Source organism: Ranitomeya imitator, chromosome 2 (assembly GCF_032444005.1).
Source record: "Ranitomeya imitator isolate aRanImi1 chromosome 2, aRanImi1.pri, whole genome shotgun sequence".
NCBI lineage: Eukaryota > Metazoa > Chordata > Amphibia > Anura > Dendrobatidae > Ranitomeya > Ranitomeya imitator.
In genome coordinates this window covers 419376302-419926089 of record NC_091283.1, presented here as the reverse complement: position 1 = coordinate 419926089, position 549788 = coordinate 419376302, and the positions used below count along the sequence as shown (strand labels likewise).

The window sequence follows — 549788 nt, the reverse complement described above, 5'->3', positions numbered from 1 at the left end:
GGTGAAGGTTCCGTGCATAGATTCTATCTACTGCAGGCGGGCAGGCAGCAGCAGCGCACCCAGTTGGTCAAAAGCATTAGAATACTACTCACACAGTACAAGACAAAATAGACAAGACTAGCACATTCAAGATCATCACAGACACCATTTTTCCTTCTTTATTGAAATACATATCATACACCACATAATTAAAAGTCAGTGGTCCACAAGAGGGAGCCAATGTTTTACAAAGGAATTTGTGCATGCGGTCACAAATGTAGTATGTATGGCCGAACTACTCGTAGGATACTTCAATTTAAACACTTCATGCTGACAGACAGCAGGCAGGCAGGCAGGCAGGCAGGCAGGCAGGCAGGCAGGCAGGCAGGCAGGCAGGGGCCTAATTTTGTAGATGGCACAATATATTAGCAACACTGTTACAAAGGCCTCATTCGGGCCTACATCTTAACACACCTGTTGCAACCAGCAAAGATTGCTTGATTGCTTGATTGATTGATTGCATATTGGATGCAATCCAATGCTGAACATGCACAGGTGAAAGCAAGGCACAGGAAATGTTGCAAACGGTCCAGTGAAACTGAGCAAATTGCTACATTTGCCACCTGAAACGTGCTTCTTTGACCCTGAAAAGAATTCTCAGAAAGTGTTAAATGACAACTTGCTGGGCTGATTTCAATTCAATCTGTTTTTGGAAACCGGATCAGAGAAGGGGTGCACTGTTCCCGGAGATACTGCAATAACGGGTCAATGCGTGGAGTGGACAGAGCAAGCTCCATTTCCAGCTCCCTGTTCTAAAAATCCATTTAATATATGGTCCCCAAATAGGGGACGTATCAGATATTAAACTGATAAGAACAGATACTACACTTGATCTTAGCCAAAAGGCCGAGAAGCGATAGCCTGAAATGGTTTGCCACTCCAGACGCCCCATGGCCCACAACCAGGACTCACTGTGGAGAGAGCCCAAAAGATGATTGCCCAGGGGAAGACATTTTTTTTCTAAACTCTGGATGCCTTCTCAAATGGCAGTTCTGGTGTGTGTGGGGGCGTGTGGGGGGTGTGTGGGGGTGTGTGGGGGTGTGTTCAATTTGGGCCCAACGCGTTTTTAAAAAATCTGCCTAACTCCGCCTAATCTGCATAACGCCGCCTGATCTGCATAACTCCGCCCATCTGAACACACCCTCCATCCCTTTGGCGCTCCAGAGTGCAACTATTAGTGCAAGTCTGCAAATTGCCCCTTTAAAAAAAAAAAAGACAATCCCCCTACCATGTGGTCTGCTGCTGTTCCAGCAGCAGACTGAAGACGGCGCCATTTTTCTCTGCCTTAGATAAGTCCAGAGCCCATTGTGACACGTGAGAGTTCCGGAGTCAATGGCTGAAGGCCCCATTGTGACAGCAGCAGCAGGTGAAGGTTCCGTGCATAGATTCTATCTACTGCAGGCGGGCAGGCAGCAGCAGCGCACCCAGTTGGTCAAAAGCATTAGAATACTACTCACACAGTACAAGACAAAATAGACAAGACTAGCACATTCAAGATCATCACAGACACCATTTTTCCTTCTTTATTGAAATACATATCATACACCACATAATTAAAAGTCAGTGGTCCACAAGAGGGAGCCAATGTTTTACAAAGGAATTTGTGCATGCGGTCACAAATGTAGTATGTATGGCCGAACTACTCGTAGGATACTTCAATTTAAACACTTCATGCTGACAGACAGCAGGCAGGCAGGCAGGCAGGCAGGCAGGCAGGCAGGCAGGCAGGCAGGCAGGCAGGGGCCTAATTTTGTAGATGGCACAATATATTAGCAACACTGTTACAAAGGCCTCATTCGGGCCTACATCTTAACACACCTGTTGCAACCAGCAAAGATTGCTTGATTGCTTGATTGATTGATTGCATATTGGATGCAATCCAATGCTGAACATGCACAGGTGAAAGCAAGGCACAGGAAATGTTGCAAACGGTCCAGTGAAACTGAGCAAATTGCTACATTTGCCACCTGAAACGTGCTTCTTTGACCCTGAAAAGAATTCTCAGAAAGTGTTAAATGACAACTTGCTGGGCTGATTTCAATTCAATCTGTTTTTGGAAACCGGATCAGAGAAGGGGTGCACTGTTCCCGGAGATACTGCAATAACGGGTCAATGCGTGGAGTGGACAGAGCAAGCTCCATTTCCAGCTCCCTGTTCTAAAAATCCATTTAATATATGGTCCCCAAATAGGGGACGTATCAGATATTAAACTGATAAGAACAGATACTACACTTGATCTTAGCCAAAAGGCCGAGAAGCGATAGCCTGAAATGGTTTGCCACTCCAGACGCCCCATGGCCCACAACCAGGACTCACTGTGGAGAGAGCCCAAAAGATGATTGCCCAGGGGAAGACATTTTTTTTCTAAACTCTGGATGCCTTCTCAAATGGCAGTTCTGGTGTGTGTGGGGGCGTGTGGGGGGTGTGTGGGGGTGTGTGGGGGTGTGTTCAATTTGGGCCCAACGCGTTTTTAAAAAATCTGCCTAACTCCGCCTAATCTGCATAACGCCGCCTGATCTGCATAACTCCGCCCATCTGAACACACCCTCCATCCCTTTGGCGCTCCAGAGTGCAACTATTAGTGCAAGTCTGCAAATTGCCCCTTTAAAAAAAAAAAAGACAATCCCCCTACCATGTGGTCTGCTGCTGTTCCAGCAGCAGACTGAAGACGGCGCCATTTTTCTCTGCCTTAGATAAGTCCAGAGCCCATTGTGACACGTGAGAGTTCCGGAGTCAATGGCTGAAGGCCCCATTGTGACAGCAGCAGCAGGTGAAGGTTCCGTGCATAGATTCTATCTACTGCAGGCGGGCAGGCAGCAGCAGCGCACCCAGTTGGTCAAAAGCATTAGAATACTACTCACACAGTACAAGACAAAATAGACAAGACTAGCACATTCAAGATCATCACAGACACCATTTTTCCTTCTTTATTGAAATACATATCATACACCACATAATTAAAAGTCAGTGGTCCACAAGAGGGAGCCAATGTTTTACAAAGGAATTTGTGCATGCGGTCACAAATGTAGTATGTATGGCCGAACTACTCGTAGGATACTTCAATTTAAACACTTCATGCTGACAGACAGCAGGCAGGCAGGCAGGCAGGCAGGCAGGCAGGCAGGCAGGCAGGCAGGCAGGCAGGGGCCTAATTTTGTAGATGGCACAATATATTAGCAACACTGTTACAAAGGCCTCATTCGGGCCTACATCTTAACACACCTGTTGCAACCAGCAAAGATTGCTTGATTGCTTGATTGATTGATTGCATATTGGATGCAATCCAATGCTGAACATGCACAGGTGAAAGCAAGGCACAGGAAATGTTGCAAACGGTCCAGTGAAACTGAGCAAATTGCTACATTTGCCACCTGAAACGTGCTTCTTTGACCCTGAAAAGAATTCTCAGAAAGTGTTAAATGACAACTTGCTGGGCTGATTTCAATTCAATCTGTTTTTGGAAACCGGATCAGAGAAGGGGTGCACTGTTCCCGGAGATACTGCAATAACGGGTCAATGCGTGGAGTGGACAGAGCAAGCTCCATTTCCAGCTCCCTGTTCTAAAAATCCATTTAATATATGGTCCCCAAATAGGGGACGTATCAGATATTAAACTGATAAGAACAGATACTACACTTGATCTTAGCCAAAAGGCCGAGAAGCGATAGCCTGAAATGGTTTGCCACTCCAGACGCCCCATGGCCCACAACCAGGACTCACTGTGGAGAGAGCCCAAAAGATGATTGCCCAGGGGAAGACATTTTTTTTCTAAACTCTGGATGCCTTCTCAAATGGCAGTTCTGGTGTGTGTGGGGGCGTGTGGGGGGTGTGTGGGGGTGTGTGGGGGTGTGTTCAATTTGGGCCCAACGCGTTTTTAAAAAATCTGCCTAACTCCGCCTAATCTGCATAACGCCGCCTGATCTGCATAACTCCGCCCATCTGAACACACCCTCCATCCCTTTGGCGCTCCAGAGTGCAACTATTAGTGCAAGTCTGCAAATTGCCCCTTTAAAAAAAAAAAAGACAATCCCCCTACCATGTGGTCTGCTGCTGTTCCAGCAGCAGACTGAAGACGGCGCCATTTTTCTCTGCCTTAGATAAGTCCAGAGCCCATTGTGACACGTGAGAGTTCCGGAGTCAATGGCTGAAGGCCCCATTGTGACAGCAGCAGCAGGTGAAGGTTCCGTGCATAGATTCTATCTACTGCAGGCGGGCAGGCAGCAGCAGCGCACCCAGTTGGTCAAAAGCATTAGAATACTACTCACACAGTACAAGACAAAATAGACAAGACTAGCACATTCAAGATCATCACAGACACCATTTTTCCTTCTTTATTGAAATACATATCATACACCACATAATTAAAAGTCAGTGGTCCACAAGAGGGAGCCAATGTTTTACAAAGGAATTTGTGCATGCGGTCACAAATGTAGTATGTATGGCCGAACTACTCGTAGGATACTTCAATTTAAACACTTCATGCTGACAGACAGCAGGCAGGCAGGCAGGCAGGCAGGCAGGCAGGCAGGCAGGCAGGCAGGCAGGCAGGGGCCTAATTTTGTAGATGGCACAATATATTAGCAACACTGTTACAAAGGCCTCATTCGGGCCTACATCTTAACACACCTGTTGCAACCAGCAAAGATTGCTTGATTGCTTGATTGATTGATTGCATATTGGATGCAATCCAATGCTGAACATGCACAGGTGAAAGCAAGGCACAGGAAATGTTGCAAACGGTCCAGTGAAACTGAGCAAATTGCTACATTTGCCACCTGAAACGTGCTTCTTTGACCCTGAAAAGAATTCTCAGAAAGTGTTAAATGACAACTTGCTGGGCTGATTTCAATTCAATCTGTTTTTGGAAACCGGATCAGAGAAGGGGTGCACTGTTCCCGGAGATACTGCAATAACGGGTCAATGCGTGGAGTGGACAGAGCAAGCTCCATTTCCAGCTCCCTGTTCTAAAAATCCATTTAATATATGGTCCCCAAATAGGGGACGTATCAGATATTAAACTGATAAGAACAGATACTACACTTGATCTTAGCCAAAAGGCCGAGAAGCGATAGCCTGAAATGGTTTGCCACTCCAGACGCCCCATGGCCCACAACCAGGACTCACTGTGGAGAGAGCCCAAAAGATGATTGCCCAGGGGAAGACATTTTTTTTCTAAACTCTGGATGCCTTCTCAAATGGCAGTTCTGGTGTGTGTGGGGGCGTGTGGGGGGTGTGTGGGGGTGTGTGGGGGTGTGTTCAATTTGGGCCCAACGCGTTTTTAAAAAATCTGCCTAACTCCGCCTAATCTGCATAACGCCGCCTGATCTGCATAACTCCGCCCATCTGAACACACCCTCCATCCCTTTGGCGCTCCAGAGTGCAACTATTAGTGCAAGTCTGCAAATTGCCCCTTTAAAAAAAAAAAAGACAATCCCCCTACCATGTGGTCTGCTGCTGTTCCAGCAGCAGACTGAAGACGGCGCCATTTTTCTCTGCCTTAGATAAGTCCAGAGCCCATTGTGACACGTGAGAGTTCCGGAGTCAATGGCTGAAGGCCCCATTGTGACAGCAGCAGCAGGTGAAGGTTCCGTGCATAGATTCTATCTACTGCAGGCGGGCAGGCAGCAGCAGCGCACCCAGTTGGTCAAAAGCATTAGAATACTACTCACACAGTACAAGACAAAATAGACAAGACTAGCACATTCAAGATCATCACAGACACCATTTTTCCTTCTTTATTGAAATACATATCATACACCACATAATTAAAAGTCAGTGGTCCACAAGAGGGAGCCAATGTTTTACAAAGGAATTTGTGCATGCGGTCACAAATGTAGTATGTATGGCCGAACTACTCGTAGGATACTTCAATTTAAACACTTCATGCTGACAGACAGCAGGCAGGCAGGCAGGCAGGCAGGCAGGCAGGCAGGCAGGCAGGCAGGCAGGCAGGGGCCTAATTTTGTAGATGGCACAATATATTAGCAACACTGTTACAAAGGCCTCATTCGGGCCTACATCTTAACACACCTGTTGCAACCAGCAAAGATTGCTTGATTGCTTGATTGATTGATTGCATATTGGATGCAATCCAATGCTGAACATGCACAGGTGAAAGCAAGGCACAGGAAATGTTGCAAACGGTCCAGTGAAACTGAGCAAATTGCTACATTTGCCACCTGAAACGTGCTTCTTTGACCCTGAAAAGAATTCTCAGAAAGTGTTAAATGACAACTTGCTGGGCTGATTTCAATTCAATCTGTTTTTGGAAACCGGATCAGAGAAGGGGTGCACTGTTCCCGGAGATACTGCAATAACGGGTCAATGCGTGGAGTGGACAGAGCAAGCTCCATTTCCAGCTCCCTGTTCTAAAAATCCATTTAATATATGGTCCCCAAATAGGGGACGTATCAGATATTAAACTGATAAGAACAGATACTACACTTGATCTTAGCCAAAAGGCCGAGAAGCGATAGCCTGAAATGGTTTGCCACTCCAGACGCCCCATGGCCCACAACCAGGACTCACTGTGGAGAGAGCCCAAAAGATGATTGCCCAGGGGAAGACATTTTTTTTCTAAACTCTGGATGCCTTCTCAAATGGCAGTTCTGGTGTGTGTGGGGGCGTGTGGGGGGTGTGTGGGGGTGTGTGGGGGTGTGTTCAATTTGGGCCCAACGCGTTTTTAAAAAATCTGCCTAACTCCGCCTAATCTGCATAACGCCGCCTGATCTGCATAACTCCGCCCATCTGAACACACCCTCCATCCCTTTGGCGCTCCAGAGTGCAACTATTAGTGCAAGTCTGCAAATTGCCCCTTTAAAAAAAAAAAAGACAATCCCCCTACCATGTGGTCTGCTGCTGTTCCAGCAGCAGACTGAAGACGGCGCCATTTTTCTCTGCCTTAGATAAGTCCAGAGCCCATTGTGACACGTGAGAGTTCCGGAGTCAATGGCTGAAGGCCCCATTGTGACAGCAGCAGCAGGTGAAGGTTCCGTGCATAGATTCTATCTACTGCAGGCGGGCAGGCAGCAGCAGCGCACCCAGTTGGTCAAAAGCATTAGAATACTACTCACACAGTACAAGACAAAATAGACAAGACTAGCACATTCAAGATCATCACAGACACCATTTTTCCTTCTTTATTGAAATACATATCATACACCACATAATTAAAAGTCAGTGGTCCACAAGAGGGAGCCAATGTTTTACAAAGGAATTTGTGCATGCGGTCACAAATGTAGTATGTATGGCCGAACTACTCGTAGGATACTTCAATTTAAACACTTCATGCTGACAGACAGCAGGCAGGCAGGCAGGCAGGCAGGCAGGCAGGCAGGCAGGCAGGCAGGCAGGCAGGGGCCTAATTTTGTAGATGGCACAATATATTAGCAACACTGTTACAAAGGCCTCATTCGGGCCTACATCTTAACACACCTGTTGCAACCAGCAAAGATTGCTTGATTGCTTGATTGATTGATTGCATATTGGATGCAATCCAATGCTGAACATGCACAGGTGAAAGCAAGGCACAGGAAATGTTGCAAACGGTCCAGTGAAACTGAGCAAATTGCTACATTTGCCACCTGAAACGTGCTTCTTTGACCCTGAAAAGAATTCTCAGAAAGTGTTAAATGACAACTTGCTGGGCTGATTTCAATTCAATCTGTTTTTGGAAACCGGATCAGAGAAGGGGTGCACTGTTCCCGGAGATACTGCAATAACGGGTCAATGCGTGGAGTGGACAGAGCAAGCTCCATTTCCAGCTCCCTGTTCTAAAAATCCATTTAATATATGGTCCCCAAATAGGGGACGTATCAGATATTAAACTGATAAGAACAGATACTACACTTGATCTTAGCCAAAAGGCCGAGAAGCGATAGCCTGAAATGGTTTGCCACTCCAGACGCCCCATGGCCCACAACCAGGACTCACTGTGGAGAGAGCCCAAAAGATGATTGCCCAGGGGAAGACATTTTTTTTCTAAACTCTGGATGCCTTCTCAAATGGCAGTTCTGGTGTGTGTGGGGGCGTGTGGGGGGTGTGTGGGGGTGTGTGGGGGTGTGTTCAATTTGGGCCCAACGCGTTTTTAAAAAATCTGCCTAACTCCGCCTAATCTGCATAACGCCGCCTGATCTGCATAACTCCGCCCATCTGAACACACCCTCCATCCCTTTGGCGCTCCAGAGTGCAACTATTAGTGCAAGTCTGCAAATTGCCCCTTTAAAAAAAAAAAAGACAATCCCCCTACCATGTGGTCTGCTGCTGTTCCAGCAGCAGACTGAAGACGGCGCCATTTTTCTCTGCCTTAGATAAGTCCAGAGCCCATTGTGACACGTGAGAGTTCCGGAGTCAATGGCTGAAGGCCCCATTGTGACAGCAGCAGCAGGTGAAGGTTCCGTGCATAGATTCTATCTACTGCAGGCGGGCAGGCAGCAGCAGCGCACCCAGTTGGTCAAAAGCATTAGAATACTACTCACACAGTACAAGACAAAATAGACAAGACTAGCACATTCAAGATCATCACAGACACCATTTTTCCTTCTTTATTGAAATACATATCATACACCACATAATTAAAAGTCAGTGGTCCACAAGAGGGAGCCAATGTTTTACAAAGGAATTTGTGCATGCGGTCACAAATGTAGTATGTATGGCCGAACTACTCGTAGGATACTTCAATTTAAACACTTCATGCTGACAGACAGCAGGCAGGCAGGCAGGCAGGCAGGCAGGCAGGCAGGCAGGCAGGCAGGCAGGCAGGGGCCTAATTTTGTAGATGGCACAATATATTAGCAACACTGTTACAAAGGCCTCATTCGGGCCTACATCTTAACACACCTGTTGCAACCAGCAAAGATTGCTTGATTGCTTGATTGATTGATTGCATATTGGATGCAATCCAATGCTGAACATGCACAGGTGAAAGCAAGGCACAGGAAATGTTGCAAACGGTCCAGTGAAACTGAGCAAATTGCTACATTTGCCACCTGAAACGTGCTTCTTTGACCCTGAAAAGAATTCTCAGAAAGTGTTAAATGACAACTTGCTGGGCTGATTTCAATTCAATCTGTTTTTGGAAACCGGATCAGAGAAGGGGTGCACTGTTCCCGGAGATACTGCAATAACGGGTCAATGCGTGGAGTGGACAGAGCAAGCTCCATTTCCAGCTCCCTGTTCTAAAAATCCATTTAATATATGGTCCCCAAATAGGGGACGTATCAGATATTAAACTGATAAGAACAGATACTACACTTGATCTTAGCCAAAAGGCCGAGAAGCGATAGCCTGAAATGGTTTGCCACTCCAGACGCCCCATGGCCCACAACCAGGACTCACTGTGGAGAGAGCCCAAAAGATGATTGCCCAGGGGAAGACATTTTTTTTCTAAACTCTGGATGCCTTCTCAAATGGCAGTTCTGGTGTGTGTGGGGGCGTGTGGGGGGTGTGTGGGGGTGTGTGGGGGTGTGTTCAATTTGGGCCCAACGCGTTTTTAAAAAATCTGCCTAACTCCGCCTAATCTGCATAACGCCGCCTGATCTGCATAACTCCGCCCATCTGAACACACCCTCCATCCCTTTGGCGCTCCAGAGTGCAACTATTAGTGCAAGTCTGCAAATTGCCCCTTTAAAAAAAAAAAAGACAATCCCCCTACCATGTGGTCTGCTGCTGTTCCAGCAGCAGACTGAAGACGGCGCCATTTTTCTCTGCCTTAGATAAGTCCAGAGCCCATTGTGACACGTGAGAGTTCCGGAGTCAATGGCTGAAGGCCCCATTGTGACAGCAGCAGCAGGTGAAGGTTCCGTGCATAGATTCTATCTACTGCAGGCGGGCAGGCAGCAGCAGCGCACCCAGTTGGTCAAAAGCATTAGAATACTACTCACACAGTACAAGACAAAATAGACAAGACTAGCACATTCAAGATCATCACAGACACCATTTTTCCTTCTTTATTGAAATACATATCATACACCACATAATTAAAAGTCAGTGGTCCACAAGAGGGAGCCAATGTTTTACAAAGGAATTTGTGCATGCGGTCACAAATGTAGTATGTATGGCCGAACTACTCGTAGGATACTTCAATTTAAACACTTCATGCTGACAGACAGCAGGCAGGCAGGCAGGCAGGCAGGCAGGCAGGCAGGCAGGCAGGCAGGCAGGGGCCTAATTTTGTAGATGGCACAATATATTAGCAACACTGTTACAAAGGCCTCATTCGGGCCTACATCTTAACACACCTGTTGCAACCAGCAAAGATTGCTTGATTGCTTGATTGATTGATTGCATATTGGATGCAATCCAATGCTGAACATGCACAGGTGAAAGCAAGGCACAGGAAATGTTGCAAACGGTCCAGTGAAACTGAGCAAATTGCTACATTTGCCACCTGAAACGTGCTTCTTTGACCCTGAAAAGAATTCTCAGAAAGTGTTAAATGACAACTTGCTGGGCTGATTTCAATTCAATCTGTTTTTGGAAACCGGATCAGAGAAGGGGTGCACTGTTCCCGGAGATACTGCAATAACGGGTCAATGCGTGGAGTGGACAGAGCAAGCTCCATTTCCAGCTCCCTGTTCTAAAAATCCATTTAATATATGGTCCCCAAATAGGGGACGTATCAGATATTAAACTGATAAGAACAGATACTACACTTGATCTTAGCCAAAAGGCCGAGAAGCGATAGCCTGAAATGGTTTGCCACTCCAGACGCCCCATGGCCCACAACCAGGACTCACTGTGGAGAGAGCCCAAAAGATGATTGCCCAGGGGAAGACATTTTTTTTCTAAACTCTGGATGCCTTCTCAAATGGCAGTTCTGGTGTGTGTGGGGGCGTGTGGGGGGTGTGTGGGGGTGTGTGGGGGTGTGTTCAATTTGGGCCCAACGCGTTTTTAAAAAATCTGCCTAACTCCGCCTAATCTGCATAACGCCGCCTGATCTGCATAACTCCGCCCATCTGAACACACCCTCCATCCCTTTGGCGCTCCAGAGTGCAACTATTAGTGCAAGTCTGCAAATTGCCCCTTTAAAAAAAAAAAAGACAATCCCCCTACCATGTGGTCTGCTGCTGTTCCAGCAGCAGACTGAAGACGGCGCCATTTTTCTCTGCCTTAGATAAGTCCAGAGCCCATTGTGACACGTGAGAGTTCCGGAGTCAATGGCTGAAGGCCCCATTGTGACAGCAGCAGCAGGTGAAGGTTCCGTGCATAGATTCTATCTACTGCAGGCGGGCAGGCAGCAGCAGCGCACCCAGTTGGTCAAAAGCATTAGAATACTACTCACACAGTACAAGACAAAATAGACAAGACTAGCACATTCAAGATCATCACAGACACCATTTTTCCTTCTTTATTGAAATACATATCATACACCACATAATTAAAAGTCAGTGGTCCACAAGAGGGAGCCAATGTTTTACAAAGGAATTTGTGCATGCGGTCACAAATGTAGTATGTATGGCCGAACTACTCGTAGGATACTTCAATTTAAACACTTCATGCTGACAGACAGCAGGCAGGCAGGCAGGCAGGCAGGCAGGCAGGCAGGCAGGCAGGCAGGCAGGCAGGGGCCTAATTTTGTAGATGGCACAATATATTAGCAACACTGTTACAAAGGCCTCATTCGGGCCTACATCTTAACACACCTGTTGCAACCAGCAAAGATTGCTTGATTGCTTGATTGATTGATTGCATATTGGATGCAATCCAATGCTGAACATGCACAGGTGAAAGCAAGGCACAGGAAATGTTGCAAACGGTCCAGTGAAACTGAGCAAATTGCTACATTTGCCACCTGAAACGTGCTTCTTTGACCCTGAAAAGAATTCTCAGAAAGTGTTAAATGACAACTTGCTGGGCTGATTTCAATTCAATCTGTTTTTGGAAACCGGATCAGAGAAGGGGTGCACTGTTCCCGGAGATACTGCAATAACGGGTCAATGCGTGGAGTGGACAGAGCAAGCTCCATTTCCAGCTCCCTGTTCTAAAAATCCATTTAATATATGGTCCCCAAATAGGGGACGTATCAGATATTAAACTGATAAGAACAGATACTACACTTGATCTTAGCCAAAAGGCCGAGAAGCGATAGCCTGAAATGGTTTGCCACTCCAGACGCCCCATGGCCCACAACCAGGACTCACTGTGGAGAGAGCCCAAAAGATGATTGCCCAGGGGAAGACATTTTTTTTCTAAACTCTGGATGCCTTCTCAAATGGCAGTTCTGGTGTGTGTGGGGGCGTGTGGGGGGTGTGTGGGGGTGTGTGGGGGTGTGTTCAATTTGGGCCCAACGCGTTTTTAAAAAATCTGCCTAACTCCGCCTAATCTGCATAACGCCGCCTGATCTGCATAACTCCGCCCATCTGAACACACCCTCCATCCCTTTGGCGCTCCAGAGTGCAACTATTAGTGCAAGTCTGCAAATTGCCCCTTTAAAAAAAAAAAAGACAATCCCCCTACCATGTGGTCTGCTGCTGTTCCAGCAGCAGACTGAAGACGGCGCCATTTTTCTCTGCCTTAGATAAGTCCAGAGCCCATTGTGACACGTGAGAGTTCCGGAGTCAATGGCTGAAGGCCCCATTGTGACAGCAGCAGCAGGTGAAGGTTCCGTGCATAGATTCTATCTACTGCAGGCGGGCAGGCAGCAGCAGCGCACCCAGTTGGTCAAAAGCATTAGAATACTACTCACACAGTACAAGACAAAATAGACAAGACTAGCACATTCAAGATCATCACAGACACCATTTTTCCTTCTTTATTGAAATACATATCATACACCACATAATTAAAAGTCAGTGGTCCACAAGAGGGAGCCAATGTTTTACAAAGGAATTTGTGCATGCGGTCACAAATGTAGTATGTATGGCCGAACTACTCGTAGGATACTTCAATTTAAACACTTCATGCTGACAGACAGCAGGCAGGCAGGCAGGCAGGCAGGCAGGCAGGCAGGCAGGCAGGCAGGCAGGCAGGGGCCTAATTTTGTAGATGGCACAATATATTAGCAACACTGTTACAAAGGCCTCATTCGGGCCTACATCTTAACACACCTGTTGCAACCAGCAAAGATTGCTTGATTGCTTGATTGATTGATTGCATATTGGATGCAATCCAATGCTGAACATGCACAGGTGAAAGCAAGGCACAGGAAATGTTGCAAACGGTCCAGTGAAACTGAGCAAATTGCTACATTTGCCACCTGAAACGTGCTTCTTTGACCCTGAAAAGAATTCTCAGAAAGTGTTAAATGACAACTTGCTGGGCTGATTTCAATTCAATCTGTTTTTGGAAACCGGATCAGAGAAGGGGTGCACTGTTCCCGGAGATACTGCAATAACGGGTCAATGCGTGGAGTGGACAGAGCAAGCTCCATTTCCAGCTCCCTGTTCTAAAAATCCATTTAATATATGGTCCCCAAATAGGGGACGTATCAGATATTAAACTGATAAGAACAGATACTACACTTGATCTTAGCCAAAAGGCCGAGAAGCGATAGCCTGAAATGGTTTGCCACTCCAGACGCCCCATGGCCCACAACCAGGACTCACTGTGGAGAGAGCCCAAAAGATGATTGCCCAGGGGAAGACATTTTTTTTCTAAACTCTGGATGCCTTCTCAAATGGCAGTTCTGGTGTGTGTGGGGGCGTGTGGGGGGTGTGTGGGGGTGTGTGGGGGTGTGTTCAATTTGGGCCCAACGCGTTTTTAAAAAATCTGCCTAACTCCGCCTAATCTGCATAACGCCGCCTGATCTGCATAACTCCGCCCATCTGAACACACCCTCCATCCCTTTGGCGCTCCAGAGTGCAACTATTAGTGCAAGTCTGCAAATTGCCCCTTTAAAAAAAAAAAAGACAATCCCCCTACCATGTGGTCTGCTGCTGTTCCAGCAGCAGACTGAAGACGGCGCCATTTTTCTCTGCCTTAGATAAGTCCAGAGCCCATTGTGACACGTGAGAGTTCCGGAGTCAATGGCTGAAGGCCCCATTGTGACAGCAGCAGCAGGTGAAGGTTCCGTGCATAGATTCTATCTACTGCAGGCGGGCAGGCAGCAGCAGCGCACCCAGTTGGTCAAAAGCATTAGAATACTACTCACACAGTACAAGACAAAATAGACAAGACTAGCACATTCAAGATCATCACAGACACCATTTTTCCTTCTTTATTGAAATACATATCATACACCACATAATTAAAAGTCAGTGGTCCACAAGAGGGAGCCAATGTTTTACAAAGGAATTTGTGCATGCGGTCACAAATGTAGTATGTATGGCCGAACTACTCGTAGGATACTTCAATTTAAACACTTCATGCTGACAGACAGCAGGCAGGCAGGCAGGCAGGCAGGCAGGCAGGCAGGCAGGCAGGCAGGCAGGCAGGGGCCTAATTTTGTAGATGGCACAATATATTAGCAACACTGTTACAAAGGCCTCATTCGGGCCTACATCTTAACACACCTGTTGCAACCAGCAAAGATTGCTTGATTGCTTGATTGATTGATTGCATATTGGATGCAATCCAATGCTGAACATGCACAGGTGAAAGCAAGGCACAGGAAATGTTGCAAACGGTCCAGTGAAACTGAGCAAATTGCTACATTTGCCACCTGAAACGTGCTTCTTTGACCCTGAAAAGAATTCTCAGAAAGTGTTAAATGACAACTTGCTGGGCTGATTTCAATTCAATCTGTTTTTGGAAACCGGATCAGAGAAGGGGTGCACTGTTCCCGGAGATACTGCAATAACGGGTCAATGCGTGGAGTGGACAGAGCAAGCTCCATTTCCAGCTCCCTGTTCTAAAAATCCATTTAATATATGGTCCCCAAATAGGGGACGTATCAGATATTAAACTGATAAGAACAGATACTACACTTGATCTTAAGCGGCGGCGGCGACGACGACGACGGATGCAAAAGCAAGCGTCTATCTGTTCTAAACATATTTCTAAACGTTGACTTCCAGGCCTTCTCTAATGCCAACTTACATTACGGAGACTTCAGTAGCATGCTAATTATTTGAATAATTATTCTAATATTTGTTAATTTATTCAGAAAAGGTAGTCATGTCTAAAACGTCACCCATTGCTACTCTGCTGCTTCAAATGAAAATCTCTCTAACTAAAATAGAATGTGCTGAGAAAGTAATCCACATGTAAGGTCTTCATCTGTGTTGTCAGGCAGTGTGACTCTCTTTTCTGATGTTGCACTATGCCATTTTTAGATCCTTCAGTTTACTAGTTACAGTACACATTGAGTCTCCACTTTTCATGTTGGGTTTAACACTGAGCCCACATCAAAGTCACGACATGTCAACTGTTTTACATGACATGTGTGCAATAGTGACAGGTGAGATTGTGATCCACCTACTACTATTAATTTGTTAACTGCCACTGTAAAGAATCTGACTATGGCATTTAACTACTGCTTCTGGCCATTTGGCCAGAAATGTGCGCATTGCCGACACGGACACATGATTAATGCTGTGTGCACACGTTGCTGTTTTTTGATGTTTTTTTTGCGGTTTTTGCCAATAAAAACGCTATAAAACCACAAAAAAAAGCACATACAATAAGCATCCCATCATTTAGAATGAATTCCGCATGTTTTGTACACAGGATGTGCTTTTTCCACGAAAAAACGCATCGCGGCAAAAAATGCAGCATGTTCATTAATTTTCCATTTTTTTAATTCGGCGGATTTCCCACTCCAAAATGCATTGGGAAGTGTACGGGAAAAAACGCGGCAAAACCGCGGCAAAATCGCGGAAAAAACGCATGAGGTTTTCTTGTGGATTTCTTGAGGAATATGTCGGGAATTCTCAGGAATTTTCGGCAAGAAATCCTGAACGTGTGCACATAGCCTAAAGGTACCGTCACACTTAGCGACACTGCAGCGATAACAACAACAATCCGGATCGCTGCAGCGTCGCTGTTTGGTCGCTGGAGAGCTGTCACACAGACCGCTCTCCAGCGACCAACAATGCCGGTAACCAGGGTAAACATCGGATAACTAAGCGCAGGGCCGCGCTTAGTAACCCGATGTTTACCCTGGTTACCATCCTAAAAGTAAAAAAAACAAACAGTACATACTTACCTACAGCCGTCTATCCTCAAGCGCTGTGCTCTGCGCCCCATTAAAAATCAATCAATAAAAAAATTAAACCTACACAGATTTTGTATCGCCGCTTTCAGAATCGCACAATCTATCAATAAAAAAACGATTAACCTGATCGCTAGACAGTGTAGGTGTACCAAGAAAAAAATTCAAAACGACAGAATTAGGTTTTTTGGGTCGCCACAACATTGCATTGAAATGCAACAACGAGCGATCAAAAGAACATATCTGCGCAAAACTGGTATCAGTAAAAATGTCAGTTCGCCACACTTAAAATAAGCCCTCAGCAAGCCCTCAAGCAACCCCATATGGATGAAAAATAGAGACGCTACAGGTATCGGAAAATTGAGCAATTTTTTTTTTAAAGGTTGACATTTTTGTCAGAACAAATAACCTAGACATGTTTGGTGTCCATAAACTCATAATGACGTGGAGAATCACAATAGCAGGTCTGTTTTAGCATTTAGTGAACCTAGCAAAAATACAAAACAAAAAACAAGGATGGGATTCCACTTTTTTTGCAAATTCACCACACTTGGATTTTTTTTTCATGTTTTAGAGTACAAGACATACTGAAACCAATGGTGTTGGTCAAAACTACCGTACTACTCTTCCCACTACAAATAAGCCTCACATGGCCATATTGACGGAATAATAAGAAAGTTATGGCTCTGGAAAAGACAGAAAAAATAAAATGCAAACATTACAAAGGGCTGATTCTTGAACGGGTCTATCTATTACATTTATATTTAATCACTGTAATTACAGTAAAACAAGTAATTTAAAGAGTGACCAAACTTTGGTTTAGACAAGCAGAGTCACTATTTTTATTCACTATTTTTATGCCCAGTGACAACTGGTCTGAAATGTTTGTGTCACTCGCTTAGGGTGACGGATAACATCGTATGCAGGACAGAGCCACTTCTTTGTCGTGACTCAATCACAAATAACCCATCACTACTTATCATCACATTCTTTGTTATTTCGTCTAATAATCATTTCTCTTTACTTTAGATTATTATGTGATATTTTTGTCCGGTTGCAAAGATGCTATGCGAGGAGGACCTTCGTGACATCATGGTCATGTGATCACGACGTCATCGCAGGCAAACCTGAGACCGGACGGCCGCGTGCAGCACTGAGAGGTGAGTATATCATTAGTTTTTTTTTTTTTTTTTTTAAAACACAAATATGGTTCCCAGGGCCGGAGAGTCTCCTCTCCTCCACCCCAGGTAGCAACCGCACATTATCCGCTTACTTCCCACAGGGTGGGCATAGTCCCATGCGGAAAGTAAGCGGATCAATGCATTTATATGTGTGTGCAGAATCGCTGCGATTCTGCACAAAAGAAGTGACATGCTGCGGATTGTAAACCAACCGCTGCGTTTCTGCGCGATTTTTCACACAGCATGTGCACAGCGGATTGCAGTTTCCATAGGTTTACATGTTTACACGGTAAACGCAATGGAAACGCAGGTTTACATGGTAAACGCAATGGAAACTGCTGCGAAACCCGCAGCGTCAAAATTGCTGCGGTTCCGCGGTATAAAACACAACGTGTGCACATAGCCTACAGTTTTTGCATTTAAATTTTTCGCTACCCTTCTTTCCAGAGCCAAAACCTATTTACAATTTTTTTCAGTATGCCATTGTGAGAGATTGTTTTTCGCAGGACAACGTGCACTTTTGAGTGTGATATATATAGACGCCGGCATATAGACGCCACAAACTGCCCAGAGCGACAGCGCCCAGGGTGCCGCTGTGATGATCCGGAGGCATATGCCAGGGTGTAACAGCGGGATTTCAGGTACAAACCCGGAAGTCAAGGACAGCAGGGAGTATCTACTGCTGAATGACTGGCAGTACTAAATTACAAGCAGTAGATACTCCCTCCCTGCTGTCCTTGACTTCCGGGTTTGTACCTGAAATCCCGCTGTTACAGCCTGGCATATGCCTCCGGATCATCACAGCGGCAACCCCGCACGCATGCGCGCTGGGCGCTGTCGCTACGGGCGCTTTGCGGCGTCTATATGCCTGGGCGGTTGCCATGGCTATGGCGGCGCCCCTGCATGACGACGACGTCGTCGTCGTCATCGTCGTCGTCGTCGTCGTCGTCGTCGACGCCGCCGCCGGGAGTGCCAGACTGTCCCGGCGTTGCCTGCGTTACTTCCAGTGTACGCTGGAGATTGATCTTCTGGTGGGATATTTAAGGAGCAGCATATGACCATTATGGCACGCCCCCTGACGAAGGAGTTCCCCTCCGAAACACGCGTCGGACGAACGTGCAGATTCGGGTCATGTCAGAACATCAGCAGCCGTACCTACAGGTAGCATACTATGTAGCAGCAGTGTCTGCTCTGTAACATGTGATCTACTAGTGTAACTGTGGGTTGCATAGTATAGAGAGTGTTAGTTGCCTACTGAGTCTATGTTTTACTTTCATGTATGGGCATTACCCTACCCCTGTTATTGGCATTATATGCCAGCCCTTTAGTGTGCACTTGATAATTGGGTAATTACCGTGTGGGCCTAACTTGAGCTCCATACACCGACGGGTTGGGGGTTTTGCCCTATGATACAGCGATACATAGATACCACACATTAGCTAACTCTCCAGCTGGTTTGCTCTTACTTTCACTACTTACCGAGTACTACTTGTTTAAATGACCAGTTCCCTTGCTGTATGTCCTTCTTGCACAGGCAGCGGGTCTTTTTCCCTGTGATCTGTGCTTTCTTGCCACTGTGTCCTATGTTATGGTCCACTTTTTATCGAGTATGGTATTCTGTATTAATAAAGGTGTATTTGTTACTTTACTTTTGTTCCTAGTGTCGTTTCTTCTGTGGTATCCACAGTCCCCCTTGGTTTGCACGTAAGCCAGTCTGCACGTAAGCCAGATATTTCTTCTAAGAGTGGTTGCATACTCTGTGCTAGTAACTTTTTCATGAAGGCTCTAGCCTCTAGAGATTGGGGCTGAATCTTCTAAGGTGAATTCGCAGTCCGAGCCTTCTCCACTAGAGTCGGAGTCCTCCAAGATGTCCGGAGAGATGTGTCTTTTAGATAATTTATTTGAAGGAGTATGAGACTTTCGGGTCCTTTTTTGAGATATTTTTTCCAAATTTCCATGTGTTTTACGAATCTGATTATCAGCAAGAGGTTTAGCTGAGTGTTTATCATGCTCTTTGTTTGTTTTACCCATATTAAAGCTTCTGATGGCGTGCGTGAGACGCAATGGTCACCACTTGAACATTCAAACGGGAGGTGTTTGTAAAGCGATTATCTACTGTTCGAACATAAGTTGGCGCTCTGTGTCAATCCGGCTTCTTTCCAGTTTTAACGGAGATAGAAGGAGGAAAAAAAACTAAATATAACTGTGAAAGAAAAAATAAAAATGGAAAAAAAATCAAATAAAATTGAGTTGAAGCAGCATTTCCTATATATCACCAGTAGATGTCAGTGGAGTACTGCATATTAAACCCACTAGTTTCTTTGGATGCAGTTGTAAGTGGATTGCAGTGTAAGTGGATTGCAGGAGATTGTCCTTTGTAAGTGGTGTACTGCAGAGAAATTTCTTTAGGGATTTTGGGTTTTTTGTGACCCTGTTGATATGGCTGCAGAAGAATCCAGAAAAAGAGGAAAACCGGGCCAAACCTTAGTACAGCAATCACAGAAGGTCAAAATGTCTTTTCCTCCTTCTCCTTCCACTCCCTCCCTCCCTTCCTCCCTTCCTTCCTTATATTCTCCCTCTCCTCCCTTCTTTCCCCCAGGTGGCGTCTAGTAGCTCAGTTTAACCCTTCACCAGGGGGTTGCCCAGTATGTTAGTGCAGGTTACCGGGGGGGTTAGAGGGGATGCACGGCTGCATCGGTTCAAACCGATGCTGCTGCAGGGGTTCAAACCGATGCACCACAAGTCCCAGGTGTGAGCACTGGAGCGCGGCTGCTCCCTTTCACCTCAGGCGACAGGAAGGCGATTTCGCCCGGTGACCAGTCCCTCTATGGTGCCCGCAGCGGTGGTTCAGGTGGCCGCAACTCGGCTACAGGTGTAGCGCGACAGCTCCGATTCACCCCACAGGTGAGTGAGCGTTTGGTGGAATGCGGTAAAGCGCGACTTCAGTGGTGAATGCGAACGGCAGCCGGAGGGGTTGGCGGGGAGCGCTGCTGCCGGCGAGGCCGCAGGATGTGCGTCTCCCTCAGGTCTTCTTACCTCCTCCCGGCGCCGCCGAACGCTCTAGACGATCAGTCAGGACCCCAGGTGTAAAGGGTGGTGGGGGGGAGATTCCCACTGCACTGCAGGGTAGTCTGACAAGGTCTCCACACTGGGCGCAGCACGCAGCTCACAACTGGCGGGAAGGGTAATCCTCCAGTAGGCTCCAGGCCCACGTGTAGGCCTCGGGAGGGATCTAAGTGTAATTAAACACCAATTTGTGGGTCAGATGAGGCGAAAAAGTCATCTGGGCCAGCAGGGAGATGAGTAAAGTCCTCCAATCTGGTAGATGGGTTATCAAAGCTGTAGATTTAGTTGGATAGTTGGATAATTGCAGCTACAGTTAGGGCCAGAAATATTTGGACAGTGACACAAGTTTTGTTATTTTAGCTGTTTACAAAAACATGTTCAGAAATACAATTATATATATAATATGGGCTGAAAGTGCACACTCCCAGCTGCAATATGATAGTTTTCACATCCAAATCGGAGAAAAGGTTTAGGAATCATAGCTCTGTAATACATAGCGTCCTCTTTTTCAAGGGACCAAAAGTAATTGGACAATGGACTCTAAGGGCTGCAATTAACTCTGAAGGCGTCTCGCTCGTTAACCTGTAATCAATGAAGTAGTTAAAAGCTCAGGGGTGGATTCCAGGTGTGTGGTTTTGCATTTGGAAGCTGTTGCTGTGAGCAGACAACATGCGGTCAAAGGAACTCTCAATTGAGGTGAAGCAGAACATCCTGAGGCTGAAAAAAAAAAAAAAAATCCATCAGAGAGATAGCAGACATGCTTGGAGTAGCAAAATCAACAGTTGGGTACATTCTGAGAAAAAAGGAATTGACTGGTGAGCTTGGGAACTCAAAAAGGCCTGGGCGTCCACGGATGACAACAGTGGTGGATGATCGCCCGCCGCATACTTAATTTGGTGAAGAAGAACCCGTTCACAACATCAACTGAAGTCCAGAACACTCTCAGTGAAGTAGGTGTATCTGTCTCTAAGTCAACAGTAAAGAGAAGACTCCATGACAGTAAATACAAAGGGTTCACATCTAGATGCAAACCATTCATCAATACCAAAAATAGACAGGCCAGAGTTAAATTTGCAGAAAAACACCTCAAGAAGCCAGCTCAGTTCTGGAAAAGTATTCTATGGACAGATGAGACAAAGATCAACCTGTACCAGAATGATGGGAAGAAAAAAGTTTGGAGAAGAAAGGGAACGGCACATGATCCAAGGCACACCACATCCTCTGTAAAACATGGTGGAGGCAACGTGATGGCATGGGCATGCATGGCTTTCAATGGCACTGGGTCACTTGTGTTTATTGATGACATAAGAGCAGACAAGAGTAGCCGGATGAATTCTGAAGTGTACCGGGATATACTTTCAGCCCAGATTCAGCCAAATGCTGCAAAGTTGATTGGACGGCGCTTCATAGTACAGATGGACAATGACCCCAAGCATACAGCCAAAGCTACCCAGGAGTTCATGAGTGCCAAAAAGTGGAACATTCTGCAATGGCCAAGTCAATCTCCAGATCTAAACCCAATTGAGCATGCATTTCACTTGCTCAAATCCAGACTTAAGACGGAAAGACCCACAAACAAGCAAGACCTGAAGGCTGCGGCTGTAAAGGCCTGACAAAGCATTAAGAAGGAGGAAACCCAGCGTTTGGTGACAAAATATTGAAAATAAAAATATTTTGTTTGGGTTATGTTTATTTGTCCAATTACTTTTGACCTCCTAAAATGTGGACTGTTTGTAAAGAAATGAATGTGTACAATTCCTACATTTTCTATCAGATATTTTTGTTCAACCCTTCAAATTAAACGTTACAATCTGCACTTGAATTCTGTTGTAGAGGTTTCATTTCAAATCCAATGTGGTGGCATGCATGCAGAGCCCAACTCGCGAAAATTGTGTCACTGTCCAAATATTTCTGGCCCTAACTGTAGCAGAGGACTTGTGGAGACACATCCTGCTCCTTCAGCTGCTAGCCACGCCATTACCCCCCCCCAGCCCCCCCCTAGCGACTTTTACTTTTTTAGAATCGTTTTGGGTTTCGCGATTATTGCGAAAAGTCAAGGGGTCGGCCGAAATACGAAACCCAATGCAAGTCAATAGGGAATCAAATTCGGCAGTGAGTGGAGGACAGGAAAACACCTACAGTGCCCATTTTAATACCAAAAACATCAATTCGTATTACTGAAGCTTGTCAATCTTAATTTACTTTATAATAATAGTTAGGCATTGAAAACAGGGGCTCATTTGGCTAAAGTTTCTGGCTGTGTACAGTGCAAGGGGAATGTAGTGGTCTGGGTCAATGTACCAGCAGACTCATCTAGCAGTGGCTGGCCAATGGGCAGGATGAGGAGGTGTAAGGAGGTTGCTTTCCCTGCTCCTTGCCTGGAACCACTTAGTCAGACAGCTGGGTTGTTGGGGAAAGACTTTCTGCCCTGGACAGAGGGGGGACCAGGTGACTGCTGGGAGGAGAGAGGAAGAGAGAGGGGTGGGTGTGGTCAGAAAAGAGCGGGAGAGCAGAGAGAGGGCAGTGCACCAAAGAGAGGGAAGGCTGCAGCGCCGTGCTCCCCTAAAAGTAGTGCTCCCCGTGAGGGCACTGAGGCTGAGATACCCACCATAGTGAAGGCAGTATGTGAGGGTGTAGACTCGGAAGCCTCTTGAATCAGAGAAGACTCTTCCCCTGACAGCGCAGAGACAGTGACTGGTGACTGCAGTGACAAGCAAAGATCCCTGAGTGTGATAAGTAAATGCCCATTATGTGTGTGACATCGTTACTATAGAGAAACTGCCGGGCTAACATACAGAGTCTCCTGCAGCAGTGACCGAGACTGTGCTGCTTCCTGATTTCAGTTTCACTTTGAGAAGTCTGCAAAGGTTTAACCCCAGAGTATCCAGTTCTCAGAAGACAGGAAAGACTTCAGAATCTTCAAGCACTGCTGGTGACTGTACCCACATTGGAATAAGGAACCTCCAGTCAGTTTCTCCCTGGACTGATGTTACAAGAACACTCGTTTTTTTCATTTCTATTCTGCTTATCTATTCTGCTTAACTGTTTCATAGCTTCAGTTAACTTGTTGTGTACTGTTATACTGTTTGCTTTAACTTTACTAATCCCCTGTTTACTCCCTGCAAGGATAATATTACTCCTGTTAATAAATCCCCTTCAACAGTTGGTTGGTCTGTCTGTTTCGTGGTGACATACTCCACCCTGCACGCTATTACAGAGGAAACACAGATATAGGAAACACAGATATAGGCCAAATTTGAAAGTAGGCTCAAAATTGGTAACAGGACTAAACAGGCGGCATTTCTTTGTTCAGCGGAGGACAACTGTAATGAGAGGCTGACACAGTTAGTAGACCCCAAAAAGTAAGTAGGCTAAATGCAGTTCAAAATTGCTAACAGGACTAAACTGGCGGCATTGCTTTGTTCAGTGGAGGACAACTGTAATGAGGGGCAGACACAGTTAGTAGGCCCACCCAAAAAAAGAAAGTAGGCTAAATGCAGTTCAAAATTGCTAACAGGACTAAACTGGCAGCATTGCTTTGTTCAGCGGAGGACAACTGTACGGAGTGGCTGACACAGTTACTAGGCTTAAAGTAAAAAAGTAGGCTAAATGCAGTTCAAAATTGGTAACAGGAGTACACAAGCGGCATAGCTTTGTTCAGCGGAGGAGGACAACTGTTATGAGAGGCTCACACAGTTACTAGGCCCAAGTAAGTAATTAGGCTAAATGCAGTTCAAAATTGGTAACAGGAGTACACAGGTGGCATAGCTTTGTTCAGCGGAGGACAACTGTTATGAGAGGCTCACACAGACTTAGTAGGCCGAAAATAAAAAAAGTAGCCTACATACATGCAGTTCAAAATTGGTAACAGGAGTACACAGGAGGCATAGCTTTGTTCAGCGGAGGAGGACAACTGTTATGAGAGGCTCACACAGACTTAGTAGGCCTAAAATAAAAAAAGTTGGCTAAATTCAGTTCAAAATTGGTAACAGGAGTACACAGGTGGCATAGCTTTGTTCAGCGGAGGAGGACAACTGTTATGAGAGGCTCACTCACACAGTTACTAGGCCCAAGTAAGTAAGTAGGCTAAATGCAGTTAGCCAGTGGAGGGAGGACAACTGTAATAAGTGGCTCAGACAGACTTAGTGTTAGGGCTGGCGGAATGCACCGAGTTAATTTGAGAGATGTTATTTGGTGCGTTCGCAGCCCGGGGTCCACCGTGCAGGAGAGGACCTGCTGCTGGCAAATGGCATACCTATATGGCGGTAGAAGGCTATGTTCAGACTAGCGTTGTGCGCCGCTGCGTCGGCGACGCAACGCACGACGCACGCAAAAACGCGGCCAAACGCACGCAAAAACACTGCGTTTTGCGACGCGTGCGTCGTTTTTTGCCAAAAATCGGACGCAAGAAAAATGCAACTTGTTGCGTTTTCTTGGTCCGACGCTTGCGGCAAAAAAGACGCATGCGTCGCGCAACGCAACAAACAAAAACGCATGCGTCCCCCATGTTAAACATAGGGGCGCATGACGCGTGCGTCGCCGCTGCGTCGCCCGACGCTAACCCGACGCACACTAGCACAACGCTAGTCTGAACGTAGCCGAACCGCACTCTGTTACTTCACAGAGACGCTGTGCCAGATCTCACTGTGGCTTTTAAGCCCGCACCAGAGGACGCCCCGAGTCAGCAGCTGAGACCTTGGCAACTAAGAAATGCGGAACCCTGTTGACTTCACAGGAGTATCCAGCAACTGCCGAGCTGAAGGCAGTGTGTGGCAAAACAAACATACAATCTCCTCACCGGAGGAGCCGGTATTCTAGGGTCTTATATCAGCTGAGTCCCTGAACACACATGAATGTGACCACACTGGTGCATGCGCATAACTGATTCATGAGAGCGGTCATGAGAGCCTTAAATAGCTGCAGCAACTACAGGACCTTCCAAGAAGGACCAATGAGAGGCTGCTACAGAGCCTGAGCACCTACAGGACCTTCCTAGAAGGACCAATGGATTTAGATGCAGTATCTCAACATGTGACCCTCGATCTCAGAACGAGAAAAGCAGGATTTAGTCCTAGAAGCGTCTGCTCACCGCTGCCCTGCTCACTGCTGCCCAACATTGACTTCAATGGCAGAAGCAGGAAAAGCAGCAGTAACCCTTTGTACAGAGTCAGACTGAGCGAGATGCTGGGACTGACGTCTCTGCTGAGCAGGCTCCAATGCGGCAGGCAGGAGAAGAATGGGAGACCGCAGCGGAGATGGCCCGAGATTCCCCCTGTGCAGAGGCGGGAACTCGATCCCTAACATTACCCCCCCTCCCTGGGCCTCGCTACGCTCAAAGGCAGCAATGAGCTGCGGAGCCTGAATGTGCTCAGCAGGCTCCCAGGACCTGTACTATATAACCACGATAACAAATGGAGTACTCAGTCCAAAAACTTTTTTTTAAAACTTGTACAGTACTTTATTAAATAATTTATTAATACAATAATAACAAAGAATTTTTCACAAAGACAGGGTAAGGGTAGTCACGGATAACCCGGCAAGTAACATCTAGCCATAAAGTGCATAGTGCCCATAGTTTTACTGGGAAGCTTACCCCCCCAGCACATATATCAGAGGTTCTCACAAAGTTGCGGCATACCAGTATATAACAGAGTCAAAGTACTCATTTGGGGAGCTTACCCATAATGTGGCAAGGAGCCAGGCCCGTGTCACGCCGCCACCGACGCGCGTTTCGCTGCTCTTTCTCTGCTGCTCTTTCTCAAGGTACAGGACCTGTACTCAGGACCATAACCCTCTTAGTCCACCAAATAAAATTTTTGGCCACGTACCACCTTGTACCCCAAAATAGCGTTCACCTCGTAATCGTCCGTAGACGAACCCGATGTCCCGTCAGATGACTCAGAAAACCGGGACATGTATACGGGCTTAAGGAGGGACACATGAAAGGTGTCGGTGATACCTAGGCGTAGAGGAAGGGCCAGACAGTAGACCACAGGGTTAACCTGTTCGAGGACCTTGAAGTGACCCAAGTAGCGAGGTGCAAACATAGTGGACTCAACATGAAGCCTGATGTTACGGGCAGAGAGCCACACTAAGTTGCCAGGAGCAAAGGTCGGAGCAGGGCACCGATGTGCATCGGCGGAGGACCTCATTCTCTCCTTGGAGGCCCAGATGGCATCCTGAGTGCGGTCCCAAATGTCCCGTGCCTCCACTGCCCAGTCTGCCACCCTAGAGTCAGCAGAAGACACAGGCATAGGCACAGGAACTCGCGGATGCTGGCTGTAATAAAGAAGGAAAGGAGTCTGACCGGTGGAGTCGGCTACAGCGTTGTTAGGCGCAAACTCTGCCCACGGTAGCAAGGATGCCCAGTCATCCTGCCTGGCAGAAACAAAATGTCATAAATATGTGACCAGAGTCTGATTGGCCCTCTCAACCAACCCATTCATCTCAGGATGATATGCCGAGGAGAGATTCAACTCAATACTGAGTAGACAACAAAGCTCTCTCTAAAACCGAGACGCAAACTGGGGGCCCCGGTCACTGACAATTTTGTCCGGCATACCGTGTAGGCGAAAGATATGCTTGATGAACAACGCTGCCAGAACCTGTGCAGAAGGTAGTCGTGGAAGAGGCACTAAGTGAACCATTTTGGAAAAATGGTTGGTGATCACCCAGATAATGATGCAGCTACGAGACTTGGGTAAGCCCACCACAAAGTCCATCCCGACCATCTCCCAGGGCCTGTCCGCCACCGGCAGATGGTAAAGCAACCCAGCTGGCCATTGCCAAGGAGACTTGTTCTTGGTGCAAGAGACACACGCCCGAACATAGTCCGCGACGTCACGAGCCATATGCGGCCACCAGTATGTCCTCGTCAGTAACGCAGATGTCCTTTTGGAGGAACCAAAATGTCCACCCACATACCCTGGACGAGTGAGCCCAAGAGAGAACCTCCGGACGCTAACTGGATGGTACAAGAGTCTTGCCCAGAAACACAGAGTCAAGCGAAATTGGGGCCACAGTTCTCAGGCTCTCGGTGGGGACAATAAGCCCAGGCTCCTCTTCCTCCTCCTCAGATGATACAACGGAGCGAGAGTGAGCATCGGCACAAAAGTTCTTCTCTCCAGAAAGAAAATGGAGGGTGAAACGAAACCGGGAGAAGAACAAGGACCATCTGGCCTGGCGAGAATTTAACCGCTGGGCTGCAGGTACACCAAATTTTTGTGATCTATGAAGACTTGGAAGGGAAAACGAGCTCCCTCCAAGAGATGTCTCCACTCCGAGAAAGCCAACTTCATGGCTAGCAACTCCCTGTCCCCGATGGAATAATTCCTCTCTGCTGGTGAGAAGGTCTTAGAAAAGAAGAAGGAAGGATGCTTACGACCTTGAGCATCCTTTTGGAAATGGACTGCTCCAGCACCAACAGATGAGGCATCCACCTCCAATATAAATGGCTTATCTACATCGGGGCGATGTAGGATGGGAACGCTAGCGAAGTGTGACTTAATGAAGTTAAAGGCCTTGGAGACATCCTCAGACCACAATTTGGGATTTGCTCCCTTCTTGGTGAGGGCAACCAAGGGAGCTACCAAAGGTGAGAAGTGTGGAATGAACTGGCGATAGTAATTAATGAACCCCATAAAGCGCTGCACCGCTTTAAGAGAATGGGGTTCCTGCCAGTCCATCACAGCCTGTAGTTTGGCAGGATCCATAGCCAATCCCTGGGCGGAGATGATATAGTCTAGGAAAGGTAAGGACTCCTGCTCGAACATACACTTCTCCAACTTGGCATAGAGGGAGTTTGCCCATAGGAGGTCGAAGACTTTGCAAACATCTCTCTGGTGGGAGTCAATATCTAGAGAGTAGATGAGAATATCATCCAGATAGACTATGACCGTGGTGGAGAGCATATCCCGGAAGATGTCATTCACAAAGTCTTGGAAAATGGCTGGGGCATTACAGAGCCCGAAGGGCATCACCAGATATTCATAGTGCCCATCCCTGGTGTTAAAAGCCGTCTTCCATTCGTCCCCATCACGGATGCGAATCAGGTTGTAAGCACCACCCAGATCTAATTTAGTAAATACCCTTGCTCCCCGAAGCCTATCAAAGAGCTCAGATATCAGGGGCAAAGGATACTTATTCTTAACGGTAATGGCGTTAAAACCCCTGTAATCTATGCATGGACCTAGTTCCCCACTCTTCTTCTGCACGAAGAAGAACCCAGCCCCAGCAGGTGACACTGACTTCCTGATGAACCCTCTTGCCAGATTCTCTTGAATGTACTGAGACATTGCCTCCGTCTCTGGGAGAGATAACGGATAGACTCGACCCCGGGGAGGTTCATCACCAGGCAAGAGATCAATAGGACAGTCATAGAGGCGGTGAGGTGGAAGGGTCTCTGCCGCCTTTTTGGACAACAGGTCCGCATAGGGCCAATATTGCTTGGGGAGAGAGGATAGATCTGTGGGTACCTCATTATAGCAACATGAACGCATTCCCTCTGACACCTACCCCCACAAGATTCACCCTATCACAGAATTCTGCCTGAGGACCACTCGATATGAGTAGAGTGGTACCATAGCCAAGGTATCCCCAACAGGACCTCATCAATTTCCTCAGTAATGACGAGCAGAGATATTATCTCCTGATGGGATGGCGACATGGACAGAGTAAAAGAGATGAGTAAAAGAGATGGTCTGGTGTGTTATCTGTGAGGGTAGTGTCGACCCATTCACCACTCGTACCGTTACTGGTTGAGCTAGCATTACCAGGGGTATTGCGTGACGTTGAGTGAAAGCAGAAGACATAAAATTGCCCTCCGCCCCAGAATCCACGCAGAGCTCTACCGAGTGGGTGAATGAGCCTATAGCAATTGTCCCCTTAATGGACAATTTGTAGGCAAACGTCGCCGTGTTTAATCCTACAGAAAAACTATGGAGTATCAATAAACCCAAAAGGCGTAACAGGCTAAAAAGCGTAACAAATTTTATTAGATATCAGCACATAAAATAACAGACATGACATACAAGGGACACGTATAGTACATGTACGGCAGACAACAAACACTGCAAGTAACACCTAGAGAGGACAAGAGCAACAATGGTTTATGGGGGCATATCAGTCCATCATAGATACGTTAGTAAAGTGCATAGTGCTCTTAAGGGACATGCAAATCCCTAATACCGCCATATATGTTGATACTAATCAGACCTAAAATAGGTAATGGTAATAAAGCTTTGCCAATCTTACCCGAAAACTAGTGGTGCCAGTGTGTGTCCGGCGGCCCCGACGCACGATTCGAGTAATCTTCCTCGGGGGGTCATCGCTGTGTCTAGTGTACCTCCACCTACTACCACTAGATGCTGACGTTTCCTCGACCGCTGGGAACATCTGGTGGCAAGATGTCCTGACTGCTGGCAAACATGACAGACCTTGAGTGCACAAGCGGTCCGGGACTTAGATTCCGCTCATGACACTTCCATGGCCTCATGTGACTCAGGGACCAGGACCGGAGATTCCAGAGGTTTGGCAAAGGTGGGTGCCAGCCGAAACTTCTGCCTACACTGGGCTCTCTCTAACCTCCGCTCGTTAAGATGGAGGTCAATACGAGTAGAGACAGCTATTAACTCCTCCAGTGTGGCGGGAATCTCCCTAGTGGCCAGAGCGTCCTTCACGTGGTCAGCCAGCCCCCTCCAAAATATGAGGATAAGGGCTTTATCTGACCACTCCAGCTCAGATGCTAGGATAAGGAAGTGGACGGCAAAATGGCTGACCAAGGACAAACCCTGAGTCAATAGCAGCAGTTGGAGCGCCGTGTCATGGGTGACTCGAGGTCCTAAAAAGACCTTTTTCAGAGTGCTCAGGAACAGCGGAGCACTCTGCACCACATGATCACCACGCTCCCACAGCGGCGTAGCCCATTCCAGCGCCCTGTCCAACAAGACAGACACAATAAATCCCACCTTTGCCCGCTCTGGAGGAAAACGTGCAGCAAGGAGCTCGAGGTATATAGAGCACTGACTTATGAAACCCCTACAAGATTTACTTTCTCCAGAAAATTTTTCTGGCAGTGGGAGGCGAAATAATGTCGGAACAGGAGTGGCAGTGGACAAGGTTGCAGCCTAAACAGCAACTGCGGTTACATCCACAGCTGAGGTTGTGCATTCGAGAGCCGCCAACCTACCCTTCAGCTGCTGGATGTACCACAAGGACTGCTGTATGTCCGCCATTTACTAGCCAGACCCTGGCACTAGTATTATGTTAGGGCTGGCGGAATGCACCGAGTTAATTTGAGAGATGTTATTTGGTGCATTCGCAGCCCGGGGTCCACTGTGCAGAAGAGGACCTGCTGCTGGCAAATGTCGGACCTATATGGTGGTAGAAACTGTTGTGAGTTCTGTTTTTGGGCTCCCTCTGGTGGTTACTGATGGTACTGGGTGACTTGTCTTTCCTGGGTTTCTGGGTTCCACCTGTTCCATCAGCATATGGGAGTTTCCTATTTAACCTGGCTTTGCTGGCATTTCCTCGCCGGTTATCAATGTATCCAGTGTGTCTTGTTACCTCTGCTCCCTGCTACTAGAACCTTTTGGACAAGCTAAGTTTGGATTTTCCTGTTTTGTGTTTTGCTTAATTTGGTTTTTAGTCCAGCCTGCAGATATGTGATTCTCTGCTGCTGGTTGCTCTAGTGGGCTGAAATTGCTTTTCATGTACCATGAGTTGGCACATGAGTTCAAGTAATTTCAGGATGGTTTTTTGAAGGGTTTTTCGCTGACCGCGCAGTTCACTTTTGTATCCTCTGCTATCTAGCTTTAGCGGGCCTCATTTTGCTGAAACTGTTTTCATACTACGTATGTGCTTTCCTCTCATTTCACCGTCATTATATGTGGGGGGCTGCTATTTGCTGTGGGGTATTTCTCTGGAGGCAAGAGAGGTCTGTGTTTCTTCTGATAGGGGAAGTGAGATCTTCGGCTGGAGCGAGACGTCTAGGATCATCGTAGGCACGTTCCCCGGCTACTTTTATTTGTGTGTTAGGTTCAGGGTCGCGGTCAGCTCAGGTTCCATCGCCCTAGAGCTTGTTTGTATCTGTGCTTGTCCTTTTTGTGATCCCCTGCCATTGGGATCATGACAGTATAACCGGCCCACAAAGTGTTAATTGTATTGGCTGAAGTAGGAGGATAAGTAGTCTGAGGAAGTTTTTTTTTTTTTTTTCCCCTCAGAGTTTGCTGCCTAGCCTTATTGCAGCTTGGCTACTTCCTCCTCCTCTTAATCTTTGAATGGCTCTGATCTCAGCTGTTTATCATGGACGTCCAGAGTTTGGCTTCCAGCTTGAATAATCTTGCCACTAAGGTTCAAAATATACAGGATTTTGTTGTACATGCTCCTATGTCTGAACCTAGAATTCCTGTCCCAGAGTTTTTTTCTGGAGATAGATCTCGTTTTCTGAATTTTAGGAACAATTGCAAGTTGTTTCTTTCTTTGAAATCTCGCTCCTCTTGAGACCCTGCTCAGCAAGTCAAGATAATTATATCTTTCCTGCGGGGTGACCCTCAGGATTGGGCATTTGCATTGGCACCAGGGGACCCTGCGTTGCTTAATGCAGATGCGTTTTTTCTGGCATTGGGTTTGCTCTATGAGGAACCTAACCAAGAGATTCAGGCTGAAAAAGCTTTGTTGGTCCTCTCTCAGGGGCAAGATGAAGCAGAAATTTATTGTCAAAAATTTCGGAAGTGGTCGGTACTTACTCAGTGGAATGAGTGCACTCTGGCTGCAAAGTTTAGAGATGGCCTTTCTGAGGCCATTAAAGATGTTATGGTGGGGTTCCCTGCGCCTGCTGGTCTGAATGAGTCTATGACTATGGCTGTTCAGATTGATCGGCGTTTACGGGAGCGCAAACCTGTGCATCATTTGGCGGTGTCGTCTGAACCGTCACCTGAGATAATGCAATGTGATAGAATTCAGTCCAGAAGTGAACGGCAAAAGTATAGGCGGAAAAAAGGGTTGCGCTTTTATTGTGGTGATTCAGCTCATGTTATATCAGCATGCTCTAAACGCACAAAAAAGGTTGATAAGTCTGTTGCCATTAGTACTTTACAGTCTAAGTTCATTCTGTCTGTGACTCTGATTTGTTCATTATCATCCATTTCCGTCGATGCCTATGTGGATTCAGGCGCTGCCCTGAGTCTTATGGATTGGTCATTTGCCAATCGCTGTGGGTTTAGTCTGGAGCCTCTGGAAGTCCCTATTCCTTTGAAGGGAATTGACTCTACACCTTTGGCTATGAATAAACCTCAGTACTGGACACAAGTGACCATGCGTATGACTCCCGTTCATCAGGAGGTGATTCGCTTCCTGGTACTGTATAATTTGCATGATGTTCTAGTACTTGGTCTGCCATGGTTACAAACTCATAATCCAGTCCTTGACTGGAAATCAGTGTCTGTGTTAAGCTGGGGTTGTCAGGGGGTTCATGATAATGCACCTCCGATTTCTATCGCTTCATCTACTCCTTCTGAGATTCCTGTGTTTTTGTCTGACTATCGGGATGTTTTTGAGGAGCCTAAGCTCAGTTCGCTTCCTCCTCACAGGGATTGCGATTGTGCTATAAATTTAATTCCAGGCAGTAAATTTCCTAAAGGTCGTTTGTTCAATCTGTCAGTGCCAGAGCATACTGCTATGCGGGATTATGTTAAGGAGTCCTTGGAAAAGGGACATATCCGTCCATCTTTGTCCCCATTGGGAGCAGGTTTTTTTTCGTGGCCAAGAAAGATGGTTCCTTGAGGCCTTGTACAGATTATCGTCTTTTGAATAAGATTACCGTAAAATATCAGTATCCTTTGCCATTGTTGACTGATTTGTTTGCTCGCATTAAGGGGGCTAAATGGTTCACTAAGATTGATCTTCGGGGTGCGTATAATCTTATACGAATAAAGCAAGGTGATGAGTGGAAAACCGCATTTAATACGCCTGAGGGCCATTTTGAGTATTTGGTAATGCCTTTTGGACTTTCTAATGCTCCTTCAGTCTTCCAGTCCTTTATGCACGATATTTTCCGTGAATATCTGGATAAATTTATGATTGTGTATTTGGATGATATTTTGGTTTTTTCTGATGACTGGGAGTCTCATGTTCAGCAGGTCAGGAAGGTGTTTCAGGTCCTGCGGGCCAATTCCTTGTTTGTAAAAGGCTCAAAGTGTCTCTTTGGAGTCCAGAAGATTTCTTTCTTGGGGTATATTTTTTCCCCTTCTACTATTGAGATGGATCCCGTCAAGGTTCAGGCTATTTGTGACTGGACGCAGCCTACATCTCTTAAGAGTCTACAGAAGTTCTTGGGCTTTGCTAATTTCTATCGTCGTTTTATAACTAATTTTTCTAGTGTTGTTAAGCCTTTGACGGATTTGACTAAGAAGGGTGCTGATGTTGCTAATTGGTCTCCTGCGGCTGTGGAGGCCTTTCAGGAACTTAAGCGCCGGCTTTCTTCTGCTCCTGTGTTGCGTCAGCCAGATGTTTCGCTCCCTTTTCAGGTTGAGGTTGATGCTTCCGAGATTGGAGCGGGGGCGGTTTTGTCACAGAGAAGCTCCGATGGCTCAGTGATGAAGCCATGCGCGTTTTTTTCTAGAAAGTTTTCGCCGGCTGAGCGGAATTATGATGTTGGTAATCGGGAACTTTTGGCCATGAAGTGGGCATTTGAGGAGTGGCGTCATTGGCTAGAGGGTGCTAGACATTGTGTGGTGGTCTTGACTGATCACAAAAATTTGATTTACCTTGAGTCTGCCAGGCGTCTGAATCCTAGACAGGCTCGTTGGTCACTGTTTTTCTCTCGTTTCAATTTTGTGGTTTCATACCTGCCAGGTTTAAAGAATGTGAAGGCGGATGCTCTTTCTAGGAGTTTTGTGCCTGACTCCCTTGGAAATTCTGAGCCCTCTGGTATCCTTAGGGATGGGGTGATTTTGTCTGCTGTCTCCCCAGACTTGCGACGTGCTTTGCAGGAGTTTCAGGTGGCTAAACCTGATCGTTGTCCGCCTGAGAGACTGTTTGTTCCGGATAATTGGACCAGTAGAGTCATCTCCGAGGTCCATTCTTCTGCGTTGGCAGGTCATCCTGGAATATTTGGTACTAGAGACTTGGTGGCCAGGTCTTTTTGGTGGCCTTCCTTGTCGAGGGATGTGCGTTCTTTTGTGCAGTCTTGTGAGGTTTGTGCTCGGGCTAAGCCTTGCTGTTCTCGGGCCAGTGGATTGTTGTCACCTTTGCCTATCCCGAAGAGGCCTTGGACGCACATTTCCATGGACTTTATTTCGGATCTCCCTGTCTCTCAAAAAATGTCCGTCATCTGGGTTGTGTGTGATCGCTTTTCTAAAATGGTTCATCTGGTACCCTTGCCTAAGTTGCCTTCCTCCTCTGAGTTGGTCCCTCTGTTTTTTCAGAATGTGGTTCGTTTGCATGGGATTCCTGAGAACATCGTTTCTGACAGGGGATCTCAGTTTGTGTCTAGATTTTGGCGGACTTTCTGTGCTAAGATGGGCATTGATTTGTCCTTTTCGTCTGCATTCCATCCTCAGACGAATGGCCAGACTGAACGAACTAATCAGACCTTGGAAACTTATTTAAGGTGTTTTGTTTCTGCTGATCAGGATGACTGGGTTACCTTTTTGCCGCTGGCCGAGTTTGCGGTTAATAATCGGGCTAGTTCTGCTACCTTGGTTTCTCCTTTCTTTTGTAATTCGGGGTTTCATCCTCGTTTTTCCTCTGGTCAGGTGGAACCTTCTGATTGTCCTGGAGTGGACATGGTGGTGGATAGGTTGCATCGGATTTGGAGTCATGTGGTGGACAATTTGAAGTTGTCCCAGGAGAAGGCTCAGCAGTTTGCTAATCGCCGTCGCCGCGTGGGTCCTCGACTTCTTGTTGGTGACTTGGTGTGGTTGTCTTCTCGTTTTGTTCCTATGAAGGTCTCTTCTCCTAAGTTCAAGCCTCGGTTCATCAGTCCCTATAGGATCTTGGAAATTCTTAACCCTGTGTCGTTTCGTTTGGATCTCCCGGCATCGTTTGCTATTCATAATGTGTTTCATCGGTCGTTGTTGCGGAAGTATGAGGTACCTGTTGTTCCTTCTCTTGAGCCTCCTGCTCCAGTGCTGGTGGAGGGAGAATTGGAGTATGTTGTGGAGAAGATCTTGGATTCTCGTGTTTCCAGACGGAAACTCCAGTATTTGGTCAAGTGGAAGGGTTATGGTCAGGAGGATAATTCTTGGGTGGTTGCCTCGGATGTTCATGCTGATGATTTGGTTCGCGCTTTTCATAGGGCTCATCCTGGTCGCCCTGGTGGTTCTCGTGAGGGTTCGGTGACCCCTCCTCAAGGGGGGGGGGTACTGTTGTGAGTTCTGTTTTTGGGCTCCCTCTGGTGGTTACTGATGGTACTGGGTGACTTGTCTTTCCTGGGTTTCTGGGTTCCACCTGTTCCATCAGCATATGGGAGTTTCCTATTTAACCTGGCTTTGCTGGCATTTCCTCGCCGGTTATCAATGTATCCAGTGTGTCTTGTTACCTCTGCTCCCTGCTACTAGAACCTTTTGGACAAGCTAAGTTTGGATTTTCCTGTTTTGTGTTTTGCTTAATTTGGTTTTTAGTCCAGCCTGCAGATATGTGATTCTCTGCTGCTGGTTGCTCTAGTGGGCTGAAATTGCTTTTCATGTACCATGAGTTGGCACATGAGTTCAAGTAATTTCAGGATGGTTTTTTGAAGGGTTTTTCGCTGACCACGCAGTTCACTTTTGTATCCTCTGCTATCTAGCTTTAGCGGGCCTCATTTTGCTGAAACTGTTTTCATACTACGTATGTGCTTTCCTCTCATTTCACCGTCATTATATGTGGGGGGCTGCTATTTGCTGTGGGGTATTTCTCTGGAGGCAAGAGAGGTCTGTGTTTCTTCTGATAGGGGAAGTGAGATCTTCGGCTGGAGCGAGACGTCTAGGATCATCGTAGGCACGTTCCCCGGCTACTTTTATTTGTGTGTTAGGTTCAGGGTCGCGGTCAGCTCAGGTTCCATCGCCCTAGAGCTTGTTTGTATCTGTGCTTGTCCTTTTTGTGATCCCCTGCCATTGGGATCATGACAAGAAACGCACTCTGTTACTTCACAGAGATGCTGTGCCAGATGTCACTCTGAATCTCGGTGGCTTTTAAGCCCACGCCAGAGGATGCCCCGAGTCAGCAGCTGAGACCTTGGCAACTAAGAAATGCGGAACCCTGTTGACTTCACAGGAGTATCCAGCAACTGCCGAGCTGAAGGCAGTGTGTGGCAAATCAAACATACAATCTCCTCACCGGAGGAGCCGGTATTCTAGGGGCTTATTTCAGCCAGGGCCCTAAATCCATGCACACAATCTCCTCGCTGGAGGTGCCGGCATTCTAGGGGCTTATTTCAGCCGAGTCCCTGAACACACATGAATGTGACCACACTGGCGCATGCACATAACTAATTCTATAGTAGCGCATGACCGTGCGGGTCATGAGAGCCTTAAATAGCTGCAGCAAGTACAGGACCTTCCAAGAAGGACCAATGAGAGGCTGCTACAGAGCCTGAGCACCTACAGGACCTTCCTAGAAGGACCAATGGATTTAGATGCAATATCTCAACATGTGACCCTCGATCTCCACTGAGAGATCTTACTCTGGGCATGCTCAGAATGAGAAAAGCAGGACTTAGTCCTAGAAGCATCTGCTCGCCGCTGCCCAACACTGACTTCAATGGCAGAAGCAGGAAAAGCAGCAATAACCCTTTGTACAGAGTCAGACTAATCGAGACGCTGGGACTGACGTCTATGCTTAGCAGGCTCCACTGCGGCTGGAGAAGAATGGGAGACCGCAGTGGAAATGGCCTGAGATTCCCCCTGTGCAGAGGCGGGAACTCGTCCCCTAACACTTAGTACACCTAAAATAAAAAAGTAGGCTAAATGCAGTTCAAAATAGGTAAGAGGAGTACAGACGGCATTGCTTTTTTCAGTGGAGGACAACCATAATAAGTGGCTGACACAGTTAGTAGGCCAAAGTAATAAAGTGGGCTAAATGTCAGCCCAAAAAATGTTCATAAATAAACTGGTGGCATAGCTAGGTACAGGGGTGGGCTCCTCTGCTAAGTAGTAGACAGTGGTAGTTGGCGCAAAGTATTAACTGGTCTAAATGGAGGCCAGGGCCCGCCCCTGTATATTTTTACTATCATCTATCGTTTTAACAAATTTGCATTGGCAGTGCCATTGAAGAATTTAACAGCACAGACTACACAGTGGTGGAGCAGGGAAAGGTAAGTTTTGCAAGTGGTAGAGCACTGTTCGTGCTGGGGGGGGGGAACACTCTCTCGTGGGTGGCGGTACTGACACAGGGCCCCTCATAGTACGATGGTGTGTCTGACGTTGGTTGTGCACCACCACCATCAGAGACACTTCATTGTACTATGAGGGACCCTGTGCCACTGCCATTGCCCAAGAGTGTTCACACCCACCTGTCCAGGCAAACGGCACTCGCATGGGTGCTTGCGCCAAGTGGTGACCACGGCCCTGTGGGGGGAGTCAGACCATTTAGGGAGGTAGAAAAATGGCCTATGGTGGACATTCAGCTGCTGCAAATGGAGGAATTGGAGCAGTCAGTAAGAGGAGGCCAAAAGCAAGACATTTTTCAGGCAAGCTACGTGTCAGCAGGGAAAGGTGGGGCAAAATAATTTGAAATCCATGATTGGTTCATTTTAATGAAGGTTAGATCATCAACATTTCGGGTAGCCAGACGTGTCTTTTTTCGGTCAGTATTGAACCAGCAGCACTGAAGACTCTTTCTGATAGCACACTAGCAGCTGGGCAAGAGAGTTCCTGTAATGCATATTCTGCCAATTCAGGCCAGGTGTCTATTTTAGATGCCCAGTAATCAAAGGGGAATGACCTGTAAGGGAGAACATCGATAAGGGAGGAAAAATAGTTGGTAACCATACTGGACAAATGCTGTCTCCTGTCACTTTGAATTGATGCAGCAGTACCTGTCGTGTCTACGGTCATTGCGAAATCACTCCACAACCTGGTCATAAAACCCCTCTGTCCAACGCCACTTCGGATTTGTGCACCTCTAACACCTCTGCCATGTTGCCCCCTACAGCTTGTGTGAGAACCATCACCGCCTCTGTGTGCTGGGAATGCGTGAGCCAAACGGTCTACAAGAGTTGCTTGTTTGGTAGCCAATATTTGCTCAAGGTTCTCATGTGGCATGATATTTTGTAATTTTCAGTTGTATCGTGCATCCAGGAGGTAGGCCAACCAGTAATCGTCATCAATCATCATTTTGATAATGCGGGTCCCTTTTAGGATACGCAAGGCATGCTCTGCCATGTGGGCCAATGTTCCAGGTGTCATTTCACTGCTTGTGCTGGGTTGAGGAGCACTTTCTTGCAAATCAACATCACTTGTGGCCGGCAAAAACCCTGTACCTGACCTTGCAACGCCAACAGTTTCTATTGCCCCCTGAGAAGCATCCTCCTCCCATAAATATTCATCATCATCATCCTCCTCCTCCTCCTCCTCCTCCTCTTCGTCCGCCACCTCGTCCAAGAGACTTCCCTGACCAGACAATGGCTGACTGTCATCAAGGCTTCCCTCCTCCTCGGCTGCAGACGCCTGCTCTTTGATGTGCGTCAAACTTTGCATCAGCAGACGCATTAGTGGGATGCTCATGCTTATGATGGCGTCATCCGCACTGACCAGCAGTGTGCATTCCTCAAAACACTGAAGGACTTGACAGAGGTCTTGGAGCTTCGACCACTGCATACCAGACAACTCCATGTCTGCCATCCAACTGCTTGACCGTGTATGTGTATCCTCCCACAAATAAATGACAGCACACCTCTGTTCGCACAGCCTCTGAAGCATGTGCAGTGTGGAGTTCCACTTTATTGCAACGTCGATTATTAGTCGGTGCTGGGGAAGATTCAGCGATCGCTGATGGTTCTGCATACGACTGGAGTGTACGGGCGACCGGCGGATGTGCGAACAAAGTCTTCACACCTTCAGGAGCAGGGCTGGTAACTCCGGAAAATTTTTCTGGAAGCACTGCACCACCAGGTTCAAGGTGTGAGCTAGGCAAGGAATGTGTTTCAGTTCTGGAAGGGCTATGGCAGCCATAAAATTCCTTCCGTTATCACTGACTACCTTGCCTGCCTCAAGATGTACACTGCCCAGCCATGACTGAGTTTCTTGCTGCAAGTACTGGGCTAGTACTTCCGCGGTGTGTCTGTTATCACCCAAACACTTCATTTGTAGCACAATGCTGACGCTTACCACTAGCTGTTCCATAATGGGACAACACTGGCAGCTGCGGATGGAGTAGTCGTGCGACTGCGCTCTGTGGATGAGCTTTCACTTCTGGAGGAGGAGGAGGGGTGGGAAACGTCTACAGCAAACTGTTTCCTACACCGTGGGCTAGGCAGGACTGTCCCACTATGGCTGTCCCCTGTGGACCCTGCGTCCACCACATTAACCTAGTGCGACGTGATGGACACGTAACGACCCTGGCCATGCCTACTGGTCCATGCATCTGTTGTGAGGAGCACCTTTCTACTGACTGATTGCCTCAGTGCATGGACAATGCGGTCTTTGACATGCTGGTAGAGGGCTGGGATGGCTTTTCTCGCAAAGAAGTGTCCACTGGGTAGGTCATAGCGTGGTACTGCCTACGCCATCAGGGCTTTGAAACCTTTGCTTTCAACCAACCGGTAGGGCATCATCTCTAACGAGATTAATCTAGCAATGTGGGCGTTCAAACCCTGTGTACGCGGATGACAGGATGAGTACTTTCTTTTCCTAACGAGAGTCTCTTGTAGGGTGCATATGGTGGAACTAGCGGGGGTGGTGGTGGACATGGCAGATTGAGAGAGGGTTGGTGATGGTATTCTTGATGTTGGCCTATCTACAGTGTTTCCTACCAAGAACCTTGTGATTCCCTGACTGCTTTGGCCTTGCGACGATACCTCCCCATTTGCTGCTGGTGGTGTCCTAACCGGTGGGCTTACTGTGAGGGAAGCAATGTAGAGTTGCTGACTACCTTCATTCTGAGAAGGTGCACTAATGGTACGGGACGTTTGGCAGTTAGTCCAGGCTTGCAAGTGCATGCTGATTAAATGTCTACGCATGCACGTTGTATTTAAATTTAGGAGATACTTCTCTCTGCTAAAGGTCTTTGAGCACTTCTTACAGATAACTTTGCACTGATCATTTGGATCTTGGATAAAAAATGCCCACACTGCACTCTTCCTACTATGGATTACCTTTTCAGGCATTGCACGCTGTGCTACTTTCACCGGATGGCCACACTGTCCTAAAACTGTTTTTGGTTTTGACAAACATTTTTGGCCAGATACAGGCCTGCCAGATGAAAGCTGTTGCGATGTAGATGGCTGCTGCGGATCATCCTCCTCCGCTTCTGAGCAACTGGCAGTGGCATCCTCTTCCCCCAATGGCTGCCAATCTGGGTCAACAACTGGGTCATCTATCACCTCCTCTTCAATTTCATGTGCACCTTCCTCTGTGTCACCGTGTAAGGTGCTATAGCGTTCGGGATTGGGCACCATAGTCTCATCAGGGTCAGATCCTGGCTCAATACACTGCGAGGGCAATGTACTGATCTGAGTCAATGGAACAGCATAATAATCTAGCTGTGGCTGTGCATCTGTGCACTCCATGTCCGATTCATCTTGAAATGTGCTTTTAACAATTTCCCTCTCTAACCTAGGCACGGTATGCGTAAAGAGCTCCATGGAGTAAACTGTAGTTTCGGCTGCCGCATCCTTCACTTTTGGTTTGGGTGAAGGACACAAGGAAGCGACTTGTTCCTGACCGGGAGCATCCACTGACAACTCGCTGCTTTAAGATTTCGAACCTTCTGAAGAGGAGACAAAAGAGCTAGAGGCTGAGTCAGCAAGGAAAGCCAAAACTTTTTCCTGCTGCTCCGGCTTTAAAACCTGTTTTCCTACTCCCAAATAAGAGAGCCTTCAAGGCCTTGTGTAGCCAGACGATGACGCTGGCTCAACACCTCGAGCCTTTGGTGCTATTTTGCTTTTCCCACTACCACCAGATGCTCCACCACCACCACCACCATCAGTACCAGCTGGCAACGCCCGCAAACGGCCTCTTCCACCAGACTTTCTCATTTTAGGAAAAATCTAACCAAAATAACAACTGTTATATGGTACTGCGAAACAAGGTAGAAGGTGTATATAAACTTGTGGAGAATTTAAATCTCCATTTTTTTTTTGGGGGGGGAGACTTCAGCAAAACTCAGGTGTAGTGTATTACACTACAGAATGTAAGTGGCAGAATGTGGCTGGAAGATGTACGACAAACTAATAGAATTGTGACGTAGATCTACATAGTGCCAATTTAAATCTCCCTTTTATTGGGGGGAGACTGCAACAAAACTCAGGCCCAGTGTATTACACTACACAAGAACGTGGCTGGAAAAAGTACAACAAACTAACAGAACTGTGACGCAGATCCACTTAGTGCCAATTTAAATCTCCCTTTTATTGGGGGGAGACTGCAGCAAAACTCAGGCCCAGTATATTGCACTACACAATGTAAGTGGCAGAACGTGGCTGGAAGATGTACGACAAACTAACAGAACTGTGACGTAAATCCACTTAGTGCCAATTTAAATCTCCATTTTGGGGGGGAAGACTGCAACAAAACTCAGGCCAGTGTATTACACTACACAATGTAAGTGGCAGAACGTGGCTGGAAGATGTACGACAAACTAACAGACCTGTGACGTAGATCCACTTAGTGCCAATTTAAATCTCCCTTTTATTTGGAGGAGACTGCAACAAAACTCGGGCCCAGTGTATTACACTACACAATGTAAGTGGCAGAACGTGGCTGGAAGATGTACAACAAAGTAACAGAACTGTGACGTAGATCCACTTAGTGCCAATTTAAATCCCCCTTTTATTGGGGGGAGACTGCAACAAAACTCAGGCCCAGTGTATTTCACTACGCAATGTAAGTGGCAGAACATGGCTGGAAGATGTACAACAAACTAACAGAACTGTGACGCAGATCCACTTAGTGCCAATTTAAATCTCCCTTTTATTGGGGGGAGACTGCAACAAAACTCAGGCCCAGTGTATTACACTACACAATGTAAGTGGCAGAACGTGGCTGGAAGATGTAAAACAAACTAACAGAACTGTGACGCAGATCCACTTAGTGCCAATTTAAATCTCCCTTTTATTGGGGGGGACTGCAACAAAACTCAGGCCCAGTGTATTACACTACACAATGTAAGTGGCAGAACGTGGCTGGAAGATGTACAACAAAGTAACAGAACTATGACGTAGATCCACTAAGTGCCCATTTAAATCCCCCTTTTATTGGGGGGAGACTGCAACAAAACTCAGGCCCAGTGTATTACACTACACAATGTAAGTGGCAGAACGTGGCTGGAAGATGTACAACAAACTAACAGAACTGTGACGCAGATCCACTTAGTGCCAATTTAAATCTCCCTTTTATTGGGGGGGACTGCAACAAAACTCAGGCCCAGTGTATTACACTACACAATGTAAGTGGCAGAACGTGGCTGGAAGATGTACGACAAACTAACAGAACTGTGACATAGATCCACTTAGTGCCAATTTAAATCTCCCTTTTATTGGAGGGAGACTGCAATAAAACTCAGACCCAGTGTATTAAACTACACAATGTAAGTGGCAGAACGTGGCTGGAAGATGTACGACAAACTAACAGAACTGTGACGTAGATCCACTTAGTGCCAATTTAAATCTCCCTTTTATTGGGGGAGACAGCAACAAAACTCAGGCCCAGTGTATTACACTACACAATGTAAGTGGCAGAACGTGGCTGGAAGATGTACGACAAACTAACAGAACTGTGACGCAGATCCACTTAGTGCCAATTTAAATCTCCCTTTTATTTGGGGGAGACTGCAACAAAACTCAGGCCCAGTGTATTACACTACACAATGTAAGTGGCAGAACGTGGCTGGAAAATGTACGACAAACTAACAGAACACTGCCGTAGTTTCACTTAGTGCCAATTTCAATCTCCCTTTTACTTGGGAGAGACTGCAACAAAACTCAGGCCCAGTGTATTACACTACACAATGTAAGTGGCAGAGCGTGGCTGGAAGATGTAAAACAAACTAACAGAACTGTGACGCAGATCCACTTAGTGCCAATTTAAATCTCCCTTTTATTTGGGGGAGACTGCAACAAAACTCAGGCCCAGTGTATTACACTACACAATGTAAGTGGCAGAACGTGGCTGGAAGATGTACGACAAACTAACAGAACTGTGACGCAGATCCACTTAGTGCCAATTTAAATCTCCCTTTTATTTGGGGGGAGACTGCAACAAAACTCAGGCCCAGTGTATTACACTACACAATGTAAGTGGCAGAACGTGGCTGGAAAATGTACGACAAACTAACAGAACACTGCCGTAGTTTCACTTAGTGCCAATTTAAATCTCCCTTTTACTTGGGAGAGACTGCAACAAAACTCAGGCCCAGTGTACTACACTACACAATGTAAGTGGTAGAACGTGGCTGGAAGATGTACGACAAACTAACAGAACTGTGACGCAGATCCACTTAGTGCCAATTTAAATCTCTCTTTTTTGGGGGGGAGACTGCAACAAAACTCAGGCCCTGTGTATTACACTACACAATGTAAGTGGCAGAATGTGGCTGGAAGATGTACGACAAACTAACAGAACTGTGACGTAGATCCACTTAGTGCCAATTTAAATCTCCCTTTTATTTGGGGGAGACTGCAACAAAACTCAGGCCCAGTACATTACACTACACAATGTAAGTGGCAGAACGTGGCTGGAAGATGTACGACAAACTAACAGAACTGTGACGTAAATCCACTTAGTGCCAATTTAAATCTCCCTTTTATTTGGAGGAGACTGCAACAAAACTCGGGCCCAGTGTATTACACTACACAATGTAAGTGGCAGAACGTGGCTGGAAGATGTACAACAAAGTAACAGAACTGTGACGTAGATCCACTTAGTGCCAATTTAAATCCCCCTTTTATTGGGGGGAGACTGCAACAAAACTCAGGCCCAGTGTATTACACTACACAATGTAAGTGGCAGAACGTGGCTGGAAAATGTACGACAAACTAACAGAACTGTGACGTAGTTCCACTTAGTGCCAATTTAAATCCCCCTTTTATTGGGGGAAGACTGCAACAAAACTCAGGCCCAGTGTATTACACTACACAATGTAAGTGGCAGAACGTGGCTGGAAGATGTACAACAAACTCAGAGAACTGTGACGCAGATCCACTTAGTGCCAATTTAAATCTCCCTTTTATTGGGGGGAGACTGCAGCAAAACTCAGGCCCAGTATATTACACTACACAATGTAAGTGGCAGAACGTGGCTGGAAGATGTACGACAAACTAACAGAACTGTGACGTAAATCCACTTAGTGCCAATTTAAATCTCCATTTTTTGAGGGGGAGACTGCAACAAAACTCAGGCCAGTGTATTACACTACACAATGTAAGTGGCAGAACGTGGCTGGAAGATGTACGACAAACTAACAGACCTGTGAAGTAGATCCACTTAGTGCCAATTTAAATCTCCCTTTTATTTGGGGGAGACTGCAACAAAACTCAGGCCAGTGTATTACACTACACAATGTAAGTGGCAGAACGTGGCTGGAAGATGTACGACAAACTAACAGAACTGTGACGTAGATCCACTTAGTGCCAATTTAAATCTCCATTTTTGGGGGTGAGACTGCAACAAAACTCAGGCCCAGTGTATTACACTACACAATGAAAGTGGCAGAACGTGGCTGGAAGATGTACGACAAACTAACAGACCTGTGACGTAGATCCACTTAGTGCCAATTTAAATCTCCCTTTTATTTGGAGGAGACTGCAACAAAACTCGGGCCCAGTGTATTACACTACACAATGTAAGTGGCAGAACGTGGCTGGAAGATGTACGACAAACTAACAGAACTGTGACGTAAATCCACTTAGTGCCAATTTAAATCTCCATTTTTGGGGGGGGAGACTGCAACAAAACTCAGGCCAGTGTATTACACTACACAATGTAAGTGGCAGAACGTGGCTGGAAGATGTACGACAAACTAACAGACCTGTGACGTAGATCCACTTAGTGCCAATTTAAATCTCCCTTTTATTTGGAGGAGACTGCAACAAAACTCGGGCCCAGTGTATTACACTACACAATGTAAGTGGCAGAACGTGGCTGGAAGATGTACAACAAAGTAACAGAACTGTGACGTAGATCCACTTAGTGCCAATTTAAATCCCCCTTTTATTGGGGGGAGACTGCAACAAAACTCAGGCCCAGTGTATTACACTACACAATGTAAGTGGCAGAACGTGGCTGGAAGATGTACGACAAACTAACAGACCTGTGACGTAGTTCCACTTAGTGCCAATTTAAATCTCCCTTTTATTTGGGGGAGACTGCAACAAAACTCAGGCCCAGTGTATTACACTACACAATGTAAGTGGCAGAGCGTGGCTGGAAGATGTACGACAAACTAACAGAACTGTGACGCAGATCCACTTAGTGCCAATTTAAATCTCCCTTTTATTTGGGGGAGACTGCAACAAAACTCAGGCCCAGTGTATTACACTACACAATGTAAGTGGCAGAGCGTGGCTGGAAGATGTACGACAAACTAACAGAACTGTGACGCAGATCCACTTAGTGCCAATTTAAATCTCCCTTTTATTTGGGGGAGACTGCAACAAAACTCAGGCCCAGTATATTACACTACCCAATGTAAGTGGCAGAACGTGGCTGGAAGATGTACGACAAACTAACAGAACTGTGACGTAAATCCACTTAGTGCCAATTTAAATCTCCATTTTTGGGGGGGGGAGACTGCAACAAAACTCAGGCCAGTGTATTACACTACACAATGTAAGTGGCAGAACGTGGCTGGAAGATGTACGACAAATTAACAGACCTGTGAAGTAGATCCACTTAGTGCCAATTTAAATCTCCCTTTTATTTGGGGGAGACTGCAACAAAACTCAGGCCCAGTGTATTAAACTACACAATGTAAGTGGCAGAGCGTGGCTGGAAGATGTACGACAAACTAACAGAACTGTGACGCAGATCCACTTAGTGCCAATTTAAATCTCCCTTTTATTGGGGGGAGACTGCAACAAAACTCAGGCCCAGTGTGTTACACTACACAATGTAAGTGGCAGAACGTGGCTGGAAGATGTAAAACAAACTAACAGAACTGTGACGCAGATCCACTTAGTGCCAATTTAAATCTCCCTTTTATTGGGGGGGACTGCAACAAAACTCAGGCCCAGTGTATTACACTACACAATGTAAGTGGCAGAACGTGGCTGGAAGATGTACAACAAAGTAACAGAACTGTGACGTAGATCCACTAAGTGCCCATTTAAATCCCCCTTTTATTGGGGGGAGACTGCAACAAAACTCAGGCCCAGTGTATTACACTACACAATGTAAGTGGCAGAACGTGGCTGGAAGATGTACAACAAAGTAACAGAACTGTGACGTAGATCCACTTAGTGCCAATTTAAATCCCCCTTTTATTGGGGGGAGACTGCAACAAAACTCAGGCCCAGTGTATTACACTACACAATGTAAGTGGCAGAACATGGCTGGAAGATGTACAACAAACTAACAGAACTGTGACGCAGATCCACTTAGTGCCAATTTAAATCTCCCTTTTATTGGGGGGAGACTGCAACAAAACTCAGGCCCAGTGTGTTACACTACACAATGTAAGTGGCAGAACGTGGCTGGAAGATGTAAAACAAACTAACAGAACTGTGACGCAGATCCACTTAGTGCCAATTTAAATCTCCCTTTTATTGGGGGGGACTGCAACAAAACTCAGGCCCAGTGTATTACACTACACAATGTAAGTGGCAGAACGTGGCTGGAAGATGTACAACAAAGTAACAGAACTGTGACGTAGATCCACTAAGTGCCCATTTAAATCCCCCTTTTATTGGGGGGAGACTGCAACAAAACTCAGGCCCAGTGTATTACACTACACAATGTAAGTGGCAGAACGTGGCTGGAAGATGTACAACAAACTAACAGAACTGTGACGCAGATCCACTTAGTGCCAATTTAAATCTCCCTTTTATTTGGGGGAGACTGCAACAAAACTCAGGCCCAGTGTATTACACTACACAATGTAAGTGGCAGAACGTGGCTGGAAGATGTACGACAAACTAACAGAAATGTGACGCAGATCCACTTAGTGCCAATTTAAATCTCTCTTTTTTTTGGGGGGAGACTGCAACAAAACTCAGGCCCTGTGTATTACACTACACAATGTAAGTGGCAGAACGTGGCTGGAAGATGTACGACAAACTAACAGAACTGTGACGTAGATCCACTTAGTGCCAATTTTAATCTCCCTTTTATTTGGGGGAGACGGCAACAAAACTCAGGCCCAGTATATTACACTACACAATGTAAGTGGCAGAACGTGGCTGGAAGATGTACAACAAACTAACAGACCTGTGACGTAGATCCACTTAGTGCCAATTTAAATCTCCCTTTTATTTGGGGGAGACTGCAACAAAACTCAGGCCCAGTATATTACACTACACAATGTAAGTGGCAGAACGTGGCTGGAAGATGTACGACAAACTAACAGACCTGTGACATAGATCCACTTAGTGCCAATTTAAATCTCCCTTTTATTTGGAGGAGACTGCAACAAAACTCGGGCCCAGTGTATTATACTACACAATGTAAGTGGCAGAACGTGGCTGGAAGATGTACAACAAAGTAACAGAACTGTGACGTAGATCCACTTAGTGCCAATTTAAATCTCCCTTTTATTTGGGGGAGACTGCAACAAAACTCGGGCCCAGTGTATTACACTACACAATGTAAGTGGCAGAACGTGGCTGGAAGATGTACAACAAAGTAACAGAACTGTGACGTAGATCCACTTAGTGCCAATTTAAATCCCCCTTTTATTGGGGGGAGACTGCAACAAAACTCAGGCCCAGTGTATTACACTACACAATGTAAGTGGCAGAACATGGCTGGAAGATGTACAACAAACTAACAGAACTGTGACGCAGATCCACTTAGTGCCAATTTAAATCTCCCTTTTATTGGGGGGAGACTGCAACAAAACTCAGGCCCAGTGTATTACACTACACAATGTAAGTGGCAGAACGTGGCTGGAAGATGTAAAACAAACTAACAGAACTGTGACGCAGATCCACTTAGTGCCAATTTAAATCTCCCTTTTATTGGGGGGGACTGCAACAAAACTCAGGCCCAGTGTATTACACTACACAATGTAAGTGGCAGAACGTGGCTGGAAGATGTACAACAAAGTAACAGAACTGTGACGTAGATCCACTAAGTGCCCATTTAAATCCCCCTTTTATTGGGGGGAGACTGCAACAAAACTCAGGCCCAGTGTATTACACTACACAATGTAAGTGGCAGAACGTGGCTGGAAGATGTACAACAAACTAACAGAACTGTGACGCAGATCCACTTAGTGCCAATTTAAATCTCCCTTTTATTGGGGGGGACTGCAACAAAACTCAGGCCCAGTGTATTACACTACACAATGTAAGTGGCAGAACGTGGCTGGAAGATGTACGACAAACTAACAGAACTGTGACATAGATCCACTTAGTGCCAATTTAAATCTCCCTTTTATTGGAGGGAGACTGCAATAAAACTCAGACCCAGTGTATTAAACTACACAATGTAAGTGGCAGAACGTGGCTGGAAGATGTACGACAAACTAACAGAACTGTGACGTAGATCCACTTAGTGCCAATTTAAATCTCCCTTTTATTGGGGGAGACAGCAACAAAACTCAGGCCCAGTGTATTACACTACACAATGTAAGTGGCAGAACGTGGCTGGAAGATGTACGACAAACTAACAGAACTGTGACGCAGATCCACTTAGTGCCAATTTAAATCTCCCTTTTATTTGGGGGAGACTGCAACAAAACTCAGGCCCAGTGTATTACACTACACAATGTAAGTGGCAGAACGTGGCTGGAAAATGTACGACAAACTAACAGAACACTGCCGTAGTTTCACTTAGTGCCAATTTCAATCTCCCTTTTACTTGGGAGAGACTGCAACAAAACTCAGGCCCAGTGTATTACACTACACAATGTAAGTGGCAGAGCGTGGCTGGAAGATGTAAAACAAACTAACAGAACTGTGACGCAGATCCACTTAGTGCCAATTTAAATCTCCCTTTTATTTGGGGGAGACTGCAACAAAACTCAGGCCCAGTGTATTACACTACACAATGTAAGTGGCAGAACGTGGCTGGAAGATGTACGACAAACTAACAGAACTGTGACGCAGATCCACTTAGTGCCAATTTAAATCTCCCTTTTATTTGGGGGGAGACTGCAACAAAACTCAGGCCCAGTGTATTACACTACACAATGTAAGTGGCAGAACGTGGCTGGAAAATGTACGACAAACTAACAGAACACTGCCGTAGTTTCACTTAGTGCCAATTTAAATCTCCCTTTTACTTGGGAGAGACTGCAACAAAACTCAGGCCCAGTGTACTACACTACACAATGTAAGTGGTAGAACGTGGCTGGAAGATGTACGACAAACTAACAGAACTGTGACGCAGATCCACTTAGTGCCAATTTAAATCTCTCTTTTTTGGGGGGGAGACTGCAACAAAACTCAGGCCCTGTGTATTACACTACACAATGTAAGTGGCAGAATGTGGCTGGAAGATGTACGACAAACTAACAGAACTGTGACGTAGATCCACTTAGTGCCAATTTAAATCTCCCTTTTATTTGGGGGAGACTGCAACAAAACTCAGGCCCAGTACATTACACTACACAATGTAAGTGGCAGAACGTGGCTGGAAGATGTACGACAAACTAACAGAACTGTGACGTAAATCCACTTAGTGCCAATTTAAATCTCCCTTTTATTTGGAGGAGACTGCAACAAAACTCGGGCCCAGTGTATTACACTACACAATGTAAGTGGCAGAACGTGGCTGGAAGATGTACAACAAAGTAACAGAACTGTGACGTAGATCCACTTAGTGCCAATTTAAATCCCCCTTTTATTGGGGGGAGACTGCAACAAAACTCAGGCCCAGTGTATTACACTACACAATGTAAGTGGCAGAACGTGGCTGGAAGATGTACAACAAACTAACAGAACTGTGACGCAGATCCACTTAGTGCCAATTTAAATCTCCCTTTTATTGGGGGGAGACTGCAACAAAACTCAGGCCCAGTATATTACACTACACAATGTAAGTGGCAGAACGTGGCTGGAAGATGTACGACAAACTAACAGAACTGTGACGTAAATCCACTTAGTGCCAATTTAAATCTCCATTTTTGGGGGGGAGACTGCAACAAAACTCAGGCCAGTGTATTACACTACACAATGTAAGTGGCAGAACGTGGCTGGAAGATGTACGACAAACTAACAGACCTGTGACGTAGATCCACTTAGTGCCAATTTAAATCTCCCTTTTATTTGGAGGAGACTGCAACAAAACTCGGGCCCAGTGTATTACACTACACAATGTAAGTGGCAGAACGTGGCTGGAAGATGTACGACAAACTAACAGAACTGTGACGTAGATTCACTTATTGCCAATTTAAATCCCCCTTTTATTGGGGGGAGACTGCAACAAAACTCAGGCCCAGTGTATTACACTACACAATGTAAGTGGCAGAATGTGGCTGGAAGATGTACAACAAACTAAGAGAACTGTGACGCAGATCCACTTAGTGCCAATTTAAATCTCCCTTTTATTGGGGGGAGACTGCAACAAAACTCAGGCCCAGTATATTACACTACACAATGTAAGTGGCAGAACGTGGCTGGAAGATGTACGACAAACTAACAGACCTGTGACGTAAATCCACTTAGTGCCAATTTAAATCTCCATTTTTGGGGGGGGAGACTGCAACAAAACTCAGGCCAGTGTATTACACTACACAATGTAAGTGGCAGAACGTGGCTGGAAGATGTACGACAAACTAACAGACCTGTGAAGTAGATCCACTTAGTGCCAATTTAAATCTCCCTTTTATTTGGGGGAGACTGCAACAAAACTCAGGCCCAGTGTATTACACTACACAATGTAAGTGGTAGAATGTGGCTGGAAAATGTACGACAAACTAACAGAACTGTGACGTAGTTCCACTTAGTGCCAATTTAAATCCCCCTTTTATTGGGGGAAGACTGCAACAAAACTCAGGCCCAGTGTATTACACTACACAATGTAAGTGGCAGAACGTGGCTGGAAGATGTACAACAAACTCAGAGAACTGTGACGCAGATCCACTTAGTGCCAATTTAAATCTCCCTTTTATTGGGGGGAGACTGCAGCAAAACTCAGGCCCAGTATATTACACTACACAATGTAAGTGGCAGAACGTGGCTGGAAGATGTACGACAAACTAACAGAACTGTGACGTAAATCCACTTAGTGCCAATTTAAATCTCCATTTTTTGAGGGGGAGACTGCAACAAAACTCAGGCCAGTGTATTACACTACACAATGTAAGTGGCAGAACGTGGCTGGAAGATGTACGACAAACTAACAGACCTGTGAAGTAGATCCACTTAGTGCCAATTTAAATCTCCCTTTTATTTGGGGGAGACTGCAACAAAACTCAGGCCAGTGTATTACACTACACAATGTAAGTGGCAGAACGTGGCTGGAAGATGTACGACAAACTAACAGAACTGTGACGTAGATCCACTTAGTGCCAATTTAAATCTCCATTTTTGGGGGTGAGACTGCAACAAAACTCAGGCCCAGTGTATTACACTACACAATGAAAGTGGCAGAACGTGGCTGGAAGATGTACGACAAACTAACAGACATGTGACGTAGATCCACTTAGTGCCAATTTAAATCTCCCTTTTATTTGGAGGAGACTGCAACAAAACTCGGGCCCAGTGTATTACACTACACAATGTAAGTGGCAGAACGTGGCTGGAAGATGTACGACAAACTAACAGAACTGTGACGTAAATCCACTTAGTGCCAATTTAAATCTCCATTTTTGGGGGGGGAGACTGCAACAAAACTCAGGCCAGTGTATTACACTACACAATGTAAGTGGCAGAACGTGGCTGGAAGATGTACGACAAACTAACAGACCTGTGACGTAGATCCACTTAGTGCCAATTTAAATCTCCCTTTTATTTGGAGGAGACTGCAACAAAACTCGGGCCCAGTGTATTACACTACACAATGTAAGTGGCAGAACGTGGCTGGAAGATGTACAACAAAGTAACAGAACTGTGACGTAGATCCACTTAGTGCCAATTTAAATCCCCCTTTTATTGGGGGGAGACTGCAACAAAACTCAGGCCCAGTGTATTACACTACACAATGTAAGTGGCAGAACGTGGCTGGAAGATGTACGACAAACTAACAGACCTGTGACGTAGTTCCACTTAGTGCCAATTTAAATCTCCCTTTTATTGGGGGGAGACTGCAACAAAACTCAGGCCCAGTGTATTACACTACACAATGTAAGTGGCAGAGCGTGGCTGGAAGATGTACGACAAACTAACAGAACTGTGACGCAGATCCACTTAGTGCCAATTTAAATCTCCCTTTTATTTGGGGGAGACTGCAACAAAACTCAGGCCCAGTGTATTACACTACACAATGTAAGTGGCAGAGCGTGGCTGGAAGATGTACGACAAACTAACAGAACTGTGACGCAGATCCACTTAGTGCCAATTTAAATCTCCCTTTTATTTGGGGGAGACTGCAACAAAACTCAGGCCCAGTATATTACACTACCCAATGTAAGTGGCAGAACGTGGCTGGAAGATGTACGACAAACTAACAGAACTGTGACGTAAATCCACTTAGTGCCAATTTAAATCTCCATTTTTGGGGGGGGGAGACTGCAACAAAACTCAGGCCAGTGTATTACACTACACAATGTAAGTGGCAGAACGTGGCTGGAAGATGTACGACAAATTAACAGACCTGTGAAGTAGATCCACTTAGTGCCAATTTAAATCTCCCTTTTATTTGGGGGAGACTGCAACAAAACTCAGGCCCAGTGTATTAAACTACACAATGTAAGTGGCAGAGCGTGGCTGGAAGATGTACGACAAACTAACAGAACTGTGACGCAGATCCACTTAGTGCCAATTTAAATCTCCCTTTTATTTGGGGGAGACTGCAACAAAACTCAGGCCCAGTGTATTACACTACACAATGTAAGTGGCAGAACGTGGCTGGAAGATGTACGACAAACTAACAGAAATGTGACGCAGATCCACTTAGTGCCAATTTAAATCTCTCTTTTTTTTGGGGGGAGACTGCAACAAAACTCAGGCCCTGTGTATTACACTACACAATGTAAGTGGCAGAACGTGGCTGGAAGATGTACGACAAACTAACAGAACTGTGACGTAGATCCACTTAGTGCCAATTTTAATCTCCCTTTTATTTGGGGGAGACGGCAACAAAACTCAGGCCCATTATATTACACTACACAATGTAAGTGGCAGAACGTGGCTGGAAGATGTACAACAAACTAACAGACCTGTGACGTAGATCCACTTAGTGCCAATTTAAATCTCCCTTTTATTTGGGGGAGACTGCAACAAAACTCAGGCCCAGTATATTACACTACACAATGTAAGTGGCAGAACGTGGCTGGAAGATGTACGACAAACTAACAGACCTGTGACATAGATCCACTTAGTGCCAATTTAAATCTCCCTTTTATTTGGAGGAGACTGCAACAAAACTCGGGCCCAGTGTATTATACTACACAATGTAAGTGGCAGAACGTGGCTGGAAGATGTACAACAAAGTAACAGAACTGTGACGTAGATCCACTTAGTGCCAATTTAAATCTCCCTTTTATTTGGGGGAGACTGCAACAAAACTCAGGCCCAGTGTATTACACTACACAATGTAAGTGGCAGAACGTGGCTAGAAGATGTACAACAAAGTAACAGAACTGTGACGTAGATCCACTTAGTGCCAATTTAAATCCCCCTTTTATTGGGGGGAGACTGCAACAAAACTCAGGCCCAGTGTATTACACTACACAATGTAAGTGGCAGAACATGGCTGGAAGATGTACAACAAACTAACAGAACTGTGACGCAGATCCACTTAGTGCCAATTTAAATCTCCCTTTTATTGGGGGGAGACTGCAACAAAACTCAGGCCCAGTGTATTACACTACACAATGTAAGTGGCAGAACGTGGCTGGAAGATGTAAAACAAACTAACAGAACTGTGACGCAGATCCACTTAGTGCCAATTTAAATCTCCCTTTTATTGGGGGGGACTGCAACAAAACTCAGGCCCAGTGTATTACACTACACAATGTAAGTGGCAGAACGTGGCTGGAAGATGTACGACAAACTAACAGAACTGTGACATAGATCCACTTAGTGCCAATTTAAATCTCCCTTTTATTGGAGGGAGACTGCAATAAAACTCAGACCCAGTGTATTAAACTACACAATGTAAGTGGCAGAACGTGGCTGGAAGATGTACGACAAACTAACAGAACTGTGACGTAGATCCACTTTGTGCCAATTTAAATCTCCCTTTTATTGGGGGAGACAGCAACAAAACTCAGGCCCAGTGTATTACACTACACAATGTAAGTGGCAGAACGTGGCTGGAAGATGTACGACAAACTAACAGAACTGTGACGCAGATCCACTTAGTGCCAATTTAAATCTCCCTTTTATTTGGGGGAGACTGCAACAAAACTCAGGCCCAGTGTATTACACTACACAATGTAAGTGGCAGAACGTGGCTGGAAAATGTACGACAAACTAACAGAACACTGCCGTAGTTTCACTTAGTGCCAATTTAAATCTCCCTTTTACTTGGGAGAGACTGCAACAAAACTCAGGCCCAGTGTATTACACTACACAATGTAAGTGGCAGAGCGTGGCTGGAAGATGTAAAACAAACTAACAGAACTGTGACGCAGATCCACTTAGTGCCAATTTAAATCTCCCTTTTATTTGGGGGAGACTGCAACAAAACTCAGGCCCAGTGTATTACACTACACAATGTAAGTGGCAGAACGTGGCTGGAAGATGTACGACAAACTAACAGAACTGTGACGCAGATCCACTTAGTGCCAATTTAAATCTCCCTTTTATTTGGGGGGAGACTGCAACAAAACTCAGGCCCAGTGTATTACACTACACAATGTAAGTGGCAGAACGTGGCTGGAAAATGTACGACAAACTAACAGAACACTGCCGTAGTTTCACTTAGTGCCAATTTAAATCTCCCTTTTACTTGGGAGAGACTGCAACAAAACTCAGGCCCAGTGTACTACACTACACAATGTAAGTGGTAGAACGTGGCTGGAAGATGTACGACAAACTAACAGAACTGTGACGCAGATCCACTTAGTGCCAATTTAAATCTCTCTTTTTTGGGGGGGAGACTGCAACAAAACTCAGGCCCTGTGTATTACACTACACAATGTAAGTGGCAGAATGTGGCTGGAAGATGTACGACAAACTAACAGAACTGTGACGTAGATCCACTTAGTGCCAATTTAAATCTCCCTTTTATTTGGGGGAGACTGCAACAAAACTCAGGCCCAGTACATTACACTACACAATGTAAGTGGCAGAACGTGGCTGGAAGATGTACGACAAACTAACAGAACTGTGACGTAAATCCACTTAGTGCCAATTTAAATCTCCCTTTTATTTGGAGGAGACTGCAACAAAACTCGGGCCCAGTGTATTACACTACACAATGTAAGTGGCAGAACGTGGCTGGAAGATGTACAACAAAGTAACAGAACTGTGACGTAGATCCACTTAGTGCCAATTTAAATCCCCCTTTTATTGGGGGGAGACTGCAACAAAACTCAGGCCCAGTGTATTACACTACACAATGTAAGTGGCAGAACGTGGCTGGAAGATGTACAACAAACTAACAGAACTGTGACGCAGATCCACTTAGTGCCAATTTAAATCTCCCTTTTATTGGGGGGAGACTGCAACAAAACTCAGGCCCAGTATATTACACTACACAATGTAAGTGGCAGAACGTGGCTGGAAGATGTACGACAAACTAACAGAACTGTGACGTAAATCCACTTAGTGCCAATTTAAATCTCCATTTTTGGGGGGGAGACTGCAACAAAACTCAGGCCAGTGTATTACACTACACAATGTAAGTGGCAGAACGTGGCTGGAAGATGTACGACAAACTAACAGACCTGTGACGTAGATCCACTTAGTGCCAATTTAAATCTCCCTTTTATTTGGAGGAGACTGCAACAAAACTCGGGCCCAGTGTATTACACTACACAATGTAAGTGGCAGAACGTGGCTGGAAGATGTACGACAAACTAACAGAACTGTGACGTAGATTCACTTATTGCCAATTTAAATCCCCCTTTTATTGGGGGGAGACTGCAACAAAACTCAGGCCCAGTGTATTACACTACACAATGTAAGTGGCAGAACGTGGCTGGAAGATGTACGACAAACTAACAGAACTGTGACGCAGATCCACTTAGTGCCAATTTAAATCTCCCTTTTATTGGGGGGAGACTGCAACAAAACTCGGGCCCAGTGTATTACACTACACAATGTAAGTGGCAGAACGTGGCTGGAAGATGTACGACAAACTAACAGAACTGTGACGTAGATTCACTTATTGCCAATTTAAATCCCCCTTTTATTGGGGGGAGACTGCAACAAAACTCAGGCCCAGTGTATTACACTACACAATGTAAGTGGCAGAATGTGGCTGGAAGATGTACAACAAACTAAGAGAACTGTGACGCAGATCCACTTAGTGCCAATTTAAATCTCCCTTTTATTGGGGGGAGACTGCAACAAAACTCAGGCCCAGTATATTACACTACACAATGTAAGTGGCAGAACGTGGCTGGAAGATGTACGACAAACTAACAGAACTGTGACGTAAATCCACTTAGTGCCAATTTAAATCTCCATTTTTGGGGGGGGAGACTGCAACAAAACTCAGGCCAGTGTATTACACTACACAATGTAAGTGGCAGAACGTGGCTGGAAGATGTACGACAAACTAACAGACCTGTGAAGTAGATCCACTTAGTGCCAATTTAAATCTCCCTTTTATTTGGGGGAGACTGCAACAAAACTCAGGCCCAGTGTGTTACACTACACAATGTAAGTGGTAGAATGTGGCTGGAAAATGTACGACAAACTAACAGAACTGTGACTTAGTTCCACTTAGTGCCAATTTAAATCCCCCTTTTATTGGGGGAAGACTGCAACAAAACTCAGGCCCAGTGTATTACACTACACAATGTAAGTGGCAGAACGTGGCTGGAAGATGTACAACAAACTCAGAGAACTGTGACGCAGATCCACTTAGTGCCAATTTAAATCTCCCTTTTATTGGGGGGAGACTGCAGCAAAACTCAGGCCCAGTATATTACACTACACAATGTAAGTGGCAGAACGTGGCTGTAAGATGTACGACAAACTAACAGAACTGTGACGTAAATCCACTTAGTGCCAATTTAAATCTCCATTTTTTGAGGGGGAGACTGCAACAAAACTCAGGCCAGTGTATTACACTACACAATGTAAGTGGCAGAACGTGGCTGGAAGATGTACGACAAACTAACAGACCTGTGAAGTAGATCCACTTAGTGCCAATTTAAATCTCCCTTTTATTTGGGGGAGACTGCAACAAAACTCAGGCCAGTGTATTACACTACACAATGTAAGTGGCAGAACGTGGCTGGAAGATGTACGACAAACTAACAGAACTGTGACGTAGATCCACTTAGTGCCAATTTAAATCTCCATTTTTGGGGGTGAGACTGCAACAAAACTCAGGCCCAGTGTATTGCACTACACAATGAAAGTGGCAGAACGTGGCTGGAAGATGTACGACAAACTAACAGACCTGTGACGTAGATCCACTTAGTGCCAATTTAAATCTCCCTTTTATTTGGAGGAGACTGCAACAAAACTCAGGCCCAGTATATTACACTACCCAATGTAAGTGGCAGAACGTGGCTGGAAGATGTACGACAAACTAACAGAACTGTGACGTAAATCCACTTAGTGCCAATTTAAATCTCCATTTTTTTGGGGGGGAGACTGCAACAAAACTCAGGCCAGTGTATTACACTACACAATGTAAGTGGCAGAACGTGGCTGGAAGATGTACGACAAATTAACAGACCTGTGAAGTAGATCCACTTAGTGCCAATTTAAATCTCCCTTTTATTTGGGGGAGACTGCAACAAAACTCAGGCCCAGTGTATTAAACTACACAATGTAAGTGGCAGAGCGTGGCTGGAAGATGTACGACAAACTAACAGAACTGTGACGCAGATCCACTTAGTGCCAATTTAAATCTCCCTTTTATTTGGGGGAGACTGCAACAAAACTCAGGCCCAGTGTATTACACTACACAATGTAAGTGGCAGAACGTGGCTGGAAGATGTACGACAAACTAACAGAAATGTGACGCAGATCCACTTAGTGCCAATTTAAATCTCTCTTTTTTTTGGGGGGAGACTGCAACAAAACTCAGGCCCTGTGTATTACACTACACAATGTAAGTGGCAGAACGTGGCTGGAAGATGTACGACAAACTAACAGAACTGTGACGTAGATCCACTTAGTGCCAATTTTAATCTCCCTTTTATTTGGGGGAGACTGCAACAAAACTCAGGCCCAGTATATTACACTACACAATGTAAGTGGCAGAACGTGGCTGGAAGATGTACAACAAACTAACAGACCTGTGACGTAGATCCACTTAGTGCCAATTTAAATCTCCCTTTTATTTGGGGGAGACTGCAACAAAACTCAGGCCCAGTATATTACACTACCCAATGTAAGTGGCAGAGCGTGGCTGGAAGATGTACGACAAACTAACAGAACTGTGACATAGATCCACTTAGTGCCAATTTAAATCTCCCTTTTATTTGGAGGAGACTGCAACAAAACTCGGGCCCAGTGTATTATACTACACAATGTAAGTGGCAGAACGTGGCTGGAAGATGTACGACAAACTAACAGACCTGTGACATAGATCCACTTAGTGCCAATTTAAATCTCCCTTTTATTTGGAGGAGACTGCAACAAAACTCGGGCCCAGTGTATTATACTACACAATGTAAGTGGCAGAACGTGGCTGGAAGATGTACAACAAAGTAACAGAACTGTGACGTAGATCCACTTAGTGCCAATTTAAATCTCCCTTTTATTTGGGGGAGACTGCAACAAAACTCGGGCCCAGTGTATTACACTACACAATGTAAGTGGCAGAACGTGGCTGGAAGATGTACGACAAACTAACAGAACTGTGACGTAAATCCACTTAGTGCCAATTTAATTCTCCATTTTTTTGGGGGGAGACTGCAACAAAACTCAGGCCCAGTGTATTACACTACACAATGTAAGTGGCAGAACGTGGCTGGAAGATGTACGACAAACTAACAGACCTGTGACGTAGATCCACTTAGTGCCAATTTAAATCTCCCTTTTATTTGGAGGAGACTGCAACAAAACTCGGGCCCAGTGTATTACACTACACAATGTAAGTGGCAGAACGTGGCTGGAAGATATATATATTGTTTGCTAAATGATAAGACGATATATATTAGGCTGCCTTCAGATCCCACAGTTTCTTTTAAAAATGAATTGTTCAGTTTAGTGGATGATGGTGTAGCATTGGGCATACTAACTAAAACGCATAGTGAGTATTTGAAAGTGGGTCATCTGGTTATACCAACGATGTACGGTTTGCCTAAAGTGCATAAAGGTACTACACCTCCTCCAATGCGCCCGATTATATCTGGGATAGGTTCCCTTATGGAACATTTGAGTCAATGGGTAGATTCCTTGTTGCAGCCTCTGGTCATGAGAGTTCCAGGTTTTCTTAGAGACTCAAAGGATGTATTGTACCAACTATCTCACACTATATAGAGGGACAATTTTCATTGGATAGGTTGTGATGTCATCTCTCTTTATACCTGTATTCCGCAAAACATCATTATTCAAGCGCTTGAGTTTCATTTGCAAAAGTATAGTAATTATACTAATGATTTGTGCAATCATATTATGGAAGCTGTTTATTTTTTGATGACTCACAATTATTTTTCCTTTGACCAACAGTTTTTTCTCCAATGCAAGGGAGTCTCTATGGGAGGCAAACACTCACCATCCATAGCCAATTTGGTCATGTCGTATTGGGAAGAATTGGTTTTGTATTCAGATCGCAATCCATTCTTGCTGGATATATTCTGGTATGGCAGATACATCGACGATATGCTCCTTATTTGGAGTGGCGATGTATCTGCCATACCGGAACTTTTGAGTTATTTCAACTCTAATGAGTTTAATCTTCGCTTTACCTTCAGCACTAATTCTCATTTGACTTCTTTTTTGGATCTGACCCTACGTGGTATTGTGGGTGATGTTATCACTACTTCCACATACTGCAAACCATTGTCTGGTAACAGTATCTTGCATGCCTCTAGTAGCCATCCCACACATACTATGAAGTCAATACCGGTTGGTGAACTAACTAGGATTACTAGAAACTGCAATGATGCTGGCATCCTTAACCCCTTACCGGCATCGGACGTACTATACCGTCCGATGCCGGCTCCCCTGCTTTGATGCAGGGCTCCGCGGTGAGCCCGCACCAAAGCCGGGACATGTCAGCTGTTTTGAACAGCTGACATGTGCCCGTAATAGGCGCGGGCAGAATCGCGATCTGCCCGCACCTATTAACTAGTTAAATGCCGCTGTCAAACGCAGACAGCGGCATTTAACTACCGCTTACGGCCGGGCGGCCGGAAATGACGTCATCGCCGACCCCCGTCACATGATCGGGGGTCGGCGATGCTTGTGAATGGTAACCATAGAGGTCCTTGAGACCTCTATGGTTACTGATTGCCCGTCGCTGTGAGCGCCACCCTGTGGTCGGCGCTCACAGCACACGTGCAATTCTGCTACATAGCAGCGATCAGCAGATCGCTGCTATGTAGCAGAGCCGATCGTGCTATGCCTGCTTCTAGCCTCTCATGGAGGCTAATGAAGCATGGCAAAAGTTAAAAAAAAAAGTTTAAAAAAATGTGAAAAAAATAAAAAAACATAAAAGTTTAAATCACCCCCCTTTCGCCCCAATCAAAATAAATCAATAAAAAAAATATCAAATCTACGCATATTTCGTATCGCCGCGCTCAGAATCGCCCGATCTATCAATTAAAAAAAAGTATTAACCTGATCGCTAAACAGCGTAGCGGGAAAAAAATTTGAAACGCCAGAATTACGTTTTTTTTAGTCGCCGCGACATTGCATTAAAATGCAATAACGGGCGATCAAAAGAACGTATCTGCACCAAAATGCTATCATTAAAAACGTCATCTCGGCATGCAAAAAATAAGCCCTCAACCGACCCCAGATGATGAAAAATGGAGACGCTACGAGTATCGGAAAATGGCACAATTTATTTTATTTTTTTTTTAGCAAAGTTTGGAATTTTTTTTCATCACTTAGATAAAAAATAACCTAGTCATGTTTGGTGTCTATGAACTCGTAATGACCTGGAGAATCATAATGGCAGGTCAGTTTTAGCATTTAGTGAACCTAGCAAAAAAGCCAAACAAAAAACCAATGTGGGATTGCACTTTTTTTGAAATTTCACCGCACTTGGAATTTTTTTCCCGTTTTCTAGTACACGACATGCTAAAACCAATGATGTCGTTCAAAAGTACAACTCATCCCGCAAAAAATAAGCCCTCACATGGCCAAATTGACAGAAAAATAAAAAAGTTATGGCTCTGGGAAGGAGGGGAGCGAAAAACGAACACGGAAAAACGAAAAATCCCCCGGTCATGAAGGGGTTAAGCAAGAAATTGATTCATGTTGTGAGAAATTGAAGAAGAGGGGTTATTCGAATTGGTCTCTGGACAGAGCAAAAAATATAGTTAAAAAGAAAAGGCGGAGTGATATGCTTATGCCAAGAGATGGGGTGAAGAGTGACAGTCAGAATATTAAAACATTTTGTTCCATCAAATATAGTCCCCAATACAATATGATTAAGTCTCTCATTTTAAAAAACATTCCTATTTTGTATGAGGATGAAATTCTGTCCACTATTCTATCTTTAGGGTGTCAAGTGGTTGCAAAAAAAGCCACCACTTTATCTGACATTCTTTCTCCAAGTTTTTTTGATTCTGGTAATACCTCGCGTACCTGGCTGCATCATATTGGCTTTTATCGCTGTGGTGCTCCTAGATGCCGCACATGTGCTCACTCTGTTGTTGCACATTCTTTTTATGATAGTGACAATAGACAAGAATTCAAAATACAGCGATTTATTAATTGTAACAGCAGAAATGTAGTATATATGATCACATGTACAAAATGTAAATTGAGTTATATAGGTTGTACTACTCATCTGCTTAAGATCCGTATTTCTGAGCATATCACTGATATTCTTGTCTCCACTAATAGTAATCGCTCCATGTCTCATGCCTCAAAGCATTTTGTTACCTGTCACCAGAGGAGCACAGCATTTCTTCGTGTTGTCTGCATTGAGAAGCTTGTGATGTCAGCCAAAGGAGGAGACTTCAAGAGACGCTTAATAATGACGCGAGAGGCTTATTGGATGTTTTGCCTTAACACTTGCCATCCTGCGGGCTTAAACGCTCGCAAAGAAATTATGTTCCATTATTAAGATATTACTTATGTATATAGTTTCTATGTTATTTTCTGTGTTTTTGCATGTTAGTTTTTTTTATTTTTTTTAAGTTGTTTGGTTTTTTCTGATGTTTTTATTGCACAAATATACTTATCCAAAGCAGAAAAAATATGCGGCACTCACCCCAATCTGGCAGTGGAAATCGTGAATTTTATTGGAGAAACTGAAAGAAAAGCATCCGTCAGGACATCAGGTACACAGGAGGGTGCGGTATTGGAGTGTGGACGACGGCCGTTTCACACACAGAGGTGCTTCGACGGGACCCGATGACGGGACACACCTCTGTGTGCGAAACGGCCGTCGTCCACACTCCTATACCGCACCCTCCTGTGTACCTGATGTCCTGACGGATGCTTTTCTTTCAGTTTCTCCAATAAAATTCACGATTTCCACTGCCAGATTGGGGTGAGTGCCGCATATTTTTTCTGCTTTGGCTATTTTGGACTATCTGTTCTACTTTAGTATGCAGAGCACCGCAGCCCACAAGCATTCGTGAATACCTGATTTTCATTTGTCCGCCATCAGTCCTGCCTGTCGGATTTCGTATTCGCTCTAGTGCAGTCCTTTCTGTTCTTGTTGGTTATAACAAATATACTTATGTGTCAGGTAATAGTGCAGTGCCCCAGAGATCTGGTCATTGCAGTAACGTCGCTCTGCCACTAAGGGGAGTAATGGTACGTCTGATGGCACTAAAGGAGTTCTACTGACCAGGTATCACCCACACACATTACACTTCACACTCCGGCCACTAGGGGGAGAAAAAGGCTTTATTTATGGGGCCACTCCTCACACTGGTAAAACTAGGGGATGGATAGGAAGTTAGAACAGAAGCTGACTGGGTTGGATTCAGGCAACATCCCGTGGCAGGGGGTGTTGCAAGGAAAAGACACAGGGGGTCCCTGTCAGGCGTGGGAACCTGGCAAGTACCTAGCGAACAGAACAGAACGTTACGGAACTGCGCCTGCACTACCTTGCGGCGGTATCCTAAGAAAGAGACACGAAGCGAAGGATATTGTGGAACAGTGAGAAACGAGATCAAAACAAGGAGAACCAGTAGGAGTCGTGCCCCGAGAACGGCAACATCCTACTGAGGCGCGTAGCCGGTGGCCGGAACACCGAGGAAGTAAGTGACTCTATGCCTTACTTCAAACTCCGCAGGACAGTTAATTATAGGTTGGCTGTCTACCTTACATCACCTACGCAGACATAGGGGGCAATGCGTGGAGAGGGGCACCTCTAGGGTCCTGGAAGAGCTCCGAGCCTACCCGTCAAACGGGTGCGTCCTAGCCATAACATACCTGGGGGACGAGAAACTAGAAACATCTGGAACGAATTAGAAAGAACTAGAACAAACGAACGAGAACAGAAGTTGTGAGGACTATTCCGAATGCTCAGCAGGGTAGCACTACAACACACAGGCGCTATTGGTAGGCAACGATTTCCACCTGCAAAGGGAACTCTGGATGTGCCATCGGACCGGCCGGTCTCAGACAGCCCTGTTAACTGTGCTCTGGATTGAGGATCCTGAAGTCACCAGTAAAGAGGTAAATAGCCTGCAACCCTGTGTCCTCGTTATTGTCTGCACCTCGCACCATCACCATCCACCTTACTTGGAAGCCCTGGGGACATACTTCACCTGTGGGAAGTTTCACCATCTAGCTGCCATTACATCACCCCAGTGGACCCCAAGCAGCGTCGGTCGCCCTGACCCAACATCACAGGTGGCGTCACGAAACCTTGACAGACTCGCATCACCTTTCATTGGACGCCCCTTGGCAGGGTCACGGACCGGGTCCAGCCACTGTGACATCCCCAGAACTGAGTCAGCAGAGGACCGGTACCGAGTAACCAGCGGCCCTGCATCTGGGGGCGCTCCAATAGACTCATCCATTGTGATTGGTTGCATCTGGTATTTAACCATGCTGTGATGTATAGTGAGCAGCTTTGAAAAAGAACACACTGTTCGAAACGCGTAGCCTGCTGCTACTCATTCTCCTGTGAACCATGTTTTTGGACTTTGGATTTTATTCTTAATAAAATTTGGATATTTTTGGAAGCTGGATTTTCTCTTTTCCTGTTTGCCTTACCGTTCCACATGATGACTGCACAGTATCCGGGCTTCCCCACAATACATGCCTAGTAGGTGTGCTGGTTTTTTACACCTTTTTTTTTCTCTTGAATAATGTAGAGGGGCAGTTAGAGAGTGAGCTGTAGTGTACAGAAGCTACTCACAATGCAGGATTACTTAAAGGGAAGGACACTCTCTCGACTGGGTCACTACCTAATGACTGCTCCACTTCCATAGTGCACCCATGTCACTATGTTCCCTTTAAACAAATGCTAGGTTAGTTTACTTTCAGACTAGCAATCGGGCCAAAGGTTTGGTACATGATGTGCTTTTAAATTAGTTAAAATGTAACATGCTGAACAAGATCTTTAGGATGTTAATAATTGTTAGATTGCAAGAGCTCAAAGTAAATTCACTTATAGTTTACACATTTCGTTAAAGATCATGGAGGTGTCTACATTGTTTCTGAGTCTTTTCATTCTCTTCTCTTTTCTACTATTTTCTTGGAGGTTACACAGGAGACGTCTTTATTTTCCTCCTGGACCGATTCCTTTGCCGTTCTTCGGAAACCTTTTCCAAGGAAGTTTTGTGCTGTACGAGTCTTACCTCAAGGTAAACAAATAGGGTTGTGTATATTTTCCCTTGCTAGAGCAATTTCAAATGGAGAAAACTTATAAAGGTTAATGGTGGTCCATTGGACATGCCAGATTTGAGATTTCCTTCCATTTAGATAGATAACTTGAAGTTCAAGCACTAGCAGAATCATGGTATAATCTACATATTAGAAAAGAATGGTTAGCAAATGCCCTAATATGTTAGAAGGGTGGATATTAGAATGGAGAAATACAAAAGGTTGAATAGTAGAGTGTGACCCTCTCCATGGCCTTCATTCCAAATATAGTGTCACAATAGATATTAGTGTTTCCATACATCGTGGGACAACCTCTTGACCACCTATACTTGCCAAATACATGACTGGGCTACCATTGGTGACTGATTCTAGTGTCAACTTTTGTGTTTTACTTGATGCATCAAAGTGGAGCTTTGTTTTTACATTTATTGCCATCAAGGAAGTGAAAGCATATTATTGTGTAACAGATTTTTAGGTGTTTCTTGTCTTTTCATTTTTAAAAGCCATTGAAAAGTGATGTTTTAGTTTTTTTCTTTCCAGTTATGTAAGCAGTACGGTCCAGTCTTCACAGTTTGGAATGGTAATTCACCAGTGGTTGTGCTCTGTGGATATGCAGTGGTTAAAGACGCCTTGATAAATTATTCACATAGATTCGGTGATCGTGGGCCTATGCCAATAACATCCAGATTGTCCAATGGACAAGGTAAGAAGTTCAACTTTTAATTTCCATCAATTTTAGCAAAAGCAAGAATCATTATGAAGTATTACAGAAGTGCATATGGTATGTTAGAAGTAGATGAGACTTTGTCTTATAGCCAAACAACATACGGTGCCAAACCAACTTTAATTCTCATTGTAAAAAAGAAGAACCACTGTCAGTAGCCACCCTTGTTTGCAGATTCCCTCTGTTAGAGGTCAAGTTTCCGCTTCTGCACAGGGGGAATCTCAGGCCGTTTCTGCTGCGGTCTCCCATTCTTCTCCTGCCACAATGAAACCTGCTCAGCAGAGACGTCGGTCCTTGCGTCTGACTCAGTCTCACCCTGTGCTTAAGCTTGCTGTTGCTTCTCCAGCTTTTGCCATTAAAGCCAGTGCTGGGCAGCAGCGAGTGGACATTTTTGAGACTAAGTCCTGCTTCTTCCCTTCTGAGCATGCCCAGGGTGAGATCTCCCATTGGAGATCGAGGGCCACATGCTCAGATGCTGCAGCGGTTTCCATTGGGCCTCCTGGAGGGTCCTGAAAGGGCTAACTTCTGTGGCAGCTGCCTATTGGTCCTTTATTGGAAGGTCCTGAACGTACTGCAGCTATATAAGCTTTGCATGACTGCACGGCCATGTGCTAGTGTACAATCACAAGCTGCGACGTCATCGAAGGTCCTTAACGCGCTCATTCTTAGAAAGGGAAGCATGGTGGTTGCAGCGGTGACAACCAGGGCACGCCTGAGGGTAAGTATATCAATATTTTTTATTTTTATTCTTTATTTTACACATGAATATGGATCCCAGGGCCTGAAGGAGAGTTTCCTCTCCTTCAGACCCTGGGAACCATAGAGGATACCTTCCGATATTTGTGTCCCATTGACTTGTATTGGTATCGGATATCGGTATCGGCGATATCCGATACCATCCGATACCGATACTTTCAAATATCGGACGGTATCGCTCAACACTAATGATGAGCGAAAAATAATTATTGCATTTGTGCCCTTTTGTTGCTGACTTTTCTGTGTTCAACACCTTTATTTTGTTTGTGCCACATTCCCCTTTCTATTTGCACATTTCTTAAAGCTTGCACATGGTAGGGGGGTCTCCGAAACGTGTAGGAATTGGTCCTTACGACGCATCTTACCCCCGCTGGTCACGTGACAATCTACATCACGCAAGGTCCTGTTGGTCTACCCTAGTGCTGTGGACTTCAACAACGAGCTCCAACACGCTCGCACGCTGTTGGGAAGCAGGCTCAAGGAGCGCGTCACCGGCCTGGACCACGCTCCCAAAAGTACTTTTTATTGCTGCAATCATCTTCAGAGAAGAATCCCGCACTGTGGACTCAAGTATCCTGGTTATAGAAGTAACCTTATCGCATACAGTGTTATCGTCAAGTCATTTATTGTAGGGGACTCTGTGCATCAATTGTTTAAACATCATACGCTTTGGAGTTAATCAATCTGACTCTTGGGACTTCAGTTGGACTTATTTTATTCGGTTTCTAAACAGCCGATTGGCTGAATTTAGTTTTTATGGATCTTTTAATAAATATGTCATTATTTTCTACAAGGTATTTTTGCGCAAATTATGTAATATATACAGTAGAGACCAAAAGTTTGGACACACCTTCTCACTTAAAGATTTTTCTGTATATTCATGACTATGAAAATTGTACATTCACACTGAAGGCATCAAAACTATGAATTAACACATGTGGAATTATGTACTTAACAAAAAAGTGCGAAACAACTGAAATTATGCCTTATATTCTAGGTTCTTAAAAGTAGCCACCTTTTGGGGGGCGTGGTTTGCCAGGGGAAGGGAGCAGACGTGTTCCACAGGAGCTCCTGCTAATTCCCCTTAAAAAAGCTACTAACATTGAACCGGACATTGCCCTCCAACAGGATTCTGGGTCTCTTAAGGTGACCCCGGACCGGACAGGTTTTCATGTTTTACTGAGCGCTACAGATTTCAGTTTTGTATTTCAGATTGAATAATTATTTTTACGTGAGAAGCGTTGTTGAACTCAATAACTTCACAAGCACATTTTCATGTATTCATATTCATATAAGAAATCTATTTTATGCTATTTTATGCTAGTTTTCAGGTTTTATAAAGCTACAACACACAATCTTATATTTCAGTTACATAGTTTAAGCTTTTTCAATAACACTTTAGGCTACATCATAAGCTAATGTACTCATGTAGGAACTCTGTTTCAGGTTTTATGAAGCTACAACACATAATTTTATATCTCAGTTACACTGTTTAAGATTTTACAATAATACGTTAATCTACACCACAAGCTAATGTACACGTAGGAACTCTATTTCAGGATGTATCGTAAAAATATGACTCCTATACATTTGTAAACCTGTCATTTTCCCCCTATTTTCATAGGGGTTTCCTTTCCTAATTTCATATCCCTTCCCTTCCCTTCCTCCCCCTCCTGGTTTACCCTACCAAGTTAAAAATTGTTAAAATCCTAATAAAAATTATTGGAAAAAAAAAAGTAGCCACCTTTTGCTTTGATGACTGCTTCGCACACTCTTGGCATTCTCTTGATGAGCTTTAAGAGGTAGTCACCGGGAATGGTTTTCAATTCACAGGTGTGCCCTGTCAGGTTTAATTTCTTGCCTTATAAATGGGGTTGGAGCCATCAGTTGTGTTGTGCAGAAGTCTGGTGGATACATAGCTGATAGTCCTACTGAATAGACTGTTAGAATTTGTATTATGGCAAGAAAAAAGCAGCTAAGTAAAGAAAAAGAGTGGCCATCATTACTTTAAGAAGTGAAGGTCAGTCAGTCTGAAAAATAGGTAAAACTTTGAAAGTGTCCCCAAGTGCAGTGACAAAAACCATCAAGCGCTGCGCAGAAACTGGCTCACATGAGGACTGCACCAGGAAAGGAAGACCAAGAGTCACCTCTGCTTCTGAGGATAAGTTTATCCGAGTCACCAGCCTCAGAAATTGCAGGTTAACAGCAGCTCAGATTAGAGACCAGGCCAATGTCACACAGAGTTCTAGCAGCAGACACATCTCTACAACTACTGTGAAGAGGAGACTTTGTGCAGCAGGCCTTCATGGTAAAATAGCTGCTAGGAAACCAGTCCTAAGGACAGGCAACAAGCAGAAGAAACTTGTTTGGGCTAAAGAACACAAGGAATGGACATTAGACCAGTGGAAATCTGTGCTTTGGTCTGATGTGTCCAAATATGAGATATTTGGTTCCAATTACTGTGTCTTTGTGCGGCTCAGAAAAGGTGAACGGATGGACTCTACATGCTTGGTTCCCACCGTGAAGCATGGAGGAGGAGGTGTGATGGTGTGGGATTGCTTTGCTGGTGACATTGTTAAGGATTTATTCAAAATTGAAGGCATACTGAACCAGCATGGCTACCACAGCATCTTGCAGCTGCATGCTATTCCATGCGGTTTGCGTTTAGTTGGACCATCATTTATTTTTCAACAGGACAATGACCCCAAACACACCTTCACGCTGTGTAAGGACTATTTGACCAAGAAGGAGAGTGATGGGGTACTACGCCAGATGACCTGGCCTCCACAGTCACCAGACCGGAACCCAATCAAGATGGTTTTGGGTGAGCTGGACGGCAGAGTGAAGGCAAAAGGGCCAACAAGTGCTAAGCATCTCTGGGAACTCCTTCAAGATTGTTGGAAGACCTTTCCCGGTGACTACCTTTTGAAGCTCATTAAGAGAATTCCAAGAGCGTGCAAAGCAGTAATCAAAGCAAATGTGGCTACTTTGAAGAACCTAGAATATAAGACATAATTTCAGTTGTTTCACACTTTTTTGTTAAGTATATAATTTCATATGTGTTAATTCATAGTTTTGATGCCTTCAGTGTGAATGTACAATTTTCATAGTCATGAAAATACAGAAAAATCTTTAAATGAGAAGGTGTGTCCAATCTTTTGGTCTGTACTGTATATAAAGATTAACTACACACAGTATACTTACATCATCACCAAGAGGCTTTTAAACATCATCCGTCTGGAATATCAGAGAAGCAGCAACAAGACAGAGAACCCTAGGGAGATTCACCAAACTGCATAGGCATCCACAATTATGCAGGTATCAGCCCATTGTACATGTACAGGTAGCCCAGTTTTGCATCTGTCTTAGTCATGTTTCTCTGGTCTTATACAGTGATTTACACTATGCTGTAACTCTAGTTTCACCCAGACCTTCAAGTGACCAGCTTTCAAGGTCGGATGAAACTGAGATATCATGGAGTCATCTGACGAGGAGCCATAAACCCTTAGAATATAAAAGCCACAAGGATTTAGATAAAACCACCACAGGCAGAGGTTCAGTAAACCTTAATGTTTTACAATGACAAACAACAAACATATAGAAGCTTAGAACTCTTTGTGAAGTGAATAAACAAACATTTCTCAAGATTGTGTCATTATGAGCATTGCCTGTCACATCTGTAAATGTTTTACAAGAAATGCAGCTATATAATTGTCTGAATGCATTCAGTATATTTCAATCTGGATTCGAAATCGCCATTTGTATATTCGCCATTTGTATATTTTATGCAGCCAAAGTTATGGCTCTCAAGGAGATAAACTAATATAGTGGACAAAGAAGTATTTGTAATGAACTACTGAGCCAAACTAACAGCATTGCTTTATCAAATTTATATGAAGTGTATTGTGTCCAATGTGAGCAACCAGGCGACACAAAAATGAGCTTTTCAAGTGAGCTCTTTAAGGTACACAAATGTTACAAAGTTTTTGCCAACAAGAATGTGGTTTCACCAATAGAGGGTACCTTTTTTAAAAATATACTATTCCCATCCCAGCCCCTTTTGCCCAAAATTCAGTGGCCTATAACAGTACAGACCACGTTCACCCAGGTCATGTAGTCGGGGATAAGGCAGAGACATTGCAGGAAACCAAGTTAAGAAGTAGGCCCAATGTAGGGGTGTGGGTCTCTGAAACTTGTAATGGAGTACATGAGCTGACAAACAATTCCCCAATGGTGGTACATTTTTTAAAATATTGCCAAAAAATTGACTGTATGTCTGTTGCAGCACGGAACACGTGAACCCTGGTGATCTAGTGGTGGAAAATGATTAGAGGTGGAGGAAGGCCTCATTAAAAAGCAGGCCCAATGTAAAGGAGCGGGTCTCCTAGACTTGTAATGCCCATACACTAAGTGCATGGGCTGTCAAACATTTCCCCATGGGGGGGCTAATTTTTTTTTTTAAATTGTTTACGGGCATCATAAACACCTTGCAAAACTGTAAAGTGGTTTCCTACATAACTGCTGCTGAGAAGGTGCATTTAAAAAAAAAAGGCGGACGAATCGTTGTATGAAGTGATCAGGAAAAGGGGCATGGTGATGACAGGAATGGGAAAGTACATGGTTAATAACAGCGGTGGCTATGGGAGGTATGAGATCCAGGATACAGCCTACAATGATTAGTCATTTAGCCACCACCAATTACCAGAATGCGTTTAATATCCATCAGAAGATCGGTGTAACAGATGCGCGTTAGATTCGGCCTAAAAAATGCCTGTCGAAATATGTGGCCAAAGACGCACGTGTCTGTCTAAAGGGCAAAGTGCAACATGTTCGTGAGATGCTGAATTAGAGAAAGCAGACAGTGTTGGCTGAAAACCAAACAAACTGATGGACGCTTGTGAAAAACTAAGTTTAAAGAGGAGTGCACCATCCGTAACTATAAACACACCCGTGACACAAGCTTCTTCATCTTCACCCAGACATATTAGCAATAATATCCAAATGTCACAGTTGAAAACTATTGATTGTAGTGTAACAAACACTGTTAAAGTAATGCCACTAAACGAAGATAACCACGACCCTGGGAAACACCAGATTCCCTCTTTACAAGATATGGACGATGATGGTATTGATGACGACTTTGAAATTTACCACATCCACACCAAGAAGATGAAGATCACAGCTGCAAAAAATGTGCAAAAAAGGCCATGAATGTCTGTAAAATCATTTTCTCTTGGGCAAACTTTCCCTCTTACTAAAGTGCTACCGAATGATGCATACACAGCTCTCATGTCTATTTAGCGTGAGATGGTTGAAAGATGATGTATTCTGTTTTACAATGTCAACTTTTTGAAAGCGAGCAGAAAAGGATGAAATAGCAGGAAGACGTGTGATTTTGGTCAGTAAGGAGGTGATGTCAGGTACAGATGGGTAGATCTGCATGTCATCGGCATACTGATGATATTGCAAACCGTGCCATTACATCAGCTGTTCCAGGCCGAAGGTGTAGATGGAGAAGAGTAGGGGTCCTAGAACTGAGCCTTGGGGAACACCGTAAGACCGGGGTCGAGGTGAGGAGGTGGCGTGGAAGAGGGAGACACTGAATGTCCCCGTAACAGCCTGGTTGTTTTTTAAAGACTGTGCCAATAAACCCAAAAAGGCCATTTGCACCACTGGCCATGCCCCCATAAGCAGGGGTAACAAAACTCCCATCCTAACCACCACAAGCATGATCAGGCACATGGCAGTAAAGCACCCGACTTTGTTAGTTGAACACAAGGCTCCATGAACAGTGTCTGCGGGTAATACCACTGCATCTTCCGATGTTGTGCGTGCAAGCCAATCCCCTGTCCATGGTGCATGCAAAGATGCCTCATGCTCTGCATCTGCAGTTGCACACAAACTCAACTAGCACCATCAAAAAGCACATCCACTTCCTTGTATCAGTGCAGCATTCAGTTGTCCATACCCCAGTCCTTGGAACGCAAGCGAAAATATGCAGGCAAACCCAACGGTACTAAATTCACACATTTGTCATCTGCTTGCGCCCGAAAGGTTGCATTTTAGGCCCATGGGAGATGTAAGCTTTTCGCTACTTGATGACGGTGACCATCACATGGTGCTCCTTACCCAGCCACCACAATTTTTCCTGGTCTCCCGTCACGACATTACACAAACAAGCACGTGTCCCACAACATTACCCGTGCCCTCCACAATGCTGTTATTGGGACAGTCCACCTAACCACAGACACGTGGACAAGTGCTTGTGGTCAGGGACGGTACATCTCACTAACGACACACTGGGTTTACATAGTGGAAGCCGGGACCCAGTCCAACCTTGGGATGGTGCACATCCTCCCAACCCTGAGTATTGCGGGCCCTATGTCAATCTGGGTTGCATCCACAGTCTACAGCTCCTGCACTTCCTCCTCTTTTGCATCCTCTTCAGCCTCCATCTCTGAAGGTAAAACATCAGTCAGAAGCTGGAAGTACTGCAGCACTCTCTCAGCCAAGCGGCAACAGGCTGTGGTGAAGCTAATATGCTTAGGTGACAAGCCGCACAATGATGACGAGTTGTGGACAGCTCTGAAAGAGCAGGAAGATCTGTGGCTGATACCTCTGAACCTACAGCCAGGCATGGTCATGTGTTATGACCTGGTGGTAAGGAAAATAATGGACCTGGTGGTTAAGAGCACACGGAACGACCTGATAGCTACTAATCATATAGGACGAGCTCTGAGACGTGGGAACTCTGCTGACCGCAATCCCTAATCCTATCACACACACTAGAAATAGCCGTGGATTGCTCCTAACGCTCCCTATGCAACTCGACACATCCTAAGAAACTAGCTAGCCCTAGAGATAGAAAAATAAAGCCTACCTTGCCTCAGAGAAATTCCCCAAAGGAAAAGGCAGCCCCCCACATATAATGACTGTGAGTAAAGATGAAAATTACAAACACAGAGATGAAATAGATTTAGCAAAGTGAGGCCCGACTTACTGAACAGACAGAGGATAGGAAAGGTAACTTTGCGGTCCTCACAAAAAACTACAAAAAGACCATGCAGAGGGCGCAAAAAGACCCTCCGCACGGACTTATGGTGCGGAGGCGCTCCCTCTGCGTCCCAAGGCTTCCAGCAAGCAAGACAAAATCAAAATAGCAAGCTGGACAGAAAAATAGCAAACCAGAGAAAAACAAGCAGGAACTTAGCTTCTGCTGGGAAGACAGGTCACAAGAACGATCCAGGAGAGAATTAGACCAATACTGGAACATTGACAGGTGGCATAGAGCAATGATCTAAGTGGAGTTAAATAGAGCAGCCAGCTAACGAATTAACCTCGTCACCTGTGGAAGGAAACTCAGAAGCCGCAGCTCCACTCACAACCACCAGAGGAAGCTCATGGACAGAACCAGCCGAAGTACCACTCATGACCACAGGATGGAGCTTGCCAACAGAATTCACAACAGTACCCCCCCCTTGAGGAGGGGTCACCGAACCCTCACCAGAGCCCCCAGGCCGACCAGGACGAGCCAAATGAAAGGCACGAACCAGATCGGCAGCATGAACATCGGAGGCAAAGACCCAGGAATTATCTTCCTGACCATAACCCTTCCACTTGACCAGGTACTGGAGTTTCCGTCTCGAAATACGAGAATCCAAAATCTTCTCCACCACATACTCCAACTACCCCTCAACCAACACCGGAGCAGGAGGATCAACGGATGGAACCACAGGCGCCACGTATCTCCGCAACAATGACCTATGGAATACATTATGGATGGCAAAAGAAGCTGGAAGGGTCAAACGAAACGACACAGGATTGAGAACATCAGAAATCTTATACGGACCAATGAAACAAGGCTTAAACTTAGGAGAGGAAACCTTCATAGGAACATAACGAGACGACAACCAAACCAAATCCCCAACACGAAGTCGGGGACCCACACAGCGCCGGCGGTTAGCGAAACGTTGAGCCTTCTCCTGGGACAATGTCAAATTGTCCACCACATGAGTCCAAATCTGCTGCAACCTATCCACCACAGTATCTACACCAGGACAGTCCGAAGACTCAACCTGCCCTGAAGAGAAACGAGGATGGAAACCTGAATTGCAGAAAAACGGCGAAACCAAAGTAGCCGAGCTGGCCCGATTATTAAGGGCGAACTCAGCCAAAGGCAAAAAGGACACCCAATCATCCTGATCAGCAGAAACAAAGCATCTCAGATATGTTTCCAAAGTCTGATTAGTTCGTTCGGTTTGATCATTTGTCTGAGGATGGAAAGCCGAGGAAAAAGACAAATCAATGCCCATCCTAGCACAAAAGGTTCGCCAAAACCTCGAAACAAACTGGGAACCTCTGTCCGAAACGATGTTCTCTGGAATGCCATGTAAACGAACCACATGCTGGAAAAACAATGGCACCAAATCAGAGGAGGAAGGCAATTTAGACAAGGGTACCAAATGGACCATCTTAGAGAAGCGATCACAGACCACCCAAATGACTGACATCTTTTGAGAGACGGGAAGATCCCAGCAACCCACTGGCACGAGAACAGCAGGGCTTAGCCCGAGCACAAGTCCCACAGGACTGCACAAAAGAACGCACATCCCGCGACAAAGACGGCCACCAAAAGGATCTAGCCATCAAATCTCTGGTACCAAAGATTCCAGGGTGACCAGCCAACACCGAACAATGAACCTCAGAGATAACTCTACTAGTCCATTTATCAAGGACAAACAGTTTCTCCGCTGGGCAACGGTCAGGTCTATCAGCCTGAAATTTTTGCAGCACCCGCCGCAAATCAGGGGAGATGGCAGACAAAATTACCCCCTCTTTGAGAATACCCGCCGGCTCAGGAACACCCGGAGAGTCAGGCACAAAACTCCTTGACAGGGCATCAGCCTTCACATTCTTAGAGCCTGGAAGGTACGAAACCACAAAATCAAAACGGGAGAAAAATAGCAACCAACGAGCCTGTCTAGGATTCAACCGTTTGGCAGACTCGAGATAAGTCAAATTCTTGTGATCCATCAAGACCACCACGCGATGCTTGGCTCCTTCAAGCCAATGACGCCACTCCTCGAATGCCCACTTCATGGCCAACAACTCTCGATTGCCAACATCATAATTGCGCTCAGCAGGCGAAAACTTTCTAGAAAAGAAGGCACATGGTTTCATCACCGAGCCATCAGAACTTCTTTGCGACAAAACAGCCCCTGCTCCAATCTCAGAAGCATCAACCTCGACCTGAAACGAAAGCGAAACATCTGGCTTGCACAACACAGGGGCAGAAGCAAAACGACGCTTCAACTCTTGAAAAGCTTCCACAGCCGCAGAAGACCAATTGACCACATCAGCACCCTTCTTGGTCAAATCAGTCAACGGTTTAGCAACACTAGAAAAATTACTGATGAAGCGATGATAAAAATTAGCAAAGCCCAGGAACTTTTGCAGACTCTTCACAGATGTCGGCTGAGTCCAATCATAAATGGCCTGGACTTTAACAGGGTCCATCTCGATAGTAGAAGGGGAAAAAATGAAACCCAAAAATGAAACCTTCTGAACTCCAAAGAGACACTTTGACCCCTTCACAAACAAGGAATTCGCACGAAGGACCTGGAACACCATTCTGACCTGCTTCACGTGAGACTCCCAATCATCCGAGAAGACCAAAATATCATCCAAATATACAATCAGTAATTTATCCAGGTACTCTCGGAAGATGTCATGCATAAAGGACTGAAATACTGATGGAGCATTGGAAAGCCCAAATGGCATAACCAGGTACTCAAAATGGCCCTCGGGCGTATTAAATGCTGTTTTCCATTCATCACCCTGCTTAATACGCACAAGATTATACGCACCACGAAGATCTATCTTGGTGAACCAACTAGCCCCCTTAATCCGAGCAAATAAATCCGACAGCAGCGGCAAAGGGTACTGAAATTTGACTGTGATCTTATTAAGAAGGCGGTAATCAATACAAGGTCTCAAAGAACCATCCTTCTTGGCCACAAAAAAGAACCCTGCTCCCAATGGTGACGACAACGGGCGAATATGACCCTTCTCCAAGGATTCCTTTACATAACTCTGCATAGCGGTGTGCTCTGGCACAGATAAATTGAACAGTCGGCCCTTAGGAAACTTACTACCAGGAATCAAATTGATAGCACAATCACAATCCCTATGAGGAGGTAGGGCACTGGATTTACTGATTTACTGAAATACATCCCGGTAATCCGACAAAAACTCCGGGACTTCAGAAGGGGTGGATGACGAAATAGACAGAAATGGAACATCACCATGTACTCCCTGAAAACCCCAGCTGGACACAGACATAGATTTCCAGTCCAATACTGGATTATGAACCTGTAGCCATGGCAACCCCAATACGACCACATCATGCAGATTATGCAACACCAGAAAGCAGATATCCTCCTGATGTGCAGGAGCCATACACATGGTCAATTGGGTCCAGTACTGAGGCTTATTCTTGGCCAAAGGCGTAGCATCAATTCCTCTCAATGGAATAGGATACTGCAAGGGCTCCAAGAAAAAACCACAGCGCCTAGCAAACTCCAAGTCCATCAAATTCAGGGCAGCGCCTGAATCCACAAATGCCATAAAAGAATAGGATGACAAAGAGCAAATCAGAGTAACGGACAAAAGAAATTTCGACTGTACCGTATCAATGGTAGCAGACCTAGCGAAACGCTTAGTGCGCTTAGGACAATCGGAGATAGCATGAGTGGAATCACCACAGTAAAAACACAGCCCATTCCGACGTCTGTGTTCTTGCCGTTCAGCTCTGGTCAAAGTCCTATCACATTGCATAGGCTCAGGTCTATGCTCAGATAATACCGCCAAATGGTGCACAGCTTTACGCTCATGCAAGCGTCGATCGATCTGAATGGCCAAAGACATAGACTCATTCAGACCAGCAGGCGTGGGAAATCCCACCATGACATCATTAAGGGCTTCAGAGAGACCCTTTCTGAAAATTGCTGCCAGGGCACATTCATTCCACTGAGTGAGTACAGACCACTTCCTAAACTTCTGACAATATATTTCTACCTCATCCTAACCCTGACACAGAGCCAGCAAAATTTTCTCTGCCTGATCCACTGAGTTAGGTTCATCATAAAGCAATCCGAGCGCCAGAAAAAACGCATCAACATCACGCAATGCCGGATCTCCTGGCGCAAGGGAAAATGTCCAGTCTTGAGGGTCGCCACGTAACAAAGAAATAATGATTTTCACTTGTTGAACAGGGTCCCCTGAGGAGCGAGGTTTCAAAGCAAGAAACAATTTACAATAATTTTTGAAATTCAGAAACCTAGATCTATCCCCCCCAAAAAAATAAGGAATTGGAATCCTAGGCTCTAACATCGGATTCTGAACCACAAAATCTTGAATGTTTTGTACCCTTGCAGTGAGATTATTCATACAAGAGGACAGATGTTATGACCTGGTGGTCAGGACAATAATGGACCTGGTAGTTAAGAGCACACGGAATGACCTGATAGTTACTGATAATAAAGGACGAGCTCTGGGACGTGGGAACTCCGCTGACCGCAATCCCTAATCCTATCAAACACGCTAGAAATAGCCGTGGATAGCGCCTAACACTCCCTATGCAACTCGGCACAGCCTAAGAAACTAGCTAGCCCTGAAGATAGAAAAATAAAGCCTACCTTGCCTCAGAGAAATTCCCCAAAGGAAAAGGCAGCCCCCCACATATAATGACTGTGAGTAAGATGAAAATACAAACACAGAGATGAAATAGATTTAGCAAAGTGAGGCCCGACTTACTGAACAGACCGAGGATAGGAAAGGTTACTTTGCGATCAGCACAAAAACCTACAAAAAGACCACGCAGAGGGCGCAAAAAGACCCTCCGCACCGACTCATGGTGCGGAGGCGCTCCCTCTGCGTCCCAGAGCTTCCAGCAAGCAAGACAACAAATTAAATAGCAAGCTGGACAGAAAAATAGCAAACCAAAGAAATACAAGCTGAACTTAGCTTCTGATGGGAAGACAGGTCACAAGAATGACCCAGGAGTGAACTAGACCAATACTGGAACATTGACAGGTGGCCTGGAACAAAGATCTAAGTGGAGTTAAATAGAGCAGCAGCTAACGAATTAACCACGTCACCTGTGGAAGGAAACTCAGAAACACCCACCAGAGGAAGTCCATGGACAGAACCAGCCGAAGTACCATTCATGACCACAGGAGGGAGCCTGTTATGAACAGGTGATTCAGAACCACAATGGATCTAGTGGTTAAGAGCACACAAAGTGACCTGATAGTTACTAACATAGGACGAGCTCTGAGACGTGGGAACTCTGCTGACCGCAATCCCTAATCCTATCATACCACACTAGAGGTAGCCGTGCATTGCGCCTAACGCTCCCTATGCAACTCGGCACAGCCTGAGAAACTAACTAGCCCTGAAGATAGAAAAATAAGCCTACCTTGCCTCAGAGAAATTCCCCAAAGGAAAAGGCAGCCCCCCACATATAATGACTGTGAGTTAAGATGAAAATACAAACACAGAGATGAAATAGACTTTAGCAAAGCGAGGCCCGACTTACTGAATAGACCGAGCATAGGAAAGATAGCTTTGCGGTCAGCACAAAAACCTACAAACAACCACGCAGAGGGGCAAAAAGACCCTCCGCACCGACTAACGGTACGGAGGTGCTCTCTCTGCGTCTCAGAGCTTCCAGCAAGCAAGAAAAACCAATATAGCAAGCTGGACAGAAAATATAGCAAACAAAAGTAACACAAGCAAAACTTAGCTTATGCAGGGCAGACAGGCCATAAGAACGATCCAGGAGAAAGCAAGACCAATACTGGAACACTGACTGGAGGCCAGGAACAAAGAACTAGGTGGAGTTAAATACAGCAGCACCTAACGACTTAACCTCGTCACCTGAGGAAGGAAACTCAGAAGCCGCAGCCCCACTCACATCCACCAGAGGAAGCTCGTAGACAGAACCAGCCAAAGTACCACTCATGACCACAGGAGGGAGCTTGACCACAGAATTCACAACAGTACCCCCCCTTGAGGAGGGGTCACCGAACCCTCACCAGAGCCCCCAGGCCGACCAGGATGAGCCAAATGAAAGGCACGAACCAGATCGGCAGCATGAACATCAGAGGCAAAGACCCAGGAATTATCTTCCTGACTATAACCCTTCCACTTAACCAGGTACTGGAGTTTCCGTCTCGAAATACGAGAATCCAAAATCTTCTCCACTATATACTCCAACTCCCCCTCAACCAAAACCGGGGCAGGAGGATCAACGGATGGAACCACAGGTGCCACGTATCTCCGCAACAATGACCTATGGAATACGTTATGGATGGAAAAAGAAGCTGGAAGGGTCAAACGAAAAGACACAGGATTAAGAACCTCAGAAATCCTATACGGACCAATAAAACGAGGCTTAAACTTAGGAGAGGAAACTTTCATAGGAATATAACGAGATGACAACCAAACCAAATCCCCAACACGAAGTCGGGGACCCACACAGCGCCTGCGGTTAGCGAAACGTTGAGCCTTCTCCTGAGACAATGTCAAATTGTCCACCACATGAGTCCAAATCTGCTGCAACCTATCCACCACAGTATCCACACCAGGACAGTCAGAAGACTCAACCTGCCCTGAAGAGAAACGAGGATGGAAACCAGAATTGCAGAAAAACGGCGAAACCAAAGTAGCCGAGCTGGCCCGATTATTAAGGGCGAACTCAGCCAAAGGCAAGAAGGACACCCAATCATCCTGATCGGCAGAAACAAAACATCTCAGATATGTTTCCAAGGTCTGATTGGTTCGTTCAGTCTGGCCATTTGTCTGAGGATGGAAAGCCGAGGAAAAAGACAAATCAATGCCCATCCTAGCACAAAAGGCTCGCCAAAACCTCGAAACAAACTGGGAACCTCTGTCAGAAATGATGTTCTCCGGAATGCCATGTAAACAAACCACATGCTGGAAGAACAATGGCACCAAATCAGAGGAGGAAGGCAATTTAGACAAGAGTACCAAATGGACCATCTTAGAGAAGCGATCACAAACAACCCAAATGACCAACATTTTTTGAGAGACGGGGAGATCCGAAATAAAATCCATAGAGATATGTGTCCAGGGCCTCTTCGGGACTGGCAAGGGCAAAAGCAACACACTGGCACGAGACCAGCAGGGCTTAGCCCGAGCACAAATCCCACAGGACTGCACAAACGAACGCACATCCCGCGACAGAGACGGCCAGCAAAAGGATCTAGCCACCAAATCTCTGGTACCAAAGATTCCAGGATGACCAGCCAACACCAAACAATGAACCTCAGAGATAACTCTACTCGTCCATTTATCAGGGACAAACAGTTTCCCCGCTGGGCAACGGTCAGGTCTATTAGACTAAAATTTTTGCAGCACCCGCCGCAAATCAGGGGAGATGGCAGACAAAATTACCCCCTCTTTGAGAATACCCGCCGGCTCAGACAAACCCGGAGAATCGGGCACAAAACTCCTAGACAGGGCATCCGCCTTCACATTTTTAGAGCCCGGAAGGTACGAAACCACAAAGTCAAAACGGGACAAAAACAGCGACCAATGAGCCTGTCTAGGATTCAACCGTTTGGCAGACTCGAGATAAGTCAAGTTCTTGTGATCAGTCAAGACCACCACGCGATGCTTAGCTCCTTCAAGCCAATGACGCCACTCCTCGAATGCCCACTTCATGGCCAGCAACTCTCGATTGCCAACATCATAATTACGCTCAGCAGGCGAAAACTTCCTGGAAAAGAAGGCGCATGGTTTCATCACCGAGCCATCAGAACTTCTTTGCTACAAAACAGCCCCTGCTCCAATCTCAGAAGCATCAACCTCGACCTGGAACGGGAGCGAAACATCTGGTTGGCACAACACAGGGGCAGAAGAAAAGCGACGCTTCAACTCTTGAAAAGCTTCCACAGCAGCAGAAGACCAATTGACCACATCAGCACCCTTCTTGGTTAACTCAGTCAATGGTTTAGCAATACTAGAAAAATTATTGATGAAGCGACGATAAAAATTAGCAAAGCCCAGGAACTTTTGCAGACTCTTCAGAGATGTCGGCTGAGTCCAATCATAAATGGCCTGAACTTTAACAGGGTCCATCTCGATAGTAGAAGGGGAAAAAATGAACCCCAAAAATGAAACCTTCTGAACACCAAAGATACACTTTGACCCCTTCACAAACAAGTAATTCGCACGCAGAACCTGGAACACCATTCTGACCTGCTTCACGTGAGACTCCCAATCATCCGAGAAGACCAAAATATCATCCAAGTATACAATCAGGAATTTATCCAGGTACTCTCGGAAGATGTCATGCATAAAGGACTGAAACACTGATGGAGCATTAGAAAGCCCGAATGGCATAACCAGGTACTCAAAATGGCCCTCGGGCGTATTAAATGCTGTTTTCCATTCATCGCCCTGTTTAATACGCACAAGATTATACGCACCACGAAGATCTATCTTGGTGAACCAACTAGCCCCCTTAATCCAAGCAAACAAATCAGACAGCAGCGGCAAGGGGTACTGAAATTTGACCGTGATTTTATTTAGAAGGCGGTAATCAATACAAGGTCTCAGCGAACCATCCTTCTTGGCCACAAAAAAGTACCCTGCTCCCAATGGCGACGACGACGGGCGAATATACGATACGATACGATACACTTTATTGATCCCGTGGGAAATTATGGTATCACAGCAGCACGACTTAAAACATAAAAATCATAAAGGAATTACATAGTTGACATGACAGTTTGTTGACAGAAGAACATTATACATTAGAATAGGACATACACAACGAGTGAACTGAAATGTAGAGAAATAAGTAGACATTCACCTTGGTGGTTTAACCCTAATGTTATTGTTGTACATTCCCATGGCAGTTGGCACAAACGATTTCCTATATTTTTCCTTCTTACACCTCAGGAGTATAAGCCGGTTACTGAAGGTGCTCTTCTGTCTCATGAATAGCTCATATAGTGGATGTGCATTATTGTTCATAATTGTCATACACTTTTTCAGAGTTCTTTTCTTCACTACTTCCCCAAAAGAGTCCAGCCCACAGCAGAACTTGCCTTCTTGATAATCTTATTCAGCTTATTAGCATCAGAGGCCCGCACACTACTACCCCAGCACGTGATTGCAAAAAAGATGGCACTTGCCACCACAGATTGGTAGAACATTTCTAACATTTTGCTACACACATTAAAAGACCTCAGTTTCCTTAGGAAATACAGTCTGCTCATCCCCTTCTTGTAGACAAACTCTGAGTGGCATCTCCAGTCCAGTTTGCTATCCAAATGGACCCCCAAATATTTGTAACTCTCCACCTGCTCTACCTCCTGACCAGCAATAGTGATCGGTAAGCATTCCAACTTTATCCTGCTATAGTTGGCCACCAACTCCTTGGTTTTCTTAACATTTAGTTGCAGATAGTTACCATTGCACCAATCCACGAAATTCGACACCACCCTTCTATATTCCTCATCCCCCTGATCTCCCCTAATGCATCCCACAACCACAGAGTCATCCGAAAATTTTTGAAGGTGGCAAAGTTCAGATTTATACTGAAAGTCTGAAGTATACAGTGTGAATAGAAAGGGCGCAAGCACCGTTCCCTGGGGGGCACCTACACTGCTCAATAATCTGCTTGACACCACTGCTCCCATCTGTACAAACTGTGGCCGATCTGATAGGTAGTCAGTTATCCAATTTCTCATCCCCTCCTCAACCTTCATATCAGTCATCTTTTTGTGTAGTAAAAGTGGCTGCAGGGAGTTAAATGCACTCGAGAAATCGAAGAACATCGCTCGCACCGTGGTTCTGTCAGTCTCCTGAAATGAATGTACCCTATGTAACAGAGAAAGGATAGCATCATCCACCCCCAATCTATGTTGGTAAGCAAACTGAAGGGGATCAATAAAAGCATTGACCCTCGATCTTAAGTGAGCAAGCACTAATTTTTCCAAGGCCTTCATAGCGTGAGATGTTAAGGCTACAGGACGATAGTCATTTAGGGTTGCAGGAGAAGTCGTCTTGGGTACCGGCACCAGACAGGAAGTTTTCCATAACACTGGTACCCTCTGTGTTTGTAGACTTCCATTAAATAGGCGCGTAAAGACACTACACAGCTGGTCTGCACAAACTTTAAGGACACGTGAGCTGAGTCCATCAGGTCCTGCAGCTTTACCAATGTTAAGTGACTTAAACTGCCTCCTCACATCATTTTCGGATACTCTAAAATAGGTCTGCTCATCCTCCAATATCGATGTTGCAGAATTTGCACCCAGTTCCCATCCACTATCAGTTTGCATTACACATGTACTGCTAAATCTACTGAAATACTCATTCATCTCATTAGCCTTGTCCATTGTTCCTGGATCATTTTCAGGCCTCAGCTTAAGGCCAGTCAGTAATTTCATTCCTGCCCAAACCTCTCTGGTATTATTGTGGGACAGTTTCTTTTCAAGTTTAATTCTGAAGGCTTCCTGGGCCTCCTTTATTTTATGCTTCAATTCATGCTGTATCATTTTAATTTCCTCTTTGTCACCCAGTTTAAATGCCTTTTTTTTCCTGTTGAGCAAAAGCTTCAATTCCTTTGTTATCCATGGCTTGTTGTTTGCAAAACACCTAATCTTTTTAGTCGGCACCAACATATCAGTGCAGAAGTTAATGTAGTCAGTCACGCTACCAACCACTTCATTAACATTTGTATACTCGTCCATTGTCCCAAGCAGCACATCCCAGTCTGTAAGATGAAAGCAATCCTGTAAAGCCTGTTTATTTGTTGGATTCCACATTCTAACTGATTTAATCTTAGCAGGCTGTGTACTAACAACAGGTTGGTAGACTGGTGACAATAGTACAAGATTGTGATCAGACTTCCCCAAGGGCGGCAGGGTAGGGGATGAATAAGCATTCTTGACATTCGCATAGAGTAAGTCCAACGTAATTTTGTCACGTGTTGTACATTTAACAAATTGATAGAATTTAGGTAAGGCAGTAGACATTTTAGCCCGGTTAAAATCCCCAGAGATTACAGTAAGCGAGTTGGGGTGTTTCATCTGGAGCCGGGCAATGACTCCTGACAGCACTTCACCTGCAGCCTCATGGTTTGCAGTTGGTGGTATGTACAACACTATTGCAATAACAAGCGAGAATTCTCTAGGAATATAGTAAGGTCTGAGGCCAACAGCTAGCAATTCAATGTTCGGACAACAATGGCGCTCCCTTACAGTCACATGCCCCTGATTGCACCAACCATTGTTTATGTAGAGTATAACTCCACCACCCTTTTTTTTGCCGCTCTTCATAGTGTCTCTATCCGCCCGGACCATGTGAAATCCTGGTACTGAAACAATGGAGTCCGGGATCTCGCCACGTAACCATGTTTCAGTAAAACATATCAAACTGCATTCTTTGTATTCCCTCTGGGTCCGTATTAATGCCAGCAGTTCATCCGACTTATTACCCAGTGATTGAACATTCCCCATGATGATGGACGGAACTACAGGTTTAAACCGTCTTCGCCTTGCCTTAAGTTTTTTGCCCGCTCTGCAGCCTCTGTAGGGTCGCCTTACCTCACACGGGACACGTGGTCTACCCACCGCAGGAGAAGGCATTAGCCTGCGCAGCTCCAGAAGTCGGCCCCTTGAGTAAGCAACGCGTTTATGACCCTTCTCCAAGGATTCCTTTACGTAATTCCGCATAGCGGCGTGCTCAGGCACAGACAAATTAAACAGTCGACCTTTAGGAAACTTACTACCAGGAATCAAATCGATAGCACAATCACAATCCCTATGCGGAGGTAGGGCACTGGACTTGGGCTCATCAAATACATCCCAGTAATCCGACAAGAACTCTGGGACCTCAGAAGGGGTGGATGATGAAATAGACAGAAAAGGAACATCACCATGTACCCCCTGACAACCCCAGCTGGACACAGACATTGATTTCCAATCCAATACTGGGTTATGGACTTGTAGCCATGGCAACCCCAACACGACCACATCATGCAGATTATGCAACACCAAAAAGCGAATATCCTCCTGATGCGCAGGAGCCATGCACATGGTCAGCTGGGTCCAATACTGAGGCATATTCTTGGCCAAAGGCGTAGCATCAATTCCTCTCAATGGAATAGGATACTGCAAGGGCTCCAAGAAAAAACCACAGCGCCTAGCATACTCCAAGTCCATCAAATTCAGGGCAGCGCCTGAATCCACAAATGCCATGACAGAATAGGAAGACAAAGAGCAGATCAAAGTAACAGACAAAAGAAATTTCGACTGTACCTTACCAATGGTGGCAGACCTAGTGAACCGCTTAGTGCGTTTAGGACAATCGGAGATAGCATGAGTGGAATCACCACAGTAAAAACACAGCCCATTCTGATGTCTGTGTTCTTGCCGTTCAGCTCTGGTCAAAGTCCTATCGCACTGCATAGGCTTAGGTCCATGCTCAGACAATACCGCCAAATGGTGCACAGTTTTACGCTCACGCAAGCGTCGACCAATCTGAATGGCCAAAGACATAGACTCACTCAGACCAGCAGGCATAGGAAATCCCACCATGACATCCTTAAGGGCTTCAGAGAGACCTTTTCTGAAAATTGCTGCCAGCGCACATTCATTCCATTGCGTGAGCACAGACCACTTCCTAAACTTCTGACAATATATCTCTACCTCATCCTGACCCTGAGACAGAGCCAGCAAACTTTTCTCTGCCTGATCCACTGAATTAGGTTCATCATACAGCAATCCGAGCGCCAGAAAAAACGCATCAATATTACATAATGCAGGATCTCCTGGCGCAAGGGAAAATGCCCAGTCTTGAGGGTCACCACGTAAAAAAGAAATAATGATCTTAACTTGTTGAACTGGGTCACCAGAGGAGCAGGGTTTCAAAGCCAGAAACAGTTTACAATTATTCTTAAAACTCAGAAACTTAGCTCTATCTCCAGAAAACAAATCAGGAATAGGAATTCTTGGCTCTAACATAGAATTCTGAACCACAAAGTCTTGAATATTTTGTACTCTTGCAGTGAGATGATCCACACAAGAAGACAGATCTTTAATGTCCATCACTACACCTGTGTCCTGAACCACCCAAATGTCTAGGGGAAAAGAAAGACAAAACACAGTGCAAAGAAAAAAAAATGGTCTCAGAACTTCTCTTTTCCCTCTATTGAGAAGCATTAGTACTTTGGGCCTCCAGTACTGTTATGAACAGGTGATTCAGAACCACAATGGATCTAGTGGTTAAGAGCACACAAAGTGACCTGATAGTTACTAACATAGGACGAGCTCTGAGACGTGGGAACTCTGCTGACCGCAATCCCTAATCCTATCATACCACACTAGAGGTAGCCGTGCATTGCGCCTAACGCTCCCTATGCAACTCGGCACAGCCTGAGAAACTAACTAGCCCTGAAGATAGAAAAATAAGCCTACCTTGCCTCAGAGAATTTCCCCAAAGGAAAAGGCAGCCCCCCACATATAATGACTGTGAGTTAAGATGAAAATACAAACACAGAGATGAAATAGACTTTAGCAAAGCGAGGCCCGACTTACTGAATAGACCGAGCATAGGAAAGATAGCTTTGCGGTCAGCACAAAAACCTACAAACAACCATGCAGAGGGGCAAAAAGACCCTCCGCACCGACTAACGGTACGGAGGTGATCTCTCTGCGTCTCAGAGCTTCCAGTGTTGTGAATTCTGTGGCCAAGCTCCCTCCTGTGGTCGTGAGTGGTACTGCGGCTGGTTCTGTCTATAAGCTTCCTTTGGTGGATGAGAGTGGTACTGCGGCTTCTGAGTTTCCTTCCTCAGGTAATGAGGTTAAGTCGTTAGGTGCTGCTCTATTTAACTCCACCTGGTGCTTTGATCCTGGCCTCCAGTCAATGTTCTAGTATTGGTCTTGCTTCCTCCTGGATCGTTCCTGTGGCCTGTCTATCCTGCATAAGCTAAGTTCTGCTAATGTTATTTTTGTTTGCTATATTTTCTGTCCAGCTTGCTATATTGGTTTTTCTTGCTTGCTGGAAGCTCTGAGACGCAGATGGAGCACTGTTATGATAAGGTAATTCAGTACCACAATGGACATAGAAGTCAGAGCACATACAGTGACCTGACAATAACCCAAAAACATAGAACGAGCTCTGAGACGTGGGAACTCTGCTGACCGCAATCCCTAATCCTCTCCAACCACACTAGAGGCAGCCGTGGATTGCGCCTAACGCTCCCTATGCAACTCGGCACAGCCTGAGAAACTAGCTAGCCTGAAGATAGAAAATAAGCCTACCTTGCCTCAGAGAAATACCCCAAAGGAAAAGGCAGCCCCCACATATAATGACTGTGAGTTAAGATGAAAAGACAAACATAGAGATGAAATAGATTTAGCAAAGTGAGGCCCGACTTACTGAACAGAGCGAGGATAGGAAAGGTAACTTTGCGGTCAACACAAAACCCTACAAAAACCACGCAAAGGGGGCAAAAAGACCCTCCGTACCGAACTAACGGCACGGAGGTACACCCTCTGCGTCCCAGAGCTTCCAGCAAGCAAGAAAACAAAATTAAGCAAGCTGGACAGAAAAAATAGCAAACAAAATAGCAAAAGCGGAACTTAGCTATGCAGAGCAGCAGGCCACAGGAACGATCCAGGAGGAAACAGGTCCAATACTAGAACATTGACTGGAGGCCAGGATCAAAGCACTAGGTGGAGTTAAATAGAGCAGCACCTAACGACATCACCACATCACCTGAGGAACGAAACTCAGAAGCCGCAGTACCACTCTCCTCCACCAATGGAAGCTCACAGAGAGAATCAGCCGAAGTACCACTTGTGACCACAGGAGGGAGCTCTGCCACAGAATTCACAACAGTACCCCCCCCCCCCCTTGAGGAGGGGTCACCGAACCCTCACCAGAGCCCCCAGGACGACCAGGATGAGCCATATGAAAGGCACGAACAAGATCGGGAGCATGGACATCAGAGGCAAAGACCCAGGAATTATCTTCCTGAGCATAACCCTTCCACTTAACCAGATACTGAAGTTTCCGTGTTGAAACACGAGAATCCAAAATCTTCTCCACAATATACTCCAACTCCCCCTCCACCAAAACCGGGGCAGGAGGATCAACAGATGGAACCATAGGTGCCACGTATCTCGGCAAAAATGACCTATGGAATACGTTATGTATGGAAAAAGAATCTGGAAGGGTCAGACGAAAAGACACAGGATTAAGAACCTCAGAAATCCTATACGGACCAATGAAACGAGGTTTAAACTTAGGAGAGGAAACCTTCATAGGAATATGACGAAAAGATAACCAAACCAAATCCCCAACACGAAGTCGAGGACCCACACAGCGTCTGCGATTAGCGAAACGTTGAGCCTTCTCCTGGGACAAGGTCAAATTGTCCACTACATGAGTCCAAATCTGCTGCAACCTGTCCACCACAGTATCCACACCAGGACAGTCCGAAGACTCAACCTGCCCTGAAGAGAAACGAGGATGGAACCCAGAGTTGCAGAAAAACGGCGAAACCAAGGTAGCCAAGCTGGCCCGATTATTAAGGGAGAACTCAGCCAAAGGCAAAAAGGACACCCAGTCATCCTGATCAGCAGAAACAAAGCATCTCAGATGTGTTTCCAAGGTCTGATTGGTTCGTTCGGTCTGGCCATTAGTTTGAGGATGGAAAGCCGAGGAAAAAGACAAGTCAATGCCCATCCTAGCACAAAAGGCTCGCCAAAACCTCGAAACAAACTGGGAACCTCTGTCAGAAACGATATTCTCTGGAATGCCATGTAAACGAACCACATGCTGGAAGAACAATGGCACCAAATCAGAGGAGGAAGGTAATTTAGACAAGGGTACCAAATGGACCATCTTAGAGAAGCGATCACAGACCACCCAAATGACTGACATCTTTTGAGAGACGGGAAGATCTGAAATAAAATCCATAGAGATATGTGTCCAAGGCCTCTTCGGGACCAGCAAGGGCAAAAGCAACCCACTGGCACGAGAACAGCAGGGCTTAGCCCGAGCACAAGTCCCACAGGACTGCACAAAAGAACGCACATCCCGTGACAAAGACGGCCACCAGAAGGATCTAGCCACCAAATCTCTGGTACCAAAGATTCCAGGATGCCCAGCCAACACTGAACAATGAATCTCAGAGATAACTCTACTAGTCCATCTATCAGGGACAAACAGTTTCTCCGCTGGGCAACGGTCAGGTCTATCAGCCTGAAATTTTTGCAGCACCCACCGCAAATCAGGGGAGATGGCAGACAAAATTACCCCCTCTTTGAGAATACCCGCTGGCTCAGGAACACCCGGAGAGTCAGGCACAAAACTCCTTGACAGGGCATCAGCCTTCACATTCTTAGAGCCCGGAAGGTACGAAACCACAAAATCAAAACGGTAGAAAAATAACGATCATCGAGCCTGTCTCGGATTCAACCGTTTGGCAGACTCAAGATAAGTCAAATTCTTGTGATCTGTCAAGACCACCACGCGATGCTTGGCTCCTTCCAGCCAATGACGCCACTCCTCGAATGCCCACTTCATGGCCAACAACTCACGATTACCAACATCATAGTTACGCTCAGCAGGCGAAAACTTTCTAGAAAAGAAAGCACATGGCATCATCACCGAGCCATCAGAACTTCTTTGCGACAAAACAGCCCCTGCTCCAATCTCAGAAGCATCAACCTCAACCTGAAACGGGAGCGAATCATCTGGCTGGCACAACACAGGGGCCGAAGAAAAACGACGCTTCAATTCCTGAAAAGCCTCTACAGCTGCAGAAGACCAATTGACCACATCAGCACCCTTCTTGGTCAAATCAGTCAACGGTTTAGCAACAGTAGAAAAATTAGCGATGAAGCGCCGATAAAAAGTAGCAAAGCCCAGGAACTTCTGCAGGCTCTTCACAGATGTCGGCTGAGTCCAATCGTAAATGGCCTGGACTTTAACAGGGTCCATGTCGATAGTAGAAGGGGAAAAAATGAACCCCAAAAATGAAACCTTCTGAACTCCAAAGAGACACTTTGACCCCTTCACAAACAAGGAATTCGCACGAAGGACCTGGAACACCATTCTGACCTGCTTCACATGAGACTCCCAATCATCCGAAAAGACCAAAATATCATCCAAATACACAATCAGGAATTTATCCAGGTACTCTCGGAAGATGTCATGCATAAAGGACTGAAATACTGATGGAGCATTGGAAAGCCCGAATGGCATAACCAGGTACTCAAAATGGCCCTCGGGCGTATTAAATGCTGTTTTCCATTCGTCGCCCTGTTTAATACGCACAAGATTATACGCCCCTCGAAGATCTATCTTGGTGAACCAACTAGCCCCTTTAATACGAGCAAACAAATCAGATAGCAACGGCAAAGGATACTGAAATTTGACTATAATTTTATTAAGAAGGCGGTAATCAATACAAGGTCTCAAAGAACCATCCTTCTTGGCCACAAAAAAGAACCCTGCTCCTAACGGTGATGACGACGGGCGAATATGGCTTTTCTCCAAGGATTCCTTTATATAACTCCGCATAGCGGCGTGTTCTGGCACAGATAGAGTGAACAATCGGCCCTTAGGAAACTTACTACCAGGAATCAAATTAATTGCACCATCGCAATCCCTATGAAGAGGTAGGGCACTGGCTTTGGGCTCACCAAATACATCCCGATAATCCGACAAAAACTCTGGAACTTCAGAAGGGGTGGATAACGAAATAGACAAAAATGGAACATCACCATGTACCCCCTGGGAACCCCAGCTGGACACAGACATAGATTTCCAGTCCAATACTGGATTATGAACCTGTAGCCATGGCAACCCCAATACGACCACATCATGCAGATTATGCAACACCAGAAAGCGGATATCCTCCTGATGTGCAGGAGCCATACACATGGTCAATTGGGTCCAGTACTGAGGCTTATTCTTGGCCAAAGGCGTAGCATCAATTCCTCTCAATGGAATAGGATACTGCAAGGGCTCCAAGAAAAAACCTCAGCGCCTAGCATACTCCAAGTCCATCAAATTCAGGACAGCACCTGAATCCACAAATGCCATAACAGAATAGGATGACAAAGAGCAAATCAGAGTAACAGACAATAGAAATTTAGACTGTACTGTACCAATGGTGGCAGACCTAGCGAAACGCTTAGTTCGCTTAGGACAAACGGAGATAGCATGAGTGGAATCACCACAATAAAAACATAGCCCATTCCGACGTCTGTGTTCTTGCCGTTCAGCTCTGGTCAAAGTCCTATCACATTGCATAGACTCAGGCCCATGCTCAGATAGTACCGCCAAATGGTGCACAGCTTTACGCTCACGCAAGCGTCGATCGATCTGAATGGCCAAGGACATAGACTCATTCAGACCAGCAGGCATGGGAAACCCCACCATGACATCCTTAAGGGCTTCAGAGAGACCCTTTCTGAAGATTGCTGCCAGGGCACATTCATTCCACTGAGTGAACACAGACCACTTTCTAAACTTCTGACAATATATCTCCGCTTCATCCTAACCCTGACACAGAGCCAGCAAGATTTTCTCTGCCTGATCCACTGAATTAGGTTCGTCATAAAGCAATCCAAGTGCCAGGAAAACGCATCAACATCACGCAATGCCGGATCTCCTGGCGCAAGGGAAAATGCCCAGTCTTGAGGGTCACCACGTAACAAAGAAATAATGATCTTTACTTGTTGAACAGGGTCACCTGAGGAGCGAGGTTTCAAGGCAAGAAATAATTTACAATTATTTTTGAAATTCAAGAACTTAGATCTATCACCAAAAAACAAATCAGGAATTGGAATCCTAGGCTCAGACATCGGATTCTGAACCACAAAATCTTGAATGTTTTGTATTCTTGTAGTGAGATTATCCATCCAAGAGGACAGACCTTGAATGTCCATGTTAACACCAGTGTCCTGAACCACCCAGAGGTAAAGGGGAAAAAAGAGTCAAAACACACTACAAAGAAAAAAAAATGGTCTCACCGACTCACGGTGCGGAGGCGCTCCCTCTGCGTCCCAGAGCTTCCAGCAAGCAAGACAACAAATTAAATAGCAAGCTGGACAGAAAAATAGCAAACCAAAGAAATACAAGCTGAACTTAGCTTCTGATGGGAAGACAGGTCACAAGAATGACCCAGGAGTGAACTAGACCAATACTGGAACATTGACAGGTGGCCTGGAACAAAGATCTAAGTGGAGTTAAATAGAGCAGCAGCTAACGAATTAACCACGTCACCTGTGGAAGGAAACTCAGAAACACCCACCAGAGGAAGTCCATGGACAGAACCAGCCGAAGTACCATTCATGACCACAGGAGGGAGCCCGACAACAGAATTCACAACAGACAGACCTTGAATGTCCATATCTACACCTGTATCCTGAACCACCCAGAGGTAAAGGGGAAAAGAGAGACAAAACACACTGCAAAGAAAAAAAAATGGTCTCAGAACTTCTCTTATCCCTCTATTGAGATGCATTAATACTTTGGGCCACCTGTACTGTTATGACCTGGTGCTAAGGACAATAATGGACCTGGTGGTTAAGAGCACACGGAACGACCTGATAGTTACTAATAATATAGGACGAGCTCTGAGATGTGGGAACTCTGCTGACCGCAATCCCTAATCCTATCACACACACTAGAAATAGCCGTGGATTGCTCCTAACGCTCCCTATGCAACTCGACACAGCCTAAGAAACTAGCTAGCCCTAGAGATAGAAAAATAAAGCCTACTTTGCCTCAGAGAAATTCCCCAAAGGAAAAGGCAGCCCCCCACATATAATGACTGTGAGTAAAGATGAAAATTACAAACACAGAGATTAAATAGATTTAGCAAAGTGAGGCCCGACTTACTGAACAGACAGAGGATAGGAAAGGTAACTTTGCGGTCAGGAGAAAAAACTACAAAAAGACCACGCAGAGGGCGCAAAAAGACCCTCCGCACCGACTCACGGTGCGGAGGCGCTCCCTCTGCGTCCCAGAGCTTCCAGCAAGCAAGACAAAATCAAAATAGCAAGCTGGACAGAAAAATAGCAAAGCAGAGAAAAACAAGCAGGAACTTAGCTTCTGCTGGGAAGACAGGTCACAAGAACGATCCAGGAGAGAACTAGACCAATACTGGAACATTGACAGGTGGTATAGAGCAATGATCTAAGTGGAGTTAAATAGAGCAGCCAGCTAACGAATTAACCTCGTCACCTGTGGAAGGAAACTCAGAAGCTGCAGCTCCACTCACAACCACCAGAGGAAGCCCATGGACAGAACCAGCCGAAGTACCATTCATGACCACAGGAGGGAGCTTGCCAACAGAATTCACAACAGTCATGTGTGACAACGGCTGGAACCTGGTGGCTGCTCTATGTCGAGGCGAGCTCACACACGTGCCATGCCTGGCCCATGTGCTTAACCTCATTGTTCAACGTTTTCAGAAAAGCGACATGGAGGTGCTAGATCTGCTAGGAAAAGTACGAGGCTCTGTGTACCCATTTTAGAAAGTCAGCTAGAGCTTCATCCGCCATTGCCGTGCTTCTGCAGCACTTGCGGCTTCTGGCTCACTGGCTGGTGTGTGATGTCCTCCCCATGCTTTGGAACTCTACACTGCAAATTTTGGAAAGGATTTGGGAGCAGAAGAGGGCAGTTGTTGACTACCAGCATCAACAAGGCCGTCGGTATTCAGTTTTGACTTGGGTATCAGACATATGTACCATCCTTCAAAACTTTGAGGAATTCACCAAGATGGTCATTGGCAATGACGCCATAATTAACATCTCCATCCTGCTTCTCTGTGTTCTAATATTAATATTTATAGTTATTTATATAGCGCCAACATATTTACAGTTTAAAACACAACAGTCCTAAGTAACAACGATAACACTAATACAAAAATTAAACAGAAATAAAACTACCCTGCTCATGACAACTTACAATCTACAATGAGGTGGGGGAAATAAAAACTACAGGGAAATGTATTTACAATGATATATTTACAATTACATTACTTAGGTTTGTTATAAGTCGTGGAGGCCTAAGGACACGGAGGAGGAGGAGGAGACCATGGTCAGTTGTCCTCTTGGTGAGGACACGGAAGTATCGACTGTTAGCAGTCTTGCACGCATGGCTGAGATTATGTTACGCTGCCTTTCCTGTCACCCTTGCGTTCTCAAAATTTTAGGTGACAAGCAATACTGATTGTTGGCAATTCTAGACCCACGCTACAAGGAGAACCTTATATCTCTTACTCCAGAGGCAGACAGGTGTACTACAATGTTGGAGGACCATATGGCCCTTCTTGCTGAATTATTAAAAAAATTTCCATCTGAAAATGCTGGCAGAAGAGGTCACAGTTCGTTGGTCAAGCAAGGAGTTCAGGTGAGAGAGACACAACTCCAATCCAGCAGAGGCAGGGAACACTGACAAAATTTGGGGAGAGTTTTCTCAGACACTCCCATCGCCCTGGCCCTGAGGCTTGGGGGACTCTCACAAGGAGTGCAAAGTTTGGGAAAATGCTGAGGGAGTACATTGCTGACCGTACAAACATCCTCTGACATTCCTCTGTGTGCTTTAATTATTGTTTAGCAGAGCTGAACACGGAGCATAAACTGCCTCTCTCTACTGCGCACATGCGCTGTACTCACGTTCATGGAGTGCACGGTGCCGCGCTCTCTGGTGGTCACTGGGCACATGGCTCCTTGAGGAATCTCGAGCTATCTCCGCTGCGGTCTCCCATCTTTCTCCAGCCACAGTGGAGCCTGTTCAACAGAGACGTCAGTCCCAAGGTCTGGCTCACGCAGATACTCCGCCTGGTTACTGCTGTTCTTCCAGGTTCTGCCATTATAGCCAGTACTGGTCAGCGGCAAGCAGACGTCTCTGGGACTAAGTCCTGCTTTTCCCCTTCTGAGCATGCCTAAGGTAAGACCTCTCATTGGAGGTCAGGAGTCACATGCTCAGGTACTGCAGCAGCTCCCATTGGTCCTCTAGGAAGGTCCTTTAGTTGCTCAGGTACTGTGGCAGCTCCCATTGGTCCTCTAGGAAGGTCCTAAAGTTGCTGCAGCTATAAAAGTTTTGCATGGCCATGCGCTAGTATCAACATGTGTATGAGCTTTGCTAATGTGGTCACAGCTGTATGTGGACAGGGTTTGGCTGAAATAAGCCCCTAGAATACCTACACCTCCGGTGAGGAGTTTTGCATGAATGTATTCAGGGCTGGCTCATAGCCTCTAGAATTCCGGTTCCACCGGAGAGGAGTGTTTTGTGTGCTTCTCGGAGTGCGTGACCACTGACTGCCATCAGGCCAGCAGTTACCTGTGTTCCCCTGTGACATTAACAGGGCACAGCGTCTTTTTTCTGTGCGACTCTGTGAAGTAACAGAGTTCGCTTATACCGCCATATAGTGCCGTCATTTGCTAGCAGCAGGTTTCTCCTGCATGGTGGACCCCGGGCTGCAAACGCACCAATACCAAAATCTATATTTACTCGGTGCGTTCCGCTAGCCCTAACAATATGTCTCCAAAACAGGAAATGCACAACAAAACAAATGAGAAACGAATGGCTGAAAATTGAAGTCAACGTCTGTGACCAAACTGTAAGAAACCGCCTAAAGGAAATGGGATTTACATACAGAAAAGCTAAACAAAAGCCATCATTAACACCTAAACAGAAAAAAACAAGGTTACGATGGGCTAAGGAAAAACAATCGTGGACTGTGGATGATTAGATGAAAGTCATTTTCAGTGATGAATCGCGAATCTGCATTGGGCAAGGTGATGATGCTGGAACTTTTGTTTGGTGCCGTTCCAATGAGATTTATAAAGATGACTGCCTGAAGAGAACATGCAAATTTCCACAGTCATTGATGATATGGGGATGTGGAGTGCCCCCAGACGCAGGGCCATGGGTTACTCGGTACTGGTCCTCTCTGTCTCAGTTCTAGGGTTGTCACGGTGGCTGGACCCGGTCCGTGACCCTGCTAAGGGGCGTCCAATGAAAGGGGGTGATGAAAGTCAGCTAAGGTTTCGTGACGCCACCTGTGGTATTCGGTCAGGGTGACCGACGCTGCTTGGGGTCCACTGGGGTGATGTGATGGCAGCTAGATGGTATACCTTCCCACAGGTGAAGTATATCCCCAGGGCTTCCCAGTAGTGTAGGTGGTGATGGTGTGAGGCGCAGTTAATAACGAGGACACAAGGTTGCAGTTTCTTTACCTTTTACTGAAGACTTCAGGATCCTCAATCCAGGGCACTGTTAACTGGGCTGTCTGAGACCGGCCGGTCCGAAGGCACATCCAGAGTTCCCTTTGCAGGTGGAAATCAGTGCCTACCACTAGCGCCTGTGTGTTGTAGTTCTTCCCTGCTGAGCATTCGGGATAGTCCTCACAACTCTCGTGTTCGTTCGTTCTCTCTCTCTCTGTCCCCCAAGTTTATCTGGATAGGACGCACCCGTTTGACGGGAAGGCTCGGAGCTATTCTGGGACCCTAGAGATGCCCCTCTCCACGCTTGCCCCCTATGTCTTCTTAGGTGATGTATGGTAGACAGCCAACCTATAATCAACTGTCCTGCGGTATTTGAAGTAGTGCTTGGAGTCAGTTACTTCCTCGGTGTTCCGGTCACCGGCTACGCGCCTCAGTAGGATGTTGCCGTTCTCGGGGCACGACTCCTACTGGCTCTCCTTTGTGCTTTGATCTCGTTTCTCACTTTTCTACAATATCCTTCTCTTCGTGTCCTTTCTTGGGATACCGCCGCAAGGTAGTGCAGGCACGGTTCCGTCACTCTCTATTCTTTCTGCTAGGCCCCTGTCAGGAACCCACCCCTGACAGGTCCTCCCTGGACTCTTGCAGGCTGCGTTCTGTCCTAACTTCCTATCCGACCCCTAGTTTTACCAGTGTGAGGAGTGGCCTAATACATAGTGCCTTTTGCTCCCCCTAGTGGCCAGAGTGTGAAGTGTAATGTGTGCTTGTGATACCTGGTCAGGTGAACTCCTTTAGTGCAATCAGACGTAACATCACTCCCCTTAGTGGCAGAGCGACATTACTGCAACGACCAGGACTCTGGGGCGCTGCAGATGCATGTCAGGTAAAGGCACTGGGGAGATGGCTGTCATTACATCTTCAATAAATGCACAAGTTTATGTTGATATTTTGGACACTTTTCTTATCCCATCAATTGAAAGGATGTTTGGGGATGATTAAATCATTTTTCAAGATGATAATGCATCCTGCCATACAGCAAAAACTGTGCAAACATTCCTTAAAAAAAGACACATAAGGTCAATGTCATGGCCTGCAAATAGTCCGGATCTCAATCCAATTAAAAATCTTTGGTGGAAGTTGAAGAAAATGGTCCATGACAAGGCTCCAACCTGCAAACTGATCTGGCAACACCAATCAGAGAAAGTTGGAGACAGATTGATGAAGAGTACTATTTGACACTCATTAAGTCCATACCTCAGAGATTGCAAGCTGTAATAAAAGCCAGAGGTGGTGCAACAAAATAATACTGATGTTTTGGAGTGTTTTTTTGTTTGTTTGTTTTTCATGATTCCATATTTTTTTCCACAGAATTGAGTGATTGCATAATTTTTCTCCCTATGCTTGGATAAAAAAAGTAACCATTACTGACTACTATATATTTTGTATCACTATTGAAGTTTTTGTTCTTATTTAGGCATTGTAGGTGCGAATGGTGAGCACTGGAAACACACAAGACGATTTGCAGTCACCACACTAAGAAATTTTGGAATGGGAAAAAGATCAATGGAGGAAAGAGTGCAAGAAGAAGTTGGCTACTTGCTCAAGGCTATGGAAGCCACATGTGGTAAGGTCAATATAGTCTACAATCTGCTCCAATGATTACATCTTTTTTTCTTCAATAATCACTGACACTTTACCCGATAACTATGGCTTAATGGGCAATGGCAAATGTTAAAAGTCTCAAATTATACTGGGAAAAGTAAGGAGAAAATGAATAATGCAAGAAAGAGGACTTTTATAAATATGTGTCAGCTCAGCACAGTAGCAAGTAATGCAGACAAGAAGTCAATCAAGTTGAGTCAAGCCTAACTAGAGAATAAGCACCAAATCTGGTACTTGCCATTTTAAAGAGTTCCAAAAGTTACACCTTTTTTCATTTTTATCCTGCTTTGCAGCTGTTTTTTTGTGGGACTAGTTGTAGTTTTAAATGTCCCCTTTCTTTTTACCATAAAATGTTGCAACTGAAAAGCAGGAATGAAAATTCTGTCTGGGGTGATAGATAAGATGAAAAAAAGCGCAATTCATCATTGTTCTTGGGTGTTGTTTTAATATGGTGATCATTGTGCGGTAAAATTACTTGGTGACATGATTTTCTAGAAAATTACATTAAAGAGCATCTTTCACAAAACGTTTCATGTTTAACTGAGCACACAATGCAATAGTGGCTGCAAAGCAGAATATAAACATTTTTTTTCTTTTATTCATGTAAGGTGACCAGGGCCATAGCCGTGGGCGAGTTGCTGCTTCTCCACACACTTGCAGCCCACAAAAGAGCAGAGTCCCAGTTCATCAATGTTGTGCTGTGTGCAATGTAATGTACTCACTTTCAGGCTGGGGCCTCCGCTGCATCTACATCTTTTGGTTCAAGGTCAGCTACACACACATTAGGGGACACCCGGTTCGTTATAACAAATTCAACTTTACTGAACAATTCAGATACAAGAGCCTTTAACATGAAGTTTCGGGCACTGCACCCTCCAATTCCAGTTTCATTGATACAGCACATTTCAAGCTTCTGCTTATGTTCAGCTCGGACAATCCCTACCCTTGATCCTACAGTTAGCCCCAGGGATTTCCCACCCAGCACTCCTTCCTGAAATCAGTTACAATTCCCTCACACTTTTCCCCATTCAGCTTCCTCTGTATGGAAGGGAATAAAGTACACTTCTCAGTGCCTAGTACGGGCCATAAGGCCTGGATATTACACGAATGTCTGCAGGAAATTCGGTATGACCTCATGCTGTTAGAAGGCTATGTGCTACATGTGCCTGCAGTCCACTGCCACCTCAACTTCCACTTGAATCTCACACACTAACACTGTCTAGCTAAACCAGAAAATGCTTTACCTTGTTGCATGACATTCCCTTGCCATGCTGGGCTGGTCCCAAACAGGTAATTATATCCTATCCTGTTGTAATAATTATAGGGGATAACTCAGGAGACTCTTTGCGTGGAACAAGACAACTACAGGACACAGTTTTATAAGTGGTAAAGTCTATATTATCACACGGTGATTCAAACAGGTGCAGAGAGAAACTCAAGTCCACAACACTTGGTGTAAATATTAAACGCAGCTTAGCAGTCTATAGGAAACTTCAGAGGAAAATGCAATCAAGCAGAAAGTCTATGAAGCACAATTATTCTTGAGGATACTTGACACGAATAAATCCTTGTCTTAGTCCAAACACATATAGATAAGCTTAAAAGGCAGTTCAAATCATATCTTAGCTCAACCAGGAAGGCCTGGTTAATAGTCTCAGGTTTTTGCAGAGCAGAAACAGCTTCCATGTCCAGCAAATGCAGATGGAAGTAAACACGAGCAGCAGATGAAGGAGGATTACTGGAAACCGGTGTATGCAGCAGGAACTCAGAGCAGAGTAGCAGGATCACCACACAGGTTCACAGGAGCAGGTATATAGCCAGGGAGTAATCAGAAGTCAGGAGCTGGATGCAAGGCAGAATACTCAGACACAGACTGAAAGCTGGGGTGGAGTTTTATAGCAGGAAGACACAGTGCACATGAGACCAAAGACGCCATCTTGGAAAAGGGCAGTAATGCACAAAAGGTAAAAAATGTTCAGAGTCCTGACATTACTCCCTCCTTAGAAGTGGCCTCAGGATGATACCGGACCTGGTTTCTCAGGGAATCTCTGATGAAAACGAGAAATCTTCTGTTGGGCATTGATGTTTTCCACAGGTTCACAAGAGTCTTCCTTAGGGGGATATCCCTGCCATCTTATCAGGTATTGGAGCCGATTCCTGCAAATCCTCGAATCAATAATTTCATCCACCACAAATTGTTCTTGCCCATCAATCACCACAGGCTGCGGAGGTGGCACAACACGTCCCTGGAAGGTATTAGGAGATACAGGCTTTAGTAAAGATACATGAAAAACTGGGTGTACCTTCATAGTCTTAGGCAGCTTCAGCCGGCAGGCCACAGAGCTCACAATACCGTTGATCTTGAAAGGGCCAATTAATTTCTGTCCAAGTTTTTGTGAAGGAACATTTAACTTCAGAATCTTAGTTGCTAACCACACGGAATCTTCTACCTTGAACATGGGTGCAAGTTTATGGAATCTGACCCAGACCATAAAAAATTCCTCCACCATCTGGAGCGACTGTGAGTCAGACGGGAGAGAGAATGCTAATGCTTGGGGTCCTCCTGAAGGAAATTATTATCCCAACCCATTGCTCCTTGGTTCCCGAGGAACAAGGACATAGCATAAAATATAGCTTACAGGCCTCCCTGAAAACAACAAACTTGTCACGACCCCCTGAGAACCTGTCAGACAAAGCAATCTTGGGCTCCACTAAGGGTTGCCTAGGAGTCATGGTCCCCAAACCTGATGTGTTAGGGTGCTGCAAAATGAGTGCATAGCACGTACCTTGCCTTAGCTCCTGAGTCTGCCCTCACTCTGTACCCCTCGACCAGCCAGGGAAGAGAGAAGTAGTAGTGTACTGTAATACATCAACCATACTAGCAAGGTAATACCAACAGGGCTATAGAAGACAATACCAATCATACAAATATACTCACACAAACAGAGGTATACAAATCAAAGTAGGAGAAGGAGGGGAATTAGCTCACACACAAAACCTAGCAACAGTCTCAGATAAATTCACCAAATTCAAACAACAACCCCCAACCACCATTTATTAACCATGTAGCATGTGATAGCTCTGGCAATAATCGCTTGCCAGGGCTTAGATTATATAGGAGTTGGGAGTGACTAACAGTGAACAGGTAAGAGCCTAAAGAGCTCTCAACTGAGCAGATTAATCCCTGCACTGCTAAAAGAAACTTGCACCATTTAATTTGAAGGTGTAGTGCTTCTAATCAGTACAGGAGTAAGGCTGGTTTCACATTTGCAGTTGTGTCCGCAGCGTTTGTGCCTCAATTTTCTGAATGCGTTGTGTATTCCTATCTTTAACATCAGGGATGCAGGTGCCTGCGATTGGTTGCGTTTTGCCACGTTTGATGATGCATGCATTGTTTCATTGTCTGTGGCTTGGCGCAGTAAACGCTACATGTAGTAATTTCAGAGGCATCAATTTGCCACCTCAAAACGCATTCAGTTGTTAGCGGAAGGAATGCGGCAAAAAAAAAACACATTACGGTCTATGTGAACGCATGCGTTCGGAAGCACATGCATTTGCTTGCGTTTGTGAACGCATGCGTTGTACCACAGGAAAACATGTCTAGACACTGATTAGCCACCCCCCACATACAAACTGATAAAAGGAGGGAGTGGGCATTTGCAGTCCACAACTCGGCAGACTGGGAACAAGAGCAGACAGACGCAGGAACCTTGGAGGAATCAACACTGAACAATGTGAGTATCAAAGTCAATGTCTTTATTTTTCTATTTTCTGTCTCTATATGTCCTAATTACTGTTTTTTTTTCTTGCATGCATCAGAATGTCATCTTCTTCTGAGGAGCAACGGCTTGAGCCTGCACAAGATGGAATCGAAAGTGAAGTGAGTACTCACCTCTTCAGATTGGTAAGTATTCTCTGTCACATCTACACATGTGACAAATTTGATTTTTCCTTTCTTTACAGCAGTTCTTCCACTGTGGCAGAGGCTGAGCAGGAGCAGCGTGGACACGGTCGACTGGCACGGCGGCAGCGTGTAAGTATACCTGGCTGACTGTTTATTGTATCCTGACTTTACTATTCTTGAATGTGCATTTCTTTAGTTTCCTCTTTCTTTAGTTTCAACAAGTTTTTATTTTTCAAAGAAAAACCAAGAAAGTTTCACAACAAAATCCCACGCAGGTGAATATACATGAATATAATCAAATTCTAGATTAACCTTGATGGTATTTAAACAATACAATTAAACACGCAGACAAAGACAGGTGGTTGAAAAAGACAAGAGGAGGGGGGGAGGAGTAAGAGATCCATTACTGCATCAGAGTACTATCAATGGTCGGGTATAAGGAGCGAGTCTAAGGAAGACTATCGGACATTAAATTGGCCTCATAGAGATAGTGTTAAGACTTGGTCAAGATTACTGCTAGAGTTCCTTTCAATCCACGGTCTCCATATTTGATAGTAAGGCTCCCATGAGTCCTCTCTTGTAGCTTGTATTCGTTCACATAGCATGATAGTGTTCATCTTGTCAATTACTGAGGAAAGAGATAGGGTAGTTGTTTTCCATTTCGTTGCAATGTGTAGCTTAGCGGCGAGGAACAGCTGATTGACTAAATTATGGAGTTTGTTGGAGAAGCCCGGGTATCTGGCTCCCAGTAGGAGCACCGTAGCATCTAACTGAATCGCTCCACCATATAGCTCCTCCACAATAGATTTGATCCTTGACCAAAGGGCGGATACAACAATCCCACCACGTATGCTTCAAATCGCCCAGGGCTCCACACCCCCTGAAACACCGATCCGATAAATTTGGGTAGATGGCATGTAGTTTGCTTGGAACTAAATATGTCCTATGTAGGAGCTTGATGTATGTCTCAACTAATGATGTTTGGAGACTGCCCTTAGAGAGAGAGCAGCAACATTTTTGCCACTCCAATGGGGACATTATCTTATTAAAGTCTCTTTCCCATTGTATCATATATTTGAGGTTTACATCCTCTGATATTGCGTTCAGGTTTGAGTATATTAAAGAGATAGCTCCCCTGCCCAGTGGGTCATTTAAACATAATTGCTCATAAACTGATGGGCGGTGGGTGACACCATGTCCTAAGATTTGTTCAGCAAAGTGAAAAATTTGGATGATACACAATATTTCAGAGTTTGGTGGGGAGTACTTTTGGATGAACTCTTGCTTGGTGAGTAGAATGTTAAATGGCGAAGTAAGATGTTTAAGGGTAATTAAACCCCTAGATACCCACCAATGGAAAGGGCGAGGCTCCAACCCTGGCGGAAAAGCTGGATTATGAAAAATATGTGTCATTAAGGAAGTTTTGGATTGTAGGGAATGTTTAAATCTTTCCTTCCTCCATAACATCAGGGAGTGTGCTGTGAATGGAGCTGATGTATGGATCCCTTTCGGGAGTCTCTACAACGACCACATGAGGCCTGGTAGGGTGAATGGGGTCAGGAGGTGAGATTCGAGATTTACCTATCTGGGTGTGCTGTGTTTGTCCTCATTAGCACTTATTAGCTGGGCTAGTTGGGCCGCTCTATAGTATAAAGTGAAGTTGGGCAGAGACATACCTCCTCGTCTTCTACTAATAAACATGGTTTTAAGTCTTATCCTAGGTCTTTTCCCCTGCCATATAAATTTAGAGATCGTGTTATGGATATCTAGTAACGTTTTGGCAGGGAGAGGAATGGGTAAAGATCGGAAAACATACAGAAATCGTGGTAAGGAAACCATCTTAATGGCGTGTAGTCTACCTAACCAGGATAAGGACATAGATGACCATCTGGTAAGGTCCTAGTTTCCTCTTTCTTTACCTTTTTCTTGACTCCTTTTTGTTTTCTTGACTTTGAATATTCATGCCAGTTTTTGGTCTCTTTTTTTTCTTTTCGTTATGTTAATGTCTCCAACATTAAGGACTTTATTTATTTTTTAGGTTCCAGAACGGGATGAGGACCTCATTGACAATGACATCCTAATCTCCCTGGTCCATTAGTGAGTCCCATTGTGGGACACCCAGGTTCCGCAGCACTCGGACAATGTGACGATCCGGCGGAGTGAAGTGAGGTGACCAAAGCGATGTGGGATGGCTGGGACAATGCCCCATCTCGGGTCCGAAATGCATTTTATAAGTATTGCAATTCGGTGTGCTGCAGCAGTGACCTTGGCCGGAATCACACAACTATGTGTGATGAGAGAAACTCCTGAGAGTTTCTCTGATCACACAGAGTTGTGTGATCACGGTCAAAAGTGCATTGTCTAATCATTATTTATATTTTTCAACAGTGCTCAAAGTCAAAACACATTGGTGTTCGATAAAGAATCGCTTCAACAAGGACCTTCGTGAAGAGAGCCGGGTTCCTAGTGGGTTATTTGTTGCTCCTAAGCAAACGCACAGGCAAGAAACAGCTTGATACTTAAATCCAGGTTGAAATAAAAGCTCTCCATGCGAAGATCCATCATGACACAGGATACAGTAGCAAAATCTTTAGATTTCAGCAGTCCAAGTGTCTATATAAAGATATCCCATAATACACGCCCACTGTAGTCCCATTGGCGGGGTCTGTTTATCTAGATTTTTTTCCTGTTAAATTTTCCACCATGCGCACAGAAAACACAAACGCATGCAAAACGCATGAAAAAGAGTGAAAACGCAGCATTTTTTTAACCGCATGCGTTACTTTACGTGTCTAAAAAACGCTGCGCTTGCACGCATTTGCATGCGGTTGTCAGGACTCTGAACATTTTGATTACCTTTTGTGCATTACTGCCCGTTTCCAAGATGGCGTCTTTGGTCTCATGTGCACTGTGTCTTCCTGCTATATAACTCCACACCAGCCTTTAGTCTGAGTTAGAGTATTCTGCCTTTCATCCAGCTCCTGTCGACTCCCTGGCTTTGCACCTGCACCTGCTCCTGTGAACTTGTGTGGAGATCCTGCTACTCAGCTCTGAGTTTCTGCTGTATACATTGGTTTCCAGTAATCCTCCATCTGGCTGCTTGTGTTTGTTTCCATCTGCATTTGCTGGACATGTAAGCTGTTGCTGCTCTGCTTAAACTTGAAACTTTTACCCAGGCCTCCCTGGTTGTGCTAAGATATTATTTGAACTCCTTATAAGCATATCTAGCTGTGTTTGAACTACCAAGGACTTATTCGTGTCAAGTATCCTCAAGAATAATTGTGCTTCATAGACTTTCTGCATGATTGCATTTTCCTCTGAAGTTTCCTGTAGACTGTTAAGCTGCGTTTAATATTGACACCAAGTGTTGTGGACTTGAGTTTCTCTCTGCACCTGTTTGAATCACCGTGTGATAATATAGACTTTACCACTTATAAAACTGTGTCCTGTAGTTGTCTTGTTCCATGCAAATAGTCTCCTGAGTTATCCCTTATAATCTTTACAGAATACTCTAGCTTCAAAAGAGGAGACTGCTGGAACAATGACTGCAGAAAGCAGACTAGAGCAGGTGTTCTCTATAATTAGATCACTGCAGAAAGATGTGGAAGGTCTGCAAAAGAAGTTTGGAAGCTTTGAACACAATCAAGTGTTTGGACAAACTTTGCAGGACTTAAGCACCCGCATGGCAGCCCAGGAAAACAAACTTGCTGGTATAGAGTCCCAGTATGGATGGGCTTTTCAGGACATAAGCACTCAAATGGCTGCACAAGCGACTTTACCATCTGGGCAACCGCCACCAGCTAGCCCACCTAAGTTGCCCCCATTCAGATTTAATGGTGATCGCGACAAATTTCGTGGATCCAAAGTATTGTGTGTAATAATGCTGCTGACACGAGCAGCTCACCTGGGCGAATCCGATGATTGAGTCTCGTGACCCGCGGTTAAATAATTTGGACGATTTTTTGGCCACTATGGCATTAATGTTTGATTACCCTAATTGCCGTGCAACTGCTGAATCTGCTTTATTGTCTTTACACCAGGCTAAACGTTCTGTTATTGAGTATGCCAATGAATTCAGGAGATTAGCGGTAGATACTAATTGTGACAGTTATGCACAATTACCTATTTTTAAAAGGGGTCTGTCTAGCATTGTAAAGGATGAATTAGCTCGCTCTAAATCACCACAAGAGCTAGAAACATTTATACAGCATTGTGTGTGCATTGACATTCGCCTTACTGAGCGTAGGCAGGAGAAGTTTTCTGCATATAACCATATTTCTAACTTTTCCCTTCCTTCCAAAGAGCCTGCAGGTAAAACATCTCGAGAGGTAGAGGAGGTGCCCATGCAAATTGATTCTGTTCAGAGGTGCGAGAGTAATGAGCTCCGGGAGCATTGCCTTCGAGAAAGTCTATGTTTCTACTGCGGCCAGTCTGACCACTTTCTAATCAACTGTCCCAACTCTCACTGTTTTCTCCCAATTAAGATCCTGTGTACAGGACAGTGGATTTCCAGTGCAGCTATGATTGACTCTAGTGCAGGTGGCAATTTTATGGATATCGCATTTGCCAAGGAACATGGTATTGAAATTCAGCAAAGAGCCTCTCCAATTACCATGGAAACAGTGGATGGGTCATCTTTAATCTCCGGGCCTGTGGATCAAGAGACTGCACCCCTTGAGATTTTGCTGGAGCCTAATCATCAAGAGCAACTATCTTTCTTGTTAATTTCTTCTCCTCATTTTCCTGTGATTTTAGGCATGTCTTGGCTACATTCTGAGAATCCAACTATCAACTGGGAGACCAATTAGATTATCTTTCCAACAAGGAGCAACTCAGCATTAACTGAAGCTGTCCCCGAGTCCACAGCGACGGAACCACCAGTACAGGTATTTGCTTTACCTTCAGCATATAAAGAGTTCTCTGACATCTGACAAGAAGAATGCAGATCAGCTTCCTCCACACAGGCATTATGACTGTCTCATTGAGTTGCTTCCTGGGCAGCTATTCCTTTTGGTAACGTATATCCTTTGACGGCACCTGAGCTTCAAGCCTTAAAGGAGTATATTGATGAAATTCTGGCCAAAGGCTTCATACGTCCTTCTTCTTCACCAGCAGGGGCACCTATCTTTTTTGTAAAGAAGAAGGATGGGTCCCTGAGACCCTGTGTGGACTATCGAGAGCTCAATAAGGTAACCGTACGGAATCGTTACCCTTTGCCTCTGATTTCCGAATTACTGGAAAGGGTCCGCCATGCTAAGATGTTCTCTAAACTGGATCTTCGTGGGGCTTATAATTTGGTGCGTATTCGTCCAGGGGATGAGTGGAAGACAGCATTTCGAGGCCGGTATGGACACTTTGAATATCTCGTGATGCCCTTCGGGCTTTGTAATGCCTCTGCAACGTTTCAACACCTTGCTAATGACATTTTCAGAGATTTGTTGGACCAGTTTGTGGTGATCTATTTGGACGATATTCTAATCTTTTCTGACTCTCTACACAAACATGAAGAACATGTCAAGGCGGTTTTAAGACGTCTGAAAGAGAGCCATCTGCATATCAAGCCGGAGAAATGCGAGTTCCATCATTCTGAGATACAGTTCTTAGGTTATATCATCTCTCCCCAGGGGCTGAACATGGAATCTGGTAAGATTCAGGCTATCCTTGACTGGCCGGTTGTTATGATCCGGTGACCTTGGAGCCGCATGAATAACTTTCACTGGAGTAGGTGGTAACTGTACTGACCGCAAATCCTGATCTGACACCGCAACTAGAAGTAGCCGTGGGGTGTGCCTAACAAACCCTAGACACCTCGTCACAGCCGGAGAACTAAATACCCCTATAGATGGAAATAGGAATACTATCTTGCCTCAGAGCAGAACCCCAAAGGATAGGCAGCCCCCCACGAATATTGACTGTGAGTTGGAGAGGAAAGACACACGTAGGCAGAAAACAGGATTAAGCAAAAGAGGCCACTCTAGCTAAAATAGGAAAGGATAGGACAGAGTTCTGTGCGGTCAGTATAAAACCCTTCCAAAAATATCCACAGCAGATTATACATAAAATTCCTCCATCTAACTAAAGACGTGGAACGTATATCTCCAACTCCAGAGAATCCTACACACAGAGCAGAAATACAATCAAGAATCCAGCACACAGCATGTGTGCCATAGAAAAAAACCCAGACACTTATCTTTGCTGAATTGGCAGCTAAACAGGAGAAACCAGACAGAGGTCCAACACCTCCCAAGAACCATTGACAACTGGCAAGGACTAATGAATCCTGCAAACCTAAATACCCCAGTCAGAATTGCAATCAGCAGAAACACCTGACCATGACTGCAGCCCTGGGACAACTGCATTACCCCCTACAACTACCGGAGGGAGCCCAAAAGCAGAATTCACAAGGAGGGGTCACCGAACCCTCACCAGAGCCCCCAGGCCGATCAGGATGAGCCAGATGAAAGGCACAAACCAAATCAGCGGCATGGACATCAGAGGCAAAAACCCAAGAATTATCCTCTTGGCCATAACCCTTCCATTTGACAAGGTACTGAAGCCTCCGCCTCGAAAAACTGGAATCCAAAATCTTCTCAACAACATGTTCCAACTCCCCATCAACCAACACAGGGCCCGGAGGATCAACAGAGGGAACAACAGGCTCCACATATTTCCGCAATAAAGATCTATGGAAGACATTATGGATAGCAAAAGAGCCCGGAAGCGCCAGTCGAAAAGACACCGGATTAATCTCAGAAATCCTGTAAGGACCAATAAACCGAGGCTTAAACTTAGGAGAAGAAACCTTCATAGGAACATGACAGGAGGACAACCAGACCAGATCCCCAACCCGAAGCCGGGAACCAATACACCGACGACGGTTAGCAAAACGTTGAGCCTCCTCCTGAGACAACACCAAATTGTCTACCACATGAGCCCAAATCTGCTGCAACCTGTCAACCACAGATTCCACACGAGGACAGTCAGAAGGCTCAACCTGCCCAGAAGAAAAACGAGGATGAAAACCAAAATTACAAAAGAAAGGTGAAACCAAGATAGCCCGATTATTAAGGGCAAACTCGGCCAATGGCAAGAAAGCCACCCAATCATCCTGATCAGCAGACACAAAGCATCTCAAATAAGTCTCCAAAGTCTGATTAGTTCGCTCGGTCTGACCATTTGTCTGAGGATGAAACGCAGAAGAAAAAGACAAATCAATGCCCAGCCTAGCACAAAAGGCCCGCCAAAACCTAGAAACAAACTGGGAACCTCTGTCGGACACAATATTCTCCGGAATACCATGCAAACGAACCACATGCTGAAAAAACAACGGAACCAAATCCGAAGAGGAAGGCAATTTAGGCAAAGGCACCAAATGAACCATCTTAGAGAACCGTTCACAAACAACCCAGATAACCGACATCCTCTGGGAAACCGGAAGATCCGAAATAAAATCCATAGAAATATGCGTCCAGGGCCTCTCAGGGACCGGCAATGGCAAAAGCAACCCACCAGCACGGGAACAACAAGGCTTGGCCCGTGCACAAGTCCCACAGGACTGCACAAAAGAACGCACATCACGCGACAAAGAAGGCCACAAAAAGGACCTACCAACCAAGTCTCTGGTACCAAAAATGCCAGGATGACCAGCCAACACGGAACAGTGAACCTCAGAAATCACTCTACTAGTCCATCTGTCAGGAACAAACTGTTTCCCCACAGGACAGCGGTCAGGTCTGTCAGCCTGAAATTCCTGAAGAACCCGTCGTAAATCAGGGGAAATTGCAGAAAGGACCACCCCTTCTTTCAGAATACCGACCGGTTCCAAGACCTCAGGACAATCAGGCAAAAAACTCCTAGAGAGGTCATCAGCCTTAATGTTCTTAGAACCCGGAAGGTACGAGACCACAAAATCAAAACGGGAAAAAGACAAGGACCATCGAGCCTGTCTAGGATTCAGCCGTTTGGCAGACTCGAGGTAAATCAAAATCTTATGATCGGTCAAGACCACAATACGATGCTTAGCTCCCTCAAGCCAATGTTGCCACTCCTCAAACACCCACTTCATAGCCAACAACTCCCGATTGCCAACATCATAATTGCATTCAGCAGGCGAAAACTTACGGGAAAAGAAGGCACACGGTTTCATTAAGAAACCAATAGGATCCCTCTGGGACAAAACGGCCCCTGCCCCAATCTCAGAAGCGTCAACCTCAACCTGAAACGTAAGAGAAACATCCGGTTGGCGCAACACCGGAGCAGAAGTAAAACAACGTTTAAGCTCCTGAAAGGCAGAGACAGCCGCAGAGGACCAATTTGCCACATCAGCGCCTTTCTTCGTTAAATCGGTCAAGGGTTTAACCACGCTGGAAAAATGAGCAATGAAACGGCGATAAAAGTTTGCAAAACCCAAAAATTTCTGAAGGCTCTTCACGGATGTGGGCTGAATCCGATCATGAACGGCCTGAACCTTAACCGGATCCATCTCTATAGACGAGGGAGAAAAAATTAAGCCCAAAAAAGAAACTTTCTGCACCCCAAAGAGACACTTTGTCACAAAGGATCTGAAATACCATCCTGACCTGTTCCACATGAGTCTCCCAATCATCGGAAAAAATCAAAATATCGTCCAAATATACAATCAAGAACTTATCAATATAAGTCCGGACGATATCATGCATGAAGAACTGAAAAACAGATGGAGCATTAGTGAGCCCGAATGGCATCACAAGGTATTCAAAATGGCCTTCGGGCGTGTTAAACGCAGTTTTCCATTCATCACCCTGCTTAATACGAACAAGATTATATGCCCCCCGAAGGTCAATCTTAGTAAGCCAACTAGCTCCCTTAATCCTAGCAAATAAATCGGTAGGCAAAGGTAAAGGGTATTGAAACTTGACCGTGATTTTATTCAAGAGGCAATAATCAATACAGGGTCTCAAGGAGCCATCTTTTTTAGCAACAAAAAAGAATCCCGCTCCCAACGGTGAAGAAGATGGCCGAATATGCCCTTTCTCCAAAGACTCCTTAATATAGCTCTGCATGGCGGTATGTTCAGGCACAGACAGGTTGAAAAGTCGACCCTTAGGAAACTTACAGCCTGGAATCAAGTCAATTGCACAATCGCAGTTCCTGTGCGGTGGAAGGAAACTGGACTTAGGCTCATTGAATACATCCTGAAAATCATACAAAAACTCTGGAATTTCAGAAGAGGAAGAAGAGGAGATTGACATCAAAGGAACATCATTATGAACCCCCTGACAACCCCAACTAGTCACAGACATAGACTTCCAATCCAACTCAGGATTATGTACCTGCAACCACAGAAAACCCAGCACGATAGCATCATGCAAATTATGCAACACCAGAAATCGACAATCCTCCTGATGAGCTGGCGCCATGCGCATGGTCACCTGTGTCCAAAACTGGGGCTTATTTTTAGCCAAGGGTGTAGCTGTTGTGAAAGGCAATTCAGTACCACAATGGACATAGCGGTCAGAGCACATACAGTGATCTGACAATAACCCAAAATCATAGAACGAGCTCTGAGACGTGGGAACTCTGCAGACCGCAAATCCTAATCCTCTCCAAACAACACTAGAGGCAGCCGTGGATTGCGCCTAACTCTGCCTATGCAACTCGGCACAGCCTGAGAAACTAACTAGCCTGAAGATAGAAAATAAGCCTACCTTGCCTCAGAGAAATACCCCAAAGGAAAAGGCAGCCCCCCACATATAATGACTGTGAGTTAAGATGAAAAGACAAACGTAGAGATGAAATAGATTCAGCAAAGTGAGGCCCGACTTTCTTAACAGAGCGAGGATAGGAAAGATAACTTTGCGGTCTACACAAAACCCTAAAGAAAACCACGCAAAGGGGGCAAAAAGACCCTCCGTACCGAACTAACGGCACGGAGGTACACCCTTTGCGTCCCAGAGCTTCCAGCAACAAATTAGACAAGCTGGACAGAAAAAATAGCAAACAAATAGCAAAGAAGAACTTAGTATGCAGAGCAGCAGGCCACAGGAATGATCCAGGGAAAAGCAAGTCCAACACTGGAACATTGACAGGAAGCCAGGATCAAAGCATTAGGTGGAGTTAAGTAGAGAAGCACCTAACGACCTCACCAGATCACCTGAGGGAGGAAACTCAGAAGCCGCAGTACCACTTCCCTCCACCAACAGAAGCTCACAGAGAGAATCAGCTGAAGTACCACTTGTGACCACAGGAGGGAGCTCTGCCACAGAATTCACAACAGTACCCCCCCCCTTGAGGAGGGGTCACCGAACCCTCACCAGAACCCCCAGGCTGACCAGGATGAGCCACATGAAAGTCACGAACAAGATCGGGAGCATGGACATCAGAGGCAAAAACCCAGGAATTATCTTCCTGAGCATAACCCTTCCATTTAACCAGATACTGGAGTTTCCGTCTAGAAACACGAGAATGCAAAATCTTCTCCACAATATACTCCAATTCCCCCTCCACCAAAACCGGGGCAGGAGGGTCAACAGATGGAACCATAGGTGCCACGTATCTCCGCAACAATGACCTATGGAATACGTTATGTATGGAAAAAGAATCTGGAAGGGTCAGATGAAAAGACACCGGATTAAGAACCTCAGAAATCTTATAAGGACCAATGAAACGAGGTTTAAACTTAGGAGAGGAAACCTTCATAGGAATATGACGAGAAGATAACCAAACCAGATCCCCAACACGAAGTCGGAGACCCACACGACGTCTGCGATTAGCGAAACGTTGAGCCTTCTCCTGGGACAAGGTCAAATTGTCCACTACATGAGTCCAAATCTGCTGCAACCTGTCCACCACAGTATCCACACCAGGACAGTCCGAAGACTCAACCTGTCCTGAAGAGAAACGAGGATGGAACCCAGAATTGCAGAAAAATGTCGAAACCAAGGTAGCCGAGCTGGCCCGATTATTAAGGGCGAACTCAGCCAAAGGCAAAAAGGACACCCGGTCATCCTGATCGGCTGAAACAAAGCATCAGATATGTTTCCAAGGTCTGATTGGTTCGTTCGGTCTGGCCATTAGTCTGAGGATGGAAAGCCGAGGAAAAAGACAAGTCAATGCCATTCCTACCACAAAAGGCTCGCCAAAACCTTGAAACAAACTGGGAACCTCTGTCAGAAACGATATTCTCTGGAATGCCATGTAAACGAACCACATGCTGGAAGAACAATGGCACCAAATCAGAGGAGGAAGGCAATTTAGACAAGGGTACCAGATGGACCATCTTAGAAAAGCGATCACAGACCACCCAAATGACTGACATCTTTTGAGAAACGGGAAGATCTGAAATAAAATCCATAGAGATATGTGTCCAAGGCCTCTTCGGGACCGGCAAAGGCAAAAGCAACCCACTGGCACGAGAACAGCAGGGCTTAGCCTGAGCACAAATCCCACAGGACTGCACAAAAGCACGCACATCCCGCGACAGAGACGGCCACCAAAAGGATCTAGCCACTAACTCTCTGGTACCAAAGATTCCAGGATGACCAGCCAACACCGAACAATGAACCTCAGAGATAACTTTATTGGTCCACCTATCAGGGACAAACAGTCTCTCCGCTGGACAACGATCAGGTTTATTAGCCTGAAATTTTTGCAGCACTCGCCGCAAATCAGGGGAGATGGCAGACACAATTACTCCTTCCTTGAGGATACCCGCCGGCTCAGACAAACCCGGAGAGTCGGGCACAAAACTCCTAGACAGAGCATCCGCCTTCACATTTTTAGAGCCCGGAAGGTACGAAATCACAAAGTCAAAACGGGCAAAAAACAGCGACCAACGAGCCTGTCTAGGATTCAACCGCTTAGCAGACTCGAGATAAGTCAAGTTCTTATGATCAGTCAATACCACCACGCGATGCTTAGCTCCTTCAAGCCAATGACGCCACTCCTCGAATGCCCACTTCATGGCCAGCAACTCTCGGTTGCCAACATCATAATTTCGCTCAGCAGGCGAAAACTTCCTGGAAAAAAAAGCGCATGGTTTCATCACTGAGCAATCAGAACCTCTCTGCGACAAAACAGCCCCTGCTCCAATCTCAGAAGCATCAACCTCGACCTGGAACGGAAGAGAAACATCTGGTTGACACAACACAGGGGCAGAAGAAAAACGACGCTTCAACTCTTGAAAAGCTTCCACAGCAGCAGAAGACCAATTGACCAAATCAGCACCCTTCTTGGTCAAATCGGTCAATGGTTTGGCAATACTAGAAAAATTGCAGATGAAGCGACGATAAAAATTAGCAAAGCCCAGGAACTTTTGCAGACTTTTCAGAGATGTCGGCTGAGTCCAATCATGGATGGCTTGGACCTTAACAGGATCCATCTCGATAGTAGAAGGGGAAAAGATGAACCCCAAAAATGAAACCTTCTGCACACCATAGAGACACTTTGATCCCTTCACAAACAAAGAATTAGCACGCAGGACCTGAAAAACCGTTCTGACCTGCTTCACATGAGACTCCCAATCATCCGAGAAGATCAAAATGTCATCCAAGTACACAATCAGGAATTTATCCAGGTACTCTCGGAAGATGTCATGCATAAAGGACTGAAACACTGACGGAGCATTGGCAAGTCCGAATGGCATCACTAGATACTCAAAATGACCCTCGGGCGTATTAAATGCAGTTTTCCATTCATCTCCTCGCCTGATTCGCACCAGATTATACGCACCACGAAGATCTATCTTGGTGAACCAACTAGTCCCCTTAATCCGAGCAAACAAATCAGATAACAATGGCAAGGGGTACTGAAATTTAACCGTGATCTTATTTAGAAGGCGGTAATCTATACAAGGTCTCAGCGAACCATCCTTCTTGGCTACAAAAAAGAACCCTGCTCCTAATGGTGACGATGACGGGCGAATATGCCCCTTCTCCAGGGATTCCGTCACATAACTGCGCATAGCGGCATGCTCAGGCACGGATAAATTAAACAGTCGACCTTTTGGGAATTTACTACCAGGAATCAAATTGATAGCACAATCACAATCCCTATGCGGAGGTAGGGCATCGGACTTGGGCTCATCAAATACATCCCGGTAATCAGACAAGAACTCTGGAACCTCAGAAGGGGTGGATGACGGAATTGACAGAAATGGAACATCACCATGTACCCCCTGACAACCCCAGCTGGACACTGACATGGATTTCCAATCTAATACTGGATTATGGGCTTGTAGCCATGGCAACCCCAACACGACCACATCATGCAGATTATGCAACACCAGAAAGCGAATAACCTCCTGATGTGCAGGAGCCATGCACATGGTCAGCTGGGTCCAGTATTGAGGCTTATTCTTGGCCAAAGGCGGGGCATCAATTCCTCTCAATGGAATAGGACACTGCAAGGGCTCTAAGAGAAACCCACAACGCTTAGCATACTCCAAGTCCATCAAATTCAGGGCAGCGCCCGAATCCACAAATGCCATGACAGAATACGATGACAAAGAACAGATCAAGGTAACGGACAGAAGAAATTTTGACTGTACCGTACCAATGGTGGCAGACCTAGCGAACCGCTTAGTGCGCTTAGGACAATCAGAGATAGCATGAGTGGAATCACCACAGTAGAAACACAGCCCATTCAGACATCTGTGTTCTTGCCGTTCAACTCTGGTCAAAGTCCTATCGCACTGCATAGGCTCAGGTTTAAGCTCAGGTAATACCGCCAAATGGTGCACAGATTTACGCTCACGCAAGCGTCGACCGATCTGAATGGCCAAAGACATAGACTCATTCAAACCAGCAGGCATAGGAAATCCCACCATGACATCCTTAAGGGCTTCAGTGAGACCCTTTCTGAACATAGCTGCCAGCGCAGATTCATTCCATTGAGTGAGCACGGACCACTTTCTAAATTTCTGACAATATACCTCTATCTCATCCTGACCCTGACAAAGAGCCAGCAAATTTTTCTCTGCCTGATCCACTGAATTAGGTTCATCGTACAGCAATCCGAGCGCCAGGAAATACGCATCGATATTACTTAATGCAGGATCTCCTGGCGCAAGAGAAAATGCCCAGTCCTGAGGGTCGCCGCGCAAAAAAGAAATAATAATCAAAACCTGTTGAACTGGATCACCCGAGGAGCGAGGTTTCAAGGCCAGAAATAGTTTACAATTATTTTTGAAACTCAGAAACTTAGTTCTATCTCCAAAAAACAAATCAGGAATAGGAATTCTTGGTTCTAACATAGATTTCTGATCAATAGTGTCTTGAATCTTTTGTACTCTTGCCGAGAGCTGATCCACAAATGAAGACAGACTTCTAATGTCCATCGCTACACCTGTGTACTGAACCACCCAAATGTCTAGGGGAAAAAAAAGGCAAAACACAGTGCAAAGAAAAAAAAATGGTCTCAGAACTTCTTTTTTCCCTCTATTGAGAATCATTAGTACTTTGGGCTTCCTGTACTGTTGTGAAAGGCAATTCAGTACCACAATGGACATAGCGGTCAGAGCACATACAGTGATCTGACAATAACCCAAAATCATAGAACGAGCTCTGAGACGTGGGAACTCTGCAGACCGCAATCCCTAATCCTCTCCAAACAACACTATAGAGGCAGCCGTGGATTGCGCCTAACTCTGCCTATGCAACTCGGCACAGCCTGAGAAACTAACTAGCCTGAAGATAGAAAATAAGCCTACCTTGCCTCAGAGAAATACCCCAAAGGAAAAGGCAGCCCCCCACATATAATGACTGTGAGTTAAGATGAAAAGACAAACGTAGAGATGAAATAGATTCAGCAAAGTGAGGCCCGACTTTCTTAACAGAGCGAGGATAGGAAAGATAACTTTGCGGTCTACACAAAACCCTAAAGAAAACCACGCAAAGGGGGCAAAAAGACCCTCCGTACCGAACTAACGGCACGGAGGTACACCCTTTGCGTCCCAGAGCTTCCAGCAACAAATTAGACAAGCTGGACAGAAAAAATAGCAAACAAATAGCAAAGAAGAACTTAGTATGCAGAGCAGCAGGCCACAGGAATGATCCAGGGAAAAGCAAGTCCAACACTGGAACATTGACAGGAAGCCAGGATCAAAGCATTAGGTGGAGTTAAGTAGAGAAGCACCTAACGACCTCACCAGATCACCTGAGGGAGGAAACTCAGAAGCCGCAGTACCACTTCCCTCCACCAACAGAAGCTCACAGAGAGAATCAGCCGAAGTACCACTTGTGACCACAGGAGGGAGCTCTGCCACAGAATTCACAACATGTAGCATCAATGCCCCTTAAAGGAATAGGGTTCTGTAAAGGCTGCAAGGGAAAACCACAAAGCCTGGCAAACTCAAAGTCCATTAAGTTCAAGGCGGCGCCTGAATCCACAAGCGCCATGACAGCAAATGATGACAATGAGCAGATCAAGGACACAGAAAACAGAAATTTAGGTTGCACAGTGCTGATGGGAAATGAACTAGTGATCCTCTTTGTCCGCTTAGGGCAGACTGAAATGACATGAGAAGCATCGCCACAATAATAACACAACCTATTCTGACGTCTGAATCCTTGTCGTTCCGTTCTAGACAGAATCCTATCACACTGCATTGGCTCAGGAATCTGCTCTGAGGAAAATGCCACAGCGTGCACAGTTCTGCGCTCCCGCAAGCGCCGATCAATCTGAATGCCCAGAGACATAGAATCACTCAGACCGAAAGGCGTGGGAAACCCCACCATAACATCTTTAACGGATTCAGAAAGACCCTTTCAGAAAATTGCTGCCAAAGCATCATCATTCCATTTAGTCAACACAGACCATTTTCTAAATTTCTGACAATACAATTCTGCCACCTCTTGACCCTGAGACAGGGCCAACAAGGTCTTCTCTGCTTGATCCACAGAATTAGGTTCATCATATAATAATCCTAAAGCCTGAAAAAAGGAGTCTACATTAAGCAAAGCCGGATTCCCAGATTCCAGGGAAAATGCCCAATCCTGTGGATCACCACGCAGCAGGGAGATGACGATATTAACCCGCTGAATGGAATCACCAGAGGATCGAGGTCTCAGAGCAAAAAACAGTTTACAGTTGTTTTTAAAACTCAAAAATTTGGACCTGTCACCAAAAAACAAATCCGAAGTAGGAATCTTCGGCTCTAAAACAGGAGTTTGAACAATATAATCAGAAATACCCTGTATCCTAGCAGCAAGCTGGTCTACACGAGAAGCTAATTCCTGAACATTTATGCTTGCACAAGGCTGCTCAGCCACCCAGAGATAAAGTGGGAAGAGAAGACAAAGCAGACTGCAGAAAAAAAATTGCTCAACACCTTTCTTCCCTTGTTCTGAGATGCATTTAACTCATTATTGGCCAGTTGTACTGTTATGATCCGGTGACTTTGGAGCCGCATGAATAACTTTCACTGGAGTAGGTGGTAACTGTACTGACCGCAAATCCTGATCTGACACCGCAACTAGAAGTAGCCGTGGGGTGTGCCTAACAAACCCTAGACACCTCGTCACAGCCGGAGAACTAAATACCCCTATAGATGGAAATAGGAATACTATCTTGCCTCAGAGCAGAACCCTAAAGGATAGGCAGCCCCCCACGATTATTGACTGTGAGTAGGAGAGGAAAGACACACGTAGGCAGAAAACAGGATTTAGCAAAAGAGGCCACTCTAGCTAAAATAGGAAAGGATAGGACAGAGTTCTGTGTGGTCAGTATAAAACACTTCCAAAAATATCCACAGCAGATTATACAAAAAATTCCTCCATCTAACTAAAGACGTGGAACGTATATCTCCAACTCCAGAGAATCCTACACACAGAGCAGAAATACAATCAAAAATCCAGCACACAGCATGTGTGCCATAGAAATAAAACCAGACACTTATCTTTGCTGAATTGGCAGCTAAGCAGGAGAAACCAGACAGAGGTCCAACACCTCCCAAGAACCATTGACAACTGGCAAGGACTAATGAATCCTGCAAACCTAAATACCCCAGTCAGAATTGCAATCAGCAGAAACACCTGACCATGACTGCAGCCCTGGGACAACTGCATTACCACCTACAACCACCGGAGAGAGCCCAAAAGCAGAATTCACAACAGCCGGTACCCAAGAACGTTAATGAGGTGCAACGTTTTATTGGTTTTGCAAATTTCTACAGACGTTTTATTCGAAATTTTTCTGATATTGTCCGTCCCATTACTTCCTTGACAAAGAAGGAAAAGCCCTTTAAGTGGTCATCACAGGCTCAAGAAGCTTTTCATTGGCTTAAGATCTGTTTCACCTCAGCACCGCTGTTGATACACCCAGATCCAACACTTTCTTTCATTGTGGAGGTGGACGCTTCTGATAATGCTATGGGGGCTATTCTCTCCCAAAGAACTAGAGAGAAGGGTCTGCTACCTCCTTGTGCTTTCTTTTCCCATAGACTAACCTCAGCAGAGAAGAATTACGATGTGGGAGACAAGGAATTGCTGGCTATTATTGCGGCTTTCAAGGAATGGAGGCATCATCTGCAATGAGCAGATCGTAGTGCTTACTGACCATCGCAATTTAGAGTTCCTCAGATCCACTAGATGTCTTTCTTCTCGTCAGGCTCGTTGGAATTTATTTTTAAATCAATTTAATTTTGTTATCTCGTACTGTCCAGGTTTTCGTAATGGGAAAGCTGATGCTTTATCCCGAATCCATGCTGCGGATTCCGTACCTGGAGCCCCGTCCAAGACCATTCTATCTGATGCCAATTTCATCAGCGTTATCCACGATCAGGATTGTGGAAGAAGTGCAGGGAGGCTTATGACGGTGATGTATTTCTGGCCAACCCACCTGTTGATATTAATCTTGTCTTTAAGGGTGGCATGTGGTTCAGAGATCGACGTATCTATGTCCCTGAGGCCGGCCGTCTGCAGATCCTCAAGTTGGTACATGACTCCAAGTTGGCTGGTCACAGGGGGGTACAGAAGACACAAGAGTTCCTGAGCCGATTCTTCTGGTGGCCAACTTGCCTGAAAGATACCAAGGACTATGTTCTCTCTTGCGAGGTATATGCTTGTTACAAGACTCCGCATGTGGCACCTACGGGTCTTCTACAACCACTACCTGTTCCGTCCCGCCCTTTGGGGTCTATATCAATGGACTTTATTGTGGAGCTGCCTACATCGGGGGGCATGAATACAATTATGGTGGTAGTTGATCACCCGACTAAAGCTGCTAATTTTGTTCCGTGCACCGGCCTCCCCTCAGCTAAAGATACAGTGAACTTGGTTATACAGAATGTCTTTCGGTTGCAAGGGGTCCCGGATGAGATCATCTCTGACCATGGAGTACAGTTCACTTCAAAATTCTGGAAGGGGTTTTGCTCTGCACTCAATATTAATGTCTGTCTCTCTTCCGCTTACCATCCCCAGACAAATGGTCAGACTGAGCGTACCAACCAGACACTGGAACAATATCTAAGATGCTATGTCAGCCATCTCCAGGATGATTGGTTGGAGTTGCTGCCATTAGCTGAATTTTCATATAACAATTCTCAGAGCGCCTCCACTAAATTTACACCTTTCTTTGCAAATCTGGGTTATCATCCGTGTATCTTACCTAGGTCTCCAATTAATTCTCCGGTTCCGGCAGTGGAGGAAAGGCTGACTGCGATGAGGCAAAATCTGGAGGTTCTGAAGGAATCCCTGACCACAGCTCAAGAACGTTATAAGAGATCGGCTGATAGATTCTGTAAACCTGCACCCATGTTCAAGGTAGGAGATTCCGTGTGGTTAGCAACTAAGAATCTGAAGTTAAATGTTCCTTCACAAAAACTTGGACAGAAATTCATTGGCCCTTTCAAGATCAACGGTATTGTGAGCTCTGTGGCCTGCCGGCTGAAGCTGCCTAGGACTATGAAGGTACATACAGTTTTTCATGTATCATTACTAAAGCCTGTATCTCCTAATACCTTCCAGGGACTTGTTGTGCCACCTCTGCAGCCTGTGGTGATTGATGGGCAAGAACAATTTGTGGGGGAGGAAATTATTGATTCCAGGATTCGCAGGAATCGGCTCCAATATCTGATAAGATGGCAGGGATATCCCCCTGAGGAAGACTCTTGGGAACCTGTGGAAAACATCAGTGCCCAACAGAAGATTTCTTGTTTTTGTCAGAGATTCCCTGAGAAACCAGGTCCAGTATTATCCTGAGGCCGCTTCTAAGTAGAGAGTAATGCCAGGACTCTGAACATTTTTTATTACCTTTTGTGCATTACTGCCCTTTTCCAAGATGGCATCTTGTGCACTGTGTCTTCCTGCTATAAAACTCCACTCCAGCCTTCAGTCTGTGCTAGAGTATTCTGCCTTGCATCCAGCTCCTGACCCTGGTGACTCCCTGGCTATATACCTGCTCCTGTGAACCTGTGTGGTGATCCTGCTACTCTGCTCTGAGTTCCTGCTGCATACACCAGTTTCCAGTAATCCTCCTTCATCTGCTGCATGTGTTCACTTACATCTGCATTTGTTGGACATGTAAGCTGTTTCTGCTCTGCAAAAACCTGAGACTATTAAATAAATTTACCCAATTGGAATTGACGTTCCAGGAAGTAATTCAATGGGACGGTCATAAGGATGATGAGGAGGCAGTTAATCGGCTTTCTTCTTACTGCAGACCTCACTGAACTGCTTTTACAGAAGTGGTAGTTTATCATCACTATGATGAGAAATCTCGGAAATTTGAATTTGTTTGGAAGCAGATGCATTAGCATGGCAATTGTTCTTGCAGTACTCACTGGGAAAAGTAATGGTCCTCGATGCCCAGTTGATAGATGGATTATGAATTGAAAACCAGGGAATTCCTATAATAACTGGGAATTTTGGAGATGAAATAAGATGAAAGCTAACCTTGTTAGGGTAGGCGGAATGAACTAAATAAATTATAATAATGAAGTGCGTTCGCCACCCAGGGTCCACCATGCAGAGATGGTACACTGTAGCTAAGAGGACAATGGCGAGACTGCAGTGAGCATAACAGACCCACACTGAGTTAACATCACTAAGTGGAGTAGCACGTGGCTGTGCCAATCGCACACAGCGACGGAAAAGGAACTCTGCTATTAGACCGTGTTTAATGGCACATTGCCGCAAAGTGAATATGGTGCTAAATGCGTACCCTGTTAGCGTCACAGGAGTATGCAAGCCCCACTGGAGTATGGGAACCGGTAGTGTACTTCAAGCACTCACAGAACTCCTCTCTGTATGAGCCGGAATTCTAAAGGCACTAGCGCCTGTCCTGAATTCAACCACACAAACTCCTCTCCAGAGAAGCCGGAATTCTAAAGGCACTGAGCTTGCCCTGAGCACATGGGCGCACCAAAGATCCTTTTATAGTTTCTGTCAATCTGACAGGACCTTGCTTACCGACCAATCTGGAGCCGGACCAAGACCTGAACATGTGACGAGCTACCACCAATGAGAAGTCGACTTAGTCTTAGGAGTGACTGCTTGCCGCTGAGTATTGCCAGTTACTATAGCTGAACCTGGAGAGGCAGCAGTAAATGATAGCACAGCCTGAGTCTGAGCAAGATGCTGAGACCGACGTCTTTGCTCAGCAGCATTCACTGCGGTTGAGACTGAATGGGGGACTGCAAAAGAAGACAAGGCTTGGGATCTATCCTGTGCAGAGGGAGAATCCCGGCACCTAACAAACTGCTTTATGATGATTCACCTTCATACAGATTTCCGGTTAAATTGTCTTGTGAGTAACAGGTCCAGACAAGAAAAGGTGATCCATCCACTGTTTCCATATCGAAGGGCATGGATTTAGTCTTACTTGCAATGTTATTGTCAAGAGTGAATTGTAAGTCCATGAAATTCTCTTCTGCTCCAGAATCTAACATGGAAGAGCATTGTATTTTTTGGCTTCCAATTGTGACCTGTATGAGAATGACAAAATGAGATGATGGTGACTGTTCTTTGCCTTTATCTTCCATTATGGACTAGATGGTCTGCAGAACTGGGCCTGACCATTCAAAAAGGTCTAAATCGCTTTCAGTACTGGCATTTGTGAAGGCTATGGTCCTTTTATTAGGACAGTTGATGACAAAATGTCCAGTGCCCCCACAATAGAGACATAGATTCTCAGTACACCACCTCTCCTTCTCTACTGCAGAGAGAAGTTTACAGATTACATCGATTTGTAAAGATTCAGGGGAACAGTTTCCTTTTCCTGTTGGTTTTTTAATGCTGATTGAGTAAAGGAGTAGTTAGAGGTGTTTCCAAACACTCGCAGCCTTTCCTTTCTTCGTTCACTGAGTCTCTAATCAATTCGGATGCATAGCTGAATAAAGTCCTTCAAATTATCAGGGGTCTCAACCCTTGCAAGTTCACCTTTGATTAGCTCTGATAATAATCAGCAAAATTGACTCCTTTCGGCAGCCAAATTCCATGTCATGTCTGCCAGCCAGCGGCGGAATTCGGAGGTATAGTCAGCTATGGCCTGCTCTCCTCACACCCACCTCATCTTAGGGTTATTATACCCGGTTCTCTCCCCCTTTGATGGGGAACTTGCTCTTTTGAGCCCTGCACTAGAGTGCCTTTGTGTGCTTCCACTGGCTACCCTGTTCTTTTAGTGACCTCAGGAATAGGGAATCTTGGACTTTGACTCGGCTATATGCAATTGATCAGGTTGTATATATCTGATAATATATATATATATATATATATATATATATATATATATATATATATATAGGGTGGAGCGCGGTAATTTGCTTTTTTGCACTGCATGCTGTGGCGGCACTGTCGGTCGAAGAGAGGGGAGAGTGGGTGTGGCTTACAGTGGCTGATGGGAGATTTGTATTCCTCTGCCTTTCAGTTGCCATCATGCAGTGGACACGTGAGGAGAGGTCATTTTGTGTTGAAGCGTATTTTTCAAATGCCCACTCGATCATTGCAGTGCAGCGTGCTTTTCATTTACAATTCGCTGTTCCTCCACGCGGACGTGTTCCTGGACGGCAATCAATTGTAAATTGGGTGAATGCATTCAGAACAGCAGGGAATGTGTCATGTGTACAAAGGGGACCTGAGAGAAGGATTACAACACCACAAAACATCGAGAGAGTTAGAGCAGCAGTACTGCAATCTCCGAAACGCTCTGCTCGGAAGCAATCATTTGCTCTTGGCATTTCAAGACGTTCTCTCCACCGGATTCTTCATGATGAACTGAATTTTCACCCGTATGAAATGTGCGTGGTCCAACATTTGTCAGCATGGGACTATTTGACACGGCGGACCTCTTGTGAAGACATGTTAGCAACGATACCCCGATATCCCAACAGGATGGTGCCACTGCACACACAGCGAGGGTTACCATGAATTGTTTGAGGCAAATGTTTCCTGGACGGCTTATCTCTTTGAGGGGAGATGTGAACTGGCCAGCACGCTCACCAGATTTAGCCCCATGCGATTTTTTCCTTTGGGGTTACCTGAAGTCTAAGGTGTATATCAACCGTCCCAACACCTTGGAAGACCTAAGGAACAATATTGAAGCTGAAATTGGCAGAATACCAGTGGACATGCTTGTTAGAGTTCATGAAAACTTCAGAAAACGTATGCAGCAGTGTGTGGATAACGAAGGTCGACATTTGCCAGATACACTATTTAAAACCATGTAATTTAAAAATTCCATTACTGTTCAGTATAATTAAAATATAAAATAAATTTTTCTAATGATCATAATTTTTTTATTTCATTCCCAAATCAGCAAATTACCGCGCTCCACCTTCTCCTTCACCTCCTCCTCCTCCTTCATCCATCCCAAAGGACTTCTATCTATTGAGTTTGTGTTGTTCCAGTTACCGGGGACATTACATATTCATGGGTTTAGGATACACAGATTGTCTGTTTGATCAAGCATAGATAATGCTCAGGGCTGGCATCTTGGTGCACACAGGATTCAGTATGCAATTCTATGTTCTATGTTATTTGTGATGTTCACGTTGCAATAATAGGGGGCTCTTGTTTGGGGGTGTGATTCATGTATTGATTTTTGTATTGTGTTTTAAGTGTTTTTATATACATTATATAAAATGTATATAAACAAACTGCTTTATGATGATTCACCTCCATACAGATTTCCGGTTAAATTGTCTTGTGAGTAACAGGTCCAGACAAGAAAAGGTGATCCATCCACTGTTTCCATATCGATGGGCATGGATTTAGTCTTACTTGCAATGTTATTGTCAAGAGTGAATTGTAAGTCCATGAAATTCTCATCTGCTCCAGAATCTAACATGGAAGATCATTGTATTTTTTGGCTTCCAATTGTGACCTGTATGAGAATGACAAAATGAGATGATGGTGACTGTTCTTTGCCTTTATCTTCCATTATGGACTAGATGGTCTGCAGAACTGGGTCTGACCATTCAAAAAGGTCTAAATCGCTTTCAGTACTGGCATTTGTGAAGGCTATGGTCCTTTTATTAGGACAGTTGATGACAAAATGTCCAGTGCCCCCACAATAGAGACATAGATTCTCAGTACGCCACCTCTCCTTCTCTACTGCAGAGAGAAGTTTACAGATTACATCGATTTGTAAAGATTCTGGGGAACAGTTTCCTTTTCCTGTTGTATTTTTAATGCTGATTGAGTAAAGGAGTAGTTAGAGGTGTGTCCAAACACTCGCAGCCTTTCCTTTCTTCGTTCACTGAGTCTCTAATCAATTCGGATGCATAGCTGAATAAAGTCCTCCAAATTATCAGGGGTCTTAATCCTAACCCTTGCAAGTTCATCTTTGATTAGCTCTGATAATAATCAGCAAAATTGACTCCTTTGGGCAGCCAAATTCCATGTCGTGTCGGCCAGCCAGCGGCGGAATTCGGAGGTATAGTCAGCTATGGCCTGCTCTCCTCACACCCCCTTCATCTTAGGGTTATTATACCCGGTTCTCTTCCCATTTGATGGGGAACTTGGTCTTTTGAGCTCTGCACTATAGTGCCTTTGTGTGCTTCCACTGGCTACTCTGTTCTTTTAGTCACCTCAGGAATAGGGAATATTGGACTTTGACTCGGCTATATGCAATTAATCAGGTTGTATATATAGGATATTATATATATATATATTGGTTTGGGTCCTCCTTCATCCATCCCAAAGGACTTCTATCTATTGAGTTTGTGTTGTTCCAGTTACCAGGGACATTACATATTCATGGGTTTAGGATACACAGATTGTCTGTTTGCTCAAGCATAGATAATGCTCAGGGCTGGCATCTTGGTGCACACAGGATTCAGTATGCAATTCTATGTTCTATGTTATTTGTGATGTTCACGTTGCAATAATAGGGGGCTCTTGTTTGGGGGTGTGATTCATGTATTGATTTTTGTATTGTGTTTTAAGTGTTTTTATATACATTATGAGGTGTTAATAACGGTTTTTTGATACATCTTATATAGGTTGTGGCTGTGCATACCGTCATTAGTCTAACCTTTTTCTTGTTGTTCCATATAGTCAGCTAGAGAGCGCAGCCCTTGATGTAGATAATGCAAATTGATTTCAGCTGTAGCACAACAATTTGGGTCATCAAACACTTGGTCCATAGAAGTGATGAAAGAGACTAAGTAATTTAGGATGTCAGAGTTCTTCTCCACATAAGGTGAGGCCCATGCAAGAGCCTCATCAGTCAGGAGATTAATGATAAACAGAACCCTTTTCCTTCCACTGGTAAACGGAGAAGGATGCATCTGGAAATAGATACTGCAGTGATTTAGGAATCCATGGTAGTGATAATGATCCCCACTGAACTTTGCGGGCAGGGCACGCGTGATTTGATTCCGGGCCAGAGTTGTACAATTCCAGAAGTTGCCTCTGTAACTCAATAATTTCCTTTTGCTTACCCAACACCTGTGGCTGCAACTTAGAAAAATTTTCTTGGTAGGTGGTACCAAAATTCTAAAGTTCAGCAACTTGGTGCCTCAGTTGGGCTGCAACGGACTCTATTTTGTGCGTGTGATCTTTCTGTTACGGACTGACCTGGTTGGAGTAGTGATATTGCAACCACTATTGGCAGCACCAGGCAGGTAGCGCAGTCTGTAATAGCCAAGGAGTCGTTACACAGGAACAACAATGTAGTTTGAAGGAATAACCAGGAATTGTAGTCGAGGAAGTCAAGGGTCTTTTACCAGAAGCAGCAGTGTCGTTTGAAGGAATAAGCAGGAGTCATAGTCAAGGAAGCCAGGGGTCGTTTGCCAAGAGCAACAGTGTCATTTGAAGGAATATGTAATAATTATAGGGGATAACTCAGGAGACTCTTTGCATGGAACAAGACTACAGGACACAGTTTTATAAGTGGTAAAGTCTATATTATCACACGGTGATTCAAACAGGTGCAGAGAGAAACTCAAGTCCACAACACTTGGTGTCAATATTAAACGCAGCTTAACAGTCTATAGGGAACTTCAGAGGAAAATGCAAACACGCAGAAAGTCTATGAAGCACAGTTATACTTGAGGATACTTGACACGAATAAGTCCTTGTTTAGTCCAAACACAGATAGCTATGCTTATAAGGCAGTTCAAATAATATCTTAGCTCAACCAGGGAGGCCTGGGCAATAGTCTCAGTTTTTTTCAGAGCAGAAACAGCTTACATGTTCAACAAATGCAGATGGAGAAAACACAAGCAGCAGAGGAAGGAGGATTACTGGAATTTGGTGTATGCCGCAGGAACTCAGAGCAGAGTAGCAGGATCTCCACGCAGGTTCACAGGAGCAGGTATATAGCCAGGGAGTCACCAAGGTCAGGAGCTGGATGCAAGGCAAAATACTCTAGCACAGACTGAAGGCTGGGGTGGAATTTTATAGTAGGAAGACAGTGCACAAGAGACCAAAGATGCCATCTTGGAAAAGGGCAGTAATGCACAAAAGGTAATAAAAAATGTTCAGAGTCCTGACAGAATAGCAGGTCGAAGGAAGCTTGACTAAGGGCAGGTAGCTCAATAATCACACAAGGAACTGAGAGCGAGGCCAGGTTTAAATAGAATCAGAATGAGCCAATCAGGAACTCAGGGTGGTAACCAACAGGAAACTCAAGCAGGAGACATCAGCAACAATATAGGTTCAAGTATTTGGATAAGCACAGAACTGTCCAGTCAGCTGAGTAGCTCAGAACGAAGAGTTGCCGACTGGTGCACAGGAGCTGCTAGGTTTGAATCCTGACACAGAATCTCATTTATAGACACCTGAGCAAGATTCTTGGCATTTAGAAATGCAGGTAATGCGATGAAATGAACCATTTTATTGAACCTATCTACAACCACTGAAACCACAGTCTTGCCTGTAGATACCGGTAGTTTGTCCATGGTCTACTAGGAATAGGTAGTGGAAGAAGGGTACCAGAGGGACGGATATGTGATAATTTAGATTGTACATAGACACTACAAGCAGCTACTTGTTCAGCCACATCACAATGCAACCACGGCCACCAAAAACGACGAGAAAGGAGATACGCGGTTGCCTTACCACCTGGATGTCCAGCAAGCAAAGAGTTGTGATGCTCCCCAATTACTTTGCAGTGCAGATTTGTTGGTACAAATAACCTTCCTGGAAGGCCGGAGGCTGGGGTGTCCCCCAGAGCTTGCAACACCTCACCCTCCAGCTCAGGGTGCAGTGCTGAAATGACTACCCCTTCTGCAAAATCGGGACAGGATCTTCATTGTCACCACCACCAGGGAAGCATCAGGACAAAACATCAGCCTTGACATTTTTTACCTCTGGATGGAAAGTGACCACAAAATTGTACCTATTGAAAAACAGGGACCATCTAGCTTGCCTAGGGTTGAGTCGTTTAGCCAATTGAAAATATGACAAGTTTTTATGGTCAGTGATAACAGTAAAAGAATGGAAAGCCCCCTCCAACCAATGTCACCATTTTTCAAATGCTAATTTAAATTGCCAAAAGCTCCCAACTACTAACATCATAATTTCTCTCTTCCAAAGAAAGATTTTTAGAAAAGAAGGTGCATGGACACCATTTACCAGAGGATGGACCTTGAGACAACACAGCCCCAATCCCCACCTCCGACGCATCAACCTCCACAAAAAAGGGCTGGGAAACATCGGAATGACTAAGTATAGGAGCTTTAAGGGAGGAAAAAGCCGCAGGGCATTGTCCGACCATTTGGAAAAGTGTCCTTCCTTGTCATGTCAGTAAGGAGTTTCACAATTACTGAATAATTCCGGATGAATTTCGGTAAAAATTACTAAAGTCCAAAAAACATTGTAGGGCCTTCAAGTTCTCAAGACAGTCCCAATCAAGGACAGCATAGATCTCCAGATCCATCAGAAAACCAGATGATGACAACAGGTACCCAAAAAACTGCACCTCTGGGATGGTGAAAACACATTAGTTTGGCATATAATTTGTTATCTCTTAATATTTGTAGCACCTGTTTAACATGCCCCCGATGTGTCTTCAAATCAGGAGAGTAAACCAAAATATCATCTAGATAGACCACCACAAACCTACCCACTAAATGATGGAAAGTATCATTGATGAAATGCTGAAATACCGCAGGTACATTGGTCAGACTGAAAGGCATGCCCAGACTCTCGAAATTTTTGTAATATTATTAATATTTTTTCTGCACCTTGCAACTTCCCTGTTACACAGACTCAAATAAAATGAGCTTTTCTTGCATCACCTGTGTGTGGTGAATTTTAACTGCACAGACTCTCAAAATGAACCTCAGGGGTATTGAACGCCGTCTTCCATTCATCCCCTTCTCTGATTCTAGCCAGGTTTAAGGCCCCCTTAAATCCAACTTGGAGAACACCTTAGCTCCCACAACCTTGCTGAACAGATCAGGAATCATAGGAAGAGGAGGATATGGATCTCGGATGGTAATTTGATTTCATTCCTGGAAATCTAAAAAGGGAAGTAGAACGCCATCATTTTTCTTCACCAAGAAGAATCCTGCCTCCAGGAGTGAAGATGAGTTTCTGATGTATCCCTTCTCCAGAGCTTCTGCAATGAAATCCTTCATGGCTTATCTCTCAGGACCAGAAAGATTATACAGTCTGGACTTTGGTAGTTTAGCTCTGGGGGTCAGATTAATAGGACAGTCATATTCAGGATGAGGAGGCAAATGTTGACATCCCCTCTTAGAGAACATTCTCAAACCTGCCAAAAATACAGGTAAGGTTTTTGTAGAGACTGTAGAAAGGGAAATATTTAAACAGTTCTCATGTCAGTAATCCCCACACTCAATGATCTCCCTGGTTTGCCAAACTACAAACAGATAATGTTTCACCAATCAGGGAAGACCCAATACAATTGAAGTGGGAAGACAGTCCAAGACATAGCAAAGAATTATTTCTCAATAAACTGACTCACACTCAGTATTACATTCTGTACAACTTGAGTAAGAACTTTCTGTGAAAATGGCGCTGAGCCGATAGCGAAGATGAGAATGGACTTAGCAAAAGCACTGCAAACCAGCCCTTGAGTTCTGGCAAACTCGGCATCATCCATGCTTACTCCAGCTGCACTGTCAACAAACATAGAAATCTCCTTGGTTTTGCTCTCCAACACCACCTCTGCTGTCAGGACAAATCGGTAACTGCAAGTTGATGATAGATGCCCCCCTTGCTTATTCATTCCACTCTAGTACCAAGGGTTAAACAAGTCTCCCTTTGTTCAGGCATCAAAGGACAGGCCCCAATAAAATGTTCCTTTTTTTCCAGAAAAAAAACCCACTTTTTTTGCGAAACGCCCAGAAAATACACGATGCAGAGGTGCCCCCTAACTGCATGGGTTCCTCCACCCTCTCCCATATGGGTTCACAGCTAGACTGCTCCCCTGGCAAAGGGGAAATGCTACAAAAAAGAGGCTCCAGAAAAGGTGGTCTTACCCTCCTATCCCGAAAGCATCTGTCAACCTGTTTAGCCAACGACATAGCAACCTCCAAGGAATCAGGGGTTTCATATACCACCAAAGCATCTTTAAACCTTTCAGTGAGACCCTGAATAAATTGGATTCAGAGAATTGGGTCATTCCACTTAGTATCAGTTTCCCACCTGCAGAATTCTGTCTATACATCTCCACTGACCAATTTAACTTCTGAAGTGGACGCAACCTGGACTCAGCCAAGGCGACTCCGTCAGGGTCATCATAGATAAGGGCTTCAGACCCAAAAATTCCCTTCACAGACTGGAGACAAACCGAATCCTGCTACAAAGAGAAAGCCCAGGACTGCGTATCTCCCTGTAGTAAAGAGATCACAATAACAACTCGTTGCTCTTCATTTCCAGAGGAGTGAGGATGAAGTTTAAAATAAAGTTTGCAGGCTTCCTTAAACACCAAATTGTCTCTTCCTCTGGAAAAAATGTCTGGGAGGGCAACCTTCGGTTCAGGTTGGACCTGTCTACCTACAGAGACCCCAACATCAGAGACCTACAGCCGCTGTAGCTGCTGAACCACATATTGGAGGTCATTCACCTCCAGAGACAGACAGCGTAGTCGCTCTTATCAGCCCTGCAATTGGATCCATACCAAGGGAGAGAAGGAAAAAAAAAACACACAAAAAAAACACAAATAAAGCCACGTGTAAGTTTTTTTTTTTCCCTTAAGTATGCACAGCTGATGATAATGTCACGCACAGTGTAGGAAAGATTAAGTGCAACAGGAAGAGATGAGGGGAAAGGAGCCCAACAATAGGGAAGGGGAGTGGGGACCCCTAAAGTCACCCTGTCTGCCGTAAACATCTCTATAGGTTCTGCACCTATCGCCGAGCAGGAACCTAATCCCTACTTGACACTGGCAATAAGCCCTGCTTATGGAATAACCGGTTTAGCACTAGTCAATCCCCACTACAACTAAAGACAGCTGGGATAGACAAACAAGGGGAAAATTTATCTTGCGTAGACTCAGAGAAGTAGCACAAATGTCCTCCAGCAGCACCCAAGAGGAAGATAGCCGACTGCTATAGTTCCAAGCCGTAACATGGGAAAATGGAAAGATCACTGGTGATTCCCAGAAGCAGACAGGAAGTCTACAGACACCCAGGTCCAGGTGTGTCAATTAGAGCCAGGGGGGTTACCAATGGGTCTAAGAGTCAGATGGACTAGGAAGACATCTGCAAAGCCAACCACAGAGAGCTTCTGCAGCCAGATGCTGTGCGACTGTGCCAGAGCAGCAGAAACCTCCCAGGTGACCTCATGTTGGAGACTTCACAGCCTAAGGAATTCATCTAGGGGTTTAGCGAGTAGTTTTAACCCATAGGTGCCTCACAGAATTCACAGACATTTTAGTGGTAAAACTGTAATTTTTGGATGTGCTGCAAATTTGTCAGACACACAAGAGTTAATAGGTGAAACTGGACAGCATATTTTATTGCACAATGTCTCACAAATGAGGTGATGCTCCACATGTCATAAATTACTGTTAGGTGACACGTCAGGGCTGAAAAGGAAGGAGCACTAATTGGCTTTTGGAACACAGATTTTGCAAGAATAGTTTGCGAGCAACGTTTGCGGAGCCCCGAAGGTTCCGCAACAGCAGAAAAACCCTAATAGCGACGTCATTGTAGAAACTGCACCTCTCAATGGAGAGAGAGAGAGACAATCTCCAGAATGGAAAATGTAGCTACGGGGCATGCTCAGTGTAAAAAAAGTAATCAGTAGCCGGATTCACTCATTTCACCTCATGCTTCATCTGTTTATCGCCGGAACCATGGCTGTGCGTTTTTTTCGTCGGACAGAAAAAACGTTCCTCTGTATGTTTCCTCTGGCAGCCGGAAAACTAATTTTCTATGGATCCGCCAAAAAACGGATGAAATGCTAGGCCATCAGGCGCTAATACAAGTCTATGAGAAAAAATGGATCCAGTGGAAAAAAAACGGATCCGATTTTTTCAATATTCGCCAGATTGTGCCTGACCACAAAAACCTGATGTGTGAAAGTAGCCTAATTAAACTAAGTATGCAGTGACTATTCTGTAAGGCTACTTTCACACTGGCGTTTTTTTTAATACGTCGCAATGCGTCGTTTAGGGGAAAAAACGCATCCTGCAAAGTTGTTTGCAGGATGCGTTTTTGCCCCATAGAGTTACATTACCGACGCATTGCGACGTATTGACACACGTCGCAACCGTCTTGCGATGGTTGCGCCGTGTTGTGGCGGACCGCCGGGAGCAAAAACCATTACATGTAACGTTTTTTGCAGCTGATGGACCGCTTTTTCCGACCGGAACTCCGCCCCCACCTCCCCGCACCTCACAATGGGGCAGCGGATGTGCTGGAGAAATGCATCCGCTGCACCCGTTGTGCAGCACATCCAACGCTAGCATCGGAATCTCGGCCCGACGCAATGCGATGGGCCGAATCCGACGCTAGTGTGAAAGTAGCCTAAGGCTGGTTTCAGACTTGCATTCCTGTGCGCTACGGATGGCAGCATACTTCATCCTTGCTTCCTCAGTGAAGCTCCACCCAGGCTCCGCCTACTGCCGGCTGCGTCCTGCATTTCCCTGCGTGCCTATGCTTAACATTGGGTACGCAGTGACATGCGTTGTATGCGGATGTGTCCGCATGCGGCGATTTGATGTGTGCGGCGCCCGCGGGAATTGCTACCACAGGGCGGCGCTATCCTCTTATTCCTCAGTGACGTTAAAAAAAATTTAGATCGCAGGCTAATTTGTTGCGTGATGCGATAATACAGCGTGCTATACAGCTGAGACACTGAGCTGCACATGCTTGTGCAACTCAGTGACTCGTAGTGGCATGATAAAGTTGAGCAGAATTCTTATCCAATGTATTCTTTCCACCTCACAGACTCCACCGTGAGCTTGAGAATGTTCTCACGCTCGTGGTGCCATCAGAAATGTCATCGGAGTTCACAGTCAATGACCTCAGTTAATCTCAATGACATCAGAGTGAGCATGGCTAGAACTTTACCCATGGCGCTCGCACTGATGTGTTTGAGGTGAAAGGAGTTCATTAACTGTGAACTCCAATGAACTTTCTGATTGCACCGCGAGCGTGAAAACTTTCTCACACTCACAGTGACATCATTGAGATGAAAGGAGTTTTTTGGATATGAACTCTGCTCAACTTTGTCACGTCACTGTAAGTCACTTAGTTGCAGTGTCTCTGCTGGCTGTAAGGCTGTATGGTCACATCATGTAACAATTCAGCCTGCCATCTAGATGTAGCAGAGCTAGACAAATGGTTATTATCTTCATGCTGGGGACAGGTAAGAATGATGTTGTTTTATTATTATCACTATTTTTTACAGAGGACATAGTGTTCAATGGATTGGGCAAGTGGAAAGAGTGAGGCTAAGCACCAGAATTAGCACATTTTATGAATGCTCTTTTTCTGGGGTGCCTGGAAGCTGATGTTTTTGTGTTAAAAAAAAAAATCAATCATCATGCAAATGCTATTATGCAGGCGCCGGTGCCATTTTAATGGAGACTAATTTTTTTTCTTCTAGCAAAATTGCGCCGGTGCCTGCACAGTTGCATCTATCAGAATGCGATATATACTACTGTGCAGGCACTGCCGCCGGCGTCATTTTCACAAATGAACGTATGCATATTATCCAGTGTATCATGCTACAGCAGCACAGGCACAGCCGCCGACACCTGCGTGATGAATGTTATTTTTTTTTTTACACACAATATTCTATGCAGTGTGTAAAACAGGGAGCAGATCACTGAGGTATCAGTGACCTGTCATAAGCCATGCAGATGCATATGTAAGCAAAGTACCACATGAAGACCCCCCCCCCCCCCCACAGGCCAGCCCGGAGCATGAGAATCTCATTAATTGAAAACTGCTAATGAAGATTAAACAACAACCACAAGCCAGATTTCATCAACCAAGGTATCATTTTAATCAGTATAATGGAGCCAACCTGACGGTGCCAGTACTTTACTGAACACAATACTGCTGACAGATTTGCTTTAACTATAGGGACCTTATGTCTTTCTTGGGGTCTCCCATTTTAATAATCAGGAAAGGCTTATTATACAGCGGTGACCTGATATTAATAACCTGGGAAATTCCATGTGTATTACCCCTTTCCCAGGCAAACATCGGCCTTCCACTATTCGCTTATCCTTTGCTACTTAATAAAATTTTGGGGGATCCCACACCATTTTTTTTAAAGAAAATTATTTATTTATTAGTAAATTACATGCACCGTAAGCTACTCATGTGAAGCACTGATTATAGATGTCAAACACATATTTGCCAAATATATTCAATTCTAAGACGAGTTTTTTTCTTCTGAAAACGCCTCCCTCAGCTTATACTCGAGTCATTATCCCAGAAGATGGAGGGGAAGTAGTGTTTTGTTTTTTATGCTTTTCTTGATGGGAACCATGCATAGTAAGATATGGATGAGGGTGCCATGCATATCAGGATAGGGATGAGGGTGCCATGCATACAAGGATAGGGATGGGGAACCATGCATACCAGGATGGGGATGAGAAATAATGCATACCAGGATAGGGATGAGGAGGCTATGCACACCATGAAAGGGATGAGGGGGCTGTTCATACCAAGGATGGGGATGAGGGGATAATGCATACCCGGCTTATATTCAAGTCAAGTTTTCCCAGTTTTTTGTGGCAAAATTAGGTGTCTCGGCCTATACTTGGGTCTATATATACATATATATATATATATATTTATTATTATTATTATTTATTATAGCGCCATTTATTCCATGGCGCTTTACATGTGAGGAGGGGTATACATAATAAAAACAGGTACAATAATCTTGAACAATACAAGTCACAACTGGTACAGGACGAGAGAGGACCCTGCCCGCGAGGGCTTACAATCTAATATATATACATATACATATACACACACACACATGGTCAAAATTGTTGGTACTCCTCGCTTAACGACAGAAAAACCCACAATAGTCACAGAAATAACTTGAATCTGACAAAAGTAATAATAAATAAAAAATCTATGAAAATGAAGAAATGACAGTCAGACATTGCTTTTCAATCATGCTTCAAAGAATCATAGAAAGGGATGTAGTAGGTAAAAGGAGCTAATATAAACAATTTACTAGACACACATCAGAAATAAAAAGGTAGAGGTATGTATATGGATCTTGAGAATTGGAGGATGCTAGACTCAGTAGTCTGACTGGAGCACCTTGGGCCCACCAGAAAAAAATCTTTCTTGGGGCCCACTATGTTGCTACGTAGAAATAAATACCATCAACTGAGTGGTAAAACACGCTAATAGCAAGGTAGTACACGTCTTAATTATGTAGCAAGGGTTGGGGTAGCCCCCTCATAGAATATAATGTAGCCCCCTCATAGAATATAATGCAACCCTCATATACTATAATATCCTCTCCACCACCTCCATAATTGTTCTCCCCCTCCACCCCACCCCATTGTCCTCATCACCATCTCCATCATTGCCTTCACACCCACTACCATCATTGCCCTTTCCACCACCTCTATGATTGTTTTCTCCCCCACCATCCACATCATTGCCCATTCCACCACCTCCAACATTGCATTCTCCTCTACCACCCCATCATTGCCTTCTCCCCCACCACCTCTATCATTGCCTATTCCACCACCATCATTGTCTTCTCCCCACTACCCCCATAATTGCTTTCTCCCCCACCACTCCCATCATTGCTCTCTCCATCTCCTTCATCAATACCTTCTCCCCCACCACCCCATCATTGCCTTCTCCCCCACCACCTCTATCATTGCATTCTCCCCCACCACCCCATCATTGCCTATTCCACCACCATCGTTGCCTCCTCCCCCACCACCTCCATTGTCCTTTCCATCATCCATATCATTGCCCTCTCCCCCACCTACACACACCTCTCTGCATGTTCACCTGCAGACACACACCATGTTGCCCTCAGTGTTAGCCGCCTGCAGGGGCCCCCCTCCACCTTCGAGCCTGCGGCTAAGATTGCCAGCTATTACAGTGAAATTAATATTACCCCTCTACATGCCCATGGGGGCATGGGGAAGAGTGAATATTAATTTTTCTTTAGCAAAGGGGACAGACTTGTGCCTCCTGTCTCCTGCTGCAGCTCTGCTGGCACCAGGTGGGCCCCCCTGACTCATGGGCCCCATAGCAGCTGCATGGTGTGCCACTATAAGTGATATGTCACTGGCTGGAGACCCCTGGAGCAGTGGGGGTCCTAGGTAGCTGCCGGCCCTGTTTGCCAGCAGGTGTCAGTGCCTGGGCCAACCATAGAATCCTCCAGTTCTCCGGTGGGCCAGTCCGACCCTGGATGAGAGAGATGGATGATTAGATCAGAAGATGGTGATGGGAAAATGGATGAATAAAGTCCATGAGATTACATTCTGGTATATTTCTATTGTACACTTAGTAAGTTGAACTTCAAGCATCTACACGCATAGACCTTGTTAACGTTGTTTTGGCGGTGACTGAACCGACTGACATAGGGCTATTAGGTGGAAAGATGGGTTTATTGCTGAAACAAGTTCTTGTGGTTTTACAAAAACGATAAATTTCAGGTCTCAGGTCTTTCAGATCAGGTCTCTACAAACATAAATTGTATGTTACTTGTGAGGTTATTTTTGATGCAGATCTTTGCTTCACTCCATATCCAATCACTCTCGCACCTCTCACACCTACTTGCACCTCAAAATATTTTCAGAGCCTGCTCGTCTTATAAAGAAACAGAAACAACTCTTATTGAATCTCTAATTGCTTCTCTTAATTACAGCAACTTATTGTTAATCGAACTTCACCCCGCTAATTTTCCTCTCTCCCCATAATTCCTGAATGCAGAGCTCAAGCTCATATTTCTGTCCAATCGCTACACAGTTGTCTCCACCCAGTGCCAGTAACTACATTTTTTTTCATCCTGTTCAGGAGACAATATAAACTCTTCATGACACCAACAAAACTCTTCATACAAGCACTCCATTATTTTTGTTTATAACCCTACTTGTCCACTCAGCAGTGATGCAGTACCCTAAATCTTCTCCTTAAGCTTTACAACTGTTTTCAGAGTGCTGCCTCACTCTACATCTCCTCTTTTACCTCTTTATCACTCATCCTTTATTGCGTTGTCCTCTGCCTTCTACTAATGGTCTTAGGCTAACACCCACTAATAACTGAACGTCCCGCACCACTCTCCAAGACTTTGCCTGTGCTGTCCTAGTTCTCTGGAAAGTGCTACCTCAGACAATTAAGTTAATTCCTAACATCCACAGTTCTAAGTGTGCTCTAAAAACTCATATTTTTTTATTTCTCTTTACCAATTGTTTCCAGGTGAAGCTTTCAACCCTCATGCAGTTCTTGGATGTGCAGTGAACAACATTATAAACTTGGTTGTGTTTGGCAGAAGATGGGACTATGATGACAAAACATTTCTGAAGCTACTGAACATCACAAATAACCTGTTTAACTTCATCCGAGCTCCACTAGGAGTGGTCAGTGACTAATTTAATTTGTATTGAAGCACAACCACAATTCCCAAAAATTTGGGAAGCTGTGTAAAATGTAACGAAAACAAGAATGCAATGGTTTGGAAATCTCTCATGTATATTTTCTTCACAGCAGAACACAGATCATCAGATGAACATCAGACATTGCTCCATTTCATTTGGAAAAATTAACTCATTTAGAACTTGATGGCAGCAAAACATCTCAAAAAAGTTGTGCCCGGGCCGTGTCCACTGTTTATTAGCATCTTCTCTTCTTTTTATAATAGTTTTTTAAATGCTTGGGAAGTGAAGAGACCAATTGCTGGAGTTTTGGGAGAGGAATGTTGCACCTTTCTAGCCTGTTGTACGATTCTCGCTCCTCCACAGTCCAAGGTTTTCTTTGCTAATTTTTCATTTCATATCCTCCAATTTTTTTCTATTAGTGAACTGCAGACAGCCTGTTCATCACCAAAACTCTTCTTCTGCAAAAGCATGTTGTTGTTATGGATGTGGTGTCGTATGTGCTTTTGCACTGTCTTACTAAAATATACAAGGCCTTCCCTGAAAATTAACATTTTCTGGAACATATGTTGTTCTAAAACCTTCATACAATGCCCAGCGTTGATAGTGCCTTGCAAGATGTGTAAGCTGACTATGCCATAAGAATACCATCAGAGATGTGGGAAATGTGTACTGATAAGCTGTATGGTCCCTCTCTTTCTGAACCTGCATGACATAATGTACAAGTTTTCCATAAAGGATTTCACAATTTGAGGTAGAATGGAACTTTTGTGGTCAGATTAATCAGTCTGTTTTAAATTAGCCATGATTTCTGCATTTTGTTGATATAAGGCTTCTTCTTTACATGATTGAGCTTTCACTTTTTCACTTGCATTTACGGATTGCGCAGTGAACTGTGTTCACAGACAATGATTTCTGGAAATATTCTTGAGCCAAGGCAGTCACATGAACAACTGCCTGTTTATAATGCAGGGTTGCTTGAGGGCCCATAGATCACAAGCATCCAATATTGACCTTAGGCCTTGTCTTTTGTGCACATGGTTCTCTGAATCTCTTGATGATGGTATATACTGTAAATGGTGAGTTATTGAACATCTTTTCAATTTTATGTTGGGGAAAACATTTCTGAATTTGCCAAACAATTTATAGACTCAGTTGTTCACAGAATGAAGAACTTCTGAACATCTTTGGTTCTGTGAAACTTTGCCTAATTTGATCTTTTTATACACATGTGAATTAGTTAAAAATTGACCCTCCATTAGTAGCACTTACTTTTCCATGCTTTTAATCCTTTTCCAATATTTTTGAGATGTGTTGCTGCAATCAATTTTTAAATTAGTTTTTTTTTATTTCAAACTAAATGAAAAAATACCTAGCTTTCAATTTCTTATCTTGGCTCTGTCCTCTGCTGTGAATATAATATGGCTATAAGAAATAACCAAATCATTGCATACTTTACATTTTACACAGTGTCCCAATTTTCTTGAATTTTGGGTGTAGAAATCAAATGTAGCATCTTTTCTTTTAAGCTGTTTTAGCTATGTACTGAGATGAGGCACGTAACCTATGTACAAGGATGTCTTTACTGCTTCTTCTAGGCAAAACTAGGTTAATGCTAGAAAGTAGACTATTTTAAAGTATACCTAGAGTGGTGAGTCGGTGGTCATCAAAAAAATAACTTGAGGATAGTTACCCAACCTAATTGCTAGGACACATGTACATCTCGAGTGCCCTCACTTATTAGAGCCAGACTTTTGGTTATACCTTAACCCCTTTACCCCCAATTTTTACAATTCTGACCACTGTCCCTTTATGAGGTTATAACTCTGGAACACTTCAACAAATCCTGATAATTCTGACACTGTTTTCTCGTGACATATTGTGCTTCATGATAGTGGTAAAATTTCTTTGATATTACCTGCGTTTATTTGTGAAAAAAATGGAAATTTGGTGAAAATTTTGAAAATTTTGCAATTTTCCAACTTTGAATTTTTATGCCCTTTACTCACAGAGATATATCACACAAAATACTTAATAAGTAACATATCCCACATGTCCACTTTACATCAGCACAATTTTGGAACCCAAATTTTTTTTGTTAGGGAGTTGCAAGGGTTAAAAGTTGTCCAGCAATTTCTCATTTTTACAACACCATTTTTTTTTAGGGACCACATCACATTTGAAGTCACTTTGAGGGGTCTATACGACTGAAAATACCCAAGTGTGACACCATTCTAAAAACTGCACCCCTCAAGGTGCTCAAAACCACATTCAAGAAGTTTTTTTCAGATGTTTCACAGGAATTTTTGGAATGTTTAACAAAAAATGAGCGTTTAACTTTTCTTCACAAAAAGTTTACTTCAGCTCCAATTTGTTTTATTTTACCAAGGGTAACAGGAGAGATTGGACCCCAAAAGTTGTTGTGCAATTTGTCGCGTTTGGAGAGCCCCTGATGTGCCTAAACATTGAACCCCCCCCCACAAGTGACACCATTTTGGAAAGTAGACCCCCTAAGGAACTTATCTAGATGTGTGGTGAGTAGTGTTGAGCATTCCTATACCGCAAGTATCGGGTATCGGACGATATTTGCGGTATCGGAATTCCGATACCGAGTTCCGATACTTTCAGTATATCGGATACCGGAATCGGAAATTCCCATAATTCAAAGAGCCTGAAATCAGCCAATTAGGAATGATTAGAAGTGTTGGCACATCCTGTTCTGCATGGTAGGCATGTAACTACTGGCATGGCTGTGATTGGCTGCTGAAATGATGTCATTATGCACTATAAAAGTCGCCGCCGCCATTTTTGGTTCACTCTGGTGTGAATTCAGTTAGGGACAGGACGCTGTGTTCTGACTGAGGGTCAGTTTAGAGATAGCGATATGCTTCATTGTGCTTTACCCAGGCTAATTTAGCAACCGCTGTGTGAGAACCTTGGTTTTGCCTTGCAGCGCTGTTCACAGCTGTCTGCAAGGTCTGTGTGTGAGTGCAGCTCACGCTGTTGTCTGTTCTACAGCCACCGCTGGTTGTAGTCAGGTCAATGTGCGTCACTGCCTCATACTGTTCAATTGTCCTTTTTTGTATTAGTGCTGCGTGCAGCACATTTTTCCAGTTTTTCTCCTATTAGTGGGTTTTCATCCGTCTCCTGCTAGATTGTGGAAAAACACTATATAGGATTACATAGAGGAGCTTTTTTTGGCCTTGCAGCACCGTTCACGGCTGTCTGCACGGTCTGTGTGTGAGTGCAGCTCACTCTGTAGTCTGTTCTGCCGCCACAGCCGATTGTAGTCAGCTCAGGGTGCGTCACTGTCTCATACTGTTACATTGTCCTTTTTTCGATTAGTGCTGCCTGCTGCACCTTTTTTCAAATTTAGCCTATTAGTAGGTTTCCATCCGTATCCTGCTAGATTGTGGAAAAACACTACATAGGAGTACATAGAAGAGCTTTTTTGGGGCTTGCAGCGCCGTTCACGGCTGTTTGCACGGTCTGTGTGTGAGTGCAGCTCACTCTGTAGTCTGTTCTGAAAAAAAAAAAAGATAATAAAGTTCACCAAACTCTCCACTATAATATGAGCTAATGTGGCATACACAACTGTAAAGTCTAGTCCACACTTTAGAAAATTAGTGTTTCTTATACCTGTTAGGAGCTGTTCAGGAATAAGCACACTAAGCCCTTAGTACTTTTCTGCCTATCTTTCTCAGTCTACCAAGATGAAGAAGGCAGGGAGTAAGGCACGTGGTCATGGGCATGGAGCAGGAAGAGGACGTGGGGATTCTGTGCCTGCTGCGGGCACCGGTGACTTATCATCCCCCAGTTTCAGCAGGGAACAGTCCTTCATGTAGGAGATTGCCGTACCCCGCTGTGGCGGGAAGAACAAATTGAAGCCGTTGTCAGATGAATGGCAGCTAATGCGTCGACTTCAATTAGTGCCACATCCTCTCAGGCACAGAGCACTGGAGAGCACCCATCTGTCTCTTCACCACCTGCCAAATTGCCCAGGCAGTCAGAGAGCCCAGACAGGAGCCATCTCTACTTCTGTTCTCTGAATCTCTTGGCTTGGAAAGAGGGGGCCAGCCAAGCAGCATTCCAGAAATGGAAGAAGAGGCAGTATGCAGTGATGCCCAACAGCTTTGTCTCTCTGAATCTTAAGAGGCGGGTGGGCCAGTGTCTACGGTCAGCACACCTCAGTACGCATCTGATGATGAGACTCAGGTGCCACATTCTGGTGCGTACTGTGCTGCCGAGACTACCCAGGAGAAGCAGTTGGTGGAAGAGGGTAGTGTAGATGATGAGGTCCTTGACCCATCATGGCGTGAGGTACAGAAAGGTGGTGGGAGCAGCTCAGAGGAAGAGATTCCCCGAACGGCCCAAAGAGGGAGAGGGAGGGGGAAGACTGCGTTGCCTGTAGCCTCTACTTCGGCACCCATTAGGAGCATGCCTCTTCCAAAAGCCAAAACGGGCGCTCCCAAGACTTGCAGTGCCTGGTCCTTTTTTGACACAGTTGCAGATGACATTTGCTTTGTCAACTGCAAGCTGTGCCATCAGAAAGTCAAAAGAGGGAAAAGTGTCAGCAACCTCAATACCATAAATATGTAGAAGCACGTGGTGGAGTTACAAAAACACACTGAAGACCTGGGCCAACCAACAGCTGCACCTACCACCTCTTCAGCTCGTGTTGTAGCCTCTTCCTCCAGCTCACACACAGCTGGTTCGGCTTCCTCACAGGATCGCCATGCAAGAACCACTGGCACTGTTGTACAGAGACCCAGTGTAATTCCACCTACAGCAACACGTTCCCAGTCATCCTCACACTCCCAGCCCAGTCTACAGCCATCGGTAGCACAGGCATGGGAGAAAAGGCGGCCATTCTCGGCAAAACACCCCCGAGCACAGGCTCTGAATGCTGGCATTGCAAAACTACTGTCCCTTGAAATGCTGTCATTCAGGCTGCTGGAGACTGACAACTTCCGTAACTTGATGGCATTGGCAGTCCCACAATACAACATGCCCAGCCGCTTTTATTTCAGCAGGCAAGCCGTCCCTGCCCTGCAAAAGCACGTGGAGGGAAACATTAAACATGCGCTACTAAACGCCATCAGTAGCAAGGTCCACCTCACCACCGATGCGTGGACCAGTCACCATGGACAGGGACGATACCTTTCCCTCACTGCCCATTGGGTAAATGTTGTGGAGCCAGGTACAGATCTTCAGAGTGGCTCTGCACGTGTTCTGCCAACTCCAAGGATTGCAGGAATCCAGTCTGTACACATTGCTTCCTCCTCATACTCCAGTTCCTCTGAATCATCGCTGCAGGAGCCGTCACGGTCTACCTCCACCTTGACCCGTGAACTCTTACCTGTTACGACTGATCTGAGCACAGCCATGGCCAAACGTCAACAGGCCTTACTGAAATTAATTTCTTTGGGGAGTCGAAGCCACACAGCACAGGATCTCTGGAATGCCATCAAGCAGGAGAGTGACGTGTGGTTTGTGCCAGCGAATCTCCAGCCAGGCATGGTAGTGTGTGACAATGGCCGAAATCTGGTGGCAGCTCTGGCCCTAGGCAACCTCACTCACATCCCATGTCTGGCACATGTGCTCAACTTGGTCGTGCAGAGTTTTTTGAGGGACTATCCGGCTCTTGATGCACTGTTGCACAAGGTCCGCCTAGAGTCTGCTCACTTGCGGCGTTCCAGCATGGCAAGATCGCGCCTTGCAGTGCCGATTCCGCCTTCCGGAACATCGCATCATATGTGACCTACCCACCAGGTGGAATTCAACGTTACATATGTTGGAGTGGTTGTGTGAGCAGCAGCCAGGAGTAATGGAGTACCAGCTGCATCAGGCACAAAGAAGTCGCCCTGCGCGCCGTTCAGACTTCACAACCACTAAGTGGGCCACTATGAAGGACATCTGCCAGGTTTTGCGTGCCTTCGATGATTCCATGCGGATGGCGAGTGCAGATGATGCACTAGTCAGCGTGACTGTCCCCCTTATCTGCCTGCTTGAAAGAACACTGCAAGCGCTAAGGGATGAGGTTATGGAAGAGGTGGACGATGAGGAGGTAGAAATGCCATCTGCTTCTGGAAAGTCTGTGCGACGTGGTTCCTCACAGGCAGGGGACACTTTGTGAGGAGGATGAGGAGGAGTCAATGGAGGAGGAAGATATCTTTACGGAGGAGAGAGTTACACAATGCTCCAGTAGTCAGTATGTAGAGCGAGGGTGGGGTGATGCAGAGCAGGCAGAGATCATGCCTCAAGCAGGGGACAGCGTTTCTTGGCCAGTTGGCAGTCTGCAGCACATGGTTGATTTTATGCTACAGTGCCTGAGAAACAAACGCTGCATTGCCCACATTCTCAATACGGCTGATTATTGGGTGTACACCCTCCTAGATCCGCGCTACCGGGACAACTTGCAAACCCTCATAACACCATTGAACCGGGAGCGTAAAAAGCGGGAGTTCCAAGACATTCCATCATCTTCTCCAGTCCAACTGAGAGCAGTGCTGCTAGTGCTTTACAAAGCAGCTCAGTGCGTCGACGCAGTGGAGGAATCTCAGCTGTGATGCAGTGACCCATGTAACAGGTATGGTCTCCCCAGTATGCACACAGAGGTGTATTGAGGCCATGAGAGTGAATGGCAGTTGCATGCATGGCTGTGGTCATAAGACAAAGTCCGGCATTGTGATGAATGGACGATATGTGTGTCGCAGAGGAGAAGACTCTGCGCTGCCAGCCTGAAGTGATGTGGTGTTCTGGGACCTATAGTCCCACAAGTATGATGCATGTGTATAATAGTCATGGGAAGTTTGGCAGGGCTAGTTATGTGAGATGGGCGGGACAAACTAGCCACACACCCACACTGCCACCCAGGGGAGTGGTTTAAGGGTATAAATGTGACCAGGGTGTGGGTCACATGGTCCTGTGTATGTGGCTGTGAGTTTCCTGTTTGAAGCCTGTGTTGGAAGACCTGGGAGGAGGCTTTCTGAAGAGCACATGGTGGGGCTTCAGACCTGGTGGCCTGGGTATTGGACGGTCCCAGCTGGGGATGGATGTCCTGAATAGTACCCGGACTGGCCACCTGTGTGATCCTGAGTAACCTGGGTGTTGGGAGGTCCTGGGAGTAGGGCCGGATCCCTGAACAGCATGAGGTGAGGACAGGTATCTGCAGAGCCAGTGCCAGCTACTGTGTGGGGAAGCTACAGTCCTTTGGTGGGTCTGGACTGACTAATGTGTGCTGACCAGGCAAGTTGATGATCCCCGTGAGGCAGCCTTCCCAAGAGAGAGGACTGACAAGGAGTCAGCAGGTGGGGCAGGAGCCCCCAGAAGGTACCATAGTCTGTTGGTGCTAATTGTGATATGAACTGTGTGGTAACCCACGGCAACTGGTCAAAAGGTGGACCAGCGTGTTTAGTTACCGCAGACTAAGGATCTGAGACTGGATGTGATGTCCTGGTCCAGGGTGTAAATGGACTGCTTTTGATATGGTTTATGACACCATAATAAACCAAATGGACTGTTTTGTTTGAAAAAATCGTGCCTGACTGCGTCAATCCCGTGCCAAGCGAATAATCCCCTACCCATTAGTAAGTGCAATCTTACATATGGCATTCGAATGCGGGCAATGTTCCAGGTGGCACGTTCAGAGTTAATTGCTGTGGCTCGGCGGGGCCACGAAGATTGCGTCTGGCTGTAACTCAGCGGGGTTACGAAGCTGACAAGCATCTTGCTGTGGATCGGCGGGTCCACGAAGGTGACAAGCAGCTTGCTGTGGATTGGCGGGTCCACGAAGTTTGCGGAGGAGCCATGCAGAGCCTTGTGGAGTATAGCTGCAGTTGCAGCAAGAGGTTCCGCAGCAGGCGGAGCTGCAGTGGCAGTGGATTGTGGTCGGTTGTATGTGACTGCAGCGGGAGCTGTGGCAGTACCAGCGGGAGCTGGTGAATTGACGTATTTAAAAAAAAAAAAGGAAAAAAAAATTTTTTTTTTCTCCTTCAGGTCGTGCAGACTCTTAAAGGGCCAGTACAAGCCCAGAGACTAAGTGGTGTACTGTGCGAACTGGGACCTGACTGCCATGGGGAAGTCCACGGGGTGTACCCCAGGGAAGGGGTTGTCCCTAAAAGTGGGCGGGGACCCAAACGGGGATGGTTGCCAAAATGGGGGTGGGGTCCCAAAAAGGGGCGGCAACCCGAACAGGGATAGTAGCCCAAAAAGGGGTGGAATCCCAAAAGGGGCTGTAACCCGGACAGGGGTGGTGTCAAAAAACGGAGCACTTGCCCAAAAGGGGGCGGAACCAAAAAAAAGGGTGGCGATCAGTGACGAGTCATGACTGTGTCCTTTTTGGCTGGATGGAGAGCGTGTGCGGGGGTTGTTAGACCCGGAGAGGGAAGCGTCTTTGCTGAGGACCCTTCCAGGAAGTTCTGTGTCACCTGGGACAAAGGCGAAAGTAAGTGGCATGGGTGGGGACACTAAAGGTCTTCAGGTAGCCACTCTCTACATTGTCGCAGCTGATGTTTCCGCGTACCATGAGGTGGCTGTAGTCCCAAACTTGCCGTGTCCTATGGTAATAGGACAAGATTTGGAAGCACTGTGGGACTGGTGGAAAAAGGGTAAAGTGTTTGTGAAAATTATGTGTATGGGAGGTAGTAATGTTGAGAATGCGCCCCCTAGAGTTGACAGACCTAAGCTGGGCATGACCAAAGAAAATTTTGAACGGGCCCAACTTAGTGACATGACGTTGGCAGAAACACCTCCCAACACTGATGGGTCAGGTATAAGGGTGACCAGAGGAAAAGGTGCGTCTGCCGAACTTACTAACCTGAAGTCACCTGAAGTGTGCGACAATTTGACTGGTAATGATCTGGTAGATAAGTATGTGGTGGTTAAACAGAGTGGAGCTGATACCCAGTTAGAGTGTGACTTGGGGGGTCGCCATACTGTGGGGTATGACACAGAATACCAGGGTGACTGTGACTCTGAGGAAGTAGGGGAGCACGGTAAAGAAGAGACCCAAAAGAAGGACAAATCCTTTGGTAGCCGGAGACGTAAAGGGAAAGAGGTGTTACCAGTTGCACCTTGGGAAGGTGGGGAGGAGGCCACCAAAGGAGTGGGGCCTGAAGTGGATACCAGGTTGAAGCAAGAGGAGCTTCGGAGAAAAGCTGCTGAGCGCCGTGTGGAGGCCTTAGAGAAAGAGGTGGTGGAGCTCAGAGATCGCCTGGCAGAAAGCCAGTCAATGAATAAAGCAGCCTGGGAGAAGATGGAGCAGCAGGTGTCTATCCTGGCCAAACATCTAAAAGCAGGTGACATTCAGAAGAAGTTAGCTCTGGAAGCGGAACAAGATGGGTGTCTGACAGCAGAAGAGAAGGAGACTTCATTGTTCAAGTGCATGATAGACGTACCTGAAGACCTGAGAGAGGCATGTGCCAGGGAGTCTATCCATGAAGGGTTTAAGAAAGCTGTGGGGGCCTGTAAGTTGAACTGGATCCCGTAAACAAGTCAGTTAGCGGTACTGTCCACAACTGATGTCACAGCGAAAATAGAATAGCCACCCTGAGTGACATGCACTTGAGATATGTGCGCACAAAGTGGATGGCCCAATTGAGGAATGAAGATGCTGCTAGGCGGCTGGAGCTTATGAGGAAAGCTCGGAGTCTGCAGGAGGGGGTAATACAGGTACCCGTCTTTATGGTGAAGAAGGTCTTTGGAAGGAGTGGTCAAGCCATGCAAGAGATGGTGGACAAATCTGGAGTGGTGAGGTTGAGAATACCTGGTGTCCACGAAGACCAGTTACCCCGAGAAAAGGGTATGGTTCCCTTCTTCATTGTAGGAACAGTGGAGAGTCTTAGCAAAGGTGGACTCTGCTGGAATATCGCATGGTATATCTGAAGGAAATGGAGCAGTAAAGGGTTGAAGGATGGCGCCTTACAGGACTACTGCGCCCATTTGATGGAAGATGGTGGCCATTTTCCATCCAAAATGTGGAAAAACAAAGGGGTGGGAGTACCCAGTTGGGTGAAAGATGCAGTGTCTCCTCAGATAGCTCAGGGCTGAGTGACTTAGGGGGAAGTGTTGTGAATTCTGTTGTCGAGCTCCCTCCTGTGGTCGTGAATGGTACTTCGGCGAGTTCTGTCTATGGGCTCCCTCTGGTGGCTATGAGTGAAGCTGCGGCTTCTGAGGTTCCTTACACAGGTGACGTGGTTTATCCTTTGGTTGGCTGCTCTATTTAACTCCTCTCAGATCGTTACTCCATGCCAGCTGTCAATGTTTTTGCATTTGTTCAGTTCGCTCCTGGATCTCTCTGGTGACCTGCCTTCTCCTGCAGAAGATAAGTTCCTGATAGTCATTATTTGTTCTCTGTTTTCTTGTCCAGTTGGTTATCATGATTTTGTCTTGCTAGCTGGAAGCTCTGGGATGCAGAGTGGTCCCTCCGCACCGTGAGTCGGTGCGGAGGTCTTTTTTGCACACTCTGCGTGGTCTTTTGTAGGTTTTTGTGCTGATCGCAAAGTTACCTTTCCTATCCTCTGTCTATTTAGTAAGTCTGGCCTCCCTTTGCTGAAACTTGTTTCATTTCTGCGTCTGTGACTTTCATCTTTACTCACAGTCAATATATGTGGGGGGCTTCCTTTACCTTTGGGGAATTTCTCTGAGGCAAGGTAGGCTTTATTTCCCATCTCTAGGGCTAGATAGTTCTTAGGCTGTGACGAGGCGCCTAGGTCTGGTCAGGAGCGCTCCACGGCTATTTCTAGTGTGTGTGATAGGATTAGGGCTTGCGGTCAGCAGAGTTCCCACATCCCAGAGCTCGTCCTGTATGAGGTTTAACTATCAGGTCATTCCAGGTGCTCCTAACCACCAGGTCATAACAGGGAAGACCCGGTAGCGGACGTGTTGACAAAGAGTCAGTCCAGACAGGTCACATGGGTGCAAGGGGATTGCGACGCCAGATTGACCGTGATGCCCAAACCCAACTGAGAGGGCCCTCTCGACTAGTAGGCCAAAGTGACTTGGGTACCCGGTCATGAAGCCCCTGGGTCAAGACAAATGTTCAACCCCACAAGTTTGAACAGAAGGGGGGGCTTTGTGATGCAGTGACCCATGTAACAGGTAGGGGGCGCTGCATGGTCTCCCCAGTATGCACACAGTGGTGTATTGAGGCCATGATAGTGAATAGCAGTTGCATGCATGGCTGTGGTCATAAGACAAAGTCCGGCATTGTGATGAATGGACGATATGTGTGTCGTAGAGGAGAAGACTCTGCGCTGCCAGCCTGAAGTGATGTGGTGTTCTGGGACCTATAGTCCCACAAGTATGATGCATGTGTATAATAGTCATGGGAAGTTTGGCAGGGCTAGTTATGTGAGATGGGCGGGACAAACTAGCCACACACCCACACTCCCACCCAGGGAAGTGGTTTAAGGGTATATAATGTGACCAGGGTGTGGGTCACATGGTCCTGTGTATGTGGCTGTGAGTTTCCTGTTTGAAGCCTGTGTTGGAAGACCTGGGAGGAGGCTTTCTGAAGAGCACATGGTGGGGCTTCAGACCTGGTGGCCTGGGTATTGGACAGTCCTGGCTGGGGATGGACGTCCTGAATAGTACCCGGACTGGCCACCTGTGTGATCCTGAGTAACCTGGGTGTTGGGAGGTCCTGGGAGTAGGGCTAGATCCCTGAACAGCACGAGGCGAGGGCAGGTATCTGCAGAGCCAGTGCCAGCTACTTTGTGGGGAAGCTACAGTCCTTTGGTGGGTCTGGACTGACTAATGTGCGCTGACCAGGCAAGTTGGTGATCCCCGTGAGGCAGCCTTCCCAAGAGAGAGGACTGACAAGGAGTCAGCAGGTGGGGCAGGAGCCCCCAGAAGGTACCATAGTCTGTTGGTGCTAATTGTGATATGAACTGTGTGGTAACCCACGGCAACTGGTCAAAAGGTGGACCAGCGTGTTTAGTCACTGCAGGCTAAGGATCTGAGACTTAATGTGATGTCCTGGTCTAGGGTGTAAATGGACTGCTTATGATGTGATTTATGACACCATAATAAATCAAATGGACTGTTTTGTTTGAAAAAATCATGCCTGACTTTGTCAATCCCGTGCCAAGCAAGTAATCCCCTACCCGTTAGTAAGTGCAATCTTACACAGCACAAACAGGGAGCAGAAGCAGTGCCTCAGCACAAGGCAAGACCAGTATGGCCCAACTGTGGCAAACGTTTGTGTGCCCACCACAAATGTCTACACAATCACAGACAGCTCCAGTCAGCAGGAGGCAACGTTTCCGTCAGATGCTGACAGACTACATGTCTTGCCCTCTCAGTGTACTCCCACACGGCTTTTCCCCCTTCAAGTTTTGGGTCTCTAAGCTGGATATATGGCCAGAGCTTAGCCACTATGCATTGGAGGTGCTGACTTGCCCTGCTGCTAGTGTATTATCGGAACACGTCTTTAGTGCCGCAGGTGGTGTACTAACAGAGCATCGCATGCGACTATCCTTCGATAACGTTGACCGGCTTACTTTTCTGAAAATGAACAAGGCCTGGATCTCGCATGAATTTGCCAGTCCTCTTCCAGATTAAATACTTGGTTGGCAACAGTATCCAGGTCTCCTGTTGTGTTCATGTTTCTACCACCTGAACTGTAATCCCTGGGCTCCAACACCGCTAGTTGCTGCTCAGAAGTACCGTCTGCACAGTCAACACATGACCCAGTGTTATTGGGTTTCGGTAACGTCAGCTGATCGCCTGCTGTGTATCTTGCAATTGCTCCTGCTTCCTTCACACTCACACTACTACAGAAATTAAAGGGAACCTGTCCCCCCCAGGCTTTTGTAACTGAAAGAGCCACCTTGCGCAGCACAAATGCTGCACCAGGAAAAGGTGGCTCTTTTAGTTTTGCTCCTTGCACACGCTGAACTTAACACTTATAAAATATGTGTCCCCTCATACCGTGAAACCGTCCCGGAGGTGGGACTTTCCTTCATAATGAGACGCAGAACAGCCCCCCTTGGTGCTGGGCACCGCCACCTCAGCGTTGTTTGAATCTGTCCCGGAGCCTGAGCTGTTATGTTAAACCTTGGGTATGTGCAGTTAGCGCTGCTGTTGTGAATTCTGCTCTTGGGTTCCCTCCAGTGGTTATAGCTGGGAATGCAGTTGTCTCCGAGTCACAGTCCTGGCCAGGTGTATCTGCTAATTGCTGTTCTGACTGGGATATTTAAGTGTGCAGGATTCATTAGCCCTGGCCAGTTGTCAATGTTTCTTTGGAAGTATTGGATCTCTGCCTGGCCTCACCTGCTTAGCTGCCAGTTCAGCAAAGATAAGTGTCTGTTTCTTTTTCTGAAGCACACTTGCTGTGTGCTTATTTTCAGTGCTGATCTTTTGTTTCTATTTGCTCCAGCTTTGACTGTGTCAGTTGCTTTTCTCAGTCTGGTTGGATTCTCTGGAGTTGCAGTTATACTCTCCACATCTTTTTTTTTTTTTTTTTTTAACCATTCAATTTTTATTGAGAAAACAGAGTACAATTAAAATGCAACAAGGAAAGGAAAAAGGGGGGAGGAAGGGGGAGGGGAAGAGGCAGACATAAATGTAAATATCCACGATCAAGAATGAAACAAAAAGAAATTACAATACATGGGTGCATACATAGCTATGATATCAAACAATTGAGTCAGCTGGCAGAAGAAGGGGGATGGTGGTCAGGCGAGGAAATAAAGGGTGAGGAGACCCAAGGGTCCCACCACGTAAGGACCTTGTTCTTTTTTGCAAGACAGTCCGCAGTAATCGACTCATAACTAAAGTGCAGATTAATTTTGGATATCAATTCAGGTCTGGAGGGAATATTAGAAGATTTCCAGTGCTTTGCAATACATTGTTGGGCCGCCACAAGAATATTAGAAATAATGGGTTGAAGGGAAGATGGGAAGTCCAAGAGAGATATACCCAATACTGCTAGAGGGCCAGTTAGGTTGATAGGAAGATGGGTCACCTCTGAAAGAATCGCTTCAACCTGACGCCAAAATATTTGCACACTAGGGCAACTCCACCATACATGAGCCAGCGAACCAGAAACACCACAATTTTTCCAGCATAATGGGGAAGAGGAGGGATAAAATTTAGCTAATTTAACGGGAGTGAAATACCATAGGAGCTGAATTTTTTTGCTTTGTTCGAGGTGACCAAGACACGAAGAGAATTTGGAAGGATGCAGCATAGCCATGCTCCAATCCTCCGGGGAAGCCTCGAATGCAAGGGCACCCTCCCAAGTGGACATAAATGGGAGTCTCCCAGAGAAATCATGGGAGAGGAGGGATTTATAAATGATGGAAATGCCATGATCAATCCACGTGTTTGGTCTGAAAAATCTGTGGATTGGGGTCTCCATACCCAGGGGGGACACGGCCACACCGAAGGAGTTACAATGTTTAAGGAGGCTACGAATTTGGAAATACTGAAAAAAAGCCCTAGGAGGCAAGTTATAGCGAGCAGTGAGGTCCGCAAATGATCTTAGGCCCGACTCATTATAGAGATCATTCACTCGGTGTATTCCGCAGTCCCCCCAGGCAGAGAGAGACAAACCATCTATTGCGTATTCTAATGCTTGAATAGAGACGTAGTCAAATATAAAAGGGAGGTAAGTAGGGCAGAGACCTGTCCATACCTTAGTGGCGGAGCAAATTGTTTTAAGAGGGGAGCTCCGACTGGGCGGCTGGAGCAAACAGATCTCCAGCAAAAGTTTGAGGGAACCCCTAGGGGCAAAGCACGACTCAATATGGAACCACTGGAGGGAGGAGTTCCCCTCCCACCAAATCTTAAGGGGGTCTAGGAGAGCAGCTTTGTGGTAAAGGTGGATATTAGGGGCACCAAGACCTCCCCTGGCATATGGGAGAGACATTAGGGAGCGTTTTATTCTATGTGGCTTGTTATTCCAAATAAAACGGTCAATAATTGCTTGAAAAGCAGAGAGGTACTTAGAGGGGATAGCGAAGGGGAGGCATCTAAAAAGATACAGTGGGGCAAAAAAGTATTTAGTCAGTCAGCAATAGTGCAAGTTCCACCACTTAAAAAGATGAGAGGCGTCTGTAATTTACATCATAGGTAGACCTCAACTATGGGAGACAAACTGAGAAAAAAAAATCCAGAAAATCACATTGTCTGTTTTTTTATCATTTTTTTTGCATATTATGGTGGAAAATAAGTATTTGGTCAGAAACAAACAATCAAGATTTCTGGCTCTCACAGACCTGTAACTTCTTCTTTAAGAGTCCCCTCTTTCCTCCACTCATTACCTGTAGTAATGGCACCTGTTTAAACTTGTTATCAGTATAAAAAGACACCTGTGCACACCCTCAAACAGTCTGACTCCAAACTCCACTATGGTGAAGACTAAAGAGCTGTCAAAGGACACCAGAAACAAAATTGTAGCCCTGCACCAGGCTGGGAAGACTGAATCTGCAATAGCCAACCAGCTTGGAGTGAAGAAATCAACAGTGGGAGCAATAATTAGAAAATGGAAGACATACAAGACCACTGATAATCTCCCTCGATCTGGGGCTGCACGCAAAATCCCACCCCGTGGGGTCAGAATGATCACAAGAACGGTGAGCAAAAATCCCAGAACCACGCGGGGGGACCTAGTGAATGAACTGCAGAGAGCTGGGACCAATGTAACAAGGCCTACCATAAGTAACACACTACGCCACCATGGACTCAGATCCTGCAGTGCCAGACGTGTCCCACTGCTTAAGCCAGTACATGTCCGGGCCCGTCTGAAGTTTGCTAGAGAGCATTTTGATGATCCAGAGGAGTTTTGGGAGAATGTCCTATGGTCTGATGAAACCAAACTGGAACTGTTTGGTAGAAACACAACTTGTCGTGTTTGGAGGAAAAAGAATACTGAGTTGCATCCATCAAACACCATACCTACTGCAAAGCATGGTAGTGGAAACATCATGCTTTGGGGCTGTCTCTCTGCAAAGGGGCCAGGACGACTGATCCGGTTACATGAAAGAATGAATGGGGCCATGTATCGTGAGATTTTGAGTGCAAACCTCCTTCCATCAGCAAGGGCATTGAAGATGAAACGTGGCTGGGTCTTTCAACATGACAATGATCCAAAGCACACCGCCAGGGCAACGAAGGAGTGGCTTCGTAAGAAGCATTTCAAGGTCCTGGAGTGGCCTAGCCAGTCTCCAGATCTCAACCCTATAGAAAACCTTTGGAGGGAGTTGAAAGTCCGTGTTGCCAAGCGAAAAGCCAAAAACATCACTGCTCTAGAGGAGATCTGCATGGAGGAATGGGCCAACATACCAACAACAGTGTGTGGCAACCTTGTGAAGACTTACAGAAAACGTTTGACCTCTGTCATTGCCAACAAAGGATATATTACAAAGTATTGAGATGAAATTTTGTTTCTGACCAAATACTTATTTTCCACCATAATATGCAAATAAAATGTTAAAAAAAACAGACAATGTGATTTTCTGGATTTTTTTTTCTCAGTTTGTCTCCCATAGTTGAGGTCTACCTATGATGTAAATTACAGACGCCTCTCATCTTTTTAAGTGGTGGAACTTGCACTATTGCTGACTGACTAAATACTTTTTTGCCCCACTGTATATAAGTTTAGGGAGAATTAACATCTTAGACGTTTGTATCCTAGCCATCCAGGATAGATGAGAGCAGGCAAGCTGGTCAATTTCTTTTTTAATTTCGTGGAGGGTTGAATCACAGTTAAGGCGAACAATGTTTTTAATATGGGTAATTTGAATACCTAGATAAGTGAATCCGAGCGGAGACCATATAAAAGGGTAAATATTTTGGATTTGAAGTTGGAGAGAGGAAGAGATAAATAGGGGAAAAATTGTGGACTTGGACAGATTTAGCTTATAATAGGAGGCTTCAGTAAATTGGGTAAGAATGGAAGACGCTGCAGATAGTGACTGTAGAAGAGCAGAGCAAGACAATACCACATTGTCGGCGTAGAGGCCAATTTTGTGCTCCTGACTTCCCACCATTACCCCCCTAATGTCAGGGCATTGCCTCACCGCAGCCGCCAGGGGCTCCATGACTAAAGCAAAGATGATGGGGGAGAGGGGGCAACCCTGCCGGGTCCCATTTGAAATAGAAAATATACGGGATTTAAAGCCGGCTGAGCGAACTGAGGCACAAGGATTGGAATACAAAGCCATAATAGCTGAAAAAATCTGGCCAGTAAGACCAAATTTGTGCAAAGTAGATGCTATATAGCCCCAGTGCACCCGATCGAACGCCTTTTCCGCGTCGAGAGATAGGAACACACTGGGGAGGCTCCGCCTCTCCACCACATCCAGCAGGTCGATCAAGCGTCTCGTACCATCTCTAGTTTGCCTACCCGGGACAAACCCAACCTGGTCTGAGTGAACAATGGATGGGAGCACCGACAATAACCTATTGGCCCAGACCTTAGCATATATTTTTACATCGCAATTTAGAAGGGCGATGGGACGAAAATTGCCAGGAGAGGTCATAGGTTTCCCAGGTTTAGGAAGTGTCGAAATACAAGCCTTCAGACCCTCTCTCTCAATAGTACCCATTGAGCGCCAGTAGTTAAATAAACGAATGAGAAAAGGAGAGAGGATAGTGAGAAAATGAGAGTAGTATGAGAAGGAAAAGCCATCTGGACCCGGGGCAGAGCGTTTTTTGGCCTCTTTGATTATTTGGGAGATTTCAGTTGCTTCTATAGGGCCGTTAAGGAGCGACAACTGCTCCGGATTAACAGTGGGGAGATTCGCTTTATTCAAAAAAGCGTTAATTGAGTCCTGAGAAGGTTGAGGAGTATTTACGTCAGAATCTAGGTTATATAATGAGGAGTAGTATGAGGCAAATTCTTCAGCGATATGGATTGGGTTGTAAATCCGAGAACCATCTGACTTAAGAAGATAAGCAATTTTGGTTTGGGCTTCTTTTTTTTTAACGCGTTTAGCTAGTAAGGCGCCTGCCCTGTCACCCATGGAGTAGAATTTGGCTTTCGATTTCCTGAGCGAATTTTCTGCTCTATGGAGGAGGAGCTGGCGAAGGCGCAGGCGTGCATCAGAAAGATTGGAAAATAATTGAGGGGAGGGGCAGGCTTTGTGGCAAGACTCCAGCCGGGCCACTTCAGCCAAGGCAGATTGAAGATTTAAGTTATACTTGCGTTTAGCTGTCGCAGCCATCTTAATGAAAAGGCCACGAGCCACTGCCTTGTGAGCGAACCAGAGGGAGTCCTCACGCACATCCGCCGAGTCATTAAAGGCAAAGAATTCCTGCAAAGAGTTTTCAATTAGTGTAGAGTTCGCTTGCTCAGAGAGAAGGTGGTCATTAAGGCGCCAGTGTGAAGGGGGTCTGATTGTAAGAGGGTCTTCTAGGGAGACTGACACAGGACCATGATCAGACCAAGTGATATTACCTATATTTGCAGACATGCAGTGAGGGAGAGCGACATCATCTACTAAAATATAATCAATTCTACTGTAAGGGTACCGTCACACTATACGATTTACCTACGATCACGACCAGCGATATGACCTGGCCGTGATCGTAGGTAAATCGTAGTGTGGTCGCTGGGGAGCTGTCACACAGACCGCTCTCCAGCGACCAAGATGCCGAGGTCCCTGGGTAACCAGGGTAAACATCGGGTAACTAAGCGCAGGACCGCGCTTAGTTACCCGATGTTTACCCTGGTTACAAGCGTTAAACTAAAAAAAAACAAACAGCACATACTTACATTCTGGTGTCCGTCAGGTCCCTTGCAGTCTCTGCTTCCCGCACTGTGACTGCCGGCCGTAAAGTGAAAGTGAAAGCACAGCCGCTGTGCTCTGCTTTCACTTTACGGCCGGCAGTCACAGTGCTGGAAGCAGACTGCAAGGGACCTGACGGACACCAGAATGTAAGTATGTGCTGTTTTTTTTTTTTTAGTTTAACGCTTGTAACCAGGTTAAACATCGGGTAACTAAGCGCGGTCCTGCGCTTAGTTACCCGATGTTTACCCTAGTTACAAGCGAACGCATCGCTGGATCGCATCGCTAGATCGCTAGATCGGTGTCACACACACCGATCTAGCGATGACAGCGGGAGATCCAGCGATGAAAGAAAGTTCTAAACGATCTGCTACGACGTACGATTCTCAGCAGGATCCCTGATCGCTGCTGCGTGTCAGACACAGCGATATCGTAACGACATCGCTGGAACGTCACGAATCGTACCGTCGTAGCGATCGAAATGTTATAGTGTGACGGTACCCTAAGAACCGTGACGAGGGGACCAAAATGTGTAGTCTCTCACATTACAATGGAGATATCTCCAGATATCGTGTAAATTGTAGGAGCTAATCAGCTGGGCCGCATCACCCCTGGCCACGGCCGACGATGAACAGTCCAGATTCTTGGATACTGGAATGTTGAAGTCTCCAGCAACTAATTTATGACTATGCTGATAATTACCTAAGATTTGAAAAAAATTATTTAGAAATTTAACCTGACCAAAATTTGGGCCATACACAGAGGCAATGGTGTAAGGGGTATTGTTGATTAAACATAAAATTATAATGTATCTGCCCGCGGGGTCGGCTGTAGAACTAATTAGCTGGAAAGAGTTAGCCTTGCTAAAAAAAATTGCCACCCCAGCCTTTTTGGTCTTCCCATTTGCAAAAAATTGGTGGGGGTATAGGGGGTATAGTCGAGGGGTTCAAGAGAGGCCTGGATGTCTTCCTGGAGCAGAACAATATTGTATCATACAATTATTAGGTTCTGTAGAAGGGCGTAGATCTGGGGATTTATTATGATGGAATATAGGCTGAACTGGATGGACAAATGTCTTTTTTCGGCCTTACTAACTATGTTACTATGTTACTATGAATACATTCTTATATTGTCCCGTTCTAGTAAATGAGTCTCCTGTAAGCATATAATATCGTGTTTGGATTTAGCGAGCTGACGCCAGACAATCGATCTCTTACCAGGGGAGTTGAGGCCGTTAACATTAATAGAATATAAAGAAACCCTCATTGTAATATGTTACACAATTTGCTGAAGAAGATACGCAAACCCATTAACCACAAAAAAAGCATAAACATGTCGTGGGATACCTCGCAAACTCCATCTGCGACGAGGGGGGGGGGAAGAGGGAAAGGAGGGGGGAGAGGGAGGGAAGGAGGAGAAGCGAAAAACAAACATACAAAATCCAAACATTTAAACAAGGGAACATCTAGGGAAATCCTGAGTCTGAGGTGAAAATAGAAAACAGTTCACCAATGGGGCAATATGCTGAGCGGAGTCCTGCCGGGAACCAGCCTCAGCAAAAAACTCAGCAAGCAAAAAAAAAGAAGAGAAAAAAGAAAAAGAGAACTAGAACTGAGCGGGAAAAAGGAAAAAATAAATTCTTCCAGCCAGGAAATGGTTAAAATAGACACTTCAGGCGACCTTCCAGTCAGGGGTAATACGGCGTCTCCGGGGACCAGATCCTCCAGGTTTGGTGGAAGCAGAGGCAGGAGTGGGCACACCCCATTGGGACAGGGTCTTGGCTGCTTGCGACGGGGATAGGCACGTGGTAACTGAACCGTCTTTACGAATGCAAAGTTTGGTGGGGAAACCCCAGCGGTATAGTATACCCTTTTCCCTCAGGATTGAGGTGTATGGTGCAAAAGCCCTGCGGAGGGCTAGAGTTCCTGGAGACAGATCAGGGAAAACTGCAATGGTAGCAAATCGTTCAGGTAGCGACGGCTTCGATCTTAGTGCTTGCAGAAATTCCTCCTTCATAACAAAAAAATGGATGCGAGCTAGTACATCTCTGGGTACCGCAGGGTCAAGGCCTGAGGGTTTAGGGATCCGATGAATACGGTCGATCACAACGTCATCTTTGGAATAAAGTGGGAGAATAGATGTGATAAAGACTTGTAGAAAGGCTCTGAGATCATCAGCCCCAATTGATTCAGCAATGCCTCTTAGTTTCACATTATTTCTCCTGGATCTGTCTTCCAAATCCAGGGTTTTAGCATGAGTTTTGGTAACAAGCAGCTGCAGGTTATCATGAGCTTCCCACAAATCATTGTGAGAAGCTACCAGTTCGGACATTTTATTTTCAAGATGATCCGTGCGGCCTCCCAGCTCCTCCACCTCCCCCCTGAGCTCTGCCATCATGGAACGCATATCCTCCTGCAGGGAGGTACGGAGGTCACCAAGCATGTCTCTGAGCAGCGCTGCTGTAACTGGAGCCTCTGAGAGATCAGCCGCTGCTGTGCTTGAGGCAGAAGACTGAGAGCCTCGGCGTGCAGCTCTGGAGGATCTAGGAGAAAGCGGCGCCATCTTGGGCCTCTGAGGCTGCTGAGGGGTGGCTGCAAAGAAGTCCACAATGCGCCTGGAAGGGTCCCCTGCGCCGGCTTTAGATTTCCCCATACACTCACCGAACGGTAAGGAGCAGGAGTGGGGAGTTCTGGAGGAGAAAGCACCGTCTGTGCACTGCTGTGTGCCGCTTTATGAGTCCTGGGAATGGAGCTCCCACACTATGCAACCTGCACCATCAGAAGTCAGGCCACGCCCCCCCACATCTTTAGTTAGGTGGTGGAGTTTTGTATTTTCTGCTGTGGATATTTTTGTAGTATTTTTATGCTGACCGCTTAGTATCCTGTTCTGACCTTTTCTATTTAGCTAGAAGTGGCCTCCTTTGCTAAGCCTGTTTTCTGCCTGCGTGTGTCTTTTCCTCTCCAACTCACAGTCATTATTTGTGGGGGGCTGCCTATCCTTTGGGGGTCTACTCTGAGGCAAGATAGTTTTCCTATTTCCATGTTTAGGGGTATTTAGTTCTCCGGCTGTGTCGAGGTGTCTAGGTTTTGTTAGGCACACCCCACGGCTACTTCTAGTTGCGATGTTAAGATCAGGGTTTGCGGTCCGTATAGTTACCACCTACTCCAGAGAAAGTTTTCATGCTGCTCCAAGGCCACCTGATCATAACAGTACAACTGGCCAACAATGAGTTAAATGCATCTCAGAAGAAGGGAAGAAAGGTCTTGAGCCATTTTTTTTTCTTCAGTCTACTTTGTCTTCTCCCTCTTAATCTCTGGGTGGCTGAAGAGCCTTGTGCTAGCATGAATGTTCAGAAATTAGCTTCTCGTGTAGACCAGCTTGCTGCTAGGGTACAGGGTATTTCTGATTACATTGTTCAGACTCCGGCTTTAGAACCGAAGATTCCTACTCCTGATTTGTTTTTTGGTGACAGGTCCAAATTTTTGAGTTTTAAAAACAACTCTAAACTGTTTTTTGCATTGAAACCTCGATCCTCCGGTGATGCCATTCAACAAGTTAAAATCATTATCTCCCTGCTGCGTGGTGATCCACAGGATTGGGCATTTTCCCTGGAATCTGGGGATCCTGCTTTGCTTAATGTAGACTCCTTCTTTCAGGCGTTAGGATTACTGTATGATGAACCTAATTCGGTGGATCAAGCGGAGAAGACCTTGTTGGCCCTGTCTCAGGGGCAAGAGGCGGTTGAATTGTATTGTCAGAAATTCAGAAAATGGTCTGTGTTGACTAAATGGAATAATGATGCTTCGGCGGCAATTTTCAGAAAGGGTCTTTCAGAATCCGTTAAAGATGTTATGGTGGGGTTTCCCACACCCTCCAATCTGAGTGATTCTGTCTCTGGCCATTCAGATTGACCAGCGCTTGCGGGAGCGCAGAACTGTGCGAGCTATGGCGTTATCCTCAGAGCAAATTCCTGAGCCTATGCAGTGTGATAGGATTCTGTCTAAAACACAACGACAAGGTTTCAGACGTCTCAATAGGTTGTGTTATTATTGTGGCGACGCTTCCCATGTCATTTCTGTCTGCCTTAAGCGGACAAAAAGGATCGCCAGTTCATTTACCATCAGTACTGTACAACCTAAATTTCTGTTATCTGTGTCCTTGATCTGTTCATTGTCATCATTTTCTGTCATGGCGTTTGTGGATTCAGGAGCTGCCTTGAACTTAATGGACTTTGACTTTGCTAGGCGTTGTGGTTTTCCCTTGCAGCCTTTGCAGGACCCTATTCCTTTAAGGGGCATTGATGCTACACCCTTGGCTAAAAATAAGCCCCAGTTTTGGACACAGGTGACCATGCGCATGGCACTAGCCCATCAGGAAGATTGTCGATTTCTGGTGTTGCATAATTTGCATGATGCTATCGTGCTGGGTTTTCCGTGGTTGCAGGTACATAATCCTGTGTTGGATTGGAAGTCTATGTCTGTGACTAGTTGGGGTTGTCAGGGGATTCATAATGATGTTCCTCTGATGTCTATCGCCCCTTCTTCCTCTTCTGAAATTCCGGAGTTTTTGTCTGATTTTCAGGATGTATTCGATGAGCTCAAGTCCAGTTTCCTTCCACCACACAGGGACTGTGATTGTGCTATTGACTTGATTCCAGGCTGTAAGTTTCCTAAGGGCCGACTTTTCAACCTGTCTGTACCTGAACATGCCGCCATGCGGAGCTATATTAAGGAGTCTTTGGAGAAAGGGCATATTCGGCCATCTTCTTCACCGTTGGGAGCGGGGTTCTTTTTTGTTGCTAAAAAAGATGGTTCCTTAAGACCCTGTATTGATTATCGCCTCTTGAATAAGATTCAGTACCCGTTACCTTTGCTTTCCAATTTGTTTGCTAGGATTAAGGGAGCTAGTTGGTTTACTAAGATTGACCTTCGGGGGGCGTATAATCTTGTTCGTATTAAGCAGGGTGATGAATGGAAAACTGCGTTTAACACGCCCGAAGGCCATTTTGAATACCTTGTGATGCCATTCGGACTCTCTAATGCTCCATCTGTTTTTCAGTCCTTCATGCATGATATCTTCCGGAATTATCTTGATAAATTCTTGATTGTATATTTGGACGATATTTTGATTTTTTCCGATGATTGGGAGTCTCATGTGCAGCAGGTCAAGATGGTATTTCAGATCCTTCGTGACAATGCTTTGTTTGTGAAAGGGTCTAAGTGTCTTTTTGGGGTGCAGAAGGTCTCCTTTTTGGGCTTTATTTTTTCTCCCTTGTCTACAGAGATGGATCCGGTTAAGGTTCAGGCCATTCATGATTGGATTCAGCCCACATCCGTGAAGAGCCTTCAGAAATTTTTGGGTTTTGCTAATTTTTATCGCCGTTTCATTGCTAATTTTTCCAGCGTGGTTAAAGCCTTGACTGATTTGACAAAGAAGGGTGCTGATGTGGCGAATTGGTCCCCTGCGGCTGTCTCTGCCTTTCAGGAACTTAAACGTCGTTTTACTTCTGCTCCAGTGTTGCTCAACCGGATGTTTCTCTTCTGTTTCAGGTTGAGGTTGACGCTTCTGAGATTGGGGCAGGGGCTGTTTTGTCTCAGAGGAATCCTGTTGGTTCCTTAATGAAACCATGACCCTTCTTTTCCCGTAAGTTTCCGCCTGCTGAATGCAATTATGATGTCGGCAATCGGGAGTTGTTGGCTATGAAGTGGGCGTTTGAGGAATGGCGACATTGGCTTGAGGGTGCTAAGCACCGTATTGTGGTCTTGACCGATCATAAGAATCTGATTTACCTCGAGTCTGCCAAACGGTTGAATCCTAGACAGGCTCGATGGTCCTTGTTTTTTTCTCGTTTTGATTTCGTGGTCTCGTACCTTCCGGGTTCTAAGAATATTAAGGCTGATGCCCTCTCTAGGAGTTTTTTGCCTGGTTCTCCTGAGGTCTTGGAACCGGTTGGTATTCTGAAAGAAGGGGTGGTCCTTTCTGCCATTTTTCCTGATTTACGATGGGTTCTTCAGGAATTTCAGGCTGACAAACCTGATCGTTGTCCTGTGGTGAAACTGTTTGTTCCTGACAGATGGACTAGTAGAGTGATATCTGAGGTTCATTGTTCCTTGTTGGCTGGTCATCCTGGCATTTTTGGTACCAGAGACTTGGTTGGTAGGTCATTTTGGTGGCCTTCTTTGTCGCGTGATGTGCGTTCTTTTGTGCAGTCCTGTGGGACTTGTGCGTGGGCCAAGCCTTGTGGCTCCCGTGCTAGTGGGTTGCTTTTGCCTTTGCCGGTCCCTGAGAGGCCCTGGACGCATATTTCTATGGATTTTATTTCCGATATTCCTATTTCCCAGAGGATGTCGGTTATCTGGGTTGTTTGTGACCGATTCTCTAAGATGGTTCTTTTGGTGCCTTTGCCTAAATTGCCTTCTTCTTCTGATTTGGTTCCGTTGTTTTTTCAGCATGTGGTTCGTTTGCATGGTATTCCGGAGAAAATTGTGTCCGACAGAGGTTCCCAGTTTGTTTCTAGGTTTTGGCGGGCCTTTTGTGCCAAGCTGGGCATTGATTTGTCTTTTTCTTCTGCATTTCATCCTCAGACAAACGGCCAAACCGAGCGAACTAATCAGACTTTGGAGACTTATTTGAGATGCTTTGTGTCTGCTGATCAGGATGATTGGGTGGCTTTTTTGCCATTGGCCGAGTTTGCCCTTAATAATCGGGCTAGTTCGGCTACTTTGGTTTCGCCTTTCTTTTGTAATTTTGGTTTTCATCCTCGTTTTTCTTCTGGGCAGGTTGAGCCTTCTGACTGTCCTGGTGTGGATTCTGTGGTTGACAGGTTGCAGCAGATTTGGGCTCATGTGATGGACAATTTGGTGTTGTCTCAGGAGGAGGCTCAACGTTTTGCTAACCGTTGTCGGTGTGTTGGCTCCCGGCTTCGGGTTGGGGATCTGGTTTGGTTGTCTTCCCGTCATGTTTCTATGAAGGTCTCTTCTCCTAAGTTTAAGCCTCGGTTTATTGGTCCTTATAGGATTTCTGAGATTATTAATCCGGAGTCTTTTCGACTGGCGCTTCCGGCCTCTTTTGCTATCCATAATGTCTTCCATAGATCTTTGTTGCGGAAATATGTGGAGCCCGTGGTTCCCTCTTTTGATCCTCCGGCCCCTGTGTTGGTTGATGGGGAGTTGGAATACGTTGTTGAGAAGATTTTGGATTCTAGTTTTTCGAGGCGGAGGCTTCAGTACCTTGTCAAATGGAAGGGTTATGGCCAGGAGGATAATTCTTGGGTTTTTGCCTCTGATGTCCATGCTGCTGATTTGGTCCGTGCCGTTCATCTGGCTCATCCTGATCGTCCTGGAGGTCCTGGTGAGGGTTCGGTGACCCCTCCTCAAGGGGGGGTACTGTTGTGAATTCTGCTCTTGGGTTCCCTCCAGTGGTTGTAGCTGGGAATGCAGTTGTCTCCGAGTCACAGTCCTGGCCAGGTGTATCTGCTAATTGCTGTTCTGACTGGGATATTTAAGTGTGCAGGATTCTTTAGCCCGGGCCAGTTGTCAATGTTTCTTTGGAAGTATTGGATCTCTGCCTGGCCTCACCTGCTTAGCTGCCAGTTCAGCAAAGATAAGTGTCTGTTTCTTTTTCTGAAGCACACTTGCTGTGTGCTTATTTTCAGTGCTGATCTTTTGTTTCTATTTGCTCCAGCTTTGACTGTGTCAGCTGCTTTTCTCAGTCTGGTTGGATTCTCTGGAGTTGCAGTTATACTCTCCACATCTTTAGTTAGGTGGTGGAGTTTTGTATTTTCTACTGTGGATATTTTTGTATTATTTTTATGCTGACCGCTTAGTATCCTGTCCTGACCTTTTCTATTTAGCTAGCAGCGGCCTCCTTTGCTAAGCCTGTTTTCTGCCTGCGTGTGTCTTTTCCTCCCCAACTCACAGTCATTATTTGTGGGGGGCTGCCTATCCTTTGGGGGTCTACTCTGAGGCAAGATAGTTTTCCTATTTCCATGTTTAGGGGTATTTAGTTCTCCGGCTGTGTCGAGGTGTCTAGGTTTTGTTAGGCACACCCCACGGCTACTTCTAGTTGCGGTGTTAAGATCAGGGTTTGCGGTCTGTATAGTTACCACCTACTCCAGAGAAAGTTTTCATGCTGCTCCAAGGCCACCTGATCATAACACGCTGCCCATCTTCTGACATCATTTGATGTCAGGCTGACTACTCCTGTGCGGTCGCGCTGCCCGAGATCCCGCCCGCAGTGTCTTCTGATTTATTCATACTGCAGGGCTAGGATTCATGGCCATGCACTGTGCATATCTTTGCCTGTCACTCATCTCCTTCCGCCTTCTTCAGACTGTGTGCCATCAGCTGATCCCTGCGTCTCATTACGAAGGATAGTCCCACCTCCGGGATGGTTTCACGGTATGAGGGTACACATTTTATAAGTGTATAGTTCCGCATAAGCAAGGAGCATAATTAAAAGAGCCACCATTTCCTTGTGCAGCATTAGTGCTGCACAAGCTGGCTCTTTCAGTTACAAATGCCTGGGGGGTTAAAGGTTCCCTTTCAGCTTGCTCCAATTAGGCCTCAGCCTACACTCTGCTTCTCCTGCATTCCCTGGGCTCCAACACTGCCAGTTGCTGCCCGGAAGTGCCGTTTGCACAGTCAACACTTGCTGCCATGTTATTGGGTTTCAGTGACGTCAGCTGATCCGGCAATGTGGCCTGCTACCTCCACGCTCACACTACAACTGCCTCGAGTGCAGGCCTTGGCCTACACTCTGCTTCTCATGCATTCACTGGGCTCCAACACCGCCAGTTGCTGCTCGGAAGTGCTGTCTGCACAGTCAACAGTTGCTCCTCTGTTATTGGGCATCAGTAACGCCAGATGCTCCCCTGCTGTGTGTGTGGCAATGACTCAAGTCTGCTCCTCCTGCTTTCCCTGGGCTACAATATTGCCAGTTGCTGCCTGGAAGTGCTGTCTGCACAGACAACAGTTGCTCCTCTGTTATTGGGGTTTAGTAACACCAGCTGCTCCCCTGCTGTGTGTGCGGCAATGACTCAAGTCTGCTCCTCCTGCTTTCCCTGGGCTCCAACACCACCAGTTTCTGCCCGGAAGTGCTGTCTGCACAGTCAACAGTTGCTCCTCTGTTATTGGCGTTCAGTAATGCCAGCTTCTCCCCTGCTGTGTGTGCAGCAATGACTCAAGTCTGCTCCTCCTGCTTTCCCTGGGCTCCAACACCGCCATTTGCTGCTCAGAAGTGCTGTCTGCACAGTCAACAGTTGCTCCTCTGTTATTGGGGTTCAGTAATGCCAGCTCCTCCCCTGCTGTGTGTGCGGCAATAACTCAAGTCTGCTCCTCCTGCATACCTTGGGCTCCAACACCACCAGTTGCTGCCCGGAAGTGCTGTCCGCACAGTCAACAGTTGCTCCTCTGTTATTGGGGTTCAGTAATGCAAGCTGCTCCCCTGCTGTGTGTTCGGCAATAACTCAAGTCTGCTCCTACTGCATACCTTGGGCTCCAACACCTCCAGTTGCTGCCCGGAAGTGCTGTCTGCACAGTCAACAGTTGCTCCTCTGTTATTGGGGTTCAGTAACGCCAGCTGCTCCCCTGCTGTGTGTGCGGCAATAACTCAAGTCTGCTCCTCCTGCATACCCTGGGCTCCAACACCGCCAATTGCTGCTCAGAAGTGCTGTCCGCACAGTCAACAGTTGCTCCTCTGTTATTGGGGTTCAGAAACGCCAGCTGCTTCCCTGCTGTGTGTGTGGCAATTTTGCCTGTTCCCTCCACATTCACACTACTACAGATTTGAAACTTGCTCAAATTAGGCCTCGGCCTACACTGTGTTTCTCATGTACTCCCTGGGCTCCAACAAGGCCAGTTGCTGCCCAGAAGTGCCGTTTACACTGTCAACACTTCCTGCCGTGTTATTGGGGTTCAGCAACATCAGCTGTTCCCCTGCTGTGTATCCGGCAATGTGTCCTGCGACCTTCACGTTGACACAACAACAGAAATTAAAGGGAACCTGTCCCCTCCCCCCAGGCATTTGTAACTAAAAGAGCCAACTTGTGCAGCACTAATGCTGCATTTGGACAAGGTGGCTCTTTTAGTTATTCTCCTTGCACACGCTGAAGTTAATACTTATAAAATGTGTCCCCTCACACCTTCAAACCAACTTGGAGGTGGGACTTTCCTTCTAAATGAGACGCAGCACAGCCGTCATTCATACCCCCTTCAGCCTCCTGAGCGTTGTTTATTTGTGTACCGAAGCCTGCGCTGTTATGTTATCCCTTGGCCATGCGCAGTTAGCGCTGCCCATCTTTTGACATCATTTGTTGTCAGGCTGGCTGCGCCTGTGCTGGGATTATGGATCAGCTGACGCCACACAGTCTGAAGAAGGCGGAAGGAGATGAGAGGCGAAGATATGCACTGCGCAAGGCCATGAATCCCAGTCTCGCAGTGTGAAGAAATCAGAAGACACTGCGGGACTGGGATTCATGGGCATGTTCAGTGCATATCTTCGCCTCTCACTCATCTCCTTCCGCCTTCTTCAGACTGTGTGGCATCAGCTGATCCCTAATCCCAGCACAGGCGCAGCCAGACTGACAACAAATGATGTCAAAAGATGGGCAGCGCTAACTGCGCATGGCCAAGGGATAACATAACAGCGCAGGCTTCGGTACACAAACAAATAACGCTCAGGAGGCTGAAGGGGGTATGAATGACGGCTGTGCTGCGTCTCATTTAGAAGGAAAGTTCCTCCTCCGGGACAGTTTGAAGGTACGAGGGGACACATTTTATAAGTGTTAACTTCAGCGTGTGCAAGGAGAATAACTAAAAGAGCCACCTTGTCCAAATGCAGCATTAGTGCTGCACAAGGTGGCTCTTTTAGTTACAAACACCTGGGGGGGGAACAGGTTCCCTTTAATTTCTGTTGTTCTTCAGACTGTGCGCATCACGGCCGTGGCATGTGATTAGGGATCAGCTGACGCCGCACAGTCTGAAGAAGGCGGAAGGAGATGAGTGAGAGGCGAAGATATGCACTGCGCATGCCCATGAATCCTGGCCCCGCAGTGGGAATAAATCAGAAGTCACTGCGGGGCGTGATCTTGGGCAGCGCGACCGCACAGGCGCAGTCTGGCTGACATGAAATGATGTCAGAAGACGGGCAGCGCTAACTGCGCATGGCCAAGGGATAACATAACAGCGCAGGCTCCAGTACACAAACAAACAATGCTCAGGAGGCTGCGCCCGGCACCAAGGGGGGATGAATGACAGCTGTGCTGCGTCTCATTAAGAAGGAAAGTCCCGCTTCCGGGATGGTTTCACAGTATGAGAAGCCAAATTTTATAAGTGTTTCGTTCAGCGTGTGCAAGGAGCATAATTAACCCCTTAGCGACCGCCGATACGCCTTTTAACGGCGGCCGCTAAAGGTACTTAGACCACAGCGCCGTTAATTAACGGCGCTGTGGAAAAAGTAAATAGCGCCCCCCCAGAGTCGGATTTTCTCCGGGGTCTCGGCTGCTGGGGGTAGCCGAGACCCCAGAGAACATGATTCGGGGTTTTTTTTACCGACCCCGCATTTGCGATCGCCGGTAATTTACCGTTTACCGGCGATCGCAAAAAAAAAACAGCGATCTCTTTTTAATTTCTCTGTCCTCCGATGTGATTGCACATCAGAGGACAGAGAAAAGGGGTCCCAGATAGCCCCCCGATACTCACCTATCTCCCCCGGTGCTCCTCGTGGCTCCTGGTGGGCGCCGCCATCTTCAAAATGGCGGGCGCATGCGCAGTGTGCCCGCCGGCCGGCACCGGGAGAATCTTTGGGGTCTCGGCTGACGGGGGTAGCCGAGAACCTGAAGAACATGATCAGGGTCGGTTTTACCGACCCCTGTTTTGCGATCGCCGGTAATTAACTCTTTACTGGCGACCGCAAAAAAAAATCAAAGTGTAATTCTCTGTCTTCTGATGTGATCGCACATCAGAGGACAGAGAAATAGGGGGATTCGGGGACCCTATTATACTTACCGGTGTCCCTGGATCCTCCTGCTGCTCCTCCTGGCTGCCGGGGAAAAGAAAATGGCGGGCGCATGCGCAGTGCGCACGCCATCTATCGCCATCTGCCGGCCGACAGGAGAAGAGCAGTTGGGGCTAAAATTAGGGTTCTGTTAGGGCTAGGGTTAGGGCTAGGGTTAGGGTTTGGGTTAGGGCTAGGGTGAGGGTTAGGGCTAGGGTTAGGGCTAGGGCTAGGGTTAGGGTTAAGGCTAGGGTTAGAGCTAGGGTTAGGGTTAGGGCTAGGGTTAGGGCTAGGGTTAGGGTTAGGGCTAGGGCTAGGGTTAGGGTTAGGGCTAGGGTTAGGGCTAGGGTTAGGGCTAGGGTTAGGGTTAGGGCTAGAGTTAGGGTTAGGGCTAGGGTTAGGGCTAGGGTTAGGGCTAGGGTTAGGGCTAGGGTTAGGGTTGGGGCTAAATTTAGAGTTAGGGTTGGGGCTAAATTCAGGGTTAGGGTTCTTTCACACTTACGTCGGTACGGGGCCATTGAGTCAGCCCGACATACCGACGCATGTTGTGAAAATTGTGCACAACGTGGGCAGCGGATGTAGTTTCTCAACGCATCCACTGCCCAATCTATGTCATGGGGAGGAGGGGGCGGAGTTACGGCCACGCATGCGCGGTCAGAAATGGCGGACGCGACGTACAAAAAAATGCTACATTGAACGTTTTTTGTGCCGACGGTCCGCCAAAACACAACTGATCCAGTGCACGACGGACGCGACGTGTGGCCATCCGTCACGATCCATCGGCAATTTAAGTCTATGGGCAAAAAAATGCATCATTTGGAGGATCCGTTTTTTGTCCAAAACGACGGATTGCGACGGATGCCAAACGACGCAAGTGTGAAAGTAGCCTTAGGGCTAGGGTTGGGGCTAAAGTTGGGGCTAGGGTTGGGGCTAAAGTTAGGGTTAGATTTGGGGTTAGGGTTTGGATTAGAGTTGGTATTAGGGTTAGGGTTGGCATTAGGGTTACGCTTGGGATTAGGGTTAGGTTTGGGATTAGGGTTAAGGTTAGGGTTGTGATTAGGGGTGTATTGGGATTAGGGTTAGGTTTGAGGTTAGGGTTGAGATTAGGATTAGGGGTGTGTTGGATTTAGGGTTTTGATTAGGGTTATGGTTAGGGTTGACATTAGGGTTGTTTTGGAGTAAGGGTTGTGATTATCGTTAGGGTTAGTGATTAGGATTATGGATTGGGTTGGGATTAGGGTTAGGGGTGTGTTGGGGTTAGGGTTGGAGCTAGAATTGGGGGGTTTCCACTGTTTAGTTACGTCAGGGGTCTCCAAACACGACAGCCAATTTTGCGCTCAAAAAGTCAAATGGTGCTCCCTCCCTTCTGAGCTCTGCCGTGCGCCCCAACAGTGGGTAACCCCCACATATGGGGCATCAGCGTACTCGGGATAAATTGGACAACAACTTTTGGGGTCCAATTTCTCCTGTTACCCTTGTGGGTCACTTGTGGGGGGTTACTACTGTTTAGGTACATCAGGGACTCTGCAAACGCAACATAATGCCCACAGACTAGGGTTGAGCGAAACGGGTCATTCATTTTCAAAAGTCGCCGACTTTTGGCAAAGTCGGGTTTCATGAAACCCGATCCGACCCCTGTGCGGGGTCGGCCATGCGGTACGCGACTTTCGCACCAAAGTCGCGTTTCAATGACGCGAAAAGCGCCATTTCTCAGCCAATGAAGGTAAACGCAGAGTGTGGGCAGCGTGATGACATAGGTCCTGGTCCCCACCATCTTAGAGAAGGGCATTGCAGTGATTGGCTTGCTGTCTGCGGCGTCACAGGGGCTATAAAGGGGAGTTCCCGCCGACCGCCATGTTACTGCTGCTGATCTGAGCTTAGGGAGAGGTTGCTGCCGCTTCGTCAGAAGCAGGGATAGCGTTAGGCAGGGTCCATTAACCACCAAACCGCTTGTGCTGTAGCGATTTCCACTGCCCAACACCACCTTCGGTGTGCAGGGACAGTGGAAGCTACATTTTTTTTTTTTTTCCCCCTCAGCGCTGTAGCTCATTGGGCTGCCCTAGAAGGCTCCCTGATAGCTGCATTGCTGTGTGTACGCCGCTGTGCAAACCAACTGCTTTTTTCAAAGCACAAATCCTCTTGTTCCTTCCTTTCTGCACAGCTATCTTTTTGGTTTGTACACACTTTTTATTTAATTTGTGCATCAGTCCACTCCTTATTGCTGCCTGCCATACCTGGCTGAGATTACTGCAGGGAGATAGTAATTGAAGGACACTCCCTGTTTTTTTTTTTTTTTTGTGGGAGATTAAGATTGACATTTCTGCTAGAGTGCCATCCCTGTCTGTGTCATCTCTCACTCAGTGGGCCATAGAAAGCCTATTTATTTTTTTGCTTGATTTTGGTTCTAAAATCTACCTGAAAAAATCACTACATCAATCAGTGGGAGAAAAATATTGGCCTCAGGGCTTGTGTGCCACTCCTGACTCCTGTGTGCATCATCACTCACTCAGTGGGCCATAGAAAGCCCATTTTTTTTTTTTGTTGCTTTATTTGGGTTCTAAATTCTACCTGAAAAAATCAATAAATCAATCAGTGGGAGATTAATATTGGCCTTTGGGCTTGTGTGCCAGTCCTAAGCGTGCCATCTCTCTCTCTCAGATAGTGGGCCATAGAAAGCCTATTTATTTATTTTTTTTTTTTATTGGGTTTATAAATTTTCCCTGGAAAAAAAAAAAAAAAGTGGGAGATTAATATTGGCCTCTGGGCTTGTGTGCCAGTCCTGAGCGTGCCATCTCTCTCACAAATAGTGGGCCATAGAAAGCCTATTTATTTATTTTTTTTTGGTTTTATAAATTCTCCCTTAAAAAAAAAAGGGAGATTAATATTGGCCTTTGGGCTTGTGTGCCAGTCCTAAGCGTGCCATCTCTCTCTGTCTCTCAGATAGTGGGCCATAGAAAGCCTATTTATTATTTTTTTTATTGGGTTTATAAATTTTCCCTGGAACAAAAAAAAAAAAGTGGGAGATAAATATTGGCCTCTGGGCTTGTGTGCCACTCCTGACTCCTGTGTGCGTCATCTCTCACTCAGTGGGCCATAGAAAGCCTTTTTTTGTTTTATTTGTTTTCTAAATTCTCCCTGAAAAAATCATTTTATTTTCTTTGGTTTCTAAATTCTTCCTGAAAAAATCATTTTATTCTATTTTTTTTTTTCCTAAAGTCTCCCTGAAAAAAAAAACAAAAAAAAACAAATCAGTGGGAGATTAATATTGCCCTTTCTGCTTGTGTGCCAGTCTTGACTCCTGGGTGTGCCATCTCTCTCTCTCTCTCCAATTGTGGGCCATAGAAAGCCTATTATTTTTTTAGCTTGATTTGGGTTCCAAAATCTACCTGAAAAAATCACTACATCAATCAGTGGGAGATAAATATTGGCCTCTGGGCTTGTGTGCCACTCCTGACTCCTGTGTGCGTCATCTCTCACTCAGTGGGCCATAGAAAGCCATTTTTTGTTTTATTTGTTTTCTAAATTCTCCCTGAAAAAATCATTTTATTTTATTTGGTTTCTAAATTCTTCCTGAAAAAATCATTTTATTCAATTTTTTTTTCCTAAAGTCTCCCTGAAAAAACAAAACAAAAAACAAATCAGTGGGAGATTAATATTGCCCTTTCTGCTTGTGTGCCAGTCTTGACTCCTGGGTGTGCCATCTCTCTCTCTTTCTCTCCAATTGTGGGCCATAGAAAGCCTATTATTTTTTTAGCTTGATTTGGGTTCCAAAATCTACCTGAAAAAATCACTACATCAATCAGTGGGAGATAAATATTGGCCTCTGGGCTTGTGTGCCACTCCTGACTCCTGTGTGCGTCATCTCTCACTCAGTGGGCCATAGAAAGCCTTTTTTTGTTTTATTTGTTTTCTAAATTCTCCCTGAAAAAATCATTTTATTTTATTTGGTTTCTAAATTCTTCCTGAAAAAATCATTTTATTCTATTATTTTTTTTTCCTAAAGTCTCCCTTAAAAAAAAAAAAAAAATCAAATCAGTGGGAGATTAATATTTACATTTGTGCTTCAGTGACAGTCCTGCGTGTGTGGCATCTCTCTCATTTGTTGCCACCAACAACAGAGTGTGTAACATTGTGCCTGATTTTCGTTGTGGTCTCACTCACCTGTAAAGGGGTAGCTAAATCATACTGAAGTTATAGCTCACCGTGTAATTTGTGTGACAGCAACAAATACCGTTAGTTTGTTTACGTTTTTAAAACAATGAGGAAGTATGGTGGAAGAGGTCGTGGCCGGGGGCGTTCATTGTCAGCTGGTAATGAGGGTAGTGGTAGTGGTGGAGCATCAGCTGGTCGTGGGAAAAAAAATATTGCACCTAAGTCTGGAGCTGTGGAGCCAGGTTCGTCGTCTGGCTACACAAGGCCTCGAACGCTCCCTTTTCTGGGAGTAGGAAAACCGCTTTTAAAGCCGGAGCAGCAAGAGCAAGTTTTGGCTTATCTTGCTGACTCAGCCTCTAGCTCTTTTGCCTCCTCTCGTGAAACTGGTAAATGTCAAAGCAGCGCGTCGTTAGTGGATGTTCACGGTCAGGGACAAGTCGCTTCCTTGTCCTCTTCAGCAAAAACAACAACAGAGAAGAATGCAGCAGGCGACACAACGGGTTACTCCATGGAGCTCTTTACACATACCGTCCCTGGCTTAGAAAGTGAAGCAGTTAACAGTCCATGCCCATTACAAGTTGAATCTGACATGGAGTGCACTGATGCACAGCCACAGCCAGACTACTATGCTGGTCCTTTGACTCAGACCACAACATTGCCCTCGCAGGGTGCTGATCAAGAATCAGACCCTGATGAGACTATGTTGCCCCATCACGAACGCTATACCACCGACCGACACGGTGACACAGACGAAGTTGCACACGAGCTACAAGAAGAGGTAATAGATGACCCAGTTCTTGACCCCGATTGGCAGCCATTGGGGGAACAGGGTGCAGGCGGCAGCAGTTCTGAAGCGGAGGAGGAGGGGCCGCAGCAGGCATCAACATCGCAACAGGTTCCATCTGCCGGGCCCGTATCTTGCCCAAAACGCGTGGCAAAGCCAAAACCTGTTGGAGGACAGCGTGGCCATCCGGTTAAAGCTCAGTCTGCAATGCCTGAAAAGGTATCCGATGCTAGAAAGAGTGCAGTCTGGCATTTTTTTAAACAACATCCAATTGATCAGCGCAAAGTCATCTGTCAAAAATGTTCAACTACCTTAAGCAGAGGACAGAATCTGAAAAGTCTCAATACAAGTTGCATGCATAGACATTTAACCACCATGCATTTGCAAGCCTGGACTAACTACCAAACGTCCCTTAAGGTTGTAGCACCCTCGGCCAATGAAGCTAGTCAGCAACGCAACATCCCTTCCGGCAGTGTAGGGCCACCATTTTCCGCACCACCTGCAGTATCTGTGCAGGTTTCTTTGCCAGGCCAAAGCAGTCAGGGTCAGGGAATCACCAGTTTCGTAGTAGGAAACACTGCATCTAGGGCACCGGTGGCAACAATACCATCTCCCACCGTCTCTCAGTCTGCCATGTCCACCGGCACCCCCGCTAGTTCCACGATCTCCAGCTCTCCAGTCCAGCTCACCCTACATGAGACTATGGTTAGAAAAAGGAAGTACTTAGCCTCGCATCCGCGTACACAGGGTTTGAACGCACACATAGCTAGACTAATCTCGTTAGAGATGATGCCCTACCGGTTAGTTGAAAGCGAAGCTTTCAAAGCCCTGATGGACTACGCTGTACCACGCTACGAGCTACCCAGTTGACACTTTTTTTCCAGAAAAGCCATCCCAGCCCTCCACCAGCATGTTATAGAGCGCATCGTCCATGCACTCAGGCAATCTGTGAGCACAAAGGTGCACCTGACAACAGATGCATGGACCAGTAGGCATGGCCAGGGACGTTACGTGTCCATCACGGCACACTGGGTAAATGTGGTGGATGCAGGGTCCACAGGGGACAGCAAGTTTGGGTCAGTTCTGCCTAGCCCACGGTCTAGGAAACAATTGGCTGTAGCCGTTCGCACCCCCTCCTCCTCCTCTTCGTCCTTCTGCAGAAGCGAGAGCTCGTCCACAGACCGCAGTCGCACAACCACTCCATCCACAGCTGCCACTGTTGCACACCAGGTCTCCCATTATGGGGCAGCTACTGGCAAACGTCAGCAGGCTGTATTGGCTATGAAGTGTTTGGGCGACAACAGACACACCGCGGAAGTTCTGTCCGAGTTCTTGCAGAAAGAAACGCAGTCGTGGCTGGGCACTGTAGATCTTGAGGCAGGCAAGGTAGTGAGTGATAACGGAAGGAATTTCATGGCTGCCATCTCCCTTTCCCAACTGAAACACATTCCTTGCCTGGCTCACACCTTAAACCTGGTGGTGCAGTGCTTCCTGAAAAGTTATCCGGGGTTATCCGACCTGCTCCTCAAAGTGCGTGGACTTTGCTCACATATCCGCCGTTCGCCCGTACACTCCAGCCGTATGCAGACCTATCAGCGTTCTTTGAACCTTCCCCAGCATCGCCTAATCATAGACGTTGCAACAAGGTGGAACTCAACACTGCACATGCTTCAGAGACTGTGTGAACAGAGGCGGGCTGTTATGTTTTTGTGGGAGGATACACATACACGGGCAGGCAGTAGGATGGCAGACATGGAGTTGTCAGGTGTGCAGTGGTCGAAGATTCAAGACATGTGTCAAGTCCTTCAGTGTTTTGAGGAATGCACACGGCTGGTTAGTGCAGACAACGCCATAATAAGCATGAGCATCCCCCTAATGCGTCTGCTGATGCAAAGTTTGACGCACATAAAGGATCAGGCGTCTGCAGCTGAGGAAGAGGAAAGCCTTGATGACAGTCAGCCATTGTCTGGCCAGGGCAGTGTACAGGACGAGGTAGCGGGCGAAGAGGAGGAGGAGGATGAGGAGGATGATGGGGATGATTATATTTTTAATGAGGAAGCTTTTCCGGGGCCACTGGAAATTGGTGGAGCGGCAAGGCCGGGTTCTGGTTTTTTGAGGGACACAAGTGACGTGGATTTGCCTGAAACTGCCCCTCAACCAAGCACAACCGCAGATTTGAGAACTGGAACTTTGGCCCACATGGCGGATTATGCCTTACGTATCCTCAAAAGGGACACACGCATAACTAAAATGATGAATGATGACGATTACTGGTTGGCCTGCCTCCTTGATCCTCGCTATAAAGGCAAATTGCAAAATATAATGCCACATGAGAACTTGGAACTAATATTAGCAACCAAACAATCAACTCTTGTTGACCGTTTGCTTCTGGCATTCCCTGCACACAGCGCCCGTGATCGTTCTCACACGAGCTGCAGGGGCCAGCAGACCAGAGGAGTTAGAGGGGCAGAAATCAGAAGTGGCGTTGGCCAGAGGGGTTTTCTGACCAGGTTGTGGAGTGATTTTGCTATGACCGCAGACAGGACAGGTACTGCAGCATCAATTCAAAGTGACAGGAGACAACATTTGTCCAGTATGGTTACAAACTATTTTTCATCCCTTATCGATGTTCTCCCTCAACCGTCATTCCCATTTGATTACTGGGCATCAAAATTAGACACCTGGCCAGAATTGGCAGAATATGCATTGCAGGAGCTTGCTTGCCCGGCAGCTAGTGTCCTATCAGAAAGAGTATTCAGTGCTGCAGGTTCAATACTAACAGAAAAAAGGACTCGTCTGGCTACCCAAAATGTAGATGATCTAACCTTCATTAAAATGAACCACAACTGGATTTCGAAATCTTTTGCCCCACCTTGCCCGGCTGACACCTAGCTTTCCTATGAAAAGGTCTTGCCTGTGGACTATTCTGAATGCCTTTTCCAATCTCGTAATTTTCTGCACCTGATTGTCCAGCATACGACATGTTTACACCTCACTAAATGGCCAAACTCCCCACACGGGGCCGTGGTATCGACACTTGGCGACAGCACCCGTGAGAGTGCAGTTTGTCTGAAGAGGTGGGTGAGCCCGCTTTTGGTCGACGGCACTGCCACTGGGTCCCTCCTAGTACAATAAAGTGTCTCTGGCGGTGGTGGTGCGCACCCAACGTCAGACACACCGTTGTAATATGAGGGGCCCTGGGCCTGTACCGCCGGCCACAAGACAGTTTCCCCCCACCCCAGCTCAAACAGTGCTCTACCACTTGCAAAATTATCTCACAGCTCCACCAATGTTTAGTCTATGCGCTGACATCCTTCAATGCCTGCCACTGACAATACCATTGTATTGACATTTTTGTTATGTTAGGCCTTCGATGCTTGTCTGCGGTCACTCCTTCCACTAGGCCTCCACTGACCACACCACTGCTGCTCGTGTACCCCTGGAACCAATTTAAAATTGCCTACAGCCATGTGTTATTATTTTAGGCCTTCGATGCCTGTCTGCGGTCACTCCTTCCACTAGGCCTCCACTGACCACACCACTGCTGCCCGTGTACCCCTGTAACCAATTTAAAATTGCCTACAGCCATGTGTTATTATTTTAGGCCTTCGATGCCTGTCTGCGGGCACTCCTTCCACTAGGCCTCCACTGACCACACCACTGCTGCCCGTGTACCCCTGGAACCAATTTAAAATTGCCTACAGCCATGTGTTATTATTTTAGGCCTTCGATGCCTGTCTGCGGTCACTCCTTTCACTAGGCCTCCACTGACCACACCACTGCTGCCCGTGTACCCCTGGAACCAATTTAAAATTGCCTACAGCCATGTGTTATTATTTTAGGCCTTCGATGCCTGTCTGCGGTCACTCCTTCCACTAGGCCTCCACTGACCACACCACTGCTGCCCGTGTACCCCTGGAACCAATTTAAAATTGCCTACAGCCATGTGTTATTATTTTAGGCCTTCGATGCCTGTCTGCGGTCACTCCTTCCACTAGGCCTCCACTGACCACACCACTGCTGCCCGTGTACCCCTGTAACCAATTTAAAATTGCCTACAGCCATGTGTTATTATTTTAGGCCTTCGATGCCTGTCTGCGGTCACTCCTTCCACAAGGCCTCCACTGACCACACCACTGCTGCCCGTGTACCCCTGTAACCAATTTAAAATTGCCTACAGCCATGTGTTATTATTTTAGGCCTTCGATGCCTGTCTGCGGTCACTCCTTCCACTAGGCCTCCACTGACCACACCACTGCTGCCCGTGTACCCCTGTAACCAATTTAAAATTGCCTACAGCCATGTGTTATTATTTTAGGCCTTCGATGCCTGTCTGCGGTCACTCCTTCCACTAGGCCTCCACTGACCACACCACTGCTGCCCGTGTACCCCTGGAACCAATTTAAAATTGCCTACAGCCATGTGTTATTATTTTAGGCCTTCGATGCCTGTCTGCGGTCACTCCTTCCACTAGGCCTCCACTGACCACACCACTGCTGCCCGTGTACCCCTGGAACCAATTTAAAATTGCCTACAGCCATGTGTTATTATTTTAGGCCTTCGATGCTTGTCTGCGGTCACTCCTTCCACTAGGCCTCCACTGACCACACCACTGCTGCCCGTGTACCCCTGGAACCAATTTAAAATTGCCTACAGCCATGTGTTATTATTTTAGGCCTTCGATGCCTGTCTGCGGTCACTCCTTCCACTAGGCCTCCACTGACCACACCACTGCTGCCCGTGTACCCCTGTAACCAATTTAAAATTGCCTACAGCCATGTGTTATTATTTTAGGCCTTCGATGCCTGTCTGCGGTCACTCCTTCCACTAGGCCTCCACTGACCACACCACTGCTGCCCGTGTACCCCTGTAACCAATTTAAAATTGCCTACAGCCATGTGTTATTATTTTAGGCCTTCGATGCCTGTCTGCGGTCACTCCTTCCACTAGGCCTCCACTGACCACACCACTGCTGCCCGTGTACCCCTGTAACCAATTTAAAATTGCCTACAGCCATGTGTTTTTATTTTAGGCCTTCGATGCCTGTCTGCGGTCACTCCTTCCACTAGGCCTCCACTGACCACACCACTGCTGCCCGTGTACCCCTGGAACCAATTTAAAATTGCCTACAGCCATGTGTTATTATTTTAGGCCTTCGATGCCTGTCTGCGGTCACTCCTTCCACTAGGCCTCCACTGACCACACCACTGCTGCCCGTGTACCCCTGGAACCAATTTAAAATTGCCTACAGCCATGTGTTATTATTTTAGGCCTTCGATGCCTGTCTGCGGTCACTCCTTCCACTAGGCCTCCACTGACCACACCACTGCTGCCCGTGTACCCCTGGAACCAATTTAAAATTGCCTACAGCCATGTGTTATTATTTTAGGCCTTCGATGCCTGTCTGCGGTCACTCCTTCCACTAGGCCTCCACTGACCACACCACTGCTGCCCGTGTACCCCTGTAACCAATTTAAAATTGCCTACAGCCATGTGTTATTATTTTAGGCCTTCGATGCCTGTCTGCGGTCACTCCTTCCACTAGGCCTCCACTGACCACACCACTGCTGCCCGTGTACCCCTGTAACCAATTTAAAATTGCCTACAGCCATGTGTTATTATTTTAGGCCTTCGATGCCTGTCTGCGGTCACTCCTTCCACTAGGCCTCCACTGACCACACCACTGCTGCCCGTGTACCCCTGGAACCAATTTAAAATTGCCTACAGCCATGTGTTATTATTTTAGGCCTTCGATGCCTGTCTGCGGTCACTCCTTCCACTAGGCCTCCACTGACCACACCACTGCTGCCCGTGTACCCCTGGAACCAATTTAAAATTGCCTACAGCCATGTGTTATTATTTTAGGCCTTCGATGCCTGTCTGCGGTCACTCCTTCCACTAGGCCTCCACTGACCACACCACTGCTGCCCGTGTACCCCTGGAACCAATTTAAAATTGCCTACAGCCATGTGTTATTATTTTAGGCCTTCGATGCCTGTCTGCGGTCACTCCTTCCACTAGGCCTCCACTGACCACACCACTGTTGCCCGTGTACCCCTGGAACCAATTTAAAATTGCCTACAGCCATGTGTTATTATTTTAGGCCTTCGATGCCTGTCTGCGGTCACTCCTTCCACTAGGCCTCCACTGACCACACCACTGCTGCCCGTGTACCCCTGTAACCAATTTAAAATTGCCTACAGCCATGTGTTATTATTTTAGGCCTTCGATGCCTGTCTGCGGTCACTCCTTCCACTAGGCCTCCACTGACCACACCACTGCTGCCCGTGTACCCCTGTAACCAATTTAAAATTGCCTACAGCCATGTGTTATTATTTTAGGCCTTCGATGCCTGTCTGCGGTCACTCCTTCCACTAGGCCTCCACTGACCACACCACTGCTGCCCGTGTACCCCTGGAACCAATTTAAAATTGCCTACAGCCATGTGTTATTATTTTAGGCCTTCGATGCCTGTCTGCGGTCACTCCTTCCACTAGGCCTCCACTGACCACACCACTGCTGCCCGTGTACCCCTGGAACCAACATCAGAAAATATAAAAATAAGTATTTTGCTTATAAAAAAGAAAATACTGGAGAGATATCAAATGCAGACATTTTAACATTAAAAACAAACACATACAACAAAAATCTGGTACAGTACTAAAAATGGCCACCAGCTACAATAACTTTCTTCTGTAAGTAGTTAACTGAAAGGTTTTTTCAATTTTAAACACAGATATGGCATCCACCGAGTGTTGTCCTGTCGCGTCTTCTTTATATTATTGCCAAGAAGATGCAAAACAATGAAAATAATAAAGTCATTATTTACCAAAAAAATAGAGTAAGTCAAAACCACATTGCAAATAAACATTCATTACAAATAAAGAAGCAGGGCGCGTCCGAGGGTGAGTATATACCTAATAAGAATATAATCACCCTCGGACGCGCCCTGCTTCTTTCCGACAGCCTTCCTTCCTAAGAATCAGCCCTTCCGTGGTGTAGAGAGAGGGTTTGTTACACTCCAAGGTGTTCCCCAGGTTGCCTTTCCTGAGCTTCGATCTTCCGGCTCTCGTTTAGTAGTTGTTGGAAACTACGCTGCATTGGGCCTACAAATTGGGTATGGGGTGTAGAGAGATGGTGTGTTCCACTCCAAGGTGTTCCCCAGGTTGCCTTTCCTGAGCTTCGATCTTCCGGCTCTCGTTTAGTAGTTGTTGGAAACTACGCTGCATTAGGCCTACAAATTGGGTATGGGGTGTAGAGAGATGGTGTGTTCCACTGTAGAGAGATGGTGTGTTCCACTCCAAGGTGTTCCCCAGGTTTCCTCGCCAATGCTTCGATCATCATGCTCTCGTTTAGTAGTTGTTGGAAACTATGCTGCATTAGGCCTACAAATTGGGTATGGGGTGTAGAGAGATGGTGTGTTCCACTCCAAGGTGTTCCCCAGGTTTCCTCTCCATTGCTTCGATCTTCATGCTCTCGTTTAGTAGTTGTTGGAAACTACGCTGCATTAGGCCTACAAATTGGGTATGGGGTGTAGAGAGATGGTGTGTTACACTCCAAGGTGTTCCCCAGGTTTCCTCTCCATTGCTTCGATCTTCCGGCTCTCGTTTAGTAGTTGTTGGAAACTACGCTGCATTAGGCCTACAAATTGGGTATGGGGTGTAGAGAGATGGTGTGTTACACTCCAAGGTGTTCCCCAGGTTTCCTCTCCATTGCTTCGATCTTCCGGCTCTCGTTTAGTAGTTGTTGGAAACTACGCTGCATTAGGCCTACAAATTGGGTATGGGGTGTAGAGAGATGGTGTGTTACACTCCAAGGTGTTCCCCAGGTTTCCTCTCCATTGCTTCGATCTTCCGGCTCTCGTTTAGTAGTTGTTGGAAACTACGCTGCATTAGGCCTACAAATTGGGTATGGGGTGTAGAGAGATGGTGTGTTACACTCCAAGGTGTTCCCCAGGTTTCCTCTCCATTGCTTCGATCTTCCGGCTCTCGTTTAGTAGTTGTTGGAAACTACGCTGCATTAGGCCTACAAATTGGGTATGGGGTGTAGAGAGATGGTGTGTTCCACTCCAAGGTGTTCCCCAGGTTGCCTTTCCTGAGCTTCGATCTTCCGGCTCTCGTTTAGTAGTTGTTGGAAACTACGCTGCATTAGGCCTACAAATTGGGTATGGGGTGTAGAGAGATGGTGTGTTCCACTGTAGAGAGATGGTGTGTTCCACTCCAAGGTGTTCCCCAGGTTTCCTCGCCAATGCTTCGATCATCATGCTCTCGTTTAGTAGTTGTTGGAAACTACGCTGCATTAGGCCTACAAATTGGGTATGGGGTGTAGAGAGATGGTGTGTTCCACTCCAAGGTGTTCCCCAGGTTTCCTCTCCATTGCTTCGATCTTCATGCTCTCGTTTAGTAGTTGTTGGAAACTACGCTGCATTAGGCCTACAAATTGTGTATGGGGTGTAGAGAGATGGTGTGTTACACTCCAAGGTGTTCCCCAGGTTTCCTCTCCATTGCTTCGATATTCCGGCTCTCGTTTAGTAGTTGTTGGAAACTACGCTGCATTAGGCCTACAAATTGGGTATGGGGTGTAGAGAGATGGTGTGTCACACTCCAAGGTGTTCCCCAGGTTTCCTCTCCATTGCTTCGATCTTCCGGCTCTCGTTTAGTAGTTGTTGGAAACTACGCTGCATTAGGCCTACAAATTGGGTATGGGGTGTAGAGAGATGGTGTGTTACACTCCAAGGTGTTCCCCAGGTTCCCTCTCCATTGCTTCGATCTTCCGGCTCTCGTTTAGTAGTTGTTGGAAACTACGCTGCATTGGGCCTACAAATTGGGTATGGGGTGTAGAGAGATGGTGTGTTCCACTCCAAGGTGTTCTCCAGGTTGCCTTTCCTGAGCTTCGATCTTCCGGCTCTCGTTTAGTAGTTGTTGGAAACTACGCTGCATTAGGCCTACAAATTGGGTATGGGGTGTAGAGAGATGGTGTGTTCCACTCCAAGGTGTTCCCCAGGTTTCCTCACCAATGCTTCGATCTTCATGCTCTCGTTTAGTAGTTGTTGGAAACTACGCTGCATTAGGCCTACAAATTGGGTATGGGGTGTAGAGAGATGGTGTGTTCCACTCCAAGGTGTTCTCCAGGTTGCCTTTCCTGAGCTTCGATCTTCCGGCTCTCGTTTAGTAGTTGTTGGAAACTACACTGCATTAGGCCTACAAATTGGGTATGGGGTGTAGAGAGATGGTGTGTTCCACTCCAAGGTGTTCTCCAGGTTGCCTTTCCTGAGCTTCGATCTTCCGGCTCTCGTTTAGTAGTTCTTGGAAACTACACTGCATTAGGCCTACAAATTGGGTATGGGGTGTAGAGAGATGGTGTGTTCCACTCCAAGGTGTTCTCCAGGTTGCCTTTCCTGAACTTCTATCTTCAGGCTCTCATTAAATTGTGGTTAAACGGAACAACTGCATTTGGCGTACTAGTTGGTTTGGGGCCTACTATCGGTGTCTGCCACTCCTTGCTGTTCTCCTGGTTTCCTGTCCTGAAATTCCGTTTTCAGGCGCTCGTTAAGTAGTTGTTAATGTTAGACTGCATTTGGCCTACTAGTTGGGTTGGGGCCTACTATCGGTGTCTGCCACTCCTTGCTGTTCTCCTCCACTGAACAAAGCTGTGCCGCCTGTTTACTACGGTTGCCAATTTTGATCTGCATTTCGACTACTTACTGATTTGGGCCTACTCTCTGTGTCAGCCTCTCATTCCAGTTGTCCTCCACTGCAATGCCCCCTGGTTATTCCTGTGTTACCAATTTTGAACTGCATTTAGCCAACTTTATTCTTTGGGCCTATATCTGTGTTTCCTCCTCATCCTGCCCATTGCCCAGCCAGTGATAGATGAGTCTGCTGGTACATTGACCCATAACGCAACATTCCCCGTTCACGCTACACAACAACATTGTGACCCTGCTGAAAGTCAGGTTGCTCTTCCCGCATACCATACCACCTTACACGGGGACAAAGAGGAAGGTGCAGATGAAAGTGCAGGTTCCTTCATCAGGTGGGGGGAGGAATACTAGTTGGCGACGTCACTGGCACAGGGCCTCTCATAGTACGCAAAAGTGTTGCTGCCGGTGGGAGGCGCCCCCGCCGTGCAAACACACCGCTGTACTTTGAGGGGCCCTGTGCCAGTGCCAATGCCAACGAGTGGGCCCCCCCTGCTTGCTCAGGTTCACAGCACTTGCAAAGTTGAAATACTTACCTCTCCCTGCTCCACTGCCGTGACGTGGTCCAGATTTCCTGGGCCCACTAATTACTTGAACCAGCCCTACCCACCACAACTTTAGCCAAATGACCCCCAATTTCAAATGCCTTCCAATTATTATTATGGTATTCAGGAGAAATCGCACAACAACTTTTGTGGTCTAATTTCTCCTGTTACCCTTGTGAAAATAAGAATTTGTGGGCAAAAAGATCATTTTTGTGTAAACAAATGCGATTTTTTATTTTCAAGGCTCTACGTTATAAACTTCTGTGAAGCTCTTGGGGGTTCAAAGTGCTCACCACTAGAGTTGAGCGACCTTGACCTTTTTAGAGTCGAGCCGGGTTTCGCGAAACCCGACTATCTCAAAAGTCGGGTCGAGTGAAATCTGCCGATTATGACGTAAAGTCGGGATCGACCGAAACACGAAACCCAATGCAAGTCAATGGGGCAGCATAGTCGGCAGTGAGTGGGGGCCAGGAAAACACCTAGAGTGCCCATTTTAATGTCAAAACCATCCATTCTTCTTAATGAAGCTTGTCAAGCGTAATTTACCTTATAATAATTGGAAGGCATTTGAAATTGGGGGTCATTTGGCTAAAGTTGTGGTGGGTAGGGCTGGTTCAAGTAATTAGTGGGCCCAGGAAATCTGGACCACGTCACGGCAGTGGAGCAGGGAGAGGTAAGTATTTCAACTTTGCAAGTGCTGTGAACCTGAGCAAGCAGGGGGGGGCCCACTCGTTGGCATTGGCACTGGCACAGGGCCCCTCAAAGTACAGCGGTGTGTTTGCACGGCGGGGGCGCCTCCCACCGGCAGCAACACTTTTGCGTACTATGAGAGGCCCTGTGCCAGTGACGTCGCCAACTAGTATTCCTCCCCCCACCTGATGAAGGAACCTGCACTTTCATCTGCACCCTCCTCTTTGTCCCCGTGTAAGGTGGTATGGTATGCGGGAAGAGCAACCTGACTTTCAGCAGGGTCACAATGTTGTTGTGTAGCGTGCACGGGGAATGTTGCGTTATGGGTCAATGTACCAGCAGACTCATCTATCACTGGCTGGGCAATGGGCAGGATGAGGAGGAAACACAGATATAGGCCCAAAGAATAAAGTTGGCTAAATGCAGTTCAAAATTGGTAACACAGGAATAACCAGGGGGCATTGCAGTGGAGGACAACTGGAATGAGAGGCTGACACAGAGAGTAGGCCCAAATCAGTAAGTAGTCGAAATGCAGTTCAAAATTGGCAACCATAGTAAACAGGCGGCACAGCTTTGTTCAGTGGAGGAGAACAGCAAGGAGTGGCAGACACCGATAGTAGGCCCCAACCCAACTAGTAGGCCAAATGCAGTCTAACATTAACAACTACTTAACGAGCGCCTGAAAACGGAATTTCAGGACAGGAAACCAGGAGAACAGCAAGGAGTGGCAGACACCGATAGTAGGCCCCAAACCAACTAGTACGCCAAATGCAGTTGTTCCGTTTAACCACAATTTAATGTGAGCCTGAAGATAGAAGTTCAGGAAAGGCAACCTGGAGAACACCTTGGAGTGGAACACACCATCTCTCTACACCCCATACCCAATTTGTAGGCCTAATGCAGTGTAGTTTCCAAGAACTACTAAACGAGAGCCGGAAGATCGAAGCTCAGGAAAGGCAACCTGGAGAACACCTTGGAGTGGAACACACCATCTCTCTACACCCCATACCCAATTTGTAGGCCTAATGCAGTGTAGTTTCCAACAACTACTAAACGAGAGCCGGAAGATCGAAGCTCAGGAAAGGCAACCTGGAGAACACCTTGGAGTGGAACACACCATCTCTCTACACCCCATACCCAATTTGTAGGCCTAATGCAGCGTAGTTTCCAACAACTACTAAACGAGAGCATGAAGATCGAAGCATTGGCGAGGAAACCTGGGGAACACCTTGGAGTGGAACACACCATCTCTCTACACCCCATACCCAATTTGTAGGCCCAATGCAGCGTAGTTTCCAACAACTACTAAACAAGAGCCGGAAGATCGAAGCTCAGGAAAGGCAACCTGGAGAACACCTTGGAGTGGAACACACCATCTCTCTACACCCCATACCCAATTTGTAGGCCCAATGCAGCGTAGTTTCCAACAACTACTAAACGAGAGCCGGAAGATCGAAGCAATGGAGAGGAAACCTGGGGAACACCTTGGAGTGTAACACACCATCTCTCTACACCCCATACCCAATTTGTAGGCCTAATGCAGCGTAGTTTCCAACAACTACTAAACGAGAGCCGGAAGATCGAAGCAATGGAGAGGAAACCTGGGGAACACCTTGGAGTGTAACACACCATCTCTCTACACCCCATACCCAATTTGTAGGCCTAATGCAGCGTAGTTTCCAACAACTACTAAACGAGAGCCGGAATATCGAAGCAATGGAGAGGAAACCTGGGGAACACCTTGGAGTGTAACACACCATCTCTCTACACCCCATACCCAATTTGTAGGCCTAATGCAGCGTAGTTTCCAACAACTACTAAACGAGAGCATGAAGATCGAAGCAATGGAGAGGAAACCTGGGGAACACCTTGGAGTGGAACACACCATCTCTCTACACCCCATACCCAATTTGTAGGCCTAATGCAGCGTAGTTTCCAACAACTACTAAACGAGAGCATGATGATCGAAGCATTGGCGAGGAAACCTGGGGAACACCTTGGAGTGGAACACACCATCTCTCTACAGTGGAACACACCATCTCTCTACACCCCATACCCAATTTGTAGGCCTAATGCAGCGTAGTTTCCAACAACTACTAAACGAGAGCCGGAAGATCGAAGCAATGGAGAGGAAACCTGGGGAACACCTTGGAGTGTAACACACCATCTCTCTACACCCCATACCCAATTTGTAGGCCTAATGCAGCGTAGTTTCCAACAACTACTAAACGAGAGCATGAAGATCGAAGCAATGGAGAGGAAACCTGGGGAACACCTTGGAGTGGAACACACCATCTCTCTACACCCCATACCCAATTTGTAGGCCTAATGCAGCATAGTTTCCAACAACTACTAAACGAGAGCATGATGATCGAAGCATTGGCGAGGAAACCTGGGGAACACCTTGGAGTGGAACACACCATCAATCTACAGTGGAACACACCATCTCTCTACACCCCATACCCAATTTGTAGGCCTAATGCAGCGTAGTTTCCAACAACTACTAAACGAGAGCCGGAAGATCGAAGCTCAGGAAAGGCAACCTGGGGAACACCTTGGAGTGGAACACACCATCTCTCTACACCCCATACCCAATTTGTAGGCCTAATGCAGCGTAGTTTCCAACAACTACTAAACGAGAGCCGGAAGATCGAAGCAATGGAGAGGAAACCTGGGGAACACCTTGGAGTGTAACACACCATCTCTCTACACCCCATACCCAATTTGTAGGCCTAATGCAGCGTAGTTTCCAACAACTACTAAACGAGAGCATGAAGATCGAAGCAATGGAGAGGAAACCTGGGGAACACCTTGGAGTGGAACACACCATCTCTCTACACCCCATACCCAATTTGTAGGCCTAATGCAGCGTAGTTTCCAACAACTACTAAACGAGAGCATGATGATCGAAGCATTGGCGAGGAAACCTGGGGAACACCTTGGAGTGGAACACACCATCTCTCTACAGTGGAACACACCATCTCTCTACACCCCATACCCAATTTGTAGGCCTAATGCAGCGTAGTTTCCAACAACTACTAAACGAGAGCCGGAAGATCGAAGCTCAGGAAAGGCAACCTGGGGAACACCTTGGAGTGGAACACACCATCTCTCTACACCCCATACCCAATTTGTAGGCCCAATGCAGCGTAGTTTCCAACAACTACTAAACGAGAGCCGGAAGATCGAAGCTCAGGAAAGGCAACCTGGGGAACACCTTGGAGTGTAACAAACCCTCTCTCTACACCACGGAAGGGCTGATTCTTAGGAAGGAAGGCTGTCGGAAAGAAGCAGGGCGCGTCCGAGGGTGATTATATTCTTATTAGGTATATACTCACCCTCGGACGCGCCCTGCTTCTTTATTTGTAATGAATGTTTATTTGCAATGTGGTTTTGACTTACTCTATTTTTTTGGTAAATAATGATTTTATTATTTTCATTGTTTTGCATCTTCTTGGCAATAATATAAAGAAGACGCGACAGGACAACACTCGGTGGATGCCATATCTGTGTTTAAAATTGAAAAAACCTTTCAGTTAACTACTTGCAGGAGAAAGTTATTGTAGCTGGTGGCCATGTTTAGTACTGTACCAGATTTTTGTTGTATGTGTTTGTTTTTAATGTTAAAATGTCTGCATTTGATATCTCTCCAGTAATTTCTTTTTTATAAGCAAAATACTTATTTTTATATTTTCTGATGTTGGTTCCAGGGGTACACGGGCAGCAGTGGTGTGGTCAGTGGAGGCCTAGTGGAAGGAGTGACCGCAGACAGGCATCGAAGGCCTAAAATAATAACACATGGCTGTAGGCAATTTTAAATTGGTTACAGGGGTACACGGCCAGCAGTGGTGTGGTCAGTGGAGGCCTAGTGGAAGGAGTGACCGCAGACAGGCATCGAAGGCCTAAAATAATAACACATGGCTGTAGGCAATTTTAAATTGGTTCCAGGGGTACACGGGCAGCAGTGGTGTGGTCAGTGGAGGCCTAGTGGAAGGAGTGACCGCAGACAGGCATCGAAGGCCTAAAATAATAACACATGGCTGTAGGCAATTTTAAATTGGTTACAGGGGTACACGGCCAGCAGTGGTGTGGTCAGTGGAGGCCTAGTGGAAGGAGTGACCGCAGACAGGCATCGAAGGCCTAAAATAATAACACATGGCTGTAGGCAATTTTAAATTGGTTCCAGGGGTACACAGGCAGCAGTGGTGTGGTCAGTGGAGGCCTAGTGGAAGGAGTGACCGCAGACAGGCATCGAAGGCCTAAAATAATAACACATGGCTGTAGGCAATTTTTAATTGGTTACAGGGGTACACGGGCAGCAGTGGTGTGGTCAGTGGAGGCCTAGTGGAAGGAGTGACCGCAGACAGGCATCGAAGGCCTAAAATAATAACACATGGCTGTAGGCAATTTTAAATTGGTTCCAGGGGTACACGGGCAGCAGTGGTGTGGTCAGTGGAGGCCTAGTGGAAGGAGTGACCGCAGACAGGTATCGAAGGCCTAAAATAATAACACATGGCTGTAGGCAATTTTAAATTGGTTCCAGGGGTACACGGGCAGCAGTGGTGTGCTCAGTGGAGGCCTAGTGGAAGGAGTGACCGCAGACAGGCATCGAAGGCCTAAAATAATAACACATGGCTGTAGGCAATTTTAAATTGGTTACAGGGGTACACGGGCAGCAGTGGTGTGGTCAGTGGAGGCCTAGTGGAAGGAGTGACCGCAGACAGGCATCGAAGGCCTAAAATAATAACACATGGCTGTAGGCAATTTTAAATTGGTTCCAGGGGTACACGGGCAGCAGTGGTGTGGTCAGTGGAGGCCTAGTGGAAGGAGTGACCGCAGACAGGCATCGAAGGCCTAAAATAATAACACATGGCTGTAGGCAATTTTAAATTGGTTCCAGGGGTACACGGGCAGCAGTGGTGTGGTCAGTGGAGGCCTAGTGGAAGGAGTGACCGCAGACAGGCATCGAAGGCCTAAAATAATAACACATGGCTGTAGGCAATTTTAAATTGGTTCCAGGGGTACACGGGCAGCAGTGGTGTGGTCAGTGGAGGCCTAGTGGAAGGAGTGACCGCAGACAGGCATCGAAGGCCTAAAATAATAACACATGGCTGTAGGCAATTTTAAATTGGTTCCAGGGGTACACGGGCAGCAGTGGTGTGGTCAGTGGAGGCCTAGTGGAAGGAGTGACCGCAGACAGGCATCGAAGGCCTAAAATAATAACACATGGCTGTAGGCAATTTTAAATTGGTTACAGGGGTACACGGGCAGCAGTGGTGTGGTCAGTGGAGGCCTAGTGGAAGGAGTGACCGCAGACAGGCATCGAAGGCCTAAAATAATAACACATGGCTGTAGGCAATTTTAAATTGGTTACAGGGGTACACGGGCAGCAGTGGTGTGGTCAGTGGAGGCCTAGTGGAAGGAGTGACCGCAGACAGGCATCGAAGGCCTAAAATAATAACACATGGCTGTAGGCAATTTTAAATTGGTTACAGGGGTACACGGGCAGCAGTGGTGTGGTCAGTGGAGGCCTAGTGGAAGGAGTGACCGCAGACAGGCATCGAAGGCCTAAAATAATAACACATGGCTGTAGGCAATTTTAAATTGGTTACAGGGGTACACGGGCAGCAGTGGTGTGGTCAGTGGAGGCCTAGTGGAAGGAGTGACCGCAGACAGGCATCGAAGGCCTAAAATAATAACACATGGCTGTAGGCAATTTTAAATTGGTTACAGGGGTACACGGGCAGCAGTGGTGTGGTCAGTGGAGGCCTAGTGGAAGGAGTGACCGCAGACAGGCATCGAAGGCCTAAAATAATAACACATGGCTGTAGGCAATTTTAAATTGGTTCCAGGGGTACACGGGCAGCAGTGGTGTGGTCAGTGGAGGCCTAGTGGAAGGAGTGACCGCAGACAGGCATCGAAGGCCTAAAATAATAACACATGGCTGTAGGCAATTTTAAATTGGTTCCAGGGGTACACGGGCAGCAGTGGTGTGGTCAGTGGAGGCCTAGTGGAAGGAGTGACCGCAGACAGGCATCGAAGGCCTAAAATAATAACACATGGCTGTAGGCAATTTTAAATTGGTTCCAGGGGTACACGGGCAGCAGTGGTGTGGTCAGTGGAGGCCTAGTGGAAGGAGTGACCGCAGACAGGCATCGAAGGCCTAAAATAAAAACACATAGCTGTAGGCAATTTTAAATTGGTTACAGGGGTACACGGGCAGCAGTGGTGTGGTCAGTGGAGGCCTAGTGGAAGGAGTGACCGCAGACAGGCATCGAAGGCCTAACATAACAAAAATGTCAATACAATGGTATTGTCAGTGGCAGGCATTGAAGGATGTCAGCGCATAGACTAAACATTGGTGGAGCTGTGAGATAATTTTGCAAGTGGTAGAGCACTGTTTGAGCTGGGGTGGGGGGAAACTGTCTTGTGGCCGGCGGTACAGGCCCAGGGCCCCTCATATTACAACGGTGTGTCTGACGTTGGGTGCGCACCACCACCGCCAGAGACACTTTATTGTACTAGGAGGGACCCAGTGGCAGTGCCGTCGACCAAAAGCGGGCTCACCCACCTCTTCAGACAAACTGCACTCTCACGGGTGCTGTCGCCAAGTGTCGATACCACGGCCCCGTGTGGGGAGTTTGGCCATTTAGTGAGGTGTAAACATGTCGTATGCTGGACAATCAGGTGCAGAAAATTACGAGATTGGAAAAGGCATTCAGAATAGTCCACAGGCAAGACCTTTTCATAGGAAAGCTAGGTGTCAGCCGGGCAAGGTGGGGCAAAAGATTTCGAAATCCAGTTGTGGTTCATTTTAATGAAGGTTAGATCATCTACATTTTGGGTAGCCAGACGAGTCCTTTTTTCTGTTAGTATTGAACCTGCAGCACTGAATACTCTTTCTGATAGGACACTAGCTGCCGGGCAAGCAAGCTCCTGCAATGCATATTCTGCCAATTCTGGCCAGGTGTCTAATTTTGATGCCCAGTAATCAAATGGGAATGACGGTTGAGGGAGAACATCGATAAGGGATGAAAAATAGTTTGTAACCATACTGGACAAATGTTGTCTCCTGTCACTTTGAATTGATGCTGCAGTACCTGTCCTGTCTGCGGTCATAGCAAAATCACTCCACAACCTGGTCAGAAAACCCCTCTGGCCAACGCCACTTCTGATTTCTGCCCCTCTAACTCCTCTGGTCTGCTGGCCCCTGCAGCTCGTGTGAGAACGATCACGGGCGCTGTGTGCAGGGAATGCCAGAAGCAAACGGTCAACAAGAGTTGATTGTTTGGTTGCTAATATTAGTTCCAAGTTCTCATGTGGCATTATATTTTGCAATTTGCCTTTATAGCGAGGATCAAGGAGGCAGGCCAACCAGTAATCGTCATCATTCATCATTTTAGTTATGCGTGTGTCCCTTTTGAGGATACGTAAGGCATAATCCGCCATGTGGGCCAAAGTTCCAGTTCTCAAATCTGCGGTTGTGCTTGGTTGAGGGGCAGTTTCAGGCAAATCCACGTCACTTGTGTCCCTCAAAAAACCAGAACCCGGCCTTGCCGCGCCACCAATTTCCAGTGGCCCCGGAAAAGCTTCCTCATTAAAAATATAATCATCCCCATCATCCTCCTCGTCCTCCTCCTCCTCTTCGCCCGCTACCTCGTCCTGTACACTGCCCTGGCCAGACAATGGCTGACTGTCATCAAGGCTTTCCTCTTCCTCAGCTGCAGACGCCTGATCCTTTATGTGCGTCAAACTTTGCATCAGCAGACGCATTAGGGGGATGCTCATGCTTATTATGGCGTTGTCTGCACTAACCAGCCGTGTGCATTCCTCAAAACACTGAAGGACTTGACACATGTCTTGAATCTTCGACCACTGCACACCTGACAACTCCATGTCTGCCATCCTACTGCCTGCCCGTGTATGTGTATCCTCCCGCAAAAACATAACAGCCCGCCTCTGTTCACACAGTCTCTGAAGCATGTGCAGTGTTGAGTTCCACCTTGTTGCAACGTCTATGATTAGGCGATGCTGGGGAAGGTTCAAAGAACGCTGATAGGTCTGCATACGGCTGGAGTGTACGGGCGAACGGCGGATATGTGAGCAAAGTCCATGCACTTTGAGGAGCAGGTCGGATAACCCCGGATAACTTTTCAGGAAGCACTGCACCACCAGGTTTAAGGTGTGAGCCAGGCAAGGAATGTGTTTCAGTTGGGAAAGGGAGATGGCAGCCATGAAATTCCTTCCGTTATCACTCACTACCTTGCCTGCCTCAAGATCTACAGTGCCCAGCCACGACTGCGTTTCTTTCTGCAAGAACTCGGACAGAACTTCCGCGGTGTGTCTGTTGTCGCCCAAACACTTCATAGCCAATACAGCCTGCTGACGTTTGCCAGTAGCTGCCCCATAATGGGAGACCTGGTGTGCAACAGTGGCAGCTGCGGATGGAGTGGTTGTGCGACTGCGGTCTGTGGACGAGCTCTCGCTTCTGCAGGAGGACGAAGAGGAGGAGGAGGGGGTGCGAACGGCTACAGCCAATTGTTTCCTAGACCGTGGGCTAGGCAGAACTGTCCCAAACTTGCTGTCCCCTGTGGACCCTGCATCCACCACATTTACCCAGTGTGCCGTGATGGACACGTAACGTCCCTGGCCATGCCTACTGGTCCATGCATCTGTTGTCAGGTGCACCTTTGTGCTCACAGATTGCCTGAGTGCATGGACGATGCGCTCTTTAACATGCTGGTGGAGGGCTGGGATGGCTTTTCTGGAAAAAAAGTGTCGACTGGGTAGCTCATAGCGTGGTACAGCGTAGTCCATCAGGGCTTTGAAAGCTTCGCTTTCAACTAACCGGTAGGGCATCATCTCTAACGAGATTAGTCTAGCTATGTGTGCGTTCAAACCCTGTGTACGCGGATGCGAGGCTAAGTACTTCCTTTTTCTAACCATAGTCTCATGTAGGGTGAGCTGGACTGGAGAGCTGGAGATCGTGGAACTAGCGGGGGTGCCGGTGGACATGGCAGACTGAGAGACGGTGGGAGATGGTATTGTTGCCACCGGTGCCCTAGATGCAGTGTTTCCTACTACGAAACTGGTGATTCCCTGACCCTGACTGCTTTGGCCTGGCAAAGAAACCTGCACAGATACTGCAGGTGGTGCGGAAAATGGTGGCCCTACACTGCCGGAAGGGATGTTGCGTTGCTGACTAGCTTCATTGGCCGAGGGTGCTACAACCTTAAGGGACGTTTGGTAGTTAGTCCAGGCTTGCAAATGCATGGTGGTTAAATGTCTATGCATGCAACTTGTATTGAGACTTTTCAGATTCTGTCCTCTGCTTAAGGTAGTTGAACATTTTTGACAGATGACTTTGCGCTGATCAATTGGATGTTGTTTAAAAAAATGCCAGACTGTACTCTTTCTAGCATCGGATACCTTTTCAGGCATTGCAGACTGAGCTTTAACCGGATGGCCACGCTGTCCTCCAACAGGTTTTGGCTTTGCCACGCGTTTTGGGCAAGATACGGGCCCGGCAGATGGAACCTGTTGCGATGTTGATGCCTGCTGCGGCCCCTCCTCCTCCGCTTCAGAACTGCTGCCGCCTGCACCCTGTTCCCCCAATGGCTGCCAATCGGGGTCAAGAACTGGGTCATCTATTACCTCTTCTTGTAGCTCGTGGGCAACTTCGTCTGTGTCACCGTGTCGGTCGGTGGTATAGCGTTCGTGATGGGGCAACATAGTCTCATCAGGGTCTGATTCTTGATCAGCACCCTGCGAGGGCAATGTTGTGGTCTGAGTCAAAGGACCAGCATAGTAGTCTGGCTGTGGCTGTGCATCAGTGCACTCCATGTCAGATTCAACTTGTAATGGGCATGGACTGTTAACTGCTTCACTTTCTAAGCCAGGGACGGTATGTGTAAAGAGCTCCATGGAGTAACCCGTTGTGTCGCCTGCTGCATTCTTCTCTGTTGTTGTTTTTGCTGAAGAGGACAAGGAAGCGACTTGTCCCTGACCGTGAACATCCACTAACGACGCGCTACTTTGACATTTACCAGTTTCACGAGAGGAGGCAAAAGAGCTAGAGGCTGAGTCAGCAAGATAAGCCAAAACTTGCTCTTGCTGCTCCGGCTTTAAAAGCGGTTTTCCTACTCCCAGAAAAGGGAGCGTTCGAGGCCTTGTGTAGCCAGACGAACCTGGCTCCACAGCTCCAGACTTAGGTGCAATATTTTTTTTCCCACGACCAGCTGATGCTCCACCACTACCACTACCCTCATTACCAGCTGACAATGAACGCCCCCGGCCACGACCTCTTCCACCATACTTCCTCATTGTTTTAAAAACGTAAACAAACTAACGGTATTTGTTGCTGTCACACAAATTACACGGTGAGCTATAACTTCAGTATGATTTAGCTACCCCTTTACAGGTGAGTGAGACCACAACGAAAATCAGGCACAATGTTACACACTCTGTTGTTGGTGGCAACAAATGAGAGAGATGCCACACACGCAGGACTGTCACTGAAGCACAAATGTAAATATTAATCTCCCACTGATTTGATTTTTTTTTTTTTTAAGGGAGACTTTAGGAAAAAAAAATAATAGAATAAAATGATTTTTTCAGGAAGAATTTAGAAACCAAATAAAATAAAATGATTTTTTCAGGGAGAATTTAGAAAACAAATAAAACAAAAAAAGGCTTTCTATGGCCCACTGAGTGAGAGATGACGCACACAGGAGTCAGGAGTGGCACACAAGCCCAGAGGCCAATATTTATCTCCCACTGATTGATGTAGTGATTTTTTCAGGTAGATTTTGGAACCCAAATCAAGCTAAAAAAAATAATAGGCTTTCTATGGCCCACAATTGGAGAGAGAGAGAGAGATGGCACACCCAGGAGTCAAGACTGGCACACAAGCAGAAAGGGCAATATTAATCTCCCACTGATTTGTTTTTTTTTGTTTTTTTCAGGGAGACTTTAGGAAAAAAAAAATAGAATAAAATGATTTTTTCAGGAAGAATTTAGAAACCAAATAAAATAAAATGATTTTTTCAGGGAGAATTTAGAAAACAAATAAAACAAAAAAAGGCTTTCTATGGCCCACTGAGTGAGAGATGACGCACACAGGAGTCAGGAGTGGCACACAAGCCCAGAGGCCAATATTTATCTCCCACTGATTGATGTAGTGATTTTTTCAGGTAGATTTTGGAACCCAAAACAAGCTAAAAAAATAATAGGCTTTCTATGGCCCACAATTGGAGAGAAAGAGAGAGAGATGGCACACCCAGGAGTCAAGACTGGCACACAAGCAGAAAGGGCAATATTAATCTCCCACTGATTTGTTTTTTTTTGTTTTTTTTTCAGGGAGACTTTAGGTAAAAAAAAATAGAATAAAATGATTTTTTCAGGAAGAATTTAGAAACCAAATAAAATAAAATGATTTTTTCAGGGAGAATTTAGAAAACAAATAAAACAAAAAAAGGCTTTCTATGGCCCACTGAGTGAGAGATGAAGCACACAGGAGTCAGAAGTGGCACAAAAGCCCAGAGGCCAATATTTATCTCCCACTGATTGATGTAGTGATTTTTTCAGGTAGATTTTGGAACCCAAATCAAGCTAAACAAATAATAGGCTTTCTATGGCCCACAATTGGAGAGAGAGAGAGAGAGATGGCACACCCAGGAGTCAAGACTGGCACACAAGCAGAAAGGGCAATATTAATCTCCCACTGATTTGTTTTTTTTTTTTGTTTTTTTTCAGGGAGACTTTAGGAAAAAAAAAATAGAATAAAATGATTTTTTCAGGAAGAATTTAGAAACCAAAGAAAATAAAATGATTTTTTCAGGGAGAATTTAGAAAACAAATAAAACAAAAAAAGGCTTTCTATGGCCCACTGAGTGAGAGATGATGCACACAGGAGTCAGGAGTGGCACACAAGCCCAGAGGCCAATATTTATCTCCCACTTTTTTTTTTTTTTCCCAGGGAAAATTTATAAACCCAATAAAAAAAAAAATAAATAAATAGGCTTTCTATGGCCCACTATCTGAGAGAGAGAGATGGCACGCTTAGGACTGGCACACAAGCCCAAAGGCCAATATTAATCTCCCACTGATTGATTTATTGATTTTTTCAGGTAGAATTTAGAACCCAAGTAAAGCAAAAAAAAAAAAAAAAAAGGGCTTTCTATGGCCCGCTGAGTGAGTGATGATGCACACAGGAGTCAGGAGTGGCACACAAGCCCTGAGGCCAATATTTTTCTCCCACTGATTGATGTAGTGATTTTTTCAGGTAGATTTTATAACCCAAATCAAGCAAAAAAATAAATAGGCTTTCTATGGCCCACTGAGTGAGAGATGACACAGACAGGGATGGCACTCTAGCAGAAATGTCAATCTTAATCTCCCACAAAAAAAAAAAAAAAAAAAAAAAACAGGGAGTGTCCTTCAATTACTATCTCCCTGCAGTAATCTCAGCCAGGTATGGCAGGCAGCAATAAGGAGTGGACTGATGCACAAATTAAATAAAAAGTGTGTACAAACCAAAAAGATAGCTGTGCAGAAAGGAAGGAACAAGAGGATTTGTGCTTTGAAAAAAGCAGTTGGTTTGCACAGCGGCGTACACACAGCAATGCAGCTATCAGGGAGCCTTCTAGGGCAGCCCAATGAGCTACAGCGCTGAGGGGGAAAAAAAAAAAAATGTAGCTTCCACTGTCCCTGCACACCGAAGGTGGTGTTGGGCAGTGGAAATCGCTACAGCACAAGCGGTTTGGTGGTTAATGGACCCTGCCTAACGCTATCCCTGCTTCTGACGAAGCGGCAGCAACCTCTCCCTAAGCTCAGATCAGCAGCAGTAACATGGCGGTCGGCGGGAACTCCCCTTTATAGCCCCTGTGACGCCGCAGACAGCAAGCCAATCACTGCAATGCCCTTCTCTAAGATGGTGGGGACCAGGACCTATGTCATCACGCTGCCCACACTCTGCGTTTACCTTCATTGGCTGAGAAATGGCGCTTTTCGCGTCATTGAAACGCGACTTTGGCGCGAAAGTCGCGTACCGCATGGCCGACCCCGCACAGGGGTCGGATCGGGTTTCATGAAACCCGACTTTGCCAAAAGTCGGCGACTTTTGAAAATGAACGACCCGTTTCGCTCAACCCTACTCACCACACATCTAGATAAGTTCCTTAAGGGGTCTAGTTTACAAAATGGTGTCACTTGTGGGGGGTTTCCACTGTTTAGGCACATCAGGGGGTCTCTAAACATGACATGGCATCCGATCTCAATTCCAGCCAATTCTGCATTGAAAAAGTCAAACGACGCTCCTTCACTTCCAAGTTCTGTGGTGCGCCCAAACAGTGGTTTATCCCCACATATGGGGTATTGGCGTATTCAGGAGAAATTGCATAACAAAATTTATGGTTACATTTCTGTTTTTACACTTGCGAAAATAAAAAAAAATGGTTCTGAATTAAAATGTTTGCAAAAAAAAGTTAAATGTTCATTTTTTCCTTCCACATTGTTTCAGTTCCTGTGAAGCACGTAAAGGGTTAATAAACTTCTTGAATGTGGTTTTGAGAACCTTGAGGGGTGTAGTTTTTAGAATGGAGTCACATTTTGGTATTTTCTATCATATAGACCCCTTAAAATGACTTCAAATGAGATGTGGTCCCGAAAAAAAAAATGGTGTTGTAAAAACGAGAAATTGCTGGTCAAATTTTAACCCTTATAACTCCCTAACAAAAAAAAAGTTGGTTCCAAAATTGTGCTGATGTAAAGTAGACATGTGGGAAATGTTATTTATTAACTATTTTTTGTGACATATCTCTCTGACTTAAGGGCATAAAAATACAAAGTTTGAAAATTGCAAAATTTTAAAAATTTTCGCCATATTTCCGTTTTTTTCATAAATAATCGCAAGTAATATCGAAGAAATGTTACCACTATCATGAAGTACAATATGTCACGAAAAAACAGTCTCAGAATCAGCGGGATCTGTTGAAGCGTTCCAGAGTTATAACCTCATAAAGTGACAGTGGTCAGAATTGCAAAAATTGGCTCGGTCATTAAGTACCAAATTGGCTCTATCACTAAGGGGTTAAAAGAGCCACCTTTTCCTTGTGCAGCATTACTGCTGCACAAGGTGGCTCTTCTAGTTGCAAACGCCTGGGGGGTTAAAGGTTCCCTTTCAACGTACTCTAATTAGGCCTCAGCCTATACTCTGTTTTTCATTTAATCCCTGGGCTCCAACACCGCCAGTTGCTGCTCTGAAGTGTCTTTGGCACCGGTACTCCCTCCTGCCCAGCCTGGTTCCAGCACGCCAGCTGGTTCTGGGAAATGTTATTTATTAACTATTTTTTGTGACATATCTCTCTGACTTAAGGGCATAAAAATACAAAGTTTGAAAATTGCAAAATTTTAAAAATTTTCGCCATATTTCCGCTTTTTTCATAAATAATCGCAAGTAATATCGAAGAAATGTTACCACTATCATGAAGTACAATATGTCACGAAAAAACAGTCTCAGAATCAGCGGGATCTGTTGAAGCGTTCCAGAGTTATAACCTCATAAAGTGACAGTGGTCAGAATTGCAAAAATTGGCTCGGTCATTAAGTACCAAATTGGCTCTATCACTAAGGGGTTAAAAGAGCCACCTTTTCCTTGTGCAGCATTACTGCTGCACAAGGTGGCTCTTCTAGTTGCAAACGCCTGGGGGGTTAAAGGTTCCCTTTCAACGTACTCTAATTAGGCCTCAGCCTATACTCTGTTTTTCATTTAATCCCTGGGCTCCAACACCGCCAGTTGCTGCTCTGAAGTGTCTTTGGCACGGGTACTCCCTCCTGCCCAGCCTGGTTCCAGCACGCCAGCTGGTTCTGGGTAGTGTCAAGGTCACTTTGCCTCCAATACGTTGTCCTGTCGCGTTGCGGTCGAGTTAGACTCTATGGTGCCTGCAGTTTAGGTGCTTCCTATGTGGGCTTCGGGAAATGGCAATCAAGGCTGGTTCCGTAGTGCATATGGGACAAGCTCCCCCTGTACGACTGTGGATTTTCAGTAACTACGGCCGGCTCGCGGCCTAGTAACTTTTGTTTTTCCTGTGGACCTTCTGCTGCCTATCTGAGTTCCAGCACCATTAGCTGGTTCTTAGGAAGACAATCCCCCTGGTTCCAGTACCGTCAGCTGGTTCCGGGCAGAGCCTTTGGCTTAGGTGCCTCCTTCTGGGTATCCGAGTTCCACCAATGTCTGGTGGTCCTTGGTAGTGCTTTCAGGCACGGGTACCTCCTGCTTAGTAACTGGGTTCCAGTAACGTCAGCTGGTCCTCGGTTGTTCCATTGGCTCTTGTACCTTTGGCTACCCATCCGGGTTCCAGTACCGTCAGCTGGTTCTCGGCAGTGTCATTGGCTCTTGTACCTTCTGCTACCCATCCGGATTCCAGTACCGTCAGCTGGTTCTCAGCAGTGTGTTTTGCTCTTGTACCTTCTGCTTCCTATCCTGGTTCCAGTACCGTCAGCTGGTTCCAGGCAGAGCCTTTGGCTTAGGTGCCTCCTTCTGGGTATCCGAGTTCCACCAACGTCAGGTGGTCCTTGGTAGTGCTTTCTGGCACGGGTACCTCCTGCTTAGTAACCGGGTTCCAGCAATGTCAGCTGGTCCTTGGTAGTTCCATTGGCTCTTGTACCTTCGGCTACCTATCCGGGTTCCAGTACTGTCAGCTGGTTCTTGGCAGTGTCTTTGGCTCTTATACCTTCTGCTCCCCATCCTGGTTCCAGTACAATCAGTTGGTTCCGGGCAGAGCCTTTGGCTTAGGTGCCTCCTACTGGGCATCCGAGTTTCACCAACATCAGGTGGTCCTTGGTAGTGCTTTCTGGCTTGGGTACCTCCTGCTTAGTAACCGGGTTCCAGTACTGTCAGCTGGTCCTCGGTAGTTCCATTGGCTCTTGGACCTTCGGGTAGCCATTTGGGTTCCAGTACCATCAGCTGGTTCTCGGCATTTCCTCAGCCTTCTTGTACCTTCTGCTACATTTCCAAGTTCAAGACCCTAAAGATGACGACCCTGAAAACCACCCCTAAGATGACGACCCCAGAGACGACGACCCCTGAGACGATGACCCTGAAGACCACCCCAAAGATAATGACGACCCCGGAGACGACGACTCTGGAGACGACGACCCTGAAGACCGAGAAGCAGAAGAACAAGAAGCTGCAGAACAAAGAGCAGAAGAACATTATGCATAAGACTAAAAATCAGAGCAAAAGATATTATCTAAATTATAAGCAGAAGAATACTAAGCAGTGTATGCGGGTGAGTCCGTTCCTCCTTGTGGTGCCCCTGGAAAAAGCCTGCTGCTGCAGGCCAAACTGAACGCGGACAAATCCTGTTGTAACTCTTTTGTGACAAGCAGAACGGAAGGTGTAATCTTCAAACTTTTATATATAACAACTACAGGAATGCCTGTCACAAATAAGAATATGATGAAGAAGTAGAATGTGAAGAAAAATAATAGTTTAACCCCTTCCCGACCTGTGACACAGCGTATGCGTCATGAAAGTCGGTGCCAATCCGACCTGTGACGCATATGCTGTGTCACAGAAAGATCGCGTCCCTGCAGATCGGGTGAAAGGGTTAACTCCCATTTCACCCGATCTGCAGGGACAGGGGGAGTGGTAGTTTAGCCCAGGGGGGGTGGCTTCACCCCCTCGTGGCTACGATCGCTCTGATTGGCTGTTGAAAGTGAAACTGCCAATCAGAGCGATTTGTAATATTTCACCTAAAAAAATGGTGAAATATTACAATCCAGCCATGGCCGATGCTGCAATATCATCGGCCATGACTGGAAATACTAATGTGCCCCCACCCCACCGATCGCCCCCCCCAGCCCCCCGATCTGTGGCCCGCTCCCCTCCGTCCTGTGCTCCGCTCCCCCGTCCTCCTGTCCGCTCCCCCCGTGCTCCAATCACACCCCCCCGCACTCCGATCCCCCCCGTGCTCCGATCCACCCCCCCTGCACACCGATCCACCCCCCCTGCACACCGATCCACCCGCCCGCACACCGATCACTCTCCCCCATGCTCCGATCCCTCCCCCCCCGTGCTCCGACGCCCCCCCGTGCCCTGATCTCCCCCCCCTGTGCCCTGATCTCCCCCCCTTATACTTACCGATCCTGGCGGGGTCCGTCCGTCTTCTTCCCCGGGCGCCGCCATGTTCCAAAATGGCGGGCGCATGCGCAGTGCGCCCGCCGAATCTGCCGGCCGGCAGATTCGTTCCAATGTGAATTTTGATCACTGTGATATAATCTATCACAGTGGTCAAAATAAAAAAACAGTAAATGACCCCCCCCATTTGTCCCCCATAGATAGGGACAATAATAAAATAAAGAATTTTTTTTTTTTTTCACTAAGGTTGGAGTTAGAACTAGGGTTAGAACTAGGGTTAGGGTTAGGGGTAGGGGTAGGGTTAGGGGTAGGGGTAGGGGTAGGGTTAGGGGTAGGGGTAGGGTTAGGGGTAGGGGTAGGGGTAGGGTTAGGGTTAGGGGTAGGGGTAGGGTTAGGGGTAGGGTTAGGGTTAGGGTTTCGGTATGTGCACACGTATTCTGGTCCTCTGCGGATTTTTCCGCAGCGGATTTGATAAATCCGCAGTGCTAAACCGCTGCGGATTTATGGCAGATTTACCGCGGTTTTTCTGTGCATTTCACTGCGGTTTTACTACTGCGATTTTCTATTGGAGCAGTTGTAAAACCGCTGTGGAATCCGCAGAAAGAAGTGACATGCTGCGGAATGTAAACCGCTGCGTTTCCGTGCAGTTTTTCCGCAGCATGTGTACAGCGATTTTTGTTTCCCATAGGTTTACATTGAAATGTAAACTCATGGGAAACTGCTGCGGATCCGCAGCGTTTTCCGAAGCGTGTGCACATACCTTTAGAATTAGGCTATGTGCACACGGTGCGGATTTGGCTGCGGATCCGCAGCGGATTGGCCGCTGCGGATCCGCAGCAGTGTTCCATCAGGTTTACAGTACCATGTAAACCTATGGAAAACCAAATCCGCTGTGCCCATGGTGCGGAAAATACCACACGGAAACGCTGCGTTGTATTTTCCGCAGCATGTCAATTCTTTGTGCGGATTCCGCAGCGTTTTACACCTATTCCTCAATAGGAATCCGCAGGTGAAATCCGCGGTAAATCCGCAGGTAAAACGCAGTGCCTTTTACCCGCGGATTTTTCAAAAATGGTGCGGAAAAATCTCACACGAATCCGCAACGTGGGTACATAGCCTTAGGGTTAGGGTTGGGTTGGAATTAGGGTTGTGGTTAGGGTTAGGGGTGTGTTGGGGTTAGGGTTGTGGTTAGGGGTGTGTTGCGGTTAGGGTTGTGGTTAGGGTTACGGCTACAGTTGGGATAAGGGTTAGGGGTGTGTTGGCGTTAGAATTGAGGGGTTTCCACTGTTTAGGCACATCAGGGGGTCTCCAAACGCAACATGGCGCCACCATTGATTCCAGCCAATCTTTTATTCAAAAAGTCAAATGGTGCTCCTTCCCTTCCGAGCCCCGATGTGTGCCCAAACAGTGGTTTACCCCCACATATGGGGTATCAGTGTACTCAGGACAAACTGGGCAACAATTACTGGGGTCCAATTTCTCCTGTTACCCTTGAGAAAATAAAAAATTGCTTGCTAAAACATCATTTTTGAGGAAAGAAAAATGATTTTTTATTTTCACGGCTCTGCGTTGTAAACGTCTGTGAAGCACTTGGGGGTTCAAAGTGCTCACCACATATCTAGATAAGTTCCTTGGGGGGTCTAGTTTCCAAAATGGGGTCACTTGTGGGGGGTTTCTACTGTTTAGTCACACCAGGGGCTCTGCAAACGCAACGTGACGCCCGCAGACCATTCCATCAAAGTCTGCATTTCAAAACGTCACTACTTGACTTCCGAGCCCCGACATGTGCCCAAACAGTGGTTTACCCCCACATATGGGGTATCAGCGTACTCAGGAGAAACTGGACAACAACTTTTGGGGTCCAATTTCTCCTGTAACCCTTGGGAAAATAAAAAATTCTGGGCTAAAAAATTATTTTTGAGGAAAGAAAACGTATTTATTATTTTCACTGCTCTGTGTTATAAACTTCTGTGAAGCACTTGGGGGTTCAAAGTGCTCACCTCACATCTAGATAAGTTCCTTTCGGGGTCTAGTTTCTAAAATGGGGTCACTTTTGGGGGGTTTCTACTGTTTAGCCACATCAGGGGCTCTGCAAACGCAACGTAACGCCCGCAGAGCATTCCATCAAAGTCTGCATTTCAAAACGTCACTACTTGACTTCCGAGCCCCGACATGTGCCCAAACTGTGGTTTACCCCCACATATGGGGTATCAGCGTACTCAGGAGAAACTGTACAACAACTTTTGGGGTCAAATTTCTCCAGTTACCCTTGGGAAAATAATAAATTGCAGGCTAAAAAATCATTTTAGAGAAAATAAAATTTTTATTTTATTTTCATGGCTCTGCGTTATAAACTTCTGTGAAGCACTTGGAAGTTCAAAGTCCTCACCACACATCTAGATTAGTTCCTTTGGGGGTCTAGTTTCCAAAATGGGGTCATATGTGGGGGATCTCCAATGTTTAGGCACACAGGGGCTCTCCAAACGTGACATGGTGTCCGCTAATGATTGGAGCTAATTTTCCATTTAAAAAGCCAATTGGCGTGCCTTCCCTTCCGAGCCCTGCCGTGCGCCCAAACAGTGGTTTACCCCCACATATGGGGTATCAGCGTACTCAGGACAAACTGGACAACAACATTTGTGGTCCAATTTCTCCTATTACCCTTGGCAAAATAGGAAATTCCAGGCTAAAAATCATTTTTGAGGAAAGAAAAATTATTTTTTATTTTCATGGCTCTGCATTATAAACTTCTGTGAAGCACCTGGGGGTTTAAAGTGCTCAATATGCATCTAGATAAGTTCCTTGGGGGGTCTAGTTTCCAAAATGGGGTCACTTGTGGGGGAGCTCCAATGCATAGGCACACAGGGGCTCTCTAAACGCGACATGGTGTCCGCTAACAATTGGAGCTAATTTTCCATTCAAAAAGTCAAATGGCGCGCCTTCCCTTCCGAGCCCTGCCGTGTGCCCAAACAGTGGTTTACCCCCACATATGAGGTATCGGCGTACTCGGGAGAAATTGCCCAACAAATTTTAGGATTCATTTTATCCTATTGCCCATGTGAAAATGAAAAACTGAGGCGAAAAGAATTTTTTTGTGAAAAAAAAAGTACTTTTTCATTTTTACAGATCAATTTGTGAAGCACCTGAGGGTTTAAAGTGCTCAATATGCATCTAGATAAGTTCCTTGGGGGGGTCTAGTTTCCAAAATGGGGTCATTTGTGGGGGAGCTCCAATGTTTAGGCACACGGGGGCTCTCCAAACACGACATGGTGTCCGCTAACGATGGAGATAATTTTTCATTCAAAAAGTCAAATGGCGCTCCTTCTCTTCCGAACCTTACCATGTGCCCAAACAGTGGTTTACCCCCACATGTGAGGTATCGGTGTACTCATGAGAAATTGCCCAACAAATTTTAGGATCCATTTTATCCTGTTGCCCATGTGAAAATGAAAAAAATTGAGGCTAAAAGAATTTTTTTGTGAAAAAAAAGTACTTTTTCATTTTTACGGATCAATTTGTGAAGCCCCCGGGGGTTCAAAGTTCTCACTATGCATCTAGATAAGTTCCTTGGGGCGTCTAGTTTCCAAAATGGGGTCACGTGTGGGGGAGCTCCAATTTTTAGGCACACGGGGGCTCTCCAAACGTGACATGGTGTCTGCTAAAGAGTGGAGCCAATTTTTCATTCAAAAAGTCAAATGGCGCTCCTTCCCTTCCAAGCCCTGCCGTGCGCCCAAACAGTGGTTTACCCCCACATATGAGGTATCAGCGTACTCAGGACAAATTGGACAACAACTTTCGTGGTTCAGTTTCTCCTTGTACCATTGGGAAAATAAAAAAAATGTTGCTAAAAGATAATTTTTGTGACTAAAAAGTTAAATGTTCATTTTTTCCTTCCATGTTGCTTCTGCTGCTGTGAAGCACCTGAAGGGTTAAAAAACTTCTTGAATGTGGTTTTGAGCACCTTGAGGGGTGCATTTTTTAGAATGGTGTCACTTTTGGGTATTTTCAGCCATATAGACCCCTCAAACTGACTTCAAATGTGAGGTGGTCCCTAAAAAAAATGGTTTTGTAAATTTCGTTGTAAAAATGAGAAATCGCTGGTCAAATTTTAACTCTTATAACTTCCTAGCAAAAAAAAATTTTGTTTCCAAAATTGTGCTGGTGTAAAGTAGACATGTGGGAAATGTTATTTATTAACTATTTTGTGTCACATAACTCTCTGGTTTAACAGAATAAAAATTCAAAATGTGAAAATTGCGAAATTTTCTAAATTTTCGCCAAATTTCCGTTTTTATCACAAATAAACGCAGAATTTATTGACCTAAATTTACCACTAACATGAAGCCCAATATGTCACGAAAAAACAATCTCAGAACCGCTAGGATCCGTTGAAGCGTTCCTGAGTTATTACCTCATAAAGGGACACTGGTCAGAATTGCAAAAAACGGCCAGGTCATTAAGGTCAAAATAGGCTGGGTCATGAAGGGGTTAATAAAATGAATATGAAGAATGTAACAAAAAAGAATAATAGGAAGAAGGTGAAGATGAATAAGGTGAAGAAGAAGTTGATGTAAAAGATGCTGCTGCTGAGGATGATGAAGAAGAAAGTGTGGGAGAAGTAAAAAAGAAGGTGAAACATATATATCTGACAAAATATAAAAAATCTTAACATAGTCAATATCTTTGTAACTCCGAACGTCTTAAAAAAAAATAATTCCTGTTATTCCATTTGATTGGGCTTAACCTCTATGCCTTTAATGTCTCCTACACCTCCCCCAATACATCCTACATTATTTGTAGTTGTTTTCCTTCATGTAGAATTAACCTACAAGGAAAGAAAGGGTTTATTTTAATTCCGATATTTTGGTCCCATTGACTTGCATTAGTATCGGGTATCGGTATCGGCGATATCTGATATTTTTTGAATATCGGCCGATCCAATCTGATACCGATATTTTCAAATATCGGAAGGTATCGCTCAACACTAGTGGTGAGCACGTTGACCCACCAAGTGCTTCACATAAGTTTATAGTGTAGAGCCGTAAAAATAAAAAATCATATTTTTTCACAGAAATGATCTTTTCGCCCCCAATTTTTTTTTATTTTCCCAAGGGCAACAGAAGAAATTGGACCTCAAAAGTTGTTGTGCAATTTGTCCTGAGTACGCCGATACCCCACTGTTTGGGCGCATGGCAGAGCTCGGAAGGGAAGGAACACCGTTTGACTTTTTAATGCAAAATTGGCTGGAATTGAGATTGGATGCCATATCGCGTTTGGAGAGCCCATGATGTGCCTAAACAGTGGAAATCCCCCAATTTTAACTGGAACCCTAGCCCAAACACACCCCTAACCCTAATTCCAACCCTAGCCATAACCCCAACACACCCCTAACCCTAATCCCAACTCTAACCACACCCTTAGCTCCAACACACCCCTAACTATTCCCAACCATAGTCCTAACCAGACCCTAACCCTGACACATACCTAACCCTAATCCCAACCATAAATGTAATCCAAACCCTAACCCTAACTTTAGCCCCAACCCTAACTTTAACCCCAACCCTAGCCCTAACTTTGGCCCTAACCCTAACTTTAGCCCCAACCCTAACCCTAACGACAAAATGGTAATAAATATTTTTTTTTATTTTTCCTTAACTAAGGGGGTGATGAAGGGGGGTTTGATTTACTATTTATAGTGGGTTTTTTAGTGGATTTTTATGATTGGCAGCTATCACACACTAAAAGACGCTTTTTATCGCAAAAAATTGTTTTTGCGTCTCCACATTTTGAGAGCTATAATTTTTCCATATTTTGGTCCACAGAGTCATGTGAGGTCTTGTTTTTTGCGGGACGAGTTGACATTTTTATTGTTACCATTTTCGGGCACGTGACATTTTTTGATCGTGTTTTATTCCAGTTTTTGTGATGCAGAATGACCAAAAACCAGCAATTCATGAATTTCTTTTTTTTGGGGGGGGGGTTCTAACATTCCATGTTTGGTAAAATTGATAAAGCAGTTTTATTTTTCGGGTCAGTACGATTACAGTGATACCTCATTTATATCATTATTTTATGTTTAGGCGGTTTTATACGATAAAAACTATTTTAGATAAAAAATAATTATTTTTGCATCGCTTTATGCTGAGGACTATAACTTTTTTTTTCGCTGATCATGCTGTATGGTGGCTTGTTTTTGTGGACAAGATTACGTTTTCAGCGGCACCATGTTTTTTTTTATATCCCTCTTTTTGATTGCGTGTTATTCCACATTTTGTTCAGCGGTATGATAATAAAGCGTTTTTTGCCTCTTTTTTTTACGGTGTTCACTAAATGGTTAACTAGTGGTACAGTTTTATAGGTCGGGTCATTACGGACACGGCAATACTAAATATGTGTACTTTTATTGGTTTTTTTATTTAGATAAAGAAATGTATATAATGGAACAATATTTTTTCTTATTTTTCTGTATTTGTTTTTTTTTTTTACACATGTAAATATATATCTTTTTTTACTTGTTTACTTTGTTGCAGGGGGGACGTGACTGTATAGTGTCAGATCGCTGATCTGACACTTTGCAGTGCACTGTGTCAGATCAGCAATCTGACAGGCACTGCAGGAGGCTTGCTGGTGCCTGCTCTGAGCAGACGCTTGCAAGCCACCTCCCTGCAGGACCCGGAAGGAGCCCCAAGGCCATTTTTGATCCGGGGCCTGCAGGGAGGAGGAGGATGGAGGAGACGTTTGGAGCAACGTGATCACATCGCGTTGCTTCGAGGGTCTCAGGGAAGCACGCAGGGAACCCCCTCCCTGTGTGATGCTTCCCTATGCCGTCACAATGCTGCGATCATGTTTGATCGCAGTGTTCTGGGGGTTAATGTGCCAGGAGCGGTCCGTGACCGCTCCTGGCACATAGTGCCGGATGTCAGCTGGGACAGTCAGCTGACACCAGGCCCTGATCGGCCATGCTCTCCCCGTGAGTGCGGCTGATTATTGATGATGTACTATCCCGTCGGTGGTCATACGGGCCCATACCACCTCGATGGGATAGTACGTCAGATGTCAGAAAGGGGTTAAAATGACATATGTTTTTTCTACTTTAAACTTGGCATTAGTGATGAGTGAATGTGCTCTGTGATATTTAGATATTACTTCAGTATCTGGGTGCTCGGATTGAATGCTGAAATCCCACCCGCATGTTTGGCGTCTGTTACACAGCCAATAAGCATGCAGGGATTGCCTGCCAGTCACTTTAATGACGTAGCCCTTTTAGTAGTGGCATTACTATGATTGGATGGCCACAATACCTTATCAGAGTTTATAAAAAGACTGGCACTGCTATGCTCAGTACACCAGTGCACAGCTCTGGGACTACTTAAACATTCACTGATGTTAATTAAACATAAAAATCCTACAAGAAACAAAATGAGCAAAAACCCTGTGGTAACTAAATAAGTAAAAAAGCAAAAGTGCATTTAAATAACACAGAGTTCTTAGTAATAATTTTTTTAAAATCAAAAATACCATAAAAGCTTTCCCACCGTTGACAAGGTGACTCTACTCAGGACAGTCCTACACGGTCTAATATTAAAAACCTTACCATGTGTCAGAATTGACCTCAGTGTGTCAATAAGGGCAGACAAAATGACCGGGTCCCAACCAGTGAGGACCAGTCTGGGGAAGCCTGTAAATGTAATTTCCAGCTCAGGAGATGAAGGCCACACCCCGACTTGTACAGAATGCAAAAATGCAAAAAAAAAACACAAAAACTGAGCTTGGTTTGAGTTGGTATAAATGCAGCACATAAATGCATGTTCACATTGGCCATAAAACATACAAAACCTACAAGAAACAAAATGAGCAAAAACCCTGCTAAAACTAAATAACTAAAAGTGCATTTAAATAATACAGAGTTCTTAGTAATACATTTTAAAATCAAAAATAGCATTAAAGCCATCCCACCGTTGACAAGGTGACTCTGCTCAGGACAGTCCTACACGGTCTAATATTAAAAACCTTACCATGTGTCAGAATTGACCTCAGTGTGTCAATAAGGGCAGACAAAAAAAAAACGGTCCCAACCAGTGGACACCAGTCTGGGGAAACCTTTAACGGTAATTTCCAGCTGAGGAGAGGAAGGCCACACCCCAGCTGTTAGGGCTGGCGGAGCGCACCAAATAAATATAAAGATAGCAATAAGGTGCATTCGCAGCCCGGGGTCCACCGTGCTGAGAAGGAACCTGCTGCTAAGTAATGGTGGAACGAGATAGCGGATGAAGGCTGATCACACACCGGTTAAACGTCACCCGGTGTGAATAGAAGCGAACTCTGTTACTCCACAGAGTCGCAGTAGAGTGCGGTGCCCTGTTAGCAGTCACAGGGTCCAGCTGGTAGTTGCTAGTGGGATCCCTAGAATTAACCCTCACTACACTGGTGGTTAGACCCGCTCTGACCCTCGGTGGCTTTTGAGCCTGCACCTGAGGACACCCTGAGCAGATGCTGAGTCCAAGTAGGAATTCCCACCCTACGCTGACAGAGTCTTTTGGGTTGATTAAGAACATAGTTGTTGATCAACAATAAAAATAATCCTCTAAAATAAAACTTGCCTAATAATTCTGCACACAGTGTATACTAGCGCATGGCCGAGCAGCCATGCAAACCTTTTATAGTCGCAGCCCAGGACCTGGGCATGTGACCTTCAACCTCCAATGAGAGGTCGTCCCGTGGGCATGCTCAGTAGACGAAAAGCAGGACTTAGTCCCTGGAACGTCTGCTCGCCGCAGATCAATGCTGGTTACAAAGGTTGAACCTGGGACGGCAGCTGTAACCAGACGCACGATATCAGCTTGAGCAAGACTCTGGGACCGATGTCTCTGCTGAGCAGACTCCACTGCGGCTGGGGAAGAATGGGAGACGCAGAGGACATGGTTTGAGATTCCCTCTGTGCAGCGGTTACCCCTCCTTGAGCCTCGCTACGCTCAAAGGTAGCAATGAGCTGAGGAGCCCGAATGTGCTCAATTAGGGTTGAGCGAAACGGATCGGACAAATTGAAAAATCGCCGACGTTCGGCAAAGTAAGGTTTCGTGAAACCTGACCCGATCCTAATGTGAGGTCGGCGATCAGCATGCCAATGTCGCGTTTCGCATGACGTTTTCAGCGCCATTTTTCATCCAATGAAGGAGGACGCAGAGTGTGGGCAGTGTGATGACATAGGTCTCGGTCCCCACCATCTTAGAGAAGGGCATGACAGTGATTGTCTTGCTTTCTGCAGCGTCACAGGGGCTATAAAGGGGGGTGCACGCCGACCGCCATCTTACTTCTGCCGATCTTAGCATAGGGAGAGGTTGCTGCAGCTTCATCAGAAAAAGGGATATAGTTAGGGAGGGAAGATTAACCCCCAAACTGCTTGTGCTGTAGGCGATTTCCACTGTCCAACACCACCTTTTCTTTGCAGGGACAGTGGAGTTTATATTTTTGTGCATCAGCGCTGTAGCTTATTAGGCTGCCTTATTAGGCTGCCTTATAAGGCTCCCTGATAGCTGCATTGCTGTTTGTACACCGCTGTGCAAACAAACTGCTTTTTTAAAAACAAAAATCCTGTTGCTCCTTTCTGCACAGTTCTCTTGTTTATTTGTCGACTCCACACTTTTGCAGTCACCCCCCCAAAAAAAGGGAGACTTAAATTGGCACTAAGTGGATCTACGTCACAGTTCTGTTAGTTTGTCGACATTTACCAGCCACGTTCTGCCACTTACATTGTGTAGTTTAATACACTGGGCCTGAGTTTTGTTGCAGTCTCCCCCCCAAAAAAGGGAGATTTAAATTGGCACTAAGTGGATCTACATCACAGTTCTGTTAGTTTGTCGTACATCTTCCAGCCACGTTCTGCCACTTACATTGTGTAGTGTAATACACTGGGCCTGAGTTTTGTTGCAGTCTCCCCCCCAAAAAAGGGAGACTTAAATTGGCACTAAGTGCATCTACGTCACATTTCTGTTAGTTTGTCGTACATCTTCCAGCCACGTTCTGCCACTTACATTGTGTAGTGTAATACACTGGGCCTGAGTTTTGTTGCAGTCTCCCCCCCCCCCCAGAAAAAGGGAGATTTAAATTCTCAAAAAGTTAAATAGTTAAATACACCTTCTACCTTGATTTCCAGTACCATATAACGGTTGTTATGTTGGTTAGATTTTTTCAAAAATGAGGAAGTCTGGTGGAAGAGTCCGTGGGCGGTCGTTGCCAGCTGGTACTGATGGTGGTGGTGGTGGTGGTGGAGCATCTGGTGGTAGTGGGAAAAGCAACATAGCACCAAAGGCTCGAGGTGTTGAGCCAGCATCATCGTCTGGCTACACAAGGCCTCGAAGGCTCCCTTACCTGGGAGTAGGAAAACAGCTTTTAAAGCCGGAGCAGCAGGAAAAAGTTTTGGCTTTCCTTGCTGACTCAGCCTCCAGCTCTTTCGCCTCCTCTTCAGAAGGTTCAAAATCTAAAAGCAGCGAGTCGTCAGTGGATGCTCCCAGTGTTAGGGCTAGCGGAACGCACCAAATAATAAGACAGATAGAGTATGGTGCGTTCGCAGCCCGGGGTCCACCGTGCAGAGATGGAACCTGCTGCCAAGTAATGACGGACTATATGGCGGTACTCATAAGTATACACACGTGGGTTAAACTTCACCCAGCATGAAGGAAGCGATCCTGTTGCGTCACAGGACCACGGTACCGCACATAGAGCGCGAGCAAGTAGTCAGCGAACTCAACCCCAACTAGGATTGAAGTCCGATTAGACCCTTGCTGGCACAACACCGCAACTGGGTGTGTAAGGAAACTAAATAACAATATTAAGGCACAAGAGTGCATGCGGTGCCGCACTGACGAACGCCACTAACCACCCAGGCTTGGGTAAGGAAAGCACAGAGGAAGTGCACGGCGCCGTACTGGCGGTCACAGCAACTGTTGCAGCACAGGAAGTGGCCACAGAAACTTTGCCCTTCCAAGACCTGCCAAGAGGACCAATGGAATGTGCTGCAGAGCCTGAGCACATGACCCTCGATCTCCAACGGGAGATCTTGCCCTGGGCATGCTCAGTGTGTGCAGACAAGGACTTAGTCCCAGAGAAGTCCGCTCGCTGCTGACCAGCACTGGCTTTAATGGCAGAAGCTGAAGAAGCAGCAGTAACTCTCTGTACAGAGTGAGACTGAGCAAGACGCTGGGACCGACGTCCCTGCTGAGCAGACTCCACTGCGGCTGGATAAGAATGGGAGACCGCAGCGGAGATGGCTCGAGATTCCCCCTGTGCAGAAGCGGGAACTCGAGACCTAACACCCAGTCAGGAACAAGTTGCTTCCTTGTGTCCTTCACCCAAACCAAAAGTGAAGGATGCGGCAGGTGACACTACAGTTTACTCCATGGAGCTCTTTACACATACCGTGCCTGGGTTAGAGAGGGAAATTGTTAAAAGCCCATTACAAGATGAATCGGACATGAAGTGCACAGATGCACAGCCACAGCTAGATTATTATGCTGTTCCATTGACTCAGATCACTACATTGCCCTCGTAGTGTACTGAGCCAGAATCTGACCCTGATGAGACTATGGTGCCCCGTCCCGAACGCTATAGCACCTTACACCGTGACACAGAGGAAGGTGCACATGACACTGAAGAGAAGGTGATAGATGACCCAGTTATTGACCCAGATTGGCAGCCATTGGGGGAAGAGTGTGCCGCTGCCAGTAGCTCGGAAGCGGAGGAGGATGATCCGCAGCAGCTATCTACATCGCAACAGCTTTCATCTGGCAGGCCCGTATCTGGCCAAAAATGTTTGTTAAACCCCAAAACAGTTTTAGGACAGCGTGGCCATCCGGTGAAAGTAGCACAGCGTGCAATGCCTGAAAAGGTAATTCATAGTAGGAAGAGTGCAGTGCGGGAATTTTTTAACCAAGGTCCGAATGATCAGTGCAAAGTTATCTGTAAGAAGTGCTCAAAGACCTTTAGCAGAGGGAAGATTCTCCTAAATTTAAATAGAACATGCATGCATAGACATTTAACCAGCATGCACTTGCAAGCCTGGAATAACTACCAAATGTCCCGTACCGTTGGTGCAACTGCTCAGAATGAAGGTAGTCAGCAACTCTACATTGCTTCCCTCACTGTAGGCCCACCGGTTAGGACACCACCAGCAGCAAATTTGGAGGTATCGTTGCAAGGCCAAAGCAGTCAGGGAATCACAAGGTTCTTGGTAGAAAACACTGTAGGTAGGCCAACATCAAGAATACCATCACCTACCCTCTCAATCTGCCATGTCCACCACCACCCCCGCTAGTTCCACCATATGTGTCACGCCGTTAACGGTGATAAAGGGGCAGGACGGCATACTGGGACCCACACCTGTCCCTGCCACTATAATGGGGCCCTGGCTTTCCCTTATCTCAGGGCTACCTATGATGGTTAGGAGGCCTGAGCCACCAGCATATCCCTGTCTCCTGTGCAAACTCTATCAGTGGCCCCCTCTCCCCCAAGGGAGGTGGACTGCTCCAGTGTATAAATACAACAAATAACAGGGTATACAGACAAGGTAACTAAAAGTCTCAAACTCACCAAATGCTCACACAACCACAGAGGTAACACAGAGAAAGGAAGAGAAGGAAAAAACTAGGAAGGAAAACAGGTTTAACATGCAACCAAAACAACAGACACCAATCTCTGTAAATAAACCTCCAAGCTCCTAATATCACGCTCCTTCACTCTCCAAGCCAGGCAGCAGAACTGATCACTGACAATAGCTGTAGTCAAGGCTGGGTCTATATAGAGGAGGAGATTACAAAATCCACTTCAGCTGAGAGACCCAGCTCACAGCAACTCAGCAACAAGGTTAACTCCTGCACTGCTGGCACAAAGCATCCAGGTCAGAATACAGGAGAAGAGCTTCTGTTCACTGTGTGTGAAAGAGGCCCAGAGCGCTGTGGTTCTCTGGAACCTCTCTGTAGCGGTAGCCCCGTGACAGTACCCCCCTTTACGAGGGACCTCCGGAACCTCAGGACCAGGTTTCTCAGGATGAGCTGTATTAAAAGCCCGAACCAACCTAACCGCAAGGACATCGGCAGCAGGTACCCACGTCCTCTCCTCAGGACCGTACCCTCTCCAGTGTACCAGATATTGTAGGGACCGACGAACTAAACGAGAATCCATAACCCAGGAAATCTGGAACTCGAGATTTCCATCAACAAGGATGGGAGATGGAGGTGAAGAGGACGGATTGGATGACGCCACAACCTTCTTGAGTAAGGAGCAATGAAAAACATTATGGATCTTAAATGACTGAGGCAAAGCTAGGCAAAAAGCAACTGAATTCACGACGGCCACAATCCTATAAGGGCCAGTGAACCTAGGGCCCAATTTCCACAAGGGAACTCTCAGCTTAATATTTTTCGAGGACAACCAAACCCAATCACCCACACACAGGTCCGGACCTTCCACATGTCTCCGATCAGCCGTATTCTTATACCTGGAACCCATCCTCTTTAATTTATCAAGAACCCCTTGCCATATGGACATGATGGATGATGAAAACCTCTCCTCTTCAGGAACACCTGAAGAATCCCTCCTATTAAATGAACTAAATTGAGGATGAAATCCATATGCCCCGCAAAAAAGGGGACTTACCAGTAGACTCATGAGTACGATTGTTTATAGCAAATTCTGCTAACGGTAAGTACTTATCCCAGTCTTCCTGATTCTCTGAGATGAAACACCTGAGATAAGTCTTAAGATTTTGATTTACGCGTTCAGTCTGACCATTGGATTGAGGATGAAAAGCTGAAGAAAACGACAAATGAGTCCCCAGCCGGCTGCAGAAAGCCCTCCAAAACTTAGAAATAAACTGCACCCCCCGGTCTGAGATAATATCTGAAGGAATACCATGCAGTCTCACAACCTCCTTGATAAAGACCTGTGCCAGAGTCTTAGCATTTGGTAACGCGGGGAGCGCAATGAAGTGAGACATCTTGCTAAATCTATCAACTACAACTAAAATAACTGTATTACTCTCCGAAACCAGTAAGTCAGTGATGAAATCTATTGACAAATGGGTCCAAGGTCTACTGGGAATCTCCAGAGGTTGGAGAGACCCAGACGGGCGAGAACGAGAGGACTTGGAACGCGCACACACACTGCAGGCAGCGACATATTTCTGTACATCATGTCTTACCCCAGACCACCAAAAACGCCGAGAGAGTAGGTCCACGGTAACCTTACTTCCAGGGTGTCCGGCCAAAACCGAGTCATGATGCTCATTTATGACCCTGAGACAGAGATTAGCTGGAACATAAAGTTTACTTAACGGACAGGCTGCTGGGGCGTCCCCCTGTGCCTCTACCACCTCTTTCTCAAGATCAGAATTAATTGCGGCGACTACTACACCCTTCTGCAGTATAGGACCTTGTTCACAATTATCCCCACCCCCCGGAAAACAACGGGATAACGCATCATCCTTGACATTCTTACTTCCTGGCCTGTACGTAATGTAGAAATTGAACCTGGCGAAGAACAGACACCACCTTGCTTACCTATGAGTGAGACGTTTTGCCGATTCTAAATACAACAGATTTTTATGATCTGTGATCACCATGACTGGATGAAGTGCTCCCTCCAAAAAATGACGCCATTCCTCAAATGCCCATTTTTATTGCCAACGGCTCCCTGTTACCAATATCATAATTCTTCTCCGTAGGAGATAATTTTTTCGAGAAAAAAAGCACACGGACGCCACTTACTTGGAGAAATCCCCTGTGATAATACAGCTCCCACCCCTACCTCAGAGGCATCCACCTCTACCACAAATGGCTGAGTGATGTCAGGCTGTATTAATATGGGTGAAGTGGAAAAACACTTTTTCAAAGTTTCAAAAGCCTTACAGGCCGCACTGGACCATACAGAGAAGTCCGTGCCTCTCTTGGTCATGTCTGTCAATGGTTTGGCTACCACTGAGAAGTCTTTAATAAATTTGCGATAGAAATTTGCAAAACCTAAAAACCTCTGTAAAGCCTTAAGGTCCTCAGGAGGATCCCACTCCAAGACCGCCCTGACCTTAGCCAGATCCATACGAAAACCTGTGGAGGACAAAAAAAAACCAAAAACAGAATCTCTTTAACTGCGAACATGCATTTCTTAATTTTGGCAAATAATTTATTGTCCCTGAGTACCTGGAGAACCTGCCTAACATGAACATGATGAGACTCGAGGTCAGGAGAATAAATTAAGATGTCATCGAGACATACCACCACAAACATACCAATCAGGTGACTAAGTATATCGTTGACAAAGTGCTGAAACACGGCAGGGGCATTACATAACCCAAAGGGCATAACCAGGTTCTCCTAGTGCCCCTCTGGAGTATTAAATGCCGTCTTCCATTCATCCCCCTCCCTCATGCGAATGAGATTTTATGCCCCCCTGAGATCCAATTTGGAGAACCACCTAGCCCTCACAATTTGATTAAAGAGATCCGGAATAAGAGGGAGCGGAAAAGAATCCCAGACCGAAATTTGGTTCAATTCGCGGAAATCCAAGCATGGGCGTAAACCCCCGTCCTTCTTCTTCACAATGAAGAACCCAGCCGCATTGGGAGACGAGGAGGGCCTGATATGACCTTTGGCCAGACTCTCCATGATATAATCCTTCATGGCTTGTTTCTCAGGGGCAGAGATGTTGTAAAGCCTACGTTTAGGCAGTTTAGCACCAGGAATGAGACTTATGGCGCAATCATAAGGGCAGTCTGGAGGTAGCTCCTCGCTTCCCTCTTCAGAGAATACATCCTCAAAATCTGAGATGAATTCTGGCAGAACCTGGGAAGCCACCCCGGCCAGCCGAGTGCCCAAGCAATGTTCCTGGCAAAACTCACTCCATTTAGTAACCTCTCGAGTCTACCAGTCTAGCACCGGATTGTGTAGCGTGAGCCAGGGTAAACCGAGAACTATAGGCGATGGTAATCCCCCCCAACACATAACAATCTATTGACTCGGAGTGCAATGCCCCTATTTGCAGGCTCACCCCTCGGACAATCTGGGTGAAAGTCCCTTGGCTCAAAGGTGCAGAGTCAATCGCAATTACGGGTATGGGTCTAGGTAACTCCTGAGTTTTAAACCCCTGGGCCAGCACGAACCCAGCATCGATTAAATTAAACCCTGCCCCAGAGTCTAGGAAGGCAGAAATTATGAGTATATTTTCACCAAGACGAATCTCGGCAGGTAAGAAAAATTGTGGCTTACCTATGGAGGACAGAAGTACACCCAAGATGCCAACCTCCCCACAACCCGGGCTCACCAGTTTTCCGGCGGTTGTCTTCTAGATGGACACACATATGCATAATGACCCTTTCTGCCACAGAAAAAACATACACCTCCCTTACGCCATACTATTGCTGCCCCTTTAGAACGAGTTGCGCCACCTAACTGCATAGGTTCCCCTAGAGACTCAAGTTCTCGTAACTCCAAATTCGAGTCACCCTTAAAAAGCGGCATCTCCTTAAGTCTCTGGCGCAGGCGGAGGTCTACACGAATCGCTAGAGACATAGCAGCCTCCAGAGTGGCTAGTCTCTCCTGTAGAACAAATGCATCTTTTATCTTATCAGATAATCCCTGATAGAATTGACTGCATAGTGCAGGATCATTCCACATAGTATCAGTAGCCCATCTCCGAAACCCAGAGCAGTAATGCTCCACTGGCCGATTTCACTGCTGGAGATGACTTATTGTGGACTCAGGGAGGGAGACGCAGTCAGGATCATCATACACATGACCCAAGGCTTGAAAAAACTCATCCACAGTCCGTAAAGGCAAAGCGTCAGAGGGAAGTGAAAATCCCCAGGCATGGGGATCACCTTGTAAGAGCGAGATAACAATCCCGACCCTCTCCCGATCCTGTCCTCAGAAACTGAAGTGTGGGGATGCAACTTAAAGTATAATTTACAGGCCTCCCTGAATGTAACAAACTTGTCACGCCCCCCAGAGAACCTGTCAGGTAATGTAATCTTAGGCTCCAGTGAAGCTTGTGGAGGTGTAGCAACCCCTGCAGTGACCACTGGAGTGCGCTGTACAACCGCCGAGCGGAGGTCAGCCACCTCTAGACTGAGTTGCTGCAATTGTCCAGCTAACGCATCAATGGGGTCCATATTGGACGCAAAAAAATTCTTTATGGTCAGTGATACTGTAACTCCGTTAATGGCGATAAAGGGGCAGGACGGCGTACTGGGACCCACACCTGTCCCTGCCACTATAATGGGGCCCTGGCTTTCCCTTATCTCAGGGGTACCTATGATGGTTAGGAGGCCTGAGCCGCCAGCGTATCCCTGTCTCCTGTGCAAACCCTATCAGTGGCCCTCTCTCCCTCCAAGGGAGGTGGACTGCTCCAGTGTATAAATACAACAAATAACAGGGTATACAGACAAGGTAACTAAAAGTCTCAAACTCACCAAATGCTCACACAACCACAGAGGTAACACAGAGAAGGAAAGAGAAGGAAAAAACTAGGAAGGAAAACAGGTTTAACATGCAACCAAAGCATATATATAACCTATAAATATGATGCACGACTCAATATATATAGAAAATCATAATTTTATTAGAAGAAAATTATAAAATGGATAATGTAGGGGATAACAAACACGGTGGATAAAAACAGGATAACACAGGATATCTGTAAATTGCCACACCATATAAAATAGCAAATATATTCAAAACTATGTAAAAAATTACATTACAAAATTTATTAATTTATTGTGTGGATAATACAGCCAATGTACTCTCTCATGTTAAATAACCACATTAAATACTCCCAAACCTATGATAGGGCAATGGCATACAGGGCGATTAATCACGGCCGCTTCACCATTGGTTCATTCTCAGTTAAAATGCTGCTCCTTACCTTCGGCTACTCATTCCCTCATCAAAGCTCAGACGAGACGCGCGTCGGGCAGGCCCAGGCTCTCACAGGCTCTCATACTGGTTGGTATTCCACTTTATCCTTCTACATATTTATGGCACTATGACACTTTTTAGGAGCATTTCCTTATGTTTACATAATATATTTATTTAAGGGTGATATTATTTATATACTTATTTTAGTATGCACAGCACTTTACATGGTATTATATATTAATTTACTCACCCTGTATGACATTGGTTATATAGTATCTGGTGGATGCACTCCATTTAGTATATGTTGTTTTGGTTGGTGTACTAACTATGCAACCAAAGCAGCAGACACCAATCTCTGTAAATAAACCTTCAAGCTCCTAATATCACGCTCCTTCACTCTCCAAGCCAGGCAGCAGAACTGATCACTGACAATAGCTGTAGTCAAGGCTGGGTCTATATAGAGGAGGAGATTACAAATTCCACTTCAGCTGAGAGACCCAGCTCACAGCAACTCAGCAACAAGGTTAACTCCTGCACTGCTGGCACAAAGCAGCCAGGTCAGAATACAGGAGAAAAGCTTCTGTTCACTATGTGTGAACGAGGCCCAGAGCGCTGCGGTTCTCTGGAACCTCTCTGTCGCGGTAGCCCCGTGACAATATGCAGCTCTCCAGTCCAGCTCACCCTACAAGAGACTCTCGTTAGGAAAAGAAAGTACTCATCCTGTCATCCGCGTACACAGGGACTAATCTTGGTAGAGATAATGCCATACCGGTTGGTTGAAAGCGAAGCTTTCAAAGCCCTGATGGCCTACGCAGTACCACGCTATGACCTACCCAGTCGACACTTAGTGGGACAGTTCTGCTTAGCCCACGGTCTAGGAAACAGTTTGCTGTAGGCGTTCGCTACCCCTCCTCCTCCTCCAGAAGTGAAATCCTGTCCACAGAGCGCAGTCACACGACCACTCCATCCACAGCTGCCAGTGTTGCACACGAGGTGTCCCATTATGGAACAGCTAGTGGTAAGCGTCAGCAGGCTGTGCTACAAATGAAGTGTTTGGGTGACAACAGACACATCACGGAAGTACTGGCCGAGTACTTGCAGCAAGAAACTCAGTCAAGGCTGGGCAGTGTACATCTTGAGGCAGGCAAGGTAGTCAGTGATAACGGAAAGAATTTTATGGCTGCCACAGCCCTTTCAGAACTGAAACACATATCTTGCCTGGCTCACACCTTGAACCTGGTGGTGCAGTGCTTCCTGAATAATTATCCGGAGTTACCAGCCCTGCTCCTGAAGGTGCGATGACTTTGCTCGCACATCCGCCGGTCGCCCGTACACTCCAGCCGTATGCTGAACCATCAGCGATCGCTGAATCTTCCCCAGCACCGCCTAATAATCGACGTTGCAACAAGGTGGAACTCCACACTGCACATGCTTCAGGGGCTGTGCGAACAGAGGCGTGCTGTTATGTATGTGTGGGAGGATACACATACACGGGCAGGCAGTTGGATGGCAGACATGGAGTTGTCTGGTGTGCAGTGGTCGAAGCTCCAAGACCTCTGTCAAGTCCTTCAGTGTCTTGAGGAATGCACACGGCTGGTAAGTGCAGATGACGCCATCATAAGCATGAGCATCCCACTAATGCGTCTGCTGATGCAAAGCTTGACGCACATCAAGGAGCAGGCATCTGCAGCGGAGGAGGAGGGAAGCCTTGATGACAGTCAGCCACTGTCTGCTCAGGGAACTCTCCTGGACGAGGTGGCAGACAAAGAGGAGGAGGATGGGGATGAATATTTATGGGAGGAGGATGCTTCTCAGGAGGCAATAGAAACTGGTGGCGTTGCAAGGTCAGGTACAGGGTTTTTGCGGGCCACAAGTGATGTTGATTTGCAAGAAAGTGCTCCTCAACCTAGCACAAGCAGTGAATTGACACCTGGAACATTGGCCCAAATGGCAGAGTATGCCTTGCATATCCTAAAAAGATACCCCCGCATTATCAAAATGATGACCGATGACGATTACTGGTTGGCCTGCCTCCTGGATCCACGATACAAAGGAAAATTACAAAATATCATGCCAAATGAGAACCTGGAGCAAATATTGGCTACCAAACAAGCAACTCTTGTAGACCGTTTCGTTCAGGCATTCCCATCACACAGCGGCGGTGATGGTTCTCACACGAGCTGTAGGGGGCAACATGGCAGAGGTGTTAGAGGTGCACAAATCCGAAGTGGCGTTGGACAGAGGGGCTTTATGACCAGGTTGTGGACTGATTTCGCAATGACTGCAGACATGACAGGTACTGCTGTATCGATTCAAAGTGACAGGAGACAGCATTTGTCCAGTATGGTTAACAATTATTTTTCCTCCCTTATCGATGTTCTCCCTCACAGGTCATTCCCCTTTGATTACTGGGCATCTAAAATAGACACCTGGCCTGAATTGGCAGAATATGCATTACAGGAGCTCGCTTGCCCAGCTGCTAGTGTGCTATCAGAAACAGTCTTCAGTACTGCTGGTTCAATACTGACCGAAAAAGGACACGTCTGGCTACCCGAAATGTTGATGATCTAACCTTCATTAAAATGAACCAATCATGGATTTCTAATTATTTTGCCCCACCTTCCCCTGCTGACACATAGCTTGCCTGAAAAATGTCTTCCTTTTGGCCTTCTCTTACTGACTGCTCCAATTCCTCCATTTGCAGTTGCTAAATGTCCACCATAGGCCATTTTTATACCTCCCTAAATGGTCTGACTCCCCCCACAGGGCCGTGGTCACCACTTGGCGCAAGCACCTGTACAAGTGCCGTTTGCCTGTGTTATAGCTGTTTTCGTTCTGACCAATGTCAGCTGACAGATCACCAGTGGGGGCCAAATTGTAGAATTACGCCCGTCATTTTACAAGCGCGCTTGGAGACAAAAAGACACCTCACACATATCCTGTGAGCAAGTCACTTTTATCTGATGTAATGCAGCAAGAGGCAATATTTTATACCACTTACAACAAATGTATTTCAATGTAAGTCATGTAGCCCCCACCATCACCCAGGGTCATACTTTATTCACCATAACCCAGAACATGTTGTGACTGACTATTAATAACATACATTGATAAGAAGTATGGTCTCCTTGAAAGGAGGCCATCAGACTACTGCGTCAACAGATTTTAGTAATTCTAACAATTAAAGGAAAAAGGCACTTAAAGGCAAACTATTAACCCTTCTATATCACCTGGACAGGTGGGTGTGCCCACTCTTGGGCGACGGCACTGGAACAGGGTCCCTCATAGTACAATGAAGTGTCTCTGATGGTGGTGGTGCACAACCAACGTCAGACACACCGTCGTAATATGAGGGGCCCTGTGCCAGTACCGCTGCCCACGAGAGAGTATTCCCCCCAGCTCGAACAGTTCTCTACCACTTGCAAAACTTACCTCTCCCTGCTCCACCACTGTGTAGTATGTGCTGTTAAATCCTTCAATGGCACTGCCAATACAAATTTTTTGAAATGATAGATGATAGTACAGGGGCCCTGGCCTCCATTTAGACCAGTTAATACTTTGGCCAACTACCACTGTCTGCTACTCAGCAGAGGAGCCCACCCCTGTACCTAGCTATGCCACCAGTTTATTTATGAACAATTTTTGGGCAGACATTTAGCCCACTTTATTATTTTGGCCTACTAACTGTGTCAGCCACTTATTACAGTTGTCCTCCACTGAAGAAAACAATGCCCCCTGTGTACTCCTCTTACCAATTTTGAACTGCATTTAGACTACTTACTTATTTGGGCCTAGTAACTGTGTGAGCATCTCATTACAGTTGACCTCCACTGAACAAAGCTATGCCGCCTGTGTACTCCTCTTACCAATTTTGAACTGTATTTAGCCTACTTACTTATTTGGGCCTAGTAACTGTGTGAGCCTCTCATTACAGTTGTCATCCGCTGAACAAAGCAATGCCGCCTGTGTACTCCTGTTACCAATTTTGAACTGCATTTGGCCTACTTACTTATTTGGGCCTAGTAACTGTGTGAGCCTCTCATTACAGTTGTCCTCCGCTGAACAAAGCAATGCCACCTGTGTACTCCTGTTGCCAATTTTGAACTGCATTTAGCCTACTTATATATTTGGGCCTAGTAACTGTGTGAGCCTCTCATTACAGTTGTCCTCCGCTGAACAAAGCAATGCCGCCTGTTTAGTCCTGTTACCAATTTTGAACTGCATTTAGCCTACTTTATTATTTGGGCATTTATATGATAGGTCATAGACAGCAGAATTACACTGTGGCCAGGAGTGAATCAGTAGTACCCCTCCATCAAAGTCAACATAGTTATTATGTGTGAGAATACTCCCTGAAGAGTCCAAACAACAAACAAAATGGAGTAAGCACAAAATCTCACTGATCATTATAAAAATACTTGAATTTATTGAACATATACAAAGAAACACACAAAAATTACACCATATCCGCACAATGCAGTGTGCACAGGAGATAAAACAAGGAATGGACTAGTGATGTAACAGGGAATTCATGGGAAAAATGTGTATTAAACCATGGCGCATGATATCATATTCATACCGATTTAGCACAAATCAAAGGGCCCAATGTATAACACAGTCCATAGCCAAATTATATGGATGCAAGTACCGCTGTAAATGGCCATGAAGTGCATCGGTGTAAAAGTTAATGCTTACCCATGGTACAAAGTCAATCCCACAGACTCCCTGGCGCCCCTATTATTATTATTATTTATATTATATTATTATTTGGGCCTATACCTGTGTTTCCTCCTCATCCTGCCCATTGCCCAGCCACTGTTAGATGAGTCTGCTGGTACATTGACCCAGACCACTACATTCCCCTTGCACTCTACACAGCCAGAATCTGACCCTGCTGAAGGTCAGGTTCCCCTTCCCGCATACTATACCACTTTACACGGGGACAAAGAGGAAGGTGCAGATGAAAGTGCAGGTTTCTTCATAAGGTGGGGGGGCATACTCATTGGCACTGGCACAGGGCCCCTCATAGTACGCAATAGTGTCTCTGGCAGTGGGAGGTGCCGCCCGCCGTCACACACATCACTGTACTATGAGGGGCCCTGTGCCAGTGCCAACTAGTGGGCCCCCCCTGCTTGCTCAGGATCACAGCACTTGCAAAACTGAAATACTTACCGCTACCTGCTCCACCGCCGTGATGTATTCCGCGTTTCCTGGGCCCACAAAAATCTTGAGCCAGCCCTACCCCCCACAATTTTAGCCAAATGATCCCCTGTTTTCAATGCCTAACTATTATTATAAAGTAAATTAAGATTGACAAGCTTAAGAAATAAGAATTGATGTTTTTGGCATTAAAATGGGCACTGTAGGTGTTTTCCTGTCCTCTACTCACTGCCGACTTTGATTCCCCTTTGACTTGCATTGGGTTTCGTGTTTCAGTCAGCCACCGACTTTTCGCAATAATTGGGAAACCGATTGAGAAAGTCGGGTTTCACAAAACCTGACTCGATCCTAAAAAAGTAAAAGTCGCTCAACTCTATGCTCAATAGGCTCCCAGGTCCTGTACTCTGGGTCATGACCCTTCCAGTCCACCAGATAATACTTTTTGCCACGTACCACCTTACACCCAATAATAGCGTTCACCTCGTAATCGTCCGTGGAAGAGCCCGATGTCCCGGCAGATGACTCTGAAAACCGGGACATGTGAACAGGTTTTAGGAGGGACACATGAAAGGTGTCGGTGATACCTAGGCGTGGAGGAAGGGCCAACCGATAGAACACAAGGTTGACTTGTTCCATGTCCTTGAAGGGATACTATGTAGTGAGGCGCTAACTTAGTGGACTCAACTCGCAGTCTGATGTTACGGGCGGAGAGCCCCACTAAGTCGCCAGGAGCAAAGGTCGGAGCGGGGCGCTGGTGTGTATCGACGGAGAACCTCATTCTCTCATTGGAGGCCCGGATTGTATCCTGTGTGCTGTCCCAAATGTCACATGCCTTCACCGCCCAGTCTGCCACCCTAGAGTCGCGCCCCCTGAGGAAGATATCCGAACCGAGACGTGAGTCGGGGTGGATAAGGGTCCCCACACTACGGACTTCTACTACGGACTACTACGATCAGGTGATGTGTATGAGTTCACATATGCTTATATATATACAGTCACCATCTTGTGCATTTGTCTATATGTGTTCCTGAAGGGACTATAGTTACTAATGGGTGGTCTGTTTCACTGTTATGTATTGTAGTATTTAGGGTTAAGCGACTTTTACTTTTTAGGGTCGAGTCGGATTTCGCGAAACCCGACTAACTCAAAAGTCAAGTCGAGTGAAATCGGCCAATTATCGTGAAAAGTCGGGGATCGACCGAAACACGAAACCCAATGCAAGTCAATGGGGAAGCATAGTCGGCAGTGAGTGGAGGGCAGGAAAACACCTACAGTGCCCATTTTAATGGCAATAACATCCATTCTTGGTACTGAAGCTTGTCAATCTTAATTTACCTTATATTAATAGTTAGGCATTGGACATTGGGGGTCATTTGGCTAAAGTTGTGGGGGGTAGGGCTGGCTCAATTATTTAGTGGGCCCAGGAAACGTGGACCACATCACGGCAGTGGAGCAGGGAGAGGTAAGTATTTCAACTTTGCAAGTGCTGTGATCCTGAGCAAGCAGGGGGGGCCCACTCGTTCGCATTGGCACTGGCACAGGGCCCCTCAAAGTACGGCGGTGTGTTTGCACGGTGGGGGCGCCTCCCACCGGCAGTGACACTTTTGCGTACTATGAGGGGCCCTGTGTCAGTGACGTCGCCAACGAGTATTCCTCCCCACCTGATGAAGGAACCTGCACTTTCATCTGCACCTTCCTCTTTGTTCCTGTGTAAGGTGGTATGCGGGAAGGGGAACCTGACTTTCAGCAGGGTCACATTCTGGCTGTGTAGTGTGCAAGGGGAATGTAGCAGTCTGGGTCAATGTACCAGCAGAGTCATCTAGCACTGGCTGGGCAATGGGCAGGATGAGGAGGAAACACAGATATAGGCCCAAATAATAAAGTGGGCTAAATGCAGTTCAAAATTGGTAACAGGACTAACCAGGCGGCATTGCTTTGTTCAGTGGAGGACAACCGTAATGAGAGGCTGACACAGAGAGTAGGCCCAAATCAGTAAGTAGTCTAAATGCAGTTCAAAATTGGTAACAGTAGTAAACAGGCTGCACTGCTTTGTTCAGTGGAGGATAACAGCAAGGAGCGGCAGACACCGTTAGTAGGCCCCAACCCAACAAGTAGGCCAAATGCAGTGTAATATTAACAACTACTTAACGAGAGCCTGATGATCGAAGTTCAGGACAGGAAACCAGGAGAACAGCAAGGAGCGGCAGACACCGTTAGTAGGCCCCAACCCAACTATTAGGCCAAATGCAGTGTAATATTAACAACTACTTAACGAGAGCCTGAAGATCGAAGTTCAGGACAGGAAACCAGGAGAACAGCAAGGAGCGGCAGACACCGTTAGTAGGCCCCAACCCAACTATTAGGCCAAATGCAGTGTAATATTAACAACTACTTAACGAGAGCCTGAAGATCGAAGTTCAGGACAGGAAACCAGGAGAACAGCAAGGAGCGGCAGACACCGTTAGTAGGCCCCAACCTGTCATGATCCCAATGGCAGGGGATCACAAAAGGACAAGCACACAAAAAACAGAACAAGCTCTAGGGTGATGGAAACTGAGCTGACCGCGATCCTGAACCTAATTCACAACACTAGCAGTAGCCGGGGAACGTGCCTACGATGATTCTAGACGTCTCGCGCCAGCCGAAGGACTAGCTTCCCCTATTAGAAGAAACAAAGACCTCTCTTGCCTCCAGAGAAACACCCCACAGAAATAGCAGCCCCCCACATGTAATGACGGTGAAATGAGAGGAAAGCACATACGTAGTAATGAAAACAGATTCAGCAAAATGAGGCCCGCTAAAACTAGATAGCAGAGGATACAAAAGTGAACTGCGCGGTCAGCGAAAAACCCTACAAAAACCCATCCTGAAATTACCTGAACTCATGTGCCAACTCATGGAACATGAGGAGTAATATCAGCCCACTAGAGCAACCAGCAACAAGGAATCACGTAACTGCAAGCTGGACTAAAACAAAAATAAAGCAAAACGTGGAACAGGAAAATCAAAAACTTAGCTTGTCCTGAAGATTACAGAAGCGGAAAGCAGAGGTAACAAGACACACTGATTACATTGATCGCCGGCGAGGAAATGACAAGAAAGCCAGGTTAAATAGGAAACTCCCATATCCTGGTAGAACAGGTGGACACCAGAGACCGCAGAGAACACAAGTCACCCAGTACCATCTGTAACCACCAGAGGGAGCCCAAAAACAGAATCCACAACAGTACCCCCCCCCCCCCCTTGAGGAGGGGTCACCGAACCCTCACGAGAACCACCAGGGCGACCAGGATGAGCCCTATGAAATGCACGGACCAAATCAGCAGCATGAACATCAGAGAAAACCACCCAAGAATTATCCTCCTGACCATAACCCTTCCACTTGACCAAATACTGAAGTTTCCATCTGGAAACACGAGAATCCAAGATCTTCTCCACAACATACTCCAATTCTCCCTCCACCAGCACCGGAGCAGGAGGCTCAAGCGAAGGAACAACAGGTACCTCATACCTCCGCAACAACGACCGATGGAACACATTATGAATAGCAAACGATGCCGGGAGATCCAAACGAAACGACACAGGGTTAAGAATTTCCAAGATCCTATAGGGACCGATAAACCGAGGCTTGAACTTAGGAGAAGAGACCTTCATAGGAACAAAACGAGAAGACAACCACACCATGTCCCCAACACGAAGTCGAGGACCCACGCGGCGACGGCGATTAGCAAACTGCTGAGCCCTCTCCTGGGACAACTTCAAATTGTCCACCACATGACTCCAAATCTGATGCAACCTTTCCACCACCATGTCCACTCCAGGACAATCAGAAGGCTCCACCTAACCAGAGGAAAAACGAGGATGAAACCCCGAATTACAAAAGAAAGGAGAAACCAAGGTAGCAGAACTAGCCCGATTATTAAGGGCAAATTCGGCAAGCGGCAAAAAGGTAACCCAGTCATCTTGATCAGCAGAAACAAAACACTTTAAATAAGTTTCCAAGGTCTGATTAGTTCGTTCCGTCTGGCCATTCGTCTGAGGATGGAATGCAGACGAAAAGGACAAATCAATGCCCATCTTAGCACAGAACGTCCGCCAAAATCTAGACACAAACTGGGATCCCCTGTCAGAAACAATGTTCTCCGGAATCCCATGCAAACGAACCACGTTCTGAAAAAACAGAGGGACCAACTCCGAGGAGGAAGGTAACTTAGGCAAGGGGACCAGATGAACCATCTTAGAAAAGCGGTCACACACAACCCAGATGACGGACTTTTTTTGAGAGACAGGGAGATCCGAAATAAAGTCCATGGAAATGTGCGTCCAAGGCCTCTTCGGGATAGGCAAAGGTGACAACAATCCACTGGCCCGAGAACAGCAAGGCTTAGCCCGAGCGCAAACTTCACAAGACTGCACAAAAGAACGCACATCCCTCGACAAGGAAGGCCACCAAAAAGACCTGGCCACCAAGTCTCTAGTACCAAATATTCCAGGATGACCTGCCAACGCAGAAGAATGGACCTCGGAGATGACTCTACTGGTCCAATTATCCGGAACAAACAGTCTTTCAGGCGGACAACGATCAGGTTTATCCGCCTGAAACTCCTGCAAAGCACGTCGCAAGTCTGGGAAGACAGCCGACAAAATCACCCCATCCCTAAGGATACCAGTGGGCTCAGAATTTCCAGGGGAATCAGGCACAAAACTCCTAGAAAGAGCATCCGCCTTCACATTCTTTGAACCTGGCAGGTATGAAACCACAAAATCGAAACGGGAGAAAAACAGTGACCAACGAGCCTGTCTAGGATTCAGACGCTTGGCAGACTCAAGGTAAATCAGATTTTTGTGATCAGTCAAGACCACCACACGATGTCTAGCACCCTCAAGCCAATGACGCCACTCCTCAAATGCCCACTTCATGGCCAAAAGCTCCCGAATTACCAACATCATAATTCCGCTCAGTGGGCGAAAACTTTCTAGAAAAGAACGCACATGGCTTCATCACCGAGCAATCGGAGCTTCTCTGTGACAAAACCGCCCCCGCTCCAATCTCAGAAGCATCAACCTCAACCTGAAAAGGAAGCGAAACATCTGGCTGACGCAACACAGGAGCAGAAGAAAACCGGCGCTTAAGTTCCTGAAAGGCCTCCACAGCCGCAGGAGACCAATCAGCAACATCAGCACCCTTCTTAGTCAGATCCATCAAAGGCTTAACAACACTAGAAAAATTAGTTATGAAACGACGATAAAAATTAGCAAAGCCCAAGAACTTCTGTAGACTCTTAAGAGATGTAGGCTGCGTCCAGTCACAAATAGCTTGAACCTTGACGGGATCCATCTCAATAGTAGAAGGGGAAAAAATATACCCCAAAAAAGAAATCTTCTGGACTCCAAAGAGACACTTTGAACCTTTTACAAACAAAAAATTGGCCCGCAGGACCTGAAACACCTTCCTGACCTGCTGAACATGGGACTCCCAGTCATCAGAAAAAACCAAAACATCATCCAAATACACAATCATAAATTTATCCAGATATTCACGGAAAATATCGTGCATAAAGGACTGGAAGACAGAAGGAGCATTAGAAAGTCCAAAAGGCATCACCAAATACTCAAAATGGCCCTCAGGCGTATTAAATGCGGTTTTCCACTCATCACCCTGCTTAATCCGCACAAGATTATACGCACCCCGAAGATCAATCTTAGTGAACCATTTAGCCCCCTTAATGCGAGCGAACAAATCAGTCAACAATGGCAAAGGATACTGATATTTGACCGTAATCTTATTCAAAAGACGGTAATCTATACAAGGCCTCAAGGAACCATCTTTTTTGGCCACGAAAAAAAAACCTGCTCCCAAAGGAGATGAAGATGGACGGATATGTCCCTTTTCCAAGGACTCCTTAACATAATCCCGCATAGCAGTATGCTCTGGCACTGACAGATTGAACAAACGACCTTTAGGAAATTTACTGCCAGGAATCAAATCTATAGCACAATCGCAATCCCTGTGAGGAGGAAGCGAATTGAGCTTAGGCTCCTCAAAAACATCCCGATAATCAGACAAAAATACAGGAACCTCAGAAGGAGTAGATGAAGCGATAGAAATCGGAGGTGCATCATCATGAACCCCCTGACATCCCCAGCTTAACACAGACATCGCCTTCCAGTCCAAGACTGGGTTATGAGTTTGTAACCATGGCAGACCAAGCACTAAGACATCATGTAAATTATACAGTACCAGGAAGCGAATCACCTCCTGATGAACGGGAGTCATACGCATGGTCACGTGTGTCCAGTACTGAGGTTTATTCACAGCCAAAGGTGTAGAGTCAATTCCTTTCAAAGGAATAGGGACTTCCAGAGGCTCCAGACTAAACCCACAGCGGTTGGCAAATGACCAATCCATAAGACTCAGGGCAGCGCCTGAATCCACATAGGCATCGACGGAAATGGCTGATAATGAACAAATCAGAGTCACAGACAGAATGAACTTAGACTGTAAAGTACTAATGGCAACAGACTTATCAACCTTTTTTGTGCGTTTAGAGCATGCTGATATAACATGAGCTGAATCACCACAATAAAAACACAACCCATTTTTCCGCCTATAGTTTTGCCGTTCACTTCTGGACTGAATTCTATCACATTGCATTGTCTCAGGTGCCTGTTCAGAAGACACCGCCAAATGGTGCACAGGTTTGCGCTCCCGTAAACGCCGATCAATCTGAATAGCCATAGTCATAGACTCATTCAGACCTGTAGGCGCCGGGAACCCCACCATAACATCTTTAATGGCCTCAGAAAGGCCATCTCTGAATTTTGCAGCCAGAACGCACTCATTCCACTGAGTAAGCACCGACCATTTCCGAAATTTCTGACAATATATTTCTGCTTCATCTTGCCCCTGAGAGAGAGCCAGTAAAGCTTTTTCAGCCTGAATCTCTAGGTTAGGTTCCTCATAGAGCAAACCCAATGCCAGAAAAAACGCATCCACATTGAGCAACGCAGGATCCCCTGGTGCCAATGCAAATGCCCAATTCTGAGGGTCACCCCGCAGGAAAGATATTACAATTTTGACTTGCTGAGCAGGGTCTCCAGAGGAGCGAGATTTCAAAGAAAGAAACAACTTGCAATTGTTCCTAAAATTCAGAAAACTAGATCTATCTCCAGAAAAAAACTCTGGGATAGGAATTCTAGGTTCAGACATAGGAGCATGTACAACAAAATCTTGTATATTTTGAACCTTAGCAGCAAGATTATTCAGGCTGGAAGCCAAACTCTGGACGTCCATGATAAACAGCTGAGGTCAGAGCCATTCAAGGATTAAGAGGAGGTAAGACGCAGCCAGGCTGCAATTAAGGCTAGGCAGCAAACTCTGAGGGAAGGAAAAAAAAAAAAAAACTTCCTCAGACTACTATTCCTCCTACTTCAGCCAATACGATTACCACTTTTGGGCCGGCGATACTGTCATGATCCCAATGGCAGGGGATCACAAAAGGACAAGCACACAAAAAACAGAACAAGCTCTAGGGTGATGGAAACTGAGCTGACCGCGATCCTGAACCTAATTCACAACACTAGCAGTAGCCGGGGAACGTGCCTACGATGATTCTAGACATCGCACCAGCCGAAGGACTAGCTTCCCCTATTAGAAGAAACAAAGACCTCTCTTGCCTCCAGAGAAACACCCCACAGAAATAGCAGCCCCCCACATGTAATGACGGTGAAATGAGAGGAAAGCACATACGTAGTAATGAAAACAGATTCAGCAAAATGAGGCCCGCTAAAACTAGATAGCAGAGGATACAAAAGTGAACTGCGCGGTCAGCGAAAAACCCTACAAAAAACCATCCTGAAATTACCTGAACTCATGTGCCAACTCATGGAACATGAGGAGTAATATCAGCCCACTAGAGCAACCAGCAACAAGGAATCACATAACTGCAAGCTGGACTAAAACAAAAATAAAGCAAAACGTGGAACAGGAAAATCAAAAACTTAGCTTGTCCTGAAGATTACAGAAGCGGAAAGCAGAGGTAACAAGACACACTGATTACATTGATCGCCGGCGAGGAAATGACAAGAAAGCCAGGTTAAATAGGAAACTCCCATATCCTGATAGAACAGGTGGACACCAGAGACCGCAGAGAACACAAGTCACCCAGTACCATCTGTAACCACCAGAGGGAGCCCAAAAACAGAATCCACAACACCAACCCAACTAGCAGTCCAAATGCAGTGTAATATTAACAACTACTTAACGAGAGCCTGAAGATCGAAGTTCAGGACAGGAAACCAGGAGAACAGCAAGGCGCGGCAGACACCGTTAGTAGGCCCCAACCCAACTAGCAGTCCAAATGCAGTGTAATATTAACAACTACTTAACGAGAGCCTGAAGATCGAAGTTCAGGACAGGAAACCAGGAGAACAGCAAGGAGCGGCAGACACTGTTATTAGGCCCCAACCAAACTAGTAGCCCCACTGCAGTTGTTCCATTTAACAACTATTTAACAAGAGCCTGAAGATAGAAGCTCAGGAAAGGCAACCAGGAGAACACCTTGGAGCGGCAGACACTGTTAGTAGGCCCCAACCAAACTAGTAGCCCCACTGCAGTTTTAAAATTCTGATAGGCTGAAAACCTGATAATTGCAGGTCCTTTTTTTTAAAAGGAAAGCTGTATTGAGTGGCGCAGCCAGACACTGCTGGTAGGCCTTACACCACAAAGTTGGCTCGATGCAGGTTTAAAAAAGGTTACATGGGTACACAGTCAGCATTGGTGTGGTCAGTTGAGGACAATTGGAAGGAGGGACCGCAGACAGACTTAGTCGGCCAAAAAAAAAAGGTGGCTCTATGCACTTTTAAATAGGTTCCAGGGGTACACAGGCAGCATTGGTGTGGTCAGTGGAGCACTATTGGAAGGAGGGACCGCAGACAGACTTAGTAGGCCTAAAATAAAAAAAGGTGGCTCTATGCACTTTTAAATAGGATCCAGGGGTACACAGGCAGAATTGGTGTGGTCAGCGGAGGACAGTTGGAAGGAGGGACCGCAGACAGACTTAGTAGGCCTAAAATAAAAAAGGTGGCTCTATGCACTTTTAAATAGGTTCAAGGGGTACACAGGCAGCATTGGTGTGGTCGGTGGAGGACTATTGGAAGGAGGGATCGCACATAGACTTAGTAGGCCTAAAATAAAAAAAAGGTGGCTCTATGCACTTTTAAATAGGTTCCAGGGGTACACAGGCAGCATAGGTGTGGTCAGTGGAGGACTATTGGAAGGAGGGACCGCAGACAGACTTAGTAGGCCTAAAATAAAAAAGGTGGCTCTATGCACTTTTAAATAGGTTCCAGGGGTACACAGGCATCATTGGTGTGGTCAGTGAAGGACTATTGGAAGGAGGGACCACAGACAGACATAGTAGGCCTAAAATAAAAAAGGTGGCTCTATGCACTTTTAAATAGGTTCCAGGGGTACACAGGCAGCATTGGTGTGGTCTGCGGAGGACTATTGGAAGGAGGGACCGCAGGCAGACTTAGTAGGCCTAAAATAAAAAAGGTGGCTCTATGCACTTTTAAATAGGATCCAGGGGTACACAGGCAGCATTGGTGTGGTCTGCGGAGGACTATTGGAAGGAGGGACCGCAGGCAGACTTAGTAGGCCTAAAATAAAAAAGGTGGCTCTATGCACTTTTAAATAGGTTCCAGGGGTACACAGGCAGCATTGGTGTGGTCATTGGAGGACTATTGGAACGAGGGACCGCAGACAGACTTAGTAGGCCTAAAATAAAAAAAGGTGGCTCTATGCACTTTTAAATAGGATCCAGGGGTACACAGGCAGAATTGGTGTGGTCAGCAGAGGACAGTTGGAAGGAGGGACCGCAGACAGACTTAGTAGGCCTAAAATAAAAAAGGTGGCTCTATGCACTTTTAAATAGGTTCCAGGGGTACACAGGCAGCATTGGTGTGGTCAGTGGAGGACTATTGGAAGGAGGGATTGCACATAGACTTAGTAGGCCTAAAATAAAAAAAAAGGTGGCTCTATTCACTTTTAAATAGGATCCAGGGGTACACAGGCAGTATTGGTGTGGTCAGCAAAGGACAATTGGAAGGAGGGACCACAGACAGACTTAGTAGGCCTAAAATAAAAAAGGTGGCTCTATACACTTTTAAATAGGTTCCAGGGGTACACAGGCAGCATTGGTGTGGTCAGCGGAGGACAATTGGAAGGAGGGACCGCAGACAGATTTAGTAGGCCTAAAATAAAAAAAAAGGTGGCTCTATGCACTTTTAAATAGGTTCCAGGGGTACACAGGCAGCATTGGTGTGGTCAGCGGAGGACAATTAGAAGGCGGGACCGCAGACAGACTTAGTAGGCCTAAAATAAAAAAAGTGGCTCTATGCACTTTTAAATAGGTTCCAGGGGTACACAGGCAGCAGTGGTGTGGTCAGTGAAGGACTATTGGAAGGAGGGACCACAGACAGACATAGTAGGCCTAAAATAAAAAAGGTGGCTCTATGCACTTTTAAATAGGTTCCAGGGTTACACAGGCAGCATTGGTGTGGTCAGCTGAGGACTATTGGAAGGAGGGACCACAGACAGACTTAGTAGGCCTAAAATAAAAAAAGGGGCTCTATGCACTTTTAAATAGGTCCCAGGGGTACACAGGCAGCATTGGTGTGGTCAGCAGAGGACAATTGGAAGGAGGGACCACAGACAGACTTAGTAGGCCTAAAATAAAAAAAGGTGGCTCTGTGCACTTTTAAATAGGATCCAGGGGTACACAGGTAGCATTGGTGTGGTCAGCGGAGGACAATTAGAAGGCGGGACCGCAGACAGACTTAGTAGGCCTAAAATAAAAAAAGTGGCTCTATGCACTTTTAAATAGGTTCCAGGGGTACACAGGCAGCATTGGTGTGGTCAGCGGAGGACTATTGGAAGGAGGGACCGCAGACAGACTTAGTTGGCCTAAAATAAAAAAAAGGTGGCTCTATGCACTTTTAAATAGGTTCCAGGGGAACACAGGCAGCATTGGTGTGGTCAGCGGAGGACAATTTGAGAGAGGGACCGCAGACAGACTTAGTAGGCCTAAAATAAAAAAAGTGGCTCTATGCACTTTTAAATAGGTTCCAGGGGTACACAGGCAGCATTGGTGTGGTCAGTGAAGGACTATTGGAAGGAGGGACCACAGACTGACTTATTAGGCCTAAAATAAAAAAGTGGCTCTATGCACCTTTAAATCGGTTCCAGGGGTACACAGGCAGCATTGGTGTGGTCAGTGGAGAACTATTGCAAAGGAGGGACCGCAGACAGCCTTAGTAGGCCTAAAATAAAAAAAGGTGCCTCTATGCACTTTTAAATAGGTTCCAGGGGTACACAGGCAGCATTGGTGTGGTCAGTGGAGGACTATTGGAAGGAGGGACCGCAGACAGACTTAGTAGGCCTAAAATAAAAAAAGGTGGCTCTGTGCACTTTTAAATAGGATCCAGGGGTACACAGGCAGCATTGGTGTGGTCAGTGGAGGACAATTGGAAGGAGGGACCGCAGACAGACTTAGTTGGCCTAAAATAAAAAAAGGTGGCTCTATGCACTTTTAAATAGGTTCCAGGGGAACACAGGCAGCATTGGTGTGGTCAGCGGAGGACAATTGGAAGGAGGGACCGCAGACAGACTTAGTAGGCCTAAAATAAAAAAGGTGGCTCTATGCACTTTTAAATAGGATCCAGGGGTACACAGGCAGCATTGGTGTGGTCAGCGGAGGACAATTGGAAGGAGGGACCGCAGACAGACTTAGTAGGCCTAAAATAAAAAAAAAGGTGGCTCTATGCACTTTTAAATAGGTTCCAGGGGTACACAGGCAGCATTGGTGTGGTCAGTGGAGGACTATTGGAAGGAGGGACTGCAGACAGACTTAGTAGGCCTAAAATAAAAAAAGGTGGCTCTATGCACTTTTAAAAAGGTTCCAGGGGTACACAGGCAGCATTGGTGTGGTCAGCGGAGGACTATTGGAAGGAGGGACCGCAGACAGACTTATTTGGCCTAAAATAAAAAAAGGTGGCTCTATGCACTTTTAAATAGGTTCCAGGGGAACACAGGCAGCATTGGTGTGGTCAGCGGAGGACAATTGGAAGGAGGGACCGCAGACAGACTTAGTAGGCCTAAAATAAAAAAAGTGGCTGTATGCACCTTTAAATCGGTTCCAAGGGTATACAGGCAGCATTGGTGTGTTCAGTGGAAGACTATTGGAAGGAGCGACCACAGACAGACTTAGGAGGCCTAAAATAAAAAAGGTGGCTCTATGCACTTTTAAATAGGTTCCAGGGGTACACAGGCAGCATTGGTGTGGTCAGTGGAGGACTATTGGAAGGAGGGACTGCAGACAGACATAGTAGGCCTAAAATAAAAAAAGGTGGCTCTATGCACTTTTAAATAGGTTCCAGGGGTACACAGGCAGCATTGGTGTGGTCAGTGGAGGACTATTGGAAGTAGGGACCGCAGACAGACTTAGTAGGCCTAAAATAAAAAAAGGTGGCTCTATGCACATTTAAATAGGATCCAGGGGTACACAGGCAGCATTGGTGTGGTCAGCGGAGGACAATTGAAAGGAGGGACCGCAGACAGACTTAGTAGGCCTAAAATAAAAAAAGGTGGCTCTATGCACTTTTAAATAGGTTCCAGGGGTACATAGGCAGCATTGGTGTGGTCAGCGGAGGACTATTGGAAGGAGGGACCGCAGACAGACTTAGTAGGCCTAAAAAAAAAAGTGGCTCTATGCACTTTTAAATAGGTTCCAGGGGTACACAAGCAACATTGGTGTGGTCAGTGGAGGACTATTGAAAGGAGGGACTGCAGACAGACTTAGTAGGCCTAAAATAAAAAAGGTGGCTCTATGCACTGTAAAATAGGTTCCAGGGGTACACAGGCAGCATTGGTGTGGTCAGTGGAGAATTATTGAAAAGGAGGGACCGCAGACAGCCTTAGTAGGCCTAAAATAAAAAAAGGTGGCTCTATGCACTTTTAAATAGGTTCCAGGGGTACACAGGCAGCATTGGTGTGGTCAGTGGAGGACTATTGGAAGGAGGGACTGCAGACAGACTTAGTAGGCCTAAAATAAAAAAAAGGTGGCTCTATGCACTTTTAAAAAGGTTCCAGGGGTACACAGGCAGCATTGGTGTGGTCAGCGGAGGACTATTGGAAGGAGGAACCACAGACAGACTAAGTTGGCCTAAAATAAAAAAAGGTGGCTCTATGCACTTTTAAATAGGTTCCAGGGGAACACAGGCAGCATTGGTGTGGTCAGCGGAGGACAATTGGAAGGAGGGACCGTAGACAGACTTAGTAGGCCTAAAATCAAAAAAGTGGCTCTATGCACTTTTAAATAGGTTCCAGGGGTACACAGGCAGCATTGGTGTGGTCAGTGAAGGACTATTGGAAGGAGGGACCACAGACAGACTTAGTAGGCCTAATATAAAAAAAGTGGCTCTATGCACCTTTAAATCGGTTCCAGGGGTACACAGGCAGCATTGGTGTGGTCAGAGGAAGACTATTGGAAGGAAGGACCACAGACAGACTTAGTAGGCCTAAAATAAAAAAGGTGGCTCTATGCACTTTTAAATAGGTTCCAGGGGTACACAGACAGCATTGGTGTGGTCAGTGGAGGACTATTGGAAGGAGGGACTGCAGACAGACATAGTAGGCCTAACATAAAAAAAGGTGGCTCTATGCACTTTTAAATAGGTTCCAGGGGTACACAGGCAGCATTGGTGTGGTCAGTGGAGAACTATTGCAAAGGAGGGACCGCAGACAGCCTTAGTAGGCCTAAAATAAAAAAAAGGTGGCTCTATGTACTTTTAAATAGGTTCCAGGGGTACACAGGCAGCATTGGTGTGGTCAGTGGAGGACTATTGGAAGGAGGGACCGCAGACAGTCTTAGTAGGCCTAAAATAGAAAAAGGTGGCTCTATGCACTTTTAAATAGGATCCAGGGGTACACAGGCAGCATTGGTGTGGTCAGCGGAGGACAATTGGAAGGAGGGACCGCAGACAGACTTAGTTGGCCTAAAATAAAAAAAAGGTGGCTCTATGCACTTTTAAATAGGTTCCAGGGGAACACAGGCAGCATTGGTGTGGTCAGCGGAGGACAATTGGAAGGAGGGAACGCAGACAGACTTAGTAGGCCTAAAATAAAAAAAAGTGGCTCTATGCACTTTTAAATAGGTTCCAGAGGTACACAGCCAGCATTGGTGTGGTCAGTGAAGGACTATTGGAAGGAGGGACCACAGACAGACTTAGTAGGCCTAAAATAAAAAAGTGGCTCTATGCACCTTTAAATCGGTTCCAGGGGTACACAGGCAGCATTGGTGTCGTCAGTGGAAGACTATTGGAAGGAGGGACCACAGACAGACTTAATAGGCCTAAAATAAAAAAAGGTGGCTCTATGCACTTTTAAATAGGTTCCAGGGGTACACAGGCAGCATTGGTGTGGTCAGTGGAGGACTATTGAAAGGAGGGACTGCAGACAGACTTAGTAGGCCTAAAATAAAAAAGGTGGCTTTATGCTCTGTTAAATAGGTTCCAGGGGTACACAGGCAGCATTGGTGTGATCAGTGGAGAACTATTGCAAAGGAGGGACCGCAGACAGCCTTAGTAGGCCTAAAATAAAAAAAGGTGGCTCTATGCACTTTTAAATAGGTTCCAGGGGTACACAGGCAGCATTGGTGTGGTCAGTGGAGGACTATTGGAAGGAGGGACCGCAGACAGACTTAGTAGGCCTAAAATAAAAAAGGGGGCTCTATGCACTTTTAAATAGGTTCCAGGGGTACACAGGCAGCATTGGTGTGGTCAGTGGAGGACTATTGAAAGGAGGGACCGCAGACAGACTTAGTAGGCCTAAAATGAAAAAGGGGGCTCTATGCACTTTTAAATAGGATCCAGGGGTACACAGGCAGCATTGGTGTGGTCAGCGGAGGACAATTGGAAGGAGGGACCGCAGACAGACTTAGTAGGCCTAAAATAAAAAAAGGTGGCTCTATGCACTTTTAAATTGGTTCCAGGGGTACACAGGCAGCATTGGTGTGGTCAGCGGAGGACTATTGTAAGGAGGGACGGCAGACAGACTTAGGAGGCCTAAAATAAAAAAAGGTTGCTCTATGCACTTTTAAATAGGTTCCAGGGGTACACAGGCAGCATTGGTGTGGTCAGCGGAGGACAATTGGAAGGAGTGTCTGACACATTTAGTACTCCAAAATAATACATAGATGTTAATGTCTCACAAAAAAACAAAACAAACAAAAAAGGGTGGCATACTTAGGTACAGGGGTGGGCTCCTCTGCTGACTTTCAGACATTGTTATTTGGCGCAAAGTATTTACTGGTGTAAATGTAGGACAGGGCCACTGAATATTTTAAGTAGCATCATACATGTCAACAAATTGGTATTGTCAGTGCCAGGCATTGAAGGATTTCACCGCATAGACTAAACAGCGATGGATGTTGTGAATTCTGTGGCAGAGCTCCCTCCTGTGGTCACAAGTGGTACTTCGGCTGATTCTCTCTGTAAGCTTCCGTTGGTGGAGGGAAGTGGTACTGCGGCTTCTGAGTTTCCTCCCTCAGGTGATGTGGTGAGGTCGTTAGGTGCTGTTATACTTAACTCCACCTAGTGCTTTGATCCTGGCTTCCTGTCAATGTTCCAGTATTGGACTTGTTTTCCTCCTGGATCATTCCTGTGGCCTGCTGCTCTGCATAGCAAAGTTTTCCTTTGCTATTTTGTTTGCTTTTCTTCTGTCCAGCTTATCTTTTTGTTTGCTGGAAGCTCTGGGACGCAGAGGGTGTACCTCCGTGCCGTTAGTTCGGTACGGAGGGTCTTTTTGCCCCCTTTGCGTGGTTTTTAGGGTTTTGTGTTGACCGCAAAGTTATCTTTCCTATCCTCGCTCTGTTCAGAAAGTCGGGCCTCACTTTGCTAAATCTATTTCATCTCTACGTTTGTCTTTTCATCTTACTCACAGTGATTATATGTGGGGGGCTGCCTTTTCCTTTGGGGTATTTCTCTGAGGCAAGGTAGGCTTATTTTCTATCTTCAGGCTAGCTAGTTTCTCAGGCTGTGCCGAGTTGCATAGGTAGCGTTAGGCGCAATCCACGGCTGCCTCTTGTGTTGTTGGATAGGATTAGGGATTGCGGTCAACAGAGTTCCCACGTCTCAGAGCTCGTTCTATGTTTTTGGATTATTGTCAGATCACTGTATGTGCTCTGACCTCTATGTTCACTGTGGTACTGAATTGCCTAATCATAACAGTACAGGAAGCCAAAGTACTAATGATTCTCAATAGAGGGAAAAAAGAAGTTCTGAGACTATTTTTTTTTCTCTGCACTGTGTTTTGCCTTTGTTTTCCCCTAGACATTTGGGTGGTTCAGGACACAGGTGTAGCAATGGACATTAGAAGTCTGTCTTCATGTGTGGATCAGCTCTCGGCAAGAGTACAAAAGATTCAAGACACTATTGATCAGAAATCTATGTTAGAACCAAGAATTCCTATTGCTGATTTGTTTTTTGGTGATAGAACTAAGTTTCTGAGTTTCAAAAATAATTGTAAACTATTTCTGGCCTTGAAACCTCGCTCCTCTGGTGATCCAGTTCAACAGGTTTTGATCATTATTTCTTTTTTGCGTGGCGACCCTCAGGACTGGGCATTTTCTCTTGCGCCAGGAGATCCTGCATTAAGTAATATCGATGCATTTTTCCTGGCGCTCGGATTGCTGTACGATGAGCCTAATTCTGTGGATCAGGCAAAAAAAAATTTGCTGGCTCTTTGTCAGGGTCAGGATGAGATAGAGTTATATTGTCAGAAATTTAGAAAGTGGTCCGTGCTCACTCAATGGAATGAATCTGCGCTGGCAGCTATTTTCAGAAAGGGTCTCTCTGAAGCCCTTAAGGATGTCATGGTGGGATTTCCTATGCCTGCTGGTTTGAATGAGTCTATGTCTTTGGCCATTCAGATTGGTCGACACTTGCGTGAGCGTAAATCTGTGCACCATTTGGCGGTATTACCTGAGCTTAAACCTGAGCCTATGCAGTGCGATAGGACTTTGACCAGAGTTGAACGGCAAGAACACAGATGTCTGAATGGGCTGTGTTTCTACTGTGGTGATTCCACTCATGCTATCTCTGATTGTCCTAAGCGCACGAAGCGGTTCGCTAGGTTTGCCACCATTGGTACAGTACAGTCAAAATTTCTTCTGTCCATTACCTTGATCTGCTCTTTGTCATCGTATTCTGTCATGGCATTTGTGGATTCAGGCGCTGCCCTGAATTTGATGGACTTGGAGTATGCTAAGCATTGTGGGTTTTTCTTGGAGCCCTTGCAGTGTCCTATTCCATTGAGAGGAATTGATGCTACTCCTTTGGCCAAGAATAAGCCTCAGTACTGGACCCAGCTGACCATGTGCATGGCTCCTGCACATCAGGAAGTTATTCGCTTTCTGGTGTTGCATAATCTGCATGATGTGGTCGTGTTGGGGTTGCCATGGCTACAAGTCCATAATCCAGTATTAGATTGGAAATCCATGTCGGTGTCCAGCTGGGGTTGTCAGGGGGTACATGGTGATGTTCCATTTCTGTCAATTTCGTCATCCACCCCTTCTGAGGTTCCAGAGTTCTTGTCTGATTACCGGGATGTATTTGATGAGCCCAAGTCCGATGCCCTACCTCCGCATAGGGATTGTGATTGTGCTATCAATTTGATTCCTGGTAGTAAGTTCCCAAAAGGCCGATTGTTTAATTTATCTGTGCCTGAGCACGCCGCTATGCGCAGTTATGTGAAGGAGTCCCTGGAGAAGGGGCATATTTGCCCGTCATCGTCGCCATTAGGAGCAGGGTTCTTTTTTGTAGCCAAGAAGGATGGGTCGCTGAGACCTTGTATAGATTACCACCTTCTAAATAAGATCACGGTTAAATTTCAGTACCCCTTGCCGTTGTTATCTGATTTGTTTGCTCGGATTAAGGGGGCTAGTTGGTTCACCAAGATAGATCTTCGTGGTGCGTATAATCTTGTGCGAATTAAGCGAGGCGATGAATGGAAAACTGCATTTAATACACCCGAGGGTCATTTTGAGTATCTAGTAATGCCATTCGGACTTGCCAATGCTCCATCAGTGTTTCAGTCCTTTATGCATGACATCTTTCGAGAGTACGTGGATAAATTCCTGATTGTGTACTTGGATGACATTTTGATCTTCTCGGATGATTGGGAGTCTCATGTGAAGCAGGTCAGAAAGGTTTTTCAGGTCCTGCGTGCTAATTTTTTGTTTGTGAAGGGATCAAAGTGTCTCTTTGGTGTGCAGAAAGTTTCATTTTTGGGGTTCATCTTTTCCCCTTCTACTATCAAGATGGATCCTGTTAAGGTCCAAGCCATCCATGATTGGACTCAGCCGACATCTCTGAAAAGTCTGCAAAAGTTCCTGGGCTTTGCTAATTTTTATCGTCGCTTCATCTGCAATTTTTCTAGTATTGCTAAACCATTGACCGATTTGACCAAGAAGGGTGCTGATGTGGTCAATTGGTCTTCTGCTGCTGTGGAAGCTTTTCAAGAGTTGAAGCGTCGTTTTTCTTCTGCCTCTGTGTTGTGTCAACCAGATGTTTCGCTTCCGTTCCAAGTCGAGGTTGATGCTTCTGAGATTGGAGCAGGGGCTGTTTTGTCGCAGAGAGGTTCTGATTGCTCAGTGATGAAACCGTGCGCCTTCTTTTCCAGGAAGTTTTCGCCTGCTGAGCGTAATTATGATGTGGGCAACCGAGAGTTGCTGGCCATGAAGTTGGCATTCGAGGAGTGGCATCATTGGCTTGAAGGAGCTAAGCATCGCGTGGTGGTCTTGACTGATCATAAGAACTTGACTTATCTCGAGTCCGCCAAGCGGTTGAATCCTAGACAAGCTCGTTGGTCGTTGTTTTTTGCCCGTTTTGACTTTGTGATTTCATACCTTCCGGGCTCTAAAAATGTGAAGGCGGATGCTCTGTCTAGGATTTTTGTGCCCGTCTCTCCGGGTGTATCTGAGCCGGCGGGTATCCTCAAAGAGGGAGTAATTGTGTCTGCCAACTCCCCTGATTTGCGGCGAGTGCTGCAAAAATTTCAGGCTAATAAACCTGATCGTTGTCCAGCGGAGAAACTGTTTGTCCCTGATAGGTGGACGAATAAAGTTATCTCTGAGGTTCATTGTTCGGTCTTGGCTGGTCATCCTGGAATCTTTGGTACCAGAGAGTTAGTGGCTAGATCCCTTTGGTGGCCATCTCTGTCACGGGATGTGCGTACTTTTGTGCAGTCCTGTGGAATTTGTGCTCGGGCTAAGCCCTGCTGTTCTCGTGCCAGTGGGTTGCTTTTGCCCTTGCCGGTCCCAAAGAGGCCTTGGACACATATTTCGATGGATTTCATTTCTGACCTTCCCGTTTCTCAAAAGATGTCAGTCATTTGGGTGGTCTGTGATCGCTTTTCTAAAATGGTCCATCTGGTGCCCTTGGCTAAATTGCCTTCCTCCTCTGATTTGGTACCTTTGTTCTTTCAGCATGTGGTTCGGTTGCATGGCATTCCTGAGAATATTGTTTCTGACAGAGGTTCCCAGTTTGTTTCAAGGTTTTGGCGAGCCTTTTGTGGTAGGATGGGCATTGACCTATCCTTTTCCTCGGGTTTCCATCCTCAGACTAATGGCCAGACCGAACGAACCAATCAGACCTTGGAAACATATCTGAGATGTTTTGTTTCTGCTGATCAGGATGACTGGGTGTCCTTTTTGCCTTTGGCTGAGTTCGCCCTTAATAATCGGGCTAGCTCGGTTACCTGTTATGTAGGCAATCCAGTGACACAGTGTGCCAGCAATCAGAGCACATACAGTGATCTGACAATAACCCAAAAAACAATAGAACGAGCTCTGAGACGTGGAATCTCTGTAGACCGCAATACCTGAACCTATCCTAAACACAACTAAAGGCAGCTGTGGATTGCGCCTGACACTACCTATGCAACTCGGCACAGCCTGAGGAGCTGACTAGCCTGAAGATAGAAAAACAAGCCTGACTTGCCTCAGAGAAATACCCCAAAGGAAAAGGCAGCCCCCCACATATAATGACTGTTAGCAAGATGAAAAGACAAACGTAGGGATGAAATAGATTCAGCAAAGTGAGGCCCGATATTCTAGATAGAGCGAGGATAGCAAAGAGAACTTTGCAGTCTACAAAAAACCCTAAAGCAAAAAACCACGCAAAGGGGGCAAAAAGACCAACCTTACCGAACTAACGGCACGGCGGTACACCCTTTGTGTCTCAGAGCTTCCAGCAAAACGAATTAACAAGCTGGACAGAAAAAGTAGCAACAAAAGCAAAGAAGCACTTATCTAAGCAGAGCAGCAGGCCACAGGAAAGATCCAGAAGCTCAGATCCAACACTGGAACATTGACATGGAGCAAGGAAGACAGAATCAGGTGGAGTTAAATAACAAAGCAGCCAACGAGCTCACCAGAACACCTGAGGGAGGAAGCTCAGAAGCTGCAGTACCACTTGTGACCACAGGAGTGAATTCAGCCACAGAATTCACAACAGTACCCCCCCCTTGAGGAGGGGTCACCGAACCCTCACCAGAGCCCCCAGGCCGACCAGGATGAGCCACAAGAAGGGCACGAACAAGATCTGGAGCATGGACATCAGAGGCAAAAACCCAGGAATTATCTTCCTGAGCATAACCCTTCCATTTAATCAGATACTGGAGTTTCCGTCTAGAAACACGAGAATCCAAAATTTTCTCCACAATATACTCCAATTCCCCCTCCACCAAAACCGGGGCAGGAGGCTCAACAGATGGAACCATAGGTGCCACGTATCTCCGCAACAACGACCTATGGAATACATTATGTATGGAAAAGGAGTCTGGGAGGGTCAGACGAAAAGACACAGGATTGAGAATCTCAGAAATCCTATACGGACCAATAAAACGAGGTTTAAATTTAGGAGAGGAAACCTTCATAGGAATATGACGAGAAGATAACCAAACCAGATCCCCAACATGAAGTCGGAGACCCACACGGCGTCTGCAATTAGCGAAAAGTTGAGCCTTCTCCTGGGACAAGGTCAAATTGTCCACTACCTGAGTCCAGATCTGCTGCAACCTGTCCATCACAGAATCCACACCAGGACAGTCCGAAGACTCAACCTGTCCTGAAGAGAAACGAGGATGGAACCCAGAATTGCAGAAAAATGGAGAGACCAAGGTAGCAGAGCTAGCCCGATTATTAAGGGCGAACTCAGCCAACGGCAAAAAGGACACCCAATCATCCTGGTCTGCAGAAACAAAACATCTCAGATATGTTTCCAAGGTCTGATTGGTTCGTTCGGTCTGGCCATTAGTCTGAGGATGGAAAGCCGAGGAAAAAGATAGGTCAATGCCCATCCTACCACAAAAGGCTCGCCAAAACCTTGAAACAAACTGGGAACCTCTGTCAGAAACAATATTCTCAGGAATGCCATGCAAACGAACCACATGCTGGAAGAACAAAGGCACCAAATCAGAGGAGGAAGGCAATTTAACCAAGGGCACCAGATGGACCATTTTAGAAAAGCGATCACAGACCACCCAAATGACTGACATCTTTTGAGAAACGGGAAGGTCAGAAATGAAATCCATCGAAATATGTGTCCAAGGCCTCTTTGGGACCGGCAAGGGCAAAAGCAACCCACTGGTACGTGAACAGCAGGGCTTAGCCCTAGCACAAATCCCACAGGACTGCACAAAAGTACGTACATCCCGTGACAGAGATGGCCACCAGAAGGATCTAGCCACTAACTCTCTGGTACCAAAGATTCCAGGATGACCAGCCAACACCGAACAATGAAGTTCAGAGATAACTTTACTAGTCCACCTATCAGGGACGAACAGTTTCTCCGCCGGACAACGATCAGGTTTATTCGCCTGAAATTTTTGCAACACTCGCCGCAAATCAGGGGAGATGGCAGACACAATGACTCCTTCCTTGAGGATACTCGCCGGCTCAGATGAACCCGGAGAGTCGGGCACAAAACTCCTAGACAGAGCATCCGCCTTCACATTTTTAGAGCCCGGAAGGTACGAAATCACAAAATCGAAGCGGGCAAAAAATAACGACCAACGGGCCTGTCTAGGATTCAAGCGCCTGGCAGACTCGAGATAAGTAAGGTTCTTATGATCAGTCAATACCACCACGCGATGCTTAGCTCCTTCAAGCCAATGACGCCATTCCTCGAATGCCCACTTCATGGCCAGCAACTCTCGGTTGCCCACATCATAATTACGCTCAGCAGCCGAAAACTTCCTGGAAAAGAAAGCACATGGTTTCAACACTGAGCAACCAGAACCTCTCTGTGACAAAACCGCCCCTGCTCCAATCTCAGAAGCATCAACCTCGACCTGGAACGGAAGAAAAACATCTGGCTGACACAACACAGGGGCAGAACAAAAACGACGCTTCAACTCCTGAAAAGCTTCCACAGCAGCAGAAGACCAATTAACCAAATCAGCACCCTTCTTGGTCAAATCGGTCAATTGTTTGGCAATGCTAGAAAAATTACAGATGAAGCGACGATAAAAATTAGCAAAGCCCAGGAACTTTTGCAGACTTTTCAGAGATGTCGGCTGAGTCCAATCCTGGATGGCTTGGACCTTAACCGGATCCATCTCGATAGTAGAAGGGGAAAAGATGAACCCCAAAAATGAAACTTTCTGCAGACCGAAGAGACACTTTGATCCCTTCACAAACAAAGAATTAGCACGCAGGACCTGGAAAACCATTCTGACCTGCTTCACATGAGAGTCCCAATCATCTGAGAAGATCAAAATGTCATCCAAGTAAACAATCAGGAATTTATCCAGATACTCACGGAAGATGTCATGCATAAAAGACTGAAACACAGATGGAGCATTGGCAAGTCCGAACGGCATCACTAGATACTCAAAATGACCCTCGGGCGTATTAAATGCAGTTTTCCATTCATCTCCTTGCCTGATTCTCACCAGATTATACGCACCACGAAGATCTATCTTAGTGAACCAACTAGCCCCCTTAATCCGAGCAAACAAGTCAGATAACAATGGCAAGGGATACTGAAATTTGACAGTGATTTTATTAAGAAGGCGGTAATCAATACACGGTCTCAGCGAACCATCCTTCTTGGCTACAAAAAAGAACCCTGCTCCCAGTGGTGATGACGATGGGCGAATATGTCCCTTCTCCAGGGATTCCTTCACATAACTGCGCATAGCGGCGTGTTCAGGCACGGATAAATTAAATAATCGACCTTTTGGGATTTTACTACCAGGAATCAAATTGATAGCACAATCACAATCCCTATGCGGAGGTAGGGCATCGGACTTGGGCTCTTCAAATACATCCTGATAATCAGACAAGAACTCTGGGACCTCAGAAGGAGTGGACGACGAAATAGACAAAAATGGAACATCACCATGTACCCCCTGACAACCCCAGCTGGATACCGACATAGAGTTCCAATCCAATACTGGATTATGGGTTTGCAGCCATGGCAACCCCAACACGACCACATCATGCAGATTATGTAGCACCAGAAAGCGAATAACTTCCTGATGTGCAGGAGCCATGCACATGGTCAGCTGGGTCCAGTACTGAGGTTTATTCTTGGCCAAAGGTGTAGCATCAATTCCTCTCAACGGAATAGGACACCGCAATGGCTCCAAGAAAAACCCACAACGTTTAGCATAATCTAAATCCATCAGATTCAGGGCAGCGCCTGAATCCACAAACGCCATGACAGAATACGATGACAAAGAGCATATCAAGGTAATGGACAGAAGGAATTTGGATTGTACAGTACCAATGACGGCAGACCTATCGAACCGCTTAGTGCGCTTAGGACAATCAGAAATAGCATGAGTGGAATCACCACAGTAGAAACACAGACCATTCAGACGTCTGTGTTCTTGCCGTTCAACTCTGGTCATAGTCCTATCGCACTGCATAGGCTCAGGTTTAATCTTAGACAATACCGCCAAATGGTGCACAGATTTACGCTCGCGCAAGCGTCGACCGATCTGAATGGCCAAAGACATAGACTCATTCAAACCAGTAGGCATAGGAAAACCCACCATGACATCCTTAAGAGCCTCAGAGAGACCCTTTCTGAACAAAGCTGCCAGCGCAGATTCATTCCACAGAGTGAGTACTGACCACTTCCTAAATTTCTGATAATATACTTCTATATCATCCTGGCCCTGGCACAAAGCCAGCAAATTTTTCTCAGCCTGATCCACTGAATTAGGCTCATCGTAAAGTAATCCGAGCGCCAGGAAAAACGCATTGACATTACTCAATGCAGGGTCTCCTGGCGCAAGAGAAAATGCCCAGTCCTGAGGGTCGCCGCGCAAAAAAGAAATAATAATCAAAACCTGTTGAATAGGATTACCAGAAGAATGAGGTTTCAAGGCCAGAAATAGCTTACAATTATTTTTGAAATTAAGAAACTTAGTTCTATCACCAAAAAACAAATCAGGAATAGGAATTCTTGGTTCTAACATAGATTTCTGATCAATAGTATCTTGAATCCTTTGTACATTTGTAACGAGATTATCCATTGAAGAGCACAGACCCTGAATATCCATGTCCACACCTGTGTCCTGAAACACCCAAATGTCTAGGGGAAAAAAAAGACTGAACACAGAGCTGAGAAAAAAAAATGATGTCAGAACTTCTTTTTTCCCTCTATTGAGAATCATTAGGTTGGCTCCTTGTACTGTTATGTAGGCAATCCAGTGACACAGTGTGCCAGCAATCAGAGCACATACAGTGATCTGACAATAACCCAAAAAACAATAGAACGAGCTCTGAGACGTGGAATCTCTGTAGACCGCAATACCTGAACCTATCCTAAACACAACTAAAGGCAGCTGTGGATTGCGCCTGACACTACCTATGCAACTCGGCACAGCCTGAGGAGCTGACTAGCCTGAAGATAGAAAAACAAGCCTGACTTGCCTCAGAGAAATACCCCAAAGGAAAAGGCAGCCCCCCACATATAATGACTGTTAGCAAGATGAAAAGACAAACGTAGGGATGAAATAGATTCAGCAAAGTGAGGCCCGATATTCTAGATAGAGCGAGGATAGCAAAGAGAACTTTGCAGTCTACAAAAAACCCTAAAGCAAAAAACCACGCAAAGGGGGCAAAAAGACCCACCGTGCCGAACTAACGGCACGGCGGTACACCCTTTGTGTCTCAGAGCTTCCAGCAAAACGAATTAACAAGCTGGACAGAAAAAGTTGCAACAAAAGCAAAGAAGCACTTATCTAAGCAGAGCAGCAGGCCACAGGAAAGATCCAGAAGCTCAGATCCAACACTGGAACATTGACAAGGAGCAAGGAAGACAGAATCAGGTGGAGTTAAATAACAAAGCAGCCAACGAGCTCACCAGAACACCTGAGGGAGGAAGCTCAGAAGCTGCAGTACCACTTGTGATCACAGGAGTGAATTCAGCCACAGAATTCACAACAGCTACCTTGGTTTCGCCATTTTTCTGCAACTCTGGGTTCCATCCTCGTTTCTCGTCAGGACAGGTTGAGTCTTCGGACTGTCCTGGTGTGGATACTGTGGTGGACAGGTTGCAGCAGATTTGGACTCAGGTAGTGGACAATTTGACCTCTTCCCAGGAGAAGGCTCAACGTTTTGCTAATCGCAGACGCTGTGTGGGTCTCCGACTTCGTGTTGGGGATCTGGTTTGGTTATCTTCTCGTCATATTCCTATGAAGGTTTCCTCTCCTAAGTTTAAACCTTGTTTCATTGGTCCGTATAGGATTTCTGAGGTTCTTAATCCTGTGTCTTTTCGTCTGACCCTTCCAGATTCTTTTTCCATACATAACGTATTCCAGAGGTCATTGTTGCGGAGATACGTGGCACCTATGGTTCCTTCTGTTGACCCTCCTGCCCCGGTTTTAGTGGAGGGGGAGTTGGAGTATATTGTGGAGAAGATTTTGGATTCTCGTGTTTCAAGACGGAAACTCCAGTATCTGGTTAAATGGAAGGGTTATGCTCAGGAAGATAATTCCTGGGTCTTTGCCTCTGATGTCCATGCTCCCGATCTTGTTCGTGCCTTTCATGTGGCTCATCCTGGTCGGCCTGGGGGCTCTGGTGAGGGTTCGGTGACCCCTCCTCAAGGGGGGGGTACTGTTGTGAATTCTGTGGCAGAGCTCCCTCCTGTGGTCACAAGTGGTACTTCGGCTGATTCTCTCTGTAAGCTTCCGTTGGTGGAGGGAAGTGGTACTGCGGCTTCTGAGTTTCCTCCCTCAGGTGATGTGGTGAGGTCGTTAGGTGCTGTTCTACTTAACTCCACCTAGTGCTTTGGTCCTGGCTTCCTGTCAATGTTCCAGTATTGGACTTGTTTTCCTCCTGGATCGTTCCTGTGGCCTGCTGCTCTGCATAGCTAAGTTTTCCTTTGCTATTTTGTTTGCTTTTCTTCTGTCCAGCTTATCTTTTTGTTTGCTGGAAGCTCTGGGACGCAGAGGATGTACCTCCGTGCCGTTAGTTCGGTACGGAGGGTCTTTTTGCCCCCTTTGCGTGGTTTTTAGGGTTTTGTGTTGACCGCAAAGTTATCTTTCCTATCCTCGCTCTGTTCAGAAAGTCGGGCCTCACTTAGCTAAATCTATTTCATCTCTACGTTTGTCTTTTCATCTTACTCACAGTCATTATATGTGGGGGGCTGCCTTTTCCTTTGGGGTATTTCTCTGAGGCAAGGTAGGCTTATTTTCTATCTTCAGGCTAGCTAGTTTCTCAGGCTGTGCCGAGTTGCATAGGTAGCGTTAGGCGCAATCCACGGCTGCCTCTAGTGTTGTTGGATAGGATTAGGGATTGCGGTCAACAGAGTTCCCACGTCTCAGAGCTCGTTCTATGTTTTTGGATTATTGTCAGATCACTGTATGTGCTCTGACCTCTATGTTCACTGTGGTACTGAATTGCCTAATCATAACAGGTGGAGCAGTGACAGATAATTTTGCAAGTGGTAGAGCACAGTTTGAGCTGGGGGGTGGGGGGCACTCTCTCATGCCTGGCGGTACTGGCCCAAGGCCCCTCATGTTACAACGGTGTGTCTGACGTTGGGTGCGCGCCAACACCGCCAGAGACACTTTATTGTACTATGAGGGACCCAGTGGCAGTGCCGTCGACCAAAAGTGGGCACACCCACCTCTTCAGACAAACGGCACTCTCACGGCTGCTTTCGCCAAGTGGCGAGACCACGGCCACGTGGGGGGAGTCAGCCCATTTAGGGAGTTGTAAACATGTATGCTGGACATACAGCAGCTGCAAATGGAGAAATTGGAACACTGAGTAAGACCAGTCCAAAAGCAAGACCTTTTTAAAGGAAAGCTAGGTGTCAGCCGGTAAAGGTGGGGCAAAATATTTAGAAATCCATGAGTGGTTCATTTTAATTAAGGTTAGATCATCAACATTTTGGGTAGCCAGACGAGTCCTTTTTTCAGTCAGTATTGAACCAGCAGCACTGAATACTCTTTCTGATAGCACACTAGCTGCTGGGCAAGCGAGCTCCTGCAATGCATATTCGGACAATTCAGGCCAGGTGTCTATTTTGGATGCCCCTTAATCAAATGGGAATGACGGGTGAGGGAGAACATCAATAGGGGAGGAAAAATAGTTAGTAACCATACTGGACAAATGTTGTCTCCTGTCACTTTGAATTGATGCTGCAGTACCTGTCTTGTCTGCGGTCATTGCGAAATCACTCCACAACCTGGTCAGAAAACCCCTCTGTCCAACGCCACTTCTGATTTGGGCACCTCTAACACCTCTGCCCTGTTGCCCCCTGCAGCTCGTGTGAGAACCATCACCGGCGCTGTGTGCTGGGAATGCCTGAATCAAATGGTCAACCAGAGTTGCTTGTTTGGTTGCCAATATTTGTTAAAGGTTCTCTTGTGGCATGATGTTTCCCCTTATAGCGTGGATCCAGGAGGCAGGCCAACCAGTAATCGTCATCGGTCATCATTTTTGTAATGTGGGGGTCCCTTTTTAGGATACGCAAGACATAATCCGCCATGTGGGCCAATGTTCCAGTTGTCAATTCACTGCTTGTGCTGGGTTGAGGAGCACTTTCAGGCAAATCAACATCACTTGCCTCCCTCAAAAACCCTGAACCTGGCCTTGCAACGCCACCAGTTTCTATTGCCCCCTGAGAAGCTTCCTCATCCAAAAAATACTCATCCCCATCATCCTCCTCATCCTCCTCTTCTTCGCCCGCCACCTCGTACAGTAGACTTCCCTGACCAGACAATGGCTGACTGTCATCATGGCTTCCCTCGTCCTCGGCTGCAGACGCCTGCTCCTTTTTGTGCGTCAAACTTTGCATCAGCAGACGCATTAGGGGGATGCTCATGCTTATTATGCCGTTGTCTGCACTAACCAGCCGTGTGCATTCCTCAAAACACTGAAGGACTGGACAGAGGTCTTGCAGCTCCAACCACTGCACACCAGACAACTCCATGTCTGCCATCAAACTGCCTGCCCGTGTATATGTATCCTCCCACAAATACATATCAGCACGCCTCTGTTCGCACAGTCTCTGAAGCATGTGCAGTGTGGAGTTCCACCTTGTTGCAACGTCGATGATTAGGTGATGCTGGGGAAGGTTCAAAGATCGCTGATGGTTCTGCATACGACTGGAGTGTACGGGCGAACGGCGGATATACAAGCAAAGTCTGCGCACCTTCAGGAGCAGGTCGGGTAACCCCGGATAACTTTTCAGGAAGCACTGCACCACCAGGTTTAAAGTGTGAGCCAGGCAAGGAATGTGTTTCAGTTGTGAAAGGGCTATGGCAGCCATAAAATTCCTTCCGTTATCACTCACTACGTTGCCTGCCTCAAGATGTACACTGCCCAGCCATGACTGAGTTTCTTGATGGAAGAACTCAAACAGAACTTCCGCGGTGTGTCTGTTGTCGCCCAAACACTTCATTGCCAATACAACCTGCTGACGCTTGCCACTAGCTGTTACATAATGGGACACCTCGTGTGCAACAGTGGCAGCTGCGGATGGAGTTGTCATGCGACTGCGGTCTGTGGACGAGCTCTCGCTTCTGCTGGAGGACGAGGAGGAGGAGGGGGGGCCAATGCCTACAGCCAACTGTTTCCTAGACCGTGGGCTAGGCAGAACTGTCCCAATATTGCTGTCCCCTGTGGACCCTGCATCCACCACATTATCCCAGTGTGCCGTGATGGACACGTAATGCCCCTGGACATGCCTACTGGTCCATGCATCTGTTGTCAGGTGCACCTATCTACTCACAGATTGCCTGAGTGCATGGACAATGTGGTCTTTTACATGCTGGTGGAGGGCTGGGATGGCTTTTCTCGAAAAGAAGTGTCGACTGCGTAGCTCGTAGCGTGGTATAGCGTAGTCCATCAGGGCTTTGAAATCTTCGCTTTCAACTAACCGGTAGGGCATCATCTCTAACGAGATTAGTCTAGCAATGTGGGCATTCAAACCCTGAGTACGCGGATGAGTGGATGAGTACTTCCTTTTCCTAACGAGAGTCTCTTGTAGGGTGAGCTGGACTGGAGAGCTGCATATGGTGGAACTAGCGGGGGTGCCGGTGGACATGGCAGACTGAGAGAGGGTTGGCGATGGTATTCTTGCTGTTGGCCTACATACAGTGTTTACTACCAAGAACCTGGTGATTCCCTGACTGCTTTGGCCTTGCCATTTGCTGCAGGTGGTGTGGTAAACGGTGGGCTTACAGTGAGGGAAGGGATGTAGCATTGCTGACTAGCTTCATAAATAAAAATTATTATTATTATTATTGTGAGAGGGTGCAACAACGTTAAGGGATGTTTGGTAGTTAGTCCAGGCTTGTAAGTGCATGGTGGTTAAATGTCTACGCATGCAACTTGTATTTAGATTTTTAACATTCTGACCTCTGCTGAAGGTCCTTGAGCATTTCTTACAGATGACTTTGCACTGATCATTTGGATCTTGGTTAAAAAAAAGTCAGACTGCACTCTTCCTACTATCGGATACCTTTTCAGGCATTGCACACTGAGCTACTTTAACCGGATGGCCACGCTGTCCTACAACTGGTTTTGCTTTTGCCACACGTTTTTGGCCAGATACAGGCCTGCCAGATGGAACCTGTTGCGATGTTGATGCCTGCTGCGGCTCCTCCTCCTCCACTTCAGAGCTACTGCCGGCTGCACCCTGTTCCCCTAATGGCTGCCAATCGGGGTAAACAACTGGGTCATCTATGACCTCCTCTTCTATGTCCTGTGCACCTTCCTCTGTGTCACCGTGTAACCCGGTGCTATAGCATTCGTGACGGGGCTCCATAGTCTCATCTGGGTCAGATTCTGGATCAGTACACTGCGAGGGCAATGTTGTGATCTGAGTCAAAGGAACAGCATAATAATCTGGCTGTGGCTGTGCATCTGTGCACTCCATGTCCGATTCATCTTGTAATGGGCATGGCCTGTTAACAATTTCCCTTTCTAACCCAGGAATGGTATGTGTAAAGAGCTCCATGGAGTAACCCGTTGTGTTGTCTGACGCATCCTTCTCTGTTGTTCTGGGTGAAGAACGCAAGGAAGCGACTTGTCCCTGACCGGGAACATCCACTGACGACGCGCTGCTTTTACATTTTGCACTTTCCAAAGAGGAGGCAAAAGAGCTAGAGGCAGAGTCAGCAAGGAAAGCCAAAACTTGTTCCTGCTGCTCTTGCTTTAAAAGCGGTTTTCCTACTCCCAGAAAAGGGAGCGTTCGAGGCCTTGTGTAGCCAGACGATGACGGTGGCTGAACAACTCGAGACTTAGGTCCTATATTGCTTTTCCCACGACCACCTGATGCTCCACCACCACTACCATCATTACCAGCTGGCAATGACCGCCCACGGCCACGACCTCTTCCACCAGACTTCCTCATTTTTGGAAATATGTAACCAAACTAACAAACGGTATTTGGTACTGTAAAACCAGTTACAAGGTGGATGCAAAATTGTTGTGAATTTAAATCTCCCTTTATAGGTGTGTGAGACTGCAGGGAAAATCAGGCCCACTGCATTACAGTACACAGTTTCAGTGGCAGACAGTGGCTGACAGATATGCCACTAACAGGACTGACACAGATGCACATACTGGAAATAAAAATCTCCCCTTCTTTTTTTATATGGAAGACTAGTGAATAAATCTGGCCCACTGTTTTACAGTATTGTTTCAGTGGCACAAAATGACAGACCGATATCACAGACTGGACTGGCACAGATGCACAGATTTGCCAATATTAATCTCCCCTTCTTTTTATTTTTTTATGGGGGACTAGTGAATAAATCTGGCCCACTGTTTTACAGTATTGTTTCTGTGGCACAAAATGACAGACCGATACCACAGACTGGACTGGCACAGATGCACAGATTTGCCAATATTAATCTCCACTTTTTGTTTTTATATGGAAGACTAGTGAATAAATCTGGCCCACTGTTTTACAGTATTATTTCTGTGGCAGAAAATGACTGACAGATACCACAGACTGGACTGGCACAGATGCACAGATTTGCCAATATTAATCTCCCCTTCTATTTTTTGTGATGGGAGACTAGTGAATAAATCTGGCCCACTGTTTTACAGTATTGTTTCAGTGGCACAAAATGACAGACTGATACCACAGACTGGACTGGCACAGATGCACAGATTTGCCAATATTAATCTCCCCTTCTTTTTTTGATGGGAGACTAGTGAATAAATCTGGCCGACTGTTTTACAGTATTGTTTCAGTGGCACAAAATGACAGACCGATACCACAGACTCGACTGGCACAGATGCACAGATTTGCCAATATTATTCTCCCCTTCTATTTTTTTTGATGGGAGACTAGTGTGAATAAATCTGGCCCACTGTTTTACAGTATTGCTTCAGTGGCACAAAATGACAGACCGATACCACAGACTGGACTGGCACAGATGCACAGATTTGCCAATATTAATCTCCCCTTCTTTTTTTTTGATGGGAGACTAGTGAATAAATCTGGCCCACTGTTTTACAGTATTGTTTCAGTGGCACAAAATGACAGACCGATACCACAGACTGGACTGGCACAGATGCACAGATTTGCCAATATTAATCTCCCCTTCTTTTTTTTGATGGGAGACTAGTGAATAAATCTGGCCCACTGTTTTACAGTATTGTTTCAGTGGCACAAAATGACAGACCGATACCACAGACTGGACTGGCACAGATGCACAGATTTGCCAATATTAATCTCCTCTTCTTTTTTTGATGGGAGACTAGTGAATAAATCTGGCCCACTGTTTTACAGTATTGTTTCTGTGGCAGAAAATGACAGACAGATACCACAGACTGGACTGGCACAGATGCACAGATTTGACAATATTAATCTCCCCTTTTTGTTTTTATATGGAAGACTAGTGAATAAATCTGGCCCACTGTTTTACAGTATTGTTTCTGTGGCACAAAATGACAGACAGATACCACAGACTGGACTGGCACAGATGCACAGATTTGCCAATATTAATCTCCCCTTCTTCTTTTTTTTTATGGGAGACTAGTGAATAAATCTGGCCCACTGTTTTACAGTATTGTTTCAGTGGCACAAAATGACAGACTGATACCACAGACTGGACTGGCACAGATGCACAGATTTGCCAATATTAATCTCCCCTTCTTGTTTTTGATGGGAGACTAGTGAATAAATCTGGCCCACTGTTTTACAGTACTGTTTCAGTGGCACAAAATGACAGACCAATACCGCAGACTGGACTGGCACACATGCACAGGTTTGCCAATATTAATCTCCCCTTCTTTTTTTTTTTTGATTGGAGACTAGTGAATAAATCTGGCCCACTGTTTTACAGTATTGTTTCAGTGGCACAAAATGACAGACCGATACCACAGACTGGACTGGCACAGAGGCACAGATTTGCCAATATTAATCTCCCCTTCTTTTTTTTGATGGGAGACTAGTGAATAAATCTGGCCCACTGTTTTACAGTATTGTTTCTGTGGCACAAAATGACAGACAGATACCACAGACTGGACTGGCACAGATGCACAGATTTGCCAATATTAATCTCCCCTTCTTCTTTTTTTTATGGGAGACTAGTGAATAAATCTGGCCCACTGTTTTACAGTATTGTTTCAGTGGCACAAAATGACAGACTGATACCACAGACTGGACTGGCACAGATGCACAGATTTGCCAATATTAATCTCCCCTTCTTTTTTTTGATGGGAGACTAGTGAATAAATCTGGCCCATTGTTTTACAGTATTGTTTCAGTGGCACAAAATGACAGACCAATACCGCAGACTGGACTGGCACACATGCACAGGTTTGCCAATATTAATCTCCCCTTCTTTTTTTTTTTTGATTGGAGACTAGTGAATAAATCTGGCCCACTGTTTTACAGTATTGTTTCAGTGGCACAAAATGACAGACCGATACCACAGACTGGACTGGCACAGATGCACAGATTTGCCAATATTAATCTCCCCTTTTTGTTTTTATATGGAAGAATAGTGAATAAATCTGGCCCACTGTTTTACAGTATTGTTTCTGTGGCGCAAAATGACAGACAGATACCACAGACTGGACTGGCACAGATGCACAGATTTGCCAATATTAATCTCCCCTTTTTGTTTTTATATGGAAGACTAGTGAATAAATCTGGCCCACTGTTTTACAGTATTATTTCTGTGGCAGAAAATGACTGACAGATACAACAGACTGGACTGGCACAGATGCACTGATTGGCAATATAAATCTCCCTTTTTAGGTGTGGGACAGTGCAGAAAAAAAACAGGCCCACTGTTTCACACTACACAGTTTCAGGGGCAGAAAGTGGCTTGAAGATATATAAAAAAAAACAAAAAAAAAAAACAAAAGGGACTGTACTACAATTACTATCTCCCTACAGTAATCTCAGAAAAGTATGGCAGGCAGCAATAAAAAGGACTGCTGCACACAAAAGTGTGGACAAACAAACAAGATAGCTGTGCAGAAAGGAAGGAACAACAGGATTTGTGCTTTTGAAAAAAGCAGTTGGTTTGCACAGCGGCGTACAAACAGCAATGCATCTATCAGGGAGCCTTATAAGGCAGCCTAATAAGCTACAGAGCTGATGCACAAAAATCTAGCCTCCACTGTCCCTGCAAGGAAAAGGTGGTTTGGACAGTGGAAATCGCTACAGCACAAGCGGTTTGGGGGTTTATATTCCCTGCCTAATGCTATCCCTGCTTCTGACGAAGCGGCAGCAACCTCTCCCTATGCTCAGATCAGCAGCAGTAAGATGGCGGTCGGCGTGCACGCCCCTTTATAGCCCCTGTGACGCCGCAGAACGTAAGCCAATCACTGCCATGCCCTTCTCTAAGATGGTGGGGACCAAGAAATATGTCATCACGCTTCCCACACTCTGCGTCCGCCTTCATTGGCTGAGAAATGGCACTGAACGCGTAATATACAACGCGACTTTGGCGCAAAGGTCGCCGACCGCGTGGCCGACCCCACACAGGGATCGAGTCAGGTTTCATGAAACCCGACTTTGCCAAAAGTCGGCGACTTATGAAAATGACCGATCTGTTTCGCTCAACCCTAGTAGTATTCATTATAGGCTGTACTCTTGATTTCACCGAATATGTCATGATTCTCTGTAGTTGGGGACTGCCATACCTTGGGCTTTTTTACATTTCACGTGTTGTTGGTGGCATTTGTGTGATATTTTAGCCCTGCCTAACATTAATTGCCTGGATGTTTTATCTGTACTTATAGTCAATAAAGTATTTTTCTAGTTTGGATTCTATGACTGCGTGGTGCTCTTTTCTATTTTCACCCTAGAGTCGATGGAAGACACAGGCATGGGCACAGGGACTCACGGATACTGGCTGTAGTTAAGGAGGAATGGGGTTTGCCCAGTGGAATCTGCTACGGCGTTGTTCAGCGCAAACTCATCCCACTGTACCAAGTATGCCCAGTCATCCTGCCTTACTGAAACAAAATGTCGCAGATATGTGACCAGGGTCTGGTTGGCCCTCTCTACCAACCCATTTGTCTCTATATGGTAAGCTGAAGAGAGATTCAATTCATTGCTGAGAAGGTGACAAAGTTCACTCCAGAACCGAGACGTGAACTGGGGACCCCATTTACTGACAATTTTGTCAGGCATACCATGTAGGTAAAAAACGGTTGGTTGGTAACTACACAGATGACGGTACAGCTAAGGGACATGGGTAAGCCCACCACAAAGTCCATCCCAACCATATCCCCGGGCCTGTCTGCCACCGGCAGGGGGTAAAAGTAACCCAGCAGGCCATTGTCGAGGAGACATATTCTTGGCGCAGGAGAAATACGCCTGAATATAGTCTCCGACGTCACGGGCCATATGCGGCCACCAGTACGTCCTTTCCAGAAGCTCAGGTATCCTCTTGGTCCCAAAATGTCCACCCACCCTGGATGAGTGAGCCCAAGAGAGAACCTCTGGTTGCAAATTAGGTAGCACAAAAGTCTTGCCCGGGGGCACAGACTCAACTGAAACCAGGACCACGGTCCTCAGGCTCTCAGAAGGAACAATTAACTGAGGCTCCTCCTCCACTGATGATACTATGCAGCAGGAGAGACCGTCAGCATGAATATTCTTCTCTCCGGAGAGAAAATGGAGGGTGAAATGGAACCCGGGAGAAGAACAGGGACCATCTAGCGTGGCGAGAATTTAGCCGCTGGGCAGTCTGTAGATACACAAAATTCTTGTGGTCGGTGTAAACTTGGAAGGGAAAATGCCAGTCCAGTTGAGATATAATTCTTAAAAAATCTCCAGTATCCTATATCTCAGCTGTAATTAATTTTAATTTGTAGGACGAGTTGTACTTTTGAACTACAGCATTCTTTTTACGATATTGTGTACTGTAAAACAAGAAAAAATTCAAAGTGCGGTGATATTGCAAAAAAAGTGCTATTCTACAATTTTTTTTTCTTTTGCCATGTTCACTAAATGCGAAAACTGACTTGCTATTATGTTTCTCCAGGTCATTATGTGTTCACAGATTCCAAACACGTAAAGGTTTTGTTTTATTTAAGTGGTGAATAAAAATCCAAAGATTGCAAAAAAAAAACCCCATAAAACACCATTTTCTGAGACCTGTAGCATCTCCATATTTCAGGTTTTTACTGGTACCATTTTGCTGTAGATACGATGTTATTATCATCGGTTACTGCATTTTATTGCGATGTTGCGGCAGCAAAAAAACGTAATTCTAGCATTTTGAATTTTTTCTCATTACGCAGTTTACAAATCGGATTCTTTTTATATTTTGATCGATCGGGCGTTTTTTAAAGCGGCGATATCAAATATGTGTCTTTTTTATTTTTTTATTGTTTTATTTTGTATATGGAATGGGGTGTGATTTAAACTTTTATATTTTTTTAATTTTTTAAAATATTTTTAAAAGCATTTTTTTTTAACTTTTCACTTGGTTGAATAGTCTCCATGGAAGAAGCTGTGATCATCCCATCGCCTGTACTACACATAGTAAGGCTGAAGTCCTTCTACGTGTAGCTAAAATGCTCATCTGCTATGCCACAGGGCGACGCTCATAGCAATCTGGCAATAACAACCACAGGAGTCTCCTGCAGACCCTGGGTTGTCATGCCAATCTATTGGCAACCCGTGGTCACGAGACACGAGCGCAGACGGGCAGGGTTTGTGACGCGCTTCCAGCTCAAGCATGTTTAATGCCGCTGTCACAGATTAACAGCAACATTTAATATGTTATCAGCCATGGTTGGATCGCAATTCCACCCGCTGCTGTTAGGGGCACATAGGGAAATCATCTAATATGTGCCCGAAAACATGCAGGCTAAGTGCCGAAACCCAAATGGAGTGCGGGGACACTATCCTTTGATTAATATACAGGTCACAGGTCTTTAGGGGGTTGAGGAATCATATCTATGTTTGGTGGAATATTCTCCCACTCCCAATAAAGGTCTTTTGGATTGTTCCAGCACGGTCAAACAGAGCCATCACAAAGGACATAGCAGAGCCACATTTATAAGATTATGTCAGCACAGGAACATTTTTTTTAAACACATTCAATTGCGGAACTTATTAGTATTTAAAGATCTATTGATTAAAATTTTTATTAAAATTAAGGATCGAAATGTTACACTTGTTATGGATGGCTTAAAGGGAACCTGTCACCCCGTTTTTTCAAATTGAGATATAAATACTGTTAAATAGGGCCTGCGCTGTGCGTTACTATAGTGTATGTAGTGTACCCTGATTCCCCACCTATGCTGAGAAATACATTACCAAAGTCGCCGTTTTTGCCTGTCAATCAGGCTGGTCAGGTCGGGTGGGCGTGTTCACAGCGCTGTTTCTTCCTCAGCTTTACGTTGGTGGTGTAGTGGTGTGCGCATGTTGAAGTGACTAATCCACTGTGGGCACGTGAACAAGCAGCGCGCGATCTGCGCTGTCATCCCTTTCATCGGTGGGGGCGGCCATCTTCCTGGGGCCGCGCGTGCGCAGATAGAGTGCTCTGCTGCACGGGGCTTCAGGAAAATGGCCGCGGGATGCCGCGCGTGCGCACAAGAGATCGCGGCGGCTATTTTCCCAAAGCCGAGTTTGCATCTCGGCTTTGGGAAAATGGCCGCCGCGATCTCTTCTGAGCACGCGCGGCATCCCGCGGCCATTTTCCTGAAGCCCCGTGCAGCAGAGCACTCTATCTGCGCACGCGCGGCCCCAGGAAGATGGCCGCCCCCACCGATGAAAGGGATGACAGCGCAGATCGCGCGCTGTGTCTTCACGTGCGCGCAGGGAATTCGGAACTTGGACATGCGCACACCACTACGCCACCATCGGAAAGCTGGGGAAGAAAAGAGCGATGTCACCACGCCCACCCGACCTGACCAGCCTGATTGACAGGCGAAAACGGCGACTTTGGTAATGTATTTCTCAGCATAGGTGGGGAATCGGGGTACACTACATACACTATAGTAACGCACAGCGCAGGCCCTATTTAACAGTATTTATATCTCAATCTGAAAAAACGGGGTGACAGGTTCCCTTTAATAAAAATCATTGTTTATTTCAAAATAAAAAAGTGCTGAATTACTTATCTAATGTGACATAAAAACATCATGCGAGCCATAGGAGACACGCCACTGACGTCCATGGAATGGCACCAGCACCAGTGGGGGAATATCGTAATTGAGAAGAGGTTGTCCAAATAGTAGATAACCACTTAGGGAATGAAGTTAAAATTGTAATTCCCAGGCAGCAGGATAAGGTGCCAATACTCTAAGTATATATCTGATCAATCAGACTGAATCTGCTGCTTTTAATACTAAACATGAGAGAACTCCGGTCCATCGGCCAGGTCAATAAACCGTGACTGCTGTACGGGAGTCCTGTGAATCTCATTACCTCCGGGCATTCCCAGCTCTTTTTTTTATTATTAGGGCTGGCAACATATTGCAATGATGACATCATGCCAACCCGGCTAATCAAAAGAAGAGCAGAGAATCCGAGAGGTAAGGAGTAGTGTTGACCGATACCTTCCGATGTTCGGAAGTATCGGTATCGGATTGGATCGGCCGATATTGACAAAATATCGGATATCGCCGATATCGATACCCGATACCAATGCAAGTCAATGGGACAAAAATATCGGAATTAAAATAAACCCTTTCTTTCCTTGTGGTTAATTCCACATGAAGGAAAACAGCAAAGAATAACGTTGAATGTATCGGGGGAGGTGGAGGAAACATTAAAGGCATAGAGGTTTAGCCCAATCAAATGGAAGAGCAGGAATTAATTTTTTTTAAGACGTTTGGAGTTACTAAGATATTGACTATGTTTAGATTTTTTATATTTTGTCACATATTTATGTTTCACTACTATCATGCTCTGCATCTTTTTTTTTTACTTCTCCCACACTTTCCTCTTCATCATCCTCAGCAGCAGCATCTTTTTCATCAACATCTTCTTCACCTTATTCATCTACTTCTTCACCTTCTTCCTATTATTCTTTTTGTAAAAATTCTCCATATTCTTCTTATTCAACTCTTATTCTTCTTCATATTCAACTTCTTCATCTTCTTCATATTCTTCTTCTTCATAATATTCTTATTTGTGACAGGCATTCCTGTAGTTGTTATCTATAAAAGTTTGAAGATTACACCTTCCGTTCTGCCTGTCACAAAGGATTTACAACAGTATTTGTCCGCATTCAGTTTTGCCTGCAGCAGCAGGTATTTTCCAGGGGCACCACGAGGAGGAACGGACTCACTCCCATACACTGCTTAGTCTTCTTCTGCTTATAATTTAGATAATATCTTTTGCTCTGATTTTTAGTCTTCTGCTTAATGTTCTTCTGTTTTTTGTTCTGCAGCTTCTTGTTCTTCTGCTTCTCGGTCTTCAGGGTCGTCATCTTTAGGGTCTTGAACTTGGAAATGTAGCAGAAGGTACAAGAGCAAGAGACCCTGCCGAGAACCAGCTGATGGTACTGGAACCCGGATGGCTAGCCGAAGGTACAAGAGCCAATGGAACAACCGAGGACCAGCTGACGTTACTGGAACCCGGTTACTAAGCAGGAGGTACCCGTGCCTGAAAGCACTACCAAGGACCACCTGACATTGGTGGAACTCGGATACCCCAAAGGAGGCACCTAAGCCAAAGGCTCTGCCTGGAACCAGCTGACTGTGCTGGAACCAGGGGGACCTAGTCAAGATTGTCTTCCCAAAAACCAGCTAACGGTGCTGGTCTGGAACCAGGATGGGGAGCAGAAGGCAGAAGAGCAAAAGATGCTGCCGAGAACCAGCTGACGGTAATGGAACCCGGATGGCGACCCGAAGGTAGAAGAGCCAATGGCACGACCGAGGACCAGCTGACAGTACTGGAACCCGGTTACTAAGCAGGAGGTAACCGTGCCTGAAAGCACTACCAAGGACCACCTGACGTTGGCGGAACTCGGATACCCAGAAGGAGGCACCTAAGCCAAAGGCTCTGCCTGGAACCAGCTGACAGTGCTGGAACCAGGGGGACCTAGTCAAGATTGTCTTCCCAAGAGCCAGCTAATGGTGCTGGAACTCAGATGGGCAGCAGAAGGGCCACAGGAAAAGAAACAATAGCTAGGCCGCAAGCCGGCTGCAGTTACCGAAAAACCACAGTCCTACAGGGGGAGCTTGTCCTATTGGCACTACAGAACCTGCCTTGATTGCCACTTCCCCCAGCCCACATAGGAAACACCTAAACTGCAGGCACCATGGAGTCGGCTAACCCGACCGCAACACGACAGGACAACGTTTTGGAGTCTAAGTGACCTTGACACTACCCGGAAACAGCAGGCGTGCTGGAACCAGGCTGGGAAGGAGGGAGTACCCGTGCCAAAGACACAGCCGAGAACCAGCTGACGGTACTGGAACCCGGATGCGTTGCCCAAGGTGCAAGAGCCAATGGCACGACCGAGGACCAGCTTATGGTACTGGAACCCGGTTACTAAGCAGGAGGAACCCGTGCCTGAAAGCACTACCAAGGACCACCTGACGTTGGTGGAACTCGGATACCCAGAATGAGGCACCTAAGCCAAAGGCTCTGCCCGGAGCCAGCTGATGGTGCTGGAACCAGGATGGGGAGCAGAAGGCAGAAGAGCAAAAGACACTGCCGAGAACCAGCTGATGGTACTGGAACCCGGATGGCGACCCGAAGGTAGAAGAGCCAATGGCACGACTGAGGACCAGCTGACGGTACTGGAACCCGGTTACTAAGCCGGAGGTACCCGTGCCTGAAAGCACTACCAAGAACCTCCTGACATTGGCGGAACTCGGATACCCAGAAGGAGGCACCTAAGCCAAAGGCTCTGCTTGGAACCAGCTGATGGTGCTGAAACCAGGGGGACCAAGTCAAGATTGTCTTCCCAAGAACCAGATAATGGTGCTGGAACTCAGATAGGCAGCAGAAGGTTCACAGGAAAAGAAACAATAGCTAGGCCGCGAGCCGGCCGCAGTTACCGAAAAACCACAGTCCTACAGGGGGAGCTTGTCCTATTGGCACTACAGAACCAGCCTTGATTGCCACTTCCTGCAGCCCACATAGGAAGCACCTAAACTGCAGGCACCATGGAGTCGGCTAACCTGACCGCAACACGACAGGACAACGTTTTGGAGTCTAAGTGACCTTGACACGACCCGGAAACAGCGGGTATGCTCTAACCAGGCTGGGCAGGAGTTAGTACCTGTGCCAAAGACACTTCTGAGCAGCAACTGGCGGTGTTGGAGACCAGGGTCATAGCTAGAAACTGACTGTAATAATTGCCGCACAGACAGCTTGGGATCAGCTGACGCTACTGAACCCCATTAACAGAGGAGCAGCTGTTAACTGTGCAGACAGCACTTCCGAGCACGAACTGGCGGTGTAAGTGCCCAGGGACAGCAGGAGGAGCAGAGTGTAGGCCGAAGCCGGCACTGGAGGCAGCTTAATATCTGATGTTGTTCCAGCGTGGCGGTTGCATGACACATTGCCACACACACAGCTGGGGATCAGCTGACGTTACTGAACCCCAATAACATGGCAGCAACTGTTGACTGTGCAGACAGCACTTCCGAGCAGATACTGGCGGTGTAAGTGCCCAGGGACAGCAGGAGGAGCAGAGTGTAGGCCGAAGCCTGCACTGGAGGCAGTTTAACATCTGATGTTGTGCCAGCGTGGCGGTCGCATGACACATTGCCGCACACACAGCTGGGGATCAGCTGAAGTTACTGAACCCCAATAACAGAGGAGCAGCTGTTAACTGTGCAGACAGCACTTCCGAGCACGAACTGGTGGAGTAAGGGCCCAGGGTCAGCAGGAGGAGCAGAGTGTAGGCCGAAGCCTGCACTGGAGGGAGTTTAATATCTGATGTTGTGCCAGCGTGGCGGTCGCATGACACATTGCGGTGCACACAGCTGGGGATCAGCTGACGTTACTGAACCCCAATAACATGGCAGCAAATGTTAACTGTGCAGACAGCACTTCCGAGCACCAACTGGTGGTATTGGAGCCCAGGGAATCTAGGAGGAGCAGAGTGTAGGCCGAGGCCTGCACTGGAGGAAGTTAAATGTCTGTTGTGTCTGCGTGGCTGTCGCAGGACACGTTGCTGGCTGCACAGCAGAGAAACAGCTGGCGTTACTGAACCCCACTGACACATGAGCGAGTGTTTTTCTCTGTGCAGCCTGCACTTCTGAACACCAACTGGCGGTATTGGAGCCCAGGGAATCTAGGAGGAGCAGAGTGTAGGCCGAGGCCTGCATTGGAGGCAGTTAAATGTCTGTTGTGCCTGCATGGCGGTCGCAGGACACGTTGCTGGCTACACAGCAGGGGAACAGCTGGCATTACCGAACCCCACTGACACATGAGCGAGTGTTTTTCTCTGTGCAGCCTGCACTTCCGAGCACCAACTGGCGGTATTGGAGCCCAGGGAATCTAGGAGGAGCAGAGTGTAGGCCGAGGCCTGCACTGGAGGTAGTTAAATATCTGTTGTGTCTGCGTGGCGGTCGCAGGACACGTTGCTGGCTACACATCAGGGGAACAGCTGGCGTTACCGAACCCCACTGACACATGAGCGAGTGTTTTTCTCTGTGCAGCCTGCACTTCCGAGCACCAACTGGCGGTATTGGAGCCCGGGGAATCATGGAGGAGCAGAATGGAGGCAGGTTAATGTCTGTTGTTGTGCCAGCGTGGCGGTCGCTGGACACGTTGCCGGATACACAGCAGGGGAGCAGCTGGCGTTACTGAACCCCAATAACACTGGGTCATGTGTTGACTGTGCGGCCGGCACTTCTGAGCAGAAACTGGCGGTGTTGGAGCCCAGGGATTAAAGTTCAGGTGGTAAAAACATGAACACAACAGGAGACCTGGATACTGTTGCCAACCAAGCATTTAATCTGGAAGAGGACTGGCAAATTCCTGTGAGATCCAGGCCTTGATCATTTTCAGAAAAGTAAGCCGGTCGATGTTATTGGAGGATAGTCGCATGCGACGGTCTGTTAGTACACCACCTGCAGCACTAAAGACACGTTACGATAATACACTAGCAGCAGGGCGAGCCAGCACCTCCAATGCATACTGGATAAGCTCTGGCCATGTATCCAGCTTAGAGACCCAAAACTTGAAGAGGGAAGAGCCGTTTGGGAGTACGCTGAGAGGGCAAGACATGTAGTCTGTCACCATCTGACGGAAACGTGGCCTCCTGCTGAGTGCACCCGCCTGTGTTGGTGTAGACATTTGTGGCGGGCACACAAAACTTTGCCACTGTTGGGCCAGACTGGTCTTGCCTTGTGCTAAGGCAATGCTTCTGCTCCCTCTTTGTGCAGAACTTCCTCCACTGCCTCAACGCACTGAGCTGCTTTGTAATGCAGTAGCAGAACTTCTCTCGATTGGACTGGCGAAGATGATGGACTGCACCAGTTTGTCTTGGTACTCCTGCAGTTTACGCTCCCGCTGCAACGGTGTTATGAGGGTTTGTAAGTTGTCACGGTAGTGCAGATCTAGGAGGGTGTACACCCAATAATCAGCCGTGATAAGAATGTGGGCAATGCGTTTCGTTTCTCAGGTACTACAGTGGTCGTTTCTCAGGCACTGCAGCATGAAATCAACCATGTGCTGCAGACTGCCAACTGGCCAAGAAACGCTGTCCCCTGCTTGAGGCGTGAACTCTGCCTGCTCTGCATCACCCCACCCTCGCTCTACATACTGACTACAGGAGATTTGTGTAACTCCCTCCTCTGGACTGATCTCTTCCTCCTCTATTGACTCCTCCTCATCCTTCTCGCAAACTGTCCCCTGCCTAGGCCATTGTGAGGAACCACGTGGCGCAGACTGTCCAAAAGCAGATGGCATTTCTACCTCCTCATCCTACAACTCTTCCACCACCTCATCCCTTAGCGCTTACAGTGTTCTTTCAAGCAGGCAGATAAAGGGGGACAGTCATGCTGACTAGTGCATCATCTGCACTCGCCATCCGCGTGGAATCATCGAAGGCATGCAAAAGCTGGCAGACGTCCTTCATAGTGGCCCACTCAGTGGTTGTTGTGAAGTCTGAACGGCGCGCACTGCGACTTCTTTGCGCCTGATGCAGCTGGTACTCCATTACTGCTGGCTGCTGCTCACACAACCGCTCCAACATATGTAACGTTGAATTTCATCTGGTGGGTAGGTCACATATGATGCGATGTTCCAGAAGGTGGAATCAGCGTTGCAGAGATGCAATGTGCGATCTTGCCATGCTGGAACGCCGCAAGTGAGCACACTCTAGGCGGACCTTGTGCAGCAGTGCATCAAGATCCGGATAGTCCCTCAAAAAACGCTGAGCGACCAAGTTGAGCACATGTGCCATACATGGGATGTGAGTGAGGTTGCGTAGGCCCAGAGCTGCCACCAGATTTCGGCCATTGTCACACACTACCATGCCTGGCTGGAGATTCGCTAGCACAAACCACACGTCGCTCTCCTGCTTGATGGCATTTCAGAGCTCCAGCACTGTGTGGCTTCGATTCCCCAAAGAAATTAATTTCAATACAGCCTGTTGACATTTGGCCACGGCTGTGCTCATATCGGTCAGATCAGGTAAGCATTCACGGGTCCATGTGGAGGTGGACCGTGACGGCTCCTGCAGCGATGATTCTGAGGAACTGGAGTATGAGGAGAAGTCAACATGCACAGACTGGATTCCTGCAATCCTTGGAGTTGGCAGAACACATAGAGTGTCACTCTCACGATCTGTACCCGGCTCCACAACATTAACCCAATGGGCAGTGAGGGAAAGGTATCGTGCCTGTCCATGGTGACTGGTCCACGCATCGGTGGTGAGGTGGACCTTGCTACTGACGGCGTTTAGTAGCGCATGTTTAATGTTTCCCTCCACATGCTTTTGCAGGGCAGGGATGGCTTGCCTGCTGAAATAAAAGCGGCTGGCCACATTGTATTGTGGGACTGCCAATGCCATCAAGTTACGGAAGTTGTCAGTCTCCACCAGCCTAAATGACAGCATTTCAAGGGAAAGTAGTTTTGCAATGCCCGCATTCAGAGCCTGTGCTCGTGGGTGGTTTGCCGAGAATGGCCGCCTTTTCTCCCATGCCTGTGCTACCGATGGCTGTAGACTGGGCTGGGAGTGTGAGGATGACTGGGAACGTGGTGCTGTGGGTGGAATTACAGTGGGTCTCCGGACAACGGTGCCAGAGGTTCTTCCATGGCGATCCTGTAAGGAAGCCGAACCAGCAGTGTGTGAGCTGGAGGAAGAGGCTCCAACACGAGCTGAAGAGGTGGTAGGTGCCGCTGTAGGTTGGCCTAGGTCTTCAGTGTGTTTTTGGAACTCCACCGCGTGCTTTATCCGCACATGTTTCCACATATTTGTGGTATTGAGGTTGCGGACATTTTTCCCTCGTTTGATTTTCTGATGACACAGCTTGCATTTGACAAAGCAAATGTCATCTGTAACTGTGTCAAAAAAGGACCAGGCACTGCTACTCATGTGAGCGCCCGCTTTGGCTTTTGGAAGAGGCATGCTCCTACTGGGTGCCGAAGTGGAGGCTACAGGCACCGCAGTCTTCCCCCTCCCTCTCCCGGCCGTTCAGGGAATTTCTTCCTCAGAGCTGCTCCCACCACCTTCTTGTACCTCACGCCATGATGGGTCAAGGACCTCATCATCTACGCTACCCTCTTCCACCAACTGCTTCTCCTGGGTAGTCTCGGCAGCACAGTACGCACCAGAATGTGGCACCTGAGTCTCATCATCAGATGCGTACTGAGGTGTGCTGACCGTAGACACTGGCCCACCCGCCTCTTAAGATTCAGAGAGACAAAGCTGTTGGGCATCACTGCATACTGCCTCTTCTTCCATTTCTGGAATGCTGCTTGGCTGGCCCCCTCTTTCCAAGCAAAGAGATTCAGAAAACAGAAGTAGAGATGGCTCCTGTCCTGGGCTCTCTGACTGCCTGGGCAATTTGGCAGGTGGTGAAGAGACAGATGGTTGCTCTTCAGTGCTCTGTACCTGAAAGGATGTGGCACTAATTGAAGTTGATGCGTTAGCTGCCATCCATCCGACAATGGCTTCAATTTGTTCGTCCCGCAGCAGCGGGGTACGGCGAGCTCCTACAAAGCTGCGCATGAAAGTCTGTTCCCTGCTAAAACTGGGGGATGATGAGTCACCAGTGCCCGCAGCAGGCACAGAATCCCCACGTCCTCTCCCTGCTCCACGCCCATGACCACGTGCCTTACTCCCTGCCTTCTTCATCTGAGTAGACTGATAAAGATAGGTAGAAAATATTCCTGAACAGCTGCTAACAGGTATAAGAAACACTAATTTTATAAAGTGTGGACTACACTTTAATATGAGCTAATGTGTCCTACACAACTGTAAAGTGGTGTGTTTGGTGAACTTTATTATTTTTTTTTTGCAGAACAGACACTACAGAGTGAGCTGCACTCACAGACAGACCGTGCAGACAGCCGTGAACGGCGCTGCAAGACCAAAACAAGCTCCTCTATGTAATCCTATATAGTGTTTTTCCACAATCTAGCTGGATACGGAGGGAAAGCCACTAATAGAATAAATTTGAAAAAATGTGCAGCAGGCTGCACTAATTGAGAAACGGACAATGGAACGGTATGAGGCAGTGACGTACCCTGAGCTGACTACAATCGGCTGTGGTGGTAGAGCAGACTACAGAGCGAGCTGCACTCACAGACAGACCATGCAGACAGACGTGAACGGCGCTGCAAGGCCAAAACAAGCTCCTCTATGTAATCCTATATAGTGTTTTTCCACAATTTAGCTGGATACGGAAGGAAAGCCACTAATAGGATAAATTTGAAAAACTGTGCAGCAGGCTGCACTAATTGACAAATGGACAATGGAACGGTATGAGGCAGTGACGCACCCTGAGCTGACTACAACCACCTGTGGTGGTGGAACATACTACAGAGCGAGCTGCACTCACAGACAGACCGTGGAGACAGCCGTGAACGGCGCTGCAAGGCCAAAACAAGCTCCTCTATGTAATCCTTTATAGTGTTTTTCCACAATCTAGCAGGATACGGAGGGAAAGCCACTAATAGGACAAATTTGAAAAAATGTGCAGCAGGCTGCACTAATTGCAAAAAAGGACAATGGATTGAGCAGTATGAGGCAGTGACGCACCCTGAGCTGACCACGACCGGCTGTGGCTGTGGACAGACTACAGAGTGAACTGCACTCACACACGCAGAGACCTTGCAGACAGCTGTGAACAGCGCTGCAAGGCAAAAGCAAGGTTCTCACACAGCGGTTGCTAAATTAGCCTGGGTAAAGCACAAAGAAGCAAATCGCTATCTCTAAACTGGCCCTCAGTCAGAACACAGCATCCTGTCCCTAACTGAAATCACAGCAGAGTGAACCCAAAATGGCGGCGGCGATTTTTATAGGGCATCGTGACATCATTTCAGCAGCCAATCACAGCCATGCCAGTAGTTACATGGCCACCATGCAGAACAGGATGTGCCCACACTTGGAATCATTCCTCATTGGCTGAATTAAATACAACTGGGACTTTGCCTTATGGGAACTTCCGATTCCAGTATCCGATATACTGAAAGTATCGGAACTCGGTATCGGAATTTCGATACCACGAATATTGGCCTATACCCGATACTTGCGGTATCGGAATGCTCAACACTAGTAAGGAGATCTGCAGGGCTCCCATCCAGTGGTCACAGATTATTGATCTGGCAGATAGACCGGAGTTCTGCGAATCTCTGACATCTCTCCTATCTCTCTACCCCCATCAGTTGAATCAGCTCCGGGTGGGCCCACTCAGAGTACGGGAATCGGAACGACCGCCGCTCTGCCCCCGGTAGCTACGCTACTGATACAACTGATGGGGGTAGAGAGATAGGAGAGGTGCCAGATAAAATTTGCGCCAATACAGTTACATTTTGCGGCAGAGCAGGGGTCCCTGAGCAGGCGGAGGGGGCCCTGGTGCCAGCAGTGCACTACAGAGGCTGCCTATGGGGGTGCATTATACTATATGGAGGCCTATGGGGCTGCATTACACTATAAAGACTGGCTATGGGGCGCATTATACTATAGAGTCTGCCTATGGAGAATGCATTATACAATATAGAGTCTGCCTATGGGAGTGCATTATACAATATGGAGACCTATGGGGAGTGCATTATGTAATATAGAGTCTGTCTATGGTGAGTGCATTATTCTATATGGAGACCTATGGGGAATGCATGACAATATAGAGTCTGCCTATTGGGAGTCCATTATACTATGTGGAGTCCTATGGGGAGTGCATTATACTATATGGAGGCTATATAGGGGGCCACCATACAGTGTTGGAGCCATTAAACAGTTTGAGAGATATTAAGGGATCAGTATATACAGCTCTGGCAAAAATTAAGAGACCCCCACAGATAAAAACCCTGTCATGGGCAGCCTAATCTCTTGACCTTGATGCAAACAACTGGCTAAGACGATGGTGCAGACAACAAGGATTCGGATTCCTGGACCACGGTGTGAATTACTGGTATGATGGACTCCTCGCCAGAGACGGACTACACCTCAACAAACCTGGGAAACACACATTCGCCAGAAGACTCGCTACACTCATCAGGAGGGCGTTAAACTAGAAGAAGAGGGGACGGGAAGAAAAACATTAGACTCGAACAAAGACGACCCAGGAAAACATACTCTGAAGGGAGGTAAGAACATTTCTAAAACAATCCACAGTGAGGAGATTGGAACAAAACAAAATCCTCTAAACTGCATGCTCGCAAACGCCAGAAGCCTGACAAACAAGATGGAAGAACTAGAAGCAGAAATATCTACAGGTAACTTTGACATAGTGGGAATAACCGAGACATGGTTAGATGAAAGCTATGACTGGGCAGTCAACTTACAGGGTTACAGTCTGTTTAGAAAGGATCGTAAAAATCGGAGAGGAGGAGGGGTTTGTCTCTATGTAAAGTCTTGTCTAAAGTCCACTTTAAGGGAGGATATTAGCGAAGGGAATGAGGATGTCGAGTCCATATGGGTTGAAATTCATGGAGGGAAAAATGGTAACAAAATTCTCATTGGGGTCTGTTACAAACCCCCAAATATAACAGAAAGCATGGAAAGTCTACTTCTAAAGCAGATAGATGAAGCTGCAACCCATAATGAGGTCCTGGTTATGGGGGACTTTAACTACCCGGATATTAACTGGGAAGCAGAAACCTGTGAAACCCATAAAGGCAACAGGTTTCTGCTAATAACCAAGAAAAATTATCTTTCACAATTGGTGCAGAATCCAACCAGAGGAGCAGCACTTTTAGACCTAATACTATCTAATAGACCTGACAGAATAACAAATCTGCAGGTGGTCGGGCATTTAGGAAATAGCGACCACAATATTGTGCAGTTTCACCTGTCTTTCACTAGGGGGACTTGTCAGGGAGTCACAAAAACATTGAACTTTAGGAAGGCAAAGTTTGAACAGCTTAGAGATGCCCTTAATCTGGTAGACTGGGACAATATCCTCAGAAATAAGAATACAGATAATAAATGGGAAATGTTTAAGAACATCCTAAATAGGCAGTGTAAGCGGTTTATACCTTGTGGGAATAAAAGGACTAGAAATAGGAAAAACCCAATGTGGCTAAACAAAGAAGTAAGACAGGCAATTAACAGTAAAAAGAAAGCATTTGCACTACTAAAGCAGGATGGCACCATTGAAGCTCTAAAAAACTATAGGGAGAAAAATACTTTATCTAAAAAACTAATTAAAGCTGCCAAAAAGGAAACAGAGAAGCACATTGCTAAGGAGAGTAAAACTAATCCCAAACTGTTCTTCAACTATATCAATAGTAAAAGAATAAAAACTGAAAATGTAGGCCCCTTAAAAAATAGTGAGGAAAGAATGGTTGTAGATGACGAGGAAAAAGCTAACATATTAAACACCTTCTTCTCCACGGTATTCACGGTGGAAAATGAAATGCTAGGTGAAATCCCAAGAAACAATGAAAACCCTATATTAAGGGTCACCAATCTAACCCAAGAAGAGGTGCGAAACCGGCTAAATAAGATTAAAATAGATAAATCTCCGGGTCCGGATGGCATACACCCACGAGTACTAAGAGAACTAAGTAATGTAATAGATAAACCATTATTTCTTATTTTTAGTGACTCTATAGCGACAGGGTCTGTTCCGCAGGACTGGCGCATAGCAAATGTGGTGCCAATATTCAAAAAGGGCTCTAAAAGTGAACCTGGAAATTATAGGCCAGTAAGTCTAACCTCTATTGTTGGTAAAATATTTGAAGGGTTTCTGAGGGATGTTATTCTGGATTATCTCAATGAGAATAACTGTTTAACTCCATATCAGCATGGGTTTATGAGAAATCGCTCCTGTCAAACCAATCTAATCAGTTTTTATGAAGAGGTAAGCTATAGGCTGGACCACGGTGAGTCATTGGACGTGGTATATCTCGATTTTTCCAAAGCGTTTGATACCGTGCCGCACAAGAGGTTGGTACACAAAATGAGAATGCTTGGTCTGGGGGAACATGTGTGTAAATGGGTTAGTAACTGGCTTAGTGATAGAAAGCAGAGGGTGGTTATAAATGGTATAGTCTCTAACTGGGTCGCTGTGACCAGTGGGGTACCGCAGGGGTCAGTATTGGGACCTGTTCTCTTCAACATATTCATTAATGATCTGGTAAAAGGTTTACACAGTCAAATATCGATATTTGCAGATGATACAAAACTATGTAAAGCAGTTAATACAAGAGAAGATAGTATTCTGCTACAGATGGATCTGGATAAGTTGGAAACTTGGGCTGAAAGGTGGCAGATGAGGTTTAACAATGATAAATGTAAGGTTATACACATGGGAAGAGGGAATCAATATCACCATTACACACTGAACGGGAAACCACTGGGTAAATCTGACAGGGAGAAGGACTTGGGGATCCTAGTTAATGATAAACTTACCTGGAGCAGCCAGTGCCAGGCAGCAGCTGCCAAGGCAAACAGGATCATGGGGTGCATTAAAAGAGGTCTGGATACACATGATGAGAGCATTATACTGCCTCTGTACAAATCCCTAGTTAGACCGCACATGGAGTACTGTGTCCAGTTTTGGGCACCGGTGCTCAGGAAGGATATAATGGAACTAGAGAGAGTACAAAGGAGGGCAACAAAATTAATAAAGGGGATGGGAGAACTACAATACCCAGATAGATTAGCGAAATTAGGATTATTTAGTCTAGAAAAAAGACGACTGAGGGGCGATCTAATAACCATGTATAAGTATATAAGGGGACAATACAAATATCTCGCTGAGGATCTGTTTATACCAAGGAAGGTGACGGGCACAAGGGGGCATTCTTTGCGTCTGGAGGAGAGAAGGTTTTTCCACCAACATAGAAGAGGATTCTTTACTGTTAGGGCAGTGAGAATCTGGAATTGCTTGCCTGAGGAGGTGGTGATGGCGAACTCAGTCGAGGGGTTCAAGAGAGGCCTGGATGTCTTCCTGGAGCAGAACAATATTGTATCATACAATTAGGTTCTGTAGAAGGACGTAGATCTGGGGATTTATTATGATGGAATATAGGCTGAACTGGATGGACAAATGTCTTTTTTCGGCCTTACTAACTATGTTACTATGTTACTATGACCTGAACCCCATTGAAAACCTTTGAAATGTAATCAAGAGAATGATGGATAGTAACAAGCCATCAATCAAAGAAGAACTGCTTACAGAAGCAGTGTGAATGACTGGTGGAAAGCATGCCAAGACGCATGAAAGCTGTGATTAAAAATCATGGCTATTCCACAAAATATTGATTTCTGAACTCTTCCCGAGTTAAAACATTAGTATTGTTGTTTCTAAATGATTATGAACTTGTTTTCTTTGTATTATTTGAGGTCTGAAAACACTGTTTTTTAAAAAAAATTTTGACCATTTTTCTTTGTCAGAAAAAAATACAAAATTTATTGCTTGGAAATTCGGAGACATGTTGTTTATAGAATATAAGAACAATTTAGATTGTACTCAAAAATATACACAAATATACAGTACCTATAAAAAATTAAAAAAAATCAGACAAACTGAACATTTTGCAGTGGTCTCTTAAGTTTTGCCAGAGCTATATATGTAGTGAGGGGGCATTAGACTGTATAAGAGAGCATCATATTGTGTAGAGGGGAGCTTTAAAGGGGGGAAACTTGGGACATTATGAAATGTAAAGTGGGCACTTATTGTTATAGGGGAATTCAGGTTACTGTGACTGTCAAAGGGGCACACAAGACAGTATCACTTTTTAGGGGACAAATTGTGGGCACTGTTTTCTAGGGCACTTGCACCCGGCATTACTGTATTCTAGAGGGTTGCTTTAGAATTTAGAGGGCACAGAGAACCACACAGCAGGTGCAGTAATAGGGACACATACGGCAGCAGCGGCTCAGTATTGGGATATCAGCAGGATGAGCAGATTATGCAGGTTGGGAATACTCCCATTGAGGACAGTGCTGAAAATGTGAGAAGTGAAATGTGTCTTTGTTGTACTCTCTGCAGCCAAGTCCTGGCTGGAAGAAGCTGTCACGTCGGTCTGGGCCAGATGGAAAAGATGTGAAAAGTGAACGATTCCATCAGAAAGAACGTCACTATCTGTATCTGTGCTGCGATCTCTTTTCTTTTCTGTAGGACTGGTATTTACCACTGACCATATGGCAGTAATATCAATATTGGTCTTTATATAGAGATTATTTTCAGCAACAGCGCGGTCATATGCTGAGGTTCTCCTCCACTATTAGGGTGCTTCACCCAGTTGTAATCAAGGTTACCTGGATCGAGGCCCACTGAGAAGTTTCGACGCCCCTGAACCAAAACCCTAGATACGCCTCTGAGTTTAATATATGTATTAGGCCGGGATCACACATGCGATAAATACATCCGAGTCTCGCATGGTAATACCCGGCATTGCCGCCGTCACTCAGGAGCAGAGCGTGCGGCTGCATGTATTGCTATGCGGACGACGCTCCGTTCCTGAGTGACGGCGGCAATGCCGGGTATTACCATGCGAGACTCGGACGTATTTCTCGCATGTGTGATCCCGGCCATATCCACAGACTACTACTCATATGTTCTATTCTCAACACTGCAGTTGTACACCACACTCTCTCTGTAGTAATTGTCCAGTGTTTTAGCCCTTTCTCTCCCTATCTCTAATGCTGAGCTATGTGCCCACTCTTTCTTTAGTTTTTATATAGCGCCAACGTATTCCGCAGCGCTTTACAGTTTGCACACATTATCATTGCTATCCTCGATGGTGCTCACAATCTAAATTCCCTATCAGTATGTCTTTGGAATGTGGGAAGAAACCAGAGTACCCGGAGGAAACCCATGCAAACACGGGAAGAACATACAAACTACTTGCAAATGTTGTCCTTGGTGGGATTTGAACCCAGAACTCCAGTTCTGCAAGGCTGCCCCAGAAAATCTCTATAGCCCATAACACCCTAAAATGACTGCTGCATTCTCTGCTTCAGCTTTTACAGTAGCTCTGGTAGTCTTTTCTGATTGGCTGCACTACCATGTAATTTGATAGCTGCAATGCACTATGGGAAAGTTCAAGCGATTCATATGAGTCCTCTCTGGCAGATTCATGCTTTGACAACGTGTAAAACGTCGCATTTATTTTTTCTAATTATAAATTGTTCAAAATTGCTGGGGCCTAAAAATTTAATGAAATTCAACACTAAGTCAATTCACATAGAATTGATTTGCTCATATCTAGCTGTATGTAGAATTGCACAATTATGACCGCATGCTTTGATCTCAGCTGTCATTTCTTTATACTGAGGCTGGCTGATTTGGACAGATTGTCACATTTTCCTGAATTTCACTTTAATTAGCAGGATGCATGCAAATTATGCATTCATTTAGGAACAGCTATAAAATCTAATGCAAAATAGTAGTGTGTTAATAGCCTTTGGTATCCTACTTTTTCTGCTCCATTCCACAAAATGTCATAGAAGGAAACACGTTGGCTCCAATTCATCAAGACCAGAGATGTTCATGCCAGTCTTGATGAGGGGTCATGTTGGAGTAAGACACACCCATGTTAATGAATTAGGCATCATGTGCCTGTCACTCACCCATCACAGCTCCACCCATTTTGGTAAAACTGGGCAAAACTGTAGTGAAAACACCAAAAGTCGCAAAATATTTGCACATTTCTGTGTTTCTCAAACATTTTGACTCTTTTTTGATTAATTATTATTATTATTATTTATTGTTATAGCACCATTTATTCCATGGCGCTTTACATGTAAGGAGGGGTATACATAATAAAAACAAGTACAATAATCTTAAACAATACAAGTCATAACTGGTACAGGAGGAGAGAGGACCCTGCCCGCGAAGGCTCACAATCTACAAGGGAATTGGTGAGAATACAGTAGGCGAGGGTAGAGCTGGTCATGCAGTGGTTTGGTCGATCGGTGGTTTCTGCAGGTTGTAGGCTTTGAAGGTTTCGATGGTAGCTGAGAGTCTGATATGTTGTGGTAGAGAGTTCCAGAGTAGGGGTGATGTACGAGAGAAATCTTGTATGCGATTGTGGGAAGAGGAGATAAGAGGGGACTAGAGAAGGAGATCTCGTGAGGATCAGAGGTTGCATGCAGGAAAGTACCGGGAGACGAGGTCACAGATGTATGGAGGAGACAGGTTGTGGATGGCTTTGTATGTCATGGTTAGGGTTTTGTACTGGAGTCTCTGGGCAATGGGGAGCCAGTGAAGGGATTGACAGAGGGGAGAAGCTGGGGAATATCGGGGGGACAGGTGGATTAGTCAGGCAGCAGAGTTTAGAATAGATTGGAGGGGTGCGAGAGTGTTCGAGGGGAGGCCACAGAGCAAGAAGTTGCAGTAGTCAAGGCGAGAGATGATGAGGGCATAGATTAGGGTTTTTGCAGATTCTTGGTTGAGGAATGAACGGATTCGTGAAATATTTTTGAGTTGAAGTCGGCAGGAAGTGGAAAGGGCTTGGATATGTGGTTTCAAGGAGAGATCAGTGTCAAGGATTACCCCGAGGCAGCGAGCTTGTGGGACTGGGGAGAGTGGGCAGCCATTTACTGTAATGGATAGGTTCATTGGTGGGGTCACGTGAGATGGGGGAAAGATGATGAATTCTGTTTTGTCCATGTTAAGTTTTAGAAATCTAGCGGAGAAGAAGGATGAAATAGTGGACAGACATTGAGGGATTCTGGTTAGTAGGGAAGTGATATCTGGTCCAGATATGTAGATCTGTGTGTCATCAGCATAGAGATGGTACTGAAAGCCATGAGATTCTATGAGCTGTCCCAGGCCAAAGGTGTAAATGGAGAAGAGCAGGGGCCCTAGGACTGAACCTTGTGGGACTCCGACAGATAGGGGGCAAGGTGAGGAGGTGGTGTGTGAGTGGGAGACGCTGAATGTCCGGTCTGTTAGGTATGATGAGATCCAGGATAGGGCCAAGTGTTATGATAAGATAATTCAGTACCACAATGGACATAGAGGTCAGAGCACATACAGCGACCTGACAACAACTCAAAAACACAGAACGAGCTCTGAGACGTGGGAACTCTGCTGACCGCAATCCCTAATCCTCTCCAACCACACTAGAGGCAGCCGTGGATGCTCCCAATGCTCCCTATGCAACTCGGCACAGCCTGAGAAACTAGCTAGCCTGAAGATAGAAAATAAGCCTACCTTGCCTCAGAGAAATACCCCAAAGGAAAAGGCAGCCCCCCACATATAATGACTGTGAGTTAAGATGAAAAGACAAACGTAGAGATGAAATAGATTTAGCAAAGTGAGGCCCGACTTTCTGAACAGAGCGAGGATAGGAAAGGTAACTTTGCGGTCAACACAAAACCCTACAAAAACCACGCAAAGGGGGCAAAAAGACCCTCCGTACCGAACTAACGGCACGGAGGTACACCCTCTGCGTCCCAGAGCTTCCAGCAAGCAGGAGAAAACAAATAGACAAGCTGGACAGAAAAAAAACAGCAAACAAAATAGCAAAGCGAAACTTAGCTATGCAGAGCAGCAGGCCACAGGAACGATCCAGGAGGAAACAGGTCCAATACTAGAACATTGACTGGAGGCCAGGATCAAAGCACTAGGTGGAGTTAAATAGAGCAGCACCTAACGACTTCACAACATCACCTGAGGAAGGAAACTCAGAAGCCGCAGTACCACTTTCCTCCACCAAAGGAAGCTCACAGAGAGAATCAGCCGAAGTACCACTTGTGACCACAGGAGGGAGCTCTGCCACAGAATTCACAACAGCCAAGTCTGTGATGCCAAGGGATGAGAGGGTCTGTAATAATTGGGAATGGTCCACTGTGTCAAAGGCAGCCGACAGGTCCAGGAGGAGGAGGACAGAGTAGTGTCGCTTGCTCTTGGCAGTTAAGAGGTCATTGGTGACTTTAGTTAGGGCAATTTCAGTGGAGTGGTGTGACCGGACGTCAGACTGTAAGCGGTTGAAGAGGGAGCAAGAAGAGAGATGGGAGGACAGTTCAAGGTAGACGTGTTGTTCCAGTAGCTTGGAGGCATAGAGGAGAAATGATATTGGGCGATAGCTAGATATAGAGGATGGGTCAAGAGAGTGCTTTTTGAGGATAGGTGTGATGGAGGCATGTTTAAAGCTTGAGGGGAAAACACCAGTTGTTAGTGATAGGTTGAAGAGATGGGTTAGAGTTGGGATGAAGACTGTGGTGAGGTTTGGGATGAAGTGGGATGGGATCAGGTCAAGTGCACAGGTGGTGAGATGTGATCTTGAGAGTAGAGTGGAGAGACGATTTTCTGTAATGGTGGAGAAGTTGGTTTTAGAGGTGGAGGGCTGGGAAGTCGGGAGTAAGGGCTTTGGGGGTTGTTGACCAAAACTGTCTCTGATGTTATCAATTTTCTGCTTGAAAAATGAAGCAAAGTCTTCAGCTGAGATGAGTGGGGAGGGAGGAGGTGCTGGGGGATGGTGGAGAGAATTGAAGGTGTTGAATAACTGTTTAGGTTTGTGAGACAGGGAGGATATGAGAGATGAGAAGTAGGTTTGTTTAGCTGTGGCGAGTGTGGTCTTGAAAGTAGTGAGGGACTGTTTGAATGCGATGAAGTGCTCGTTGGAGTGGGATCTTTTCCATCTGCGCTCAGCAGCCCTGGAAGCTCGCCTCAGTTCTGTGGTCAGGCTGGTGTGCCAGGGCTGTCTGTTAATTTTGCGAGCTTTGGTATGTGTAAGTGGGGCAGCAGATTCCATAGCTGCAGCTATTGTGGTGTTATATAGAGCAGCAGCGTCATCCGCATTGTGTAAGGAACTTATATCTGTGAGTGGGAGGAGGGATTCAGAGAATGCATGTAGGTCAAGGTGTTTAAGATTTCTGCGAGGGTGTGAAAGTTTGTGGGGTGGGGATTGTAGACATGGAGTGGAGAGGGAAGAGAATGTGAGAAGGTTGTGGTCAGAGAGAGGAAGAGGTGAGTTAGAGAGGTTAGATAGGGAGCAGAGGCGGGTGAAGATGAGGTCCAGTGTGTGGCCATCTTTGTGGGTGGCTGTAAAAGACCATTGAGTGAGGCTGAAGGAGGAAGTGAGAGATAGAAGTTTAGTGGCAGCTGAGAGGGAAGTGTCAATGGGGATGTTGAAGTCACCGATGATGATAGTAGGGATGTCCATGGAAAGGAAATGAAGTAGCCAGGTGGTGAAGTGGTCAAAGAAGGTGGTGGCTGGCCCTGGGAGGCGGTAGATGACAGCCAGTTGGAGGTTGGAGAGGGAGTATATGCGCACAGAGTGCACCTCAAAGGAAGGGAGGGTAACAGAGGGTGGCAGTAGGATTGGGGTGAAGGAGCAGGTATCTGACAGGAGAAAACCAACTCCTCCGCCATGTTTGCTGCTGGGGCGGGGTGTGTGAGAAAGGTGGAAGCCACCATACAAAAGTGCAGCAGGAGAGGCTGTGTCAGAAGGGGTGACCCAGGTTTCGGTGATGGCGAGGAAGGAAAGTTTGGTAGTAACAGAAAGAAGCGGGGGCTGGGTGAATGGGTATAAGGTTAGAGAGGTTATGGAAGGTTGTGATAGAGTGTGGATGGGAGGTAGAAATGACTGTGGGAATGTGGTGAGGGGGACCAGGATATCACCAGCAGTGAGAAGGAGCAGAGAAAGTGTTAGCAGGTGGGAGCAGGAGAGGGCATGAGGGGGCAGTCTGTGTTTGGAGACAGAGGATTGTATGTTAAGGAACAGTTTTGAGGAGGAGATGAGGTGGATGGGGAGGATTGAAGAAGAGATGAACAGTTCTTTACTAGGAGTAGGGATTAGGGGAGTTTGCAGAAAGTGAAGAATTATAGGGGTGAAAGTGAAAACAAATAGAAACATTGTTTACAGTGACTGGCCAGTTACATTCAGTTCCCTTCTGATTCAATTCTGGTTTTAATTCTAAAAGTAATCTTCACACTTCTAGGACACACTTATAGGAATCACACAGAAGACTAAAGTCATTGCAGACTTGAGCTATGCAATATATGTACAACTAAGTGCATTCAGGTGTGAAGCAGAGAGGAGTGGTCTCTGCTCATCTTGGTCAGAGAATTAAGGGTCGACCAGATGCATACAATCAAGCATTGAGTAAACAAGGTCATAAATAACACAGGGTAAGCTGGGGTTAGCTGAAAGGCATACCATGTGAAAGCTAGGAGCAGAGGAGAGTCTATGTGCAAAGCTGGGTGATGTACTATGTGCACTTCATAGACAGCAGGAGAGCAGGAGAGCTGGGTGGATGAACATACCATGTGAAAGCTAGGAGCAGAGGGAAGTCTATGTGTAAAGCTGGGTGATGTACTATGTGCACTTCATGGACAACAGGAGAGCAGGAGAGCTGGGTGGATGAACATACCATGTGAAAGCTAGGAGCAGAGGGAAATCTATGTGCAAAGCTGGGTGATGTACTATGTGCACTTCTTAGACAGCAGGAGAGCTGGGTGGATGAACATTAATGGGGACCATTGTCTTCATAACTTGTTTAAAATCTTCCATTTCTCCATTTCACAGGCATATGTTGCATTTGAGAGGATAATGAAGCATCTACCGGGTAGTCATCAAACAATATTTGAAGAATGTGAAGGCATGAAATCATTCATCAAGGATGAAGTAGAATCTCACAGGAAGACACTGAATCCAGATTCACCACGAGATTTTATTGACTGTTTCCTCATTAAGGCAAATAAGGTAATAGAATACGTGATATAACCAGCATTTACCTTTCACTCATTTGAAGTGCTAGTTATTCCGTCCATCCTCGTTTGTAGAATTACTCCAGCCATGAGCAGTTTTGGAAAAGTTAGTCTTATGTCCACATTTACATAATTGCTGCATTCATAATGGTGGCAAGTATGCCATGCGGGCTCTCAGATCCCAATGTTGCCTAATGGATTCCATTGACCTAAAATTAGTTATGGTGTGGTTCCCTCCTGTTACCTTTAATTTGACAAGAATAGAGCTGCATGTTGTCATGAGTGTGTAACGTCCTCCTGGGAGATTTGAGGTTAGGAAGTCATTACGTATTCTGAATCACACAGCCTGTGTGCTTCATGTTCCATATTAAATGGACTTTGTTTCCCTTGGTGCTGAAAAGGTTAAATCCTTTTTATGCTGGTTAGAAGCATGCAGCTCCATCTGTCAGCTTCTACTGATATGGTCATTTCCTCGCTCTATAAAATCTTGCCAGGCTTTCTCTTCCTTGCCATTGAAAGTTCTACTTCCTGGTTCACGAGAGTTGCTATGCTGAGTTGGAGATGGTTTGTTGCTGCTGGAGATTGTTGTATGCTTTTCTTCTTGTCCTATTCTTATTTAGTTTGTACATTCCTCCTCTTCCCTATATACCTGTATTCCTTTGGTGAGTGTTCTTGCATGTTAAAGGTTTTCTGCTATCTCTGTTTCTCTTATGTATTGATACAAAAACATTAATGTCCTGGGCCTCCTGGGGGAGAGTGGGGACAGCTTAAGATATAACAGAAAAACAGTAAGGCAAGAGGCCCAAACCTCTTCACCTTCAGAGGTACCTTTGGTAACATGGAAAGTTAGGACCCCAGCCCAAGGGACTGTGAAGGGCACATTTCCCTATCTCATGTACAGTCACAGGATGGCCGGGATGGTCAGAACCCCCGCTTTGATGCAGGCTCCGGCGGTGAGCCCGCATCAAAGCTAGGATGTGTCAGCTGTTTTGAACAGCTGGCATGTGCCCACAATAGCAGCAGGTGGAATCATGATACACCCGCCGCTATTAACTAGTTAAATGCCGCTGTCAAACGCTGACAGCGGCATTTAACTAGCGTTTCCAGCCATCGGGCCGGAAATGAGCGCATCGCTGACCCTGTCACGTGATCGGGGGTCAGCGATGCTTCGGCATGACAATCAGAAGTCTATTGAAGACCACTAAGGTGGTTGATGCTGGATTGCTGTGAGCGCCACCCTGTGGTCTGCGCTCACAGCAATGCAGTAATTCAGCTACATAGGAGCGATCTATGCTTTGCTCCTATGTAGCTGAGCCGATCGAGTTGCGCCAGCTTCTAGCCTCCCATGGAGGCTATTGAAGCATGGCAAAAGTAAAAAAAAAAAAAGGTTTTAAAAAATATGAAAAAAATAAAAAAAACTATAAAAGAATCCACCCCCCTTTCACCCCATTCAAAATAAGACAATAAAAAAAATCAAACCTACACATATTTGGTATTGCCGCATTCAGAATCGCTCGATCTATAAATAAAAAAAGGATTAACCTGATTGCTAAACGACGTAGCGAGAAAAAAAAATTGAAATGCCAGAATTATGTTTTTTTTTGTCGCCGCAACATTGCATTAAAGGGAACCTGTCACCCCGTTTTTTGAGATTGAGCTATAAATACTGTTAAATAGTATTTAAGCCCTATTTAACAGTATTTATAGCTCAATCTCAAAAAACGGGGTGACAGGTTCCCTTTAAAATGCAATAACAGTCGATCAAAATAACGTATCTGCACCAAAATGGTATCATTAAAAAAGTCTGCTCGGCACGCAAAGAATAAGCCTTCACCTGACCCGAGATCCTGAAAAATGGAAACGCTACAGTTTTCGGAAAACAATGCAATTCTTTTTTTTTTTTACCAGTTAGATAAATAAGAACCTAGACATGTTTGGTGTCTATGAACTCATAATGACCTGGAGAATCAAAATGGCAGGTCAGTTTTAGCATTTAGTGAATCTAGCAAAAAAGCCAAACAAGTGTGGAATTGCACTTTTTTGCAATTTTACTGCACTTGGAATCTTTTTCCCGTTTTCTAGTACATGACATGCTAAAACCAATGATGTCGTTCAAAAGTAGAACTTGTCCCGCAAAATATAAGTACTCACATGGACATTTTGACGGAAAAACAAAAAGTTATGGCTCTGGGAAGGGGGGAAGCGAAAAAAGAAAACGCAATACCGAAAAAAGCTGGGGTCCTGAAGGGATTAAAGAGCTATATCAAGGCAACAAGGAAATATGAAGATAAATCCTATTCAATTCTTGACTTACAGGAGGATGACATAAGTTGTGAAGCTTTTAATAAGGATAATTTGGTTGCTTCAGCTTTTGAGCTTTACACAGCTGGAACGGAGACCACAATGAATACTCTCCAGTTTGGTCTCCTGATAATGATACAATATCCATACATCCAAGGTAATAAATGTATTGATATATGTGACTTGATTTGTGAATAAATGTCCAGTTATCAATCAAAGTTTGCCTTTAATTGGTTAAAATCCCCTCTATTACCTTGTTTTAATTTCACACACGAAATTGTGTACAGTCATACAGTATACAGTTGGTTCTTACCAGGTTTGGGGGACCCCAACTATGCAAAAGTTGCAACTAGTTAGACTACTGTGGATCTCTTAGTTACTACCCACTGCCAAAATCTTCCCTTCTTCTAGGCTCCTCACGAGGGGAGGTACACTAGTCACTTTTCAGGGAAATGCTCTGAACTTCCATAGATCTCTATTGCCGCTACATCACTACATCTCACAGATTCTGTCCTACCCAACGCCAAAAGGATGCAAAGTTCCAGTTACATGACATTTATGGTGCAACCAAAGAATAGTCTCAGGTCCAACGGTGCAACATTTCACACTAAGTCGACTTAATCCAAGCATACATACCAACATTAAAGTTGGTAATATAGAGATTTTGAAAATCTGATCAGACGTATCTGTCCATAAAAAAAAACCAAGAAAAGTCTCCCATTACAGCAAAAGAAGCAAATGGAGTGGTCGCATTCACAAACACAAATTGCAGAAATACATAGCATGTTGTGCAGACTAAGGACTTAGCTGAAGAGATTCTGATTTAGCTATCTAGTGAGTCCACTTCCAATGTGTTGCTGGATTCCTGGTTTTCTTCTATCATACTTCCGGGGATAAAATTATTCAGCTTTTCCTTTTTATTGTCCTTAAACAAATATAGAGAGCATAGGCCAAAAAGTCCAATGATAATGAAGTATTGCAATACAGATTTTCCTTATGTAAGGTATTATATTGTATTTACAAAAGATCCACAAAAACAGCATATAAACCATCAAATAAACCCAAATAGAATGTCACCACTATGGTTTCTTCCAGACGTGACTAACTTTGAACTCCCCTTATATTTATATTAATTATCGGTTTACGCCTTCAAACTTTAAATTTCCACACATTTGCAGGTCCACGCCAATATAAAAAGTTTGAGATTTGACTTGTGAGGGAAAAAAAATTCATGGCTAGATTTCACAGACTACTGAAGACTCAGAGATTGGGCTTATAATGTCAGGCGCTGCCTCCCCCTAAATTTCCTACAGTTATCACATCCACACCAGTCAGGTGGGCTATCACAGCTAGTATAAAAGATGGTTGACCATCAAACAGCACCATTTTCTGCTTTTAAAGCATAGGGATAGGAGTTTAGAGTACACAGCTCATTGCAGAGTGATAGAAAAGGGCCCAATCTCATAGTAGTATACTACTGCACGGCTGAAGATCATTTAAAATTGGGGTGCTAGTCTCAGTATGTGATTAATAATCCAAAGATTCAAGTGAGATAGACAAGTGGTGTACTATAGTCAATCAGTGTGACTGTAAATTGATTCATCTGTTCTAAAATGCAATAACAGCACTTTAATAACAGCATATTTTTTTCATCCCTCACACATTGCAAGCAAGGAGGGCATTTTAATACCCTGCTGTCCTAATTTTGCTACTTAGCCAAAATACAATTTCAGAACATCAAGACCGCAGATAAGGGCATACAGGTACGACTACTTTAACCATTCTATTACCTATATGCCATTATTAATAGGTAAAAACATCCCGGGGGTGACAGATTCCCTTTAAGGAAAAATACAAATCTCTATTATTCAGAAATGTAAAAATAACTGTTTACATCATTGTCTTTTTATTTTTATGTTGCTTTTTTTTTGCACATTTTGTATAATAGCCCAATATTAGACACTTTTTTCTTCATCTTCCTGTGCTTTTCTTCTCAGTAAAATTTGAAAAATATTCAACCAATGTTATCATTGTCTGTAGGCACCATACTTCCGACAACTCTCGGCAATCCTCACACCAGATAAAGGACCTAGAGTTCAACTGAGTATCTCAACCCTAACAGAGGATGGAGAAAATAAGGGTCCAATGGGTTCATGTTATATGAATTTCCCAAAAAATTTACAACAAATTAAGAGCGTTAAAATCGGGTGGATTTTAACGCTCTTAATTTGTTGTAAATTTTTTGGGAAATTCATATAACATGAACCCATTGGACCCTTATTTTCTCCATCCTCTGTAAAGTCCTGTTCTACATAACAGAAGACAATAGTATACATTTTGTGACTGGTGAGCAAGCTCACCCAACTCATTTCATTTTTTCACTTCCTTGACACTTAAACTGGTTGTCCACTACCAGGACAACCCCTTCTTGATCAAAATGTTTTGCACCTATAAAATAATAAAGCCTATACCCACCTCCCGTGCAGATACAGTGGTGTCTGCACTCGCAGTCCCGGTGCATGGTTGCGGTTGTTGTGACAGGTGGCACAGGCACTCAATTATCGCTGGCGTCACTGTCCCTGCCTTTGGACAAATCAAACATGAAGAGGAAGTTAGGGCTGCAGCTGATCCCTGACTTCCTCTTCCTGCTTAATTCGACAGGAGGCAGGGACAGTGACGCTAGCTCTAATTGGGTACCGGCATCACGTGTCACAACATCAATAGCCAAAGTAGTGCTAGCACAACTGATAAGTGGTGCTCAAGTACGATCCCAAACCATGTAGCCTAGTATAGAGAACTTGGCACACACCAACGCTAGCAGTGAAAATTTTTTAATGTGGTCGAATATATACAATTTACAGATGTTTCGGTCATATAGACCTTCCTCAATGTACTGCCAAAAAAGAAAATTAGAAAAACCTCAAAATAAAGTATATATAATATGATCCAAAATTATGCAGAGTAGGGTCAGAAAAAATATAAAGTCACAAAGAAAAAAAGAAAAAATTGAATGGCACAAAGACAAAAAAAATCAACTTACTGGTAGAGATGATGGTCTCTGAATCGATGACACCCTTCACGGTATATTCATGGTGTGTGGAGGTGCTTGCTGAAAGACACATGTGAAGTAATCCAGAAATAAGAAAAAAACACACAACTCGAATCTTCCGTGAAATAAAAAACCTTTGTTCTTTATTTCATTTACACAATGGGAGAGACATTAGCAGAACATGCAGAATAAACAAAAAAGGACTGAAGGTCTTGCACGCTTCAACGGGTCCTATCATTAGTCCAAAATAGTCAAAATTAGCCAGATTGGGTGTAGAAAAGGAATAACAGCTCAGGACAATGAGTAGTAAATGGTAATATATAGAAGTGGGTGGGGGAGGGAAAAAAATAGAAATAAATGGAAGTAGGACCTTCACAAAGGTGTATACTCTGAAGAATTATGGGGATCCTCCCGTAACAGATAAATAATCTTTTATGTGTGAAACATTAGAATAATAACATATAGTGACTAGTGATGAGCGAACATGCTCGCCACTACTTGGTACTCGCTCGAGTATCACTACACTCCCTGACAGGATTTATGTCGCTTATCCATGTTATGTAAATAAAATCTTATAACCTGACGTTAAATTCATCCATTGGTTGTATAAATTATTCTTTTGAAAGCGAAACCCTCTGAAATGTGGTTTAGGTTAAGAAAATAAATTGGCATCAATGCAGAAATATTGATCAATTAATGGACACAGAATGGTCAGATTTTGGCAAGACAAAAGTTTTGTCGCCTACAGAAACTAACGTGATATTCAAACAAATAATTAACTTAAAATACAAATATATGTTGGTGAATAAAGTTGTGGTGCTATTAGTCATATTTAATATTTTGTGTGACTTCCATGAGCTTGAAGGAATGCATCCATGCAATTCAACAATGATTCATACAATTTATTAATGAAGTTATCAGGAATAGCAAAGAATGCGGTCTTACATGCCTCCCAGAGTTCATCTAGATTCTTTGGTTTTGTCTTCCAAACTTCATCTTTCATCCTACCCCAAACATGCTCAATGATGTTCATGTCTGGTGATTGGGCTGGCCAGTCCTTGAGCATCTTGATCTTTTTTGCCTGGAGGAACTTTGTTGTAGAGATGGATGTATGAGATGGAGCACCATCCTGCTGCAGAATTTGACCCCTTTTATGATGTGGAATATCAGAGGTAGCTAATACTTCTTGATATTTTAGGCTATTGATATTGTCTTCCACCTTGCAAATGTTTGGCACACCCCCATACTGAATGTTACCCCAGACCATGATCTTTCCACCACCAAATGTAACTGTTTTCTGGGTGTTATTTTGGATCCATACGGGCTCCAGTAGGTCTCCTGCAGTGTTTGTGGTGGCTGTGGTGTAATTCTCATCAGAGAAATCAACTTTCTGCCGCTTTTCCAGTGTCCATCTGTTTAGCAGGCTGTGGGTCTTTGCAAATGCCACACGGTTTTTCATTTGTCTTTTGTTTAGTGTTGGCTTCTGGGCACTGATTCGACCATGGAGGCCATTTCGAGACAGAATCCTACAAACTGTTCTAGTTGAGACAGGGACTTGAGGTGACCAAGCCGGTTGGAGCTCTGCTGCAGTGGAAGAGGGGCTTGCTTTGGATTTTCTAACCAACAAACGTTCCTCCTGAGCAGATGTCTTGCTGAGTCTGCCCGTACCTGGGCTTGTCAAACACATCTCATTCTCCAGTCTCTTCAAATCTTTTTTTAATTCTTTGTACTTGACGCTGAGACACATTAAAAGTGCAAATCACCTCTTGATAATCCAGGCTTTGGTCAATCCAGGCTTTGGTTGCAGGGTGGATTTTTGGCATGTTGTCAGAGCTCAAGTTGCATTTCAAGTGAAGGTCTGGGATGCTGGGTTTCTTTATATACACACACTAATTAACCGATCATTTACTGAGCACAGGTGAGGATGTAAACTAGGATTTGGTGCATTATATGACCAAGCGACAAAACTTTTGTCTTGCCAAAATCTGACCATTCTGTGTCCATTAACTGATCAATATTTCTACATTGATGCCAATTTATTTTCTTAACCTAAGCCACATTTCGGAGGGTTTCAGCTTTCAAAAGAATAATTTATACAACCAATGGCTGAATTTAAAATCAGGTTATAAGCTTTTATTTACATAACATGGATAAGCGACATAATTTCTGTCAGGGAGTGTATGTTCGGTGTATTCGGTGAGCACAGAGTATTCCCGGGATTATTTGGCGGAAGCTCGGGTCTCTGCCCTGCAATTTTGGTGCTTTTTTAGAGTGCCAATGACCATGCAGTTATTGTCTGCCATGCATTATAATGCCGCAGCCATCTTTGTTGTGGTATTACAGTGTTTGGCTGGCCGCACAGCATAATCAGGTCTATAAGAGACCTGGTGCCGCCCTGCTCGCCGCATTCTGCTCTGGACTCGGCTATTGTAGGGAGGTTTGCTGCTGAGTCAGATTCGTTCTTTGAATAGTTAGTGTGGGTCTGCTAGTGTTCAGTCCACAAATCCAACAGTCCTTTTTTGGGCTATTTTGGGGGTACATAGATTGCAGCTCTAGGTAGGCAGGGGAGTTTATGTGCACATATCCACATTAGTGTAAGGCCTGCAGGCACTGTATGTGAGTACATAGATCTCACTGCATACATATAAAGGCTCCATTACTGCCTGCTGCTGCTGTTTATTTTATATATAAACCATGTTCCAAATTACAGTTATATGAAAAAGTTTGGGCACCCCTATTAATCTTAAGCTTAATGTTTTATAAAAATTGTTTTTGTTGCAACAGCTATTTCAGTTTCATATATCTAATAACTGTTGGACACAGTAATGTTTCTGCCTTGAAATGAGGTTTATTGTACTAACAGAAAATGTGCAATCTGCATTCAAACAAAATTTGACAGGTGCATAAGTATGGGCACCCCACCAGAAAAGTGACATTATTATTCAGTAGATCCTCCTTCTGCAAAAATAACAGCCTCTAGTTGCTTCCTGTAGCTTTTAATGAGTTCCTGGATCCTGAATGAAGGTATTTTTGACCATTCCTCTTTACAAAACAATTCAAGTTCAGTTAAGTTTGATGGTCGCCGAGCATGGACAGCCCTCTTCAAATGATCCCACAGATGATCAATGATATTCAGGTCTGGGGACTGGGATGACCATTCCAGGACAGTGTAATTGTTCCTCTGTATGAATGCCTGAGTAGATTTGGAGCGGTGTTTTGGATCATTGTCTTGCTGAAAGATCCATCTCCTGCCTAACTTCAACTTTGTAACGGTTTCATGAACATTATTGTCAAGAATCTGCTGATACTGAGAGGAATCCATGCGTCCCTCAACTTTAACAAGATTCCCGGTGCCGGCATTGGCCACACAGCCCCAAAGCATGATGGAAACTCCACCAAATTTTACTGTGGGTAGCAAGTGTTTTTCTTGGAATGATGTGTTTTTGGCCGCCTTTTTGTATGACCAAACAACTCAATCTTGGTTTCATAAGTCCACAGGACCTTCTTCCAAAAAGAAATTGGCTTCTCCAAATGTGCTTTTGCATACCTCAGCCGACTATGTTTGTGGCGTGCTTGCAGAAATGGCTTCTTTCGCATCACTCTCCCATACAGCGTCTCCCACTCACACACCACCTCCTCACCTCGCCCTCTATCTGTCGGAGTCCCACAAGGTTCAGTCCTTGGGCCCTTGCTCTTCTCCATTTACACCTTTGGCCTGGGACAGCTCATAGAATCTCATGGCTTTCAGTATCACCTCTACGCTGACGACACACAGATCTACATCTCTGGACCAGATATCACCTCCCTTCTAACCAGAATCCCTCAATGTCTGTCTGCTATTTCATCCTTCTTCTCCACTAGATTTCTAAAACTTAACATGGACAAAACAGAATTCATCATCTTTCCCCCATCTCACGTGACCCCACCAATGAACCTATCCATTACAGTAAATGGCTGCCCACTCTCCCCAGTCCCACAAGCTCGCTGCCTCGGGGTAATCCTTGACGCTGATCTCTCCTTCAAACCACATATCCAAGCCCTTTCCACTTCCTGCCGCTTTCAACTCAAAAATATTTCACGAATCCGTTCATTCCTCAACCATGAATCTGCAAAAACCCTAGTCCATGCCCTCATCATCTCTCGCCTTGACTACTGCAACCTCCTGCTCTATGGCCTCCCCTCTAACACTCTCGCACCCCTCCAATCTATTCTAAACTCTGCTGCCCGACTAATCCACCTGTCCCCCCGCTATTCCCCGGCCTCTCCCCTCTGTCAATCCCTTCACTGGCTCCCCATTGCCCAGAGACTCCACTACAAAACCCTTACCATGACATACAAAGCCATCCACAACCTGTGTCCTCCATACATCTGTGACCTCGTCTCCCGGTACTTACCTACCCGCAACCTCCGATCCTCACAAGATCTCCTACTCTACTCCCCTCTTATCTCCTCTTCCCACAATCGTATGCAAGATTTCTCTCGCGTATCACCCCTACTCTGGAACCCTCTACCACAACACATCAGACTCTCGCCTACCATCGAAACCTTCAAAAAGAACCTGAAGACCCACCTCTTCAGACAAGCCTACAACCTGCAGTAACCACCGATCGACCAAACCGCTGCATGACCATCTCTACCCTCACCTACTGTATTCTCACCCATCCCTTGTAGATTGTGAGCCTTCGCGGGCAGGGTCCTCATTCCTCCTGTACCAGTTATGACTTGTATTGTTTAAGATTATTGTACTTGTTTTTATTATGTATACCCCTCCTCACATGTAAAGCGCCATGGAATAAATGGCGCTATAACAATAATAATAATAATAATAATAATAATAATAAAGTGCATTGTATAGTTGACCGATGCACAGTGACACCATCTGCAGCAAGTTGATGCTGCAGCTCTCTGGAGGTGGTCTGAGGATTGTCCTTGACTGATCTCACAATTCTTCTTCTCTGCCTTTCTGATGTTTTTCTTGGCCTGCCACTTCTGGCCTTAACAAGAACTGCACCTGTGTTCTTCCATTTCCTTACTATGTTCCTCACAGTGGAAATTGACAGGTTAAATCTTTGAGACAGCTTTTTGTATCCTTCCCCTGAACAACTATGTTGAATAATCTTTGTTTTCAGATCATTAGACAGTTGTTTTGAGGAGCCCATGATGCCACTCTTCAGAGGAGATTCAAACAGGAGACCAACTTGCAAGTGGCCACTTTAAGTAGCTTTTCTCATGATTGCATACACCTGGCTATGAAGTTCAAAGCTCAATGAGGTTAGAAAACCAAAAAAAGTGCTTTAGTAAGTCAGTAAAAAGTAGGTAGGAGTATTTAAAACAAGAAAATGATAAGGGTGCCCATACTTATGCACCGGTCTAATTTTGTTTGAATGCAGATTGCACATTTTCTGTTAGTACAATAAACCTCATTTCAAGGCAGAAACATTACTGTGTCCAACAGTTTAGATTTATGAAACTGAAATAGCTGTTGCAAAAAAAACAATTTTTTATAAAACATTAAGCTTAAGATTAATAGGGGTGCCCAAACTTTTGCATATAACTGTATTATGCAAATTACATTTTTCTCGGATTTTCCTAATTGGTCGGTGCAAATGACAGTCTAATAAAAGTCATCACCCGTTAGAGTATATATCGAATTTTATTGAAGAAACCTCCCAATGATAACAGTATAATCTCCAAAATGAATAAAAAAATCAAAATGCACTGTTCCAAATTATTAGGCACAATAGAATTTCTAAACATTTGATATGTTTTGAAGAACTGAAAACGCTCATTTGTGGAATTTGCAGAACATTAGGAGGTCACATTCACTGAACAAAAAAGCTATTTAACTCCAAAACATCCTAACAGGCCAAGTTACATGTTAACATAGGACCCCTTCTTTGATATCACCTTCACAATTCTTGCATCCATTGAACTTGTGCGTTTTTGGAGAGTTTCTACTTGTATTTCTTTGCATGAAGTCAGAATAGCCTCCCAGAGCTGCTGTTTTGAGGTGAACTGCCTCCCACCCTCATAGATCTTTTGCTTGATGATACTCCAAAGGTTCTCTATAGGGTTGAGGTCATGGGAAGATGGTGGCCGCACCATAAGTTTATTTCCTTTTATGCCCATAGCAGCCAATGACTCAGAGGTATTCTTTTCAGCATGAGATGGTGCATTGTCATGCATGAAGATGATTTTGCTCCTGAAGGCACGAAGGTTTCTGCTTTTTATACCATGGAAGAAAGTTGTCAGTCAGAAACTCTCTATATACATTGCAGAGGTCATTTTCACACCCTCAGGAACCTTAACCTCTTTACCCCCAAGGGTGGTTTGCACGTTAATGACCGGGCCAATTTTTACAATTCTGACCACTGTCCCTTTATGAGGTTATAACTCTGGAATGCTTCAACGGATCCCAGTGATTCTGACATTGTTTTCTCGTGACATATTGTACTTCATAATAGTGGTAAAAATTCTTTGATAGTACCTGCGTTTATTTGTGAAAAATACGGAAATTTGGCGAAAATTATGAAAATTTCACAATTTTGAATTTTTATGCAATTAAATCACAGAGATATGTCACACAAAATACTTAATAAGTAACATTTCCCACATGTCTACTTTACATCAACACAATTTTGGAACCAACATTTTTTTTTGTTAGGGAGTTATAATGGTTAAAATTTGACCAGCAATTTCTCGTTTTTACAACACCATTTTTTTTTTAGGGACCACATCTCATTTGAAGTCATTTTTAGGGGTCTATATGATAGAAAATACCCAAGTGTGACACCATTCTAAAAACTGCACCCCTCAAGGTGCTCAAAACCATATTCAAAAAGTTTATTAACCCTTCTGGTGCTTCACAGGAATTTTTGGAATGTTTAAATAATAATGAACATTTAACTTTTTTCACAAAAAATTTACGTCAGCTCCAATTTGTTTTATTTTACCAAGGATAACAGGAGAAAATGGACCCCGAAAGTTGTTGTACAATTTGTCCTGAGTACACCGATACCCCATATGTGGGGGTAAACCACTGTTTGGGCACATGACAGAGCTCGGAAGTGAAGGAGCGCCATTTGACTTTTCAATGCAAAATTGACTGGAATCGAGATGGGACACCATGTTGCGTTTGGAGAGCCACTGATGTGCCTAAACATTGAAACCCCCCACAAGTGACACCATTTTGGAAAGTAGACCCTCAAAGGAACTTATTTAGATGTGTTTTGAGCGCTTTGACCCACCAAGGGCTTCACAGAAGTTTATAATGCAGAGCCGTAAAAATAAAACAAAAATTTTTTCTGACAAAAATTATTTTTTTAGCCCCCAGTTTTGCATTTTCCCGAGGGTAACAGGAGAAATTGGACCCCAAAATTTGTTGCCCAATTTGTCCTGAGTGCGATGATACCCCATATGTGGGGGGGAACCACTGTTTGGGCGCATGGGAGGGCTCGGAAGGGAAGGAGCTCCATTTGGAATGCAGACTTAGATGGAATGGTCTGCAGGTATCACATTGCGTTTGCAGAGCCCCTAATGTACCTAAACAGTAGAAACCCCCACAAGTGACACTGTTTTGGAAACTAGACCCCCTAAGGAACTTATCTAGATGTGCTGTGAGAGCTTTGAACCCTCAAGTGTTTCACTACAGTTTGTAACGCAGAGCCGTGAAAAAAAAAAAAAAAACATTCCCCCCAAAATTATTTTTTAGCCCCCAGTTTTGTATTTTCCCGGGGGTAAGAGGAGAAATTCGACCCCAAAAGTTGTTGTCCTATTTGTCCTGAGTACGCTGATACTGCATATGTTGGGGTAAACCCCTGTTTGGGCGCACGGGAGAGCTCAGAAGGGAAGAAGCACTGTTTTATTTTTTCAACGCAGAATTGGCTGGAATTGAGATCGGACGCCATGTCGCATTTGGAGAGCCCCTGATGTGCCTAAACAGTGGAAACCCCCCAATTATAACTGAAACCCTAATCCAAACACACCCCTAACCCTAATCCCAACAGTAACCCTAACCACATCCCTAACCCTAATCCCAACCCTATTCCCAACTGTAAATGTAATCTAAACCCTAACCGTAACTTTAGCCCCAACCCTAACCCTAACTTTAGCCCCAACCCTAACTGTAGCCCTAACCCTAACCCCAGCCCTAACCCTAACCCTAGCCGTAACCCTAACCCTAACCCTAGCCCTAACCCTAACCCTAGCCCTAACCCTAGCCCTAACCCTAGCCCTAACCCTAGCCCTAACCCTAGCCCTAATCCTAGCCCTAACCCTAGCCTTAACCCTAGCCCTAACCCTAGCCCTAATGGGAAAATGGAAATAAATACATTTTTTTAATTTTTCCCTAACTAAGGGGGTGATGAAGGGGGGTTTGATTTACTTTTATAGCGGGTTTTTTAGCGGATTTTTATGATTGGCAGCCGTCACACACTGAAAGACGCTTTTTATTGCAAAAAATATTTTTTGCGTTACCACATTTTAAGAGCTATAATTTTTCCACATTTTGGTCCACAGAGTCATGTGAGGTCTTGTTTTTTGCGGGATAAGTTGACGTTTTTATTGGTAACATTTTTGGGCACGTGACATTTTTTGATCGCTTTTTATTCCGATTTTTGTGAGGCAGAATGACCAAAAACCAGCTATTCATGAATTTCTTTTGGTGGAGGCGTTTATGCCGTTCCGCGTTTGGTAAAATTGATAAAGCAGTTTTATTCTTTGGGTCAGTACAATTACAGCGATACCTCATTTATATCATTTTTTTATGTTTTGCGCTTTTATACGATAAAAACTATTTCAAAGAAAAAATAATTATTTTTGCATCGCTTTATTCTCAGGACTATAACTTTTTTATTTTTTTGCTGATGATGCTGTATGGCAGCTCGTTTTTTGCGGGACAAGATGACGCTTTCAGTGGTACCATGGTTATTTATATCTGTCTTCTTGATCGCGTGTTATTCCACTTTTTGTTTGGCGGTATGATAATAAAGCGTTGTTTTTTGCCTCGTTTTTTTTTTTTTTCTTAAGGTGTTTACTGAAGGGGTTAACTAGTGGGCCAGTTTCATAGGTTGGGCCGTTACGGACGCGGCAATACTAAATTTGTGTACTTTTATTGTTTTGTTTTTTTCATTTAGATAAAGAAATGTATTTATGGGAATAATGTATATATTTTTTTCATTATTTAGGAATATTTTTTTTTATTTTTTTTTACACATTTGGAAATTTTTTTTTAACTTTTTTACTTTGTCCCAGGTGGGGACATCACAGATCGGTGATCTGACAGTGTGCACAGCACACTTCTTCTTCTGCTGAAGCTGCGGCAACCTCTCCCTATGCTGCGATCGGCAGAAGTAAGATGGCGGACGGCGTGCACGCTGTTGTGAATTCTGCTCTTGGGTTCCCTCCAGTGGTTGTTGGTGGGAATGCAGTTGTCTCTGACTCGCAGTCCTGGCCAGGTGTATCAGATAATTACAATTCTGACTGGGATATTTAGGTGTGCAGGATCCTTTGGCCCTTGCCAGTTGTCAATGTTTCTTTGGAAGTGTTGGATCTCTGCTTGGCCTCCCCTGCTTATCTGCCAGTTCAGCAAAGATAAGTGTCTGTTTCTTTTCCTGTGGCACACATGCAGTGTGCTTATTTTCAGTACTGTTCGTTTGTTTTTCTTTTGTCCAGATTAGACTGTGTCTGTGTTTTCTCAGTCTGGTTGGTTTCAATGCAGTTGCAGATATACGCTCCTACATCTTTAGTTAAATGTAGGAAGTTTTTTTTGTATATTCTGCTGTGGATTTTTGAAGGGTTTTTATACTGACCGCACAGAACTCTGTCCTATTCTGTCCTATGTAGCTAGAGTGGCCTCCTGTGCTAAATCCTGTTTTTTCTGCCTGTGTAGGTTTTTTCCTCTCCGACTCACCGCCAATATTTGTGGGGGGCTGTCTATCCTTTGGGGATTTTCTCTGAGGCAAGATAGTATTCCGATTTCCATCTTTAGGGGTATTTAGTCCTCCGGCTGTGATGAGGTGTCTAGGTGTGTTAGGTACACTCCACGGCTACTTCTAGTTGCGATGTTAAGGTCAGGGTTGCGGTCAGTATAGTGGCCACTTCCTCCAGTGAAAGTTCGCATGCAGCTCCAAGGTCACCGGATCTTAACAGTACAACTGGCCAACAATGAGTTAAATGCATCTCAGAAGAAGGGAAGGAAGCTCTTGAGCCATTTTTTTTTCTTCAGTCTGTTTTGTGTTCTCTTCCCTCTTAATATCTGGGTGGCTGAGGAGCCTGGTGCAAGCATGAATGTTCAGGAATTAGCTTCTCGTGTAGACCAGCTTGCTGCTAGGGTGCAAGGTATTTCTGATTATATTGTTCAGACTCCTGCTTTAGAACCGAAGATTCCTACTCCTGATTTGTTTTCTGGTGACAGGTCTAAATTTTTGAGTTTTAAAAACAACTGTAAACTGTTTTTTGACCTGAGACCTCGATCCTCTGGTGATTCCATTCAGCAGGTAAAAATCGTAATCTCCCTGCTGCGTAGTGACCCGCAGGATTGGGCGTTTTCCCTGGAATCTGGGAATCTGGCTTTGCTTAATATTGACTCCTTTTTTCAGGCTTTAGGACTATTATATGATGAACCTAATTCTGTGGATCAAGCTGAGAAGACCTTGTTGGCCCTGTCTCAGGGTCAAGAGGTGGCAGAATTGTATTGTCAGAAATTCAGAAAATGGTCTGTGTTGACTAAATGTAATAATGATGCTTTGGCGGCAATTTTCAGAAGGGGGCTTTCTGAATCTGTTAAAGATGTTATGGTGGGGTTTCCCACGCCTTCCGGTCTGAGTGATTCTATGTCTCTGGCCATTCAGATTGACCGACGCCTGCGGGAGCGCAGAACTGTGCGCGCTGTGGTGTTATCCTCAGAGAAAATTTCTGAGCCTATGCAATGTGTTGTGAATTCTGTTGTCAAACTCCCTCCTGTGGTCGTGAATGGTACTTCGGCGAGTTCTGTCCATGGACTCCCTCTGGTGGCTGTGAGTGGAGCTGCTGCTTCTGAGGTTCCTTACACAGGTGACGTGGTTTATCCTTTGGTTGGCTGCTCTATTTAACTCCACTCAGATCGTTACTCCATGCCAGCTGTCAATGTTCCTGCATTGGTTCAGTTCGCTCTTGGATCTTTCTGGTGACCTGTCTACTCCAGCAGAAGCTAAGTTCCTGCTTGTTATTATTTGTTCATTGTTTCCTTGTCCATCTGCATATTATGATTTTGCCATGCTAGCTGGAAGCTCTGGGATGCAGAGTGGCATCTCCGCACCTTTAGTCGGTGCGGAGGTCTTTTTGCACACTCTGCATGGTCTTTTGTAGTTTTTTGTGCTGACCGCAAAGATACCTTTCCTATCCTCTGTCTGTTTAGTAAGTCTGGCCACCCTTTGCTGAAACCTGTTTCATTTCTGCGTTTGTGACTTTCATCTTTACTCACAGTCAATATATGTGGGGGGCTGCCTTTTCCTTTGGGGAATTTCTCTGAGGCAAGGTAGGCTTTATTTTCTATCTCTAGGGCTAGCTAGCTCTTAGGCTGTGAAGAGGCATCTAGGGAGAGTCAGGAACGCTCCACGGCTATTTCTAGTTGTGTGATAGGATTAGGGGTTGCGGTCAGCAGAGCTCCCACATCACAGAGCTTGTCCTGTGTGAGTTTAACTATCAGGTCGTGCCGGGTGCTCCTAACCACCAGGTCCATAACAGTACAGCTAGCCCAAAGTATTAATGCATCTCAATAGAGGGATAAGAGAAGTTCTGAGACCATTTTTTTTTCTTTGCACTGTGTTTTGTCTTTCTTTTCCCCTAAAACTTTGGGTGGTTCAGGACACAGGTGTAGATATGGACATTCAAGGTCTGTCCTCTTGTGTGGATCATCTCACTGCAAGGGTACAAAACATTCAAGATTTTGTGGTTCAGAATCCGATGTTGGAGCCTAGAATTCCTATTCCTGATTTATTTTCTGGGGATAGATCTAAGTTCCTGAATTTCAAAAATAATTGTAAATTGTTTCTAGCTTTGAAACCCCGCTCCTCTGGTGACCCCGTTCAACAAGTAAAAATCATTATTTCTTTGTTGCGTGGTGACCCTCAAGACTGGGCATTTTCCCTTGCAAAAGGAGATCCTGCATTGCGTGATGTTGATGCGTTTTTTCTGGCGCTTGGATTGCTTTATGATGAACCAAATTCAGTGGATCAGGCAGAGAAAATCTTGCTGGCTTTGTGTCAGGGTCAGGATGAAGCAGAGGTGTACTGTCAGAAGTTTAGAAAGTGGTCTGTGCTTACTCAGGGGAATGAGTGTGCCCTGGCGGCAATTTTCAGAAAGGGTCTTTCTGAAGCCCTTAAGGATGTCATGGTGGGATTTCCCACGCCTGCTGGTCTGAATGAGTCTATGTCCTTGGCCATTCAGATCGATTGGCGCTTGCGTGAGCGCAAAGCTGTGCACCATTTGGCGGTATTCTCTGAGCATAGGCCTGAGCCTATGCAATGTGATAGGACTTTGACAAGAGCTGAACGGCAAGAACACAGGTTGGAATGGGCTGTGTTTTTACTGTGGTGAATCCACTCATGCTATCTCCGATTGTCCTAAGCGCACTAAGCGGTTCGCTAGGTCTGCCACCATTGGTACGGTACAGTCTAAATTTCTTTTGTCCGTTACTCTGATTTGCTCTCTGTCATCCTATTCTGTTATGGCATTTGTGGATTCAGGCGCTGCCCTGAATTTGATGGACTTGGAGTTTGCCAGGCGCTGTGGTTTTTTCTTGGAGCCCTTGCAGAATCCTATTCCATTGAGAGGAATTGATGCTACACCTTTGGCCAAGAATAAGCCTCAGTACTGGACTCAATTGACCATGTGCATGGCTCCTGCACATCAGGAGGATATTCGCTTTTTGGTGTTGCATAATCTGCATGATGTGGTCGTTTTGGGGTTGCCATGGCTACAGGTCCATAATCCAGTGTTGGATTGGAAATCTATGTCTGTGTCCAGCTGGGGTTGTCAGGGGGTAAATGGTGATGTTCCATTGTTGTAAATTTCGCCTTCCATTCCTTCTGAGGTCCCTGAGTTTTTGTCAGATTACCGGGATGTATTTGAAGAGCCCAAATCCAGTGCCCTACCTCCTCATAGGGATTGCGATTGTCCTATTGATTTGATTCCTGGTAGTAAGTTTCCTAAAGGCCAACTGTTTAATTTATCTGTGCCAGAGCATGCCGCTATGCGGAGTTATATAAAGGAATCCTTGGAGAAGGGTCATATTCGCCCGTCGTCGTCACCATTGCGAGCAGGGTTCTTTTTTGTGGCCAAGAAGGATGGCTCTTTGAGACCTTGTATTGATTACCGCCTTCTTAATAAGATCACAGTCAAATTTCAGTATCCTTTGCCGCTGCTGTCTGATTTGTTTGCTCGGATTAAGGGGGCTAGTTGGTTCACCAAGATAGATCTTCGAGGGGCGTATAATCTTGTGCGAATTAAACAGGGCGATGAATGGAAAACAGCATTGAATACGCCCGAGGGCCATTTTGAGTACCTGGTTATGCCAATCGGGCTTTCTAATGCTCCATCTGTGTTTCAGTCCTTTATGCATGACATCTTCCGAGAGTACCTGGATAGATTCATGATTGTATATTTGGATGACATTTTGGTCTTTTCGGATGATTGGGAGTCTCATGTGAAGCAGGTCAGAATGGTGTGCCAGGTCCTTCGTGCGAATTCCTTGTTTGTGAAAGGGTCAAAGTGTCTCTTTGGAGTTCAGAAGGTTTCATTTTTGGGGTTCATTTTTTCCCCTTCTACTATCGAGATGGACCCTGTTAAAGTTCAGGCCATTTATGATTGGACTCAGCCGACATCTCTGAAGAGCCTGCAGAAGTTTCTGGGCTTTGCTAATTTTTACCGTCGCTTCATCGCTAATTTTTCTAGTATTGCTAAACCGTTGACTGATTTGACCAAGAAAGGTGCTGATGTGGTCAATTGGTCCTCTGCGGCTGTAGAGGCTTTTCAGAAGTTGAAGCGTCGTTTTTCTTCTGCCCCTGTGTTGTGCCAGCCAGATGTTTCGCTCCCGTTTCAGGTCGAGGTTGATGCTTCTGAGATTGGAGCAGGGGCTGTTTTGTTGCAAAGAAGTTCTGATGGCTCGGTGATGAAACCATGTGCCTTCTGTTCTAGAAAATTCTCGCCTGCTGAGCGCAATTATGATGTTGGCAATCGAGAGTTGTTGGCCATGAAGTGGGCATTCGAGGAGTGGCGACATTGGCTTGAAGGAGCTATACATCGCGTGGTGGTCTTGACGGATCACAAGAATTTGACTTATCTCGAGTCTGCCAAACGGTTGAATCCTAGACAGGCTCGATGGTCGCTCTTTTTCTCTCGTTTTGATTTTGTGGTTTCATACCTTCCGGGATCTAAGAATGTGAAGGCTGATGCCCTGTCAAGGAGTTTTGTGCCTGACTCTCCGGGTGTTCCGGAGCCGGCGGGTATTCTTAAAGAGGGGGTAATTTTGTCTGCCATCTCCCCTGATTTGCGGCGCGTGCTGCAGAAGTTTCAGGCTGATAGACCTGACCATTGTCCAACGGAGAAACTGTTTGTCCCTGATAGATGGACTAGTAGAGTTATCTCTGAGGTTCATTGTTCGGTGTTGGCTGGTCATCCTGGAATCTTTGGTACCAGAGATTTGGTGGCTAGATCCTTTTGGTGGCCTTCTTTGTCACGGGATGTGCGTTCTTTTGTGCAGTCCTGTGGGACTTGTGCTCGGGCTAAGCCCTGCTGTTCTCGTGCCAGTGGGTTGCTTTTGCCCTTGCCGGTCCCGAAGAGGCCCTGGACGCATATTTCCATGGATTTTATTTCTGATCTCCCTGTTTCTCAAAGGATGTCGGTCATTTCGGTGGTTTGTGATCGCTTCTCTAAGATGGTCCATTTGGTACCCTTGTCTAAATTGCCTTCCTCCTCTGATTTGGTGCCATTGTTTTTCCAGCATGTGGTTCGTTTGCATGGTATTCCGGAGAACATCATCTCGGACAGAGGTTCCCAGTTTGTTTCGAGGTTTTGGCGGTCCTTTTGTGCTAAGATGGGCATTGATTTGTCTTTTTCTTCGGCTTTCCATCCTCAGACTAATTGCCAAACCGAAAGAACTAATCAGACTTTGGAAACATATCTGAGATGCTTTGTTTCTGCTGATCAGGATGATTGGGTGTCCTTCTTGCCTTTGGCTGAGTTCGCCCTTAATAATCGGGCCAGCTCGGCTACTTTGGTTTCCCCTTTTTTCTGTAATTCTGGTTTCCATCCTCGTTTCTCTTCAGGGCAGGTTGAGCCTTCGGACTGTCCTGGTGTGGATACTGTGGTGGACAGGTTGCAGCAGATTTGGACTCATGTGGTGGACAATTTGACATTGTCCCAGGAGAAGGCTCAACGTTTCGCTAACCGCCGGCGCTGTGTTGGTCCCCGACTTCGTGTTGGGGATTTGGTTTGGTTGTCATCTCGTCATGTTCCTATGAAGGTTTCCTCTCCTAAGTTTAAGCCTCGTTTCATTGGGCCATATAAGATTTCTGAAGTTCTTAACCCCTTTCTGACATGGGACGTACTATCCCGTCGAGGTGGGGTGGGCCCCCATGACCACGGACGGGATAGTACGTCCAGCGCGATCGGCGGCGCTCACGGGGGGAGCGCCGCCGATCGCGGCCGGGTGTCAGCTGTTTATCGCAGCTGACATCCGGCACTATGTGTCAGGAGCGGTCACGGACCGCCCCCGGCACATTAACCCCTGGCACACCGCGATCAAAGATGATCACGATGTGCCGGCGGTATAGGGAAGCTTCCCGCAGGGAGGGGGCTCCCTGCGGGCTTCCCTGAGCCCCCCGCAGCAACGCGATGTGATCGCGTTGCTGCGAGGGTCTCACCTCCCTCCCTGCTTCCTCCAGCCCCGGATCCAAGATGGCCGCGGATCCAGGTCCTGCAGGGAGGGAGGTGGCTTCACAGAGCCTGCTTAGAGCAGGCACTGTGAAGGCTGCAGCACTGCATGTCAGATCAGTGATCTGACAGAGTGCTGTGCACACTGTCAGATCACTGATCTGTGATGTCCCCCCCTGGGACAATGTAAAAAAGTAAAAAAAAAATTTTCAAAATGTGTAAAAAAAAATAAAAAAAAATATTCCTAAATAATGGAAAAAATATATATATATTATTCCCCTAAATACATTTCTTTATCTAAATGAAAAAAAAACAATAAAAGTACACATATTTAGTATCGCAGCGTCCGTAACGACCCGACCTATAAAACTGGCCCACTAGTTAACCCCTTCAGTAAACACCGTAAGAAAAAAAAAAAAAACGAGGCAAAAAACAACGCTTTATTATCATACCGCAGAACAAAAAGTGGAATAACACGCGATCAAAAAGACAGATATAAATACCCATGATACCACTGAAAGCGTCATCTTGTCCCGCAAAAAACGAGCTGCCATACATGCTGATGCTCATCAGCAAAAAAAAAAAAAAGTTATAGTCCTGAGAATAAAGCGATGCAAAAATAATTATTTTTTCTATAAAATAGTTTTTATCGTATAAAAGCGCCAAAACATAAAAAAATGATATAAATGAGGTGTCGCTGTAGTCGTACTGACCCGAAGAATAAAACTGCTTTATCAATTTTACCAAACGCGGAACGGTATAAACGCCTCCCCCAAAAGAAATTCATGAATAGCTGGTTTTTGGTCATTCTGCCTCGCAAAAATCGGAATAAAAGGCGATCAAAAAATGTAACGTGCCCGAAAATGTTACCAATAAAAATGTCAACTCGTCCCGCAAAAAACAAGACCTCACATGACTCTGTGAACCAAAATATGGAAAAATTATAGCTCTCAAAATGTGGTAACGCAAAAAATATTTTTTGCAATAAAAAGCGTCTTTCAGTGTGTGACGGCTGCCAATCATAAAAATCCGCTAAAAAACCCGCTATAAAAGTAAATCAAACCCCCCTTCATCACCCCCTTAGTTAGGGAAAAATTAAAAAAATTTATTTATTTCTATTTTTCCATTAGGGTTAGGGCTAGGGCTAGGGTTAGGGCTAGGGTTAGGGTTTGGGCTAGGGCTAGGGTTAGGGCTAGGGTTAGGGCTAGGGTTAGGGCTAGGGTTATGGCTAGGGTTAGGGTTAGGGTTAGGGCTAGGGTTAGGGCTAGGGTTAGGGCTAGGGTTAGGGCTAGGGTTAGGGTTAGGGTTAGGGCTAGGGTTAGGGCTAGGGTTAGGGCTATGGTTAGGGCTAGGGTTAAGGCTACAGTTAGGGTTGGGGCTAAAGTTAGGGTTAGGGCTAGGGTTAGGGCTACAGTTTGGGTTGGGGCTAAAGTTAGGGTTGGGGCTAGGGTTAAGGCTACAGTTAGGGTTGGGGCTAAAGTTACGGTTAGGGTTTAGATTACATTTACAGTTGGGAATAGGGTTGGGATTAGGGTTAGGTGTGTGTCAGGGTTAGAGGTGTGGTTAGGGTTACTGTTGGGATTAGGGTTAGGGGTGTGTTTGGATTAGGGTTTCAGTTATAATTGGGGGGTTTCCACTGTTTAGGCACATCAGGGGCTCTCCAAACGCGACATGGCGTCCGATCTCAATTCCAGCCAATTCTGTGTTGAAAAAGTAAAACAGTGCTCCTTCCCTTCCGAGCTCTCCCGTGTGCCCAAACAGGGGTTTACCCCAACATATGGGGTATCAGCGTACTCAGGACAAATAGGACAACAACTTTTGTGGTCCAATTTCTCCTGTTACCCTTGGGAAAATACAAAACTGGGGGCTAAAAAATAATTTTTGTGGGAAAAAAAAAGATTTTTTATTTTCACGGCTCTGCGTTATAAACTGTAGTGAAACACTTGGGGGTTCAAAGTTCTCACAACACATCTAGATAAGTTCCATGGGGGTCTAGTTTCCAATATGGGGTCACTTGTGGGGGATTTCTACTGTTTAGGTACATTAGGGGTTCTGCAAACGCAATGTGACGCCTGCAGACCATTCCATCTAAGTCTGCATTCCAAATGGCACTCCTTCCCTTCCGAGCCCTCCCATGCGCCCAAACGGTGGTTCCCCCCAACATATGGAGTATCAGCGTACTCAGGACAAATTGGACAACAACCTCTGGGGTCAAATTTCTCCTCTTACCCTCGGGAAAATACAAAACTGGGGGCTAAAAAATAATTTTGGGGGGAAAGATTTTTTTTTTCAATTTTCACGGCTCTGCGTTACAAACTGTAGTGAAACACTTGGGGGTTCAAAGCTCTCACAACACATCTAGATGAGTTGCTTAGGGGGTCTAGTTTCCAAAATGGTGTCACTTGTGGGGGGTTTCTACTGTTTCGGTACATTAGGGGCTCTGCAAATGCAATGTGACACCTGCAGACCATTCCATCTAAGCCTGCATTCCAAATGGAGCTCCTTCCCTTCCGAGCCCTCCCATGCGCCCAAACAGTGGTTCCCCCCACATATGGGGTATCAGCGCACTCAGAACAAATTGGACAACAAATTTTGGGGTCCAATTTCTCCTGTTACCCTCGGGAAAATACAAAACTGGGGGCTAAAAAATAAGTTTTGTGGGAAAAAATTTTTGTTTTATTTTTACGGCTCTCCATTATAAACTTCTGTGAAGCCCTTGGTGGGTCAAAGTGCTCACCACATATGTAGATAAGTTCCTTAGGGGGTCTACTTTCCAAAATGGTGTCACTTGTGGGGGGTTTCTACTGTTTAGGTACATTAGGGGCTCTGCAAACGCAATGTGACACCTGCAGACCATTCCATCTAAGTCTGCATTCAAATGGCACTCCTTCCCTTCTGAACCCTCCCATGCGCCCAAACAGTGGTTCCCCCCACATATGGTGTATCATCGCACTCAGGACAAATTGGGCAACAAATTTTGGGGTCCACTTTCTCCTGTTACCCTCGGGAAAATACAAAACTGGGGGCTAAAAAAGTAATTTTTGTGGGAAAAATTTTTTGTTTTATTTTTACGGCTCTGCATTATAAACTTCTGTGAAGCACTTGGTGGGTCAAAGTGCTCACCACACATCTAGATAAGTTCCTTAGGGGGTCTACTTTCCAAAATGGTGTCACTTGTGGGGGGTTTCAATGTTTAGGCACATCAGTGGCTCTCCAAACGCAACATGGCGTCCCATCTCAATTCCTGTCAATTTTGCATTGAAAAGTCAAACGGCGCTCCTTCCCTTCCGAGCTCTCCCATCCACCCAAACAGTGGTTTACCCCCACATATGGGGTATCAGCGTACTCAGGACAAATTGCACAACAACTTTTGGGGTCCAATTTCTTCTCTTACCCTTGGGAAAATAAAAAATTGGGGGCGGAAATTAAATTTTTGTGAAAAAATATGATTTTGTATTTTTACGGTTCTACATTATAAACTTCTGTGAAGCACTTGGTGGGTCAAAGTGCTCACCACACATCTAGATAAGTTCCTTAAGGGGTCTACTTTCCAAAATGGTGTCACTTGTGGGGGGTTTCAATGTTTAGGCACATCAGGGGCTCTCCAAACGAAACATGGCGTCCCATCTCAATTCCAGTCAAGTTTGCATTGAAAAGTCAAATGGCGCTCCTTCGCTTCCGAGCTCTGCCATGCGCCCAAACAGTGGTTTACCCCCACATGTGGGGTATTGTCGTGCTCAGGACAAATTGTACAACAATGTTTGGGGTCTATATTCTCCTGTTACCCTTGGTAAAATTAAACAAATTGGAGCTGAATTAAATTTTTTGTGAAAAAAAGTTAAATGTTCATTTTTATTTAAACATTCAAAAAATTCCTGTGAAGCACCAGAAGGGTTAATAAACTTCTTGAATATGGTTTTGAGCACCTTGAGGGGTGTAGTTTTTAGAATGGTGTCACACTTGGGTATTTTCTATCATATAGACCCCTCAAAATGACTTCAAATAGATGTGGTCCCTAAAATAAAATGGTGTTGTAGAAATGAGAAATTGCTGGACAGCTTTTAACCCTTATAACTCCCTAACAAAAAAAAATTTTGGTTCCAAAATTGTGCTGATGTAAAGTAGACATGTGGGAAATGTTACTTATTAAGTATTTTGTGTGACATATCTCTGTGATTTAATTGCATAAAATTTCAAAGTTGGAAAATTGCGAAATTTTCAAAATTTTCGCCATATTTCCGTTTTTTTCACAAATAAACGCAGGTAATATCAAAGAAGTTTTACCATTGTCATGAAGTACAATATGTCACGAGAAAACAATGTCAGAATCACTGGGATCCGTTGAAGCGTTCCAGAGTTATAACCTCATAAAGGGACAGTAGTCAGAATTGTAAAAATTGGCCCGGTCATTAACGTGCAAACCACCCTTGGGGGTGAAGGGGTTAATCCTGTGTCATTTCGTTTGGACCTTCCAGCTTCTTTTGCCATCCATAATGTGTTCCATAGGTCGTTGTTGCGGAGATACGTGGCGCCTATGGTTCCCTCCGTTGATCCTCCTGCCCCGGTGTTGGTTGAGGGGGAGTTGGAGTATGTGGTGAAGATTTTGGATTCTCGTGTTTCGAGACGGAAACTCCAGTACCTGGTCAAGTGGAAGGGTTATGGTCAGGAAGATAATTTCTGGGTTTTTGCCTCTGATGTTCATGCTGCCGATCTAGTTCGTGCCTTTCATTTGGCTCATCCTGATCGGCCTGGGGGCTCTGGTGAGGGTTCGGTGACCCCTCCTCAAGGGGGGGGGGGTACTGTTGTGAATTCTGTTGTCAAACTCCCTCCTGTGGTCGTGAATAGTACTTCGGCGAGTTCTGCCATGGACTCCCTCTGGTGGCTGTGAGTGGAGCTGCTGCTTCTGAGGTTCCTTACACAGGTGACGTGGTTTATTCTTTGGTTGGCTGCTCTATTTAACCCCACTCAGATCGTTACTCCATGCCAGCTGTCAATGTTCCTGCATTGGTTCAGTTCGCTCTTGGATCTTTCTGGTGACCTGTCTACTCCAGCAGAAGCCAAGTTCCTGCTTGTTATTATTTGTTCATTGTTTCCTTGTCCAGCTGCATATTATGATTTTGCCTTGCTAGCTGGAAGCTCTGGGATGCAGAGTGGCATCTCCGCACCGTTAGTCGGTGCGGAGGTCTTTTTGCACACTCTGCGTGGTTTTTTGTAGTTTTTTGTGCTGACCGCAAAGATACCTTTCCTATCCTCTGTCTGTTTAGTAAGTCTGGCCTCCCTTTGCTGAAACCTGTTTCATTTCTGCGTTTGTGACTTTCATCTTTACTCACAGTCAATATATGTGGGGGGCTGCCTTTTCCTTTGGGGAATTTCTCTGAGGCAAGGTAGGCTTTATTTTCTATCTCTAGGGCTAGCTAGCTCTTAGGCTGTGAAGAGGCGTCTAGGGAGAGTCAGGAACGCTCCACGGCTATTTCTAGTTGTGTGATAGGATTAGGGATTGCGGTCAGCAGAGCTCCCACATCCCAGAGCTTGTCCTGTGTGAGTTTAACTATCAGGTCGTGCCGGGTGCTCCTAACCACCAGGTCCATAACAGCAATGTGATAGAATTCTGTCTAGAACGGAACAACAAGGTTTCAGACGTCAAAATAGGTTGTGTTATTATTGTGGCGACGCTTCTCATGTCATTTCTGTCTGCCCTAAGCGGACAAAGAGGATCGCCAGTTCAATTACCATCAGTACTGTACAACCTAAATTTCTGTTATCTGTGTCCTTGATCTGCTCATTGTCATCATTTTCTGTCATGGCGTTTGTGGATTCAGGCGCCGCCTTGAATTTAATGGATTTTGAGTTTGCCAAGCGTTGTGGTTTTCCCTTGCAGCCTTTGCAGAACCCTATTCCTTTGAGGGGCATTGATGCTACACCCTTGGCTAGAAATAAGCCCCAGTTTTGGACACAGGTAACCATGCACATGGCGCTAGCCCATCAGGAAGAATGTCGATTTCTGGTGTTGCATAACTTGCATGATGTTATCGTGCTGGGTTTTCCATGGTTGCAGGTACATAATCCTGTGTTGGACTGGAAGTCCATGTCTGTGACTAGTTGGGGTTGTCAGGGGGTTCATAATGATGTTCCTTTGATGTCAATCTCCTCTTCTTCACCTTCTGAGATTCCAGAGTTTTTGTCTGATTTTCAGGATGTATTCGATGAGCCCAAGTCCAGTTTTCTTCCACCGCACAGGGACTGTGATTGTGCTATTGACTTGATTCCAGGCTGTAAGTTTCCTAAGGGTCGACTTTTTAATCTATCTGTGCCTGAACATACCGCCATGCGGAGCTATATTAAGGAGTCTTTGGAGAAAGGGCATATTCGGCCATCTTCTTCACCGTTGGGAGCGGGGTTCTTTTTTGTTCCTAAAAAAGATGGTTCCTTGAGACCCTGTATTGATATCGCCTCTTGAATAAAATCACGGTCAAGTTTCAATACCCTTCACCTTTGCTTTCCGATTTGTTTGCTAGGATTAGGGGAGCTAGTTGGTGTACCAAGATTGACCTTCGAGGGGCATATAATCTTGTTCGTATTAAGCAGGGTGATGAATGGAAAACTGCGTTTAACTTGCCCGAAGGCCATTTTGAATACCTTGTGATGCCATTCGGACTCTCTAATGCTCCATCTGTTTTTCAGTCCTTCATGCATGATATCTTCCGGAATTATCTTGATAAATTCTTGATTGTATATTTTGACGATATTTTTATTTTTTCCGATGATTGGGAGTCTCATGTGCAACAGGTCAGGATGGTATTTCAAATCCTTCGTGACAATGCCCTGTTTGTGAAAGGGTCTAAGTGTCTCTTTGGGGTGCAGAAAGTCTATTTTTTGGGCTTCATTTTTTCTCCTTCGTCTATAGAGATGGATCCGGTTAAGGTTCAGGCCATTCATGATTGGATTCAGCCCACATCCGTGAAGAGCCTTCAGAAATTTTTGGGTTTTGCAAATTTTTATCGCCGTTTCATTGCTAATTTTTCCAGCGTGGTTAAACCCTTGACTGTTGTGAATTCTGTTGTCAAGCTCCCTCCTGTGGTTATGAATGGTACTTCGGCTGGTTCTGTCCATGGGCTTCCTCTGGTGGTTGTGAGTGGAGCTGAGACTTCTGAGTTTCCTTCTACAGGTGACGAGGTTAATTCGTTAGCTGGCTGCTCTATTTAACTCCACTTAGATCATTGCTCCATGCCACCTGTCAATATTCCAGTATTGGTCTAGCTCTCTCCTGGATCGTTCTTGTGACCTGTCTTCCCAGCTGAAGCTAAGTTACTGCTTGTTTTTCTCTGGTTTGCTATTTTTCTGTCCAGCTTGCTATTTTGATTTTTGTCTTGCTTGCTGGAAGCTCTGGGACGCAGAGGGAGCGCCTCCGCACCATGAGTCGGTGCGGAGGGTCTTTTTGCGCCCTCTGTGTGGTCTTTTTTTAGGTTCTTGTGCTGACCGCAAAGTTACCTTTCCTATCCTCTGTCTGTTCAGTAAGTCGGGCCTCACTGTGCTAAATCTGTTGTGAATTCTGTGGCCAAGCTCGCTCCTGTGGTCGTGAGTGGTACTGCGGCTGGTTCTGTCTATGGGCTTCCTTTGGTGGATGAGAGTAGTACTGCGGCTTCTGAGTTTCCTTCCTCAGGTGATGAGGTTAAGTCGTTAGGTGCTGCTCTATTTAACTCCACCTGGTGCTTTGATCCTGGCCTCCAGTCAATGTTCTAGTATTGGTCTTGCTTCCTCCTGGATCGTTCCTGTGGCCTCTCTATCCTGCATAAGCTAAGTTCTGCTTGTGTTATTTTTGTTTGCTATATTTTCTGTCCAGCTTGCTATATTGTTTTTTTCTTGCTTGCTGGAAGCTCTGAGACGCAGAGGGAGCACCTCCGTACCGTTAGTCGGTGCGGAGGGTCTTTTTGCCCCTCTGCGTGGTTGTTTGTAGGTTTTTGTGTTGACCGCAAAGCTATCTTTCCTATCCTCGGTCTATTCAGTAAGTCGGGCCTCACTTTGCTAAATCTGTTTCATCTCTGTGTTTGTATTTCATCTTTACTCACAGTCATTATATGTGGGGGGCTGCCTTTTCCTTTGGGGAATTTCTCTGAGGCAAGGTAGGCTTATTTTTCTATCTTCAGGGCTAGTTAGTTTCTCAGGCTGTGCCGAGTTGCATAGGGAGCGTTAGGCGCAATCCACGGCTACCTCTAGTGTGGTGTGTTAGGATTAGGGATTGCGGTCAGCAGAGTTTCCACGTCTCAGAGCTTGTCCTATGTTTTTGGTAAATGTCAGGTCACCTTGTGTGCTCTGAACTTCAAGGTCCATTGTGGTTCTGAATTACCTGTTCATAACATAAATTTATTTCATCTCTGTGTTTGTAATTTTCATCTTTACTCACAGTCATTGCATAGGGAGCGTTAGGAGCAATCCACGGCTATTTCTAGTGTGTGTGATAGGATTAGGGATTGCGGTCAGCAGAGTTCCCACGTCTCAGAGCTCGTCCTATATTATTAGTAACTATCAGGTCATTCCGTGTGCTCTTACCCACTAGGTCCATTATGGTCCTTACCACCAGGTCATAATACTTGACCGATTTGACGAAGAAGAGTGCTGATGTGGCGAATTGGTCTTCTGCGGCTTTCAGGAGCTTAAACGTCGATTTACTTCTGCTCCAGTGTTGCGCCAACCGGATGTTTCTCTTCCGTTTCAGGTTGAAGTTGACGCTTCTGAGATTGGGACAGGGGCCGTTTTGTCTCAGAGGGATCCTGTTGGTTCCTTAATGAAACCGTGTGCCTTCTTTTCCCATAAGTTTTCGCCTGCTGAACGCAATTATGATGTCGGCAATCGGGAGTTGTTGGCTATGAAGTGGGCGTTTGAGGAGTGGCGACATTGGCTTGAGGGAGCTAAGCACCATATTGTGATCTTGACCGATCATAAGAATTTGATTTACCTCGAGTCTGCTAAACGGCTGAATCCTAGACAGGCTCGATGGTCCTTGTTTTTTTCCCGTTTTGATTTCGTGGTCTCGTACCTTCCGGGTTCTAAGAATATTAAGGCTGATGCCCTCTCTAGGAGTTTTTTGCCTGATTCTCCTGAGGTCTTAGAGCCAGTCGGTATTCTGAAAGAGGGGGTGGTCCTTTCTGCCATTTCCCCTGATTTACGATGGGTTCTTCAGGAATTTCAGGTTGACAAACCTGACCGCTGTCCTGTGGGGAAATTGTTTGTTCCTGACAGATGGACTAGTAGAGTGATTTCTGAGGTTCACTGTTTCGTGTTGGCCGGTCATCCTGGCATTTTTGGTACCAGAGATTTGGTTGGTAGGTCCTTTTGGTGGCCTTCATTGTCACGTGATGTGCGTTCTTTTGTGCAGTCCTGTGGGACTTGTGCGCGGGCCAAGCCTTGTTGCTCCCGTGCTAGTGGGTTGCTTTTGCCATTGCCAGTCCCTGAGAGGCTCTGGACGCATATTTCGATGGATTTTATTTCTGATCTTCCGGTCTCCCAGAAGATGTCTGTTATCTGGGTTGTTTGTGACCGGTTCTCTAAGATGGTTCATTTGGTGCCCTTACCTAAATTGCCTTCCTCTTCTGATTTGGTTCCGTTGTTCTTTCAGCATGTGGTTCGTTTGCATGGTATTCCGGAGAATATTGTGTCCGACAGAGGTTCCCAGTTTGTTTCTAGGTTTTGGCGGGCCTTTTGTGCTAGGCTGGGCATTGATTTGTCTTTTTCTTCTGCATTTCATCCTCAGACAAATGGCCAGACCGAGCGTACTAATCAGACCTTGGAGACTTATTTGAGATGCTTTGTGTCTGCTGATCAGGATGATTGGGTGGCCTTCTTGCCATTGGCCGAGTTTGCCCTTAATAATCGGGCTAGTTCTGCTACCTTGGTTTCGCCTTTCTTTTGTAATTTTGGTTTTCATCCTCGTTTTTCTTCTTGGCAGGTTGAGCCTTCTGACTGTCCTGGTGTGGATTCTGTGGTGGACAGGTTGCAGCATATTTGGGCTCATGTGGTGGACAAGTTGCTGTTGTCTCAAGAGGAGGCTCAACGTTTTGCTAATCATCGTCGGTGTGTTGGTTCCCGGCTTCGGGTTGGGGATCTGGTCTGGTTGTCTTCCCGTCATGTTCCTATGAAGGTTTCTTCTCCTAAGTTTAAACCTCGTTTTATTGGTCCTTATAGGATTTCTGAGATTATTAATCCGGTGTCTTTTCGACTGGCGCTTCCGGCCTCTTTTGCTATGCATAATGTCTTCCATAGATCTTTGTTGCGGAAATATGTGGAGCCCGTTGTTCCCTCTGTTGATCCTCCGGCCCCTGTGTTGGTTGATGGGGAGTTGGAATATGTTGTTGAGAAGATTTTGGATTCCCGTTTTTCGAGGCGGAAGCTTCAGTACCTGGTCAAATGGAAGGGTTATGGCCAGGAGGATAATTCTTGGGTTTTTGCCTCTGATGTCCATGCTTCTGATTTGGTCCGTGCCTTTCATCTGGCTTGTCCTGATCATCTTGGGGGCCCTGGTGAGGGTTCGGTGGCCCCTCCTCAAGGGGGGGTACTGTTGTGAATTCTGCTCTTGGGTTCCCTCCAGTGGTTGTTGGTGGGAATGCAGTTGTCTCTGACTCGCAGTCCTGGCCAGGTGTATCGGATAATTACAATTCTGACTGGGATATTTAGGTGTGCAGGATCCTTTGGCCCTTGCCAGTTGTCAATGTTTCTTTGGAAGTGTTGGATCTCTGCCTGGCCTCTCCTGCTTATCTGCCAGTTCAGCAAAGATAAGTGTCTGTTTCTTTTCCTGTGGCACACATGCAGTGTGCTTATTTTCAGTACTGTTCGCTTGTTTTTCTTTTGTCCAGATTAGACTGTGTCTGTGTTTTCTCAGTCTGGTTGGTTTCACTGGAGTTGCAGATATACGCTCCTACGTCTTTAGTTAGATGTAGGAAGTTTTTTTTGTATATTCTGCTGTGGATTTTTTTTGTATAAATCATTTTTATTGGTCACAGCAATAAAGAATAAAGGTAAACAGTACAACCTGGTAAATCTGTGCGATGGTAGGCAGTAATTACAAGTCGAACAAGAGGAGCATTGTTACATCATTTAAGTCTTATAATTTAACTGTCTGATTAATAATGATATGTTATGATATATGATATATAACAGTGATATGTTCAGAAATACGCGTCTTTAACATGCGAGTAGTGCAACCTATATAGCTTAAAGACGCGTATTTCTGAACATATCACTGACATTATTGTTTCCACTAATAATAATCGCTCTATGTCTCACGCCTCTAAGCATTTTATTACCAGTCATCAAAGAGATACTGCATTCCTTCAGGTTGTCGGCATTGAAAAACTTCTGATAACAGCCAGAGGAGGAGATCTGAAAAGACGCTTAATGACGCGTGAAGCCTACTGGATGTTTTGCCTTAACACTTGCTATCCCATGGGTTTAAATGCTCGCAAGGAAATCATGTTTCATTACTGAGAGATCAATGCTGTTTAGTCACATTATATGTTTTTTATATGTCTGTATTATATCTTTCCTTTGTTTTTCTCTTTTGCAATATCATTGCGTTTTTATTGTATATAATTACTGATGTATCAGGTGTGGATTAATTCACTGTGATTGGTCACAGTTGCTATTTAAACCTCATTCTGGTGCATAGTAGGCAGCTTTGAAAAAGAACCTAGTGTTCGAAACGCGTACCATGCTGCTATCTCTTCTCCTGTGAACCATGTTTTTGGACCTTGGATTTTAACTTTAATAAATTGGATATTTTTGGAAGCTGGATTTTCTCTTCTATTTTGTTCTATTGTTTCACGTGAAGACTGCACGGCATCCGGGCTTCCCCCACAACAAATGCCTAGTAGGTGAGCTGGTTTCTCTCCATTTTTTTTTTTTTTTTCTTTTGTGATTAATAATGCTATTGGCTGTCCCAAGATTATGAGATAATAACAATAGAAAACAGCCGGGATAGTTGGTAACCATTGATTGGTTCCTTTGTATTCATTTAAAATACTATATATATAATCAAACTGGATATGGGGAGGACAAACATAGAAAGTCAGAAAGGGGAAAGAAAGGAGGGCAGGAAGAAGAAGAGAGGGATGGAAGAGGGTGTGGGAAATTCAGGGAAGGAGTGTGGCTGCCTCCGTACCCCAGCGGACAGAACGCACGCCAAGAAACGGCCCGGAAGTACACGAAAATAGGCTATACAGTGTGTCGGGTTCTGGAAACCCAGAGATCTAGTTCAGGAGTTTCCCTAAAAGCGATCCAGGGTGCCCATACGTTGTAGGTTTTTTCTGCGTTACCTGGTGACTGGTTTATCAGCTGCTCCATTCTATAAATGCTATTAAGTTCCGCCACAAATTCTGTACGGGAAGGAAATTTTTCTTGTTTCCAAAACCGAGGGATTAGATTTCTGACTGCGGTAAGAAAGTGTCTGAGGATACCCCTCTTGAACCTAGATATTGACAAGTCGCATAGAGACAACAATGCTAGACTTGGTGAAGGTTGGATCTGTGTGATAGACAACCTGTTATGAAGTTCAAAGACAGCCAACCACAAATCCTTTATGGGGGGGCAGTCCCACCAGATATGCATGTAAGAGCCTATCTCCTTTAGACATCTCCAGCAGGTGTCAGGGGTCGTGGGGAACACCGCATGCACCATGGAGGGGCATCTATACCATCTTGCTAGAATCTTATAGCTCCTCTCCTGTGATACCGCGCATAACGACGATCTAGACGAGAAGAGAAGAATTTTTCCCCTGTCTTCAGATGACAAGGGCCTTCCCAGATCGCCCTCCCATTTCGAGAAAAACAATGGCCAACCCCGCAGCGGAGCCCTCCCCTCTTGGAAGATTTTATACAGCAGCGAGACAGTATGATCTGGGGGATTTGCTGATATGCAAAGCTTCTCAAAGGGAGTTAGTGGCCTGCTGATATTGGTTTGTTTAGAGATTGAGTGGATATAACTTTTTAGTTGTTCATAGAAGAACCAATCAACAGAGTGTGTTTCCTCCTCTGGGAATAATTCCTGAAGGGACTTCATCCCAGTTTCTTTTAAGTAGTCATGGATGATGGGTTTGGAATCTTTTCTCTTATTTAGAAATGTCTCTCTATTCAGCCCCGCCGGCAAAGCAGAATTGTCATAAATTGGAATTAAGGGGCCCGGGAGAGTTGTAATCTGAAGGTCTTTGTTTCAGTTTTTAATAAGAAGCAATATGTTTCGCGTGAGGAAGGGTATGTAGGTGCCTGGTCCTAGCCCCCTGCCTCCTGTCCAAAGAACAACTTGGGAATCGCATCCATTAAGATCGTTTTCTAGGTTTACCCACTTTTTGTTGTTTTTACTGTGATAAAGGTCTAGGATACAAGTTCCCATTGATGCATAACTATAAATCGCGAGATCCGGGAGACCCAATCCACCCATCAGTTTAGATCTACCTAATGTTGTATATGAAATACGTGCCCGATTATGAGACCAAATAAAACGAGTAATTATTTGTTTGAGGCGGGAAAAGAAGGAATCCGGTAGGTATAGGGGGATTGTTTGAAAAAAATATAAGAGGCGAGGCAGGAGGTCCATCTTAACTGCATTGATCCTACCCAGCCAGGACAGTTGGAGCTTGTGCCACTTCTCCAAGTCTGAGTTTGTTTTCTGTAGGGTTGGTGCTAGGTTGGTTTCAAACAGTTTAGACGTTTTGCTTGTAATTTTAATACCTAAATAAGTAAGGGAATCAAAGCACCATTTAAATGGGAAGGTCCTCCTTAATTGATCTACCAGAGGGAGTTGGAGTGAAATGTTTAGGATTTCGGATTTATGGGAATTCATTTTGAAGTTACTTAGGTGACCGAATTTATGTAGCTCTGAAATGATGTTTGGTAGACTCGTAGAGGGGGACGTAATATATAGCAGGATGTCATCTGCAAAAAGTGCTAGCTTATGCTCTTCAGAACGTAGTTTTATACCATTAATTGATGGGTTGTTTCTCAAGGCCACAGCTAAATGCTCCATTGTTAGGATATATAGGAGGGGAGAGAGTGGGCACCCCTGCCTTGTACCATTTCTGATCGGGAACATATCCGATAGTGTGCCGTTTACCTTGACCTGAGCACTAGGAGAAGAATACAGGGCAGAGATCCTACGCAGCATGTTTTCTTTTAGGCCAATTTCCTCTAGGGTCTGAGAAATAAATTCCCAATGGACCCGGTCAAAGGCCTTTTCAGCATCAATTGACATGATACACAGGGGGTCCCCCTCTCTGCCCGCTCTGTCAATTAGAGAGATGGTTCGGATTGTGTTGTCTCTCGCCTCTCGCCCTGGAATGAAGCCCACCTGGTCCTGGTTTATTAGTTTTGGTAAAAGGGGACATAATCTATTGGCTAACATTTTTGCATATATTTTTTTTTTTTTTCCAACAAATTTTATTGAATTTTAACTTTTTTTAAACTGGGAAGGATAGACAGGGAAGGGGAGGGATACGAGAGAGGGGAAAGAACCCCTATGAGAATAGGGGAAACAGGCAATCATATAATACTGTAAAAATTTACAAGATAGAAGTGGCATCATATAATAATACATAGTAGATTTTGAGTAGGATAAGCGTTAGGCTAGGAAATAATATATATAGCTCTATTAAACCAGGAAAGTATTGACTTTGGAGTTGCGGTAGGCTATAGAATTTAGGCTATTTGTAATGTTATAGCTTAGTATGGCTGAGACAACGTAGTAAACCCTATAAAATAATAGAATACCATTATTCGCCATAAGTATAGGGAATGTATGAAGACTCTGTATAAACTTGATTAGATCCGCTGTGACATTACGCTGTGACATTACGCTGTAGATTAAAGAAGAGAAAAACCTAGAATAAAAGGGATGGTTAAGGAATGCAATGACATACGTAATGCAATAAAGTTCTAAAGCTGTCCAGTAGACATGAGTATCACGTGAAGGCCTGTCAGATCCAGGTCAACTCCAGGTGACCTTAGGACTTTGTGGGCGGAAGAGTTCGGTTCATTTACATGCTACAATGTGGAGTATCAGAAGAAGAATATTTTCCTACATGCTCGGAGAAGATTTAGTTCAAGTTGAGGAAGTGGACCCCGAGGAAGACCTAGTCGAGTTTATACCTGCACGGTTCAGAAAGACCGCTGCCTCTGCTGGAGAAGAGAAGGTGTACCATTTAGCTGCAAAGTGAAACCTCAGGTTAGAAGACTGGTACCAATTATACTGAATTCCTGCCTGTTGCAGTCTTTGGGTAGAGGGCTGAAACAGTCTACGTTTTTGTAAGGTATCTTTGCACAGATCCCTGTAGAAAGTTAAATGGCCATATGGAGAGGACAGGAACCTTGGATTTCTTGCATAGTCCAGCAGTGAGTCTCTCAGCCAGTTGGGATAAAATGAAACAACAACGTCTGCGGCTATATTCGATGGTAGAGAAGATGGCCTGCGTATCCTGAATGTTTTTTCAACCAAATTTTTCCCTTGAGTAGTGGGGAACAAGTGGGAGATCATGGAGGAGACGTAGCCTCCCAATTGGGATTTTTTAACCGATTCGGGGATCCCTCGGATTTTCAGGTTGTTTTTCCTTTTGAAGTTCTCGAAGGAAGCCAGGCTATTCTGGAATGAGGTTATATCGTTCTTTATATTGACCAGAGGATCCGCAAGCACAGAAACGCCCCCCACAAGATCAGAGCGTATCGCTTCCTGATTTTTGCTAGGAGAAAACGATTTTAGAGTATAGGGATGTTTATCGGAAGCCAAATTAAAATCAGAGAGTGGGGCAGTAGTTAATTGTGAAAAGATGTCTTTGAAAAGCTTTTTAATGAATCTTTCAGATGTTTTAGCTCCATTTGCGTCCATAGAGGTTAGGAAAGCTTTGCATAGATTGGTCATAAATTTTTCTGAAGGGTGGTCATCAGAAGCTAAAATGTTATCTATCAGTGAATTATTAAAGTAACGTTGCCCTTGTGACAGGTTTTTCCCCAGATTACTAAAGACTTCTTCCCGTGGAAGCGTTTCAGCGGTCACAGAGTCCCCATGGCTTGTTAAGTCATCCAAGGCAGAGCCAGAGTGTGATGAGGATAATGATGATGATGATGACAAAGCATCATCAGGCTCGCTTTCCTCTGAGAATCCTTCACCGTAGTCACAGGAGTCCATCTCCTCAGCGAACTCCTCAGAATGAATGCTCTCTAGTTGATCTATAGAGCCGAGGGACCCCCCCAAACTCCCCTTATTTTGTTTTGCATAGTCATGAGAGCTGGACGCTGTTTTTATTAGTTTCTCTTCCCTCTCCTCTGGGCTGCTGCTTCCGGCAGAGCAGAGGAAGGGGTTAACAGCATTGTGACTCATGTTGTTCATGCCTTTTATTAGCTGCTTTATTGATTTAGCAAGGGGAGTGTCCCGAGGTGAATGATCCTGTTGTGGGTCTGTGTCTGGTCCCTCATGTTGGAGTCTGATCCCATCCGAGACCCCATTAATGCCGCTTCTCTGAACTGAAGGGGATCTTCCCCCTCTGTTCCAGTGAGATATCTGGGGTCTGGCGTGCCCTCTTTCCAGTTGTGGTGTACCCTGCATAGCCCGCATAGTCCGCCGCTGCACTGTGCCTCCATCCCCTTCCACTGCCATTCCCCCTGTCCGAGCTTTCCTTCCCCCTTCACTGCTGGGCGCGAACACCGGAGCGTCATACCTCAGCATGCTCCGGGGTGTCGGGAAGATCACTCCGCGGCTGGGCGGCCGCGGCGTGCGATCCTCTGATTTCCTCCGTTTCTCGGTGACATGCAGTGCTGGATAGGTCCCTCGGTGCTCCCTCTGATCCTCACTGTCTGGCACACGAGTCTCGGAAGGAGCAGGGATCCTCGTTGCCGGCAATGCTGGGCCGGTAAAATTATCCTTCCGCCGCGTCGCTGCAGAATAGTTCCCGGTGATCCCCCTGCTTCTCCCCAGATCTCTGGGGACTGGCACCGGAGTTGAGGCGGGGGACTCTTTGGCACCTGGTCTGTCTGTCGGCTGTGATCTTCCAGGCTGTGGGTTTTCTTGTCTTCGGTCCGGTGCTTGATTTCCCTGAGGCACGGGACTACATTCTCCTCCTCCGGACTTAAGCAGGCTTCCATTAGGCCTCCTCGGGGAACTTCTCTGCCCCGGTAAAAGAGTTTTCTTTGGTGTGCCAGCTTTTTCTCTCTGCCATCTCATTCCTGGCATGTTCCAATGCGTAGTGGAGTTAAATAATCCACTATTAGTATGCTTAAGCAGCAGTAAATAGGGGATTAACAGGAGCCCTGTAAACACACGTCCACTCCTGTCCCCTGGCAAACCACGCCCCACCTTTTGCATATATTTTAATATCTAGGTTTATTAAGGAGATCGGGCGGTAATTATCGCACGTAGAAGGATCCTTGCCCGGCTTAGGGAGAACTGTTATGTGAGCGATGAGTGCCTGTGTTGGGAAAGAGCCCCCAAGAGAGACAAAATTACAAGCCTTCAGAAGTATTGGACTTAGCAGTGTGTTGAATGACTTGTAAAAGCCTGCTGAGTACCCATCAGGGCCCTGTTTCAGGGCGCCGATGGTTTCAGAAACCTCCTCCACTGAGAATTCCTTTTCAAGATCAAGTAGATCACCTTCAGGCAGAGTGGGTAGTTTATGTTCCTGTAAATATGATTTGATTTTATTACGGAGAGGATGTAGTGGAGCCTCTTTATAGTGACCTGCTATGTTATATAGAGATTTGTAGTATTCGCTGAAATTGGAAAGAATATCTCTGGTATTAAACACTTTCTTCCCCTCTTTGTTTTTAATAAAAGGAATGTAGGTGTTGGGATTACGTTGATTGAGAGCTCTGGCCAAGAGTCTACCACTTTTATTGCCGAGCTGATAGAAGCGGCTCTTGAGTCTTTCTCTGAGGCATTTGGATTTTTGGTCTATTATAGATAGCAGTTTTTGTCTGGCCGAGGAGAGCCTAGCAAATGTGCTGGCTTCAAGGTCTCGTTTATGTTTGTTTTCTAATTGGTGGATTTGCTCTGTTAAGCTAAGTATTTCCGCCGCTCTTTCTTTTTTTAACCTAGCGCCATGAGAGATGAGGACGCCTCTTATTACACTCTTCAAAGCTTCCCATTTTATAGTGGGGGACGTGGTGTCTTCCTCGTGGTCAGTCAGGAAATCTGTGATTGTTTGATCAATCTTGGATTTACATATGGGATCCTGTAGCAGGTTTTCATTCAGGCGCCAAGAGAAACCTGGTCTCGAGGCAGAATGAAGTGAAATTGTTAGGTAAATAGGAGCGTGATCTGACCACAATATCGACCCCACGTCCGCCTTTACCTGCATGTCAAGCAACTTATGTGAAACGAAAAAATAGTCTATTCTACTGTGTTATGTATTTTTGAGAAGAAGCTATAGTCCTTAGTTGTTGGGTCTCATGCTGCGCATCTGGGATCTTATTTTTTTAATAGAAGATGCAGGATATGAAGACTTACCCGAAGAGACATCCACCGCAGGGTTCATAGGAATATTAAAGTCGCCCCCAAGTATCACAGGAGAGGAACCAGCGAACTCCTCGAGGCGTCTTTTGCATTCGGCTCCAAACTTCTGTTGCCCTTGGTTTGGGAAATATACGTTAACGATTACAAGTTTATGTGCTGCCCATGTGATGAGTAACATAGTAACATAGTAACATAGTTAGTAAGGCCGAAAAAAGACATTTGTCCATCCAGTTCAGCCTATATTCCATCATAATAAATCCCCAGATCTACGTCCTTCTACAGAACCTAATTGTATGATACAATATTGTTCTGCTCCAGGAAGACATCCAGGCCTCTCTTGAACCCCTCGACTGAGTTCGCCATCACCACCTTCTCAGGCAAGCAATTCCAGATTCTCACTGCCCTAACAGTAAAGAATCCTCTTCTATGTTGGTGGAAAAACCTTCTCTCCTCCAGACGCAAAGAATGCCCCCTTGTGCCCGTCACCTTCCTTGGTATAAACAGATCCTCAGCGAGATATTTGTATTGTCCCCTTATATACTTATACATGGTTATTAGATCGCCCCTCAGTCGTCTTTTTTCTAGACTAAATAATCCTAATTTCGCTAATCTATCTGGGTATTGTAGTTCTCCCATCCCCTTTATTAATTTTGTTGCCCTCCTTTGTACTCTCTCTAGTTCCATTATATCCTTCCTGAGCACCGGTGCCCAAAACTGGACACAGTACTCCATGTGCGGTCTAACTAGGGATTTGTACAGAGGCAGTATAATGCTCTCATCATGTGTATCCAGACCTCTTTTAATGCACCCCATGATCCTGTTTGCCTTGGCAGCTGCTGCCTGGCACTGGCTGCTCCAGGTAAGTTTATCATTAACTAGGATCCCCAAGTCCTTCTCCCTGTCAGATTTACCCAGTGGTTTCCCGTTCAGTGTGTAATGGTGATATTGATTCCTTCTTCCCATGTGTATAACCTTACATTTATCATTGTTAAACCTCATCTGCCACCTTTCAGCCCAAGTTTCCAACTTATCCAGATCCATCTGTAGCAGAATACTATCTTCTCTTGTATTAACTGCTTTACATAGTTTTGTATCATCTGCAAATATCAATATTTTACTGTGTAAACCTTCTACCAGATCATTAATGAATATGTTGAAGAGAACAGGTCCCAATACTGACCCCTGCGGTACCCCACTGGTCACAGCGACCCAGTTAGAGACTATACCATTTATAACCACCCTCTGCTTTCTATCACTAAGCCAGTTACTAACGCATTTACACACATTTTCCCCCTGACCAAGCATTCTCATTTTGTGTACCAACCTCTTGTGCGGCACGGTATCAAACGCTTTGGAAAAATCGAGATATACCACGTCCAATGACTCACCGTGGTCCAGCCTATAGCTTACCTCTTCATAAAAACTGATTAGATTGGTTTGACAGGAGCGATTTCTCATAAACCCATGCTGATATGGAGTTAAACAGTTATTCTCATTGAGATAATCCAGAATAACATCCCTCAGAAACCCTTCAAATATTTTACCAACAATAGAGGTTAGACTTACTGGCCTATAATTTCCAGGTTCACTTTTAGAGCCCTTTTTGAATATTGGCACCACATTTGCTATGCGCCAATCCTGCGGAACAGACCCTGTCGCTATAGAGTCCCTAAAAATAAGAAATAATGGTTTATCTATTACATTACTTAGTTCTCTTAGTACTCGTGGGTGTATGCCATCCGGACCCGGAGATTTATCTATTTTAATCTTATTTAGCCGGTTTCGCACCTCTTCTTGGGTTAGATTGGTGACCCTTAATATAGGGTTTTCATTGTTTCTTGGGATTTCACCTAGCATTTCATTTTCCACCGTGAATACCGTGGAGAAGAAGGTGTTTAATATGTTAGCTTTTTCCTCGTCATCTACAACCATTCTTTCCTCACTATTTTTTAAGGGGCCTACATTTTCAGTTTTTATTCTTTTACTATTGATATAGTTGAAGAACAGTTTGGGATTAGTTTTACTCTCCTTAGCAATGTGCTTCTCTGTTTCCTTTTTGGCAGCTTTAATTAGTTTTTTAGATAAAGTATTTTTCTCCCTATAGTTTTTTAGAGGTTCAATGGTGCCATCCTGCTTTAGTAGTGCAAATGCTTTCTTTTTACTGTTAATTGCCTGTCTTACTTCTTTGTTTAGCCACATTGGGTTTTTCCTATTTCTAGTCCTTTTATTCCCACAAGGTATAAACCGCTTACACTGCCTATTTAGGATGTTCTTAAACATTTCCCATTTATTATCTGTATTCTTATTTCTGAGGATATTGTCCCAGTCTACCAGATTAAGGGCATCTCTAAGCTGGTCAAACTTTGCCTTCCTAAAGTTCAGTGTTTTTGTGACTCCCTGACAAGTCCCCCTAGTGAAAGACAGGTGAAACTGTACAATATTGTGGTCGCTATTTCCTAGATGCCCGACCACCTGCAGATTTGTTATTCTGTCAGGTCTATTAGATAGTATTAGGTCTAAAAGTACTGCTCCTCTGGTTGGATTCTGCACCAATTGTGAAAGCTAATTTTTCTTGGTTATTAGCAGAAACCTGTTGCCTTTATGGGTTTCACAGGTTTCTGTTTCCCAGTTAATATCCGGGTAGTTAAAGTCCCCCATAACCAGGACCTCATTATGGGTTGCAGCTTCATCTATCTGCTTTAGAAGTAGACTTTCCATGGTTTCTGTTATATTTGGGGGTTTGTAACAGACCCCAATGAGAATTTTGTTACCATTTTTCCCTCCATGAATTTCGACCCATATGGACTCGACATCCTCATTTCCTTCGCTAATATCCTCCCTTAAAGTGGACTTTAGACAAGACTTTACATAGAGACAAACCCCTCCTCCTCTCCGATTTTTACGATCCTTTCTAAACAGACTGTAACCCTGTAAGTTAACTGCCCAGTCATAGCTTTCATCTAACCATGTCTCGGTTATTCCCACTATGTCAAAGTTACCTGTAGATATTTCTGCTTCTAGTTCTTCCATCTTGTTTGTCAGGCTTCTGGCGTTTGCGAGCATGCAGTTTAGAGGATTTTGTTTTGTTCCAATCTCCTCGCTGTGGATTGTTTTAGAAATGTTCTTACCTCCCTTCTGAGTATGTTTTCCTGGATCTTCTTTGTTCAAGTCTAATGTTTTTCTTCCCGTCCCCTCTTCTTCTAGTTTAACGCCCTCCTGATGAGTGTAGCGAGTCTTCTGGCGAATGTGTATTTCCCAGGTTTGTTGAGGTGTAGTCTGTCTCTGGCGAGGAGTCCATCGTACAAGAAATTCACACTGTGGTCCAGGAATCCGAATCCTTGTTGTCTGCACCATCGTCTTAGCCAGTTGTTTGCATCAAGGATCCTGTTCCATCTCCTGGTGCCATGCCCGTCTACTGGAAGGATAGAAGAAAAAACTACCTGTGCATCCAGTTCCTTTACTTTCTTCCCCAACTCTTCAAAGTCTTTGCAGATTGTCGGTAGGTCCTTCCTTGCCGTGTCATTGGTGCCAACATGTATCAGAAGAAATGGGTGGACGTCCTTGGAGCTGAAGAGCTTTGGTATCCTATCGGTCACATCCTTGATCATCGCACCTGGAAGGCAGCATACTTCTCTTGCAGTTATGTCCGGTCTGCAGATGGCTGCTTCTGTGCCTCTCAGTAGTGAGTCTCCCACCACCACCACTCTTCGTTGCTTCTTGGCTGTACTTTTTGCTGTCACTTGTTGCTGTGTGCCCTTTTCTTTTTTGCTTGCTGGTATTGCTTCATCCTTAGGTGTGCCATCTTCATCCTCTACAAAGATTTGATATCGGTTCTTCAGTTGTGTGGTTGGTGATTTCTCCATGGTCTGCTTGCTTCTTTTGGTCACATGCTTCCAGTCATCTGCTTTTGGAGGTTCTCTGACACTTTTTTCACCTTCTGTGACCAGTAGAGATGCTTCTGTTCTGTCTAGAAAGTCTTCATTCTCTTTGATGAGTTTCAAAGTTGCTATTCTTTCTTCCAGACCCCTCACCTTTTCTTCTAAAAGGGCCACTAATCTACATTTCTGACAGGTGAAATTTGATTCTTCTTCTGGTCGATCTGTGAACATGTAGCACATGCTACAGCTCACCATGTAGGTTGTCACATCTGCCATGTTGCTCCTAGATCCTGCTGACTTGCTGTGTGTTTTCCTTCTTGTGTAATCTACTCAGCCAAGCTCTCTTGCAATAATGTCCTTACGGCGCGCGGTTTGGTGATGCTTTCCAAGCAGCTGGTCCCGGCTATACCCAACGATCTTCTAGCTTAGGGAGACTCTTTGCTTTTCCCAGAAGGCACCTGGAATATGCAAATTAGCCTCCTCAAGCTTGAATCCCTGGTTTGGTGATGCTTTCCAAGCAGCTGGTCCCGGCTGTACCCAACGATCTTCTAGCTTAGGGAGACTCTTCGCTTTTCCCAGAAGGCACCTGGAATATGCAAATTAGCCTCCTCAAGCTTGAATCCCTGGTTTGGTGATGCTTTCCAAGCAGCTGGTCCCGGCTGTACCCAACGATCTTCTAGCTTAGGGAGACTCTTCGCTTTTCCCAGAAGGCACCTGGAATATGCAAATTAGCCTCCTCAAGCTTGAATCCCTGGTTTGGTGATGCTTTCCAAGCAGCTGGTCCCGGCTGTACCCAACGATCTTCTAGCTTAGGGAGTAGGAAGATATATCTGCCGTTTTTGTCAATTTGTGAGTCTAAGATCTCAGGCACAAAGGATTTGTGGAAGGCTATTGAGACACCTTTTGACTTTGAAAATGGATTTGGGCAGTGATACCATTTAGGATAATTTTTCGTGATACAGTGTGGCACCACACCAGTTTTGAAATGTGTCTCTTGGAGCAGTAGCACAGAGACCCCCCGTTTGTGGCTATCAAATAGGACCCGCCGTCTTTTTTCTGGTATATTTAGCCCCTTAACGTTGAAGGAGCAAAATTTAATTTCATCCATTATCAAATACCCTTGCGCCATTCCGCAATACCATGCGTCCCATCCGCCAGACCACGCGACAGCCAGGGGTAGTAGGGAAGAGACAATAGGAGGGAAGGGAAAAAGGCGGGGTAGAGAAGAAATAATAGAACATGGAAAACATTAAAGAAGGTGCGTTAGGATTGACGCACCAGGTCAGACTATACATCTGTGTAGTTAGGGCAAAAGAATGGAGAAGGAGAAGTCTCCTCCCCTCCCTTCACCCGTGCACCTTAGGTGGATAAGGGAAGCCAATGGAAGCACTGACCCCCCCAGTCCCCCCGAACTTGGTAGGTCCCATAAACGAGAACTTGCAAACATGTAACATCTGGTTAAACATAGTAATAGTCCCTGCAGCGGCGAGATGTCCCGCATGCCATCAGAGAACACAGGAGAAAAAAAAGAAAAGAAAAAAAAAAAGGGGGGGGGGAAAGGGTGGGAATTTAGGGGAGAGGGAAGAAGGACAAATTCACCGATGACAGGCAGGACACCACGCGCCCGGGTGCTCAAAGAATAGGATCAAACCTCCAAGGCGAGCCCATGGTGAGACAGACCGCCCTGCCAGGAGACTCAGCCGATTAACAATAAGTGTTCATGAGACCACTCAACTGCAGCAGAGTATCTGAGTATATTGCAGCAATGAATAGAAACTAATTGAAACTAAGAAGAAAATGGAACAAGAGAAGAGAGAAAAACTTAATGGAGGATCTGAGGAGCCTTCGGTGGTATGACGATTCTTGGAACGGGGAACCTTGAGCCACCTTGGAGGAGCATCTGGAAGTGTCGGAGCCAGAGGCCAATCCGGAAGATTTATTAGTGGAAGTTCAAACGTGCCTAGGAAGTTAGCCAGGTCCCCAATCCGGCGGAAGTATGCGCTTTTGCCACCTTTGGATGCTGATAGTTGAAATGGGAACCCCCACCTGTAGGGGATATCTCTTTCCTTGAGAACCTCCAGCAAGGGCTTCAGAGCTTTGCGCAAGAATAGAGTGCGCCTGGATAGATCTGACAGGAGTAGGATTGGATGACCTTCAAACTGGAGGGGTCCCTTTTTCCTAGAGGCCATCATGATGGTCTCCTTAATTCTGAAGTAATGCACCCTGCAGATAACGTCTCTGGGGCACGACTCAGACGTGGGTTTAGGACCAAGGGATCTATGAATCCTGTCGAACTCGATGGTGTTGTCCTCGTGGTCCCCGAGAATGTCCAGAAATATTCTCTGAACTGTACGATCTAGGTCCTGAGGACTGACAGATTCTGGTAGGCCTCGTATACGGATATTGTTACGCCTATTGCGATTTTCCAGGTCTTCAAGACCAGATGACAATTCCTCCAGTTTCATGGTGTGGTCCATTAAGATTTCTCTGTGTGCCTGAAGTTCCTGTGAGATATCCTCCTGAGCCTTTTCCACATCCTCTATACGCGATGTGAATTCTGTCTGCAAATTATGTATCTCCTTTTTGTACGAGTTCTCAAGCCTGTACGCAAAACTTTCCAGGTCCGTTTTGGTTGGAAGAGCTTTAATGTATTTACTCAGTTCAGCTATATTCATGTCCTCAGGCAAGTCTCCATCTCCACCACTGTTGTCTGTTGATTTTTTAGGGGAGATATGTGAGGTCTGTGGCTCTTTTGAGGAGGAACTATTTTTATGCGGGGTTTGCGACATTGTTGATCTGGTGTTCCTTGTTTAAAGTGGCTGGTTTAAGAACCATTCCATGTCCTCTATAGGAGGCTCCTTGTGTAAGCTTGTGGGTTGCCCAGAAGTCCTCTTAGTTTTACCCATATATGTCTGCTGCTATTAATTGCCCGTGGTAGTGTTCAGGCGAACATGGGGGGTGCAGCGATCACCACATTAGGCACAGTCCCCCATCAGCAAGCCCCCTCCGAGGTGCATTTGATTATGATCTTACAGTTAGTGGGGCATATACAATGTCCTGAACCTGGAAAGATGAACCTCTAGATGTTATACCCGATCCCAGCACTAGGTGTCGCCAGAGGTCTGGGTTTGTAGATTATATGCTTGCTAAGTAGTATGCTGGGATTCTGTTTTCCAGCACCAATGTGGACAAGGCACTGTGACAACTCAGCAAAGGGCAATGGCAGGGTGACTGTCCCACCTCTGCAGTAAGGATAATAAGCAAGGCAATATGCAGGAGTGCCTCTCCACAAGGGAATCCGTCCCCAAGATGGCGTCCACCCTCCCACTGGCGGGAAAATAATCGGCGCTGGGGGCACTATGGCGGGCGCCCCGGGGGGGGTCTCCTGTCCCACCAGCACCAGTCCTACCTTGTTCACCTTCCTCCTCGGTAGAGCGCGGTCTGCGCACTCCCCAGGGATTTCCCTCCAGGAGTTCCGGCTGAGCGCTCCCGCGGATCTTGTTATATTTTAACCTCCTTCACCCTCCTCTGTTATGTGTCCCCTTTCCACTGGTCCTCAGCGTGCTGTGGCACCTTTCAATATGGCGCCAGATTGTGGCGGGAGACTCCCAGCTCCGTTGCAGTCCGTCACGAACAGAGGTGAGAATGGAGGGAGTCGGGAGAGATCTACAGCGGTGAGTAATCGCCGTGAGCCGTGACCCCACAGCGACCTCCCCGCTCTCTCAGAGGAGCCGGGCAGAGGCGCCCAGGGAGCCGGCAGCAGAACTCTTCACTACTCGGCGTGCCTGTGCCATAAATCAGCTGGTGGAATGTGGAGAGGGCCAGCTCCAGCCCGAGCACTCAGGGGGACGGGAGGTAGGAAGCCCGGAAAGTCTATATAAATGTTACCTCCGTGGTATGCACCGCTAGCCAGTCCGCCGACAGTCACGGCTCTTTGTCTTAGGAAGATGGCGTCCGTTCTCTTCCTGGTGCGTCTCCACTGTTTGTCTCCTAGCTCAGCCACAGCTGCAGCAGAGACACTTTTTGGTACCGATTTTTCCTCCTTATGTCCCAGGATGAGTTCGGGTCAGTTTTCTCGGTTGGTAAAGTTTTATAACTTTAGAAATCCCTGGGTTGGGTAGGAGCTCTCCATTTATGCGACTTGTCTCCTGAGCAGTCAGGCCACGCCCCCCTGCTGTGGATTTTTTGAAGGGTTTTTATACTGACCGCACATAAATCTGTCCTATTCTATCCTATCTAGCTAGAGTGGCCTCCTGTGCTAAATCCTGTTTTTTCTGCCTGTGTAGGTTTTTTCCTCTCCGACTCACCACCAGTATTTGTGGAGTGCTGTCTATCCTTTGGGGATTTTCTCTGAGGCAAGATAGTATTCCGATTTCCATCTTTAGGGGTATTTAGTCCTCCGGCTGTGACGAGGTGTCTAGGTGTGTTAGGTACACTCCACGGCTACTTCTAGTTGCGGTTTTAAGTTCAGGGTTGCGGTCAGTATAGTGGCCACTTTCTCCAGTGAAAGTTCTCATGCAGCTCCAAGGTCACCAGATCTTAACAGCACGCCCCTTTATAGCCCCTGTGACACCACAGAAAGCAAGCCAATCACTGTCATGCCCTTCTCTAAGATGGTGGGGACCGAGACCTATGTCATCACACTGCCCACACTCTGCGTCCTCCTTCATTGGCTGAAATATGGCGCTGAAAGCATCATACCAAACGCGACTTTGGTGCGAAGATCGCCGACCTCATGGCTGATCCCACACTAGGATCGGGTCGGGTTTTCACGAAACCCGACTTTGGCGAAAGTCGGCGATTTTTGAATTTGTCTGATCCGTTTCGCTCAACCCTAGTTTTCATACCTTGTCCAAGGCATTGCACTATTTAACATTTTTCAGCAGCAGAGAAATCCTTTTTTCCAGGACGTCCCTCCTGGCAGCACCCTGGAGGACGACACTCGCACAATCATAAATCTAAAGCCTTTAAATGCCTGGGTGAGATACAAAAGGTTCCGCATGGAATCTATCCATTCAGCAATTCAGCTAATAAATCAAGATGCGGTCATGTGTACTATCGATCTAAAGAGGGCCTACTACCAGGTTCCAATACCTTGTCTCAGAACCTGCTGAGGTTTGCAGTAGCTCTGCCAACCCGGACCTGCCACTATCAATTTCAGGGCCTTCCCTTCAGGCTGGCTTCTGCTCCTCGTATTTTTACAAAGCTTGTATCAGAGATGGTGGCCTTCTTGAGGAAACAGGTCATCATAATAATTCCGTACCTGGACGATTTCCATCTTGTGGCAGATTCAGTAAAACTCCTGGAAGATCACAGAGATCGAACAATCGCAGTGATGGAACATCTCGGTTGGGTACTAAACCGGCAGAAATCCGATCTTCTACCAGAACAAAGGAAGACCTTTCTGGGAGTGCATCTGGACTCCAGTCGCAGAATATCCTGCTTACCGGAGGTCAAGCAAAGGATAATTCAAACTCGAGTCAGGTATCTATTGGAGCATCAAGTTACCATAAGGATGGCTATGAAGGTTCTCGGTCTAATGACAGCCTGCATACCATGTGTCAGGTGGGCGCAGTCGCACTCAAGACATCTACAAAGGCAAATCCTGTCAGTATGGGATCACCGCCAGTCTTCTCTAGAGGCTCCATTGAGGCTGGAAGGTCCAACGCGGAGATCTCTCCGTTGGTGGACTCGCACAGAAAACCTAAAGGTGGGCGTTCTATGGATCACCTCCCCCTAAGTAGTTATCACTACAGACGCCAGTGCATGGGGCTGGGGAGCTCATTTACAAGGCAAAATCTTGCAAGGCAAGTGGCCAGAAAGCATAAGAAACAGATCATCCAACTTCAAAGAGCTCTACTCCGTATGGCAAACGTTGAGGCACAATCGGCCCGTCCTCTTAAACCGCCATGTAAGAATTTTCTCCGACAATATAATGACAGTCTCATTCCTGAACCATCAGGAAGGACCAAGATATCAACCTCTGCAGGATTTAGCAGAGATGATCTTCAGCTGGGCAGAGGACCCGGTGCTTTCTATAACAGCTATCCACCTAGAAGGATCTCAGAACGTAATCGCAGATTACTTAAGCAGACGGGAACTGTGTCCAACAGAGTGGGAATTGGAGCAGAGCATTTTTCAGAGATTGTCTTCGGTGGGGAACTCCCAGCATCGACCTATTCGCAAGCAGGAGAAATACGAAGACATCAAGATTCTTCTCCCTGAACCCCTCGGATCTTCCGGAAGGGGTAGATGCTCTGAGCCAAGAATGGGATCAACCCCTCTCATACGCCTTCCCACCACTGTCATTAATTCCAGCTGTTCTTCGGAAGATCAAGGAGGACCAGGCAACGGTCATCCTAGTTGTCCCGTATTGCCCAAGAAGAAGCTGGTTTTCTGTGCTGGAGACTCTAGCAATCGATAATCCAGTCATATTGCCCATCAGAGGGAGAGTCATTCACCAGGGTCCAGTGTATCATCCAGATCCAAGCAGACTCTGTCTTTCAGCCTGGATCCTGAAAGGGTCATCCTGAAGTCAAAAGGCCTGTCAGACCAGGTCATATCTACTATCCAGGGTAGTAGAAAGCCCGTTACGTCTGCTATTTACCAGAAGATTTGGAAACATTTTTGTCTAGAGAGTGGCAGGTCCGATGTTGTATCAGGCTCACCGAACATCCCGGGTATCTTGGACTTTCTGCAGAAAGGGTTTAACATGGGTCTTCGACCTAGCACATTAAAGGTCCAGGTGACAGAGCTAAGCTCTTTTCTAGACTATCCTTTGGCATCTCACCCATGGATAATAAGATTAATTCAGGCCACTCAGAGAATGTGTCCCACCATTAGACAGTTGTCCCCATCCTGGGACCTTAACCTTGTTCTCAGGGCACTATGTAAAGGTGTTTACGCTCCCGGGATGATATGCCTATATCTATTCGCACTCGAAAAATGGCTTTCTTAGTGGCGATCACTACAGCTAAGAGGGTTGGAGAGATTCACGCTCTATGTATCAGGGATCCTTATCTACAAATTAGGGAAGATAGCCTAATTTTGAAATTAGATCCAGCTTTTATCCCAAAGGTAGCCTCTATTAAAAATCAATCAAAATCAAGAAATAATACTCCCTTCCTTTTGTAATAACCCTTCCAACGAGAAAGAAAGGGTCCTCCACTCTCTAGATGTTAGATAAGGAGTCTTGGATTATCTAAAATCCACAGACTCTTGGCGTATAGATCCAAACCTTTTTATTCTTTTCGGGGGAAAGAATAGGGGCAAAAAGGAAGGCCTCAATTGCTCGTTGGATCACTGACGTGATCTCTGATGCGTATTAGTCTGAGGGCTTGTCCCCTCCATCCGGCTTAAAATCCCATTCTACCCGTGGGGTGCCTGCCTCCTGGGCAGAGCATGCGGGAGCTTCTGTAGAACAGATTTGTAAGGCCGCAACATGGGCCAGAACTAATACTTTCTGTAAACATTATAAGCTTGATGTTATGTCCGGTCAGCACACGGCTTTTGGGAGGAAGGTCCTCCAAGCGGTAGTCCCACCCTAAGGAGATGCTTTGGTACTCTCCAGGGTGCTGTCAGGAGGGAGGTCCTGGAAAATAGGTATTAGTCCTACCGGTAATTATGTTTCCAGGAGTCCATACTGACAGCACTGGTAGTTCCCCCCCATATATGTCATAAAATTCAGATATATTCAGAGTTATGTTTATATACCATTTTGTAATGTGATTTGAACATTAAATGGTTTATTTGCATTATTCCATGAGTTGGTTCTTGTTACAACACTGAGGATTGGTGGGAGGTACCGGATATTTGAACTCTCGTGTGTTTCCTGTCCCAGCAAGGAGAAGGACGTCCTCCAGGGTGCTGTCAGTATGGACCCCTGGAAACATAATTACCAGTAGGACTAATACCTATTTTTTCCCATATTGTTTGAAACCTGTGGCCTGCTTAATAATGTGGAACATCATTTTTAAGTAGTTTTCCTTTAACTAGAATCACCTGGAAAACTAATTCACATGTGTTTAAGATTGACTTCAGTGATCCATTGAGCCCTCAGACACAATACCATCCACAAATTTATTTGAAAAGCAAAACAATTAAATCTTTATGACACTTAAATCCAATTTGCATAATAATTTGGAACACAGTGTACCTAGCTGCAGTTATCCGTGGCAATTTTTTTTTCTTTTGCAGCTTCCACCTGCTCATTTTATTAGAAAGCAATCCATGGCCCCCTTTTTTCTACATTTATTTCCTTGGTCACGCTGCACACTACAGCCAGGTCATTGCAATGCAAGAGCGTGAAAATCAAACAATTTAAAAAAAAATATTGTAGGTGGCCCAAAAATATTTAGCTACAGTTTTTATATTTATCACTGTGATTTGTACACCACACGCATCGCATATCATTGTGCAGCGCCCCAGAGTCCTGGTCATTGCAGTAATGTCGCTCTGCCGCTAAGGGGAGTGATGTTACATCTGATTGCACTAAAGGAGTTCACCTGACCAGGTATCACAGTCACACACTACACTTCACACTCCGGCCACCAGGGGGGGTGGTTCTATCTATTAGGCCACTCCTCACACTCTGGTAAAACTGGGGGTTGGACAGGAAGTTAGGCAGAAAGCAGCCCGGGAGAGTTCGGGAGAGGACCTGTCAGGGGTGGGATCCTGGCAGTGACCTAGCGAAAAAGACAGATTGTTAAGGGGCTGTGCCGGCACTACCTTGCGGCGGCATCTTAAGAAAGGGCACGAAGCGAAGTATATTGTGGAGAAGTGAGAAGCGAGATCATAGCATAAAGGAGATAGAACCAGAAGGAGTTGTGCCCCTAAGACCGTGGCAACATCCTTCTGAGGCACGTAGCCGGAGGCCGGAGCACCAAGGAAGTAACAGACTCTACGCATTACTTCGAACTACGGCAGGACAGTTAACTATAGGTTGACTGTCTCACCTTTTACACCTAAAGTAGACCAAGGAGGCAATTGTGGGAGAGGGGCGTCTCTAGGGTCCCAGAATAACTCCAGGCCTACCTGTCATACGGGTGCGTCCTAGCCATATCATCTGGGGGACAGAGAGAGAAAGAACAAATACAACAGTTGTGAGGACTATCCCATGGTGCTCAGCAGGGAAGGACTACAACACCCAGGCGCTAGTAGGTAGGCACTGATTTCCACCTGCAAAGGGAACTCTGGATGTGCCTTCGGACCGGCCTGTCTCAGCCAGCCCTGTTAGCAGTGCTCTGGATTGCGGACCCCTAAGCCTTCAGTAAAAAGGTTAAGAGACTGCAACCCTGCGTCCTTGTTATTCATCGCGTCTTGCACCACGCACCATCACCTTTCATTGGACACCCCTTAGCAGGGTCACGGACTGGGTCTAGCCACCATGACAACCCCAGGACCGAGGCAGAGAGGCCCGGTACCGAGTACCCCGCGGCCCTGCATCTGGGGGCGCTCCAATTGCGCTAAATTTTTTTCTTTTTAGTGTCATAGCCAACTTATTGACACAATTTTGGTGGGCCCCAAAAATATCAAGACCACATTTTCATCAGTCTGTTATCTCTGGCTGACGCCTGGTGTATCTGTGGTGTCAAAATCTTTGCTTTGCAGGCATATGTTGCATCGTTTTGTCTGCTAGCCTTGGTCTACTCAGTATTTAGTGTTTTCAAAATAAATAAATAAATAAAAAAAATTATACAGTCTGTTATCTCCGTCAGACACCACGTGTATCTGTGGTGTCAAAATCTTTGCTTTGCAGGCATACGTTGCATTGTCTTGTCTGCTAGCCTTCGGCTAATCATTATTTAGTGTTGTAAAAAAAAGATTTCTTAAAAAAAGGCCACGCATTTAAATGGTCTGTTTTCTCCATCAGACGCTCAGTTTATCTGTGGTCTCCAAATATTTGCATTTCAGGCATACTGATCACATATAAGTCTTCTCCAAATTAATCCATTTGTATTGAGCTTTTCAAATATTTCAGTAGTCAATTTAAAATGGGCAAGGCAAGGAGCAAGGGACGGGGAAGTGGACGTGATACTGATGGTGCATGCAGAGGACGAAGCCATGGCCAAGCTAAAAGTGGGCCACAACAAAGACCCACATCTTCGCACTAGACCTTCCTGTCCCAGTTTCGGGGGGACCGCAGCACACCACTATTGAAGCCAGAGCAGTGTGAAACAGTTGTTGGTTGGATAGCGGATAATGCTTCCAATCACTTGGCCACCACCACCACCACGTCTTCCACACGGTCAAGTCTGAGTAGCCATGAGTGTGGACCGGATATTACTCACCCTGATCCTCTTCCTCCCACCATGCCAAGTGCACTAAGACAATGGATCCCACACTTGGACACTCCGAAGAGCTGCTCAGTTTTCCCTAAAAAAGATTCTGGACTCTCGGTCGGTCAGCTTGAAGTGGGGCCAGATGAGATCACATGTAGCGATGCCCAAAGATATGAATAGCCACGGACACATGAAGGTGATGGTGGGAAAGTGTCAGAAGAGGTGGACGATGATGAGACACAATTGCCAGAAAGTCAGGAGGAGGAGCAGGGTGCGGATGTGGAAGATGAGGTGGAGGATGACATAGTGACTGACCCAACCTGGCAGGAGGACATGAAGAACGAGGATAGCAGCACACACCGGGAAGGAGGCATATCACCCCAACAGGCAGGAAGAAGCAGTGTGGTGGCCACAGACAGAAGGTGTGCATCCGTTCCCCGTAACACCAACATGACGGAAGTCATCATTCCAACTGTTAGATCTTACCAAGTCTGGTTATTTTTTAAATACTCTGCTGATAACCCCAAACAGACCATTTGCAGTACCTGCCATGCTCGCATCAGCAGGGGTAGCATAACTACCAGCCTGACCAGCACCAGCATGATGAGGCACATGGCAGCAAAGCACCTGACCCCAGGCTCCAGGAACACTGTCTGCAGGTGACACCACTGCTTGAGAAAACAACATAAAATGATTCCTCTAGGACTTGTATATGGGGATCACTTTGAAAGTTGGACCCCCTATTATATAACCATTTTATATCACTTTTTTCTAATAATGTTATGCTATTCATGCATCATTTTTTGTAGATTGGTATTTTTGCATTATATTAATTGATCTCTTGTACAATTTTTTTCTTTTAATTAATGCACTAAGCACTTTTTGATCTATTTCCTTATATCATTTATTATAAGATTATGATCACATGCTGTTTATAACATGATTCTCTAATGCAATCCTAGCTTACTTTTTGCACATATGCACCTAATTTAATTCATCTTTTTATCCTTTTTCACATTTTTTGCCTTGGGTATCCAAATTCATATAGTTACACTGTCAATTTAAATATGGTTATGGAGGCTTTTATGCATTTAATCTCTTGGGATATTTGCATAATATTCAATACACAATGCACTTTAATATTTTTAGATTCTCCAAGCAGAAATCCCATATACTTCCTTAGGCTGCCGTCACACTAGCAGTATTTGGTCAGTATTTTACATCAGTATTTGTAAGCCAAAACCAGGAGTGGAACAATTAGAGGAAAAGTATAATAGAAACATATGCACCACTTCTGCATTTATCACCCACTCCTGGTTTTGGCTTACAAATACTAATGTAAAATACTGACCAAATACTGCTAGTGTGACGGCAGCCTAACCCTTTTCATTGACATTCTTGTTTGGGCTTCATTCAATGGTATGCACAGACTGAGGCTGGATTCACATTTGCGGTTGTGTCCGCAGCATTTGTGCAATTTTATGCATGCATCGTGTATTCCTATCTTTAACATTAGGGACGCAGGTGTCTGCAATTGGTTGCGTTTTGCCGCATTTGACAACGCATTCGTCGTTTCGTCACTGCGGCTTGGCACGGTAAACGCTACATGTAGTAGTTTTAGAGGTGTCAATTTGCTGCCTAGAAACGTATGCAGTTGTTAGCGGAAGGAATGCGGCAAAAAAACACATTACTGTCTATGGGAACGCATGCGTACACATGTCTTTGTGAATGCATGCGTTTGATGCGCTTGCGTACTTCGGACTGCGCATGTCCAGGAACTCATTTACACATGCCCATTAAAGACACACCCTCCTGGAAATATCAAACGCATGCGCATAAAAAGCGCAAACACATGTAAAAACGCATGCAAACGCTGCATTTTTTTTACTATCATGTGTAAGCTGATACGGATAAAAAACGCTGTGTTATCAGACGTTTGCATGCGTTTTTCCATGCGTTTGCGGTTGCGAACGATACACTGTGGACTTAACAGCAAATGTGAAACTAGCCTTACACAATCTTGCGGTGTGCACTTCCGCTGGCTTTCTGCTTTGTCATTGCCTAGGGGACGCGTCTCGGTTGCCTCCCATACCTCCTCCTGCCCTGACGCGTCGGGTGGGGGGAGGGCCGGGTGTCACGTGACACTAATCTGTGACGATGTCATGTGGGCTCGCCGGCGGAAGTGCCGCAATCAAGCCGCTGCCACTATTGAAATGAACATTACATATAAGCACTCCAAAAGAGCAGTTTGACAGCACACTCCCTTGGATAAAGCGAAACGCACGTCAGGGTGCCGTGGCCATTTAAACATACAGTGCCAATATACTAATAGCTCATATCTCTTTCCATCTGCACCTTATGTCTTTTTACATTTGTTTTCACCCTGCCTTTGCGTGATATTATTGTATACACAGCATTTATATATATTACCCAGAATATCCTGCTTTTGGGACATTGGGATAGCTGTTTTGACTATTTGGAAATAGGATGTATGCTACTGATATGATGGTCCAAATGCATATTATATTGTAACTTTTCTGGAAGTTCTTATTTTGCTTTATACTGTATATATATATATGTATATATGTATATATATGTATATATGTATGTATATGTATATATGAATGTATATATATATATATATATATATATATATATATATATATATATATGTGTGTGTGTGTGTGTAAAAAAGTTTGGACACACCTTCTCATTTAAAGATTTTTCTGTATTTTCATGACTATGAAAATTGTACACTCACCCTGAAGGCATAAAAACTATGAATTAACACATGTGGAATTATATACTTATCAAAAAAGTGTGAAGCAACTGAAATTATGTCTTATATTCTAGGTTCTTCAAAGTAGCCACCTTTTGCTTTGATGACTGCTTTGCACACTCTTGGCATTCTCTTGATGAGCTTCAAGAGGTAGTCACCGGGAATGGTTTTCACTTCAGAGGTGTGCCCTGTCAGGTTTAATAGGTGGGACTGCTTGCCTTATAAATGGGGTTGGGACCATCAGTTGTGTTGTGCAGAAGTCTGGTGGATACACAGCTGGTAGTCCTACTGTATAGACTGTTAGAGTCTGTATGATGGCAAGAAAAAAGCAGCTAAGTAAAGAAAAATGAGTGGCCATCATTACTTTAAGAAATTATGGTCAATCAGTCTGAAAAATTGGGCAAACTTTGAAAGTGTCCCCAAGTGCAGTGGCAAAAGCCATCAAGCGCTACAAAGAAACTGGCTCACATGAGGACCGCCCCAGGAAAGGAAGACCAAGAGTCACCTCTGCTACTGAGGATAAGCTTATCCGAGTCACCAGTATCTGAAAACACAGGTTAACAGCAGCTCAGATTAGAGACCAGGTCAATGCCACACAGAGTTCTAGCAGCAGACACATCTCTACAACAACTGTTTAGAGGAGACTTTGTGCAGCAGGCCTTCATGGTAAAATAGCTGCTAGGAAACCACTGCTAAGGACAGGAAACAAGCAGAAGAGACTTGTTTGGGCTAAAGAACACAAGAAATGGACATTAGACCAGTGGAAATCTGTGCTTTGGTCTGACGAGTCCAAATTTTAGATCTTTGGTTCCAAGCACCATGTCTTTGTGCGATGCAGAAAAGGTGAACGGATGGACTCTACATGCCTGGTTCCCTGTTGTGAATTCTGCTCTTTGGCTCCCTCCGGTGGTTGTTGATGGTAATGCAGTTATTCCTGAGCAGCAGTCTTGGACAGGTGTTTCTGCTAATTGCAATTCGGACTGGGGTATTTAGCTGTGCAGGACTCATTAGTCCTTGCCAGTAGTCAATGTTCCTTTGGAAGTGTTGGTCCTCTGCTTGGCCCCTCCTGCTTGCTGCCAATTCAGCTAAGATAAGTGTTTTCTTCATTTTTTAGACACACTGCTGTGTGTTTATTTTCTGTGCTTATCTTGTTTCTATTTTGTTCCTGCTAGACTGTGCCTGTTGTTTTTCTCAGTCTAGTTGGACTCGCTGGAGTCGCAGATATACTCTCCACATCTTTAGTTAGGTGGTGGAGTTTTTGTATTTTTCTGCTGTGGATGTTTTGTAGTGTTTTATGCTGACCGCATAGTATCCTGTACTATCCTTTCCTATCTAGGTAGAAGTGGCCTCCTTTGCTTATCCCTGTTTTCTGTCTGCGTGTGTCTTTTCCTCTCCTACTCGCAGTCATTATTTGTGGGGGGCTACCTATCCTTTGGGGGTCTACTCTGAGGCAAGAGAGTTTTCCTATTTCCATCTTTAGGGATATTTAGTCCTCAGGCTGTGTCGAGGTGTCTAGGTCTGGCTAGGCACACCCCACGGCTACTTCTAGTTGTGGTGATAGGATCAGGGGTTGCGGTCAGTAAAGTTACCACTGCTCCAGCGAAGGTCATTTCATGCTGCTCCAATGCCACCTGATCATAACAGTTCCCACCGTGAAGCATGGAGGAGGAGGTGTGATGGTGTGGGGTGCTTTGTTGGTGACACTGTTGGAGATTTATTCAAATTTGAAGGCATACTGAACCAGCATGGCTACTACAGCATCATGCAGCGGCATGCTATTCCAACCGGTTTGCGTTTAGTTGGACCTTAATATATTTTTCAACAGGACAATGACTACAAACACACTTCCAGACTGTGTAAGGGCTATTTGACCAAGAAGGAGAGTGTTGGGGTGCTACGCCAGATGACCTGGCCTCCACAGTCACCAGACCTGAACCCAGTCAAGATGGTTTGGGGTGAGCTGGACCGCAGAGTGAAGGCAAAAGGGCCAACAAGTGCTAAGCATCTCTGGGAACTCCTTCAAGATTGTTGGAAGACCATTCCCGGTGACTACCTCTTGAAGCTCATCAAGAGAATGCCAAGAGTGTGCAAAGCAGTCATCAAAGCAAAAGGTGGCTACTTTGAAGAACCTAGAATATAAGACATAATTTCAATAGTTTCACACTTTTTTGTTAAGTATATAATCCCACATGTGTTAATTCATAGTTCTGATGCCTTTAGTGTGAATGTGCAATTTTCATAATCATGAAAATACAGAAAAATCTTTAAATGAGAATGTGTGTCCAAACTTTTGGTCTGTACTGTATATATATATATATATATACATATATATATATGTGTATATATATATATATATATATATATATATATATATATATATATATATAGTGGTGCAGTGACCCACCCCACGTTACAGCCAGGGGGCGCTGTGTGTGCGCTTCAAGATGTGCTTGGAGGCATAAATGTGATGAAACAGTGACTGGCAGAGTTGTGAATGGCCGATGTGTGTTGCAGAGGGAGTTTGCTTGGTAAGTCTGATGCAATGTTGTTGTTCTGGGACCTGTAGTCCCTCTAGAGTTTGTATAGTTATGAAGGGAGACTTTGTGGGTGACTGTGACTCTGAGGAAGTAAGGGGGTACAGTAAAGAAGAGCCCCACCCAAAGAAAAAGTCCTCCCGTCGCTGGAGACGTAAAGGGTGCAAAGAAATGGTACCAGTTGCACCCTGTGAAGAAGTGGAGGAGGCCACCAAAGGAGTGGGGCCTGAAGTTGACACCCGGTTGAAGAAAGAGGAGCTTCGGAGACAGGCTGCTGAGTGCTGTGTGGGTGCCTTGGAGAAAGAGGTGGCAGAGCTCAGAGGTCACCTGTCAAAGTGGCAAATTATGACCAAGGCCCTAAAGGAAGACATGGAAGTGCTCTGAGAAGCACTAAAAGGCCCTCTACAAGAGAAAGAGGTGGTGGTCACAGACTTACCGTGCCGGTACCAGAGTGGTAACTGTTGTGAGTTCCGTTCTGGAGCTCTCTCCTGTGGTTGCAAATGGTATTTTTGTGAGTTCTGCCCTTGGGCTCCCTCTGGTGGTTTCGAGTTGAACTGCTGCTCCGTTAGGTAGCTGTAGCAGTTGCCTTCACTATCGCCTTGCCTGGGTTTGTTATTTAAACCTGCTCTGGGCTTTAGTCCATGCCTGCTGTCAATGTTCTTGGTTGGATTTGATTCTTCCCTTGGATTTCTCATATGGCCAGTCCTTGTCTGCAAAAGATAAGTTTTGCTAGTTTTGTTTGTCCATTTGTTTGGACTCTATTGCTTTGCATTTTGTCTCTTTTGTCCAGCTTGTCACTATGTCTTCTTCAGGCTAGCTGGAAGCTCTGGGAAAGCAGATTTGCCCCTCCACACCGTGAGTCAGTGTGGAGTTCAATTTTTGAAAACTCTGCGTGGATTTTGTAGTTTTTAATACTGACCGCACAGTATCCTTTGCTCTCTGTCTATCTAGTTTAGTATTGGCCTCCCTTTGCTGAATTCTCATTTCATTTCTGTGTTCGTCATTTCCCTCTCCTTTCACAGTCAATATTTGTGGGGGGCTGTCTTTCCTTTTGGGGGTTTCTCTGAGGCAAGATAGCTTTCCATTTCCGTCTTTAGGGGTAGTTATATCTTAGGCTTTGACGAGGTGTCTAGGGAGTGTCAGGAACATCCCACGGCTATTTCTAGTTGTGTTGTTAGGATTAGGGACTGCGGTCAGTAGAGATACCACCTTCTCAGAGCTCGTTCCATGTTGCGTTTTAACCACAAGGTCATTTCAGTGTGGCCTCTTAACCATCAGGTCATAACAGTACAACAGGCCAAGAATGAATTGAATGCATCTCAAAAGAAGGAAAAAAAAGAGTTCTCAACCATTTTTTTTTCTGTGCTCTGTTCTGTCTTTTTTTTCCTCTTGATATCTGGGTGGTGCTGGATATATGCTCTGGTATGGAGGTTCAGGGTTTGTTTTCGCGTGTGGATCAACTTGCTGCAAGAGTCCAGAGTATCCAAGATTATATTGTTCAGACTCCGGCTCTAGAGCCAAGAATTCCAACTCCTGATTTGTTTTTTGGGGACAGATCCAAGTTTTTGAACTTTAAAAATAGCTGCAAATTGTTTTTTGCTTTGAAACCCCGTTCTTCTGGTGATCCCATTCAGCAAGTGAAAATCTTCATATCCTTACTGCGTGGTGATCCTCAAGATTTGGCATTTGCTCTTGAAACAGGGAATCCGGCATTATTGAATGTAGATGCATTTTTTCAGGCGCTCGGATTGTTGTATGACGAACCTAACTCTGTAGAGCATGCTGAGAAAACACTGTTGGCCCTGTGTCAGGGTCAGAAAGCGGCAGAGTTATATTGCCAGAAATTTAGAAAATGGTCTGTGCTCACTAAATGGAATGAAGAGGCGCTGGCTGCTATTTTCAGAAAAGGTCTTTCTGAAACCCTTAAAGATGTTATGGTGGGCTTTCCTACGCCTACCGGTTTGAGCGAATCTATGTCTCTAGCCATTCAGATTGATCGGCGCTTGCATGAGCGCAAGGCGGTGCACCATATGGCAGTGTCCTCTGAGCGAAGTCCTGAGCCTATGCAATGTGATAAGATTTTGACTAGAGCAGAAAGGCAGAAATTCAGACGTCAGAATGGCCTGTGTTTTTACTGTGGTGATTCAGCTCATGCTATTTCTGATTGCCCTAAGCGTACTAGGAGGGTCCCTAGGTCTGTTACCATAAGTACTGTGCAGCCTAAATTTCTCTTGTCTGTTACCCTGATTTGCTCATTGTCGTCCTTTTCTGTTATGGCATTTGTGGATTCTGGCACTGCCCTGAACTTAATGGACTTAGAGTTTGCCAGGCGCTGTGGTTTTTGCTTGGAACCTTTGCAGAGTCCTATTCCCTTAAGGGGGATTGATGCTACGCCATTGGCCAAGAATAAACCTCAGTACTGGACACAGTTAACCATGTGCATGGCTCCAGCACATCAGGAAAATATTCGTTTTTTGGTGTTGCATAATTTGCATGATGTTGTTGTGCTGGGTTTTCCATGGTTACAGGTACATAATCCAGTGCTGGATTGGAGATCTATGTCTGTGACTGGTTGGGGTTGTCAGGGAATACATAGTGATATTCCTTTGATGTCCATTTCCTCGTCCCCTTCTTCTGAAGTTCCTGAGTTTTTGTCGGATTTCCAGGATGTATTTGATGAGCCCAAGTCCAGTTCCCTGCCTCCTCATAGGGACTGCGATTGTGCCATTAATTTGATTCCTGGCTGTAAGTTCCCTAAGGGCCGACTTTTTAATCTGTCTGTGCCAGAGCATGCCGCTATGCGGAGTTATATAAAGGAGTCCTTGGAGAAAGGGCATATTCGCCCGTCTTCGTCACCGTTGGGAGCGGGATTTTTTTTTGTTGCCAAGAAGGATGGCTCCTTGAGACCCTGTATAGATTATCGCCTTCTCAATAAGATCACTGTCAAATTCCAGTATCCGTTACCTTTGCTTTCTGATTTGTTTGCTCGGATTAAGGGTGCTAGTTGGTTTACTAAAATCGACTTCCGAGGGGCGTATAATCTTGTGCGTATTAAACAAGGTGATGAATGGAAAACAGCATTTAATACGCTTGAAGGCCATTTTGAATATCTTGTGATGCCATTCGGGCTCTCTAATGCTCCATCGGTATTTCAGTCCTTTATGCATGATATTTTCCGGAATTATCTGGATAAATTTATGATTGTGTATTTGGATGATATTTTGGTTTTCTCCGATGATTGGGAGTCTCATGTGAAGCAGGTTAGGATGGTGTTTCAGGTCCTTCGTACTAATGCGTTGTTTGTGAAGGGGTCTAAGTGCCTCTTTGGAGTTCAGAGGGTTTCTTTTTTGGGTTTCATTTTTCCTCCCTCGGCTATTGAAATGGACCCTGTTAAAGTCCAGGTCATTCATGATTGGACTCAACCTACATCTGTAAAGAGCCTTCAGAAATTTTTGGGCTTTGCCAATTTTTATCGTCGCTTTATTGCTAATTTTTCTAGTGTGGTGAAGCCTCTGACCGATTTGACGAGGAAGGGCGCTGATGTGGTGAATTGGTCCTCTGCGGCTGTTGAGGCCTTTCAGGAGCTTAAACGTCGTTTTACTTCTGCCCCTGTGTTGCGTCAGCCAGATGTTTCTCTCCCTTTTCAGGTTGAGGTTGATGCTTCTGAGATTGGGGCAGGGGCCGTTTTGTCTCAGAGAAATTCTGATGGCTCTTTGATGAAACCATGTGCTTTCTTCTCCAGAAAATTTTCGTCTTCTGAGCGTAATTATGATGTCGGCAATCGGGAGTTGTTGGCTATGAAGTGGGCATTTGAGGAGTGGCGACATTGGCTTGAGGGAGCCAAGCATCGCGTGGTGGTCTTGACTGATCACAAGAATCTGATTTACCTCGAGTCTGCTAAGCGGTTGAATCCTAGACAGGCTCGGTGGTCTTTGTTTTTCTCACGTTTTGATTTTGTGGTCTTGTATATTCCTGGATCTAAGAATGTGAAGGCTGATGCCTTTTCTAGGAGTTTTTTGCCTGATTCTCCGGGAGTTCTTGAGCCGGCTGGGATCCTCAAGGAGGGGGTGATTCTTTCTGCCATCTCCCCTGATTTACAGCGGGTACTTCAGGAGTTTCAGGCTGATAAACCTGACCGCTGTCCTGTGGGGGAAATTGTTTGTTCCTGATAGATGGACTAGTAGGGTAATTTCTGAGGTTCATTGTTCGGTGTTGGCTGGTCACCCTGGGATTTTCGGTACCAGAGATTTGGTGGCTAGGTCCTTTTGGTGGCCTTCCTTGTCGCGGGATATGCGTTCGTTTGCGCAGTCCTGTGGGACCTGTGCTCGGGCTAAGCCTTGGATTTTATTTCTGGTCTTCCTGTTTCTCAGAAGATGTCTGTCATCTGGGTGGTTTGTGACCGGTTTTCTAAGATGGTCCATTTGGTGCCGTTGCCTAAGTTGCCTTCCTCTTCTGATTTGGTTCCATTATTTTTTCAGAATGTGGTTCGTTTGCATGGTATTCCGGAGAATATTGTGTCTGACAGAGGTTCCCAGTTCGTTTCTAGGTTTTGGCGGTCCTTTTGTGCTAGAATGGGCATTGATTTGTCTTTTTCTTCTGCATCCTCAGACAAATGGCCAAACGGAGCGAACCAATCAGACCTTGGAGACCTATTTGAGATGCTTCGTGTCTGCTGATCAGGATGATTGGGTGACCTTTTTGCCGTTGGCCGAGTTTGCGCTTAATAATCGGGCTAGTTCAGCTACCTTGGTTTCGCCTTTTTTTTGTAACTTTGGTTTTCATCCTCGTTTTTCTTCAGGGCAGCTTGAGCCTTCTGACTGTCCTGGTGTGGATTCCGTGGTGGACAGGTTGCAGCACATTTGGACTCATGTGGTGGACAATTTGACGTTGTCTCAGGAGAAGGCTCAGCGTTTTGCTAACCGTCGTCGGTGTGTTGGTCCCCGGCTTCGTGTTGGAGATTTGATCTGGTTGTCTTCTCTGTTGTGAATTCTGTGGTCAAGCTCCCTCCTGTGGTCATGAGTGGTACTTCGGCTGGTTCTGTCTATGAGCTTCCTCTGGTGGATGTGAGTGGGGCTGCGGCTTCTGAGTTTCCTTCCTCAGGTGACGAGGTTAAGTCGTTAGGTGCTGCTCTATTTAACTCCACCTAGTTCTTTGTTCCTGGCCTCCAGTCAATGTTCCAGTATTGGTCTTGCTCTCTCCTGGATCGTTCTTGTGGCCTGTCTGCCCTGCATAAGCTAAGTTTTGCTTGTGTTACTTTTGTTTGCTATATTTTCTGTCCAGCTTGCTTTATTGGTTTTTCTTGATTGCTGGAAGCTCTGAGACGCAGAGGGAGCACCTCCGTACCGTCAGTTGGTGCGGAGGGTCTTTTTGCCCCCTCTGCGTGGTTGTTTGTAGGTTTTTGTGCTGACCGCAAAGCTATCTTTCCTATCCTCGGTCTATTCAGTAAGTCGGGCCTCACTTTGCTAAAATCAATTTCATCTCTGTGTTTGTATTTTCATCTTAACTCACAGTCATTATATGTGGGGGGCTGCCTTTTCCTTTGGGGAATTTCTCTGAGGCAAGGTAGGCTTATTTTTCTATCTTCAGGGCTAGCTAGTTTCTCAGGCTGTGCCTGAGGCGCCTAGGTCTGGTCAGGAGCGCTCCACGGCTACCTCTAGTGTGGTATGATAGGATTAGGGATTGCGGTCAGCAGAGTTCCCACGTCTCAGAGCTCGTCCTATGTTAGTAACTATCAGGTCACTTTGTGTGCTCTTAACCACTAGGTCCATTGTGGTTCTGAATCACCTGTTCATAACAGTACTGGAGGCCCAAAGTACTAATGCTTCTCAATAGAGGGAAAAGAGAAGTTCTGAGACCATTTTTTTTTCTCTGTACTGTGTTTTGTCTTTCTTTTCCCCTAGACATTTGGGTGGTTCAGGACACAGGTGTAGTGATGGACATTAAAGATCTGTCTTCTTGTGTGGATCATCTCACTGCAAGAGTACAAAATATTCAAGACTTTGTGGCTCAGAATTCTATGTTGGAACCAATAATTCCTATTCCTGATTTGTTTTCTGGAGATAGAGCTAAGTTTCTGAGCCTTAAGAATAATTGTAAACTGTTTCTGGCTTTGAAACCCCGCTCCTCTGGTGACCCAGTTCAACAAGTTAAGATCATTATTTCTTTATTACGTGGCGACCCTCAAGACTGGGCATTTTCCCTTGCGCCAGGAGATCCTGCATTATGTAATATTGATGCGTTTTTTCTGGTGCTCGGATTGCTGTATGATGAACCTAATTCAGTGGATCAGGCAGAGAAAAATTTGCTGGCTCTGTGTCAGGGTCAGGATGAGGTAGAGATATATTGTCAGAAGTTTAGGAAGTGGTCTGTGCTCACTCAATGGAATGAATGTGCGCTGGCAGCAATTTTCAGAAAAAGTCTCTCTGAAGCCCTTAAGGATGTCATGGTGGGATTTCCTATGCCTGCTGGTCTGAATGAGTCTATGTCCTTGGCCATTCAGATCGGTCGCCGCTTGCGTGAGCGTAAAACTGTGCACCATTTGGCGGTATTACCTAAGCTTAATCCTGAGCCTATGCAGTGCGATAGGACTTTGACCAGAGCTGAACGGCAAGAACACAGACGTCAGAATGGGCTGTGTTTTTACTGTGGTGATTCCACTCATGCTATCTCCGATTGTCCTAAGCGCACTAAGCGGTTCGCTAGGTCTGCCACCATTGGTACGGTACAGTCGAAATTTCTTTTGTCCGTTACTTTGATCTGCTCTTTGTCATCCTATTCTGTCATGGCATTTGTGGATTCAGGCGCTGCCCTGAATTTGATGGACTTGGAGTATGCTAGGCGCTGTGGGTTTTTCTTGGAGCCCTTGCAGTATCCTATTCCATTGAGAGGAATTGATGCTACGCCTTTGGCCAAGAATAAGCCTCAGTACTGGACCCAGCTGACCATGTGCATGGCTTCTGCGCATCAGGAGGATATTCGCTTTTTGGTGTTGCATAATCTGCATGATGTGGTCGTGTTGGGGTTGCCATGGCTACAAGTCCATAACCCAGTATTGGATTGGAAATCAATGTCTGTGTCCAGCTGGGGTTGTCAGGGGGTACATGGTGATGTTCCATTTCTGTCTATTTCATCATCCACCCCTTCTGAGGTCCCAGAGTTCTTGTCGGATTACCGGGATGTATTTGATGAGCCCAAGTCCAGTGCCCTACCTCCGCATAGGGATTGTGATTGTGCTATCGATTTGATTCCTGGTAGTAAGTTTCCTAAAGGTTGACTGTTTAATTTGTCTGTGCCTGAGCACGCCGCTATGCGGAGTTACGTAAAGGAATCCTTGGAGAAGGGTCATATTCGCCCGTCGTCGTCGCCATTGGGAGCAGGGTTCTTTTTTGTGGCCAAGAAGGATGGTTCGCTGAGACCTTGTATTGATTTCCGCCTTCTAAATAAAATCACGGTCAAATTTCAGTACCCCTTGCCGCTGCTGTCTGATTTGTTTGCTCGGATTAAGGGGGCTAGTTGGTTCACCAAGATAGATCTTCGTGGTGCGTATAATCTTGTGCGTATTAAACAGGGCGATGAATGGAAAACAGCATTTAATACGCCCGAGGGCCATTTTGAGTACCTGGTTATGCCATTCGGGCTTTCTAATGCCCCATCTGTGTTTCAGTCCTTTATGCATGACATCTTCCGAGAGTACCTGGATAAATTCCTGATTGTATACTTGGATGATATTTTGGTCTTCTCGGCTGATTGGGAATCTCATGTGAAGCAGGTCAGAATAGTGTTCCAGGTCCTGCGTGCAAATTCTTTGTTTGTGAAGGGGTCAAAGTGTCTCTTTGGAGTTCAGAAGGTTTCATTTTTGGGTTTCATTTTTTCCCCTTCTACTATCGAGATGGACCCTGTTAAAGTTCAGGCCATTTATGATTGGACTCAGCCGACATCTCTGAAGAGTCTGCAAAAGTTCCTGGGCTTTGCTAATTTTTATCGTCGCTTCATCAATAATTTTTCTAGTATTGCTAAACCGTTGACTGATTTAACCAAGAAGGGTGCTGATGTGGTCAATTGGTCTTCTGCTGCTGTGTAAGCTTTTCAAGAGTTGAAGCGTCGTTTTTCTTCTGCCCCTGTGTTGTGCCAACCAGATGTTTCGCTCCCGTTCCAGGTCGAGGTTGATGCTTCTGAGATTGGAGCAGGGGCTGTTTTGTCGCAAAGAAGTTCTGATGGCTCGGTGATGAAACCATGCGCTTTCTTTTCCAGGAAGTTTTCGCCTGCTGAGCGTAATTATGATGTTGGCAATCGAGAGTTGCTGGCCATGAAGTGGGCATTCAAGGAGTGGCGTCATTGGCTTGAAGGAGCTAAGCATCGCGTGGTGGTCTTGACTGTTCACAAGAACTTGACTTATCTCGAGTCTGCCAAACAGTTGAATCCTAGACAGGCTCGTTGGTCGCTGTTTTTCTCCCGTTTTGACTTTGTGGTTTCGTACCTTCCGGGCTCTAAAAATGTGAAGGCGGATGCCCTGTCTAGGAGTTTTGTGCCCGACTCTCCGGGTTTGTCTGAGCCGGCGGGTATTCTCAAAGAGGGGGTAATTTTGCCTGCCATCTCCCCTGATTTGCGGCGGGTGCTGCAAAAATTTCAGGCTAATAGACCTGACCGTTGCCCAGCGGAGAAACTTTTTGTCCCTGATAAATGGACGAGTAGAGTTATCTCTGAGGTTCATTGTTCGGTGTTGGCTGGTCATCCTGGAATCTTTGGTACCAGAGATTTGGTGGCTAGATCCTATTGGTGGCCGTCTCTGTCACGGGATGTGCGTTCGTTTGTGCAGTCCTGTGGGATTTGTGCTCGGGCTAAGCCCTGCTGTTCTCGTGCCAGTGGGTTGCTTTTGCCCTTGCCAGTCCCGAAGAGGCCATGGACACATATCTCTATGGATTTTATTTCGGATCTCCCCGTCTCTCAAAAAATTTCGGTATTTTGGGTTGTTTGTGATCGCTTCTCTAAGATTGTCCATTTGGTACCCTTGTCTAAATTGCCTTCCTCCTCTGATTTGGTGCCATTGTTCTTCCAGCATGTGGTTTGTTTACATGGCATTCCGGAGAACATCGTTTCTGACAGAGGTTCCCAGTTTGTTTCGAGGTTTTGGCGAGCCTTTTGTGCTAGGATGGGCATTGATTTGTCTTTTTCCTCGGCTTTCCATCCTCAGACTAATGGCCAGACTGAACGAACCAATCAGACCTTGGAAACATATCTGAGATATTTTGTTTCTGCCGATCAGGATGATTGGGTGTCCTTTTTGCCTTTGGCTGAGTTCGCCCTTAATAATCGGGCCAGCTCGGCTACTTTGGTTTCGCCGTTTTTCTGCAATTCTGGTTTCCATCCTCGTTTCTCTTCAGGGCAGGTTGAGTCTTCTGACTGTCCTGGTGTGGATACTGTGGTGGATAGGTTGCAGCAGATTTGGACTCATGTGGTGGACAATTTGACATTGTCTCAGGAGAAGGCTCAACATTTCACTAACCGCAGGCGCTGTGTGGGTCCCCAACTTCGTGTTGGGGATTTGGTTTGGTTGTTATCTCGTTATATTCCTATGAAAGTTTCCTCTCCTAAGTTTAAGCCTCATTTCATTGATCCGTATAGGATTTCTGAGGTTCTTAATCCTGTGTCTTTTCGTTTGACCCTTCCAGCTTCTTTTTCCATCCATAACGTATTCCATAGGTCATTGTTGCGGAGATACGTGGCACCTGTGGTTCCATCCGTTGATCCTCCTGCCCCGGTTTTGGTTGAGGGGGAGTTGGAGTATATAGTGGAGAAGATTTTGGATTCTCGTATTTCGAGACGGAAACTCCAGTACCTGGTTAAGTGGAAGGGTTATGGTCAGGAAGATAATTCCTGGGTCTTTGCCTCTGATGTTCATGCTGCCGATCTGGTTCGTGCCTTTCATTTGGCTCATCCTGGTCGGCCTGGGGGCTCTGGTGAGAGTTCAGTGACCCCTCCTCAAGGGGGGGGTACTGTTGTGAATTCTGTGGTCAAGCTCCCTCCTGTGGTCATGAGTGGTACTTCGGCTGGTTCTGTCTATGAGCTTCCTCTGGTGGATGTGAGTGGGGCTGCGGCTTCTGAGTTTCCTTCCTCAGGTGACGAGGTTAAGTCATTAGTTGCTGCTCTATTTAACTCCACCTAGTTTGTTCCTGGCCTCCAGTCAATGTTCCAGTATTGGTCTTGCTCTCTCCTGGATCTTTCTTGTGGCCTGTCTGCCCTGCATAAGCTAAGTTTTGCTTGTGTTACTTTTGTTTGCTATATTTTCTGTCCAGCTTGCTTTATTGGTTTTCTTGCTTGCTGGAAGCTCTGAGACGCAGAGGGAGCACCTCCGTACCGTTAGTCGGTGCGGAGGGTCTTTTTGCCCCCTCTGCGTGGTTGTTTGTAGGTTTTTGTGCTGACCGCAAAGCTATCTTTCCTATCATCGGTCTATTCAGTAAGTCGGGCCTCACTTTGCTAAAATCAATTTCATCTCTGTGTTTGTATTTTCATCTTAACTCACAGTCATTATATGTGGGGGGCTGCCTTTTCCTTTGGGGAATTTCTCTGAGGCAAGGTAGGCTTATTTTTCTATCTTCAGGGCTAGCTAGTTTCTCAGGCTGTGCCCGAGGCGCCTAGGTCTGGTCAGGAGCGCTCCACGGCTACCTCTAGTGTGGTATGATAGGATTAGGGATTGCGGTCAGCAGAGTTCCCACGTCTCAGAGCTCGTCCTATGTTAGTAACTATCAGGTCACTTTGTGTGCTCTTAACCACTAGGTCCATTGTGGTTCTGAATCACCTGTTCATAACACTTCTCGTCATGTTCCTATGAAGGTTTCTTCCCCTAAGTTCAAGCCTCGCTTTATTGGGCCTTATAAGATTTCTGAAATTATCAATCCAGTGTCTTTTCGTTTGGCCCTTCCAGCTTCCTTTTCCATTCATAATGTGTTCCATAGATCCTTGTTGCGGAGATATGTGGTACCTATGGTTCCCTCCGTTGATCCTCCTGCTCCGGTGTTGGTTGAGGGGGAATTGGAATATGTGGTAGAGAAGATTTTGGATTCTCGTTTTTCGAGGCGGAAGCTTCAGTATCTGGTCAAGTGGAAGGGTTATGGCCAGGAGGATAATTCTTGGGTTGTTGCCTCCGATGTTCATGCTCCCGATTTGGTTCATGCTTTCCATTTGGCTCATCCTGATCGGCCTGGGAGCTCTGGTGAGGGTTCGGTGACCCCTCCTCAAGGTAGGGGGTACTGTTGTGAGTTCCGTTCTGGAGCTCCCTCCTGTGGTTGCAAATGGTATTTTTGTGAGTTCTGCCCTTGGGCTCCCTCTGGTGGTTTCGAGTTGAACTGCTGCTCCGTTAGGTAGCTGTAGCAGTTGCCTTCACTATCGCCTTGCCTGGGTTTGTTATTTAAACCTGCTCTGGGCTTTAGTCCATGCCTGCTGTCAATGTTCTTGGTTGGATTTGATTCTTCCCTTGGATTTCTCATATGGCCAGTCCTTGTCTGCAAAAGATAAGTTTTGCTAGTTTTGTTTGTCCATTTGTTTGGACTCTATTGCTTTGCATTTTGTCTCTTTTGTCCAGCTTGTCACTATGTCTTCTTCAGGCTAGCTGGAAGCTCTGGGAAAGCAGATTTGCCCCTCCACACCGTGAGTCGGTGTGGAGTTCATTTTTGCAAACTCTGCGTGGATTTTGTAGTTTTTAATACTGACTGCACAGTATCCTTTGCTCTCTGTCTATCTAGTTTAGTATTGGCCTCCCTTTGCTGAATTCTCATTTCATTTCTGTGTTCGTCATTTCCCTCTCCTTTCACAGTCAATATTTGTGGGGGGCTGTCTTTCCTTTTGGGGGTTTCTCTGAGGCAAGATAGCTTTCCATTTCCTTCTTTAGGGGTAGTTATATCTTAGGCTGTGACGAGGTGTCTAGGGAGTGTCAGGAACATCCCACGGCTATTTCTATTTATGTTGTTAGGATTAGGGACTGCGGTCAGTAGAGATACCACCTTCTCAGAGCTCGTTCCATGTTGCGTTTTAGCCACCAGGTCATTTCAGTGTGGCTGTTATGGCTGGCAATCAGGCAACACAGCGTGCAGTAATCAGCGCACATACAGAGATCTGGCAATAACCAAAAACAATAGGACGAGCTCTGAGACGTGGAATCTCTGTAGACTGCAGTACCTGATCTATCCTCACACAACTATAAGCAGCAGTGGATTGCGCCTATCACTACCTATGCAACTCGGCACTGCCTGAGGAGCTGACTAGCCTGAAGATAGAAATACAAGCCTGACTTACCTCAGAGAAATACCCCAAAGGAATAGGCAGCCCCCCACATATAATGACTGTTAGCAAGATGAAAAGACAAACGTAGGAATGAAATAGATTCAGCAAAGTGAGGCCCGATATTCTAGACAGAGCGAGGATAGCAAAGAGAACTATGCAGTCTACAAAAAACCCTAAAACGAAAACCACGCAAAGGGGCAAAAGACCCACCGTGCCGAACTAACAGCACGGCGGTGCACCCCTTTGCTTCTCAGAGCTTCCAGCAAAAGTTAATAGCAAGCTGGACAGAAAAAACAGAAAACAAACTAGAAGCACTTATCTAGCAGAGCAGCAGGCCCAAGGAAAGATGCAGTAGCTCAGATCCAACACTGGAACATTGACAAGGAGCAAGGAAGACAGACTCAGGTGGAGCTAAATAGCAAGGCAGCCAACGAGCTCACCAAAACACCTGAGGGAGGAAGCCCAGAGACTGCAATACCACTTGTGACCACAGAAGTGAACTCAGCCACAGAATTCACAACATGTGGCCTCTTAACCACCAGGTCATAACAGGTAACGAGGTGATGCTGCTAATGCCCATCTTGACCAGGGGTCTGGAAGAGGGTAAAGCTGAAGAAGAGTGTGCGCTAAGAGCGGAACAAGACAGTCACCCGGTCGTGACAGATGTCCAAGAAGAGAGTGAGACCCCGCTTTTCAAGACCATAATAGACGTACCTGAAGACCTGAGAGAGGCATGTGCCAAGGAGTCTATGCATGAAGGGTTCAAGAAGGCTGTGGGGGCGTGTAAGGTAAGCTGGACCCCGGAAATAAGTCAGTTAATGATACTGTCCACAACTGATGTCACATCGAAGAGAGTAGCTACCCTGACTGACATGCACTGGAGATATGTGCACACAAAGTGGATGATCCAATTGAGGAATGAAGATGCTGTTAGACGGCTGGAGCATGTGAGAAAAGCTCGGAGTCTTCAGGAAACTATAATACAGGTACCCATATGTATGGTAAAAAGAGTCGTTGGAAGAAATGGTCAAGCCATGCAAGAAATGGTGGATAAATCTGGAGTCATGAGGTTGAGATTACCTGGTGTCCACGAAGTACAGTTGCCTCGGATAAAAGGTATGGTTCCCGTCTTCGTTGTGAGAACAGAGGAGAGTCTTGGCGAAATACGGACTCTGTTGGAATATCGTATGGTATATTTGAAGGAAATGGAGCAGCTAAGAGTTGAAGGACGGCGCCTTACAGGACTGCTGCATTCAATTGATGGAAAAGGGCTGCCACGTTTGACCCGAAATGTGGACAAGAAAGAGGGTGGAAGTACCCAGTCTAATGAAAGAAGTAGTGTCACCTCAGTTGACTCAGGGATGAGTGACATAGGTGGAAGACCTTGAAGTAAAAGTGGGTTGACCAAAAAGGGTCTGGTGACACAGACGGATGGTGACTCAAGAGTTGAAACCCAAGGCCTACGTGTTGACCGCTGGGGGCGGGGAAAACCTAACAAGGGTGTGATGATGAGGGATGCTCAAATCTGACTGAGACAGTTCTCTCGACTGGTAGGGCAAGATGACTTGCGTACCTGGTGTCAGAACCCCGGGTTTATGTCATGTGTCCACCCCAATAGGGTTGAACAAAGGGGGGAGGTATGTGGTGCAGTGACCCACGTTACAGTCAGGGGGCGCTGTGTGTGTGCTTCAAGATGCGCTTGGAGGCATAAATGTGATGAAACAGTGACTGGCAGAGTTGTGAATGGCCGATATGTGTCGCAGAGGGAGTCTGCGTGGTAAGTCTGGTGCAATGTTGTACCTGTAGTCCCTCAAGAGTTTGTATAGTTATAAAGGGAGACTTACTAGGCTAGTTATGTGAGATGGGCAAGACAAACTAGCCACACATCCACATTCCCACCCATGGGAGTGGTTAAAAGGTATATAATGTGACCAGGGTGTGGGTCACATTTTCCTGTGTTTGGATCTGAATGGTCCAAGTGCAAGGCCCTGGAAGCCTGTGTTGGAAATCCTGGGAATTCCTGAATAGCACATGGTTGGGTTTTGGCACGGAGTAGCCTGTGTGCTGTAGGTCCTAGACGGTCAGTGTTGGAGGCTCCTGGGAGTGGAGTAGTCCTGGAAGCACTGTGAGACCGTCGACCTGGACGGTCAGTGTTGGAGGCTCCTGGGAGTGGAGTCATCCTGGAAGCACTGTGAGACCGTCGACCTGGACGGTCCTGTTATGGACCTTGGACTGACGTGGAGTCAACCTGTGGAGCAGGAGCCCACTCTAGAGGTAACCCCTGGTGCGGGGAAAAGAACTGTGTGCGCTAACATAGGACAGTTGCTGAACTGTGCAGTCACCTGGTGACTGGAGAGATACCAGTGTGACCACTGAAGGATTTGTAAAGCCATATATGATGAACTAAAGGACTATGTGAGGTCTGTGATATGTAACATGGCCTACAGTGGTTTATGATGAGAGTATATTTAACCACATGGACTGTTTATCTGAAAAAAACGTGCCTGTCTATGATTATTCTGCTGCCAAGCGAGTGTCCCCCAAGACACGTAGTGGGTGAAACGCTACAATATATTATATATACTGTATATATCTATCTATCTATATATATATATATATATATATATATATATATATATACACATACACACATACACACACACACACACACACCTGGCCTCATAGTAATTTAGACTTTTAGGCTTCATTGCATGAACGGCATATTGCTTTGATCTAGGCATGCAACACTTTTGATGTTTAACATATATTATAGTTGCTGTGGAAATTTTACCAGAATGTTTCAATTTGTTGAAATTTAACAGAAAAGGTACAGAGGGAGATAGATATTGTGATCGGTCCGACCAGAATGCCTGGAATCTCTCACCGGACCCAGATGCCTTACACAAATGCAGTGGTGCATGAAATAATGAGATACGTAGACCTCGTTCCAATGGCTCTTCCTCACAAGGTTTCGGAAGATACAGTCTTCAGAGGTTTTATGATCCCTAAGGTAAGCAACTTTAGTCATTTTAGGCATACACCATGGCTTAATTTTTCTATAGAAAACTAATAAATGTGAATAGATAAACCTTAAAATTTGCAAATTGCATCATTTTCCATTTCCAGAAACCTGTATTTTACCTTTTCTGATCAGCTGAATCTGAAATTGTTTAAAACCCTCCTTAGTCAACAAATAATATGCCTACTGTATAATAATGTAAATCTCACAATTTACAGACTCATGGTGTGACCCGTGCAACCATACTAGGTCACTACGTTAACCTCCATAATTAGCAATATACAAACATTGGAGAATACTAGGAGTTTTTGATAAAAAATATACAAAAGCTTTATTTGGCACAGTACAAAAATCTAACATACACTGACAATGTAAATGGATGTGTTGTAACAAACACAACAAAAGGAAAGCACACAGCACAAAATAACATCATATCATAACTATTATCTGGTAGTAAGTGGGAGCGATCTCTTCACCTAGATCTCTCAGATCAATAGATCCCTCTTTTTAGGTTAAATCCAGGCCCCTTTCCTTATGACCAATCATTAACTACCATCTGGGAATAAGTCCCCATGGAAATGAATTCCCCTGTATGTCCACCACTTTCTACAGTATTATATCAGTAAAAAAGTGAAAAAGTATCCAGTAGAGTTGAGCGCCTCGTACTTTTTTAGGATCGTTTCGGGTTTCGCAAAACCCGACTTTCTCAAAAGTCGGGTCGGGTGAAATCGGCCACTTATTGTGAAAAGTCGGGGGTCGTCCGAAACACGAAACCCAATGCAAGTCAATGGGGAATCAAAGTCGGCAGTGAGTGGAGGACACGAAAACACCTACAGTGCCCATTTTAATGCCAAAAACATCAATTCGTATTACTGAAGCTTGTCAATCTTAATTTACTTTATAATAATAGTTAGGCATTGAAAACAGGGGCTCATTTGGCTAAAGTTGTGGGGGGGTAGGGCTGGCTCAAGATTTTCGTGGGCCCGGGAAACGCGGAATACATCACGAAGGTGGAGAAGGGAGAGGTAAGTATTTCAACTTTGCAAGTGCTGCGATCTTGAGCAAGCAGGGGGGTCCCACTAGTTGGCACTGGCACAGGGCCCCTCATAGTACGGCGGTGTGTTTGACGGCGGGAGGTGCCTCCCACTGCCAGAGACACTTTTGCGTACTATGAAGAGCCTTGTGCCAGTGCCAACGAGTATGCCCCCCTCACCTGATGAAGGAACCTGCACTTTCATCTGCACCTTCCTCTTTGTCCCCGTGTAAGGTGGTATAGTATGCGGGAAGGGGAACCTGACTTTCAGCAGGGTCAGATTCTAGCTGTGTAGAGTGCAAAGGGAATGTTGTGGTCTGGGTCAATGTACCAGCAGACTCATCTAGCAGTGGCTGGCCAATGGGCAGGATGAGGAGGAAACCCAGATATAGGCCCAAATAAGAAAGTAGGCTAAATGCAGTTCAAAGTTGCTAACAGGACTAAACTGGCGGCATTGCTTTGTTCAGCGGAGGACAACTGTAATGAGGAGCAGACACAGTTACTAGGCCCAAGTAAGTAAGTAGGCTAAATGCAGTTCAAAATTGGTAACAGGAGTACACAGGCGGCATTGCTTTGTTCAGTGGAGGACAACTGTAATAAGTGGCTGACACAGCTAGTGGGCCAAAATAATAAAGTGTGCTAAATGTCAGCCAAAAAAATGTTCCTAAATAAACTGGTGGCATAGCTAGGTACAGGGGTGGGCTCCTCTGCTGAGTAGCAGACAGTGGTAGTTGGCGCAAAGTATTAACTGGTCTAAATGGAGGCCAGGGCCCCTGTATATTTTTACTATCATCTATTATTTCAACAAATTTGTATTGTCAGTGCCATTGAAGGATTTAACAGCACAGACTACACAGTGGTGGAGCAGGGAGAGGTAAGTTTTGCAAGTGGTAGAGCACTGTTCGAGCTGGGGGGAACACTCTCTCGTGGGCAGCGGTACTGGCACAGAGCCCCTCAAATTATGACGGTGTGACGTTGGTTGTGCACTACCACCATCAGAGAGACTTCATTGTACTATGAGGGACCCTGTGCCAGTGCCGTCGCCCAAGAGTGGGCACACCCACCTGTCCCGGCAACCGGCACTCGCACGGGTGCTTGCGCCAAGTGGTGACCACGGCCCTGTGAGGGGAGTCGGCCCATTTAGGGAGATATAAAAATGGCCTGTGGTGGACATTCAGCAGCTGCAAATGGTTGAATTGGAGCAGGCAGTAAGAGGAGGCCAAAAGCAAGACATTTTTCAGGCAAGCTACGTGTCAGCAGGGGAAGGTGGGGCAAAATAATTTGAAATCCATGATTGGTTCATTTTAATGAAGGTTAGATCATCAACATTTTGGGTAGCCAGACGTGTCCTTTTTTCAGTCAGTATTGAACCAGCAGCACTGAAGACTCTTTCTGATAGCACACTAGCAGCTGGGCAAGCGAGCTCCTGTAATGCATATTCTGCCAATTCAGGCCAGGTGTCTATTTTAGATGCCCAGTAATCAAAGGGGAATGACCTGTGAGGGAGAACATCGATAAGGGAGGAAAAATAGTTGGTAACCATACTGGACAAATGCTGTCTCCTGTCACTTTGAATTGATGCAGCAGTACCTGTCGTGTCTGCAGTCATTGCGAAATCACTCCACAACCTGGTCATAAAACCCCTCTGTCCAACGCCACTTCGGATTTGTGCACCTCTAACACCTCTGCCATGTTGCCCCCTACAGCTCTTGCAGCGTTGGACTGGAGCACCTTGGGCCCACCAGAGAAAATCATTCTTGGGGCCCACTACGTAGCTACATAGAAATAGATACAAGACCACCAATTGTGCGGTAAAAAGCGCTAATATCAGGGTATAATATAAGGTAGTTCACGTCTTAATAATGTAGCAAGGGTTGGGGTAGCCCCCTCACAGAATATAATGTAGCCCCCTCATAAAATATAATGCGGTCCCCTCTCATAGAATATAATGCAGCACCCCACAAAATATAATGCAACCCCCTCAGGTATGAGACAGTCCCCACCACAGAATATAATGCAGCCCCCCATAGAGTATACTGTAACCCCTCATATAGTATAATGTAGCAACCCATAATATAATGTAGTACCCTGAGTATAATGCAGTCCCCCCGCAGAATATAATGTAGCCCCCCAGGGCCGTATTTAGAGTTTCTGCTGCCCTAGGCACTTTTAGTGCTGCCTCCCCCTTTGGTGAGTATGACACTATCGGCAGTGACTTTGGCAAGAATCACTGATTTGAAAGTCGCCTTTTGCAGCAGATCTGGCAGTTTTTCTGCATCGGCTGCGTAACAGATCACTAACAGCAACACTGCATTCGGCCTCGTTCATTCCCTATGGGATTTGCGGCACTTGTCGTGATCTGGCAAATGCGGTACCATACCTCCCAACTTTTGAAGAAGGGAAGGAGGTATAAAGTTTGCAGCGCGCGTAGAGCGCCCTGGCAAATTTTAGGCCACACCTCTGACTACACCCATTTCACAACTAGTCACACCCATATCCACGTCCCAACCACAGCCATTTAGCACTGCTGATCACACTGTTTTATATACAATAATTATAAGCAAAACAAAATATGCCACACACAATACCCACACATGATGTTCAATACTGTATAACGGCCACCACACATGATACTCCATACTGTATAATGGCCACACACAGTTCTCCATACTGTATAATGGCCACACATGATGCTCAATACTGTATAATGGCCACACATGATGCTCCATAGTGTATAATGGCCACACATGATGCTCCATAATGTATAATGGCCACACAGTGCTCCATACTGTATAATGGCCACACATAGCGCTCCATACTGTATAATGGCCACACATAGTGCTCCATACTGTATAACGGCCACAAACAGTTCTCCATACTGTATAATGATCCCACATGATGCTCAATACTGTATAATGGCCACAAATGATGCTCCATAGTGTATAATGGCCACACATGATGCTCCATAATGTATAATGGCCACACACAGTGCTCCATACTGTATTATGGACACACATAGTGCTCCATACTGTATAATGGCCACACATAGTGCTCCATACTGTATAACGGCCACACACAGTTCTCCATACTGTATAATGATCCCACATGGTGCTCAATACTGTATAATGGCCACAAATGATGCACCATACTGTATAACGACCACACTTGATGCTCCATACTGTATAACGGCCACACATGATGCTGAATACTGTATAATGGCCACACACAGTTCTCCATACTGTATAATGATCCCACATGATGCTCAATACTGTATAATGACCCCCTTCCTGTATGCATGGCTCATATCCCCCCTCCTATATGCATGGCTCATATTCCTCCTCCTGTATGCATGGCTCATATTCCCCCTCTTGTATGCATGGCTCATATCCCTGTTGTGAATTCTGTTGTCGGGCTCCCTCCTGTGGTCATGAATGGTATTTCGGCTGGTTCTGTCCATGGACTTCCTCTGGTGGGTGTTTCTGAGTTTCCTTCCACAGGTGACGAGGTTAATTCGTTAGCTGGCTGCTCTATTTAACTCCACTTAGATCTTTGCTCCATGCCACCTGTCAATGTTCCAGTATTGGTCTAGTTCTCTCCTGGATCGTTCTTGTGACCTGTCTTCCCAGCAGAAGCTAAGTTCCAGCTTGTATTTCTTTGGTTTGCTATTTTTCTGTCCAGCTTGCTATATTTATTGTTGTCTTGCTTGCTGGAAGCTCTGGGACGCAGAGGGAGCGCCTCCGCACCGTGAGTCGGTGCGGAGGGTCTTTTTTGCACCCTCTGCGTGGTCTTTTTGTAGGTTTTTGTGCTGACCGCAAAGTAACCTTTCCTATCCTCGGTCTGTTCAGTAAGTCGGGCCTCACTTTGGGGAATTTCTCTGAGGCAAGGTAGGCTTTATTTTTCTATCTTCAGGGCTAGCTAGTTCCTTAGGCTGTGCCGAGTTGCATAGGGAGCGTTAGGCGCAATCCACGGCTATTTCTAGTGTGTTTGATAGGATTAGGGATTGCAGTCAGCAGAGTTCCCACGTCCCAGAGCTCATCCTTTATTATCAGTAACTATCAGGTCATTCCGTGTGCTCTTAACCACCAGGTCCATTATTGTCCTGACCACCAGGTCATAACATATCCCCCCCCTGAATGCATGGCTCATATCCCCCCCCTGAATGCATGGCTCATATTCCCCCTTGTATGCATGGCTCATATTCCCCCTCTTGTATGCATGGCTCATATCCCCCCCTGAGTGCATGGCTCATTTCCCCCCCCTGAATGCATGGCTCATATTCCCCCCCCGAATGCATGGCTCATATTCCCACCGCCTGTATGCATGGCTTATCTCTCCACCACCACCCCCACTCCCGCTCCTGACCTGCTCCCATCTTGCATGGCGCGGCGGCTTATGTCCTCCTTCATCCCCCCGTCCCCAGTCCCTCCGTCCCTCATACTCACCTGACCCGTCCCTCATACTCACCTGACAGGTCCCACACACCGCGCGGCCGTGCCGACATCCCTCTGGCTCTGTCCCGACTCCCGGCGCAGCACCTTCTTCCTGCGTGAGCAGTCATGTGATACCGCTCATTAAGGTCATGAATATGCACATATTTATGACCTTAATGAGAAGTATCACGTGACCGCTCATTCAGGAGAAGCTGCAGACGCCGAGACCAGGCATCGCTGGAGCAGGGTGAGTATCGTCTTCAAGGAGGGTGGGAGGGAGGCGGGGGGGCCCTGGAGCGGGGGGGGCCCACAAAGCAGGTGTCAGCGCCTGGGCCCACCGGAGAATCCTCCGGTTCTCTGGTAGGCCAGTCCGAGCCTGAGCTCGTGTGAGAACCATCACCGCCTCTGTGTGCTGGGAATGCCGGAACCAAACGGTCTACAAGAGTTACTTGTTTGGTAGCCAATATTTGCTCATGGTTCTCATGTGGCATGATACTTTGTAATTTGCCTTTGTGTCGTGGATCCAGGAGGCAGGCCAACCAGTAATCATCATCGGTCATTATTTTGATAATGCGAGGGTCCTTTTTAGGATACGCAAGGCATACTCTGCCATGAGGGCTAATGTTCCAGGTGTCAATTCACTGCTTGAACACCTAAACAGCAATGCCCTCACGGCCAACAGGGGGCATACCTCTAAGCCAAACCAAATAAACCTAGAAAAGTCGCACCAGACACTCAGATAAACCCTAGATCCAACACGGGTCATATAGGGAGAGGTAATAAACCATAAGTCTGGGCATATCAAAATAGAGGTACAGACGAAGAATATCTATATATATAATTGTCTAAGGGTTTTTCCGTCTGTCTGTCTGTCTGTCTGTCCTGGAAATCCCACGTCTCTGATTGCCTGGCGGCCTCGACCAATCAGAGACCGGCACAGCATCGACGTAGAAATCCCGCGTCTCTGATTGGTCGAGGCCGCCAGGCCTCGACCAATCAGCAACGGGCACAGTGACGATGATGTCATAAAGGACGTAGACATCCCGCGTCTGATTGGTCGAGGCCGCCAGGCCTCGACCAATCAGCAACGGGCACAGCGACGATGATGTCATAAAGGACGTAGACATCTCACGTTTCTGATTCAGCGACGGGCACAGTATCGACGTAGATGTCATAATGGTTGCCATGGCGACAATGATGTCATAAAGGTTGCCTAGACCAATCAGCGACGGGCACAGTCTGCCGCGAATTCTGGAATCATCATTGTCCATATACTAAGGGGACATGCATATTCTAGAATACCCGATGCGTTAGAATCGGGCCACCATCTAGTATAAACATAATCTTTATTAAAGTATCAAATATACAAAAAATTATTATAGAAAATAACAGTACAAGGACAAAATAGGTAGCGGGGAAAAGCAGCTAAAAGAGAGCATGTACAAGATGACAAAATACAATGCTGAAGACAACATGAAAAGAAAATTGAGCACCCTGCGCTGACTGCAGACTAGAGGATACTGAATCATGCACTGGGAAGATATTCCCAAATGTGCACTGAAACAATGAATGACACCGCTGCTAAGATCCCCTAAAGGTGTATTGGGTAACAGAGGATACGCAACAAAATCAATGTAACATAATAGCATATATAAAAAGTGTGCTCAAATTAGTATAACGTTACCTTGGGACATGGTTGCGGTAAATACCAAGGTACTGCAGGCAGGGAGGGAAGCTTCAACTCGCGTTTCACCTGAATGGCTTTGTCAGGAGGCGTGGCCGTTAAAACTACAGGCTGGGGTATATGTAGGAAGGTAAGGCGCCAATGAACCAATCGGCGCACAGCTCAGGATGATGCAGAAACCCGCAGACAGCTGGGCAAGCCGCGCGCCACAGGACATGGGCGGGAGGACAAACGTTATCTCCGCCCATCCCCATGGCAACGCGGCCAGCCCACAACGCCACCCGGGGAACCACAGCGCATACCTGATGTGTGCTCCGGCCAAAGACAGCTGGGAGGGAGGGAACAGCGCCGAATAAATGCATGGTAAGTAGATGGGATAGGATCGAATAGTGATCCGAACCGCCGCTGATTATAAGACATATAAACCCGCAAAGTAAATGAAAACAGCGGCAAATAGCAGCACGTAAGTGGGGCAGCACAAAGATCACGCCTACCCATAGAAAAATATCACTAGTTAAAAAAGGCACTGCCAAAGAGAATATATTTAGCGCTTGCATAGTGCATCACGCCAAAAGGGAGAAAGCAGACAATCGAAAATATAACAAATATAGCAAAGAATAAAGCTGCAAATATGGACTAAGCATCAGGGTCTCTGCATGAGGTATAAATAGAGAAAAAGATAATTCGAGTAATAATAAAGAAACTGTCGATGGGTCTATTACTACCGACGTCTTCCGTAAGAGTACATCTACTAACGCGCACTTCCACTTCTCTTCATCACACCCACCCAAACTGAAGAGTTCCATTCCAGTGGGTCAATTCTTGCGGATGCATCACATCTGCTCTGATGATGGCGCATTTCACAAACAGGCAGCAGATCTTACGCGGCGTTTTAAAATGCGAGGAAACAAATATGCAGACATTAATAGGGGCTATTCTCGTGCCTTACACCTAGACAGACCCTCTCTGCTAGCAGGTCGGCCTAAAAAACCTCCTAAGAATGCCGACTCAGCACCTTCATTACAAAATGTAATGCAAACTGGTCGGTTATCAATGATATCTTTAGAAAACATTGGCCGATCCTGCTCGCAGACAGGGATCTGTCTAGTCAGATTACTCCCCATCCACTTATTACATGGCGTAGATCCCGTACACTAGGAGATGTGTTGTGCGACAGCCATTATGTACCCCCGAAGGGCAACCCCTTCGGCATTTGCCAGAAGGGTCCCCCTTGGGGCTGTTTTTCCTGTGGGAATTGTTCTGCCTGTAAATATATCTGCAGAACGAAAGAATTTTCGAACTCTGTTGGGGACAAAACCTATAGGATAGTCCATCACATAACCTGCAATACAGAGGCCATTGTCTATTATGCTCAGTGTCCCTGTAAGCGGATCTATATCGGCATGACCACAAGAGCGTTCAAAGTCCGGGTTCAGGAACACATCAGGGACATTCATAATTCGGTTAAGTGTCTCGAGCCGGCCCTTTTGAAATCCATACCAAGGCATTTCTTTAAGGTCCATAATAGCAGCCCGAAAGGCCTCTACTTCCGTGGAATTGATCGTGTCTACATGGGGATCAGGGGCGGTAACACCAAACAGAGACTCCTCCAAAAAGAGACACGTTGGATGGTTACATTGAACATTCTCTAACCGTTTGGCCTTAATGAGGCCATCAGCTTCAAGTCTTTTTTGTAATTTTGAGCTTTCTTTTAATTTAACCTTTTCAGGCTTGGGTTATTTTATCATAAATTATTTATTTTTTCATTCCCTTTTTTCACCTTTGTTTATTGTCTGTTTTTGTTTTGCTTTGTTACTTTTATGTTTTTATCTTGATTTAGATCTTACCTTATTCGTCTTTTCATCCTGCTTATTGGGAGGCATCCATGGAGAAGATTTTCACGCTTCATCCTTTTCGGATCCTTGTTTCGCTTCCATCTATGGGGTTCAACGAATTGAAATTATTTAGGAGCACCTTCTCTTCTTCTTTGCCGCATCAATTTGGACTTTACTGCGATAAATTATAAGTGATACTGCAGTGACAGTGATCCTCAGCAATTAATACGATTATATGCCTGTGGTTTTTCTATACATGGGTTCTATTTTTGTTACTTGTACAGTCTATCTGCAGCAGTATTCTCTGCCAGTAGTAGCAGCCTGTGTTATAATTGTACATGCTTTATATTTTTATCTGTGCCGTATCCTTGCTGTGACTTGCATGAGGATCTCTGCATTTGTGGGCTTTTGTCCTGATTGGGACTCAACTCAGTTTCTGAATCAGGACATCTTTTCTCCATATTTATCTTTTTCCTGGTATTTTTTGGTTTAATAAATTATGAACTAGATCTTGTGTTCGTTATTATTACTCGAATTATCTTTTTCTCTATTTATACCTCATGCAGAGACCCTGATGCTTAGTCCATATTTGCGGCTTTATTCTTTGCTATATTTGTTATATTTTCGATTGTCTGCTTTCTCCCTTTTGGCGTGATGCACTATGCAAGCGCTAAATATATTCTCTTTGGCAGTGCCTTTTTTAACTAGTGATATTTTTCTATGGGTAGGCGTGATCTTTGTGCTGCCCCACTTATGTGCTGCTATTTGCCGCTGTTTTCATTTACTTTGCGGGTTTATATGTCTATCCTATCCCATCTACTTACTATGCATTTATTCGGCGCTGTTCCCTCCCTCCCAGCTGTCTTTGGCCTGAGCGCACATCAGGTATGCGCTGTGGTTCCCCGGCTGGCGTTGTGGGCTGGCCGCGTTGCCATGGGGATGGGCGGAGATGACGTTTGTCCTCCCGCCCATGTCCTGTGGCGCGCGGCTTGCCCAGCTGTCTGCGGGTTTCTGCATCATCCTGAGCTGTGCGCCGATTGGTTCATTGGCGCCTTACCTTCCTACATATACCCCAGCCTGTAGTTTTAACGGCCACGCCTCCTGACGAAGCCATTCAGGTGAAACGCGCGTTGAGGCTTCCCTCCCTGCCTGCAGTGACATGACAGTATTTACCGCAACCATGTCCCAAGGTAACGTTATACTAATTTGAGCACACTTTTCATATATGCTATTATGTTGCCTTGATTTTGTTGCGTATCCTCTGTTACCCAGTGCACCTTTAGGGAATCTTAGCAGCGGTGTCATTCATTGTTTCAGTGCACATTTGGGAATATCTTCCCAGTGCATGATTCAGTATCCTCTGGTCTGCAGTCAGCGCAGGGTGCTCAATTTTCTTTTCATGTTGTCTTCAGCATTGTATTTTGTCATCTTGTACATGCTCTCTTTTAGTTGCTTTTCCCCGCTACCTGTTTTGTCCTTGTACTGTTATTTTCTAAAATAATTTTTTGTATATTTGATACTTTAATAAAGATTATGTTTATATATACTTCGTCTGTACCTCTATTTTGATATGCCCAGACTTATGGTTTATTACCTCTCCCTATATGACCCGTGTTGGATCTAGGGTTTATCTGAGTGTCTGGTGCGACTTTTCTAGGTTTATTTAGTCAATTCACTGCTTGTCCTGGGCTGAGGAGCACTTTCTTGCAAATCAACATCACTTGTGGCCCGCAAAAACCCTGTACCTGACCTTGCAACGCCACCAGTTTCTATTGCTGCCTGAGAAGCATCCTCCTCCCATAAATATTCATCCCCATCATCCTCCTCCTCTTTGTCCGCCACCTCGCCCAGGAGACTTCCCTGACCAGACAATGGCTGACTGTCATCAAGGCTTCCCTCCTCCTTGGCTGCAGACGCCTGCTCCTTGATGTGCGTCAAACTTTGTATCAGCAGACGCATTAGTGGGATGCTCATGCTTATGATGGCATCGTCTGCACTTACAAACCGTGTGCATTCCTCAAAACACTGAAGGATTTGACAGAGGTCTTGGAGCTTCGACCACTGCACACAGACAACTCCATGTCTGCCATCCAACTGCCTGCCCATGTATGTGTATCCTCCCTCAAATAAATAACAGCACTCCTCTGTTCGCACAGCCTCTGAAGCATGTGCAGTGTGTAGTTCCGCCTTGTTGCAACATCAATTATTAGGCGGTGCTGGGGAAGATTCAGCGATCGCTGATGGTTCTGCATACGGCTGGAGTGTACGGGCGACCGGCGGATGTGCGAGCAAAGTCTTCGCACCTTCAGGAGCAGGGCTGGTAACTCAGGATAATTTTTCAGGAAGCACTGCACCACCAGGTTCAAGGTGTGAGCCAGGCAAGGTATGTGTTTAAGTTCTGAAAGGGCTATGGCAGCCATAAAATTCCTTCTGTTATCACTGACTACCTTGCCTGCCTCAAGATGTACACTGCCCAGCCATGACTGCATTTCTTGCTGCAAGTACTTGGCCAGTACTTCCACGGTGTGTCTGTTGTCGCCCAAACACTTCATTTGTAGCACAGCCTGCTGACGCTTACCACTAGATGTTCGATAATGGGACACCTCGTGTGCAACACTGGCAGCTGCGGATAGAGTGGTCGTGCGACTGCGCTCTGTGGACGACCTTTCACTTCTGGAGGAGGAGGAGGAGGAGTGGTGAACGCCTACAGCAAACTGTTTCCTAGACCGTGGGATAGGCAGGACTGTCCCACTATGACTGTCCCCTGTGGACCCTGCATGCACCACATTAACTTAGTGCGTCGTGATGGACACGTAACGTCCCTGGCCATGCCTGCTGGTCCATGCATCTGTTGTGAGGTGCACCTTTCTACTGACTGATTTCTTTGACATGCTGGTGGAGGGCTGGGATGGCTTTTCTCGCAAAGAAGTGTCGACTGGGTAGGTCGTAGCGTGGGACTGCGTGTCACGCCCGCACATACTTACCCATCTTCTTCCATCCCTCGGCGCACTCACGATCCTGTCCCTCGCCACTCTGCATCTTCTTTCGCTGGCTCTCGGCGTCCAGCGTCTTTGCGCATGCGCGGTCACGTCTCCTCCGGCGCTGAGCCCTCTGGGAGGTCGCGACCCGATAGCTCCGCCCCAACATGGCGGCGCCCATCGGCTATTTCTTCCCGGCGTCTTCCCAGGTAAGACGCCTTTGCTTTGTAGGTGCTCTGTCTTCGTTCAGCGTTCCTACGTCCTAGGCTCCCCAGTATTAGTGTCTCTTCCCCGCTTGGTGCTTTCTGTGTCTCTATTCTATGTTCCTTCCGTGCCCTGCCTAGTTCCTGTGTTCCAGCTGTGTCCAGCCTAGTTCCGTGCTCCTGCCGTGTTCTGCCAAGTTCCGTCTTCCTGCCGTGTCCTGCCAAGTCCTGTGTTCCTGCTGTGTCCTGCCAAGTTCCGTGTTCCTGCCGTGTCCTGCCAAGTTCCGTGTTCCTGCCGTGTCCTGCCAAGTTCCGTCTTCCTGCCGTGTCCTGCCAAGTCCTGTGTTCCTGCTGTGTCCTGCCTAGTTCCGTGTTCCTGCCGTGTCCTGCCAAGTCCTGTGTTCCTGCTGTGTCCTGCCAAGTTCCGTGTTCCTGCCGTGTCCTGCCAAGTTCCGTGTTCCTGCCGTGTCCTGCCAAGTTCCGTCTTCCTGCCGTGTCCTGCCAAGTCCTGTGTTCCTGCTGTGTCCTGCCCAGTTCCGTGTTCCTGCCGTGTCCTGCCAAGTTCCGTGTTCCTGCCGTGTCCTGCCAAGTCCTGTGTTCCTGCCGTGTCCTGCCTAGTCCTGAGTTCCTGCCGTGTCCTGCTTCGTCTCGTGTTCCTCTCGTATTCAGCTAAGTCCTGTTTTCCTATTGTTCCCCGTCATTCCTCAAGCTCTGTGCTCTCTTTCTTTCTCTGGTCGTCCCTTTGGCTCTAGCTGTTGTGTCTCCATTCCCCCGAGGTCCTGCTCCTAACACCCCCTGTATAGGGGGTGGTTCCATCTGGTCCGCTCGACCCTGGGGGCTCTAGAGTCACAACCCAGAGGTTCCACTCTCGGATTTCTTTCCGAATCGCTACACTGCGTAGGCCATCAGGGCTTTGAAAGCTTCGCTTTCAACCAACCGGTAGGGCATCATCTCTAACGAGATTAGTCTAGCAATGTGGGCGTTCAAACCCTGTGTACGCGGATGACAGGATGAGTACTTTCTTTTCCTAACGAGAGTCTCTTGTAGGGTGAGCTGGACTGGAGAGCTGCATATGGTGGAACTAGCGGGGGTGGTAGTGGACATGGCAGACTGAGAGAGGGTTGGTGATGGTATTCTTGATGTTGGCCTACCTACAGTGTTTCCTACCAAGATCCTTGTGATTCCCTGACTGCTTTGGCCTTGCGACGATACCTCCACATTTTCTGCTGGTGGTGTCCTAACCGGTGGGCTTACTGTGAGGGAAGCAATGTAGCGTTGCTGACTACCTTCATTCTGACTAGGTACACCCACGGTACTGGACGTTTGGTAGTTAGTCCAGTCTTGCAAGTGCATGCTGGTTAAATGTCTGGTTAAATTTAGGAGATTCTTCCCTCTGCTAAAGGTCTTTGAGCACTTCTTACAGATAACTTTGCACTGATCATTGGGATCTTGGTTAAAAAATGCCCACACTGCACTCTTCCTACTATGGATTACCTTTTCAGGCATTGCACACTGTACTACTTTCACCGGATGGCCACGCTGTCCTAAAACTGTTTTTGGGTTTGACAAACATTTTTGGCCATATACGGGCCTGCCAGATGACAGCTGTTGCGATGTAGATGGCTGCTGCGGATCATCCTCCTCTGCTTCTGAGCTACTGGCAGCGGCACCCTCTTCCCCCAATGGCTGCCAATCTGGGTCAACAACTGGGTCATCTATCACCTCCTCTTCAATGTCATGTGCACCTTCCTCTGTGTCACCGTGTAAGGTGCTATAGCGTTCATGACGGGGCACCATAGTCTCATCAGGGTCAGATTCTGGCTGAGTACACTGTGAGGGCAATGTAGTGATCTGAGTCAATGGAACAGCATAATAATCTAGCTGTGGCTGTGCATCTGTGCACTCCATGTCCGATTCATCTTCTAATGGGCTTTTAACAATTTCCCTCTCTAACCCAGGCACGGTATGTGTAAAGAGCTCCATGAAGTAAACTGTAGTTTCGCCTGCCGCATCCTTCACTTTTGGTTTGGGTGAAGGACACAAGGAAGCGACTTGTTCCTGACCGGGAGCATCCACTGACGACTCGCTGCTTTTAGATTTCGAACCTTCTGAAGAGGAGGCGAAAGAGCTAGAGGCTGAGTCAGCAAGGAAAGCCAAAACTTTTTCCTGCTGCTCCGGCTTTAAAAGCTGTTTTTCTACTCCCAGATAAGGGAGCCTTTGAGGCCTTGTGTAGCCAGACAATGACGCTGGCTCAACACCTCGAGCCTTTGGTGCTATTTTGCTTTTCCCACTACCACCAGATGCTCCACCACCACCACCATCAGTACCAGCTGGCAACGCCCGCCCACGGCCTCTTCCACCAGACTTCCTCGTTTTTGGAGAAATCTAACCAAAATAACAATTGTTAAATGGTACTGTGAAACAAGGTAGAAGGTGTATATAAACTTGTGGAGAATTTAAATCTCCCTTTTTTTGGGGGGGGGGGGAGACTGCAACAAAACTCAGGCCCAGTGTATTACACTACACAATGTAAGTGGCAGAACGTGGCTGGAAGATGTACGACAAACTAAACAGAACTGTGACGTAGATCCACTTAGTGCCAATTTAAATCTCCCTTTGTTAGGGGGGAGACTGCAACAAAACACAGGCCTTGTGTATTACACTACACAATGTAAGTGGCAGAACGTGGCTGGAAGATATATAAAAAAATACAAGGGCTGTAGTACCATTTCAATCTCCCTACAATGATCTCAGGACAAGTATGGCAGCAATAAAAAGGACTGCTACACACAAAAGTGTGGACAAAGAAACAAGATAACTTAAGCAGAAAGGAGCAACAGGATTTTTGCTTTTAAAAAAGCAGTTGGTTTGCACAGCGGCGTACAAACAGCAATGCAGCTATCAGGGAGCCTTATAGGGCAGCCTAATAAGCTACAGAGCTGATGCACAAAAATATAAACTCCACTGTCCCTGCAAAGAAAAGGTGGTGTTGGACAGTGGAAATCACTACAGCACAAGCAGTTTCGAGGTTAATCCTCCCTCCCTAACTATATCCCTTCTTCTGATACAGCTGCAGCAATCTCTCCTTATGCTAAGATCAGCAGAAGTAAGATGGCGGTTGGCGTGTACGCCCCTTTATAGCCCCTGTGATGCCGCAGAAAGAAAGCCAATCACTGTAATGCCCTTCTCTAAAATGGTGGGGACCGAGACCTATGTCATCACGCTGCCCACACTCTGCATCCTCCTTCATTGGATGAGAAATGGCGCTGAAAACGTCATATGAAACGCGACTTTGGCGCGAAGATCGCCGACCTCATGGCCGATCCCACACTAGGATCGGGTCGGGTTTCATGAAACCCAACTTTGCCAAAAGTCGGCAATTTTTGAATTTGTCTGATCCATTTCGCTCAACCCTAGTATCCAGCATGGTGGGCACCGGGGAGAGGGAAGGAGGGAGAAAAAGGGGGGAGGGTCTCTCACCATTTGCTGTGATGCTTACTGAACGCACCCCGACGTGGGTTTAACCACTGTCAGCCTCGCTTTCCCAAGGGGAGGTGTAGTTTAGCTTGAGGACCTTAAGTATCCATGGATACTTGGCACATGGGTATCACATGACCCGGCCGGTTCCTGGCTGCATGATCGTGGCGCATGCCGCCACCCATGGCTCACCACCCCCGCCCGGACACATCCAGGTACACACACGAGCAGGCACCAACGTGGTCCCGGTCGTGCACGCAGCGGGACAATGCCAGGCAGAGGGCGGCAGCCGCAAGTCGCCAGCATGCGCACTGCAGCCGTGGCAGGTACCTCTCAAATCCAATAAGACAAAGTATCCTCATAAACAAATTACCATAGAGAAACAATTAAGAATACAGTAATAACAGTTCTGCACATGAAGGTTAGATCTCGTCCGAGCATCAGCAGAGCAAAATAGTTAATTCCTTTTTCCCATGGGATAAACCTTCCTGTGCTCCTAGAAAATGATCAGATCCTTAAAGGACACATATTGTAATGGATGGGATGATCCAATATAAACCTATATATAGATATATTACAAAAATAACAAGAGTTAAAACCGAACACACAAAACAGTTAAAAATACAAAGATGCAAGGGTGGCTAAGGGTTCAAAATGTTACTAAATGCTATTGTCATAAGAAGGGGGGCGAAATTCAGGGACTCATTAAGGCCAGCAGGTTTCATGGTCCTCCATCCATTTGGAATGACAAGACGAATTAGGGGCCACCGCTTGGCGTGCACTAATATCCTTCGTACATCAAGTTTTAGTTCAGTGGACGGCAACAAAGATGCAATACAAGTAAAGTAATCTATTATGCCACATGTAGCTGTCCCCTTATATACATAGGACTAACATCTCGTGAATTGAGAGTGTGTGTAAGGGAACTCGTATGGTATATTTGTGCCGCTAAGATGGTTGAAGATATAGCAACTCTGAAGACCATCCCAAAACATTTTAGGATGGTGCATAATTGTAACGCAAAAGAATTTAAGGTCAGGGGACTAGATGTGGTACATGTTGGAATCGGGGGGGGGGGGGGAAACATAAAAAAACTCTTGGCACAAGAGATGAAATGGATTGTGATGCTGGGGACCATAAAATCTGCTGGCCTTAATGAGTCCCTGAATTTCACCCCCTTCTTATGACAATAGCATTTAGTAACGTTTTGAACCCTTAGTCACCTTTCTATCTTTGTATTTTTAACTCTTTTGTGTGTTTGGTTTTAACTCTTGTTATTTTTGTAATATCTATATATATATAATTGTCTAAGGTCCACTTTAATCTATTTGTCTGTAACTTCCGTCTGTCACGGAAATCCCGCGTCGCTGATTGGTCACACCCGGCCGGCCGTGACCAATCAGCGATATTGGGGCGGGATTTAAACACCGCTTCACTTTTTACTATTGATGCTGCCTATGCCTAGGCAGCATCAATAGTAAAAAGATATAATGTTAAAAATAATTTAAAAAAAAAACAAAACATTATATTCTCACCTTCTGGCATCCGTGCCAGCCTTTCCCGCTCCTCGCGACGCTCCGGTCCCAAGAATGCATTGTGGCAATGACACCAGATGACATTGTGATCTTGCGAGACTGCTTCATCATCACGGGTTATTGCCGCAAGGCATTACTGGAAACGGAGCGTCACGGGCAGCATCGCTAAAGGCCTGGGCTGGATCCGGGGGCCTCCGTGAGGTGAGTATATAACTAATTTTATTTTAATCCTTTTTTTGACAGGCATATGGTTACCACATTGCTATATACTACGTTGGCTGTGTTATATACTATGTGGGCTGTGTTATATACTGTGTGGCCTGTGTTATATACTACCTCGCTGTGCTATATACTACAGGGGCTGTGCTATATACTACGTTGGCTGTGCTATATACTACATGGGCTGTGCAAGATACTCCAACAGAGAAAAGGAAAATAGTGCGGCACTCACCCTTTTTTGCTGTAAGATTCGTGTACTTTATTGGAAGTTAAAATAGTAACATGTAGTACATCCTTTAGGACATCAGGTCAGGTGCGAGAGTGGAGAAAGGACGACGGCCGTTTCGCACAGTGAGTGCTTCAAAGGGTCCAGGTGATTGATTACCCTACGTCATTTCTTTTTTAAGGATTTCTGACGTGCATGCATATACAAACATACAAAAAAGTGAATACAAAATGAAAAAATGTGAATTAATAACAAGTAATCATTTCGCATTTTTCATGTGCTGGATTAACCTTAGACAGCCTTTGCCTGTTATTATCGAGTTGTAGTGTTCTTTAAATCTCGTTATCATAGGTCCTATTGTTTTTCCGATATAAAAATATCGGCAGGGACAAAATAAAACATAAACTACAAATTTACTCTTACAAAAGATATAATCCTGAACTCTATGTGTGATGGATCCTATTTTAATAGGGTTATGTGTAATATGAAGATGACAAAATCTGCAATTACCGCACCTGTAGTTGCCTACTAAAGGGTTACTAGTAGTCAACCAACTACCTCTGGGTATTGAAATTCTATTATGCACTAGCATGTCTGACAGATTACGGGTACGTTTGTAAGCAAATTTAGGGGCATTAGTGTGTATACTTGCAATATCTTTATCAGTTTGTAACACATGCCAATTTTTTCATATCGATGAATGTATAACGCTATCCATATTACCATGTTTAAAACAGAAAGAAAATCTCTCTATTGCGTTATTTTCCTGAATAGAAGGTTCTCTTTTTCTTCTTTTCAGGAAGTCTCTCTGTCAGAACTTACTAATGCGATTTTCCGCTTCTTTTAATACTTGTAGGGGGTATTTTGAGGAGAATATGTCATAAAGCCCAAAGAACCTATCCCATTATCTAAATTGTGAAGCGAGATATTAGCTTCCAAAGAGAAACTAGAAGTGTTTGGGACATGTTTTTTGTCTCTATGAAAATATTTTTGGAGGTGAAGCTTTCTCACACTTTTAAATAGATCTATTTTGAAACCAGTTAAGTCGAAAGTCTCTGGAACGCAGTAATTAAGACCTTTAGAAAGGAGAGAAATATGATCAGCACTCAAAGTTCTTTTTGACAAGTTCAATATTTGAAGTTCATTCTTTTCTTCTTTGTCTTTATTTACTTCCTCCAAGAAACTTGCTTGCGCTTTTTCCTGGTAGTTGAGTTTTCTTCTCCCTCGTCTGATCTTCTTTCTAAAGGGATTGAAGAACCTGCTCTTACCGGACCACCATAATTGGCTTCACCTGCATCTTCTGCGGCACTAGATTCTGAGTCTGTAACCCAGCCGTCCTGTCTTTTTTTCTTTTGATTTTTATTCCCTTTATAGCTGCGATGTCTATTAAAAAATGCAGACTGTTTTCTGTTTTAAACACTTGCACCATGTGTTAGGTCTCGAGTTCCCACTTCTGCACAGGGGGAATCTCAAGCCATCTCCGCTGCGGTCTCCCATTCTTATCCAGCCGCAGTGGAGCCTGCTCAGCAGGGACGTCGGTCCCAGCGTCTTGCTCAGTCTCACTCTGTACAGAGAGTTACTGCTGCTTCTTCAGCTTCTGCCATTAAAGCTAGTGCTGGTCAGCAGCGAGCGGACTTCTCTGGGACTAAGTCCTTGTCTGCACACACTGAGCATGCCCAGGGCAAGATCTCCCGTTGGAGATCGAGGGTCATGTGCTCAGGCTCTGCAGCACATTCCATTGGTCCTCTTGGCAGGTCTTGGAAGGGCAAAGTTTCTGTGGCCACTTCCTGTGCTGCAGCTATATAAACTGCGCATGACCGCACGGCCATGCGCTAGTGTACAATTGTTAATGTGTGTATGTTGTGAGTGCAAGTCGTCCTTGGATACCCCTACCCTATTGAATGTCTGTTCACGGAAGGTGTATGGCTGCTATCTAGCGCCCGACTTATCCTACTGCACGAATCACACATTACAGCGTCCAGTTGCTGTGACCGCCAGTACGGCGCCGTGCACTTCCTCTGTGCTTTCCTTACCCAAGCCTGGGTGGTTAGTGGCGTTCGTCAGTGTGGCACCACATGCACTCTTGTGCCTTAATATTGTTATACAGTTTCCTTACACACCCAGTTGCGGTGTTGTGCCAGCAAGGGTCTAATCGGACTTCACTCCTAGTTGGGGTTGAGTTCGCTGACTACTTGCTCGCGTTCTATGTGCGGTACCGCAGTCCTGTGACGCAACAGGATCGCTTACTTCACGCTGGGTGAAGTTTAACCCACGTGTGTATACTTATGAGTACCGCCATATAGTCCGTCATTACTTGGCAGCAGGTTCCATCTCTGCACGGTGGACCCCGGGCTGCGAACGCACCATACTCTATCTGTCGTATTATTTGGTGCGTTCCGCTAGCCCTAACACCATGTCAAAATCGTTTTTGTCTCTAAGGAATTTTTCTTTCTTTTGTTGCTTAATTTCTATTTGTAGTAGAGTTAATTTTCTTTCTAATTTATTGACAAAGTTTTTATTTTGCGTTTCCGTTAACCAAGTTGACAGTTCTGTCTTTGATTTTTCCAGTTCTTCACAAAGTATAGAATATTCTTTTTCATTTTGGGCAGTCACCAAGAGTAACAGGCTATGAGAGCATTGTAGATGTATTTTTTCCCACTCTTCTTGGAAGGAAATATCATGTTGAAATTGGGAAATTTCTTTAAACACACGTAGACCTCTAGGCACTCTCTCACAGTCTATATATGATTTTAGTGACTTGATAGTCCAAAATAAACGAATCTCTTTTTCTGCAAGCGTGTGAATTTTAGTTTCCAGGGTTTTGGTACTGATTATTTGTAACTCGTCTTCAAGATTACAATCTGCAAAAAACTCCACAGCACCCTCTCGACCTGCTAATATGCCTGGTTTATCCAATCCTGCATTGTTGGTCGAATCCATATTATCATCCATAACAATTAAAGGCAGTCCTTTGTTTATAAAGAGTATTGTAGCCTTATTACTCTTTTATACTCTATGCTCTGTGCTCTGTCCCAAAAAGTAATATAATACCAACAAAACAGCAGTATAGAAAGGGACGGCACCAGAAGAGTACGACTTCTTATGAACTTGGACTCTTTAGAAGGAACCAATATGCAGGTGTCACGAACAAACTGGGCATACGGTGCTCTGCACTAAAAGCATGTAGCCAAATAATCAAACAGAGAAAGGGAAAATAGTGCGGCACTCACCCTTTTTTGCTGTAAGATTCGTGTACTTTATTGGAAGTTAAAATAGTAACATGTAGTACATCCGTTAGGACATCAGGTCAAACAGGAGGGTGCAGGAGTGGAGGAATGACGAGGGCCGTTTCGCACAGTGATTGCTTCAATGGGTCCAGGTGATAGATTACCCTACGTCATTTCCTTTTTAAGGATTTCTGACGTGCATGCATATACAAACATACAAAAAAGTGAATACAAAATGAAAAAATGTGAATTGATAGCAAGTAATCATTTTTCATATGCAGACCGTAACTTAAAGAAACATTATTTCAGACCCTTTTTTCTTTTTTCTCATGTACCTAAGTTTTTAACCCTTTGTTCATTTCTGCTTATAAAAATACCGCCATGTCTAACCGATCGTTTAAGCCAATTGGACCTTGTGCGTTAGAATCAAGTATCCATCTGGCTTCTTTTTGTAATAATAAATTATTCTGATCTCCTCCTTGCGGAGGGTATTTGACGATTTCTAGACCAGCAAAATTAAGCAAATCAGGATTGGCGTTATGTTTCTCTTTCATGTGCTAGATTAACCTTAGACAGCCTTTGCCTGTTATTATCGAGTTGTAGTGTTCTTTAAATCTCGTTATCATAGGTCTTATTGTTTTTCCGATATAAAAATATCGGCAGGGACAAAATAAAACATAAACTACAAATTTACTCTTACAAAAGATATAATCCTGAACTCTATGTGTGATGGATCCTATTTTAATAGGGTTATGTGTAATATGAAGATGACAAAATCTGCAATTACCGCACCTGTAGTTGCCTACTAAGGGGTTACTAGTCAACCAACTACCTCTGGGTATTGAAATTCTATTATGCACTAGCATGTCTGACAGATTACGGGTACGTTTGTACTCAGAATATTTTGTATTCAGAATATTCTACAAAAAAGGAATTTAGATCCAGATATTATTTCTTTTATTTTAGAAAGTCTAGATTTCATTCTTTCTCATAATTCTTTCAAATTTATGGACAAATGGTATAAACAATTAATGGGGACTGCTATGGGTACGCCCACCTCTTGTACTTATGCTAATCTTTCTTTGGCAGTTTTTGAAGATACATACTGTTAAGGACCGGCGGAACGCACCAAGTATAGATGATATGAAACTAGGTGCGTTCGCAGTCCGAGGTCCACCGTGCAGGTAAAAGACCCTGCTGCTAGTAAGACGGGCTATATGGCAGTACTAAGAATACACACATGGGTTAACTTCACCCTGCGTGAAGGAAGCGATCCTGTTGCGTCACAGGAGCGCAGTACCGCACATAGAGCGTGAGCAAGAAGTCAGCGAACTCAACCCCTACACAGGATTGAAGTCCGATTAGACACTTGCTGGCACAACACCGCAACTGGGTGTGTAAGGAAACTTAAAAAATAGAATCTATAGGCACGAGAGTGCGTGCGGTGCCGCACTGACGGACGCCACTAACCACCCAGGCTTGGGTAAAGAAAGCGCAGAGGAAGCGCACGGCGCCATACTGGCGGACACAGCAACAGGACGCTGTGATGTGTGTTACGTGCAGATGGCTAGTCGGGCGCTAGATAGCTACCATCATCCGCGAGCAGTCAACAACTCTAGGGAGGGATACTTAGGAGCTTTCATCCATTGACATACATCCATCTACACACACACATTATATCAAGACAATACTAGCGCATGGCCGTGCGGTCATGCGCAGTTTATATAGTTGCAGCACAGGAAGCTGCTACAGAAGTTTTGCCCTTTCAGGACCTGCCAGGAGGACCAATGGGATGTGCTGCAGTACCTGAGCATGTGACCCTCGATCTCCAACGGAAGATCTTGCCCTGGGCATGCTCAGTGTGTGCAAATAAGGACTTAGTCCCAGAGAAGCCCGCTCGCCGCAGATCAGTGCAGGGTACAACAGGAGAGCCAGAAAAGGCAGCAGTAACCCCTTGCACAGAATCAGTCCCAGCGAGACGCTGGGAGCGACGCCTCCGCTGAGCAGAGCCCACTGCGGCCGAAGCAGAATGGGAGACCGCAGCAGACACGGATCGAGATTCCCCCTGTGCAGCAGAGGAAACTCGACTCCTAACATTACCCCCCCTCCTAGGGCCCCCCCCCCTTGGGCCTCGCTACGCTCGAAGACAGCAATAAGCTGCGAAGCCCGAATGTGCACAGCAGGCTCCCAGGACCTATGCTCAGGACCGTAACCCTTCCAGTCCACCCAAAAAATTTTTTTGCCACGTACCACCTTGCACCCCAAGATAGTGTTCACCTCAAAATCGTCCGTAGACGAACCCAATGTCTCGGCAGATGACTCAGAAAACCGGGACATGTATACGGGCTTAAGGAGGGACACATGAAAGATGTCGGTAATACCAAGGCGTGGAGGAAGGGCCAGACGGTAGACCACAGGATTAACCTGTTCGAGGACCTTGAAGGGACCCAAGTAGCGAGGAGCAAATTTAGTGGACTCAACTCGCAGCCTGATGTTACGGGCGGAGAGCCACACCAAGTCGCCAGGAGCAAAGGTCGGAGCGGGGCGCCGATGAGCATCGGCGGAGGACCTCATTCTCTCCTTAGAGGCCTGAATGGCATCCTGAGTGCGGTCCCAAATATCCCGTGCCTCCACAGCCCAGTCTGCCACCCTGGAGTCTGCGGAAGACACGGGCATAGGCACAGGTACCCGTGGATGCTGACCATAGTTGAGGAGGAATGGGGTTTGTCCAGTGGAGTCAGCTATGGCGTTGTTCAGCGCAAACTCTGCCCATGATAGCAAGGATGCCCAGTCATCCTGCCTGGCTGAAACAAAATGTCGCAGGTATGTGACCAAGGTCTGGTTGGCCCTCTCTACCAACCCATTCGTCTCGGGATGATAAGCGGAAGAGAGATTCAACTCAATACTGAGAAGACGACAAAGCTCTCTCCAGAACCGAGACGCAAACTGGGGACCCCGGTCACTGACAATTTTGTCAGGCATACCATGTAGGCGGAAGATGTGTTTAATGAACAACGCTGCCAAGACCCGTGCAGAAGGTAACCGTGGTAGCGGCACCAAATGCACCATTTTTGAGAAATGATCGGTGATGACCCAAATGATGGTACAGCCGCGAGACTTGGGTAAGCCCACGACAAAGTCCATCCCGACCATCTCCCAGGGCCTATCTGCCACCGGCAAGGGATAGAGCAACCCAGCTGGCCTTTGACGCGGAGATTTATTTTTGGCGCAGGAGACACACGCCAGAATATAATCCCTGACATCCCGGACCATATGCGGCCACCAGTACGTCCTCGCCAGTAGCCCAGATGTCCTTTTTGTCCCAAAGTGTCCACCCACCCTGGACGAATGAGCCCAAGAGAGAATCTCCGGTCGCAAATTAATGGGCACAAAAGTCTTGCCCGGAGGCACAGACTCTAGCGAAACCGGCGCGACGGTTCTCAGGCTCTCAGAAGGGACAATAAGCCGAGGATCCTCTTCCTCCTCCTCAGTTGACATAAGGGAGCGAGAGAGAGCGTCAGCACGAATATTCTTCTCCCCGGCGAGATAATGCAGAGTAAAATGGAACCGGGAGAAAAATAAGGACCATCTGGCCTGACGAGAATTCAGCCGCTGGGCTGTGTGTAAATACACCAAATTTTTGTGGTCCGTGAAAACCTGGAAGGGAAACCGTGCACCTTCCAGAAGATGTCTCCACTCTGAAAAGGCCAACTTCATTGCTAGCAACTCCCTATCCCCGATGGAGTAATTTCTCTCCGCTGATGTGAAGGTCTTAGAGAAGAAGAAGCATGGATGCTTCCGACCTTGAGCGTCCTTTTGATAGAGGACTGCTCCAGCACCAACGGATGAGGCATCCACCTCCATTAGGAATGGCTTATCCACATCGGGGCGATGTAAGATGGGAGCGCTAGCAAAATGAGACTTAACAGAAGTGAAGGCCTTGGAGACCTCTTCCGACCACAATTTGGGATTCGCTCCCTTCTTGGTGAGGGCCACCAAGGGAGCTACCAGAGTTGAGAAGTGGGGAATGAACTGGCGGTAATAATTAATGAACCCCATAAAGCGCTGCACCGCCTTAAGAGAATGGGGCTCTTGCCAGTTCATCACAGCCTGTAGTTTGGCAGGATCCATAGCCAATCCCTGGGCGGAGATGATATAGCCCAGGAATGGTAAAGACTCCTGCTCAAACATACACTTCTCCAACTTTGCATAGAGAGAATTTGCCCGTAAGAGGTCGAAGACTCTGCCAACATCTCTCCGGTGGGAGTCAATATCTGGAGAAAAATGAGAATATCATCCAGATAGACTACAACCGAGGTGGAAAGCATATCCCGGAAGATGTCGTTGACAAAGTCTTGGAAAACGGCTGGGGCATTACAGAGCCCGAAGGGCATCACCAGATACTCATAGTGCCCATCTCTGGTGTTAAACGCCGTTTTCCATTCGTCCCCCTCACGGATGCGAATCAGGTTGTAAGCACCCCGCAGATCTAATTTAGTAAACACTCTAGCTCCACGAAGCCTATCGAAGAACGCGGATATCAAGGGCAAAGGATACTTGTTCTTAACCGTGATAGCGTTAAGACCCCTGTAGTCTATGCATGGACGTAGTTCCCCATTCTTCTTCTGCACGAAGAAGAACCCTGCCCCAGCAAGTGACACTGACTTCCTGATGAACCCTCTTGAGAGATTCTCTTGAATGTACTGAGACATGGCCTCCATCTCCGGGAGAGATAATGGATAAACTCGACCCCGGGGAGGCTCTGCACCAGGCAAGAGATCGATAGGACAGTCATAAGGGCAATGGGGCGGAAGGGTCTCCGCCGCCTTTTTGGAGAACACGTCTGCATAAGACCAGTATTGCTTGGGGAGAGAGGAAAGATCTGCGGGTACCTCAGTAGTAGCAACCTGAACGCACTCTCGGTGACACCTACCCCCACATGATTCACCCCATCCCAGAATTCTGCCTGAGGACCACTCGATGTGAGGTGAGTGGAACCGTAACCAAGGTATCCCCAACAGGACCTCATCAATCCCCTCGGGAATGATGAGCAGAGATATAATCTCCTGATGGGATGGTGACATGGACAGAGTAAAAGGGATGGTCTGATGTGTTATCTGTGTGGGGAGTGTCGACCCATTCACGACTCGTACCGTTACTGGTTGAGGTAGCATAACCAGGGGTATTGCATGACGTTGGGTGAAGGCAGAAGACATAAAATTGCCTTCCGCCCCAGAATCCACGCAGAGCTCTACCGAGTGGGAGGATGAGCCAAAAGTTATTGTCCCCTTAAAGGACAATTTGGAGGCAAACGTCGTCGTGTCTAGTGCACCTCCACCTACTACCACTAGACGCTGACGTTTCCTCGACCGCTGGTGACATCTGGTGGCAAGATGTCCTGACTGTTGGCAAACATGGCAAACCTGGAGTGCACGACCGGTCCGGGACTTAGATCCCGCTCGAGACACTACCTTAGGTTCATGGGACTCAGGAGCCTGGACTGGAGATTCCAAAGGTTTGGCGAAGGTGGGAGCCAGCCGAAACCTCTGCCTACACTGGGCTCGCTCTAACCTCTGCTCGTGAAAACGGAGGTCAATACGAGTAGACACTGTTATTAATTCTTCCAGTGTGGCGGGAATCTCCCTAGTGGCCAGGGCGTCCTTAACGTGGTCAGCCAGCCCCCTCCAAAATATAGGAATAAGAGGTTTATCCGACCACTCCAGCTCAGATGCTAGAGTGCGGAAGCGGACGGCAAAATGGCTGACCAAGGACGAGCCCTGAGTCAATGCCAACAGTTGGAGCGCCGTATCATGGGTGACACGAGGTCCTAAAAAGACCTGTTTGAGGGTGCTCAGGAATAACGGAGCACTCTGCACCACATGATCGCCACGCTCCAACAGCGGCGTAGCCCACTGCAACGCCCTGTCCGACAGTAAAGATACGATAAAGCCCACCTTAGCCCGCTCTGGAGGGAAACGAGAGGCCAGAAGCTCGAGATGTATTGAGCACTGACTCACGAAACCCCTACAGGACTTACTGTCACCAGAAAATTTCTCTGGTAGCGGGAGGCGAGATAGCGTCGGTACAGGGGCGGCAGTGGACAAGGTAGCTGCAGCCACACTTGCAGCCTGAACAGCGACAGCAGTAACATCCACAGCTGAGGTTGAACGCTCAAGAGCCGCCAACCTTCCCTCCAGCTGCTGGATGTACCACTGTAAACGCTGATCGTCCGTCATTACTAGCCAGACCTTGGCGCTAGTATTATGTTAAGGACCGGCGGAACGCACCAAGTATAGATGATATGAAACTAGGTGCGTTCGCAGTCCGAGGTCCACCGTGCAGGTAAAAGACCCTGCTGCTAGTAAGACGGACTATATGGCGGTACTAAGAATACACACATGGGTTAACTTCACCCTGCGTGAAGGAAGCGATCCTGTTGCGTCACAGGAGCGCAGTACCGCACATAGAGCGTGAGCAAGAAGTCAGCGAACTCAACCCCTACACAGGATTGAAGTCCGATTAGACACTTGCTGGCACAATACCGCAACTGGGTGTGTAAGGAAACTTAAAAAATAGAATCTATAGGCACGAGAGTGCGTGCGGTGCCGCACTGACGGACGCCACTAACCACTCAGGCTTGGGTAAGGAAAGCTGAAGACACAAAAGAGAATGGTAAAACCAAAAACACTCAGTTTGAAAAAATGTTTGCAGTAATCCGCAAGTGCTAGTAAAAGATGTAAATAACAGGGTATTTGGTTGATACGTTTTTTGCAAAAAATGTATACTAAGCTGCTCTACCAATCTTCACGGTATACCCATATCAGAGCAGTCCTAACTAATGTATGCAATCCCTATCTGATGTATTTAAAAACCTGATCATCTGTATATTACCTGTGTGAACAGGGTTCAGAGAGGAAAAATCCATGTGTGCATACAGGGCAGAACAGCTTTTGTGCAGCTAGCCCAAGAGGAGTGGTGGAACTCCCCAGTCTTGTAGACACAAGAGAACAATCATGGAAACAGGAACACATGGGCTACTTGCACAGTGAACAAGTCTGTAAGAACATGTTCACACACCACCAAGAAACCTGAAGACACAAAAGAGAATGGTAAAACCAAAAACACTCAGTTTGAAAAAATGTTTGCAGTAATCCGCAAGTGCTAGTAAAAGATGTAAATAACAGGGTATTTGGTTGATAAGTTTTTTGCAAAAAATGTATACTAAGCTGCTCTACCAATCTTCACGGTATACCCATATCAGAGCAGTCCTAACTAATGTATGCAATCCCTATCTGATGTATTTAAAAACCTGATCATCTGTATATTACCTGTGTGAACAGGGTTCAGAGAGGAAAAATCCATGTGTGCATACAGGGCAGAACAGCTTTTGTGCAGCTAGCCCAAGAGGAGTGGTGGAACTCCCCAGTCTTGTAGACACAAGAGAACAATCATGGAAACAGGAACACATGGGCTACTTGCACAGTGAACAAGTCTGTAAGAACATGTTCACACACCACCAAGAAACCTGAAGACACAAAAGAGAATGGTAAAACCAAAAACACTCAGTTGTTCCTTGGGTAAGGAAAGCGCAGAGGAAGCGCATGGCGCCGTACAGGCGGACACAGCAACAGGATGCTGTGATGTGTGTTACGTGCAGATGGCTAGTCGGGCGCTAGATAGCTACCATCATCCGCGAGCAGTCAACAACTCTAGGGAGGGATACTTAGGAGCTTTCATCCATCGACATACATCCATCTACACACACACATTATATCAAGACAATACTAGCGCATGGCCGTGCGGTCATGCGCAGTTTATATAGTTGCAGCACAGGAAGCTGCTACAGAAGTTTTGCCCTTTCAGGACATGCCAGGAGGACCAATGGGATGTGCTGCAGTACCTGAGCATGTGACCCTCGATCTCCAACGGGAGATCTTGCCCTGGGCATGCTCAGTGTGTGCAAATAAGGACTTAGTCCCAGAGAAGCCCGCTTGCCGCAGATCAGTGCAGGGTACAACAGGAGAGCCAGAAAAGGCAGCAGTAACCCCCTGCACAGAATCAGTCCCAGCGAGACGCTGGGATCGACACCTCCGCTGAGCAGAGCCCACTGCGGCCGAAGCAGAATGGGAGACTGCAGCAGACATGGATCGAGATTCCCCCTGTGCAGCAGAGGAAACTCGACTCCTAACACATACATCAATAACATCAATAACCCTTTTCTGAAACATATTCGTCTGTATACCAGATTCGTGGATGATATTATGATGATTTGGGATGGAAGTAAAACTGAATTTGATGAGTTTGTAGAATATTTAAGTATCTCTAACACTGACAATATGTCATTTACATCTTGTTATGGAGCTAATAGTCTAGAGTACCTGGATGTGAAGATAGAAATTATTGAAGGCAAAATAGTAACAAAAGTTTTCAAAAAACAAAACGCAACCAATAACCTGTTGCATTTCAACAGTGCGCATCCTGCGCATACCAAGAGAGGACTGCCCTATAGCCAAATGGTGAGACTGCGTAAAATAAATAATAATAATAAAATTTTTGAAGAACAAATAAGCAAATTAAAATCTCGTTTTGTTAATAGAAGCTACCCCCTACAAGTATTAAAAGAAGCGGAAAATCACATTAGTAAGTTCTCACAGAGAGACTTCCTGAAAAGAAGAAAAAAAGAACCTTCTATTCAGGAAAATAACGCAATAGAGAGATTTTCTTTCTGTTTTAAACATAGTAGTATGGATAGCGTTATACATTCATCGATACGAAAAAATTGGCATGTGTTACAAACTGATAAAGATCTTGCAAGTATACACACTAATGCCCCTAAATTTGCTTACAAACGTACCCGTAATCTGTCAGACATGCTAGTGCATAATAGAATTTCAATACCCAGAGGTAGTTGGTTGACTAGTAACCCTTTAGTAGGCAACTACAAGGTGCGGTAATTGCAGATTTTGTCATCTTCATATTACACATAACCCTATTAAAATAGGATCCATCACACATAGAGTTCAGGATTATATCTTTTGTAAGAGTAAATTTGTAGTTTATGTTTTATTTTGTCCCTGCCGATATTTTTATATCGGAATAATAATAAGACCTATGATAACGAGATTTAAAGAACACTACAACTCGATAATAACAGGCAAAGGCTGTCTAAGGTTAATCTAGCACATGAAAGAGAAACATAACGCCAATCCTGATTTGCTTAATTTTGCTGGTCTAGAAATCGTCAAATACCCTCCGCAAGGAGGAGATCAGAATAATTTATTATTACAAAAAGAAGCCAGATGGATACTTGATTCTAACGCACAAGGTCCAATTGGCTTAAACGATCGGTTAGACATGGCGGTATTTTTATAAGCAGAAATGAACAAAGGGTTAAAAACTTAGGTACATGAGAAAAAAGAAAAAAGGGTCTGAAATAATGTTTCTTTAAGTTACAGTCTGCATATGAGAAATGATTACTTGTTATTAATTCACATTTTTTCATTTTGTATTCACTTTTTTGTATGTTTGTATATGCATGCACATCAGAAATCCTTAAAAAGGAAATGACGTAGGGTAATCATTCAATCACCTGGACCCGTTGAAGCACTCACTGTGCGAAACGGCCGTCGTCTTTCATCCACTCCCGCACCGTCCTGTTTGACCTGATGTCCTAACGGATGTACTACATGTTACTATTTTAACTTCCAATAAAGTACACGAATCTTACAGCAAAAAAGGGTGAGTGCCGCACTATTTTCCCTTTCTCTGTTTGATTATTTGGCTACATGCTTTTAGTGCAGAGCACCGTATGCCCAGCTTTTTCGTGACACCTGCATATTGGTTCCTTCTAAAGAGTCCAAGTCCATAAGAAGTCGTACTCTTCTGGTGCCGTCCCTTTCTATACTTCTGTTTTGTTGTGCAAGATACTACATGGGCTGTGCAAGATACTACATGGGCTGTGCAAGATACTACATGGTCTGTGCAATATACTACGTGACTCTGTTATATACTATGTGGCCTGTGCAAAATACTGCGTGGGCTGTGCTATATACTGCATGGGCTGTGCTATATACTACATATGCTGTGCAATATACTGCATGGGCTGTGCTATATACTATGTGGGCTGTGCTATATACTATGTGGGATGTGCTATATACTACTTAGGCTGTGCTATATACTACGTGGCTCTGTTATATACTATGTGGCCTGTGTTATATACTGCGTTGGCTGTGTTATATACTGCATGGGCTGTGTTATATACTGCGTGGGCTGTGCTATATACTACGTGGCTGTGCTATATACTACGTGGGCTGTGTTATATGCTACGCGGGCTGTGAGACTCTTTCGCCCGGGGCCCTCAAAAACTTGGAGCTGGCCCTGGCTTCACTAATTGGTCACGCCCGGCCGGTCGTGAACAGTCAGCGACAGATGCAGTCCGGCCGCGAATTTGCGCGGGATTTGAACCACACTTCGCTAATTGGTTGCGCCCGGCTGGCAAAATCCTGTGTATTTATTGCATCATTCTGAAATCTTCATAAATAAACTAAATACATATTCTAGAATACCCGATGCGTTAGAATCGGGCCACCATCTAGTATCTATATATAGGTTTATATTGGATCATCCCATCCATTACAATACGTGTCCTTTTGGGATCGGATAATTTTCAAGGAGCACAGTGTCACGCCTCCCGCATCTCCCTCTGGCTCTTTACATACTTACCTGCCCCGGCGCGCCGCTGTTGCCGCTTCTGCTGGGTCTTTTTCCGGCTCCCGGCGTGCGTGTCCAGCTCTGCGCACTCCCAGGGTGTCCGCATGCCGCTTGGCCTCCTCTTATCTTGCCTCCTCGCTGGAGCCTGTTTCTCAGCGGCAGCGCGTGCGCACTAAACCTTCCTGCTCCAGCGGTGCACACGTACTCCCACAGGCTAGTCTTCGCTCACTCCGTTCCTCCCCTTCGTGATCCTGGAGGTTGCCTGACCCAGAAGTCCTGAGCTACTCATCCAAAATCAGGTAGCCTCTCCCCCTGCTCTTTGCCTGATTGTCTATTGTGCTTCACACTAGCTTCAGGTCCCCTGCTTCCCTGAGCTTTCCTGTTTCTCCCCCACTCAGTCCACTCAGTATAATGATGTAGTACATAGAAAAACATGAAGAGGGGAGGAAGGGGATTCACCTGCCATTATTATTTCACTTAAACTGCATGAATGGAAAGTGCTTCCATAAAAATGAATGAAGAAAGCTGTCCATGTGCAGCCACCTCTCTATAACCATCAGCATGTGCCATGGTCTCAAAATAGATTCGGGTCCCAGCTTCACATTTATGGGACATATCTAGCATATCTTATTGATATGCAATAAATGTCCCAGATGGTAGTAACCCTTTTAGCTAAATGGGGGTTCCACTATGTAAAAGTTTACTGTGACCACAAGCTATCTTATCCTTAGGTAATTTCTCCTACTGCATCACCGCTTCAGTGACTTTTATTGCATTTTTTTAACCTGGGCAAATCTCTTATTTCTTCCATTTATAAATAGTAATTATGTACCCCAATATGACTAGCCTTTTGTTAATTCCAACAGGGAACCACAGTACTCCCTATTCTTGCCTCGGTATTAACAGATCCAGTCTGCTGGAAGACTCCTTATGATTTTAATCCAGAAAACTTCTTGGACCAGAATGGATCGTTCCACACACAGAATGCTTGGATGCCTTTCTCAGCAGGTACATTTCATGCTCCCTTGGAGGAAGAAAAGTTTAATGAGAGCATAGTGATTGTCAAGTAGGAAGGACTGGGACAAAGTATTTTGGTGAAATAAGGTGAACCGATGGTGCCCCCGTATCCTCTAGCAATAAATCCTCAAAGTAAAGGAATGGGTCAGACATAACAGGACCCCTAACACATCCCTTCCCCTCCGACAGGTCAGATAATTGTCATGCTGAGTAACTTCTCATAGACAAACCTGGCGTTGGGATAGTCATTGAGTCCCAGATCAAAAGCCAAGAGTGTACGTCATAAACTAAAGGAAGAGACACAGGCGTAGATAGGTAATGATCCAAGGTCAAGATACCAGGAGAATACAGATCAGAACACAGGGATTAAGCAGATGGATGGTCAGAATGAGGTTTTATATCAAGCAACGAAATAGCAACCAGCAGAACACAAGGCACAGAAAGACAAACCACACAGAGATAAATGTACGTGTGGCAGAGGTCTGGGACTAACATCCCAGCTAAGTAGCAGAGCAATCACCTGGGATAATCAATACCTTGAGACAGGCAGTACCTCCCAGTCTCAGATTCGACAGACAGCTGAGCTGTCAATCAAAACATCAACAGCTCAGCAAGCCCCTGCATCAGTTTGGATGGCTGTGCTATCAGTAACTGCATCCCAGACACACCAAGGGGTAAAATCGTGACAGTACCACCTCTTCCATGGGGGTCACCGGACCCCAGGTTTCCCAGGAAATTTTAGATTGAAGACCCCGACTAATCGCTCGATCTTCATATCTTGAGCTGGGACCCAGGATCTCTCCTCTGTTCTGTATCTCCTCCAGTCAATGAGGTATTGGAGGGAATTTTGGATTCTACAAGAATCCACAGTCAACTAAACCTCATACTCCAAGCAACCATCGGCAGAAACCGGAGGAGGTGGTGATGAGGGAGATACTGCCAAAGGGTCAAACTACAAACAAACATAAAAAGGGATTTATCGAATATGTTAAAGATGCGGAGGGATGGAGGAAACTACAATCTTAATGCCACCAGATTGACCACTTCTGGAATCTATAGTCCAATAAAGCATTGGACCCAACTTTGCAGACAGCACTTTAAGTTTAATATTTCTATATGAAAACCAAACTTTATCCCCAATTTTAAAAAGTACCCACAGAGCTCCTTCTATCAGCCTTAAGTTTTTGGCAAATCTGAGCAGTCCCAATATTGTTTTGAACCTCTCTCCAGACATCCCCAATTCTCTGCACAATGACCTCCACCTCAGAACAATCATAACTAATCCTAGTAAATTCATCAAAATGGGGATGAAAACCATAATTACAGAAAAATGGTGAGGTTACAGTAGACTGATTTACTCGATTGTTAAAGGCAAACTCAGCGAGAGGTAAAAATGAAGACTAGTCCTCCTGCCGAGCTGCCACAAAGCAACTTAAAACTTGTTCCAAAGATTAATTTGTCCTCTCAGTCTGACCATTGGTTTCAGGGTGGTAAGCAGATAAAAATGACAAGTCAATCCCAAGTTTACCACTAATGGCTCTCAAGAATGTATAGACAAATTGCATTTGTAACCTTTCAATGTGATAAATATACAACCGGGAGAGTGTTTCTACATTAGATAATCCTGGCAAAGGAACAAAATAAGCTTATTTGCTGAATCAATCAATCAACCACTACACAAATAGCAGTTTCCCACCATACAGAGGCAAATCTGTGATGAAATCCACGGACACACGAGTCCATGGTCTGTCTAGAATTAGCAATGGAGCCAATACCCGGCCGGCCAGCAATGACTGACTTTAAAGGGTGCAGAGACTTCATAACCATATACAAAATCTTTAAAATTCTGCATGGATGGCCACCAAAAAAGCTTAGCAGTGGCTTTCCATGTACCAGTAACCTCAGGATTGCCACTCAAAAAAGAATCATGAAACTCCTGTAACAGACCCAATCTTAGGTGCGCAGCCACAAATAATTTAGACCCTGGAGTAGCAGAAGGAGCCAATGACTGGACTTTACAGATCTCCTCTTCCAACTCCGAGGTTACCATATAAACCACAATGCCCTGAGGAATAATGGATGATGGAGGTTCTGGAGGAGAAACTGAATGAATAGACACTACAAGATAATGTGTCCGTCACCTTTCACATTCTTAGAACCCAGCCTGAACGTGACAGAGAAATTAAACCTAACGAAAAAAAAGGACCATATGGCCTGTCTAGGATTTAGCCGTTTAGCTGATTGATTGAATGTAAGCTAGATTCTTGAGATCAGTGACCACAGTAACTTGATGAACAACCCCCTCTAAAAAATACATCCATTCTTCAAAGGCCAATTGAACAGCACCTAACTCACAATTCCCAATATCATAATTTCAAATGAGAAGTTTTACAGTAAGAGTTTTGGACCCATACAATAAAACTGCCCCTACTAATGTCCGAAGAGTCCACTTCCGCAATAAATGGTTCTTGGAGATCAGGTTGGATTAGAATGGGAGAAGACCTGAAATACTCATCTAATTTTTCAAGAGCAATGATAGCACGCAGCAACCAATCATTGACATTGGCCCCCTTACATGTAAGGTCAGTAAGAGGTTTAGCAATCAGAGAAAAACTCTTCATAAATTTCCTATTATAGTTGGCGAATCTCAAAAAATGTTGCAAAATCTTAACCCCTTAACGACCGCTGATAAGTCAATTAACGGCGACAGATAAGGGTACTTATTCCTCAGCAATGCTTTTTAATGGCGTTGAGAAATTAGGTTATCGCTCTCCCCACCGGGGTAGCCGAGACCCCAGAGAACATGATTCGGTCAGGTTTACCATCCCCAGTGTGTGATCACTGTTATTCACCACAATTGGGACCACAAAAAAATTCTGATTTCCCATTTATTTCTCTCTCCTCTGATTTGATCTAGCACATCAGAGAGAGAAATGGGGTCCCTTGAGCCCCCCGGTGTTGTGAGTTCTGTTTTTGGGCTCCCTCTGGTGGTTGCTGATGGTACTGGGTGACTTGTCTTTCCTGGGTTTCTGGGTTCCACCTGTTCCATCAGCATATGGGAGTTTCCTATTTAACCTGGCTTTGCTGGCATTTCCTCGCCGGTTATCAATGTATCCAGTGTGTCTTGTTACCTCTGCTCCCTGCTCCTAGAACCTTCTGGTCAAGCTAAGTTTGGATTTTCCTGTTTTGGTGTTTTGCTTTATTTGGTTTTTAGTCCAGCCTGCAGATATGTGATTCTTGCTGCTGGTTGCTCTAGTGGGCTGAAATTGCTCCTCATGTACCATGAGTTGGCACATGAGTTCAAGTAATTTCAGGATGGTTTTTTGAAGGGTTTTTCGCTGACCGCGCAGTTCACTTTTGTATCCTCTGCTATCTAGCTTTAGCGGGCCTCATTTTGCTGAAACTGTTTTCATACTGCGTATGTGTTTTCCTCTCATTTCACCGTCATTATATGTGGGGGGCTGCTATTTCTGTGGGGGATTTCTCTGGAGGCAAGAGAGGTCTGTGTTTCTTCTAATAGGGGAAGTTAGATCTTCGGCTGGAGCGAGACGTCTAGGATCATCGTAGGCACGTTCCCCGGCTACTTTTATTTGTGTGTTAGGTTCAGGGTCGCGGTCAGCTCAGGTTCCATCGCCCTAGAGCTTGTTTGTATCTGTGCTTGTCCTTTAGTGATCCCCTGCCATTGGGATCATGACACCCCGGTACCTGTGGTGTCCCTCGATTCCTGTAGCTCTATCCCTTCGGCGTCTTCTTCCAAGAAGAAAATGGCTGGCTCATGCGCAGTGCGCCCGCTGAGATCTGCTGGCCAGCACCCAACAACAATAGGATATTTCTCCTATTGGTTCATTTTGATCACTGTGATAGGCTCTATCACAGTGATCAAAATAAAAAAAATAGTAAATCAAACCCCCCTTTATCACCCCCTTGATTAGATAAGAATAATACAATTTTAAAAATATATTGTTAGGGCTAGCGGAACGCATCGAGTAAATATAGATGTTTTATTGTAATTGATGCGTTCGCAGCCCGGGGTCCACCGTGCAGGAGAACCTGCTGCTAGCAAACGGCGGAACTATATGGCGGTATGAACTACTTCTGTTAATTCACAGAGTAGCCGTGAAATCAAAGCACTGCGCCCTGTTAGACTTCACAGAGGCACAGGCTAACTTCCCAACTGAGAGCAGTCAGTGGTCATGCATGCGCACAAAACTCCTCGCCAGAGGTGCCAGCATTCTAGGGGCTTATTTCAGCCGGGTCCCTGAACACAAACTTACATGACCACACTGGCGCAAAGCACATAACATAGAAAGATACTAGCGCATGGTGTGGCCATGCAAGCCTTAAATAGTTGCAACACGTACAGGACCTTCCTAGAAGGACCAATGAGGCTGCCACAGAGCCTGAGCACCTACAGGACCTTCCTGAAGGACCAATAGCTTTAGCTGCAGTATCTGAACATGTGACCCTCGATCTCCACTGAGAGATCTTACTCTGGGCATGCTCAGAACGAGAAAAGCAGGACTTAGTCCCTGAAGCGTCTGCACCCTACGAGCCGCCCCTATGGTTCCATCTTTCATGCTATTGTTCTCCTTCGGGCCTGTCCCTGACACTCCCTGTATAGGGGGTGGTTTCACTAGGTCAGCTTGCTCAGGGGGCTCTGGTATCACGACCCAGAGGGTCCACTCTAGGTGGTGCTACTGAGGCGTGACATTGGAGTTACGGTTGTGGTGTGGGGGTTACGGATGTTGGAGTTGGAGTTAGGGTTTTGTTGGGTTTAGGATTGTGTTGGTGTTACAATTTTGTTGGGGTCACGGTTGTGTTGGGGTTATGGTTGGGGATAGGGTGGTGTTGGAGTTGGGTTAGGGTTGTGGTTAGGGTTAGGGTTGGGATTAGAGTCAGAGGTAGGGCTGTGTTAGGATTGGAGTTAGAATTGGGGGGTTTCTACTGTTTAGGTACAATCGGGCGGTCTCCAAACGCGATATGGCGTCCCCCATTTATTCCAGCCAATTTTGGGTTCAAAAAGTCAAACAGTGCTCCCTCCCTTCTGAACCCGGCCATGCTCCCAAACAGTGGCTTTCCCCCACATATGGGGTATCGGTGTACTCAGGAGAAATTGCACAACAAATTTTGTGGTCCATTTGCTATTGGTACCCGTGTGAAAATAAAAAAAATTTGGGTCTAAAGTAAATTTTGTGTGAAAAAAGTAAAATGTTCATTTTTTTTTCACATTTCAAAAATTGCTGTGATGCATCTAAAGGTTTAATAAATTCTTGAATGTGGTTTTGAGTACCTTGAGAGGTGCAGTTTTTAGATTGGTGTCACTTTTGGGTATTTTTTGTCATAATGACCCCTCAAACTCACTTTCAAATGTGAGGTGGTCCCTGAAAAAATGGTTTTGTAAATTCCTTTTGAAAACTGAGAAATCACTGGTCACCGTTTAACTCTTATAACGTCCTAACAAAAAAATTATGTTTCCAAATTTGTGCTGATATAAAGTAGACATGTGGGAAATATTATTTATTAACTATTTTGTGCGATATGACAATCTGATTTAAGGACACAAAAATTAAAAGTTTGAAAATTGCAAAATTTTTAAACTTTTTGACAATTTTACATTTTTTTTCATAAGTAAATGCAATTCATACCGAATAAATTTTACCACTAATATGAAGTACAATATGTCATGAAAAAAAAAATCTCAATCAGTGGAATACATTGAAGCGTTCCAGAGCTATAACCTTATAAAATGACAGTGGTCAGACTTGTAAAAATTGGCTTGCTCATGAAGTACAAAATTGGCCCTGTCACTAAGGGGTTAAGCTCACAAGGTTGAATCCAATCAATTATGGCCTGCACCTTCCCTAGGTGCATCTTAAACCCTTCTGCTGGCAAGATAAACCCCAAGAATTAAATTTCTTTTATAGAAAAAACACATTTCTCTAATTTAGCAAACAAAGAGTTCTCTCTCAACATTTGTAACACAATATGGACATGTTCCTGGCGAGAATCCAAATCAGTCGAAAAAATTAGAATATCATCCAGGTAAATCCCAACATATCTTCCAATGCAATCAGAGAAAATGTTCATAATATTTTGAAAAAGGTGTATTGAATAACCAAAATGGCATGACAAGAGTTTCAAATAGACTCCGTTTTCCAATCATCACCCTTCCGGATGCGTATCAAATTGTAAGCTCCTCTAATATCAATTTTAGAAAACCACCTGGCCCCAGAATCATTTTCTTTAGGTTGGGATGAGTGGTAGTGGGTATTTTTTAACTGTGATTTTGTTTAGTTCTCAGGAAATTGAGGCATATAGAGTCCTCCATCTTTCTTTCTCACAAAGAAAAATCCAGCAGCTACAGGGAATAGGGGAGGACAGATAATAATAATAATATTTATATAGCGCCAACATATTCCGCAGCGCTTTACAAATTATAGAGGGGACTTGTACAGACAATAGACATTACAGCATAACAGAAATCACAGTTCAAAATAGATACCAAGAGGAATGACGGCCCTGCTCGCAAGCTTACAATCTATGAGGATGAGATATGACCCTTCCATACACTTTAGTTAACATATTCTTTTGCGGCTGTCCGTTCAGGCCCAGATAAATTTTAAAAGGTGGGCTTTAGGTAATCTGACATTAGGGATAAGATTATTAGCACAATCATAATGACAATGGGGAGGTAGTTCTCCACCTCTTTTTCTGAGAGCACATCTCCGAAGTCCTTCAGGTACCCTGGCACAACCTCCATGCTAGCAGAGCATATTTGTACAGATTTTAGACATTTCTTGTAATAATTGGGGCACCATTTAACAATCTCCTTCTGGCAACGATCAATAACAGGATTATGAATATACAACAATGGAAGCCCCAGTACTAACGCAGCAGGTAAATTATCCAAAGCAAAACAGGAGATGCCTTCAGAGTGGAGTGCTTCCACTGGGAGCGTGAAATACACCGTTGCCCTCTTGAACAAATTCTGAGCTAATAGTGTCTTGTCAAGGGCAAACATTTTAATGGGTGTTTCTAAACTAACTGTCTCTAATCCTAACTTCAAAATCAGTCCTGAATCAATAACTTTAGCAGCAAACCCACAGCCAATGAACCCCAATGTTGACAATATTTAGTTCTTGATGGATAACATTTATCAGTACTTTATCAGAGGAAGAAAAAGGTACCTGGGAGTCTGGGTGACTTCCCCTGCCATCACCTAAACTCATACATTCTCCGGATGGTTTGCTTGCCTGAGGATGAGTTGGACAATACTTGAGAAAATGTCCAGAGACCACAGTACAGGCAGAATCCAAGATCTTGTCTAGGTTTTTTCTTCACAACATGAAAACTGACAACTCTAATCTTCAATGGCTTCATATCCGGTAAATGGGCCTTCTCTGGGGAGGTGTTATGGGCAGTCTGCTGTTCAACTTGTCTTTCATGGATTCTGCAGTCCATTCATATGGCTGGGATCATGGCATCTGCCAGAGAACAAGGGATGTCATGAAGGACAAGAACATCCTTAAGAGTTTCAGAAAGGCCTTTATGAAATTGACACTAGAGAGCTGCATCATTCCACAGAACTTCAGTAAATCACTGACTGAATTCAATGTTGTATTCTTCAGCTGTGCAACCCCCAGGTTCATGATTTTATCCTCAGTGACCTGGCTCCTCTTGGATTCATCATAGAGTAGAGCAGGCCTAAAGGCGTCAACAGAAGATCGTTCTGGGGCTTATGGTGACAATGAAAACACCCAAGTCAGAGGACCCCCTCGCAGTAGGGACTAATTATTACCACCCACTGGAACTCATCCCCTGAAATTGGGATCTCAGGGTATAAAGGAGTGTTTATAAAATTATCTGACCCTGAAACTGATATTGTGATGACTCCAGACTCTGGCATTTTTGAGCCAGACCCTGTGTCATCTGCGTCAAGTTCTTTGCAACCAAAGAGAGCTAGACTTGTCTATACCCCTGAAGCCTGAAGAATAGTATTAAATTTAATATTACAAATCTTAAAATGTAATAAAATATAAAAACAAGGCATATTGATTTTACATCTAAAACATATTTAGAACATAAAGGATATGATCCTGTGATGATTTGATCCCTTGGGAGACCCAAATTGGACATATACAGTATGGTCACACAGCACTCTATAGTTATTCAGATCTGCTGGCCGAATAAAGAGTCAAAAAAAGAATAATCGATGAGGATCAATTGTAACAAATAAAATTTGATCCTGTGAAGACTTAGATTCATGGGAACCAAAAAACAACAGTGAACTGTGACCGTGAGTCACTGGGAAAAATTGTTAAGTCACATTGATTGTTAAGAAGAAAGAAATATATATGTATATAGAAACTGTGTCATGACAACAGGAATTATGTCAGAAAAGGGAAAAAAAGAGAACAAAATAAGCAATTATCATTTTTATGTGGTGAACATGAATTCCCTTTAAAACAGATTTATTAACAAATGTCTAAAAAAAACACATTCCCAGTGATTTTATGCAAAACACTTTTTGCCCCGAAAATTTTTTTTGACCAAGGTCTAGCGTATACCCTATAATAAACCTTATCTGTCTCCTACCTTGCTGTGGAGGTTGGCACCCTAGATGTACGATTTTGGCACCCCCACTCACCGCAGGCTATCCCTCACTACCCTATCTCACTCTATGTTCAAAGGTGAGAAAACAATATTCGAAGAACAGAGATGAAAAAAGCAAAAAAATGTTAAAAAAACAAAATATAACTAAACAATCATAAACAAAAACAATAATCAGCCTCAATAGAGCAGTAGCTTTTGGGTTTAACACTATAATAGTTCACCAGGCCCATATTCTATTTTGATCATCTTTGACCTTAAAGGGACTCTGTCATCTGAATTTGGCGGGCTCTGTTTACGGTCCGATGGGCGGTGTTTTCTTTTCTTTCATGCACCCTTTCCTTTCCCGCTGGCCGCAATATTGTGTTGAATTTGATTAGGTTTCCTCCGTAGTACATGCGTGCGCAAGGCAATCTTGCCTTGTGCACGTGCAGTATGCTTTGCCAAACTACAGGCAAAGCCGAAAAGCATTAGTGCGCATGCGCCGGCACACTATGTCCCGGAACACAGCAAAATACTTCCAGGACATAGTGCACCGGCGCATGCGCACTAATGCTTTTCGGCTTTGCCCGCAGTTGGGCAAAGTGCGTGCGCAAGGCAAGATTGCATTGCGCACGCGTGTACTATGGAGGAAATCTAATCAAATTCAACACAATATTGCAGCCAGTGGGAAAGGAAGGGGTGCATGAAAGAAAAGAAAACACCGCCCATCGGACCATAAACAGAGCCTGCCAAATTCAAGTGACAGGTTCCCTTTAAATAGCCTAATTTGCTTATTCAGTAAGTTAGATAGGTATACTTTTAGACTGCTAGATACATATTCAAAATAGCATCAATGCATAGATAAATTCTATATCTCATCCAAACAATATGGATATAGATGAAAAGTCACTTATCCTATATAGGATGTGCCCCATTGCGCTTCCCCATTGTACGGTTCATCAGGAGACCCTTCAGATGCATGGAGTACCAATATCAGATGCCATATGGATAAAATAGCATAGCTGGAGGTCACAAGCGGGTGGAGTTATATACCCCCATAGATGGCAATGCTCCAATCAGCACCGTCCCCAAAATCGATGGCGGCAAAAAACAACTGCGTTACAAAATAGTTTCTTACTTGGGTTCAGGCTTACAGTTGGTTGCGGCAATGCAGCGTGTATTCCAGCATATTGTGCAGGACCGGAAGTAGCGTTACCTTGCCTCCGTTTACTTTCGATGCCAGGAGCGTTCCACGTCTGGAAAGCAAACAACACTATGCTCCCTACGGCGTGGCCCACATAATCTATTGCCGACGCCTACAAACACACAGCGCTGACTACCTCATTTCCGGCTCACAGCGGTGCCTATGTATTTCAACCAGGGATGCAATATTAATACCCATATTTCCCACATACAGAGATACAATTCAAAAAAATCTCCATTTGCTGAAGGGAAAAATAGCTTTTGGGTACCTGCAATTTATGTTGATAATATTGGATACTCAGATGTTCCCAATATCATATACAATACAGCCCCCAAAGCAAATCACAAATCATTCCCTTAAACACCTGAAGCTCACTACAGTACTAGATTAAATTATCATGATTTAAAAATAAGAATGCAAAATAACCTAATCCAAAACTCCCTAATAGGGTGCATGTGCAAACATGCTATAACATTCAGAAAAGACAAAATGCCCCACACTAACAACAATTAGGAGCTTGGGTCTCAGAAAGCAATTTGTGTGTCAAACCTTCAACTAGATAGCAAAGATTAAAGCAATATCATTGTCCTTACAACATTTTTTTACCTGAATTAAGTTGACCGTAGGAAACAATCCACTAACTGCACTATGCCCATATTAGCACCATATAATACATTGAAAAGTTCTTATCTGGGATCTGAAGACCAATTAAATGCCTCAACGCGTTTCCCTTCCATAGTGTAAGTTCATCAGGAGAGAAATGGTACATCCAGTGTCAAAAGATAAATGACACCCGGCACACTAGGCCATCTGGTTGCAGATCACCTGTTTACTAGGGTCAACTAACCAAAAACATTGTAAAGACATTGATATTGCTTTAATCTTTGTTATCAAGTGATCTGGCTTATCTAAAAAGATCACTTATTGTACTTGGTGATTTGTTTAATGTTTTATAAAGTGGCCTGGGCATATGTGAGTGTATGAAATTTTATGTATCTAGTAGACACACGCCTTAGACCATTATAAGTCATTATAGTGCCAAAGTTGCTATGCATATAAAATCATCTTTGTCTGTATTACATCCTTTGTTTACAAAAAGCACTATAACACTTTATCTGCTGTTATAATGCACCAGTGAGTTAATCTATGTGAATTGGGTCTATTATTTTCTATCTCCATCATTTAGAAGCTTGAGCCAACGTCACCTTCCCTTCTCCCTCCTCTTCTATTTTTTTTCATCTCACATTTTGCTTAAGGAGGGATGGTAGGGTGAACGTTGAGGGTTAACAAGGGAGAGCCGACGGTGAGTGGGGGCACCATTTTGCGTGATTATTTAGAATGCCAACCTCCGTGGCAAGGTAGGAACAATAAATTAGGGCAAGTGGAGGGCGAATCAGCTTAGGCTTACCCCTCCTCCCCCTTCCCAACCAAATGGACACATACCTAGTTTTGTTTTTTTTTTATCTTGGTATCTGGTTGTTATTTTCATTTTTTTGTAGCTAGAATGGATTTCTAGGGCGCCAAAGGAGGCAACTTTTGTTGTTTGGTTGGGTCTATTTGATAGACCACTAATATTTGGACATACCTCCTTTGGTTCACCAATAAACATACCCTGTACACCTTATTTTCTTTCCTAATATCCACGGCACACCGATTAGAATATTTAACTGTACGTCTTTAGTGTTTGGTACACGGCTAGGGTAATCTAGGCTGCATTCAGGGTGAGCCTACGATGAGCAGGGGTGCCATTTTGTGCTCAAGCTAGGGTGCTAACCTCCAATGTAAGGAAGGGTGTACTAGGGTATAATAGGGTCTTATAGGGCTTATTGTTGACATCCACTACATCTGTACTGGACAGGCTGGTTGCATTTTTTGTCAATTTTTGTCTGTGTTAAATTTTAATGGTTTAAATAAAGATTGGTTTTAGGTTATGGTTTCATGTTCAATTCGGTTATGGGCCTACGATGGTATTTCTTCCATTTGGAAAATTTTTAATTGTTTGTATTCTTTATTGTGAATGATTGGAGAGTGACGCGAAGGGCCATGTTTTAAAAAACCTTTTTGAATATTGGACCAATGTGAGGCGTTTATGAAGAGCTTGAGTAGTCCTGCCCACATAAAGTTTCTGGCAGGAACATATTATGAAATATACAACGAAACTTGTAGTGCAGGACATGGGTCTTTTTATAGGAAAGGTTTCATTGGCCTGTGCTGAAGTAAAAGTAGAGAGACCATCCCAAACAGCATGGCAGCAAAGACAGTTCCTACCATGACACTTGATTTTATTTTCTCATTGAGACCTCGTTGTGGAGGGGTTATCCATTTCTATAACTCTACTTGGAGACAGGACATTTTTAAGTTGGGGCCTTTCTGAAAGTTAAAATCAGGTTTTTATGTTATGTATTTGCCAAAACCAGATCATTCTTCAATATATGCCAATTATCTTGAAACATTTTTTGTATATTCCTATGTTGATAATTGAAGGTAGCTATAAAATTTAATTCAAATTTATTGTCATTCTTTTTGACTGTTTTCCTTAAAAGAGATTTTTGGTCCCCATCTTTAGAAATATTGTAGGTGTGTATGAGGAGGTTTTTTTTTGAGTACTTCTGTTCTATGAACCTATCTTTCATAATTACTGCTTGATCTATGAAATCTGTTTCTAAAATGTAATTTTTTCTGATCATTTTGAACTAGTTTTGGGAAATATTTTGCAACCATTTGGAGTTGTGCCAGCTCTCATAATGGATATAGCTATTTGCATCTACTTTTAGTGCATACCTGTTGGTTGGAGATGAACACAAGTAAATCTAAAAAGTCAATGGAGTGATTACTGACCTTAGAGCAAAAATATAATCCCCAATTAATTGAATTAATTTCATTCATTAATAAAGATTTCGACTTTAGTCAGAGAATTATCCCAAATGATGAACAGGTCATCAATATACCTTTTGTGTAAGACAATGTTCTTGTGGGTATCTCTAGTGATGAAAAGTTCCTCAAAGACCCCCATAAAAAGGTTTGCATAGGTTTGTGCCTCCTTGGAACCCATAGCAGTTCCTTTTATTTAATTATAAAACTTTTTTAAAAGCATAAAATAATAATTTTTCAAAATGAAGGACATTCCTTCTAAAATGAACTCTTTATGAGTAACTGACATTCTATTATCAAGTTATAAAAAAAATAAAACATTGGAATATTGGAATATAATGACGTGACATCTAGAGTTAGAAATAAAAAAGAAGATTCCCATCTAATATCTTTCAAAATTTCAATAAGCTGGCAGGAATCTCTTAAATAGCTTGACAGGTTGTTCACATGTGGATGCATAATGATATCTGTTATAAAAGGTAATTCAGTACCACAATGGACATAGAAGTCAGCGCACATACAGTGACCTGGCAATAACCCAAAAAACAAGAATGAGCTCTGAGACGTGGGAACTCTGTTGACCGCAATTCCTAATCCTCTCCAACCACACTAAAGGCAGCCGTGGATTGCGCCTGACGCTCCCTATGCAACTCGGCACGGCCTGAGAAACTAGCTAGCCTGAAGATAGAAAATAAGCCTACCTTGCCTCAGAGAAATACCCCAAAGGAAGAGGCAGCCCCCACATATAATGACTGTGAGTTAAGATGAAAAGACAAACGTAGTGATGAAATAGATTTAGCAAAGTGAGGCCCAACTTTCTGAACAGAGCGAGGATAGGAAAGGTAACTTTGCGGTCAACACAAAACCATACAAAGACCACGCAAAGGGGGCAAAAAGACCCTTCGTACCGAACTAACGGCACGGAGGTACACCCTCTGCGTCCCAGAGCTTCCAGCAACGGGAAAAAAACAAATAGACAAGCTGGACAGAAAAAAACAGCAAACAAATAGCAAAGAGGAACTTAGCTATGCAGAGCAGCAGGCCAAAGGAACGATCCAGGAGGAAACAGGTCCAATACTAGAACATTGACTGGAGGCCAGGATCAAAGCACTAGGTGGAGTTAAATAGAGCAGCACCTAACGACTTCACCACATCACCTGAGGAAGGAAACTCAGAAGCCGCAGTACCATTTTCCTCCACCAACGGAAGCTCACAGAGAGAACCAGCCGAAGTACCACTTGTGACCACAGGAGGGAGCTCTGCCACAGAATTCACAACAGTACCCCCCCCTTGAGGAGGGGTCACCGAACCCTCACCAGAGCTCCCAGGACGACCAGGATGAGCCATATGAAAGGCACGAACAAGATCGGGAGCATGGACATCAGAGGCAAAGACCCAGGAATTATCTTCCTGAGCATAACCCTTCCACTTAACCAGATACTGGAGTTTCCGCCTTGAAACACGAGAATCCAAAATCTTCTCCACAATATACTCCAACTCCCCCTCCACCAAAACCGGGGCAGGAGGATCAACAGATGAAACCATAGGTGCCACGTATCTCCGCAACAATGACCTATGGAATACGTTATGTATGGAAAAAGAATCTGGAGGGGTCAGACGAAAAGACACAGGATTAAGAACCTCAGAAATCCTATATGGACCAATAAAACGAGGTTTAAACTTAGGAGAGGAAACCTTCATAGGAATATGACGAGAAGATAACCAAACCAAGTCCCCAACCCGAAGTCGGGGACCCACACAGCGTCTGCGATTAGCGAAACGTTGAGCCTTCTCCTGGGACAAAGTCAAATTGTCCACTACATGAGTCCAAATCTGCTGCAACCTGTCCACCACAGTATCCACACCAGGACAGTCCGAAGACTCAACCTGTCCTGAAGAGAAACGAGGATGGAACCCAGAGTTGCAGAAAAACGGTGAAACCAAGGTAGCCGAGCTGGCCCGATTATTAAGGGCGAACTCAGCCAAAGGCAAAAAGGACACCCAGTCATCCTGATCAGCAGAAACAAAGCATCTCAGATATGTTTCCAAGGTCTGATTGGTTCGTTCGGTCTGGCCATTAGTCTGAGGATGGAAAGCCGAGGAAAAAGACAAGTCAATGCCCATCCTACCACAAAAGGCTCGCCAAAACCTCGAAACAAACTGGGAACCTCTGTCAGAAACGATATTCTCTGGAATGCCATGTAAACGAACCACATGCTGGAAAAACAGTGGCACCAAATCAGAGGAGAAAGGCAATTTAGGCAAGGGTACCAAATGGACCATCTTAGAGAAGCGATCACAGACCACCCAAATGACTGACATCTTTTGAGAGACGGGAAGATCTGAAATGAAATCCATAGAGATATGTGTCCAAGGCCTCTTCGGGACCGGCAAGGGCAAAAGCAACCCACTGGCACGAGAACAGCAGGGCTTAGCCCGAGCACAAATCCCACAGGACTGCACAAAAATACGCACATCCCGCGACAGAGATGGCCACCAAAAGGATCTAGCCACTAACTCTCTGGTACCAAAGATTCCAGGATGACCAGCCAACACCGAACAATGAACCTCAGAGACAACTTTATTCGTCCACCTATCAGGGACAAACAGTTTCTCCGCTGGGCAACGATCAGGTTTATTAGCCTGAAATTTTTGCAGCACACGCCGCAAATCAGGGGAGATGGCAGACACAATTACTCCCTCTTTAAGGATACCCACCGGCTCAGATACACCCGGAGAGTCGGGCACAAAACTCCTAGACAGAGCATCCGCCTTCACATTTTTAGAGCCCGGAAGGTATGAAATCACAAAGTCAAAACGGGAGAAAAACAACGACCAACGAGCTTGTCTAGGATTCAACCGCTTGGCGGACTCAAGATAAGTCAAGTTCTTATGATCAGTCAAGACCACCATGCGATGCTTAGCTCCTTCAAGCCAATGACGCCACTTCTCGAATGCCCACTTCATGGCCAGCAACTCTCGATTGCCCACATCATAATTTCGCTCAGCAGGCGAAAACTTCCTGGAAAAGAAGGCGCATGGTTTCATCACCGAGCAATCAGAACTTCTCTGCGACAAAACAGCCCCTGCTCCAATCTCAGAAGCATCAACCTCGACCTGGAACGGAAGCGAAACATCTGGTTGACACAACACAGGGGCAGAAGAAAAACGACGCTTCAACTCTTGAAAAGCTTCCACCGCAGCAGAAGACCAATTGACCAAATCAGCACCTTTCTTGGTCAACTCGGTCAATGGTTTAGCAATACTAGAAAAATTTTAGATGAAGCGACGATAAAAATTAGCAAAGCCCAGGAACTTTTGCAGACTTTTCAGAGATGTCGGCTGAGTCCAATTATGGATGGCTTGGACCTTAACAGGGTCCATCTCAATAGTAGAAGGGGAAAAGATGAACCCCAAAAATGAAACCTTCTGAACACCAAAGAGACACTTTGATCCCTTCACAAACAAAGAATTAGCATGCAGGACCTGAAACACCGTTCTGACCTGCTTCACATGAGACTCCCAATCATCCGAGAAGATCAAAATGTCATCTAAGTACACAATCAGGAATTTATCCAGGTACTCTCGGAAGATGTCATGCATAAAGGACTGAAACACTGATGGAGCATTGGCAAGTCCGAATGGCATTACTAGATACTCAAAATGGCCCTCGGGCGTATTAAATGCAGTTTTCCACTCATCGCCTCGCTTAATACGCACAAGATTATACGCAACACGAAGATCTATCTTAGTGAACCAACTAGCCCCCTTAATCCGAGCAAACAAATCAGATAACAATGGCAAGGGGTACTGAAATTTAACCGTGATCTTATTTAGAAGGTGGTAATCTATAAAAGGTCTCAGTGAACCATCCTTCTTGGCTACAAAAAAGAACCCTGCTCCTAATGGCGACGATGACGGGCGAATATGCCCCTTCTCCAAAGACTCCTTCACATAACTCCTGTGCTCAGGCACAGATAAATTAAACAGTCGACCTTTTGGGAATTTACTACCAGGAATCAAATCGATAGCACAATCACAATCCCTATGCGGAGGTAGGGTATCGGACTTGGGCTCATCAAATAAATCCCGGTAATCAGACAAGAACTCAGGAACCTCAGAAGGGGTGGATGACGAAATAGTCAGAAATGGGACATCACCATGTACCCCCTGACAACCCCAGCTGGACACAGACATGGATTTCCAATCTAATACTGGATTATGGACTTGTAGCCATGGCAACCCCAACACGACCACATCATGCAGATTATGCAACACCAGAAAGCGAATAACCTCCTGATGTGCAGGAGCCATGCACATGGTCAGCTGGGTCCAGTACTGAGGCTTATTCTTGGCCAAAGGCGTAGCATCAATTCCTCTCAATGGAATAGGACACTGCAAGGGCTCCAAGAAAAACCCACAACGCCTAGCATACTCCAAGTCCATCAAATTCAGAGCAGCGCCTGAGTCCACAAATGCCATGACAGAATAAGATGACAAAGAGCAGATCAAGGTAACAGACAGAAGAAATTTTGACTGTACCATACCAATGGTGGCAGACCTAGCGAACCGCTTAGTGCGCTTAGGACAATCAGAGATAGCATGAGTGGAATCACCACAGTAGAAACACAGCCCATTCAAACGTCTGTGTTCTTGCCGTTCAACTCTGGTCAAAGTCCTATCGCACTGCATAGGCTCAGGTTTAAGCTCAGGTAATACCGCCAAATGGTGCACAGATTTACGCTCGCTCAAGCGTCGACCGATCTGAATGGCCAAAGACATAGACTCATTCAGACCAGCAGGCATAGGAAATCCCACCATGACATCCTTAAGGGCTTCAGAGAGACCTTTTCTGAAAATAGCTGCGAGCGCACCTTCATTCCACTGAGTGAGTACGGACCACTTTCTAAATTTCTGACAATATACCTCTATTTCATCCTGACCCTGACACAGAGCCAGCAAATTCTTCTCTGCCTGATCCACAGAATTAGGCTCATCGTACAGCAATCCGAGCGCCAGGAAAAATGCATCGATATTACTTAATGCAGGATCTCCTAACGCAAGAGAAAATGCCCAGTCCTGAGGGTCGCCACGCAAAAAAGAAATAACGATCCTAACTTGTTCAACTGGGTCACCAGAGGAGCGAGGTTTCAAAGCCAGAAATAGTTTACAATTATTTTTGAAACTCAGAAATTTAGTTCTATCTCCAAAAAACAAATCAGGAATAGGAATTCTCGGTTCTAACATAGAATTCTGAACCACAAAGTCTTGAATACTTTGTACTCTTTCCGTGAGCTGATCCACACATGAAGACAGACCTTTAATGTCCATTGCTACACCTGTGTCCTGAACCACCCAAATGTCTAGGGGAAAAAAAAGGCAAAACACAGTGCAAAGAAAAAAAAATGGTCTCAGAACTTCTTTTTTCCCTCTATTGAGAATCATTAGTACTTTGGGCCTCCAGTACTGTTATAAAAGGTAATTCAGTACCACAATGGACATAGAGGTCAGCGCACATACAGTGACCTGGCAATAACCCAAAAAACAAGAACGAGCTCTGAGACGTGGGAACTCTGTTGACCGCAATTCCTAATCCTCTCCAACCACACTAAAGGCAGCCGTGGATTGCGCCTGACGCTCCCTATGCAACTCGGCACGGCCTGAGAAACTAGCTAGCCTAAAGATAGAAAATAAGCCTACCTTGCCTCAGAGAAATACCCCAAAGGAAAAGGCAGCCCCCACATATAATGACTGTGAGTTAAGATGAAAAGACAAACGTAGAGATGAAATAGATTTAGCAAAGTGAGGCCCAACTTTCTGAACAGAGCGAGGATAGGAAAGGTAACTTTGCGGTCAACACAAAACCCTACAAAGACCACGCAAAGGGGGCAAAAAGACCCTCCGTACCGAACTAACGGCACGGAGGTACACCCTCTGCGTCCCAGAGCTTCCAGCAACGGGAAAAAAACAAATAGACAAGCTGGACAGAAAAAAACAGCAAACAAATAGAAAGAGGAACTTAGCTATGCAGAGCAGCAGGCCAAAGGAACGATCCAGGAGGAAACAGGTCCAATACTAGAACATTGACTGGAGGCCAGGATCAAAGCACTAGGTGGAGTTAAATAGAGCAGCACCTAACGACTTCACCACATCACCTGAGGAAGGAAACTCAGAAGCCGCAGTACCACTTTCCTCCACCAACGGAAGCTCACAGAGAGAACCAGCCGAAGTACCACTTGTGACCACAGGAGGGAGCTCTGCCACAGAATTCACAACAGATATCTATATATTCGGATAATCTGCTCGTGAGAGACTCAATCTTCGAGATAATGGGTCTACCAGGGGGATCTATCAATTTTTCATGGATTTTGATAATCCTTTACAGTACGATGTCTCTACAGCCCCCAGTATGATGCCAGCACAGTCCCTATACAGTATAATGTCCCCCACAGCCCCTATGAAGCATGATAACCCCACATGTCCTATATAGTATGATGTTCCCACAGCTCCTAGTATAATGTCCCCCACAGCTCACAGTATAATGTCTTCCATATAATATTATGTCCCCCACAGCCTTTCTTGTGAAAGCCCCCATTGCCAGTCCCTTTGTTATGTCCCCAAAGCCAGCCCATCCTATGTTTCCACCCCACAACCAGCCCCATTTATGTCCCACAACCAGTCCCTCTAATGTCTCCATGGCCAACACCTCTTATGTTCCCACTGCCAGGCTCTCTTATGTCCCCATCGTCAGCCCCACTTATATCTCCAAAGCAAGCACCTCTTACGTCCCCACAGCCAGCTTCTCTTATGTCCCCTCAGCTGGCCTTTCTTATGTTCGGACAGACAGCCCCTCTTCTGATATCCCCTATTCATTGGCAAAATAATATAAGAAAAATTAAATAAAAAGCTTATATTCACCTAAACCAGGCTCCCTGCCCTCTGCAGCTTCCATCTCTTCTTCTGTTTGGTACAGCAGTGAGTGCTGGATGACATCACTGTATCACACTGTTTGATGTCCCTTGCACGTGCCATCTCAAACAGGACATATGCTGGAGGTAACCTGCATTTTGATGGAATCCCAGGCAGTCACAGCTCCTCAGCTCCTGTCCTGGGTGGGGCAGCTCACATAAATTGTATTTTTATATATAAATGTGAATACAATTAAGTGCAGGCAGGGGATCATGGCTGGGGTGCAAATGGTGAGCATTGTGAGTGAAGTCAGGGCTCACTTCACCAGACCTCAGTGTGCTGAATGACTGCGGCCAGAGGAAGGTGTTGATCAGCCATAGGCAATCAGCAATGTCACTTTTTTCCCCAAAGTGCGCCCTCCCAGGGATTCAGGAGGCCTACCCTACCTTCGCCTTGTCAAAATGGAAATATTGTAATGTGGTGTCAAATGGAAATTGTGGCTACCAAAAGGGAGTGTTGAAGGCATTTTGAGTAGTATAGGGAGCAATGAGGCTTAGCAAGTGTGAACGAGCTGAGTGTGACCTGATCATAAGTGAGAATGGCAGTAATTGTGTGACTTGTGATTAAGTGAAGAGGTATTTGGAAAACCTTTATCAAATACCTGTGTGAATTGGTGTGAGTTGCTGAATTAGGAATAGCTATATTCACAAGGGGTTAATTTAGGGTGGAGGCTCATAATTAAGGGTTTATAAGGGGCAGCTGGTTAGGGCTCAAGTCCTTTTGGAAGAGCATTGAACAGCAAGGTGGATTGCTGCTGAGGGGAAAAAATATCTTTAAATCTTCAGTTTAGCAAGTTTAAGCTGCGGTAAGGTAACGTTCACACTAGCGTTATGCTAGTTTGCGTCGGGCGACGCAGCGGCGACGCATGCGTCATGCGCCCCTATATTTAACATGGGGGACGCATGCGTTTTTTTTGTTGCGTTGTGCGACGCATGCATCATTTTTGCCGCTAGCGTCGGACCAAGAAAACGCAACAAGTTGCATTTTTCTTGCGTCCAAATTTCGGCAAAAACCGACGCAGCGGCGCACAACGCTAGTGTGAACGTAGCCTAAGTGTGTGACTTGTGATTCAGTGACTTTGGATTCAGGGAGTTTCCAAGGGAGGAATTACTGAATTGCTAGACTGTATTTTATTAATACTTTGCATTTATTTTTTATTTAACCCCTTTACCCCCAAGGGTGGTTTGCACGTTAATGACCGGGCCAATTTTTACAATTCTGACCACTGTCCCTTTAAGAGGTTATAACTCTGAAACGCTTCAACGGATCCCAGTGATTCTGACATAGTTTTCTCGTGACATATTGTTCTTCATGATAGTGGTAAAATTTCTTCGATATTACCTGTGTTTATTTGTCAAAAAAAGGAAATTTGGCGAAAATTTTGAAAATTTTGCAATTTTCCAAATTTGAATTTTTATGCAATTAAATCACAGAGATATGTCACACAAAATACTTAATAAGTAACATTTCCCACATGTCTACTTTACATCAGCACAATTTTGGAACCAAAATTATTTTTTGTTAGGGAGTTATAAGGGTTAAAAGTTGACCAGCAATTTCTCATTTTTACAACACCATTTTTTTTTAGGGACCACATCTCATTTGAAGTCATTTTGAGGGGTCTATATGATAGAAAATACCCATGTGTGACACCATTCTAAAAACTGCACCCCTCAAGGTGCTCAAAACCATATTCAAGAAGTTTATTAACCCCTCTGGTGCTTCACAGTAATTTTTGGAATGTTTTAAATAAAAATGAACATTTAACTTTTTTTCACAAAAAATTTACTTCAGCTCCAATTTGTTTTATTTTACCAAGGATAACAGGAGAAAATGGACCCCAAAAGTTGTTGCACAATTTGTCCTGAGTACACCGATACCCTATATGTGGGGGTAAACCACTGTTTGGGCGCATGACAGAGCTCGGAAGCGAAGGAGCGCCATTTGACTTTTCAATGCAAAATTGACTGGAATCGAGATGGGACACCATGTTGCGTTTAGAGAGCTCCTGATGTGCCTAAACATTGAAACCCCCCACAAGTGACACCATTTTGGAAAGTACACCCCCTAAGGAACTTATCTAGATGTGTGGTGACCGCTTTGAACCACCAAGGGCTTCACAGAAGTTTATAATGCAGAGCTGTAAAAATAAAACAAAAATTTTTTCCCACAAAAAAATATTTTTTAACCCCCAGTTTTGTATTTTCCTGAGGGTAACAGGAGAAATTTGTTGACCAATTTGTCCTGAGTGCGCTGATACCCCATATGTGGGGGGGTACCACTGTTTGGGCACATTGGAGGGCTCAGAGGGGAAGGAGCGCCATTTGGAATGCAGACTTAGATGGAATGGTCTGCAGGCGTCACATTGTGTTTGCAGAGCCCCTAATGTACCTAAACAGTAGAAACCCCCCCACAAGTGACACCATTTTGGAAAGTGGACCCCTAAGGAACTCATCTAGATGTGTTGTGAGAGCTTCAAACCCTCAAGTGTTTCACTACAGTTTATAAGGCAGAGCCGTGAAAATTAAAAAAAAAACTTTCCCCCCAAAATTAATTTTTAGCCCCCAGTTTTGTATTTTCCCGAGGGTAGCAGGAGAAATTCGACCCCAAAAGTTGTTGTCCAATTTGTCCTGAGTACGCTGATACCCCATCTGTGGGGAAGAACCACCGTTTGGGCGCATGGGAGGGCTCGGAAGGGAAGGAGCGCCATTTGGAATGCAGACTTAGATGGAATGGTCTGCAGGCGTCACATTGCATTTGCAGAGCCCCTAATGTACCTAAACAGTAGAAACCCCCCACAAGTGACCCCATATTGGAAACTAGACCCCCCAAGGAACTTATCTAGATGTGTTGTGCAAACTTTGAGCCCCCAAGTGTTTTACTACAGTTTATAACGCAGAGACGTGAAAATAAAAAAATCTTTTTTTTTCCCACAAAAATTATTTTTTAGCCCCCAGTTTTGTATTTTCCCAAGGGTAACAGGAGAAATTGGACCCCAAAAGTTGTTGTCCTATTTGTCCTGAGTACGCTGATACCCCATATGTTGGGGTAAACCCCTGTTTGGGCATACGGAAGAGTTCGGAAGGGAAGGAGCACTGTTTTACTTTTTCAACGCAGAATTGGCTGGAATTGAGATCGGACGCCATATCGCGTTTGGAAAGCCCCTGATGTGCCTAAACAGTGGAAACCCCCCAATTATAACTGAAACCCTAATCCAAACACACCCCTAACCCTAATCCCAACAGTAACCCTAACCACACCTCTAACCCTGACACACCCCTAACCCTAATCCCAACCCTATTCCCAACCGTAAATGTAATCTAAACCCTAACTATAACTTTAGCCCCAACCCTAACTGTAGCCTTAACCCTAATCCTAGCCCTAGCCCTAACCCTAACCCTAGCCCTAACCCTAGCCCTAGCCCTAACCCTAGCCCTAACCCCAACCCTAGCCCTAACCCTAACCCTAGCCCTAATGGGAAAATGGAAATAAATACATTTTTTTAATTTTTCCCTAACTAAGGGGGTGATGAAGGGGGGTTTGATTTACTTTTAAAGCGGGTTTTTTAGCGGATTTTTATGATTGGCAGCAGTCACACACTGAAAGACGCTTTTTATTGCAAAAAATATTTTTTGCGTTACCACATTTTGAGAGCTATAATTTTTCCATATTTTGGTCCACAAAGTCATGTGAGGTCTTGTTTTTTGCAGGACGAGTTTACGTTTTTATTGGTAACAGTGTCGGGCACGTGACATTTTTTGATCACTTTTTATTCCGATTTTTGTGAGGAAGAATGACCAAAAACCAGCTATTCATGAATTTCTTTTGGGGGAGGCGTTTATACCATTCCGCGTTTGGTAAAATTGATGAAGCAGTTTTATTCTTCGGGTCAGTACGATTACAGCGATACCTCATTTATATCATTTTTTTATGTTTTGGCGCTTTTATACGATAACTATTTTATAGAAAAAATAATCATTTTTGCATCGCTTTATTCTGAGGACTATAACTTTTTTATTTTTTGCTGATGATGCTGTATGGTGGCTCGTTTTTTGCGGGACAAGATGACGATTTCAGCAGTACTATTTTATTTATATCTGTCTTTTTGATCGTGTGTTATTCCACTTTTTGTTCGGCAGTATGATAATAAAGCGATGTTTTTTGCCTCTTTTTTTTTTTGTTACGGTGTTTACTGAAGGGGTTAACTTGTGGACCAGTTTTATAGGTCGGGTCGTTATGGACGCGGCGATACTAAATATGTATACTTTTATTGTTTTTTTTATTTAGATAAAGAAATGTGTTTATGGAAATAATATTTTTTTTTTCTTTAGGAATTTTTCTTTTTTTTTTTTTTACACATTTGGAAATTTTTTTTTTTACTTTTTTACTTTGTCCCAGGGGGGACATCACAGATTGCTGATCTGACAGTTTGCACAGCACTCTGTCAGATCACCGATCTGTCTCAGAGCACTGCAGCCTTACCAAGCGCCTGCTCTGAGCAGGCACTTGGTAAGCCACCTCCCTCCCTGCAGGACCCGGATGCCGCGGCCATATTGGATCCGGGCCTGCTGCAGGGAGGGAGGTAAGGAGACCCTCGCAGCAACGCGATCACATCGCGTTGCTGCGGGGGGCTCAGGGAAGCCCGCAGGGAGCCCCCTCCCTGCGCGATGCTTCCCTATACCGCCGGCACACCGCGATCATGTTTGATCGCGGTGTGCCGGGGGTTAATGTGCCGGGGGCGGTCCGTGACTGCTCCTGGCACATAGTGCCGGATGTCAGCTGCGATAGGCAGCTGACACCCGGCCGCGATCGGCCGCGCTCCCCCCGTGAGCGCGGCCGATCGTGTATGACGTACTATCCCATCGGTGGTCATACAGGCCCACCCCACCTCGACAGGATAGTACGTCATATGGCAGAAAGGGGTTAATGTTTCTGTCTTGTGCAATCCCTATTAGGAAATGTTTTCCACTATTGTTAATGCCATCCAGTGTACATCTTGCCACATGTATGGAATTCTTAAGCAGCCGGTCAAAGGTGCATACTGCTGTGTGAAATGTGAGCATGCTGTGCATTTGGAAGCCCAGATACTGGATCTCAATGTGCAGCTGGCAACACTGAGATCCATAGAAAATATGAAAAGGAGTCTTCTGTTCACTGAGCAGATGCTCAATGGGATAGATGAGGGGGGATGGTAGGATGGAGCAGCAGGACAGTGAAGCAGCAAGCTGGGTGACTGTTACAAAGCAGGGTAGAGGGAAGAGTGCCAGGGAGGCTAGTCCTGATCTGGCACACTCCAATAAGTTTGCTAAGTTGGCAGATGAGGGGGGTGCCAGTACAGGGCTAGCACTGCTGCAGCCAGGCATGTCCTCTGAAAGCCGGAGGAGTGACTGCTCCAGTAAGAAGGGAAATAGAAGAGCAGGGCAGGCCAGACAGGTGCTGGTAGTGGGGGATTCAATTATTAGTGGGAACAGAGAGGGCAATCTGTCACAAAGACAGGGATCATTGAGCGGTGTGCTGCCTACCTGGCGCTCGAGTCCGACACATCGCTGATCGGTTTAACAGATTACTGGGAGGGGCTGGTGAGGACCCAGCGGTCATGGTGCACATTGACACAAATGACAAAGTTAGAGGTAGGTGGAAGGTCCTTAATGATGATTTCAGGGAATTAGGCTGCAAGCAAGGACCTCCAAGGTGTTTTTTTCCGAAATACTGCCTGTACCACATGCCACACCAGAAATGCAACGGGAGATTAGAGAGGTTAATAAGTGGCTCAAGAATTGGTGTAGGAAGTATTGGTTTGGGTTCCTGGAGAACTGGGCAGACTTCTCAGTTGGCTACAGGTTCTACGCTAGGGACGGGCTGCACCTCAATGGGGAAGGTGCAGCTGTGCTATGGGAGAAAATGGCTAGAAGGTTGGAGGAGTGTTTAAACTAAGGAAGGGTATTCATTTTATAGGAGGGGAAGATAGTGCAGATAGAGACCTGAGTGCAGATAGAGACCTGCGCACAAATAAGGAAGTTGGGGGTGGCGGTGACATGGGGGTGAGGTTAGAATAGTTAATAATTTAAGAAAGAATAGAGGTACAGAGAGATGCATAAAGTGCATGTATAGTAATGCCAGAAGCCTTGCCAACAAAATGGAGGAATTGGAATTAATGTCTTTGGAGCATAATTATGACATGGTGGGGATATCTAAAACATGGCTGGACGAGAGCCATGACTGGGCTGTTATCTTACAGGGCTATAGTCTGTTCAGAAATGACCGTACAGGTAAGCGAGGGGAGGTGTGCGTCTATATGTAAAATCATCCTTAAAACCCATCGTGCGTGATAATATAGGCAAATCTAATGAAAATGTAGAGTCACTGTGGATATAAGGGGAGGGGTAAAAATAATAAATTACTGATAGGGGTTTGTTATAAGTCTCCAAAAATAATGGAAGCAGCGGAGAATATCCACGTAAAGCAAATAGATGAAGCTGCTACTCAAGGAGAAGCCATTATTATGGGGGAATTCAACTATCCTGAAATAGATTGGGGAACAGAAGCCTGCAATTCCAGCAAAGGTAATCAGTTTTTGACAACTATGAGAGACAATTACCTTTCACAACTGGTTCAGGACCCAACAATAAGGGGGGCACTGCTAGACCTAATATCAATAATAATAATAATATCAAATATAAGGGTTGGGGGTCACTTAGGTAATAGTGATCACAAAATAATAAGTTTTCATGTATCCTTTAATAAAATTTCTAGTAGAGGGGTTACAAGGACACTAAACTTCAAGAGGGCAAATTTCCAACAGATGAGAGATGATCTTGGTGCAATTAACTGGGACGAAATACTGAGACATAAAAATACACAAAGAAAATGGGAGACGTTTATTAGCATCCTGGATAGGACCTGTGCACAGAATATACCGTATGTGAATAAACATGCTAGAAATAGGAGGAAACCAATATGGCTAAATAGAGCTGTAAGGGGCGCAATAAGTGACAAAAAGAAAGCATTTAGAGAATTAAAGGAAGTAGGTAGTGATTAGGCATTAAATAAATACAGAAAATTAAATAAATTCAGTAAAAAGCAAATCAAGGCAGCAAAAATTGAGACAGAGAGACTCATTGCCAAAGAGAGTAAAAATAATCCCAAAATATTTTTTAACTACATAAATAGTAAGAAACTAAAAAATGATAGTGTTGGCCCCCTTAAAAATAGTCTGGGTGAAATGGTGGATGAGGAAAAAGCCAATATGCTAAATGACTTTTTTTCCATCAGTATTTACACAAGAAAATCCCATGGCAGACAATACGATCAGTGATAACAAAAATTTCCCATTAAATGTCACCTGCTTAACCCAGCAGGCGTCTAAAAATCACTAAAATTAACAAATCTGCGGGCCCGGATGGGATACACCCCCGAGTACTGCAGGAATTAAGTACAGTCATTGATAGACCATTATTTTTAATCTTTAAAGACTCCATACTAACAGGGTCTGTACCACAGGACTGGCGTATGTGGTGACAATATTCAAAAAGGGGACAAAAACTGAACTCGGAAATTATAGGCCAGTAAGCTTAACCTCTACTGTGGGTAAAATCCTGGAGGGCATTCTAAGGGATGCTATCCTGGAGTATCTGAAGAGGAATAACCTCATGACCCAATATCAAGATGGGTTTACTAGGGACCGTTCCTGTCAGACTAATCTGATCAATTTCTATGAAGAGGTAAGTTCCGGACTGACCAAGGGAACGCAGTGGACGTAGTGTATATGGACGTTTCAAAAGCCTTTGATACAGTGCCACACAAAAGGTTGATACATAAAATGAGAACAATGGGGATAGGGGAAAATATGTGTAAGTGGGTTAAGAGCTGGCTCAGGGATAGGAAACAAAGGGTGGTTATTAATGGAGCACACTCGGACTGGGTCGCGGTTAGCAGTGGGTTACCACAGGGGTCAGTATTGGGCCCTCTTCTTTTTAACATATTTATTAATGACCTTGTAGGGGGCATACAGAGCAGAATTTCAATATTTGCAGAGGACACTAAACTCTGCAGGGTAATCAATACAGAGGAGGACAATTTTATATTACAGGGTGATATATGTAAACTAGAAGCTTGGGCTGATAAATGGCAAATGTGCTTTAATGGGGATAAATGTAAGGTCATGCACTTGATGCTCATGAGGAGAACATAATTTTACCTCTATACAAGTCAGTAGTTTGACCACACTTAGAATACTGTGTACAGTTCTGGTCTCCGGTGTGTAAGAAAGACATAGCTGAACTAGAGTGGGGCAGAAAAGAGCGACCAAGGTTAATAGATGACTGGGGGGTCTGCAATAACAAGACAGGTTATTACACTTGGGGCTATTTAGTTTGGAAAAACGAAGGCTAAGGGGTGATCTTATTTTAATATATAAATATATGAGGGGACAGTACAGAGACCTTTCTGATGATCTTTTTACTCACAGACCTGAGACAGGGACAAGGGGGCATCCTCTACGTCTGGAGGAAAAAAAGGTTTAAGCATAATAACAGACACGGATTCTTTTACTGTAAGAGCAGTGAGACTATGGAACTCTCTGCCGTATGATGTTGTAATGAGTGATTCATTACATAAAGGGAACCTGTCACCCCCCAGGCGTTTAGAGCCACTTTGTGCAGCACTAATGCTGCATTCTGACAAGGTGGCTCTTTTAGTTCGGGTCCCTGGCACTGCTGCAATAATCGCTTTTGAAATTTGTCCCTCATACCTGAGGCGCCAGGGACACTAATGAAGGAAGAGGAGGCGGCGCCTGGTGCGCAGAGGCCATGAGTGACGGCTGTGAGGCATCTGGATTAAGGGGGAAAGACCTGCCCCCCTGGCGATTTCACAGGTATAAGGGACAAATTTCAAAAGCGATTATTGAAGCAGTGCCAGGTGTCATGGTCCAGTCTTTAGTTTGTTTTCAGCTGTCTTGTCTCTGGACTGGTCATGCGGGAGTTAATCCCCTCTGCCTCGTTATGAAGCTGGCTGAGCTATTTCAGCTCTCTGCAGCCTGTGGGCCAGTGTCAGCTATAGTTCAAGCATCCTTGCTGGAGCCCCTGACCTGTATTCCTATTAGTGATCCTTGTTCCTCTTACTGCCTGCCCCCGTGGATGACTCAATCTGATTTCTGGACTTCGCCCCTTGTTTTCAGTTTTTGATACCACGCTTCCCGACTGGTTCGACTCTGGCTTGTATCCCGACTTCCTCTTACATCTCACATTTTGGTTACCACGTTCCTGGTAGGCTCTGACTTCTTGTTTGTCCTCGACTATTCCTCCGACTCCCCCTGTGTACTGCGCTGACCTCTCTGTGAATGACCTTGGCTTGTCTTACTTCTCTTTCATTACCTGTGGCACCTGTGTTGTAGTTCAGTGTTGTTACGCTGTGTGTACAACCTCTTTTCCCTCACTAGCACCCCCAGGTGGAGGTTGCACTATACTGCACTGCAGCAGCACATTACATCAGGGACCCGAACTAAAAGAGCCACCTTGTCAGAATGCAGCATTAGTGCTGCACAAGGTGGCTCTTTTAGTTACAAACGCCTGGGGAGGGTGATAGGTTCCCTTTAAATTTAAGAAGGGACTGGATACCTTTCTTGAAAAGTATAATTTTATAGGCTATATATACTAGATTCCTTGATAGGGCATTGATCCAGGGAACTAGTCTGATTGCCGTATGTGGAAGGAATTTTTTTCCCCAATGTGGAGCTTACTCTTTGCCACATGGGTTTTGTTTTGCCTTCCTCTGGATCAACATGTTAGGGCATATTAGGTTAGGCTATGGGTTAAACTAGATGGAATTAAAGTCTTCCTTCAACCTTAATAACTATGTTACTATGTAATAAGTGGGTATTAAGGCTTTTTGGTGGCTGACATTGGGATTATTGAGAGCATATTAATACATTTAAATATGGATAAATGCTGTATTTTCACAGGGAAAAGGATCTGCCCAGGAGAAGGATTGGCCCAAATGGAAATCTTCCTCTTCCTTACAGCTCTTCTTCAGAAGTTTACCTTCAAACCTGCAAATTCATCTGACATATTCAACCTGTGGACCCTTAGAAGAGCCTTCCGGAAAAAAGGGCTTTCATATAATTTAAGAGCCTGTCCCCGCATATAATAAAAAACAGCAAAAAATATGATATGAACATTCACTGTGGCGGTTTTAATTATTTCTTGGATTTTGTTCACATTATTTCATAAAATAACAGCTATAATAATTACAACACAAAGAGAAGTAAAGAAAAAGCTTTATCATTTATGATTATTCAACTTTCTAAACTTGTTCTAGAAGTGGTATATGATTAAGAATTAGCTTTTTTTTTCTCAAACAGCACCACTATTGTCCATAGATTATATTTGGTATTACAGCCCATGCCCATGATTACCCTAATTAACTGTCCATTTATGGAACCAAAATTACATGCACACTTCATAGACAATTGCCTATAGTTATATTAATACAATTAAAGATAAGAGCTCCATCGCAACAGGGCAGAGCCCACATGCAGCAGTGTGATTGCGCCACTTCATCATGCTATCACCACTGTGCTGCAAAGGTGGCAAAAACTTTAAGATGGTAAGCGCTACATAGAGGAGCCGAACATACAAGAGACTTGTGGGGTTTGAGGGCACAGTATGGGGGAAAGTGGGTAGAGAAGTGTGAGAGCGGGTACAGTATGGATAGGGGCAGTTTAGAGATAGTTACAGCATGAAACAGTAGATAGGAGATAGCTTGATGTGTGGATGGCATGAAGGGCATAGTTTATAAGGGGGACAAAGAGGCACTTATAGCTCATGAGAGGGATGGTGTGTAGAGATGAGCGGTGTTCGAGTCGAACTGTAAGCCAATTTCAAATTAGAGCTGTTTTGGGCGGTGTTCGAGTTGGTCCACGAACTCGAACAATTTGCTTAAAATTCGGCTGTTTGAGTTTCTGTTCGATAACTGTTTGTTCACCAAAAGCCTAACTTGATTTGCACATTAAAACTGTTTATCATTTTTTTTTCTTTCCCGCATTTACAGTGGGGCGGTGCAGTCTCTCAGCCTATCAGCAGTGCACACACACACAGCAATGTGCATGTGATGCACACAAGCAAGGGCATGTGTCATTGGCTGTGTATGTCACATGTCCTTGCCCTATAAGAACCAGCCATTTGCCCCGTCGCCACCATTTCCTCACTGCTGCAGCTTAATGTTAGACGGCACCGATGCTGCTGTGGGCGCTATACAGTCTAAGAGTGTTTTTTTGGAGTGAAATTTCAGAGAGATAGGTTTAGGGAGTTGGGAGGAGTCGGGACTAGTTGTAATATCAGCCCTTTTCAGGGTAGGTTACAGCAGTTCATAGCACTGTTTGCCAGGCAGGTCTGTGCCAGTGCTGTGCAAGTGTTTGTCACAGCATTTGGTGTAATCTAGCTCAGCCAATCCTTTTGGGCTAGTAGCATTGTCTGATAGTCATCTGAGTAACCCGCCTGTGAAGCTAGCTACACCGCCTGTGTATCTCAACTTTTACTGCATCTAATCCAGTTAATATTTTTGGGCCTAGGAGCAGTGTCTGCACGTCAGCAGAGTAGCCCGCCTGTGAAACTAACTAGACCACCTGTGTATCTCAATTTTTACTGCATCTAATCCAGTTAATAGTTTTTTGGCTTTGGAGCAGTGTCTGCACGTCAGCAGAGTAGCCCGCCTGTGAAACTAACTATACCGCCTGTGTATCTAAATTTTTACTGCATCTAATCCAGTTAATAGTTTTGTGCCTATGAGCAATGTCTGCATGTCAGCAGAGCAGCCCGCCTGTGAAAATAACTATACCGCCTGTGTATCTCTATTTTTACTGCATCTAATCCAGTTAATAGTTTTGGGCCTAGGAGCAGTGTCTGCATGTCAGCAGAGTAGCCCGCCTGTGAAACTAACTATACCGCCTGTGTATCTAAATTTTTACTGCATCTAATCCAGTTAATAGTTTTGTGCCTATGAGCAATGTCTGCATGTCAGCAGAGCAGCCCGCCTGTGAAAATAACTATACCGCCTGTGTATCTCTATTTTTACTGCATCTAATCCAGTTAATAGTTTTGGGCCTAGGAGCAGTGTCTGCACGTCAGCAGAGTAGCCCGCCTGTGAAACTAACTATGCCGCCTGTGTATCTCAATTTTTACTGCATCTAATCCAGTTAATAGTTTTGGACCTAGTACCACAGTTTGGCCACTCAGTTCTGCTGGGTTTTCATCCATCGGTTGTTGTGCCTACAACTACAGATACAGAGTTGCCAATTAGTTAAGCACTAAAATGAGTGGCAAAAGGCCTGCTGCTGCTGGAAAGGGGAATAGGCGTGTTGGAAAGGGAAAAAAAGGTTGTGTTCGTGGGGTAGGTGGTAAAGCAACAGTAACCTCTGCAGAAGAAAGACCATCGTCCAGCCAAAGTAAGATGTCTACTTCTTTTCGTGGACAATCTGATATGATCCCTTTCTTACGACCATCGCTACAAGCATCTCCAAAAATTCCAGATGAGGCACAAAAACAGCAGGTGCTTGAACGGATATCAAGTGCTTGTTCAAGTGGGCTCTCCTCCATGTCAACTTCAACATCACAACTACTCCAGTCCTCAGAGTTGTCACCCCAATCGCACTTGCTTCCTCACAGCTCCCAAGTCTCCAGCCGCCCGTCTGAGCATGGGGTAACACACATGGTTGAGTCTGTAGAGCTGTTTACGCATACTATAGCCTGGGAATCAGAGGTATGCTCCAGAGCTTCTGTGAATCCAGACGAGGAAATGATCTGCACTGATGCCCAGAATATTTGTGAGTTGGATCCAGGCCCAGATGAAGAAGGTTCTGAGCATAATGTAGACCCTCATTCCCAAACTGTAACTTCTGTTGGTGGAGACAATGAGGAAGATGATGATGAGACTGAGATACCTGATTGGAACGAAAACTTGACTTTTCGGTCGGGGCAGGAAGAGGTTGGCTCTGAGGACAACGGGTGTGAGAACACACAGGATGATGATGACGAGGTTATAGACCCCACTTACTGTCAATCCACAGTCCGCCAGTCCATGAGGTCAGCAGAGGAGGTGGAGGAGGATGCTAGTGACGAGTCTGATGATGAGGTAACGTTGCGCCTTCCTGGACAGAGACGGAGTACTGGAAGCGCGTCAACAACTGCATCCCCAACCCCAATTGTGCCTCAGACCAGAAGTCATGGTGGCTCTTCAGTTCGCACGGGCTCTAAGCCTTGCATAGCCTGGGCATTTTTTGACATTGCAAAGGATGACCCAACTCATGTTGTCTGTAAGATTTGTCAACAAAATCTCAGTAGAGGATAAAAAATGACTAGCTTGATTACTTCATGCATGAACCATCACATGAATATATGAGGCAAAAGTTGCAGTGGGAAGCTAGTTGGCCGAGTCAACCACCGTCTGCCCCATCAAGTGCATCTGCGTCCTCTTCATCCTCCGTGACTGTGTGGCGACAGCAGTCGCACATGGTTTTGGACGCAGACCTTACACCTTTTTATCCGTAACAGCCAGTGTGATTGGAAGGTCATCAGGACATTTGCAAGTGGAAAGACCTGCTGGTGTTGAGCACTCTCCGACATCGACACCACATTTTGATCAAGGCAACATAACAACTCCGCCTGCACCTTCCTCACAGACCAGCAGTTTGCCGGGGACACCCTACTCAACTCCGTCTAAGCACGGCAGCCAGCCCTCAGTCCCTCAGATGTGGACAAGTAAAAGACCATTTCCTCCTAGCCTTGACAGAGCTAAGAGGTTGAATTTCTCCATCTGCAAGTTGTTGGCTACAGAAATGCTGCCTATCCGCCTGGTGGACACAGAGGATTTTCGAGACCTTATGTCCGTCGCAGTGCCCCAGTACCAGATGCCCAGTCGCCACTACTTCTCAAAGAAAGCTATGTCTGCGCTACACCAGCATGTCGAACACAACATCACCGCTTCTTGAGAAACTCTGTGTGTGTGCATTTCACCACAGACACTTGGACGAGTAGACATGGACAGGGGCGTTACATGTCGGTGACTGGGCACTGGGTAACTACGGTGACATCTGGAGAAGGGGCTGCTGTCCAAGTCTTGCCGTCCCCACGAGTTGCTCGTTGATCCTCTGTATCTAGAAGTTCCTCCACTGCTTCTGCCTCCTCAACCTCTTCTCAGTCCTCCACCTGCACCCAAAGCCTGTCTGGTAATGCCACCCGCGTTGTAACTGCACAGAAGGAATCCTGCACACCTCCTCACTATGCTGTCACCGGGGCTCAACGGCATCAGGCAGTGTTTACATTGAAATGTCTGGGAAATGTGAGTCACACAGCTGAGGAGTTGTGGTCAGCTCTGGAGACCGAGTTCCATCAATGGTTGTCTCCACTCAACCTGCTGCCAGGAAAGGCTGTGTGCGACAATGCTGCAAACCTGGGTGCGGCCCCTCGCCAGGGCAATGTCACACACGTGCCTTGTATGGCTCACGTTTTGAACCTGGTTGTCCAGCAATTTTTATCCCACTATCCCGGACTAGATGGGCTTCTGCAGAGGGCACGGTCGCTGTGTGCTCACTTACTCCGTTCGCATCCCGCAGCTCGACGACTTGCATTTCTACAGAATTCGTTGGGCCTGCCAGTTCACCGGCTAAAATGTGATGTGCCCACACGGTGGAATTCAACTCTGCACATGTTGCAGCAACTGTGGCAGCACCGATGAGCCCTGGTGAATACGTTATGACGTATACCCTGGGCCAATGAGATCAAGAGGTGGGGCAAATCACGTTGCAGGAGTGGTCTCAGATCAGGGACCTATGCACCCTTCTGCACAGTTTTGAAATGGTAACAAAGATGTTTAGTGCTGACGATGCCATTATCAGCATGACCATTCCGGTGATTTACATGCTGGAGTACACCTTACACAGTGTTCGGAGTCAGGTGGTGGAACAAGAGGAGGAGGAGGAGGAACAGGAGGAGTCATATGCGGATGGAATCATATCTCCAAGGTCAAGAAGGTTGGCAGCACCAAGGCGGCTGGCATTGGAGGCTGGGGGAGAGGGATTACCGAGGGCGCATGGTAGCAGCCAAACTGTTGAGGAAGGTGCAGGAGGTGAGGAAGAAGTGGAGGAAGAACTGGCGCTGGGCATGGAAGACTCATCAGATGAGTCTTGATCAAATTTCTGTTGTGCAAGGTTGGGGGGAGAGGGCAGATGAAGGAAGCATGATTCACACCTCGCTACCACCAAGACAACAAGGACTTGGTCCTCCTGGATGCGCAAGACACATGCGTGCCTTCTTGCTGCACTACCTGCAACATGACCCTTGGATTGTCAGAATCCGAAGTAATGCCGACTACTGGGTTGCCACACTCTTAGATCCCCGGTACAAAAGCAAATTTGGCGAAATAATTCCTTCCATAGAAAGGGATTCACGCATGCAGGAGTATCAGAAGAGACTGTTACAGAATCTAACATCTGCTTTTCCACAAAACACCAGTGGTGCACGTAGTGAATCTCTGAGATCTAACTTGCCAATCGTGGGACTATCGAGTCATCACTCAAACCGTAACAGTAACAACGTATCTGGTGGTAACAGCAATTTTTTCCAATCGTTTCAAGATTTTTTAGACCATCCTTTGCAAGGCCACAGAAGACAAGAAGTTTGATGCACAGCCAACGCCTAGAGAGGATGATACAAGAGTATCTCCAAGTTAGCATCGATGCCATGACTGCGGAACTGGACCCTTGCTCATTTTGGGCTTCGAATCTTGAAAAATGGCCTGAGCTCGACACTCACGCCTTGGAGATCTTGTCGTGCCCCGCAGCCAGCGTTCTCTCTGAACGTGTGTTCAGCGCTGCTGGTGGTGTGCTGACTAGGGTTGAGCGAAACGGATCGGACATTTTCATAAATCGCCGACTTTTGGCAAAGTCGGGTTTCGTGAAACCCGACCCGATCCCATTGTGGGATCGGCCATGAGGTCGGTGATCTGCGCGCCAAAGTTGCGTTTCGTACGACGCTTTAACCCCTTCCCGACCCATGACGCCACGTAGGCGTCATGAAAGTCGGTGCCAATCCAACCCATGACGCCTATGCGGCGTCATGGAAAGATCGCGTCCCTGCAGATCCGGTGAAAGGGTTAACTCCCATTTCACCCGATCTGCAGGGACAGGGGGAGTGGTAGTTTAGCCCAGGGGGGGTGGCTTCACCCCCTCGTGGCTACGATCGCTCTGATTGGCTGTTGAAAGTGAAACTGCCAATCAGAGCGATTTGTAATATTTCACCTATTATAACGGGTGAAATATTACAATCCAGCCATGGCCGATGTTGAAATATCATCGGCCATGGCTGGAAATACTAATGTGCCCCCACCCCACCGATCGCCCCCCCAGCCCCCCGATCTGGCCGGTACACTGCTCCGGCTCCCCTCCGTCCTGTGATCCGCTCCCCCCCGTGCTCTTGTCCGCTCCCCCCGTGCTCCAATCACCCCCCCGTGCTCCAATCACCCCCCCTGCACTCCGATCCACCCCCCCCGGTGCTCCGTTCCACCCCCCCGTGCTCCATTCCAACCCCCCCGTGCTCCGTTCCACGCCCCCCGTGCTCCGTTCCACCCCTCCCGCGCTCCGATTCCCCCCCCGTGCTCCGATCCCCCCCCCCGTGGTCCCCCCCCACCCCATCATACTTACCGATCCAGCCGGGGTCCCGTCCGTCTTCTCCCTGGGCGCCGCCATCTTCCAAAATGGCGGGCGCATGCGTAGTGCGCCCGCCGAATCTGCCGGCCGGCAGATTCGTTCCAAAGTGCATTTTGATCACTGAGATATAATCTATCTCAGTGATCAAAATAAAAAAAATAATAAATGACCCCCCCCCTTTGTCACCCCCATAGGTAGGGACAATAAAAAAAATAAAGAAATTTTTTTTTTCCACTAATGTTAGAATAGGGTTAGGGGTAGGGTTAGGGGTAGGGTTATGGTTAGGGGTAGGGTTAGGGTTAGGGTTAGGGTTAGGGCTAGGGTTAGGGCTAGGGTTAGGGCTAGGGTTAGGGCTAGGGTTAGGGTTTCGGTATGTGCACACGTATTCTGGTCCTCTGCGGATTTTTCCGCTGCGGATTTGATAAATCCGCAGTGCTAAACCGCTGCGGATTTATGGCGGATTTACCGCGTTTTTTTCTGCGCATTTCACTGCGGTTTTACAACTGCGATTTTATATTGGAGCAGTTGTAAAACCGCTGCGGAATCCGCACAAAGAAGTGACATGCTGCGGAATGTAAACCGCTGCGTTTCCGTGCAGTTTTTCCTCAGCATGTGTACAGCGATTTTTGTTTCCCATAGGTTTACATTGAACTGTAAACTCATGGGAAACTGCTGCGGATCCGCAGCGTTTTCCGCAGCGTGTGCACATACCTTTAGAATTAGGCTATGTGCACACGGTGCAGATTTGGCTGCGGATTCGCAGCAGTGTTCCATCAGGTTTACAGTACCATGTAAACATATGAAAAACCAAATCCGCTGTGCCCATGGTGCGGAAAATACCGCGCGGGAACGCTGCGTTGTATTTTCCGCAGCATGTCAATTCTTTGTGCGGATTCCGCAGCGTTTTACACCTGTTCCTCAATAGGAATCCGCAGGTGAAATCCGCACAAAAAACACTGGAAATCCGCTGAAAATCCGCAGGTAAAACGCAGTGCCTTTTACCCGCGGATTTTTAAAAAATGGTGCGGAAATATCTCACACGAATCCGCAACGTTGGCACATAGCCTTAGGGTTAGGGTTGGAATTAGGGTTGTGGTTAGGGTTAGGGGTGTGTTGGGGTTAGGGGTGTGTTGCGGTTAGGGTTGGAATTAGGGTTGTGGCTACAGTTGGGATTAGGGTTAGGGGTGTGTTGGGGTTAGTGTTGGAGGTAGAATTGAGGGGTTACCACTGTTTAGGCACATCAGGGGTCTCCAAACGCAACATGGCGCCACCATTGATTCCAGCCAATCTCGTATTCAAAAAGTCAAATGGTGCTCCCTCACTTCCGAGCCCTGAAGTGTGCCCAAACAGTGGTTTACCCCCACATATGGGGTACCAGCATACTCAAGACAAACTGCGCAACAATTACTGGGGTCCAATTTCTCCTGTTACCCTTGTGAATCTAAAAAAATGCTTGCTAAAACATAATTTTTGAGGAAAGAAAAATGATTTTTTATTTTCACGGCTCTGCGTTGTAAACGTCTGTGAAGCACTTGGGGGTTCAAAGTGCTCAACACATATCTAGATAAGTTCCTTGGGGGGTCTAGTTTCTAAAATGGTGTCATTTCTGGGGGCTTCTACTGTTTAGGCACACCAGGGGCTCTGCAAACGCAACGTGACACCCGTAGACCATTCCATCAAAGTCTGCATTTCAAAAGTCACTACTTCCCTTCTGAGCCCCGACGTGTGCCCAAACAGTGGTTTACCCCCACTCATGGGGTATCAGCGTACTCAGGAGAAACTGGACAACAACTTTTGGGGTCCAATTTCTCCTGTAACCCTTGGGAAAATAAAAAATTCTGGGCTAAATAATTATTTTTGGAGAAAGAAAACGTATTTATTATTTTCACGGCTCTGCATTATAAACTTCTATGAAGCACTTGGGGGTTCAAAGTGCTCACCACACATCTAGATAAGTTCCTTTCGGGGTCTAGTTTCCAAAATGGGGTCACTTGTGGGGGGTTTCTACTGTTTAGGCACATCAGGGGCTCTGCAAACGCAACGTGACGCCCGCAGAGCATTCCATCAAAGTCTGCATTTCAAAACGTCACTACTTCAATTCCAAGCCCCGGCATGTGCCCAAACAGTAGTTTACCCCCCACATATGGGGTATCACCGTACTCAGGAGAAACTGGACAACAAATATTGGGGTCAAATTTCTCCTGTTACCCTTGGGAAAATTAAAAAATTCTGGGCTAAATAATTATTTTTGAGGAAAGAAAACGTATTTATTATTTTCACGGCTCTGCATTATAAACTTCTATGAAGCGCTTGGGGGTTCAAAGTGCTCACCACACATCTAGATAAGTTCCTTTCGGGGTCTAGTTTCCAAAATGGGGTCACTTGTGGGGGGTTTCTACTGTTAAGCCACATCAGGGGCTCTGCAAACGCAACGTGACGCCCACAGAGCATTCCATCAAAGTCTGCTTTTCCAAACGTCACTACTTCACTTCCGAGCCTCGGCATGTGCCCAAACAGTGGTTTACCCCCACATATGGGGTATCAGCGTACTCAGGAGAAACTGGACAACAACTTTTGGGGTCCAATTTCTTCTGTAACCCTTGGGAAAATAAAAAATTCTGCCCTAAATAATTATTTTTGAGGAAAGAAAACGTATTTATTATTTTCACGGCTCTGCATTATAAACTTCTATGAAGCGCTTGGGGGTTCAAAGTGCTCACCACACATCTAGATAAGTTCCTTTCGGGGTCTAGTTTCCAAAATGGGGTCACTTGTGGGGGGTTTCTACTGTTAAGCCACATCAGGGGCTCTGCAAACGCAACGTGACGCCCACAGAGCATTCCATCAAAGTCTGCTTTTCCAAACGTCACTACTTCACTTCCGAGCCCCGGCATGTGCCCAAACAGTGATTTACCCCCACATATGGGGTATCAGCGTACTCAGGAGAAACTGGACAACAACTTTTGGGGTCAAATTTCTCCTGTTACCCTTGGGAAAATAAAAAATTGCAGGCTAAAAGATCATTTTTGAGAAAATAATTTTTTTATTTTATTTTCATGGCTCTGCGTCATAAACTTCTGTGAAGCACTTGGGGGTTCAAAGTCCTCACCACACATCTAGATTAGTTCCTTTGGGGGTCTAGTTTCCAAAATGGTGTCATTTCTGGGGGATCTCCAATGTTTAGGCACACAGGGGCTCTCCAAACGTGACATGGTGTCCGCTAATGATTGGAGCTAATTTTCCATTTAAAAAGCCAAATGGCGTGCCATCCCTTCCGAGCCCTGCTGTGCGCCCAAACAGTGGTTTACCCCCACATATGGGGTATCAGCATACTCAGGACAAACTGGACAACAATATTTGGGGTCCAATTTCTCCTATCATCCTTGGCAAAATAGGAAATTCCAGGCTAAAAAATCATTTTTGAGGAAAGAAAAATTATTTTTTATTTTCATGGCTCTGCGTTATAAACTTCTGTGAAGCACCTGGGGGTTTAAAGTGCTCAATATGCATCTAGATAAGTTCCTTGGGGGGTCTAGTTTCCAAAATGGGGTCACTTGTGGGGGAGCTCCAATGTTTAGGCACACAGGGGCTCTCCAAACGCGACATGGTGTCCGCTAACAATTGGAGCTAATTTTCCATTCAAAAAGTCAAATGGCGCGCCTTCCCTTCCGAGCCCTGCCGAGTGCCCAAACAGTGGTTTACCCCCACATATGAGGTATCGACGTACTCGGGAGAAATTGACCAACAAATTTTATGATCCATTTTATCCTACTGCCCATGTGAAAATGAAAAAATTGAGGCGAAAAGAATTTTTTTGTGAAAAAAAAGTACTTTTTCATTTTTACAGATCAATTTGTGAAGCACCTGAGGGTTTAAAGTGCTCACTAGGCATCTAAATAAGTTCCTTGGGGGGTCTAGTTTCCAAAATGGGGTCACTTGTGGGGGAGCGCCAATGTTTAGGCACACAGGAGCTATCCAAACGCGACATGGTGTCCGCTAACGATGGAAATAATTTTTCATTCAAAAAGTCAAATGGCGCTCCTTCCCTTCCGAGCCTTACCATGTGCCCAAACAGTGGTTTTCCCCCACATGTGAGGTATTGGTGTACTCAGGAGAAATTGCCCAACACATTTTAGGATCCATTTTATCCTGTTGCCCATGTGAAAATGAAAAAATTGAGGCTAAAAAATTTTTTTGTGAAAAAAAAGTACTTTTTCATTTTTACGGATCAATTTGTGAAGCACCTGGGGGTTCAAAGTGCTCACTATGCATCTAGATAAGTTCCTTGGGATGTCTAGTTTCCAAAATGGGGTCACTTGTGGGGGAGCTCCAATTTTTAGGCACACGGGGGCTCTCCAAACGTGACATGGTGTCCGCTAAAGAGTGGAGCCAATTTTTGATTCAAAAAGTCAAATGGCGCTCCTTCCCTTCCAAGCCCTGCCGTGCGCCCAAACAGTGGTTTACCCCCACATATAAGGTATCAGCGTACTCAGGACAAATTGGACAACAACTTTCGTGGTTCAGTTTCTCCTTTTACCATTGGGAAAATAAAAAAATTGTTGCTAAAAGATAATTTTTGTGACTAAAAAGTTAAATGTTCATTTTTTCCTTCCATGTTGCTTCTGCTGCTGTGAAGCACCTGAAGGGTTAATAAACTTCTTGAATGTGGTTTTGAGTACCTTGAGGGGTGCAGTTTTTAGAATGGTGTCACTTTTGGGTATTTTCAGCCACATAGACCCCTCAAACTGACTTCAAATGTGAGGTGGTCCCTAAAAAAAATGGTCTTGTAAATTTCGTTGTAAAAATGACAAATCGCTGGTCAAATTTTAACCCTTATAACTTCCTAACAAAAAAAAATTTTGTTTCCAAAATTGTGCTGATGTAAAGTAAACATATGGGAAATGTTATTTATTAACTATTTTGTGTCACATATCTCTCTGGTTTAACAGAATAAAAATTCAAAATGTGAAAATTGCGAAATTTTCAAAATTTTCGCCAAATTTCCGTTTTTATCACAAATAAACGCAGAATTTATTGACCTAAATTTACCACTAACATGAAGCCCAATATGTCACGAAAAAACAATCTCAGAACCGCTAGGATCCGTTGAAGCGTTCCTGAGTTATTACCTCATAAAGGGACACTGGTCAGAATTGCAAAAAACGGCAAGGTCTTTAAGGTCAAAATAGGCTGGGTCATGAAGGGGTTAAGCACCATTTCTCAGCCAATGAAGGTGCACGCAGAGTGTGGGCAGCGTGATGACATAGGTTTCGGTCCTCACCATCTTAGAGAAGGGCATGGCAGTGATTGGCTTGCTTTCTGCGGCATCACAGGGGCTATAAAGGGGCGTGCACGCCAACCGCCATCTTACTTCTGCCGATCTGAGCATAGGGAGAGGTTGCTGCAGCTTCGTCAGAAACAGGGATATACTTAGGCAGGGAATATTAACCTCCAAACCGCTTGTGCTGTAGCGATTTCCACTGTCCAACACCACCTTTTCTTTGCAGGGACAGTTTTTTTTGGGGGGTGCATCAGGTCTGTAGCTTATTAGGCTGCCTTATAAGGCTCCCTGATAGCTGCATTGCTGTGTGTATGCCACTGTGCAAACCAACTGCTTTTTTCAAAGCAAAAATCCTGTTGCTTCTTTCTGCACAGTTCTGTTGTTTCTTTGTCCAGTCTTTTGTGTGCACTGTGCAGCAGTCCTTTTTGTTGCTGCCTTACTTGTCCTTTGATCATTGTAGGGAGATTGAAATTCTACTACAGCCCTTGTATTTTTTGATATATCTGGCAGCCACGTTCTGCCTTGTACATTGTAGGTTGTCATACACTGGGCCTGTTTTTTCCTGCAGTCTCCCACAAAAACCAAAAAAAAGGCTGCTTTAAATTGCCACTAAGTGGATCAACATGAGTTCTGTTAGGCGTATATCTGCCAGCCACGTTCTGCCTTGTGCATTGTGTGTAGTTTAACACACAGGGCCTGTTTTTTCCTGCAGTGTCCCACAAAAAAAGGAGAAGGCTGCTTTAAATTGCCACTAAGTGGATCAACGTGAGTTCTGTTTGGCGTATATCTGCCACCCACGTTCTGCTTTGTACATTGTGTGGTGTAATTTACAGGGCCTGTTTTTTCCTGCAGTCTCCCACTAAAAAATAAAAAAGGGTGCTTTAAATTGCCACTAAGTGGATCAACGTGAGTTCTGTTTGGCGTATATCTGCCACCCACGTTCTGCTTTGTACAGTGTGTGTAGTATAACACACAGGGCCTGTTTTTTCCTGAAGTCTCCCACACACACACAAAAAAAGGGTGCTTTAAATTGCCACTAAGTGGATTAACATGAGTTCTGAGTGGCGTAAATATGCCACCCACGTTCTGCTTTGTACACTGTGTGTAGTTTAACACACAGGGCCTGTTTTTTCCTGCAGTGTCCCACACAAAAAAAGGGTGCTTTAAATTGCCACTATGTGGATTAACGTGAGTTCTGTTTGGCGTATGTCTGCCACCCACGTTCTGCTTTGTACAGTGTGTGTAGTTTAACACACAGAGCCTGTTTTTTCCTGCAGACTCCCACACACACAAAAAAATGGGTGCTTTAAATTGCAACTAAGTGGATCAACGTGAGTTCTGTTTGGCGTATATCTGCCACGCACGTTCTGCTTTGTACAGTGTGTGTAGATTAACACACAGGGCCTGTTTTTTCCTGCAGTCTCCCACAAAAAAAAGAAAAAAGAGTGCTTTAAATTGCCACTAAGTGGATTAACGTGAGTTCTGTTTGGCGTATATCTGCCACACACATTCTGCTTTGTACAGTGTGTGTAGTTAAACACACAGGGCACAGCCTAAGATCTAACTTCCCCTAAAGATGGAAACAGGAAACCTATCTTGCCTCAGAGAACATCCCCAAAGGAAAGATAGCCCCCCCACAAATATTGACGGTGAGAGGAGGGGAAAATAACATACGCAGAAATGAAATCAGATTTTAGCATAGGAGGCCAGTCTAGCTTGATAGATAGGACAGGAAAGGATACTGTGCGGTCAGTATAAAAACTACAAAACAATCCACACAGAGTTTACAAAATCTCCACACCTGACTAAAGGTGTGGAGGGTAAATCTGCTTCCCAGAGCTTCCAGCTAACAGAAAAAATCCATACTGACAAGCTGGACAAATATAGAATGCACAGAACAATAAGTCCACAACATGTGGACTGAAATGAGCAAAGCCAGAACTTATCTTTGCAGAACTGGTTAGGAAACCAGGAGAATCCAAGCAGAGATGTGAATCCAGCCAGGAACATTGACAAGTGGCACAGGCTGAAGAAAAAGCCAGACTTAAATAGCAGACAATAAGTGGAGGCAGCTGATGACAGCTAACTCCAAGGAGCAGCCATACCACTAGAAACCACAAGAGGGAGCCCAAGAGCAGAACTCACAAAAGTGCCACTTACAACCACCGGAGGGAGCCCAAGAGCGGAATTCACAACACCTGGCCAGGTGTATCGGATGATTACAATTCTGACTGGGATATTTAAGTGGGCTGGATCCTTTAGCCCTTGCCAGTAGTCAATGTTCCTTGTGAAGTGTTGGATCACTTTCTGGCTTCTCCTGCTCGCAAAGATAAGTGTTTGGTTTTTGTTTCTGTGGCACACTGCCAGTGTGCTTGTTTCAGTTTTATTCCTGCTCTGATTGTAGGATTCACTGGAGTTGCGGATTTACGCTCCTACATCTTTTAGTAAAGATGTATAGGATTTCTGAGATTATTAATCCGGTGTCTTTTCGACTGGCGCTTCCGGCCTCTTTTGCTATCCATAATGTCTTCCATAGATCTTTGTTGCGGAAATATGTGGAGCCCGTTGTTCCCTCTGTTGATCCTCCGGCCCTTTGTTGGTTGATGGGGAGTTGGAATATGTTGTTGAGAAGATTTTGGATTCCCGCTTTTCGAGGCGGAAGCTCCAGTACCTGGTCAAATGGAAGGGTTATGGCCAGGAGGATAATTCTTGGGTTTTTGCCTCTGATGTCCATGCTGCTGATTTGGTCCGTGCCTTTCTTCTGGCTCGTCCTGATCGTCCTGGGGGCCCTGGTGAGGGTTCGGTGACCCCTCCTCAAGGGGGGGGTACTGTTGTGAATTCTACTCTTGGGTTCCCTCCAGTGGTTGTAGGTGGGAATGCAGTTGTCTCTGAGTCACAGACCTGGCCAGGTGTATCAGATGACTACAATTCTGACTGGGATATTTAAGTGGGCAGGATCCTTTAGCCCTTGCCAGTAGTCAATGCTCCTTGTGAAGTGTTGGATCACTTTCTGGCTTCTCCTGCTCGCTGCCTATTTCAGCAAAGATAAGTGTTTGGTTTTTGTTTCTGTGGCACACTGCCAGTGTGCTTGTTTCAGTTTTATTCCTGCTCTGATTGTAGGATTCACTGGAGTTGCAGACTTACACTCCTACATCTTTTAGTAAAGATGTAGGAAGTTTTTGTATATTCTGCTGTGGATGTTTTGAAGGGTTTTTATACTGACCGCACAGAACTCTGTCCTATCCTGTCCTATCTAGCTAGAGTGGCCTCCTGTGCTGATCCTGTTTTTCTGCCTGTGTATGTTTTTTCCTCTCCGACTCACCGCCAATATTTGTGGGGGGCTGTCTATCCTTTGGGGAGTTTCTCTGAGGCAAGATAGTATCCCTATTTCCATCTTTAGGGGTATTTAGTTCTCCGGCTGTGACGAGGTGTCTAGGTGTGTTAGGTACACTCCACGGCTACTTCTAGTTGCTGTGAAACCATAAGAGGGAGCCCAAGAGCAGAACTCACAAAAGTGCCACTTACAACCACCGGAGGGAGCCCAAGAGCGGAATTCACAACAGTACCCCCCCATGAGGAGGGGTCACCGAACCCTCACCAGAGCCCCCAGGCCGATCAGGATGAGCCAAGTGAAAAGCACGAACCAAATCGGTACCATGGACATCGGAGGCAACAACCCAAGAATTATCCTCCTGGCCATAACCCTTCCACTTGACAAGATACTGAAGCCTCCGCCTCGAAAAATGAGAATCCAAAATCTTCTCAACCTCATATTCCAACTCTACCTCAACCAACACCGGGGCAGGAGGGTCAACCGAGGGAACAACGGCACCACTTATCTCCGCAACAAAGATCTATGGAAAACATCATGAATGGCAAAAGAGGCAGGAAGAGCCAAACGAAAAGACACCGGATTAATAATTTCAGAAATTTTATAAGGACCAATAAACCGAGGCTTAAACTTAGGAGAAGAAACCTTCATAGGAACATGACGAGAAGACAACCAAACCAAATCCCCCACACGAAGCCAGGGACCAACACGCCGACGGCGGTTAGCAAAACGTTGAGCCCTTTCCTGAGACAACGTCAAATTGTCCACCACATGAGTCCAAATCTGCTGCAGCCTGTCCACCACAGAATTAACACCAGGACAATCAGAAGGCTCAACCTGCCCAGAAGAAAAACGAGGATGAAAACCAAAATTACAAAAGAAAGGTGAAACCAAAGTAGCCGAACTAGCCCGATTATTAAGGGCAAACTCGGCCAACGGCAAGAAAGACACCCAATCATCCTGATCAGCAGACACAAAGCATCTCAAATAGGTCTCCAAGGTCTGATTAGTTCGCTCAGTTTGGCCATTAGTCTGAGGATGAAACGCCGAAGAAAAAGACAAATCAATGCCCATCCTAGCACAAAAGGCCCGCCAAAATCTAGAGACGAACTGAGAACCTCTATCAGACACAATATTCTCCGGAATGCCATGCAAACGAACGACATGCTGAAAAAACAATGGAACCAGATCTGAGAAGGAAGGCAACTTAGGCAAAGGTACCAGATGGACCATTTTAGAGAACCGGTCACAAACAACCCAGATAACAGACATCTTCTGGGAAACAGGAAGATCTGAAATAAAATCCATGGAAATATGCGTCCAGGGCCTCTCAGGGATCGGCAAAGGCAAAAGCAACCCACTAGCGCGGGAACAGCAAGGCTTGGCCTGGGCGCAAGTCCCACAGGACTGCACAAAAGCACGCACATCGCGAGACAATGAAGGCCACCAAAAGGACCTAGCAACCAAATCTCTGGTACCAAAAATCCCAGGATGACCAGCCAACACTGAACAATGAACCTCAGAAATTAACTTACTTGTCCATCTATCAGGAACAAACAGCTTCCCCACTGGACAGCGGTCAGGCCTATCAGCCTGAAATTCCTGAAGCAAATCAGGGGAGATAGCAGAAAGAATCACCCCCTCCTTAAGAATGCCAACCGGCTCAAGGGCTCCAGGAGAATCAGGCGAAAAACTCCTAGAGAGGGCATCAGCCTTAACATTCTTAGATCCCAGAAGATACGAGACCACAAAATCAAAACGGGAGAAAAACAGGGACCATCGAGCCTGTCTAGGATTCAGCCGCTTGGCCGACTCGAGGTAAATCAGATTCTTATGATCGGTCAGGACCACAACACGGTGTTTAGCTCCCTCAAGCCAATGTCGCCACTCCTGAAGCGCCCACTTCATAGCCAACAACTCCCGATTGCCGACATCATAATTGCGTTCCGCAGGCGAAAAGTTTCTGGAAAAAAAAGCACACGGTTTCATCAAAGAACCATCAGACTCCCTCTGAGACAAAACGGCCCCTGCCCCAATCTCAGAAGCGTCGACCTCAACCTGAAAAGGAAGAGAAACTTCCGGTTGACGCAATACAGGGGCAGAAGTAAATCGGCATTTAAGCTCCTGAAAGGCCTCAACAGCCTCAGAGGACCAATTAGTCACATCAGCGCCTTTCTTCGTCAAATCAGTAAGGGGCTTAACCACACTGGAAAAGTTGGCAATGAAACGGCGATAGAAATTAGCAAAGCCCAAAAATTTTTGAAGGCCCTTCACAGATGTGGGTTGGATCCAGTCATGAATAGCTTGGACCTTAACAGGATCCATTTCTATAGACGAGGGAGAAAAAATAAAACCCAAAAAAGAGACCTTCTGAACTCCGAATAGGCACTTATACCCCTTCACAAATAAAGCATTATCACGAAGGATCTGGAACACCATCCTGACCTGCTTCACATGAGACTCCCAATCATTGGAAAAAATCAAAATATCCTCCAAATATACGACCATGAATTTATCAAGATAATTGCGGAAAATATCATGCATGAAAGACTGGAACACAGATGGAGCATTAGAGAGCCCAAATGGCATCACAAGGTATTCAAAATGGCCTTCGGGCGTATTAAATGCAGCTTTCCATTCGTCACCCTGTTTAATACGAACAAGATTATATGCCCCTCGGAGGTCAATCTTAGTAAACCAACTGTTAGGTCTCGAGTTCCCGTTTCTGCACAGGGGGAATCTCGAGCCATCTCCGCTGCGGTCTCCCATTCTTATCCAGCCGCAGTGGAGTCTGCTCAGCAGGGACGTCGGTCCCAGCGTCTTGCTCAGTCTCACTCTGTACAGAGAGTTACTGCTGCTTCTTCAGCTTCTGCCATTAAAGCCAGTGCTGGTCAGCAGCGAGCGGACTTCTCTGGGACTAAGTCCTTGTCTGCACACACTGAGCATGCCCAGGGCAAGATCTCCCGTTGGAGATCGAGGGTCATGTGCTCAGGCTCTGCAGCACATTCCATTGGTCCTCTTGGCAGGTCTTGGAAGGGCAAAGTTTCTGTGGCCACTTCCTGTGCTGCAACTATATAAACTGCGCATGACCGCACGGCCATGCGCTAGTGTACAATTGTTAATGTGTGTATATTGTGAGTGCAAGTCGTCCTTGGATACCCCTACCCTATTGAATGTCTGTTCGCGGAAGGTGTATGGTTGCTATCTAGCGCCCGACTTATCCTACAGCACGAATCACACATTACAGCGTCCAGTTGCTGTGACTGCCAGTACGGCGCCGTGCACTTCCTCTGTGCTTTCCTTACCCAAGCCTGGGTGGTTAGTGGCGTTCGTCAGTGCGGCACCGCATGCACTCTTGTGCCTTAATATTGTTATATGGTTTCCTTACACACCCAGTTGTGGTGTTGTGCCAGCAAGGGTCTAATCGGACTTAAATCCTAGTTGGGGTTGAGTTCGCTGACTACTTGCTCGCGCTCTATGTGCGGTACCGCGGTCCTGTGACGCAACAGGATCTCTTCCTTCACGCTGGGTGAAGTTTAACCCACGTGTGTATACTTTTGAGTACCGCCATATAGTCCGTCACTACTTGGCAGCAGGTTCCATCTCTGCACGGTGGACCCCGGGCTGCGAACGCACCATACTCTATCTGTCTTATTATTTTGTGCGTTCCGCTAGCCCTAACATTACACTAGCGCCAGGGTCTGGCTAGTAATGACGGACAAACAGCAATCCTTGCGGTATATCCAGCAGCTGGAGGGTAGGTTGGCGGCTCTTGAGAGCGCAACCTCAGCTGTGGATGTTACCGCAGTTGCTGTACAGGCTGCTAGCGTGGCTGCAGCAACCCTGTCCATTGCCTCCCCTGCTCCGACATTTTCTCGCCTCCCGCTGCCAGAAAAATTTTCTGGTGATAGCAAATTTTGTAGGGGATTTGTGAGTCAGTGCTCTATTCACCTCGAGCTCCTGGCTGCACGTTTTCCCACAGAGCGGGCTAAGGTGGGATTTATAGTGTCTCTCTTGTCGGACAGGGCGTTGGAATGGGCTACGCCGCTGTGGGAGCGTGGCGATCATGTGGTGCAGAGTGCTCCGCTGTTTCTGATCACTCTGAAACAGGTCTTTTTAGGACCTCAAGTCACCCATGATACTGCGCTCCAACTGCTGGCATAAACTCAGGGTGAGTCCTTGGTCAGTCATTTTGCCGTCCAATTCCGCACTTTAGCTTCTGAGCTGGATTGGTCGGATAAAGCTCTTATCCCCATATTTTGAGGGGCCTGGCTGACCACGTTAAGGACGCTCTGGCCACTAGGGAGGTTCCTGCCACACTGGAGGAGTTAATAACTGTCTCCACTCGAATTGACCTCCGTTTTAACGAGCGGAGGTTAGAGCGAGCCCAGTGTAGGCAGAGGTTTCGGCTGGCTCCTACCTTCGCCAAAACTCTGGAATCTCCGGTCCTGGTTCCTGAGTCACATGAGGCCAGGGAAGTGTCACAAGCGGGATCTAAGTCCTGGACCGCTTGTGCACTCAAGGTCTGTCATGTTTGCCAGCAGTCAGGACATCTAGCCACCAGATGTTCTCAGCGGTCGAGGAAATGTCAGCGTCTAGTGGTAGTAGGTGGAGGTACACTAGACACGGCGACATTTGCCTCTAAATTGTCCTTTAAGGGGACAATTACTATAGGCTCATTCTCCCACTCGGTAGAGCTCTGCGTGGATTCTGGGGCGGAGGGCAATTTTATGTCTTCTGCCTTCGCCCAACGTCACGCAATACCCCTGGTTATGCTAGCTCAACCAGTAACGTTACGAGTGGTGAATGGGTCGACACTGCCCTCACAGATAACACACCAGACCATCCCTTTTACTCTGTCCATGTCGCCATCTCATCAGGAGATTATATCTCTGCTCGTCATTCCTGAGGGAATTGATGAGGTCCTGTTGGGAATACCTTGGCTACGGTACCACTCTCCTCATATCGAGTGGTCCTCTGGCAGAATCCTGGGATGGGGCGAATCTTGTGGGGGTAGGTGTCAGAGGGAGTGCGTTCAGGTTGCTACTACTGAGGTACCCGCAAATCTTTCCTCTCTCCCCAAGCAGTATTGGTCTTATGCAGACGTGTTCTCCAAAAAGGCGGCGGAGATCCTTCCGCCCCATCGCCCCTATGACTGTCCTATTGATCTCTTGCCTGATGCTGAGCCTCCCCGGGGTCGAGTCTATCCGCTATCTCTCCCGGAGACGGAGGCAATGTCACAGTACATCCAGGAAAATCTGGCAAGAGGATTCATTAGGAAGTCAGTGTCACCTGCTGGGGCAGGGTTCTTCTTCATGCAGAAGAAGAATGGGGAATTGCGTCCATGCATAGACTACAGGGGTCTTAATGCCATCACCGTTAAAAATAAGTATCCTTTGCCCTTGATATCTGAGCTCTTCGATAGGCTTCGGGGAGCAAGGGTATTTACTAAACTAGATCTGCGGGGTGCTTACAACCTGATTCGCATCCGTGAGGGGGACGAATGGAAGATGGCTTTTAACACCAGGGATGGGCACTATGAATATCTGGTGATGCCCTTCGGGCTCTGTAATGCCCCAGCCGTTTTCCAAGACTTTGTGAACGATATCTTCCGGGATATGCTTTCCACCTCGGTCGTAGTCTATCTGGATGATATTCTCATCTACTCTCCAGATATTGACTCCCACCGGAGAGATGTTTGCAAAGTCTTCGACCTCCTACGGGCAAACTCCCTCTATGCCAAGTTGGAGAAGTGTATGTTTGAGCAGGAGTCCTTACCTTTCCTGGGCTACATCATCTCTGCCCAGGGATTGGCTATGGATCCTGCCAAACTACAGGCTGTGATGGACTGGCAGGAACCCCATTCTCTTAAAGCGGTGCAGCGCTTTATGGGGTTCATTAATTATTATCGCCAGTTCATTCCGCACTTCTCAACTTTGGTAGCTCCCTTGGTTGCCCTCACCAAGAAGGGGGCGAATCCCAAATTGTGGTCTGAGGAGGTCTCCAAGGCCTTTAACTCTATAAAGTCACACTTCGCTAGCGCTCCCATCCTACATCACCCCGATGTTGATAAGCCATTTATCATGGAGGTGGATGCCTCTTCTGTTGGTGCTGGAGCAGTCCTCTTCCAAAAGGATGCTCAAGGTCGGAAGCATCCTTGCTTCTTTTTCTCCAAGGCCTTCTCACCAGCAGAGAGGAATTATTCCATCGGGGACAGGGAGTTGCTAGCCATGAAGTTGGCTTTCTCGGAGTGGAGACATCTCTTGGAGGGAGCACGTTTTCCCTTCCAAGTCTTCACAGACCATAAAAATTTGGTGTACCTGCAGACAGCCCAGCGGTTGAATTCTCGCCAGGCCAGATGGTCCTTATTCTTCTCCCGGTTTCATTTCACCCTCCATTTTCTTTCTGGGGAGAAGAACATTCGGGCCGACGCTCTCTCTCGCTCCGTTGTGTCATCTGCGGAGGAGGAGGAGGAGCCTCGGCTTATTGTCCCCACCGAGAGCTTGAGAACTGGTTTCGCTAGAGTATGTGCCCCCGGGCAAGACTTTTGTTCCATCCAGTTTGCGACCGGAGGTTCTCTCTTGGGCACACTCGTCCAGGGTGGGTGGACATTTTGGTACCAAAAGGACATCTGAGTTACTGACGAGGACATACTGGTGGCCGCATATGGCTCGTGATGTCGCAGAGTATGTTCGGGCGTGTGTCTCTTGCGCCAAGAACAAGACTCCTCGGCAACGGCCAGCTGGTTTGCTTTATCCTCTGCCGGTGGCGGACAGGCCCTGGGAGATGGTCGGGATGGACTTTGTGGTGGGCTTACCCAAGTCTCGTAACTGCACCATTATCTGGGTGATCACCAACCATTTTTCCAAAATGGTGCACTTGGTGCCTCTTCCACGGCTACCTTCTGCACGGGCGTTGGCTGTCTTGTTCGTCAAGCATATCTTTCGCCTACACGGTATGCCAGACAAAATTGTTAGTGACCGGGGTCCCCAGTTTGCGTCTCGATTCTGGAGAGAGCTTTGTCGTCTACTCAGTATTGAGTTGAATCTCTCTTCGGCATATCATCCCGAGACGAATGGGTTGGTAGAGAGGGTCAACCAGACCTTGGTCACATATTTACGACATTTTGTTTCTGCCAGGCAGGATGACTGGGCATCCTTGCTACCGTGGGCAGAGTTTGCACTTAACAATGCCGTAGCCGACTCCACCGGTCAGACTCCATTCCTCCTAAATTACGGCCAGCATCCGCGTGTTCCTGTGCCCATGCCTGTGTCTTCTGCTGACTCCAGGGTGGCAGATTGGGCTGTGGAGGCACGGGACATTTGGGACCGCACGCAGGATGCCATTCGGGCCTCCAAGGAGAGAATGAGGTCCTCCGCCGATGTTCATCGGCGCCCCGCTCCGACTTTTGCTCCTGGTGACTTGGTGTGGCTCTCCGCCCGTAACATCAGGCTGCGAGTTGAGTCCACTAAGTTTGCTCCTCGCTACTTGGGTCCCTTCAAGGTTCTCGAACGGGTTAATCCTGTGGTCTACCGTTTGGCTCTTCCTCCATGCTTGGGTATCACCGACACCTTTCATGTGTCCCTCTTGAAACCCGTATACATGTCCCGGTTTTCCGAGTCATCTGCCGGGACATCGGGTTCGTCTACGGACGATTACGAGATGAACGCTATTTTGGTGTGCAAGGTGGTACGCGTCAAAAAGTTCTATCTGGTGGATTGGAAGGGTTATGGCCCAGAGGACAGGTCATGGGAGCCTGCTGAAAACATTCGGTCCCCACAGCTCATTGCTGCCTTCGAGCATTGCGAGGCACAAGGGGGGGGGGCTAGGAGGGGGGGAAATGTTAGGTCTCGAGTTCCCGCGTCTACACAGGGGGAATCTCGAGCCATCTCCGCTGCGGTCTCCCATTCTTATCCAGCCGCAGTGGAGTCTGCTCAGCAGGGACGTCGGTCCCAGCGTCTTGCTCAGTCTCACTCTGTACAGAGAGTTACTGCTGCTTCTTCAGCTTCTGCCATTAAAGCCAGTGCTGGTCAGCAGCGAGCGGACTTCTCTGGGACTAAGTCCTTGTCTGCACACACTGAACATGCCCAGGGCAAGATCTCCCGTTGGAGATCGAGGGTCATGTGCTCAGGCTCTGCAGCACATTCCATTGGTCCACTTGGCAGGTCTTGGAAGGGCAAAGTTTCTGTGGCCACTTCCTGTGCTGCAACTATATAAACTGCGCATGACCGCACGGCCATGCGCTAGTGTACAATTGTTAATGTGTGTATGTTGTGAGTGCAAGTCGTCCTTGGATACCCCTACCCTATTGAATGTCTGTTCGCGGAAGGTGTATGGTTGCTATTATTGCAAGAGAGCTTGGCTGAGTAGATTACACAAGAAGGAAAACACACAGCAAGTCAGCAGGATCTAGGAGCAACATGGGAGATGTGACAACCTACATGGTGAGCTGCAGCATGTGCTACATGTTCACAGATCGACCAGAAGAAGAATCCAATTTCACCTGTCAGAAGTGTAGACTAGTGGCCCTTTTAGAAGAAAAGGTGCGGGGTCTGGAAGAAAGAATAGCAACTTTGAAACTCATCAAAGAGAATGAAGACTTTCTAGACAGAACAGAAGCATCTCTACTGGTCACAGAAGGTGCAAAAAGTGTCAGAGAACCTCCAAAAGCAGATGAGTGGAAGCATGTGACCAAAAGAAGCAAGAAGACCATGGAGAAATCACCAACCACACAACTGAAGAACCGATATCAAATCTTTGTAGAGGATGAAGATGGCACACCTAAGAATGAAGCAATACCAGCAAGCAAAAAAGAAAAGGGCACACAGCAACTAGTGACAGCAAAAAGTACAGCCAAGAAGCAACGAAGAGTGGTGGTGGTGGGAGACTCACTACTGAGAGGCACAGAAGCAGCCATCTGCAGACCGGACATAACTGCAAGAGAAGTATGCTGCCTTCCAGGTGCGATGATCAAGGATGTGACCGATAGGATACCAAAGCTCTTCAGCTCCAAGGACGTCCACCCATTTCTTCTGATACATGTTGGCACCAATGACACGGCAAGGAAGGACCTACCGACAATCTGCAAGGACTTTGAAGAGTTGGGGAAGAAAGTAAAGGAACTGGATGCACAGGTAGTTTTTTCTTCTATCCTTCCAGTAGATGGGCATGGCACCAGGAGATGGAACAGGATCCTTGATGCAAACAACTGGCTAAGACGATGGTGCAGACAACAAGGATTTGGATTCCTGGACCACGGTGTGAATTACTGGTATGATGGACTCCTCGCCAGAGACGGACTACACCTCAACAAACCTGGGAAACACACATTCGCCAGAAGACTCGCTACACTCATCAGGAGGGCGTTAAACTAGAAGAAGAGGGGACGGGAAGAAAAACATTAGACTCGAACAAAGACGACCCAGGAAAACATACTCAGAAGGGAGGTAAGAACATTTCTAAAACAATCCACAGTGAGGAGATTGGAACAAAACAAAATCCTCTAAACTGCATGCTCGCAAACGCCAGAAGCCTGACAAACAAGATGGAAGAACTAGAAGCAGAAATATCTACAGGTAACTTTGACATAGTGGGAATCACCGAGACATGGTTAGATGAAAGCTATGACTGGGCAGTTAACTTACAGGGTTACAGTCTGTTTAGAAAGGATCGTAAAAATCGGAGAGGAGGAGGGGTTTGTCTCTATGTAAAGTCTTGTCTAAAGTCCACTTTAAGGGAGGATATTAGCGAAGGGAATGAGGATGTCGAGTCCATATGGGTTGAAATTCATGGAGGGAAAAATGGTAACAAAATTCTCATTGGGGTCTGTTACAAACCCCCAAATATAACAGAAAGCATGGAAAGTCTACTTCTAAAGCAGATAGATGAAGCTGCAACCCATAATGAGGTCCTGGTTATGGGGGACTTTAACTACCCGGATATTAACTGGGAAACAGAAACCTGTGAAACCCATAAAGGCAACAGGTTTCTGCTAATAACCAAGAAAAATTATCTTTCACAATTGGTGCAGAATCCAACCAGAGGAGCAGCACTTTTAGACCTAATACTATCTAATAGACCTGACAGAATAACAAATCTGCAGGTGGTTGGGCATTTAGGAAATAGCGACCACAATATTGTGCAGTTTCACCTGTCTTTCACTAGGGGGACTTGTCAGGGAGTCACAAAAACATTGAACTTTAGGAAGGCAAAGTTTGAACAGCTTAGAGATGCCCTTAATCTGGTAGACTGGGACAATATCCTCAGAAATGAGAATACAGATAATAAATGGGAAATGTTTAAGAACATCCTAAATAGGCAGTGTAAGCGGTTTATACCTTGTGGGAATAAAAGGACTAGAAATAGGAAAAACCCAATGTGGCTAAACAAAGGAGTAAGACAGGCAATTAACAGTAAAAAGAAAGCATTTGCACTACTAAAGCAGGATGGCACCATTGAAGCTCTAAAAAACTATAGCGAGAAAAATACTTTATCTAAAAAACTAATTAAAGCTGCCAAAAAGGAAACAGAGAAGCACATTGCTAAGGAGAGTAAAACTAATCCCAAACTGTTCTTCAACTATATCAATAGTAAAAGAATAAAAACTGAAAATGTAGGCCCCTTAAAAAATAGTGAGGAAAGAATGGTTGTAGATGACGAGGAAAAAGCTAACATATTAAACACCTTCTTCTCCACGGTATTCACGGTGGAAAATGAAATGCTAGGTGAAATCCCAAGAAACAATGAAAACCCTATATTAAGAGTCACCAATCTAACCCAAGAAGAGGTGCGAAACCGGCTAAATAAGATTAAAATAGATAAATCTCCGGGTCCGGATGGCATACACCCACGAGTACTAAGAGAACTAAGTAATGTAATAGATAAACCATTATTTCTTATTTTTAGTGACTCTATAGCGACAGGGTCTGTTCCGCAGGACTGGCGCATAGCAAATGTGGTGCCAATATTCAAAAAGGGCTCTAAAAGTGAACCTGGAAATTATAGGCCAGTAAGTCTAACCTCTATTGTTGGTAAAATATTTGAAGGGTTTCTGAGGGATGTTATTCTGGATTATCTCAATGAGAATAACTGTTTAACTCCATATCAGCATGGGTTTATGAGAAATCGCTCCTGTCAAACCAATCTAATCAGTTTTTATGAAGAGGTAAGCTATAGACTGGACCACGGTGAGTCATTGGACGTGGTATATCTCGATTTTTCCAAAGCGTTTGATACCGTGCCGCACAAGAGGTTGGTACACAAAATGAGAATGCTTGGTCTGGGGGAAAATGTGTGTAAATGGGTTAGTAACTGGCTTAGTGATAGAAAGCAGAGGGTGGTTATAAATGGTATAGTCTCTAACTGGGTCGCTGTGACCAGTGGGGTACCGCAGGGGTCAGTATTGGTACCTGTTCTCTTCAACATATTCATTAATGATCTGGTAGAAGGTTTACACAGTAAAATATCGATATTTGCAGATGATACAAAACTATGTAAAGCAGTTAATACAAGAGAAGATAGTATTCTGCTACAGATGGATCTGGATAAGTTGGAAACTTGGGCTGAAAGGTGGCAGATGAGGTTTAACAATGATAAATGTAAGGTTATACACATGGGAAGAGGGAATCAATATCACCATTACACACTGAATGGGAAACCACTGGGTAAATCTGACAGGGAGAAGGACTTGGGGATCCTAGTTAATGATAAACTTACCTGGAGCAGCCAGTGCCAGGCAGCAGCTGCCAAGGCAAACAGGATCATGGGGTGCATTAAAAGAGGTCTGGATACACATGATGAGAGCATTATACTGCCTCTGTACAAATCCCTAGTTAGACCGCACATGGAGTACTGTGTCCAGTTTTGGGCACCGGTGCTCAGGAAGGATATAATGGAACTAGAGAGAGTACAAAGGAGGGCAACAAAATTAATAAAGGGGATGGGAGAACTACAATACCCAGATAGATTAGCGAAATTAGGATTATTTAGTCTAGAAAAAAGACGACTGAGGGGCGATCTAATAACCATGTATAAGTATATAAGGGGACAATACAAATATCTCGCTGAGGATCTGTTTATACCAAGGAAGGTGACGGGCACAAGGGGGCATTCTTTGCGTCTGGAGGAGAGAAGGTTTTTCCACCAACATAGAAGAGGATTCTTTACTGTTAGGGCAGTGAGAATCTGGAATTGCTTGCCTGAGGAGGTGGTGATGGCGAACTCAGTCGAGGGGTTCAAGAGAGGCCTGGATGTCTTCCTGGAGCAGAACAATATTGTATCATACAATTATTAGGTTCTGTAGAAGGACGTAGATCTGGGGATTTATTATGATGGAATATAGGCTGAACTGGATGGACAAATGTCTTTTTTCGGCCTTACTAACTATGTTACTATGTTACTATCTAGCGCCCGACTTATCCTACAGCACGAATCACACATTACAGCGTCCAGTTGCTGTGACCGCCAGTACGGCGCCGTGCACTTCCTCTGTGCTTTCCTTACCCAAGCCTGGGTGGTTAGTGGCGTTCGTCAGTGCGGCACCGCATGCACTCTTGTGCCTTAATATTGTTATATGGTTTCCTTACACACCCAGTTGCGGTGTTGTGCCAGCAAGGGTCTAATCGGACTTCAATCCTAGTTGGGGTTGAGTTCGCTGACTACTTGCTCGCGCTCTATGTGCGGTACCGCGGTCCTGTGACGCAACAGGATCGCTTCCTTCACGCTGGGTGAAGTTTAACCCACGTGTGTATACTTTTGAGTACCGCCATATAGTCCGTCATTACTTGGCAGCAGGTTCCATCTCTGCACGGTGGACCCCGGGCTGCGAACGCACCATACTCTATCTGTCTTATTATTTGGTGCATTCCGCTAGCCCTAACACCAACTAGCCCCCTTAATCTGAGCAAACAAATCAGTAAGCAGAGGCAAGGGGTATTGGAATTTAACCGTGATCTTATTAAGAAGACGATAATCAATACAGGGTCTCAAGGAGCCATCCTTCTTAGCAACAAAAAAGAAACCCGCTCCCAATGGTGACAAAGAGGGCCGAATATGCCCTTTCTCTAAAGATTCCTTAACATAGCTCCGCATGGCAGCATGCTCTGGCACAGACAGATTGAAAAGTCGGCCCTTAGGGAACTTACAACCAGGAATCAAGTTAATAGCACAATCACAGTCCCTATGTGGAGGAAGGGAATTGGACTTGGGCTCACCAAATACATCCTGGAAATCCGACAAAAACTCAGGGACCTCAGAAGAGGGGGAAGAGGAAAATGACATCAAAGGAACGTCACTATGTACTCCTCGACAACCCCAACTAGTCACCGACATAGTTTTCCAATCCAGCACCGGATTATGTTCCTGTAACCATGGAAATCCCAGCACAACAACATCATGCAGGTTATGCAACACCAGAAAACGGCAATCTTCCTGATGTGCAGGAGCCATGTACATAGTCATCTGTGTCCAGTACTGAGGTTTATCCTGGCCAAGGATGTAGCATCAATGCCCCTCAAAGGAATAGGGCTCTGCAAAGGCTGCAAGGAAAAACCACAGCGCCTGGCGAATTCTAAGTCCATTAAGTTCAGGGCAGCGCCTGAATCCACAAATGCCATGACAAAAAAGGACGACAATGAGCAAATCAGGGTCACAGATGAGAGAAATTTAGGCTGTATAGTACTAATGGTAACAGACCTAGCGACTCTCTTAGTACGCTTAGGGCAATCAGAGATAACATGAGCCGAATCACCACAGTAAAAACACAGCCTATTCTGACGTCTGAATTCCTGCCGTTCTATTATAGTCAAAATCCTATCACATTGCATAGGTTCAGGACTATGCTCAGAGGATACTGCCATATGGTGCACAGCTTTGCGCTCGCGCAGACGCCGATCAATCTGAATGGCTAGAGACATAGATTCGCTCAAACCGGCAGGCGTAGGAAAGCCCACCATCACATCTTTAAGGGTTTCAGAAAGACCTTTTCTGAAAATAGCAGCCAGAGCCTCTTCATTCCATTTAGTGAGCACAGACCATTTTCTAAATTTCTGGCAGTATAACTCTGCCGCTTCCTGACCTTGACACAAGGCCAACAGGGTCTTTTCTGCATGATCCACAGAATTAGGTTCGTCATACAATAATCCAAGCGCTTGAAAAAATGCGTCTACATTCAATAATGCCGGATCCCCTGTTTCAAGAGAAAAAGCCCAGTCTTGAGGATCACCACGCAGCAAGGATATGATGATTTTCACCTGCTGAATGGGATCACCAGAAGAACGGGGTTTCAAAGCAAAAAACAATTTGCAGTTATTTTTAAAGTTCAAAAACTTGGATCTGTCCCCAAAAAACAAATCAGGAGTAGGAATTCTGGGCTCTAAAGCCGGAGTCTGGACAACATAGTCCTGGATATTCTGTACTCTTGCAGCAAGTTGATCCACACAAGAAAACAAACCCTGAACATCCATGCCAAAGCATATATCCTGAACCACCCTGATATCAAGAGGAAAAAAAAAAGACAAACCAAAGCACAGAAAAAAAAATGGTTCAGCACTTTCTTTTCCTTCTTTTGAGATACATTTAATTCATTTTTGGCCACTTGTACTGTTATGATCTGGTGGTTTAGGAATAACATGAGACAAGCTCTGAAGGAGGTGGTATCTGTACTGACCGCAAACCCTGAACCTAACAGCGCAACTAAAAATAGCCGTGGGGGGTACCTGACGCTCCCTAGACCCCTCGGCACAGCCTAAGATCTAACTTCCCCTAAAGATGGAAACAGGAAACCTATCTTGCCTCAGAGAAAATCCCCAAAGGAAAGATAGCCCCCCCACAAATATTGACGGTGAGAGGAGGGGAAAATAACAGAAATGAAATCAGATTTTAGCATAGGAGGCCAGTCTAGCTTGATAGATAGGACAGGAAAGGATACTGTGCGGTCAGTATAAAAACTACAAAACAATCCACACAGAGTTTACAAAATCTCCACACCTGACTAAAGGTGTGGAGGGTAAATCTGCTTCCCAGAGCTTCCAGCTAACAGAAAAAGTCCATACTGACAAGCTGGACAAATATAAAATGCATAGAACAATAAGTCCACAACATGTGGACTGAAATGAGCAAAGCCAGAACTTATCTTTGCAGAACTGGTTCGGAAACCAGGAGAATCCAAGCAGAGATGTGAATCCAGCCAGGAACATTGACAAGTGGCACAGGCTGAAGAAAAAGCCAGACTTAAATAGCAGACAATAAGTGGAGGCACCTGATGACAGCTAACTCCAAGGAGCAGCCATACCACTAGAAACCACAAAAGGGAGCCCAAGAGCAGAACTCACAAAAGTGCCACTTACAACCACTGGAGGGAGCCCAAGAGCGGAATTCACAACACCTGGCCAGGTGTATCGGATGATTACAATTCTGACTGGGATATTTAGGTGGGCAGGATCCTTTAGCCCTTGCCAGTAGTCAATGTTCCTTGTGAAGTGTTGGATCACTTTCTGGCTTCTCCTGCTCGCTACCTATTTCAGCAAAGATAAGTGTTTGGTTTTTGTTTCTGTGGCACACTGCCAGTGTGCTTGATTCAGTTTTATTCCTGCTCTGATTGCAGGATTCACTGGAGTTGCAGATTTGCGCTCCTACATCTTTTAGTAAAGATGTAGGAAGTTTTTGTATATTCTGCTGTGGATGTTTTGAAGGGTTTTTATACTGACCACACAGAACTCTGTCCTATCCTGTCCTATCTAGCTAGAATGGCCTCCTGTGCTGATCCTGTTTTTCTGCCTGTGTATGTTTTTACCTCTCCGACTCACCGCCAATATATGTGGGGGGCTGTCTATCCTTTGGGGATTTTCTCTGAGGCAAGATAGTATCTCTATTTCCATCTTTAGGGGTATTTAGTTCTCCGGCTGTGACGAAGTGTCTAGGTGTGTTAGGTATACTCCACGGCTACTTCTAGTTGCGGTGTTAAGTTCAGGATTGCGGTCAGTACAGTGGCCACTTTCTCCAGTGAAAGTTCTCATGCAGCTCCTAGGTCACCGGATCATAACAGTACTACTGGCCAACAATGAATTAAATGCATCTCAGAAGAAGGGAAGGAAGCTCTTGAGCCATTTTTTTTTCTCCAGTCTGTTTTGTCTTCTCCTCCCTCTTTATCTCTGGGTGCCTGAGGAGCCTGGTGCAAGCATGAATGTTCAGGAATTATTTTCTCGTGTAGACCAGCTTGTTGCTAGGGTGCAAGGTATTTCTGATTATATTGTTCAAACTCCTGCTTTAGAACCGAAGATTCCTATTCCTGATTTGTTTTCTGGTGACAGGTCTAAATTTTTGAGTTTTAAAAACAACTGTAAACTGTTTTTTGACCTGAGACCTCGATCCTCTGGTGATTCCATTCAGCAGGTGAAAATCGTGATCTCCCTGCTGAGTGGCGACCCGCAGGATTGGGCGTTTTCCCTGGAATCTGGGAATCCGGCTTTGCTTAATGTTGACTCCTTTTTTCAGGCTTTAGGACTATTATATGATGAACCTAATTCTGTTGATAAAGCTGAGAAAACCTTGTTGGCCCTGTCTCAGGGTCAAGAGGCGGCAGAATTGTATTGTCAGAAATTCAGAAAATGGTCTGCGTTGACTAAATGGAATAATGATGCTTTGGCGGCAATTTTCAGAAGGGGGCTTTCTGAATCCGTTAAAGATGTTATGGTGGGGTTTCCCACGCCTTCCTGTCTGAGTGATTCTATGTCTCTGGCCATTCAGATTGACCGACGCCTGCGGGAGCGCAGAACTGTGCGCGCTGTGGCGTTATCCTCAGAGCAAATTTCTGAGCCTATGCAATGTGATAGAATTCTGTCTAGAACGGAACGACAAGGTTTCAGACTTCAAAATAAGTTGTGTTATTATTGTGGCGACGCTTCTCATGTCATTTCTGTCTGCCCTAAGCGGACAAAGAGGATCGCCAGTTCAATTACCATCAGTACTGTACAACCTAAATTTCTGTTATCTGTGTCCTTGATCTGCTCATTGTCATCATTTTCTGTCATGTCGTTTGTGGATTCAGGCGCCGCCTTCAATTTAATGGATTTTGAGTTTGCCAAGCGTTGTGGTTTTCCCTTGCAGCCTTTGCAGAACCCTATTCCTTTAAGGGGCATTGATGCTACACCCTTGGCTAAAAATAAGCCCCAGTTTTGGACACAGGTGACCATGCGCATGGCGCCAGCCCATCAGGAAGATTGTCGATTCCTGGTGTTGCATAACTTGCATGATGCTATTGTGCTGGGTTTTCCATGGTTGCAGGTACATAATCCTGTGTTGGACTGGAAGTCCATGTCTGTGACTAGTTGGGGTTGTCAGGGGGTTCATAATGATGTTCCTTTGATGTCAATCTCCTCTTCTTCACCTTCTGAATTCCAGAGTTTTTGTCTGATTTTCAGGATGTATTCGATGAGCCCAAGTCCGGTTTCCTTCCACCGCACAGGGACTGCGATTGTGCTATTGACATGATTCCAGGCTGTAAGTTTCCTAAGGGTTGACTTTTTAATCTATCTGTGCCTGAACATACCGCCATGCGGAGCTATATTAAGGAGTCTTTGGAGAAAGGGCATATTCAGCCATCTTCTTCACCGTTGGGAGCGGGGTTCTTTTTTGTTGCTAAAAAAGATGGTTCCTTGAGACCCTGTATAGATTATCGCCTCTTGAATAAAATCACGGTCAAGTTTCAATACCCTTTACCTTTGCTTTCCGATTTGTTTGCTAGGATTAAGGGAGCTAGTTGGTTTACGAAGATTGACCTTCGGGGGGCATATAATCTTGTTCGTATTAAGCAGGGTGATGAATGGAAAACTGCGTTTAATACGCCCGAAGGCCATTTTGAATACCTTGTGATGCCATTCGGACTCTCTAATGCTCCATCTGTTTTTCAGTCCTTCATGCATGATATCTTCCGGACTTATGTTGATAAATTCTTGATTGTATATTTGGACGATATTTTGATTTTTTCCGATGATTGGGAGTCTCATGTGCAACAGGTCAGGATGGTATTTCAGATCCTTCGTGACAATGCCCTGTTTGTGAAAGGGTCTAAGTGTCTCTTTGGGGTGCAGAAAGTCTCTTTTTTGGGCTTCATTTTTTCTACTTCGTCTATAGAGATGGATCCGGTTAAGGTTCAGGCCATTCATGATTGGATTCAGCCCACATCTGTGAAGAGCCTTCAGAAATTTTTGGGTTTTGCAAATTTTTATCGCCGTTTCATTGCTAATTTTTCCAGCGTGGTTAAACCCTTGACCGATTTGACGAAGAAAGGCGCTGATGTAACGAATTGGTCCATTGCGGCTGTCTCTGCCTTTCAGGAGCTTAAACGTCGATTTACTTCTGCTCCAGTGTTGCGCCAACCGGATGTTTCTCTTCCGTTTCAGGTTGAGGTTGACGCTTCTGAGATTGGGGCAGGGGCCGTTTTGTCTCAGAGGGATCCTGTTGGTTCCTTAATGAAACCGTGTGCCTTCTTTTCCCGTAAGTTTTCGCCTGATGAACGCAATTATGATGTCGGCACTCGGGAGTTGTTGGCTATGAAGTGGGCGTTTGAGGAGTGGCGACATTGGCTTGAGGGAGCTAAGCACCGTATTGTGGTCTTGACCGATCATAAGAATTTGATTTACCTCGAGTCTGCTAAACGGCTGAATCCTAGACAGGCTCGATGGTCCTTGTTTTTTTCCCGTTTTGATTTCGTGGTCTCGTACCTTCCGGGTTCTAAGAATATTAAGGCTGATGCCCTCTCTAGGAGTTTTTTGCCTGATTCTCCTGAGGTCTTAGAGCCGGTCGGTATTCTGAAAGAGGGGGTGGTCCTTTCTGCCATTTCCCCTGATTTACGACGGGTTCTTCAGGAATTTCAGGCTGACAAACCTGACTGCTGTCCTGTGGGGAAATTGTTTGTTCCTGATAGATGGACTAGTAGAGTGATTTCTGAGGTTTACTGTTCCGTGTTGGCCGGTCATCCTGGCATTTTTGGTACCAGAGATGGTAGGTCCTTTTGGTGGCCTTCATTGTCACGTGATGTGAGTTCTTTTGTGCAGTCCTGTGGGACTTGTGCGCGGGCCAAGCCTTGTTGTTCCCATGCTAGTGGGTTGCTTTTGCCATTGCCAGTCCCTGAGAGGCCTTGTACGCATATTTCGATGGATTTTATTTCTGATCTTCCGGTCTCCCAGAAGATGTCTGTTATCTGGGTTGTTTGTGACCGGTTCTCTAAGATGGTTCATTTGGTGCCCTTACCTAAATTGCCTTCCTCTTCAGATTTGGTTCCGTTGTTCTTTCAGCATGTAGGTCGTTTGCATGGTATTCCGGAGAATATTGTGTGTGACAGAGGTTCCCAGTTTGTTTCTAGGTTTTGGCGGGCCTTTTGTGCTAGGCTGGGCATTGATTTGTCTTTTTCTTCTGCGTTTCATCCTCAGACAAATGGCCAGACCGAGCGAACTAATCAGACCTTGGAGACTTATTTGAGATGCTTTGTGTCTGCTGATCAGGATGATTGGGTGGCCTTCTTGCCATTGGCCGAGTTTGCCCTTAATAATCGGGCTAGTTCTGCTACCTTGGTTTCGCCTTTCTTTTGTAATTTTGGTTTTCATCCTCGTTTTTTTTCCGGGCAGGTTGAGCCTTCTGAGTGTCCTGGTGTGGATTCTGTGGTGGACAGGTTGTAGCAGATTTGGGCTCATGTGGTGGACAAGTTGGTGTTGTCTCAAGAGGAGGCTCAACGTTTTGCTAATCGTCGTCGGTGTGTTGGTTCCCAGCTTCGGGTTGGGAATCTGGTCTGGTTGTCTTCCCGTCATGTTCCTATGAAGGTTTCTTCTCCTAAGTTTAAGCCTCGGTTTATTGGTCCTTATAGGATTTCTGAGATTATTAATCCGGTGTCTTTTCGACTGGCGCTTCCGGCCTCTTTTGCTATCCATAATGTCTTCCATAGATCTTTGTTGCGGAAATATGTGGAGCCCGTTGTTCCCTCTGTTGATCCTCCGGCCCCTGTGTTGGTTGATGGGGAGTTGGAATATGTTGTTGAGAAGATTTTGGATTCCCGTTTTTCGAGGCGGAAGCTCCAGTACCTGGTCAAATGGAAGGGTTATGGCCAGGAGGATAATTCTTGGGTTTTTGCCTCTGATGTCCATGCTGCTGATTTGGTCCGTGCCTTTCATCTGGCTCGTCCTGATCGTCCTGGGGGCCCTGGTGAGGGTTCGGTGACCCCTCCTCAAGGGGGGGGTACTGTTGTGAATTCTGCTCTTGGGTTCCCTCCAGTGGTTGTAGGTGGGAATGCAGATGTCTCTGAGTCACAGACCTGGCCAGGTGTATCGGATGACTACAATTCTGACTGGGATATTTAAGTGGGCAGGATCCTTTAGCCCTTGCCAGTAGTCAATGTTCCTTGTGAAGTGTTGGATCACTTTCTGGCTTCTCCTGCTCGCTGCCTATTTCAGCAAAGATAAGTGTTTGTTTTTTGTTTCTGTGGCACACTGCCAGTGTGCTTGTTTCAGTTTTATTCCTGCTCTGATTGTAGGATTCACTGGAGTTGCAGATTTACACTCCTACATCTTTTAGTAAAGATGTAGGAAGTTTTTGTATATTCTGCTGTGGATGTTTTGAAGGGTTTTTATACTGACCGTACAGAACTCTGTCCTATCCTGTCCTATCTAGCTAGAGTGGCCTCCTGTGCTAATCCTGTTTTTCTGCCTGTGTATGTTTTTTCCTCTCCGGCTCACCGCCAATATTTGTGGGGGGCTGTCTATCCTTTGGGGATTTTCTCTGAGGCTAGATAGTATTCCTATTTCCATCTTTAGGGGTATTTAGTTCTCCGGCTGTGACGAGGTGTCTAGGTGTGTTAGGTACACTCCACGGCTACTTCTAGTTGCGGTGTTAAGTTCAGGATTGCGGTCAGTACAGTGGCCACTTTCTCCAGTGAAAGTTCTCATGCAGCTCCTAGGTCACCAGATCATAACAGTCATCATCTGGCTACACAAGGCCTCGAAGGCTCCCTTATCTGGGAGTTGGAAAACAGATTTTAAAGCCAGAGCAGCAGGAACAAGTTTTGGCTTTCCTTGCTGACTCAGCCTCTATCTCTTTCACCTCCTCTTCAGAATCTTCGAAATCTAAAACCAGCGAGTCGTCAGTGTCTGCTCCAGGTCCATAAAAGTTGCTTCCTTGTGTCCTTCACCCAAAACAAAAGTGAAGGATGCGGCAGGCAACACTACACTTTACTCCATGGAGCTCTTTACACATATCGTGCCTGGGTTAGAGAGGGAAATTGTTAAAAGCCCATTACAGGATGAATCAGACATGAAGTGCTCAGATGCACAGCCACAGCTTGATTATTATGCTGTTTCATTGACTCAGACCACTACTTTGCCCTCGCAGTGTACTGAGCCCGAATCTGACCCTGATGAGACTATGGTGCCCAGTCCCGAACGCTATAGCACCTTACACAGTGACACAGAGGACGGTGCACATGACATTGGAGAGGAGGTGATAGATGACCCAGTTGTTGACCCAGATTGGCAGCCATTGGGGAAAGAGGGTGCCGCAGCCTGGAGCTCAGAAGTGGAGGAGGATGATGTGCAGCAGCCATATACATTGCAAAAGCTGTCATCTGGCAGGCCCGCATCAGGCCAAAAACGTGTCTCAAAAACAATAACAGGTGTAGGACAGTGTTGCAATCCGGTGACAGTAGCACGGCGTGCAAAGCCTGAAAAGGTATTCCATAGTAGGACGAGTGCAGTGTGGCAATTTTTTAACCAAGATCCGAATGATCAGTCAAAAGTTATATGTAAGAAATGCTCCAAGACCTTTAGCAGAGGGAAGAATGTTCAAAATTTAAATACAAGGTGCATGCGTAGACATCTAACCAGCAGGCACTTGGAAGCATGGACTAACTATCAAACATCCCGTACCATTGGTGCACCTGCACATATTGAAGCTAGTCAGCAATGCAACATTGCTTCCCTCACTGGAAGCCCACCGGTTATGACACCACCAGTAACAGATGTGAAGGTATTGTCACAAGGCCACAGCAGTCAGGGTCAGGGAATCACAAGGTTCTTAGTTGAAAACACTGTAGGTAGGGCCACATCAAGAATACCATTACCAAGCCTCTCTCAATCTGCCATGTCCACCACCACCCCCGCTAGTTCCACCATATGCAGCTCTCCAGTCCAGCTCAGCCTACAAGAGACTTTCGATAGGAAAAGAAAGTACTCTTCCTCTCATCCGCGTACACAGGGTTTGAACGGCTACATTGCTCGACTAATCTCATTAGAGATGATGCCCTATCGGTTGGTTGAAAGCAAAGCTTTCAAAGCTCTGATGGCCTACGCAGTACCACGCTATGACCTACCCAGTCGACACTTCTTTGCGAGAAAAGCCATCCCAGCCCTCCACCAGCATGTCAAAGACCGCATTGTCCATGCACTGAGGCAATCAGTCAGTAGAAAGGTGCACCTCACAACAGATGCATGGACCAGTAGGCATGGCCAGGGACGTTACGTGTCTATCACGGCGCACTGGGTTAATGTGGTGGATGCAGGGTACACAGGGGACAGCCATAGTGGCACAGTTCTGCCTAGCCCACGGTCTAGGAAACAGTTGGCTGTAGGCGTTTGCCCCTCCTCCTCCAGAAGCAAAAGCTCGTCCACAGAGCGCAGTCGCACGACCACTCCATCGGCAGCTACTAGTGTTTCACCCTTGGTTTCCCATTATGGAACAGCTTGTGGGAAGCGTCAGCAGGCTGTGCTGCAAATGAAGTGTTTGGGCGACAACAGACACACCGCGGAAGTACTGGCCAAGTACTTGCAGCAAGAAATGCAGTCATGGCTGGGCAGTGTACATCTTGAGGCAGGCAAGGTAGTCAGTGATAACGGAAGGAATTTTATGGCTGCCATAGCCTTTTTCGAAATGAAACACATACCTTGCCTGGCTCACACCTTGAACCTGGTGGTGCAGTGCTTCCTCAAGAATTACCCTGATTTACCAGCCCTGCTCCTGAAGGTGTGCAGACTTTGCTCGCACATCCGCCGGTCGCCCGTACACTTCAGCCGTATGCTTAACCATCAGCGATCGCTGAATTTTCCCCAGCACCCCCTAATAATAATCGACGTAGCAACAAGGTGGAACTCTACACTGCACATGCTTCAGAGGCTGTGCGAACAGAGGAGTACTGTCATGTATTTGTGGGAGGATACACATACACGGGCAGGCAGTTGGATGGCAGACATGGAGTTGTCTGGTGTGCAGTGGTCGAAGCTCCAAGACCTCTGTCAAGTCCTTCAGTGTTTTGAGGAATGCACATGGCTGGTGTTAGGAGTCGAGTTTCCTCTGCTGCAAAGGGGGAATCTCGATCCGTGTCTGCTGCGGTCTCCCATTCGGTATCGGCCGCAGTGGGCTCTGCTCAGCGGAGACGTCGCTCCCAGCGTCTCGCTGGGGCTGATTCGGTGCATAGGGTCACTACTGCCTTTTCTGGCTTTCCTATGGTACCCTGCACTGATCTGCGGCGAGCGAGCCTCTCTGGGACTAAGTCCTTGTTTACTCACACTGAGCATGCCCAGGGCAGGGTCTCCCATTGGAGGTCGAGGGCCACATGTTCGGTCACATGCTCAGGTGCTGCAGTACATTCCATTGGTCCTTCTGGAAGGTCCTGAAAGGGCAAAAACTTCAGTAGCAGCTTCCTGTGCTGCAACTATATAAACTGCGCATGACCGCACGGCCATGCGCTAGTATCGTCTTATGCTATATGCTTTGCGCCAATGTGGTCATGTGTTTGAATGTGTTCAGGGACCCGGCTGAAATAAGCCCCTAGAATGCTGGCACCTCCGGCGAGGAGATTGTGTTTAAGTGTGTTCAGGGACCCGGCTGAAATAAGCCCCTAGAATGCTGGCATCTCCGGCGAGGAGTTTGGTATGCATGCATGACCACTCACTGCTCACATCTGGGTAGTTGGCCTGTGCCTCTGTGAAAGTCTAACAGGGCACAGAGCTTTCCTCTCGTGGTTACTCTGTGAAGCTAACAGAGTTGGTATATACCGCCATATAGAGCCGCCATTATTTAGCAGCAGGTGCTTTCCTGCACGGTGGATCCCGGGTTGCGAACGCACCAATTCCATTTAATAAATTATATATTTGGTGCGTTCCGCCAACCCTAACAGTATACTAGCGCCAGGATCTGGCTAAGTAATGGCGGATGAACAGCGATTGCAGGGGTACATCCAGCTGCTGGAGGGCCGGTTGGCGTCTCTTGAGCGTGCAACCTCGGCGGTGGATGTTACCGCAATAGCTGTTCAGGCTGCTAGCGTGGCTGCAGCAGCTTTACCCACTGCCACCTCTGTTCCGACCCTATCTCACCTTCCTTTGCCTGAGAGATACTCTGGGGACAGTAAGTCCTGTAGGGGTTTCGTGAGCCAATGTGGTATACACCTCGAGCTTCTGGCTGCACGTTTCCCTACTGAGCTGGCAAAGGTGGGATTCATAATCTCTCTCCTGTCGGACAGAGCGTTGGAGTGGGCTACGCCGCTGTGGGAGCGCAACGATCATGTGGTGCGGAGTGTTCCTAGGTTTCTGGACACTCTGAAAAAGGTCTTTTTAGGACCTCAAGTCACCCATGATACAGCGCTCCAACTGCTGGCTTTGACTCAGGGTTCAACCATGGTCAGCCATTTTGCTGTTCACTTTCGGAAATTAGCGTCTGAGTTGGAATGGCCAGATAAAACCCTCATTCCCGTATTTTGGAGGGGGCTGGCTGACCATCTGAAGGACGCTTTGGCCACTAGGGAGATTCCCGCCACACTGGAGGAGCTCATAGCCCTATCTACTCGTATTGACCTCCGTTTTAACAAGCGGAGGTTGGAGCGAGCCCAGTGTAGGCAGAGGTTTCGGCTGGCTCCCACCTTCGCCAAACCTTTGGAATCTCCAGTCCAGGCATCCGAGTCACATGAGGCCTTAGAGGTGACACGAGCGGGATCCAAGTCTCAGTCTGCCCGTGCACATAAGGTCCGTCATGTTTGCCAGCAGTCAGGACACCTTGCCTCCAAGGGTCCTCAGCGGTCGGGGAAACGTCAGCGTCTAGTGGCAGTTGGAGGAGGTACACTAGACACGGCGACGTTTGCCTCAAAATTGTCCTTCAAGGGGACAATTACCATAGACCCATCCACTCTTATGGTCGAGCTATGCGTGGATTCTGGGGAAGAGGGTAACTTTATGTCTTCCGCTTTTTCCCAGCGTCACGCAATACCCTTGGTGATGCTCGCCAAGCCGGTAACCGTTCGAGTGGTAAATGGGTCAACACTACCTTCACAGATTACCCACCAAACCATTCCTTTCACGCTATCTGTGTCTCCATCACATCAGGAGATAATCTCCCTATTAGTCATTCCTGAGGGAATTGATGAGGTCCTGTTGGGGATACCATGGCTTCGCTACCATTTGTCATGATTCCAATGGCAGGGAATCACAAAAGGACAAGCACCAACGAGCTCTAGGGTGATGGAACCTGAGCTGACCGCGACCCTAAACCTGAACACACAAATTACAATAGCCAGGGAACGTGCCTACGTTGATCCTAGACGTCTCGCACCAGCCGAAGATCTAACTTCCCCTATTAGAAGAAACACAGACCTCTCTTGCCTCCAGAGAAATACCCCACAGAAATAGCAGCCCCCCACATATAATGACGGTGAAATGAGAGGAAGGCACATACACAGTATGAAAACAGATTCAGCAAAATGAGGCCCGCTAAAACTAGATAGCAGAGGATACAAAAGTAAACTGCGCGGTCAGCAAAAAACCCCTCATAAAACCATCCTGTAATTACTTGAACTCATGTTCCAACTCATGGAACATGAGGAGCAATTACAGCCCACTAAAGCAACCAGCAGCAAAGAGACAATTATATGCAAGCTGGACAAGACAAAAATAAAGCAAAACGTGGAACAAGAAAATCAAAACTTAGCTTGTCCTGAAGATTACTGAAGCCAGAAGCTGAGGTAACAAAACACTCTGATAACCTTGATAGCCGGCGGGGAAATGACAAGAAAGCCCGGTTAAATAGGAAACTCCCAAATCCTAATAGAACAGGTGGACACCAGAGACAGCAGAACACAAATCACCCAGTACCATCAGTAACCACCAGAGGGAGCCCAAAAACATAACTCACAACAGTACCCCCCCCTTGAGGAGGGGTCACCGAACCCTCACGAGAACCACCAGGGCGACCAGGATGAGCCCTATGAAAAGCGCGGACCAAATCATCAGCATGAACATCAGAGGCAACCACCCAAGAATTATCCTCCTGACCATAACCCTTCCACTTGACCAAATATTGGAGTTTCCATCTGGAAACACGAGAATCCAAGATCTTCTCCACAACATACTCCAATTCTCCCTCCACCAGCACCGGAGCAGGAGGCTCAAGCGAAGGAACAACAGGTACCTCATACCTCCGCAACAACGACCGATGGAACACATTATGAATAGCAAACGATGCCGGGAGATCCAAACGAAACGACACAGGGTTAAGAATTTCCAAGATCCTATAAGGACCGATGAACCGAGGCTTGAACTTAGGAGAAGAGACCTTCATAGGAACAAAACGAGAAGACAACCACACCAAGTCCCCAACACGAAGTCGAGGACCCACGCGGCGACGGCGATTAGCAAACTGCTGAGCCTTCTCCTGGGACAACTTCAAATTGTCCACCACATGACTCCAAATCCGATGCAACCCATTCACCACCATGTCCACTCCAGGATAATCAGAAGGCTCCACCTGACCAGAGGAAAAACGAGGATGAAACCCGAATTACAAAAGAAAGGAGAAACCAAGGTAGCAGAACTAGCCCGATTATTAAGGGCAAACTCGGCCAGCGGCAAAAAGGTAACCCAGTCATCCTGATCAGCAGAAACAAAACACCTCAAATAAGTTTCCAAGGTCTGATTAGTTCGCTCCGTCTGGCCATTCGTCTGAGGATGGAATGCAGACGAAAAGGACAAATCAATGCCCATCTTAGCACAGAACGTCCGCCAAAATCTAGACACAAACTGGGATCCCCTGTCAGAAACGATGTTCTCCGGAATCCCATGCAAACGAACCACGTTCTGGAAAAACAGAGGGACCAACTCAGAGGAGGAAGGCAACTTAGGCAAGGGTACAAGATGAACCATTTTAGAAAAGCGGTCACACACAACCCAGATGACAGACATTTTTTGAGAGACAGGGAGATCCGAAATAAAGTCCATGGAAATGTGCGTCCAAGGCCTCTTCGGGATAGGCAAAGGTGACAACAATCCACTGGCTCGAGAACAGCAAGGCTTAGCCCGAGCACAAACCTCACAAGACTGCACAAAAGAACGCACATCCCTCGACAAGGAAGGCCACCAAAAAGACCTGGCCACCAAGTCTCTAGTACCAAATATTCCAGGATGACCTGCCAACGCAGAAGAATGGACCTCGGAGATGACTCTACTGGTCCAACTATCCGGAACAAACAGTCTCTCAGGCGGACAACGATCAGGTTTACCCGCCTGAAACTCCTGCAAAGCACGTCGCAAGTCTGGGAAGACGGCCGACAAAATCACCCCATCCCTAAGGATACCAGTGGGCTCAGAATTTCCAGGGGAGTCAGGAACAAAACTCCTAGAAAGAGCATCCGCCTTCACATTCTTTGAACCTGGCAGGTATGAAACCACAAAATTGAAACGAGAGAAAAACAGTGACCAACGAGCCTGTCTAGGATTCAGACGCCTGGCAGACTCAAGGTAAATCAGATTTTTGTGATCAGTCAAGACCACCACACGATGTCTAGCACCCTCCAGCCAATGACGCCACTCCTCAAATGCCCACTTCATGGCCAAAAGTTCCCGATTACCCACATCATAATTCCGCTCAGCGGGCGAAAATTTTCTAGAAAAGAACGCACATGGCTTCATCACCGAGCAATCGGAGCTTCTCTGTGACAAAACCGCCCCCGCTCCAATCTCGGAAGCATCAACCTCAACTTGGAAAGGAAGCGAAACATCAGGCTGACGCAACACAGGAGCAGAAGAAAACTGGCGTTTAAGTTCCCGAAAGGCCTCCACAGCCGCAGGAGACCAATCAGCAACATCAGCATCCTTCTTAGTCAAATCCGTCAAAGGCTTAACAACACTAGAAAAATTAGTTATAAAACGACGATAGAAATTAGCAAAGCCTAAGAACTTCTGCAGACTCTTAAGAGATGCAGGCTGCGTCCAGTCACAAATAGCCCGAACCTTGACGGGATCCATCTCAATAGTAGAAGGGGAAAAAATATACCCCAAGAAAGAAATCTTCTGGACTCCAAAGAGACACTTTGAGCCCTTTACAAACAAGGAATTAGCCCGCAGGACCTGAAACACCTTCCTGACCTGCTGAACATGAGACTCCCAGTCATCAGCAAAAACCAAAATATCATCCAAATACACAATCATAAATTTATCCAGATATTCACGGAAAATATCGTGCATAAAGGACTGGAAGACTGAAGGAGCATTAGAAAGTCCGAAAGGCATTACCAAATACTCAAAATGGCCCTCAGGCGTATTAAATGCGGTTTTCCACTCATCACCTTGCTTTATTCGTATAAGATTATACGCACCCCGAAGATCAATCTTAGTGAACCATTTAGCCCCCTTAATGCGAGCAAACAAATCAGTCAACAAGGGCAAAGGATACTGATATTTCACGGTAATCTTATTCAAAAGACGATAATCTATACAAGGCCTCAAGGACCCATCTTTTTTAGCCACGAAAAAAAAACCTGCTCTCAAAGGGGACGAAGATGGACGGATATGTCCCTTTTCCAAGGACTCCTTAACATAATCCCGCATAGCAGTATGCTCTGGCACTGACAGATTGAACAAACGACCTTTAGGAAATTTACTGCCAGGAATTTAATCTATAGCACAATCGCAATCCCTGTGAGGAGAAAGCGAACTGAGCTTAGGCTCCTCAAAAACATCCCGATAATCAGACAAAAATACAGGAACCTCAGAAGGAGTAGATGAAGCGATAGAAATCGGAGGTGCATCATCATGAACCCCCTGACATCCCCAGCTTAACACAGACATTGTTTTCCAGTCAAGGACTGGATTATGAGTTTGTAACCATGGCAGACCAAGTACGAGAACATCATGTAAATTATACAATACCAGGAAGCGAATCACCTCCTGATGAACGGGAGTCATACGCATGGTCACTTGTGTCCAGTACTGAGGTTTATTCATAGCTAAAGGTGTAGAGTCAATTCCCTTCAAAGGAATAGGGACTTCCAGAGGCTCAAGACTAAACCCACATCGCTTGGCAAATGACCAATCCATAAGACTCAGGGCAGCGCCTGAATCTACATAGGCATCGATGGAAATGGATGATAATGAGCAAATCAGAGTCACAGACAGAATGAACTTAGACTGTAACGTACTAATGGCAACAGACTTATCAACCTTTTTTGTGCGTTTAGAGCATGCTGATATAACATGAGCTGAATCACCACAATAAAAGCACAACCCATTTTTCCGCCTATAGTTTTGCCGTTCACTTCTAGACTGAACTCTATCACATTGCATTGTCTCAAGTGCCTGTTCAGAAGACACCGCCAAATGGTGCACAGGTTTGCGCTCCCGTAAACGCCGATCAATCTGAATAGCCTTAGTCATAGACTCATTCAGACCCGTAGGCGCAGGGAACCCCACCATAACATCTTTAATGGCCTCAGAAACGCCATCTCTGAACTTTGCAGCCAGGGCGCACTCATTCCACTGAGTAAGCACTGACCATTTCCGAAATTTTTGACAATATATTTCTGCTTCATCTTGCCCCTGAGAGAGAGCTAATAAAGCTTTTTCAGCCTGAATCTCCTGGTTAGGTTCCTCATAGAGCAAACCCAATGCCAGAAAAAACGCATCCACATTAAGCAACGCAGGATCCCCTGGTGCCAATGCAAATGCCCAATTTTGAGGGTCACCCCGCAGGAAAGATATAATAATCTTAACCTGCTGAGCAGGGTCTCCAGAAGAGCGAGATTTCAAAGAAAGGAACAGCTTGCAATTGTTCCTAAAATTCAGAAAACTAGATCTATCTCCAGCAATGAACTCTGGAATAGGAATTCTAGGTTCAGACATAGGAGCATGTACAACAAAATCTTGTATATTTTGAACCTTAGCAGCAAGATTATTCAAGCTGGAAGCTAAACTCTGGACGTCCATGATAAACAGCTAAGGTCAGAGCCATTCAAGGATTAAGAGGAGGAAAAAAAAAAATCAGCCTGGCTGCAATTAAGGCTAGGCAGCAACCTCAGAGGAGAGAAAAAAAAAAAAAAAAAACTTCCTCAGACTACTTTTCCTCCTACTTCAGCCCAAACATTTTGGCCGGCTATACTGTCATGATTCCAATGGCAGGGAATCACAAAAGGACAAGCACCAACGAGCTCTAGGGTGATGGAACCTGAGCTGACCGCGACCCTAAACCTGAACACACAAATTACAATAGCCGGGGAACGTGCCTACGTTGATCCTAGACGTCTCGCACCAGCCGAAGATCTAACTTCCCCTATTAGAAGAAACACAGACCTCTCTTGCCTCCAGAGAAATACCCCACAGAAATAGCAGCCCCCCACATATAATGACGGTGAAATGAGAGGAAGGCACATACACAGTATGAAAACAGATTCAGCAAAATGAGGCCCGCTAAAACTAGATAGCAGAGGATACAAAAGTAAACTGCGCGGTCAGCAAAAAAACCTTCAAAAAACCATCCTGTAATTACTTGAACTCATGTTCCAACTCATGGAACATGAGGAGCAATTACAGCCCACTAAAGCAACCAGCAGCAAAGAGACAATTATATGCAAGCTGGACAAGACAAAAATAAAGCAAAACGTGGAACAAGAAAATCAAAACTTAGCTTGTCCTGAAGATTACTGAAGCCAGAAGCTGAGGTAACAAAACACTCTGATAACCTTGATAGCCGGCGGGGAAATGACAAGAAAGCCCGGTTAAATCGGAAACTCCCAAATCCTAATAGAACAGGTGGACACCAGAGACAGCAGAACACAAATCACCCAGTACCATCAGTAACCACCAGAGGGAGCCCAAAAACAGAACTCACAACAACCATTCTCCTCATGTTGAGTGGTCCTCTGGGAGAATTTTGGGTTGGAGTAAATCTTGCGAGGGTAGATGTCTGAGGGAGTGTGTTCAGGTTGCTACTACACAGGTACTACACTCTCTCCCCAAGCACTATTGGCCCTATGCAGACGTGTTCTCCAAAAGAGCTGCGGAGACCCTTCCGCCTCACCGCCCCTATGACTGTCCTATTGACCTCTTGCCTGGTGCTGAGCCTCCCCGGGGTCGAGTCTATCCGTTATCTCTCCCGGAGACGGAGGCAATGTCCCAGTACATCCAGGAGAATCTGGCAAGAGGATTCATTAGGAAGTCAGTGTCACTGGCAGGGGCAGGGTTCTTCTTCGTACAGAAGAAGACTGGAGACTTACGTCCATGCATAGACTACAGGGGTCTTAACGCCATCACCGTTAAGAACAAGTACCCACTACTCTGATATCTGAGCTGTTTGATAGGCTACGGGGAGCGAGGGTATTTACAAAGTTAGATCTGTGGGGTGCTTACAACCTGATTCGCATCCGTGAGGGGGATGAATGGAAGACGGCTTTTAACACCAGGGATGGGCACTATGAATATCTGGTGATGCCCTTCGGGCTCTGTAATGCCCCAGCCGTTTTCCAAGACTTTGTGAACGACATCTTCCGGGATATGCTCACCACCTCGGTCGTAGTCTATCTGGATGATATTCTCATCTTCTCTCCAGATATTGACTCCCATCAGAGAGATGTTCGCAAAGTCTTCGACCTCTTACGGGCAAACTCCCTCTACGCCAACTTGAAGTGTGTGTTTGAGCAGGAGTCCTTGCCTTTCCTTGGTTATATCATCTCTGCCCAGGGTTTGGCTATGGATCCTGCCAAGCTACAGGCTGTAATGGACTGGCAGGAACCCCATTCTTTTAAAGCGGTGCAGCGCTTTATGGGGTTCATTAATTACTATCGCCAGTTCATTCCACACTTCTCAACTTTGGTAGCTCCCTTGGATGCCCTCACCAAGAAGGGAGCAAATCCCAAGTTGTGGTCAGAGGAGGTCTCCAAAGCCTTTCTCTCGATCAAGTCACACTTCGCTAGCGCTCCCATCCTACATCGCCCCGATGTTGATAAGCCATTTATCTTGGAGGTGGATGCCTCATCCGTTGGTGCTGGAGCAGTCCTTTTCCAAAAGGATGCTCAAGGTCGGAAGGTCTCCAAGACCTTCACACCAGCAGAGAGGAATTATTCCAACGGGGACAGGGAGTTGCTGGCCATGAAGTTGGCTTTTTCGGAGTGGAGACATCTCTTGGAGGGAGCTCGCTTTCCCTTCCAAGTCTTCACTGACCACAAGAACTTGGTGTATCTGCAAACGGCCCAGCGGCTGAATTCTCGCCAGGCTAGATGGTCCCTGTTCTTCTCCCGGTTCCATTTTACTCTCCATTTCCTCTCCGGGGAGAAGAACGTTCGTGCTGACGCCCTCTCCCGCTCCATGGTGTCATCGGAGGAGGAGGAGGAGGAGCCTCGGCTTATTGTCCCTTCTGAGAGCCTGAGAACTGTAGCTCCGGTTTCGCTAGAGTCTGTGCCCCCGGGCAAGACTTTCGTACCAGCTAACTTGCGACCGGAGGTTCTCTCTTGGGCTCACTCCTCCAGAGTGGGTGGGCATTTTGGGACCAAGAGGACATCTGAGCTTCTGGCGAGAACATACTGGTGGCCGCATATGGCCCGAGATGTCAAGGACTATATTCAGGCTCCTCGGCAACGGCCTGCTGGGTTGCTTTACCCTCTACCGGTTGGTGACAGGCCCTGGGAGATGGTCGGGATGGACTTTTCGGTGGGTCTACCCAAGTCGCGTGGCTGCTCCATTATTTGGGTTGTCACCGACCATTTCTCCAAGATGGTGCATTTGGTGCCGCTTCCTCAGTTACCCTCAGCACGGGCCTTGGCGGTGTTGTTCATTAAACATGTTTTCCGTTTGCATGGTATGCCTGATAAGATTGTCAGCGATCGGGGTCCCCAGTTCGCATCTCGGTTTTGGAGAGAGCTCTGCCGTTTACTCAGCATAGAGTTAAACCTCTCCTCTGCATACCATCCCGAGACGAATGGGTTGGTGGAGAGAACCAACCAGACTCTGGTGACATGTTTGCGACATTTCGTCTCTGCTAGGCAGGATGACTAGGCATCTTTGCTACCTTGGGCGGAATTTGCCCTGAACAACGCCGTAGCCGATTCCACTGGTCAAACTCCTTTTCTCCTTAATTACGGCCAGCATCCGCGAGTCTCTGTGCCCATGCCCGTGTCATCCACCGATTCTAGGGTGGCAGACTGGGCGGTGGAGGCACGTGACATCTGGGACCGCACACAGGATGCCATCCGGGCCTCCAAGGAGAGAATGAGGGTTTCGGCTGATACACACCGGCGCCCCGCTCCGGTCTTTGCTCCTGGCGACTTAGTGTGGCTCTCCGCCCGTAACATCAGGCTGCGAGTTGAGTCCACTAAGTTTGCTCCTTGCTACATTGGCCCGTTTAAGGTTCTGGAACAGGTCAACCCTGTGGTCTACCGTTTGGCTATTCCTCCACGCCTTGGTATCACCGATACTTTCCACGTTTCCCTCTTAAAGCCCGTTCATTTGTCCCGGTTTTCCGAGTCATCTGCTGGGACATCGGGTTCATCCACGGATGAGTTTGAGGTGAATGCTATTGTGGGGTGCAAGGTGGTACGTGGCAAGAAATTTTATCTGGTGGACTGGAAGGGTCACGGCCCAGAGGATAGAACCTGGGAGCCTGTGGAGCACATTCGGGCTCCGCTGCTTATCGCAGCTTTTGAGCGTAGTGAGGCTCAAGGAGGGGGGGGGCCCTAGGAGGGGGGGGTAATGTTAGGAGTCGAGTTTCCTCTGCTGCACAGGGGGAATCTCGATCCGTGTCTGCTGCGGTCTCCCATTCGGTATCGGCCGCAGTGGGCTCTGCTCAGCGGAGACGTCGCTCCCAGCGTCTCGCTGGGGCTGATTCAGTGCATAGGGTCACTACTGCCTTTTCTGGATTTCCTATGGTACCCTGCACTGATCTGCGGCGAGCGAGCCTCTCTGGGACTAAATCCTTGTTTACTCACACTGAGCATGCCCAGGGCAGGGTCTCCCATTGGAGGTCGAGGGCCACATGTTCGGTCACATGCTCAGGTGCTGCAGTACATTCCATTGGTCCTTCTGGAAGGTCCTGAAAGGGCAAAACATGCTCAGGTACTGCAGCACTTTCCATTGGTCCTTCTGGAAGGTCCTGAAAGGGCAAAAACTTCAGTAGCAGCTTCCTGTGCTGCAACTATATAAACTGCGCATGACCGCACGGCCATGCGCTAGTATCGTCTTATGCTATATGCTTTGCGCCAATGTGGTCATGTGTTTGAATGTGTTCAGGGACCCGGCTGAAATAAGCCCCTAGAATGCTGGCACCTCCGGCGAGGAGATTGTGTTTAAGTGTATTCAGGGACCCGGCTGAAATAAGCCCCTAGAATGCTGGCATCTCCGGCGAGGAGTTTTGTATGCATGCATGACCACTCACTGCTCACATCTGGGTAGTTGGCCTGTGCCTCTGTGAAAGTCTAACAGGGCACAGAGCTTTCCTCTCGCGGTTACTCTGTGAAGCTAACGGAGTTGGTATATACCGCCATATAGAGCCGCCATTATTTAGCAGCAGGTGCTTTCCTGCACGGTGGATCCCGGGTTGCGAACGCACCAATTCCATTTAATAAATTATATATTTGGTGCGTTCCGCCAACCCTAACAGCTGGTCAGTGCGGATGACGCCATCATAAGCATGAGCATCCCACTAATGCGTCTGCTGATGCAAAGTTTGACGCACATCAAGGAGCAGGCGTCTGCGGCCCAGGAGGAGGGAAGCCTTGATGACAGTCAGACATTGTCTGGTCAGGGAATTCTCCGGGACGAGGTGGCGGATGAAGAGGCGGAGGAGGAGGATGATGGGGCTGAATATTTATGGGAGGAGGATGCTTCTCAGGGGGCAATAGAAACTGGTGGCATTGCAAGGTCAGGTACAGGGTTTTTGCGGGCCACAAGTGATGTTGATTTTCAAGAAAGTGCTCCTCAACACAGCACAAGCAGTGAATTGACACCTGGAACTTTGGCCCACATGGCAGAGTATGCCTTGTGTATCCTAAAACGGGACCCCCGCATTATCAAAATGATGACCGATGACGATTACTGGTTGACCTGCCTCCTAGATCCACGATACAAAGGCAAATTACAAAGTATCATGCCACATGAGAACCTTGAACAAATATTGGCTACCAAACAAGCAACTTTTGTAGACCGTTTAGTTCAGGCATTCCCATCACACAGCGGTCCTGATGGTGTGATAGAAATATTTATATCATGTAGATCTCACTTGCATGTGTACTCCTTTAAATATATATATATTCCTTTAAATCACATATACTTACACAAAAGCAAATATATATCTATCTACTCAGCTACTTTATAATCAATTGCTTAAAATGGCTGACATAAACTAATATAAGCCAGACAGACTGTTCGGTGTTTTCCACCCAAAAAGCAGAAGAACTCCAGAGGTATTAAGTGCTGATGAGTTGTCTCAACTGAGTCCTGGTCAGATGCCTCAACTTTGCCCTACATACCGAGAGCTACATTTTAGTTGCATAATCAGCAGTCATATGCGCATTAATCACAATATTCCATATATATCAGATAACCAATAACTGAATTGTATGTTATTTAACTAACCGCCCAAACCACTCCTTGCTATATGCTATTATAAAAACTATGTAACAGGAAATAAATGGCCAGTCTTTGATTGAATGTCAAGCTGTCATCACGTGTCAGACTCATTCTTTCTTGAGGACTCAAAAATAATAATTGGGAGCGGCCGCAGCACACACGGGTAGATTTATCCAACCCAAATTTCCATATCAAGTGGCGCCCAACGTGGGGCGCCCAACGGGGGATATTTATATCATGTAGATCTCACTTGCATGTATACTCCTTTAAATATATATATATTCCTTTAAATCACATATACTTACACAAAAGCAAATATATATCTATCTACTCAGCTACTTTATAATCAATTGCTTAAAATGGCTGACATAAACTAATATAAGCCAGACAGACTGTTCGGTGTTTTCCACCCAAAAAGCAGAAGAACTCCAGATGTATTAAGTGCTGATGAGTTGTCTCAACTGAGTCCTGGTCAGATGCCTCAACTTTGCCCTACATACCGAGAGCTACATTTTAGTTGCATAATCAGCAGTCATATGCGCATTAATCACAATATTCCATATATATCAGTTAACCAATAACTGAATTGTATGTTAATTAACTAACCGCCCAAACCACTCCTTGCTATATGCTATTATAAAAACTATGTAACAGGAAATAAATGGCCAGTCTTTGATTGAATGTCAAGCTGTCATCACGTGTCAGACTCATTCTTTCTTGAGGACTCAAAAATAATAATTGGGAGCGGCCGCAGCACACACGGGTAGATTTATCCAACCCAAATTTCCATATCAAGTGGTGCCCAACGGCTCGGACGAAGATATCACAGGAGGGGATCCGGCTGACCGCACAGACGAGGGTGCGGGCCACGGCCTTGGCCCACGGGACGGAGACTGCAGCTCCATCAGAGTGAGGTAAGAAAATTCTATCATCTTACCTGAATGTCCCCTGTGCCCAGTCCGGGTCTGTACCTTTAGCCGGTCAGGTGTGGTCACCACCGCATTCCCAGGTAGTGTAAAAAGTCCGACCCTGAACCTAAACCCTGGGATATAAGTCGAGGTGTCTGCTGTGTGCCGTGTATATGTTCTGTGTTTGTGTAACATCCGGGAGAAGCAAGGAACAGTGACTGTTTGTGGTTGCTGGGTAACAGACCACAGGAGGTCAAATCGCTCGATAAGTTATTGCAGGATTCCCGTGCATAGGAGGGATAGTTAATCCCGGGGCAGTTGACCCCAGGCTCCAGGCACGGGCAGTGATAACTTAGAGGGCTACTGCAGATTCCCGTAGTGCTGACTATCTAGTTAGATAGGTCGGACCGGGGTGGTAGAAATCCCACCTGTTGTGTTTCTCACTCAGGTGGCCCGGGCATAGGTGTGCTCAGTGCGATTGGCAGTAGTCTGTTTCCCAGAGCTTCCAGCACGTGTCACAAAATAATAAAGAGGGTGTCGAATCTCCTGGATGTCAATGTTCTTTGTCTGTTAATGTCACGTACTGTCGCTTAACTGTGTAGAATTGAAAAAGAAAGTTTTTTTTTCTCCTTCTCTCTCCCCGTCTGTTCTCTATTTAGAACTTCCCCTCCTCCATGCAGTTTGAAGAAATATATGCATTGTAAATCACACGGTCACAACCGTTTTGTCTTTTTTTTCTATTCTTTTTTGTTGCTAAGTTTTCTGTTTTTGCATATATATGACATTTATTTGAAGAGGTGAAACTAAATGATATCTATCATTTTTGCTGTGACATACGTGATTTTTGGTATAACAGCAGCTGCAGGTAAAAAAGGGGAAGTGTGTCTCTGACTGCATTTGAGCGCAGAGTACAAAGAAAAAAAAAGAAAAAAAAAAAGGGGGGGAGAAGAGAAGCTGTTTTAATTTTATTTTATTTTCTGTTTTTTGTTGCATTTTTTAAATTTTTAGACTTTTTATAAGTTTTTCAAAGTTTCTTTTCTTTTCTGCCTCTTCACCTTTTTGTTTAACAGGGGTTTTTATTTATTTTTTTTTTTTTTTCCTTCTCTGTGAAGATCCTGAGTTTTGGATCGTGTACCCAGTTTTTTTATGGTTCTTTTATGTTTTGATTTCAACATCTTGCATCAATTTTTTTGAAAGCTCCCTTTTCCTTCTATTTTTCGTGTTTTTATATACTTACCTACTTGAGATTTTTATTGTTGTGTTTTTTATTTCTCTTTTTGCAATGGGGAATATTTTGGCCAAGCAACAGGAGAGCCTTTTGCTTCCTGATGAGAAAACGGCTCCTCAAATAGTAGCGGAGCATGAAGGTGTCAGATATGTGAAGAATTACAGGCAGCTCATGAAAGTATGTGAAATCCATAAGGGAGGCAGACTTAGAGCTGCAGAATGGCATGATGTCTTAAAAAGAAAGAAAGGAAAGCTAGTTGATACTAACTTGCTGCCCACTGCAACAGCATGGTATAAGGTGGCTACAGACTTACAACGTCTAGGGAGCACTGAAAGATATGTGAAGGAGTCAGGAAGTGATTTTTATGTGTACAAAGTAGGAAAAGGTGTTAAACCAACAGCACCTCCCCCATATGGGGATGAAAAATATTGGGTGTGTGCAGTCTGCACCCAGCAGAATCCATTGTACAGGGAGACTTGCTCAGCATGTGGTGCGCCCCGCCCAAACTTGGTACAGGGAGATGGCACTGTTACTCTGACAATGCCGGCACGGGCTGCATCAAAGAAGAAGGAATTCTCTTCTTGTCTTTCTCCTCCATCTTTTTCCTCTCTGTCTTCTGCACTGCCCTCTCCTCCTCCTCTTTCATCTCCACCTTTCTCCTCCTCTTTCTCTTCCTCACCCTTCTCATTATTCCGCACCTTCTCCTCCTACACCACCCCCACCTCCTTCTTCTTCTTCTTCATCTCCTCCTCCTACACCACACCCACCTCCTTCACACTTTTCATCTCCTCCTCTCTCTCTCTCTCTGAAGCACTCTCCCCTTCCTCTAACTCACCCATCTTTTCCTTACTCTGTGTCACACTCTCCTTCTCCTGATCTGCAGCCTGTCAGGCAGGTGCCGAGTCCAGGAAGTGTGGTGTCTCTGTATCCAGTGCTCACAGCACAAGGCACATTCTATGTTCCCAATACAGCCAAGCCTCTGACAGTCATGGTATCGGGGGAGGAGGGTGGAGATCCCTCAGTAGAAGGCACCCCCCAAGCCGCAGCAGGCTTCCCCAAGGCAAACCCGGCAGCAGGCAGCTCAGGTCCGGGGACAGGGGGGGGGCAGACAGGCATCTACATCAGATGGTGATCAGTATCCCCGGTCAGAGCAGCCAACATTCACACCACAATGTAACTATAATCCTCCACAGCCTCAGCAGGGTGGGGACACATCCTCTCACAAAAAGACAATATCCAAGACCGCTTATCAGCCACTGCAGGACCCCAGTGCACTCTATCACAACTATTCCTCTGATGAGGATGAAGAGGGGACTTCATACATGCTACCCAGTACTAGAAAGAAAAACCCACGGGCACCTAGGAGACAGGGGCAGATAGAAGCACCACCATTACACTATGTGCACTTCACCCCAAGTCAGGTGACCAGTATCCTCAACAATCTTCCAGATCCAGAGATGCACCCCATGCCATTCTACAGAAGAATGCAGCAGAACCAGCGCACATATGCAGCCACCTGGAATGATCTGTGGGCAGTGATGGAGATAAAGGCAGGTGATGCCTTCTGGCCAATCATGAAAGAACACTTCAAGCTTTCAGCAGATTTAGACGTACATGCCTGGGAGTCAGGGCCGAAGCTGATTGAACAACTCAGAGAGTGGGCCAAAGGCAGGCTGGCCGGACAGGCCCTCAGCTTACATGACATGAGTCAGGAGAAGACAGAGACTGTGGAGAAGTTTCATGGCAGAGTAATGCAGGTTTTCCAGGACCTGGGCTTCACCATTCATGATCAGATACACAGGCAGATGTTGGCACAGGCCTTTGTGCATGGACTCAGAGAACCAATCAAGAAGCCACTGATAGTGGCTAGACCCGAGTACAGGTCAATAGCAATGGACACCCTGCTCACCGTAGCCAAAGGGATTGAGTCCCAACCAGGAGTGCGGAAGACAACATCCGTTATGGCGGCCATAGACTCTGAAGAGCCACCGCAATACCGAGACAGAAGGAACGTCAGATGTTTCAACTGCGGCAAATTGGGTCATTATCAGAGCCGGTGCAGAGCTCCACCACAACCCAAGACCCTGCCCAGAGGAGCAAGCCGAGGAGCAGACAAGGTGGACAGTGAAGCGCCCCATCCATAGGACAGGGGCAAGCCAGGTCCGCAAGACACCACGCTCCTGACATGCAAAACCCCTTCAGCAGGACCAACCCCTCAAATTACCCTGAAAGTGGATGGCGTTGTCAGGTCTTTTCTTGTGGACACTGGTGCAGCCAGAAGTGTGATGAGACATGTGGAACTCCCTGACCCTACCTGCCTATCAGAATCCTCTGTGTCTTGCGTAGGCATCGACGGTCAAGTCAGAAATTCTCAACTTACAAAGCCTCTGAGCGTGTGCACTCAGCCAGGACACTCTATCCTGTCCCAGTTTGTGGTGTCAAGAACCTGCCCACTCAACCTACTGGGGGCAGACCTTCTACAGAAACTAAAAGCAACCATAGTGTTCCAGGAAGATGGGACCGTGACCCTTTCTTCACCTCTGACCCAGGAAGAGTCAGTCATGCTGGCAGCCTTACAGGAACCTCAAACAACCCATGAAGGCCTACCCAAGGAGGTACTGGACGTAGTACCAGAAAGTCTATGGTCTAAGGGACCCCAAGATGTGGGAAAACTTCAAGTTGCCCCGGTGCGGGTATCACTCAAGCCAGGTACTCCATATCCTCGTAAGGCCCAGTATCCCTTGTCCATCGCACAGAGTCAAGCCGTCTCAGACCAATTGAAGGTGTTCCTGGAAATAGGGGTCGTTGTCCCCTGCACCTCTCCTTGCAATACCCCGCTTTTCCCCGTCAAGAAAAAGACTGTAAAAGGAGAGCCAGCCAAGTTCAGAATGGTACATGACCTAAGAGCGGTGAATGACGCTACAGTATTTGAAACTCCAATTGTGCCGAATCCACACACCCTGCTCTCAAATGTGCCTTCCACAGCAACAGTGTTCACGGTGATTGACCTGGCAAATGCCAGGGAAAGTAGAAAGACTGAATGGGACACTCAAAAACAGGATGCTAAAAGTTGCCCAAGAGACACGCAAACCATGGCATGAAACACTCCCCATCGCACTGTTTAGTGTCAGGCACACTCCCCGGGGCTTAGAAAAGCTGTCACCTCATGAGATTCTGTTTGGGTCCAGTCCTCGGTTAGGGGTATTCTTCCCCCAGCAGTTGACAATGCAATATGATACTTTGTCTGCTTATGTAATTGAACTCACCAAGAAACTTGCTAACATCCATTCTCGAGTTTTCTCTTCATTACCAGATCCAGGATCGGTACCCGGTTCACACTCCCTGAAACCAGGAGACTGGGTGTTGGTGAAGAAGTTTGTGAGGAGAACGCTCGACCCCAGATTTGACGGTCCCTTCCAAGTGCTGCTGACGACACCAACCTCTGTGAAACTAGAGGGAAGGCCCACTTGGATCCACGCATCGCACTGCAAGAAGGCTCCCGTACCAGAAGATACGCCTAAGCCAGAATGATCCTGATTAGAGTTGAGCGACCTTGACCTTTTTAGAGTCGAGCCGGGTTTCGCGAAACCCGACTATCTCAAAAGTCGGGTCGAGTGAAATCGGCCGATTATGACGTAAAGTCGGGATCGACCGAAACACGAAACCCAATGCAAGTCAATGGGGCAGCATAGTCGGCAGTGAGTGGGGGCCAGGAAAACACCTAGAGTGCCCATTTTAATGTCAAAACCATCCATTCTTCTTAATGAAGCTTGTCAAGCGTAATTTACCTTATAATAATTGGAAGGCATTTGAAATTGGGGGTCATTTGGCTAAAGTTGTGTGGGGTAGGGCTGGTTCAAGTAATTAGTGGGCCCAGGAAATCTGGACCACGTCACGGCAGTGGAGCAGGGAGAGGTAAGTATTTCAACTTTGCAAGTGCTGTGATCCTGAGCAAGCAGGGGGGGGCCCACTTGTTGGCATTGGCACTGGCACAGGGCCCCTCAAAGTACAGCGGTGTGTTTGCACGGCGGGGGCGCCTCCCACCGGCAGCAACACTTTTGCGTACTATGAGAGGCCCTGTGCCAGTGACGTCGCCAACTAGTATTCCTCCCCCCACCTGATGAAGGAACCTGCACTTTCATCTGCACCTTCCTCTTTGTCCCCGTGTAAGGTGGTATGGTATGCGGGAAGAGCAACCTGACTTTCAGCAGGGTCACAATGTTGTTGTGTAGCATGCACGGGGAATGTTGCGTTATGGGTCAATGTACCAGCAGACTCATCTATCACTGGCTGGGCAATGGGCACGATGAAGTGGAAACACAGATATAGGCCCAAAGAATAAAGTGGGCTAAATGCAGTTCAAAATTGGTAACACAGGAATAACCAGGGGGCATTGCAGTGGAGGACAACTGGAATGAGAGGCTGACACAGAGAGTAGGGCCAAATCAGTAAGTAGTCGAAATGCAGTTCAAAATTGGCAACCGTAGTAAACAGGCGGCACAGCTTTGTTCAGTGGAGGAGAACAGCAAGGAGTGGCAGACACCGATAGTAGGCCCCAACCCAACTAGTATGCCAAATGCAGTCTAACATTAACAACTACTTAACGAGAGCCTGAAAATGGAATTTCAGGACAGGAAACCAGGAGAACAGCAAGGAGTGGCAGACACCGATAGTAGGCCCCAAACCAACTAGTACGCCAAATGCAGTTGTTCCATTTAACCACAATTTAATGAGAGCCTGAAGATAGAAGCTCAGGAAAGGCAACCTGGGGAACACCTTGGAGTGTAACACACCATCTCTCTCCACCCCATACCCATTTTGTAGGCCTAATGCAGTGTACTTTTCTACAACTACTAAACGAGAGTCGGAAGACCGAAGCAATGGCAAGGAAACCTGGGGAACACCTTGGAGTGTAACACACCATCTCTCTCCACCCCATACCCAATTTGTAGGCATAATGCAGTGTAGTTTCCAAGAACTACTAAACGAGAGCCGGAAGATCGAAGCTCAGGAAAGGCAACCTGGGGAACACCTTGGAGTGTAACACACCCTCTCTCTACACCCCATACCCAATTTGAAGGCCTAATGCAGTGTAGTTTCCAAGAACTACTAAACGAGAGCCGGAAGATCGAAGCTCAGGAAAGGCAACCTGGGGAACACCTTGGAGTGTAACACACCCTCTCGCTACACCCCATACCCAATTTGAAGGCCTAATGCAGCGTAGTTTCCAACAACTACTAAACGAGAGCCGGAAGATCGAAGCTCAGGAAAGGCAACCTGGGGAACACCTTGGAGTGTAACAAACCCTCTCTCTACACCCCATACCCAATTTGTAGGCCTAATGCAGCGTAGTTTCCGACAACTACTAAACGAGAGCATGAAGATCGAAGCTCAGGAAAGGCAACCTGGGGAACACCTTGGAGTGTAACACACCCTCTCTCTACACCCCATACCCAATTTGAAGGCCTAATGCAGTGTAGTTTCCAAGAACTACTAAACGAGAGCCGGAAGATCGAAGCTCAGGAAAGGCAACCTGGGGAACACCTTGGAGTGTAACACGCCCTCTCTCTACACCCCATACCCAATTTGAAGGCCTAATGCAGTGTAGTTTCCAAGAACTACTAAACGAGAGCCGGAAGATCGAAGCTCAGGAAAGGCAACCTGGGGAACACCTTGGAGTGTAACACACCCTCTCTCTACACCCCATACCCAATTTGAAGGCCTAATGCAGTGTAGTTTCCAAGAACTACTAAACGAGAGCCGGAAGATCGAAGCTCAGGAAAGGCAACCTGGGGAACACCTTGGAGTGTAACACACCCTCTCGCTACACCCCATACCCAATTTGAAGGCCTAATGCAGCGTAGTTTCCAACAACTACTAAACGAGAGCCGGAAGATCGAAGCTCAGGAAAGGCAACCTGGGGAACACCTTGGAGTGTAACAAACCCTCTCTCTACACCCCATACCCAATTTGTAGGCCTAATGCAGCGTAGTTTCCGACAACTACTAAACGAGAGCATGAAGATCGAAGCTCAGGAAAGGCAACCTGGGGAACACCTTGGAGTGTAACACACCCTCTCTCTACACCCCATACCCAATTTGAAGGCCTAATGCAGTGTAGTTTCCAAGAACTACTAAACGAGAGCCGGAAGATCGAAGCTCAGGAAAGGCAACCTGGGGAACACCTTGGAGTGGAACACACCATCTCTCTACACCCCATACCCAATTTGAAGGCCTAATGCAGCGTAGTTTCCAACAACTACTAAACGAGAGCCGGAAGATCGAAGCTCAGGAAAGGCAACCTGGGGAACACCTTGGAGTGTAACACAACGTCTCTCTACACCACGGAAGGGCTGATTCTTAGGAAGGAAGGCTGTTGGAAATAAGCATTGCGCGTCCGAGGGTGATTATATTCTTATTAGGTATATACTCACCCTCGGACGCGCCCTGCTTCTTTATTTGGAATGAATGTTTATTTGCAATGTGGTGTTGACTTTCTCTATTATTTTGGTAATTAATGATTTTATTATTTTCATTGTTTTGCATCTTCTCGGCAATAATATAAAGAAGACGCGACAGGACAACACTCGGTGGATGCCATATGTGTGTTTTCAATTTAAAAAACCTTTCAGTTAACTACTTGCAGGAGAAAGTAATTGTAGCTGGTGGCCATTTTTAGTACTGTACCAGATTTTAGTTGTGTGTTTGTTTTTAATGTTAAAATGTCTGCATTTGATATCTCACCAGTATTTTCTTTTTTATAAGCAAAATACTTTTTTTTTTATTTTATGATGTTGGTTCAAGGGGTACACGGGCAGCAGTAGACAGGTCAGTGGAGGCCTAGTGGAAGGAGGGACCGCAGACAGGCTTCGAAGCCCTAACATAATAAATTGGGCTGCCTGTAGGCAATTTAAAATTGGTTCCAGGGGAACACGGGCAGCAGTAGACAGGTCAGTGGAGGCCTAGAGGAAGGAGGGACCGCAGATGAGCCAATGTTTCCCCCATACCAAATTTGTAGGCCTAATGCAGTGTAGTTTCCAACAACTACTAAACGAGAGCCGGAATATCGAAGCTCAGGAAAGGCAACCTGGGGAACACCTTGGAGTGTAACACACCCTCTCTCTACACCCCATACCCAATTTGAAGGCCTAATGCAGCGTAGTTTCCAACAACTACTAAACGAGAGCCGGAAGATCGAAGCTCAGGAAAGGCAACCTGGGGAACACCTTGGAGTGTAACAAACCCTCTCTCTACACCCCATACCCAATTTGTAGGCCTAATGCAGCGTAGTTTCCGACAACTACTAAACGAGAGCATGAAGATCGAAGCTCAGGAAAGGCAACCTGGGGAACACCTTGGAGTGTAACACACCCTCTCTCTACACCCCATACCCAATTTGAAGGCCTAATGCAGTGTAGTTTCCAAGAACTACTAAACGAGAGCCGGAAGATCGAAGCTCAGGAAAGGCAACCTGGGGAACACCTTGGAGTGGAACACACCATCTCTCTACACCCCATACCCAATTTGAAGGCCTAATGCAGCGTAGTTTCCAACAACTACTAAACGAGAGCCGGAAGATCGAAGCTCAGGAAAGGCAACCTGGGGAACACCTTGGAGTGTAACACAACGTCTCTCTACACCACGGAAGGGCTGATTCTTAGGAAGGAAGGCTGTTGGAAATAAGCATTGCGCGTCCGAGGGTGATTATATTCTTATTAGGTATATACTCACCCTCGGACGCGCCCTGCTTCTTTATTTGGAATGAATGTTTATTTGCAATGTGGTGTTGACTTTCTCTATTATTTTGGTAATTAATGATTTTATTATTTTCATTGTTTTGCATCTTCTCGGCAATAATATAAAGAAGACGCGACAGGACAACACTCGGTGGATGCCATATGTGTGTTTTCAATTTAAAAAACCTTTCAGTTAACTACTTGCAGGAGAAAGTAATTGTAGCTGGTGGCCATTTTTAGTACTGTACCAGATTTTAGTTGTGTGTTTGTTTTTAATGTTAAAATGTCTGCATTTGATATCTCTCCAGTATTTTCTTTTTTCTAAGCAAAATACTTATTTTTATATTTTCTGATGTTGGTTCCAGGGGTACACGGGCAGCAGTGCCCTGGTCAGTGTAGTAGCAGTTGAAAGAATGGACCGCAGACAGGCATCGAAGGCCTAAAATAAAAAAATTGGGCTGGCTGTAGGCAATTTTAAATTGGTTCCAGGGGTACACGGGCAGCAGTGGTGTGGTCAGTGGAGGCCTAGTGGAAGGAGTGACCGCAGACAGGCATCGAAGGCCTAAAATAATAACACATGGCTGTAGGCAATTTTAAATTGGTTCCAGGGGTACACGGGCAGCAGTGACCTGGTCAGTGTAGTAGTAGTTGAAAGAATGGACCGCAGACAGGCATCGAAGGCCTAAAATAAAAAAATTGGGCTGGCTGTAGGCAATTTTAAATTGGTTCCAGGGGTACACGGGCAGCAGTGGTGTGGTCAGTGGAGGCCTAGTGGAAGGAGTGACCGCAGACAGGCATCAAAGGCCTAAAATAATAACACATGGCTGTAGGCAATTTTAAATTGGTTCCAGGGGTACACGGGCAGCAGTAACCTGGTCAGTGTAGTAGTAGTTGAAAGAATGGACCGCAGACAGGCATCGAAGGCCTAAAATAAAAAAATTGGGCTGGCTGTAGGCAATTTTAAATTGGTTCCAGGGGTACACTGGCAGCAGTGGTGTGGTCAGTAGAGGCCTAGTGGAAGGAGTGACCGCAGACAGGCATCGAAGGCCTAAAATAATAACACATGGCTGTAGGCAATTTTAAATTGGTTCCAGGGGTACACGGGCAGCAGTGGTGTGGTCAGTGGAGGCCTAGTGGAAGGAGTGACCACAGACAGGCATCGAAGGCCTAACATAACAAAAATGTCAATACAATGGTATTGTCAGTGGCAGGCATTGAAGGATGTCAGCGCATAGACTAAACATTGGTGGAGCTGTGAGATAATTTTGCAAGTGGTAGAGCACTGTTTGAGCTGGGGTGGGGGGAAACTGTCTTGTGGCCGGCGGTACAGGCCCAGGGCCCCTCATATTACAACGGTGTGTCTGACGTTGGGTGCGCACCACCACCGCCAGAGACACTTTATTGTACTAGGAGGGGCCCAGTGGCAGTGCCGTCGACCAAAAGCGGGCTCACCCACCTCTTCAGACAAACTGCACTCTCACGGGTGCTGTCGCCAAGTGTCGATACCACGGCCCCGTGTGGGGAGTTTGGCCATTTAGTGAGGTGTAAACATGTCGTATCCTGGACAATCAGGTGCTGAAAATTACGAGATTGGAAAAGGCATTCAGAATAGTCCACAGGCAAGACCTTTTCATAGGAAAGCTAGGTGTCAGCCGGGCAAGGTGGGGCAAAAGATTTCGAAATCCAGTTGTGGTTCATTTTAATGAAGGTTAGATCAACTACATTTTGGGTAGCCAGACGAGTCCTTTTTTCTGTTAGTATTGAACCTGCAGCACTGAATACTCTTTCTGATAGGACACTAGCTGCCGGGCAAGCAAGCTCCTGCAATGCATATTCTGCCAATTCTGGCCAGGTGTCTAATTTTGATGCCCAGTAATCAAATGGGAATGACGGTTGAGGGAGAACATCGATAAGGGATGAAAAATAGTTTGTAACCATACTGGACAAATGTTGTCTCCTGTCACTTTGAATTGATGCTGCAGTACCTGTCCTGTCTGCGGTCATAGCAAAATCACTCCACAACTTGGTCAGAAAACCCCTCTGGCCAACGCCACTTCTGATTTCTGCCCCTCTAACTCCTCTGGTCTGCTGGCCCCTGCAGCTCGTGTGAGAACGATCACGGGCGCTGTGTGCAGGGAATGCCAGAAGCAAACGGTCAACAAGAGTTGATTGTTTGGTTGCTAATATTAGTTCCAAGTTGTCATGTGGCATTATATTTTGCAATTTGCCTTTATAGCGAGGATCAAGGAGGCAGGCCAACCAGTAATCGTCATCATTCATCATTTTAGTTATGCGTGTGTCCCTTTTGAGGATACGTAAGGCATAATCCGCCATGTGGGCCAAAGTTCCAGTTCTCAAATCTGCGGTTGTGCTTGGTTGAGGGGCAGTTTCAGGCAAATCCACGTCACTTGTGTCCCTCAAAAAACCAGAACCCGGCCTTGCCGCGCCACCAATTTCCAGTGGCCCCGGAAAAGCTTCCTCATTAAAAATATAATCATCCCCATCATCCTCCTCGTCCTCCTCCTCCTCTTCGCCCGCTACCTCGTCCTGTACACTGCCCTGGCCAGACAATGGCTGACTGTCATCAAGGCTTTCCTCTTCCTCAGCTGCAGACGCCTGATCCTTTATGTGCGTCAAACTTTGCATCAGCAGACGCATTAGGGGGATGCTCATGCTTATTATGGCCTTGTCTGCACTAACCAGCCGTGTGCATTCCTCAAAACACTGAAGGACTTGACACATGTCTTGAATCTTCGACCACTGCACACCTGACAACTCCATGTCTGCCATCCTACTGCCTGCCCGTGTATGTGTATCCTCCCACAAAAACATAACAGCCCGCCTCTGTTCACACAGTCTCTGAAGCATGTGCAGTGTTGAGTTCCACCTTGTTGCAACGTCTATGATTAGGCGATGCTGGGGAAGGTTCAAAGAACGCTGATAGGTCTGCATACGGCTGGAGTGTACGGGCGAACGGCGGATATGTGAGCAAAGTCCACGCACTTTGAGGAGCAGGTCGGATAACCCCGGATAACTTTTCAGGAAGCACTGCACCACCAGGTTTAAGGTGTGAGCCAGGCAAGGAATGTGTTTCAGTTGGGAAAGGGAGATGGCAGCCATGAAATTCCTTCCGTTATCACTCACTACCTTGCCTGCCTCAAGATCTACAGTGCCCAGCCACGACTGCGTTTCTTTCTGCAAGAACTCGGACAGAATTTCCGCGGTGTGTCTGTTGTCGCCCAAACACTTCATAGCCAATACAGCCTGCTGACGTTTGCCAGTAGCTGCCCCATAATGGGAGACCTGGTGTGCAACAGTGGCAGCTGCGGATGGAGTGGTTGTGCGACTGCGGTCTGTGGACGAGCTCTCGCTTCTGCAGGAGGACGAAGAGGAGGAGGAGGGGGTGCGAACGGCTACAGCCAATTGTTTCCTAGACCGTGGGCTAGGCAGAACTGTCCCAAACATGCTGTCCCCTGTGGACCCTGCATCCACCACATTTACCCAGTGTGCCGTGATGGACACGTAACGTCCCTGGCCATGCCTACTGGTCCATGCATCTGTTGTCAGGTGCACCTTTGTGCTCACAGATTGCCTGAGTGCATGGACGATGCGCTCTTTAACATGCTGGTGGAGGGCTGGGATGGCTTTTCTGGAAAAAAAGTGTCGACTGGGTAGCTCGTAGCGTGGTACAGCGTAGTCCATCAGGGCTTTGAAAGCTTCGCTTTCAACTAACCGGTAGGGCATCATCTCTAACGAGATTAGTCTAGCTATGTGTGCGTTCAAACCCTGTGTACGCGGATGCGAGGCTAAGTACTTCCTTTTTCTAACCATAGTCTCATGTAGGGTGAGCTGGACTGGAGAGCTGGAGATCGTGGAACTAGCGGGGGTGCCGGTGGACATGGCAGACTGAGAGACGGTGGGAGATGGTATTGTTGCCACCGGTGCCCTAGATGCAGTGTTTCCTACTACGAAACTGGTGATTCCCTGACCCTGACGGCTTTGGCCTGGCAAAGAAACCTGCACAGATACTGCAGGTGGTGCGGAAAATGGTGGCCCTACACTGCCGGAAGGGATGTTGCGTTGCTGACTAGCTTCATTGGCCGAGGGTGCTACAACCTTAAGGGACGTTTGGTAGTTAGTCCAGGCTTGCAAATGCATGGTGGTTAAATGTCTATGCATGCAACTTGTATTGAGACTTTTCAGATTCTGTCCTCTGCTTAAGGTAGTTGAACATTTTTGACAGATGACTTTGCGCTGATCAATTGGATGTTGTTTAAAAAAATGCCAGACTGCACTCTTTCTAGCATCGGATACCTTTTCAGGCATTGCAGACTGAGCTTTAACCGGATGGCCACGCTGTCCTCCAACAGGTTTTAGCTTTGCCACGCGTTTTGGGCAAGATACGGGCCCGGCAGATGGAACCTGTTGCGATGTTGATGCCTGCTGCGGCCCCTCCTCCTCCGCTTCAGAACTGCTGCCGCCTGCACCCTGTTCCCCCAATGGCTGCCAATCGGGGTCAAGAACTGGGTCATCTATTACCTCTTCTTGTAGCTCGTGTGCAACTTCGTCTGTGTCACCGTGTCGGTCGGTGGTATAGCGTTCGTGATGGGGCAACATAGTCTCATCAGGGTCTGATTCTTGATCAGCACCCTGCGATGGCAATGTTGTGGTCTGAGTCAAAGGACCAGGATAGTAGTCTGGCTGTGGCTGTGCATCAGTGCACTCCATGTCAGATTCAACTTGTAATGGGCATGGACTGTTAACTGCTTCACTTTCTAAGCCAGGGACGGTATGTGTAAAGAGCTCCATGGAGTAACCCGTTGTGTCGCCTGCTGCATTCTTCTCTGTTGTTGTTTTTGCTGAAGAGGACAAGGAAGCGACTTGTCCCTGACCGTGAACATCCACTAACGACGCGCTGCTTTGACATTTACCAGTTTCACGAGAGGAGGCAAAAGAGCTAGAGGCTGAGTCAGCAAGATAAGCCAAAACTTGCTCTTGCTGCTCCGGCTTTAAAAGCGGTTTTCCTACTCCCAGAAAAGGGAGCGTTCGAGGCCTTATGTAGCCAGACGACGAACCTGGCTCCACAGCTCCAGACTTAGGTGCAATATTTTTTTTCCCACGACCAGCTGATGCTCCACCACTACCACTACCCTCATTACCAGCTGACAATGAACGCCCCCGGCCACGACCTCTTCCACCAGACTTCCTCATTGTTTTAAAAACGTTACCAAACGAACGGTATTTGTTGCTGTCACACAACTTACACGGTGAGCTATAACTTCAGTATGATTTAGCTACCCCTTTACAGGTGGGTGAGACCACAACGAAAATCAGCCACAATGTTACACACTCTGTTGTTGTTGGCAACAAATGAGATGGCACACACGCAGGACTGTCACTGAAGCGCAAATGTAAATATTTATCTAAAAAAAATTTAAAAAAAATTATTTTTTACAGAAGAATTTATAAAACAAATAAAATGAAATGATTGTTTCAGGGAGAATTTAGGAAAAAAAAAAAAAAAGGCTTTGTAGGGCCCACTGAGTGAGAGAGGACGCACACAGGAGTCAGGAGTGGTACACAAGCCCAGAGGCCAATATTAATCTCCCACTGATTGATTTAGTGATTTTTTTTGGTAGATTTTGGAACCCAAATCAAGCAAAAAAATTAATAGGCTTTCTATGGCCCACAATTGGGGAGAGAGAGAGAGATGGCACACCCAGGAGTCAAGACTGGCACACAAGCAGAAGGGGCAATATGAATCTCCCACAGATTTTTTTTTTTTTTTTTTTTTCAGGGAGACTTGAGAGAAAAAAAAATACAAAAAAAATGATTTTTTTTCAGGAATAATTTAGAAACCAAAGAAAATAAAATGATTGTTTCAGGGAGAATTTAGAAAACAAATAAAACAAAAAATAGGCTTTCTAGGGCCCACTGAGTGACAGATGACGCACACAGGAGTCAGGAGTGGTACACAAGCCCAGAGGCCAATATTAATCTCCCACTGATTGATTTAGTGATTTTTTTCAGGTAGATTTTGGAACCCAAATCAAGCAAAAAAATTAATAGGCTTTCTATGGCCCACTATTTGTGAGAGAGATGGCACGCTCAGGACTGGCACACAAGCCCAGAGGCCAATATTAATCTCCCATTTTTTTTTTTCCAGGGAAAATTTATAAACCCAATAAAAAAAATAATAATAAATAGGCTTTCTATGGCCCACTATCTGAGAGAGAGAGATGGCACGCTTAGGACTGGCACACAAGCCCAAAGCCCAATATTAATCTCCCACTGATTGATTTAATGATTTTTTCAGGTAGAATTTAGAACCCAAATCAAGCAAAAAAATTAATAGGCTTTCTATGGCCCACTGAGTGAGAGATGGCACACACAGGAGTAAGGAGTGGCACACAAGCCGTGAGGCCAATATTTTTCTCCCACTGATTGATTGATTGATTTTTTCAGGTAGAATTAGGAACCCAAATCAACCCAAAAAATAAATAGGCTTTCTATGGCCCACTATTTGTGAGAGAGATGGCACGCTCAGGACTGGCACACAAGCCCAGAGGCCAATATTAATCTCCCACTTTTTTTTTTTTTCCAGGGAAAATTTATAAACCCAATAAAAAAAATAATAATAAATAGGCTTTCTATGGCCCACTATCTGAGAGAGAGAGATGGCACGCTTAGGACTGGCACACAAGCCCAAAGGCCAATACTAATCTCCCACTGATTGATTGATTGATTTTTTCAGGTAGAATTATGAACCCAAATCAACCAAAAAAATAAATAGGCTTTCTATGGCCCACTATTTGTGAGAGAGATGGCACGCTCAGGACTGGCACACAAGCCCAGAGGCCAATATTAATCTCCCACTTTTTTTTTTTTTCCAGGGAAAATTTATAAACCCAATAAAATAATAAAAAAATAGGCTTTCTATGGCCCACTATCTGAGAGAGAGAGAGATGGCACGCTTAGGACTGGCACACAAGCCCAAAGGCCAATATTAATCTCCCACTGATTGATTTATTGATTTTTTCAGGTCGAATTTAGAACCCAAATCAAGCAAAAAAATTAATAGGCTTTCTATGGCCCACTGAGTGAGAGATGGCACACACAGGAGTAAGGAGTGGCACACAAGCCCTGAGGCCAATATTTTTCTCCCACTGATTGATGTTGTGATTTTTTCTGGTAGATTTTGGAACCCAAATCAAGCAAAAAAATAAATAGGCTTTCTATGGCCCACTGAGTGAGAGATGACACAGACAGAGATGGCACTCTAGCAGAAATGTCAATCTTAATCTCCCACAAAAAAAAAAAAAAAAAAAAAAGGAACTGTCCTTCAATTACTATCTCCCTGCAGTAATCTCAGCCAGGTATGGCAGGCAGCAATAAGGAGTGGACTGATGCACAAATTAAATAAAAAGTGTGGACAAACAAACAAGATAGCTGTGCAGAAAGGAAGGAACAAGAGGATTTGTGCTTTGAAAAAAGCAGTTGGTTTGCACAGCGGCGTACACACAGCAATGCAGCTATCAGGGAGCCTTCTAGGGCAGCCCAATGAGCTACAGCGCTGAGGAAAAAAAAAAAAAAAGGAGCTTTCACTGTCCCTGCACACCGAAGGTGGTGTTGGGCAGTGGAAATCGCTACAGCACAAGCGGTTTTGTGGTTAATGGACCCTGCCTAACGCTATCCCTGCTTCTGACGAAGCGGCAGCAACCTCTCCCTAAGCTCAGATCAGCAGCAGTAACATGGCGGTCGGCGGGAACTCCCCTTTATAGCCCCTGTGACGCCGCAGACAGCAAGCCAATCACTGCAATGCCCTTCTCTAAGATGGTGGGGACCAGGACCTATGTCATCACGCTGCCCACACTCTGCGTTTACCTTCATTGGCTGAGAAATGGCGCTTTTCGCGTCATTGAAACGCGACTTTGGCGCGAAAGTCGCGTACCGCATGGCCGACCACGCACAGGGGTCGGATCGGGTTTCATGAAACTCGACTTCGCCAAAAGTCGGCGACTTTTGAAAATGTTCGACCCGTTTCGCTCAACCCTAATCCTGATGATGGAAAAGACAGTCAAGGAAACAACAAACCTGATGCCGCATCTCCTCCTGGATGAACCTATTTGAATTCAGATTCACCCACCTGATGGCTCCTCCAATCCTGATGACGACGAATATGTGGAACTGATCGCACAGAGACCATGCATGTTTCTACCCCCGTTTAGGGACAGATCTCCTGATCGCTCATTGCGAAAGACTGTACGGTGTAGGGCGTAGACACTAGGTTTGCGTCGGATCGCCGGCAGCACAAAAGAGTTGCAGCGCTTTGGGACAGGAGGCTAGGCTTAGGGCAAGTGATATCTAAGGGGGGCTTGTGATAGAAATATTTATATCATGTAGATCTCACTTGCATGTATACTCCTTTAAATATATATATATTCCTTTAAATCACATATACTTACACAAAAGCAAATATATATCTATCTACTCAGCTACTTTATAATCAATTGCTTAAAATGGCTGACATAAACTAATATAAGCCAGACAGACTGTTCGGTGTTTTCCACCCAAAAAGCAGAAGAACTCCAGATGTATTAAGTGCTGATGAGTAGGGTTGAGCGAAACGGGTCGAACATTTTCAAAAGTCGCCGACTTTTGGCTAAGTCGGGGTTTCATGAAACCCGATCCGACCCCTGTGCGGGGTCGGCCATGCGGTACGCGACTTTCGCGCCAAAGTCGCGTTTCAATGACGCGAAAAGCGCCATTTCTCAGCCAATGAAGGTAAACGCAGAGTGTGGGCAGCGTGATGACATAGGTCCTGGTCCCCACCATCTTAGAGAAGGGCATTGCAGTGATTGGCTTGCTGTCTGCGACGTCACAGGGGCTATAAAGAGGCGTTCCCGCCGACCGCCATCTTACTGCTGCTGATCTGAGCTTAGGGAGAGGTTGCTGCCGCTTTGTCAGAAGCAGGGATAGCGTTAGGCAGGGTCCATTAACCACAAAACCGCTTGTGCTGCAGCGATTTGCACTGTCCAACACCACCCTCGGTGTGCAGGGACAGTGGAAGTTTTTTTTTTTTTTTTTTTCCCTCAGCGCTGTAGCTCATTGGGCTGCCCTAGAAGGCTCCCTGATAGCTGCATTGCTGTGTGTACGCCGCTGTGCAAACCAACTGCTTTTTTCAAAGCACAAATCCTCTTGTTCCTTCCTTTCTGCACAGCTATCTTTTTTGTTTGTCCACACTTTTTATTTCATTTGTGCATCAGTCCACTCCTTATTGCTGCCTGCCATACCTGGCTGAGATTACTGCAGGCAGGGAGATAGTAGCTGCCTGCCATACCTGGCTGAGATTACTGCAGGCAGGGAGATAGTAATTGTAGGACATTCCCTGTTTTTTTTTTTTTTTTTTTTTTGGTGGGAGATTAAGATTGGCAATTTGGCATTTCTGCTAGAGTGCCATCCCTGTGTGTGCCATCTCTCTCACATAGTGGGCCATAGAAAGCCTTTTCATTTTTCTGTATTTTTTTTTGTGGGGTGTATAAATTCTCCCTGATAAAAATACAGTGGGAGATTAATATTGGCCTTTGGGCTTGTGTGCCAGTCCTGAGTGTGCCATCTCTCTCACAAATAGTGGGCCATAGAAAGCCTATTTTATTTTTTTTTGGGTTTTATAAATTCTCCCTGAAAAAAAGGGAGATTAATATTGGCCTCTGGGCTTGTGTGCCAGTCCTGAGCGTGCCATCTGTGCCAGCCCTGAGCGTGCCATCTCTCTCACAAATAGTGGGCCATAGAAAGCCTATTTAATTTTTTTTTTTGGTTTTATAAATTCTCCCTGAAAAAAAGGGAGATTAATATTGGCCTCTGGGCTTGTGTGCCAGTTGTGAGCGTGCCATCTGTGCCAGTCCTGAGCGTGCCATCTCTCTCACAAATAGTGGGCCATAGAAAGCCTATTTAATTTTTTTTTTTGTTTTATAAATTTTCCCTGAAAAAAGGGAGATTAATATTGGTCTCTGGGCTTGTGTGCCAGTTGTGAGCGTGCCATCTGTGCCAGTCCTGAGCGTGCCATCTCTCTCACAAATAGTGGGCCATAGAAAGCCTATTTAATTTTTTTTTTGGTTTTATAAATTTTCCCTGAAAAAAGGGAGATTAATATTGGCCTCTGGGCTTGTGTGCCAGTTGTGAGCGTGCCATCTGTGCCAGTCCTGAGCGTGCCATCTCTCTCACAAATAGTGGGCCATAGAAAGCCTATTTAAATATTTTTTTGGTTTTATAAATTCTCCCAGAAAAAAAGGGAGATTAATATTGGCCTCTGGGCTTCTGTGCCAGTCCTGAGCGTGCCATCTGTGCCAGTCCTGAGCGTCCCATCTCTCTCACAAATAGTGGGCCATAGAAAGCCTATTTTTTTTTTTTTGGGGGTTTTAGAAATTCTCCCTGAAAAAAAAAGGGAGATTAATATTGCCCTTTGGGCTTGTGTGCCAGTACTAAGCGTTCCATCTCTCTCTCTCTCTCAGTCAGTGGGCCATAGAACGCCTATTTTTGGTTTTATTTGTTTTCTAAATTCTCCCTGAAAAAATCATTTTATTTTATTTGGTTTCTAAATTCTTCCTGATAAAATCATATTTTTTTTATTATTTTTTTTTCTAAAGTCTCCCTGAAAAAAAAAAAAAAAAACAGTGGGAGATTAATATTGGCCTTTCTGCTTGTGTGCCAGTCTTGACTCCTGGGTGCGTCATCTCTCAGTCAGTGGGCCATAGAACGCCTATTTTTGGTTTTATTTGTTTTATAAATTCTCCCTGAAAAAATCATTTTATTTTATTTGGTTTCTAAATTCTTCCTGATAAAATCATATTTTTTTTATTATTTTTTTTTCTAAAGTCTCCCTGAAAAAAAAAAAAAAAAACAACCAAAAAAAACAGTGGGAGATTAATATTGGCCTTTCTGCTTGTGTGCCAGTCTTGACTCCTGGGTGTGCCATCTCTCTCTCTCTCTCTCTCTCTCTCCAATTGTGGTCCATAGAAAGCCTATATTTTTTTTCCTTGATTTGGGTTCCAAAATCTACCAGAGAAAATAACTACATCAATCATTGGTAGAAAAATATTGGCCTCTGGGCTTGTGTGCCACTCCTGACTCCTGTGTGCGTCATCTCTCAGTCAGTGGGCCATAGAACGCCTATTTTTGTTTTTATTTGTTTTATAAATTCTCCCTGAAAAAATCATTTTATTTTATTTGGTTTCTAAATTCTTCCTGATAAAATCATATTTTTTTTATTATTTTTTTTTCTAAAGTCTCCCTGAAAAAAAAAAAAAAAAAACAACCAAAAAAAACAGTGGGAGATTAATATTGGCCTTTCTGCTTGTGTGCCAGTCTTGACTCCTGGGTGTGCCATCTCTCTCTCTCTCTCTCTCTCTCTCTCCAATTGTGGTCCATAGAAAGCCTATATTTTTTTTCCTTGATTTGGGTTCCAAAATCTACCAGAGAAAATAACTACATCAATCATTGGTAGAAAAATATTGGCCTCTGGGCTTGTGTGCCACTCCTGACTCCTGTGTGCGTCATCTCTCAGTCAGTGGGCCATAGAACGCCTATTTTTGTTTTTATTTGTTTTATAAATTCTCCCTGAAAAAATCATTTTATTTTATTTGGTTTCTAAATTCTTCCTGATAAAATCATATTTTTTTTATTATTTTTTTTTCTAAAGTCTCCCTGAAAAAAAAAAAAAAAACAACCAAAAAAAACAGTGGGAGATTAATATTGGCCTTTCTGCTTGTGTGCCAGTCTTGACTCCTGGGTGTGCCATCTCTCTCTCTCTCTCTCTCTCTCTCTCCAATTGTGGTCCATAGAAAGCCTATATTTTTTTTCCTTGATTTGGGTTCCAAAATCTACCAGAGAAAATAACTCCATCAATCATTGGTAGAAAAATATTGGCCTCTGGGCTTGTGTGCCACTCCTGATTCCTGTGTGCGTCATCTCTCACTCAGTGGCCCATAGAAAGCATATAGTTTGTTACATTTGTTTTCTAAATTCTCCCTGCAAAAATCTATTTTTTTTTTTTGGGGGGGTTTCTAAAGTGTTCCTGAAAAAAATAAAAATAAAAAAAAAATAATAGTGTGACATTAATATTAACATTTGTGCTTCAGTGACAGTCCTGCGTGTGGGGCATCTCTCTAATTTGCAGCCACCAAAAAAAGAGTGTGTAACATTGGGCCAGATTTTCGCTGTGGTCTCACCAACCTGTAAAGGGGTAGCTAAATCATACTGAAGTTATAGCTCACCGTGTAAGTTGTGTGACTGCAACAAATAACGTTAGTTTGGTTACGTTTTTAAAACAATGAGGAAGTCTAGTGGAAGAGGTCGTGGCCGGGGGCGTTCATTGTCAGCTGGTAATGAGGGTAGTGGTAGTGGTGGAGCATCAGGTGGTCGTGGGGAAAAAAATATTGCACCTAAGTCTGGAGCTGTGGAGCCAGGTTCGTCGTCCGGCTACACAAGGCCTCGAACGCTCCCTTTTCTGGGATTAGGAAAACCGCTTTTAAAGCCGGAGCAGCAAGAGCAAGTTTTGGCTTATCTTGCTGACTCAGCCTCTAGCTCTTTTGCCTCCTCTCGTGAAACTGGTAAAAGTAAAAGCAGCGCGTCGTTAGTGGATGTTCACGGTCAGGGACAAGTCACTTCCTTGTCCTCTTCAGCAAAAACAACAACAGAGAAGAATGCAGCAGGCGACACAACGGGTTACTCCATGGAGCTCTTTACACATACCGTCCCTGGCTTAGAAAGTGAAGCAGTTAACAGTCCATGCCCATTACAAATTGAATCTGACATGGAGTGCACTGACGCACAGCCACAGCCAGACTACTATGCTGGTCCTTTGACTCAGACCACAACATTGCCCTCGCAGGGTGCTGATCAAGAATCAGACCCTGATGAGACTATGTTGCCCCATCACGAACGCTATACCACCGAACGACACGGTGACACAGACGAAGTTGCGCAGGAGGTACAAGAAGAGTTATTAGATGACCCAGTTCTTGACCCCAATTGGCAGCCATTGGGGGAACAGGGTGCAGGCGGCAGCAGTTCTGAAGCAGAGGAGGAGGAGGGGCCGCAGCAGGCATCAACATCGCCACAGGTTCCATCTGCCGGGCCCGTATCTTGCCCAAAACGCGTGGCAAAGCCAAAACCTGGTGGAGGACAGCGTGGCCATCCGGTTAAAGCTCAGTCTGCAATGCCTGAAAAGGTATCCGATGCTAGAAAGAGTGCAGTCTGGCATTTTTTTAAACAACATCCAATTGATCAACGCAAAGTCATCTGTCAAAAATGTTCTACTTCCTTAAGCAGAGGTCAGAATCTGAAAAGTCTCAATACTAGTTGCATGCATAGACATTTAACCACCATGCATTTGAAAGCTTGGACTAACTACCAAACGTCCCTTAAGGTTGTTGCACCCTCGGCCAATGAAGCTAGTCATCAACGCAACATCCCTTCCGGCAGTGTAGGACCACCATTTAGCGCACCACCTGCTGTATCTGTGCAGGTATCTTTGCCAGGCCAAAGCAGTCAGGGTCAGGGAATCACCAGTTTCGTAGTAGGAAACACTGCATCTAGGGCACCGGCGGCAACAATACCATCTCCCACCGTCTCTCAGTCTGCCATGTCCACCGGCACCCCCGCTAGTTCCACGATCTCCAGCTCTCCAGTCCAGCTCACCCTACATGAGACTACGGTTAGAAAAAGGAAATACTTAGCCTCGCATCCGCGTACACAGGGTTTGAACGCCCACATAGCTAGACTAATCTCGTTAGAGATGATGCCCTACCGGTTAGTTGAAAGCGAAGCTTTCAAAGACCTGATGGACTACGCTGTACCACGCTACGAGCTACCCAGTCGACACTTTTTTTCCAGAAAAGCCATCCCAGCCCTCCACCAGCATGTTAAAGAGCGCATCGTCCATGCACTCAGGCAATCTGTGAGCACAAAGGTGCACCTGACAACAGATGCATGGACCAGTAGGCATGGCCAGGGACGTTACGTGTCCATCACGGCACACTGGGTAAATGTGGTGGATTCAGGGTCCACAGGGGACAGCAAGTTTGGGACAGTTCTGCCTAGCCCACGGTCTAGTAAACAGTTGTCTGTAGCCGTTCGCACCCCCTCCTCCTCCTCCTCCTCCTCGTCCTCCTGCAGAAGCAAGAGCTCGTCCACAGACCGCAGTCGCACAAACACTCCATCCGCACCTGCCACTGTTGCACACCAGGTCTCCCATTATGGGGCAGCTACTGGCATACGTCAGCAGGCTGTATTGGCTATGAAGTGTTTGGGCGACAATAGACACACCGCGGAAGTTCTGTCCGAGTTCTTGCAGCAAGAAACGCAGTCGTGGCTGGGCACTGTAGATCTTGAGGCAGGCAAGGTAGTGAGTGATAACGGAAGGAATTTCATGGCTGCCATCTCCCTTTCCCAACTGAAACACATTCCTTGCCTGGCTCACACCTTAAACCTGGTGGTGCAGTGCTTCCTGAAAAGTTATCCGGGGTTATCCGACCTGCTCCTCAAAGTGCGTGGACTTTGCGCACATATCCGCCGTTCGCCCGTACACTCCAGCCGTATGCAGACCTATCAGCGTTCTTTGAACCTTCCCCAGCATCGCCTAATCATAGACGTTGCAACAAGGTGGAACTCAACACTGCACATGCTTCAGAGACTGTGCGAACAGAGGCGGGCTGTTATGTTTTTGTGGGAGGATACACATACACGGGCAGGCAGTAGGATGGCAGACATGGAGTTGTCAGGTGTGCAGTGGTCGAAGATTCAAGACATGTGTCAAGTCCTTCAGTGTTTTGAGGAATGCACACGGCTGGTTAGTGCAGACAACGCCATAATAAGCATGAGCATCCCCCTAATGCGTCTGCTGATGCAAAGTTTGACGCACATAAAGGATCAGGCGTCTGCACCAGAGGAAGAGGAAAGCCTTGATGACAGTCAGCGATTGTCTGGTCAGGGCAGTGTACATGACGAGGTACCGGGCGAAGAGGAGGTGGAGGATGAGGAGGATGATGGGGATGAGTATATTTTTAATGAGGAAGCTTTCCCGGGGGCACGGGAAATTGGTGGCGTGGCAAGATCGGGTTCTGGTTTTTTGAGGGACACAAGTGACGTAGATTTGCCTGCAACTGCCCCTCAACCAAGCACAACCGCAGATTTGACAACGGGAACTTTGGCCCACATGGCGGATTATGCCTTGCGTATCCTCAAAAGGGACACACGCATTACAAAAATGATGAACGATGACGATTACTGGTTGGCCTGCCTCCTTGATCCTCGCTATAAAGGCAAATTGCAAAATATTATGCCACATGAGAACTTGGAACTAATATTAGCAACAAAACAATCAACTCTTGTTGACCGTTTGCTTCTGGCATTCCCTGCACACAGCGCCCGTGATCGTTCTCACATGAGCTCCAGGGGCCAGCAGACCAGAGGTGTTAGAGGGGCAGAAATCAGAAGTGGCGTTGGCCAGAGGGGTTTTCTGACCAGGTTGTGGAGTGATTTTTCTATGACCGCAGACAGGACAGGTACTGCAGCATCAATTCAAAGTGACAGGAGACAACATTTGTCCAGTATGGTTACAAACTATTTTTCATCCCTTATCGACGTTCTCCCTCAACCGTCATTCCCATTTGATTACTGGGCATCCAAATTAGACACCTGGCCAGAATTGGCAGAATATGCATTGCAGGAGCTTGCTTGCCCGGCAGCTAGTGTCCTATCAGAAAGAGTATTCAGTGCTGCAGGTTCAATACTAACAGAAAAAAGGACTCGTCTGGCTACCCAAAATGTAGATGATCTAACCTTCATTAAAATGAACCACAACTGGATTTCAAAATCTTTTGCCCCACCCTGCCCGGCTGACACCTAGCTTTCCTATGAAAAGGTCTTGCCTGTGGACTATTCTGAATGACTTTTCCAATCTCGTAATTTTCTTCACCTGATTGTCCAGCATACGACATGTTTCCACCTCACGAAATGGCCAAACTCCCCACACGGGGCCGTGCTATCGCCACTTTGCGCTTGGACCCTTGAGAGTGCTGTTTGTCTGAAGAGGTGGGTGTGGCCGCTTTTGGTCGACGGCACTGCCACTGGGTCCCTCATAGTACAATAAAGTGTCTCTGGCGGTGGTGGTGCGCACCCAACGTCAGACACACCGTTGTAATATGAGGGGCCCTGTGCCTGTAACGCCGGCCACAAGACAGTTCCCCCCCCCAGCTCAAACAGTGCTCTACCACTAGCAAAATTATCTCTCACAGCTTCACCAATGTGTAGTCTAGGCGCTGACATCCTTCAATGCCTGGCACTGACAATACCATTGTTTTGACATTTTTGTTATGTTAGGCCTTCGAAGCCTGTCTGCGGTCCCTTCTTTCTACAACTACTACACTGACCAGGCCACTGCTGGCCGTGTTACCCTGGAACCAATTTAAAAGTGCCTACAGTCAGCCCAATTTTGTTATGTTAGGCCTTCGAAGACTGTCTGCCGTCACTCCTTCCACTAGACTTCCACTGACCAGACCCTGCTGCCCGTGTACCCCTGGAACCAATTTAAAAGTGCCTACAGCCAGCCCAAGTTTGTTATGTTAGGCCTTCGAAGCCTGTCTGCGGTCACTCCTTCCACTAGACTTCCACAGACCAGACCACTGCTGCCCGTGTACCCCTGGAACCAATTTAAAAGTGCCTACAGCCAGCCCAAGTTTGTTATGTTAGGCCTTGGAAGCCTGTCTGCGGTCACTCCTTCCACTAGACTTCCACTGACCAGACCACTGCTGCCCATGTACCCCTGGAACCAATTTAAAAGTGCCTACAGCCAGCCCAAGTTTGTTATGTTAGGCCTTGGAAGCCTGTCTGCGGTCACTCCTTCCACTAGACTTCCACTGACCAGACCACTGCTGCCCGTGTACCCCTGGAACCAATTTAAAAGTGCCTACAGCCAGCCCAAGTTTGTTATGTTAGGCCTTGGAAGCCTGTCTGCGGTCACTCCTTCCACTAGACTTCCACTGACCAGACCACTGCTGCCCGTGTACCCCTGGAACCAATTTAAAAGTGCCTACAGCCAGCCCAAGTTTGTTATGTTAGGCCTTCGAAGCCTGTCTGCGGTCACTCCTTCCACTAGACTTCCACAGACAAGACCACTGCTGCCCGTGTACCCCTGGAACCAATTTAAAAGTGCCTACAGCCAGCCCAAGTTTGTTATGTTAGGCCTTGGAAGCCTGTCTGCGGTCACTCCTTCCACTAGACTTCCACTGACCAGACCACTGCTGCCCATGTACCCCTGGAACCAATTTAAAAGTGCCTACAGCCAGCCCAATTTGTTATGTTAGGCCTTGGAAGCCTGTCTGCGGTCACTCCTTCCACTAGACTTCCACTGACCAGACCACTGCTGCCCGTGTACCCCTGGAACCAATTTAAAAGTGCCTACAGCCAGCCCAAGTTTGTTATGTTAGGCCTTCGAAGCCTGTCTGCGTCCCGTTCTTTCAACTACAACTACACTGACCAGGCCACTGATGGCCGTGTTCCCCTGGAACCAATTTTAACTTGCCTACAGCCAGCCCTATGTTATTATGTTAGGCCTTCAAAGCCTGTCTGCGTCCCGTTCTTTCAACTACAACTACACTGACCAGGCCACTGATGGCCGTGTTCCCCTGGAACCAATTTTAACTTGCCTATAGCCAGCCCAATGTTAGGCCTTTGATGCCTGTCTGCCGTCACTCCTTCCACTAGGCCTCCACTGACCTGTCTATTGCTGCCCGTGTACCCCTTGAACCAACATCATTAAATATAAAAAAAATTAATTTGATTATAAAAAATAAGATCGTGTTGAGATCTCAAATGCAGACATTTTAACAATCAAAACAAACACACAACAAATATCTGGAACTGTACTACAAAGGTCCAACAGCTACAATTTCTTTCTCCTGCAAGAAGTTAACTGAAAGTTTTTTGGAGTTGTTAACACAGATATGGCATCCACCGAGTGTTGTCCTGTCGCGTCTCCTTTAAATTATTTCCAATAAGATGTTAAACTATTAATTTAATAAAATCAATAATTAAAAAATTAATTGAGTAAGTCAAAAGCACATTGCAAATAAACATTAATTACAAATCAAGAAGCATGGCGCGTCCGAGGGTGAGTAGATACCGAATAAGAATATAATCACCCTCGGACGCGCAATGCTTATTTAAAACAGCCTTCCTTCCTAAGAATCAGCCCTTCCGTGGTGTAGAGAGAGGTTGTGTTACACTCCAAGGTGTTCCCCAGGTTGCCTTTCCTGAGCTTCGATCTTCCGGCTCTCGTTTAGTAGCTGTTGGAAACTACGCTGCATTAGGCCTACTAATTGTGTATGGGTGAAACAGTGGCGCATCTGCGGTCCCTCCTTCCACTAGGCCTCCACTGACCTGTCTACTGCGGCCCGTGTACCCCTTGAACCAACCTAATAAAACATTTAAAAAATTAATTTGATTATAAAAAATAAGATCGTGTTGAGATCTCAAATGCAGACATTTTAACAATCAAAACAAACACACAACAAATATCTGGAACTGTACTACAAAGGTCCAACAGCTACAATTTCTTTCTCCTGCAAGAAGTTAACTGAAAGTTTTTTGGAGTTGTTAACACAGATATGGCATCCACCGAGTGTTGTCCTGTCGCGTCTCCTTTAAATTATTTCCAATAAGATGTTAAACTATTAATTTAATAAAATCAATAATTAAAAAAATAATTGAGTAAGTCAAAAGCACATTGCAAATAAACATTAATTACAAATCAAGAAGCATGGCGCGTCCGAGGGTGAGTAGATACCGAATAAGAATATAATCACCCTCGGACGCGCAATGCTTATTTAAAACAGCCTTCCTTCCTAAGAATCAGCCCTTCCGTGGTGTAGAGAGAGGTTGTGTTACACTCCAAGGTGTTCCCCAGGTTGCCTTTCCTGAGCTTCGATCTTCCGGCTCTCGTTTAGTAGCTGTTGGAAACTACGCTGCATTAGGCCTACTAATTGTGTATGGGTGAAACAGTGGCGCATCTGCGGTCCCTCCTTCCACTAGGCCTCCACTGACCTGTCTACTGCGGCCCGTGTACCCCTTGAACCAACCTAATAAAATATTTAAAAAATTAATTTGATTATAAAAAATAAGATCGTGTTGAGATCTCAAATGCAGACATTTTAACAATCAAAACAAACACACAACAAATATCTGGAACTGTACTACAAAGGTCCAACAGCTACAATTTCTTTCTCCTGCAAGAAGTTAACTGAAAGTTTTTTGGAGTTGTTAACACAGATATGGCATCCACCGAGTGTTGTCCTGTCGCGTCTCCTTTAAATTATTTCCAATAAGATGTTAAACTATTAATTTAATAAAATCAATAATTAAAAAATTAATTGAGTAAGTCAAAAGCACATTGCAAATAAACATTAATTACAAATCAAGAAGCATGGCGCGTCCGAGGGTGAGTAGATACCGAATAAGAATATAATCACCCTCGGACGCGCAATGCTTATTTACAACAGCCTTCCTTCCTAAGAATCAGCCCTTTCGTGGTGTAGAGAGAGGTTGTGTTACACTCCAAGGTGTTCCCCGGGTTGCCTTTCATGAGCTTCGATCTTCCGGCTCTCGTTTAGTAGTTGGTGGAAACTACGCTGCATTAGGCCTACAAATTTGGTATGGGGTGTAGAGACAGGTTGTGTTACACTCCAAGGTTTTCACCAGGTTGCCTTTCCTGAGCTTCGATCTTCATGCTCTCGTTTAGTAGTTGTAGAAAAGTACGCTGCATTAGGCCTACAAAATGGGTATGGGGTGGAGAGAGATGGTGTGTTACACTCCAAGGTGTTCCCCAGGTTGCCTTTCCTGAGCTTCGATCTTCATGCTCTCGTTTAGTAGGTGTCGGAAAGTAGGCTGCATTAGGCCTACAAATTGGGTATGGGGTGGAGAGAGATGGTGTGTTACACTCCAAGGTGTTCCCCAGGTTGCCTTTCCTGAGCTTCGATCTTCATGCTCTCGTTTAGTAGGTGTCGGAAAGTAGGCTGCATTAGGCCTACAAATTGGGTATGGGGTGGAGAGAGATGGTGTGTTACACTCCAAGGTGTTCCCCAGGTTTCCTTGCCATTGCTTCGGTCTTCCGACTCTCGTTTAGTAGTTGTAGAAAAGTACACAGCATTAGGCCTACAAAATGGGTATGGGGTGGAGAGAGATGGTGTGTTACACTCCAAGGTGTTCCCCAGGTTGCCTTTCCTGAGCTTCGATCTTCATGCTCTCGTTTAGTAGGTGTCGGAAAGTAGGCTGCATTAGGCCTAAAAAATGGGGAATGGGGTGGAGAGAGATGGTGTGTTACACTCCAAGGTGTTCCCCAGGTTTCCTTGCCATTGCTTCGGTCTTCCGACTCTCGTTTAGTAGTTGTAGAAAAGTACACTGCATTAGGCCTAAAAAATGGGTATGGGGTGGAGAGAGATGGTGTGTTACACTCCAAGGTGTTCCCCAGGTTGCCTTTCCTGAACTTCGATCTTCATGCTCTCATTTAGTAGGTGTCGGAAAGTAGGCTGCATTAGGCCTACAAATTGGGTATGGGGTGGAGAGAGATGGTGTGTTACACTCCAAGGTGTTCCCCAGGTTTCCTTGCCATTGCTTCGGTCTTCCGACTCTCGTTTAGTAGTTGTAGAAAAGTACACAGCATTAGGCCTACAAAATGGGTATGGGGTGGAGAGAGATGGTGTGTTACACTCCAAGGTGTTCCCCAGGTTGCCTTTCCTGAGCTTCTATCTTCAGGCTCTCATTAAATTGTGGTTAAATGGAACAACTGCATTTGGCGTACTAGTTGGTTTGGGGCCTACTATCGGTGTCTGCCACTCCTTGCTGTTCTCCTGGTTTCCTGTCCTGAAATTCCATTTTCAGCCTCTCGTTAAGTAGTTGTTAATGTTAGACTGCATTTGGCCTACTAGTTGGGTTGGGGCCTACTATCGGTGTCTGCCACTCCTTGCTGTTCTCCTCCACTGAACAAAGCTGTGCCGCCTGTTTACTACGGTTGCCAATTTTGAACTGCATTTCGACTACTTACTGATTTGGCCCTACTCTCTGTGTCAGCCTCTCATTCCAGTTGTCCTCCACTGCAATGCCCCCTGGTTATTCCTGTGTTACCAATTTTGAACTGCATTTAGCCCACTTTCTTCTTTGGGCCTATATCTGTGTTTCCACTTCATCGTGCCCATTGCCCAGCCAGTGATAGATGAGTCTGCTGGTACATTGACCCATAACGCAACATTCCCCGTGCACGCTACACAACAACATTGTGACCCTGCTGAAAGTCAGGTTGCTCTTCCCGCATACCATACCACCTTACACGGGGACAAAGAGGAAGGTGCAGATGAAAGTGCAGGTTCCTTCATCAGGTGGGGGGAGGAATACTAGTTGGCGACGTCACTGGCACAGGGCCTCTCATAGTACGCAAAAGTGTTGCTGCCGGTGGGAGGCGCCCCCGCCGTGCAAACACACCGCTGTACTTTGAGGGGCCCTGTGCCAGTGCCAATGCCAACGAGTGGGCCCCCCCTGCTTGCTCAGGTTCACAGCACTTGCAAAGTTGAAATACTTACCTCTCCCTGCTCCACTGCCGTGACGTGGTCCAGATTTCCTGGGCCCACTAATTACTTGAACCAGCCCTACCCCCCACAACTTTAGCCAAATGACCCCCAATTTCAAATGCCTTCCAATTATTATAAGGTAAATTACGCTTGACAAGCTTCATTAAGAAGAATGGATGGTTTTGACATTAAAATGGGTACTCTAGGTGTTTTCCTGGCCCCCACTCACTGCCGACTATGCTGCCCCATTGACTTGCATTGGGTTTCGTGTTTCGGTCGATCCCGACTTTACGTCATAATCGGCCGATTTCACTCGACCCGACTTTGGACATAGTCGGGTTTCGCAAAACCCGGCTCGACTCTAAAAAGGTCAAGGTCGCTCAACTCTACTGATGAGTTGTCTCAACTGAGTCCTGGTCAGATGCCTCAACTTTGCCCTACATACCGAGAGCTACATTTTAGTTGCATAATGTCGTGACATTGAAAAATTGAAATTAGATCCACATAAATATAATAACCTTGGTAAGGATGAAAATAGGGCTTTACAAAACTTGAAGAAGAACAAGGAATTTGTGATACGTGAAGCAGATAAAGGGGGCAATGTAGTCCTGTGGCCCCATAAGCTATATCTTAAAGAGATCACGAGACAATTGAGCAATGGTCAATGCTATACGGTGTTACCCTCAGATCCAACCAGCTTCTTCAAAAATCAACTCGATGAGATTATCTATTCAGCTTTGGATAACAACATAATCACCAAGAAGGAAGCTGATTTCCTCACAACACCTACCCCTGTTATACCAACATTTTATGCATTACCGAAAGTACACAAATCCCTTGTTGAACCCCCTGGCAGGCCTATTGTTTCAGGGATTGGAAGCATTTTTGAACGCCCGTGTATTTATGTTGATCATTTTTTACAGCCGTTGGTCACGTCTTTGAAATCTTACACCAGGGACTCCACCCACCTATTACAATTGATTGAAGACTGCGTGGTGCCTGAGGATATACTTCTTATCAGCATGGATGTAGAAGCTCTATACACCAGCATCGCACATTCGGCAGGTATCCACGCGGTTACATATTTTTAGGCAAAATCTACAGGTGGCATCACGGAACATGACAGGTTCATCCTTAGACTGTTGTATTTCATTCTTGACAAAAATTACTTTGTCTTCGACAGAAAATTCTTTAGGCAGCTGTCCGGTGCTGCCATGGGTGCCCGTTGTGCTCCTTCCTATGCCAACCTTTTTCTTGGTTGGTGGGAGGAGACAACAGTATTTTCACATCATTTATTTGGCACCATGGCACGTACCTGGCAGCGCTATATAAACGATATCCTGATGATATGGACTGGCTCCCTGGAGGACTGTAACCAATTTATTAATGATCTTAACATCAATAATTTGAACATCAGGCTCACATCGGTGATCTCGACTACCTCTATTGACTTCCTTGATCTGAGACTTTCTGTGATGGATTCAAGAATTTCATGTGGATTATATCGTAAAACGACTGCCACTAACAGTCTTCTTCATTTTACCAGTTTCCATCCATATCATCTGCGAATAGGGATCCCTAAGGGCCAATTTTTACGTCTTCGAAGAAACTGCAGTACTGATATCGAGTTTACACATCAAGCAAGAGATTTGTCCAACCGGTTTAAACAAAGGGGATATCCTCATAAACTAATCTCGGATTCGTTTCGTCATGCATCACAGCAAAATCGCAAAAAACTTTTTGACAAAAAGGTACGTGATTCCACTCGACCTCTGGCCCTTATCACCACGTACAATAACCAGTGGGCAGATGTACGCAACCTTTTGAGTAGGAACTGGGATATCCTATTGAGTGATAAGAGGATTCTTCCTATAGTATCTAATTCACCTTGTTTGGTGGCTAGAAGAGCTAAGAATCTGAGAAATGATCTGTGTCATAGCCATTACCAAAGACCCACCACTAGACTTAATCAGGGCACCAGAATTTTTGGTTCCTACCCTTGTGGTAACTGTAACATCTGTCAATTCATGATCTCCCAGGATGGTTATTCCGTTTCTACTCTTCCCTTCCAGATTCGCCCTAGGGAATACTTCAACTACAAATCGCGGAACCTGGTATATGCAATTTTTTGCAATTGCCCCAAGATCTATGTGGGCCAGACCACACAACAACTAAAGAGAAGAATGCAGCAACACCTGTCAAATATCTCCACGGCCGCCAGGGATCGAGAGAAAAATAAGACATTATCTTCTGTAGCAGCACATTTTTTGGACCATCATCGCTGCAAAGTCTCTAGTTTTAAGGTTATGGGACTGGAAGGTATACATCTCAACATTAGGGGTGGGGATATTATCCATCGCCTCTTACGTTGTGAAACCAAATGGATTTTCAATTTGAGGAGTACTGCCCCTTTGGGCCTTAATGAAGAAATCCTATTCACCGGCTTTTACAAACAACTTTGAGGACAGTAAACAGCCATTCGTTTGAATATATATCTGTTCGAGCACAGCCTTCTGTACCGCATTTGGTAGAATAACATGGATATATTGTACCTGCTTGTGACATATCCTCTATGTGGGTTTTTTATATATATTTTTTCTGTCATGTGGTTGCAATATGTTTGCTATGACCCCAGGCTATGATATTCACGCAGCAGCATTGGTAACAGCTCGCCTGTCTTTGAACATCTGATAATCCGAAATCGGTATATTTGTTTTGTATTTTGGGTATCTAACTTGGCCATTCTGGTGCTGTGACGGAAATCATCCCATACCCTTTAAATCTATTCTCCCCGTCTTGGCGGTTGCCATTTTTTAGTACAACTTCTGACACTATGTAAACGAGTCAATGGTTTAATGTAATTTTTTGACACTATGGGAATTGTATAGCAGTTTAGGGATATCCTGACCTACCTGATTGGGGGTCTGAATAAATAATGTATGAATATTTTATGGTAATTTTACATATATACAATCAGTTTTTTCCATGAACGACTCTTTTCTAGAACATGTGTTGTTTAATGGCATGTGTCAGGGGGTGATTGAACTTTTGGAGCCATTTCTCATATATTTTGTCTATTATTCGCTCTTGGTTCAATTATCACAATATCTGCTCAGCGCCATTTTCCATTCTCTTGCACTGTGTTCCATGTTTGTTAAGAAGAAATATACGCGCCTTTATTAGTCAGTGTTCTTTTTGTCTGTACAGACTAATATATACTATGGGATTTTTTTCCCATATATATATATACCAGTTTGACTATGCATACCTACTTGAGTTGATATAGTGTTTATACTTATTTATGGGTTACAACGCAGGTTTATTATTGTATGTATGGGCATAAGGATATTGGTCTTTAGCTCTCTTTTTGCACCGTTAGTTACGCTTACCATTATGGAGCGTTTCGTATGCGGCAGACTTATCTCTGTAGCTGCACTAGCTTTCTTTGGATTAATGGCTGACATTCATCATGTGCTTTGGCGCATGCGCAGTAGTCATATGTGCGACCTTATTGGCACCCGCATCTCGGCCGGCTATAGACATGCTTTGGCGCGTGCGCAATAACCACAAGGACGGCCATTCTATTTGTACTCTAGTTTATATAGTGGCGTCACGTTTTGGTTTCCAGGATGCCAACAAATGGTATGATGGCATTATGCCGTCTTTCTCCAGTTGTTTGGAGTCTTCTTCTATTGATTAGATAAATACTGGATCTGTATATATGTGCCTTAACGCATGCGCAGTAGCCGCATGTGCGGCCATATTGGTACTCGCAGTTTGGCCGGCCATAGATGTGTGGGGCGCATGCGCAGTAATTACACACACGGCCATATTGGTACTCGCATTCCAGCCTGCTTAGGAGCGTCATGTCCGGTTTCCGGGACGCTAGCAGGGTGCATGAGGTCTCCATGCCGTCTCTTTCTCCAGCTGTTGGAAGTTTCCGGTGATAAGGTACACTTTGGATTTGTATATATTAGTAGTTAACCGTCCACACAGGCACTTGCTCCTGACGAAGCCACGTTAGGTGGCGACACGCGTTGGGCCTCCTGCCCCCTGGACCTCTGGTGATAGGTGGTTATGGTCATGTTCTCTCTATATGGTTATATGGGTTTAGCCTGACACAGTCTCGTGATTTTCACCTGCTACATGTGCGCACCTAGTAGCTATAGAACTCTATAGGGTTCGGTATATATGCTGGGGTTTGCTTATTACATCTATGCAACTTATCTATGCAATAATCTATGGTATTTGACTATGTCACCAGTCTTACCAGCCCATGGTGCGTTGATATGTGTGTACGGTAATAATTATTTAGCATCGGTTCCATCATTTATCTATCCATTACTAGGAGACTTTGTGTGCATATTTTTGTTGCAACATATGTATGTCTGTATCCATATAATGACAACTTTTCCATATTGACATCATGTTCTAGGCGAGCTGTGCCATGCTGTTATAAATGTTTTTGAGACCTTTTTACAGGTTATACATATGTGTGTATTAAGTTATCTATTACCATATATATTGTATATTGTATTCTACACAGTGTGCATATTATCTGTATATCCTAGTATATTCTTCTTATTCACCATATCCAGGGGTGGTGGTTCCTTTTTTGGTACCCAGGACTCACTTGAGTTGAGGTTTTAAATGTTTTTATTGTTGGTGTTCATGTGGTTTGTTGGTTGACTAATAAATTAAACCTTTATTAATAAGTGGTGGTCCCCATTTTATAGCTTGACGCTGCTTCTCTTTTTCTTTAATAATCAGCAGTCATATGCGCATTAATCACAATATTCCATATATATCAGATAACCAATAACTGAATTGTATGTTAATTAACTAACCGCCCAAACCACTCCTTGCTATATGCTATTATAAAAACTATGTAACAGGAAATAAATGGCCAGTCTTTGATTGAATGTCAAGCTGTCATCATGTGTCAGACTCATTCTTTCTTGAGGACTCAAAAATAATAATTGGGAGCGGCCGCAGCACACACGGGTAGATTTATCCAACCCAAATTTCCATATCAATGGTTCTCACACGAGCTGTAGGGGGCAACATGGCAGAGGTGTTAGAGGTGCACAAAGCCGAAGTGGCAATGGACAGAGGGGATTTCTCACCAAGTTGTGGAGTGATTTCTCAATGACCGCAGACACGACAGGTATTGCTGCATCAATTCAAAGTGACAGGAGACAGCATTTGTCCAGTATGGTTACCAACTATTTTTCCGCCATTATCGATGTTCTCCCTCACAGGTCATTCCCCTTTGATTACTGGGCATCTAAACTAGACACCTGGCCCGAATTGGCAGAATATGCATTACAGGAGCTTGCTTGCCCAGCTACTAGTGTGCTCTCAGAGTCTTCAGTGCTGCTAGTTCAATACTGACCGAAAAAAGGACATGTCTGGCTCCCCGAATTGTTAATGATCTAACCTTCATTAAAATGAACCAATCATGGATTTCAAATTATTTTTCCCCACCTTCCCCTGCTGACACGTAGCTTGCCAGAAAAAAGCCTTGTTTTTGGCCTCCTCTTACTGACTGCTCCAATTACGCCATTTGCAGGTGACGAATGTCCACCATAAGCCATTTGGATACCTCCCGAAATGGGCTGACTCCCCCCACAGGGCCGTGGTCACAACTTGGCGCAAGCACCCGTGCGAGTGCCGTTTGCCTGGACAGGTGTGTGTGCCCGCTCTTGGGCGATGGCACTGGCACAGGGTCCCTCATAGCACAATGAAGTGTCTCTGACTGTGGGGGTGCACACCCAACGTCAGACACACTGTCGTAATATGAGGGGCCCTGTGCCAGTACCGCCGCCCACGAGAGAGTGTTCCCCCCCAGCTCAAACAGTGCTCTACCACTTGCTAAACTTACCTGCCCCACCACTGTGTAGTCTGTGCTTTTAAATCCTTAAATGGCACTGCCATAACAAATTTGTTGCAATGATACTGTAGATGATAGTTAAATATACAGGGGCCCTTGCTTCCTTTTTTACCCATTAATGCTTTGCACCAACTACCACTGTCTGAAACTCTGCAGAGGAGCCCACCCCTGTACCTCGCTATGCCACCAGTTTATTTATGACCAATTCATTGGCTGACATTTAGCCATCTTTTGTATTTTGGCCTACTAACTGTGTCAGCCACTTATAACAGTTGTCCTCTGCTGAACAAAGCTATGCCACCTGAGTTATCCTGTTACGAATTGTGAACTGCATTTAGCCACCTTTTCTATTTTAGGCCTCTGTCTGTCTGTCTGTCTGTCCGTGCCACACATTACAACTCTCCCCCCCGAAACAAGCTAGGCCGCCTGGTTAGTGCTGGTTGCAGTTTAGAACTACATTTTGCCACCTTTTTTATTTTAGGCCTCTGTCTGTCTGTCTGTCTGCGCTACACATTACAACTCTCCCCCTCTGAAACAAGCTAGGCTGCCTGGTTAGTCCCGCTAGCAGTTTTGAACTGCATTTTGCCACCTTTTTTTATTTTAGGCCTCTGTCTGTCTGTCTGTCTGTGCCACACATTGCAACTCTCCCCCCCTGAAACAAGCTAGGCCGCCTGGTTAGTCCTGGTAGCAGTTATGAAATGCATTTTGCCATCTTTTTTTATTTTAGGCCTCTGTCTGTCTGTCTGTCTGTCTGCGCCACACATTGCAACTCTCCCCCACTGAAACAAGCTAGGCCGCCTGGTTAGTCCTGGTTGCAGTTTAAAACTGCATTTTGCCACCTTTTTTTATTTTAGGCCTCTGTTTGTCTGTCTGTCTGTCTGCGCCACACATTACAACTCTCCCCCTCTTTAACAAGCTAGGCCGCCTGGTTAGTCCTGCTAGCAGTTTTCAACTGCATTTTGCCACTTTTCTTGTTTTAGGCCTCTGTCTGTCTGCGCCACACATTACAACTGTCCTCCGCTTTACAAAGCTATGCCGCCTGTGTACTACTCAAACTAATTTTGAACAGACATTAGCCTACTTTTTTTATTTTAGGCCTCTCTCTGCCTGTCTGTCCGTGCCACACATTACAACTGTCCTCTGCTTTACAAAGCTATGCCGCCTGTGTGCTACTCAAACAAATTTTGAACAGACATTAGCCTACTTTTTTATTTTAGGCCTCTGTCTGCCTGTCTGTCCGTGCCACACATTACAACTGTCCTCCGCTTTACAAAGCTATGCCGCCTGTGTACTACTCAAACTAATTTTGAACAGATATTAGCCTACTTTTTTATTTTAGGCCTCTGTCTGCCTGTCTGTCCGTGCCACACATTACAACTGTCCTCCGCTTTACAAAGCTATGCTGCCTGTGTGCTACTCAAACTAATTTTGAACAGACATTAGCCTACTTTTTTTATTTTAGGCCTCTGTCTGCCTGTCTGTCCGTGCCACACATTACAACTGTCCTCCGCTTTACAAAGCTATGCCGCCTGTATGCTGCGCAAACAAATTTTGAACAGACATTAGCCTACTTTTTTATTTTAGGCCTCTGTCTGCCTGTCTGTCTGTGCCACACATTACAACTGTCCTCCGCTTTACAAAGCTATGCCGCCTGTGTGCTACTCAAACAAATTTTGAACAGACATTAGCCTACTTTTTTTATTTTAGGCCTCTGTCTGCCTGTCTGTCCGTGCCACACATTACAACTGTCCTCCGCTTTACAAAGCTATGCCGCCTGTGTGCTACTCAAACTAATTTTGAACAGACATTAGCCTACTTTTTTTATTTTAGGCCTCTGTCTGCCTGTCTGTCCATGCCACACATTACAACTGTCCTCCGCTTTACAAAGCTATGCTGCCTGTGTACTCCACTTACCAATTTTGAATTGCATTTTGCCTACTTACTTATTAAGGCCTAATAACTGTGTCTGCCACCCATTACTGCTGTCCTACACTGAACAAAGCTGAGCCTCAATTTTCATCCGGTGTCAGATATTTAACTGCATTTGGCCTACTTCTTTGGTTGGGCCTACAAATGGTGTGAGCCGCAGCTTGGTGTTCTCCACAGAATAAAGGTGATCTTAAATTTACAGGCTTTCGGCCTATATCAAATATTAAACTGCATTTGGCCTACTTGTTTGGTTGAGCCTACTAGCGGTGTCTGCGGCTGCTTGGTGTTCTCCTCCACTTTACAAAGCTGAGCTTCAATCTTCAGGCTTTTGGCCTACATCACATATTACACTGAATTTGGGCTACTGGTTTGGTTGGGCGTACTAACGGTGTCTGCCGCTGCTTGTTGTTCTCCTCCACTGAACAAAGCTGTGCCGCCTGTTTACTCCTGTTACCAATTTTGAACTTCATTTGGCCCACTTTATTACTTGGGCCTACTAACTGTGTTTGCCACTCATTACAGTTTTTCGCCACTGAACAAAGCTATGCCGCCTGTTTAGTCCTGTTAGCAATTTTGAACTGCATTTAGCCTACTTTATTCTTTGGGACTATATCTGTATTTCCTCCTCATCCTGCCCATTGGCCAGCCACTGCTAGATGAGTCTGCTGGTACAGTTACCTGTTGTGAATTCTGCTCTTGGGCTCCCTCCGGTGGTTATGAGTGGTAGTGCTGCTGTCTGTGGATCGCACCATTTATCAGGTGTGTTCACTTTTTGCAATTTGGACTCAGCTATTTAGTCCTGCTTGATCCTTTAGTCAGTGCCAGTTGTCCATTGTTTTTGGAGGATTCACATCCCTTTCTGGTCTCTCCTGTTTGCTGTGCTTTTCAACAAAGATAAGTCCTGGCTTTGTTTCTGCTGTCCACATGCTGTGGGCCTTATAGTTCAGTGCATTTTCATGTTTTGTCTTGTCCAGCTTGTCTGTGAAAGGATTTTTTGCAGCCAAGCGGTATCTCTGGAGATGCAGATATACCCTCCATGTCTTTAGTCAGATGTGGAGTTTTGTATTTTCTGTGGTGGATATTTTCTAGTGTTTTAATACTGACCGCATAGTTCTCTGTCCTATTCTTTCTTTTTAGCTAGTAAGGCCTCCTTTGCTAATCCTGGTTTCACTCTGCGTTTGTCATTTCCCTATCCTCTCACAGTCAATATTTGTGGGGTGCTGTCTATCCTTTGGGGATTTTCTCTGAGGCAAGATAGTTTTCCATTTCTATCTTTAGGGGAAGTTAGTCCTTAGGCTGTGTCGAGGTGTCTAGGGAGTGTTAGGTACATCCCACGGCTATTTCTAGTTGCGCTGCTAAGTTCAGGGTCTGCGGTCAGTACAGGTACCACCTTCTCCAGAGTACGTCACATGCTGCTCCTAGGCCACCAGATCACAACAGTTACCCAGAACACTACATTCCCCTTGCACTCTACACAGCCAGAATCTGACTCTGCTGAAAGTCAGGTTCCCCTTCCCGTATACTATACCACCTTAGACGGGGGCAAAGAGGAAGATGCAGATGAAAGTGCAGGTTCCTTCATCAGGTAGGGGGGCATACTCGTTGGCGACATCACTGGCACAGGGCCCCTCATAGTACGCAAAAGTGTCTCTGCCGGTGGGAGGCGCCCCCGCCGTCAAACACACTGCCGTACTTTGAGGGGCCCTGTGCCAGTGCCAATGCGAACAAGTGGCCCCCCCCCCCTGCTTGCTCGGGATCACAGCACTTGCAAAGTTGAAATACTTACCTCTCCCTGCTCCATCGCCATGACGTAGTCCGCGTTTCCTGGGCCCACTAAAATCTTGAGCCAGCCCTACCCCCCACAACTTTAGCCAAATGACCCCCTGTTTTCAATGCCTAACTATTATTATAAAGTAAATTAAGATTGACAAGCTTAAGAAATACGAATTGATGTTTTTGGCATAAAAGTGGGCACTGTTGGTGTTTTCCTGTCCTCCACTCACTGCCGACTTTGATTCTCCATTGACTTGCATTGGGTTTCGTGTTTTGGTCGATCCCCAACTTTTTGCAATAATCGGCCGATTTGACCCGACCCGACTTTTGACAAAGTCGGGTTTCGCAAAACCCGACTCGATCCTAAAAAAGTAAAAGTCGCTCAACTCTATTGGTCACTAATTTTTTGGGATTTTGTTTTTGCATGTCAGAAATGTTTATTTCTAAATTTTGTGCAGTTATATTGGTTTACCTGGTGAAAATAAACAAGTGAGATGGGAATATGTTTGTTTTTTATTAAGTTGCCTAATAATTCTGCACAGTAATAGTTACCTGCACAAACAGATATCCTCCTAAGATAGCCAAATCTAAAAAAAAAAAAAAAAACATTCCAACTTCCAAAAATATTAAGCTTTGATATTTATGAGCCTTTTGGGTTGATTAAGAACATAGTTGTTGATCAATAATAAATATAATCCTCTAAAATACAACTTGCCTAATAATTCTGCACACAGTGTAGTTTCACACACAAGCAATGTAAGGAAAATACAGGGTCACTCAGGCACCTCCCAACTGGATACTAGATTGCTGCCAGCTTCAAGTACAGGGAAGCGCGTGCCGCCACGAGATCTTTGTGGCATGCACAGACAGAAACCAGAAGGTGGGAGTTCACTGCACAGTGGGGGCGGTGAGTATGTCGGCATCCGTGCATGAACGGGAAATAGGGACCATGCAGGAGTGCTGGCATTAGCATAACAGTGAGTTTGCTAATATACCCATCAATTCCTGTCTTCCCTGGCTTCCATCACCTCCCTGGTCCATTTCCGGGTCAAATGATGGCTATTCCTACAACACTGGGGCATATGTGTGAGCGGGAAGTGACTTTCGCAAATGTAAGACTATGGAGCATCAGAACATGCCTTCATAGGCTTACAATGTAAAAGTGACTCCTGGCTCACATATAAACCTCTATGTAGTAGGTGTAGCAGTCACATGATGCAGAAGAGAACTGGAGTGGCGCTGGAAGACCGTTTTATGTCACAAGTCATATACCATGGCAAGAATGAGCACAGTTGCAAGACACAATGTATACTGCATCAGACATGTTTCTCCCAAGCAAAGATTTCAGAGCAGGCTGTGATTTCAAGATGTCTTCTTTTGAAGAAGCACCAACTTGGCATTCTACCCAAGGAGAAACTTTAACCCTTAAACCCCCTATCACATGCCAGTCACCCATCCAAATCAGTTTTCCTTCTGAGGGGCAAACAAACCAAAACAAGTGTCTGCAAATCGTGTGTCTGGTTTGTCTTCTTATCTTAAGGGTGCTTTCTCATTGTGCTTATCTGTATATGGGTTACATCGGAGCTTGGATCCAAACCCCCTCCCCCCCTGCATTATAGTCTATTGCACCAACTGAGCCATAGTCTATAATGTTGCTGGCAGAGCGATTGTGCACTCTGATGTGCATCATTTTCAAGCTTATACGCTTACTTTTGGCGTACACCCAGATGCAGTCTTCTACGTTACTGTTGTTTTTTTTTCTAGTTAGCATGCAGTGTTGGTTGCTGTGTGCAGTGACATCTACCAGTATAGAAAGTTTTCTTTCATAAGGACTATGGTAAATGAGATTTCCCTCCCCCACCACCGGCGAAGCAGACAGGATGGATTAGAACAATTTTTTCTATCACTTCCCTCCCTTTTCTGACAGAACATAAGTTTGCTAATCATCATCCGATTTGCTTGTGTTAAACAAAAATAATCGTTTTGTCACTTTTCCAAATCCAGATTTATGTGGGTCTTTTGGGCCCAGAGTCCCAGTGGGTTTCCAGTTCACTTGTGATTTTTCCTTTACATCTTCCAAGTCCTTTATCTTTTTAATATTTTTGGTCAGTACAGATGTATCAGCGCTTGTTATTTCTGATACAAGTTGCAGTTTTAAATTATCACCATTTTGGGGTCCATAAAACTGTCTGATTTCTTCTTATTCGAACTTTTTGTTGGCAAAAAAAACACAGAAATTCTGCAATATACAGCTCTAGCAAAAATTAAGAGACCACTGAAAAATGTTCAGTTTGCCTGATTTTTCTCTTTATAGGAACCCATATTACACGAGTATAAGACGACTCGAATATAAGCCAAGGCATCTAATTTGCCATGAAAAACGGGGTAAGCTTATTGACTCAAGTATAAGCCAGGTATGCATTGTCGCCTCATCCCAGTCATGCTATGTGTGGTTCCACCCGTCCTGTTCTGGTATGTGGCTCCCCCTGTCCTGTCCTGCTATGCGTGGCTTCCCCATCTTGTCCTGGTATTTGTGACTCCCCCGTTTTGTCGTGGTATGTGGCGCCTCCATTTTGTCCTGGTATGTGTGGCTCCCCCTGTTGTATGCATGGCTCCAGGGTCCCGCATGGCTCCACGGTCCCCCCCATTCTACTCACCCTCTTCACGCGTCCCTGCATCTCTGTCTCGGAGCCAGCAGCTCACCCCCATCCTACTCACCCTCCTCGCGCATCCCTGCATCTTTGTCGCGGGGCTGGCAGCTCCCCCCGTCCTACTCACCCTCCTCGCGTGACCCTGCATCTCTGTCCTGCGCCGGCAGCTCTCTTTTCCTCTGGTCAGCAGTCACGTGGTACCACTAATTAAGGTAATAATTATGCGCTCCACGCCTATAGGAGTGGAGATGCGTACATATTCATTACCTTAACCCCTTCATGACCCTGCCTATTTTTACCTTAATGACCTGGCCATTTTTTGCAATTCTGACCAGTGTCCCTTTATAAAGTAATAACTCAGGAACGCTTCAACGAATCCTAGCGGTTCTGAGACTGCTTATTCGTGACATATTGGGCTTCATGTTATTAGTAAATTTAGGTTGATAATTTTTGCGTTTATTTTTGAAAAAATGGAAATTTGGCAAAAATGTTGAAAATTTCGCAATTTTCAAATTTATTATTTTTATTCTATTAAACGAGAGAGTTGTGTGACACAAAATAGTTAATAAATAACATGTGACACAAAATAGTTAATAAATAACATTACCCACATGTCTACTTTACATCAGCACAAGTTTGGAAACAACATTTTTTTTTGCTAGGAAGTTATAAGGGTTAAAATTTGACCAGCAATTTCTCATTTTTACAACAAAATTTACAAAACCATTTTTTGGGGGGACCACCTCACATTTGAAGTCAGTTTGAGGGGTCTATATGGCTGAAAATACCCAAAAGAGACACCATTCTAAAAACTGCACCCCTCAAGGTGCTTAAAGCCATATTCAAAAAGATTATTAACCCTTCAGGTGCTTCACAGAAGCAGAAGCAACATGGAAGAAAAAAATGAACATTTAACTTTTTAGTCACAAAAATTATGTTTAGCAACAATTTTTTTTATTTTCCAAGGGTAAAAGGAGAAACTGGACCATGAAAGTTGTTGTCCAATTTGTCCTGAGTACGCCGATACCCCAAATGTAGGGAGGAACTACTGTTTGGGCGCACGACAGAGCTCGGAAAGGAAGGAGTGTCATTTGACTTTTTGAAAGAAAAATTGGCTCCAATCATTAGCCGACACCATGTCGCGTTTGAGGAGCTCCTGTGTGCCTAAAGATTGGAGCTCCCCCACAAATGACCCCATTTTGGAAACTAAACCCTCCAAGGAAATTATCTATATGCACAGTGAGCACTTTGAACCCCTAGGTGCTTCACAAATTGATCCGTAAAAATTAAAAAGTATTTCTTTCACACAAAATTTATTTTAGCCTCAATTTTTTCATTTTCACATGGGCAACAGGATAAAATGGATCCTAAAATTTGTTGGCCAATTTCTCCTGACTACCCCGATACCTTACATGTGGGGTAAACCACTGTTTGGGCACACGGCAAGGCTCGGAAGGGAAGGAGCGCTATTTAGCTTTTGAATGAAAAATTGGCTTCAATTGTTAGCGGACACCATGTCACGTTTGGAGAGCCCCTGTGTGCCTAAACATTGGAGCTCCCCCACAAATGACCCCATTTTGGAAACTAGACCTCCCAAGGAACTAATCTAGATGTGCAGTGAGAACTTTGAACCACCAAGTGCTTCACAGAAGTTTATAATGCAGAGCAGTGAAAATAAAAAAATAATTTTTCTTTCCTCAAAAGTAGTGTATAATCCAGATGATTCATCAAACTCAATCTGACAGGTGCCCCACCCCTATCAAAGTATATCAAAGTGTGTAACCCCTCCCCTCCCCTTGTCTGACGGCTGGTATCCAGCTGTCCCTCCTTGTTTGATTTCCCCTTTTGATATAGTTTGATATAGTTTGATATTTGTTATGAAAGGCAATTCAGTACTACAATGGACATAGCGGTCAGAGCACATACAGTGATCTGACAATAACCCAAAATCATAGAACGAGCTCTGAGACGTGGGAACTCTGCAGACCGCAATCCCTAATCCTCTCCAAACAACACTAGAGGCAGCCGTGGATTGCGCCTAACTCTGCCTATGCAACTCGGCACAGCCTGAGAAACTAACTAGCCTGAAGATAGAAAATAAGCCTACCTTGCCTCAGAGAAATACCCCAAAGGAAAAGGCAGCCCCCCACATATAATGACCGTGAGTTAAGATGAAAAGACAAACGTAGAGATGAAATAGATTCAGCAAAGTGAGGCCCGACTTTCTTAACAGATCGAGGATAGAAAAGGTAATTTTGCGGTCTACACAAAACCCTAAAGAAAACCATGCAAAGGGGCAAAAAGACCCTCCGTACCGAACTAACGGCACGGAGGTACACCCTTTGCGTCCCAGAGCTTCCAGCAACAAATTAGACAAACTGGACAGAAAAAATAGCAAACAAATAGCAAAGAAGAACTTAGCTATGCAGAGCAGCAGGCCACAGGAATGATCCAGGGAAAAGCAAGTCCAACACTGGAACATTGACAGGAAGCCAGGATCAAAGCATTAGGTGGAGTTAAGTAGAGAAGCACCTAACGACCTCACCAGATCACCTGAGGGAGGAAACTCAGAAGCCGCAGTACCACTTCCCTCCACCAACAGAAGCTCACAGAGAGAATCAGCCGAAGTACCACTTGTGACCACAGGAGGGAGCTCTGCCACAGAATTCACAACAGATATTATTCCCGTATTTGTTTTATATTAGATTTTATACGTAGTTCGAGCTTGATTCTGTAAGCTGTTTTATTCACAGTGTACACATATAGTGCAGAACTTTGTTTTATAACACACCCAGCTGTTTATTTGTGTCTCTACTGACCATTAACTAAATGATGGTCACCTTATTTACACAAACAGAAAAGACAGATTTTCTGTTTGTGCCTCAGAGGTCATTTGCCGGGCAGTGTGTTTTATTTATGTTTTTATAACGCACCATGTTTGATATTGTTAATTTGATTCTGGGATAACACTTGTTTAATGTCTCAGGCTTATTTTTGTACAAATCCAGGCTGTTTGCTGTTCGATTTTTTGTATTTGCTTTCTCTTTGTACATGTAGTTGTTATCTGAGGGGTCATTTGTTTTTGTATTCGCTTTCTCTCTGTGCCTGTAGATGTTATCTGTGGGGTATTTGTTTTTGTATTCGCTTTCTCTTTGGGGGCTGTAGGTGTCATCTGAGGGGCAGACTAGGGATCTCAGGATCCCATGTTTAGTACTGTCATATGTTGCATAATTTTAGCACATTTCCTGTACCACAGTATATTTTATCATGTGCATCATTATTAGTCATTTAGGACTTATTTATGTTATCATGTTTTTGCACTTTATTAATATGCTGACCACATAGGTCAGTCATTTTTTGCACTTTATTAATATGCTGTCCACATAGGTCAGTGATTTTTGCACTTTATTAATATGCTGTCCACATATAGTATTTTTGATATCTCAAAAGGGTGTGACACATTCCCATATATTATTCCAGCTTTCTTTAATTCTACATTATTTTAGCACATATTAATTTTACAGGTGCCTGTGCTGTCTATAATTTGACTCCTTTTTATTCAAAGACATCTAACATATACAGACTTTTAAAGCTTTTTTGCATTTCTATTGGTGTTACATTTCTATTGGTGTTACTTTTGCACATATATTACTGGCTTCTTTAAAAATATGAATATTATCTAGTTTACTTATGTTGCAGATTATGTTGCAGTATTTTATTTCCCTGGTGTTACTTTTGCACATGTAGTACTGGCTTCATTAAAAATATGAATATTATTTAGTTTACTTATGTTGCAGTATTTTATTTTCCTGGTGTTACTTTTGCACATGTATTACTGGCGTCTTTTAAAAATATGAATATTATTAACCTTATGTTTTTGCACTTTGCCTGTGCTGCCTATAATTTGACTCCTTTTTATTCAAAGACATCTAACATATACAGACTTTTAAAGCTTTTTTACATTTCTATTGGTGTTACATTTCTATTGGTGTTACTTTTGCAAATGTATTACTGGCTTCTTTAAAAATATGAATATTATCTAGTTTACTTATGTTGCAGATTATGTTGCAGTATTTTATTTCCCTGGTGTTACTTTTGCACATGTATTACTGGCTTCTTTAAAAATATGAATATTATTTAGTTTACTTATGTTGCAGTATTTTATTTTCCTGGTGTTACTTTTGCACATGTATTACTGGCATCTTTTAAAAATATGAATATTATTAACCTTATGTTTTTGCACTTTGCCTGTGCTGCCTATAATTTGACTCCTTTTTATTCAAAGACAGCTAACATATGCAGACTTTTAAAGCTTTTTTACATTTCTATTGGTGTTACATTTCTATTGGTGTTACTTTTGCACATGTATTACTGGATTCTTTAAAAATATGAATATTATCTAGTTTACTTATGTTGCAGTATTTTATTTTCCTTGTGTTACTTTTGCACATGTATTACTGTTTTTCTTGTTTTTGTGTAAAATCTCGGTCAGGCAGGCACGAACACACACACACACACAACACAGAACCCACACACAACAAACACACATAACATACAAAACACACACAACACATACAACACACACGACAAACATACACACACAACATACAGAACACATACAACACATGCGGCACACACAACACACACACACACAACAAATACACAGAACACACACACAAGAAATAGACATTTAGGACTTATTTATGTTATTATGTTTTTGCACTTTGCCTGTGCTGCCTATAATTTGACTCCTTTTTATTCAAAGACAGCTAACATATGCAGACTTTTAAAGCTTTTTTACATTTCTATTGGTGTTACATTTCTATTGGTGTTACTTTTGCACATGTATTACTGGATTCTTTAAAAATATGAATATTATCCAGTTTACTTATGTTGCAGTATTTTATTTTCCTGGGGTTACTTTTGCACATGTATTACTGTTTTTCTTGTTTTTTGTGTAAAATCTCGGTCAGGCAGGCACGAACACACACACACACAACACAGAACCCACACACAACAAACACACATAACATACAAAACACACACAACACATACAACACGCACGACAAACATACACACACAACATACAGAACACATACAACACATGCGGCACACCCAACACACACACACAACAAACACACAGAACACACACACACACAAGAAATAGACATTTAGGACTTATTTATGTTATTATGTTTTTGCACTTTGCCTGTGCTGCCTATAATTTGACTCCTTTTTATTCAAAGACAGCTATCATATGCAGACTTTTAAAGCTTTTTTACATTTCTATTGGTGTTACATTACCATTGGTGTTACTTTTGCACATGTATTACTGGATTCTTTAAAAATATGAATATTATCTAGTTTACTTATGTTGCAGTATTTTATTTTCCTGGGGTTACTTTTGCACATGTATTACTGTTTTTCTTGTTTTTTGTGTAAAATCTCGGTCAGGCAGGCACGAACACACACACACACAACACAGAACCCACACACAACAAACACACATAACATACAAAACACACACAACACATACAACACGCACGGCAAACATACACACGCAACATACAGAACACATACAACACATGCGGCACACCCAACACACACACACAACAAACACACAGAACACACACACACACAAGAAATAGACATTTAGGACTTATTTATGTTATTATGTTTTTGCACTTTGCCTGTGCTGCCTATAATTTGACTCCTTTTTATTCAAAGACAGCTATCATATGCAGACTTTTAAAGCTTTTTTACATTTCTATTGGTGTTACATTTCTATTGGTGTTACTTTTGCACATGTATTACTGGATTCTTTAAAAATATGAATATTATCTAGTTTACTTATGTTGCAGTATTTTATTTTCCTGGTGTTACTTTTGCACATGTATTACTGTTTTTCTTGTTTTTGTGTAAAATCTCGGTCAGGCAGGCACGAACACACACACACACACAACACAGAACCCACACACAACAAACACACAACATACAAAACACACACACCACATACAACACACACGACAAACATACACACACAACATACAGAACACATACAACACATGCGGCACACACAACACACACACACACAACAAATACACAGAACACACACACAAGAAATAGACATTTAGGACTTATTTATGTTATTATGTTTTTGCACTTTGCCTGTGCTGCCTATAATTTGACTCCTTTTTATTCAAAGACAGCTAACATATGCAGACTTTTAAAGCTATTTTACATTTCTATTGGTGTTACATTTCTATTGGTGTTACTTTTGCACATGTATTACTGGATTCTTTAAAAATATGAATATTATCTAGTTTACTTATGTTGCAGTATTTTATTTTCCTGGGGTTACTTTTGCACATGTATTACTGTTTTTCTTGTTTTTTGTGTAAAATCTCGGTCAGGCAGGCACGAACACACACACACACAACACAGAACCCACACACAACAAACACACATAACATACAAAACACACACAACACATACAACACACACGACAAACATACACACACAACATACAGAACACATACAACACATGTGGCACACCCAACACACACACATAACAAACACACAGAACACACACACACAAGAAATAGACATTTAGGACTTATTTATGTTATTATGTTTTTGCACTTTGCCTGTGCTGCCTATAATTTGACTCCTTTTTATTCAAAGACAGCTAACATATGCAGACTTTTAAAGCTTTTTTACATTTCTATTGGTGTTACATTTCTATTGGTGTTACTTTTGCACATGTATTACTGGATTCTTTAAAAATATGAATATTATCTAGTTTACTTATGTTGCAGTATTTTATTTTCCTGGTGTTACATTTGCACATGTATTACTGTTTTCCTTGTTTTTGTGTAAAATCTCGGTCAGGCAGGCACGAACACACACACACACAACACAGAACCCACACACAACAAACACACATAACATATAAAACACACACAACACATACAACACACACGACAAACATACACACACAACATACAGAACACACACAACACATGCGGCACACACAACACACACACACAACAAACACACAGAACACACACACACAAGAAATAGACATTTAGGACTTATTTATGTTATTATGTTTTTGCACTTTGCCTGTGCTGCCTATAATTTGACTCCTTTTTATTCAAAGACAGCTAACATATACAGACTTTTAAAGCTTTTTTACATTTCTATTGGTGTTACATTTCTATTGGTGTTATTTTTGCACATGTATTACTGGATTCTTTAAAAATATGAATATTATCTAGTTTACTTATGTTGCAGTATTTTATTTTCCTGGTGTTACTTTTGCACATGTATTACTGTTTTTCTTGTTTTTGTGTAAAATCTCGGTCAGGCAGGCACGAACACACACACACACAACACAGAACCCACACACAACAAACACACAACATACAAAACACACACAACACATACAACACACACGACAAACATACACACACAACATACAGAACACATACAACACATGCGGCACACACAACACACACACACACACAACAAATACACAGAACACACACACACAAGAAATAGACATTTAGGACTTATTTATGTTATTATGTTTTTGCACTTTGCCTGTGCTGCCTATAATTTGACTCCTTTTTATTCAAAGACAGCTAACATATGCAGACTTTTAAAGCTTTTTTACATTTCTATTGGTGTTACTTTTGCACATGTATTACTGGATTCTTTAAAAATATGAATATTATCTAGTTTACTTATGTTGCAGTATTTTATTTTCCTGGGGTTACATTTGCACATGTATTACTGTTTTTCTTGTTTTTGTGTAAAATCTCGGTCAGGCAGGCACGAACACACACACACACAACACAGAACCCACACACAACAAACACACATAACATACAAAACACACACAACACATACAACACACACGACAAACATACACACACAACATACAGAACACATACAACACATGTGGCACACCCAACACACACATAACAAACACACAGAACACACACACACAAGAAATAGACATTTAGGACTTATTTATGTTATTATGTTTTTGCACTTTGCCTGTGCTGCCTATAATTTGACTCCTTTTTATTCAAAGACAGCTAACATATGCAGACTTTTAAAGCTTTTTTACATTTCTATTGGTTTTACATTTCTATTGGTGTTACTTTTGCACATGTATTACTGGATTCTTTAAAAATATGAATATTATCTAGTTTACTTATGTTGCAGTATTTTATTTTCCTGGGGTTACTTTTGCACATGTATTACTGTTTTTCTTGTTTTTTGTGTAAAATCTCGGTCAGGCAGGCACGAACACACACACACACAACACAGAACCCACACACAACAAACACACATAACATACAAAACACACACAACACATACAACACGCACGACAAACATACACACGCAACATACAGAACACATACAACACATGCGGCACACCCAACACACACACACAACAAACACACAGAACACACACACACACAAGAAATAGACATTTAGGACTTATTTATGTTATTATGTTTTTGCACTTTGCCTGTGCTGCCTATAATTTGACTCCTTTTTATTCAAAGACAGCTAACATATGCAGACTTTTAAAGCTTTTTTACATTTCTATTGGTGTTACATTTCTATTGGTGTTACTTTTGCACATGTATTACTGGATTCTTTAAAAATATGAATATTATCTAGTTTACTTATGTTGCAGTATTTTATTTTCCTGGGGTTACTTTTGCACATGTATTACTGTTTTTCTTGTTTTTTGTGTAAAATCTCGGTCAGGCAGGCACGAACACACACACACACAACACAGAACCCACACACAACAAACACACATAACATACAAAACACACACAACACATACAACACACACGACAAACATACACACACAACATACAGAACACATACAACACATGTGGCACACCCAACACACACATAACAAACACACAGAACACACACACAAGAAATAGACATTTAGGACTTATTTATGTTATTGTGTTTTTGCACTTTGCCTGTGCTGCCTATAATTTGACTCCTTTTTATTCAAAGACAGCTAACATATGCAGACTTTTAAAGCTTTTTTACATTTCTATTGGTGTTACATTTCTATTGGTGTTACTTTTGCACATGTATTACTGGATTCTTTAAAAATATGAATATTATCTAGTTTACTTATGTTGCAGTATTTTATTTTCCTGGGGTTACTTTTGCACATGTATTACTGTTTTTCTTGTTTTTTGTGTAAAATCTCGGTCAGGCAGGCACGAACACACACACACACAACACAGAACCCACACACAACAAACACACATAACATACAAAACACACACAACACATACAACACGCACGACAAACATACACACGCAACATACAGAACACATACAACACATGCGGCACACCCAACACACACACACAACAAACACACAGAACACACACACACACAAGAAATAGACATTTAGGACTTATTTATGTTATTATGTTTTTGCACTTTGCCTGTGCTGCCTATAATTTGACTCCTTTTTATTCAAAGACAGCTATCATATGCAGACTTTTAAAGCTTTTTTACATTTCTCTTGGTGTTACATTTCTATTGGTGTTACTTTTGCACATGTATTACTGGATTCTTTAAAAATATGAATATTATCTAGTTTACTTATGTTGCAGTATTTTATTTTCCTGGTGTTACTTTTGCACATGTATTACTGTTTTTCTTGTTTTTGTGTAAAATCTCGGTCAGGCAGGCACGAACACACACACACACAACACAGAACCCACACACAACAAACACACAACATACAAAACACACACAACACATACAACACACACGACAAACATACACACACAACATACAGAACACATACAACACATGCGGCACACACAACACACACACACAACAAATACACAGAACACACACACACAAGAAATAGACATTTAGGACTTATTTATGTTATTATGTTTTTGCACTTTGCCTGTGCTGCCTATAATTTGACTCCTTTTTATTCAAAGACAGCTAACATATGCAGACTTTTAAAGCTTTTTTACATTTCTATTGGTGTTACATTTCTATTGGTGTTACTTTTGCACATGTATTACTGGATTCTTTAAAAATATGAATATTATCTAGTTTACTTATGTTGCAGTATTTTATTTTCCTGGGGTTACTTTTGCACATGTATTACTGTTTTTCTTGTTTTTTGTGTAAAATCTCGGTCAGGCAGGCACGAACACACACACACACAACACAGAACCCACACACAACAAACACACATAACATACAAAACACACACAACACATACAACACACACGACAAACATACACACACAACATACAGAACACATACAACACATGTGGCACACCCAACACACACACATAACAAACACACAGAACACACACACACAAGAAATAGACATTTAGGACTTATTTATGTTATTATGTTTTTGCACTTTGCCTGTGCTGCCTATAATTTGACTCCTTTTTATTCAAAGACAGCTAACATATGCAGACTTTTAAAGCTTTTTTACATTTCTATTGGTGTTACATTTCTATTGGTGTTACTTTTGCACATGTATTACTGGATTCTTTAAAAATATGAATATTATCTAGTTTACGGACATAACTGCAAGAGAAGTATGCTGCCTTCCAGGTGCGATGATCAAGGATGTGACCGATAGGATACCAAAGCTCTTCAGCTCCAAGGACGTCCACCCATTTCTTCTGATACATGTTGGCACCAATGACACGGCAAGGAAGGACCTACCGACAATCTGCAAGGACTTTGAAGAGTTGGGGAAGAAAGTAAAGGAACTGGATGCACAGGTAGTTTTTTCTTCTATCCTTCCAGTAGACGGGCATGGCACCAGGAGATGGAACAGGATCCTTGATGCAAACAACTGGCTAAGACGATGGTGCAGACAACAAGGATTTGGATTCCTGGACCACGGTGTGAATTACTGGTATGATGGACTCCTCGCCAGAGACGGACTACACCTCAACAAACCTGGGAAACACACATTCGCCAGAAGACTCGCTACACTCATCAGGAGGGCGTTAAACTAGAAGAAGAGGGGACGGGAAGAAAAACATTAGACTCGAACAAAGACGACCCAGGAAAACATACTCAGAAGGGAGGTAAGAACATTTCTTAAACAATCCACAGTGAGGAGATTGGAACAAAACAAAATCCTCTAAACTGCATGCTCGCAAACGCCAGAAGCCTGACAAACAAGATGGAAGAACTAGAAGCAGAAATATCTACAGGTAACTTTGACATAGTTGGAATAACCGAGACATGGTTAGATGAAAGCTATGACTGGGCAGTTAACTTACAGGGTTACAGTCTGTTTAGAAAGGATCGTAAAAATCGGAGAGGAGGAGGGGTTTGTCTCTATGTAAAGTCTTGTCTAAAGTCCACTTTAAGGGAGGATATTAGCGAAGGGAATGAGGATGTCGAGTCCATATGGGTTGAAATTCATGGAGGGAAAAATGGTAACAAAATTCTCATTGGGGTCTGTTACAAACCCCCAAATATAACAGAAAGCATGGAAAGTCTACTTCTAAAGCAGATAGATGAAGCTGCAACCCATAATGAGGTCCTGGTTATGGGGGACTTTAACTACCCGGATATTAACTGGGAAACAGAAACCTGTGAAACCCATAAAGGCAACAGGTTTCTGCTAATAACCAAGAAAAATTATCTTTCACAATTGGTGCAGAATCCAACCAGAGGAGCAGCACTTTTAGACCTAATACTATCTAATAGACCTGACAGAATAACAAATCTGCAGGTGGTTGGGCATTTAGGAAATAGCGACCACAATATTGTGCAGTTTCACCTGTCTTTCACTAGGGGGACTTGTCAGGGAGTCACAAAAACATTGAACTTTAGGAAGGCAAAGTTTGAACAGCTTAGAGATGCCCTTAATCTGGTAGACTGGGACAATATCCTCAGAAATGAGAATACAGATAATAAATGGGAAATGTTTAAGAACATCCTAAATAGGCAGTGTAAGCGGTTTATACCTTGTGGGAATAAAAGGACTAGAAATAGGAAAAACCCAATGTGGCTAAACAAAGAAGTAAGACAGGCAATTAACAGTAAAAAGAAAGCATTTGCACTACTAAAGCAGGATGGCACCATTGAAGCTCTAAAAAACTATAGGGAGAAAAATACTTTATCTAAAAAACTAATTAAAGCTGCCAAAAAGGAAACAGAGAAGCACATTGCTAAGGAGAGTAAAACTAATCCCAAACTGTTCTTCAACTATATCAATAGTAAAAGAATAAAAACTGAAAATGTAGGCCCCTTAAAAAATAGTGAGGAAAGAATGGTTGTAGATGACGAGGAAAAAGCTAACATATTAAACACCTTCTTCTCCACGGTATTCACGGTGGAAAATGAAATGCTAGGTGAAATCCCAAGAAACAATGAAAACCCTATATTAAGGGTCACCAATCTAACCCAAGAAGAGGTGCGAAACCGGCTAAATAAGATTAAAATAGATAAATCTCCGGGTCCGGATGGCATACACCCACGAGTAGAGTTGAGCGACCTTGACCTTTTTAGAGTCGAGCCGGGTTTTGCGAAACCCGACTATGTCCAAAGTCGGGTCGAGTGAAATCGGCCGATTATGACGTAAAGTCGGGATCGACCGAAACACGAAACCCAATGCAAGTCAATGGGGCAGCATAGTCGGCAGTGAGTGGGGGCCAGGAAAACACCTAGAGTGCCCATTTTAATGTCAAAACCATCCATTCTTCTTAATGAAGCTTGTCAAGCGTAATTTACCTTATAATAATTGGAAGGCATTTGAAATTGGGGGTCATTTGGCTAAAGTTGTGGGGGGTAGGGCTGGTTCAAGTAATTAGTGGGCCCAGGAAATCTGGACCACGTCACGGCAGTGGAGCAGGGAGAGGTAAGTATTTCAACTTTGCAAGTGCTGTGAACCTGAGCAAGCAGGGGGGGCCCACTCGTTGGCATTGGCACTGGCACAGGGCCCCTCAAAGTACAGCGGTGTGTTTGCACGGCGGGGGCGCCTCCCACCGGCAGCAACACTTTTGCGTACTATGAGAGGCCCTGTGCCAGTGACGTCGCCAACTAGTATTCCTCCCCCCACCTGATGAAGGAACCTGCACTTTCATCTGCACCTTCCTCTTTGTCCCCGTGTAAGGTGGTATGGTATGCGGGAAGAGCAACCTGACTTTCAGCAGGGTCACAATGTTGTTGTGTAGCGTGCACGGGGAATGTTGCGTTATGGGTCAATGTACCAGCAGACTCATCTATCACTGGCTGGGCAATGGGCACGATGAAGTGGAAACACAGATATAGGCCCAAAGAAGAAAGTGGGCTAAATGCAGTTCAAAATTGGTAACACAGGAATAACCAGGGGGCATTGCAGTGGAGGACAACTGGAATGAGAGGCTGACACAGAGAGTAGGGCCAAATCAGTAAGTAGTCGAAATGCAGTTCAAAATTGGCAACCGTAGTAAACAGGCGGCACAGCTTTGTTCAGTGGAGGAGAACAGCAAGGAGTGGCAGACACCGATAGTAGGCCCCAAACCAACTAGTACGCCAAATGCAGTTGTTCCATTTAACCACAATTTAATGAGAGCCTGAAGATAGAAGCTCAGGAAAGGCAACCTGGGGAACACCTTGGAGTGTAACACACCATCTCTCTCCACCCCATACCCATTTTGTATGGCCTAATGCAGTGTACTTTTCTACAACTACTAAACGAGAGTCGGAAGACCGAAGCAATGGCAAGGAAACCTGGGGAACACCTTAGAGTGTAACACACCCTCTCTCTACACCCCATACCCAATTTGAAGGTCTAATGCAGTGTAGTTTCCAAGAACTACTAAACGAGAGCCGGAAGATCGAAGCTCAGGAAAGGCAACCTGGGGAACACCTTGGAGTGCAACACACCCTCTCGCTACACCCCATACCCAATTTGAAGGCCTAATGCAGCGTAGTTTCCAACAACTACTAAACGAGAGCCGGAAGATCGAAGCTCAGGAAAGGCAACCTGGGGAACACCTTGGAGTGTAACAAACCCTCTCTCTACACCCCATACCCAATTTGTAGGCCTAATGCAGCGTAGTTTCCGACAACTACTAAACGAGAGCATGAAGATCGAAGCTCAGGAAAGGCAACCTGGGGAACACCTTGGAGTGTAACACACCCTCTCTCTACACCCCATACCCAATTTGTAGGCCTAATGCAGCGTAGTTTCCGACAACTACTAAACGAGAGCCGGAATATCGAAGCTCAGGAAAGGCAACCTGGGGAACACCTTGGAGTGTAACACACCCTCTCTCTACACCCCATACCCAATTTGAAGGCCTAATGCAGTGTAGTTTCCAAGAACTACTAAACGAGAGCCGGAAGATCGAAGCTCAGGAAAGGCAACCTGGGGAACACCTTGGAGTGGAACACACCATCTCTCTACACCCCATACCCAATTTGAAGGCCTAATGCAGCGTAGTTTCCAACAACTACTAAACGAGAGCCGGTAGATCGAAGCTCAGGAAAGGCAACCTGGGGAACACCTTGGAGTGTAACACAACGTCTCTCTACACCACGGAAGGGATGATTCTTAGGAAGGAAGGCTGTTGGAAATAAGCATTGCGCGTCCGAGGGTGATTAGATTCTTATTAGGTATATACTCACCCTCGGACGCGCCCTGCTTCTTTATTTGGAATGAATGTTTATTTGCAATGTGGTGTTGACTTTCTCTATTATTTTGGTAATTAATGATTTTATTATTTTCATTATTTTGCATCTTCTCGGCAATAATATAAAGAAGACGCGACAGGACAACACTCGGTGGATGCCATATGTGTGTTTTCAATTTAAAAAACCTTTCAGTTAACTACTTGCAGGAGAAAGTAATTGTAGCTGGTGGCCATTTTTAGTACTGTACCAGATTTTAGCTGTTTGTTTGTTTTTAATGTCAAAATGTCTGCATTTGATATCTCACCAGTATTTTCTTTTTTATAAGCAAAATCCTTTTTTTTTTATTTTATGATGTTGGTTCAAGGGGTACACGGGCAGCAGTAGACAGGTCAGTGGAGGCCTAGTGGAAGGAGGGACCGCAGACAGGCTTCGAAGCCCTAACATAATAAATTGGGCTGCCTGTAGGCAATTTAAAATTGGTTCCAGGGGAACACGGGCAGCAGTAGACAGGTCAGTGGAGGCCTAGAGGAAGGAGGGACCGCAGATGCGCCAATGTTTCCCCCATACCAAATTTGTAGGCCTAATGCAGTGTAGTTTCCAACAACTACTAAACGAGAGCCGGAATTTCGAAGCTCAGGAAAGGCAACCTGGGGAACACCTTGGAGTGTAACACACCCTCTCTCTACACCCCATACCCAATTTGAAGGCCTAATGCAGTGTAGTTTCCAACAACTACTAAACGAGAGCCGGAATATCGAAGCTCAGGAAAGGCAACCTGGGGAACACCTTGGAGTGTAACACACCCTCTCTCTACACCCCATACCCAATTTGAAGGCCTAATGCAGTGTAGTTTCCAAGAACTACTAAACGAGAGCCGGAAGATCGAAGCTCAGGAAAGGCAACCTGGGGAACACCTTGGAGTGGAACACACCATCTCTCTACACCCCATACCCAATTTGAAGGCCTAATGCAGAGTAGTTTCCAAGAACTACTAAACGAGAGCCGGAAGATCGAAGCTCAGGAAAGGCAACCTGGGGAACACCTTGGAGTGTAACACAACGTCTCTCTACACGACGGAAGGGCTGATTCTTAGGAAGGAAGGCTGTTGGAAATAAGCATTGCGCGTCCGAGGGTGATTAGATTCTTATTAGGTATATACTCACCCTCGGACGCGCCCTGCTTCTTTATTTGGAATGAATGTTTATTTGCAATGTGGTGTTGACTTTCTCTATTATTTTGGTAATTAATGATTTTATTATTTTCATTATTTTGCATCTTCTCGGCAATAATATAAAGAAGACGCGACAGGACAACACTCGGTGGATGCCATATGTGTGTTTTCAATTTAAAAAAACTTTCAGTTAACTACTTGCAGGAGAAAGTAATTGTAGCTGGTGGCCATTTTTAGTACTGTACCAGATTTTAGTTGTGTGTTTGTTTTTAATGTTAAAATGTCTGCATTTGATATCTCACCAGTATTTTCTTTTTTATAAGCAAAATACTTATTTTTATATTTTCTGATGTTGGTTCCAGGGGTACACGGCCAGCAGTGCCCTGGTCAGTGTAGTAGTAGTTGAAAGAATGGACCGCAGACAGGCATCGAAGGCCTAAAATAATAACACATGGCTGTAGGCAATTTTAAATTGGTTCCAGGGGTACACGGACAGCAGTGGTGTGGTCAGTGGAGGCCTAGTGGAAGGAGTGACCGCAGACAGGCATCGAAGGCCTAAAATAATAACACATGGCTGTAGGCAATTTTAAATTGGTTCCAGGGGTACACGGGCAGCAGTGACCTGGTCAGTGTAGTAGTAGTTGAAAGAATGGACCGCAGACAGGCATCGAAGGCCTAAAATAAAAAAATTGGGCTGGCTGTAGGCAATTTTAAATTGGTTCCAGGGGTACACGGGCAGCAGTGGTGTGGTCAGTGGAGGCCTAGTGGAAGGAGTGACCGCAGACAGGCATCGAAGGCCTAAAATAATAACACATGGCTGTAGGCAATTTTAAATTGGTTCCAGGGGTACACGGGCAGCAGTGACCTGGTCAGTGTAGTAGTAGTTGAAAGAATGGACCGCAGACAGGCATCGAAGGCCTAAAATAAAAAAATTGGGCTGGCTGTAGGCAATTTTAAATTGGTTCCAGGGGTACACGGGCAGCAGTGACCTGGTCAGTGTAGTAGTAGTTGAAAGAATGGACCGCAGACAGGCATCGAAGGCCTAAAATAAAAAAATTGGGCTGGCTGTAGGCAATTTTAAATTGGTTCCAGGGGTACACGGGCAGCAGTGACCTGGTCAGTGTAGTAGTAGTTGAAAGAATGGACCGCAGACAGGCATCGAAGGCCTAAAATAAAAAAATTGGGCTGGCTGTAGGCAATTTTAAATTGGTTCCAGGGGTACACGGGCAGCAGTGGTGTGGTCAGTGGAGGCCTAGTGGAAGGAGTGACCGCAGACAGGCATCGAAGGCCTAAAATAATAACACATGGCTGTAGGCAATTTTAAATTGGTTCCAGGGGTACACGGGCAGCAGTGACCTGGTCAGTGTAGTAGTAGTTGAAAGAATGGACCGCAGACAGGCATCGAAGGCCTAAAATAAAAAAATTGGGCTGGCTGTAGGCAATTTTAAATTGGTTCCAGGGGTACACGGGCAGCAGTGACCTGGTCAGTGTAGTAGTAGTTGAAAGAATGGACCGCAGACAGGCATCGAAGGCCTAAAATAAAAAAATTGGGCTGGCTGTAGGCAATTTTAAATTGGTTCCAGGGGTACACGGGCAGCAGTGACCTGGTCAGTGTAGTAGTAGTTGAAAGAATGGACCGCAGACAGGCATCGAAGGCCTAAAATAAAAAAATTGGGCTGGCTGTAGGCAATTTTAAATTGGTTCCAGGGGTACACGGGCAGCAGTGGTGTGGTCAGTGGAGGCCTAGTGGAAGGAGTGACCGCAGACAGGCATCGAAGGCCTAAAATAATAACACATGGCTGTAGGCAATATTAAATTGGTTCCAGGGGTACACGGGCAGCAGTGACCTGGTCAGTGTAGTAGTAGTTGAAAGAATGGACCGCAGACAGGCATCGAAGGCCTAAAATAAAAAAATTGGGCTGGCTGTAGGCAATTTTAAATTGGTTCCAGGGGTACACGGGCAGCAGTGGTGTGGTCAGTGGAGGCCTAGTGGAAGGAGTGACCGCAGACAGGCATCGAAGGCCTAAAATAATAACACATGGCTGTAGGCAATTTTAAATTGGTTCCAGGGGTACACGGGCAGCAGTGACCTGGTCAGTGTAGTTGTAGTTGAAAGAATGGACCGCAGACAGGCATCGAAGGCCTAAAATAAAAAAATTGGGCTGGCTGTAGGCAATTTTAAATTGGTTCCAGGGGTACACGGGCAGCAGTGGTGTGGTCAGTGGAGGCCTAGTGGAAGGAGTGACCGCAGACAGGCATCGAAGGCCTAAAATAATAACACATGGCTGTAGGCAATTTTAAATTGGTTCCAGGGGTACACGGGCAGCAGTGACCTGGTCAGTGTAGTAGTAGTTGAAAGAATGGACCGCAGACAGGCATCGAAGGCCTAAAATAAAAAAATTGGGCTGGCTGTAGGCAATTTTAAATTGGTTCCAGGGGTACACGGGCAGCAGTGACCTGGTCAGTGTAGTAGTAGTTGAAAGAATGGACCGCAGACAGGCATCGAAGGCCTAAAATAAAAAAATTGGGCTGGCTGTAGGCAATTTTAAATTGGTTCCAGGGGTACACGGGCAGCAGTGACCTGGTCAGTGTAGTAGTAGTTGAAAGAATGGACCGCAGACAGGCATCGAAGGCCTAAAATAATAACACATGGCTGTAGGCAATTTTAAATTGGTTCCAGGGGTACACGGGCAGCAGTGACCTGGTCAGTGTAGTTGTAGTTGAAAGAATGGACCGCAGACAGGCATCGAAGGCCTAAAATAAAAAAATTGGGCTGGCTGTAGGCACTTTTAAATTGGTTCCAGGGGTACACGGGCAGCAGTGGTGTGGTCAGTGGAGGCCTAGTGGAAGGAGTGACCGCAGACAGGCATCGAAGGCCTAAAATAATAACACATGGCTGTAGGCAATTTTAAATTGGTTCCAGGGGTACACGGGCAGCAGTGACCTGGTCAGTGTAGTAGTAGTTGAAAGAATGGACCGCAGACAGGCATCGAAGGCCTAAAATAAAAAAATTGGGCTGGCTGTAGGCAATTTTAAATTGGTTCCAGGGGTACACGGGCAGCAGTGACCTGGTCAGTGTAGTAGTAGTTGAAAGAATGGACCGCAGACAGGCATCGAAGGCCTAAAATAAAAAAATTGGGCTGGCTGTAGGCAATTTTAAATTGGTTCCAGGGGTACACGGGCAGCAGTGACCTGGTCAGTGTAGTAGTAGTTGAAAGAATGGACCGCAGACAGGCATCGAAGGCCTAAAATAAAAAAATTGGGCTGGCTGTAGGCAATTTTAAATTGGTTCCAGGGGTACACGGGCAGCAGTGGTGTGGTCAGTGGAGGCCTAGTGGAAGGAGTGACCGCAGACAGGCATCGAAGGCCTAAAATAATAACACATGGCTGTAGGCAATTTTAAATTGGTTCCAGGGGTACACGGGCAGCAGTGACCTGGTCAGTGTAGTAGTAGTTGAAAGAATGGACCGCAGACAGGCATCGAAGGCCTAAAATAAAAAAATTGGGCTGGCTGTAGGCAATTTTAAATTGGTTCCAGGGGTACACGGACAGCAGTGGTGTGGTCAGTGGAGGCCTAGTGGAAGGAGTGACCGCAGACAGGCATCGAAGGCCTAAAATAATAACACATGGCTGTAGGCAATTTTAAATTGGTTCCAGGGGTACACGGACAGCAGTGGTGTGGTCAGTGGAGGCCTAGTGGAAGGAGTGACCGCAGACAGGCATCGAAGGCCTAAAATAATAACACATGGCTGTAGGCAATTTTAAATTGGTTCCAGGGGTAGACGGGCAGCAGTGACCTGGTCAGTGTAGTAGTAGTTGAAAGAATGGACCGCAGACAGGCATCGAAGGCCTAAAATAAAAAAATTGGGCTGGCTGTAGGCAATTTTAAATTGGTTCCAGGGGTACACGGGCAGCAGTGACCTGGTCAGTGTAGTAGTAGTTGAAAGAATGGACCGCAGACAGGCATCGAAGGCCTAAAATAAAAAAATTGGGCTGGCTGTAGGCAATTTTAAATTGGTTCCAGGGGTACACGGGCAGCAGTGGTGTGGTCAGTGGAGGCCTAGTGGAAGGAGTGACCGCAGACAGGCATCGAAGGCCTAAAATAATAACACATGGCTGTAGGCAATTTTAAATTGGTTCCAGGGGTACACGGGCAGCAGTGACCTGGTCAGTGTAGTAGTAGTTGAAAGAATGGACCGCAGACAGGCATCGAAGGCCTAAAATAATAACACATGGCTGTAGGCAATTTTAAATTGGTTCCAGGGGTACACGGACAGCAGTGGTGTGGTCAGTGGAAGTCTAGTGGAAGGAGTGACCGCAGACAGGCTTCCAAGGCCTAACATAACAAACTTGGGCTGGCTGTAGGCACTTTTAAATTGGTTCCAGGGGTACACGGGCAGCAGTGGTCTGGTCAGTGGAAGTCTAGTGGAAGGAGTGACCGCAGACAGGCTTCCAAGGCCTAACATAACAAACTTGGGCTGGCTGTAGGCACTTTTAAATTGGTTCCAGGGGTACACGGGCAGCAGTGACCTGGTCAGTGTAGTAGTAGTTGAAAGAATGGACCGCAGACAGGCATCGAAGGCCTAAAATAAAAAAATTGGGCTGGCTGTAGGCAATTTTAAATTGGTTCCAGGGGTACACGGACAGCAGTGGTGTGGTCAGTGGAGGCCTAGTGGAAGGAGTGACCGCAGACAGGCATCGAAGGCCTAAAATAATAACACATGGCTGTAGGCAATTTTAAATTGGTTCCAGGGGTACACGGACAGCAGTGGTGTGGTCAGTGGAGGCCTAGTGGAAGGAGTGACCGCAGACAGGCATCGAAGGCCTAAAATAATAACACATGGCTGTAGGCAATTTTAAATTGGTTCCAGGGGTAGACGGGCAGCAGTGACCTGGTCAGTGTAGTAGTAGTTGAAAGAATGGACCGCAGACAGGCATCGAAGGCCTAAAATAAAAAAATTGGGCTGGCTGTAGGCAATTTTAAATTGGTTCCAGGGGTACACGGGCAGCAGTGACCTGGTCAGTGTAGTAGTAGTTGAAAGAATGGACCGCAGACAGGCATCGAAGGCCTAAAATAAAAAAATTGGGCTGGCTGTAGGCAATTTTAAATTGGTTCCAGGGGTACACGGGCAGCAGTGGTGTGGTCAGTGGAGGCCTAGTGGAAGGAGTGACCGCAGACAGGCATCGAAGGCCTAAAATAATAACACATGGCTGTAGGCAATTTTAAATTGGTTCCAGGGGTACACGGGCAGCAGTGACCTGGTCAGTGTAGTAGTAGTTGAAAGAATGGACCGCAGACAGGCATCGAAGGCCTAAAATAATAACACATGGCTGTAGGCAATTTTAAATTGGTTCCAGGGGTACACGGACAGCAGTGGTGTGGTCAGTGGAAGTCTAGTGGAAGGAGTGACCGCAGACAGGCTTCCAAGGCCTAACATAACAAACTTGGGCTGGCTGTAGGCACTTTTAAATTGGTTCCAGGGGTACACGGGCAGCAGTGGTCTGGTCAGTGGAAGTCTAGTGGAAGGAGTGACCGCAGACAGGCTTCCAAGGCCTAACATAACAAACTTGGGCTGGCTGTAGGCACTTTTAAATTGGTTCCAGGGGTACACGGGCAGCAGTGACCTGGTCAGTGTAGTAGTAGTTGAAAGAATGGACCGCAGACAGGCTTCGAAGGCCTAACATAACAAACTTGGGCTGGCTGTAGGCACTTTTAAATTGGTTCCAGGGGTACACGGGCAGCAGTGGTCTGGTCAGTGGAAGTCTAGTGGAAGGAGTGACCGCAGACAGGCTTCCAAGGCCTAACATAACAAACTTGGGCTGGCTGTAGGCACTTTTAAATTGGTTCCAGGGGTACACGGGCAGCAGTGGTCTGGTCAGTGGAAGTCTAGTGGAAGGAGTGACCGCAGACAGGCTTCCAAGGCCTAACATAACAAACTTGGGCTGGCTGTAGGCACTTTTAAATTGGTTCCAGGGGTACACGGGCAGCAGTGGTCTGGTCAGTGGAAGTCTAGTGGAAGGAGTGACCGCAGACAGGCTTCGAAGGCCTAACATAACAAAATTGGGCTGGCTGTAGGCACTTTAAATTGGTTCCAGGGGTACATGGGCAGCAGTGTATGGTCAGTGGAAGTCTAGTGGAAGGAGTGACGGCAGACAGTCTTCGAAGGCCTAACATAACAAAATTGGGCTGACTGTAGGCACTTTTAAATTGGTTCCAGGGTAACACGGCCAGCAGTGGCCTGGTCAGTGTAGTAGTTGTAGAAAGAAGGGACCGCAGACAGGCTTCGAAGGCCTAACATAACAAAAATGTCAAAACAATGGTATTGTCAGTGCCAGGCATTGAAGGATGTCAGCGCCTAGACTACACATTGGTGAAGCTGTGAGAGATAATTTTGCTAGTGGTAGAGCACTGTTTGAGCTGGGGGGGGGAACTGTCTTGTGGCCGGCGTTACAGGCACAGGGCCCCTCATATTACAACGGTGTGTCTGACGTTGGGTGCGCACCACCACCGCCAGAGACACTTTATTGTACTATGAGGGACCCAGTGGCAGTGCCGTCGACCAAAAGCGGCCACACCCACCTCTTCAGACAAACAGCACTCTCAAGGGTCCAAGCGCAAAGTGGCGATAGCACGGCCCCGTGTGGGGAGTTTGGCCATTTCGTGAGGTGGAAACATGTCGTATGCTGGACAATCAGGTGAAGAAAATTACGAGATTGGAAAAGTCATTCAGAATAGTCCACAGGCAAGACCTTTTCATAGGAAAGCTAGGTGTCAGCCGGGCAGGGTGGGGCAAAAGATTTTGAAATCCAGTTGTGGTTCATTTTAATGAAGGTTAGATCATCTACATTTTGGGTAGCCAGACGAGTCCTTTTTTCTGTTAGTATTGAACCTGCAGCACTGAATACTCTTTCTGATAGGACACTAGCTGCCGGGCAAGCAAGCTCCTGCAATGCATATTCTGCCAATTCTGGCCAGGTGTCTAATTTGGATGCCCAGTAATCAAATGGGAATGACGGTTGAGGGAGAACGTCGATAAGGGATGAAAAATAGTTTGTAACCATACTGGACAAATGTTGTCTCCTGTCACTTTGAATTGATGCTGCAGTACCTGTCCTGTCTGCGGTCATAGAAAAATCACTCCACAACCTGGTCAGAAAACCCCTCTGGCCAATGCCACTTCTGATTTCTGCCCCTCTAACACCTCTGGTCTGCTGGCCCCTGGAGCTCGTGAGAGAACGATCACGGGCGCTGTGTGCAGGGAATGCCAGAAGCAAACGGTCAACAAGAGTTGATTGTTTTGTTGCTAATATTAGTTCCAAGTTCTCATGTGGCATAATATTTTGCAATTTGCCTTTATAGCGAGGATCAAGGAGGCAGGCCAACCAGTAATCGTCATCGTTCATCATTTTTGTAATGCGTGTGTCCCTTTTGAGGATACGCAAGGCATAATCCGCCATGTGGGCCAAAGTTCCCGTTGTCAAATCTGCGGTTGTGCTTGGTTGAGGGGCAGTTGCAGGCAAATCTACGTCACTTGTGTCCCTCAAAAAACCAGAACCCGGCCTTGCCACGCCACCAATTTCCCGTGCCCCCGGGAAAGCTTCCTCATTAAAAATATACTCATCCCCATCATCCTCCTCATCCTCCACCTCCTCTTCGCCCGGTACCTCGTCATGTACACTGCCCTGACCAGACAATCGCTGACTGTCATCAAGGCTTTCCTCTTCCTCTGGTGCAGACGCCTGATCCTTTATGTGCGTCAAACTTTGCATCAGCAGACGCATTAGGGGGATGCTCATGCTTATTATGGCGTTGTCTGCACTAACCAGCCGTGTGCATTCCTCAAAACACTGAAGGACTTGACACATGTCTTGAATCTTCGACCACTGCACACCTGACAACTCCATGTCTGCCATCCTACTGCCTGCCCGTGTATGTGTATCCTCCCACAAAAACATAACAGCCCGCCTCTGTTCGCACAGTCTCTGAAGCATGTGCAGTGTTGAGTTCCACCTTGTTGCAACGTCTATGATTAGGCGATGCTGGGGAAGGTTCAAAGAACGCTGATAGGTCTGCATACGGCTGGAGTGTACAGGCGAACGGCGGATATGTGCGCAAAGTCCACGCACTTTGAGGAGCAGGTCGGATAACCCCGGATAACTTTTCAGGAAGCACTGCACCACCAGGTATAAGGTGTGAGCCAGGCAAGGAATGTGTTTCAGTTGGGAAAGGGAGATGGCAGCCATGAAATTCCTTCCGTTATCACTCACTACCTTGCCTGCCTCAAGATCTACAGTGCCCAGCCACGACTGCGTTTCTTGCTGCAAGAACTCGGACAGAACTTCCGCGGTGTGTCTATTGTCGCCCAAACACTTCATAGCCAATACAGCCTGCTGACGTATGCCAGTAGCTGCCCCATAATGGGAGACCTGGTGTGCAACAGTGGCAGGTGCGGATGGAGTGTTTGTGCGACTGCGGTCTGTGGACGAGCTCTTGCTTCTGCAGGAGGACGAGGAGGAGGAGGAGGAGGAGGAGGGGGTGCGAACGGCTACAGACAACTGTTTACTAGACCGTGGGCTAGGCAGAACTGTCCCAAACTTGCTGTCCCCTGTGGACCCTGAATCCACCACATTTACCCAGTGTGCCGTGATGGACACGTAACGTCCCTGGCCATGCCTACTGGTCCATGCATCTGTTGTCAGGTGCACCTTTGTGCTCACAGATTGCCTGAGTGCATGGACGATGCGCTCTTTAACATGCTGGTGGAGGGCTGGGATGGCTTTTCTGGAAAAAAAGTGTCGACTGGGTAGCTCGTAGCGTGGTACAGCGTAGTCCATCAGGTCTTTGAAAGCTTCGCTTTCAACTAACCGGTAGGGCATCATCTCTAACGAGATTAGTCTAGCTATGTGGGCGTTCAAACCCTGTGTACGCGGATGCGAGGCTAAGTATTTCCTTTTTCTAACCATAGTCTCATGTAGGGTGAGCTGGACTGGAGAGCTGGAGATCGTGGAACTAGCGGGGGTGCCGGTGGACATGGCAGACTGAGAGACGGTGGGAGATGGTATTGTTGCCGCCGGTGCCCTAGATGCAGTGTTTCCTACTACGAAACTGGTGATTCCCTGACCCTGACTGCTTTGGCCTGGCAAAGATACCTGCACAGATACAGCAGGTGGTGCGCTAAATGGTGGTCCTACACTGCCGGAAGGGATGTTGCGTTGATGACTAGCTTCATTGGCCGAGGGTGCAACAACCTTAAGGGACGTTTGGTAGTTAGTCCAAGCTTTCAAATGCATGGTGGTTAAATGTCTATGCATGCAACTAGTATTGAGACTTTTCAGATTCTGACCTCTGCTTAAGGAAGTAGAACATTTTTGACAGATGACTTTGCGCTGATCAATTGGATGTTGTTTAAAAAAATGCCAGACTGCACTCTTTCTAGCATCGGATACCTTTTCAGGCATTGCAGACTGAGCTTTAACCGGATGGCCACGCTGTCCTCCACCAGGTTTTGGCTTTGCCACGCGTTTTGGGCAAGATACGGGCCCGGCAGATGGAACCTGTGGCGATGTTGATGCCTGCTGCGGCCCCTCCTCCTCCTCTGCTTCAGAACTGCTGCCGCCTGCACCCTGTTCCCCCAATGGCTGCCAATCGGGGTCAAGAACTGGGTCATCTAATAACTCTTCTTGTACCTCCTGCGCAACTTCGTCTGTGTCACCGTGTCGTTCGGTGGTATAGCGTTCGTGATGGGGCAACATAGTCTCATCAGGGTCTGATTCTTGATCAGCACCCTGCGAGGGCAATGTTGTGGTCTGAGTCAAAGGACCAGCATAGTAGTCTGGCTGTGGCTGTGCGTCAGTGCACTCCATGTCAGATTCAATTTGTAATGGGCATGGACTGTTAACTGCTTCACTTTCTAAGCCAGGGACGGTATGTGTAAAGAGCTCCATGGAGTAACCCGTTGTGTCGCCTGCTGCATTCTTCTCTGTTGTTGTTTTTGCTGAAGAGGACAAGGAAGTGACTTGTCCCTGACCGTGAACATCCACTAACGACGCGCTGCTTTTACTTTTACCAGTTTCACGAGATGAGGCAAAAGAGCTAGAGGCTGAGTCAGCAAGATAAGCCAAAACTTGCTCTTGCTGCTCCGGCTTTAAAAGCGGTTTTCCTAATCCCAGAAAAGGGAGCGTTCGAGGCCTTGTGTAGCCGGACGACGAACCTGGCTCCACAGCTCCAGACTTAGGTGCAATATTTTTTCCCCCACGACCACCTGATGCTCCACCACTACCACTACCCTCATTACCAGCTGACAATGAACGCCCCCGGCCACGACCTCTTCCACTAGACTTCCTCATTGTTTTAAAAACGTAACCAAACTAACGTTATTTGTTGCAGTCACACAACTTACACGGTGAGCTATAACTTCAGTATGATTTAGCTACCCCTTTACAGGTTGGTGAGACCACAGCGAAAATCAGGCCCAATGTTACACACTCTTTTTTTGGTGGCTGCAAATTAGAGAGATGCCCCACACGCAGGACTGTCACTGAAGCACAAATGTTAATATTAATGTCACACTATTATTTTTTTTTTATTTTTATTTTTTTCAGGAACACTTTAGAAACCCCCCAAAAAAAAAAAAAAAGATTTTTGCAGGGAGAATTTAGAAAACAAATGTAACAAACTATATGCTTTCTATGGGCCACTGAGTGAGAGATGACGCACACAGGAATCAGGAGTGGCACACAAGCCCAGAGGCCAATATTTTTCTACCAATGATTGATGGAGTTATTTTCTCTGGTAGATTTTGGAACCCAAATCAAGGAAAAAAAATGTAGGCTTTCTATGGACCACAATTGGAGAGAGAGAGAGAGAGAGAGAGAGATGGCACACCCAGGAGTCAAGACTGGCACACAAGCAGAAAGGCCAATATTAATCTCCCACTGTTTTTTTTTTTTTTTTTTTTTTTTTTTTTTTTTCAGGGAGACTTTAGAAAAAAAAATAATAAAAAAAATATGATTTTATCAGGAAGAATTTAGAAACCAAATAAAATAAAATGATTTTTTCAGGGAGAATTTATAAAACAAATAAAAACAAAAATAGGCGTTCTATGGCCCACTGACTGAGAGATGACGCACACAGGAGTCAGGAGTGGCACACAAACCCAGAGGCCAATATTTTTCTACCAATGATTGATGTAGTTATTTTCTCTGGTAGATTTTAGAACCCAAATCAAGGAAAAAAAATATAGGCTTTCTATGGACCACAATTGGAGAGAGAGAGAGAGAGAGAGAGAGAGAGAGAGAGAGATGGCACACCCAGGAGTCAAGACTGGCACACAAGCAGAAAGGCCAATATTAATCTCCCACTGTTTTTTTTGGTTGTTTTTTTTTTTTTTTTTTCAGGGAGACTTTAGAAAAAAAAATAATAAAAAAAATATGATTTTATCAGGAAGAATTTAGAAACCAAATAAAATAAAATGATTTTTTCAGGGAGAATTTATAAAACAAATAAAACCAAAAATAGGCGTTCTATGGCCCACTGACTGAGAGATGACGCACCCAGGAGTCAAGACTGGCACACAAGCAGAAAGGCCAATATTAATCTCCCACTGTTTTTTTTTTTTTTTTTCAGGGAGACTTTAGAAAAAAAAATAATAAAAAAAATGTGATTTTATCAGGAAGAATTTAGAAACCAAATAAAATAAAATGATTTTTTCAGGGAGAATTTAGAAAACAAATAAAACCAAAAATAGGCGTTCTATGGCCCACTGACTGAGAGATGACGCACCCAGGAGTCAAGACTGGCACACAAGCAGAAAGGCCAATATTAATCTCCCACTGTTTTTTTTTTTTTTTTTCAGGGAGACTTTAGAAAAAAAAATAATAAAAAAAATGTGATTTTATCAGGAAGAATTTAGAAACCAAATAAAATAAAATGATTTTTTCAGGGAGAATTTAGAAAACAAATAAAACCAAAAATAGGCGTTCTATGGCCCACTGACTGAGAGATGACGCACCCAGGAGTCAAGACTGGCACACAAGCAGAAAGGCCAATATTAATCTCCCACTGTTTTTTTTTTTTTTTTTCAGGGAGACTTTAGAAAAAAAAAGAATAAAAAAAAAAAGATTTTATCAGGAAGAATTTAGAAACCAAATAAAATAAAATGATTTTTTCAGGGAGAATTTAGAAAACAAATAAAACCAAAAATAGGCGTTCTATGGCCCACTGACTGAGAGATGACGCACCCAGGAGTCAAGACTGGCACACAAGCAGAAAGGCCAATATTAATCTCCCACTGTTTTTTTTTTTTTTTTTCAGGGAGACTTTAGAAAAAAAAATAATAAAAAAAATGTGATTTTATCAGGAAGAATTTAGAAACCAAATAAAATAAAATGATTTTTTCAGGGAGAATTTAGAAAACAAATAAAACCAAAAATAGGCGTTCTATGGCCCACTGACTGAGAGATGACGCACCCAGGAGTCAAGACTGGCACACAAGCAGAAAGGCCAATATTAATCTCCCACTGTTTTTTTTTTTTTTTTTCAGGGAGACTTTAGAAAAAAAAATAATAAAAAAAATATGATTTTATCAGGAAGAATTTAGAAACCAAATAAAATAAAATGATTTTTTCAGGGAGAATTTATAAAACAAATAAAAACAAAAATAGGCGTTCTATGGCCCACTGACTGAGAGATGACGCACACAGGAGTCAGGAGTGGCACACAAACCCAGAGGCCAATATTTTTCTACCAATGATTGATGTAGTTATTTTCTCTGGTAGATTTTAGAACCCAAATCAAGGAAAAAAAATATAGGCTTTCTATGGACCACAATTGGAGAGAGAGAGAGAGAGAGAGAGAGAGATGGCACACCCAGGAGTCAAGACTGGCACACAAGCAGAAAGGCCAATATTAATCTCCCACTGTTTTTTTGGTTGTTTTTTTTTTTTTTTTTTCAGGGAGACTTTAGAAAAAAAAATAATTAAAAAAATATGATTTTATCAGGAAGAATTTAGAAACCAAATAAAATAAAATGATTTTTTCAGGGAGAATTTAGAAAACAAATAAAACCAAAAATAGGCGTTCTATGGCCCACTGACTGAGAGATGACGCACCCAGGAGTCAAGACTGGCACACAAGCAGAAAGGCCAATATTAATCTCCCACTGTTTTTTTTTTTTTTTTTCAGGGAGACTTTAGAAAAAAAAATAATAAAAAAAATTTGATTTTATCAGGAAGAATTTAGAAACCAAATAAAATAAAATGATTTTTTCAGGGAGAATTTAGAAAACAAATAAAACCAAAAATAGGCGTTCTATGGCCCACTGACTGAGAGATGACGCACCCAGGAGTCAAGACTGGCACACAAGCAGAAAGGCCAATATTAATCTCCCACTGTTTTTTTTTTTTTTTTTCAGGGAGACTTTAGAAAAAAAAATAATAAAAAAAAAAAGATTTTATCAGGAAGAATTTAGAAACCAAATAAAATAAAATGATTTTTTCAGGGAGAATTTATAAAACAAATAAAACCAAAAATAGGCGTTCTATGGCCCACTGACTGAGAGAGAGAGAGAGATGGAACGCTTAGTACTGGCACACAAGCCCAAAGGGCAATATTAATCTCCCTTTTTTTTTCCAGGGAGAATTTCTAAAACCCAAAAAAAAAATAAAATAGGCTTTCTATGGCCCACTATTTGTGAGAGAGATGGGACGCTCAGGACTGGCACAGATGGCACGCTCAGGACTGGCACAGAAGCCCAGAGGCCAATATTAATCTCCCTTTTTTTCTGGGAGAATTTATAAAACCAAAAAAATATTTAAATAGGCTTTCTATGGCCCACTATTTGTGAGAGAGATGGCACGCTCAGGACTGGCACAGATGGCACGCTCACAACTGGCACACAAGCCCAGAGGCCAATATTAATCTCCCTTTTTTCAGGGAAAATTTATAAAACAAAAAAAATAAATAAATAGGCTTTCTATGGCCCACTATTTGTGAGAGAGATGGCACGCTCAGGGCTGGCACAGATGGCACGCTCAGGACTGGCACACAAGCCCAGAGGCCAATATTAATCTCCCTTTTTTTCAGGGAGAATTTATAAAACCCCCAAAAAAAATAAAATAGGCTTTCTATGGCCCACTATTTGTGAGAGAGATGGGACGCTCAGGACTGGCACAGATGGCACGCTCAGGACTGGCACAGAAGCCCAGAGGCCAATATTAATCTCCCTTTTTTTCTGGGAGAATTTATAAAACCAAAAAAAAATTTAAATAGGCTTTCTATGGCCCACTATTTGTGAGAGAGATGGCACGCTCAGGACTGGCACAGATGGCACGCTCACAACTGGCACACAAGCCCAGAGGCCAATATTAATCTCCCTTTTTTCAGGGAAAATTTATAAAACAAAAAAAAAAATTAAATAGGCTTTCTATGGCCCACTATTTGTGAGAGAGATGGCACGCTCAGGGCTGGCACAGATGGCACGCTCAGGACTGGCACACAAGCCCAGAGGCCAATATTAATCTCCCTTTTTTTCAGGGAGAATTTATAAAACCCCAAAAAAAATAAAATAGGCTTTCTATGGCCCACTATTTGTGAGAGAGATGGCACACTCAGGACTGGCACACAAGCCCAAAGGCCAATATTAATCTCCCACTGTATTTTTATCAGGGAGAATTTATACACCCCACAAAAAAAAATACAGAAAAATGAAAAGGCTTTCTATGGCCCACTATGTGAGAGAGATGGCACACACAGGGATGGCACTCTAGCAGAAATGCCAAATTGCCAATCTTAATCTCCCACCAAAAAAAAAAAAAAAAAAAAAAAACAGGGAATGTCCTACAATTACTATCTCCCTGCCTGCAGTAATCTCAGCCAGGTATGGCAGGCAGCTACTATCTCCCTGCCTGCAGTAATCTCAGCCAGGTATGGCAGGCAGCAATAAGGAGTGGACTGATGCACAAATGAAATAAAAAGTGTGGACAAACAAAAAAGATAGCTGTGCAGAAAGGAAGGAACAAGAGGATTTGTGCTTTGAAAAAAGCAGTTGGTTTGCACAGCGGCGTACACACAGCAATGCAGCTATCAGGGAGCCTTCTAGGGCAGCCCAATGAGCTACAGCGCTGAGGGGAAAAAAAAAAAAAAAAAAACTTCCACTGTCCCTGCACACCGAGGGTGGTGTTGGACAGTGCAAATCGCTGCAGCACAAGCGGTTTTGTGGTTAATGGACCCTGCCTAACGCTATCCCTGCTTCTGACAAAGCGGCAGCAACCTCTCCCTAAGCTCAGATCAGCAGCAGTAAGATGGCGGTCGGCGGGAACGCCTCTTTATAGCCCCTGTGACGTCGCAGACAGCAAGCCAATCACTGCAATGCCCTTCTCTAAGATGGTGGGGACCAGGACCTATGTCATCACGCTGCCCACACTCTGCGTTTACCTTCATTGGCTGAGAAATGGCGCTTTTCGCGTCATTGAAACGCGACTTTGGCGCGAAAGTCGCGTACCGCATGGCCGACCCCGCACAGGGGTCGGATCGGGTTTCATGAAACCCCGACTTAGCCAAAAGTCGGCGACTTTTGAAAATGTTCGACCCGTTTCGCTCAACCCTACCCACGAGTACTAAGAGAACTAAGTAATGTAATAGATAAACCATTATTTCTTATTTTTAGTGACTCTATAGCGACAGGGTCTGTTCCGCAGGACTGGCGCATAGCAAATGTGGTGCCAATATTCAAAAAGGGCTCTAAAAGTGAACCTGGAAATTATAGGCCAGTAAGTCTAACCTCTATTGTTGGTAAAATATTTGAAGGGTTTCTGAGGGATGTTATTCTGGATTATCTCAATGAGAATAACTGTTTAACTCCATATCAGCATGGGTTTATGAGAAATCGCTCCTGTCAAACCAATCTAATCAGTTTTTATGAAGAGGTAAGCTATAGACTGGACCACGGTGAGTCATTGGACGTGGTATATCTCGATTTTTCCAAAGCGTTTGATACCGTGCCGCACAAGAGGTTGGTACACAAAATGAGAATGCTTGGTCTGGGGGAAAATGTGTGTAAATGGGTTAGTAACTGGCTTAGTGATAGAAAGCAGAGGGTGGTTATAAATGGTATAGTCTCTAACTGGGTCGCTGTGACCAGTGGGGTACCGCAGGGGTCAGTATTGGGACCTGTTCTCTTCAACATATTCATTAATGATCTGGTAGAAGGTTTACACAGTAAAATATCGATATTTGCAGATGATACAAAACTATGTAAAGCAGTTAATACAAGAGAAGATAGTATTCTGCTACAGATGGATCTGGATAAGTTGGAAACTTGGGCTGAAAGGTGGCAGATGAGGTTTAACAATGATAAATGTAAGGTTATACACATGGGAAGAGGGAATCAATATCACCATTACACACTGAACGGGAAACCACTGGGTAAATCTGACAGGGAGAAGGACTTGGGGATCCTAGTTAATGATAAACTTACCTGGAGCAGCCAGTGCCAGGCAGCAGCTGCCAAGGCAAACAGGATCATGGGGTGCATTAAAAGAGGTCTGGATACACATGATGAGAGCATTATACTGCCTCTGTACAAATCCCTAGTTAGACCGCACATGGAGTACTG

The 549788-nt window shown here is 45.6% G+C and overlaps 1 protein-coding gene, 1 long non-coding RNA gene and 11 other non-coding genes across 13 annotated transcripts; 1 reads left to right on the top strand and 12 right to left on the bottom strand.

The window, feature by feature from the left end:
• Nucleotides 1–706: 706 nt before the first annotated feature.
• On the bottom strand, nt 707–897 carry LOC138667925 (U2 spliceosomal RNA). Its single transcript, XR_011318965.1, has one exon. It is a non-coding gene; the product is annotated as a U2 spliceosomal RNA (small nuclear RNA).
• A 1213-nt stretch (nt 898–2110) lies between these two features.
• LOC138667924 (U2 spliceosomal RNA) lies at nt 2111–2301 on the bottom strand. The gene has a single exon (XR_011318964.1). It is a non-coding gene; the product is annotated as a U2 spliceosomal RNA (small nuclear RNA).
• Nucleotides 2302–3514: 1213 nt separating this feature from the next.
• LOC138667923 (U2 spliceosomal RNA) lies at nt 3515–3705 on the bottom strand. The gene has a single exon (XR_011318963.1). It is a non-coding gene; the product is annotated as a U2 spliceosomal RNA (small nuclear RNA).
• A 1213-nt stretch (nt 3706–4918) lies between these two features.
• Nucleotides 4919–5109, bottom strand: LOC138667922 (U2 spliceosomal RNA). The gene has a single exon (XR_011318962.1). It is a non-coding gene; the product is annotated as a U2 spliceosomal RNA (small nuclear RNA).
• Nucleotides 5110–6322: 1213 nt separating this feature from the next.
• LOC138667921 (U2 spliceosomal RNA) lies at nt 6323–6513 on the bottom strand. The gene has a single exon (XR_011318961.1). It is a non-coding gene; the product is annotated as a U2 spliceosomal RNA (small nuclear RNA).
• A 1213-nt stretch (nt 6514–7726) lies between these two features.
• Nucleotides 7727–7917, bottom strand: LOC138667920 (U2 spliceosomal RNA). Its single transcript, XR_011318960.1, has one exon. It is a non-coding gene; the product is annotated as a U2 spliceosomal RNA (small nuclear RNA).
• A 1213-nt stretch (nt 7918–9130) lies between these two features.
• Nucleotides 9131–9321, bottom strand: LOC138667919 (U2 spliceosomal RNA). Its single transcript, XR_011318959.1, has one exon. It is a non-coding gene; the product is annotated as a U2 spliceosomal RNA (small nuclear RNA).
• Nucleotides 9322–10530: 1209 nt separating this feature from the next.
• Nucleotides 10531–10721, bottom strand: LOC138667918 (U2 spliceosomal RNA). The gene has a single exon (XR_011318958.1). It is a non-coding gene; the product is annotated as a U2 spliceosomal RNA (small nuclear RNA).
• Nucleotides 10722–11934: 1213 nt separating this feature from the next.
• On the bottom strand, nt 11935–12125 carry LOC138667917 (U2 spliceosomal RNA). Its single transcript, XR_011318957.1, has one exon. It is a non-coding gene; the product is annotated as a U2 spliceosomal RNA (small nuclear RNA).
• Nucleotides 12126–13338: 1213 nt separating this feature from the next.
• On the bottom strand, nt 13339–13529 carry LOC138667913 (U2 spliceosomal RNA). The gene has a single exon (XR_011318955.1). It is a non-coding gene; the product is annotated as a U2 spliceosomal RNA (small nuclear RNA).
• Nucleotides 13530–14742: 1213 nt separating this feature from the next.
• LOC138668010 (U2 spliceosomal RNA) lies at nt 14743–14940 on the bottom strand. The gene has a single exon (XR_011319044.1). It is a non-coding gene; the product is annotated as a U2 spliceosomal RNA (small nuclear RNA).
• A 50732-nt stretch (nt 14941–65672) lies between these two features.
• On the top strand, nt 65673–422709 carry LOC138664259 (cytochrome P450 2G1-like). Its single transcript, XM_069750800.1, has 9 exons — nt 65673–65853; nt 66413–66575; nt 99120–99269; nt 139468–139628; nt 285534–285710; nt 288032–288173; nt 360027–360214; nt 392647–392788; nt 422392–422709. Exons 1-9 carry the CDS (start codon nt 65686–65688, stop codon nt 422574–422576), a joined length of 1476 nt encoding a protein of 491 aa, XP_069606901.1. The 5' UTR covers nt 65673–65685; the 3' UTR covers nt 422577–422709.
• On the bottom strand, nt 100683–369286 carry LOC138664260 (uncharacterized). The gene is made up of 2 exons (XR_011318315.1): nt 369218–369286; nt 100683–101553 (listed from the first exon to the last, which is right to left on the bottom strand). It is a non-coding gene; the product is annotated as an uncharacterized lncRNA (long non-coding RNA).
• Nucleotides 422710–549788: the final 127079 nt, after the last annotated feature.

Coding starts and splice junctions, on each gene's coding strand:
- LOC138664259 (XM_069750800.1), top strand. CDS start 65,686: ATGGAGGTGTCTACATTGTTTCTGAGTCTTTTCATTCTCTTCTCTTTT. Junction 66,576..99,119: donor CAGATTGTCCAATGGACAAG/GTAAGAAGTTCA, acceptor GTTCTTATTTAG/GCATTGTAGGTGCGAATGGT. Junction 139,629..285,533: donor TCCGAGCTCCACTAGGAGTG/GTCAGTGACTAA, acceptor TCCATTTCACAG/GCATATGTTGCATTTGAGAG.